This window comes from Agelaius phoeniceus, chromosome 2 (assembly GCF_051311805.1).
Source record: "Agelaius phoeniceus isolate bAgePho1 chromosome 2, bAgePho1.hap1, whole genome shotgun sequence".
NCBI lineage: Eukaryota > Metazoa > Chordata > Aves > Passeriformes > Icteridae > Agelaius > Agelaius phoeniceus.
Genome location: NC_135266.1, coordinates 16,693,162 through 17,196,174, shown reverse-complemented (window position 1 = coordinate 17,196,174; position 503,013 = coordinate 16,693,162). Strand labels below are relative to the sequence as shown.

General features: G+C 42.4%; 5 protein-coding genes and 1 pseudogene across 11 annotated transcripts; 5 read left to right on the top strand and 1 right to left on the bottom strand.

Moving 5' to 3' along the window:
• Positions 1 to 2,130: 2,130 nt before the first annotated feature.
• Positions 2,131 to 12,910, bottom strand: RBBP7 (RB binding protein 7, chromatin remodeling factor). Its single transcript, XM_077173808.1, has 11 exons — positions 12,875 to 12,910; positions 11,679 to 11,904; positions 10,797 to 11,324; positions 10,381 to 10,515; positions 7,862 to 8,034; positions 5,839 to 7,558; positions 5,672 to 5,749; positions 5,024 to 5,100; positions 4,055 to 4,112; positions 3,433 to 3,543; positions 2,131 to 2,646 (listed from the first exon to the last, which is right to left on the bottom strand). Exons 1-6 carry the CDS (start codon positions 12,908 to 12,910, stop codon positions 7,550 to 7,552), a joined length of 1,107 nt encoding a protein of 368 aa, XP_077029923.1. The 3' UTR covers positions 2,131 to 2,646; positions 3,433 to 3,543; positions 4,055 to 4,112; positions 5,024 to 5,100; positions 5,672 to 5,749; positions 5,839 to 7,549.
• A 24,989-nt stretch (positions 12,911 to 37,899) lies between these two features.
• REPS2 (RALBP1 associated Eps domain containing 2) lies at positions 37,900 to 134,426 on the top strand. 2 transcript variants are annotated; one of them, XM_054627849.2, is made up of 18 exons: positions 37,901 to 38,234; positions 71,773 to 71,896; positions 74,131 to 74,279; positions 75,777 to 75,900; positions 78,694 to 78,791; positions 80,465 to 80,603; positions 82,092 to 82,155; positions 84,479 to 84,621; positions 87,693 to 87,787; positions 91,019 to 91,088; positions 94,008 to 94,073; positions 98,353 to 98,395; positions 101,294 to 101,430; positions 111,966 to 112,030; positions 123,751 to 123,834; positions 126,365 to 126,510; positions 128,633 to 128,738; positions 129,303 to 134,426. In XM_054627849.2, the coding sequence occupies exons 1-18, from the start codon at positions 37,995 to 37,997 to the stop codon at positions 129,369 to 129,371; spliced, it is 1,962 nt and encodes a 653-aa protein (XP_054483824.2). In that variant the 5' UTR covers positions 37,901 to 37,994; the 3' UTR covers positions 129,372 to 134,426. The 2 variants fall into 2 exon arrangements, with proteins under 2 accessions (XP_077028975.1, XP_054483824.2); XM_077172860.1 differs by lacking the exon at positions 123,751 to 123,834 and having other exon boundaries at positions 37,900 to 38,234.
• A 70,351-nt stretch (positions 134,427 to 204,777) lies between these two features.
• On the top strand, positions 204,778 to 452,563 carry NHS (NHS actin remodeling regulator). 6 transcript variants are annotated; one of them, XM_054628202.2, is made up of 9 exons: positions 204,778 to 205,543; positions 425,978 to 426,130; positions 428,310 to 428,443; positions 437,142 to 437,204; positions 439,367 to 439,559; positions 442,767 to 442,898; positions 444,120 to 447,071; positions 447,554 to 447,680; positions 448,394 to 452,563. In XM_054628202.2, the coding sequence occupies exons 1-9, from the start codon at positions 205,144 to 205,146 to the stop codon at positions 449,016 to 449,018; spliced, it is 4,779 nt and encodes a 1,592-aa protein (XP_054484177.2). In that variant the 5' UTR covers positions 204,778 to 205,143; the 3' UTR covers positions 449,019 to 452,563. The 6 variants fall into 6 exon arrangements, with proteins under 6 accessions (XP_054484177.2, XP_077028927.1, XP_077028934.1 ...); XM_077172812.1 differs by lacking the exon at positions 437,142 to 437,204 and having other exon boundaries at positions 204,779 to 205,543; XM_077172826.1 differs by lacking the exons at positions 204,778 to 205,543; positions 437,142 to 437,204 and adding an exon at positions 403,282 to 403,370.
• A 4,603-nt stretch (positions 452,564 to 457,166) lies between these two features.
• On the top strand, positions 457,167 to 459,642 carry LOC143691866 (putative ATP-dependent RNA helicase TDRD12). Its single transcript, XM_077173787.1, is given in 3 exon segments — positions 457,167 to 457,244; positions 459,074 to 459,491; positions 459,494 to 459,642. Coding segments are annotated over 3 exon segments (645 nt in total).
• A 192-nt stretch (positions 459,643 to 459,834) lies between these two features.
• Positions 459,835 to 462,237, top strand: LOC129132138 (putative ATP-dependent RNA helicase TDRD12; annotated as a pseudogene).
• Positions 462,238 to 464,707: 2,470 nt separating this feature from the next.
• BEND2 (BEN domain containing 2) lies at positions 464,708 to 488,763 on the top strand. Its single transcript, XM_077172801.1, has 12 exons — positions 464,708 to 464,891; positions 471,046 to 471,192; positions 472,837 to 472,997; positions 474,796 to 474,867; positions 475,079 to 475,153; positions 475,821 to 475,925; positions 477,523 to 478,036; positions 478,980 to 479,180; positions 480,102 to 480,220; positions 480,831 to 481,044; positions 482,171 to 482,374; positions 484,956 to 488,763. The coding sequence occupies exons 1-12, from the start codon at positions 464,879 to 464,881 to the stop codon at positions 485,162 to 485,164; spliced, it is 2,034 nt and encodes a 677-aa protein (XP_077028916.1). The 5' UTR covers positions 464,708 to 464,878; the 3' UTR covers positions 485,165 to 488,763.
• Positions 488,764 to 503,013: the final 14,250 nt, after the last annotated feature.

Sequence of the window (503,013 nt, the reverse complement as noted above, 5' to 3'; positions counted from 1 at the left end):
AAGACTCTACCCCACCAAACATCTCAGTGGCCATAAAGCAATAGGTCAAACTGGGTGTTTGACTTGCTCCCTGTAGAGAGTTTACACAGCTTTCTTCAGCTGTTTCAGTGCTGAAGAGGCATTGCTTACACATGGAAGACAAAGTATAGTATGGATAATGGCATAAACTGCAGCTACATAGCAAAAATTACCTGTTATCACACAGTTAAGGTTCTCAAGGGTCTTGCGTTTTACAATAAAAGCAAATACAGTTCTTCCTACAGGGTAAAGGAAAAACCCAAACTTGCTTTTTGCCACACTGAAGTAAAATGTAGGAATGTTACACACACTCTCAGGTTTTTTGTTATATAGATATCAGTGTTCCAAAATATTTCAGCATCAGTTACACTTAATGCCTTGCAGCTCCTCACAAATACTTCTGTTAAGTTTATCTTCAGAGGAGTTGGTGATGCAAAAATGTGTGATGCACAACAGTAGTGGCCCTTGGCTTTATGAGCAATAAAAGACCACTGCCACAGTGCTGGCTGAACAACCCAAACCACATTTCACACACAAAGCTGGAATCACCAATTCTAGGGATGAGCTGTGCTCTACATGTTGGTGCCAAGCATCCAGGAGGTCTCCTTGAAGTGAGCACTGAAGAGGACCAGCAGCAGGGATGGGTCATGTCAAAGAGCACTGCTCTATCTGTACCAAGAGGAGCCACCACCATGATCTCAGGGAAGTGTTTCTGTTTTTCCAGAAAGCTGGGCCGCTGGACATCTTCATTTCCTGCTTTTCAAGAGCTGTGTGTGTCAGAATGATTGCCAAAAGAATGTAGGGCCTGACCATAAACCACCTCTGAATTCAGTGTTTAATGCTTATCATGTGCTGTCACTTGAGCTTCCCCAGCAGGGTGGGAAAGACAACAGGAAGAAAATCTCCTGGGTACAGCTGGAGGAGTTTCAGAAGTGGATGAGGGAGAGTAAAACCACTTGCCCCCTCCCTGCCACAGGTCACTGCCCTCCCACCATCCAAGCAATGGCCACCAGGAAAGGCCCTTTTCACCTTCCTCCTCCCCTTTTATTGCTGAGCATGGCCTACAGTAAGGAATATCCCTTTGGCCATTGGGGTCAGCTGTCTCAGCTGTGTCTCCTCCCCAGCCTGTGCCCCTTCCCCACAGTGTGTGAGCACTGCCCAGCAAGCACCAAAGCACAGCAGCCCAGCCCTGCTCACATGGACAAGCACTCCATCCCAGCCAGGCCAGCACAGGCAGCTTCAGATACACAGCTTGAGCCCAGTTGTCTGCTAACTTCTTACAGCTCCAGTGGAGAGGAGAGCAAGGCATCACCATGTCAGTATCAGTCACCACTGTCATCTTTTGTTTTTTTCAGCTTGAGCAGAAAGATCAGGACAGCCAGCAATTAATTTCATTAAGGTCTGAAGTAGCTAAGAGCTATAAACACCACTTAGACTTGTCTGACAGCTTCCAACATTATCCATCATCTGTAGATCTATGATAAATATGAAGACATTTCACTTCTATACAGGCAAAATTCTTGAGCTTTTCAGTCAATCCAAGGTTTAGAAGCAAACTGTGTGTTTGTCTATTATTTGTTCAGACACTGATGTATTTTAGACAACTACCCAATTGCCTCCCTTAAGTTAAAAATGCAACAGGAAGGCTCTAACCAGACACAGACTCTAACCTGACACCAATTCACTCAGAGGGCACTGGCACCTTGGCACTTAGGAAAATTATAAAGGACAGTGCTTTTATCACCACCCAAAAAACCCCTCACAGCACACCAACTTCTACAGACAAAATCCAACCACTAATCACCCAAACACAAAGAAGTTACTTGAGTCTGCTCAAGATTTGTACTTGAACTTCACAGAGATCTACTGGCTCTCCCCATGGATTCCCTAAACCTCCTTCTATACCCATGCCCTTTGTGAAGAAGTCAACTTATGAATTCCACTGTTTTTTTTTGCATGAGGACAACTCTAATCTTCCCAGATTTTTAACTGTGGGCTAAGTTATAAACTAAAAAATACGTAACTTTATCACCAGGCAGCAATTAAATTCTATTCCATTATTGAATGCAAGAAGGCATTTAAGTTATGCCAGTGGACATTAAACACACCAAACACTTTTAAAAATAGATTTTATTTATGCAAAACCAATCTAAAAGTGGTGTGTAAAAGTGAAAAGCTCTTTTTACATATTAATACAAAAGGGTATTTTTATACAGTTTCTATGTGTGAAGAGTGAGGATTTGACTAATTTACATGAACACACACACAGTTTATTTAAAAATATAGACACAGATATTAAGTCATTCTTATTTTCTCTAAAGCTAACTGCTGTACAGTATACAACAGCTCAAAGTGCCCACAGAACCAAGGGTATCCCATGACAACTTGATTATACAAGCTTTTTGCTTAATCCAATTAGGAATATGCCTGTTTTGATGCAATGCTTCTGCCCAGTGATTGTGGGGTTCTTTGCACATTTCTTTAAGGGCTTTATTTTATGTATACTGTAGTCAAATTACATTACTATGTCATTCCCAGTAGTTCCTTAAAGAAGAAAAGTTACATTCCTTGAGCTTCCAGTTCAACTGCTGTTATATCTGGTTCTTCATCACTGTAAATGTTTTCTGCCTGAAGACACAAAACATTACAAGTGATACACACAATTGTTTTTAAACAATCTTCTACACTTCATACAGAAAAACCCCTCTATAACACCAAGGTGGCACAACCATCATCCCCTCCTTGATGGGATTTTCTTCCTGCCCTTTCTTAAAGGGCTGCCAAACTTAGAAATGTGTACACAGTGGCTACATTTTGGCAGCTGCCTTCTTGCACTGCTCAATTTCAACAGCAAAAGCAGTAGCCACTTAACCACTAGCCCTATTATGAACATTTTATTTGGAATTATTTCAACCACAGGTACTAAAAAAAGAAGCCTGACCAGTGACACACATTTTAGTCTGTTAAGAGTTTTTTAACTCAGTTTATTCCCAAATTACTTTATTCCACATTTCTAAGATAGCTGATCAATTTCCTGTAATGTAAAGTAATATGAAATAACTGGGGATTTAAAAGGCATCCTGCTTTACAGCCAATATATGAGGGAGGAGGGGCAAGAGTAAGTCTTGGCTAATACTGGATATAAATTTGCAACTGCTTTGTTAAGAATAAATCTTAATGTCAATTAGTACCTAGAACTTGGAATCAAGAATTAACTAGCAGTTGCTTTTATTCAAGTTGGTTTAGTCTTGGTTTTCTTTTTAAAGTCTTACACTTTCTGATTAGATCAAGAAGTATATGGCACAGACAACTTTCAGTCCTTGAAGGCTCAGGCTGCCCCAAGAAGAACAAGCCTTCTCAGTTTCATTTACACAACAAGCTTTAGAGTAATTCAAGAGCTGTTGTGACACTCACCATCTGCCATATCTGCGTTATGTTGTCCTCTGATACAGAACAGATTACCCAAGGCTCATTAGGATTCCAACAGAAGTCTGAAATTTTGGCAGTGTGTCCTCCATGAATAAACTGTTAAAAAACCCCACAAGCTTCAGTAAGCCATTTCAACTCTAGATAAATCTGTTTGAACCCAGGATTCTCAAGATAAATTCATCATGCTAACAACTATCCAAAGAAAACCCTGCTACTAGAGATTCCCAACAGACATAAGGAAGGTGTTCAAGTGCTTCCATTTGCTGCTTATGGACACAGATGCAGTTGCTGGGACAGCATTTGAGATAACAGTTCCTATTATTACAGCAACAACTGACATCCTCAAAATGGTCTCTCTTCACAGAGGGCTGGGCTGTGAAATCCAGCCATATTTCATTCTGATTATCTCTAAGAGCACTTACAGAGTCACACAAGACATGGGGAAACCTTCAGAACTCAAGAGAGGAAGCCTACAGCAAATTAAAGCACTGGACTGGAAACCCAGGAGGTGAAAAGATTTATGAACAGCTGCAGTTTTAGCAGCACAGTGACAAGACATCCCACTGCCACACAGCATGTCAGCACTGAAACCTGAACAAAAGGGTACCAGCAGCTCAGGAGGCCCATCTTCTGCATCTTCTGCAGACTGCTCTTCTCCAATTGTACTGCAAGAAAGTAGTTTATACTTTTTATTAAAATGACAGTTGCATTCTCTGTCAGCTTAACTGAACAGTTCCTGGCCTTTGTTTCCCATATGTGCAATTTGTGTTTCTCACTGTGAAATATCTATAAGCACCAGGTATAAAACATCAACTGCTTGGCACTGTCATTACTGAAAAGGAATCTTAACTTGTGAAGCACATGGAGGCAAAAATCACTTACTGATGTGATGCCCAAAGATTTTTAGCCTTTTTCATATTTGTAGCTTTGTATATTTTTAATATATAGTTGTATGATTTCTAGTACATTTCCTGCCCTCACTCACATTTAGAATAATTAGCTAAACCTTTCTAACACATTCCTGAAATTCTGTTTAGTCTTATTCTTAAGAACAGAATTTCTGACAAGGACATCTTGTTTTCCACCAGAAGTTGAGCAACATAACAAGAAATAGGGCAAAGAAACTCTTAGACCAACTCCAAAGGACCCAAGGATGTTTTACTGAGCCAATTGATCTCCTATTGGATATACCTGCTAGATAAACTAATTAATTAACCTTTTTAAAATTGCAGAAAATTCTTTCTTCACACATACACTTATAGCCATATTTGTGCACCTGAAAGCTTTCATTAAAGAACTGCTTTTTATCCTACCACTTTAACACTGTCGCAAGTTTTGTCTTTTGAATCTAGGCAACAAGTGGACAACAGAAAACAATGCTATTAGCAAGAAACCCTGATGGAGAAGTAACTTTACATGTACTGTGCTGTTTCTATTTATACCCAGAAGACCAGACCTGAAGTAGGCAAGGAAAGCTAGAGAACAGCACAAATCAAACCTGCCAAATAATGCAGGCCTGCAGCCTTTTTTTTAACCATCTGTTCACATAGACTAAGAGACAGGAATTGTTCCTCACCTCAGATCCCACACGTTCAGGTGACAATCGGTACCACTTGAAGCAAGAATGGTTTCAGTATGAGGAGACCAGTAAACCTATTGAAAGGAAACAACTTCAGGGAGCAGCTACTGATTTCCAAAGCATATCCTGAATAACCAACACCCTGGCCACTAATTTTTAACTATACTCTGTAAATCAGTTTCTTCCAGCACAGAGGACATTCAGCAGCTCAAATCAACTGCTTTAGTCTTTAAGATTTCTCATACTGAACAGACAACATTATTTCACTATTACAGATTTACAATATTTCATTAAATCTGTCTAAAAATCCCTGTTACTTGCACTTAATTAAATAGGCAAAGTTCACAAAATTAGGTTTGAACCCAAGTCCTCTCTATAGCACTTTATTTTAAAGAAACCTTCTACTTGTATTTAAGGTACTTGTGGCACCCAGTATCTTTTTAGCAGTAAGTTGTTGATTACTTGCTTCAAAGTGGGGAAGAGCAGAAATAAACTACATGGTACTGTTTGTAATTGTCAAACTCAACATAGTGAATTTTGATTCAACAGATTTATTTGTGTTGCAAGAACACAAATCTACATATTCTTGTCCAAGTCAGTACTCTTCTTTGGTTTTTTTCTACAAGTTGTAAGTAGTTTACCCACCTGAAAAATCTCATCCTTATGAGGCTCAAAAGAATGGAGTTTCAGCTTTAAGTTTCAAAGATCCCACAGAGCCACCGTCTGGGAGACACAAGCAACAAGAAATTGGTTTTACTATAATGGCTTTCATCTGCAGTGCTCAGGAATGTAAAGTACACACAAGTGAAAACCTTGTCAGCAGAGCCAGTTGCCAGAATGAACTCGCTGTAGGGATTGAAGGACAGGCAGTTGACCTCGGCTGTGTGAGCATCTACTGAGTGACTCGGCTTGGACATGGCATTAGATCTTGTGCCACAGCTGTGGCAGTGAAGGGCTTGGGGCAGGGAGGAAAGAGGGAAAACAAACAAACTTAAGTTTTTATAGGAAGTTCTCTGTCACTACAGCTTTTATTACTAAACTCAACTCTGAAGCTACAGCATTCATTCCAAAACCTTCAGTATTTTCTGTCTGTTGTACATGAACAGCTTGCACCATGAAGCTGATGTACATATTAGTTACATCTTCTTTTCAAGTGATGTGAACACACTAAGTGGCATGTAGATTTCAGTGAATCTGCACCATCACTGTAGCTGATTGCCATAAAGAGCTACATGAAATCACTTCAAAATTCAGACCCTTTTTTTATCCAAGTGCTGTAGACTAGGTCCAGTGGCAGTGATTCTGTTTTGGTTTTACTTCTTTTTCTTTTATATATTCTCTGTATTCTTTACAAATACATTTGTAGCCTATTGTATTAGTGGTTAGTTTCCCATGCTGTTTCCCTAGGCAGAAAGACAAAACATATTCCAAGGGCCCCTATCCTATATTGGTTCTCCCTGGCTACCAAGGTTGAAAACAGCTTGTGGAGGCACATTTTCACAAAGTACAGCCAGTACCAAGGGGGGTGCTCCAGAGAAGGGGTTTGACCTGAGGGGTAATTGCATCAGCACTTGTCCTCCTAATTGGTGCTTTTTTAGTAAATTAGCATAATTGACAAACTTATAAAATTGTATGCACCCCCATGGAGAGTGGGCTTTTGTGGACATTCTTCCAAAACTGCCCCGGAGGCCTCCAATAAAGATCCCCTTTTATATTACCTCCCATACCAATATCATCTCAAAAGTGTTTTGTTTCATTTCTAGGTTGAAAAAGGGCATCAGCAGGACACAGCAGACCTTACCCAAAAATCATCAACAATCTTGCCCTCTTTGGGTCCAGCATTTACATCCCATAAACACCCATCTGTAAATAAGCCACATTCTATTGAAATGCAGACTCTGATTGTATCATCTTTCAAATAAATAATCAATCACACTCTACATATAAAGAGACACCACTCTTGAAGCAATTCTTTGCTTTTGAAAAAGAGCACTTATTATGGCATAAATGAGAGCTAAATTATCAATCAGCCGTCTGCAAGTTCAAGGCCCAAGGATTATTTAGAAGGTCACAAAAGCAATTTACACTTTAAAGTTCACAAAGGAATTTATAAGCTATTATTTATTGATCTCTGAGAGTCTTATTAATTTATGGTCTTGACCTAATCCAGTTTAAAGGTTTTTTTCCAGAAGACAACTATAAAACCATTCTGTTCTTACATCAAGAACCTTAAAAAGAACTTGTGGTTGATAACAACCTAAAACCAACTACAGCCTTTAGAAATGTAATTACAATATGTGAGAGCTTCCCCACATAACAATACACAGCTGCACTAGGACAGATTTTCTCCAATTATCTACTACAGCATAAATTAGGAGTTGAGCTTTTTTTACAGGGGAAAAGATGTGGTTTTTTACACGATCATCTGATGCACTGAGAAGATGTCCACTCAAATTTGAGTTCCATGATAAGCCATAGCCTTCCTTCTGGTGTCCTCTTAATCCAAGTTCATGATTACACTCTTCACTTGGTCTGAAAGATAGAAAATTCCATTCATTTAGCATGTCCTTGCACACCAATTCATAGAAGCATCATTATCACCCAAGAACTTTGTTTCTGTTGCAATAATTATATTTCATACATGAACCTCTTCAGAGAGTTCTGTTACTACCAAGATTCTTTTATGAAAATGAGCATAATCAAGAAGTTAAAGTCACTGAAGATAAGAACCTTTGGGTTCCAGAGCCCAGCAACTCTGTCCCAATCACAGTTAAACACAAGTTTACCCCTCTGTGACAAAAGGCATTTTGCTTAGCTCCAAGGAGCCTGACCCACCTGTTTTTGAAGGATGTTTAGTGTAGTCAAACACCAGCACATCAGCAGAGGTGTTTTTGTCGCGACGATGCGGGGATTCTGCAGCATGTAACGGGCACGGTTCACTTCACCCTCATGGTTAATTTTAATCTCCATCTCAATTTTGCCAGTCACAGATCCAAAGCCACCAAGTTCTACAGTTGTCAGAAAAAATGTTAGTTTATCCCATCCATTATTTCAGACTACTGAAACAGCATTTCACAGCATCTTCCCTACTCCAAGAAACAGTGGTAGCACCTTATTAAACCCAAGCAAAGACTAGGAAAGACTCACACATGTAGCACAATACCATTAACACTTCTGGTATTTAGAATCCTCTTTCAGAGCTTTAGTTTTTATTTGAGGTAGATGTGTACCAGTTTTCACCACAACTGAGAGCTGGTAGACATTCTAGTAGGGATTGCATATCAATGTTGTCTAAGCTCTTCTGAAACAAAAAGTTTCTTCTTTCTAATTGTCAAGAATTAGTGTGGACTGGTAAGTATTTGTCCACTTTTGTATTTAATAGAAAGTTAGAACATCATTATCAGAACAACTGAAAGCAGTAATGATACTGCTCAAACAGAACCTAAGAATGCTGCATACACACCTCCTTTCTCACTGTCAGACTTCAAAGAATCAAACTAATAATTGTTGGGAATCTGGACTCTGGCAACAACCAGGTGATTCTGTTCATCAGACCTGTGTGTTCCCAAAATCAGCCTGTGCAGAGCATAATCCTTCTGGCCTGTTTAGAATTATAAATGTTGGAATAAAATTATGTGCTCAGTTCCAGAAGTTCTGTAGCTTGCATCAACAACCCTGAAGGCTTCAGGGAGCTAGAAAAGAAACACTCTCTAAGAAATCATCCCCTTTGGTGCAAAGCTTTGTGTAATAAAGCAAACTGGACTCTGCCATGAGCCAACCAAAGACACAACCAGCAAGGCTCGAGTGACAATGCAAGGCAGTAAACATTGCCACTGTGGCTTGAAAGGGACAGTTACATTTTGCACAGCAGTTAAAGGAGACACCAGTTCCTACTTTGGTCTAATTTCCCTAGAATCTCACAGTATTGATTTAGGAAACAATCAATACTCTTTCCATAAAACATAAATACTGAGGAGACAAATGGCAACCTATTTTAGTTACTTCTCTTAGGAGCTTTTACCAGTTATCTGAACTTGAATCAAATTTCTCTTCTGGTGGCTGAATGCAACATTTAGTTAAAAGTGAACAGCTGGATGGATGGTGCCATTCATCTCTGAAAGGACAAATGTGAGCAGGAAAAATCAAGCAACCTCTGCATTCTTGAATGCAACAAACTAATTATGTTTCCTGAATCCAAGCAATCCAGAATCATTTGGGCAATCATAAACTACCACAGGTATTACTACACCATTTCCAAATGTAGGGGGGGGAAAATACAAAGCCAAACAAGAAACACAATGCACATGCACTTACTTGCATCAGGAACAGCTGTCCCATCATGTCAGATGCCATACAAAGAGGCAGTCCTTGCCTTAAATGGCTTACATATTTTGACAGTGGATAATTGGAAATACCAGGTTTTAAACTGAATATTAAGTCAATCTGCAAAATATGAGGCAAGCAGAAGTGTTCCTCATAAGGGCTCCACACCCTCAAATCCCCACTGCATTTTCTCCATGCCATGACTATTTAGCTCACATCTATCAACATCATTCCCAAACATTCTGGTACCCAAATGAAGTGATCACCTAACCAACATGTAAAACATCCCATATGTAAAGTGGAACTTAACAGAAGAAAGAGACCATCCTCTGATAACTGCATGAAGCTTACACACAGGGTATTTTAATATCTACCTAAAATCCCCATTACACCAGTCCTTGTCCACTACCTCAGTGGAGCTCTGAGTTGTTACTGCAACAATTTAAGTTCTGTAGTAGTTGGCACATGAACAGATTCTATCCCCATCTTCATGATTCTTTAAGAAATTAAACTGAACCCACAATTTTTTTCAGGGGGATATGGAAGAATGGGAAATCTAAACACATTCATTCAACCAGGGACAAAACCAGGGTGCAAAGAACCAGTTTTAGAATATTCTCTGAAGTCCAGTCTTAAAAGATATCAAGCTTATACTATACTATAGATACTATAGCTTGATGGAACAATATATACAGAGCACATGAGGAAAATCATTCTTTATGAATGAGCTAATTTAGTAGATAGATTTCTCGATCAGAATTAACTAGTACTAGATCTCTTATTTAGAAATGAACTGAGAAAGATTTCTGTGTTCACACCTCACAACACCTTCTGCTAGGCTAATCTAGACGTCGGTGAAGTATCAACTTGTGACCTTTATCCTGAAAGCAAAATAAAGAGCTACAAGATAACAAAGAGAAGTCTAACCCAAATTGCTCTCGTCTCGCATGGGTTTTATCCTCAAGGTACTCAGCACACACGGTTAAAAGGAAAGGAGCCGAGCGCCTCCCCGGCACCTTCCCGTCCCTCACCTGCTGACCTCAGGCAGCCACTGCCCCGTGAGGCCGGGGCGTGTGTCATCACCAGGTCGTACAAGAAGGGGAGCTTTTTCTTCCAGATCTTGTACTCTTCGCTGATGACACGCTCCTCCACCGCGTCCTCCAGCACTGCAGGAAGGGAAGGGATGAACCCAGGGTGGAGGGGCTGAATGGGGCTGCAGCACCGGCCGGGATTCTACCGGGGCGGGCACGGGACAGGAGCGGGGATCCCGCAGGACCCTCGGGGGCGGCGGGCGGGACGGGAACTGCAGCCATCCCTGCTCCGACCTCCCGCGGAAGCTCCTCGGGGAGGAATCCCGGAGCGCCGCAGCCCCGCTTACATCCCCGGGCACTCGCACCCTCACACCCACCGCCCGGCCGGGCAGAGGGCGAGGGACGGGGGCTCCTACTGTCCGTGCTCGCCATGTCGGGAGACACGCGGCGCCAGGAGGGAGCGAAGCGGCAGGGGGAAACGGAGGAGGCGGGGAGGGAGGGAAGGAGGGAAAGAGCTCGCACAGGAGCCCCTGGAAAGGCGGGAGGAAGGGAGAAGAGGCGAGGGTGCGCAGGTGGCGAGGGTGCCGCAGACAGGACCCCCGGCCCTGAAAGGGCTGCCGGGCTATGGCGGGGCGGGGCGGGAGGGAAGGGACCGGGGAAGGCGAGGCGGGGCCGGGGGAAGGCGGAGGCGGGGCCGGGGGAAGGCGGAGGAGGGGCCGGGGGAAGGCGGAGGCGGGGCCGGGGGAAGGCGGAGGCGGGGCCGGGGGAAGGCGGAGGCGGGACCGAGGGAAGGCGGAGGAGTGGCCGGGGGAAGGCGGAGGCGGGGCCGAGGGAAGGCGGAGGAGGGGCCGGGGTAAGGCGGAGGCGGGACCGAGGGAAGGCGGAGCAGGGGCCGGGGGAAGGCGGAGGGAGGAAGGCGGAGGAGGGCCGGGGGAAGGCGGAGGCTGGGCCGGGGAAAGGCGGAGGCGGGGTCGGGGGAAGGCGGAGGCGGGGCCGGGGCAAGGCAGAGGCGGGGCCGAGGGAAGGCGGAGGAGGGGCCGAGGGAAGGCGGAGGCGGGGCCGGGGGAAGGCGGAGGAAGGGCCGGGGGAAGGCGGAGGAGGGGCCGGGGCCGGGGGAAGGCGGAGGAGGGGCCGGGGCCGGGGGAAGGCGGAGGAGGGGCCGGGGGCAGGGGAAGGCGGAGGAGGGGCCGGGGGCAGGCGGAGGAGGGGCCGGGGGTAGGCGGAGGTGGGGCCGGGGGAAGGCGGAGGCGGGGCCGGGGGCAGGCGGAGGCGGGGCCGGGGGAAGGAGGAGGAGGGGCCCAGGCCGGGGGAAGGCGGAGGAGGGTCCGGGGGCAGGCGGAGGAAGGGGGAGGCGGGGCCCAGGCCGGGGGAAGGCGGAGGCGGGGCCGGGGGAAGGCGGCGGCGGGGCCGGGGGAAGGCGGAGGAGGGGCCCGGGCCGGGGGAAGGCGGAGGCGGGGCCGGGGGAAGGCGGGGCCGCTGTGCTGCGCTGTGGCCGCTGTGCTGCGCTGTGGCCGCGAGGTGGGGCTGTAGGTAAAGCAGCGCCACTGAGGACACCTTTATTAAGTCTTAACCTAATGAGCCTAAATCGCCCTAAAAACGTGGATATTGATCCCCCTTCGCAACGAGAAATTTTACAATTATTGAATCATAGACTGGTTTGGGTCCTTAAAGGGTCCTTATAGATCAGCTCATTCCAACTACCCTGTTGGGTAGGGGTGCCCTCCACCAGACCAGGTAAATAAATCTGTAAGTAAAAATGGTTGCAGTGGCCACAGCTGAATAGCTACTGTTTTTTCAGCAATGGGGATGAATATTGCTTAGTTTTCTAGAAGAAACGTATGTTTTAGCTATTTTTAGTTGCAGTTTTGGCATGGAAGGCACTGACTGCATTACTGAACTGTCAAACACACAGGATCAGTCAGGGTTACCAGTTTTAAATTCTATCGCTCCCTAATGGGGTCAGTGGTGGTATCTCATACCCTGGCAAGTGGCATGGCTTTGTTTAAGCAGCCATGTACAAATCAAACATACAGCCTTACCACCATCCAAATCAAACAGACAGCCTTGCCACCATGCCTGCCCAGCCTTGCTGATCTCTCAGCTATCAGTGGACAAAAGATTGTTTAAGGGCTGTTGGATGGAGCTCTGAGCAACCTGGTCTAGTAGAATGTGTCCCTGCCCTGCCCAGGGGCATTGTAACACATGATCTTTAAGGTCCCTTCCAACTCAAACCATTCTATGATTCTATGATTTAATTTAACTGCTTTCAATTCAACTTAAATGAACACTTGCCTTAACCACGGTAGATCATTCTGGCAGCTAATAACACTTTCCAGAACAATAATGGAAATAGAGGCAGTTAAGAATCAGGTTAGATTCTCCCAAATGCCCTTAGAGATTCAAAGGAACTTTTTGTCTCCAAATAGCATGTGTTTTCTTGCCATGTTGTAAATTACAGTCTTAAGATGAATCCTTGCTTCAGTGTTAAACTCACAGAGATGAATCCTGTATCACCAAGGCTCATATGCATGGAGTCCCAGAAGGGAAGGAAATCAACTCTGAAGTGCAGCTCACTGTGCTTAGCTATGGATGGTGGCAGGAGAGAGAGGGAAACAGCCATATAATAGCTGGCATTTCATTTTAATTTCCCCTCTGTGAGGACACTCTTCATGGACTGAGCCTTCTAGGGTCTTGAACCAGTTTTTCAAACAAGGAATCCAGTTCTGGAAAATGTTTATGTCTAGCAAAGGCAGGCGACTCCGAGGCTCTTAACAGCAGCCAAAGGTTGCAGCACGGGAATCAGGGAATAAGATTGAGGAAGGCAGCCAGCTCCTCCAACTGGAAGCTTTCCCTAATAAACCATTACTTTTCTGACCAGAGTGGTAAAAAATAGAAATCTTTTGGTGATGTTAAATAAGTATAGATTAACCTTTGCCTTAACCCGCACAGATTGGAATCACACCTGTGGATGGCTTACTTATTTAAAATGAGAATTGCAGGAAGCTGTACAGCAGTCAGCTCCATAGGAGTGCACGAGTTAACACAGATACAGGGCCTTGTCCTGCCAGATGTGGCACCAGCTTCCCTTTGGCACTGCTTACTCCATGCTTTGGTGTTTGCTGCCAGGAATGTGTCGACTCCTAGGAAGTGCTGAGGCCTTCCTAAAACGTTTTCAGAGTGAGGACTGAACCTTTCAGAGCCTGTGTGTTGTTACAGAGCGTTGATCACTTAAACTTCAGATAATGGATAAAGGAAATCTCTGTCAGGCTTCCTGGCTTTAAGTGACCTCTGTTAGCTCTCCCAGAAGGATGATTGCGTGGCCCCTTGACAGATGAAGCACGTATAAGCATTTGGCTGTGATGCTTTTTGTGATTTTGCTGTAAACAGCAGTATTTGTGGCCACAGCTTACCTGGAATATGATAGGGGAACTGTGAATTGGTTTTTAAAAACGATGGACAAAATTGTTCTTCAATGATATCATGTAGGGCTTGGCTGAACTATTAGTGAAGAATTGCTCCCCAGCCCTCCACAAGTTTTTGCTGACTCTGTTTAGGATCTGGAAATCAAGCTGGATTGTAATAGATTCCAGAACTAGAACTAGCTTTGGTGAAAAAAAACATGCTACATCAAGATGTCAAAATGGTTGGTAAGTGACCAGCACAGCTCTCTTCTCCTTGTTAACAATTACACTTGCACACAACCACATTTTCTCTTCATTTAAATCTGTGCACCAAAAATCCTGTTATTAGGTGCTCTTCTCCCATTGAGATTTATCATGGAAGAGACAGTTTATAACACTATATCTATCAAAGACAGCACATCATCAACTCTTATGTTGGTTATTTGCAATTCATTGGCATGGTCATATCTGTGGCCACACATCTAAAATGTATCCTTTGATCCCCACACTTTGTAAGGAAAGCAATTATGCAAGGCTGTTGTTCATCATTTGCAGGATGTGTAAAATGCACCATAAATTAGTTCTGAAGTGAAAGAGTGACTTGAATCATAAGCGTTTTTTTTTTATTAAGCTAATACTTCTTTCAAACCTAAGCATCAAATACTGCATCTTAATTTCAGTAAAAAACCACCATCTCCTGCATCCTCAATTGTATGTGCTGCATCATTGCATCATGCTTCAAATTGCAGATATATTTATAAAGAATTATATTCACTTGTTAATTTTAGCTTGAAGACAGGTATGCTGATATATTATTCTGCAAAGAATTAGCTGGCTTGCTGTTGCTTCTTTCTCTTATACATCATGCAGAAGTGATGGAAGTTCTTAGCATAACTCAGCAAGTTAGGTATTACTGTGAATACTGTATAGGTATTACTGTGAATGACCATCTCAGTCAGAAAATTGTGTAGGGTAAAACAAGTTTGCACAAAAACTCAAAATTGCCCATTGGAAAAGTAAAATAGCAGCCTCAGCACTTACTGTATTCTAACATATTTGCTGTTATTGCATAGTCACAGTAGCCTGTTTGGAATAATGCATAATTTTATTAAAACATGTTTACAATAAAAGCACACTTCATTTTAATTCACTCAGAATTTCTTGAAATGTGACCATGTTTATTTTCCCCACTGCTCATCCAATATTTCTTTTTATTTATCCAGCAATTATCATCTCTCCAGTATCAATCACACCTAACCAATATCCTGCTGTCACAAAAGATCTTGAGCTGTAGCTGTGTCTTGGACATGTTCTCTGTGATGCAGGTTGGGATTTGTCTAATGGCAGCACGTCTCTGATAGTTCACCTCTAAATAGCTGTGACTGTGTTTTATCCTGATGTGCAACATCTGTGTGCTGCACAGCCATGTGCAATTGGCAGCTCTTGCTTTGCATTGAATAAAGAGCATTTGTGGCAATGTCAGTACTTAGGGGAAAGCATGACTCACTGGACTATATCCAGCATTGTAGAAAAAACTCCTCTTGCACCTTCTAGGTGGCATTGCTCCCACCACTGGGATGCTGCAGTGGGAACTCATGAGCTGCAGGGTTTGGGTAACTAGCACTGTTTGTCACACTTTCAGCTGACTGCTGTAGATTTTATTGAATTTCATGCTGCAAATGAGAGGAAATCCTATAGCAGGCTTGTGGACTCTCAGTATTCAGGAATATAGAGTGTTTTACCTTTGAAGTGGAATATGTTTATTCTGTAAGAAACAAACCAAGCTTGTTCTCATATGACAAGTCTCTCCTTCACCTCCCAAAGTAGCACTGCACTGAGCTAAGACTAATCCAATCCTGCTAAACACTTTTTTTGTTGCTTGCATGGACATGGGTAATATCCCCTCAACTGGGCTTGCTGGGCTATTTCTGTGCTCTGTGACATTTATTTAGCATTTTCTATGGGTTTGGATTTTTTTTAATAATTCCATGTAGAATAGCAGGTAGATTATTTGAGAAATAGATATCAATGTTTATATAACTGGCTTGGTACACTTTTATTAATTTTGCACAGAGTACTGAAACTGGTTGAATTACAGAAGAGCAGGGGAATAGTAGTTTTTAACATGTCATCTTATGAAACAGTGCTGCAATATGTGCTGTTTTGCATGCTTTATATTTCCAATATGTGTTTTCATTGTTTAACCTGCTGTAGCTCTGCAGCCTCTGGCCTGGACAGGTTATTGCCCATATGTGGAGTTGCAGACCTGTAGGGATATAAAAAGAAATGGCAGAGAATATTTTGCTCAGCAGAAAATACTTTGGCTTTCTGATAGATGTAGCAGATATGCAAATTTTTACAACAAACAATCTATTTTCCTAGAAGTAAAAATGCTTAAATTAATGCCAACAGGGAGATTTTCAATAAAATGGAAGGAGAATTCTGACTTCTGAAGCTTCCAGCACTTGGCTTAATGGAGTTCCTTGTTGCTTGTTGCCTTGGCCTCCCTCTTTGTGATCTTGGAGGAACTTGGGGAGCACGAATTGGGAGTTCCAAGTTTGTGTCTGGGTCATGGGAATCAGAGGAGACTGTAATCCAGACACTGCTGTTTTCAGTTATATGAAAGGAGTCGAGGCAAACTGCTGCTCTCAATGATGTGCCAAAGTACAGGAAAGTCTCAGCCTTTCATGCCAAAGAAGGTGAAAGGGAGTTGTTTATTATAATCCATTTCCTCTTCAGCTTCCACTCTAGGGCTTAAAAGCCTCTGCGAGTATTCAGTGAAGGAAAGTGATCTCTGCTCTTGCCTTCTAATCTTTGAGAATGCCTCTCCCCACCTGAGCTCCCTGGCCTTCTTTTTCAGAGGCTTCTCTGAGGTCACCATATGGTTTCTCTCTGTATTCTTAACTCTTACTCTTTTGAGATTTGAAGCAATTAATAACGGCATTATCTTCAAGGTTTGGGATATCTCAGAGGTGAATCCACTGATACAGGAACCATGCCAAGCTGTTTCAGCTCACTGATCCTGTTTTTGTGGTAATGAAGGTTTTTGTTTATGCTGTTTGATTTACTCAGTCATTATGGCAGAACACCCTCACATGCAGTCTTAGGAAGCTCTAGAGATTTTGATTTTTATATTGTCTTCTTTCCAAGGTTTGAAATACCAAGAACCACAGTCCTGCACAGAGTGTGCATTAATGGACAGGTGTCATACCAGACATCTATGCAGCTTTTTGCTTCGGGAGGCAGAGGCTGGGGCCAGAGGAACTGTGGATTCACAGTGTGGGCATCATGTAAGGGAAGAAGGAACAGGCAGACACATCTGCTGAGACCAGGTTGGTGCCTGTTTGCATTTCTGCAGTCAGTTCTAAAATTGGTGGGTACCCAAGCAAATAAACATTGCTGTTGTTTCTGCTAGTTGCTCGCTGGTGACTCGGCTGAAGTGGTTTAGCTGCAGGTTCAGAAATGAGAGAAACAGGGATAGTGGCATAGCCCTATCATGCCAGTACTTAACACATTCTTATATTCCCTGTGACCAGTACAATGCTGCTAAAGCCATCTTGCTAAACATTTCAGAGGATATTTTTATGAACAGTTTAAGCCAGTGTAAGATCATAATAATATTATGGTCTCCCCTCTTGCTCACCACTCTTCTGCTCTGCCCAGTGCTAACATTCACAAGGTCAGTGGAGAGCTGAATCAGATCCCCAGGGTAGCTGACTTTTGGTTTTTTTTCAGAGTTGATTTTCAGCCAGATGATCAGACTGAGCATTCTCATTGCATGTCTTCCTGGTTTTAAGCTTAGCACCAAGGGGAGGTCATGGCCACAGGCAAGAACAGGGTTGGTTCATTCAGGTTCTGGTTTCAGATTAGTTTGCACCAGTTGTGAGATTGCACCATGGGCCATGAAAGTCAATAACTGTAGCACTCTAATGCTGGTTCAGTGCTAAGTCTGGAGTGTTCAGTTCTGTGAACCACCCAGCTAAGAGTATTGTCTCTGTGCCACTTGTCTGTCTTCTGCAGATTTAGAACCTGAGACAGAAGGTGAAAACTCCATTCACACGCTTTCATTTGCTGACATGGGAGGAAAGCTTTAAAAGTTCTTCTTAGTTACTGGTATAAGCAGGATATATAATTAGGACTTTGGTGGGAGACAACTGAGCTAAATACGAGTACAGGAACTCACATTGTCATGGGACACCATTGAGACCTTATTTGACATACATTTAAAATAGTCTTCAAAGAGGTTTCTTTAAAGGAAAAGGGTTTAACAAAATTGCTGCTTTGCTGAGAGACAGCACAACTGGATCAAATTAAATAAAACCTGAATTTTAAAAGCATCTTGTGATTTGAGATACTGCAGAGAGCCTCTTTAAAAGGTATCTGAGGCTAAGCATCCATCAACTGAGGAAATCCCTAGCACCAGGGGCTTTAGAAAAATCTATTCTTTCATATTTTAACTATTACTCCATACAGCTGGAAATCTAATGTAAACAGGGCCTAAGCAACTTGGCCAAAGTAATTTAGGAAATCAGAACTGCTGACTGCTAGTCCTAGCTCAGGTTTCTAGCCCTATGCCCAGAATGCTAGTGTTTAGCTTTATTGGTTTGTTTTTCCATGATTCTCTGCTGTGAGGTGCAGTGGGGGAAGAGTAGAGCAGTGATAACTGTTAAGATAACATCTCTGCCCTGTTTCTTAGGAAGGACCTGTTTTCTTGCTGAAGCTTAGAGAGACAAGTATGGATTACATGACAACATATTTCTGTGTGAAAAGTAATTTTTGGCTCTGTCTTACTTTAAAAACCATTGCACATGGGAGGTTAAGGAGGGTGTGAATAACCTCATTTCTTGATGGAGGAGTGACGCAGATGCACTAGGTGGGATGGCAGAATGGCTCTGTTATTAGTGATGTGCTGCTGTAACATCTCCCTGCCACAGGCACAGGGCAGCACCTCATTCTGTCACAGCTCTGCAGACACTGAGGGGAGATGCCAGACTTTGACCTGAAGATCAGTCCTTCTCTTGGATTCTGATAACAAGACAGTTGGATACAGGAAGACAGGGCAGTGCAAGGTGGCAATTATTGGTGAGCAAAATAAGCAGTTCTCATGGTTGCAACCTCCCTGGCAGCAAAGAAAATATAGAAAGAGAATTGAAATTTGAATTTGAAAGAGACAGTGTGGCTTTGTGAATACTTGGGGAAGAGCTGTGTCTGGATGAAATAAGCAAGTAAGAAAAAGGGATAGATAACTTTTCAGATAAAACCAGGTTGGGGCTTTTTTGTTTTAATTTGGTTACCTCTCAAAGGAGTTGTTTTAGAACCCTGACTGCAAGTCTTGTGGGGTTAATATTAACATTTTAGTTTGGAGCAGCAGTGAACTTGGAAGCAAATCTTGTGATTGCCCCCACTTAGTGCACTTCAGTTTACACTGCAGACAGAGCACTGCTCCCTGAATCCTTCATGAGAGAAACTAAATCAGAAATATCTTCCATCTGCCAATGAGGGGGTCAGACAAAAGAAAATCTAAAATTATTAACACCCCCATAAAATATATTTAGCATGGAGTCAAGGTCCTCAAAAACAATTTTTTTACTCTACAGATCCACTTTTATTCATGGTACATGCTAGTGTTAGACATAAAGCACTTTGTTTCTTTGATATTTTTTGTTGAAAGGAATATAACTTTTTGGTAGACTTTCAAGTGCTCTTTGCATATATTTCTTAAACATGTTGGTATCTGATCATCTGTAATGCCTCAGTGGCATTTGCTTAGGTAGCATTATATGCTGTGTTTAGTATTTGCAGTGAAATTGCACCAATTTCAGAACAAAGTTTCTGGATTCACAGTAAGCATCTTGTAAGCTAAAATGATGTACTAAAAGTAAATCTCAAATGCCTACTCAGCATTTTGGCAGTGGCACATATGGGAACACAGAGTTAAAGATACTGAAGGTCAGAAATTATGTCTCAGGGGATTTTGACTTGAAATGTGAAAGTTTTAAAAAATATGTTACAGGTTTTAACAGAACATTTGGAAACACTTTTCCCGCTTTCCCATGTGTGGCCATGGAGTCATTCATCAGTCTCTTCTCTCCACTTACTTGGCTCAGCAGTGGAAATATCTAGGGGCAGTATACTGTTGATCTTGTATGTGTTTTATTAAGGCCTAGCATGCTTTCAGATCCCACAGAAGAGTTCAGAAGAGAAATAGTCTGGTAACATGTGGAACACAAGAAATTGAAGTGGGCTGAAATGTGGAAACACTCCTGTCTCCATACACTTAGAGAAAGCGAAGGGAAGAATTTACCACAGGTTGTTAAGGGGCAATGTAGCACATTCTCACAATCAGCCACAGGGAAAAGGAGGGCCCCAGGGAAGTGAAACCTGGTTCTTCCCTCAGACTTTTCCTTGGACTGGTACAGCTACCCACAGCCTCTCCTGTAGAGAGGCATTTGTGTCTCTTAAGGCTTAAGTGTGTAGGAGATGGTGGTCAGAGAGTGTGGACACAGAGCAATCCCAGTTTCATTGGGACTGAACTGCTACAAGAATTAAGGATAATAAATTTCCCCCCTTTCAGCACAAATCCCAGGCACATTTATTTAACAAAGCTTTTGTCATATAATACAGATAAGTAGCAACATGGGCACTTAGTAGCAAGGGGGGAAAAAAGGTAATGCCAAAATTGAAAGCACAGAACCCACCTCCAAAGAAGGGATAAAAGAATACTAACCCCCATGTTATGAGAGTCAGGTAACACTTGTAATTCATTCTTAAGACTCAAAAGTGTGCCATGAAGACAATAAAGCTATTTTAATATAATAGAATACTTGAAATACATTGTATTTAAGTAGCATTTTTCCAAGTAACTGATAATGGAATTTATGTGTTGTTCACATAACAATGCAAAATCAGGTCTGTGTAAAGACCTGTTCTGAGTGAGGTAAGACAGCATGTAATAATATGCCATGATGCCTGGGTTTTTTTCAGACATCAGCTTGCCCCTTGTTTTTCTGGGATAACAGCACCTTAACAGGAAGCTTGAAGAAGTGCCAAAGTAGCTACTGTCTCAGAGGAAAGTAAGAAATCAGCTGCTGCCACTGAAATCTTGCAAATGTTGGGCAACAGAACTGGTTTGGGAGTTGGTGCCATACAGGAGGTCAAAGTTTTATTCAGGATTCTCATTTATTTGTGTTTAGAATGCAGCAGGACCTTGATAATGCCTACTAAGTGATCTTACAGCATAAAACACAGACTACCAATGGGTCTTTGACCCTTTCTGCTAACAGGATCATGTTCACTTCAGAAATTCTTACTAGCATAGAGAACTTGTGTTAAAAGAGGACAAAAACCAAACCTTTTTTGGCATATGTGTTGCTGCCAAGCAAAGAGAAAAGCAAAATAAGAAACTCCATGAAAATTAATGAATATAATGCATAGCAACTAACATTTGGCTTATTGCATAGAGTAATGCTGAAATAGGCAGAGGGCTTACAGCATTCTGCAAACTAATTTTCTCATGGGTAAGTGAGGGCTGGAAGCACCATATATTTGTGCCATCAGCTGGGTGAAGCCATGTCTAACTAAGCTTTACACCAGCAAGTGCTGTGGAGTTCTGTGCAAGTGGGCTATTGGCTATATTTCTAAACTTTTTTGATGGCAGGAAATATCTGGGTTTGTGTGCACGTGCACATTGCTTTGCACCAAAATTGTAATCTTCTCCCCAAAACAAAGCAGATATGGAAAGAACAAGCAAAGAAATGTGGAAAAAACACATCTCTCATAGCTAAAACATACTGTTCACTCTGTTTCTTGTGATGGCCTGTTTGTTTGCTGAAGGGTGAACTGTCAGAGAATTTCTGGGCCATTTTGCTCTACACAGCTGTATGATAATAGCATCTGCACTGACCACACCAATTCAGGATATTGATTTGGAAGACTTTAACAGAGTTACCAGAGCCATAAGCAATCATGCCATATATTTCCATCCAAAGTTGTCCAATTTCATTTTCAAAACCATTAATTAAGTTTGACTTGATGTATATATATTGGAGAATTCCATTTGCCCATAATTTCCCAAACCAGAAATTTCTCAAGGAAGCGTTGTGAGAACAGAATGAGAATTTCTGATCCATTCAGCTCAAGAAAGGAGCATGTCCCCAGCAAAGTATTACATAACTGGAGATACATAGTCCTCATAGGTTGTTAGTGCAACAAAAGACAGTACAAGACCATGGGTGAGTAGAACATGATTTTAATTTACAATTCCCTAAGTAAGTTGATTTTACCCACTCACACTCTCATGCCCACATACTTACAAGCACTAAGACATGTGCATGCCTGACCAGTTTTGCCAGGATCACCAGTATGCCATGGAAGGCAGCAGCAAATAGCTTTCAGGTCCTCACTACATCTCTTGGGTTCCTCTCTATGGGAGACAACAAATGGGTCTGGACAGGTTTTTAAACTCTCTAGGCGTCAGCTGTTATTATGGGACAATATTTTCACTGAACAACCTTGTTTATTTTATCCTCCATAAATATTCAATAAGATTGCTCCTGTTCTGTTGCTCCTGCTCAATGTCTCAATGCTGAGATAACAGGGAGAGGAATGACTCTTCCACTGTGCTGCAGCTTTGCTGCTTTGCTCCATTGTTTCTTCCAATGCTGTTGTGGATTTCCACCCTGACCAGTTCCAGTATTTCTGTTACCTACCTTTATACACTCTAATGGCAAGAAAAGCTTTTCCACCTTTTACTGTAAAGAAACTTGCAATACATCTGAGCATATTTGGCTGAGGATCCGAGGCTATGGCCCCAGAAAACTTTGAGCTGCATGCCAGATTTGCTCTCAAGTGCATTACCTCAAGGGACATCATTTGAGTGTAACTAATTATCACTCTGCAGTGAAGTCAACTGAACATCTTTTTACATGCCTGGATACCTGCCTTTGACCCCAGGCTACTACTCCTGCTTTCTAACCAGTATTCCTCCTAATATCCCAAAGAAAATGGTGGGTGGGTGTGTCACAGCTTATATGAAAATACAAAGCTTATATGAAGAAATTATACTTTTTATTGTCAAAATTGAAATTCCCCCTCCCCCCAAACCAAGCATTCAAACTCAGTTCTTTCAGCAGGTCACTCAGGGTACAAAAACATTTTAATGATGACTAATGTAAGCCTTGCATATACATATTTCAAGCTGTTTCTTCCTGCTGCATATACTCAGGGGTGCAGATGTGCTGTGTTAGGTCAGCTGCAGAATAAAATGGAAACTTTCATGCATTTTCCCAAGTTCTCCATTGTTAGTGCACATGAAGAAATTTTAGTAAAGACCTTTTAAAATCTATACTTCATTATTTTCTCCTAAGATTAGGCACACTAGGGTTTGACACTTTCTCAGTTATTACGGGTTATTGACCGTTTCAAACTGGCATTGATTGTCTCTGAAAATAAAGAATATTCAGTTCAAATTGCAATAAATTTTAGTTACAAGACAGGAATTGCCAATGTAAGAGATTTACCTCTGAAAGATAACCTGATGGAAAATGTTTTGTCATCTGGAATATGGGATTTGTTCTCCTGGCTTGAATCAGTCTAGTGGAGCTCTGTCTCAACAAATGCATCTAGCCACATAATGAGGACTGTGGAGCCAAAGGGAGTAGTTTTTCTTTTATGATTCTTAGAAAGGTTTGGTTTATTTGACTAGATTTATTTAAGTGGCTTGCAAGCAATTAGGAGTCACTAAAATTACACAGCACTTAGAAAATGTTTGTGCAGTAACTAACTTGGTGATCAGCTGCAGAGTTTAACTCTGCATTTATTCCCTTTGGTTTTGCAGAATTGTAGCTTAGGTCTTGGAAACACATTCAGGGAAGAAATAGCTGCAAAAATATAAATTGTTATTGACCAACTCTTTGTTGTTCTCCTGCCAGAGGTGAACACAGCCACATCTTCAATGTCCTCCCTTTTGGAATCAGTAGAGCAAAATGATCCTTTAGCCACTTTACTGTGAAATCTAGTAGTTTAGTAACAGAACCCAAATTACTGTGAGGCAGCTGATCCTGAGCTGCTAGATTTCATATGATATTGGCTTAGAATCACATAAATGTTACTTGTAAGAGATTTGGAAAATGTAACCGGGTCTGGGCAGTGAGAGGAGTAAAGATTGGCAGCCTCTTAAATCACTGCAACTGCTTCTATAATGAAAAAGCACACAAGCCTTGGAATTCTAATCTGCCATCCCAGTAATTTCTGTACCACAGCTTTTTGTGATCCTTTACAAACCCCTTGGAAATGGTGATAAGGATGTTCAGAATAGAGATGATGTTCACGTACATCAGTTCCAGAAATATGGCAATTAGTCACTCAGGAGATAGTTTACTGAGAAGTTTCTCTTTTCCACCATATGAAAAAGGAGATACTATTTGATTTTTGCCTTGAAATGCAGCTTTCAAAATACTGAATTAGAAATTCTGCATGAAGAATGAAAGGCTAGAAGTTCACTGATTCTAAAATTTAACGGACGTTCTGGTTTTGTCCCTAAATTGTCAGTTGTCCTCAATGAGAGGTAAAAGAATGTGTAAAGTTCTCACTAGAATTTAATAAATTGTAATTGCTAGCATGCTATGAAACATCTTCACAGAAATGCAACTAGGAGCAAAAAAGAGTACCAGACTAAAGAAGCTTGGAGGTTCAGTGAAAAAATGAGGTGCTCTGTTTCCCATTCAGCACTGTTTATGCGCAGCATAAAAGCCACAGAAAACTGAGGAGAAAAACTCTGAAAAGACCAGCAGTTATCTTCCACTGTATTTTTAGCATGGGATCATAGCCAGCCAGCATCACTCAGCAGCCTCCCATAGTGTTCCTTGCTTCAGCCAGACAATCTGAAAGCCCAAGAAATGACTTTGCACTTGTGCTTGTACCAAGCAAGCTGCAGGAGGCTTTCCATCCTTGCTTAGCACAGTCAGTGGTACTAAGAGCTGTATTTGTCAACAGCTTTGTATTGCTCTCAGTATCATGCCAGTTATCCTTGCTCCTGAGGTTTCTGCTGGCAGCACTGTCCATGCTAATGCTGCTAACAGCACTGCAGCTGAATCACTGAGAACAAAATTCTTCACAGTGCACCAAACTCAGGCTGACTCAAAATAGCAGTGATGCACTGTCATCAAAAAGTACCTGCAAGTAGAAGAGCTCTCATTAAAGCTGGTCAAAACCTTCCCAGTGGGATCAGCTCTGCTTCTTGTATCTAGCTGGGGTAGACTGTAAATTTATCTTTTTAATAGAGTAGTTTTGTCTAGAAGGCTGCAGCTATTTGCAGTGTTCACAAATACACACAGTTGAGGGTGGAAATGTGTAAAAAAACATTAGTGGGAGATTTTTAGTGATACTCAGAGTACTCACCTTTCCTTCACCAGCTGCGAGGTCATGGTCAGGTCATAAATCTCATGGCATCTCTTCCCTAAGGCAGAGACAGAGGTATAACCTAAGTAGATGTGCTGAAGGTAGCTTGAGACTAGCTAAAGAGACAATAGGAGATGATACACATAGGTCAGTAAAGGCCCCAAAGCTCATTTAAAAATTCAGATAAACATTCGGTGTGCTGGCCACCCTGAGATGCTGCAGCATCTTTCTCCAAACCACCTGCCCATAAGTTCACTCTGGAGTGTCTCTGCAGGCTGCAGTCACACACTGATTGCAGTATGGACACATCCTCAGTACTTCTAGTGGTCAAGCTCTCTACACAGGGGTGGCTGGAAATCAGAAAGTATTTCTTAACATGGATTAGCCCAGGGGACTCTACTGACACAAGATTATTCTCAAATGGTGTGTGGAATAACAGTGCATTTTCCTGCATTAGTATATTCAGCTTTTCTACTGAGTAATACACTAACATGAACAAACATTCTTGATTCTGTAGTAGTAGTTCTGCACACATGGAATCCCTCTGCAGAACTAGCCTGTAAATTCTCCCTCTTTTTTACTCCAGTCTTGTTTGCAGGTTCCCCGGTTGGAAGGAGGTCACTGTTATTTCTAGACCAGCTCCCCAAAACATTTTAAATACCTTGATATGGCTTCCTCCACATATCTCCCTCTTGAGACACCCTGACTGAAGGCCTGTGCCCCTTCTGCTGGTTATTCAGTATCTTCTCTGCTGTAAGCCCTGTCCCAGCTTTTCTGTCGGAGCAATTCATTAAATGCAATGTTTAGCACCTGATTAAGACATTTGCCTGCTCCCTCACACCTGCCAACAGTAACATTTACGTGCTGTGTGAGGTTTAGGGGCTTGCTTGAAAGCTGAGCTGTTACTGGATCTGAGCAGGCAGGTATTTTGGAGAAGAGCTGCAGGCTCTAGCCTTGCTTCAGATCCCTGCAGCCTTCTCTACCAACAGAGAAAGACTCCATGCTTCCATCCACATCCAGAGCCAGATTGGCACTCTTACTCTGCAGCAATTAACCACAGTGGCATCTCTTATGATGCTGCCAGTGAGACAGCACAAGGATGTGCCTGCAGCTTATGATCTGCCTCAGATGTGTGTATGAGGAAGAATGCCAAGGATCTGGCTAGATCCTAACAAAACCATGCTCCAGCAGGTGCTTGCAACGCACAGATAAGGTGGAGAACCACCCCAGGAGGCTGGCCCTGCTGAGCCAGCTCTGGGGGGGAACCCCAGGCACCCCTCAGGAACACTTAGGAGGGTGTCCAGCACCACCTCATATTAAAAAATGGATAAAACACCTTGTATGCTGCAGTATGCAATTTTAGCCATATGTGTAAATAGGTATAATCTGTTCTTTTTCACTGGCCACAAGCATTTGTAATCTATAAACCTGCTGAATTTTTTTTTTACTTTGCATTATTTTCCAGAGTACTGAACTCAAGTGATTTTTGTATTGAAATTATTTAAAGGGTAATAATAAACAAAAAGTTTAAAAAAATTATATTGACAATGAATTCCACCTTGCTGTCAATCATCATTCTCTGGGGTCTCAAATGGAAACAACATTGCCTTCCTCCCTAGACCCTCTAGCTGCCCTTGACAGGAGGCAATTTTATTTAATGAAGACACCCATCCTTCAGTATAAAGGTGTCAAGTGAATTATTCATGAGCTCCTTTGTCTCCAAAGCATTCCAGCTGCTTCATCTCATTGTAAAATTGTAAAAGAAAATTAAAGTTTTTTTGTGAAAGTGCAGCTGTTGCTTTGAAAAGCATCTGTTTACCAACTATTACTGGGAGGCAGTAATATCCTCAGCTTTTGCTGTTAAGTAGCAGAAGTAAAAGACCAACAGAATTGGGCAAACAGACGACACTGGAGAGAAAGGAGCACAACTGATAACATCAGCACCGTGAGGAAATCAATATTCAGATATTTTTAGGTGCTTCATGTTCAGCAATTAATATCTTGAACAGTATTGAAAAAAAGGAAGAAGCTGAGCTTTTTTCCCCTCTGTATTCCCTTTTCTCTTAACATATGACTGTTCCTCACTGTGAGGAATTTTGTTACAGACCAGCCCTGTCATTAGTGCAGTAGGGTGATAGGGATCTTTACTCCTGAGGAAACCAATACAGTCAGCAGGGCCACAGGTAAACACAACAGTCTGCCTTTCATCTGATTTCAGAGCTGAGATCCACGTGGGCTCATTCAATTAAAGAGTAGAATTCCCTCCAGCAGCCATGGCCCTTATTCTTGCCTCATTGGCTACATAGTTACTTAAATTTTCACACATGTGTAAAAGTGTTGCAAAAGAAAAGATAATTTTTTTCTTGGTGATGTTTTAGTACTGCAGAAGTAGAAGCAAGCTGTATTATGAAATATGGCTAAAAATTCACCATACCCTTAGAAGTCAGACCAGACTGCATAATCTGTGCCTGTGAATATTTGTACAGAGTGAGGCCACATCTACCACGTTGCAGATAATCTGGTAAATGCCATCACTATTTAGCAAGTATGGCTGAAAATTAAGGAACTTATTTTACCTTTCACTTTTCAGCTTTTGTGCCCATAAAAGGCTAAAAATAACATTGTGTAGGCTTCTTGCTTGTGATATTTCCTAATTGTGGGGCATTTTATTTCTTAAACTCAATATTTTTTTATAAGACATTTTATCTAGAAAAATCCTAATACAATGACATCTATCATCAGATATAATTTTTCAGTTATCAAACCAAAGTAACATTTAAAAATGTGATCATAATCTTAAAGGTTTGAACATAAAGATAAGAAAATATATATTCATTAAAAAATTGCTCTCTTCAGTGTGGAAGTAGATTTCAATTACTCTTAATTAATTCTGGTTCTGCTGAGATTGGTATCTGGTTTAATATAGCTGCCTTGCCAACTGCATGCTACTTTCTTCCTCCTGAGCATGAAGATTTTTCTCAGTATTCATTTAGCAGATAATAAAGGGTTTGGCTACTAGCTGCTGTGGCAGCTACAGTGCTTTCTCTCCCTGTAGCATAGAAAGCTGAATTTCACAGATGATCCAGAGAAGCTACAAGCAAGTGCTTTTGGAATTTGAGCAATACATATCTGGCCAGGACAGAACTTCAGGAAAGGCAAGAGGGATCAACAAGCTGATTCGTTTCCATCAGTAACCACAGAACTGCAGAAAGCAAGAAAAAAACCCCTGAAAGTTCTACTAAGGAATTAGAAAATATTTCAATAGTGTTATGAGATTGCCATGCACTGGCTTGAGTGATTGCTGCAAATAAAATCTAATGCTGACATTGTCAAGCCTTCAGAAGAGAAGAACTTTTTTTAACTAAAAAAGTTCTGTCCTGGCCTTTTTTAACTAAAAAAGTTGGTTGGTTTGGCTTGATTTTTATTTTTTTTTTTACATTAGGAATGCTGATAATTAAATTACTTTCCATTTTCATATCTCTGATATGTTTTCTCAGGATAAGATAATTGGATTTTTCTGAATCTATAAGATCAAAGATTACTAGAGCTGACATTAAAAAAATCCAGAAAGGAGAATCTGTCCTTCTTGCAGACTTCAGCATCTATAATATTTATCACAGGGTTTTGATTTGTAACTACTGCAAGCAGCAGACTCTCTGAACATCTGTTCACTGAATGTCCCAGAAGGACTGGTTTTCTATTGTGAATTTCAAGCATCTTTGATATTACCCTGCAATACCATAATCTTTTCTCTCCTTGCTGAAATGTTTTTAATGTGGATATCTTAGAAGAAATATATGTGTCTGAAAGCTGATAATTACCTACATGTTTTTTTAATTCCTATACATTTTTAAATATTGAAGGATTTTGCAGAACTTACACCCAGTCATCCTGCTTAGCTATTCTTTTTAGCTTTCCCTTTTGTTTGCATTTAATTTTCTTTCCATCCCATTTCTTATAACTGGAAAAGTTGTTTGACTTTTTAGATGATGACTTTCATTTATGTGCCTGCTCAGGATGCTCTGTTCCATGAAAGCCTCAACAACAATTCACCAAAATAGAAAATCCTACTGAGATCAGGCCTCATCTGGCATGGTCATTTATTATGAATCTATTGCAGTGATAGCTCTCTTACAGTAAATTTTTAGGCCATTAACCAGCACATGCTTAATTTAGCAGCTGTGTCCAGTCCTGTGTAAATTCAGTATTCTTTCATGGATCTTAAAGGTAAGCATGTACAAAAAGATCTTGCTCTCAGGGTACAGGATTACCTGACTGTGTTTGGGTACCAAGAGTTACCACCAGAAACACTCAGTTATGCTACAAAGCACAGTAAAATTTCCCTCCCCCTGCAATTCCCCCCCATCCCATACTCTGGTTTTGACTGTAGATATTCATATTTTATGAAATTATTCATATTGGTTTATTCCAATATTGCTAGTTAATAAATACAATACTGACAGTATAAATATAGCATTGACAGCTACTCTCTTCTAGAAATAAGTAGACTCTTTTGTAACTATATAAAAACATAAAACTGCATCTTATTCATAACACTGTATTTTATTTACCTTGAAAGACAAAAAACAAACAAACAAAACCCAAAACCAAAACTTAGCAAAAAAACCCCCACAACCTTCCCACCAAAAAACCAACCAACCAACAGAAAACCAAACACCCCAAAAACCAAAAGCAAAAAACCCAAACCAGGATATCTGAACAATTCTAACTCCCTCAAATTAACTACATGGCATGTTCATCAAATTATAATCAACACATGAGAAATATTCCTCCCTTTAAATATGCACAGTTTTAGAGAAGGCAAGTCTTGCCAAATGTTTATTCTTTAAACTAAGTGCAAAGTACAACAGTGTTCAGAAATATAACTGTTCAAAAATGCTTGTCTGCTTGCTAGGAAGGAGGGTACATATTCACTGCAAACCCAGGGATTCCAGGAGCAAGGGCTTTGCTTTTGAGCCATCCTAGTTTAAAATGCTTCACCTGTGGCTTCAGCAGATCCCCTTTGAGGTTTCTGCAAGGCAACAAGACATGGACACTTTTAATAGCTTGATAAAGCAAAACCACCAGACATCTGTGGAAGTTTTAATGTAGAATGGCAATCTTTTGTAAAACCTTTTGTCTCTAGCTGTGCTTTTCCAGGACAGAACTAATCCTGAATTTCACTGCAGTGTTCCTGCACCTGAACAGAAGGGATTGAAATATTAGTTATGAGCAGAATTGGAATGGTATTGTAGGAAATATTTGTAAACATCTAACTGAGCAAGCATGAGAGAGTAGCTACACATCCTGTGGCCCAATTCCAATTGTTTTTCTAATATTAGGGCCAGGAGCAGTTGATGTACCACACCCAGAGTAGTAAACAGGAAAGGCTGCATCTATTGCTTTGTCCTGCAGCGCTTCATGACAAGGGGAGACACAGGATATGTCCAGGCAGACCCATGCATGCAAACCTGAGCTCTTCAGTGCCAATGCTCAGACAGGAGGCAGGTTGAACCAGTGAAGAGAGCTTAAACTCTGCCTATGCAGAGATGTCTTTCTTTTTTTCCAGTTTTTTTCTTTTTTTTTATATTTGATGCCCTTCACCCTTCATCTCAATGCCCAATAATCTCACAAGAGATTGACTATATCTCACAGGAGATTGCCTGTATCTCACAAGACTGCAGTATGATTGGAAAATGTTTCACTTTACTACTACTCAAGAATCTGCAGGGTTGCACAGCAAATGTAGCAAAGGTAGGAGCAGTACCACACTTTTCTGAGTCTCACTGAGTCTCACTGAGTCTCACTCCTCAATCACAAGACTAATTTCTCTTTCTTGCACACACCTTTCTTTACCATGATGAGATTCAATATCTCATCTCTGTACTGAATAATAATATGTCAGCTGTCAACTGCCTGGAATTTTTACACTGAAAAAATGATGTATGACAAAACAAATAGTACTCTAACAATATTTAGTCTTTGCCAATCAAATACTGGCAATACGAACACATGTAACTAAAAATATATTATTTTTATAATAGCTGACTTGATATTGGCTCAATAGCACAAAAAGTGTATATGCACAGACTAGCCTTTATTTCAGGCCTGATTCTATTCCTATTTTAAATTGTGGCTTTAGATACCTCAATATCAAATCTGTGAAAGACTTTAAATATATTGCAAAGAATAGAAGCCATTTCTTTTCTCACATTACTGGAAATTAAGAATACATTCAGTGAAGTTGGTCCAGAGCTAAGAAGCAAGCTGGCAGTACCCTGTGAAGAGTGGGTTAGCCACCCCTATTCCTTCCTGGGGTCTGTGAGCAGGAGACATAGTTTGAAGATGGATTTGAGGAGACCATCATGCTCTATTCTGCAAGAGGCTCCCAGGGGAAAGCTGTTCCTGTGACCGTGCCATAAACCATTTGTGCTCTGTCTTCACTGTGGCCCAGGTCAAGCTGTGTAATCCTTGTGGGACCTCTTGTGTTCAGCTCTGCAGCTCAGCCTTCCACATGGGGGAGAGGCACTCAATTACCTCTGTGCTACCTTCCCCTGCTTGCTGGCTGCTGACCATGAGCAGCTGGTGATGTTTGGGCTGGCAGTGACACTGAGAGGCCAGCTATGGTCTGTGTTATTTTTCCTGTGTATCTCCTGTTTGTGGCCTCAGGGGCTCTGACTGTCCCTGCTATGGGAGGGCTTTACTAGAGAATGAGAAGATCTCCTGTGCTGCTGAGAAAAAAAGCTTGATCCAAACTAACACCACTCAGGTCTCTCAGGTTTCTTATCTTTGAAAACAATATCCCAAGTATCTGTTGTGAACTTAGAGGGGAGGGACAAGGGAAAGGAGGTTCCTACGTGACAGTGTCAGAGTGGTTCTGCAGCAGGGCTGTGGCTGGCACATCTTGGGGCCGTTCCACCATCCCATCCATGCTCCTGAGCCCTGCCCCGCTGCCCTGCACCAGGCACAGCTGCCCAGCTCCCACAAACCCCACCTTGTGAGAGCTTCTGAGGAGGAGTGAGGCCAGGGCATGGTGCTGCAGGTGAGGGAGATGCAGCTCTGGCTGCTGGGGAATATGAACCGCTGTGGCTTTCTCCGTCTTGGCACGTGGGATTTGGGAGCTGGAGCTGCTATCACATTGCAGCACTGGCTGCTGTTACCGTGCCTTTGGCATAAAGAGCCATGCAGTGACAGTACAGCCCTTCTCAGGCTGATGCTGAATGAAAAGCTTTGCCATGTGCAGGTTACAAGCTCTACAGCACAGTGCACACTCCTGCTGAAAGGCCTCCCTCGATACTTTCTGCAGCTGCAACGGCACTGTTGTAGCTGGTTTTGGTCTGGGAAAATTAGTCATAAATAGAATTTGTTGTTGGTTTATCTCCACTGTCGGTACTAACAGCAGAAGCCAGAGTGAATTGCAGCTGATTTGTTTATGGTTTATATTGAGTTCATGAATTAACTGAAGGATAAGGTGGACCACTTGCTATGTTAAAATGTAACCAGGAAAATGGCATAAGGGCATATACTATTTGCCTGAAAGGGAACATATTTAGGTCAAAACTACATAGGAAACTTGAGACTGCAGTAGCAGTACTGAAAACCCTTTATGTTCAATAGGTTATTTGATAACAGAACATTTACTAGAGTTTGTTTCCAAGTCTGAAGGTGAAATTTTGAGTGGCACATTAGCTGTAGGACACACAGATGAGTAAATGTACAGTGACTTTTTTTTTTACTTGCTATTTCTTCAAATGGAAAATATGCATTTTGCTTTGCATTAATGGCTTCATTGCAGTGATTAATGTCTCTGTGCATTTCTGTGATCATTTTCCACTTAGGAGTGTGGTTACCAGTAGTGGGTAGTTAAAAGAAACAAGCAATGGTACATGAGCTGCCACACAAAGCACTAAGAGATTTTCTTTAATTATCACCTGTGTTCTTACAACAGCCCCTTCCACCTAATGTGTTGCTCTCCTTGTCCATGAGAATAGAGCTAACTTTCAGAATATATTGCAAGCTGTACATTTTATCTTGTGTTTATGGGAGAAGACATTAATAAGTTCTTATTTTACTTTATTTATTTACTTTTTTTTTTTTTTCTGTGTGGGACTTACAGGATTATATAGATTTTCCCCTGGCAGCATTTCTTGGTTCAGGCATTCAAGTGTCTGATGATAGGACCTTTGGGAATGATCACCCTGCAAAGTAAGGTTTGTGTTTTGGGTGAAACCTGGTGTTCAAGTAGTGGCTGAAGGCTTTGTGAATTTCCTAAGTTGAAGGACAAATGATAGAGGAACTACATGTTTTAGTGCTTGGTTTGTTGAGTGACCTTTTGCTTCTGCAGAATACAAAAGTAAGTGGATATTTCAAAACTAAAACTAAACTAAAAACAAACATGCACCTAAATTGTTTTTCAATTTCACATGAAGCCATTATTTTAAAAGAAGTAAACTGGAGGCACTGTGGTGGAAATCAATGGAAATGTGGCTGTGCTTTCCTGAAAAGCACTGTACTTTTTTGACCTTGCTCTTACAAAGATGCGTGCATAGGCTTTGCATTCTGCAACTAAAGCTCGTACTATATGCATTAATCTTCATAAAAGGACTTTATAAAAAGACTCTCTAAACACAACTAGTTGTAATATCATTTTAAGTTACAAAACTTTCCTGGAACCAAGAAACTTTACATACCAGTAAATCAAAACAATTCAAGTATTTATTGTTTGCTAGAAAAAATAATGTCAGTTATGTAAACTGGATTGAAATTTGACTTATGAAAGTATGGCTTAGCTCTGTGTGTGGTCCTCTTCCCCTCCTTCCCTCCTCTCCTCCCAACTAATTAATATATGGATATTTATAAAATATTTTGTGACACAAACTCTAATTCTCCATTATGTACTCAGTTGCTTACAGAAAACAAACAACCTGCCAGGAATTGCATCTTCCACAATGTGAAATTTATGATGTCATCTAATTTTTGAAAACAATGAATTGGTCAGAGTAGAAAACAGTTATTATTTCTTAGTCTTTTTCATGCATTAAAAGTGTTAACAAGCTGGAGAATAGGGAATCAAATTGTACAGTTCATTAGGCATTTCTCTTGTTTTTCTTAGAAAGAGGATCTCTTCATGTAAGCAACAATGCAAAGAAGAATATAAGTATTTGCATGCTGAATCTATACACCAAACAGCAGGCTTGGCAAGTATATTCCAAGCATGTCTGATACCAAGGTCAGGAAACATGCCCCACCAGTTGCTTGCCATCAAAGTCTTCTTTGATTTTGCAAAGAAAGTAAATAAAAAGAATTGTTATGAGGAATAGTGGATGAGATTAACTTGAGCTGGTTTGGGAAAAGCTAAATCACAGTTTTCCAGCCAACCATTTGCATGAGTTTCCAAAGCTTTACTTGGCGATATATGGAGTGTTTCCATTGTCAGCTGGAATGCAGATCTCATGCCTTTTGAGCCCGGACAAGTCTGACATGATCTCAACCCTAAGATTTGTGAAATAACACATGAATTTGACACTGCTGACAAAGGAGTAATAAAGAGGAATTTGAGTGACTTGTGTTTGGTTGTACTGCTCAAATAAAAATTCCCAGGATCTCTTAAATACTAAAATATTGGGAGAATTTTTTTTACTGGAGGTTATGTTTTATATCATGACAATTTATACCAATTTATATCCTGAACAAAAATATACCTATCATCCATATTACTGTTATTTCCATTAGCACATCTTTGGAAGTAGTATTTGTTTTGGTTGGGTTTTTTTTACTATGACCTCTGTCTCCCTCCCACACGTGATCACAGAATTGTTTGCAGGACTGCTGCTGGCTGACTTCAGAGTAAGTAATTGCATTACTAGTTGGGTGGGGAGGGAGGAAAGGAGGACCACACACAGATCTAAGCCATAGTTTGATAAGTCAGATTTCAATACAGTTTATATTACTATTTTTTCCAGCAAAAAATACTTGGATTGTTCAGATTCTGATACTGACATGCAGCATTTCTTAGTTGTAGGGAAGCTTTTTAACCTGTAGTGATGTCACGACTTCCATGTAAACAGGAAGGCTGAGTATCTCTTCCTAAGATATTTGTATGGCTTTTGTTATCATTAAGTGCCTCTTAGTCTGAACTAATGTACCCTCACAAGAACTTTAAGGCACACAAAGGCCATAAATGTCATTGCACAGGGCGCACTGGACTGTACAGAAAGCGGCTCTGGCACATGGGGTGGGTTGGAACTCCCCATAAGGAGAGGGTGCAGCAGAATAAATTGGTGTGGTTGGCACTGCTGAGAGCAGAACACCTGCAGGGAGCAGGCAGACACCTGAGCACCCACCCCCTGTATTTCCCAAAGGGGAGCAGGGGTGGTCAGCTCACACCAGGTGCACCTCTGGGCTCACACACACCTTGTGGGCACGAGAGGCATGGAGCTCCTGGCCTCCCCCCTCAGCTTAGGGTGGCTCTCTTCTTTCATGTCCTGGAGACAACATGTTGGAGATAACAACACTGGGGTAGACTGGTTGTGAACACAGCCACTGTGTAACTTCTGATGAGAGTGGGCTGTACGGAGAGAGGAATGCAAGTTTTAAAGGTCAAGGAAGAAGAGAAAAATGTCCAAAGGAGAAAAAAAAGCAGCTGTGTGTGTTGGCAGTAAGAGGTGTGGCTGGTGAAACAGACTATTGTGTTCTGGACAGTGCGTGTTTCCAAAATCTTCCTGCCAGGTTCCACCTTAGATTAACTTTGAAGAATTGGCTAATACATCAACCAAGATCAAAAGGTGTCTGCTAGTGTTGGCAAAGTGTGTACTCGTTATGATGAGATATGTATTGAGCTGGTCAGTTACAAAGGAGCATTTTCAGGCAAAGAAAAAAGCAATTAGCACAAACTATTCACAGTGTTTTCTTTTGCTTGTCAGGATAACATCTCTCCTGTTCAAGTTCACATGGAAGCCAGCTGTTCTTCCATAAGCTAGGTTGAAGATATTTTATCATGAGTCATATAGTTAAATATGGCAATAGTTAGGTATGGTCCTACATCCTCTCCACATGGCTGGCACCATTTCCTCAGAGCAGCACCTTGTACCTGGCTGGAGATACAGGAAAAGGCCAGTGACATCTCAGGACTCTCCAGGTGATGTTCCTTGCAGTCAGGGGGTCATTCACTCCCTGCTCTGCAGAGCCTTATCAAAAGGACTTGCTTAATTTTTTTAGCTACTACAGGTATTTGCCACTTTAAGTTGGGCTACAGGATTCAGTTGCTGAAATAATCTTGCTGTCCTGCATAACAATATGTTTTAAAATGAGAAAATACCATGACAATCTCTGTCCCTAAAAGAGAAAATATTTCTCCATAAAACTCTATCCTTAAACACATGTATTCACCTGCTAATAGCTGTATCTAACAACCCATTCAGCTTTCCAGACATTGAGAAGGCAGGAACAGATCTTCAATTTGGATTAGAGGAATTAAGAGTTTGCATGTTTTGTGCAAGTGAGAAGGAGGCACAGATACGTGGTGTGAAGATAATAAAAGTAGCTTAAAAAAGATTTTAAAAAGAAGTAACAATGTTTGGTTTACAAGAACAGAAGTGACAAGCTAGCATTTTATTTTTTACTTAACAGACCATAAATTGAACTCATTTTTAGTAAAAATGTTATGTAAGACTATTACATTTGAATTTCGGTTTTTTTTTTCCTGAATTAATAGTAAAGAAGCATATAAAAATTAAACCACATTGACTTCCCAAATGTTTTGCAGTCAGAAACACAGCTAACACAGCTGGCCTGACATTGCTAATGGTACATGATAGAAACAAACAGGAGGCAGTCTGATTTCTCCTGGGCCAGGACATGTCTATGCACCAAAGCTGCTGTGAAGAGAACTTGTTGCCTCCTCTGTGGGTCACAGATATTTACAAGGATCACCTTGTAATAATCTGTCATTAGCTTATTCCTTGAAATTCCCTAAAGAACTGCTGGGAAGAAAGGCTGCAAAAAACAGTATGAGACACACAAACAACCTCCTGGCTGAGATGTCCCCAGCCCTCTCACCTCACTGGTGACCTGCCAAACTTTTGAGGTGTTGCTCGACCCGTAAAGGGAACATTTACAGTGCCACTGCTGACAAAGGAGTAATAAAGAGGAATCTCGTCTCCATGAACAAGGGGCTCTTTGCCCTTCACGTTAAGCAAAAACTAGAGGGAGAACACGGTGAGATGCTTCTCTATCGAACCGTCATGGCTAATCGATTAGGACTCACTGCAGGGTATCGAATGATGCCATTCTTTTCTGTGGTGCCCACGAGGCACGTTCAGCAGCAGGTGGTACTTGAAAACGCTCCTGGTGTGAGGGATGCCCCGTCCCTGGCAGAGTCCAAGGCCACGCTGGATGGGACACTGAGCAGCCTGGTTCAGCGGGAGGTGTCCCTGCCCACGGCAGGGAGGTGGGAACCAGACGTTCTTTAAGGTCCCTTCCAATCCAAGCTATTCCGTGACCGCACGATCTGCGGAGAAGCCCGTGTGCTGCTGAGCGCCGCGAGGGCCGTCCCGCAGCGGGGCAGGAGCGGGAGGCCGGCGGCGCAGGCGGCAGCCGGAGGGGCCGCGGGAGGGCAGAGGCGGGGCCGGCCGGGGCACTGCGGAGCCGGCGCGGCGCTCACCGGGCGGGGACTGCACCTTCGCCGCCGCAGCGCGGCGCCGCCCCCGGCCCCGCCACACCTCCCGCCCCACCGCCCGTCCCCCCGGCCGTCCCCCCGCTCCCCGGCGGCGCGGCACCCGCTGCCCGCCCGAGCGGCTCTGCCTGCGCCGCCCCGCCATGGAGCAGGGGCCGCCGGGGGGCTCCGGCCCCGCCGCCGCCGCTGCTGCTGCTGCTGCTGCCGCCGCCGCTGCCGCCGCCGGCACCGGGGGTCTGCTGCTGCCCCTGAGCGAGACCGAGCAGCAGCGCTACTCCGAGCTCTTCTCGCGGTGCTGCCCGCCCCCAGAGGCGGCCGCCGGGGGGAGCAGCGTGGGCGAGCTGTTCCGGGCCTCCCAGCTGCCCCCGGACACGCTGCACCAGGTGGGTCCGGGGCTCTCCGGTCCGGCTCCCCCCGGAGCTGCGGGGCGCGGGCGGTTTGGGGGGTGCGGGACGGGACCCGCTCCCGCAGCCCTTCGGGCGAGGGGCTGGCGCTGCCTCCGCCGGGAAGTTGGGGGCTGCGGGCGGGCCGGTGCCCTGCGCTGCCCGCGGGGCCGGGACGAGGCACAGCCCCGTCGGCGGCGGGGCAGAGCGGAGCGGGGCCGGTCCGGTCCGTGTGGCGATGCTGGGGCTGCTCCGTGCCCGCTTGCCTCCTCCGCACAGGCGCTGGCAGTGCCGGTGCAGCGCTCCGCGGTTCTGAGGGGTTCTGAGGGCCGGCCGTGCCCCTCGGTGCCGCCTTGTGCCGGGCTGCGCTCCCGCGGGCTCCGGGCGGGCTCTCCCTGTCAGGTCGGTGGTGCCGTCGCCTTTCTCAAAAGGGCTCCGAAAGTCATAAAAGCAGTTGTATGAAACGACGTGCCATGTGCTAAATTTCTGGTTTACCACTGAGGGTTTTTTTCCTAAATGTTGTTTCAGCGGATAAAAACTCCGCGGGTAAAATGATGTTGCGGTGTTTTATGTCAGTTCTTGAGCGCGAATAGAAGGTGCGAAGTGCGGAGCTCTCCCCCGTCAGAGCAGCAGAGGCCCAAAGTGGTCCCCAACAGGGGCTGTGGGGCAGAGCCCTCCTGCTTTTTGAGGGAAGCTTGTCCGGGGTTGCAGAAAGCTTGTGCCAGCCAGTTTCCAGGAACAGGGAGGAACCGGACTTGAGTCTTCCCCACCTGCGGATTAGTAATTTAACTAACACACTGTAGTTACCTCATACTTCCTGAACAGAGATAGGAGATTCCCGATTGTTTATTTATTTATTAATTTAACTTTTATTTCCAGGAATTTTGTTCTTCAATAGCTTTTACTGATCAAGCAGGAAAAAGTTATGATGAAGTGGAGGTCGTGTACCTAGGCACTGCCCAAAGGTACTGAGCTCCACTGCTGTCCTGATAGCTGGCAGCTCATCTCTTAATGGGTTATAGAAATTCGAATTGAGCAGGAGATTCTGAATGAAAATTGTGGTGTTTCAAGGATATTTTTCTTCGTATTTGTGCTCTTTACCAGATCAGTTAAACAAAAATCTTACCAAGCACTATATTGCTACCTTGTATCGAGCCACAGTGTGACCTTGGTCTTGCAGGTGAAGGGAGTAGTGAAAGTAGAGATTTCGCATAGATACAGCACCAGGAGTGTTCTTCCTATTTCCTCTGTTTGCAAAGAGGAAGAACAGGACATTTAATTTCAAATAAAAAGGCTTATCTAAATAGCCACTTAATTTTTCAAAGAAGTATGGAAAAAAACTCATATTTTAGCTATGTGGTTTCTTACCCGATCATATAAGTGAAATTTATTGTTATTTTATTACCATAGTTTGTTTTCAGGGTCATTTTGGTACTAATGTGTGATTTAAGCCTGGAAATGGTGAGGTATTGATTTTGGTTTTGTTTTGGGGGGTTTTGTTTTTGGATTTGTTGGTTGCTTGGTTTTGACATTCAAGGATTTTTTTAAACTATTTTAGATTATTTCCAGGTATATTTATGCTGTGGTGAGAGCATTACTGGCAAAGAAGCCTGTAATTTGCTTCAGGAATATTCAGATAATAAGGCCTGTGGGATCTGGGTCTGCGTTTCTTTTTCCTTCCTTCCCTCCCCCTCTTGTTTATAGGGCACTAATCACAGTGGCATTCTGCTCTACTGCTGGTGTGCCTGTCCTCAGAACTCACCCCTGTCAGGTATTCTTACATTTACTGAGACTTCAGGAAAAATGAATTAATGGAATGGGTTAAAAAGAACAGATTGCAAATGGGGATGTTTTAATAGGGAAAACCCTGCAATGTTAATTGAGATATTTTTCTGATGTTTTGTCTTACTATATTCCAAAAATGCAATTTAATATTTTCTCTTTAAAAAATCCTACCGTTCTATCAGTTAGGGGAGCAATACACAGAGATTCCTGGTGTACATTTTCTGCTAGTACAGGGAACGCCTATTTTAGGCCAAGACAGCTCATTTGGGTTAAGATAACATGCTTTCTTTGAAATAGTTTTTGAGTATGAACATTTTTCGGGGTTTTTTAATGCTTTTTAAAATCCCCATCTGTCACTTTACTGCTTTGTATACAGGCAGCATCCCTACTGGCCGACTGAGAAATGGTCATGCTGAGTTTATTCATGTCAGAAATGGGGAGATTTGGTTTGGAAACCAATTCTGGGTTTCTACTAAGCAGAGCCAGCACAGTCCAGAAGGTACTAACACAATTCTCTGGCCTTGCATGGGCTATTGCAAGAGACAGTTATGGATGGTTTTGTAAGCAATGTGCAATTTGCAGCTTTTTATTCTCAAGGCATTCATTGAGGAGTGGTTTTACAAATCAGGATGCTTCCAGAACAGACATTTAGTGCTGTGGCAGTCTCAAACATGTGCTGTTGTCTTCAGTTGTACTTGTGTAATAAGTGGGATAAATCTTTGAGAAAGAAGGAGTTTTTCCTTATACTCTTTGATTGAGATTTATAACTCATCAGGATGATGCTCACAAGCATCACAGGAAATCTCCCTCCACTTCTTACCTGTAATGGCAGGGTTTGCTGTTAAGACAAAAATCAGTGGGTGCATCCTGGCTGGAGTAGTGCCCTTTGGGATGTCAGTTCCTAGGGGAAAAGCAGTGGTGGGTGCTCTCAGACAGCAAACAGGCAAGGGTCTGGTTTGGTTTAAAGGTTAGTTGGCTTAATCCAAGAAGTTGCATGGATGAAATAGGCTAGGTAACAGAGAGCAGGTAGGGAATGCCAGAGCATGTGGCAGAAGAGGAAATGCTGGAATAGATGGAAAAAATCCAAGAGCAGCCGGGTCAGTCGGAGCAGATGGCGTGCACCCGAGAGTGCTGGGTCTTGCTAAGAATGAAGTGATTGAACACAGATTCATTACACCCAGGCTCATTAAAAGCAGCAATTCTGCTGGGCAGTAGGGTTCAGCAGAGCTTGTACTGATTTTGCTTTACTTACAGACAGGATCGAACAATGAACTCAGCAAGTTATTTCAGTTCTGGAAAAAAGGTTGCAGTTAGCACTAAAATTAAAAATGTCAGACACTTCATAGGACAGAGAAGGGCATGACAGGGGCAGAACAGCATGGCTTCTGTGGACTGTATAATCATACCTCCCCAGTGTACTGAAAGTCTTTGGCTAGGCATATTGTTTGGTTAAGGACAGAGCTATTAAGATTGTATTTAGACTTGAACAAAGCCTATGACAGATCTTTTACCAGGGGCATTTAAAGTAACTCTGCAAAATGTTTGTAATTATTTGCCTGAAAGGTCTGCCCTGGGTTGTTTTTATTTTTTACAATATTTATGTTGAAGGAGAAGGAGCAGACTGGTCATGCACCAGGCACTTACACAGGCTGTCAGAATTAGAAGAAATTCAACAGCATCTGCTGGATTTATATGAATGCATATATGTTGATGAGGTTGAAAATGGTGTTCTCTATGCTTTAGGCTCCTATCAAAGGGAAAAAAAACCCTGAATTTGTAAAAAAAAAAAATTTTGAAAAAAGTAAATGTTTTGGACTCATTGGGCCCCCAAAAAATTGGTGATCCTGCAGCATGCTTTGTTACATAGATCAGTATCGGTAACCCTTCTAACAAGGGGAAGCAGCAGGCAGAGGTGAGGGAGGAAGGCAGGAGGCACCACTGTTGGTCATCAGTGGATGACTAAAGCAGGTCTGTGTGGCCATGTGGGCAAACTCTCTGGGGGTTTGGGCCTATTCCTTGGAAGATCTGTTGGATTATGCTCCCTGAATGCACTGGATGTCAGTACTCCACACTGACAGCTGTGCCAGGTGCTGACAGTGTCTGGTTTGCCCTGTCTCATTGGGGCAGTTGATTTGTGACCCTGTTTTGAAGCTGGCCACCAGCAAGTACATAGAGCCTCTGCTGCTTGAGTCTGGCACCCCAAGAGTGTCTGTTGTGGGTGCCAGCTAACAATGGGCTGATGTCTGCAGGCATCTTGGATAAAATAATGCCTTACAGAGTCACTGCCCTCTGATAAGCAAAGGAGAGGTACCTTGTGCTAGTTTTGCTGTCGACATTAGTATTGTCTATGAATATTTTGTCTTAAGAAATTGAGCAGAATTGGTCTCAAGATTTACACTAAAATGCATGTTTCTTTTCATTAGTTTCCAACTTATTTGATTAATTCTCACTTGGTTGTCTGACAGTATCTTTAATTCTCACTTTTATAAACCTTAATCTTATTTGTTGGCTTGGCACTATCAGTACAGAGATCCAATTTTCTTAAGAAAATGCATTCTTTCCTCTGCAAATGAACACACTGTGTTATTTTGAGCTCCAAGGATGACAAGTACTAATTGTGTGATGCTAGAGCTGTACAGGCACTGCATTTTTTAGCTGGGACTGTCCTTCCAGCACTGTGAATAGGGAACACAGACAAACGGTCGTGCTTTTCTTCCACAGACTTCGTGAGTTAACTTGTGTTTATTGTGCCTTGTCTCTATAGCTACAACTCTACACTTTAACTGTATTATGTTCAAAAAGCAGAAGTGTGAATAGACTAAAAAAAAAATGGTTAAGTTGATATTTCTTTGGAAAAATGCCTCGAAGGATTGGCTTTCTGAAATTTGTTTTTCCTAATTCCCTAAGTATAAATTATTACCTGCACGATAGCTGGGGTGGAACTAACAGTCTGCTTCGAACAGGCAGAAAGGAAAAAGAACTGTGGCAGCTACAATGCGAGCTATTTGAGTGAGGGAAGTCTGGACTCAATGTTACTTTACAAAAATAAAGTTCCCTCTGTTGCAGCTGTTGACACAACGTGGCATTATGTTTGTGCTGGCTGTGTGATTTTGCTGAGTGAACAGTTGATCCATCAAAAAGTGGTGTTAGAGAGAAGTTGCATCCTACTGACGTCTTTGAGTCAGGAAAAAGCATGGTACATCACCATGTAAGCAGTGCAGCGAGGGGAGGAAAGGGAAACTGACATTGCAGTGTCAGTGTTTCTGACCACAATCTCCTAAGTTGTCATTGCCTTTCTAGAATCACAAGCAAACTTGTATTTATGTAAGTAGGAAAATAAAAAACCCAGATGTAAAAGCTACAGTGGTATTGTTACTGAGAAAATTTCTAAATTGTAACAAACTAAAGGGTAAAACTTCACCTGGAGCAATCTTGCTGATCTGTTCCATTAAAAAATATAAAATGGTGATCTTAATACATCCTGAAACTATTTTTTATGATGTAAACTATCACTTCATAGTCTCTGCATACAAGATTAGTAGTTTTGAGTGCCTCACTGTTGACATACACAGTTGATGATTTGTAGAATCCATTCCTTCCAAGTGTGTTTCAAATCACACTGTAAAACAGACTCTTGGACCTGCTTGTCACAGACATCCAGTGGGATGGTCAGAATTAGTCTGGTCAGGGCCTGCAGCCTTCAGTAATTAACCCTCATAACAGCCAAGTGTCAATTAATTATTGAATATGCCAAGAAAATAATGCTTTGCTGTCCAGTGATTTCAAATAATACAAAAGGGATGAGGGAAAAAGATGCACTGGGGTGAAAAAGAGTTAACTTTCTTCATGAGAGGTTGCTGCAGTAGGAAGTGGGGACAATGAAGAATGGTTTTCATTTTTATGTTTTCAGTAAGTGGTTTTGTCATGGTACTTACATAAGTGCAGTGGGGTTCACCAAACAGTTGAGTACAACCTCTTTTAGTCTTGTGTATATCTACAGCACTCTGCTGTCAGTACTGTGATGTTTATACACAGATTGATGATGTTGCCACAGTGTGTTTTGCAAAGGAGATGTTGAACACAATTCACTTCAGTGGCTGAATCTGGCTCACACACCCCCTGTGAAAGAGGTATAAAGTCTGAAAATATGAATTTAGCTGAGCTGAAAAATGGATTAACAAAGATGGAACAAACATTTCTTAAGCAAGGAATCAAGATGAATGACCTATTTAAATTTAAAATACTATGATTTGAGAAATACATCTGATATAATATTTGTAAAGCAAGATTCTTTGATGTATTAACATCTAAACATACCAACAGTATGGTAAAATAAAGCATGAATGAGCCATATGTGCTAGTTTAACTTTTGAGACAGTCAAACAGTTTAACAGCTGAGGTAGTGGATAATTAACTAGAAAAGGTTGCTGGAGTAGAAAATCAACTGTGGGCATATAGTAATCCCCTCTTCCTGAACAGAGGGAATATTTTCTTTGTCCATGGTCTTCAGCAGCATTATTGGGTGACACTATATAAAACTGAGAACTCTGTAGGGAATAACTTATTTTTGTTTATAATTTTTTTTTAAATTTCATTTTTATTTTTTATTCCTGCTTTTTAGATATGATGACAAGGCGGAAAGTTGTGGTGGGATGAGATTCATTAGTTCTGTGACCAGTAGGAGATAGTGACCAAAAATCATCAACTAAATCATTAACTGCAAATTAGATTTACTTCATTTATTGAAGTGTTTAAAAGGCAAAACGTGTTTATAAAGTTCCAAATCTTTGTATATATGAGAAATGTGTAGCTTTTGGTTTTTTAGCAGATGAAGACATTGTATTTTTAACGAATTCCAGTTTTCAGCTAAATTTAACTTTGCATATGTCTTACATACCCACACAAGTAGGTGTGTCTCTTATTAACAATTATAATGGAGCAAATTTCTTATTATAATTAAGAATTAAATTAATTCTTATTATAAAATAAATAATTAAATTAATTAATTTAATTATAAAATAATTAAATAAATTCTTATTATAAAATAAGAATTAAGATGTTTATTAGGTGATGTGGTTTCTCAAATATATTTAAAATTATTACTTTGTGGTAAGAGCAAAAATGTTACAGTAATTTTTTTTTAACATAAGAGTCTTGTTTTAATGATGACCAACTAACAAGACAGGTCTCTATCTAGATAATTGTGAAATTAGGGTCTTACCTCTTTGGACTTAAATAATGTTTTAAGTAGCTTATTTTTCCCATAAACCTGCCCTGCAAACACTGAAGGACAGACACCTGATGCTGCCAGTTGTTCCAGATTGGGTGGAACATTTGCAGAGGGGTGTTGAAGGTGCTCCTCTGTACCCTGGCACTCTCTGGTCTGGAGCAGGCTGCTGAGAACCACTCTGAGGTTACACAGTGGCTGCCTGTTCAATCCTCTCTCGTGCCATGCAGGCCTTCACAAGGAGCACACATTGCTGAGCAGAGCTACAGCAGTGCCCCATGTTCAGCACTGCAAAAAAAGGGGGGTCTTGAGTAGCTTTTGATAGCTTGACTACCAGAGCACATCTTCAGTGTTTTCTTCTGCTTTACTTTTTATGTCTGTAGGATTTTTTTCTGCCCCGTAGTCTTTCCCCCATCCAAAAAAGCTGCAAATATTGGCTCTAGTATTTTTAGCCCTGCATCTGTGTAGTCCCCCAGTCTGGATATGCAGGACTGGGTTGGTCCCCTTCACTGTCTGGGGAGATGCTCCTTTGGGCCGAGCCATAATAAAGTGCTGGATTTGGCCCTCATAATTCCCACTGGCTTGGTGGCACTGAAAGTTTAGTGTCAACTAATGGGAAACACTTGGCTGAGCTTGAATTCAAACTGTCTGAACATGGTCTATGGTGTCTGCTTGCTCACTCTGATATGAGTCATGAAGCTGAATTCTACTTCCAATAGCAAATGTCTGTAGCATTATGATTATAAATTTCAAGTGTTTTTTTGGCGTGAGCCTTTCAAATGAATGTACTTTTTTTAAAATCCTTTCTTCTTCTTAAAGTCTCTTTCCACACCGAGAAACATTAGATCAGCTTTGGCATAGGCAACATTTCACATTTCATGCATTATTTACTTCTGGCATAATTTACACAATGATGTCCTATGGAAGCCAAGATGATGGTATTCGGAACAAAACAATGTGTCTAATCATTTGCAAAACAGGGTGACTGCTGTGGGCTAACAAAGAGAGTCAGAATAATTTTGTTGTGAACAGTAACAGCAGTGGAGCAGTAAAAGGTGAAGTACTTTGAGATCCCAAATGCCAAAAATAAGAATAAAAGGGGAGGGAGGCCAAAACTCAATTGTGTGATTCTGTATGTATTTATTTTTTTTAAATAAGAACATCTGTGTATTTTAATAGCCATAGGCTGCTTTTCTTTACTGTGTACAGATAGAATTGCAAATACAAATTGTGGTAGAAAATGTGCCATAAATGCTGCCATACTGTGCACAGGCACTGGAGACAGTGTTGTCTTTGACTCCAGTGTTGCTGTTTTGAAATCCTGTGCTCTTTTGCTGAATCAAGGACAAGCCCTTGGTTTGGACACAAACAAGTAGATTCTTACTGACAGAAGGAAGCATTTCTGCACATAAGGTGCAAGCATGTGGGGTGAAATAGTGATAATTTTAGTGTTTTGTTTAGCGGTGTGGAAGAGAAAAAAATTAACCTGCTTTTCCAAAAGATGTGTTGATTCCAACTAGAGGTAAATAGGATAAAAGATCAAGGAAGGGCAGGAAGTGTCTTCAGCAGATACCATGTGCAATGGAATTAGCAACAAGGGTACACCTTCACTTAAGAAAACTTGTGACAACTCTTCAGTCTTATAAAAGTAGTCCATAACTGTCAACTAAAGAAGGGTTTTAATAAATGTTATTGATTAAGATCATTGCACAACTGTAGAAGGTAATGTTTTGTGTGTTTGCTGCATTGCCTTTAAAAGGACCTGCTGTAGTTGTAAGCAGTAGGGAAGTGAACTCAGGAAACATGCCAAATATGATAAAACAGGAGGGGTACAAGAAGCATCAAGATTTTATTGGGGCAGCCAGTCCAAAAAATCACATAACAGTAACTATGGAAGAAAGAAGCTCATTCGGAAAAAAAAAAAGATGGAGTGGGAGATATGGCTGGAAGAGATTTGTTTGTGGCAAAAAGGCATCATGTGTCGCAGAATTTCTGTTTACTTCTGTATTAGTTAAGTCTCATTTTGTCTGAAAGCGGAACAAAACCCAGAACTGCATTTTTATGGGAAATGCCAGAATTTCTTCCTGTCTTCTAGGGAAAATTTAATGATGTCTGCAAGAGAAGTTGCTTTGGAAATGTTTAAAATCTTGTAATTTGTTCAATTAAATCAAAACACTTTGTTTTGGAGTGCTTGGGTGTTGAAGCATTGTGACACCTTAAACACATGAATTTTGGGAAAGAAGGTGTTCATGTGCATCACCTCTAGTTCCTTTCTGTTCCTTACACTAATTCTGCCCTTACAGATAGAAGTGGTGGTGGCCAGGCAGCATGTTCAGAGGGGAGACTGTGGTGCCTCAGAGATGTCAGCTGCTGAGGAGCCACAAAGGTGTGAAACATCAAAACAACAGCTTCCATGGGACTCTCTGGTGCCTTTGTGTTAAGGTGACCTGGAAAGAACCCATTTCATTTCCTGGTAGAAATTGGAAAGATTTATTGCAATCCGGTTCATTGGAATTGGTTTGGTTTGTTTTATTTTTTTTTTTCCCCAGGAAGAGATGCAAGATGTTGCAGTATTTTCATTTAATCTGGTTCAAGATGACTGAATCTGGTGGCTACCATCTAGCTGGTGAGGATTTCTCACCTTTTTCATGTGGTGTTTGCTACTTCCTGGTTATTAACTCCAGTGGTTTTTGCAACTTTAAATGCTTTCTGCCACTGCTTTCAGGATGAGGGAGACAGCAGCTGTCAGATCTGCCATGCAGCATTGTCCATTACTCATTCTGATAAGCAAGAAACAAATGTTTAAACCTCTGAAGAATGAGCTTTTTCTCTATTCTTGCTGAAGGTTGTAGAAGACCTAGATAAAATTGTAGCTGCTAGAAGTGTTCTCCTATTTAGCTTGGATGTAACTAATAGGAGAAACTGCGTTCAGGCTCTTCTGTAAACTCTGACTTAAGTATTAATGGAAACAAATTTTCCTTTGGACCTTATATACAGTAATACCCTTTTTAAGAAGCATGAGAAGGAGAAACAAGCCTATTCCAAAGTAGGCAGTATATTTCTGCAGGTCATGGTGGGCTGAGGTCTGGGTTACTGGCTGGGTTCCTTTCTGGGTTTGGTACCTGTGAAGTTCATGCATCCCAGCAGCTTTTTGTGCTTCTGGTATTGGCAGGAGATCCCTTATGGTGCTGGTTGGAAGCATAAAGAATAAATAGGCTGAAACAAGTTTTCCCTTTTAAGAATGTATTAACAAAGACCTTATCTGAGGCTGAGGGAGATGAGTAGAAGCAGGACAGCACTGAATGTCATTGCAAGCAGTGGATGTGAAAGAGATTGAAGGAGCCTGAAGGAGTCATCCTGGTGGCCAGTGTTTGTTGGGTCTTCTCTGGTTTGGGAGGAGATCAGACGGCAAAAATAAATAAAACCCAATTATTTTGTTAACAGCTGCTCTCTGTTGTTTAGTAATAAAAGGCAGGGTCCAGGAAGCTGCTTGTTTCTGGTTTTTATTAGCTGCTTTAAGTATCGTGGTGATGAGCAGGTTATAAATATAAATATCTGCTGCAGAAGGAAGATGAAACAGGCTAGAACCCAGTAACCTTTAAAGAGAGATAACATAAGGTTTAAAACTCTGCTGAGATCTGAAGCTTCCTACAGAGTCTGTGGGTAATCTCTTGGAAAGCCTGGCAACAGCAAGAGAAGGACCAAACCCAAAACAAATAACCCCTCAAAATTCCCCCAAAAGACCCCAGTTTTGGAGCCAAAATCTTAGCCAGTTTTTAGGTTGAGTTTTCCACGAGGTGCGGCCAGGGTTAGGAATGAGAAGAGCCTCAGCTTTCTGTTTTCTGTGCCTGATGTATGATGGAGATGCACCCCTGTAACAAATAGTATGCTTGGGGTTTTTGCAATTGTATTGTACCCTGCTGCTACCCTCGCTCAATCATGGACTTCTTTTTAAAAACAGCACTATATTGTCATTCTGGAAATACAGTATACCTCTAAAATAATACAGCTGTGAAATCATGTCTGTCAAAACATATTGTGAGTGTTGTGAGAGGAAGGAACCAGGATGGGGAGCCTGGAGTTGATGATGTTACAGCACCTGCTACCTCACAGCCTGACAGGTTCCAGGTTCACTGGCCAGAGCAAATGTGTCAGAAAAAGAAAGAGCAGCATTGGGCAGTACTGATGTCAGCAGGAAAATAATTCTTAGTGTTATTTACATCAAGTTATCAGTCCCTTATTTTCTTTCTCCCTCTCTCCTCCCCCTCCTCCACCCACAGCTGTATTATAGTAATTACATCTTTTATTTGATCTAGTCTAAATCAGGACTGTCCTTGAGGAGTATATTCTCCAAAGGAGTATTTTTCCATAGGAAATACTCATTAGCTGTTTTTAGATTGCATTACTTACTATGCATATATTTGATTGCAGGGGAAGTGTGCAAGAGGTAAAGCTTTAGTTAAGTCTAGCAAGGCACTCTGTATTCAGTATAACTACTGAATTTAAATCCTGCAACAAAAGAGATTACTCTGGAAATGGAAGGAAGGTCTTCTGTTCAGGTATAGAAGGATGGACCTTAAGTGAGGGAAACTTTCACAAGGGCAAAAGTAAAAGAGATTTGTGAATATTTTTTCTTTTTTTTTTCTTTTACCCCTACTATATAGTTTAAATTTTATACTTTAAATTAATTGGCAATATGTAAGTGCAAATATTAGTAACCATCTAATTAATAGTTGAGCACCGTAGTACTTTTATAGTCCTTCTAGTAAGTTGGCCAAGTTAAGTTTCAAAACATAGGTGTTTCACATTTTAATGAAAAGAAGGAGGAGTGATGTGTCAGGAGCTGTAGATGTGAAATACATTTAAGAAAGTGGATGAGTAGTACTATCTAGTTTTATGTGTTCCTGATTCCCATCCATATGGAGAATTCTGGTAATATTTAGGGCCCTAAATTGAGAGTTGCAGGATCATCCTATGGTCAAATTGGCATTGGCCCAGAAAAGCATTTCTGCAGTTTTCCCAGCACTGTCTCATTGAGTGGCTTGGGTCATATGGGACTCTACAGATAAAGATTTCATTTGGAGCAGTGAAATTATTTGGGCCAACTTTAAATACCTGAAATTCTGCTGTGCTTCCTGATTACACTTTCAAGACAACATGTCTTGCAAGAAACATTGTACAGAAATTTCCCTTTGTAGAAGAATATTAAGCTATTTCAAAAACATTTCACCATTGCTCTAAGGTGGCCAGGGCTATAGTTTTATAGTGAAAGAGCATAATGGAGTTGTGTAGTTCCAATAAAAAAGGTGTGTTTGAATCATAAGGTAATACACATTGCCGTAGTGGACCACTTCCCAAACTTAACACCTAAAAAATGTTTAACTTTAAATGGCTTTTAGTACTATGTAATAAAAAATGTTTCTTTTGATCTGCTGCTGATGTTTCTATTCTGTTAGAATTGTCTGTCAATGCTTTTAATGATAGTCTTGCCCTCTGTTGAGTTCCCCTTTTCTTGTGGTCTATCTAGAACTGCTGCAAGCAGAGTGCTAGAAGTACTTGTTTGCAATAGAATATTCAGTTTACCCCTCTGTAGCAGCAGTGGCTCATTTATTACCAAGGTTGCAAGGAGAATATGAAGGCTATTTATATACTTGTGTGAACACTCATCAGTCTCATTAACCATTGAATGTTCAAATGGCTGAAGACACCTTTGAGTTTCTGAATGTGTAATGTATACTGCAGGAAAGGCATCCCTCATCTGGTTTCACATTAGGGGCTGGTTTAGCATGTCACCCTGTTCTTTATTCAATTCAAAATTTTATCTCCTGCTAGCAATGACCTGTCAACTAATGGTCTGTTTGTTATCACTATATGACTAACCACAAACCTATATTCCTGAAAGGTTTTGCCATTTCCTACATAGCTGTGTGCTTTCAGAAAAAAAAAAAAAAGTATTACTACTTATTCTACTTCACCTTTCTTACTGTAATCTAAAATTTGTCAATTTCCTATGTCCTGGCCTGAGGTTTCTTTGGTCTGGTTTTCGAAAGAGGTGAGGCTTGTGCAATGATGCTATTAATTCAGCCCTGTAATAACTTCTGAATTTGTTAACGATTTCAACAAAATTCAACAAAATTGAGAGACTTTGAAGAGTACCTAAGAGTTATATGGAAGACTTAAGTCATCTGGTGAAAGAAAAGCCTATTAATTTTGCTGCTGAGAGGAACGTTCCAAAAGGAAATGAGCCCAGTCCCTATAGGGATGTCACCTCAAGACCAGGGTCTAGAGAAAGTTGGGGTTTATTGGTTCTGCTGCTCAAAGACAACTCCTTGAACGATGTTGGCTGCCCAGGGAAGTCAAGTCACTGTCTCTGGAGCAGTGCTGGATTAACAGCTGGACTCAATTAGGGTCTTTTCCAACCTAAATGATTCTATGATTCTAAAGAGTGTTGAGGGCATGAGGTTAAAAATTACTGTAAAATAGCATTTTAAACCCCAGTGTAGTAGTGAGTGGAGAAGAGCAAAGGGACAGGCGAGTGTCTCCCTATCTGCTCTGTGTCGCTTTTTTTGTGCCCCTCTCTGCTCCCCCATCTCTTCCCACAAGGCTCCACCTGCACTGCTCTTTGTTCCCTGAGTTTCCAGCTGGCGACTTCCACCAGCCAAGAGAGCTGCTGGTTCAGCACTTCGCTGCATCTGCCAGGAAATAAATAAATAGAGGGATGAGAAACGGAAGGGATGTGTTCTTGTTCTTTTTGTCAGCTTTACATAGGGCTTTTTTTAATTGTATGCCTTGCTAAAATGCATTACTTGAGAAGATTTCCTTGAAACTAGAGCTGAATCCTACCACTTCCTTGGTTTCCTTAGTTTTCTGGCATTAAGAAAAATGCAAGTGCTTGGACGTTGGTGGAGATGGATTCTCATATATTCTGTTATGTAATAGGCCACAGCCACTGAGAGGTTTAGTCTTGTCCCCTGAGGCCTTGCCAGGAGTTCTGTTTGCAGGCACACCTTGCCCATGGAGTGCTTTGCAGGATGACCTGCACCTGCACCCCCATTTGATCACTGCAGGGCTTTGGGAGCTCTCTGTCCTATAAATTCTCTCTAACTCCCCATGAAGCTCAAGACAACGTGCCCCAGCACTGTTCTTGTTCCTTTTGTGCCAGTTCTTTCTCCCAGTGTTTCCAGCCTTTGTGACTGCCATCTGCCTGGGAGCTGGAGAGAATATCTCTTCCTTTCCCCACTCCTCCCCACTTCCTTTTTTTTTTTTTAAATTGCATTTTGGCCCAGGTTCCCAATGACCCTAAGTGATGCCTCATATTGGGGATTGAGATGAACAGGTAGATTATCCTTGGCACAACAAGGAAATGAGCCCCTCACACACAGTGGGCCAGCTAAGCATATTGCATTTGATGGCTATTTCTAAATTAAATACCCAACATCATTGCCATTTGGTCATTCCTCACTCATTTGTGTGAGGAGGCATTAATTTCTTCTGCTATGTCTAAGTAGTCCGGTCATTTAGCATTGATTTCACTGCAGGTTTCACTGCCTGTGGTGAGAGAACTGCCCTAGTTGTGCTGGTGTGCAGGAAATTCTTCTGCTTGCTTAAGTCTCCTTTGCAGCAAGATTGTCTTATTACAAAACATTTCTCTTGTGATATATCTATCGCATTAATTATCTCCATCTCTATTTCATCCTTAATTAAGAGGATTTTGGAACCTTCTGAAAGTACTTACAAATTTATTTATCTTTAAAAAAAATCCAGGGATTTTTATTATGAGTAAAAATTAGTAATAGACTTAATTTCTTCCTATTCCTGTGCTGTCGGTTTTTCTTTACTTGGAAGGAACATTTTCTTACTTTTAAATTTTTGTTATAGAAATGTTTAAGTATAAACATTGCAGGAAAGTACTTTTTTGTATAAAACCAGCACAACTATGCCCAGTGGAATTTAAAAATAACAAACTCCACCATTCATTTCATGGCAGAAGTGTTCTTGCTGATACTAAATCCTGGAAAAAACTATATAAGGTTATCTATTTATGAACCAAACTTACCTTGACTGTGTACCTTTTGACTTTGTAAATGTGTTTTTAGATCTTGAGTTGTATAAAGTGGTTTGTTTGAAAGACTTTTTGGAATGCAAAATAATTTCAGAGGATGTATGCTTGTGTTTAACCAGCTTCCTCAGTCTAGAGAGATGTTTTTGCATTTTATGAAAATGCCAGGGCTGAGCTTCCTCTGAGAAGCAGGATACAAGCAATGGGCAATGCACACCTTCATCCCTGTAGCCCTGCTCAGCTGGGTCTGGATATTCCTCTGCTCTTCACTTCATTACTGACTCTGCTGCTTCTGGAGCAAGAAGCTGGTAGGGAGGAAGACCAGTGAATCTGGAATGGTCAAGGACCCCTTTAGTGTACAAAACCAACAGGGTTTGATCATTAATAATAAAGGCTGCCCAGTAAGACCAGACTTTGTAGTTTTCAGTTTTCAAAGTATGACAGGGAATAAAACCAAGGATAATCAGTAAAAGTGTGTTTGAGGTTTTTGTAGATGTTAGGTGTCATTGAAAATCAGTGATCTTTCTGTACTTTTTTCTTGAAATGGCTGCTGAGGTACGGACCAGTGGACACAGTCTTGCCTTTCAGGTCTCAGGACTTGTGTCCTAAGTTGCCCCTGGGTTGCCATCCCTTGCTCCTGGCCTTCCACACTGCCTTTTCATAGGAAGAAGTCAAGTGGCAACATAAGCACAGCATAGCACTTTCCATGGGCCAGTGGTAGCAGAAACATTAACTGGTTCAGAAACAGCTTGTGACACCTGATGGCTGTGTCAGCACAGAGAAGGAGCTGAGCTGCATCAGCAGTGCTGATAAGACCTGTGAAAATCATGGTCTGGGAAATTATTTTCTTGACACCTCTGCCCTTCTTTCAAACCAAATGGACACCAAAGCTTATGAGTTCTGAAAAGTGTTGGAGAGAGTATTGTATGGTGTGATAACATCAGCCACATCTTTACAGGAGGCTGAATAATCTACAAGCATGGAAAGGACCTTGGACCATCCCTAAATAGCCTTTCATGCCCATAGCAAAATCCCATTGCCATGCATTGAGCAATTTCCTTGGTGCTAATTCTGCAATTTTTATAGGTAATGGACTCTACTGTTGCCTTATCTTTGGGTTCAAGGTTGTTTCTAAGCCTGATGTTGTTTGTATCTGGTGTAAAGAACAGATTATTCCTCTCCTTTTTCAAGCCTACTGCTACCATGCCTCCTTTTAGTTTAGTGCTGCAAACTGACATTTACATTTAGACATTTCTGCAGGATGTCTTAGGAAAGTGCAAGCAGAGAAAGTTTTTCATCAAGAATCTTGAGGTAGCATTTTCTAGTAAGACAGAAACCAGTGCAAATGGTCCCATTGGATGTAAGAATAAAGCCCATATGGGAGTGATTCTTCAGAGAGGTGGGAACTCCACTGTGGCTCTCCTCTGGGTTCGGGTGGGGAGTCCCTCGTGCCTGAGGCACACTGGAATGGTTTCAAAGGCCCCGGGGAGCTGCAGTGCCACGAGAGGTCCTCCCTGTGGATGAGGCTGTACTGCCAATTCTGCTGATCAGAACCAGTTGTCCCTCAGGACAGTCACAATGCATCAACCAACTGCAGGATCTTTACTGTCCATCACTGAATTGTGTCACTGCCTGCCCCAAACTGTCTCCTTGCCCCAGTGGGCTAATCCATAAAGAGTTCATGAAGATTTTGAAGTTCATAAAGGCATATTAGTTTCCAGCAAGTCAGGGTTGGAGTTTCTACACATGTGTTGAAATGGTGGATTGTGTTGTATAGTGTGTTCACCTGTGTCTGCGTTCTTTCCTTTAAGTTCTAGTTTTAAAAGCATATTACTGTTAGTGGCTTCCTTGTGTGATCGTGTACACTTCTTGTTCCTGAAACCAGCATTGGCTGTGGACCAGAAAATAAAAGCCTCATAACAGCACCCAGTGTTCAAAGGACCCTCAGCTGGAAATACTGGCACCAAACTGAGCAAACAATCCAAAAATTAGGTTTAAACCTCCCCCCCCCCCCAAAGTCATCCCTCAGGAAGGGAATGAATTCACAGTAAATTCCTTGTTGAGTCGGAAATGTTTCTTATTAATTCCTTTAAAAACAAGTCATATATGAAGCTCTTGGGAGCAAAATAAGTTGGATGGTTGCCATCTCATATATCTGTCAAGACTTACAGAAAATCAGCAATTACTATGTAAACAATATCATTGCAGAATGCTTAATAAAGAGACTTAGGAGAAATGTTAAACTCTAGAATTTGTTTTTTGTTACCTTCCATTTTGCATTTTGTTCTGCCTATTCTCAAAGTTTCATCCAATGTGGACTCGTTCAGTGTGTTGGGTTTCCATATTCTGCACCCTCATCTGTGGGCTGTGTTGTAGCTGGGACCCAAATGGACTATAAATGTCTTGCTCAGGAATCCAAGGTGAACACTTCCCAAAGTTTTTGTAGAAAATCAGTTTCCTCTGGGGAGTGTCAAGGTTTTTAAAGTTCATACTCTGTGGAAGTACCTCCAGCTTTTTTAGCAAGAAGGGAAAAAATAAATCTGGTATTCTTATGCAATCTGAATTAAATTTGTACTGTTGATGTGCAATAAGTGCAATTATATACCTCATTAAAAGTTCTTGTTTAAAAGGACAAAAGGTTTTGTATTCTTTCAGTTTGAATTAATTCCTTTTGACATTCAAGTATAGTGCCAAACATTTTCAGTGTTGTGGGAATTATTATTCTGAAAGCAGTTCTGAGGGATTTAAAACAATAAGAGCCTGGGTATGGTGCCCAAATATTGTGACATTAAAAAGAAAGGTACAGAATACAAATAAATTCTGTTATAAACTGTAGTTTAATTGAGTCATTTTTGCATGACTTGTTCATCGTGAACAAAAGGTTTTCTGTATTTCTGAATCTGGAAGGATGAAACATACAGGTAAGCATTTTAAAAGGGCATGGCTATTTTAAGAATAAGGCTATCTTTCTGAAAAATATTTTTTTAATTGGTGTTACTAACTGTATTATTTATGTGGCATTTTGAATGCTTTTTCCTGCATAATGCATTGTGACATTTGCAATTGTCACAGTTTTTCTGTAATTGTTTGCATAGGAACATACAGATTATCCGTCAATTTATATAGTTCTAAGGGTCCATTTGAGAGAAAAAAGTAGCACAGTTTGTTTTTTGTCAGAGTTACAATCATCCTGGTTTTGCATGTACCTCAAGATCACCTGAATCTAAAGGCATAAAATTCCTCAAAGCTGTATTTTATGTGTCAGTATTAAATACGCTCTTTGTGCCAGTAAGGTAAGTACAGTGCTGAGAGTCAGAATTATTTGTGACATCAATCCCAAATCAGGTTTTGAAATCATAGTGAGTAAATGCAGTGTATCTGCCATACATGTTGAGAAAAGGCTTTTTTTTTTTTCCCAAATATTTTAAGAATTTTTACTTACCAGAAATTTTATTGAGAATTAGGAAGTTTACATTTTTAAAAATGTACAATGGACAGTGCTGCTTTTAATTTCTTGCTGCTAGTTAGAGTAGGCAAGTTGTTTTCATTCAGAAATACTGTCGTACCATAAGTTATTTTAAAAGTAACTTTATCTTGATGTTTCACTTTTATATAAAACCAAAGAGTCTTTCAGATAGTATTGCAAAATGATTTGTTTCTAGAGAAAAAGTGCTTGTGGGTAAATAGTTTGATTTTTTTCTGCTTAAAACAATTTTATTAGAGGTTAAAACTCCTCAGTACAGATTCTGTAGAGCAACTTAGAAAGTTATTATGGCTAAGGACTTGAAGAAAGAAAAAACTTCAATTCATGCTCATCAGCAGTGAGCCCACAAATGTGGTAAGAAGCAGATCATCAATGGAGGTGCTTTTTTATTTTCTTGGTGGATGGGTCACCAGGAGAGTAGATGTAAAACTGGCATTTTCCCCCTGCCCCTGTGCAAGCCCTAGCAACTTCTAACACCTCCCTCTTGCCCCAAAAATTCTCAGTATCTTGCATCAGCCCTTCTCTCCCTGTCAGCCTACCCTCAAAACCAAGGATGAAATGTAATCTATATCTATTTTAACTATTTACAAAGGGAAAAACCATTCCTGCTTTCTGACTGTAGACCTGGTTTCATCAGCAAAATAAAACTAAACCATAGTTGAAAAATGACAAGTGAAGAAATGTGGCAATAATGTGTTTACTGTTGTATTCAAATATTTTCCTCTTCCATTTAAACTTACTTTCAGTAAGTTGTCAGTAATAGGAACATCTGAAATTTAATTTCCCAGTGTAAAATAAAACTTGAGATATCCCAAAGTGGCAGCACTTTCTGTGCCAGTCGTGCTGGGCAGCAGCTGGGGAGGTAGAGCAGTATTTGTTAGGTGGGACCAGAGTGAAGGGCAGTGTTGGGAATAGGACTTCCCTTCTTATCTTGCTTCTCATGCCTAACAAAGTGGTTGTTGTAAGTCTACTAAGCCAACAGATTCCTGTGCAAAGGCACTAAGGAATTAGAAGCTTAAGCGGTTCCTGCACTCTGAGGAGTTTAAATGGTTTAGTCAAGGAAAACAGGAGAAAGAGTATGTATTTATTAAGTACTTCTGCTTGTTCTCAGTTGGGCTTCAAACTAACGTAGCAGTTAAGAAATGCAGGGGTTTTCAACCCTTCAGCTTTCCTAGTGAATTTCCATGGGGTTGTTTTAATGTGAATTTGAGAGAGAAATTTAGAAGGAAAGAATTTCTAGCTCAGTTATTCAAAGACTACGTGCTTAGTAAAATATAATTTCATTAAAATCCTCTGCAGTTTGTTTTTTTTCTTTTGAGCTGCTGTACTTTGGCTTCTTTTGTGAATATGTTGTGGGGTTTAATTGCATGATAAACTATTTGTGCTGCAAGACTCCTCTAGCATTTAGTGCAGGAATTGTGCAAAGTATAGGGCAGAGGGCTAGGAGAAGGAAGATAGGCTGCTGCCTTTAAGAATTGTGCAACACAGCCTTGGGTTCTGGTATTTAGTTTTCATTTACTTTAAGCAATAATTTGCCTGGAGACTTCTGCCTAAATATAAAACTTCCCAGTATTAAAGAACAAGAAAGAAAATAAAGCAATTGAAAGGAAAAATGATTGCTAACTAGTTCATTCACTGTCCTGGTGCATAGGCTTAATTTTCAATACTGAAGCAAAGTAATGCTAAAAATGAACAGATATTTAGAAAAGCTGCATGTGGCAAGCTTTTGCAAATAACTTTTTATTCGGATATGTAGTAATGTGTACAGATGTCCTTTTGTTTTTCTAGATTAATGCCAGAAAGTCCTATGAAAGTCATAAAAGCCTTACATCTAATATTCTTAAATGCTTTGCCTGCTGTGTTTTCTCCTCAATAATGGAGGTGCATTAAAATAAGCATAATGTTAATTGTTGTATTAAGACCAAAGAAATGAGAAACTGAATAGTTTTGCATTTCAAATACCTTGAGCTCCTCTTGCACACACAACTGTGCTGAGAGCTGGGGAAGGTGTTCCAGCAACAGCCATGAGTGGAACTGGTGCACAGTTGCTCTTTCCCAGTGCATCTCTGCTGAGCTTCTTTTTCTTGAATGATGGGCCAATGAAAAATAATTGCTTAATAGAATAGTTATTTAGAGCAGATTGTAAATACTGAATATACAGCACAACAGAAGACAAGCACAGAACTGTCTTCTGATGGCAAATGCAGACCTATTGCCCTGGTTTTGGGTTATGCTCCATTTGTGAATTGTCCCATTTGTTTGTAGAAGGATTTCTTGCAGGGTTAAAGTGCTAGCTGATGTACTTTGTGTCAATCACAAATAGATTTCAGTACAGCTCTTTGTGATCCAGATTTAATTTGATACAGAATTCACAGAGTGTTTTGAATTCTGTGTCAAATGAGACCTGGATCACAAAGAGGTATACTCATATCCTCATTAAATCACTAAGATTTGACTGGACCTTTGTTTCTTGCTTTGCAGATAGTAGTACATTTCCTGCAGTGATCATTAGTGCCTTTGGAGAGCTGAAATCAGCATGCAACATTGGTCACAGATCTCTCTCCATTTTACCCATCTCTTCAGAATTGAATAAATCAGCAGTCTTTTCTTTGCACAATGTTTTAATTTCTCCCTTATTAATTTGCTATTTTGAGCCATAAATTTTTGTTGAAAGTTGTGCCAAGAATGGAGAAATGAAACAGGGATTTGCACACCTATCACAAACCTCTGCCGTTGGGTTGCTCCCCTCAGCTGTCCAAGATTGAGTTCCTTGGTTTGGTGCACAGATACCCTGTGTGGAGAATTATTGATGCCTTAGAAGTCCAAAGCAATATTTGACAGTCTTTTGCAAGTGCATGTTAGGCTATCATTATCTTTATAGAACAGGAGAGAGAAGTTGAGCAGGAATGGCTGCAGCATGTGATGGATCATGCAGCATCTCTGATAGCTGAGAAATAGGCTGCACCATTAGGTGACTTTTGCCTTTCCAGAGTGAACCAGCCTGAGCTGTTCCACACAAATTGCCACTGACCTGGTGGTTAGAAAATCCTTTTACAGAATTTCACTCCTGACTTACCTCTTTGTCAGTGTATTATGCCCATTTCAATTGAGTGCAATGCTCCTAATAACATGTCAATTAATTTTAAACTGCAGAAATCTTCACTCTGCCATGAAGACTTGGAAAACAAGCTTCATCACTTGCACCCTCTGGGGTTTTGGAAAAGGCATAATTTAAAACACTCTGTAAGACTTTTGGTCTCCTTTTCTAATGTACAGAATTTAATTTTTGTAACCACAAATTTAATTTTAATTTAATTTAATTTTTGTAACCACATGGGTTAAAAAAAGAGTAGTTTTTTTAAATAGTTTCTGAATCTTTAAAACCATCTTGCTAAAGTTTAATTTTGGACAATTATCTCTTTCTGTAGTGCTGTGGAAGATTTTGCAAGTCAGTGTTCTTAAGTGGTGTATTATTTATTTTTGCCTATTGTGTTGTTTGGGTCTTAGAGTTGTTTTAAGCAATTAAAGAGTAGGGAGGAAATGTAATGAAAACAGGTATAAAGGTGTTGCTGAACTGAATGTTTAAACACTCATCTGTATTGCACTGGCTGGAGTGAAAAAATCTGGTGTTATAAATCATGTTAGAGAAAAATGTATAAGAAAAGCTTTATTCCATTTCTTTATTGGAACCAAGGCCCATTGAAAACAAATAGATCCAGAGGGATCTGCTAGAGTTTTGTCTTGCAGAAAAATCTTGCTGTTGAAGAGTCTTGCGTGGGAGAGGCCATCCAGCTTTGATCCATCTGCCAGGCTTTCAAAAGTTCAGTCCAGAAACCTGGAGCTGATAACTTCACTGCTGTATTTGTTTTGGCCAGCTCTGCTGTGTGTCACTGGTTGGGTTTGGGTCACTATATTTTTGGGGGGTCTGAGAATATTTCCAAGATGCATACCCAGTCTGAGTCTCAGCTCAGTTTAGGGTCATTACCTCTGCTTTTATTTCTTTCACTAATTATGGAAGCTGGTTTACTCCTCCTGCATTTTAAAGCGTTTGTCCCAAAAGTCATGGGAAATCTGACTCAATTGCCAAATTTTTAGAGCAAAATGAGCCTGCTCTAAGCCTTTGTCAGCACATCTCCCAAGGGAGGGGTTTTCCAGCCTCCTCTGAAGGCCCTCACTCAGGGATATGAGCTCATGGAAGTGGAAGGTCTGCAGCTGGGCACTTTTGGGTGCAGCCTGGCTGCCTGTGGTGCCCTGAGCTGCTGGAGCATTCTGGAAGGCACACAGTGCTGGCAGTGTGGGAATGAGAAGTGGAAGTCTCTTGAGCTTTGGACTAGGATTTTGTAAGAGTTTGAGGAAGGAAACCTGAAGAACAGATCAATGCACTTGTAGTCAGTGGTGCTACTGCTGCTTGAGGCCAAAAGAGCTTGGCAAAGTGAGTTAAGTGATGATGACTGCTGAAAGGGAGTTTGAATACTGCCTCTGCCAGTGACCTCTGCCCATGGCTTTTTAGTTTCTCAAAGTACCTCATTATTTGGGTAATATTCTGTGTATTTGAACTCAAACAGCAGAAAAATAATGTTTATCCTGAAACTTCAAAAGATTTTGAATTTCTTCACAGGTCTTGTACTGCAATGATGCAAGTTGTCACTAAAATGTAAAAAAGCTAAACACTGGATATTTTTCTGTAATCTTTCTACACAACATTAGGTGTCCTCTGTGTTTTTTGTCATCTACAAACATCTACAACCCACACAACAGTTTGTCTTGCACGATTAAACCATGGCCCACGAGGCTCAACATCCAGGTGTTTTGTCCCTGTGTAGAGGGGAATTGAGTGAGGTGCCTTGTTTAAATATGATCAGAGATGAAGAATTTATTTAGATCTAGTTTGTGACTGGGTTCATCAAGACTGCAGTGGTGGCTGGAGGAGTTGTGTCCCATCAACAAGTAAGAAAATGATTGCTAAGAAGAAAAGGCTGCTCACCTTCCAAGATAAGTAGAGAAATATTTTTGCCTGGATATGAGAAGATAAGGGCAATTGTCATGAGATTTGCTGTCGGTCACTCTTGGTATGCTTTCAGCTGTGAGAACGCCTACAAATGGAACAGCTTGTAAAGTTATCCTGGCATAGCATCTGAGAGTGAAACTCCTGAAGTATTTCCTTGTAGTTACAAAGAAATGTGGAAATAATAAGGCAGCTGTTGTAGAGGCAGCAGGAGCACGCTGCAGTACTGTCTGTAGGCAGTCCTCTAGACCTCTTGGTGGTGACTTAAAACAACTTTGTTTTCTGGGGTTCACTTAGAGCAATGCAGTTACTTGGACAGATTAGGAAAAGAAAAATTTGACTGTGAAGGCACATATTTTGGGTAGCCTTGGCTTGAGTTTAACAGTAGAACTGTTGAAAGAAATTTCTGATAACAGTTGATTTTTTTACTTTTACAAAAAAGATTACAAGCCTTTCTGCCCATTTTTCCTCGCTATTCTTGACTTCAGCATTTATCTAGCAGTAGTCTCCATTGTTTTTCCTTAGGTGCTAAAAGGGTCTCTGAATTTGAGAAGATGTTTTGATTGTTCCTAACACATTATGGTGTGTCCACAGGAGATGTTATCTCCTTAATGCTAAGCTTTTCCAGCCTTTTTCAAGATACTCTTTGCACCTTAGGTGAGTTTGGCAAGCTTCTTTATGGGTGGTGGGGCAGTGATTTCACAGACTGTTACTTATACTCAAACTTTTTATGATGATGTTTTAACATGAGAACAAAACGGAGTTGTATTGCAGAGCTTCATATGTTACTCATTTATTGAAGAGTAAGTTGCAACAAAGAGTTGATGTTTGCTTTTTCAAAGGGTAAATTAAATCCTGTCTAGCAACACCTTATGGAATTTTCTGTAATACACATTTGTTTTGTATGAGTAATACCCCAGCTGAATTTGTACTCCAACAAGAAATAAGGCATCAACCCAACCAACGAAGATTTATTTTTTTCTTCAGAAAAATCTGTTATTTCTCAGTGTGTGGTACGCTGTTAAGAGACTGAAATTTAACAGACGTAGGATAAGGATTCTCTTTATGAATGACAAACTAAAAGATTCATTTATGTGCTTTTGTGCATACTTGAAGAGTCCAGCATTTTAAATGCTTTCAAGTTCCATTATAAAATGTGAGTGTTTTCAGGGTTTTTTTAAAAAATCCCTCATGGTAGGTGTTTTAATCCATATCTGAACTGCAGCAATGAAGAGACAATTTTTCCTTTTGTAAAAAAAGGCTTGGACAGATTGCAGAAACCTTTCCTTCAAAGGTTTGATTTTTTAGGCTGAGTTTCAAGTTATGTGTAATTTCAATTTTGCATATGTATAGACACACAGCAGTTTGAATAGATTTTTAAAAAAATGCATTTGAAATATATTGGACTAGTAGTGAACTCAAGCTTATAAATGAGTGCCATATTTTTAAGTCAGTGAAAATGTACTCTGAAGATGAAAATACTAACAGATATGCTGCTTGTGTAAAGTATTACTTGAAATAATAAGCAACTTTGTTGCTGAAGTAGTCTAAAATGCCCAAACCACAAGGATTTTGTGTGGCAAAAGTAGTGTTGTTCTTTAATTTTCCCATGATCATCCTGTAGTTCCATTCCCAAAGGATATGGGTGCAGCTCCAGTGCAAAACATGGCATTTCCACTTGAGCTAAAAAGCAGCTCCCCATTCACTCTCACTAAGATTTAGATACTATTTTCGTTCAACCTTCAGAAAATGAAAGTTTTAGGAACAGATGGATGTTTTGGTTGGCCTGGTTCCAGCCCTGGCCAAATTTCAGTGTGGATAGTTACATCCTGCCTCCCTCAAGCTCTTGCAATGTCAGTTGCTTGTGGGTAAGGGGAGTTCAGGATAATGTCTCTGCTGAGTGCACAAGAATTGGAGAGTGTAGGTTCTATTCTGTCATGTCCTGGACCTTCTCTGTGTTATGTCCATAGATATGCTCTTGAAAGAGAGGAGGTGAGCAGAAAAATGAACAGAAATCCTGGGATGACTAGTGCCTTTACCATATTTGCAATGTATAAAATATATAGTGTTAACCATCTGCAGGATGATCTTTATGAAACTCATGTCCAAGAGAATCAAATGCTCTTGGCAAGGACTTGCCTCAGAAGAAATTTGGATAACCCTTGTGGAAATTTTCTGCAATTTACTTGTTTGGATGAGCCAGTGTGACAGCTCCGTGCTTGCCATTGTACTTGCTCTTACTCCCTTGCTTCCACAGTCGAGATTTGAAAAGCAGATAAAGCATCTATAACTCAATTCGGTTTACTTTGCAAATTTCTGTGGGTTTTCAGATTTTAACAGTGATTTTTGGCAAGACTCTGCATGCAGCATTTCAGAGAGTGACCTGCTAAGTATCTGTGTTGCCATATCTAGATGCAAACTGATTATCTACAAAGAATGTGAAGCAGTTCAGTGAATAAATGGATTTAAATAAAAAAATCTGTACTGATTGTTGGCATCTTTGTGCCAAGTTCTTTAAGCTGGAGTAACCTGTTCTCAGAATTTATTTTTATGTTCCAAGCATTACTAAAATTTTACTTGTACTCCTACACATGTTTATTGACATATGCTGTATTTATCGAGCTTGTTAATACAAATTTGATACAGACAGGGAATATGAAACACAGAACAACTTTAGATGGATGAATGCTGTTCTTGTAGCATTCATTTTCAAAATAGTGAGGAAAAAAAAGGCAAGGAGGTTTTGAAAATAATTTGCTTCATCTCTTCCACCTCTGTAAGCTTTTAACATACTCCTAAAGGTATGTGTTTGGTGAAGGTGGCGCTAGGCTTTCCTATCAAAGACAGAATGAAGTATCAGCAAATGTGTGTAACAACCTCTCACCTAAGGCTGTAGGCACTGTTATCACAAAAATAATTTACTTGGTGTGATGATTGTCAGATATTTTTCAGGAATGGGGCTTCTTAAACTCCCCTGTGAGACTGACATGAGATGAAAGTGTCCAGCTTTTCCACATTACATGCAGGTAGATGGTTGAGTAGCCTTTGTGTATTAAAGAGGAAAGGTTGAGCATGGGAGATGGCATTTCTTTCAGGTATATTTCAGAAGCTATAAGTATTAGCATGCATCAGCAGCCTTTATTCTCTGGCAGGCTTTTTCTTGTCAACACTCCTTAATAATTGACATCTTTTGCTTATCAGTGCTGACTTACATGTCCTCATAGCTGTATAATTCAGATCAATATTTTGTGACTTGTGGTATGCTGGCATTACCAGTCTTCCCACTTGAAGAGAAGTACTGCATGATTCACATGTTTGGGTTTCCTTAGGCATCCAGAGCTCACTGTTACCCAAGAGAGAGGACTGGACAGAGCCTTGCAGTGAGCAAATGTCACTGCCCTGCTCCAGCCCTGCTCCTGCCCACAGGCTCTTTAAAGATTGAAACCAGTTGTGTTACAGGTTGGGGTTATTTTTAACCTCTGCTAAGGAATCAACATTTTCCAGTACATAAAATGGTTCTGCTAAGCTTCATTGTCAGACTTGGAGTTGTTTGAACTGGTTTTGTGTTTGTTCAGTTCTGTCAGCGGTGTTGCAGACAATGGGCGCTGAATTGTGACCCTTGTGGTTCTCAGTGTTGGTGTAAAATGTTCAGCTTGGAGCTGATGGAATAGTGTTTCCCTGTTCCCAGAGTGAAGAGCTTTCCCCCCAGATATGCAGGGGTGTGATGGAGCACTAGTGCAGGCAGATGTGGATGGTTCTGGGTCATACCAGGAGGAGGGAGTTTAGGGAAACCCCAATGGTGCTGTCAGCAGGTTTTTGCCTAACTCAGGGGGTTGCTCTCTGCTGCTTTTAGCACTGTATTTGCTATGTGAAGTTGTGAAGCTTTTGCACTTTATCTGTTGCTTGCCTTGCAATTTAAAATTATGGTGTTCTTAAATGTAAAGTGATGATCATGCAGAGCTTAAACCATGAGAATGTATTATAGTTAGCTCTTTAAAAATATACTATGTATGTGTTGTCTTCTGTGCCATAAACTAAGCTGTTTTAAATTTTGTTTTAAACATTGGAACCCTGCTTGTTTAAAATAGCTTGATTTTTAGTAAGCATTTCAGGTGATGTTTAAAAAAGTCTCAGATAAAACATATGTTTTTAAAAGACGAAATGACAGAATAAAATAAATAGTTACAGAAATACCACTGATACTTTGGAGCAAAGGTAAAGAACCAATCCATGGCAGAGCCTCTTCCTATGTACATCTGGGAATGTAATGCTCCAGCATATTCCTAATGCCTTCCCAGTCAGTAATCCTTGATGCGTTGTTTCTTACTTTGCTTTAAATATTGAAGAAATAGATATGTAGCCCTGAGCTCCAAGTAGTATTACAAATGTCTGAACAATGATCTATTGAGAGAGAAATACCTGTTTAAGAATGTAGCAAAACTTGTCTGTAATAAGCAGATCAAAGTGTCTGTAAACACAAATTAAAGGAAAAAAAAAAAGAAAGGGTAAAGTGGGTCAGATGCGTGACACAATTTTGAGATAAGCTGTTGATAAGCCACTGCTGCAAATATTTGTCTTTGAAACTATTATAAGCAGCTGGCTGACCCAGAAGGGAGCCTGAGGTCACTCTGTAGTTCAGGTCTGAGCTGTAGCATCACAGTTGGTTGTCCTCAGGAGAGTGCTGGGTGAGGTGTGCATTGGGTCATGGCAAAAGCTTTTCAACACCTCCCTAAAATTCAGAGGCACTTGATAAACTGGAAAATATTTCTGCCTCATTATAGATTGAGCAAGGACAAGTAAAAGGAGATGTGCATTCTGGGATTGCACTGAGATGGAAATTGTAGCGAGAAAATTTCCTTTAACATAGGAGCCAGTGATGGTCACCTTCTTCTTCTCTCCTGGTTAGGTGACTCATTTAGCTCACCTGTGCTCTCACAGGATCCCACAGCCCACACAGAGTTGTGAGAGCCTTTGTGAGGCTGGATGTGCCCACAAATGACAAGCAGTGACCATCTATGTGGCAGGTATCAGCAGGGTGACAGAGAACAGACAAAAATTGTGTGCCAGCTTGATACAGAGGGTGCCAGGGCAGCTAAATGAAAAAGCAAAAGTGCCAGGTCTACCTTTGCCTTGAGGCTCCAGGATGACCATTTCAGCCTGTCCATAGGATTGGGGTATAATTATTTCTGATTATACTCCTTTTTCTACTTACTAAAAACAAACTTCAGCTCTTGGCTCATATTCAGTTTCTGAAGTTTAGTTCTTGCAATCTAAATTAGACCTGCCCAGTGTGTTTGTGAGGTCAGCGCTCTTGGAGACTGCAGTGGAAACTTGTTTGGAGAGAACTGGGGAGAGCTGGAAAAATGTCAGATTGGGCTGGGAAAAGCTGCTTCATATGGGATGTCTTCAAGGAGCAATTATAAAAATAACACTTGCTGTCAGCTAATAGAGCAGAGCAGTGAGTGGATAAAAAATACAAAAATCTGCTCTGTGTTCCAGTACCTGAAGATGTAGAGCTTTTCTAATAGAAGTTTGCATGGAGCACAGTGGTTTCAAACAGCAACACTTCTGAAGAGCTCATAGCTCATTTCAAATTTTAATGTTTATGAATTGGAGATTTGTTTTTTAATACTACAAAAAATTATTTATTTTTGCAACCCTAGAAAAACTTCTTACCTGTCAGAATGCGTGCAGGCTTATAGATCTTGCTCTTTCTCCCCTTCTTATGGTGCTTGGTAGAGAATGTGTGTGATTCCTCTACAGAACAAGAGTGCTAAGGCTACCTGCTGAATACCCATTGTTTACTCAGCAGTGTTCTTGCCTCACAAACCATTGAACAGGGCAATTTTCCGTGACTGGAATATTGCTGCGGGCCACCTGATCAGGAGAAGGAGGCGATGAAGCCTTCTACAGACAGCTGGAAGTACCCTCATGATCATAAGCCTTCACCACCTTCTTCAACCACTTTGGTATCTTCTGGAAAGACAACACAGCTGGGCACATAGTACAGGAGGGTCCTGCAGAGCACTGGTGATCAGTTTTTGATACAGGTAGGGGAGGAGCCAGCATGGAGAGATGTGGTGCCACACCTTGTGCTAATGAAGAAAGAAGGACTGGTTCGGGATGTGAAGGTTGGGGCAGCCTTGGCTGCAGTGACCATGACATGATGGAGTTCAAGAACCTGTTTTGAGGATACAGGGCAAAAAGTTGGATCCCAGCCCTGGATTTCAGGAGAGCTAAGTTTGGCCTCTCCAAGGATCTGCTTGGAGGAATCCCATGGGTTAGGGGTCCAGACAGTATGGATGGATCCAAGTGGTTAAAGTTCAAGCATCACTGCTCCAAAGATGACAGGGGACTGGAGCATCTCTTAGGAGGGGACTGAGGGGCCAGACTTGTTTAGCCTGAGGAAGATGGAGAGGGGATTTTATCAATGTTCTGTAAGTATCTGAAGGGAGGTCTCAAGAGGATGGAGTTGGGCTTCTTGCTGGTGCCTAGCAACAGGACAAGGGGCAACAGGCACAAAGTAAAACACAGGAAGTTCCTTCTGAATATGAGGAAAATTTCTTTACTGTGAGAATGGCACATTCTCCTTCTCTGGGCATTTTTGGAACCTTCCTGTGTTCAATCCTGTACAATCAGCTCAATCAAGATGATCCTGATCTTCTGAGCAAGGAGATTGGACTCACAGATCTCCAGAGGTCACTTCCAACCCAGCCATTCTGTGATTCTGTGTGGTTTTGGACTAACTCTGTTTGTTGTCCTGAGGTTAGATTTGGCAAGTAACATTTGTAACCCACCACCATGAAAAATTATTTCCAATACATTCTTCATTACACTTCTCTTCAATATTTTGCTATCCCTGGAGGATTAGAGTTTTCTGCTGGAAAATTAAAGGAAAAAATGTAATATAAATGGACAGTCAATAGTTTTGCATTAAAATCCTTTGAAGTATCAAGGCATCCAAGTTGTTTTGATTTATACACGTGTCTGTTTAGCAATGCACAAGCAGAAAATACCAGTTCTCTTCTTGTTGGCTTGCTAAGAAGCATGCAGCCCAAACTGACAACAGATTCAAGGATTTAAATGAAAAATTACCATATCACATTAATATGCAGTGCCTTTAACTTGGATGGACCTTGGGAGGCTCCTAATAGTATATCACACAAACTAGCTTTATTTCAGAATTGCATATAAGTGTAATCTGCCCATCAAAAGCTATGTGCACTGACCCTGTGAAAGGTAAAACCAGGAAACAAAAAAATAATGCAGTGTTCAATTTAAGCTGCTGTGGAAATTTGAGCAGGCAGCATGTTCTGAGGATTTACTTTTGGATAAGGGCTAATCTGCTACCAACTTCTGTGGTTGCTGGAGAGAGGGGCTGCTCTGTTGGCACCTCTAAGCAGGGTTCTGATGCAGATAGTGTGAAATGCTGGCTGGAAGGAAGCCAAGACTCTCTCCTTTAACTGGACAAGGAACCTGATGTGAGTAAATGCCTGTACCTGCAATTAATCCGTATAAATACCCACAATTAATTGTGTAATAAATTTCACTACTCTGTCAGCTTCCATCTTCTGCTCTGGACCATTAACAAAAATTCAGAGTCTGGTTGCACAAATAACAGAAGCTTGTGTCTATGAAATTTATTTCTGTTGTTATCAAAAAGCAAAATTACAGAGAGGCAGTTTCTGGTTCATTGGCTATAAGTGTGTACATGATAAACATCAGTGTATTTTTGAGGGATGAGATGACCTTGATAAAAATTTGTAGTCTTCTTGTTCAGAATAAAATATTCATGTTTTCATATGAGAAGCAAGTAGAGCATTTGCAGCATTCAGCAACCTTAATTTTTCAAAGTATAGAAAATTTATGGAAAATGAACTCAGGAAGGTAGTAGCATCTCTGTGAAAGTCCCAGCTGCTCAGTATTGCCTTTTTCCAGCAGCCAGTGAGAGGAGACACATCATGGTGACACTGTTGTTCCATGTCAGCAAGCATAGGCAGGGCAGGAAGTGTAGCCATGGCAGGAAAAGAGGCCAGGAGGAGAAAAGTCCCTCTGGGGTATACCCTATAGGCACAGCCAGGGACTTTGTGTGCCATTTCTGCCCCCCAGCAGGAGCCGTGCCAGGCACTGCCCCTGGGCCACGCTGAGCTGAGCACCCACAGCCTCCATGGGAGGGCCTGGCTGTGGTGGGTGCCCAGCTTTCTCCAACTGCCCTGTTCAGCCCTGGCATGTTTTATACAAACATCTCCCATAACAGACCAGAGCTGTGAGCCCAGATTGAATTTCAGGTTGGTTGTGCCCCTTCTCCATCTGCTTCTCCCCAGGCTGTTGGATAAGCTGGTGGCTTCTCATATACCTGCCACAGCAGCATTGTCCCCAGAGCTGCCAGATCCTGGCATGTCTGAGGTTTTGCCCATGAGGGGCAGTCTGAAGTGAGCTGCTGTGCACATTCCTGCTCCACAGCCCAGTCCAGTCATCTGTGCTCCACACCACTGCACCAGGGCTGCTGGCTGGGGAAGGACTGTGCAGGAGTTGGTGGTGTGGGCAGTGGGACTGAGTGAATTGGGAGCATCCAGGACCAAGGGAAGAACCCTGCTTTGGAGTTCAGAAAGAGCACCAAGGGTGTGCCAAGCCATCCATCTCAGGCACATCCCAAGTGCTTTGCTTTCCCACTGGAAAATAAAAGAAGCAAGGCCAGTGATAGAGGGAAGGGCAGAATAAAAAAGGACACAGTAGTAGAGAAAAAAGTAGAGGAAAGAGAATGAGTGTCTGTATAAGGACAGTTTAAATTAACCAGAAGCATTTGTCATTCTCTCTTTTCCATCAAGCAGTAGGAGGAAAAAAAACCTATTTGATGTGTCTTGTGACCAAGACTGAAACTTGTAGGAAGAGCAAGTAGCTGGAGTTCATTTGGTCAAAGCAGTTTTGAGAGAAACTCTCAAATCCAGAGAAGAAGGGATTTGTTTGAAAACAGTTGTCTTTGATTAGTAAGAATTACCATTCCAAAAGATTTGATTTTTTCATTAATTTTTTGGCTTGTCATTTTTCCACTATGTATGTATGTGTATGTATACATATAAAAATAAATCAGAAAAAATAGACTTTCCATTTGTGCTGTTTGCTTATATGCAACTTAATACTTTCTGTCATGCTCTTGTAGCTTGGGAGCCAATCCATAGACATGACTTTCCAGAAGCAACAGTTGCCCCTGGAGGACTGTCACAGAGGCTGCACCTCGCCAGCCAGTAGACATTGCTGATCTAGGTGTATTTTCATGAAAACAATTTGAAATTTCCTATTATGTCTGGGGCAAATGGAGTTTAATTCTAACCCCAGTGCTTGTCTGAGATTGGTTTGTGAACATCTGGGAGCTCCAGGCATGGGAGAATTGGCACCTATGCTTAAAACCTGCTGATACCTGCTGTTTGTTTTGGCATTGTCTGAGTGTGTGAACATGGTGCTCTTTGCTTCATGAAAGTGGCAGAGTGAAGCAAGTAATGAAGTACACATAGAATTTAAACTTCAGTGCTAAGACCATGTTTATTTTTCACACAAAAAATCGTTTGCAGAAGTGGTGTGCTGGGATCTTTTGTTGTGTTTATGTTCCAGTTACGGTGATTATCTGAATTGTTGTTGTTAGGGCTAATAGTAAGTATAATTTTCATGGTGGAAATGTTTTACTGGATAGGATGCTTAAGAACTTCTAATTTCTCCTGCTGTTAAAATCTTACATAGTATGAAAATCCATAACTTGTTGTAGGATAGAAGTGTTAACCAGCAGTGCTTCTGAAAAGTGTAACAACTACCAACCTGTCCCTGGTGTACTAATGTTCTGAGTTGAAACAAATACATGTAGTAGAAAACTTCAAATACAACAAGCATTTTGTGTTTTTAAAGTTTTTTCTTTGTTTATGTGGAGATGTTGACATCTGGAAGAGTGAAATTCATTTAACTGACAATGTGTGTCTTCTCTCTCAGATTACAGAAGTTTGTGGAGCCAAGCGTGTGGGTTATTTTGGTCCTGCTCAATTTTATATTGCTTTGAAGTTAATTGCAGCAGCACAGTCAGGGTTCCCAGTACGGATTGAGAGCATTAAGAATGGTAAGTAGCAAATTTTGCTTGCAGTGCTATGCACTTGTTTCTCCCTTTCTTTAATGCTTGTCAGCTCTCCATGGTGGTAAACTCTTTCTTCTTATGTTTCTCTGAACAATTTTAAGAAGCAGAGAACGAGTGGAAGGTAATGTTACATGCTCCAGGTGAGTGGTGGAAAATTGCAGGGAATTACAGATATGGGAGATCTGAGATGACATCTCCCTCTGGAAAAGGCATTGCAAAGGAGCAGCAGGAATGACAGATGATCAGTGTGGGAGATGCATTTCTCTCTCACCTTCAGCCTCTAATCTTGACAGCTGTCCAGAGTGAGAGCTGATAGCTGCTTTGGTGGAGGCACATTGTGGGGCATGTGGGCAGGTTAGGGAGTCCCTCTGTGCAGGGCAGATTGTAACATTTGTCTGCTTTTGCAAATAATCCTGCCAAATAAATGGGTAGAGAAGATAAAATCATAGTGCTTACTGTGAATAGGTGTGAAAATGTATATTAGATGTATTTTAAAACTTTATTTTTCCCAGTGAGTTTACAGTCATATTAAGTGTACCATTTTTGGTGAAGAAGAAAGCTTCTTGAAAAAATCTTATCTAACTCAAGCAATAAAGAGAGAAAGCAGGTCCCTTTCAGCTGTGAAACCTTGATAGCAACTTGGAAGGAACTAAGTGTTCTTGCTTCAGTGATGTGCACTCTGCCTCAGCAGGGCTTGGGCTTCAAAACACAGGGCTTGGGCTTCAAAACACAGGGCTTTTTGCTGGAGCTGGAACAGGCTGGAACCCTTAGCTCCCATATCCTGGGTGGGCGTTCAAGCCATGCCCTGAGGCTGTGCTTGCACCATCCCCCTGGAGGAGCAATGCAGCCAGCTGCAAGATCAGAGAGAGGGCTGGAGAGGCAGCACCTCCCCACAACTCTGCAGTCAGGTCACTGCTCCCAGCTCTGCTCTGCTCTCCCTGATAAGGGCAATGAAATGTCAAATTCATGTGCGTTGCAGGGCACAGGGAGGGGGTTCCCAGGTCTGCCCCATCCCAGAATGGCAAGCACATGATGACCTGTGTGAGCTGAGCTCCCGTGGTGCAGAGCTCCTGGCCAGGTGCAGGGGGTCAGGTGCAGCTGGCACAGTTCAGTGCCTTGCTGGAACAGGAGTTTGAACCAAAGGTGAAGAGGAGTGGCCTGGATTTGCCTGTCAGTTTTCCTTACAAACACCTTGTGCACTCTCTCTTGCATTGCTGTCCTTTTTAAAGATGTTAATTAAAAAGAAAAAAAAAAAAAAAACAACAACCAAACAAAAAACCCCAAACAACAAAAAACTCCCAAAAAAACTAAATTAAAAACCTGGGCTGAGATTTACTCTGTATGTTTTACCAGTCCAGCATATGTAAATAATCCACAACTTTGAGTGAAAACAGGTACTTGCAGTCCTTGTATTGATATCCTGCTTACTTACTGTTTCAGTAAAATTTCAATAAAACTTATTCCAGTGCTAATTAAATTTTCTCTAGAAAATATATATGAGCACCTTTAGAAGTGAGTAACATGTATCAAATTTCAATTCATTTATTTTTCTCATGGTTGTAACTGTAGGTGTAAAAGATTACAGAGGTGATGGACGAATGGCTTTGCTTGGTATTGAGCATTCTGTTAATTTTAATTTTATTGATCTTTTAGGGTGACTGTGCACAAAAATAAATGGTGTTTCTGCAAAATAATTGGGAATTGTCTTAAAGAGTGCCAAAGTGTCAGTCTCTTGCTCAGCACAGCAGATGCAGCATGGGACTTTTTAACACAGCTGTCTCTCTAGGCCTTGGTGTGATCTCTGAACCCTACCATTTTTGATCTGTTCCTTTTATGATGGCAGCATTGAGGATACTGTGATCCTGACTGATTAATTTATCTGTCCCACAGTTTCTGTGGGAAACTATTATTTTCATTACAGGCAAGGTTTTGAAGGCAGGAAATGAGTTTGCTGCTTGCTTTAATAACATGCACAAGGCTTATTTCTTTCTCTTTGCATGAAGAGATTATATATTAAGCTAGTGAATGTAGCTTTGTGTAACATTCATATTTTTATTAAAACACAAAATAATCAAAGGAGTCCCACACTTAAAAATGTTACAAAATATAACTAGCAGTCTTTTATAGATAAACTTTTCATTGGTTTTACAAGATGATACTGCTTAAAGTGCTTCTTTTGTTCTGTAGTCTCAATTGAATTTTTCTCTCTTTTAATACAGAATTGCCTCTACCACGATTTATGGCGCTGAAAAATGACACTGAAGTACGTTATGGGACTCCAGCAGAATTCCATGGAGTTAAATTTCAGGTTCCACATGCAACTTTGGAAAAAAATTCCTACAAAAGAACAAATGAAGGGGACAAACAGGTAACAGCCTTGTCTCCTTCAGGCCAACATGTCATTATGCATTCTCCTTTTAGGTCCTGTTCTGTAAATGATTACACTCACAGGGGCTTACTCAATTTTCCAACACTAGACAGGAGATGAACTCCTGATGTGCAAATAATCCCCATCGTGCCTGTCTTCTGGTTTTGATGCATCCCAGTTGCTTCCCTGAAGAAAATTCTCTGTATGAGCTTGTATAAAGCTGTCAGCCCTGTAATATTCTGTGTAAGTTCTTTCAGTGTTTTCCTCCTACTTAATCCAGCACTGTTTCTCAAAGAGGAAGTGGAAAAAGCAGCAAATAGAAATCTCTCTATGAAAGAGAACAGGAAAGTTAGTGATTTCCCATGGCAGTATGGCAGTGGAGTAATGGTCCTCAGTCACTCTAGAAATACTCAGTTGGAGACAAGGTATTCAATCCTGAGCCACTATTTTTGGGTGGGTAAGGCCCCCAAGTTTTCTTTCATTTTTATCTCCTCAAGAAATAGTCCAGAAGACATCTGCTTTTCTTTTTTCCTGAGTGAAACATGCCAGTTTAATGAAGCATCCAAGGGACATTCCTGTTACCTATATTTAGGAGAGTAGAGAGCAGTTGTTCAGATACAAGAAGCTTCACAGCGCTGCATAATTTTCATAAAAACTGATTTGCATAATTTTCCCCAGGCTTGACACCTTCTCCTCTGGTACTGTATCAGGTCATGTTGTAAGTGCCTGGTGGAAGCACTTTTATCTTCCCAAGCATGTGCCCACGTTTATCACGGGCTGCGCTGGCGCCAGTAACGGCGTTCCCAGCCCGAGGTCAGCCAGCAGGAGGGAGCTGATGACAAGATACACAGGTGGAATAACAGGATCAGGAAGAAGAGCATCTATGCCTCTCCTCTGTGTACTGACACCCAAGTAGAACACTGCCCTCAAACCCCTGGCTCCATCTGGATTATCTGTGTTGCGTTATATTTTCCTCTTTTGTCAGTAAAACCTTCCAGGCTTACATCCTTTTCTCAAGCAATCTCAGTAAATCAAAGGAAAGAGGAAGCTTTAGGATAGTTACCCAGTGATACTTATAGATCCACAGTGTTTAAAATACTGATCCAGAGATGTATTTTAATTTTTTGTAATTTTTTTTTTATTATGAAAAATGATCTCTCACAAAGAATGCGCTCCCACTATGTAAATTCAAAACTATCCACTCACATTGAGCCTTCTACAGATACTACTTCAGGCATCTTTGGAAGTAAACACATTGAGCTGACCATTGTAAAGCTTTGTTACAGCACTGCCATGCTTTATCCCTCGAAGGCTCAGTACCAAATCCTGTCTTGTCCGTTTTAAGCCTTTTCTTGGAAATAAAGGGCCTGCAGTGTTTTTTTTTCTTCTTTGTCCATCATTTTGTATACACTTGGACCACTTTGCAGCATTACTTGGTTGTTTCTTACAATTTTTTGTCTCAGGATTGTGTTTTGTGTTGGTGTGTTTTTGAAATAGGAACCCAAGTCCCCTCCAATGTCTCCAATTTGCTCACCTCCTGCTTCTCCATCTACCTACCAGAGAATACCCCTAAGTTATGGATATGGTAAAGCAAGAAGTGGGCTGGAACAGCAGCATGGAGGTAGGATAGAAATGGCAATGCACATTGTATTCAAATACTTTTTTCCTTTTTATTTTTTCTCCTTATCAGAAGTATCCAATTCTAAATGCTAGTGACAATCAGCCTAATGATTTTAAAATTCAATTAGACTCATGTTTTGAAAAATCATTTGATCAATATATTTTGACTGTTCAATCCTGTCTTCCTATTCACTTTCTATTAAATTAGATTTATGTCTGACTGCTCACAAATGCTAATGCCTAATCTCTGACAAAGCTCTGCAATATACCCCAGTGGCAGAGAGCCTGCAAGGATTGTCAGAGTGCATGATGGTTTTGGTTTCATTAGAGGGCAAGAAAAGCCTGCTCCTGATTTCAGTAGATGGATATTAATTTTCAGATTGGAAGTGAACCATCCTTTGCAGGAATGGATATCATAATCTCTGGTTTTGTAACAGAAATAATAATAGGATGAGAGTGTAGAGGCAGTCCCACAGTGTAACTTCAGCAATTCAGACAAAAACTAGACACTGCATAGGTTATTCTGTCCCTCATTTTAGTGCCATTAGAGTAGGTAGGAAAACATTTAGACTTTAATAAGAGGCTATTGGGGCAGAAGCCAGTTTAACTATGGCTTTACAGGTTCCTCTTATAGTAAAGGACCTGTGCTCTTGTAATTGCAACATGTGGTGACCAAGTTAATGGCAATAGGAGGCATTGGTGTATACCATCATCTCTCCTGCTTTACATTAGTGTGTTTGCAGTGAGTGAAGATTGAAGCATGCTAGTCCTTCACCTTTTGTCCTTATTTACAAATGAGTGACAAAAGAGCTATTCAACATGTTGAAACTCAGTACAGCTGTGATAAGAATGTGTTTGACGCTATAAAGTGGCCTCCACCTGAAAATTGTACCAGCGCTGAGTCACAGGCATTCCCCTGCTGTGTAGGTAAACTGCAGCTTGTTCAGAGGTGGGATTAATTCTGAAAGAAGCACACTAGTGCAGTTGCTCTCTGGTACAATGCATGTTCTGCCCCAGTGAAGAAGAGTGGCAGAGAGCCCGTGCTGTGGAGAGCTGGGCAGGGAGTGTCTGTCAGGACTGGCTGACCGTGTGCCTGTTGGGTGCTCTGCTCTTTTCTGGCACTCTGTCCCAGATCTGTCAGTGCTGTGAGGGAATATTTTGGGTGTTGGTTTTTGTTTTTTTTTTTTCCTTCTGAATTTGATTGCAAATTTAACTTCTGTGAAATTTCTCATGGACTCAGCAGCTACACAAAGTGACCAGGGACAGCAGCATCCAGTCCAGCTGTCAACATCTTCCAAAATTAATTATTTAACTGTTTGAATTTCTAGGGTAATAAAATCTTAGAGGTGCAGAACAATGACTTTTTTTCAGAAAGCAATTTTTCCTATTTTCCAGAAAAGGAATCAGTCCTATTTTAATCCCACTGGGGATACTTCATCCAAATGTATTTTCAATGGCAGTGAGCAGTTAACATTTTGACCCATGCTGTACCAAATGCCAGGCCTAATGCAAGACCTGCTGGTTCTTCCTGGCCTTTAAGATTAAAACTCTTCCAGTTTTCTTAAGAGCACTCCAAAGGGCAGCTGTGTGTAGTGCATGTGGAGGAGGTGCTTGTGCCCCTGCCCTGGGCTGGCTGGGCTGGGCTGGGCTGCACATCTGACCCTGACACTGGACAGGGTGTCCTCAGGGACAGCCCTTTGCACTGCAGCCATGACTGGGTACATTTTACAGTTCTGAAAGTTTTTCATGCTAGCAAGCATGTAGACATGAAACTTCATGCTTAAATCTCCCCTCTGAGGGCATCTAAATGTTTCCCACCTTTCACCTTCCTTCCTTTTTTTTTTTTTTTTAATTTGAAATTAGCAGTGACTTGTACAGGAATAAAAATAGATAACAATACAGGATAAGACCCCTTAGGAAAACAAGGGGGTTACTGGCATAATTTTAAGCTCTTCCTGAGATCAAAAGTTTTAAGATTTCTTGGACTCCTTTTTCCTCACAAGTCTTTAAGGTTCTGATTATCTGCTGCAGACTTTGTAATGGTAAATTTGAAATAGGCTGGCAGCAGTTCTCAGCTGTGTAAGGGTTTGTAAGTGACTTGCCTCTTTGTTTGCACGTTTGCCCTATTTTTAAAACATTGTTCCTAAATATGTTGTTGTGTCACTGCTTACTATATTTGCTGCAGTGGAGCTTAAGTGACTTATTTTAGCAAAAGAAGAAGAAATTGTTACTTTCCTTCACTAACTTTTCTCCAAATAGCACAAAGTGGTGAGTCGTGTATTTTGATTTCAACAGAAATTAGGGAAGGGAGAGGAAGACTATATTGAGAAGTAATGGTTTGCTATTTGATAGCATTGTCAAAGCGTATTTTTTATAGACCAAGTGAATTATTTCTTCTTACTTAAAATAGTTCTGGTGCTAAATGTGGCTATAAGTATATAAAATGTATAAATGTATGGGCAGGCTGTATAAATGTATATTTAAACACGATGAACAGTGATTTCTGTTGTCTAGCAGTACATAAGTGACAATGTCTCAGTAATGTCTGAAGAATGGTGCAAAGGGAAAAACAAGTATGTGGCTGGAATTTTGTTGCATAAGACAAAATGGACTTTGATACTGTGATAGTGGGTTCACTTGGTAGGTGCTTGACCAAATGGACTTTGATGCTCAGATACAAAGTTCACATTTATACATTCTTGATCTTGTGGTATTTAATTATTTCCTTTAGCTTAGCAGCATTCTTTTATTATCCTGACATATATATATATTTAATTTTAAATGTCTGTTGTAGCTCCTTATGAAGTCAGACACTCTACTCACCAGCAAGATGGACCATCTTCAGGGAATTATGGAGCCAAATCTGCACTCACTTGTTCAACTCCTAACCGGGTAATGAATTGCATATTTTCTCCAGTAATACTAGTAACAAAACAATAGAGAAATTTAAAAAAAAGGCAGAAAATTCTCACTTTGAAAGTGAAAAGTGTTCCCTGTGGTGTTTTTAGACTAGAGACTGAAGTGTGCTTTTTTTGGTATATGAGGAAAAAAAGCTGATGGGATGGAGAAATTACAATAAACAAGAAATTAATTAAATTGCTATAGGTAAGTCAAAGTAAAAAATTTTCATTGAAAGTACCTGAGATTTCACAGAGATTCCTTCTTGATTTAGATTGCTATCTGTAACACATGCACAGTATTTATGGCCAACATTCTGCATATTTTGGTTTTCCACCCCAGTTGGTTAAATTGCACCTTAAACAGAACATATTAATTTCTGGGCATTTGTTTGTTTTTATGAAAATGGGTCTTATATTTTCCTGCTGGTTGTAAAAGCAGATCTTTCCTGTGTTCCAGTATGCCTGCTGTGCATTTATTATGCAAACAATTAGTTTGCCCTAAGGAAGGGCAAAGCTCTCTGAAGCGAGAGGTTTTCCTAAAAAAGAAAGACTCAGAGACTCTACCTTTTCCTGAGTGCTTAGCACCTCACACCCACAATAAAATGTCACCTGAGCCTCCAAAAGAGATCTACAGGTAGTGTCACATAATTTGTGCTAACTTGAAATGAAATTGGGTGCATTTGTGTAGCACTTTGAAATGAAAATTAATTTACAGCTTTATGATGTTGCCTGTTTCAGGGATCTTTTGATGTATTTCAGAACTGGTGTTTTGCATTTGATTCTTGGGAAATAGACAGGTATGTCAGAGAAAGGGTTTCACAGCTGATTGTTGTTCATTCTTGCCCTCCCTTTTTAAAGCTGTTGTTATGCAGGCTTAAATATTGAATACTCATTTATTCCATTTTAACAAAGACACCAGCTGTACTGGCAGCCCTCTTGTAGATACCTCCATCCAACCTGCAAAAGGTACAGGCCTCCCTTAAAAATGTTAATCAGAGAGCAAAGACAGAGCAAAGAAATAATTGGGTTGAATACTTTTCTCCTCCAGAATATTCCTTTACCCAAAGGCAGATTTTTGCTTAAACCTTGGGAAGTGGTAGAAGTTTGAGGGGGTCTCTAGGGGCTTGTGTGTCTCCCTGACTTAGCATAATGAGTGCTGAGTTACTGGGGTGAGCAGAGGGCCCAGAAGTGGAATATTTCCATTGTTACAGCACCATTCCTAGATTAGATATGTAGCTTCATAACGAACATAAATTTTCGTGCACAAAGCTGCATAAATGCAGCTTTAGGGCCTTTACTGGTTCCATCCAGTTGAGGTGTTCAGTGTGCAGTTCAGGGCTGTAATGCATTGCAGACAAAAAGGACCCCCAAAATGAATCTAGAAGTAATTAAGTATGACTTGGACTTTTAGTGGTCAGCAGTAGCCAGATTTCCTTTGACCACTGGTCATGTAAAACTTCCTTTAATTGCAGGGGTAAAGATACCTAATAATAGCCTCAATTTTCCCAGGTAAGTAGTGGGATGGTCATCAGTGTGGCCATTTCTGCTTCTTGTCTTCTGAAAATTTGTCTGTTCTACATAGAAGAGTGAGAGTCTGGTTTCTTGAGGTTCCCAGTGGCCTTGTGGTGCCCTCCCTGTGGCTGGTGCCAGTGTCCCTCCCTTCAGTCTCTTTCAGTGGAGCGGGAGCAGCAGGACAGCAGCAGCCAGTACTCAGATGACCCTTGGAGGATAACAGAGGAGCAGCGAGATTACTACATTAACCAGTTCAGGTCCCTGCAGCCCGACCTCAACGCCTTCATTTCAGGTAATTTTTACCAAACACTGTGCACACTGAAGAGGGGGACCAGGCTGGGAGGTGAAAAGTGTTAAGTAAATAAATTCTTTTTTGTTTCTGCAGCGCATTTGTAAGAGCTGGTTATGTTTTCTTTTTAAAGGCAGACTATTCAAATCAATATTGTGGCCCTTACATTTTTTCCTCAATATCCTGATTTTAGGAAAATAATTACATCTAAGGGAGAAGTGTTGTCAATTTGGTAAAAATTAAAATGAGCTCTCTGCATTTGATGTATTTGTGGATCACACCTGCAGTGTATATTGAGTTGAAAAATCCCTGAGGGTTGTGCTGGCTTATCCAGCAGAACTGTGGCAGTGTCCATGTGATGACAGTGAAGCGTGCAGTTAACTGCCCTGGGCAGTCAAGCCTGAGGGTTTATGGTTCTGGGGGACTGAGATTTTGACCTCTAGGTAATTAGGAAACAATCCTGGGGAGCACACACATGACAGAGGTATTGTTAAGGGCATACTGAGTTGGCTCTGCTCATACTCAGATTTCCATCCTGAATAGAAGGTCCAGGCTGCTTGTGAAAGGAGACTTTGCCACATATGGTCTGGCAAAGAATATGTCACAGGTTTTAAACTGAGGCAGTTGTAATGAGCCCTGCTGTGTCACTGGGGTTCAGGAGGCCTTGATCCAGCTAAAAGTTTAAAGAAATGACCTGCTGCTAACTGAAATTATTGCTTCAGCAGTTCTTCACCTCAGTTAAGTCTCCTTCATGCAATTTGCTTCAAAGAACAAATGAATGTTCAGTGTTGGTTCTTTCCCCAGTGGTTGCCCGAGGGGAAGAGGATTTTTGTCCCTGAAGTCTGTGCTTTGTTTCCTTATGATTTGTAGCCTGTACCCAGGAAGGGCTTCCAGGGTACCCCTGACAGCCTATGTATATGAGATGGTGAAGAAGTGTGTTGATTAACTAGAAGTATGAGAAGGGCTGCTATGGCAGGGTGAGTGAGGATGCCTGCAGCAGGACAGGAGCTGTGTGATAGCTGAATCTTCAGCAGTTTCTTTTTTCTTTTCTTTTTTTTTTTCCCTGTGTAAAATTTTCACTGCAGGGAAAAGTCATGGTTGAAGCAGAACACTGGGAGAGCAGTGCAGATGTCAAAGCACTGTACTGCTGTGCACATGACTTCTGGGTGAACCAGGGCCGCTTGTGTCTGTTATTGTCATTGGTGACATACTTGTTATGCAGGTTAGAGTTACTAGTACTAAAGTAGGTTTCCCTTTATTTATTTTGCCCATATGGAGGGAATGGAGAAATAAGGTCAACAGCTCTGTCTGGCTTTCTCTGTCATTTACTCAGAGGGAGACAAATGGTCCAGCATCTATAGGAGCATCTGATTAATCTGAGCATCTCTCGGACATAAATTAACTGTCTGCTTCTGGCATGGCAGACCTGGTAAAAGGCAAGAATTTGGAGAATTAATTCCCAGTGGTTGATGAGACATGCTTTCCCAACAGGTTCTGTAGCAAAGAATTTCTTCACAAAATCAAAGCTGCCCATCCCAGAACTTTCTCACATCTGGTGAGTACTGTAATATTGCTGGGGATGCCTATCACACTTTTTAAAAAGATGCTTAATTCAAGAGTTCTTGTTGAATTTTAAAAGTGTCTTCAATTATAATTATTGCTCTTATCTCCAGAATCACTTTGAGGCCCAAGCAGCAGGGTGGTCATTGGTCTTCCTGACACACTTGTTTTCTGGAGAGATGTTCACCTACTCAGCAGGACTGGGAAGGTTTGAACCCCAATTAGCTGAGAGCTGTTCTTAAGTGTATTGTAAGCAGCATCAAAGAACTGGCATTTTTCATGAAATGACACAGAGGAGAAGCACCTCTGGAATGTTTTAGATGTGTTGTTGGTTTTATGTTTCTGTCTCTGTTCTGTCAGAGGAGGCCTAATTAAACAACTACATAATTCATTAGTGCTTTTCTAATGAACCAGTGCTCTTACTTTTAATGAGCTTATTGTGAAACAATTGTGGATGGAACTGTATGTGATAAAATTTGACAAGGATTCTATTATATTTTCATCAACAACATGGTGCTTTGTAATTTGATGTCATCATTGCTTGTTGGATAGGAGGAACAAACAGTTTTAAACATGGATCAGAAATGCTGATAGTGATTTTGTTTTTATATATGCTTTTATGAAGAGAGATGAGAAGAAAAGCTTGCAAGAGCCTAAACATCTGTCAGGGTCAAAGGATATGTCTGGAATCTTTTCAAAGCGGATTGTCAGTTGTGAAAATAAAAAAAACAAAAAACTGAAGAAACATAGTGCTGGGGGAAGTGAATATTGGAATTTAAATTTAAGATTACTTAAAAAGAATGGATTAACCTAATATGTTAGCAAATCAGATTTTATTTCTATTGCTGACACAAGTTGTTCTCTGTGAGGAATTTCAAGAAAAGTATGCCTTTCTAGTAGATGCTTGTAATTTTGTGGCAATGTGATTTATCAGGTTGTGTTGCTGTGTTAAACACATGGGATGTTTCAGTTCTTGTCACTGTAACCTCAATAGTCTGAGAAAGACTTTCAAAGAGTAAGGAATTTTATGTTTATTTTAGACCATGTGCCCAAGATAAAATATTACTCAATATTTGCAAAGAGTTAATTTATAAAATTGAATTCTTGAATTTCTGAAGTTTAATTTTAGCGTTTGTGAAATGTGCTAGATTAAGAGAGAACCACTTAGTGAGAAGTTAACAACAATATTTAAACTTGTCAAGAGCATTAATTTCCCCCCTTTTTAAAGGTTAGTCAGTGGTGCTAAGTAACCATTGCTAAAGTCCATATTTAACTTTTTCTGCTTGAACTGTTTTAAGATCCTGCGTGGATTAGCCAAAATGCTTCCTAATATTGGAAAGTTAATTCCACCCTTGGAACAATGTGCAATTAATTGCTGCTCAGATGGCAAACTACATCCTGGGCTGCATCAAAAGAGGTGTGAAGGGCAAGGGGCAAGGGAAGGATTCTGCACCTCTGCTCTGCTCTGGCAAGGACCCCATCTGAAGTGCTGCATCCAGCTCTGGGCTCCCCAGCATGAGAAAAACATGGAGCTGTTAGAGCAAGTCCAGAGAAGGTCCACTAAGCTGATCACAGAGCTGGAGCACCTCTCCTATGAAAACAGGCTGAGAGACTTGGGGCTGTTCTGCCTGAAGAAACGGGTCTGGGAGATCTTCTAGCAGCTTTCCAGTACCTAGCAGGGTCCACAGGAGAGCTGGAGAGGGACTTTTCACAAGGGCCTGTAGTGATAGGACAAGGGGAAAGGGCTGTAAGCTAAAGGAGGGCAGGTTTAGATTAGATATTAGGAAGGACTTTACTGTAAGGGTCATGAGGCCTTAGAACAGATTGCCTAGAGAGGTTGTGGACTTCCCATCCCTGCAAGTGTTCCTGGCCAGGCTGGATGGGGCTTTGTGTAGCCTGGTCTAGAGGAAGGTTCCCTGCCCATGGCAGGGGAGTTGGAATTAGATCTGGAATGATCTAATGGAATTAGTTGGAATGATCTTTGAGGTCTCTCCTAACCCAAACCCCTCTATGATTCTATAAGTATAGATTATGTATTTCACATTCTAATATACACATACCATTATATTCAATGGCATGATGTATTAAAGAAATGTACTTTACTGAAAAAGAAAAAAGTGGCAAGTCAGTTTTAGAAAATCAGCTTGCTTCATCTTCCCCAAGACAAATGTGCAAGTCAGGATCAAGTGACCATGGCAGAGATACTTGTCTTGTGTTAAAATATCCCTTCTCAGAGCTGCATTTTTGTCTCCCACGTGATGGCACACACGTTTCCCTGAGGTAACACCTTGGAAAACGTGTGCCTGTTTTACCCACAGGGAGCTGAGTGATGTGGATTGTGATGGGGCACTGACACTCCCGGAGTTTTGTGCCGCTTTCCACCTTGTGGTTGCAAGGAAGAATGGCTACCAGCTGCCTGAGACACTGCCAGAGACACTGCTGCCCGAGTACCTTCAAGCAGGTAAAGCTCCTGGGGCAAGCCATGTCCCTGCAGCCATCTCAGAAATCCAGTGTGTGTGAAAGACAGGTTCACTTTCCATCCTGGAATGGCCTTCTGTGCTCTGTAATGATTCTCCAGCTGCCTTTAAGGCGTGTGTTTTTAATTGTGCTTATGAGGTGATTGCTGAAGTCATATATCAAAGCATAGAGATAGGGATGCAAAGTGGAACAGTTACCTGCCTCTTAATGTCTCCTCCTTTGCTCCATTGTGCTTCAGGTGTCAGGACAGATGAGGAGGCAGTTGAATGCCTGTAAAGCAAAGGGAATCAGCAGCAGCTTTAAACTGAAAGAGAACAGGTTTATATTATATTTTAGGAAGAGATTGTTTACTGTGAGGGCAGTGAGTTACTGGTACGGGTAGCCCAGAGTAGCTGTGGATGCTCCACCCCTGAAAGTGTTCAAGGCCAGGTTGGATAAGGCCTAGAGCAACCTGGTCTGGTGGAAGGTGTCCCTGCCCATGGTAAGGGAGGTTGGAACTAGGTAATCTTTAAAATCTCTCCCAATTCAAACCATTCTATGAGTCTATGATATAGCTTTTAATTATTTTGATGATTTTTCCTTAAAGTATCTATATCTTGAAGATTTGTTAAAAATTATACTGGACTGCATTAGAACTTAATATGCTAGTGTATTTTTTTAGATGGAGATACTGGTTATTTCAAAGGTTGAATTTTTTTGTAATTTATTCTATGTAATCCACAGGTTCTTCTATGGGTAGTTTGCATTAATGACAGGATTACAACAATTTGTGTAGCACAAAGATTAATTAATCCAAAATACAACATACTTCAGTAACAATGTGCAGTGAAAGACCTGCACTTTCATTTGTTCTCTTCAGTTATGTCTCTTTTAATTATAAATGAATGTTGAACTATATACTGTTACATCTAAAAATGTGCATGACTCTTGAGGGCAAGGAGGATTAATCACAGATGATAATTAAAGTGCTAAGGGATAATATTTAAGACCTAATAAAATCTCCATTAAATTTCATGACACTGAATATATTAAAAGGCAGGAAAAGAACAAATCAAGCTGCAGTTAGGAAAATTAAATGTTGACCCTGTATCAGATTTGTGAAATAATTTCTGGTGGAGTCATGTTCCCTGTAATCCACTATATTCATATCCAAAGCAATAAGCTCCTGGAAAACATGCACTTCCAAGTCTTCATCATTTTAGTCTCTCTGATTATGTTCCCTGTCATAATTACAACTACCCTTTTCCCTCCAGGAAAACCACTTTGTTCACCACTACTTTCATGCCTGGTTCATGATAAATTGGTTTGTAAACGCATCCATGCAGGTTCTTTTTGTTGTGTCTTCACATTGAACCTTTTTGGAAATAACTATCTCTAGTAGCAGGGAATCATTATGTCAATGGGAGAAATAGCATGGTAAGCTGCAGCTGTTCCCTGGAAGTCCTCTTTTTCCCTATTTGCTCCTTTCACCACTTAGTTCTACTATTTTCTTAGATGATTATTGTTTCATGCTATTGCATGAGACCAAGCATTTCAAGCAAATCTACATGGAAGAGGTGAAAGAACTAATTATTTCTTGTGGGTCCTTTAAATACCCCAGCTAATGAACTAATTCTGGTTAATCTGAGGCTCTGAAAATATCTCGTGCTCATTCTGCTATCTGGTGAGGATTCATAAATCTGTCTTTTGAAAGGCTTGCATTAATGAAAAGCAGAACATCTCAACACACTGTGAAACTGTGAATCACAGAAAAGCTTAGAGCCCTGGTTGTATTACTTCTGAAATAAAAGCATTGAAAAGAATGTAAGTTCCTCATACAGTTACCTAAAATGTCAAAAGCAATTTTTAAGAGAAATCTTGCGTATTCATGTTTTCATAATTTGATTTCTGTAAAATTTAGACCTTTTTTTCAAATTTTTTGGCTTCTTAGGACGCCAAAGAAGAATACAGTTTTTCATTATGTTGCTGTATTAGTTTCAGAATGAGGCATAACTTGGTTCAATTGAAGTATTTGCATCTGATAAGAGCGCTGTTAAAGCTTCAAATAAAATGACTTGGAGCAAAAAAGCATTTAAGAATGCATTAATCTTGCTAGTTTTATGGCTTGTACCATAAACTACAAGTACAACTGGTCCAAATGCTCTCCTGGCACAGCTCCATTGACAATTTGACCCACCAGCTTTTTTTGGAAACTTTTTATTAAAACTAATTTGCAAAATCTCAAAAGCTATTTGCCCTGTGTGTAACCTACTGTACTGCAAATTAAGACAGGTTTCCAAGAGATTAATTTATTGAGATCAAATAAATGCTAGACAAAAACTAGAAATGTGGTTGTTCTGCGTTTTAATATATTGATCTTTAAAAAAAGATGTTTTCCAGCTCATAAGACAGATTTATCTCAGAGGAGCTAATCCCAGAATGATACCAGCAGAAGGACCTGAGCTTGTGGGATAGAAATTAGCTTGTTGTGAATATTCCTTTGAGAAGTTAGATGTGATTTTTTTCCTTTTTTTTTTTCCCCTGCTCTCAATGTTGTTTAGTTGAAGGTGGTATATACTACAGCATCCACAGTGTTTAGTGCTTTGCTTTCTGCTGGCCTTCAATTTTAGAGTATACTGTAGATTCTACTATACTTTTCAGTACTCAAAAAGTCAAAATTTCAGCTGAAGGTAACGTAAGTACCTTTAACATTGCTAAGAGAATAAGATATAAACTATAAGATAGTTGATACTAGATTGGGAGAAGAAAATATTTCTTCCAAATTTCACCATTATTTCTACAACAGAAATTATACAAACTATCCCTTTCAGGACACTGACTTACTTAAGATGCATAGAAAATAATAGAAAGATTTTCTTTATGGTGTTTGTCATCCATATCTTATGGATTAGGTCTGAGATGTAGAAATGAAAAGCAAAATTATGCTAGATCAGGTTTCTAAGAAGTATGTATTAACCAAAGACTTGGTGTGTCTCTGTGTTTGGCTTTGGGTTGTTTTTTTTTGTTGGTTTGGATTTTTTTTTACTTTTTTCTTTTCTTTTTTTTTCCCTGCAGCTTGTTTGAAGCCCGTGCGTGACTGTGCACTGTTTGATTCTTATTCTGAGCCCTTGCCAAGCAGTCAGCAGACTCGGGACTTCAGTCGGGCAGAGGTGAGATGGTGTCAGCTGGGTCCTTACCTTGCAGACTGTGAGTCTCTGAGAGGACTTTAGGAATCTCTAAACCTCTTACTAAGCCATCTCAAACCCCCAGCTCAGCCATTTTTTCTGTGCATGGAAAGGGCTGACAGGCTTTTCAAGAGGTATTTCCACATAGCAGAGTTCACAGTAGTCACTAAGAAACTTGTGAGATGCTGGAATCTTCAGAGAAACAGGCTCTGCCTGCTGGTGTCCTGCAGGGTGGCTGCAGGAGGAGCAGTGGGATACATGGGCCGTGTTCAGGTAAAGTATCTGCTCAGTCTGAATTGGTTGAAAATATGAGGCTTCAGCACAGACCTAAAATCATAAAATCATGTAGTTTGGAAAAGACTTCCAAGATCTTCAATTCCAACTGTTAGCCCAGCACTGCCTTCTTACAGATGGTTGTACAGAGCAGTAAAGTCATCCCTGAGCATCCTTTTGTCCAGAATAAACAACCCCAGCTCCCTTGGGCACTCCTGTGCTCTGGGCCCTCCACAGCTCCATTGCCCTCCTTTGAACAAATGCCAGTGTCCTTTCTTGTAGTGTGGGGCCCACAGCTGCACACAGTAGGTTTGTTTGGATGGAATCTCCAGAGCTAGATCTAGATCTACAGAGCTCCCTTCCAAACCCAGCCATTGTATGATGCCGTGAAGTCTGCTGCAAGCAAAACTGAATTGAGGAGAAGAGTTTAACATTGAGGTTAAAATCCTAAACTTTTAAAGATCCTATAGAGCTGAACTAATCATGGCTACTGAGTTGTGCCTGAATATTGCAACTCTCAATGCATGTGCTGTGGGATTTAAAGGTTTAGTGTTAAGGTAGTAAATCAAGTGGCAGACTGACTGCAAGAACCAGCCCTTCTGACATTCTTCCAAGTTTAAAAATAATGGTGTGTCATGGCAGCTCAGCAAGGCTGTTCTCCAGCTATTTCCTCCCAGTGCCTTGCTCTGGGGAGTCCCTGGATCAGAACCCAGCTGCTCCCTCATCAAATCCCTCTTGGTAGTGGTACCACTAAACAATCTCCTAAGCTTCTCTGGAGTACAGTGTTCACTTAGGGCAGTGCTGCAGCCAGCAGGTTGAGCACCCAGTGTATCTTGTGGAACTGTTAAAATACATGTTGTGTCCCTGGGAGGTGTTGCTCATCCTACAGCAGCTTGCCCAAAGCACAGCAGCCACACTGGGTTTCGAAAGTAGCACTGCAGATCTGGTAGTGCAGGGTGCTGGTATGTTGGCAGCATGGGCAGGTCCTTTACCAGAATCACCTAATCCCTTGCTTATGACCTTATTTTGGGTGGCTTGCAACCTATAATATAAAAGAAGATACAGATAAAATATAGAATTAAATTATAGTTGAAATGTAAACAAAGATATGATTATTTATCTTTCATATACATAATTTAAAAGCTTCATCTTACATTGTCCAAGATTAATGAAATTTAAAATCTCCTCAAAAGTGATTTGAGAATCATTTTGACTTGATTTTTTTCTTTGTTCAACTTATGTTTTTACATTTAGAATTAATACACTGAATGAATATCATTTGGAAGGTCAGTAATTCATCTTCCATTCATCTCCCTCAGTGGGAAGTGCAGCAATTCACTGTTGCAATTTCTTTTGTATCTTGGCTACTGGAGGAATTATGCTTTAGATACTTGATCACTACATTAAAAATATTGTATTATCAATGCAATCTGTTATGCATTACCTCCATGTCTTTTTAAATTTCCACTTATCATCCATTCAGGCTATTTAATTTCATTTCAGATGCCTGTTTTTACTGTGACTGCTGAATTACAATACTGCAATAAAATAGAAGCAGTTCCTGAATGCATTCATAAAGAAAATAATGGCAGGAGACACCTGCATGCTAGGCTTTATTAAACTTGAAAAACACACCAAGGCTGCTGATATTATGCTTGGGAGTGCCTGATGGGTGACTGATTTCTGTTTACCAAGGAAGTTTTGTCTTCACAGTTTGTTTTTTTTTTTCCTCAAGTTTTTTGTCTCCCACTCACCTTTGGTTCTTTTCTGCAAGTTTTCTCTCTGCCAAAATCCTAAAGTTAAAACATGCATAAAATGACTGGCTGGGGTTCCTCTGGGATCCCTCAGAAATGTCATGCTCACAGTTCATTGAAATCTCTGAAAGTCATTCCATCAATTAAAGTTAGGTCTGTGGTCTCATGTTCTTCACTTGAGTGTCAGGGCTAGCTATGGGTGTGAAATATTTTGTTCATACATTTTCAGAGTCCTCAAGCCATATTTTTGCTGTGTTGCTTTCCCAGAAGTACTAGGGTATTCCATTCCTCAGAAACTTTATAAGACAAATCTCACTGACTTTTACTGTGGAGTTTTCCTTTCTGAATCGAGTTGAGATTTTTGTGGTCTTTTAAAAATGCCTATGAAATCTAGGTTTCTCAATTCATTTGTTTAGGCCAAATTTATTTCAGGACATTTTCAGGTCAAACCTCTTCCATACTCCCTGGGCAAAAACCAGCATCACTTAATATTTAGAGAAGTTTAGGGTTTCTGATGTTTACTTGAATATTTGGTTGCAGAGAGTATTCTTGTTCTTACAGATAATAGAGGTAGAATTTGTTCCAGCAGAAGCTCCAAGAACAATAAATGCTTATAAGTTGCTGCTGAAATAACAGAAAATCAAGGAATAAGACTGGGGAGAAATTCCCTGTTTTCCTATCAAAGGCTTGAATGGGCCTCCAACAGACTTGCTAATGATATTTGCTTTTCCCATCACTATGACTGCAAGTTGAAAGAAAAGAGTAGTTCAAGCATCAGCCACATCAGCTGGAGCTTTTAAAGCATAACCAGGAGCCTTTAAAGCATAACCATCAGGCTCTGCAATACAGCTGGAGTTCTGGTTAGAGAGACTTTTTTCATGGAGACTGAAGAGGCTTTCATCTATCCTTACACAGGTGTTAATATGGCTCTGTTGGGAGAAGTCTCTCCTTACATACCTTCAGTTGTGAAGTCCTTACCTTGTTCAGTTGTTCACTGCTGAAGTGCTCCTTAAACTAATTTCTGGTGTGGAACTGCTGTACCTTGAATAGTAGAGTTATACTGTCTTTCTGTAGGTTTTCTATTCTTCTGTATATAACAAAAATTGTGGTGCAAGAGCAAGTGTCACCATTATTTGTGTTGATCTGTATTCTTAAATATTTGACTGTGGAACAAATCTTCTGTCTTTAGAAGTCATCAACTGAAGAGGTACCTGATAACTCTACCCTATTACAGGATGGAAAGAAAGATGACAAACAAGGTATTCAAATAAATAACTTTTTTCCATTAGGGATTAAATTATGTGTGTTTTTAGTAAGCCCCTATGTTTGCTGGGTGTGTTTACTTTCTAAACTGGCTGTGTGTTGCTAAAGATTTAAAGAGAAAGCTCACCACAGCTGAGATGAAGACAAATAAATGGAGGGGTTTGCTTCAAAATTAGTTCTATCATATGTGAGTGATTTGAAATACACCTTCTGAAATATGTCTAGCCCTAAGGTAATTAATGTTGTGCTTCTTACTTAAACAAAATTTTAATTGTTATCAGGAATTTTTTAAGAGTAAAGATTGCATTGTGCCAAATTTTCAATTTCCTTTTTTGCAAGAAAAAATCAGTTTTTCAAAATCAGTTTTTACTCCTATTTGAAAAAAATAATCCCTGTATTATCTTGCAAAACAAAAGTTTTAGTCAAAATGGACTGAAAAAATTCATCAATTCATTCATTTCAATAGACATCCATCAGCAGCAAGTCATGTGAAATTGAAGCGATCTTTCTCTTTTTTACTGCAGTAGCTTTTCTGGCTTCCAGAATTGGATCATCACACAGCCATTCATTCCTTTTTATATTCCCTTTTCCCAATTCTTACTTGCTGTCCCTCTGTTGTAGAAACAAAACAGTTGTGGGTATTCTGTTGCCTGATTCTCAGAGCTGCAGATTATGTATGAATTAAAATAAAAAATATCTTGGCCTCCCAGATGTCCACACATTAAGGTTGCATCAGAACTGTGAGACCAGGTAGTCCACATTCCTGATTCACCTTCCACACTCAGGTGAATCACAGAATCACAGAATTTCTAGGTTGGAAGAGACCTTTAAGATCATCGAGTCCAACCCATGTTCTAACACCTCAACTAGATCATGGCACCAAGTGCCACATCCAGTCTTTTTTTAAACACATCAAGGGATGGTGACTCCACCACCTCCCTGGGTAGATGATTCCAGTATTTGACCACTCTCTCTGTGAAAAACTTCCTCCTTAATTCTAGCCTGTATCTCCCTTGGCGCAGTTTGAGACTGTGTCCTCTTGTTCTGTCTGTTGTTGCCTGGAGAAAGAGACCGACCCCCAGCTCACCACTGTCACCCTTCAGGAAGTTGAAGAGAGTGATAAGGTCACCTCTGAGTCTCCTTTTCTCCAGGCTGAACAAGCCCAGCTCCCTCAGTCGTTCTTCATGTGGTTTGTGTTCCAAGCCCCTCCCCAGCCTCGTTGCTCTCCTTTGGACACGCTCAAGCATCTCAATGTCCCTCCTAAACTGAGGGGCCCAGAACTGGACACAGCACTCAAGGTGTGGCCTCACCAGTGCCCAGTACAGGGGAAGAATGACCTCCCTGCTCCTGCTGGCCACACTGTTCCTGATACAGGCCAGGATGCCATTGGCCTTCTTGGCCACCTGGGCACACTGCTGGCGCATGTTCAGCCGACTGTCAACCAGCACGCCCAGGTCCCTTTCCTCCCGAGCACTGTCCAGCCACACCGTCCCCAGCCTGTAACACTGCAGGGGTTATTGTGGCCAAAGTGCAGGACTCGGCACTTGCACTTATTGAACTTCATCCCATTAGATTCTGCCCATCCATCCAACCGTTCCAAGTCCCTCTGCAAAGCCCTCTGTCCCTCTAACAGATTGACACACGCTCCCAGCTTAGTGTCAGCTGCAAATTTGCTAATGAAAGACTCTAAACCCTCATCCATGTCATCAATAAAAATATTGAACAGAACTGGCCCCAGCACAGAGCCCTGAGGGACACCACTGGTGCCCGGCTGCCAGCTGGATGCAACACCATTCACCACCACTCTCTGGGCCCAGCCAAACAGCCAGGTGAGACTGAGTTTGACAGATTCCCAGTGTCCCCTTTTCAAGGAAAGTTTGTCAAGGGTTGACGTGTGTTTGTAAAACATTTTGACACGTCAGCATATTCCAAGAAATCAGTGTTTTGTTGACAAGGTTTGTTTTGTTGTAAAATGTATAATGAACCAGAGAAGGACTTGAACCTTGAAGGTTATTGCTGTGCATTATCTAGGGAAGATTTACTTCTTACTAAGGGAATATTTTTTCCCTGTTCAGATGACAAAGTTGTGCTGTGATTTTTGTAGCTGACATGTTAAGTCACATGGGAACCTGTTTTGAGACATGCAGTCCTCCTTCAGGGCTGCAGATATGCTGTATTTATGACACAGATTGCTACCTTTTCAGCCAAAGAACAAATACTTTTGTTCTACCTTTTATTACTATTCTGACAAACATGTGAACAAATCACTCTCCTAACTGAGGGGATCTCCCCAGAAGTCAAGAACCTGCAGTTCAGGGCAGTAGAAGCAAATTTTCCTGCATTTTCAAAAGTATCCAAATAAATTAACTTCACTTTGGTTTATAATGTAGTTAAATTTGGAAGGTAATGTAAACTGAACTGGGTTACAAGGCCCAAAACTTTTCCCACATATTTTGGTAGATAAAGGCAGATCATAGAGCAGGTCAGGTTGGAAGGGACATCTGGTTCAACCTCCTTGCTAAAGCAGGCTCATCCTAGAGCAGGAGAGATTTCATTCCAAGTGGTCCTTTAACACTGAGTGTCACAGTTCATCAAAACACACTATGGTGCATTAAAAACTCCATTAGAAAGGATATGAAGGGGAATGAGCACTCAACTCCACAAATTATCAGAATTTGAGATTATTTGGGAACTTGAGCATAGGTCTTTCTTTCTGGTCTTGACTTTTGTGCTCTTGGAAATTGTTACTTGTTTGAGTACTTCAGTTTTCTGAGGGTATTTGGCTACTTTTCAAATATGTTTGGCATTATAAGAGGTCTAATACCAGTTTAGGTGTTCCTTTCTCAGACCTGATACTTCTAAGTTTTACTCACACATACTTAAATTAATTATCTTTTCTTTTTTTTTTCCTTAAGCTGTTAAAGTAAGCACTACTCTCAAAACTATACCAAAGGAATTTCAGCACTTGACTGTGAAAGCAGGTAAGGAAAAAATTGCCATGTGTTACTTGCATGAGAATTTTGATCAAGTATTTCTATATCACAGTAAGCCTAAATTAGTGTAACTTGATTAATTTTTGAAAGAAGTTTTTGCTCTTGTACTACTTTCCTACTGATATTAGCTTTTACCTCTTAATGACTACTATTTGTAAGGTAAATATTAATTACCTTCTCAGGTTGTCAAAAGGTTTTCTTGCTTTCTTTCCCTCATTGTTAGTGTATTGGTTCTTCCTGTGTGGAAAATGTTTTAAGCTGTTTTAAAGATTCTGAAGTTCTTCTGTGCTACCAACAAGATGCAAGAGTGTGAATATTGTACCTCTTGATAAAAATTCATGTAAAGTATAGAATAACTATGTAATGTTTCGGTAACTATTCTGAAATTGCCTGTTGCTTTGTGAAAGCTCAGCTTTCCTATTTTGTGTCAAGGAGTTACAGGACAGAGAGCCTTTGGAAACACCGACCTTGAGGCACTTAAGACACTGCTGCAAGCTTTTGATTCAGGGCTTGTTTCTTTGTTGAAACCACTCCTGATTTTTCTCCCTCTAGCTCCAAAGTACACTCCTTGTTCCTGTCATTCTGGAAAATGTTATTTTTGGAACAGCATATGTCAAAATTATTTATTTGCTCCCGAAACTTCCCCTGCATTCAGTTCAGTTCATCAGACCTCCCTTGCCTTCCTCTTTGTTAATCTCTTTCTACAGTGGTAAGAATGTTTGTAAGCCCTCCCTGGTCCCAGTCAAGCTAAAATCTTGCTTTCTCTTCCTTTTGCATGAGTGTTTTTTCTCATGAAGATATCCTTGATTAAGAAAATGGACTCCACATGTCTGTCACAGCAGTTTTGTCTTATAGCTCGATTTATTCATGGCTGCTCAACAGCTGCATGCCTCATTTCCCAAATCTTTTTTTCCTGGCTTCTTCCCAAACACTTGGAAGCTGCCAGATTTGCTATCTTGAGCTTCTATTCTCAAAAGATTGCTGCTTCTCCTTTACACTCACAGACACTCTTGCACATCCCTCTCAGGGAAAGGAGAAGGTGGTTGCATGACCTTCCATTCTGTTCTCCTTCCCCTGGTTTTGCCCAGGAGCACAGGGGAGTTTTACTTTCAGTTCAGCAATTCTGTCTTTAATACATTTAGGAAAAAAACTTACTGTCACCTGCACATCTTCTTCCCCTGTATCTTTCATCTCCTGGTCAGGGAGTCTTCCCCATGCCGCTGTGCTCTCCAACAGTGTTGCTGTGTTTGTATACCAAGGGGCACAGTGGCTGAATTTCACTCCATCATCGTGGCTCCTGTCCCTGCAGGGTTCCACACTTGCTGTGCTGCTCATTGAGGATTTGAGCCAGCACATTCTCAGGTTGCATGCTACAACTGGTGTGAAAAGTAAAAATGTTTATCTATCCAGTTGAGTAGATGCAGCACAGTAATTGAGTAGTTGTTTCAGAATCAGTCACCATTCTGAAAGGTCATTGTAATCATTAACCTCCAGCATGAAAACTCATTTGGGATGAAGTGGGAGAAATTCTACATGCTTCTTTGGTTATTCATTTAGGCTGTTTATGTAAACTCAGGAAAGATGATAGTCTGTGAAAGTTTTCCATCAGAAGGTCTGGAAATTTGAAATCAGTACGAACTTCATATGCTCAGCATTCTGAATATCTGGCCAGTTTATTTAGACTCCTAAGTGCAGCATCATTGTTGACCTTAGCCTTTTAAAGGATTGAGGGCCAAATTTCCAAGCATTTAAATCGTACTTTTCTCCTTGGATGACCAATAAGAGATGAGTTGTTGATGTTAACTTGTGGGGAATGCTTTGGTTTTTTTTTTAGCCTTTCACCTTTTTCAGCACAATTTTTCTACCTGATCTTAAGCCTGTAAAACAAGGAGGCAGCTGTTGAGTGTAAGATGTTAGGCTACAGTTAAAAGTTATCAAATCAGTATCCTTCAAAATGTTAAAATGAAGTTGTCTTGCAAGAGGGCTGCAGGAGCAGCTCAATACCCAAACCAGGAACTTCACACCCTCTGTAATTACTGCAGACCAAGCTGCTCAGTCTGTCAGGCTCTGCTACTCCAGGAATTGTACAAACTTTTGAATAATCAATGTAAATCATTTACTCAACAGGTTTAACTTATCCATTTCACGGAAGTTAGGCTTCTGTAACCATAGCAGTAAAAATATGGAACACTCATGAACTGGATAAATAGTTCTGTATCATCTTGAATGATTTTGTCATGTACGTGTATAAACCTGCACCTCAGACATGAAGTGTGCACACGCTGACTGTACCAAAATAGCTGCACGTTTCTTGGAAATCCTGCCACAATTGTTTGTATGTCCTAATAATGAACTACCTGCTTCATAGTAATTTTTGTATTATGCTACTTCTTTTGAAAGAAAAGCAAAGTCTGGGTATTCTGTAATTGTAGCCTTGAATTTCCTACTTTTTCAAAAGCTTAAAAAGAAAATCCTTGGCAGTGGCATTCTATTGCTATTATTTTTTATTAGTAGTCATTTTGGAATTCTCTCTTCCTTGTGTGCTTTCCTGTTTACCTCAACAGGATGTCCTTGGAGAGTTTGAATGTCAGTTTTACCTGCGGGTTTTTTATTTGAAAGGCTTTCCAGAATAGAATTACAGTCTCCAGAAGAAAAGGAAAATTTGAAGAGTCTTAAACATGGTCTAGCTTAGAAAGGATTTATACTTCCTATTTCTAAGTGGCATATTTAATAATTGTGCATGTAATTTAATAATCAGCAATTTCAGCATTGGAAAATTGGGTCATTTGGCTGTAGGGAAGCAGTGTCTGAAGTTGTATTCTCTGGGAGTTTGACACAGAGAGAGGGAGGAGGATTATCACCACTGCATATTTTAATATTAATTCCCTCTCCCATCTTTAGTTGCTAGGAAGAGTTTGTTGCAGAGAAATCTGGAATGGCTGTGAACCAGTTTGGTAATGACAATCTACTGGAACTTGGTTTTTAAGTGGTCACTGCCAGCTGCAGTGGGGTTTATTCTATCCAAAACACCAACTAGCTCTTCATGATCCTAAAAGCAGTTTCTTTTATGAAAAGCTATTGTGTGGCTGTACATGTGCCATATGCTGCTACTTGTTTTCTGTGAGCCTAAAGCCTCCAATGGATGGTCTGTGCAGTAGTACAGTGCAAGCCATTAAAAGCTCAGTATTTGCCAGCTGCTGCCACAAGCAGCTCCTGCTCTGTGGTTTGGAGGATCCATTGTATTCTCAGGTAGTGCTCTGTGGTAGCTGATGATAAATGCTCTGTAGTAGCTGGTGATAAATGTCTGACTTGAAAGTGGGCATATATCTGAAGGGAGCTATGAATTCTGACAATTATTTTTTTCCCCAACCTACTTTGTTTCTCTTGAGTGTTGTACCTTGATTAGTAGACTGAGAAATAGACAAGGATTCACTTTGTATGTGCACTGGGTTCATTGATGCTGCTGTAATACCTTAAGGATATCTCAGTGGGATGAATTTGAAAGTAATCATGCAGATATGTTTTCTCAAAATAATCTGATTCTAGTAAGGAGAGTAACAGAAAAGACAATGTAAAGCAAGGAACAGCCTCAAGGAATTACCTAGAGATGATAATTCAGCACTGTTGTTTTCCTATCACATAAAACCTGCATGTGGCAGGATATTTGGAATTCATCCAAATAACAGAAACCCATTTTTACATTAATGGAAATATGTTTGATCAACATTTAGACTTAAAAGCTTTCTTTCATTCATATACCTTTTGTTCCCAAGGTCAAAACAGTCTCAACATGACATGTTAGTATTTTGTAATGGGTGATGTACATTTATGCTAATTAGTTAAAGTATTTAGGAAGGACATAAACCTTTGTGTTTTTGGAAGCAGACAAGTAATAGATTAAGAGTTCTGGACTAAGAACAAGATGTTTTCTATAAAAAGTTTATGTTGTTCCTTACGTTACTGTATCACAACTACATCCATGACTACAGGTCAGAGCTACCAGACCTATTCCTCTTCCTGTATTCTGGTAACCAAATTGAAAAGGTAAAGCTCTCACTACATGTTGGCTTTTGAATTCTTAGGATATTCACACACTACAAAAACAAAGGGGAAGGAGAAGTGAAATCAATCCCCATTGCTCATGTGAGATGAGTATACTCTTACATCCACATTTGCAACACTCACATGTTTAAAGGACACTGATTCTGAAGCTAAAGACATTTATTTCAAATATGTTTTAGCAGTTCTTTTTTCTTTTCTATTCCAGCTGCTCAAGAACCTAATGCACTCAGAGCCAGACCACGATCCAGGTACTGCTTTCACTGCTATTTCAGGAAAAGGCATATGTTCCTCTGGTGTTAGATACCAGGCATCAGAACTGGTGTTGGATTTATTTTTTTTTTTAATTGGTGTTGTGCTGTAAGTACAGCTCAGATCAGACAGATTTACCAGAAGGAATCTGTAAGCTATAGACCCTACATGAATACTGCACTGAGGCCCCATGATCTCTGGTCATAAGGTGCTGGAAGTTTTGCCTATCTGCCCAGCCCTGCTGCCTTGTCAGGGGGTGACTGCCTCCAGCCCAGCCCCAGGGGCGCTGTGGCAGGAGAGCTGGGACCACCCCTTTGCAGGGAACATCCTCAGCAGTTCCATGCTCTTGCAACCTGCACGGTGGTTTCAGATGGAGGGAGGCACTGCACGTTCACATGGAGGGAGGCACTGCAGAAATAGCAGTAGTGGCTCAGCTCTCGGCTGTGGGTGAGTGAATTCTTTTATTGGCATCCATGTTTGGCTGTGGTTGGTTGGTGTGTGATGGAAGGACTTCAGGACTGTTGTGTGCTAGAAATGACACCTGCTGAATTTGGGTGCTTGAAAGGAAAGGGAAACCTGTGCCAGAAAACACTGTGTATAAATGGATTACATCTTGGGTTGGTTGTCACCTACTGGTGTGTAGCCATATTGTTAATTCACATTAAACTTCTTATTTTTGGTGCTAGTTAGAGGGCTCTGCTTGGGATTTTTTTGCTTGGATAATGAAATATAATCAGAAGCTGTCTGCTTACAGTCTTGTCAAAGCCTGCTAGTAAGAGAGGATCAGCTATAAGCATGGTGATTAAAGATTGAAACCCTCTGTTCTTAGGACCTATATTCAGGAAGGCTGAACTGCCTTGTGTGCTGTTTTCTGCTGCTAGCCAAAGCTTTTTAGTTTCTGCAGAGTTTTACATTTTCTTGCTGTGTTACTAAATTGCAAATATGCAAAAAATATGCACAAATACATAGAACACTAAATGCTTAAACAAGCTCAGAAAAAGTCACTTGAATGTGACTGCTCTGTTACATGTGGCTGTCTCACATCTGACTGTATGTCAGTGCTTCAATGCAGAAGTTGAGACTAAAGGTGCTTGAGCACATCCTTTAACTCAGACCTGATGTGCTTGTTGGAAATGGGATGAAATACCCTAGAGAGATCTATTTTTCTCTTTAAAGAATGATTGGGATGTTAGGAAAAATTGTGTATTAATGGGCTTCAAAACCAGATTGGAATATATTCAGTAACTGAGAAAACAAATAAAAACAGTGGAAGAATTTGTGGTGTGGAAAGTAAATCTGGTAAACTTGGTGGTGATAATGAACAAGTAGAAATTGTTGGTGGCTCCTCTGGTGGGTCCTAAAAATTCTGATTCAGAGGGTGAGGAGGACTCTGACAGTCCTATTAGAGAAAGAAGTAAATCAGGAAGTCTTGTCTCTGGCAGAACCAGAACAAGAGGGTGGAGTAAATCAGTGATTCAGGCTCCTTTAAGAAAAATTGTATGGCTGCTGGGAAAGCCATCTATGTGCATGTACTGTTTACTAACTGTGAGTTATTGACTTGGAAAGAGGATGTTGCTTCTCATTGTAACAATCCAAATGATATGCATAGTATTATTATTCTTTGATGATGACACATAACCCCAGCTGGGGAGATACATAAGTTAGGTTAGAAATTTGTTCATTTATGGAGAAAAAAAAAAAAGAGTAGTTCTAGAAAAAGCAAAGGAAGGACTGAGTAGGAGAAAAGTTGAGGAGCTAGATCAGAAAACAAGGGGACCAGGAATATCAAATCCTGATAAACATCTCCCTAAAGAAGATGTTGAATGGGACTTGAATTAAGATGTTGCATTAAAAGGAGTAAAAGTGATGATTTTATGTGGAATTCATGATGGAGTGGAAAAACCTAGGAGTCTTGCAAAGTTGTAGGAGGTAAAGCAGGGAGACAGAGAATCTCCATTAGCTTTTTATGAGTAGTTGTGTAAAGTGGCTCATAAATGGACAAACTTGGACCTGGAGAGTGAGGGTAATAGGATGTTGCTCAATATGCTCTTAATTGGACAGCTGGCACTGGATATTAGAAACCTGTTTGGCAAAAAAAAGAATGGTCCATTTGTCATTAGCTTGTGGTCCTGCCCTGACATGCAGTATGACAGTAAGTCTAACATCTCATCTCAAGAGAGTCTTGGTCTTGCTTGGTCTTGGTTTTTCTAAACTTGTAACTACAACAGCTGAAAAAATTGAACAGTATTTGGCAAAATCAAAATTCTCAGCAAATCCATCACATCACGTTGGGATTAATGTGCTGTGGGAGGGCCTGGAAAGAGGTACTGAGCCATGTATTTGACTAGTTGTAGTCACTTTGGAGCCATTCACTTTTTCTGGATTTTGTGCAATTTGGTGACTCTTTCCTATGGAAAATTTATTTTAATAGTTAAAAATTTATTCTACTAGTGAGAATATCACAAATTATGAAATGCATACTTGCAAGAGATGAGTTGAATCTATACCTGTATAAACACTACCTTAGCAGTTGGAAAAGGCAACAGAAACTCCAAGGGGTGTATGTGGGGAATTTTACTTTGGTTTATTCAGAATAGTTGCTACAATTATCCTGCTGGCAAAGTTACATAAGAAGGCCTCAAGCTGTGTTACAAAAAGCCTTAAAAAATACTAGCCCTGTAAGCATGACTCATTCCTTTCTCCACATGCTTAGCTCCCTCTGTTGCCAAATAAATCTGTGTTGTTATAAGAGGAGCTCTTAGTCATTAGGGCAAGGAATTTCCACCATGAACCTGACTTCTGGTCAGTGTAATTTTAGGTACTATTCACTACAGTTGTTTAAAATTAATTTTTGAAATAAAATATTTTCTGCTTTTCCCCAACATGTTTTTCCTTAGGTCTTATTCTAGCACATCAATAGAAGATGCCATGAAAAAGGGAGAAGAGCCCCCTACTCCACCTCCAAGGCCACAAAAATCACATTCCAGAGCTTCCTCTTTGGATCTGAACAAAATATTTCAGCAAAACACACAAGGTAAAGTTGGCTTTCTTTGCTCCTTCTGAGACCATTCAGGTTAGCTGTGTGCTTGGCAACTTGATGTGTTTGCAGAAATGCCTGGCAGTATGTGCATGTGCTGGCCTTTGCTGCAGACAGTAAAGCACTGCAGAACAGGAGTTCTGCTTGTGCACTTGCTTGTGTTACATTGCCACTGAGGGGAAAAATCACTGTTTCTATAATTAAGGTGATTATAATGTTTTCTGGCACAGTAATGGGAAGCTTAACATATGGTAGTCTGTCATCACTGACTGTTTATAACTAGTCTGGCTGTTTAGACAAGTCTCATCAGTAACTAGAGTATAATTGATTTTTATTACTATTTATTTTTTTGTAGTTCAGAAGCAGGAAGAAAACCCTTAATGTTTAAACTGGGAGAAAGAAAGCAAACATTTTTGATGTTAGCCTAACATATGTGTGAGAACAATCAGAAGCCACTCTGAGTTTAGAAAAAAGGGTAATTTCTTTTGACATGAGTGCATGTCAAAAGGGGAGAGAGAGAAAATGTAGACTAGTAGCTGGGGTGAACTGAAAGAAAATGGCTTTTCAGCACGTTACCCTTTGAGTGTGCCTCTTGCCTTGAAGTGGGAAGAGGAGCTGTTTGTTCAGGGCAGCAGTCACCCAGCGTGGCTGTGCTTCAGCAGTGTCCTTGAAGCACACCAGAGGTTTGTGTGCTGCACACCAAGCATCTGACTCAAGGACCAGCTTAAACACATCATGCTTATGCTTCAGAAGAAAGGCAAGGTTTGACTGTGTCAAGGAATGTTTAACTGGGCTCTCTAATGTGGCTCTTGGAGTAGAAAAGAGTTTTACCTCTTGCTATATGGGACTTTTTTGTGCAAACACTAGAGGGAATTCAAGAGTCCTGCTATGTGTGCTGATCCCTGAAACTCAATAGGAATAAACTTTTTTTTTTTTTTGCCTTACACAGAGCAGTAATTCTTTATTTTTTTTTGTTCCTGTTGAGGGATCTGGTGCCTCTAATTTTGATTTTGTTATACATCAAAATAAAACCACAAACAGAGCCAAGTTCATATTTTCTACTGCAGCAAATCTTCTTGGAATCCAGATAACAACTATAACTGGAAGGAAATAAACTTGGGTTTAAATTTTGCTTGGAACACAAATGAAAGAAGAATGTAAATTCTTGAAGAAGTCGTTCTGTGAATGAAAATAACCATCTTGTTTTTGATGTTAATTAAATAGTTAATTTTGAAAGTCACAAAGTGGTTTCTTTTGAGGAAGTTAACAAACCGTGTGCAGTTTTGAGTACCACAATATATGACAGGACCCAAGGGAATGGCCTGAAGTTGTATCAGGGGAGGTTTAGGTTGGGTATCAGGAAAAGTTTCTTCACCCAGAGGGTGGCTGGGTACTGGAACAGGCTCCCCAGGGAAGTGGCCTGAGTTTGAGAAGCATGGGGACAATGCCCTCAGGAACATGGTGTGACTGTTGCAGTGTCCTGTGCAGGGCCAGGAGTTGGATTTGATAATCCTGGTGGGTCTTTTCCAACTTAGGATATTCTGTTTGTGTATATTCAGCTTGACTAGAATAATCCTATTGCAGTGCATTAGTTTTTGTCCTACTAATTCTAGTTCAGAAATAAATGTAGTTAGGGGAGATTGGTGGATAATCTGCTTCCAGACCCACAAAGGAATGCTCATTAGTACTGAGTTTTGTTTTCAGTTCCACATAGGTCATGTTGATCTATAAGTATCATTTCTTTAATTGTAAAACCATCTGTGTTTGAAGAATTTGATTTGTTTATTTCCATTTTAAAGGTCAGAAAAAGAAAAATATTTCAAGTAAATTCAGTTAAAGACTGTGGTGAATCCCTGTTGTAGGCACTGGATTTTTTTGTTTGGTTGGTTTTTGTTCTTCATTTACTCTTGCTATATAATGTTTGTAATCATCTTATGCCTTTCTCCTGGCCTGTATACACACAGAATATTTGTCTGTGATGGCTGGGATATCCAGCAATGGATTAGTCATAAAAATGTGCTTTAAAATTATTGCATTATGGGGTAACTGGACTGGAAGAAGAGACCTTCATTCATACTTCATAGCTGCACTTCTCTGGGTTGCTGCAACAAGTGTTACCCAGGACAGACATAAAAAAAGCATGAGAACTTATTGAAAGGCACACCTTTCTGAAATATCCAAATGAATTTCTGTTAAGAGACAGAAATCTCTTCTGTTTTTGTTTTTATTCATGTAGTCTTTATGTTAGCATCTGAGAAAAATCCTGTGCTGCTACATTCTCAATGTATTTCTTTTTGTTGAATGTGTAATCTCTGGCATTTGGCCTGTGTTCATGTTAAGAAAATACTTGGCTAGTTCATGCATTCCTGGAAGGACAACAGCAGGTTTTAAGTAGAAACAAAAATGTCATTTTAAATGCATACATGACCTAGTTTACTTCTTCATTTCTCCCCTAGCCCAGTCTCCAGTCAGACACAAGCCAAGAGCTCCCAGAGTAAGACCTGGGTATTGAGGGGGCCAAAACTGGGGCAGCTCAGAGCCCAGAGATCCTGCAGCAGAGCCCCAGCACCTTCTAGCCTCAACAGCAGCAGTAAGCTAGAGTCTGCCTTGAGGGAGCTCCAGGGCTGGGGCCAGTCTCAGTTTGAGTGTTAAAACCTGAAAATGCATGCATTGTCTTCTGATGTTTTGTTCAGTTCTGTTTGCTACCCATGACAGCCAATAAAGAATTTACTTCTGGGCAGTGACAACAGTCTGAGTCTTGTTAGATTCATACAGTTCCCTCTGAAATACATTTTATTTCCCATTTAGTTTCATTTCTGAGTTGCATAACTACTTTTAATTAACAGTTCTGTTGAACAAAGGATATTTGTTAGGAAAAGAGAATTTGCTTTGATGAAAAAACAAGCTTGTCATAAACAGTGTAGTTTTGTGTTATCTGGAAGCAGATTGAACAAAACAGCTATATAACTATTTACAAATGAATTTTTGACTGGAGGTTTTCGTCACTCATTTGCTTTGGAAACTCACCTCCTGCTGTGGCTGTTCCTGTGGTGAAGGACACGTGGAATGCAGGCACCATTTTTGACGTAGGCTTCTAAGGAAACACTCACTGTAGCTTGGATTCTCTGTTTCTGGGGTGCTGGTTCCAGCCAGCAACAAGGGACTAGTATCTGGGCTTTTTTTCTCCCTTTTAAAATGTAAGGTGTTAAGTTCCACACTTGATCAGGTGGAAACACAGCAAACATTTTATGCAAGTGCAGTATTTTCTGTCACAAATTATATTTTCCTGACTACAGTCAGATCTGTAAATGGTACTTGGCATTGCTGGGCTAGTGATGGCTGCCAGACAAGAAAACGTCCTGTTTGTTCTAATTTGGTGTTCACAGGAAGGGAACAAGGGAATAGAATTTATTGGTGTGCATCAGCATTCCCATCAGTGATATAAGTGTGTCCCCACATCACTCCTGTATTCCTTCACATGGGTGTTTCCCAAGCAGTCTGAAGTGGTACTTGTGTCATTAAGACTCTGTCAGTACAATTGTCTTCCTGCACCCTCTCATTTTCATTAGTGCTAAAGGAAGACTGTTCAGCATTGCACTTTACCCTCTTTTTCATACCTTAGAAGAAGACTTTTCATTACTTCTTTACTTCATCAGACTTCCATTCAATTAGTACATCCTTTCCTTTAGCTTACAGATTTGGTGGGTTTTGTTTGCCAGGTGTGGGATTTGTGAATACTTAAATGTATATTGAGATATCTTAGCTTTTTTATATTTGCCTAAGTCGAATTCTTTGTATTTCTGAACGGTTTTAAGTCTACATGTAAAATGAAACAGTTCATAGCTGTGTAGGAAAGAGGATTTTGAGAATTAAAATTATTGTTGCTGTGGTGTCATAGATGTTTTGATACAAACAAGCCCAAACAGTTACCATGATACTGTTGTCCCAGTTGTTTTTAGGAATATCTTTTCAGCTAGATTGTCTTTTTAGCTTAGTGAGCCAAATGCAAGTGACTTTCCCTTTTGTGTACATGAAACTGAATACAAAAAAATCTACAAAAATTAACCTAGATAAGCATGATTACTGTATTATCTTCTGTATTCTTTTATCCTTAATTGTATTTGCTAGGAAATGTCTGTGCCCAGTGAGGTTAGCTGTCTGAAAGATGTAGTTGCTAGAGACAAGCTAGTAATGGGTGGTGAAGTTATGTTTTTGTATTACCAAAAGTACAGATTTCTTAAAAAAATTTGAAAGCCAGAGTGACAAGGGGGAACTTAGAAAAGTAATGTTATTTTTTCAAGGCTGAATTTAATTAAGTAATTAATTTTCAGGACTCCCTCTTCTCATTGCTTTTACATTAGTCTTGATTTAGTAAAATCCAGCTATTTTCTTGGGATTTTGTTTGTGCTGTAATGCTGTACTGTCTTGCATGTTACTGTGTTTTGTTTATTAATCAGACCATTAAACATTAAATTAGAAAGATGAAAATTTACTTTTGAAGGAATTTTATTTTAGAGAAAATATAATGGCAAATACCCTCACCAAATACGACATTTCACAAATTATTGTTTGCATAGTGCACAAGAGCTCTAATATTGCAAGCTTAATCAAGTGAGAAGTGTAGAGTCATGTGAGTAAATGGTTGTATGAGTTGTGACAAATTTAAATTAAAAATGTCCTATACATAGAGCACAGAGAACAAAAATTGAGCTGCTATTTGTATTTTTCTCTATGAAATACATTTTTAAAATAAATGCTGCAAAAATACTTTCTTGATTCAGAAAATTTTAATTTTTTTTGTGACTCAGGCCCTGATCTGGTACTGGAGCTGTTGGTTTTTTCTAGTCCCATTCCCTTTCAGAATATATTTGATTACTGAACTGAGCTTATTCTGAATAAAATATTCATATCTTCCTTCTGATTTGAATGGAAGAGTTTTGTGCCTGTCACCCTTTTAGAATTTCTTATGAAGGATTTATATGTTTACAACTGTGTAACTTCTTTGCCCAACTGGACAGGAACACAAGGTTAAATAAGATGGAGAAAATAGTGAGGATATATATGGATGAATAGTTATTGCATTATAGGTTTCTGATGGGGTAACATATTTTTGCATTTTTAGATTTTTATATATATATATGAGGGCTGAGTCTGGACAATTTACTGGGGTGATTCTTACCAGCCTTTCAAGTGTAGCTGCTATTTTTACAATTTATGTGAATGAATTGAACTTTTAAAAAATTGTATTTTCCCATTTATCTAAGCTTAGCTCTTTCAGGGATTGAGGAATGATTTGCAGTCTATTTTCATCCTGTTGCAGGTTGTTAAAAATTAAATTTTAATCCAAAAACTCTTCTACAGAAAATTGTGAAGGTTGAAATGCTCTTGACTAGCCCTACCAACCCCACTGACCTTTTTCATGATCCCATGGGGGTTACTGTGTTCTGTGAAAAAATGCTCATCCATCATGGAACAGCTTTATAGGTTCAACAAGACAGGATCTGCTGTGTCTCATGTGGAACAGGGGTCAGGGTGCCTCCCTTGTGGGGAAGACCCTGGAGATGTCCCCAAGAAGTCTGTGAGCTGCAGGAGGGACCAGAGGGGTGATCCCTGGCAGCCCCCTGCTCCTCCTGCCTCCCATGTGCCTGTTCTGAGAGTGTCCACCTTGGAAGTGGTCACAGATGGCCAGTGCTGGACCCCCAGCTCTGCCCCCCAGGTCTCCAGAAAGGAGAAGCTCTGGCAACATGGATCTGCAGGAGGTAGGTGGAGGGACTGTGCCTCCCTGTGGGTGGAGAATGAAGCTAAACGTGAAGTGAGACAGAACAAAATCTTGGATAGTTTTGTTTAAGGGAGGAGGGAGAAATAGTCCCCAGATAGAAACACACTGAAAAGGAAAGGGTAGAGAAAACAGTAACTAGAAAATTAAATGGTTTAAGGAAAATGAGGGACAGGGAGGTAAAAATACAGATGTTGTGGATATATGATGTAAACCAGAAAATAGATGTTTAAAAAAAATCTGTTTTACAGAATTTCAGAATATTTACAGAATTTCAGAACTACAGAATATTTACAAAAAAATATTTTGCTCGTTTCATTTGGAAGTGACCCATCAGATACGTTAGCACACAATGTCCTAAATGGTCACACCTGTGAGTTCACAGTGCAAAAACATTAATTACTTAAGACCTGGCTTTATCTCTTCCTAATTATTTGGAAAGTACATGGATAATTTTCCACTCACTCAAGGTACAAATAACATTCTGTATGGTTAGCACATGAAACAGACTTGTCACAAGAGTGTGTGTCTCTAACATCAGTTGTGTGCATCATTTGCTGTGACACAAGAAACTGCTGGCTGAGCAGGTTCCCAAAACTAACTGTGAGAAGAGAGGTCATTCTGCCACTGGCAATGCTTTCTACAGCATTTCTACAAACCTGGTAACAAAGTTAATGTCAGGAGTCTAAAACAGGGGGGTTTTTTGCAATGCTATTACATTCTGAGGAGACATTAGCAAGAATTATTGAAACAGATCCTTGGATCAGTGGTATTTCACAACCACCTTACTATAATCCTTTATTAAATTTATATTCCTGGCTACAGCTTTGCAGTTTTTTTGGCTTGGGTTTTTTGGTATGTTTTTTTTTTTTTAGACATAGCAGTGAGAATTAATAAATCAGATCTCTTGAGAAATGGTTATTTCACAATCACTTGCTAATGCTGCTCTCAGGAATGTAAATAAATGAATTTGTGCAAAGAATGGTGTTAGTGTTAGGGGATAACCAAGTACTAATTTCACTGAACAAGAATAGAAGTTCAGGAAGAAGGAGGTAAACAGAAACCAGCTTAGACACAGAACTTCTCTGTGCTCTGCCTTTGGCAACAGAAGCAGGAAAAGTATCTCAAAAACCTCTCCAGAATAGTGAAAGGGTGAAAATGCTGGCTTTCCTGAGGAAAGCCTTAGGTAATTGGGAATAGAATAGTAGTAGAAGAATAATTCATTCTGTTAGCTTATCTTTTTGAGCTGATTGCAGTGTATTACTCCCTTTGCTTCCTGATAAAATTAATTGGTTGGTGTTTCATTAAACCTGCTCTGGGAGCTCAGGACTCTGAAGCAGCATAAACTGATGGAAATCTACCATGCAACCAGGCTCTCCTTTGATCCAACAGTACTGTAGCATCCACTTGAAAAATGACAAGATGTCATCCACATGTAGGGAATTAACAGGAAATATCTGACATGGAAATACTTCAGGAAATGTAGTTTTATATGCTGCTGTTCCAATATTAATTTTCAAAAATAGCAAGCATCCAGAAGCTCACTGTATTATGGCAGTTTTTTCCTTCAATACTGAAAACCAAGAGCTTAAGTGACTGTCATTGGATAAGAGAAGTACAGCACCTTGCTCTTATATTGCTCTAAAGAATCCCATGGGCTCGTTCATCCTAGTTTGGGATTCTCCACTGCTGCTGTATCTGGTGACTTAAAGACCTACTTCCATAGGTTTGTGTGAGCTGTTACAACTCCTATTTTTCCTTCTTCTTCTCTTCCTACATCAAATAAGTAAAGGACTTATCTGAGTTGTTGCTAGGATTGTAATTTTTCACTGCCACAGATAATGACTCAGTGCTGAGTGTTGTCTGCTAGGGAGGCTGGAGGCAGAGTGGTCAGATAAGATGGCATGACCAGTTCTCAGGGTATACAATTGCAGCCTGCTGTTTGTTTTAAAATATTAATCTACCTTCAGATTGGAAAACCTGTTTTTTTAATCTGGTGTGGTGTCATGTTAGTACTGTCAGACCTTTGTTGTTGCCAAAATAGGGCAGAAGAGTGGTCTTGGAAGGTTTCCATGCAGATAATCCGTCTTAAAATGTAAACATGCTGAGTAGAGAGCCATGATTTTTGAACTGAGAACACTATCTTTGTGGGAGTGACTAGTGCATGAAAATGCTGTCAGAATACATGTGATATGGATACTTAAATCTTTTTTACTGGTACCTGCATGGGCTTTCCACAGTGCTCTCTGTAGGGTTTGCCTTTTATGATGGGGCTTTGAGCAGTCTGATGTCCCTGCTCGTGACAGGGGGGTTTAATTGACTCTAAGGTCCCTTCCAGCCCAGACTGTTCCACGATTCTGTGGCTCAGCCTGGTTTGAATGCCAGCAAGTTGCTCAATAGCAAGAGGAGCTGTGCAAGGCCCATCCAGCTCCCTGGGCTTCTGCACAGGGTGAAGTCTTGTGTTCAAAGACCAGGGACATCAGCTTCTCCAATCTCTTAAAGTGTGCACCTGGAAGCACATTTGTCTATTTTTCTGTTTGCTGCTTGGCCCCAGGGTACTTGCTTTTATTTTGGAAACAGACCTTCCCCTGTTTTTGTGTTTGCTCTGAGGTAAGTGGTGCTGCCACCTCTGACAGCAAGAGCTGGTCTGTGCCAGGCACTGTCCCAGGAAGGAGAGAAGAGCCCTATTCCAGGCTATTCTGGAATAGCTGGAGAGTACAAGTCACCTCCAAAGCACATGAAAACCCACGAGTGTCTGTTCTTACTGCCCTCTTTTAGGGTAGTGACACCAGAGAAGGCTGAAGCTTGGGGCTTTTTTTGTAAGTTGTTATGAGTCCTCCAAAGTCAGCTAACTTTTGCTGGTAATTGTGCTCACATAAGCATGATTTCCCTCTAACAACAGGCCAAAGATCTTCTGCAACAGCAGGAATTCTATGAATATTTCATGAGTAGCTTAAGCTAGAATTTTTAGGATTAAAAAGAGGAAACTGGGTCAAATGCACATGTTGTAAGCATCTAACTTCTTTAATGCTAGATTCATATATGTTGCATTTTGAAAGCTAAAGAAGGTTTTGTGTGGTGGCTTTTTTTGTGTGGTGATGTGTTTTTTTTCATTGGACTATTTTATGGAACAATTACTTTTCCCTTTGGAATTTTGTGGGCCAAATCCCAAGAGACTCATGGAGTTTCGCAGTATGTCCAATGACTTCAGGAGATGCTTTTCCAGCATGTGGTGTCTGAGCTGGGTGTTGTTTTCAAATATTGTAACAAGCCAAAGCCACTGCCAGTGCCCAGATAAATGAAGTAACAACCTGAAGTTCAGATTAAAGGAAAGGAATGTTTCTTCCTTTCTAAAGATCACTTGCATGGGAGAGATGGAAAATGTGGTTACTACATCATGCTGTTATTGCAATGGTCTTATAAACACAACTAATTAAATACAAGAGAAAGATCCTGATGACTGTTTTTTCAAATCTCTCTTACACCTGTAGGTGTGTTAGTGGTTCCCTGGCATAACTTCAGTTCTGTTTTAGTTGTTTTAATTCTCTCTTTGGTATTGTGTGCCATATTAGGCTTCATTTTATAAGATACAGGAGATGATAAAGGAGAAAATGGAAAATCCCACCAGTGTATTATAAGTCTCTGGAGCTGTAAATAGACATTTTTAGATTTGGTGTATAAAATATGTAAATGGCTAAGCTATAAGACAGCTCTTAATGATCTTTGTGGTCTTTTTAAAATATGTATGGAAATAGAAAGTGTATAAATGTAATTGCTTAGCATTATTGTGGTAAAGATCATTTCTAAGTTGAATACTGTTGGAGGTTTTTTGTTACACAAAAATACACCAGTGCAAGATGGAATGTCTGGTGTCCTTGCCAGAGCAAGTGCTGAGCATTCAGTGCAACAGGAGCTTGGGGAGAGTAACCCAGTTAGTGCTGGTGGATGTCTCTGGGCCAGCCTAGTCCTCCTCTCTGCCTCCTCACAGCTGCCTTTGGAAGCTGTCATCTATCCTGTAGTTTTGTCCCAAATGGGTTTTAGGTATTTTAAGGAAACTAAAAATTACAACATACACTTCCATGATGATTACCCTCCCTTTTGCTGGCTCAAACTCAAAGCTGACATTATGTTGTCTCATAGGGGCTTGATAAAACCATTGGGATTTGCCTTCCTTCTCCCTTTGAAATAACTCTATGGAGTACTAGTATGCAAATACAAAATATAAAACCAAAGAAATGGATTACTTTTTGGTTCATTTAGGCTTCTGTGCTATGAATTCTGTGGCAGATGTTTTCTTTTTAAGGCTGTACTCTGTCAGGGAGTATGTTTTATCCAGAGTGAATGCTAGTGTCTACATTGGGTGCTAAAGTGTCACTTTTAAGAAGGGCAATATTTTTAATGACAAAGAGCAAAGTCCAAAGAACAAGTAGACCCTGTTTCTGGTTTTCTTTAACTGGAATTGGATTGCTTTACCTATGGGGCTTGTGGCTGACTGGCTTCTTTCTCTGCTTTTTATCATAACATTTGGGGGTTTACAGCAATTAAATCACTACTCATTCACTACTCATGAGGTTATTTCAAACAAGATTTTGCTCAATAAAGATCAAGTCTGGGCTTTGTTTGTGTACTGCCTTTTCACTAGGAGGAATTTCCACTTATCCTGGGAATTAATTCTGGGTTTATTTGGAATTAAATTACAGTAGTTTGGTTTGGATGGGGTTTTTTATCATCATCTTCTTCTTTTCCCACTGTTCAGCTGTGAGGTCTGGCTGGCTGCCTCCACCACCACCTGCACTACCCCCTCGACCTTCTGTATCTCAGGTATGGACAAAGCTTTAGTTCTTTGCTGTGTGTTACTTGTTTATTTATGTTACCATTGCAGTGGTTAGCACCAGTTGGCTTGGACACAGCAGTTGTTCCTGCTTCCAAGTTAATGAAAATCTGCAGTTTGCAGTTCCATGTCCTCCTTCCTGTGTCTGTCTGGCCAGTGTGTTGCAGCATCAAATTAAAGACTAATTAAACCTCTTTGCAGTGGAGCTTGCATGTACCCACTAACTTTTATTTACCTAACTGTAAATGAAAGGCTAGCAAAGTTAGTCTACTATAATGAGTTTCATGCCTGAAGGCATGGGTTTGATACCTGCTGTTGCTATTTGCTTCTTGAGCTTCAAAGCTGAGGGCGTCTGCTAAGGGAACTGTGGCATGGAAGTGTGTGTTGCACCCATGGGCTTAAAAAAATAATGCTGAAAGGAAGTGAATGCCATGTCAGTTATGTTGTTAAGTTTCAAACCATTAGTGGTGTGGTTTTATTTTGCATTTTGGGTGAGTTTTTGGGTTTTGTTTTTTAGAGCATGACACAACTACAGCTCAACACAAATTGACATAATCATGCATGTCTGCATCAAGGTAATTCTTTGCCTTTCAGGAAATCATGGAGGATCACAGTATTTTTCTGTGCTGTTGGCTATGCTAAGTCTTAGGCACAATATGCTTCATGTATTACTCCTTTAGATGAAGTGTATGATAGGAAACAAATCCACAGGGGAGCTGACAGCCCTTACCTACCAAAAGCTGGTGAGATACCTTCTGTAGGCCATAATGGTCATCACTTGAGCTTACCCTTAACAGTGTGCTGTTGAACACCTCTTACTGCACAGTGCTTATGATAGAAATGATTAGAGGCTTGTTGCCACACACAGCTCCATCAGCAGCTCGTTGTGCTCTCCTTCTCCCCATCCCTTGCTAGCACTGAGTGCAGTTTCTGCCTTGAGGACTGTAGAACACTCTGGTTTGAGCTTGCATGTTTCCTAATGCCAGTCAGGATGGCATTAGCCATGCTGCTACCAGCACACACCCCTTGGTGCTCCCATCACATTCCTGCATTGTCTGACACAAAGAGAGAGCAGAGCTTTCCCTCTGGCTTCTCCAGATCCCCAGCACAGCTCCCTACCTCCCAATCCATGATCCCACAGCACAGCTCCCTACCTCCCAATCCCAGATCCCCAGCACAGCTCCCTACCTCCCAATCCCAGATCCCCAGCACAGCTCCCTACCTCCCAATCCATGATCCCACAGCACAGCTCCCTACCTCCCAATCCCAGATCCCCAGCACAGTTCCCTACCTCCCAATCCCAGATCCCCAGCACAGCTCCCTACCTCCCAATCCCAGATCCCCAGCACAGCTCCCTACCTCCCAATCCCAGATCCAAAGCACAGCTCCCTACCTCCCAATCCCAGATCCCCAGCACAGCTCCCTACCTCCCAATCCCAGATCCCCAGCACAGCTCCCTACCTCCCAATCCCAGATCCACAGCACAGCTCCCTACCTCCCAATCCCAGATCCCCAGCACAGCTCCCTACCTCCCAATCCCAGATCCCCAGCACAGCTCCCTACCTCCCAATCCATGATCCCACAGCACAGCTCCCTACCTCCCAATCCCAGATCCCCAGCACAGCTCCCTACCTCCCAATCCCAGATCCAAAGCACAGCTCCCTACCTCCCAGTCGTGTGCCTGCAGCAGTTGCTGCTGAAACCTATGCCAGCCCTCCTGCCACTGCTGCAGCTTCCCATAGTGCAGTGCAAGCCCTCTTGCTGCCATTGGGAAAAGCACTAAAGACAGCAAATCCTGTTCTCAGAGAACAAAACTGTTGGTTTCAAGCAAGGTTCTGTTAATTGTCCATTTTCTTGTCCAGTGATCAGGTTGCGTTTCCTTAGCAGGGAAGTGACAACTTAATTTGTTTCTGCATGTCCAGCAGCTTCCTAACCAAATACTGAACCAAGTGCTCATCTTACACTGGGACATGCAGAATACAGGACCTTCTTAAAATGATAAACACAAAAAGATTGTCATGTGGAATTTTTGATCCAGTCCTCTCCATTACAAAGGTCTGATTTCTAAGAGGAAAAAAAAAAGAGTGGTTTCTCTGTCTGCTCAGTAATGAATATGCAGCTGATGCTTTGCTAACATGCATCACTTACATTTACTTAATTTATTTCTGACGATATTTAAAGATATTTGATCAAACATCGAAATACTGTTGTACTTATGTGTCTCAAAAGTGTATCTAAAACCAGTTCTTGAAAACATAATACACTTCATGTTCATCACATTGTTTATTTTTTCCTCAAGGATGCCTTTCTCTGATACAGGTAACAGAGAGTAGGGAAATGTGTGTGATGGGGTCATAATTCAGCTGAGCTGACCTTTGCAAATAGCATATAAGCAATAGTGAGCATATGGATTACCATAGTCCAGTGGGGCCCTTGATTTAAAGAGCACAGAGAAGTTGGAGGAAGGGATCTGCTTTCAAAGCTGAGACAGGATCTAGACCTGAAGAAAAGCCATGAGGCTGAAACTGCATATTCAGCTTTTTCTTATTTCAAGATTTACCAAACTCTCCTTAAATTTCTGTTTTAACTAATTTTTCAACAATGTTATTGAAAATCATACTTTAGTGTCATTTTGCTGTACCCCTGCAGTTAAGCACTGTTAATGACAAATGTAGCTTGGAAGTGAAGCAAACCATACATATTTCAGGTGGCTGTGCACCTTAAAGTATGCTCATGTTATGATTATTTTGGCTCAGCTTTGGAAATCAGTTGATGGAGGAGGAGAGGGAAATAATTTTTTTCTGAGGTCTATGGTTTTCTATGGATGACTGAGAAGCAGATTGAACCAGCTGGCTCTTCAGAGTGAGATTAAAGGGCTCATGGGATGTAAAGACCAAAGTGCATAAAAGAGAGGTACCCAGGGGTAGGTGTTACATTTCAGTGGATCACAAGTCCAGAATACAGAAAGCAAAATATGGCACTTTGACTTTGCTCCTATGTTGAAGTGCTTTTTAGTAGAATTTATTTCAGCCTTTAGGAAAACATTATTTTTCCTGTCAGAACCTCCAAGATAATCAACCTTGGTGAGTTACTGAATCACTGGTTATTCAGAGTGTGCCAAACATCTCTACTCATATCACAAACTTCCTACATTATGTCCACATCCAACTCTGCTTCCATAGTGCAGCTGTATTACAAGGGACAAGGACTGTATCACTGGGTGAGCAGAGCACAGGGTGATGCAGCTGATGCTGTTGTGGCCTTGACTTCACAGCTCAGGGCATGCACAGGATTATTGTGGCAGGCTTGAGTCTCGGGATGCTGTGAGGATCTGGCCAGTTTATGGCAAATAGCAGCAGGGCTGGCTTCTCTGCTCAGCTTGCTGCTGCCAGCCCATGCTGTTCCACACTCTGCTGGGCAGGCACCTTTACAGGTGGTGGCTGCATCTCTTTTTACTTCTACGACAGCTGTTCAAGCTGGTGGATTTAACTCTGTGTTTCTTTTTGCTTGATGGCCTCTACAAGGCTATGGTAGTTCCTTCTCAGGATGTCTCCATTGCCAAAGTCAGCATTTTATTGACTTTGTATCAGTCCATAAGCTGTGCTTAAGGTTTCCTGAGAGCTTTCACCAGACACTGATGCCATGATGCTTCTGTCTGAGGTCCCTATGGTGACTGTACATAACCTGAGTAAATAAAGATGGACAAAAGGCCAGTTTAAATAGTGTGGATACCTCATTATCTTCAGTTCATGATCTTTTAACCCAAATTCCAGCCCAAAGCTCTCTGCACCCCAAGCCATTTTGAATTGATGTTTACAGTAAGACATTGTGGGTTGCAGAATGAACTCTTTTATTAGATTCATCAATTCATATTGCTTTCCTGTAAAAAGTCATTCAAGTTTTGCCTCAATTTTGTAAAGAGTTCTTGGAAAAATTATGTATGGAAAAGCACTTACACATAGATAAGAGGGGTTTTTTTAGATATGCTATTTTGAAGTGTTTTCCTTTTGTGCTTAAGGCTGTGTGTAACTTCACTGACATCTTCTGTGATCTCTAGTAGCACATCTCACATTTAGCAAGTCTGCAGTAGCTTCTTGGTTTTAAGGATAATTTTATCCATATCGGTTTCCCAACTTTATTTGCCATAAATATTTCATATCCTACAAGCTGTTGTAGACTTAGGATACTGGCAGTGCCTTACTTCTGCTTATTTCCCATGCCATGCTGTAGTATATAGAACAGATAACCTGCAGCTTTTGGAGATAACTACTGTGGTTTTTTTCTGGGCTTGTGGAGAATGGGTTTCAGCAGCTTGGTAAGTTTTCTTCATCCTGTGTTCCTAACTTGATAGTAAACTTAAATCATCAAGGAGAAATGGCATTAAGGTGGCCCCAAAACTGTTGTGCAGATCCAGGGCTGTGCAGAGAAAATTTGTGTAACATGGAGGTGCAGGAATCACATTAGGAAGACAATAGCTATGCAGCTGATTTGAAGTGACACAGATTTCAGATAGAAAATAACTTTGGGTGCTCATGAATAACTGCAGCCAAACATGTATGCACATTTCATATAAGCCCCTGTTGTTATTTTTCTAATGGAAAACAAAATAATATTTTATTACTGTTGGCTTTTAAGCCTACAGAAGTCATTTACCACAGCTGCTTTCTCTGGGAGATTTTGTAACATATTTATGTTAATAGGAATTATGGATGAACACTGAAAAGCAAATATAACTTTAGGATTTTAGCCAACATCAGCTAACTATCTGCAATGTTGCCCAATTAGATCAGTTTTCCTGTATTTAAATTACTGTATTTCAGTATCTTCCTGTCCAACAATGAAGGCGTATCTTCAGTCCTGCTTGTGCTGTATAAGGGAATTTGAAAACAGTGGGACTGGAAGAAAACTCTGTGTATCTTGGCTGAAAAAACTGATGTTCCTGGTCTCTTTTCCCAGAGTCACAATTTTAAGCCTGTTGATTTTGTAAATTCACAGTGGTTTCAGTGGTTTGTGCTGCACTTTTATTTCTGGAGACCTTGGGATGTGTTTGTCCCACTGATTCCATGCTGGCAATTTTGACAGGCACTGAAAAAATTATGGGTGAAGGCAAAGCATTCAAGTGAAGTAGAGTAGGTAGGCAGCTGTTAACATTACCAAACTGAAGTACCCTGAATACAGTGCAGCTCTGAAGATTAAAATCTCCCTGTGTTACATGAGCTCAGAATTCAGCTGTCAGTTTAGTGGCCATTGTAACCTTTAGATGTTATTGATTTGCTGAAATCCTGGAAATGAAGCACTGCAAGGGGTGATGGGTGGGTCACCCTGCCCAGTCACAGCCCCTGGTGGTGTTGGAAAGCAAAGATAGTACTCTTTTTAACATATGAAATGTTCTGCTCTCCAAATGTTACTTGATACTTCATAGCTCCTTGAAGCTTTTTGGCCATTCATCACCCAGAATTGCAAGTGAAAACTGGGACCCATTTCAAAAAGTTGTCTCTACTAACATGTCTCCACATTCTGCTGAATCCGTGGAGAGCCACGAATGTGGCTCAGGCTGGATTTTTAACCATCAATTACATGTGCCCATGCAGAGGCCAAGAGGTGGGGAAGGACTCCCATCCATCCTGCTGAGACCTCTGGGCCTCCAGGGCAGGATGGCCACGTGCAGGCTCCGTGCTGGGAGATGGTCCAGGTGTCCCCCCCACACCAGTGTCTTTGGCTACAGCAGAGATACATGGAGGATGAGGTTGGACTTGCTTACAAGGTTGTTTGGAGAAAATATTCAGGAATTCCTTTATTCTGCAAAATTACATGAGGACTTTCAAGTGCTGGCGGGACACCTTGAATTTTTCAGGAAGGAACTTTTCTGTTACATAAATAAAAATTGCCCCTGCAAAAAAATGAATATTTTGCTTTTGGCACCATGCAGTTTTATGCATGATTTTATACAATTTTATACTCTCCCAAATAACTATTTTATATTTAATGAAAGGAATATTTTTTAGCTTGCATTTACAACCACTGTGCAAAGAAAGGTTGGGTTTTTTTTTTATTATCTCCTTGGTTTTGGCTGCAGAAGAACATATGTTGTATAAGCCGTGCAATAGGTACTGAAGAGGCATGTAACAGTAATGAAACTGAAAGTCTTCTATAACATGAAAGATTTTGCCATCTGCCACTTTAATATAATACAAATGGATTATCTTCCTCTCATGAAAATTATATATTAAATCTAAGACAGCCAGACAAAATAAATTGTGATTTAAGAAGTGGTGGAAAGTAGCACAGTTAAAATTGAATTTGAGGAGTAGTTGATGGATGCTGTAAAATCCTTTCTAAAGAGGTTTCTGGAAGAGTGGAAGAAGGCGAGTATCTTAATTAAAATGTGTTGTAACAATTTTTTAATTTGGCTTCACATTTATCATAACAACAAAGAAAGAAGCTAAGAACCCAATGCCTGTATCTCTAGTGGAATGCACATATCCTTTCTAGCTTACGTTAATCTGGTTTTGTGGAAGTTGAAGTATTAAAACAGATTGTTAATGCTTCCATCTGGGTCCTATTCTTTCCTTGTGAATGAGCTGAACATTGCAGCAATTTGTTTGTATTTACTGCCTTTCTCCACAACCTTATCACCAGCCCTCAGATAGCTCAGGGAAAGAAAAAGCTTATCAAAACTTCAGGGCTGCACAGTGCTGAGAAAGCAGGCAGCACACTCAGACCCTGGCAGCTTGTTGCATTTGCATCCCTGTGGTTTTTTTTTTCTGTTTTACCATTTTCAGTTTTTGTAATAAGCAATAAAAAGAATTGATGATTCAGTGTGGGATGCAGGAGACTCACAGAAACTGGAATTGAGATGTCTCGACTTCCCAGAAATTGGCTTTAAGCACAAAAATACGAGTGTTTAGAAAGGAGCAAAGTACCTCTTAAATGAACTTATGCAAAGATGATAGAAGATTGCAATGGGCACATGCAGAGTGTTAAGCATATTTAGTAGCCTACTTTTCCTTACAGATAAGCTGTTCTCAATACCTTTTTTGCAAAGCTAAGCAGTGGCACTATATAGGTAATGATTATGGGCTACTCCAATGAATGCACAAAGAGAATTTCATTTCTGCGAGTAGTGCCAGTGACTACAACGGGACTATTTCCATGTGTAAAGTTAGCCTGGAGCACAAGTGTGGGTGAAATTGAATTGTGGCAATGATTGAATATGTAGACTTGACCTCTTGAAAAAAGGTAGGAATTCCTATCAGGTGACTGGAATTACAAAAACTTGGTGTAGATCTTCTGTTCTGGAAGATCAGTAACGGATTGTCTTGAAAAGTGGGTGTGTAATCTATATATAATCCAACATTGCAAAGCAAAAGAACTGGAAATGTAAGTGAAGAACCAGTTGTTAAAATACTGTGTTCTCTTACATTTATGAAAATCTTTCATCTGAGGCTCTCGAGGCACTCAGTGCTTGAGTGAGCATTACATATTCTTGTAGAAAGGAACTGTTAAGTATTGTCACATGGAGTGGTGAGGAGATTATCAATGGCTGCTCAGGGATCATGCCATGAAATAATGAGCATTTGCAACTCTTAATACTCTTCTTAACAATGAGGAATTATTTGTTCTAATGCTCAGTGTTGGCCATAGGCTGCAGGTTGGGCTCTATCTGTGGCCATTGCACAGAAACTTTGTTGGCCAGGTCTACCTTCTGCCCATAAGAATGAGAAGGGTATGGCTATTCCTAGAAAAGTCAAGACTGTGCTAAGGAAACAGGAGATACTGTCTGCTAGTATAATTGGACTGGTCTCTGCAAAGAGAATCTCTTTAGCAGATTTGGAATAAGAACACCCTCTCGCTCTTTTCTGTGGTGTCTTACCCTGCTTCCCAAAATCAAGATACCCACAGACCTGGTCTGCAGACTCTGCAGTGCACTATAAGAAGTGCAGAAGACCAGAACTTTTGCCCATCTCCTGTAACACTGTATGTGTTCCCAGCTATACCAGATAGCACAGCAGTGTTCCCAGCGTCACTAGTTTACTCCACTCTGAGGATGTGAGACACCTTCATCAAAGCACTTCTGCACTACCATAAATGGAGTTTCCCTTAGAAGACCATATTGCATAATTTATAATTAATAAACCAATGGTGAAGAATTTAAACCCGAAAATAATTGTGTGAAAATTTTAAGACGTTTCTGTGATTGGAGGGAGGTAATTTATTGCCATGTTTCTGAACGAGTTGTGGGCACACTATGCTAAGCATGATATTAAAATGATGAAGAACTAAAGGGAATTCACCTCAGCTGCTCCTGAAGGACATCCTTTTCCTGTACTCCACTAGAGGACCAGAGTACTGCTGAGTCAAGCTCTGTCTGCCCAATACCAGCAGGCTACAAATACCCCACATCCAAATCAGTGAAGGAAATCTGTGAAGAATCCCTCTGCCAAAAGAAAAAGCAAGAGTTATTTTTCCTTTAAGATCTGTGTGGGGACCATGTGGGGGACACATCAGCTTGCAGATGTATTCACAAAGCCTTCCAGAGAGGGCTTTGTTGGGTGGGCTGCACCAAACCTTCTTTTCATGGTGCGTGTGCCAAGCGCTCAGAAGTGGCCTGTCCCAGGGGCCGCTAGGTGGCACTTTAGGGACATGGCAGTCGCTTGGCTTGATTCATTATGCAGGAGCTGCATCACCAGAACTGGGCGATTTTTGGGTTTTTTTTGTTGTTTTTTGTTTGTTTGTTTTGGGGTTTTTGTTTTTTTATTTGGTCTTGGTTTGTTTGGTTTTCTTTTTGTTTGTTTTGGTTTTTTGGTTTTTGTTTGTTTGGTGTTTTTTTTGTTGGTAGGGTTTTTTTGGGTGTTTTTTTGGTTTTTTTAAGCCAGATGTAGCTATTTCTTTATTTTTACCTGCCCCTGCACCGCTGGCTGCTGAACTTTGCAGTCCTCCTGTCCTGGCAGCAGGGAGATGTGGCCAGCCCAGTGACCCAGCCACAGCCATCTGGAACCACAGCCCTGAGCATGGGCTGCAGGCTGGCCCTGACAGACACATCCCAGCACCCAGCTTACAAAAAATGTCCTGCTCTCACAGATTTTGAAATCTTACCCTTTTTGACATTTTGACTGTGATTTATATTTGCCTTCACTAGAACACAAGGTTTACCCTTTCTTTTCCTTTCCAGTTCCCTTTGGTTTAAAACAGTACTCTCCTGCAATGAGACCATTAAAAAAAAAAAAAAGGAAAAAAGAGAGGATGGTTCTGCAAAAGTCTGTGTTCTGTTTTGTTTTTTTTTTTTTAAATTTTCTTTCCTCTCTAGGCGTCTTATCTGACCATGATTTCAATTTTTCTGATTATTTGAAACTGGCATCATAAAATACCAATCTGTGCAGTTACTTCTACGCTGTTGGAACAAACTGGTTCTTCAAAGCTGCAGTTTTTATCTATACATAAATAACATGGAGTTGGTCAGGGTTTGTTTTTTTTTCCTATCCATTCTGTGGAATAAGTTAATATATTCTTGTTTTTGATGCAAGGTTTAGTGTAGACTCTAACAAGACTGTGAGCACCAGAAACTGCCTGCCTGGCCAGGTTAAGGCAGGTATTTAGTGCTCCCTGTCACTAAAGGGTCATTAAAAGCTCTCTTTCCTGTACCCTTGCACTTTTACGTGTTGTGCAGCAAAGCTACACCATGAGGACTTTATAGTATTTGTATTACATATCCCTCTGAAGGGCTGAATTTACTCTTGCTGTCCCTAAATGAATGAATGGGTCATCAAATTTATGTGGTCCAGACCTACTGTGTGGTTCTGTTCATTATTTGAGCTTTGCCATCCCCAGATCATTCATGAAACCCTTGTGGACTTTGCCAGGCTACTGTTAGCAGTGCTTAGAGCCTTCATTTCTTTCAAATATATAAAAAGCTACTGTAGAAATCAGGGAGGTTATGGGCTATTCAGCTTGCTGATAAAGAAATATTCTGTTGCATTCAATGGACTTTTAAAGGTCTTTGATTTCTATAGATGCACAAAAAAAATTGCTTTTTTCCATTTCACTCTATTTGACCACAAATCTACATTTACAGAGGAAGACTTTCAATATATAAAAAGCTTTTCAAAATTCAAATGTATCCAGTAGTTATTAAAATTTTAAAAAATTAAGATATTCATATTCAAATACTGGAAATATTATAGTGTGAGGGGCTCTTTGGGTTTTTTTTTAACCATCAGGTAACACTGCAGATGTAGCACACTCAAAAAAGGGTGGGAGAGAAATCTTCTCAGTCCCTCTCTCCTGAGGAATTTCACATGTGTTTTAAAGAAATTGGTTTCAAAACTTTCTCCTCTGTGCAATGTTTGATACTGTGTGGTTGGAAATGAGCAGTACCACAGAACCACATTGCCCCTGCACCTTTTTGTACAGCTCTTGCTGTGTCTGTTATGGAAGAAATAAAAATGCTATAGAAAAGTTCCTCCTTTTTAAATGTACCAAATTCAGTGCTTTCTGTTGTTTTTATTTAACTTACAGTTAGGCACTTGGGAACTTGTGACTGCTGCAGAGCTTGGTGGGCCTGTGCAGAAACCTCTTGGCAACAGTGATTTAGGTTCTTCGGTGTGCAACAAATTGTTATTATGGCTAAAATCCTGGCCCCTTAAAAGTTTGAGGTTTGCCTTGGACTTGGTTTTAAACACAGGATTGCACCTGTGTAGAAATGATCCTCATTTGAGGAGGGAGCAGGATGGCAGGTTGCCCCTGCTGCCTGGGGGCCATTGCCAGCCTGGCTCCAACCTGGCAGAAGCTGGGAAAGAGGAGAAGAGGCTGTCTGTCTGACTGTCTGTCAGTGCCAAGAGCCTCAACCTCCTGCTCCTACCTGCCTTCCCCATCCTGGAGAGCCAGCCCATCAGTTCTGGACAGAAAACAGCCACACCATGTTTACAATGCCATGTTTGCTGCTGTGCACCTGGGGACAGGCAGTTCTAAATCCTGCCACCCTCGCCGGTGCTGTGCCCTGTCCTGGTGGAGGAAATCAAAAGGTGCAAAAATCTTTCATAAGAGGCAAAGCAAGTGATTAATCCTCTGCTTTAATTTGCTTCTCAGTCAGATATTTTGGGGAATCAGGTGTTTTGTTTTGCAGATGTGTAGATCTGGGTGGTGGGTTTTCAGCTGCGTTTCTGCTTGAAATGTGAGAAGGGAGGAGGGAAGACTTTTCTGCTTTTTTATGACTTGTATTTTCAGTACCTTTGTTGGAATTTTTGGTATGATACTGGCTTTGTCACTCCAGCCTCACAAACTTCAAAGACAGAGGCTTACTCCTGTGAATTTTCATTGGTTTCAGGTGATAATAAGGTGACAGAGCATATCCAAGGTCTTTCTAGCTTTTTTCTATTCTCTTATTTTTTCACTGTATTTAGGCCATAATGATAATTCTATAAGAAATTCTGGGTACTAGATTGTTTACATTCAGAGACATGGTTCCTAATGCTTCACTAAAAACCTTTTCTCCCATTTTCCCAGCACAATAAAATGCAAGAATATGGTTTCATTAAAAATCTGCAAAAGACATATGTCATCCATTCAGCTGTCACCCTAGATCTCAATTTTCCCTACTGTTGAATTGTTAAAGTAACTTTTCTTTTGTGTGTAACATTTTCTTTCATTGACTTTATTTTAAGTGACTGCTAGTCATTTTCTGGGTGTAGCAATGACTGATTTGTTGTTGCAGACAGAGCAACCATCTGAGGTTGAATTACATCCTCAGATGAACAGACCCTCATCACAGGCAGAAGAAAACAGTTCAGCAAAAAAGGTGAGATCTGCACACATTGTACCATTATGGAGTGATTTTCCTTAATCAACAGATGTGGTTGTTTTAAGTTTAAAAGCAATTAAACAGAGGGTTAGGTTTATGTTTTTACATGTTTACCTTCTCTGGAGGTCAAGACACTGGAGGAGAACTGTGATCATATGTGGTATCAACTCACATAAATCATTAAGAAACCTCTTAGTATGTACACATTGATGCATGTGCTTTGAGAGTGACAGCTTGCCATTTATTTCAAATCAATAGGGGCTTGTGGAGCCTTAGGGAAAACAAAAAAGAGTTTGATTGTACTCCAGCCCTGTCTCACTGTAGTTCCTCCAAATTGTGATGCACTTCTTGGTTTCAGTTATTGAGGATTTGATTTTGATGTAAACACCTGTTTGCCAGAGGTCAGGATCTGCCACTAAATGTACATAGACTAGGAGAGATTTGCTCAAGATGTGCAGTTTCTAATATGTTTTTGTATGGACCTATCAGTTGTAAAAAGTAAGCACTGAAATTAAAATAGCACAGTTCAAAGGGCCTTGCTTAGGGGTGGAGTGGCCTTAGCAGTGGCTGTGAGCATTTTCCCTCTCCTCATCATGCTCTGACCACCTCCTTCCACCAGCCCCAGCCAGAACAGGTTTGGATAGGGGGCAAATACAGATCCTCCCCATTCTGGCCCCTCCTGCAGCCAGGGAGAACCTGCAAGACATTTACTCAGCCCAACCAAGAACTTTTGGCAGGTGCTGGATGTACCTTGCCTAGGGAGCACAACTTCTTAGTGTAACATGGGGGGGTCCAGTGTCATCATTTTTTGCATGTGACTGTTCTTTCTGGGCAGTGTCCTTGCTCTGCTTGTGCTCATCATATGCTACTTCCAGCCTGGCCCTGCTCTTTCCTTGCTGTCCTAGGGAAATGAAGTCTTTGTGGTGCTCCTACCTCATGCTCACTCTCATCCCACCTGGTTCCCTAAAATGCAGTGATGCCCCAGGCTGTGGGGTATGGGAGGCAGGTGGTTGTTGCACTGCTGAGCCACCTTCCAAAGCCTGGTGCAGCAGCAGAAACCAGCCAAAGAGCCCCTGCCAAGGGATCTGCTTGGACCATTGCTTATACTATTGTGTTTGAAAGGGGAGAGGGAGTTACCCTCTGGATTTGGTAGGGTTTGAGGTAGACTGGCATTGTGTGTTGGGTATTACTGTTGTGGAAGGCATATGCAAGTTCCCCCCTTGCTGTATGGGGCGTGTTCCACCCTTGCAGGGAGCTGTGCCTGTGCAGAGGATTTCAGAGCATGGCATTACCAGAGGTCTGTGCAGTCATGATGTGCTGACATCCTGATCAGAACATCTGATAATATTTTTAGATTTTTTTTTCAGTAATTACAAAACTCTTTTTTAATGTTTAAACCTTTTTCCTTATAATTCAAATTCTTTTTATAATGGCAATCTTTCTGATATGAATGATTCGTGGTCTTATATTGGTTACATTTTGTATCTATCACTCATAGAAGTCTCTTCTTGTGAGTCAGGCTGCTTACTACAGTGTTGGTTGTTTTCCTTGTAATTGCTTTGTCATTATTTTCTTCTTATTTTATTAGCGTTTGGTGAAAACACAGTAGTGAAGGTAGTCTAGCACAGTAAAATGTGTGATAGTGAAATTTGGTCATTGGTTTTGTCTTTGATGCTGAAAAAAACCTGTCTCAATTCAACTTTTTGAGTCCTAGCTTTCTCATTCATGAAATGAGGCAGTAATAGCTATATCCCTTGTGAAATTGATCTAATAATAAAATACACTAAAGAGGATACATTTATATTTGTAATTTAAATCAGCTATAAGGTGGTAAAACAACTACTCATTGCAAAAGAAAGGATGTCTTAATTTATAATAATGAAAACACTTCTTACGACCGAAGTCATAAAAATGCAAGACTGCTTTACCTAGAAAACACAGACTATTTCTCTGATGTAACTTATCAAGAGAAATAGCTGGCCTTTATACTTCAACATGTTAATTTTGCATGGATAATGTAATGTATTTGTATTTCAAAACTATATTCAATGTTCCTTCATGTAAGAGAGGAAGGGAGAAGGGAGAGGCTCCATGCCAGACATGTGAGGCAGTGATTTGGGATATGCAAGTGATTAATTATTGATTCTTTCAAACTGAGCATAGTCAAAAATAAATCTTGCTCTGGTTTTAATGCTTTTGGGTCAACTGGGGGCTAGTACATGTGTTTATACCTCTCCCTCCACCTCCACCCAATGCACACTAAGCTGTACAGCCCAGTTGTGAAGAGCCTGTCATCCAGATGAAGGTAAAACACCCTTTCATTCATGAAGGGATTGCAGGAGTTATTGTTCCCTATTCAAAGTCAGAAACCTGAGAGGCTATTACCAAATTGGAATTAAGCTCTGTACGTCTTTAAATTATGAAATCTTAACCAGCTGTCAGCAATTTATGTGACACAAGTATTTTTCTAGCTGAATGATGGGACACATATGGCCTGACTTAATGTTGCTGTGCTTTTTCCTTTCAGGAGGTTGTTCTTGCTCAGCCACCCTCCAAACCCGCGCGCAGGAAGCTCCGGACAGAGGCACAAGGGCTGGAGACCCCTGAGCTTTCTCCCACTATAAATGTGACTTCTTCCCTGCCAGCAGTCAAGCCTCACCTCCCAGTCCAAAAGTAAAAGCCTGTACCAAGCATGCCAAAGTGCAGCATGAGATCTGATGTAGCAGGGTTTGCTCTTTGTATAATTTTGCACTTAATAGTTCTGTTTCTGAGAATGCTTCACAAGATACAGATTCTGAAATCTACATCAGAAATCTACGTCTGCATTCTGAAATCTACATCTTCTGTAGATTCTGAAATCTACCTCAGTCTTCTCAAAAGCAGACTAAGCCTGTAGTGACTGTCAGTGGTATTTGATACGTAGATAACCTCTTCAAAGGTGTCCTACTTCTGTACCTGCTAGACATGGCTGAGGAGCAAGCCTACACAACTTGTCTAACACAACTTGTCTTATATGTGAGGGTCTGTGTTTCTGCCTTGCGTGTGTCTTCTGGAATTTGCTCCTTCATGTGGACAGATATAACCAAAAACTGCCTAGGAAGCTGAATTATGAAATGCTTGGTGTTGGTCATATCCTTGTGATATTTTTTCATTGTGAGGCATGTTGGAAATGGGCTTGTCACTGGTGTGAGATGAGCCACAGACCACTGGTCTGATAATGGCCAAACCAACGTGTGTTGTTTGCTCTTGTAAATACAGCTGTCAAGGCTGTCAGCTGACTTATCAGATATTTCACTCTATGTGTATTTAATAGTGATGGAGAAGGGGCTGTACAAGTGGTAAGCAAAGGCACTTGAAACCCTGTTGGGTTTGTGCATCTCCTTCAGATGAAGCACTGTGCAAACATTATACCCCACCATCACCCAGGGCCTTGCAAAAGACATCTGATTCAGTCTGAAACAAAATCATGCTGCCCAAATCAATTGAGCGTTTCTTGGCAGACTGTTTATCAGTAGACTGAATCTGTGCTGCATAATTGGAGATTAGAATAAGTAATAAGACTCCTAGGATGCTCTTAAAGTACTATTTTGTGCTTTGGGAGTACATATTCTATAGTGGTTCAAAGATAACAGCATTTGTTAACATCTCAATCCTGTCTTGTCTATATCTTTCCTAAAATGTTAAAATGGCCACAGACATATATTGCACTGCTTTCATTTTTTTCCCTATCATTTATTACTTTATAGACTATGGAGGGTAGTTTGCAGGAAAATAGTGAAGCAGAAAACTGACAGTTCACTGGAAGATAACAGCATAAAGTCGTGTCACCATGCTGAGGAGAGTCTATTGCAAAAATCAGTGTCATCATCTCTGTTAAGAGAGAAGAGCTAATGGGGACTGTGTGCCACTGGACCATATTTAAATAGGGCATCTGTTTTAGATCTATTCTGGCATTAAAGAGCTCTTGTTTACATGAGCTCTTCCTCATGTAAAACTTTAAGATAATTTACTTGGAAAGGGGCTTGGATATTCAGTCAGTATTTTCTGTATTTTCTTTCTTTTTTGCTGTTGTTATCTCTTTTGCTTTGAATAGGTTGGTCCTTATCTACAGCTGTCTCTTTTTATACCTGTCTGCATAGCTGTCATATCCTCCAGATCAGTTACCACAGCCTACGAAGCAATAAAAACTCTTAATTAATAAAATAAGTTCTTAAAATAAAAAAGGTACATCCTTTATGTTAGCAGCAAAAGAGCTGAGGAAGTCAATCAGTCATCTTCCTGTTTGTGATGTGAGATGGTTTTGGTGGAAATGACTGCTTTGAATAAAAGTATTAATTTTTGAAGTAAAGAAACATCAGAATCAGCAAAACTCTGAGACAGAATTTTCATGCCAATGTCCTTTCTGTCTGTATAGAATGATTTTTGAATTTTCTGTTAACCACTCCTGACTCTTTAAATTCTACAAGTCTCTGAAAACAGCTAATGCAAAGATACTGCAATAAAAGCAGCTATGCAGGGATCATTCTTGAGCTCAATGAGAATGCAATGATCTTGAAATAATTGAGACAGCCTAAAATATTTCTGTCATTCAGGTTAACAAGTTTCAAATATTCCATTCAATTCGGGCATCTTATTTCAGTGTTACATTTTTCTTCTCTTAAATCTGTAGTTTGTACCTTGTCTTTGACATGTAGTCCAGGGTGCAGAGAGCTATGCAGAATGGGTGGCTGCTCTTCTGGCATCAGCCAGTGCTGAGACTCTTAATTGAAATGTCTTGTATTTATCTGTCTGGCAGACAGTCTTCCAAGCAGAAAAGGGCTATTCAGACCGCTATACGAAAAAACAAAGAAGCCAATGCTGTGCTCGCCAGGTTGAACAGTGAGCTCCAGCAGCAGCTGAAGGTAAGGAATGCATTGAAAATCAGTGACAAAGCTCCCTGCAATCAGTTCTGTGTCACCTCCAGCAGTATTGAAATCAGAGCAAAAAATAGGACAGTAGTTGAAATAAGAACAGAGATGAAAGCTTTTAGTGAGAACACATTGCCATCATTCCTTGGGTCAGGTCTTACTTGCTTCCATCTTCAGCAGGCCAGCGCTGTTACTTGTGTTTTGCTGCAGGAAAAGACAGAGAAGTTTGTCTAAATTCACTAAAGAGAAGAAAACTGAACTTGTCCTTCAAGTTGTATTGCTGTCTGGAGGCTTTCTGACAGAGCAGAGCTCTGCTGTTTAAATGGAGACCAGAAGGCTTGATGGGTACTCCTCAGGCACATTTTGCACTGAGGCTCAGGGGGGGTTCACTCCTCTGAGCCTGCCCCCATGGGGAAGCAGACCCTGGAGGAGCTGCAGTCCAGCCCAGCTCCCACATTGGCAGGGGAGGTCAGCAAGAGCCTGCCTGGCTGCCCTTTCCTGGAGCAGGGTGCTGCATGTGAGCATCCCCAGAGCTGTAACACACCTCTCCTCCTGCAGGAGGTTCACAAGGAGCGCATTGCCTTGGAAACGCAGCTGGAGCAGCTTCGTCCTGTCACCGTCCTGTGACTTCCTGCATGGCCGAGCAGGAGCAGAGCAGTGTCCAGAAGCCTTGCAAGGAGGGGAATTCTGTGCAGCTGAGCAGGGTCTCTACCAAGGCAGGGGGGAGCACTGGCCTTGCTGGCTCTCTCTTTGCCCTGTTACACACATTTTGCCTTTGCAGGTGAGGAAGGTACAGAAAACTAATACATGACTATGGAATATTTCCGAGTGGGGGGATGCTTTGCCTTCTTTCCTCCCCCTTCCCAGCCTAAAGTGTAAATGGAGTTTATCACTGAAATGAATAACCTAAGAGTATTCTATTTATGTAAAGAATTCCTGATTTATATGCATTTTGGCAGCACCTCCTGCCCCAATAGTTAAGAGATACAGCATTCCTGAGTTCTTGCTTAAATTGAAAACTCATCCTCTGAGATGGGCTTCTGGATGTTACTGATTCCTGTAGGATTGTATCATTGTAGAGTACCTGTGGATTTAACATACCACAGGAATAGAACTTGCAAGATGTACAGAATCTTTATCCTCAATCACATGTCAAATAATTATTTTCTTAGTACAGTTTATTATGCAATCACGGATGTATTTTAATGTTAGAGAACTTGTATTTTATTAGTTCAAGTCATATAAGAGAACAGTAAAAAATACTAAAATATAATTATTTTGGAAATTAGGAAAAAATCTTTTTGAGCTAGAGCTGTTTCTAATCACCAGTATTTGAGCACTTGCTTGCAACTACCAGTGTCTCTGCATTCTTTTAGCATGTTTGAGATGGCTGGTGTATAGCTTTTTTCTTTTCTTTTTTTCCTTTAACCAACAGTGTATTTCTAACAAGAGGTTAAAAATGCATTCAGGGCATTTTTATAAAAGCCATTCTATGTACATTTGTATTAGTTTGCTTTGTTGTCTTAATAGCTGCTGATTTGTTTTAAGGATGTGTACAAGAACTGTATTTCCAGAAGAGGGAAGATAGCAGAAGTGCTATGTATGAGGCTATAAAATGTGAGATGGAAGTAATTGCCTTTTACAGCAGGCTTTTGTTAAGGTTCCTTTGCACGTCAGTGGAGATGCTGCTGATAGGAGAAAGCTGCTAATGCCCATCTGTTTTCTAAAGGAAGAAGCAAAGATTAATCTTTAACCTGCATTTGATCCAGGGCCAGCTGAACCCTGTAGGGAGTTTTTCCTGGATGCAGTGGTGGCTTTGGTCTCAGTTCTTACAGTGGAAGCTGGCTATGAATGTTGCAGTATTTCTTGGGGCAATACTCTTGGATTGGGTGACTTCAGACTAAAAAATGTCAGCCCTGCTCCCACCATGGGTATGGTGTGCTTTACTGCAAGGGGATGTCACCAACTGTTGTCCACCTTAAACTTGCCCCTGCACATGTCTCACTGACCTGATTTAAGTGTATGTGGTTGCCTTGCAGAAACCTTGCAGCAGTCTTGTCACCCTTGTGGGTGTGTTGCTTGCTCCCTGTAGCTGTGGGATGGCCTGGGGCTGAGAGGAAGGAGAAGCAGGTTTGAAGCAGCTGGGTAACCTCTCCTTGTGGTGTGTCATGGAATGGCTGCCATGGCATATCAGAGGGCACCAGAGCAGCCAAAAGTTTTGTTGAGAGATAAGAAAGGCATCACTGGGAGTGTTTGAAGTGGTAAGGAAACAGTCTGCTTTGCTGAAAGGAATGTGGAAGGGGGACGGGAATCCAGAAGTCTGCAGGTGAAAATAAGCATTGGCAGAATTGTTACTGAAAGTCTCTTCTTGTAATGCACTAGTTTTGATTCAACTAAAGATCACTGTGTCAACAAGCCACAGCTGTTCTCCTGGATTTGGGACTTCTCTCATGTGGCTGCTGCATAGCTGGGGTCAGATGGTCATTCTTGGTCAGTGACAAAAGTGAGGAATGCAGGCTTTTCTGGGAATCTGCAAAAGAGCCACTGCCCTCTTGCTAATAGTGGTATTGCTGAGAATTTATCATCATTTATTTCATTTGTTCATAATACTACTGAGTCATTCCTGAGATTTAATGAGGTTAAGTGCTTGCCCTGTTTGCTTTTTAGTTCATACATTGTAATTTGGTTAATAAGACCTTACTATTTCATAGGAAATAATCATATGGCACACTTGTCTTTTGTTTTATGGGTAATTTTTAAAGGAAGGCTTTTAAATTACTGCAAAGAAGTGTGTACATTGCATTTTTAAGGCAGTAGAGGACTTCTTCATGTTTGAAAAACATTTATTTCACCTTTATTTATTTCCCATTTATTTCACCTGAGTTCTTAATGGAATAGACACTCTTCAAGGGAAGAGTTGAAGAGTCTCCTTTATACTGTCTTTTTCAAATGTCTCCCTTCTAAAGTCCAGGATTTTTTTTTTTATTCATTGGAAATTATGATACTTGCTTAGCCAACAATGAAATACTTGCTTGGCTGTTACTTTACCACTGGATTAATAAATGAAAGTATTTAACAATCCCTGCATTTTTAGTGTTGCAATCAAATACTCCACTCAGCTTCAATGACTAGAGTGTGAGTTGATTTGTATTCTTTTTGGTGAAATATCAGCTATGATGATGATACACCACTTCACACATCAGTAAAGTGAAATATTCAAGGAGAGGTGTTGATATGTTATACATATGAAGCAGGAGGTTGCTCTTCTGTATGTCTCAATGGTTAAACATTTATGGTAGCCCACACAAAATGAAAAAATGTGTCTGTTCTTGGGAAGCTGTTAGCATTTTGAGGAGAGGAGAAGGCATCATGGAGCTATGACAGTGCTTCTGTCAGTTGCTCCATGCAGCCATGCTTATGGCTACTGTTAGCAGACCCTGGCTGGTCAAAATTCACATCTAAATCCAGTATTACAGATTTTCTTCAAAATTACTTTTTCTTTAGAAAAAGAGAAAAATCATAATTTCTTGCAGAAGCCTTTACATTCTCAGACTTTGGATGGGAAGTGCTCCTACATCCAAAACCATTTGGTCAGAAAGTGAGACCTCACAGGCTTGATGTTCAGTGTGCTTCCTTGAGCTACATGTGAGTGATCAGCTTTAAGCCCCTGACATCCCTGACCCAGAACAGCAAACTAAGGTTTGTCTGCCCCAGCTGCCAGCCTGCTGAAGGAGTGGGATCACATTCCTATGCATAGTTCTCACTGTCCTCAGCTTGTGGTTTCTGTAGGTACATGGGCAGAGCACAACATGCCCAGCAAGAGAGCCTAAGTGGGAACAGGAGCACATCCTTGCATCTGAGAGCATGTGCTGACCATGAGCCTGGTGCCCCTTCTCAAGTCTTCAGTGGGCAAATAAATATTTTTGTCTACAGAACAGGGCTAGGCAGAGCAGATAAGGATCTTCCTCAGTGTGTCTGTGTGTGTGCACTCAGCTGTATTCCATTTGTTCATGCATTTCTTTATGGGTCTGTTAACATTCATATCACCTGATGCCTATATTTGTTTCAATCTATGGTAATTCTGTGGTGAAAAAAGAAAAATGCCCAGCTAAGTGTAGTGACTGATTGCCTTTGTAGATAAGCCATTTTTATTTGAGCCTTTCAAAATAAATAGACCTAGTAATTAAGCAAGGCAAACAGTTTCAATTTCTGAGGCATTCCTTTATTAAACAAACTACCTGTGAACACACATTAATCCTTAAGGATCAATGTCCTTCTCCTACTTATTAATATTATACTAGGATGCAGTGGAAACATTACCAACTCTTTCCAGAAAGTTCTCAGTTCCCCCTTCCAGAGAGTTTTGGTGATGTAACAAAAGTGTGTTTAGTCAAGGCAGCCTTGTTACTGGTAAATTGTTAGATGTCCTGTTAAAGTCAAAATATTATCTTCAGACTGCATGGCAGTAGTTTTCCTGTTGGAAATTCTGTATCTACATCAGGGAGAGGAATTTGTTTGGCTATTAGCCAGACAGTTCCAGCCTGACTGATGATCAGAGGGCTGGAGCACCTCTCCTGTGAAGACAGGCTGAGTTCAGGTTGTTCAGCCTGGAAAAGAGAAGCCTCTGAGGAGACTTAAAGCACCTTTCAGTACCTAAAGGTGCTGCAAGAGAACTGGAGAGGGACTTTCTGTAAGAGCATGTAGTGATAGGACAAGGGGGAGTGGCTTCAAACTGAAAGAAGGCAGGTTTGGATTAGATATAATGAAGAAACTCTTTACTGTGAAGGTGGTGAGATACTGCAAGAGGTTGCCAGAGAAATTATGGCTGCCCATCTCTTGAAGTGTTCAGGGCCAGGTTGGATGGGGCTTTGAGCAACCTGAAGAGTGAAAGGAGCCCCTGTCCACAGCAGGAGGGGTTGGAACTAGATGATCTTCGTGGTCACTTCCAATCCAAACCAGTCTCTGCTCCTACAACACTGCCAAGGCTAGCCAGCATAGGGTGATGGGGCTGTGCATGGTAAAATGACCACAAAGGGATGGTTGGGATTTGGAAACCTTCATGGGAAGCATTTAGGATGGGCATAATGTGAAAATTGCCTGTTGGGGGTGCATAGGGAGCTTTCCTCTCAGCTGAGCTTCCAAAGGCAGAGATCTGCAAAAGTTGCTAGCTGGGGAATGAGGGATGTCCATTTTCCAGTACCATCAGCCTTTCAATCTCCAGCACACACAGTCTTTGACAAGAAAACACATGGGTTCATGAAGCCACATATTTTATTGGCTAAAGAGTAAAATATTTTTTTTCAGGAAAAGAAGTAAATCTTAGTGATTTAGTATCTTTGAAAAGAGATTATGTATTTTGAAGCTTTTTTCAGCTATCTTGATATGTGCTATGAATATATGCATTATGTTTTACTCTGTTACAGATTTTTTGATACAAAAAAGTTGTATTGCAAGCATTATGGTTGTTAATCTAAAAAAATGCCCCAAGGCTATTATATATTTGAATTTTAACTTATAAATTAGATAGCCAGATTTAAGTAATTTGTTTTCACAGCTGCAGACTGTCCCCATGGTAAGCTGCAAAATGTATAATGTTCTATACTATGCCCATCTAATTTTGGAAAATGTATGTGATATGAAGCTGGGTGCTACATTAAAATAAAAGCGTCCAATGAGTTCAAATTGCCTTGCTTTTGTGGTTTATTTAGGATGTTGATGGTACAGATCTGCCAGGAGACCAGAAACTGTGAGACCCAGTGGAAAAAATACCATGTTGAAATGGCTGACCTTCAGCTTTGAAAGATTAAATCACTTACATGGAATTGTACCTACACAATAGAGAAGAGAGAGACTTATTTAAAGTGACTTGGGCTCCAGTTAAGTCAAAACTTCATGTTTGCTTTGTCAGGTCTTACTTAGTCAGAATTCAGACATAATTCCCTGATTTAGCCCAAAGAGGGACACTTTTTCACCACTGTGAAGGAAAAACCATTCCCAGCCTCCAAGAGACCCTTAGTCAGAGGGTGGCCAGGCAGGACCTGCAAGAGGACTCCAGGTGTTCCACACCCAGAATCCCTGTGATCAGTGGGTTTGGCCCCTTGTCAGCTGTGAGAGCTGAAATTAAGCTGGGAAAAGGAAACCATTTGAATAGCTGGCCTTTATGGGCAGGGAGCCAGAGGGTACAGCATATTCTGCTCTTTAACTAGTGTGATTTCTAAGAATTATGTCACAGCTATCCAAAGAGCAGAGCTTTAAAAGAGGAAATAATGAGTGATAAATTAATTCTTCCAGCATTAAGCCATGACAAGGGATGTTTTATTGGCCTAAAAGTATGTCTCTGGTGCACATGAGGCACAAGGCCAAGGCGTTAAAAACTTGTAAATATCCTGTGGGGAGCTATTCTCCGTCATCAGTGGGATGGATTTAGATGGCTCCTCCATGCTTAGTTTTAACAATTAGATGGTACTCTGGGGTGCCTTCATGCAAATCTAGATTGGCTCTACATATTTAAATTCATGGTTCCAATAATCTTTCTTAAAAATTAAAAATGCATCTTCGTGCTCCAGAGAAAAGTTCTTAGTTGAAGTGGGAAAGAAAAGAAGTAGGAGAAGCTTTAAAAGCCCTTTTTTATCTGTTTTTTAAGGTAGTGCTGCTTTACAAGTGTGCCTGCTTCAGTGGGATGTTTACATGGATTTTGCAGTAAAGCAGAATAAAGGAAAATTAACAAAGAAATGGAATCCCTAGGTATCTGTAGCCCATAGCCAAATCAGAGCTCCTTCACCTCATGGTCTTGTTGCTCCTCCTGTGCATCTTGGAGCAGGAGGCCTTGGGGATGTGAGCTCCACTTGCAGCAGGCTCTCATATCCTCAATATTGCCTCAGTACCCACCGTTTTGGGCACACATCTGGAAGGAGTGGCATTAGCTATGTTCCAGATGTGTTATCCGAGTAGTCCCCCGACTACATGCTGAATCAGTATTTCCAGTTAAATCCTGGATTGGTTTATGTTTATTGATTGTTAGCTTAAATTGCACGAGACAGGAAAAATATCTGAGGATATTTTGAAGATGCTTTATGTATCAGAAATGTGATGGGCTAGACAAGACTAAGGCTATATATTACATCTAATCTGGTTTTTGTGGGAGGGAGAGAGGATGGGAGGGAGAGGGGGAGATTGCTTCCTTAGCCTAGGCTGGTCCCACAAGAAATGTTATCTTTTTACATGCCATCCTTAGTTCATGTAGGGAGCTCATCAGTGTGCTGTGGTTTTCAATAAAACATGGGTTTTACAGCTAGCAGATGTGCAGGTAATGCCTCACTGCCACAGGCCCTCCAGCAGGACCTCATTGCCCTCCAGAGATGAGCAGGAGCAGAGCAGGATAGCTCTGTGACAGCAAATGGCATCCAGAGCACAGCAAGGAGGAAGGAGGAGAAGGAGGCAGTATGTCAGCTCTGGCAGGACCATGATGGAGAAAAAACGTGACCCTGGAGAAGTAATCATGCTCCTAAGGTGGCAGGGACGTCAGTGTGCCTCTGCCACTTTGCTCCATGCCCACAGGAAAGGATAACATGCTTAAAAATGTTCTGCTGGACTACTCATTGCTTGGAGTAGGGCTGCCACTTGATACATGAGTTATTCCCTTCCAAGGTCACTTCAGGAATTCAGTAGTTTGTGCTGTCTGTCACAGGTTTGGGTTGTGTTAAGGCAGTGATACCAGTGTTGAGCAGACCAATACAGAGCATGCATTGTTTACTGCAGTTTTCACACTCTTATCTGAGAGGAAAAGGCCAGCACATGATCTCACCTGGATTTGTTTTCCAGCCTCGTGCTGTTTGTAAAGGACACGGTATACTTGGTCAGAAATAATGGCTTCCTGTTTCATTAATGAGTTCTTACAGCAATTTCCCTTCAGAGTAATCACCTTGGGTGAAGGAGGTGTGCACTTCCAAAAGCAATTGGCCCTCTCAGTGGGTCATACTGGGGGCACCATTCTCCACCAACAGAAAAAGCACTCCTTTTTGGGTGTCTCAGTTTGGATGCTAAAGAAGCCAGTGCTGTCAGAATCGTCAGTCACCTGAAGCTGTCAGTCAAAATGTCTCCTGGGATTTAAAAAGCCTCCTTGGGAAATGTATGTTTCCAGAATGTAGTACTATACCACCTAGGGGGAAAAAAAGTTGTTGCTTTGATTGCTCTCCAAATATCTGGTTGTATTACACAGAAGCTGCTTCTTCAGGGCTGCACTTTTTGAATTTGTTGCTGCAAAAATCCTCAGGAACTTTGATCCAAGCATCCCAGGACTTTTGATATCCCAGACTTTTAGGGGCTCTGATTTGGAACTGACCTTCCCGTTTTACTACAAACTATTTACTCCTGTCACTCACCCAATCACTTGTATTAGAGAAAATATTAACACACATGCATTTATTCGTGCAGCTTTTGGAACTGCTGCTGCAGCTATGCGATGCTCCAGTTAGAGCTGGCTGTGAAGTGCACTGGAGCAATGTCAGAGTGACAATAAACAAGTTATGGGTGTTTGTGTCAAGTGTGGCAGACTCCAGGCCTAGTGCTGGACAGCAGGGGCTGAGGTGGAGGAAAGCTAGCAACATCTTTCTCCTGTTCTGAATTTTATCACCATGAGTAAGTTCTAATTTGAGGAAGAAAAATGCAGTTTAATTTCCCCCACCTTAGTTATAAATCTAACTTTACCTAATTCATATTTTAATGAGTTGGGTCCTCAGCTGGACTTCATTACTCTTTTCTCTAGTTTGATTCACTGCCTTGTTTTCTAGATTTGGCACTTGCTTGATTTAGCACAAACTGGGAAGGCTGAGCAAAGCACAGGTACTTACTGGCTGGTCCTGCTTTCAGCCCATAGCCTGGGGGACTCATCTTGCTTTTGTTCTCCTGTACCAATGTATGGTTGGGTTTATGGCTTTGCTCTGATTGAGTTGACTCTGGAAGGGGCTTTGGTTGCAGGTGATGAAGCAAGGGTTGTGTATCACACATCATCTGGATGGACATGGTATTGCAGCTCTGCAAGCTGAATATTGAAATGGTTGGTGGAAACCTGCACTCAGCTCCAAGTGAGCACAGGAACCTGAGAGTGCATGACACAATTTGGGAAAACTTACAGAAATAATGGTATTTGAGACTAATAGCAACAGTAGCATGGGACACACTGGGCTGTAGCTCCAGGTTGGCCTATGTCATTCAAGATGTCACTCTGACATTATGCAGTGCTAAAAAGTGTTAGAGCAAAAAGGAAGAGCCCTAAAGTTGTCAAAACCAATTCAGTAAATAGAGTTTGGGTGACCACTGCCTTGGCTGACATGCTGGTGTTTCTTCTGGCATCCCTGGAACCTGAAGCATGTGCTCTAGGCCAGCTTCTGCTTCACTTCTGACCACAGCTATTTCTCTCTGCCTTAAGTTGAAATACCTGTAATGCACACTCAGCAGTATAAGATCTATACAGACATATTTACAGAAGTTTCTGCTTTACTTTTCCTTTTGCAGTTCATTATTTGATACATATTTTTTTTAATCCTCTCATATTATTTTACTCCAGTATAGACAGAGGAATTCCCATCTGTTCAGCCTGTCTTCTTCCAGACATTTCTTCATCTCTACTTGGTTTTGTTGGTTCTCTCCTTTTTTGTAGTAGTAGTAGTAAGGTAGCCAAATTGAAGCCAGTTTGTTGTCATGTCATTTCTAAAGCAATGACTCTGTAAAATACAGCATCATGACACTCAGGAGTTTATAGTTCTTATTTTCTTTTTTCCCCATTATCTGGCAGCCCTGCAAACATCAGCTGGCATCCTGGAATGGTGGGATCATACTAATGAATTGAGAATTTGTAAATAACACTATACAAGTTTGTAAGAGACAGTGTGAATCTCTGTCTCTCACTCTTTTTGCAGGGTTTGCATCAAACCTGAAGCATCATTTTAAAGTAATAATATTTTTGTAAACCATCAGATGCACATGTGAGCCACCCTGCCCATAGCACATACATTCTGAAACTGCATTTTTCAGACAACTACATTGAAAATTTCTGTGAGAGCTGGAAAGGCAGGCCCTGGCTGACTGAAAGTCTGTGTCTTCCTGAAAAACAGTGCTAATAAAAAGTGTCTCTTCAGAAGGATAAAAACTGTCCTCTGACCTTGTGCTCTTTGGTTTCCACTCCCTCGGGTGACAGCATCCCTTTGTGCATCCCCTGAGAAGGTGAATCCCAAGCTCACAAGTTGCTCTGGAATTTTTGATAATGGTGACTCTGAGCGTGGGCTTGGGAAGCTCCCAAGGAGAAGGACCATCTTGCAGGAAATTTTACATCCTGAGGTGTCTCATTAGCAGACTCATTTTTTAGTCTCATGAAGAAGAAGCGAGATCAAAGGCAGGAGAAGAGTGAGATAACAAAATCAGTTCTAATAAAAGTAATGGATGTCTCAATTTTTACTTCCCTTAAACAGGAGTATTTATTGCTCCTCTTTGAATTTTGCAAAGCCTTTTGAGAGTTGCACTCATTTTTGTGCTCAGACATCACTGTACATTTTGCCTTATGCAGCTGTCTTTTATCATTAGGGAAGAAGTAATAATTCAGGCCTCAAATTTAGCTTTTGTCTAAAAGAAATGAGGTTGATATATGCACTGTCTACACAACAGGATACCATATAATCCCCTCATCTGTTAGAAGGGCACAAGTTATTTATGTTAATCCTCAACCTAGATGTATGTGTTTGTAGCTGTTTCTTTCTGACAGTAGTTTTATTATGCATCTTTTACTGCAATGGGAAGTGGGTGACACAGGGGAGATGTGAACTTGTTTGCTGTATGTATAAGTTTGCTGTAGGCAAGTGCTTTAGGTTTAAAGCAGTAATTGTGCAGGTCAAGAGTAGCCACACTACTCAGAGAGACTGGTCTTTTTCCTTATCTGGGTGGAATAAATTGTGAAGTTGATACACATCACAAAGTGGCAAAAATAGATTAAATTCTAGGATTTCTTCAGGAGTGTAAGAAATTAGTAGGAAAAGAAAAATTATCTAAAATAGGTTTGATTTTCACTTTCCTGATGTTGTGTTGGCCAAGGTGTGACAAGCCTCAGTGAATGATATTTATGAATCCAGATTTCAAACCCATGAGATGAGCTTAAAAACAGTGACATCTAAAAATTAAATGGGAAGTTGTCTTAATGTGACTTCTGGCCCCTGAATTTTTACTCAGGGCCCCTTTTTAATTCTTCACCACAGATTTTTTTGAATTAAAGCTAAGCTTACTCTTTTTTAAATCCCTTGCTTCCAACAGCTGGAGCTTTAAGAAATGCAGTCAATACTGGGAGAGAGCAAATAGGCAGCAGTGGTTTTCAGCTGTCAATACTCATGCAACAGCACTGCTCCCATCCTAAAGCATTGTATTCAGTGTATGAGTAATGGCCTAAAGGTCCTTGTACTAGGGGGCTCAGTAACTGTGACTTCCAAGAACCCATTGCAAAGCACTAAACCTGTGTGTCCTGTACTTTCTTCAAGGCTTACCTTCTCAGAGGAGACTGCCAGAATGTTTGGGACTGTTAGGTGCCCAGTGCCAGGACTAGAGGCAATGGGCACAAACTGAAGCACAGGAGGTTCCCTCTGAACATCAGGAAACACTTTTTCACTATGAGGGTAGCTCAGGTTGCCCAGAGAGGTTTGTAGAGATTCCCTTCTTGAAAATATTCAAAAGCCATTTGGACATGGGTCTGGACAGCCGGGTCTAGGTGGCCCTGCTTGAGGGGATTTCCAGAGATCCCTTCCAAGCTCGACCAGTGTGTGATTCTCTGATAAAATAATATTGTCCCATTAGAAATGGGAACATCCCATCTGCATTGACCACCACATCCTGCTCTATGAAAGAAAGTAGAAGACATTCCTTGCTGTATTTTGCTTATGATTTGTAGCCTGCATGTATCTCATGTTTAGGCAGCAGCTGATCATAATTATTGAGCTGAGTGTTTCTCCAGGGATATTTAATGAAACTGAGTTCTTGTTTCTGTGCCCTGGAGAGGCAGGAGAGCAGTGATCTTCCTTGAGGCAAACAGGATTGGCCTCAGCACATAACCCACTTTTTTGAGGACTGTAATTTTTCAGAGAGGCTGAATTATTTAATCAGCAGTGACCTAATAACATATATGTGGCAGGTGCAACAGGGCTCAGTGAACTAATGAAGTATGGATGGCCCTAGCTCAGGAGTAGGGGGGATGAATCGGGAAGCTAATATGGGATGAGCCAGCCAAAGAGATTATTTTCTTGCCCTGGCAATAGAGAGAGCCCCACAAAGCTGTCTGAAATCCTGCCTTCCTAGAAATCCCCTCCTTTAAGCTTGTGGACTGGATTCTTTGGCCCTCAAAGAGAGACAGGATGCATTTCCCCTTATCTGTAACCAGCTGACGAGGAAATAGAGACCTGGACTTTATTCAGCATTAGCATGAAGGCGACTGGGAAACCTAAACTGGTGACACTGACTGGGGCCAGGTGCTGAGCATTGCCAGCCAATGTCCCACACAGAGGGACAGGCAGCAGGGGCCCCTGACAGGAAGCTGCTAGTAAATGTAGGTATTAATGGGGTGGGTTACAGTTTTATTCATAAAATAAGGAAATCATCGGTTTAATTATGAGAGGAAAAAGTGTTAGAGGCTGTCTTTGCTGTCATGGTGTTTGATTCTTTGCCACTGACACTGCAGACAAGAGTCTGGCTCTGAGATGCCTGCATCCAGAAAGGAAAGAGTCCAGGCATTAGGGCTTGAGACATGTAAATCTGGATTCAGATCCTTTTCCACGGTCTGGGGAAGCCGTCAGAGGTGGAGTTAACCTTTCTTGGTTCCACCTGGTTAGGAATTAAAGCTCTGGTGACTAGTTGCCTGGGCTCCCTGTGCACTAAGGATAGAAGAGCACTTCTGGAGGGCAGCCACACCTCACTGTGGCCTGTCACTCTTGTGTCTTAAACCACTTTGCAGCAGCACTGCTCCCCTGCCTTGCCAGCCCTGCAGCTGCCCCTTCCTGCCATGGCAATGCCCCGTGAGCCCTGCTGCCACCCCAACCAGGGGACAAAAACAAGCTAACACCACCCTGGCAAAAAATACATTGTCTTACCCCAAACTAATTCCTTCCTTTGGCTTGCAATGAGGCCATTCGTGCAGCCAGGGCTGAGGGGAGGATCAACAGCCAAGACAAGGAGCCCATGCTGTCCCCATGTCTGCACTCAGTAGCCAAACACCTTCTTCTGCAAACAAGACCATTATCTGTGATGGGCTCCTGGAAAAGAATTAAGGCTATTTGAGCAAGTAAGGGAAGAGCCAAGTCCTTACCTGTGGTGTTTTCAGGGTCCCCAGGATGAAGGAGGAATTGAGAAATCTGATTCCATGTTCTTAGAAGGCTGATATGATATGATATGATATGATATGATATTATATTATATTATGCTATACTAAAACTATACTAAAGAATAGAGAAAGGATACTTACTGAAGGCTTAACAAGATACTAATTAAAAAACTCGTGGCCTCGCCTCAGAGTCCCCATTCAGCTGGCTGTGATTGGTCATTAAGTAAAAACAACTCACATGTTGGATAAACAACCTCCAAACCACATCCCAAAGCAGCAAAACAGGGAGAAGCAAATGAGATAATATTCTTTTCCTTTTTCTCTGAGGCTCCTCAGCTTCCCAGAGAAGAAATCCTGGCAAAGGGATTTTTCAGACACTATGACAGTGACACTTTCCCAGCGCTGCGGGGAGATTCAGAGCAGCCCGGTGAGGAGGAGCTGTTCCTCTGGGCACTCAGGGAGCCACAGCGGGGTGTGGCCTCAGGGTGGCACCAGCAGGGTGTCCCCTCAGGGTGTCCCCTCAGGGTGGCACCAGGCGGTGTCCCCTCAGGGTGTCCCCTCACGGTGTCCCCAGCGCGGTGTCCCCTCAGGGTGTCCCCAGCACGGTGTCCCCTCACGGTGTCCCCAGCGCGGTGTCCCCTCAGAGTAGCACTAACAGGGTGTCCCCTCAGGGTGGCACCAGCGCGGTGTCCCCTCAGGGTGTCCCCTCAGGGTGGTACCAGCAGGGTGTCCCCTCAGGGTGTCCCCAGCGCGGTGTCCCCTCAGGGTGGCACCGTGACTCATCGGCCCAGCTGGGCCCTGCGTGCTCCTAATCCATCCCAGTCCCTGTCTCACATCCAGCTGCTTTGAAAGTTTGAGAAAGTTTGCTTTACTCTTGATTCCTCATTTTTGTACAGCTCACTCCATCTGGGCCTGAAAGTCAAAGCACTGAAATATTGCAATAACAGCTGTGCTTGCAAGCCTCCTAACCCAGCTGATAATTAAATGCAGAATGTATCAAGAAAAACTCATAACTAGAGAAGACAAGTCCAGCTTTTTAAAAAAAAAACCCAAAACAACTGAAATAAACATCTGAATCTGCAGGTGCTTGTGCAAATTAAAGCTGCTCTCCCCTTCTCAGGTTAAAGATTTAGCTGAGGTCATGAAGGACCTCTCCTATTGTTTAAAGCTGCTGGTGCATAAACTCCTGGTTGTGTTAAGCAGCTATTGGCAGGGACACAAAGTGTCCACAGCCATCACTCCAAACATGAACTGTTTGGATGGATGGATTCTCTGCAGGCACTGCCTGAGCCTGTTAGCTTGCCCTGTACCTTCCCAGCCTGCCAGCCAGTGCAGGGACAGGGATCAGGGTTTGCAGGCCCCAAGCTACAGGGAAAGGTCATTTATTCAAGGCTGGCTGAGGGTAGGGCTTTACCTGGACCCAGCTGGCCCCAGCCAAGGTAGAATTGATGATGCCTGCATGTTAGTGGTGACAAAAGATCCACTTGATTATAGATTATGTCTATCATGTATCTCTCTGGCTTGCTTGGGGAGCTGAGCAAAATATGATCAGATTAGAGCAGCTGACCTGAAAAAATGTTTATTTTTCCTCTGTTCAGCTGGGGCTTTTCCTGGGTTTAATTTGCTCACAGACTGCAGCACAGGGAGCAATACCTGCATACCCCAAGAATGGGCTAGCACAGTGCAGGGCTCCCAGCAGTGGCAGTGGGGGACATCAGCAGCACTGCCTTGGGTGCATCTTGTGTGGAAAATATCTGTGTCTTATCCCCGCTTTCCATGGTCTGTCTGGGGGCAGTTCTAAAAGCTGGAAATGGCCTGGGATTCCTCTGGTGGAAGACCACCTAATTTTCTCAATGCTGATATTTCAGTGTTTCAGTTGAGAAGCAGCAGCCTGGGTGTGAGCAGTGTGAGCAGTCTGGGGTGCAGGTGAGAGATCAGGCTGCAGGGGCACCCAACACCCCCAGGACAGCTCTCCAGGCAGCATCTGCCAGGCTGGAGGATATCCAGTGCCCACCAGGGTGGGTACAGGCAGAGCTGCCACGTGGAAGTGCTCCAGCTCTCATGTAGATGCACTAAAGACACCAGAGCATTTTCATCAAGAGGTCTTTCTGTTCCTTCGTCTATAAAATCTTGATCTGTTAATTTTTGGACAATATTTATTCCTTCAGGCTTATATGGGTGGGAAGAGGATGGTTTGATGGGAAGAATGGCCAGTGCTTGTTCCCAGGGGCAGGAAGGGCATTTTGAAGGATGTGCTGTACATCAGCGCTTTTGTGGAAGATACACACACTTGAACTCTTGGAGAAGTGTGCTTCATAAATCAAGGAAAAGCTTTCCTGAAAATAGAAGGTTGGAGCAAACAGGGGAGGTGATGGGTAAACACTTGTGTAGTTCATGGCTGCCTCATTCTTCACAGAATTAGCTGTTTAACAAAGCATTAAAATGCTCTGCAGGAATTAAAAGGAGACATATCTAGCCTTTGTATTTGTGAAATTAATTTTGAAAACTGTGGATCAAGTTCAAACTGCCATTGGGTTTGTTTCCCAGGTCTACAGAAGTCTTGAAACCACAGTTTTGAGAGAGACAATTAACTCCTTAACCTCAAGATGTGCATTGACATGCAGCATTGTTAAGGGTTCCTTCACTAATCACTTCTGTGGTCTTTAATCAGCTGACACACACATTCCTCGACTCCAGACAGCTCCTCAGACAGCCAAAAGTAACGACCCTCCTCTAAAGCAACCTCTGCAACACGTCCTTAATTCTTTCCATATTGCACATATTTTCTTAATAAACAAAGCTGTGGTATACTGACTTTGTGGGGGCAGCATAAAATTAGTATAAAAACAAATAATACTGAATCTGCTATGCTTATTTTATTACTCTGGTTGCATTTTATTTATTAAAAGCTCTTCTTTTTTTCCCTCACTTTTTTTTCTTCACTTCAGTGAGCTAGCTGACAAATTCCCCAGCTCTTACACTTGATCTTTGCAGAAATTAGGGAATTTGTTGGAAAAATTACTTTGAGCTTACAAACTTCTTGAGTTAGAGGGCTAAATTCCATTTCAATGATGAGCTCTAGATGAGAGGAGACTTCAGCAGGAACTTCATTCAAAGAGTTACCACCTCCACTAACTTTACCTTTTGGGTGTGGCTCCAAGGGGTCAGGTGTCTCCTGACCTAAAACAGTTCCACCTCCCAATGCTGAGCTTCTGGGTGTCCTGGCTCCCATAGGGAAAGGTGCTCCATGGGTTGCCATTGCTGTTCCAGTTGCCTTTCCAGGTAAAGATTGCTCAGATGAGGCTTTTGCTGCAGTTGGTAAATGTTGCCATCAACCAACACTGCAAGGTCTGGATCCTGGGACTGGAGAATGATGGGCATTTCTCAAGGTAAACATGGGGATTTGGTTGAGAAGTAGCTTCTGCCACAAATGTTAGCCTGGCTTTCAGCACTGATGGTGTGATTGTAATATCAGCTGAAGAGGCCAAAACTCCCTAGGGAAAAAAAAAAAAGAAAAAGAGGCCAAATGAGCTTGAATGAGAAATATGCTGCATGCTGGTTAATCCTCCTTGATTTAGTGCTGACTGGAGGACCAGGAAAGCTCCATTTTGTTTCCACATTTAAATAAAAGACAATTGATGCAGTTTCTTCCAAAATATGCAAATCATGACTAATTTAAAACATTGAAAATCCTCAATAAATAAAACTAGTTATAATTTCAAAATAAAAATTTCTAGAAGTAAAAATATTATGTCATTCCCAGGGTGGTCTGTAACCTTAGCTCTTTACACTTTGCCTGTTTACTGTGAGGTGCCTTAAAGGGACTTGAATGTGAGAGGCTTTAAAATTGAAGGCTTTTGTCTTGTCTGTATGACAAATATGGAGGGTGAAGTCAGAGCTTTATGAGCTTCAGCAAGTTCATGGCTATTTATTTTCCCTCAGCCTGTCATCACATCCCTATCTTGCCCCACCACCTGCCCCTAGCCCCTTGTTGCTTTTGATTTGGATATCTCTGAAGATCACTAGAGATTTTAAAAGCTCTTTTTTGCCAGTAATGCCTATTGAAAGGATGCTCAAGTTTTCTTTTCCTCTCATTCTTGATGCTCCTCTCTGACATTGTTTTCCCTTTTCCTCACCTTGCACAATTAAATGGGCCACTGCCACCTCCCAGTTCCCCTGCCCATTTCCTGCTGATCTTGATGAACTGTCAGTAGTTACCTGTGTGGGCTGTGTGTACACAGGGCAGAGTTTGCTGACTCAAGGCATTCCATCATTTTTCCTTATTAGAGTAATAAATCCATAAGGAGACTTCACTTTTTGCCATAGAACTCATTTTAATTGAAAACTTAGAAAGAAGGGAAGGGAAGGACCTCTGACAGCAGTGGTTCTCTGCAGTTCACTACATTCCTGTTTTTTTTTTTGACTGACTCTTTAACAACCCTGTTTGATGGCATCATATCTCATGGTCCTTATTTTTACTTCCCATCAAAGACTACCCTTCCCAACATTACCATCACCTCCTGGAAACTGGTTGGGTATTTTGGGTGCTTGGGGAGCAGAACTAAGCTGACTCCTTCTAATTTTCTTTTTCAGTAGGACTCCCTTCCTAAAGAGAGGAATGAACTCAAAAACAGGGGTATGGAAATAACTATGCCAACAGTTTCTATGGTCTTTAAAAACACATAACCATTTCTACAAATTTCCATCTTACCAGGGGTCATCCAGCTTCTCGAAATCCAAGTTCATGGTTTGGAATTAAAAATTTCTGCTCTCTGGAGGATATTTGCATGTGCTCTTCCCAGATCAACCACACTTTTCCAGAAGCATTGCTGCTGGAATAAAGCCCTAAGGCAGACTCCGTGCCATGCAGGTGGGGGCAGACAGCAGCAGGTATTTGAGCAGACTGCTGAGGTGGCACAGGGGCTACCAGGGAAAGAGCAAGGAGTTTTTAAAATCTGAACAGAGGGGATATGGGAACAAAGAGGGTCTGCAGTAAACTTTCTTGCAAGTCTGTGTTCTCCAGTGAGCAGCTTTATCTGTGAATGTTAAGCCCTGGTATAAGGACATGAAAACATTGAGGATGCACCAAGAAATAGTTGTTTAGCCATTCAACCTGTTGTGTTTGGTTGAAGGGATTTGCTGCACTGCCATGATCTGGTATGATTAATTTAGCACTGGCTTGTACTTTGACCACACTGAGGTTTTCACATGTCCTTGGTGGCTCCTGTTCTTAGTCACAGCGCACCTGCATACAGCACAGACAAGTGATAATGCCACAGACAGACAAATTTTTCTCATCACATGATCTGCTCTGGGATTTCTGTCACTGTAGTACACAGCAGTCCTAAAGGTAAACCAAGCTCTGTCCCCTCTGCTTCACCAGCTGTGAAACTGGGGCTCCCAGAGGCTGCACCAGCCAAGTGCAGGTCACATCCCAGTGGGTAGTGAGCCCTTGCTGCATAACTCTCTCAGCACCAGGGACCCCAGGCGAGAGGTGGCCAGGCATCCTCAATGGAGACAGGCACCCAGGGCAGTCTGCCAAGGGACAGGGGTGGCTGCTGGCACAGAGGATGGAGATGGCCTCACCTACCTGCTGCTCTGGCCAGTCTTCTCTGGACAAAAAGCACTTGTTTGGAAGGAAATTGGAGATATTTATCACTTAGAAACTATATTGGCTACATAATTCCTTGCTGGAAGAGATAGTTTGGCAAGATAAGCACAACCGACATAATTGGGTCCAATTTCTTTAAACACACTGCCCTGTATAATGAGAATAACTGAGGCCTTTTGCTGCCAGGCTATTGAGTCACAAATGTGAAACAAAGAAACCCAAAATAAACAAATTATGAGGAGTTTGAGCTGGCTACTTTGGATCTATTTTTAAGCAAGACTTTAGCTGTAAGAATCTTGAGATTTAAGATTTTGCCTGTACCCTACGTAAATAGCAGTTGGCATTCCAGTGAAGTTCAGTGTTCAAAATTCAAGAAATTGCTTTGGTTTGGGTTCATCTGTAGATATATTGTCAGCAATTGTTGATTTTTTGCAACACACACAGCATCTGCAGTTGTGTAAAGCACGTGAGTTCATGTTGGCCTTGAGTAAATGTGGCAGCTATAGCAGCAAAGTGCTGTTCACAGCGTCAGCTCACATAAACCTCTCTTTCTTCCTCGAGGGCAGCCCCATTTCCTAAAAGTGCAAACCCACACAGTTTGCATGGGAGTGTGAAACACAAACTGCTGCACTGTAGCTGAAACACGCTCCCCTGACCCTCTGCTGCTTCTCAGCTCCTTCAGCAGAGAGGGAGGGTGGCTTTGAACTGTCTCGTCTGAAAAGCTCAGGGCTGTTTTTTGAGCAAAACCTGACAGATTTGTGAATATCCACAGAGATGCTCAGATATGACCCTAAGTGAGATTTCCTCACTTTTAGAAACTCAGAGATGAAGGCAAAAACCATCCAGCCCATCCCTCTGCCATCACAGGTTTGTTTTCACTGATTTCCTACAGCAAACATTGCATGAGTTGTCCTAGTTTAAGTCAAGGTGAAACTTGCCTGCCTGCATAAAGAATTGTTGCCTTTTTTTCACAGCAAAATGGCAGTCTTGCTTTGCAGTGCCAACACAGATGTCACTCACCACTGGCAGCTCACACTGAGGGGCTGCAGCCTGAGGACCCCATTCTTCAGACACAGAAGACAGCTCTAGATCCATCCAATTATTTATTGTAATAAAGTTTTGAATGTAATAAAGCTTCATTTCTTGATCTGGGAGCACTTCAGATGGTGAAAAGGACAAGAGACATGCAGACATCCCCTCATGGCTCCAGTTCCCTCTCTGTCCCTTAAGGCTCTAGCAGCAGGGTATCTCACTGCTCTTGAGGAGGTTTTCATTTCATCTGGGAGCAGAATTAGGTTCCATGCAGCCACCAAAGCATCCATGGGACCAGGTGGCCAGGATGCAGCAGCCTGGCTCCTCGCACCCACCAGGTTCCAACAATCAGTCTTTGGTCTGCAGCTAGTTAAAGGCAGACAGGAGTAAAATAGATTTGAAAGCAAGTTATAATTTTTTACCCCGCTCACTGCACATCTGTACAAATATGGGCTTGAGGGGATCTGGACCCACAAAGACCCTCTGGCCTCACTTGTATGCCTATCTTTGGGTGACACATAGCAAAAGCACAAGCACAAGCTTGTAAATGTTCCAGGGCACCTTTCCTGGCCTCTGCCATGTGCCACAGGCACTCCTGCAGCCATGGCTGGGGGCACTGCTGTATGCTGACCATGCATTCACACTCCCATAGGCTCATTCACTCTTTCTGAAGATTTGAAACCATGAAGAATACCATTTATTGATTATCTTTTATCAGCAGGCAGCAGGGACGCATAGTGGGAGTGAGACAGGGGTCTGGATTCCATCCTCCTCCTCCAGCACCCCACAGTCAGGTGCCCCATGGAGACCTCTCCTACAGCAGGGAGCCAAGGATAAGGGGAACTGGAGCTTACTTCTGTCAGGAAGCATTTGCAGAGCTCAGACTGACATACTGAGGCAAACAGCAAATGCTCCCGGACCACATAAATAAGCCGTCACTTTGAGCGAGTTTGTAACTGAAAAGCAAGCAGATTGGAAAATTATCTAAAAATAGTGGAGCAAAGATTAGCAGCACAAGAATCAGCTCAGAAGCATCAGGACACTCCTGGGCTTATTCAAATCACAAGTTCTTAAAGGAGGATTGCAAAGATGTTGAAAATACACAGACAGCTCTACACATTACTTGGGTTTGCCTGAACTGCAGGAGAGCACGACGTTCCTGGCAGGGCACAGCAGATACCTGGGAAGTCTTAGCATTTTTAATGAGGGTTATGAAGAATTTTATTATCATAGAAAGGAATATAATAATTTTCTCAACAAAAAAAGCTCTTTAGTCAGTAACCACTGTCTAGCACTTGGAGGCAATTCAGCCATCTTTAGCTGTCATTTCAGAAAACACGGCAAGAACAAGATCGAATTCATATTGCCTTTCATATTAGGAAAATTTCCCATTAATAATAGGTTTGTCTTTACAATATGTGTCTTGGAGTAAAATAATTTGAGCTATTTGGAGTTTTATGAGATATTCCAGAGGAAGAGTCTGCAGAAATTTCTGACCAGCTCCTCTCTTCACCTTCCTCTCTTCAGACCTCATTAAGAATTTCACAGTGTTCCAGTTCATTTCAGTTGTGCTTGCATTTTCTCCCACCTTTCTGCAATCCTGTTTGGTTTTGTTTTGTCTTGGAATCATTATCCATTAAGTATTTATTATTTATTGGACCAGCATGGCTCATGAACACATATTTTCTTTCCCTTATTCTTTCTACTTTTTATAGTGTATTCATTAAAACTTGCATTGCTTGTTTGGGAGTACAAAACCAATCTATAATACTAATTGCTGTTGCAGGATCTGGGTAGCAGAGCTGACTTTGTTTTCTCCCAAGCTGACACCTCTCTTGCAGTTCTGTTTGAGTCCTCACCACGGTAGCCTGGAGCATGAGCTTGCCATGAGATCCTTCAGAAGCTTTCCCCCTACAGCTGTAGGGGTGACTCAGTTGTCCAGACACTGCTGTGGTCTGATCTCTCTCTATTCAGCAAGGGCTTGGTGATGGGTGAGCTGAACCAGAAGCTACCTGCTGCTACAGGAGGGGAGAGCCTGTTCTCCTCCATCCTGGATCCCCTCTATGCCCTTCTCCAGACTCCAGTCTGCACTACCCACTCGCCACCTCCCTGACTCCCTTTGCACCAGCTCTGGCACTCACTGTAAGATAAGCCAATTTGGAGCAGTAAAACAGCAGACCTGTGATATAGTCATTCAGCTTGAGGTGCCTTGTGAAACCACACCCTCCTGCTAAAATCACATCTGCACATTAAGCTGTATCTGGACACGGTTTGCACCATAACAAGAAGGAGTATACAACCTTTCATTTCTTAAAATTTGAATCATAAGTCCTGGAGAGTATGGAAAAACATAGCAGCAGTGGATATGAAACAGCTACTAGATTATATGACCACTAAAAGCCAACTTTTGTGTCATTTCTCATGAGGTGGCATTTCAGTGGGCAAGCTTGGGCAGCTACACCAAAACTACCCACTCATTTCAGCAACACAGCTACTTCTCCTTTTGGTTTGCCCTGCAGCTTTGAATGGGTCATCCCTTTAGACCCTCTGTGTCTCCAGCTGTGAAACTGTTATCTGCTGTGCACCATAGGCTCTACAGCAGGCTGGGAACAACAGAGATGGCTAATTTTTAAGAGGGACATGTTGTAGTCCTTTCTCTTTTTTGACTTGCTCCCATTGTCTCATGCACACCCTTAGTTCCCAAGAGAAAAATGTCCTGAGCTCTGGCAGTAATTATTAAGAGCACAGCAGATAAGCAGTTTCAGTAAGCTGAGCAGGGATCACAGGGCAAAGTGTGTACCTGGGAAGTTACAGAACTACTTTTGTAAAGCACTTTAAAGATGAAGCATGCTTCTTCATCATGTCTTCTCATTATTATGACCAGTCTTTCTATCTACAAAAGAGCAATGGCACCTTCCAGGGCTTGCTATTGCTCTCTCTGTGTCACTGTCAAAGTAGGGGGAGTCAGTTTAGAGAGAGGTGTGCTGCTCTGCCTGCAGCACTGCTGTGTTGGGAGAGCCTTCTGTACCTGTGTTTAAATGGGGACAATAGCTACCTACAGCCTGTCTGTGGGTGCTGTGAGACGAGACTCATTAGCACTGGCAAAGAACACAGGCACTGGATAAAAGGGACATATAAGCACTCGGTTTCGTTATTTGAAGACCCGGATCAAAGAACCAAGGGCAGCCTTGATTTACCACTGGAGGTACACCTGCAAGAAATGTCCGATTAGAAATCAAGCAATAAAACCACTGACAGTGAAAACAGCAATGAAGGCATGAAAAAAGTTTGCAGCTGGTCAGCTGGAACACAATGTAACAAGGAAAACCACAAAGCAACCACTGCGTTTTTTTCTGACACTTTTTTCCATCTTGTTACAAAGACTTTTAAAACAAAACAAAACAAACACTCCACAGGATACGTAGCTTGGGCTTTTTAGGTTTTTTTAGAGGAAACAAGGAAAGAGCAGAAAGGGCTTTCCTTCCTTCTAATAACTGCAGCTATTGGAGGAAGGAGGTTCTAAGATGTTAATGATTGAACAAAAAATTCCTGGTAGTTAAAGTGGGGGTGAAACACAAATCTGTCTCTGCCTCTATTCCCTGCCACTCTGACAGCCAGAAAAGGTTGTCAGGCCTAAAGCCACCAATAAATATTCCTTCTCCCCAGCAGCACACTGTCTTCTTCATGCCCCAGTGTCTCCAGGTAAGCACCTTCACAGGGTATTATGTGCAGGCTGACATGTTTTATACATCCCCTCTAGACAGTAGGCACTCACATTCCTGCAAGGTTAAGAAAGGGCATTCATTCCATCAGAGAGCAGTAAAAGGATGCAGAAAGGTAGGTCACAGTTATCCAGGATGGGAGAAGAGGTTGCATGGACCTTTCTGGGGAGCAAGCCCTGGGTTCTGGAGGGATCTGCAGCCTGACCTCTGGAAAGCAGGCATGCCTCCACCCAGGCTTGGTGGAAGCCACCATTTCCCACCTCTAACACCATCCATCAGCATGACACAACGAGTTTCCTAGCTTGTGAGGTACTTCAGGACAGACATCATGAGCCACTGTCTGGAAAACAGCCAGCTAACAAGAGGGGAGAGGTGACAGGGAGCTGATGGCCACGTAGAACATGAGCTGTAAATCAGAGCTGAGTGTTAGGGTAAGGGATTTTTCCCTTGGAGCAGCAGAGAGCAACCCTTTAGCTTTACTCTGTCAGAAAATCAAGCCTACTTCAGCCTATTTCAGTGCATTATGAAGGGAAGACTGAAAGGCTGGGGCTGTGTGGGTTCAGAGGGTTGTGTTAAAGACCCTTGCAGGACAGGGAGGAAGAGGCAAAGCAGACATGAAAGACAGTGGTCAGGAAATGTCATTGAATCACTCAGCAAATCTAGGAAACTTGTTTTGATTAAGTTTATATAGAAACACTTAAAGAAAATAGAGGAAAAGAGACCACCAACAGAGCAAATCCAAGTTGAGCTAATGGAAAGAAATGAGTTTTTATTATTCTAGCAAATATTGGTGGGCATGTGATTGAAACAACCCACTGAATCTAAACTCCCTCCCTTCAGGAAGCTGATCAAGCTCCAAATTTCCCTGCTGGCCTCAGCTCCTCTGAAGGGCCAACCCAAAGCCTTAGAGATGAACAGTGGGAACATGAAGAACATCAGGAGCAGATCCAGCTCCGTGTGGCTTTGGCTTGTGTCCTGGCAGACACAGTAAAATAGGGGAGAAATCAAACCTGTGGAGGCTGGAAAGAGTTGAGACACCAGTGGGGCTCCTCTCTTCCAGACCTAGCAGTCTGAAAGCAGGGTGCAGAGCTCTGCCAGGCTGCCTCAGCTCTCTTTATTGGACCTTGAGCCACAAATACCTGCACAGGCTGATTCATCCCAACAACTTGAGGTGCATTTGTGCTTTCAAATCAGTCCCCCACACTGCCAACATAGTAATTAATCCTGAGACCCACCCCAGACACCATCTAAAATGAGTTCCAAGAGGAAAGCTGGCCCCTGCTAACAGGACAGTTTGCCCCAGACCTTGTCCCCAGCACTGTTGTGACAGACCTAATATTCTCTCATATCCCTGTATACATTCCAGGCTCACAGAAGCCTTAGCAACCCATCCCAAAAAGCTGCTGTGACCCTGACACTCATCTCTCTGTGGAGCAAAAAGAGGATCTTGTCCTTTTTCACATGACCATCTTGTCCACAAGAGACCACGGGGAGAGGGCACATGGCTCCCTCAGAGCAAACACCCTGTTTGCTGATGGTGAACAGAACCACTCCTACCCAAAAGGGTTGGGAGTCGTCAATGGGCAGCCATTCCAGCAGCATTTCAATGCTCTTTATTAGAGAAGCATTCCTGTGGTGTTTAAAAAGCTGTCTCTGAAACTAATGGCACCTAGAAGGTGTCTGTCCTTGGTATTGCAAAAACTTCATCCACAGAAGCTCCTGATCAGGAGGAATCAGTACAGCTGGGATTTCAGACCTTCCTGGAAGAGCTGCATTTTTTATGAAGCCAACCAAATAAACTCCTTCCACAAGCAATGGCATCAAGGCTTAAATGCTGATGAGTAAACACAGGGAATAAACTGGAGAGGCATGAAAAGAGGGCTGGTTGATCTGCAATTCCTCTAATTGAAAAGCTGCTGGATTTTACTGTGTGATGGTTTTACTAGAGACCAATAAATTGCAATTGTGTTGCCAGGAGGAAAGAAGCTCTCTAAGTGTTTCCTGTACCAGATGGGACTAAATAGGTTGTGCCTGTGGGAAGGGAAGGGTGTCCCTTGCAGGAAGCTGTGCTGCTCCAACACTGAGCAGCCAGGCCTTCAAACATGTGGGGCATGTCAAGGCTGGGCAGCATCAATATTTCTGAGGGGGTTCCTTCACACACAGCTTACCTGGCCTTTTGAACACAGTTCAGTGAGAAGTGAGAATAGCTGGCTAAGAAAAAGGTTGCAATATTAAATAAATTCATAAAAATACTGAACACATATATAACTCTCTCCCACTGCAAACCCATCCCTGCTCACTACCTCCCCACACTTCTTCTAAACCAACCAAAACCAAAAAGAGATTATATTTCAAGAAAAATAAAGTAGCAAAATTAGGTAGGTTACCATACACAGCATACTATTCAGGAAATTACAGTGCAGTAAGTTACTGTAAAAACATGAGATACATGTGCTCTCAATGGCTACCTGTATTTGTTCCCTTATCCTGTGCCAAATTTGACAAAAGCAAGGGAGCAAACCCCTCCCAGCTGAAGGTAAACTTCCTCACCTTAATGGAAGATTAAGAGAGTCCCCCCTAGGGCCATGCTAATGCCACTGTGCTCCTTCTGCCATAGCTCTGTGGGTCTGCCAAGAGCTGAGGGTCCTGCTGGATCTGCTCCCTCCCTAGGAGACAGAGACACCGATATTAGCAACGGGTTATCGGTGTTGCAGCCATTTCTAATATCTGCTTTTAAAAAAATACTATTATTGAAACAATGCATGTGATCTTAGTTAAAAATACCATTTTTTGTGAATTTTTATTTCCTCTGAAGTTTATTTCCCTCTCAGCTTATATTACTTCCTAGATGAAGTGCCTTTCACTGAAGAATATTACTCTCGTGGTGCACCATGTGCATTTATGCTCCAGCTACTTGTAGCAGACACTGTGTAAACATGTCAGAAAGAACTTACACTCCCTCCACATGATGAAGAATGAAATCCTTTCAGGATTTCAGGTCCTGACACCATTTGGACCAGTCTCTTCCAAGCCTAAACTTATGGGTATATAGACAGAGAGAGAAGAGACACTTTTCTTCTTACATGCTTATTATTCCCCTTGAAATTAATACGAATGAAAAGGAATCAGCTCATTCATCAGCTCTGATAAGCTCTGTGTGAGACAGATCACATCTGAATGAGCAGTAGCTGATAAAATACTGGTATTTGAAGACAATAGCAAGTTCTCTTTTATAGTATCAGATCTCCTTTTATGTGCTTTCCACCAATATTCAAGTAGATGAATTTTCTTATCTTTTGTTTGTTTTGTTTTAGGTGGCGGTTTTTTTGTTGTTTTTTTGTTGTTGTTATTGTTGTTGTTGGTTTGGGGTTTAGGTTTTTTTTTGTTTGGTTTGGTTTGGTTTGGTTTTTTGCCAGAAAAAACCTGTAAAATGAAAATAATGTGAAACCTCATCTGATAGTCATCACCTGGGGACTCTCACTGGCAAGGCTGGTGGCCTTACCAGTGAGACTGAAAGACTGAAAGACTGAAACCTCTTTTATGGTCTTGGAAATTGTTTTTGGTCTGAGAGAGAATAGATATGAATTCTATGACCAATTACACGGACCACAATTCATGTAATAACCAAATTGTAAACAGTTCCATAGTTCCCATCTAATTCATGAACGAAAAAATAGTTGAACTGTGAAAGCAAAGTTGTGGGTTTCCACATTCCCTTCCCAGTTATGTTTGACAGCTAGAAGAGGAAAGCATTGGTCTTGATTACAAATACAAGACACAGCCTGCAAGAACAGCCCAGAGTTTCTAAGCCTGGATGGGAATACTGTCAATTTTCATGGAGCAGTATTTTCAGTGCTCAACAGTTTGATCTTTTGTCCATTTTGGACTAGCCTCTTCTTTTTTTTTTTTTTTTTTAATGTTGAGATAACCTCTATAAATGAGGAATTCCTCACCTATGAGTATAGAAATATAAAAAATAATAATGACCACCAGATGAAAAACAGATTAAGGACTCTTGAAGTCAAATATTCGCATCACTGTGACAGGGATCTAGCCAACATAAGCACATCATTTGCATCAGCATTTTTGGCACCTAATGAAATATCTTTTTTAAGTAACCACCCAATTTCCCTATTGACAAGTACATGCCTTTGAAGGTCTCCCAAGGAGGTATGCTCTGTGGAACAGAAGCGCTGAATTTCTCTCCATCAGATGAATAGGAAACTCTGACAATATTTGTCTGCTCTCAAGGCACCTATTTGTCAGTGGCTGGAGCCTCTCAGTCACTGACCAGGGAGCCTTGTTCTAGCAACCACCTCAGCTCTGCAGCCTGCAGCCTTCCCTACCTGTTTGCTGAAATAAAATGGTGTTTAGGATATTGCATGAATGCACAGACACGAAAAGCTTTGGCAAATCAATGTAAGTTTTAAATATGTCAAAATTCAACTGCTGAAGAGAGCACCCTAACTGATACCATAATGCTCACATGCATTATTCTTTTTTCCTTTCACAGCCAAGAAGCTTAAAATATTCAAAAGCATTAATGAAAGAGGGTGGGTAGCCATCATTGCCTTTTATGCCCATAGTTGTCTATTTAAATGCCTATTTATGTATTTATAGGACAGGACCCAGCAAAATACACACAGACACACAAGCGCACTAACTCATATATTCATATTGCTGAAATTACATAGCAAGTCTGGAGATTAGACCAGAAATAGAATCCAGATCTCTTGATGCAAAACCTTTTGCTTTAACCACTTGAGAATAGATCCCCCTAGCCTCACAGACTGTCAGATTAAAATGAAAGAGGAAAAGAATCACAGAAACCTCAAATCAAAGCATGAAATTGAAAATCTGTCAGATCCATAAAATGAAAATTCTCTCCAATGGAAAATTCTGACACAATCATATTTTCTCATGAAATTGGAGCTGGAAATAAGGTCATACTGAGGAAAAAAAAAAGAATAATATTAAGAAAAAACCCTCCAGAACAGCATCAGCCACTTCAGTAAGAGAGTCTGAAGGGTTTTGACAAGTACTGTGTCTAAGCCAAAAAACCCCAGGGCTAGATCTTCCACAAAAATCAGAAAACTTAAAGGGACATTGTCAAAGTTGGTAGACCAAACATTTGAGCTACTTTAAACTCAGAGTAATACATGAGAATTCATCTTTTTCTTTATTAAAAAGAACAGCTGAAAGATATTTATGAAGAATATGGTGACATAGTTTGCATATTTATTTTCTAACTAAGGATAACATGCCATGCAACTTTTTTTTTTGCTTGGTTTTAGCCTTCCTTACATTATAGGTTGAAAGATTACTTTCTAATTAAAAATTAGCTTTTTTTTTTCCCTGTACTTATACCGAGAAATTTATGGAGAAAGTCAAATGAAAAAAAGTAAGTCAAAATGGGACACAGAGAGGGGGCAGGAGGGGGAAATGTTTATTTTTAAGTGCAGCATGGCATCATTCTGTTATAAAAATCTGGTGCAAACTGATTTTCTGAAGTGCTGAGAACCTACAGATCCTTTGAATTCATCAGGAGATCTGAGCACTCAGCTGACTCCTTGGGAAATCAGGCCACATTTCTTTAGCTCCTCAACCCTGCAAGAATTTCTTCCCATGTCCAGTTTAGCATGTATAGTTACTCCAGCTGGACTCAAAGTGACTTCATGGTGGCTTCATTGTTGTATGTGCAGAGCTTAATGGCTGGATACCTAAATGAGATTGCACAGATGTAATTAATCTGCTTAAAGATGAATAAAGACTAAAGCCAGCAGTGTGAGAGGATCACTTGGCTCCAGTTAATGCAGGAAACAGGTACTTAGTGGGCACAGGCCATCCCTGGCAGGCTCAGCTCACAAACCCAAGTGCCAAAGCACTGAGGAGCATGCATGCAGCCAAACCACTGCAGGAGGTCACAGTGGATCTCACTGACTTACATGAATATCCTTTTTTTGGATTTTGAAGTGCTTGCTGCAGCATTTTCTGCCACATCTGTGAGGAGGGTCAGGACCTCAGATGTACATCTCAAAAGCCACTATGCTAAACAAGATTAGACAAGGGTTTAAAAATTACATTATTTCTGAATAATCTGACAGCATGCAGTTGGTTCAGTTGTTACCATTGAATTAATAAATATGTAAAATAGCATTTACACTGGTTGGTACCTTGTGTATTTATCTACATTTTCCTTGGGATCCTTTTTCCACTCCTAGAACAATTTAGGTTGTGAGCCCATTTACACTGTGGGGACATTTATATAAGGAAGACCAAAGCCTTCATATTAAAATAAGATGTATGGTGGGACGTTGCATCTTGGGACTGCAAGGCTTCTGTGTCTTTTTTCCTTCTTCACTGAGAAGAGAGCAGTTTCCTAGAAGATTTCCTGGCTCCTGGCCAGCAGTCTATCTCCACAAGTGTGTTTTTAAAACAGGAGCTGGAGGTTTAAGCAGCCTCCCTACTTCCCATGGCAGCTTCAGCCTGCAGACATCAAGGTGATGTGGATGTGGCCTGCAGAGCCATCCTGCTGATCCTGTAGTGAACATTCAAGTGAAGCAAAGCTGGGCACTGGAGAGGCCATTTGCCATGCTGGTGTCCATCCTGTGCCAGTGGCCAAGGGACAGCTGATGGGATGAGTGACACTGACAGAGCTGTGCAGCTCAGCTCAGCTCAGGGAGTACCTGAGCATGGAGATGGATGCCTTCATCTTTTTGAAGTCCAAATCCCATTGCCAGGCTGTGTGAGAAAGCAACAGCACTGCCCAAAGCTGTGACTTAGCAGTGAGGTGCACCAGCAGGAACTCCTTTACCACAGCACTGCAGAGACACAGAAGAGCACTGCAGGCTCAGCACACAGAGATCTTCTCCAGGGAGTCGAGACTGACTGACACCCATCCCCTTGGTTTCCAGTCTCAGATTCTTAAAGGACATACCTTTTGCTGCTGGGAAAACTGATGGAGGTCTTGTCCCTACCTCTCTCAGAGATGTAGGCTTCAGTCAATCACTCAGTGAGAAAGTACTTCCAAGAAAAGATCTCTCAAGCTTGAAGCTGTCCCACTTCACATGTAATCAGTAAATATTAATTAGGCAAGGAAGAGAGGTAAAAATAACACCCTCACCATGGAGATCTTTTATGAAACTTACAGATAATTTTTTGAAGTGGTGCCTGGATCCTCTTTTTTCTCACCAAATAAATGTCAAATTCTCTGTGATGAGAAGAAGCAATTCTCTCCTGCATGGTCCATTTCAAGGCAGGGATGAATTTGATTCCCTCAGGCTGTCTGAGGATGATTTGAATGCAGATCCAGTGTTTTTGCGGTGATCGTCAAAAAGTGACTCTTTCCACCCCATAGCTAGAAGGCAGCCCTAGAGATCTCCTCCTTTCCAAAGCAAGTGCTCATATTCTATGCACACTCAACTCTCTTGTTTGGAAGAACCAGCTGTAACCAGTGCTGCTGCTAAGAATTCTTGTGAAGGGATCTTACACACGGAGTTCAGCTTGTGGGTTCCTAACCAGTGCCAGCTGGGAGGATTTCTTTGTGAGTATTTGAGAAGAGTTCTTGGTAAGTCCCTGTCCTAGACCTAGCCAGGCTGTCTTCCTCAGCTGGTGAGCTCTGCATTTACAAAGTAACGTGGATTCCACCTGAAATGACTTTTCTTCCTCTGTGAGGAGTAAATGATTTACTAAAGACTGCCTTTTTCCCAAATGCAATTCCATCTGTAGAGACATGGACATGGATCAGTGCATAGCTCACAATCCACACAACATCACAAATACATTTCTTTGTGTGGACCTAATTGTCAAGTCAGATTTGAAGGATAAATTCAGAAAAGTACAGAGTGATTTTTCATGGACATTTTTATATCATCACCTTTGTTAAACTAGCATTAATTTCCTGCTAACCAACAAATGGAGATCAAGGGGGATGTCTTGGTTGAAATAAAAAAAAAACCAGACATCCATGATTTGTCAAGTCATGCTGGAAAATAGCAAAGAAGGACAAGAACAGTGTAGCTGAGTATGAAGCCAGGGAATGCAGAGAAACCTGGATTTTCTAAACCTTAGGAGTATGTCAGGATATACAGGATATGTCAGGATATTCAGTCACATTGTTGTAGTTCAGCAATCCTATCTATGGCTGTAACTCAGGTTCTCTTGCAGTAAAAATACATGAAACAAGTAGCAAAGAAGATACTTGGACTTCAAGAAGGTCTTGAATAAAGTTGACTGAGAGACCAAGAGATAATTTGTGCTGAACTTTGGAAATTAGTTTATTTAATTTAATATTTATCTGGATCGATTGTTTTTCTCTCCTCACTCATTTGTCACTGGGATAATTTGCATAAGGTTCACCAGGGACCTCTGCACTGCTGCCAGTGAGCAGCCCATGGTGCTGGACTCCCAGTGGGATGTGAAATGTGTCTTGACTCCCAGATGATGGGAGAAGAGTAGTGCCAGCGTATGTGGCGTCATCCACCTCTCTGCTGCATGCAGAAGGATCCTTTATGACATGATAATTGTTCCTGAGTAATTAACAGCTTACCCCAGACACAAGGGAGAAGAGCAAGCCTACCTTATAAAGTTGGATTTTTAGAAGTATTTTTGGCTTCTGGAACCTTTAGGATTTTCCTGTGGGGGCAGGGATCCCTGCATGGGGAATTTAAGTGTGCTGACAACTCTGTTTTTTCTTTTTCTCTCAGGGAAGAGGCTGGGAAGCTGTTTATGGGCCTTTGTGGGTCTGTTCATTTTAATCTGATTTTAATTGATTTCTTTGAAGAAATACACCAAAATCCACATCTTGATCTTGACCTAGATCAAGATCAGTGAACCTAGTGATCAGTGTTTAGTCTTCAGTCAGTGAAGTCACTGACTGGGGTAAGTGGGAGCAGAGCTTGATGACGTTCATGCAAAATTTCTGTAGTAGTAGATATACACAAAATCACTATATATGAATATTTCTTTAAAAATACTATGCAGTAACAGAAAACACACAACCAGAAAACACACAACCAGAAAACACAAATCATTCTGTGTTTTCCTCTTCTGAAACAAAATATAATAATAACTCTTGAAATATTTCCTCAGTTAAAGAGAAACTTGCTGCTCAGCAACAGGGTTTCACCATCCAGAATCATAGTCCAGTTGCTGCTGGTGAGAGTGGGGATACCAAAAAGGTATTTAACCCCTCTGTAGGCAGCCAACAGAGTTCAATACTCCAGAAGTCCAAATGCCTTTGGATTTTCAGACTTGCAGCTGCAGAAGCCTCGTGGTTGTTGGTCTTGGAGTAGACCAGCCCATTTGGTCCACAGCCCCTGTGGTCAGCATGTGCTTCATTTGCTGACAAGAAAAGCTACAGTTCAGATTTGGGGTCTACCAGGAGCCTTGAGAGGATCCCATGGGAAAGCCTGTGGGACAAAAAGGCAGGAGTTTTTTGCTACTCTTTGGTGTGACACTTATCACAGGGTAAGAACCTCACTTAGCTTGCACCACCTACCAAGGAAGGTGCCTTTCTTGCAAGTGAGAATATTCCAAAGAGGGTAGACATGTATATAATATCCCTCCAGTTGTGGGCACCCCCTGGGTAGCCACATTGCTCACAGGTGAACCCCACTGCAACACACATACCTCAGAGGCTTCTGGACAGCCACTGTGACACTGTGTCCTGTAGACACCTGTGGGAGGATACTGGGGTCTGGGGAGAGCCCAAGGATTTCACTTCTCAGCCCTTCAGACAATAATTGCTCTCACTGCCAGCCAAGCAAACACTGTGCATGCTCCAAAATGGAAATGGATGTTAGCACTGGAGACGGTCAAATGCTCCTTTCATTGGCTCAGAAAAAAAGAAATGTGAAAATATTTTTGAACTTTTTATCTTAAATTGCCACAGACTGAGGCAAAAATTTTGGCATTTGTTTTTGTGTGGGTGGACCTCTGCAAATGTCAGGCAGTGAGGAGGGTTCTGCACAGCTACTGAGCTGAATGAGACCATTTGAGAGGGCACAGCTTCCAGTCTTCCTGCAGAACTTCAAACACAGGCTCTACTTTTCTGTACAGGAAGCAGTTCTTCTAAGCCAAGGAGACTGTTCACAGTACAGGAGTTTAAACATGAGTGCAAACTTCTGCATGACCAGGTCAGCAATTACTATCTGAGAAATGTTGCTGGCATGTTATAATTAGCAATTGTTAACAAAAGGGCTTAGAGATACAATCACAGCTCTAACATCAAGGATTATTCAACAAAATAGAGACAAAAGGGGAATTATTTTTCTTTTATTGTATTTCTCAGTGTAAGAATTATTAAAGGACTCTACATTTTTTCATCATTTTCCCACAATCATTTATGATAATCTCTTGGAAGAATCAAACTAAAACGTCAGTCCTCACAGGAAAAATTTGCCAACTCATGCATTTGTTATGTTAGGTACAGTTGTTCATGTGGGCTTAAGACAGTGCCACAAAATGAAGTTTACCTCTGACCTTTGAGAAGTCAAAACTGGTTTGGGGAAACTGCATATAAAATAGGTAAAATGTTTTTCTAAAGTGTATTCCTAAAGCAGGTACTGAGATGCTAAATTCAGCAGTTACAGTGAGTCCTCTACATCAGACTCAAGTCTGTAGTTGCATTTTAGAATCACCCAGGGGGGAAAAAACAACCATGTTTTTCCAATATGGGTCAGAAACACTAATTAGCTGGAATTGTTTCTCATGATCAGTAACTCAGCAGTTCTCCTTCTGCCTCTGTTAGAGAACTGAGTTGAAGAGTGGTTGCATTAAAATAGCAACAAACAACATCCAAATTCTAAACACCAGTCAGGCTTAAATTTATCTCCCGTAGTGCTTTCTTGTGACAGTGGCGATGACAGCGTCGATTAGATAGGGCTGGCACTTCACACCGTGTGTCACTCCTCATTATCTGATGAGAGTCCCTGCAAGAGGCAGGTGCTGGGGAATGAAAGATTAGGTGCAGCTCCTGTAATCAGGCTAAATCCCTCACTACCTCCACCGAGCGATAACAAAATATAAGCAGCTTTCTCCTTTCCGCAAATTCTTCCCCACTTTTGCTGTGCTCATGAGTCTGTGGGTGTAATTATTACCCCAGCTCATGGCAGAAACCAGCATTTCCAGGATGAAGGTGGTTCTGGACTGCAGACCTGTATTCCAGACAATTTCTGTTCTCCCAGGAGTATGTACAGTCCGAATCATGCAGCCTTAAGCCAACCTGCAGAAGTGCCCCTCCCTCCCTCCCTTCTGTGCAGATGTTTGAGCTTTTCTTCCTCAATTTTAGCAGATCCTCTTTAATTCTCCCTAATGACTCTCTCACTCTCCAAAAATAAGCAAATGGATTTTGCAAGTGAATGAACATAATGAAAAGGCAAGGTGAGGCTTGGAGACATAGTCTGGATTTTGACACTTGCTGCATTTTTCTGATACCTCTCAGTGTGCTAATCAATGTTTGGCAGCATTGCTATTAGAAATGAAGTTCCAGTAATGAGATCTAGCAAACTTCATGGAAAAAAGACAGTAATCTTTCAGTGCCAATTACTGCTGAGAACTTCTTGGGCTTTTTGCACCCTTTCAAAAACAAATCACTCCTCAGATTTGAAATGAGAACACTGGCTTTTTGGGAGAGAGCCAGGTCATGCTGAGTAAGACTCAGACACCTGGCTGTGGGAGGGGATTCATGTATGCTAGACACAGAAAAAAAAAAATGCACAGCTAGCTTTGGGTAGGAATCAATTACCACTTGCTTCCTTGGAGTGTCCCAGACAGAGGCTGTCTGCAATCACCTCTTCAATAGAGATACTTGTGGGAAGCCATGAAGGTGGCAACTGGAGTCCCTGCATGAGAAATTACAGACCACAGGGAAGTGAATGGGCAAACCCAGAACATCCTGTACTTGCCAGCAGTCACAGGTGCAGGTTACAGCTGGTGAAATGGCAAGTGTGATGAAAGTAAGTGTTTCACTGGAGGCCTGGGACGTTAAAGAGGAAGAGGAGCAGAAAATACTTGATAGATACTCGATAGAAAAATATCTATCAAAGAAAACAGCCTAAAGACAGTGAGGGAGAAGCACAGTGGTGTCTGGGGAAGGTAAAGAACAGCACAATGGTGGTGGCCAGAGGCATTCAGAATCACTGGCCACAGTCAGCACCTGTGGGCACCCCTGCTCTGTTGTGCCAACAGGGTCCCACACCACTGACCATAAAGTTTAATCATGGCTGGATGAAGCACTGGAGGATGCACTGTGGAAGGTTTGTGCTGCTGGGAGCTGAACCCCAAGTTCATTTTGACTATTTTGTCATACTAAATGTTAATCTGTAAGACCCACATGGCCACTGATAGATGGTCCCCACCATGCTGGCACTGGTGTGACACTGTGGTGGCAGGCAGAAGTTTAACTGCCTGGTTGAAATGCCTGTCTAAGCATGCCAACCTTCCCAGGAGCTCAGATGTGCCAACAGGCTCCTTCCAGAGACTGCAACCCAGCCAGGGGCTGCTGTTCTCTGCTGGTGTTCTGGATATTTGGCTGAAAGGAAAAAGGATGCTCCTGTTTTACACTGTGGAGAGGTAAATAACTACAATTGGTACAGTGTTATGCCTGAGCCATGATTTGGGAGGAAGAAGATTTTTCCATGTCACTCTGAGTCACTTCATGCCCCATTTAGTGGGCTCAGAGGAACATCTTCCCCTCCCCAGCAAGAGGCCATGGCCTTGTGCTCACTGGGAGGCAGGCAGGATTTGGCAGCAGCTGATGCAAACTTTCCCAGACTCCAGGGGATAACATTTAGTCACATAAAAATCCCAGTTGGTTCCTTCATACTTAAACCCCTGCCCTCTGCAGTTGAGAAGTTAATTTGGGAAAAAGGGCTGGATGACAAAACAAGGAAAATATGGTACAACAGTCTTAATTTTATTTTTAACAATTGTCACTGTTGAAGTAATACTGGACATAACCCTTATTTAGTACTCTACCATTTGATCTTCGTGGTTACAAAACATGTGTTTCTGTCTACTGAAAATGAAGACAGGGAAAAAAAATCCACTGCTGACTGTCTGCTCAGGAATGGGACTTGAGCAAGAGGAATGCATCAAGTGAAATATGTGTTTTTATAAGGCGAAATTTCTTCTTTTTTCTTTTTTTTTTTTTTTTGCATTGAAATCCAGTGATTTCTAGTCTGCATCATTGCTTTTCTATGTGACAATTGGAACCATGCTGAGTATTTTTAGTGTTGTGCTAAGTGCACCTGACACACAAAAAGAATATTACTTGTTTGGCATTTATTAAATGTCACTGGTTTTCCAGTCTTGCAACCTGACCCATCAGCTGAACACCTCTGAGCTCCTCTGAACTCTTGCAAGGCAGCAGGCTAGTTACTGCAACCTTCTCAAGACAGGAATCTGCCTCTTCTGCAACATGCAACCACTGTGATACCAAAACAATCCAAGCCTTTGGAAACTGTGCTTAAGCTGGGCTTATGAGAAGAGAGACCACTTCTGCACTAAGGCATACTTGTTACTGATCAAGCTGAAAAAATCACTCCTGAAACAATCCCTGAAACAGGAAAACATCAATGCTCCACTTTCCTAAAATGTCACATGCAAGTAGTTCTTCTGATGACATGATTGTCTTGTTTACAGAAAACAGTTCACCACCACTGTAGAAAAGCAGACTAGCAAGCAGACATACAAATGTCCCAATGTATAAATCAACAAGTAAAGCCCTTTTCCTACTGTCAAGAGGTGGAATAGGCAGATATCCACTATTCAGGCCTTACTTCACTGCCACATCATGATCCTAAAAGTAAATATTTTTCCAGGATAGGTAATAGAGATGTTCAAAAGTCACAGTATGGGAAAGGTAATGATAGTTTTGTCTGCACAGGAAGCTAAGTCTTCTCTCCAGGTATGAAAACATATCAGATAAATGAGCATTTGACCACTCACAGTTTGAAGTCTTTCTGCTACTCCACAATGATGCAGCGGGTGGGAAAAACATCCAAGTCTTGAGCAAAAGTCACAATGTGCTCACATGAAAGTCACTTTTAGAATAATATGTACGGATACACAGAATCTCTATCCCACAAACAGATGTTTGGGATCTTGAACAATGAGCTGTGGCTCAGCATTCATTCTCATTACATGAGCATGGAAATCCCAGAGGAACGGGGAGCTGGCAGTTGTTGTAAGCTTTGTGGCATGTCCAGTGGAGGCAAAGAGCCTGTAAGTTTCTAGTGGCCTCTTACAAAGCTGTGGAAGAGAAAAACAAAATCAAATGCATACAAGAGAGTAGTGGAGAGGGCACATTTTATAAAAATTTTCTAAAAGGTCCTCAAGACTAATTGTATGAAGTGATTAGAAAAGCATGACAGCCTTTAAGATACACTCACCACTTCTCAGAGAGAAATGAGTTTGAATTGGCGAAATCCAGTGCAGTGCTCTGTCCTTCAGCTGAGTAAAACCTGGTATTAGCCCAAGCACACTGCATATTGTGTACAGGATGCCCATGTAATAGACCATAAATCACTCTGTGTGCATAAAAAATGGAAGCCAGATGAAGAACTGCAGAACTTGGCCACAGGTGTCAGGTTCTGATGTGCCTAGCAGAGATGGTCCAACCCAATATGCGCTTGATTGCCCTCAGAAGTGCAAGGATTTGGAGGTTTTAACAAAGCAGAGTTCAGTGCCTCTGTCAGACTGAGAATAGTCACATTCCTGGCCCTTTCTTTATTCTGTCTTTTATTTTAGAGCTGTCTAACACAAAAGATTCCTCTGTGTCCTTTGCAGGACTCTGACATGAAAACCACCTCCAAATCTTCCCTGCCATCTGAGGGAGAGGTATAGAGGGAATGAGGGGATGGATGACATGTTGTTGGTGTGTGAGTGAAAAAGTAGCTGCAAATTGCTATGCTTGGGGTTGATTTGGAGTGCTGACTCAAAACTGCCCACTGTGGCAGCTGACAGCAGCACTGCCAAACCCAGGGGAATGAGACCCCAAGGAAGGAGCACCCGACCTGACCCACAGGCTCTCTGTCTTACCCAGCCTGCTTTCCCACATGGCTAATGGGCTTTCATAGCCTCTAGCTGTTTGTTTATCTTGGGGCTTCTCATTGTTGTTATGATAATACTTAAAATTTGCTTTCCAAAACTTATTTTGTCCTTACCTACTCAATTGTCTAGACGGCCCACACTGGAAGAGAGAAATTATCCATACTACTGAAACTGCAGCCTGGATTCCTGGCTTTTTATTTTTTAGAACCAGGAAAACACAAAGTACTTGTCCTACTTTCTAGTCAGTAAGCTGAAATTCAGCATGTTTAATTATAAATCAAATAATTGACTACAAAGCTATTGTGGTATGGCCCTCCATGCTGTTGATGGTTTTAATTGCAAACTGTTACATGATGTGCTTCAGTAACAAAGAATGAGCCCTAAAGTAGCAGAGGAAATGTCCTACTTTGACTCTATTTTTACAGTCAGGATGCAGGAAATTTTCTGGTGTGTCCCTCCTCTCCATGATGGACATGGACAAGAGAACTGTAGGCCACACAAGATGCCATTGGGGGCCATGCTGTGTTCAGAGGGACAGCCCAGGAGCTTGCTGTAGACTGTTCCTGCTGCCCCCTCCTCAGGACCCACTCTCAAGAGAGTCATCTTCCTCCCAGTAACCAAAGAGGAGCTTGCATGGCTCATCTTGGAACTGAGGATGAGACAGATCATGGTGCGTGCACCAAGCACTCTCATCACACCAGATGGCACCCCTGGATGGCAGTCATGGAGGGCAGTGGCTGGAGGCTAAAGCTCACAGCCTCCCCCGTGCCCATGGTGTCACTCATTGCATGAGAAGGCAGGGGCTGCTCTCTCCCCTCTCTGGACACAAGGATCCTAATAGCCCCACTCCCCTGTTAAAAAAATAAATAAAGTAACAATGCTTGATTCCAGGGCATGTAAGACTCCCAGGGGGAGCTGGAGCTGGACTCTTTCCTTCTCTCAGGCCTTCCACTGGTGTCAGGCCCAGGGTGGGCACATATTGAATCTTCTGGGAAATGGTGACACCAGCTTCTGCTGGACTAGACCACCACCCTGGAACAGACTGCCCAGAGGCATTGTGGTTTCTCCATTCTTGGACACACTCAAAACTGAAATGCACATAACCCTGAGAAACTTATTCTAACAGGAGCTGCTCTGAGCATGGGACTTCCTAAGACCCCCTCCACACTGGTTTTGGGGGATTTTATAACCTTGAAAGTTCTTCACAAAGCAGAGAGCAGGGGTGTTTTCACTGAATTTTGTCTTCAGTGGTGAGAAAGAGACACAAGTTTGGGTCCTTATGCACAACAGTACCAGGCAGCAGCTTCTCTGTCAGCTCCTCCAGAGGTCCTGCTTGCTCCTTTCCACTCATCTCACCCATGTATTTCCACCCTCCTCACCAAGCACCCCACCAGGCTGGAAAATATAATCTGGGGGAGTGTTTTGGGAAGGTGCTTGTATAATATCTTGAGCACATTGAAGTGAGAAAGACAAATGAGATTTTCCCTCCCCAGATTAACATGAACTAGGAATGATCCTCACCTGCACTGGAGCCAGGACCCACCACATGCTCAGTTTGGGCCAACAAGTGCAGATGAGGAAGGGGCATCAGCCCTCCAGTGCCCCAGGATGATGAGGAGGTTGGGAGGAGGAGGGGAGGTGTATGCTCAGACAAAAACATCTCAGAAGTAAAAGGCCATGCTGGTGGCAGGTGTTTTTAAAGATGAGGACAGGTCCAACTTCAACAGATCAGGAGAAGTGAGGAGGGGAGAAAAATTGTGTACTCAGAGAGGCAGAGGACCTACTAATAGGAGAGAGAAATTGAAAATCTCTTTTCTCCTTTCCTGTCCACAGTTCTTCTCATCCCTGTGAATCTGTACCTGGATAGAAGGCCTTCTCAGAAGTAGCTGTAGACTTATTTGCCTTCTTTTTCTTTTCATTCCCAGTGGGATGGAAAGAAAATAATAATAAAAAATACCAATGGGAAAATAAAAAAAAAGAGAGAAATGAAACCCTGATGCACCAGCTGCTCACCACCCACTGGCTTGTGCCCAGCCCATCTCTGAGTGGCAATCAGTCCTTTCTGGATAACTCCTTAGAAAAGAAATCTTGAAAGCTGCCACTAGGATGGACTGAAAAACTCTAAAAACACTGTCTCCTTCACCCATGGACAGGAAAATCTGGAGCCTTCCTTTGTTGAATGCAGAGACTGAGCAGGGCCAATTACCTGCAGTGCCAAGTAGTGTTACAGCAAGTCTTTGGGCAGAATAAATATAAAATCCTCCAAGTCAGCTACGACATATTTCAGGCATATTTAGTCATTGAAGCTGAATATCCCCAGCTGTGTTAAACTGTTAAGCTGTTGAGTTTCCGTTTGCAAACCACTAACAAAAAGTAAGCTAAAATAGTCTTGCTGTGCCTGCTCTTGCCTAGCATTGCTGAGGAAAATGAAACTTAAAACCCAGATCATTTCATGTTTCTTGGAAAATCACCCAAGTCCTTCACGTTGATGATGTGTTCCAGTACCTTCCTGCCAGAGAAGTTTTTTGTTTAGCAGTGTCTATGGATGTGAATCCTTAAATAGGGACAAGTGAGCTGCTATTTTATTGTATTACAGGTTCTCTTTGACCTTACTCTGCTGGGCTACTGATGTGGCTGTGCTGAACTGACCAGCTCTGTGCTCAGGGAATAGTTTTGGTCCTGCATTTCCTTAATGAGAGATATCTCTTTTCCTTTCTCTTGCATGCAACAGCAGTTTCTAGGCAGTATTGACTTGAAATCCTCTATTTTTATATGACTAACTATAGCAGCTAATCATTTATAAAGCTAAATGGTTGAGATTATTGTGAGAACTTGAAATCCAATCTCCATTTTTTTAAACTGAACTGCAGCCTATGCATGCATGAAGACAAAAGCTCAGAGTGTGTAAGAGGGGAATCAACAGGGCCAACTAACAGACAAATCTGTGATTTAGGGCTAATATGGAGGAGTAAAAATCTTCCTGAGCTTTTGTGTTATTTTGGTGTGAAGTGCTTGTGGGGGAGAGACATTTTCCCCTCTTTCACCCTCCCTGGTGGGCACTGGTCTGTGCACACCCTGTGCCAGTGTCTTTCCAGCTGTCACAGGCATGCTGGAGGCAGGTGATCCTCTGCCAGTGAAAACTGATGCATTGGGGTTTTTTTTCTTGATGGGTGGCTTTTTAGCAAGGTCACCTTGTGCTGCAGGGTCCATGTGTGGCAATTCAGGGAGTCTGGATGGCCTAAGCCTGCTGGAGCTGTGCTGAAGCAGGGTGTCTCCTGGTGAGGAGAATAAGGAGGAAGAGGAGGAGGAGGTGAGGATTCAGGCCTGAGCCCTGCTTTCAGGCAGCAGTGGCTTCCTGTCTGCCAGGGACGTGGCAGAGATGCCAGCTGCAGAGCTCCCTGTCCCTGGGGAAAGGAGGAGCCCATGCTCTACTGGGGTCCAGTCACTGCTGAAGCAAGAGCCATGTGTGGAGAAGTTTGATCCAGTGCAGCAGTGGGTTTTCCTTTTCCAGCCATATTTCTCTGAAGCCCCAAGAGCAAGTGATGCTGGCCACTGTGCTCTGTGAAGAACTACTGCTGTGATAATATAGATACAAGTATATAAATAATTACCATAACCTTTCTTTATTAATCTCTGATTAAAATCCTAAGTAATTTATATGCAAATTAGTTGCTTTGATTATTATCCTGACAAATGGCCAAGCTGGCCCTTGGCATGGCAGATCTGGCTATTGTCCTTATCAGCTATGCTGCTCTTGGGCCATTGACACTGCAGAAAATGGTGCTGAAAACTCCTCAGCTGCCTCCTAAACTCTCACAAGATGCAAAACAAGCCCATGCCAGAAAGTCATAAGAGGGACCCAACAGCTCCCTGGGTGGGAGAGTTGGGTGAAACCTCTCCCTTTCCCTCTTGACCCAAATAACCCATGCATTGTCAGCCCAATGTCTGAGGGGCTTCAGACTAGGTCACGAGTGCTGGATGGTTTCTGAAGGATGCTCTTTGCACAACAACAAGGGAAGAAGCTGGGGGCAATTTTCTTTTTCTTACAAACTACTGCAGGGTAAGTTACCACTTTGGCAATTTTCTCAGCCATGCAAGTGAGTGGGTAGCCCAGCTCCTTTTCAGCTGTGTGCAAAGACAGGGAAAAATACACAGCTAGAGCCTCATGAAGGCAAAATAAATTATTAGCTAATTTTATTTTGTATTTGTGGCTAAGGAGTTCAAGGTAAGCTATTGAGTACATGGATTTAGTTTTGTTAGCTGAAAACACAGGTACTCATCAATATTTTTCAGAGTAAAAAAAAGGGTTTGAATGACAGATTATATCCTCCCAGGCCCTTCCTGGTGACAGCTGGAGCGAGTTGATTCTAGAGACTGAGGCAAGCCTGTGATGGTTGTTGCCATCTTTCTGCAATGCCTGGAGATTATCAAAAGGTATTCATTCCCATTGTCTGTAAGGTAGACTACACCATCCCTTCTTATCTCAACACCAGATTGATGAACCAGCCAAAAGCTGGTTTGGGAAACTGCTGGGGCCACATCCTGTGCAGTGCACTCCTGCAGGGGTGCAGTGGCAGGGCCAATATAAAGGGCCTTGGTGCTTGGTGTGAGCAGCAGGTTTGAGACCTGAGAACTGTTTTACATTGCAGATAGCAGTCTGTACTTCCAATTAGAGTCCCATGGGATAGGCTTAGGAGGGCACTGTGCTCCTGAGGGCAGCAGGGCCCGTGAAGGATCCTTTCCCACACATCAAAGCTGTGGCACTTGTGGGACTGAACCACCTCATGGATGGCAATGGAGCATCTGAGGTTGTTCTGGGCAGAGATTGCAAAGCCTTGTCTTCAGTGGGGTATTGTCACAATATCTCCATCACCTGAATGTCTGATTTTATGGCTTGAGCTGGCCTGCATTTCTGAGATGTCTGTGTCTCTGGGCTGGATCCAACCCTCACAGCATGCTCAGAAGCTGTGGGAAACCAAGGGAGGAGCATGGTCCTGCATGGTGTGGGCCAGCATGGCCTTTGCCTGGTGCTCAATCACTGCAAAAGCTCTTTCTCCTCATCACCATGGTGCTCCCTCAGCCTCAGGTTGACATGTCAGTGGCTGAGGATGCATCACCAACTTAAACAAGCTTGCTGGGCTGTCTCAGAGCCTAAAAATGGAAGATTCATGAGCTTTTAAGAGCACAGCTCACTAATGGAAGTGCACAGGAGTTCACGGCTGTGCTTGTGACAATAAATTTTCCATCAAAATAAGTTTATAATTCTCTCTGAGGACAAACAGAATTGGGCTTTGACTATAGCAGCTTCCAGCGTGAAAAAATAACTTGTCTGTTTTCCAAGGCCTGTCAGTAGCTCTAACAAAAGATGTTTCTCTTCCCACAAACTTCAAGACATTACAGCTAGAGTAATAATCCTATTAAGGGCTTGCTTGTTTTTCTATTTAGTGTAATAACTTTTTTAAAAAGGAAAACTTTCCTGCATTTTGAAATGAAAACATAATGGTAAGATAGGAAGTAGCAACCAGACACATAGACTTCAAATCACACTGCAAAAAACCCACATTAAATCTTGTAGTAAATGGTCTTGGCTATTCAAAAATTCTTTCATATACTGGAGGGTTTTTTGTGAAAACCCCCTGCTGGGCTCTTAAAAGCAAATCTACAGAATTTCTGAGTGTTTGGACTTGCTCCAAATTGTGCTATTGAGATAAAAATGCTTTAAAAAATAAAACCACTACTATTTTATCTTATGCTGATAATATGATCTAATTTGATTGCTGGTTTTTACCAGTGACTGCATAAAGTGAATTAGACTGCCTAAAAGGACAGGAAAATCGATCATTGGAAACAACTGAAGCAGGTAGTCCTTAAGGAAATAATGTCTTCATTCCCTAGGCACTTCCCTGGGAAGGAAACACAATAGTACTTTGTGAGGGCTGGACTGGTGAATAGAAACATCCTTTTTTTTCCCCTCTTTTTTCCCTCCACATGGGCACTGAACTGGGAAGTTCCTGCATAAAACCGCTCACTAAACTTGAGAGCAGCTTTGGAAGACTTCAGAGCTGAGCTGTTTGATTTCCCATCTGTTACCATGGTCAGAGCTGTTCCTGGGAGCTACATGGCAGCTTTGGAGTTACATTGAATAAATATTTCAAAAAGCTTTTACATGGAAATACATGAGAAAATATACCTCCCCTTCTAAGATGTTTGGCAGTGTATTAAACACTTTCCACTGTCTCAGGAAAGCCCAGCAAGCACACACAGCTCAGTGCATATAGTTTGTCAAAGTCTAATGAACTCTTTAGTGGAAATTCTCTGTGGCTTTGTGGGGATTAGGCTAGCAACCACATTTGTGCTTCAAGATGAAATGAATCAGTTTCCACAGGCGACCTGACTTCCAGAGCGCTTTCCTGTCAAAATTAATCTCCAAAGTAATTTGTTATTTGTTGCCTCCTTTCCACTCACCCCCGTCTCCCATGTGCATATGTGTACCTTTGGTGGATCCATCCAGGTCTTTCAGGCATTTCACAAAGTTGAGAGGCAGGAGACCACCTGGCAGGAAAAATATTTCCTATGGGGACCTCTTCTCTCCACTGGACAAACACCCTCCTGGTCACTTCTGGTTTGCACTGCTTCACCACCCCCCTAGAAACAAACAACCAAAAAAAAAAAAAGGGAAAAACAAAACAGAGACTATTTTCTATAAAAGGACAAAACTATTGTCCTTTATGTGAAAAGAGGAAACTCAAGCACAAAGCACACATCTTGCAGAAATTACTAATTTTCCTCAGCAGTAGAGAGTTGCATTTTCCTTGTAAATTTCTGAAGAAAACTCCAACAGTCTCAGATGTAGGTAGAGATAAATCTTCCACTTGATTCTAATACACTTGGCAGCATCCACAGTGCAGCTTCACCCCCACCACCCACCTTGTTTGTTGGAAACTTGGTCCCTGTGTGGGTGCACTTGCTGAAATTCTCCTAATGTTTTTGACATTCATGTTTCTCTGGTTGCCCTGTCTGTCACCAGAGCTGCACTGGTGCTAGGCAGAAACACAGCACCTTTAGGGAAAGCTTCCACGTGCAGCATCTTCCTGATGTGGGACAGGTCTGAGATGGGTTAGGAGTTTTTATTACTGTGATGGGTAAGGAGTTATTTTACTAGTTTATTACTAGATGGGTTAGGAGTTTTTATTACTGTGGTTTTTGTATGTATCACTCACCCTTATGGCTTGTTTCTTTGGACAGAAACACTTGGTAAGGAGTTGCATTGCAGATGGGGGGCTGAGGTACTGAGTGCAAGTTCTCCAGATGTTTTACTTCCTCATGGAGGCCATGGGAGATCATTGTTTTCACTTTCCACGGCTGGTCTTGGGTAAATCCCATGGTGTTAGCAGGAGAGGTGAGGAGGCATACATGCATCTGATGCCAGGATGGGTGAGTACATGTTCCTGCACAACTGTGATGTCAATGGACTATTGCTTTTAACTGACTACACAGCAAGCTGCAGCTGCAGATAGCAGCAGGATGGAAGGGCAAGAACCAAAGTGGTTTCTGTGCAACAACCTGTGTCCTGACCATCCCTTCTCTTTGGTAGATCACAGGGTGTTTATCTTTCCAAGGGGCAAAGTCTTCATCTATCAAGTCATAAAGTTCAAAGAGAAACAAGCAAACACTGTAGAGCTAAGTACTCCTAAATATTCCACCATACTGTAAGGAGCAGAAGAGTTGTCAGAAAGTTTAAAGACTGCATCTTACAACATGTCTTTCATCTGGTCCTTGTTCACCTGTTTGTTCCTACCCCAATAACAGTGGGACAGCTTCCTCCCTGTTTTCAGGACAAGCTACATATCACAGAATAGAGCTGCAGAGTGGCTCTGTAATCTTTTTCACATGCTCATGCCTTCAGAACACAACATGGCCGTTTCAAAGCTGTGCAGCAGCACCTACCACTGTGGGAGCAGCAGGATGCTGTGGCTGCTATAGTCTCTCCCTCCTGCTCCACTTGAAAGGGATTTTAGGTGGGTAAGACTGAGGCACTTCCTATAAATCCCTTCTAGGGTTTCATTTGCTGTAGTGTGGGTCTCTCTGCTTCCCACCTTTGTCATTGCAACTCCCTCTGATCTGTGTGGTCTGACCCAAATCTCCAAACCACAGAACAAATTTTGGGAGAGCACAAGTTGCTGGCTTTTCTGCATGTCTCCAGAATCCTTTTTTTGTGCACTTTTGTGGTTTGATTCAGTGCTTTCCTCAAGCCTCACTCGTTGTACTTCTCATCAATGTAACCACGTTTCCTGCTTCCCATTTCTCTACACTCTCTAAGAGCAATCATCTCTTTTTATGAATGCTGATTAAGTCTTGCCCAAATTGGTCTGGAAAAGACTGTGGAGCAGAGGTGCCCTTGAATTAGTGGAGGACATGAATGACTGAGGAGCAAGCTTTTGAAAAGACTGAGAGCTTTTACTTTGGCTTCCAGAGGGCCAGCGTCCATCACCTTCTCAAAAAGCTGCATAAAACTTCAAAGTACTCAAGCACACACACACACTGAAGACCCCTAGCTCTAAGACATGCCACAGGAAATATTACAGTCTACATGCCATAAATTTTCTGACTACTTTTGAAAGTGTTCTGAGAGATGGTCCTGCTCAGCACATTTCAGAGTTTCTCACATGTGTCTCCACTCAGTCTGGTTGGGCGTTTTTGTTCCCCTCAGGCAAATGCAGTTCCAGCTGGGCAGTTGGTGTGGTTCAGAGCTCCTCGATGGCTTACCACAGATCTGATTCCTTCTCTGCCCAACAGCAGGATGAGCTTGTACCTAAGCTGTTCACAACAGATGTTTGCCTAAGCTCTTATTCAAAAACAAACAAAAAATGATAGACATGTTACAGTTTCCCCAACCAATCTATCTAGTGCTTAATCATCCTTATTATTGTAAATTTTTTCATGTTCATCCTGAATCTTTTTTGCAATTATCAGAGTCCATTATTTCCCATCCTCTCATCAAAATTTTTCACCCATGTTTGCAGATAATTTGGTTGTATTTAAAGATGCTTATTATCTCCCTTCAGTCTTGTCTTTTCTAGACTAAACAACATAATTTCCTTCAGTCTTACTTCATAAATTGTATTTTCTAGATCTCTAATTGATTTTGCTACTTTGAAGAGCTGTACTTGGGACATATTTCTTTTTCATCCTCTTAAGAAAAAAATAAGATGTGCTTAGAACTGAATGAAATACCCTAGGTAGGGCCTTGGCAGCACTAAATTGCCAAGAGGTATGTCAGATAGTTCATAAGTGGTGATCCTGATGCTGTCTGTTCCCCAGTACAATGCTTTCAGCTTCTGCAGTAGCACAACATTGTTGCTTTCTCATGCCACAGTTACCCCTAAATCCTTCTCTGCTCTTTGGTGCTCTGTTCTGGTGTTTTATATGAGTCCTGTCTTCATATATAAGCAACTTGTTATCCGAATGACAGCAGGACAAACGGGGGATTTCGCATTGATGGCATTGCGCCTCATCTTTTTCTGACTGCTGAAGATGAGCAAGATCCTTCAAAGTCTGTCCTTAATCCTCAGCTCCAATTCAAAGCTTTTGCAATTGGATAGGTGGTGACTCTGTTCTCCCAGCACGAGGCAAAGTGGCTGTGGAACACCAACTTTTAAAGCTCTTCTGCTGATAATCTGCTCCTCGTTTCCATCGGCTCCCCCGTGCTGCTGCCTCTTGCCACGGGGGCTCGGCTCTCTGGAGCAAGAGCCAGCCTTATGTTCTCTCTTTACACAGGGCCTGGCATGTGTAAAGCATCTTGAGCCATGATTAAGAATCCCAAATATAATGACAATAAAAATAATACTGTCTCTCTAACTGAGAAGATCCAGTTTGCAGCAAAATGGGAAAAGGAGAGGAGTTTATGGGTGCATTAAACTCTGTTTTGTAGGGCTAAAAAATGTAATGAAAGGCAGCTTTTAAAATTGAACTGCTATTTCTTTAGGAAAATACTCTTTTGCTGAGGAGAATGGTACATTCCTCTCTGTAAAAATGTCACATTTTCACCTGGGGCATATTCATGAAAATTAAAACTTTGCTTCTTGTTGTAAATCTTTGTAAATTTCCATGAATTTGCCCCAGGTGAAGATGTGACATTTTTACAGACAAGAATGCTCCAGTTTTGCTGAGAGAGGCAAGAAGGCCTTTCTGTTAAAAAAATGGCAACAGCAGCTTTCTGCTTGTGAAAAATATCTATCCCTTTTACTGAAAAACAAGAAGAAAGAGAAAAAGGGGTTGAGCTGTTGCAAAGCTGTGTTTTCTATTCCCTACCTTCTGATCTGCTTTTATGACTAACCACTGTGCTCAAAGGCAGAGAATGAAATGTAACCATGCATTGAATTTACAAATGCACTTCAGAAAAAAGACTTCATTTTCTGCTGAGAACTGGTAACTTTGCAATTAAGGTGTCATCTTTTCTGGCACTAACGTTGTTATATATCAGTGGTTATCATGAATCAGCTACTACAACTCTCACTCATTCAAAACTTCTACTAAAATAGATGCAAGATACAACCATGAAAGAATCTATCAAATAATGTAATTAATTTTGTAATTAGGAAAAGAAGAAAATGAAAGTCTAGTGCATTCTGTAAGCTTTTTTCCATTTCTCTCATTGATTATTCACTCTGTGCCTGACATGATACAGGCACTTTAACCTTTATGGCCAAAGTCGCCAAAGAAGAAGGGGACTTATGGGCTTGATTTCATGAGATTGATCATCAGAGAGAGCAAAGTGACCCTTGTCAGCCCATCTGCTTGACTGAGCCACCCATGGGAAAGAGGAGTACAAGGGGGTGATCATGGTAATGTGGTAAAGAACAGGCTGTCCCAGGATGCTCTTGGACGTACCTCTCTGACAGTCTGGAGCAAGCTAGTTTATGGCCATTAATTAACATATCATAACTGGGGGTGGGCTCTCAAGGTTTTCACAGAACCACAGAATAATTTGTTTGGAAGGCACCTTTAAAGGTCACCTAGTTCAATCCCTAAGTTTTCATAGGGTTTGGCAAGCCTTTCCAACCTCTAAGAAGCAGCACTTAAAATCTTGTCCCACAGCAAAACATTTGCATGATTAGCTTGTCAGAGTGAGAACAAAGATTTGCTTCCAGAGACCCTGGAATGGAGAAGGCAAATCCTTTCATGGACCAACAAGTCAAAAGCCACTGAGTACATGTTTCTGCTGAGGGGCCTGCCCTCTGATGGTGCCACCTCACTTTCTTTCTCAGGTATCTCTAAATGCTCTTGTAATCCAGGACTGCTCCAGCCTGAAAAAAGTAGAGGTCTAGAGCTGGTTTAAGAAAATTCATTTCAGTTCTTTGCTTCCTTCCCACCTCCTACCCATGTTGTGCCTTCGATGGATGACTTCCTGGAAACCTAGTAAATTTTTTTGGTATTTGGAAATAAAAAGGTGTGTGCATACATGATAACCTTCATGTTATCACCCTGCTCTTGGCTTGGCAGCTGCAGAGGAGAAGGGTTAGTCTGCCAAACCTTCTCAGATGTGGCAAGTGTGGCTTCATGATGGAAGAAGAAACCAGTGCAGAAGGTCTGTTCTCCTTTGGAAGGGCTGTGCAATGAAACCACTGCAGAAGAGAGGCAAATTTGCAGAGCTATGTCTAATATAGGGGAGCAGGAGCAAAGCAACCTGGAAAAGTCCCTGGAAAGGGGAATTATGGAAAAATAATAGGAAAGACCAATGCTGGACTGCTTGTTCCATACAGGAGCAAACAGGCCCATGCATTTGCTAATAACCTTCCACCAACTTGATCAAGGATGGGAAACTCATTGCTCCCTGTCACACATCAGAGCTCACAGCTCCTGGGGAACTTGTGCTGTCCAAGCACTGGCTGGTTTGGGAGCCACTGGATGCAAGCCAGCTGCTCTCCCTCCTTGATGGGCTGCTGTGCAAGCACTGTGTAGCACAGGGTTGGACCTGGAACAAAGAGTGAAAGGGGACATTGCTGCAGCTTTTAGCTGGCACCTGACCTTTTCATACTGTAGCTGGAACATCAGAAAGCCAGAAGGGGGCTATTTGCTGCCTGAAGTCTGGTCGATCTACTGTGAAGCTTCTGCTTGCTGTGTATGCTGTGTGTGAGTTTAGCAGTCCCTGTGTGTCTAAGGTCTTGTTATTGCCCACTCAGTTGTAAGGAAATGAGAAGCTAATGCTAATGCAAAAAAAATGGTCACTGAAGCATAAAAATAAAAAAAAAACCTCAGACAGCAATCTCTATACCCCAGAGAAGTGGCACCCTATGTTCCTGAACTGGCAAAGTCCTTTAAGCTTTATTAAAACTGATATTTGAATTCGCAAGTAAGTTCACTTTTGTGCAGTGCAAGCCCATAAAAAGTGTCAGTCTAAAAATATTCTCTACAATGGAGTTTTCCCCTCACTCTAAGAACTGTAAACACAATAATTACTGGTGCTGCCAGGGAATGGGACTCCCATCAACCCCTTCTAAGTGGTTAAACACCTCTGGCACAGGTGTGAGCACACGTGCCATCCCCAACAGCTCCCTCTAAAACTATGGCTGTAAGGGTCACACAAGGTTGTCAAGCCAGTGGAGTTACCTCTATGAAAGTAGTTCCTCTTGGCTTAGCAGGTGTTGTTCATAGCACAAATAAGAGAAGTCTTCAGCACTGAAAGTTTTGTGCTTCCACATCATTGCTGTTGGTGATCGCTGTCTGGCCCTGAGGGGTGGAAGCCAGCAATTTCCCTCCCAGCCCAAATTGCTGACCTCTGATACCCAAATGGAGACATATGATGGATTAGTGCCAGCTCAGTGCTTTCTGTGAACATTTCCTGAACTCGCCACAGTGGCAGGACAATAAGAAAAGCTCAGTTTAGACCACAGCAATTACAGTTAACTATATTTTTCTCACCAATCATTGGCTTTACACACAGGTCCCAAAAGGGATTTTTGTGCTGACCTCCAAATCAAACTAAGAGAAATCAATAGCATTTAGGTGTCAAAAGATAATTAGATCCTTCTGAGGACTCAGACATGAGTTTCCAAGCCAGCAACTTATTTCATGTTCACTGGTGGCTAAATTGAGCCAGTAGGTCTGGAAATCCCGGAGAGTGAAAAATGTACAGCCCATAGCTATGGCATTCTCATAGGGACAAAGGGAGCAGCAAGGCAAGTTTCAGTGTTTTCAGTGCTGTGTTGCCTTGCTGGGACTGGAAAATGAGCTGATAAAGTACTCAAGCCTTGTTTGTGCTGAGATAGCCACCGCCCCTCCTCTGGCTTGAGGAGTTCCACCACTGGTCTACTACAGTTCCTGACTTCCCTACTGCAGAGGGATGCAGCCATGGAGAAAAATGCAGTATTATTTTACCTAAACGGCCTCAACTTCCGAGCACCAGTTGCCCTAGGAGTCTTTACAATTAATCTTACAACACAAGAATGGTGACCACCCAGCAGTCTAACAGATAAATCTGTTAGGCAGCGTGCATGCTCAGCCTGCCAACAGCAGTAAATAAACTCTAGTAAGTGAACTTTGGCAATAAATCAAATCTTAAAAAAAAAAAAAGCAAGCCCAAACAAACCAAACCAAGCCCTAACCCCAAACTCCAATCCAACAGCCCTTTCCCTCTTGCTTCTGTAATATGTCCCCAGCCTCTCCTCAAAACGAGCTCTAGCAAATGGCTTCTGCTGTGTGCCCCTGAAAGGTTATTGAGCCTGACTTATTTCGAAGTGGGGGAATGGGATTTAAGGGAAGTAGCTTGTCTTTTGGCAGAAACCACAGGAACACTTCCCAGGATCCAAACCAACCTGATGGGAGACTTTGCCCCTGTGGGGTGTTCCCAGCTCCACAGAGACCAACTCAGGGGCTTTCTTGTGGGTCTGGGTAGCTTCCTTGTCCCTTCCTGCATAGAAGAAAACCATTTGCCCTTGGCCTTGGCCTCAGCCGTGAGCTGGGCTGGAAATCTGGGTGGGATTTGCTGTTATCACAGTGTTGTCTTTGGCAGTCCAATATACCTTGCAAGGATTGATGGCTCTCCCTGTTGATTTGGCACCAGATCCCTCCTCTCAACTGTGGCCATGTAAGTCCTCTGGGGGAAATGGGCTTGAATCCAGTAGTAAATGCATAGAGTAAAACATGAGATATACGTAACATTTTGTTATCATGATTATTTTTAAATAATTTATTTACCTGGAAAGAGTTAGCTCATGCTCAGCATCTGGTTGTCAGTCGGTCCCTGCATTTTTCTTTTTTTTTTTAACCCAGTTTTCCAGCTGAGTAGACAGAGGAACAAACCAAGACCAAACGATTTGCCAAAGGTCACGCAGAGAATCACTGGCTCACACAGGATTTATAGGGAGATTTGCCCTGGCTTCAGTCAGCAGTTCTTGTTGTCTCTGTTTGGGTTTGCTCTGACACCAGGGGTTCCTAATTCAGCTTTGCCAGTTCATAAGACTTTCTCACGAGTCTATTAATATTTGCTGTTTCTTAGAAAGCTGGCTAATTGTTCAATAATTTCAAACTTGGCTTGTATGAATTAAGCTTCTAGTTGTGGTGACAGAAGAGTAAAAAATAGCTTTGGACAAAAGCAGATTGGTGTATCTTCTCCATGCTTAGAAACTGGAATAGAAGTTTCTATTCTTTTAAAACCTCATCATTTTTTACCCTGACTCCTGAGCTTTGGAAAATAGCCTCATAGCTTGTGACTGCTTGGATCTCTCTTGCTGCTGAGCTGCTCATATTTCTGAGTCCTGTCTCTTGTATCCCCAGTGATGATAATTGCTTTCTCCACCTTCCTGACACATAATTCAAGGATGTTGTTTTACTTTTCTTCTGTAATTATTCTTCAGTTTTGAAATATACTTGGTATTTTAAAAAATAGAGGAAAGGACATTCTGCTTTCAGGTTTGTATTAGTTTCTTTCTACTTAAATGGCTCCATATTTCTCTTTCACTCATTTCAGAAAGGTCTTAACCCAGACAAAGCTGTCATGATATTCAGGGATACTAAGTACTTGCTAATCCCTTGCTGTCTATGAGCTAGAGCTGCTCAGAACTTCTGAGAGTGAGACAGTGAGTACGGTGCATAGGACTGGCCTTAATAATAATGCAGCAAGCCAGGCAGCTTCAGCTAGCAGTATGATGGAGATCCTCATGCAAAGACATAAGTTTTTGACAAAGATAAGGGGATAAAGTTTAAATTGAACATCACAAGCAACAGCTATCTTTGGTTTTAATCAGGACTGCACTGAGTTACATATAGATTTTGGCTCAATGTCTATGCACAATATACCAGTAGGCCTGAAACTGCCTGTCCATTGCATAACAACCTTCCATCCCCCTTCTTACATGGAAGTAGACCTTAACATCCCTGCAGTGTTAACTGCCTAGTACTGCACGTAATTATATACAGAGAATTATCCCTACGCTATGATTAGCCAAATGCATTCATATGCATGTGAATTACTCTTTGTGCTGACACAGTGAAAGGCTGGAGGCCGCTTTTGGAGAGGAATGTGCTTGTGTGGTCCTCCAGGAGTACCCCCTAATGGGAACTGTGTTTGCATCTTTTCTTCTTAAGCAGGGAGAGCACCTGGAGCTAGAGACAGGCACTGCATATCTGCCTTCAGAGCACTGAAGGTTCTGTGATGGTCCCCTCAGTTGGATTTTAATTTTTGAGGCTGCTCATTAATGTGGGAAATGTAGCTGCAAACACAACAAAGCTCTCACATCTCATAGCCACAATGACTCTGCAAGGGAGGCTGTGGTGAAATGGAGGGGTTGTGTCTGGTAGAAAAGATGCTGCTGGGTTTGCATGTGGTGGAGTTTACAGCTCCAGGTCGTTCTGCATGAACAAGCCTGAGGAACCAAGCCCATCTCCATGAAAGTGCTGAAAGTCTGCAATAATTCTGAGCAAGTTGCATAGCTAATTAAAGTTTCTCCAATAAGTATTTTTTTCCTGGGTCTCTTCCTTTACAAGCCACTGAGGCTAGGGGTTCACAGTTAAAGGTTATTAAAATATTAAGTGTAATTTTCTGCTGTATTTAACTCTTCCAAAAGAAAGTGCAGGATATGGCATGCAATGTGAAATATAAATACATGTATTGCAGGGCAAGCAACTTCTCTTAGGAGATGGTGATCCCTCGATTATGTGCCTGGGGGATATGTCTTTGAATTAAAAGCACTTTTTTTTTTCTTCTCTTCTTGGTCCACCCTTGCTAATTAGCAACCTAATCACCAGCAGCCAGCTATTACAGGCTGGAGCAGAAAAAAGGAAGTTTATAGGCTTCAGACATATCAGTCAGATCAGTGTAACTTTGTTGGTTTGGAAAAAATTCAGATGCAAGAAAGGTGCTGAGCATACAAACACTGATGTGTATCTATTGATGAATGCTGTAGTGTCACAGGCACAGGACAGAGCAGCCAAAACAAATAAATGCTCCCGGAATGAAAGTGTTCCTTGTGGGACAGCTCACTTACAGCACTCTCATGTGGTTCTGTCCAAGGAGGCTTATCACAACACAAACCACAGCTGACTGGGCTTAGGGGGCAGGCAAGAAATCCTGGGCACCTCCGCCAGTGCTGCTGGCATGAGCCCAGCTGTGCCAGTGCCCAGAGCTGTGCAGCATGAGGGGTGCCTTGAGTTTCTTGCAGGAGGCTCAGGCATGGTTCTTCAGCAAGGTCAGCAGCCCCTGCCTCCTTCATCTGCCACAACACAACATGCCTGCCTCCCTCCATCCTGCTTTGCTGGGTTTTCCAAGGGTTCCTTGCACCCAAGGAAGTGCATTAACACTGCCTCATTTTGCAGCTCTCAGCCACCATCTCTGGCCACTTCTTCCTCACCTTCTAGACACTGGTTCTGACTTGCTCTGAGGATAAATCATCCACAACTAAGTTGATAGTGTAAATAATAGCTTGCAGTGAAAAAAAAAGAAAGTATTCAGTGTTTCAGAAATATGGACAAATTAAATCAGTATGAAAAGCAGTCCTGTAAAGTAATATTATTTACATTATTCATATGAATAGTCTTATGTTCATTTAATTTCTCTTTAGGGAGGCATGATGTTTCCCTAAGACTTTCCTACATATGTGGTAAGAAAAGAAACAGGTGATTTTGTAGAGTGAATTTAATGTTGTCCTTGTCTGCATTAGTTCTGTGCAAAGACTTCAAAAGAGCACTAAAAATGCAAGAAGAGTTAGTCTTTTGCAAATTTTGATGAGTCAGTATTTCAACAGGAACAAGTCAACCCCTTAATTTTTACACATTACACGCTGCAGGGAAATGGGTGTCTCCAGTGTTAAATGCAGTGTACAGTGCAGTTCTCTGATGAGGCCAGTGAAAGAACAAGCACATTTCTGTTCATGCTTTTACCATGAGCTCCTATAGACCACAGTCTTGCAGGCAAAAATACTTTAGAGAGCACCTACCTTCCTGTGTTCTCCCTGTCACATTGGGAGCTCATTCTCCTCCTCTCTCCAGTCCTTGGAGAGACCAAAGTAGAAGCATATCACTGAGACAGTCTTCCCCTTTTGTAACCACCACTGAATGACAGAGGGACTTTTGGAACAGGTCTGGTTTTGTACAAGTTTAATACAGTTTATAAAGGACTGTTTTCAACATTTTTTGATTTGTGATCCCTGGGTAATGTGACCAGTGAAGTTATAAGCCCATATGTGGCCAACAGACATTTATTTAAAACAAGCTTGTTTTTCTCAATTGCTTTTCCCAGTCCATGGAAGTCTGATAGTGACAAGAGCAGTGAAAAGGTAAAGGAGGTGTTTGTTGTTGCAGTAGTGATAGACAGCATGAGGTGGTGATGTTCTGTGTTATCTTTGTCACTTATTTATTCAGGGTCTAACTCAGCTAGAATGTTGTTACATTCCATTTTTTTTAATGAAGGCTTTTTCTCCAAAAAAAGACAGTGGGTCTTGTTGTAGCAGTTTTATTAGTTGCAAAAGTTTGCTTGCTCTTGTGGCCCATCAGAAACAGTTTTTCAGGGAAAATTGCTCCCAGGGAACTACTGCAGATATGAGCCAAGGCACTGGGAAGGAAGGCATTGCTTGCACACCATCTGAGCACCAGTCTTCCAGGTGGAATTCTTCAATTGTGAAGAAAATCCACATTATGTCTGAGGAGGTCACCATCAAATCCTCAGAGGACCGCGTAGCAGAAGTTCTGGGTCAGGAACTGAACTCAGTAATCCTTGTGGGTTCCTTCAAACTCAGGATATTCTGTGATTCTATGACTCTATGAGAACATAAGCCAAGTGCCAGGGAAAAGGATGGTGATACTTTGAGAGAAATCATACAGGGGAAAAAATGCATCTCAACAAACATTTAGAAAACAAAGTCTGCCTGAGTACTGTTACAGGATTTTGCCTTGGATCCACTGCTGGTGTTCACTGCAGTGCTGAGCTCCTAGACCTCTGGTTGACTCCTATCTAGGAGCTTCAATCTGCTGGAAAAGAAGAGCTCCCTAATGCCCAGCCAAAGTAGCAGTTCAAAACTGTTTGCCATCCAAAAGTAAAACAGCCACTAAGTTTCATATCTAGAATTTTCTATCAGCCTTTGGCCATTTTATCTCATTCATTAAAACAAATGCAATGTGTCACTGACCTCAGTTAGACCCACAGTGAGATCTGGCCTGAGCTTACACAGTAAGTGGATGCAATGTCATTCATTCAGAAGGTTTCAGCTGCATTCTTCATTCCAGGAATAAGCATAGCCACAACACCCACAATATCTTATAAACCAGTATCCTTGCCAACAACATTTCCACCCTATTGCTTTATACAAACTGGGCAAATTCACTGACAGCAGTTATACACACAAATGTTAAAGGCAGGACACTGGGAAGTAATCCTAAATACATGAACTGTGGATGCTGGAAGTGTGAAAGAAAAGTGAGCAGGCTTGTATGCTTTTTCTGACTCATATTTCTAATCACTGTCACTGTTGGAGGCGACACTGGGGTGGGTGAGAGGTAGGATACTGGGTTCTGCCTATGCTCTCATTTCCTTCCTGCTGGAATGTCCAAGGTGCAGCTGACAGACATGGGGCAGCTCTGTGCAGAGATACCCAAGGGAGCTAAGGACTTGTCCCTCCTGTACCTGAGGCAGTGTGTCAAGTGCTCCTGAAGCCCATGGCTGTAGAATAAACATTTTGTCTTTTCCTAGAGGGAGTGTAAGCCTGTCATGTCGCCAGATACCAAAGAGTCTTTCTCTGCTCAAAACCAGCATAAAACCACCGAAACAGGAAACTGCTGCTCCAGAAAGAGTTTTTCACTGACAATCCTGTGTCTAACATCACCGTGCCAGAAACAATGTTCTTCCTAAGTCATTGTTCCTTTAATTCCTCAGGGTCAGTTCTCTGAAAAATTTTTCTGTGCTGTGACTCCACTTTGAGCAGCCCATAACTTACCTCTCCAACTAATCTGCTGTCCCATTATTGGAAGTGCCTGAAAACTCACAAAAGATGTATGGAAGGAAGATTCGTGCAAGGAAGACTTTTCTGCAGAAAACCAAGCCCATCCTGTTTATCAGCAAGCTGGCAGCTGAAAAGTGTGAGCATTTTCATGGTCCTGTTCCCTAGCAGGATCTGCTCCTCCCTGGAGATTTTGACCCTTGGCTGAAGAGCTGCTTCCTCTTGCTATTCAGCTGTAAAAGCAGGCAAAAGCAACCCCTGCCCACCTACCTAGAAGTTTCCCTCTGTGAACCCAGATAAAAGAAAACCCTCACTTTCCAATCCTTTCTGACATAACCCAATACAGAGTGTGACCAAAGTTGGAAGGTTTCCCACTCCAGCAGTTCAGCAATCATTCAAGAATTAATTAGGCAATAAAGTAGAGGAGATTCAGCTCATTTGATCTAACAGCTTGCCAAGGAATGGTGGCTATGTCTCCATCTGATATACATACCTTGTAACTCAAATACTGATTCCATATAGTCTCCAAAAATACATTAAAACCAGCTGTGAAATACAGCGCTGCCATAAACTAAATTAAAGAGAAAACTCTTTTGAAACTTTAGCCTAGAAAAGCATTAAGAGATCATCAGGTCTGCATTAAATAAGACTATTATGTGAACTGTCAGAACCATAAGCTGTATATAATCAGAAATCAAGAAGGTAGGACAGTCAGAGGCATCTCTGAGCTGCCCATTTCTTGATGGGAACACATGGAGAAATGCCCATTGTCTGACTGGAGAATGAGATCACCACTAAAATTACTAGGATAGAAGTTTTAGGAGAAGTTCAGTCAACTTACTGGAGTAATCCCCTGACCTCACTGTAATAATTCCTTGCAAGCACAATACTCCTTCAAAAGGGTGTTCAGAGATTCTCCTCCAGTATAAGACAGTGAAAATTGTTGTTGCTGTATTAATGACAGCAGCTAAAAGGCTCTTTTCAACACTGTCTAGTTCCTACCACTGGCATCAACTATGCTCTTGCCAGGGCAGAGATTTCCACTGACTTCAGCAGCACAGAGTCAGGCCTACAAGTTATGGTGTCTATGCACCACATTTGGGGGAGATGAGATATATTAGACAGGATGCCATTTTCTTTTGTTCCCCTAAGCAGGTTCTCACAGATGCAAGCATTTCTACCTCCTGCTGTAGCCCAAACCCCAATGTAGCTTGGATCTGCTGCTTCTCTTCCTTCCATTTGACACTTCTGCTAGATAGCACTTTTCAAGCGGTTTTTTTTCCAGATCCTACCTCTGGGAGGCAGGATTTGGGAGAGGACACGCAGCCATTTTTCACTCCTTGAGCAGCTAGTTTTGGAAATCATACATTCATGATATTATTTGCAAACAGTACTTCTGTAAATCAGTAGCCTTTAGAATTTCCTCAGGAAAGTGACAAGAGTTGGATAGGCTGCAGACCAGTAACTAGAGTTGTTGGTCAGTAGGACACATCTCACCAGTACAGCAACTGACCTCATGTATGCAGTTCTTAACTTCCACCCTAACAACAGTGGCATGGACAGTTTTATTATTTTTGGAAGCACCTCGAGGCCTCAAGAATGCATTGTGCACTGTCAGAAGAGGAGTGTGTTTGAAGATGTTTAGTACAAATGGTGAATAACTTCTTAGGGCTGAGATGAATCCACAATGTACATTTATTATTTGGTTTATATTTCCGTGCTGCTCAGCTTCTTTGTGAGACTATGGGGAAATGTTAACAAATTAATTGCATCCACTGCTAAAAGGGATCAAAAGAAGTGTTCTCAATCATCTGGCTTATACAGATACTGTGTGTGGGAGGTTATGCTGTTTACTACCAGCTATTGCCTGTATTAGCATAGCACCTATAAACCTCAGAAATAGAACAGGCTCCATTTCAGGGATACCATGAGCACATTAAAAAAACAGTCACATTTTCAAAAGCTGTTCTGAGGTATAAATCCCTGAAGACATCTTAAAGGAAAAATCAACATAACTCAGCTGTTTTCATCTCTAAAACTTTCACCTTTTCTTTCTAGGTGAAACTATGACTCAGAAGCTTTTTATTGCTTATCTACTGTCCTTTCAAGTTTTATCTACAAGTCCTTAGATAAAGTTAAGCCTAAAACTGAATATGTATCTTTTTATTTCAACTCCAATTGTGTTGCTGATGTGATGGTGTTAACTTGATAATATTGCAACATGAGGTACATCAGATGTACTGGAATCGGTGTACTTCTAACTACCCTACAACAAGATAAGCTTCAAGGGCAGGAATTTTTCCAGAGGATCTTGAATACAGACAGCAGATTTACAGATAATATTTCAGTCAGGTATAAAACACACCAAATGTGGTGTTTTGTACTGTGAGGCAGCTCTGTCAAGTTGGAACATATAACCTAATCAGTACCTTTAAAAAAAGTAAACAAAGCAAATTTTTGTCAAGAGACAACCTTACTCTAAAGACCTTATTCATTCTCCAGCCAGGTACTGTGAGCATTCAGGGCTTGGGTACAGCTGCCAATGGGACTGGGTCAGTACCTCATACCTGGAGTAGCTTTCCACCTCACAAACCCATGAAAATCTATTGACTACTTTCAGGTGGAAGAGAAACATCAATACAATCCCACCAGATCTCAAATCCAGCTGAAAATGGTTTGGTGGTTCTGTTTCTCCCCTTCTTCCCATTAGCAAAAAAAAAAAAAAAAAAAGCTAAATGTTCCTGTTAGAAGTTTAGAAGTTGGCCCTTCTTATAGATGGAGGATCCAGGGAACTACAGGCCTGTCAGTCTGATGTTAGTGCAGGCAAGGTCATGGAGCAGGTGACCTTCAGTGCCATCAGGTGGCACATACAGGACAACTAGGGGACTGGGGCCCAGCCAGCATGTGTTTAGGAAAGGCAGGTCCTGCTTGACCAACCTCCCCTAATGGCAGGGTGATTGATCTGCTTAGTGCATGAGGGAAAGGCTCTGGATATGACAGCATTGACACCATTTCCCACAGCATTCTAATGGAGAAACTGGCTGCTCTCAGTTTGGAAAGGTACAACAGTGCCTGAATGGCTGGGTGCAGAGAGTGATGGTGAGTGGAATTACATCCAGCTGGTGGCTGGACATTGGTGGTGTCCCCCATGGCTCAGTGCTGGGGCCAGTCCTGTTAATATCCCTACTGATGATCGGGGTCAAGGGCACCCTCAGTCAGTTTGCAGATGACACCAAGTTGGTCATGTGTGTTGATCTGCTGGAGGGTAGGAGGGCTCTGCAGAGGGATCTGGACAGGCTGGATTGAAGGGTGAGACCAGTTGTATGAGGTTCAATCAGGTGAAATGCCAGGTTCTGCACCTGGGTCACAACAACCTCATGTGACTCTACAGGCCTGGGGAAGAGTGTCTGAAAAGTGCCCAATGGAAAAGGACCTGTGAGTGTCAGTCAAGAAGAAATGGCCTCAAGTTGTACTAGGGAAGGTTTAGATTGGATACTGGAAAAAAAATCCTCACTAAAATGGTTGTCAAGCATTATAATGGACTGCCCAGGAAAGTGGTGGAATCACCACACCTGCAGCTAGTTAGAAGACATGTAGAGGTGGCACTAGGAAATGTGGTTTAATGGTGGGCTTAGCAGTATTGGGATAACAACTGGAATTGATGATTTATAGGTGTTTTCTAGTAAAAATGATTCTATGATTCTGTAAGCACAATTTCAGCTTCTGAAGATGTCTTGGGGCTTCAGTGAAGTCAGTACAAGGAAGCCCTGTAATTACCTGGACAGGCTGCTAATCTCCTAAAGGACAGCCCACTCCTTCTCATTCCACTCTCCCTGGTAAAGCATATCACCACTCAATACAACACCTGTGCTGAGTTTTCTGCATTTTCTGGCAAAAGTACATGGTTTCTCTTGCTCATTATTGTTTATAGCAGAAAATGGAACATGAGACAGGAACATTGCCCTTTACAAGGGAAAGACTGAGAATCCAAAGTGATCTCATGACTCCAAAGAGAATCAGATGATAAGCCTGGGAAGCTTACCCAGCTATAATGGTGCCTTGTACCAATCAACAGCTCAGGATTAGTAGGATTAAAGTAAATCTTATTTCTGGCCATCCATGCCTGAATTTCATTTTGGCATCTGGTCAACAAAGCAACTGCCTTTTGCAAGGTAGCATGACAAATTCCTTTCTCCATAAACATTATGGGGAAAAAATGTTCTGAAAAGTCTGTGAAGTGCTCTCTGTTATCTGTGGAATTGATGCTAAAATTGGACCAGAACTAAATGTCCAACTTTCATTTTATAATAGAGTGCAACAGAAGCACATCATGAAGTCACAGGTTTACATCTGTTCAGCTGAGAAGAAGCATTTTCTTTTGTCTTTTCCATATACATCTTACACCACATCCAAGTTGTCTAGATAAAATACTTTGTGCTACAAATAATCTTCTCTTTTGTAGCAAGTGTTAACCACAGGTTAGCCACATTGGCTGACACACTTCAATGTGTCAGATGCAATGAAGAAAGAAGGTTCAATGACATGAAAGGACACGGGTATGCACAGAAGTGAAAGAACTGGTATTTTGCAATTGTAAAGATGCTGAGATTGCAAGCATTAAACAAAGAATGAGGCTTACAGCTACATGAACATACTTTTTGAATTATCTTTGCCAGCAATTTTCCTCTTAAATAGAGATTCTGTTTCTAAAAATAACAGTTTAATTCTGATTATTTATAGTGTTAATTTCTCAGAGTAATTCTTAAAGAGTAATTTCTTAAAGATCTCTCAGGGTTTTCTTGAAATCCTGATTTCTTTTGCGCTTGTGGCTGAGAGTCTCATCTTCAGGTACCAGATGGATGCATGATACATGTGTGGACATGTCTGAACCAGCATGGTGAGGAAGGCAGAGCTCAGTCCTAGCTCAGGAACAAATGAAATATATTTCTCCTGCTCTCTGGTTTCCCTTGTGTACCATGAAGTTGCTGACCCTGACAAACACTAATGGTTAAAAAATACACAAAATATTTGTAGTAGGTAGGAAATGTCATGTCTGCATTTCAGACGTCTCCAACTCGGTTCAACTTTGATAGGACTGTTTGAATCGCTGGGAATGTACTTCCTGCAACAGACCTTTTAACCTACTCTCAGTGAAGAGTTATTTGGGACCATTAACAGTGGTAGGGGCTGCTCCTTGAACTGTAAAAAGCTGAAGTTTATAATCCCTTCAGGCAGGGATTAACATCTTTATGTTTGGAACTACTACTAAAATATCTCCTCCCTTCATTCCCGATGCCAGATGAGCTGCCTGCTCCCCTTTTTACAGACTGAAAGTTTCTGAGCTGTGTGTTGGCCACTACAAGTGACAGAACTGGTGGCATCACTCCTACTTATGGGAGCAAAAGATCTGACTTGGATCACGTGGTTATTCTCTGCTATTAAAACCATATCTCTACGAGTACCTAAGGGCTGCCGCAACTCTGTCTGCCTCCTGTGCTCTGGGGCCTGCTGGTGCTGTCCTCTGAAAACAAAGAGTAATAACAGCTTTTTAATCTGAATACAACCAGGTATAAATATCATGCTGTCGAAAAACAGCATCTCAGACAACATTATTGCTGCTTTAAAGGGGTATTTTCCATTTTATGGGAGTTCTTGGTCTAGAATGGAAGCACTATAGCAAGTTCAGTAAGAAATCTAATACTAACAGTGAAGAGTAGTAAATATCTTTAAAGGAATGAAATTCAGAACTCAAATGTTGCTTGTGAGGATACAGACCTACACTAAACTTACCAAAACAGAGTTAATGGGCTGGTCAGTCAGCTGGTACAAAAGCACAGCATTCTGCCCAAGCCTTGACTGAGGTCAAACAATTGTACCTACCCTCCCATCTTTAATTTCACTTCTTTGTTATGCATACAGTGTCAATTACCTGATAATTACCTCATAACTTACTTTCTACAGTTCACGTGCTTTGCCTTTACATCGGATTCACTTTGACAGTTGATGTGAACTACTCCAACCAAATTCCAATGCATTTGCATGAGCTGTATAGATTTTGTCTATCGTTTTTGGGATGTGTTTAAACTTCTGTAGAAGAAAAAATTAGAGGCTACTCTTCAACAGTGACCCCCACTGGAGAGTAAGCCTTAACCTTTGTTCTCCTCATCTAAGGCATTAAATTAATTACAGAGAGCAAGATAAGTAGCTCTCAAGAACAATTTGTGCTTTAGTAACTAATTTCATGTAACCTAAGACCTTATACTTGATCAGTGATGTTGCAGTGAATTTTTAATGTGTTATGCACATGGATTTTTCTGAATTGCCATTTCTATTTGATTTTACTTTACAATGCTTGGTGTTGTATGCTTGTCAAGGCAGACTCGCAGGACTGGAATTCTGTGTCTAGTTTTGAAGTGAAAACAATATTGTTGAGACATTTTGCCTGTGGTAAGATTTTAAGTATTGTGACAAATGTTAAAATAGCAACAAATGTAGGTAAAGTTGTAGGAACAAGGTTGAAAAAAATATACCTTTTTCCTCATGCTTCTCCTTCCTCTTGATTATCAAAGCTCTTTATTTGAAGAGGAGATTACATGCAATTCCAAAAGTAGCATAGTCCTAATTATTCTGGGTGCCATATCACTCATTTGAACAGCATCCCGACATATTCTCCAGTCAACAGCCTCACTGCCCTTGCACAGAAGGAAGCCTAGTGTGGGTAGCACGGGCTGTACTGTAAGGAACCACAGGGAGTGCTCTCAGTTCTTATTCAGATACTCAGAAGATTTTTATTTGCCTGTACAGCCATGGCTGCTGTCATGGTATGTGCAAAATAGTAAAAATTCTTAACTAAACAAATGTTCTTATTAAAGTAGCAATAAATATACTAGAGTTCTAGATACCTTTCTTATAATTACAGTTAGGAGATTCTTGTTATGGTCAGAGTATCCCCCAAAATGTGCTTTTTCTGCAACTTCTCTTCCTACTCCTTATCCTACCTGCCCTCAATGGCCTCTTTCCACAGGGAAGGGTGGGAGACAGATCCTGCAGTACACCTATAATTTACTGTCATCTCCTGGAAAATAAATCTGTGCAAAAAAAAAAAAGAACTTTAACAACTTTTACAGCTCTGCTCAAATACCCTGCACTCACAACCTAGCTTTTCTATTTCCAAAACCATCTATTTCACTTGCTAACTTCTAGGTTATTTTTCTTTGAGTAATAAATATTCTATAGCACCCAGGTTGTTCTAAACCTCTTTTCTAACAAAAAAGTAAAATCTCCTGATCTCTCTTGTTCTCTAAACAGTATTATATTGGATTAAACTTTTCAGCATGCATTTTGACACATCTGTGCAAATGTCAATAAAACTAGAGAAATAAGGGCCAACAAGAGATGCTTTTGAAAATTGGAACACTTGTGCAATAGTTTAAACATGGATCTAGGTGGCTTTTGTGTCTGCATTTGGATTTTTGGGGGAAGGCTTGGACACATACACGTATAATGTTTGTGAGGCCTGCTTAATAATGCTGTATTAATCCCATTTGATGTCATCAGTCATATTCTACTGCCTGTCCAAGCTCTCCCAGACTGCTCAGAGACCTCTAATTAAAAATATGTATTGGAAAAAATGTATTTGCTCTACGTGCTGAAGCAAATCAGACAAGTCAAATATTCATTTTTGAACTAGCTAAACTTTTCAATGTGATATCCTGTGTCTGATTTGTGGTGCATACACACATGGCTCAAATAATTGTAACTGTGTCAACTTTTCTGATATTAGTTGTCAGCACTGTACACCTGATACTGTGTACGGGGACAAAACACATGTCAGAGAATGGACTTGTGAGTAATAGGAGTAGCTGTCTCCTACAGCAAATGCAAGTGCCTGTATAACATATCCAAAATCTCAAAACACTTCAAAATACTTTCATCAAGACATGTGCAAAGCACTCAGTAAAGTGGTGAGCTTTACTGTGTCCCTCTGACATTTTCATCTCCTAATATAGGCAGACACAGATCTTTACCATTAATGCTAGAATTAATGAGCTCCCATCACCTCTTTTCTACAAGTTGTGAACTTCACTTTTGTTGTAGTTTAAATTTCACCTGAAAGTCCTAATTGAATTTATAAGCAATGTTGCTCAGACTATATCTGAAAATTAATCCCTGCAAAAAACCTCTTTATGTTTCTAGAAAATGCGAATAAGTTTGCAAATTTCACCACTACTCCATCGTTGCTTATTCATTATGGTGCTCCTTCTCAGGCTGCTACCTACTAAGGGCATCTTAAGCTCAGTTATTTGACTTCAAGCAATTCGTTGCCATGGAAACAGTAAGACATAGCTTTGGGCATCTTCTGGGCCAAATTTTAGGTGAAAGTCTCACTGAGAGAATTGTCATTGTGCGACAGGCAAGTTTCAAATCAAAGCCAAAGGATCACAGCTTAACAAAGGACTTTAGACAGATCTGGCTGGACTTGTCTCTTTTGATAAGCAGGGACTTCTAACTCATGGAGGAGTTGGGATTAGCCATGGATGGAGCAGACAAAAACACACACAGGACCTTGTAAAGATAATCTTAAAAGAGACAATATGCCAAAGCATATCCATACCAATGTAAGCAGGAATGTGGACTGGAATTGTGTTTGTTTGCATGTATATAGTGTTTCATTCGTGTACTTGTTATGTAGATATTATTTCCATTATTCATTGCATTGACTTTTCTGTTATTCCTGCCTCTGATAAGAGCAATAATTAATGTATTATTCTTCCTACTTAAGAAAACCAAAAAACCATTATCTTAACAGACCTGCTTTCTCAATAAAGAGCTTAATGTAGTTAGAGCTCCTGAAATGCTGCTACATTTCAGCACATGTATGAGGGAAGAGGGACTTGAGCAGAGGGAACCATAAGTCCAGTTGAGAAGTTTCTTGTGCACTACCAAAACTCTTTTAATACTGTCTAGTTTCTGCACCTGCAGGAAATACTGTGTCATCTGCCAAAACCCAAATTTCAAGGATTAGCTAATAATATTTTCTTTGAAAAAGAGAGCTGATTCCTAACCAGTATTGTGAGCCTTTGAAGTCTCTGTAATCTATTTTCCCTGGTTGCTTTTAATGAGCCTTTGAATGTTACTCTGCAATTTCTTTTTTTTTTTTAATTTGGTGGGGGAAGGGAACATGCACTCACTTTCCTCCAAAGAATTTTAAAAATTCATTACTGCAAATAACTTTCACAGTGCCAGAACTCTAAGTTATGCAGTATCCTTTGAGTGCATCTATGGTAAATAAATCACAGCTTTGCTGGAATCTCCATCCAAGAGGTTAATGAAATGTAGAAGAAAATCCCAATTAACTCATATCTAAGTTTGAGTCTTTTTTTTCTTCATGTAGGCCAGCTATCAGTGGAGTTTCTTCTGATTCTCTTTGGTATCTTTACTATTCTCTGCACTACTCTAAATGGCTGCATGTATGCCTGTGCTATGGTTTCAACTGTGTTTACAGAATTAGCACAGCTAATACTAAACTAAACTAGTTAACTTTGGAATCTGTAACAGGTAAGCAATGCCAGCAGGGAATGCAGATGTGATTTTTATGTTTGACTTTTGCAGTGGGTTTTACAGCCAAATTGCAGTTGTTAGTAAACTAGCAAGTTCCCTGATCTCCAGGGCCATGCCTCAGCCCCTGCTCTGAGTATGCAGCCTGGCTTGTCTAGCATGAGTCACCACTGAGGTTGGCTTATTTTACATGGACAGCTCCTTTGACTCCAGGGAATTTATACCTGAGTCTCTCCAACAGCCAGACACAAGCTCCCCAGAGCTGGACAGCTGCTTCTCACTCTGGCTTGCAGCCCACTGCCAGGAATAGAGTTGTAGACACATGCTGCAGTTGTGCTGGCAGAGCTGTGCACATCTCCTTCCCCTCTGAGACACATCCCAGCTGAGCCTACCAGGGTGGCAGGGGAAGAAGGCATTGGTGGGGGGTCTCAGCCTCACAAATCAAGGCTGCATTCCTGCACTGGGGCTGTGGACTTGACTCCACTCTTGAGCTCTTGAGAGCCAACCTTCCCTCTGCAGGCTGCTGTGCTTGGCAGCCCCAGCCTCCCTCCCCACTCCTGTGTGACCACAACCACAAACTCTCTGTTGACGCCTCCAGAGAGGAGAGAACAGGCCCCAGCCTGTGCAACTTCTTCATTAGTGCTGCTTGAAGCCATAATTAGATAATATGAGAGGGTTTTCCTCTTGCCAGCAGACAGACTTAATGTACAAAATCTGAAGTAATAATTTTCAGCATATTGCAACTCAACTATAAACAGGATAGGGCTGGGGTTTTTTCTGTACACAAGGAAGAAAGCCCATTAGGCAGAAAAGAGAAAGAGTAGATATAAAAGTGGGCAACTGTGTAATAGCTCTGTTTATCCTTAAAATAAATGCAGACTCTAATGATGTTCCATCACTTAACGTGTTTCTGTATCTCTTTTTAAAACCCCAAAGACATCTTTTCTCCACCATATTTTTCTGGTTTAAGAGCAGATGACTAACTATGCTTCTATAAACTTTGCCTTCCTTTGAAATTGTAATCACTTACTTCGTCATACTTTTCCTATTATGGTGCATTTTCAGAGCACTTAGAATATTACTTGTTGTAAAACAAAACAGGAAGCTAATTTGACTGGCCATGATGAGACCACAAGTGGTCTCCAACTAAAAATGATTTCTATCAGATGAAGATTCTTCTTAAAAGCTGGGCTACTGGCTGTACTTTCAGCACCAGTTCTGTTACATGATCGAACTACTCATCCTGCTCAAGAGTATGAACCAACCTTTACTGCTTTATGGTAAGATATAAAATATTAATGTTTAGGGTGCCTTTTCCTTCTGCTAGTAGAGGGCTGGAAGTACCGCCAAGCCACCAAGCATAAAACTATTCCTCTTGCCTCTGCCGTGGACAAAGAGATGGAAGAAGGAATTAGCCCACCTACAAAGTAATTATATCTTTTGTTATTTTGATTTCTTTCAAAATCAAAGAGTTACTCCTGGCAGGGAAAATCTATTCATAATGGAAATCATACAGCTGGAAAGAGTACGTGCAGGGCAGCATGAGCTTTTGCATTTACTTACCCCAGTAGTATTCAATTCTAATTTCTCCTCTTTTTTGCTATTTTGGACTCCTGGAGCATGGGTTTTCCAATAAATTAAACTTCTGAGATTGAGCTGGAATATGGCCTGTACTTTGTAGGCTAGAGCTTTTGATACCCTCATGCACTCTCCCTTGTGAGACAGGAAACTCACCAATTTGGTGAAACCAACCTGAGTCACTCTTGCTCTTTCTCTGCTGGAATCCACCTCAGGAAGCCCCAGGCAAGAGCCTGGCTGAACCCCGGGGGGAATGGCTGGCCTGGGGCACTGCTGGGACCCTGTGCTGCAGCCTGAGCCTCCCCTCTCTCACTGCAAAGAGAGGGAGCTCAGCGTGCTTTGCCCAAGCTGCACCCAGGGCTGAGTGAGCTGAGGTCACACCACAGCACAGAAAGGTACAGGCCAGGCAAACACCCACCCAAGCCAAGTTCCCTGCCCCTGGGAGAAGCAACAGAAAGTGCGGAGGCATCGACCTGATCCAGCCTTTCCCAGAGTATCTCCTTCTTCAGCTCTTCATCATGAGCATAAGGGGAAGTGACATTTTACTGCCCTTGACTTGGTGACATGAACTGCAAGCTAGATTGGCTCCAGAATAGAGAAACTTGAAATTACTTTCACATTTAGACTGTATGACAGAGAGTTAGGACATGTTCAGCATGCAAACTGCATGTGCCAAATTATTTTGGAATGTGTAAAAATGTGTGTTGTTAATACTGGATAAAAGCTCATCTGAGGATGATGGGGTTTTCACATTCTGTTCCCAATAAATCTTCTTTTCTCTACACTAGTGTACTCCCACTGTTCTGATACAGGCAAAATGTCAGCTGAGGTCATGTGAGTCTTGAATCAAGACAGCAGACTCTGGCTTGTTGTGCACAAACTGCCTGATGCCAGCAGGCAAAATTAAAGACAACAGTGAAAATACCCACAACATAGGTTAAACCCCCACTGCTATCAAATCAAGTGCAATTAAAGAAGTCAGAGCAAAGAAGGTGGATGGAGCTCACACTGGAAGTAAAGTCTCTTCTTCCCTTCTGTTTCCCTACAAGGCATTATATTTCTTTGTAAATAATACAATTTATTATTGTCTGCTTCTCCTTTTACTGTGTTTTATTAAGGTGTAACCCCCTGTGTTAACTTTTTATCATTGTGAATGTTCCTACTTGGGACTGTAGAGATTGAATTAACCAGTTCTCTGCACAGGCTGGAGTCAGGTGTCTCAGCACTCCAGCTAAGGCTGCTGGTGACGCTGTCTCAACAGAGCTTTCCTATATAGAACAGAGCCTGAATTCAGTTTGAGAGCTTTGTCTTCTGAAGAAGCCCCCATCTGCCCTTTCCCAACACAGAGTGGCATAGCCCACACTCAGAATCTTGTTTCCCTGAAGTCCAGCTTGGAGCTGAATGTTGCTCCAGTATTGCAGGTACTCTGCTGTGTTGTGTTCTGATATGGAGTCTAGGAAAGCTATCCCAACTATCCTCCACACAATTCCTTTCTTCTGAGATGACAAAATGAGCATCAGTATTCTCCAGGATAATGGTGGGGATACTTATCATATCAATGGTGGGGATACCTGTCATACTAGAGCTGCTGGAAATGTTTAATGTGTTTTAGGGGACCCTGAATTTGCCAGCAATACCCAGCATCATTTTGATTTGGTCTTGGATTTATTGCACATTCTTAACCACTATTATTTTTAAAGGCTTAAATGGCCTTGATATTTTTCTTCCTTGACATGTTTTTGGGCTTGCAGTCAATGGAATATATGAATGTGAAACTAATATTCATATCAAAGGAAATTACAGCATTTGCTGCTCAGGGGGATGTTCCAGTGAGGCTTTTTTTTTTTTTTTTTTTTTTTTTTTTTTGACTAGCAATACCAGGTAGTAATGATGGAAAACATTGAGTAGGTATGCACTTAGCATGAACTTGATAGAAAGATTAGGAAGTTCTCCTATTAAAACAGACATTTCTTGCTAATAAAATTCAATTAGCATGTCAGTCTTGACTTCAGGCACATTTTAAAGGAAGTGTCAATTTAATAATCACTCTTCAGTTTGAAATGTCATCCCTACTCTGATTACAAGTAAACTCTATAACAACCATAATTAGGAGACTTTGGAGAAAGGAAGTTAGTTTGAATGTATTCAATTCTGCTTTGCAGCAGCATGCAGAGTCCACTAATTCCTTTTGCTACAGGTACAAGGACTCCTGCAGGCCCTGTATTTTCCCCACTTAAACCAATGACTAAATCAGTGGGCTCATAGTTCAAGGGTGAAAAGGTTTATGGCAATACAAATATTAACAGCTACCAGAGAGAGCAGTAGTGGGCTGGATCAGTGTAAGCTGGTGACAGCACATGAGTGCCTGGGGAAATGCAGTTGGACAGGAGAGAGATTAATGCAGAGAAACACTCCCCATTCTAATGCCTGTATGCAGCCTCAGCTGGAGGTGTGAGAAAGATTAGGAAACAGCTCTACTGAGGACAGTAGAATTCTTCTTCTCAAAGAAGGAAAAAATGAGGAAACAGGGTGCCCTGGCCCAGAGAACAAGAGAAAATTCAGACTGCACAGCTTTAATAGTGATAGCAAACTGGCAGCAACAATGATTTTATGAGTATTGTAAGAGAAACAAGGAAGAACAGGGAATACTTCTACCTACAGAACACCAATATCTGGTCATATTCATATAGCAATTCCTAGAAGAGTTTTGTGGTCTCTTGCATGCTGCATACATTTGTATAGCTGCTTGGGCCAATAACATTTTAAGGAAATAGGAACCAAGAGTAAGAAGATATGTGTCTCAGTACATCAGCAATGTGGCCTTCACTGAAGGATAAAGCCATCTCCTGGATGTCCTGGACATACCATCAAAATTGAATTAGCATTTAAGTCTTTTGCCTTACTAAGTCACTCAAAATTAGGGATCCTCTTCAGGAAAGATATTTCCCAGTAAAATCTTAATGTCCCACGTTTTGGAAATGGTTTTAACTTTTACTTGCTAAAATAAAATGGCAGGACTGAGAGTCCTAAATGAGTTCAAACTCAGGTTCAAACTCACAGGGAACTGCCCCGATAGCTACTTTCCTGCATTATGGACTTTTACATTTAATGTGGCCTTACTGTGATCAAGGAATGTCACTGTTGGGTCTAAGTGCAGAATGGCAGCTGAATATTGAAGGGATTTCCCAAAACAGGATAATTTTGCTAGCTTAAGTGGGTACAGGTTTGGGACTGCTTTGTCTGTCACATCTTTGCTGAGAATAAATAAGTGATATTTTTAGGGTGGGCCAGCGTAAGCGATGACAGATTCCACGTTATGGCCAAAAGGCCACAACTTCATTAATATGATGCCTAAAGGCACCTTCCTGACAGCTGTGGAAAGAGGAGGAAATGACAGTAGCCTACAGCACTCATCAGCCTCTCCTCCCTTTCTGGCATTGCAGAACAAGAGACACTGCAGCACGCCAGGCAGCCCTGCCAAACTGGGTGAGATTGCCTAATCCCACCTCCCTGCTTCCTGGAGCAGGAAACCAGATTCCTTCTTATCTGCCAATGGCTCTGCCCTCTGTCTCCAACGGCAGGAATATTCCCTAGCTGGTGTTGCTGGAAGTCACACCTCAGCCAGGCTACCAGCAGCCAATGTGAGCCAGGGAATGAGCACAGGGGCAGGAAAGGGGTGGGAAGGCTGGGAAGCTGCACAACAGTTCCTGCAGGCTATGACCAGGTGCCTGCTACCACCAGCAGCACCAGGGGGAGATCAAGCAGGACCTTTCTGTTACTCTGTTAGCCCACTCTTGCACTCCCACATTGTGTGTGCTTGAAAGCAAAGCAGTGCCTTTCACTGACATGGGTGAAAGCCAATGCCATCCACAGCAGCATCCCAACCTAAATGTACAGCAGCTAACACAGTGAGTACAGCTCATGCACATGCAAGAAAGCAGTGCAGTTCAACATGACTTTTTTCCTGCCATAAATAAATACACAAGGAATCGTTCCACCTTTATCTCTGTTCATGACTCATATTCTCTCTGTCTCAATCTCTGAGGTCAGCAAATGCTTCTTGAAATCTCATGATATGGCTGGTTGGTCTAGGCTGATGTGTTCACAAATTAAATACTCTGGGTCTTGAGGTTTAACTCCATCCAAGAGAAACCTCCAGTCAGTGCAGAGGGATTGGCATCTCTGAGGGGCACTTCAGAACTGACACAACATTCAAAATCCCCCATGGAAGATTTTTTCCTCTCCTTTTGCTATAAGGGACTCTAAAGACCCACTGGGTGAGTCTGAGGTTAACCTTTGGGACTGCAAAGGTTACTTTGTAGACAAACCCTCTTCCTACACCTGCTGTTGAACAGACATATCAAGAGCAATCCTGGGGGCAGCTGAGAAGCTGCTGAATTTGGATTTGCACCACATAATATTACTGATAAAAAACCACATAGTAAGTGCATGACTGGGGCAACCTGACTCCCCAGTGCCTGCAAAGACAGGAACTGTGTTCTGACCAGAGGAACGTGACATGGTATCTCCACCTGCCTGGTAAAATGTGCCAGTGCCCCTTACCCAAGCTGTGTATGGAGTCTGTTCTGCTTGCAATGAAAAACTAAGAACAACAGAAAAAAACCCTAAGCAGTGCAACATCTAGACTTGTACAGGGAAGGACAGTAATGCTGTAAACTTTCAAAATGAAAATATGCTCCCTGTGATGAAGATGCACAGACTTGGAAGAACCTTCCTCCTTTGAACAGGTTCATTCCTGTGTGGTTTGGTGCTGTCTGTTGTGTACTCAAGCCACACAATTGTCATGGGACTCATAGGGTCCCTAAGGTAAGCTGTACCTTTCCAAGCATGGGACAAAAAAAGGGACCTTGGAGTCTATGTAATGTGAATTGGTAATCACAGACTGGGGAAAGTAAATGAAGAGGAAGTACTGGCTTCTGGTGGCTTTTCTGAGGTTGAGTAGGGATATACTGCCAGAACCAAGGTACTGTTTTCCAGGGAAGGAAGAGAGCTGCACAGCTCTTGTCCTGTCTGAGCTGATCAGCGAGTAGGTGCAATTGGGAGGCTGTGGTAAGGTGCAATCTGAAATCCTACTCCTTGCAGCTTTTACCTGTCACCTATGGCTCAATTCACTGGCTTACCATGTTCCTGAGAGAGAGGCCAAATGAGTGCCTGAGCTGATTTCCTCAGAGGCATCTCCTGCTCCTGCCTGGTAATGCTATACTGCTGTTTCTTGGTTCTTTTCTTGTGATCCCACATCAGTTTGGGTGGCTGCTGCTCTTTCTGAAACATTAAAACTTAACAGTTCCCCCCTGCTTTATGAATCTCAAGTGAAAGATTAAAATACCTTTCAGTGGCTTATAAATAACATATCATGACTCCCCCAGCTAGGAAGAGGAGTACATTCCATGCTTCGTTACAAGAGCTAAAAGCCTTCCAGCTGCAGAGGAAACTCAGCAATGTGGGGTACAAATACCCCAGTGATTTTAGTCTTGGGTCCAATAAATAGTTTTAGTACTGTTTGAGCACTGCCCCTGGACCTCTGACAGCTCTCACATCCCTGCTTGCTCCCACTGGGTCACACCTGAATTTCAAGCCCCCAGGGAGTGTGGGGAAGTGGTGCTGAGACTGGGACAGGCTCTGTGCCTTCCTCCCTAACCAAGCATAGAGCTGGGACCCATTTCAAGCCAAGTCAGAAACCTGAGCTAAAGACCTGAGCTGACTTTGTGTCATGGTGTGTTCCTCCTTCCAGAGGCAAAGTGTGAAGGCACATGAATGATCCATGCTAAAAGCCAGCAGCCGGGCCAGCAAAGTTCATCAGCTCAGACTCTGATCTCTGTGAAAGCAGCTGTATCCCCCCTCTGGACCTAAGCTTGTCCCAGGAGCAGGTTGTTGCATCTGCAGAACGTGGGGTATATGTATCACCAGGCTGGCAGTGCTGCTCTCTGCAGCTCAGGCTATTTGACCAGAGGTAATTAAAAGCTGCCTCTATGTGGTCATGTAATGACAGACTGTACCACAACACTCAAGTGCAAGGATGACAAGTTAAGGTCAAGTGGGCAAACAAGCTGCTGTTTCCAAACTGTGGAATGCCTGCATCTGCCTGGATCTCCTTTTACAGTACTTCTTTCAGTGGTATTTACTACCAATCCTTTGGAGCTCGCCTTCAGATTTCATGCCTGCTTGTTAGGCACGTTCACCTTTCACAAGTGTGTGAAGGCAAGCTGAGCTGTGTTGCGTCAGAAGCAGCGCTCCTTGTCTGACGGGAACCCAGCTTTCCCCGACACCTCCTAAGAAGCCGGTGCCCAAGTGCATGCACCTGACTTCAGGGAGCGCAGCAACCTCCGCGGTGCCTCAGGAGGTGACACCGGTGGGCGGGCACCACCCTCCCGCAGCCGTGGGGCCTTGCCTAGTCGGGTTCCGTTCTGCCCCTCGGAGCAGCTTCTCTCTCTTCTGCGCACCCGAGCAGCGCTCCCGCCGGAGAGCAGCGGGCCGGCCCGGGGCTGAGGAGGCAGAGCCCGCCCGGAGCGCGGTCCCGGCCCGGCAGGGGCCGCCGGTGCCTCCCGCCCGCTCCCGGCGCCGCGGCCGCCCCGCAGCGCCCCCCCGCGGCGGCGGCAGCTCCTCGGCACCGCCCCGGCCCCCCCGCCCCGCCGCTCTCCGGGCGGGAGGCTCGGCGGCTCGCTCCTCCTCGCGGCCGCGGGATTCCTGTCTCCGCGTTTTCGGGCCGCCCCTTCACACCCGCCGCCGGAGCGGGACGGCGTGAGAGGGAGGGAGCGAGCGAGCGAACGAGCGAGGCGGCGCGGATGTGCCCCGGCTCCCGCGGCGGCAGCGGCGGCGGATGCTCGGCGGCGCGGCGGCCGCCCCGCAGCGCAGGAGCCCCGCGCAGGGAGGGAGCGAGGCGATGAGCCGCCCGCCGGCGGCCGCCCGCGAGTGACGGCGGCGGGCAAGGAGCGGCGGCGGCCAGGAGGAGGAGGACGAGGACGAGGAGGAGGAGGAAGAGGAGGAAGAGGGCAGCGATCCCCGCCAGTGCCCGCGGGAGCCCGGGAGAGCTCCGGCCGAGGGCTCGGCCATGCCGTTCGCCAAGCGGACCGTGGAGCCGCAGCGGCTGTGCCGGCGGCAGCCCGCCGCCTCCGTGCTGGAGGAGAGCTGGGGCGCGGAGCCGCCGCCGCCGCCGCGGGACCCGCCGCCGGAGGAGCCGGGAGCGGCGAGCGAGGGCGCCGAGGCGGCTGGCGGCGGGGAGAGGGAGGCGGCAGCGGTGCTGATGGTGCTGGACCTCTGCTCGGTCAGCAACGTAGCCCTGTCGCGGATCCTCCGACAGCTCTCCGACGTGGCCCGGCACGCCTGCACCCTTTTCCAGGAGGTCGAGGCTGACATCCAGGGTACCCACCGCCGCGTACGGGCGCTGCACGGCCGCATCGCCGGCCTCCAGGGAGCCGTGCGCGGCCTCGACCCCAAGCAGGAGGCAGTGCGTAAGTAGCACGGAATGCGGGATGGATGGGGAGCACCGCGGGATGGATGGGGCGCACCGCGGGATGGATGGAGCGCACCGCAGCACGGGGCGCCGGCGGGGAAAGCCATCCCCTGGCCACCTGCCGTGCAAAGTTTGGGGCCAGAGCCGGTGGGAAGGGAGCCCCGGCGGGGCGGCAGAGTGAGAAGGGAACGGGCGGGCGCGGGTCGGGTCGGTCTGCGGGCGCCGCTGGGCGCCGCGGCGATGCCGGCGGGAGGGATGATGTCAGTGGTTTGTGCCTTACGTAAGGAGCTGGCTGCCGGGGCTCTCGGGACGCATCTCCTGCAGCCAAGGGTTTGGCCAGGGAGGGGGACGAGGTCTGTCAGCTGGGCGCCGGGACTGATGGAGATGATCCGCCGCACTCGGGCATATTTGGGTTTTCTCCCTTTGCCGGCCTGTCTTCCTTCCCCGGCAGGTATCTTCCCCTTAGAAGTGTCTCTGAATTCCCGATCGAACGCTCTTAAGTAGAAATAATAAAACTGCTTCGTCGTTACCTAACTGTCGGGGCCATAAAATAAGGGAAGTTTGGCTAATGACTTCTTTCTGTTTAAAGAGTAGCCCTGAAGAGCGAAAAGGGGAGGGTGGAGGAGGGGGAGGAGGATAAAGATCAAGGCAATATACAACTTGTGTTATGAGCAGTGCTTGAATCCTATTTCTTCTCCACCCAAACTATAAAAGCAGTGAAAAGCTCTGTAGTCGTAACAGCTGCTGATTTCTGCTGAATATGGCTCGTGTTCACAGCAGTGTAATGATTTTGTACTCTCGCTGGTGCATACGCTTCCCAAGCACTTGTGGATACGTGGGTTTTTTGATAGATAGGGCTGTGGGTTGGAAGTCTGGAGTAGCAGAGATTGGTATTGGTTCTGACCTTTCAGTATCTGTTTCGGGAAAAGCGGTGGCTTGAAAGGAGAATTTGGCTTAGCTTTTGCTTTTTGCTGTGCCCCTCTAAATCCTCAGTAGCTCCACTAAGTACAGCAAAGTGAGTTTACACCAGGATAAGCAAGACCATGCCCTCTTCTCGGTGTTTTTCGTAAATATGCCTTTTAAAAAATTGTGCTTGGGATTTCCTCCCCTTTGGAGCATTGTGGAATGTACATAACTCTAGTAGGATCAATGAAGCTGTCCTGATTAATAGAATCAAGCCTTAAGTATTCAACGGTATTTAAGCTGCATACTCAGCATCTGTACAGTGACAGTGACTTTGCTGGGGATGTATTAATATACATCAACCATAGATGAGACCAAAATGAGGGAGATTTTTTGTGGTTTCAGCATGAGTGTAATCAGAGCAGAGTGCTGGGCTGTGATTGGAAACTGCAGTGAGAAGGAGGCTTGGCTGGGCTAGTGAGGGAACTGTCTGAGGAAATGAAACTCCTCGTATCACATTCTCATCTGTAGGTCTTTTGAGCTGAGTAAGTGTGGGTATATACTAATGTAAGTGAGAGCAGAGCTTAGCTGTTCTAATCTGTATGGCTTTTTTCTTTCTGGATTGTGCAAGTGCAGCTTGTTTGCAAATCACAGAGCAAAATCTTGATATTACAGCACAGTTATGTCATCTGCTTAATTAGAGAGTCTGGCTTTATCCCTGTGATGATAAATTTTTTTTAGTGTTTGGTTTTCTTTTAAATCCTTCTTTCTTAAAGAGGGGAGAAATTTTTTGGCCATGATCTTCCCTGTGTTTGCCAGCTGTTCCTCCTTCCTCTTGTATACAGCACAGTGCCACTGATAGATCTGCAGATGTCCCTAGGTCTGGCAGGCCAAGGGATCCTCCACAACACTGGCTTTGCCCCCCACCCATCCTCCAGTAGGTGTGTGTCTTGCCTGCAGCTGTACAGCTGCTCAGAACACACCTCCCTGTCCTCATCACCTCTCTCCATGCAGCGCTGTATCACATCTTCCCTGGAGGTGAAAGCCTCAATGCAATCCAATGTACATGAACCGTCAACTTCTTTGCCTCCTCTGGCTGCTTTTATTCCCCCTCCAGTGTTGGATCAGCAGAGCTGCATTTACACAGTGCTGCATCTGAACATCTCAGCTGAGAGGCAGAGCTGAACAGCACCACTGCACACGTTATCTCCTCACATTCCCCCAAATCCACACGCACCCACAGCAATGCTCCCTTTGGCCTGCAGACCACTCTCTGTTCCCGAGGGACAGATAAAAGTGCCTGGCAGGAAGCTGCCCATCTTCCCTGGAGTGTATAATGATAGTGTGCTTTCTCCTCTCTGGGCTGACGCCTCCTCCTTCATTATGACTTTCAGCAAGACTATGCTAATGTTTGTTTTATGCATGAAGTGCCTACATAATTCACTCCTGGAAGTATTACACTCAAGTTACTACACCCAGTTGTTTTTTTGAAACCAAGAGAGCAATCGCAGGTGGTCACAGATCTGCCCAGGACCTAACAGCATCACATTAAAGCTTACTGACTTCTATCTCCTGTGGTGAGCATGGAAATGATGGGATGGCCTCAGGGCTGTCTTTTGGCTGTCCAGCACAAATGACACATCTAAGAATAATTCAGAACTGGCTGGAGGTTTGGACTCACAACCACAAGGAACAAGCTGGTGACAGTCATGCAGCCACCCCACCCATGGCATGACTGTAATGGCTGCATTGAATTTATTGCATGTTATGAGTCTGGAGGGGCTGGGCTTATTGGTGCATTGACTGAGACACCATGTACTGGGATGTTAACACCAGGACAGTGCCGCCCAACCACAAGTTTTTCAAGTGTTCAGTTTAAAACTACTAGCCTATCTTGCCACAGTGAGACATTCTTCTATTCCAACTTCACAGGCAGTACAGTGATTTGAGAATAATGCTATGGGACACACCCAAATACTGAGTTGTGACAAAGGAAGGCCTTTTTCTCCAAGCCTCATAAGCCAGCTGTATTCTGAGATTCCCCTGTGAACACTCAGGCTGCATAAAAAAAGGAAATTATGGGCTAATGCCATCTCAAGAGCTATTGGAGCCAGTGGTTAGAAGGCATTCCTTGCCCAGAATGCCATTCCTTGGCAATTGCAGAGATGATACCAAGGGGAAGGGGAGCAGGAAAGGAGTTATCTTAAAAATAGCATATAATACAGTTTTGCAAAATAATTTTGTATATTATACTGAAAATTATGTATCATTATATTAAAACATCTATGTTGGAATCAGGGAATATTAATGAAGAATTAAAATTAAATAAAATGGGCATTTTTCCAGTAATGCTTATCACTACTGCCATTATTTTCACAAGACCTTAACATTCTCAGCTCTGTTGCTGTTGCAATGGTGAACATTTGCAAGTATCTGTATGCTGTGCTTTAAGAAAATGATTTAAAGTCCTCTACTAAGATACTGGTAAAGGTATTTACCTATGTGTTGCCTTTGTTTTTTTCACTGTTCAGTGTGATTGGAATACTTTGTTAGGCACAATAAAGGATGGATTCTTGGTAGTTACAAGCAGGTCATCTTTAAAAACTCAAGGTCCCTCACCTCTGCCTCCCCAGATGCTGCTTGTCCTTTCATCTTTCTTTTAAGCCTCTGGCCAGCCAGCATCTTGTAAATATGAATCCTTTCCCATCCTCTGAAAATAAGAGAAACAACAGTGAGAAATGCTTTCCTGCTCAGCTCCTGAACTAACTACTTTGCCCTTCTGCCACTCCACTGCTTTTCATCGTGAGCAGTTCCAGGGTCTGCTTCTAAAGAACCATGTGGAATAACATGATTGTTGTCAGTCTGGAGGTTGCTTGGAGTTTTCTTGTTGGCAGTGTGGTACTGCCCAGTTTTATCATTAGATGCTTGATTATCTTGGTAATATGGAAACAAAGAAGCGCTGGACTGGTGTGTAGACTTGGGACTCAGTGCCTCCATGGTTATTTGGAAGGATGATTTCTCAGTCTAGGGGACTAGAGATCTGGCAGTTTAAGTGGAATATTGTACTTTACAGAAACTGATGATGTAAGCCATCTTCTTTCTGAATAATAGGCAACAACCGGGCAGCAGATTTTGAAAGCCCTAGCTAATGAGATCCTTTTTACACCCTGGCATCCCAGAGAATTCCACACATTCCAGGCTTTTTTTCAAAAGCATCAATGTATTACCAGTAGCCAATCTTTCTAAAAGCTGTATGGTTTCCAGAAGTTGCCTGCTGTATTTTCATTGCTCCACTTTTCCATTCCTGATTCTGCTATTTGCTAACAGTCAGTGATGCAGCTGCTCCGATGTGTGGGGATCTCCTGTGTTACTCTGCTCTTCAGAGGCTGTTGGATCTCTACAGTGAGCTCCTCTATAGGATTTTCTTTTTTCCTGAAGTGTCAGTATTGAGATAAAAAAGACAGCTCTGAACTGATTCTTTATAATTTTAGGCTCTGCATTAATTTATTCTGTTTGATTGAAGTTGGTTACTGAGAACAGCCTGGCAAGTTTCACTCTTGCTTTTAGTCTCTTTCCTTGTGCTTTTTAGGTGGTTTTGTTTTGATTTTGTTTGGTTTGGAGTTTTTGTTAGTGTGGCTTTTAGCCACACTGATATAATGCTTTTCTGTTTAGGTTTTGAGCACTGCAGGGAAATGTTTAATCCCTTATAAGATTTTCATGTATTTTCTGCCACAGTCCTACCATTTTTACAAAAGATATATTGCAGCCAAAGCTCATCAGAAAGTGCACCTCTTCCTCCTTGACTTAATGTGCTGAAGCCTCAATTGCTGTTGAAGTGTACAAGAAATTGTCATGATTCCATCTCAGAATTCAGTTGCGTTGTAAGGCCATCCCAGGCTTAGGATTGGTGAGCATCCTTGCAGAGATCTTCAGGGAGGTACAAAAGACCTTAAGAGTAGATGCATCTTGAAAGAAAAAAAACATCCACGTTGGGAAGATAAGTGTTGCACTTTATCTCAGCTCTTCAAGAGCCTTGAGATTCAAAGTGCAATTTTCATGGTATGGATTTTCTGTGGTGCTGAGGTGCAGCTGTAGATCTCCATGGGTTGGATACATTTACAAAGAAATATCTCAGATACTGCTGATGACAAAACAGAAGAGATTCCTAGCTTCCTTTGACTTTATATTATTGTCCTTTGTAGCTAGTGAGCCTATTTAAGTGTGAGGGTAGTTACACTTTTAGAGGTGCACGCTAATGTAACCTGGGGAACATGAAGCAAGAGGATGTATTCAGAGCTCCTTTTGTACACTGAAATTATATTAATTGGCAAGTCTTTGGTGGGTGCAGAATAAAACCTCCCAAGAAAAGCCGCTGTACACTGTATGTAGTAATCCATCACTTTCAGCTTTGTTTCCTTTACCTGCCTGAATGGAACGACACAACCTCTTCCCTTGTTTTGGAAAAGGAGAAAGGCTTTTGGCTTTACTTGTCAGGTTTGGTTTCTTGGTGCTGTGCTGGCCACTGTGTGCTTATTTGTGTTACTGAGCTCACCTCTGCTACACTTGCCTGTAGTTTGCCCATCAGTGTAAATAACCCAAGCTGAGGGTGTGACAATGTTGGAGAATTTCCTCAGAGCATGGTTTCTTCTAAATGCAGAGGATTGATGGCACATTAGCTCAGTGGAAAGGAGAGGGAGGGGCTTTCCTTGGGCTTTCCATGGGCTTTCCTTCTTACCTTTACTGCTGTCAGAACAACAAAGGGACAGAGGAAGAAAAACCTGCTCACTTAAGGATCCCATCCCCAATTTACCTTAACATTACTAGAGCACCATTAGCTAGAGTACTGTCATTTAGCAGAAAAATGCCTTATCTTTGTTTACAGCATGGTGATAGAATACCTTTAACACAGGAACACAACCATTCAGAGGCTTTGCTTGAAGTTGTTTTTTCATGCATTTAATATCTGATAGAAGGTAATGGAATGGAATTTGTCAGGTGGCTTTGGCAGGGATGTAACTTTTTGAAAGCTGGGGTTGTCACTTTCAGTCCTGTTAGCTTGTGGAATGCAGACTCTGGTCTCTTTTCAGATAAAAGCATAGTGTAAAATCCTTTGTCCTGCCAAGGCCAGTGAGATGCTTGGTGGAAAGGCTCTGAGAGCTCAGGGCTCAGGTGGACTCACTAGACTTTGTCTGGCACAGCCTGGTAACAGATAAAGAGCAGAAAGCAGTGGTTTTCCTCCCAAGCCATTCCCTGTTATACAGGTGTAAATCTTCTAGAGTTTTGCTGAGTGTAATTTCTTTGGTCTTCCACTGGTGTAGCTCAGAAAGATTTTGTCTGTTCTATAGCTCCTTGCTTGTCATTCCACAAATAGTACTTAAGCTAATGAACCAGGTTTGAATGTTTGGGGATTTTGTTGCTAGATGGAGAGCTTGCCAGTCAAAAAAAAACATATCAAAAAACATTCAATGCTTGATTTCCACCTCACTGCAGCTACACATCTGTGTAATATCATTGTAGTTACTGCAGCTTCTTTCTGGCTCATGCTCAAGAGCCAGGCAAGAGTCTCCAGTGGGTTTATTAGAAATTCTGCTGGAAATGTTTTATCTTCTTTAAAACCAATAAGGTCTCCTTTATACAGGAGCAAAACTGCAGACAAAATAGAACCAGACCTGTAGGAGACATGAACTTACTGTGGATCTAATGGTTTAACAGTAATTCTTCCTACAGTCCCTTTTAAAACTCCATGCTTCTATTTAAAAGCCTTAATAGATAATGTTTGTGTTCATACAGAAACATAAGATAAATGTTCCAGGAAATTAAGAGAGTCATTCCTACTTTTGGTTAGTCTCCCTGCTCATACAGGGGAGATGTGGTGATTAAGAAATGAATGGTCTCTGGTAACTTGCTGAGGGCATGGGGAGGTCATTCACCTGTTGATTCAGATGCAAAAGAGACGTTAGTTTTCCTTTTTGAAAGATGAAGGGCCTGGAGTGTTTCCAAAAAACTCTTGCACAGTTCTCAAATGTCCTTGGACTGAGGGAAGGACTTGTGGGAAGGACTTACAGGAAGGAAATATAAATACCCAATTTCAGGGTGCTACTCAGCTGCTGTTCTGAATCAGCAGAATCAGGTTTTGTTGGCATTTCTTACATAGGTTTACCTGTTCTGAGGCTTCAGTTCTGAGGATTGGATTAGGCAGATCTGTCAGAGATGTGAAAAGGTGCAAAAAAAGAGTGGGAACAGTCCTTACTGATCCCTGCCATGGTGTGAAAGTCCCAACCTCTTCTTCTCTATTCAGACAAAAGCAGACTTCTGAAGTGTGTCTGTTTAAAGGCAGCCCCTGGCTCTTCCTCTCTCCAAACTGGACAGCAAAAGAGATCGGGTGCAGGGGAGCAACAGCTGTTTAAAAAAGCCCCTGATCTGGCACATTTCCTTCACACATGTACCTAAATCAAGCAGATACTCCCAGGGAACTCTTAATAGCAATGTTGTGATCTCCAAAGTGGGGAAAAAATAGGGTCAGCTGATGTAATACATGTGTGTGTTTGAAATGCATTGTTGCAGGGTTGCGTGGTCGCCGGAGTCAGAGAGCTGGGATTTCTCAGAAGCTGCTCTTTCCAATCGTTGGCATCTCCATGTAATCAGAGGCTGACATCAGACTCTCCATTGGAGCTACTTGAGCTATTAGGCTGTGAAGAGCAGAAACTCTCTGTGTTACCCAGTGTGTATGAGGGGGGAAGGTTTTTTTCACTTCCTTTGATGTATTAGCATCAAGAGAGGGAGTCTTCGCTTCATTCCTAATTGCTTCTCGTCTTTGAATTTATATACCAATATGTAAGTAACTGCAAAGGGAGATAGCAGAATTTATAAAAAGTTCAAAAAGGCAGGGCTTAAAGCATGATTAAAATAAAAGATAGCATAGTGTGTATGCTGTTTTTAGCTGAAATATCTCCCTAGAATTCTTTCCATTTACATTCTCATTATATCTAACTGCTTCTAATGCACTGCTTAGTTTAACAACTGGCATGTTTTTAGGGTAGATTTTATAGTAGATATACACCCACTGTGTTCTTAACTTGAGACTTTAAATTGCAGTATCTGTATTGGACAATCTTTTCTTATACCTTCTTGGCTGAAGGCAGGAAAAAAGCAATACTGATAGGAACCTAATTAAGCCTGTAGTCTTATTATACCAGGAGCTGTGTGCTTGAAATGCTGCTCAATTCAATGAGTGCTGCGTGGCACTGCCATGTAAAGTCCCAGCAGAGAGTGACATACTTTTTTTTAATAAGATCACTGTAATTCTTACAAAGCCACCATGGTTTTCTCTTTCTTTTCAGCTGCCAAGGCAGTTGGACTTTGAACTACAGCCACTCAGACCAAATCCCTGAGAAAGTTTGGTGGAGATGCCTTGCAAGTGTGTGCATGTGATTAAGGGGAATGAGCATGTGTTTGTGCCATAAAAATGCACAGAGTCTTCAGGCCTCTGCAGCTTTTTCCCCTGCCTTTTCAAAGTGTGTTTTGTTATCTTGACAATGTTTGAACAGACTTTTAAGTTGACCTGGACAGAGGGTGAGCTGGGGGGGAAACGGTGCTAATGCTTCTTGAAGATGTGTGTATCAGTGGCTACAGAATTGGGTCATTCTTAGGAGCAGAATATGTAAGGTGCACTGAAAAATTCCAGTGTGTCCAGAGGCTTTGGATTGCTTTAAAAGCAAAACTGGGCTCTCTGTGCATGCTCACTTTTGCCTGATTTTTTTTTCCTTTCCCAAAAAGGCATTGCCAAGCATTGTTCTCTACAGAAGCCTATAACTGTCCATGATGGCAGAAATCAGATCTTCTGGATGATGAAACTCAAGATAACAGCAGCAGTAACTCACTGTGATGCTCAGAGGCAAACTTTTTTGAGATGCTATACATGTTTCACTGCATCCACTACTTAGTGATCTAGTGATCTATGATAAGGGATGATTTAATTTTAAGTGAAACAAGAGATTAATTATGATTTAATGCTTACTATGCAAAACAGAGTCAGTCCAAAGAATGGATACTACCCAGTTCCATTTTTTCACCCTGTAAAGTTCATTTACTTGCAGGAAAAAGAGGATCTATTCTTGTCATAGGCATGGTCTTTTCTTTGGTGAAGTGGTTTTTGGTTAAGTGTTGTATACAGGAGGAGAGTCAGGAGATGTATCTTAATTAATTTTTAAGAAAAGAAATCCTATGTCATGGATTGACCACTGACTTTCACATGGCCAGCCTTAACCCTGGAAACTGCATAGCTCTGCACAGCCCAAATTCTTAATGCAAGCTTTTTTTCTTTCTTTTATTTTTTTGGGGGGATGACTTTCTCATACTTATCCAAACCAGCTTCTGACTGGTCCTTCTGCTTCGGGCTGTACTAAACTCAGCTCCTCTGGCCCTCCTCCACCCCAGCAGTTAAAATCATCACAGAGGCTCCTATCTCAGCACCCTGAGGAGATCTCATCTCCCCTCCTGTGTTGACTATTCCTTGCAACAAGTATTGCTGCAGGAACCTGAGGTCTTGGTCTCTGCAGAAAATTGCCTAAAGCCTTGCACACGGTTAGCATGCCAAAGAAAAATTTGCCCCATAAGTTGGATAATTCTGGCAGCACTGTTTTTAGCCTTGTTTCTTATCCAAAACAAGTATTAAGGAATAGCACATTTTGAGTGTATAGCAGGGAAGGAGGTGGTGTGCCTGGGTATCTCACACCAGCCATTCAGGAATTTTATATTTGTTACTCAGCTACAATTTCTACTACATTGCCACAATGTAGAAATCATGAAAGAGGCTGCCAGGTAAAGGAGAGGACAGATTATTCCTACTGCGTTTGGAGGAATGTCTTGTTCTTTATTAGAAACTAGAAAATCCACTGGGAAAGGAATCCCATATAAATGTTCCAATCTAATTAAAAAAAAGTGCTCCAGTTGGAGCTCACATTTATTTCAATGTGAAAGTCAGTCTTTGCATGACATAAAGCTGGAGAAAACCAGGCTTCATTAGTTCCACTGTTTGCAAAACTGGTTGTTCGTATTCCTCTTTCCCCTCCAGAATTGCTGATTATTTCTTTTCAATTTCAGTATTGTTTTTTTTTGAAACTTACGCCTTGAGTGACTTTCATTTTGTGCCATCCTATCCTTTACTCCTCTTCTCATGGTGGTTTCACAGGGGCTATACTTTTACTTCTGTCTTAATGGCACAGACACCACCCCCTCACTCCCTTCATGGTGTGAATGAACAGTATTAATTTTTACAACTGTGGTTTATTCTCCATTGATTATCTTTAATGTGGTGCTGTCTTGTTCAGTTAATAAACTACCTGCTAAGATGTAATTATCCCCGTCCCCCAAACATAACCTGCTTTTAATAGATGTTGTAAATGCACTCATTGTGCCTGGCACATTAAAAGAACTGGTTTAAGCTCCTGTACTTTCAAACTGCACTGTAGCTGAAGTGTATTTTGTGGCAATCATTACTCTGCTAATATTCTAAAATAAGTATCACTGCTTCATTACTTCAGTAGTATTTTTAGGCCTCTGTTACAGCTGCCACAGGCTTGATATAGCCTTGGTGCTAAGACAGAGGTTGGATAAGCTGTGCTCTGGACAAAACCCTCCTAAGGGAGACCAGGAGGCTCACCTGAAGGTTTATCATCAATTATAGATCTCCGTTAGCTGATGTGCCTCAGTGTCCAGATTGAAGTATGACCTAGGGTATTTACCCAGTTTGTGCTGTAAATATTTTTAGGGACCTCTGTCAATACACACAAAATTTAGAGTATGATTCTCTCTCAGATACAACAATAAAATCATGTGCCTACAGGCACATATGAAAATGAGCACCTGTATTTGAGAAGTGCTGTGTCTGTAAATGAGTGAATGGGTTACAGCTACATTCAGCAGCTATAATGTGACTATTCATTTATGAAATTGTCGAAGTGGAACTTAACACAAATTATTAGTGTAGATTAAAAGTATGTTTCATTTATCTGCTTGTTCCTAAGAACCCAATAGAATGGCAATTAGTTAAAGAAAATAAGAGGGAACTGCAAAATACCATAGCTCAGGCTGATTAATTTCCTTTTCCTGTTTGGCTTTACATCTGTCTTGATAAGCAGCATTTTGGACTGTGAGATTAAAGGTTAAAATAAGTAAGTGTGCCATTTTTGTGCAGACCTTTTTTAACAAGAATTGAAATAGGTTTTTCTCAATGAAGAAGAAAACCAAGAGGTTCTTCCTCAAAATTCTGTGTGTCACTAGAGGAGGAACAACTTTGTGTACACACAGACACACACACACAGACACAGGCACACACACATATATATACATACAGAGAGAAATGGTATCTAGATAACAGAAGACCAGTGGAAAGATTGGACAAGATAATACTGGTCACTGAGATTAGAAAATCTTGATAAATGGGAGAAGAAATTTATAACCAGATTAGCAGCAAACTGGTCAAATGAGAGAATATATTTAGTACTCCACCTCTCATTACGTGGGTAAAAATTGAAGGTAATGGATGTATCTTGTTTTTTGCTTGTTTTGACTTTGTATCTTCATCCAAAAGCATCTCATGGTTGAGTTCACTTCCTTCCCATTCCCTCCTTCTCTCAATGGAAGATGAGTTTGGACTCAGAGATTGTGATGTTATTGATGGAAACCCTTCTGCTGCATGTAATGGGTGATCAGAAGTGAGATACATCTTGCTTAGGGATGTGGGAATTCTGCTGTTTGGTACTTGTGTACTTGCAAGAGTAAAGACTTTGCTTTTGAATGAACTGCCCCTGCTATATTACAGCAAGGGTTGAAAAATAAAATTAAAACGTAGAAAAGCCAAGTTAATGAAATAAAATCTCCCAGGAAAACAGATGGGTAAGTGAAAGGTAAAATGATGCAGGTCTAGGTCATAGGTTGGACTCGATGATCTCAAAAGGTCTTTTCCCACCTAGTTCATTCTGTGGTTCTGTGATAGTGTCATTTGCAGATACACTGAAGGAATGTGTTGTATTTGTTTTCACAAAGAGGTGTCTCCTGTGCATTTGTTCCCTTTTGAGACAGTCCAACCTTGGGCTTGTTAAATATGTCTCTACAGAAGTTGGCACATACTGACCTTGTTTGCTGCAGTCTGCTCTTCTGTAGCTTCTTGATTCTAGTGGCATGAGCCAGATGGACAGAGCCCTAGAGCTGAATGTTGGATAGCATAATTAAATGCTCTAGTACTGAAGGCTGGAGCTGACTGAGACAAACTTTGGCTGATACTACAATATTTCTTTGTCCAAGTTACATCTCCAAAGTAATTCCTGTTTTTCCTTTCAAAGTAAGTCAAAGTAATTCCTGTTTTTCCTTTCAGATCATATTCCTTGGGTATGAGGATGCTGAATTATATACCAATATTCTTTTCATTGGCATAATACAGAGTTCTTTCTACTACTTTGTGCCCTGATAGCACTACAGGAACATTTTACAAATTTGTAGAGCTTGTGGAAGCTCACCTGAATTTTCCTTTCATATCTGTACAGCCTTTTTTCTGCTATGTTTTGGAGTTATGCTGGTCAGTTGTGAGTATCATGTGAATTCTGCTCCCTGTAAGCCCCATGTCAGTGTGGCCCTGGCCAAGGACACACACTGGAATGTGTTTTATGAGGAAACACAGCAAACAGCTTTTAGGTGGACTGTGCTGCTATCAGTCAGTTGTTGGTAGGTGTGTAGAGCAGACTCAGACCCCTCCAGGTGCTGAGCTCCTCCTGAGTGGGCTGAGAATGTTTAGTTTTGCAGGCTGGAACTGAAAAGGAGGACCTAGCAGCTAAAATGCTACTGCCTAGGAGACCTGGATTCAGCCACTGACTTTTCATGACAGCTTAGGGGGAGATTGTTAGTGCCATTCAGATCACCCTGTTTTAGCACTCTAAACTTTGGGCCATCCATCCTGTTCAAAGGTGAGCCTGTCTTTCACTCGTGAGCAGAGGATGTTCCTAGTTCACATGAGTCCCATAAGTTCTATGAATGTCACAGTGTCAAGTGGGTGCTGCCACAGGCTTTTTGTCACTCTCTTCTCAGGTCTGTGGCAGAGTGACAGCACATCCTTCCTCTCGGAGGAGTTATCACACAAGCAGTGAGAGCAAGCTGGGTTGTGGGGTGATAGATCCAGAACACACAGACCTGGTTTGTAAATGACTGGCAATCTGCAAGGCTGAGACCCTTCCACATCAGCAGTGCTTCTGTCCTTCATGGGCAAATGCTTTCAGGTGCCATAGGAAGGCAGTACCCCCAGGTGTGATTCTCCAGTCTCACTTTTCAGGCTGGAACTCAGGAGATCTGCAGGCCTTACTCTGTGAGGACCAAGCTTAGGTTGGGCTGAGTTTGCAATTGCCAGTCTTTCTTTTGAGGTCTGGCTCATAGAGGAGATTGAGCTTTCTTACCTTACAGGCAGTTTGTCCTGGTTAATTACAGTCATGTAAAGATGAGGTTTTACCTTGGGACTTGGTTTAATTAAAAAACAGTCCTGGGAAGTTTATTAAACATCTACATTCTCTCTGGGTGCCAAGTTCTAATGCTGGTTTTCTTCAGGTGCTGTCCCGGCTTCAGTCAGAAAGGGCCACCTGAACCTGACATCTGCACTAATGAAAGGGAAGGGAGGACACACTGTCATTCTCTGTCCGGCCAGGTTTGAGCCTGGCAGCTCATTTTTCACAGTTTGGGCTTGTGTCTGGCTTTGGGGAAAGGTTTTTGCAGGTAGTAGTGCCAGAGGAAAAGTTGCACTGCAGAACCTAATGCTTGCCCTGTGTAGTGGAAAAATCATGATCATGCACGTGAAATGTGGACTTAGAGGAACTTTGTGTGGGTGGTCTTGTTTTTACTCTTTCTGCCCCCCTTCCTCTCCCTTCCTGCTCACGTATGCTGAAATCTGTCATCTATTTAACTTGAGCTTTTCTAATAATCCTAGATAATATACAACGAAAACAATAACAAGGTGCCTGGATATACAATCCCTCTGAACTGTAGAAGCCACAAGATCTCTCAGACATCCTTTTTGTTAGTACTGGCTTGTGAGAGACCTAGCACTCCATGATGCCCATCTGTTAGCAGCATGTTTAAATGTGATTAATGTGAAAGTTGCAAGAATTGCAATAGCTTTTGCTACTCTACAAGAGAATCTGTCACTGTTAATCTCTTGCAGTATTAAAAGCTTAATATAGTAAATCTAACATTATGGAAAGCTGTAGCTTTGCTTTTGTTACCGTCACCTTAGTGTGTTATTAAACACTATTAGCTTTTCCTCTGTAGTTCACAAGCATAGAGGGAGTGTAGATATCATGCACATGCAGAAGAATATTTAAATGGACATTTAAGTATGAAGTCCCTCAAGAAAGAGATGCTCCAGCATAAAAGGGCTTTGGACAACATTAGGTTTGACTGTCATTTCTAAGGGGATGTAGACAGAGCAGGATGTATTAGAAGAAATAGAAAATGAATTAGAAGAAATAGAAAATGCTGGTGGAGACTGGGAAGGTCACAAGCAATGTCCTGATTTGTTTGTTCTTTGCTGTGCCTTGGTAGACATGGTTTACCCACCCATGGCAGGAGACATACCTCATTAGTAGTTTAATAAGAACTGTTGCATCTTTAACAGAGATGATAGGCAGGATAAGCAGTGTTATGTCACAAGCAGGGACAGTCTCCTGGAGCAGGCTGACACTTCAGTAGGCAAATAGGGAAGGACCCAGGGAAGGAAAATTACTTGTTTCATATAGCTGCTTGTGTTGGAAAGGATCAAAGAAACCGTAATGAGTCAGTATCTTTCTTTTTCTTTAAAGGAAATTTCAGAAGAGTGATTCAATTAAATAGTAGTTTACTCAAGATCTGCAGGTGGCTTGTAAAGTGTAATCATATCCCCCTTACCTTTTAAACCCAGATCTACAGCTTTGTTCATTTTAGTGGAGGTGAAGATCTCCATTCTTCTATTTACAGTTGCAGTTTGGTAGAGGAGAGGGCTTGTTATAAAACTTCTTGGTTTATGGCATGATTACAAGGTGCTTTTGTTTCCAGCAGGGACAGCAATAGTGCTTTGGTCAAGACATTTCAAAACTGCTTGCAATCTTCTTGTAAGATCATTGGGCACTGTAGGACAAATTGAGACCTGCCTTTCAATGAAACACCCCCTCACTCCATCATGCACAGCATCTTCACAGCTGCCAAGCAGCTTGTCCACTTCCACTCATTGCAAAAAGTCAAAATCAGATCAGATAGAATAGTGCTGTCCAAGGGGTAGGTACAGAATAGATATTGTTGCAGGAATTGGACTGGACTCTATGGAATTTTCTGGTTCTTCCATGTGTCCCTCTATACTCCGGTCTTTGAAGCATTTAAGAGCTTGAGGTGCCATGATTAAAAGCTTCAAGGACCATGCTTTTTCATTTACACTCTAAAAGGACAGGCATCAAGGCCACTGCTCTGAGCCATTAGAAAGGGAAGGGAAGATTGGGAAGGGACTTGCAGGGAAGATTGCTTGTCAGTCAGACTGAGTGCAGCAAAGGGGCTTTCTCCCTTGTTGAACATAGTTGAAGTGAAACTGTTGAATTTGGTCCCTGAGGGCTGTTGTGGCACACCCTGCACCTCACTATTGCTCCTGCTCTTTGTCCTGTGAATTGAAGAGTGATGCCCAGTATCCTCCATCCATTCTCAACAGGAGAGTCAAGTGCCAAAGGCTTCAAGTGGTGGGCTGAGGTGAAGGTCATACAACATGTTATCAAATTAGGAGACTCCTTTGCTCTGCCTCCTCCACTCAGCTCTTTGGCAGTCAGTATTAGCTCACACTGTGAGAAAGTCCAAGAACTTCTAGGATGGTATTCCAAAGCCTTGCAAAGCTGTGCATGATAGTGTAAAATCTGTTTACAAGAGTGCTCGTGGATCAGCTCCTTCTTGTACTCATGGTTGCAGGGATATCCCTGGAAAAGGGCATTTTTTTCATGGCTTGAAGGACTCTTGGAGACAGGGAGTTAGGGGAAGGAGGATTCAGCTGCACCTTAAATACCTTGCTGTTGCCTTATGCTTTTAGTTCACTTCTTAGCTGTTAAAATGTGGAGGAAAGAGGATTCAGTAAGCAACTTTTTGTCTTCAGTGAATGCCTGCTCAGGCAAGGCAAGTGTGATTCAGCTACTAGTTAGTGCTGATATACCAGAATTGGCAAGCACAGAACACTCCTGCTACTGGATCTGCCCCAGTTGCTTGATGTGCAGCGATGAATGGATGAACATTCACCAATGGTGTTGCACAAACAAATAAGTTAATTAAGTTAATAAAAAGCAGCTGATTGTGTCATTGTAAGATGTAGATACTCCAAAGTAGCACTGAGATTATTTAAAAACAGATGTTCCTATCTGGAAACTCCTAGAAACATAGAGTGGTTAGGATTTTTTTGGGGGAAAAACCACAACAGGATAGACACAAAATAAACTCTCTGCCTTGTCTTTAAATGATTTAATGGTGAATAATTTTATAACAGTTTTTCTCTTGAAGTCTTATCCCAGGTCTGAGTTTGACAGCGAATTTAGCTTTGGATTATCTCAGACATAATTGGAGCTGCACTGGCATTCTCCAGTGAGAGAATTAACTCATGAGGAAAAGCTTTTTTAAGGGGACGCACTGGAAAGAAAACACTCTGCAAAAACTGGAATTATACAAACCAGCTGTCTGGCCTCATATGAAATGATGCTGGCCTTTTGTACCTCCGTGTAAGTGGTATTTAACCCTTGCCATCATTACCGTGTGCTGCTGGGACAGATGAGCTCCCTGGCGGATGGCGGAGCGGGAACAAAGCGCGGGCGGCTGCGGCTGTGCCAGGCCCTGAGTTCAGTACCGGGCACACAAAGCTTCTCTTCCCGCCCTCAGGAATCACTTCGGGGTTTGTTTTGCCTTCCCTCCCTCTCCCCTGGAACTCAGTCAAAAGAACGGGCACACGGAGCAGTCACACAGTCACAGCAAGCTGGATCGTTTCCATTTACGTTTCTCTGCCCTCTGGAGGCAAACGTTGTCCCACACTTATGGCGTGAGGTGTATGAGGGTGCCCTTCCACCCCGTGCTCCCCAGGCATTGATGGATTCACTCCTCTGCCCATTTCCCTGCGGAGAACGTGGTTTTCCTTTCACCTGTGGAAAGGAGCCCAGGGCACTGCTCCTGGGTGCACACAGACTCGTTTTTAGCTGCTTCCACAGCTTAAGGAGCCCTCTGTAGCTATGGCCAATGACAGGAGATTTATATTAATGCCCACTTTCCATCACCTGATAAGACAAGTGGAGTGGTGTCCATGCACATCCTCTTCAGTAGTGAAAACCCCTGAGGATGACAGCCTGTTTGGGTAGTTGTAGTGAGCCTTGCTGCTGCTGCTGGAGAGGAAATGAAGTGCATCTGTGGGGTGTTCCAGGGCCATGGAAACAGCACATGGTAATGTTAGTGCTCTGCTGTAACACTGGAGAGAGCAGCGCAGGCTCCCTCCCATCCCAGGCATGGCTGGGGTGGCATGGAGAGAAGAATATTCTTTCTTCCTTGAGCCTAATGGCAATCCTCAAATACTCAGAAAAAATAGTTTTGATCCGAAAATCATGGCTGGTACCAGATGGTTCAAGCAAAGTGTAAGAAGTACTGTAGTAAAAAGTAGTAACAACTGCCCACACATGAAGCTTTGTCATAGAGAAGGAAGGCTTGGCTTTGACAGGTGCTTTGGAGCATGAGCTTCTTATGTGTTGTTTGCTCACTCTGCTGTCATTGCACATGCTACTATTAACCGAGCTGGGTGTGTGTGGTTTTTGGTTTTTTTTTAATTTCTTCCTAAATTCTTGGCCTTAGTGATGAAACATGGCCAGCAGCTCTGCTGGTTACCTGTGTATTGCCTGGGAACTCTCTGGAATTAATTTAATTTCTCTGAATACCCACTTGTTCTTGCATTACAAAGCTGGATAATTAAAGAATCCCAGAATTCTCTCTCTGTACTATTCATTCCTTTGTGTACCTCTTTCTTGTGCCCTTATATCTAAATTAAATACATTAGACCTCTCCAGTGTCTTTCCATCTGTAGATCTTTTCATGCCACTAATTATTTTTATAAGCTGCTTCTCGAGCTCTTTCATTTCTCAGTATCATTCACAACTCAAAGGAGGCTGCAGACAGCAGTATCCTTATGAGTGTGTTCAGGGAGCTCCTTTCTCCTCAGTTTCTCCCTCCATCCTCCCCATTTTTCCAGGCTCAGTGCTGTAGCCTTCCCTCACTAAACCAAATGACTTCAGCCATTGTAAGTGAAGAATACAGAATCCTTCATTTATGTGTATTAATCTGATAAGTAACTAAAGCTACAGCCTAAGCATCTTGGTGAGCTGCCATATCATTTGCTAATCATTAACACAGTTGAAAGACTTTTTCTTTATTAAAAAAACAAAGTATAGTCTTTAAAGAGCAGTATTTTGCAAGAAGAGAAAGCTGTGTTTGTTTTGAAAGGAAGATTTATTGGGATGATATAATCCGACTTGTGCTATCTCCTCACCTGTTTTTCCTCAGGGAGACCATTAATCTTTATTAACATTTCTAAATCAAAAGATAGAAATGATAGACAAATTCCAGAATGGGATGAAAATGCTAACAAGAGCTGAAAGAGAAATCCTTTCCTTTTAATACCTGCTGAAATTGAATTCAAAGAGGATCTAGTTCACTGTAGATGTGTGTGATCTCAGAGTAGTTTTGTGGCTTCAGTCCTTTGTAACACAAGATCCGACAGAAAGAGCAGTGGTGCATGGGTCCCATCTGGAAGGATTTATCATCTGAACTCTTAATGCTGGGCTTGCTTTTTATTTTTCCATCTAATCTTTTTGCACTTACATGCTTCACATGAAACAACTCTGAGTGGGTCCTGGACTTGGCTGGGTCCAACTTCTCACCAGCTTTACCATTTCCTTCCTTGAGCTGCCTCTAGTGCAGCTGATGCTTTCCTTATCCTTTGGGCTGTCCCTGCCTCTGACTTTTGCAGTGCTGGCTCCACCACAGCATTCATACACACAGCTAGATGTTGCCAGTTCTGTCTGATGATGGGTGTTGTGCTGCACTCCCAAAGCTAGCACAGGTTTGACAGAACTTAACTTTTTAGTTCCTTCCTTGGTGCCATGCTTGCATCTTACCCATGAAAATGCATTCAAAGAAAAATGAGGCTTTCTAAGTGCTTAGAGGTGAAGGTTTTAGAGAGAAATTGTCCCTCAACTAGCATGGGAGGGACATTTGCTGAAGAAGCAGCAGTTAAGCTTGTGCCGTTGAAGTTCACTCTCATTTCAGGAGAACACTTCAGTACAAGTCACACGCAGATGTTCAGTAGCTCATTTGGGGCTACCTGAAGTCTCTTCCCTCTGAGCATAATCTATGGCACCTTGCATAGAGAAAAGAAAAATTGCTCCATGAATTAGGAAGAATATTAGACAGAAAAGGTTGTTTTCAGTAGACCAGGCACTGGTGCCTCTTTCAGATAGAAAAGTGGTAAATCAGGCTGAAAAAAAGATTGTTTTCAAAACTGTCCTTCCCTTTATTTTCTTCACTCTCACAAAAAGTAGTCTTGTGACCCCAGCAAGGGAAAGCATGCAGCTTGTCTGACTGTGGTCTTTTGACACAGTCTGAGCATGGCGACCTTATCTATAAAGTCTAACATCCACAGATACATACATGCAGGTTAAATATTTATTCATCCACATATTTAAACTGTAATATCTTAAGTTATTAGATTTATTCACACATTTAAACTTTGTTTACAACATTCTTTGTGGCTATTTGTAGTTTATTGTATAGAGAAAGAAAGGGCAAAACCCAAGCTTTTTCTTATTTACAGATGAAGGGTACTATGTTGTGATTCCAGTGACTGATTTTCTTTCTTGACTCATTAACCACAAATTAATCCACAGCTCTTCAGCACTGAACTACACTGGGTGAGAGTTAGAACTGTGGGCTGTATTGAAGAATCAGAGCATTTTCTGATTTGTTTTTCCTTTTTGATCTAGTGCAGTGTATTGCCTGTGTTAAAACTAAACAGAATTAACTTTGTAATCTCTAGTGTACAGCATCAATTTCTTTTTCAAATAAGCTTTGAATAACAAGAGATAATTACTGTTGACATTTGGTCAACAAAATATTTTTTCTAATACCTAATAAATAGAAATGTCTGATAGTACTCATTTTTTAATACAAAAACTAAAGAATGACTGCTCCTAAGGGAAATCAGACACTGTTTGGGAGTCCTGGAACAGCCAACCTATGTGAGACAGTGCAGCATATCCTGAATTTATGCTGTGTAACAGAACTTTTGGCAGAGCAGAACTGCCATATATAAATGAAGTTGATGGACCTGGGTCACATCTTTCCTATGGAAGCAATTGTTGCTGGATGGTTTTAGAGTAATCTCCTCCAGGGTAGTCAGGGAGGGAATTTCTTCCCTGGCTGGTTCTTCCAAACATATCTGTGCATTCATGGTCGTGCAGAAGGCAATGTTGGGAGCAAATGAGACAGACATAGTCCTATGGCTTAGGCTTGATGTACTTAATTTGCCACATCTCTCTGGAAAAAGCCTTAGCCCCAAGAACTGGTTTCTCTGTGAAAGCATGTAAGAAATCAGCTGGTTTCTAGCAATAGAAATTTCTAGCAATAGAAATTTTGTCTCAGAGATGTTCACTAATGCCGAATTCTGGACCAACACCAGCAGATAGGGCTTTGTTTGTTTGTGGGGTTTTTGCTTGTTTGTTTTTCTCTGAAGAGAAGAATTGTAAAATATTCATATTCTTTGTGTGTGAGCATTAGTCACAGGGTGGTGGGTCAGGGAGGCTTCTTCATGGGTCAGGCTTTGCTGCTGTGGCTTCTCTTGCCTGTGCAAAACCACTATGAAATTGGAGGAATTTCTGCTGACAGTTTGAGAGGTTCTAAGGTGAGGAATGGGATGAAGCACTGTGACTGGGACTAATGCTTTGGAAGGGCATGACCTTCAGTGCATATGGACCATAGTGAACACACTGAGTATATATATAAAATGTCTCTGAGGAAAGAAGCAACTTTAAATTTAGCGTTCAAATGCAAGTAAGAGGGAGAGAATGATATTCAGATAGACACAGGAGTCTCAGAAAGGACAGGTGCCTTGTTTTAAACAGACACTACTTACAGTTTAATTAGATTCCCATGTTAGTCCCTAGGTCTGAAGGGAAATGGAAGAGGTATTCAAAATTCCAAAGGATATGATTAGAAATTGGACTAGTCTGAGCAGGTAACAAAATCTGCTTTTTTCTCTTTGTCTCTCTCAGGAGTGCAGTGGCTGGTGGGGGAAAATTTGCTTCTTGTGATTGGGTGACCTGATTTTGTCTCCCACTTGCACAACACAGCCTCTTGTAAGAAAACGACTGGTCTTAAATTCATACATAATTGCACAGCAGGGAGACTGGGTTTAAAAATGCAGATTTCTGTGTATTAGGGAGCAGAAATCTGTTTTGAACCCTTGAACTTCCTTTGTTGTTTAAATGGCCACCTACAGAACCCCTCAGCAGAGAGCCAGTGAAACACAGTGGCTTCTTTTATATGGAACAGTATCTTCCCCCAGCCCTCTCCTTCTCCCCTCCTTTCTGATGTGAATGTAATACTCTATCCTTGCAACAAAGGACACTAATTATGGAACTTAGAGCCCATGTATGTCTAGGCTATACAGTAGCACTAAATGAGGGTATATTCTGCTAATCAGTGGTACTGAGCTTGGGAACAGTGTTATCTTTCTTTTCTTGAGAAAATGAGCTATGTGCATTATTCTACATTTTTTCTCATTGAATAGGAGCTCAGTTAGTAGGTACAAGCCTCCTCCTATCTGTATCAAAGGGGCTAATGTTTATATTTTTGTCCTCAGATGTTCAAAATCATGTTCTTCTGCTACAATTTGGCAACTTAAGAAAGCATCAAATAAACACACCCTACTGTTGCTGTCCCATATAATTAAGTGCTATAAAGGTAAATTCATGTTGTGACTATGATTTTATAGAGCTTGTACTCTATCATACTTGCCAAAGCCTTAATGTAAAGGGCAATGTTTGACAAACGTGCTGTGACTAACTCATATGAGTATCAGCAAGAAAATTTAGACAGTGTGGGATATTTTGTTTCTTATAAATGACTTCCTAAACATTCAGTTTTACAATTTTGTATCTTTCATGTCAAGAACAAACCAAAGAAACTAAGCTCAAACAAATCATCTTACTGTAAGTGTGTAGAAAAACAAATTTTGTAGAATGGATGATTTGAAAAAAAAGAGGCTTTAGTCCTTGTAGACCTGAGTTAGCATACACCTGTGCTGCAAAATACATTCTTTTACTTCACTTAAGCTAAGGTAAAATGAAGAAAAAATACCACATTGGGAGGATTGACTCTTTCACTGTTGTGTTCTTGTCCCTGTGTTGATGTAGAACTGGACAAAGTGGTGTTCTAGCCCTGCTGGGGATCTTCTTAAATGTGACCTGTCCTTTGAAACATTTTGGGAGATACTGCATGGAGAAAGTGTCTGTGTCCTGGCATGCAGGCAGAAGTGATGTTGGTGATGTTATCATGGCAACTTGCTGTGGTATGCAGCTAGGAATGGATTGTCTAGAGCCTGAATGGCCTGAACTGCTTCAGAGATCTCACAGCCCATGGCAGAATACCCACAAAGTAGCAGTCAGCAGGGCATGTGGATTTCTTATTCTGATGACAGGAGACACGTGGGAGGGCCTTTCAGGAGGAGGTGTTTGCCCTCAAAGGGTAACTTTGCTTGGAAGATTGTTAGGCTGCATGAAGCAATGATGGGGCAGGGAGGATAATTTCTGCAAATTTTCATAGGGGAGGGAGGCTGCTGGCTGGTTTTGGAATATGGTACAAGTGTGGGGAGTGTGGCTGCATCCTTGTGCAGGCCTAAAGTCAGGCTAGGACTGTTTGTATTCTTTTGCAAGCAGAGACACAGTTTTGTGCTCCAAACACTGAAGCATTAAGACAGATTGCTTTGCAGGAAAATACAAAGTGTGTAATTGTGCTCCTTGTCTCATCTCTGTGGAAATTAGTTTGATTGTTTTCACACCCTTTGTCACTGCATGACATGAGGAAAGGGTGGATGGCCTAGGAGTAGGTTGTGACCTCTGGAGGATGAGAATGAGTCAAACAGTGAAGCTGAGAGTACTCTGTAAGTTCTTCATTGCCTTCAAGTGTAAACTGTGTATGAGAGACTGTGTTCTGCTCATTGTTCTGAGCACACTTTGCTAAGTGTGCAAATGAAGCTAAGGCATTTTGTTCTTATCTTGTTACAGCTTTATTCCTGAATACAATTAACAGCTGTTTTATTAATCTTGTTCATTTTGTACATAAGCTGTACTGTTCCAGAGATACTGTTAGTACCTGTTTGGAAAAACACTGATGGAAGAGGTAACATGTAGATGAACAGTTGCTCTTGCTTCAAGGCTTACTAACACTCTGGACAGTGCTGACTGGGATTTTATTGACTGTCTTGGACTGCCAAAAACTAGAGTCATATGCTCATTTGAGCATTATTTCTCTGTGTTTAAAAAAAAAAACAAGTTACTAGCTAGTCTGGTTGTAAACATTAGTATTTTGACCTTGTGGGTTTTACAGCTGTAAAGGTGAATGAAGAGCACTAAACTACCATTTATTAAACAACTTGCAGAGCCCTGGTACTTCTGAGTAGATGTTATTTATGCAGACTCTGTTTTAGGAGCCAATGGCATTTGACTACTGATGTGTGAGTACTTGAACTTGGCAATAATGGACAGAGATTGGCATAGGAGCTCCCTTATAAGGTGATTCTACTTGGAACTGATCTAAGAATCTTAAAATAAATCCAAAACACAAATAAATGGTGGTTGTCTGTCTAGAGGACTTCCTGATAGGCATATTGCTATGTTTTCTCTAAGTGCAATTAGAGGCAATTTTCCATCCTACTTAAAGAAACTTTATGCTGCATTCACTATGTACTTCCATAGGGTTTTTTCCCTCCAATTTTTATAGAGGAGGTTTTGGTAGATTTTGTTATTTAACCTGGAAGTGGTAGTTGTACCTTCTATTTTTTCAAAGAAAGTTAAAAATTATAGAAGAATAAGTGTTGAAATTGGTTGAATTGAGATACTTTTCTTTCAGAATTGCCCAGTGCGTGTGACAGTGCTTAGATATTTTTCTTTTGGCATTCCTCTTATTAATTCATTTCTAAATTACAAGAATCTAAGGTAAATGCTAAGAAGCAGCCATTTATTCTTATTTTTTTTCACTAAACCACTCTTTTTAATGCTTTTAATCTCTTAAGCTACTGAACAGACTTAGTTAAAACCTGTCCTCATTTTATGATTCAGAGGCTGCATATTCTATGACCAGCATTTCATATTATGCATTCCATCTATCTGGAAATAATGTGGTAAAGGAAGTGAGGAATACTGTCTGGTTTTGATAGCTGTAAGTTTACTTATAGAAAACACAACTCAGTGTTTATGTCTCCATCTGAATGTATTTTAATAAGGGAGTTGGAACAGCACCACCATCAATACCATTGTCTGTGTACAGACTGAGTAGAGCAGCCAGTGCCTTCAGGATAAGACCTGTAAATAGATATGTTTGGTTATGTCCTTAAATCTGTCTGGATTTCTATTTCTTTTGATCTAATGAATCTTAAGGCTTGTGAGCTTGGCTTCAGGCTCTAAAATACAAAGGCTTTTAGCACAGCAATTGATAGTAGAAGGACAATAACCGTTTTGGATTCACTTGGAGCCCTCTCCTTCTTAGCATTAATACTATTAATTTTATTCTAATTTTGTGACATGTACTGATTTTTTTTTTTTGGTCTCCTGCAGAACTGCAGTTATTGGAACAAAGTCAGTTTGTTCTCCCATCTCAAGGCTAGTCTATGTCTTTCCTCTCTAAATGAGGATTTCTGTGATTTTAGTAATTCTGTTCAACCTCCCAGCTCAACTCCACTATGGCAGGCCCTTTCTCCAAGCATTTCTGGCCATGCCTTCCCACATGTCACATCTCAGGATGGAAATTCCTCACGTGGTGGGATTTGCTTATAATGACAGAGCCTTAAGTGTTGTCAAGCCTGCCTGAAGGCCTTTAAAAGCAGTGTCAGGAAGCCTGCTGATTTCCAGAGGCACTGGACCAGGATGGCAGTGGAAAGGGAAGAGGTGAGAAGATGGGAGCAGGGAAAAGGGACCTGGTTCAGAACCAGGAAAATAGTGTTGCTCCTAAGTGGTCAGCATGTCTGTTCTGTTTTCCACCCCTTTGAGAGGAGGGATTCCTGGCTGGTCACCTGGCATGGGATCTGGGGTTTATCTGCCATTAGATATGCTCTGTGGCTCTTTCCAGTGCCCACTTTTTTCACTTTCATTGCAATGTACACTTGAAAAGCAGGTAATGGTCTTAAAAATTATCTACTCCTATGTGTCAGGGGTGCACTGGAAGCTGAGCAATATTTTCTCAGCACTTAAATGTATCACTTTCATTGGCAATTCAATGTTTATGTAGCCCCCATGACATTGGGAGGGTCTTTCACTGGTAATCAGGGGTACTCTTGGGGTAACTCTGGGATATGACTGCATTGTTCATCTTGGCTCAGGGGAGTCTCATGCTGGCACCCATCTCCCCTTTCTTCATGTTTAGGAGCATGGTCACTGTTAAAATTTGGGGTTACTTTTAGCAGGACCCGGAGACAGGAAAGTCAGAGTGTTTGCTCCAAAAGCAGGGGCTCTGGGTTGGGGATTTTTGTGTTTTTTATCCTCTCCCAAACTGCTAACTGGGATTGTTTATATTTTACAATGTTATTACTCCTGTTATGAGCTGCCTAAGGCAGCCACATCAAAGTATTGCAGAGCATGCATGGTGCCAGCTTGAATAATAGCAACAAATGCCGGTCTCCCAAACCTTGGTTTGATTTTATTGTTCCAGTAGGAAATGAGTTGGTGTGATGCCTCAGTCTGTGAGAGTCTTTGACTAGAGATCATTGTTCTGGCACTCAAATCCCTATTTTAATTAGAAAAGAAGGAAATACTTTGAGCTGATGCTTAGATAAAAGCTGTGAATGATATTTATCACTCTCTGAAGGAGTTTTATTTTCTTTCAATTTAAGACTTCATAGCAAAATCCCCTGTTTGGTTTATTTTTAAATTTTTTTCTTTTTTTCATGTGTCCCATTCTCTCTGAGGTGGCTGAAGCAATGGCCCTGTTGTCTCTGCTCCCAGGCACCCCATATGATGTCCTGGCCATGTGGGTTTTGCCATTGGTTTCAGTGGGGATGCCCTCATTGTCCACATGGGAAGAACTAACATGTGGGCCCACAAGGGCGGCTGTTACTTTTGGGTGACATGGGCCTCTGCTACCTGGCTTTGGGTGTGGTGGGGATAGAGCTGCTCATTGAAGTCATCTTCTGTGTTCTGGAAAGGCTTCAGTGCACACTGGCTCAGCTTATGTATCTGAACTGAAGCCATTTGTTCTGTGCTTACAATGGCAGGAAGTATCATATTGAGGTCCTGACTGTATGTACACACACTGATTTTTATAGTGTGGATTGTGAAGTGAAAAATGGGCTTAATGCTGAATGGAGACTGTTTGTGTTTCAGCCTGTTGCCATCATTGTCTGAAAAATAATTTTAAATGGGGCTGTAATTTGTGGCCTTCCCTTCCACTTCCCTTCCCCTTCCACTTCTGTTCCCCTTCCCCTTCCCCTTCCCCTTCCCCTTCTCTTTTTTTTTCTAGTTTTCCCTTTTGGAAAAGGTTTGGGTTGTCCTATATCCTAGTGTCTGTCAGCAGCCTTTAAAAGGTGCTTAAATGGAAAGGATTAATTTGCACCAGAGTCTTTAATGCCTTCCTCCCAGAAATCCAGCCAGTTCCTAGCAGGAATCTGACTCAGCACTCATAGTCCCAAGAGAGGACAAGTTGAAAGCATGTTAAAGTTGTTCATTTGGTTGCTCGTTTTTAGAAACCTGTGTTGCCATGGGGCAAAATTGATAATATTTCATGAACATGCCATTTTTGTAACACCTTAGCAAGTCCATCACAACTGACTTGTGAGCTCCTTGTATTTAAGTTTCAAGTGTGTGGCTTTCAAAGTTTGGCCCATCTGCAGTTGCTGTTAGTGGTAAACTATTAGTGATAAACTCTGCTCACACAGACCTTCTTGACTGGTTCCCCTGGACTTTGCCAACTGTGCCATCCTTCTTCAAAACTTGGGAACTGTGGACGTTCAGCAAGAGCAAGCTTGAAAAAATATCATTGTCACATAGATAAGAAAGCTCTCAAGCCTCAACCTCTGTGGATTTCCAGAACAATCTTTCTGGCCAAACCATTAGGAGTAATCAAGAAGCTAAATACTTTTTAAAAAACTAATTAAAGACAATCTAGCTACTTGGTTGGAGCTTTAGCTATGTTGGTAAGAAGGGATGTTTTTTGCCACTTTGTCACATGCTATCCTTTAAAAGAGAATGCTTGGCAAACTTCTTTGTATTGTAAAATTTTGCATAATTTTATCCTTTTTTATCACTTGCATATGATTAAGGAAGGGAGAGGAGTTTGTTCCAGGGCAGAAGAGAAAATGAGAGACACTAGGTAAGGTTTTCCTCATTTATATCAGCACAGTGATTTCACAAAGAACACAGAGAGATGTAGTAATGGGGGGAAAAGGATTGGACAATTAGAATGGAAATTTTGTTACTAAAAACTCCAATTTTTTTTTTCTTATAAAAATCTGAGACATGAATACCAGAAAACAGGAAGGTTTTTGAGATGTTTGCATTGTGATGTAAACATTTTTATAATATAAAAATTCACACGTCTGAAAAAATTAATCTGGAAAATAAACTCTTAATTTTTATGTTATTTTCTTGTAAAATAATCCTTTAAAAAAAGCTGGAAATGTTGACATTAAAGCCACATAAAATTTACTCTATTAGGCTTTTGACCAGAAGCCTGGATTGCTGTAGCTTGTCACCAAGGAAACTAGAAGAGTTGGTGGCTGTAGAGATCTGTTGGAAACATAAAAACAAATTAGCAAGTGACAAGTTCAAAGCTATGTGAGGTGAATCCTTGGCCACCTGGGGAGCTCCTCACCTAAACATTTGGGCCACTAATGGAAGGGAGATGTGCTGAGCACTGATAAATACAGGGACATCTGCTCTGTTCCAGGAAATTCCAGAGGGAGGAAAGTCATGGCGTGTTCTTTTGGCTTGGGTTACTTTTGGTGGTGGTATTTGTTTTTTGGGAGGTGCTGCCACATCAGATTTGTGTAGAGTGGATGGAGCCAGCTCCTGCCGTGTCTCACCCATGTAACACAGTGTCCTGTAACCTGAAAGCCCATCCAAGGACAGAAGGAAGAATGTTGCTCTGACCTAGTAAGGGTCTTGTATTCTTTGGTTCACACAAGCAGTTAGTAGGCCAGAAGATTGTGTGGCTTGTGCAATAAATCACTCACAATCACTTTGACCTTCAGTTTAACAGTTTGTTTTCCCATTTCTTTTGGATGTAAGAAGGTCTTGTAGAAAATAATTTATGCAAGTATAGTTTATATCAGTTTTACAAGCTTTGCTTCTGAATTTGGCCCAGAATCTATAAACCTTTGGCTTCTAGAGGGTAATGAAACCACAAAAAATGAACAAGTGGTGTTAATAATGAGTCAATCAGAGCATTGGCTTAGCTATTACAGCTTCTAAAATTGCTCAAATAAGGTAAATGCAGAGCTCAGACAGCTCAACACTGTGCCACTGAAGTCAGTTTCACAGCTTTCACTGACTTGTCTCTTGATTTTCAGTAAAGCATATGACAGTGTTCCTCAGAACTTCCATGGAACTAATTTTAATTTATCTGGGCTTATGCACTGCCTAGCTGATTGAAAAAGCTGGCAGCGTTTCCAGACATTGAAGTCTTATTAGAACAAGGAACAGGCAGTTCTCCTGCTGGAGCCTGCAGCTCTGTGTGTGCCTGTGTTTGTGGAGTGGGGACCCCCAGCCAAGGTCCAGGCCAGGTTTGCAGCTGAAGCGTGCCCACGACAAGGGAGGAAGGTGACATGGTGTTCTTTCATTGCTGCTCTCATCTCTCATTCTGAGATGTCTTCACATTTGTTTCGCTCCAAAGCTGAATAACAAATGACTCTGTCCTTCCTGGTAAAATGTCTTTTCCATTCTTCTGTTTATCCTTTTTTTATGTCTTATTGAGCATTTCCAGAGTTCACTTGCAGTGATGGCCTGGGAGCGTGATTAAATCATGATTTACTAAACCCTGCCAAACTTAAAGTAAAATATGTTTAACATTCTCCAGCTGTTCATCATACATAATCCTTGACTTATTTTTATTTTTTTTAAATATTGAGCTGGTATCCTGTAAAAACACTCCTGGGAAAGCTGCTCATTTGCTTCTATGCCAGCAAGAGGCTCTTTGCTTGCAGAAAAAGCATCATCATATGCATGACACCTTGGTTCTAATGGGTAACAAATACCAGCCAGTAGCTTCCTAAAACACAGAGCACTTCCAGGATGGAAGAGTAAACTCAGTCTTACATAACAATTCTCACAATGCACACTAAATGAGACCTGTAAAGCTGTGATGGTGTGCAGGTGCTCTGGCTCCAGGAGCAGAGGAAAGGAAAGGTGGTCAGTAATTGCAATGCACGTAGGTAATTTTGTCATTCCTTAAAAGTTAGGAAATGCTTTCATTGAGGCAAAGCTTTGGATTTCACTCCTGTTATTTTCCATGATCCTTTTCTGTGTTTTGGGCCTGTGCTATTAGAACTTGAATTGTGGAAGCTCCAGGTACCTGCTTAAACCCAGGCTTCTGGTTTTTGTATTGAATTATTTGCTGCATTCCTTAGCTCTGTTTGTCTGGCTAGATATTTCCCCACATGCTGAGTGCCAAATGACTGCTTCCTTGCTTTCCTCTTAAAAGTAGCTGTGCCCATCATGAAGACTCTGGGACACGCAGGCAAATATCAATTATTGGCACTTGTAGCATCCTCCTGTCAGATGACTTTGCAGGAGACACAACTTGTGACTTTGCAGGTTTTGGAGCCAGACTCTTCAAGTACTCATTGGGAGCAAGTCTTCACCATGTGGTGGAAGGTTTTATAAGGTTTTATCAAGTGATCTCTTCATGAAGTTTTCTCCTGATTCTGCTGAGACAGTTGCTGTCAATAATACTTAAAGTCAAACTTGCTTTGGACCCCTTGACTATGGTAGCACCAAGTGGTGAGGCAGACAGACATTAGAGAAGACAAAGCAGGAGGAGGGAGTGTTCAAACTAATTTCAAGGATCTTTCTTTGCTGAAAGATTTTTGATAGCCTATGTCCTATCTTACTCATGGTGAAATCCTGATATTTTCCCCTCATATGAGTTTAACAGAGATGTAAACCTTTAAGCCAGCCACACCTAAGAGCCACCTCTAAAAGGCTGTGTTTGGGGGTCTACTTTGAAGTAGTGGGTCTTTTTTTAAAGTTGTATGTTTTAAATTTGGGAAAGGGCCCTATGTCATCCACATAAGATTTCCAGTTGATCATAAGGTAATTAAAATCTCCTTCAAACAAGCTGGAGCCTGTTTACATATACTCAAGTGCAGTATCTATCCAAGTGCTATGTGTAGATTTCATTTTCTTTAATTGCTTATAGTATGAATGATTAATTTGAGAGGAAAACTCTGCTGGAGTAAAATAAGGATCTGTTTCTTGTCATTGTGTACTGTTTTAATAGGGAATGAAATCTGGGATTTGAATGACTTGACAGTCAGCAAGACTGTCTTGCTTTTAACAGCTCAATTTAAAACAGAGCAACAAGAAAGGAATACAAACCTATGAGCAAGGGATTTGAGTCTCTTGACATCTGATTTTAACAACACCAAGCACCTCATAAAGTGCAACAGTTTTTCTCAGTGTGTGAGTCAGGGGGCTGGTGATGCATTTGTTCAGTACTGGTCATCAGTGCCCTTTTGCATTCACTGGTGTGCTTTTGGTGGGGAGGAACATTTGCATCAGATCTGTCTCTGCTGAAGCTGTCTCCTAGCCAGGTGGTGCCCAACCAGAGTGTGCCCATGCACTTAGGAGCACAGTGGTGTCTGGGGGCTCTGACAAGCTGACTTCACCCCTGGTGTAGCTGTTGTAGCACCACTGGCTTCAGTAGGACTTGGCTGGAGAGTAAGTGGCCCCTCACTTGGCTGCTCACCACAACCATTGTGACTGCTTCTGCTATTAAATAGATTTTTTTCCATGGTTACAGTACATCTAGTCTTTAATGTTCTTGCTGATTACCACTGACCCAAAAAGTCTGCCTAGCATGCCTTTTATATGGAGTACATGTCAGTGAAGCTTAAAGTCTCTTCTCCTCCCCTAGGCTTCACTCTGCAGTCATGTCTTTCAGACAGCTGAAATGCCATACCTCATTCGTTGGGCTTTGTAGGGAAATGTTTGATCTAATCATGTCTGAATATTTTAAAAGGTTTTCGATAATGGAATGCTAGAAATGTGCTTTAAAAAGGTCTGTATCCCTGAAAAGTATGTGCATATATTTTAAACTTCTCCCTTTGGTGTCTCCCAGGTTTGTGCCTATGAAAGTATTTCCTGTTTAAAACCATGTCATAGTGGTCCCTGTGTTTCACGTGTCTTTTATGGTTCTGTTTGTGTTTTTAAATGTGAGTTGCAGCATTTGAAACTCGTGCTGAAAAAGACTCTGTCAATGGCATGAACAGTTCCATCATCACTCCTGCAAAGTATCTCAACCTGTTGAAAGGAGTCCAGAGGGGGACCACAAAAATGTGCTGGAGTGCTGGAGCACCTGGCCTGTGAAAATGAGCTGAGAGATGGAGAGGAGAGGAGAGGAGAGGAGAGGAGAGGAGAGGAGAGGAGAGGAGAGGAGAGGAGAGGAGAGGAGAGGAGAGGAGAGGAGAGGAGAGGAGAGGAGAGGAGAGGAGAGGAGAGGAGAGGAGAGGAGAGGAGAGGAGAGGAGAGGAGAGGAGAGGAGAGGAGAGGAGAGGAGAGGAGAGGAGAGGAGAGGAGAGGAGAGGAGAGGAGAGGGAGGGGACCTTATAGCTCTTTCTAGTACCTAGGAGAGGTCTACAAGAAAGCTGGAGAGGGAATTTTTAAAAGGGTGTGTAGTGATAGGACAAGGGATATATTAGGAAAAAATTATTTACTCTTTGGGTGGTGATTTACTGGAACAGGTTGTCCAGAGAAGCTGTGGATGCCCCATCCCTGGAAGTGTTGAAGGCCAGAATGGATGGGGCTTTGAGCAATCTGGTCAGTTAGGTGTCCCTGACCATGGCAGGGAGGTTAAAACTCGATGTTCTTTAAGGGTCCCATCCGTCCTAACCATTCTACAATGCTGTGACTGTAAAGAAACTTTCACTAGTTCATGTAATACTGTAATTTGAAGCATGCTTTGTCATTCTGTTGCAGTTATGCTTATGCTAGATAAGTCTGGAGAGTTCTATCTAGAGGGCAGTTTAAATAAAATTTCTGGTGCTTCTGTCCCTCTGTACTGAGTTCTGAACTACTAACAAGGAAATATGGCCTTTGCTGTATTAACCAGATGCTTTCATGTGATCCACTGTTAAGCAAGTTTTTCCCAGTATAAAATTTCTTATAGCTGGATGATTCCTGAAAATAAACAGAATAAGAAATCCTAAACTCATGCTACAACTACACTGCAAAACAGATCCTGTCTGAGATAAAGGTGAGCCTAAGTTATTCTTGCTGCTTTTCCACAAGTTACAAGGAGTTCTTTGGTCTGTGGAAGTTACCTGCATGATGTTATAGCAGAAGTATAGTTCCATCTAGTTCTGTTCAACTGCATGTGCTCTAGCATGTCATGAAGCATCACTGCTGCACATGAGCACAAGTGGGTGTTATTTGGGCCTAGTGTGACAGGTTAGGATGCAATGGGACAATGGGAGAGAAGAATACAGTAAGGAAAGAGGATGAAACCTGGGGTGCTGCTTGAGGGGAAAAAAAGAGGTAGGTTCAGTGCAGGGCTATAAATGGCATGTAACCTTTAGCTGGAATTGAGCTTCAGCAGAAGTTTCATGTGTGCAGGGAAATGCTGCCCTTCAGGAGTATAGGACATTGGGAGAACTTCTGAGGTGTTCTTAGTAAAAATTCCTTGGCTCTGTTTAGAAGTGCAGTGATCACAGGGGTGAAAAAGGGGACTAGCCACCCTACATGCATCAGTGTCTTGAGGAATCAAGTTACTTACTTTTTTATTGTTGTTTCTTGAGAGAGGGTGGTGTCAGATCATCATTATCCCCTTGTTGCTCTCTAAATCAGTATTTGCCAGAGGAGTATACAGACTTTTCTCAGAATTGGTTTTCAGGGTAAAAAACCCAAACATTTCCTGTCAATAAAAACCTTTATTCAGAGAGAACACTTCAAAACTAAAGTTAAGTACCTAGATTAGTAAACTTAAACAACCTCTCCTCAAGTCTCTATGCATACATGCTTCTATGTTTTTGTATCCTCTGTTTAAGCAAGTAATATTTTTTTTTGGTTACTTGCATGACCTCTCTTGAGAGATAGTGACAGTGAAAGGGAGAAAGAAGCTGTAAGTTTTTACCAGACCTCCAGCTTCTCATAATACAGCGGAGAAAAGCCAGCTTCACTGGGTCAACCTGAATCTCAAGCAGTATTGGTGAAAGCTGTTGCAGAGCTTGCAGCAATGTGGGAACAGGCCACCATCCCTGCTGAGAGGCAGGAGATATGGAATATATTCTGTGCCTGGATAGTAGCCTGCTCTGGCAAGCAGGCTAGTTCAGTCCTTTGTGTCTCAACTTTCCAGGAGTGTTTATAAAACTCTTAGGGGAGGGATAGTCTTTCCATAGATATTGGCTAATACCTGGGTCAAAGAGGCTCTGATGTTAGTGAGGAAGAAGATGTTAGTGAGAGCAGAAGAAACTACGAATTTTAATAAATAAATGATAGCATGTACTTGCTGTGACCATGCTTTCAAAGAAAGGGAAGAGGGAGGGACAATGCATACAGAATATTTGAAAGAGAATAGATGAACTTAAAAGAGAAAATTTCATCCTGTCTTCACATCAGTATCACTACAACAGCACATTTGATGCTTGTTTTCCTCAATGTTCCACAAGACTTTGTCCTCAAAATAATAATAACAGGGGAAAAAAAGGAACCTGATCTGCCAGTTTCTGATCAAGGTTGTTTACGAGCTTTTTGGCTTGCTTCCAATGGAGTTCTGTATGTTTATCTCTTGAAATAAAACAAAAAACAACAATAAACACTCACCTGGGATGCTCCTATGCCCTTCTTGCCTCTCCTTTTCAAGGTGGAAATAGTATTTCCAGAAATAGTATGTGTTAGGTCTGTTCCTAGTGACAGTGGGAACCTATGTATGAGTGCTCTGCCCTCTCTTCAGGAACGTGGCTGAATGTCATTTGGCTGAGGTGTTCAACAGGTGATGGCCCAGATATAGATATACATGTAGAGATACATACATCTACATGTTGCATCTCCTCTTTGCATTGCAGGGAAGACCATAACAGAGGTGTAGAGCAATCTCTCTGATGGTGCAAAATCATCCTTCTGCAGTTAAGGTAGCTGTGAAATTAAGGTCTGCAGGTTGAAAATGGAATGGGATCACCAGTACTGAAGGAGGCTCTGAACTTTTTGTCCAACATTAGTCAAAAGCATCTTCAGATAACCTGGTTATCTTGAGATAACCTACTAAATATTTCTAAATACAATAAGGATGGAATGTGAATGATGTTCACCTGCCCAGCCTTTGCTGCTCAGGGCTTGATAGCCATGGATGTGACATGCTGAGAGATAGAGAGGGAAATGTGTGGGTGGGGAGTCAGAATCATCAATATGCCCAGAGGGAATCAGAGCTTCTCCAGATGACCTAGCCCCCATGAACCTTAATGCAGTTGAGCTTTAAACTGCCTTGCAGCTTCTCTCTTGAAAAGAAAAAGCCACAACCAACCGCAAAAGTTACATAAAATCATTTTGAATGATGGTTTCATTATTCAGCTCCAGTGGATAAACTTCCTGTGGGCTTAATTGAAGTGCAGATTTCTCCTATATAGAAGTCAAGGCCCTGGCTAGAGTCTCTCCGTTTAGTGGGCTTTAAGAATTATTTCTCCTTGCTAGCTCTTCAGTGTGCTCCTCTGAATTACTTCTTTAATTTCTTTCTGTAAGCTCCAGCTCTTGCTGTGGTTGTGTGCAGATTGTGATTATATGTGTGCAGATGCCAAACTCTTCTTCTGAGTGTGGAGCCACTGTAGACCCTTTGGTACCTGGGTGAGTGCTGGCTCCCCTTGATGTTTACAAGTCTTTGCTTCTCTCTCATTTTAGAATCGTGCAGGGTTGGTCAAGGGGCCAAGGGAAGGCAATCAGGGAGTGCCTATTGTCAAGGAAAGGGAGGAAGGAGCCAGGCAGAAAACTTGTAATCTCTGGTCATCTTGCCAGCTCCATTGTGAGTCGGATGAGAGAATGTACAGATAAGAGTCAGATGAGAGTCAGTATGAGGTGCTCCAGGGTTTCACCTGAGAATAAGACACCACTTTGATGCTTTTTATATCCTGGATTGGAAGAAGATTGGTAGTAATGATGTTCAGGTATTTATGGGTGTTTATGCATTCCTTAGCCTTCCATTAAAGAAAGAGGGATTCCTCTTCTGAGCAGTGTTTGGGATCCCTCAGTTAATGTGCTGCCTTTTAATGAGGGAGTGTGGGAAGCACCGTTTGTGAATGCAGCGTGTCCCACAGCTTGTGTGTGTGTAACTGTGTCACACAAGATGCAGAAATTCAAAGTGCCAGACCAATATAACTAGAGAGTTACAGTGGAAAAGATTTTGATGCTTTGCTCTGAAGGATGTATGAATGAACTAATAAATAAGTAAATACATCTGAAGAAGGAGGAGGGGAGGGAAAGTCCAGTCCACTGCTTCATAAACTTCAGTGCCACATTAACCAGTTTCTCTCCTATTGCAGACCTGCTATGCTATCACAGTGCTTTAATGTTTAATTCACTTTGATTTGCACTACAGAAATATCAAATGTTTCTGCAGGCAAACCGAGGCATCTAAGGAGCACTGCTGGGAATAAAACTCTAGGAAGACCTTCCGAGAAATTAGGGAGGGGGCACTTTATTGGTTTTTATTCCAGTCCTGCAGTTCTGCTCTGTGACTTTGTTTTTCCCCCTCCATTTAAATGAGTATGCGGGACAGATTGATTTTAATATCATGTCCTCAATTCTGTGCGTGACCTGTGGAGGCTGTCTATAGCAAGATTAGAAAAACAAGCAAATGTTTAATTTTGTGAGGGGGAGGGGAAAGAATTCGAAGGCCCTGCTGCTGTTAAAGAACGTGACTGCTGCAAAACAGACATATTGAAATCCTCTCCTCAGAAAAAAGGGTTTTGATCAACCCTTTTGTTCCTGCTACTTTCAGATAGCCAGATAATGTGCGTTTCATAAGGAATCATCAGCAAAAATTAACAACCATTAACACTTTTGTTAATGTCCTGTCAAATAGGTGGTCAAATATGAATGGATTGTGCCACAGAGACACTGCAGACTCTCTCCATTGCTGCTTCAGGTGACTGATGAGTCCAGTCCTTTCTGCATTGCTGTGGAGGGTTTAAGTGTTGCCAGATGGAGACACCAGGGAGCTCTGAGCAATTAGGTGTGCTACCTGTGCACTGTACAAAAGCTCAGTTCCTCCTGAGGGCATGGTGAGATGAAAGAGGTAAAAGGCCAAAGCTATCTTGGTGTCACCAATTTCCTAAAGGACACGGTGGAGTTTCTGAGCACGCTGTGTCAGATTGGAAGTGTTTACAAGTATCCCGAAAAGACCATCTTACAACGGTCATTTAACCCAAGATATGAGCTCTGCAGAAGTCATGCCTGGGAGCTTTATTTTGTGCTTCAAGAAGCTCATTCACCCCACACCCAGATTTGAGCCACCATAGTGCCAGGAAACAGCTGAACACTGAAAGCAGAGGCTGAGGGCCAGCAGCTTTTCATGAGTGTGGATGCACCACAGAGGAGATGAGCCCGCTGGGCTTCACGTCTGGAGGGGAAGAAGCAATTCCCCTTAGGGTTGGCACAGTGGGGAGGGAAGGCCCATGCCCACAACCTCACCTGCAGTCTTCTCTTTGCTTATTTTGGCTGAGGGACACCACAACAGCATCTCTTGGGGCCCACAGCCCCTGGAACAGCTCCAGGTCTCACATGCATCATGGGATGCGATCATCTGAAAATCCTTCAGCCGTGCCAACAGAATCAGAAAATCCTAGTGTGTGTGAAGGGAAACAAAGCCCCAATAACCGTCCATAGAATTACTATAATTCATCCTATTTTTTTTCTAGGCTCTCTGCACAGTTATCATGGTGGTGCCGGCAGACTGCAGAAGTACATGTGCAAATAGCTAAGTTGTAATTTGCAAGTGCAATTAGCTGGTTTTGTGAGTGCAATCACAGTAATTGCAGGAGCCTAACTTATGTGCTTCACTGTTTTTCATCTTCAGAGCAAAGACTAATTAAACATTAATAATAACATTAACAGCAAAATTAACATATATATATTTGAGACCATGAATTATTTGCTTTTCTGCAAGTAACATAACTGTGAGGGAGACAAAATGCATGTTGAGCAGAAAAGAAGCTTGATGCACTTTTTTGGACTCCCCCCATACAGCTGCTTCATCACCGTGCTGGTGTCGTAGCTGTAGCAGCAGACAGATTCAGGCATGAGGATTAGGGGTCTTTGTAATGAAATCTAGAGAGTGCATGTTATAGGAATGCAGGCAGTAATGTGGGAAGTCATTCTCAAGATTCCCACTTCATACAGCACTGCAAAAATGCACACAGTGCTTTATGTGAGGAAATACGACTCCTTAAGGTAGTTTACCAGTGCCAGGATGATAGTTTTGGCCATGAAATAGTGCAAATTCACTAGGCCAAATCTGGCAGATGTAGGAAGGATTCAAGGGGAAAATAGGTTCTGTGGAGATTTAGGTCATTAGGTAAAAAGGAAATTGGAAGCTGTTCTGAGTGTTGTGGGTGGTATGGAAAAAAGGGCACAGAGCTGTGAGTGGGAGAACACTATAGCTGTAACACCCAAACTCAAATGTCTATTTTTGTGCACAAGAACAGGAAGTTGATTTTTCATTTCTTATCTTGCCATATGATGGATGCATGCAATACAGTGTGAGGACACTGCCTGTTTCTGGATGGCTTTCTGCTCTTCATTCACCTTCACTGCAGCTCTGTCACTCTGTCGCTGCTTTGGGTGGCACAAGGAGTGACATGTTGGCCAGAAATGACATATTCTTTTCTTCAAAGACAAATGGGGATGAATTTTAAGTTTCAGTAATTAATAATAATTAATGAAATCATTAATGTATATTCAATTCACTAATAGCACTGGTGGTCTGTTAACCCCTTACCTGAGTTGTACATAAACCAGCTGTTTATGAAAAGCTTCCATCCATGCTTTTTAACCTGGAGATTTATTTTTCATCTGATTAGTGGCTACTTTTGCAGCCTTCAGGCTCTCTGTCCTCTTTAATTACTCCTTTCTGTTCATAGTCTGTCATTTACTAAGTTTCTGTAAAGCAACTTAAAATCCACAACAGTCAGGACAGACTGTACTGGTCATTGGGAATTTCAAGAGGTACAAATGATCCATAGTTTTTATAATGATTGAAAAATTAAAACCCAATGAAACTCTGAGCTTAAAACATAAAAAGAAACTGCCCAGGAAGAATAGAGGGGCATAGAACTAGAATTCCTTAATACCATGCTATCATGGTTGAAGGAGCTGTCATGACTCAATCACAGGCTGAGATGGCTGCTTTATCAGGCGTGAACCTCCATTTATCCTCCTTTCTGTGAAGGTATATGAGAAATGATTCCTTGTTACTCATAGGCAGGCTGGCGTGCTACTGAGATGGAGCACTTCTGACATATCAAAGCACGGGGGCTGTTGCCTGAATTTGGCTTTTATGAGTTGCTGGAAATACTAGTCCAGATCTCATAGCTGAGAAGTTTAGGTCACTGTTGGGTGCAAAGAAAGCAAAGTAGATCATGAAGTGCAATGAGGCAATATTGGGGGACAGGTAGCTTGTGCCTGCTCTTGTATTTGTGTATCCTGGCAAAAGCCCTGCTTCCAATGAAAAGTTCCTTGTAAGCATGTGTGTTTGGTAGACCTTAGATAAACCAAGCTGGAGAGCAAAGGGAGAAAGATGAAGTGCTTTGCACTGTCTGCAGGAGTAGGTAGGGAGGCAAGTCTTGTACCAGAGGCATCACCTTTGAAAGCCTTTCAAAGTCTGGGATTTTGTACTTGTCTTTATGTAGTTAATTGGCAGATGCTTGCTCTCTTATTTGGAGACATAGACTACCAGAGGAAATGGTAGCACTAATTGAGCTAAAGGTGGATTTTTTCTTTTCTTTAAACAAGTACAAGGGGGAGGTGAAAGCAAAAGCCCCAGGCTGTGGGTAAAACTCAGCTGAGACCTCCGCATTTTGGACAGCTGGTTTCTCCTGCAATTATAGACATTTTGATGATGGGTTTAGAGTTCCTATATAAGTAATCCTTATCTCTTGTTTATTGAATGCTCCAGCTGAGCCAGCAATCTGATATTTGTCAGTAGCTTATGGGAGGTTAAGGGCAAAACAAGAGCATGGAGGGGGAGCAGCCCCCTACCTCCCCGCCCCTTCCTGCTGATAGAAAAGCTGCTGGAAAGGGTGAGGAAGAGAGGGAGCTTGTTTTAACTTTGCTGCATTGTGCAACATAGAGCATTTTGTTATTATGTGTGAGGGTGATATGAAAAACTGCTTAAAGGTTTTAGAGAGAGAGAACTCAAGACTGCTAATAAGCTAGATCTAGGAACATGGGAGAACAGTAAAACAGACCCTGAATCTGCATTTCTTCTTGCTGTGTGTCTGCTCCAACTGTCTATGAAGTTAGGGCCTACCTTGGCAGCACCCATCTGCATTCTCTGTCTTTGTTCAGGAGGTACAGCAGTGATCTTTGCCAGTGCTCTACCTGGCCATTGGAGGAAAAATGCTGAGGAAATGCTTCATGGAAAAACACTTGAAACTAAAACCAAATTTTTGTTATTTCATTGGAATAATATTTTCACCCACAGATACCTCCATTCTCTAGGATTAATAAGGCCAACTATACATTTCTAAAATGCTGGCTTTAATGCTTGATAATCTGCAATGGCTGCTTATACACCAGATGACATTAATTGGGAAAGTTTTTTTCAGCCACTTCCTTAGGTTGACTGCCAGTGTTGGTGTTGAGTCACAGGGCTCAGTGCTGGCGCACTCCTCTTAAATATCTTTATTGTAATGGCCTGGACGAGAGCACAAAGGACATCCTCAGTCAGTTTGCAGATGACACCGAGTTGGTTTTTTTTTGTGTTGATCTGCTGGAGGGTAGAAAGGCTCTGGACAGGCTGGATTGATGGGTTGAGGCAAATTGTATGAGGTTCAGTAAAGGCAAGGTCCTGAACGTGGGTCTTAACAGCCCCATACATTGCTACAGTCTTGGGCTAGAATGGCTGCAAAGATGCCTGGCAGAAAAGGACCTGGGGATGTTGATCAACAGTAGCTGAACATGAGCCAGCTGTGCCCAGGTAGCAAAGCAGGCCAATGGCACCTGGCCTGTGTCAGCAATAGTGTGGCAGCAGGACCAGGGCAGTGATTGTCCCCCTGTACCCAGCACTGATGAGGCCACAGCTCAGATCCTGTGTTCAGTTTTCTGCTCCTCACTACAAGAAGGAAATTGAGGTGCTGGAGCGTGTCTGGGGAAGGGTCTGGAGAACAAGGTTGATGAGGAGTACAGTGTTATGTGGAGCAGCTGAGGGAGCAGGGGTTGTTTATCTTGGGGAAAAAAAGTCCCAGGGGAAACCTGATCACTCTCTGCAACTGCCTGAAAGGAGGTTCTAGCCAGGTGGGGGTTGGTGACAAGAGGCAGGACAAGAGCAAATGGCCTCCAGTTGTGCCAAGGGAGATTCTGATTGAACATTAAGAAAAATTTCTTTATTGATAGAGCTGTCAAGCATTGGAATAAGCTGTCCAGGGAAGTGGTTGAGTCACCATCCCTGAAGGTATTTAAATGACATGTAGGTGTGGCACTTAGAGAATGGACTAGTGATGAATTTGTGGATTTGGCAGTGCTGGGTTGTCCTGATTCTGGCCAGCACAAATTTTTGCAGTAGCCAGGAGGGTCATGGCCGGGACTGGAGGTTATTCTATGCCACTCTTTTGTACACTCTTGTTATTAATATTCTTGCTGTTACTGTTTGTTTTCTTATCTCTTTGCCATTTCCAGTAAATTGTTATTATCTCAACTGGTGATATTTACCTTCTGTGCCTCCAATTCTCCTCTCCAGCTGCGCATGTGCAGCTCATGGCTTGGAGAGTTTCAGTGGGAACACAAAATTGGGGAGTGCCATTTCTAAACCACGACATGGGGTAATAGTGGGATTCTGTGTTTTTAAAGGTATTTTCCAAACTAACCAGTTCTTAGTCAAAAAGCTACAACAATGTAAATGAAAGGCATGAGACCTTCCTCTGGTCTCTCTAAAGCTATTAGAACCAAAAAGGGCATGTCCTGTTCAGAAAACTGTAAGTGCATGCTTCAGCAACTTAAGAACACGGTGATTTCTTTGAAAACATTAGGGTTTATCTGGTCTTTGAGATGTCTTTGACACAATAGAGCTGTTTCAGGACTAGTTGTTTCAATATTCCCTCAAGAGGGCAACTGTCCAAAATGTACTGTCCTCCAAAGAGCAGCAGCTACCTCCTGAGTGTCAGATGTGGTCATTACAGTAGATGCAGAATACTTTAAGAACAATTAGAAACCACTATAATTGTTTCTGCTCACTTAATTCATTTAAATCTCTTCACTGTTTCCCCTGCAAACCTAGCAATACAGGAGCCCTATAATAAAGATAATGTATTTGAAACATTTTTTTTTTTGTAAGTGCAACATATTACTAATGAATGGTGTGAAATGATCCTGACTGATTGGGAAGTAGCGTGGATGCCTGGAACATCTCCTGCTTTTATAATTCCTTGTGCATCATACCATATTTTAATTACCTCTAAGTACTCACTTTCAAACTATTTGCTCCCAGCCTAAGATTTGTTATGAACTTGCAAATTGGTGACTGAGAGAAGTTTTCAGATTCATTTGTCAGGTTTGGGGGATGACAGTGGTAATCCTGTAAAGGGAGACTTGTCCACCTTTGATGGGTTTTGCTACAACATGCCATCAGTTCATATTACTGTTGACAAATGCTTCCATGTACTTGACTGAGTCACAGTTGCAGATCACTGTCTGGGCTTGAGTATTCCAGCATTTCCTGACTGTCTTCTTGGAACTGGGATGAGTTTCTGGCATTTTCCCATTCTGAAATCTCATTTGCCACTGCCTGGATGATCTGTCTCTATTTTATTCTTCTACATCCATGCACACAAAATCAAGAGATAGTGTTTTAGGGAGAGGCATCATCAATCCTCAGGTGGGGGAAAAGTCAGCTACAAATGCAATTGGGACATGTATTTTTCTATCACAGTTCAGCAGAGAGCTGAAAATGAAACTAAGGGGAAGAGTTATCTTGTAGTATAGCTGTTGTGAGGGCAGAGATAATCTGAGGGGAGAGCAGGTAGGACGCCCACAAGTGATCTGAAAACCAGCCAAAATATTAGGGAAGGACAGAGTAGTAATTTTAAGCTTTTTAAGAACATGCACACATCCTGTTCATTAAAAGGAATGCTCTGTAGGCCTTTTACTTTGCTACAGGAGTGAGACCAATGAGTAAATACTGTTGCTACCATGAAGAATAAAACCATAAAATTCCTCCCTTTTTTTTTTTTTAACAAAGAGAAATTATTTGCTGAGGATATTTCTCCCACAAGATAGCTTGTTTTCAGAGGTTATGTCACATTATATGGCAGAGCATTTTAAATTGCACGTATTTTTACTTCAATAAACAATTAATACAAACATAGAATAATTTATGTTGAAAAAGACATTCAAGATCATCAATTCCAGCTGTTAAAATTCGTGCAGTCATAGGCAGCTGAGGCTGGAAGGGATCTTGGAGGATCATGCAGTCCATCTCCTTACCCTGAGGCAGATCAGCTGTACCAATGTCATTCTCAAAAGGTGTTTGTTTAACCTGTGAAAAACCTCTGATATCGAAGTCTTCATGGTCAGCATGTTCCAGGGCTTTCCTATTTTTATCATTAGACAGTGTCCCCTGCTACCCAACTGGGATTGTATTCTCTGTCATGTAAGCTGGTTACTTCTCTGTTCATCATGAATATAGAAAATTGACTTTTCTCCATGACAGACTTCATGAATTTAAAGACTGTTTAAAGAATTTAAAGACATCCCCTCTTTTTCTCAGACTAGACAATGCCAGTTCCCTTTGTACTCTCAGATAATTTTTCTAGACATCACATCTTTTTAATTTTTCTTCTTTGGACTACTCACAGAAAATGTTTGTTTCAGAGTGGTGCCTTATCCAAGAGTCAGTAAGGAGAGGTGATTGACAAAGTGTAAGTTCTTGCTGTTTTCTTTTAGTTCAGAGGCACTGAAACTAAAGATTGGTATAGGCTGTTCTGAAATGTCAAGTAGTCAAAAATTGCAGAGAAACAGAGTCGTTGTGTTAGACCTTATTAGTCTATTTGCAGTGAGTTGCAACATACAGATAGTCAAAATCTAGTCTTAGAATGGTGATGTTTATTAAAAGAAAAAACACCCACCAAATTTTGAACATAATAATGCTTTTGGTTTATTTTAAACTTTTCTATATTTTGAAAATTTTCTCATCTGTAGATGCTTCTTCACAATTCTAAGGTTTAATTTTTTTTTGCATTTCCTCTTACTAAAATGGTAATCTTAACTTCCAGTCAATCACCTGACATCAGGAGTTTGGGTTGTAGGAAAACCACTTTATGCAATTAATAAAGTTTCCAGATGTGATTACTGGATTTTCTTGAGGGGTATCAGCTTGATTAATAAGGAGGTACCAGTATAAAATTTATTTTTTTTTTCCTTTTTGGAATATTACAGATGTATTTAAACAAAACAGTTCTGGTAAAAATCCACAGTATTCTGCTGGATGTTCACTTCCTTGCAAATAGCTAAAGGTAGGGTGGAATTAGGACTCATTGCCAATATTTTGCCAGGTCACTTCTGTCTCCCCTTCTGCCCTTTGTGGGAAAGCTTAGGGGGTGACTATAGCTGTAGCTTGAGGGAAGAGGTCATTCTCCACCCATGTTTGAAGGATTGAGTTACCCTCTGTATGGGGAGTATTTTGTGACAAAGCCCTGAGTTGATTTGTTGTTTTAAAGATTATCTTCTGTGGAAAACCCTTATATCCCACTGCTCGCTTTGCTGCTCTGCCAGTCCCTTCTGTCTTTACTTTTACTGCTGACATTTTGTATTCTTCTTATTGTTGCCTGCTTTGGCTGACCTGATCACTTTTGTAGTTTTGTTGTTCTTTTTCCCTTCCTGCCCTCCCCCTCAGTTCTGTCTTCTGCCCATGATATATTACAGTTTCCAGAACAACAGGAAAGAAAGATGGGAGGATTAATCAAGAGAATCTAAATTAAAAACTATAAAATCTGAAAGCCAGGCTGGATGGCTTAGGATGTATAACCTCACTCTCCAAGTCACTAGTGATGACTGCAAAGCCTCCAATGAAATGGATGGGTGGCCTTGTGTGGATAATCAGCAGAAAAATTTCTACTCATTCCCCACAGCCCCATCTGGCAGGTCCTTTCTGGCATCTGTGATGGGGATGCCAGAACTGAAATGCCACATTAGTATCTTCCCACCCTATTAAAATATGTCCTTCTAAGCCACTCTTGTGCCTGCTGGTAGGGAAATGTGTCTGGCACTGCTCTTACAGAGGGGTTTGCTTCCATCTTATTGAACATGCACACATCCTGCTTACAGCAACCAGCTTCTCTTTGGTTCAAACAGCATGGGCCCACATGTCTCCCCAAAAAAATCACCTATTAAAGTGATACTGAGAAGCTAGGAGAAAAGTTTCCTTGCTCTCTGTCCCTTCAAACTTACACTGCCCACAGTTTGTGCTGAATGATGGAAAATGCACCTGCTCAGCACAGGGAGAGGGAGAAAGGCTGCATTGAATAAAACCCACCAGGGATGTGGTCCCACTGCTTTGTGGGGGCCATCAAAGTGAGGGCTCCTGTCACCTGAGCACATCCCCACCCTTGCCTTTCCAGCATTGTGATACTTGCAGATGCACATGGGAGAACATTTAAAAAGCTGCTCAGTTAAACAAGGACTGGAATCTGGAGGTGCAGCATCTGGCACTTGTCCTTGATGAACCTCATGGAGTTTACATGGGATGTTCATGGATGTTCTAGTGGCAGTGCAAAGGTGTTTCCTGTGCTGCAGGTATTCAAAGCACAAAGGAGAAAGGAACTAATGTGTTGTGAAATATTTTTTTCAGTGTAAGTACATCTGTAGCTACCACTTTAATTTTACAGGTAAAACACCACAGCCCCAGCTGAAGTAATCAAACTATTATGGAAACTTTGGATAGAACAGTCTTAGAAGAATTAAAACCCAGAGGGACTGGCTTAGCTTGAACCAACAAGTTATTTAAACTAAGCCAGAAGCTTCAGGCTGCTTTGCCTGAAGCAATTGAAGGAGATCCTTGCCTTTCAGGATGCAGTAGGGATGAGGAAGGAGTGTCTGGTACCTGCAGTAGAGTGACAGGTAGCTGAAGACAAGGGGAGAGGGACTCTCCCATAAGAACTTCCACAGGAAGACTACTTACTGTTCAAGTCAACAAGCTTTTAAATATGTACCAGGTGTGTGTAGCTGCCTTTTCTCAAGGAAACTATTGCAGGATTTTATGGAGATTTATTGTGTTCTCTTGAGCCGAGGGGAAGACGTCCCCCTATATTGTTTGTGGCTCACTGTACAAAAGAGAAAATCTCTCTTCCAGGCCTTAGTTTATGATTGAAATGTGTAAATTAAATAAAAACATACCTGAGTTCTGCTAGCACTTGGGATCTTAACGCAGTGACCAGCAAATTGCAAATGCAAGTCCTAAGATCAGTACACTATATTTGGATTTTTTAAATGAGTAAGGTTAAAAGTGATGAAGTGGAGCTGAGGGGAAGTGTTTGAAATTTATATTTTCTTTTAGCTCACTTCAAAATAAATATAAATAAATCCATCAGCTCTTCACCCTTTTGTACTCCTTGGTGCATAGTGGTTCTCTATATTATTTCTGTGGTGCTATTACAGGGTTAACATCAGTGTCTGTTCACCAGTGGGCCATTTCAGAAGCTTTAGTAACTCCATCCTCAGAAACAGAGGGATTGTCCTTTCAGTTCACCAGATTATCTGTCTGCTCCTAAGATGAACTAGTTGTGGAATAACCTTTTTTGGAACAGGTCCTTCTTCTTACAAGAGCTTTGGCAAACGTTTGAATGGTATTTTTTTCTCTGTAGCTATTACTATGTTGGCTTTGCTCTGTGAAGTTGACATGGTGCAGAGTGCTCAGTCTCATGTGGCACCTCCAGCTGCAGAATCTTTCCTCTCACCCCTTTGTGTAAGATTGTACCTGCACAGGAGGGGGATGTCCCTCAGCCCCCTCCTTTCCTCCCATGTGAGCTATGGGGGTTCTTCAGATTTTTGCTAGGCATTTCATGAACATGGAGGAAGTACTTAATTGAGAGGGCAAAAATTGCTTGAAATACTGGGTTTACTGCCTCTTTGGTGTTTTGTTTTTTTTTTTTTCTGAAGAGTGGGGACTTGATTTGGGCTGCTGATTTTCCCATGTTCTTTCTCTGGTGAAAGTTTTGTTATCCTAACTGGCACGATGTCCTTCTTTTCAGGATGGCTTGTCATCTTGACATGGCCAGTGAGATCATGAATAAAGAATAATAAAACTAAAGAAACAGATGAAAGCAACAAAGAAATTATTCTTTACTCCTAGGTAGTACAAAGCTGGGTTACATGAGTTTCTTTTGTACAAGGGGATGAAGCCCTCCCTGAGATACTGCTGGCATCAGACTTACTTGTCTTTTTCTAAATACTGACTGCTCTAAATCTGCACATTCACCTTTCATGTTGTTATGGGCTCCTAGAGTAAGGCATTACTGTTAATGTTTGACTCAGATATGTGAGGATGAATATTTGTTTCAGAAAGCAAAGAAACCTACTCATGTCTATCCATTCTCAGTCAACTGTGAAGCCACATTTCCCAATCTTTCTCTTGATTTCCCAATCAAGAGAACAATTCTTTGACTCTTAAAACCTACTCTGTGAGACCTTTGATAAGAAATGGCCAAGAAACTCAAAGCTTTTAAGAAGCTGCAACTTGTTATTTTTTTAACAAATTTTAATCTCTTTCAGATCTGACATGGTTTGGGAAAGTTAGTGTTCGGTAGGCTGAGTGACTTGAGTGCTGACTTCTTAATTTTGTAACTGGAATGGAGGAGAAGAACCTCACCACCTTTGCTCTGTAGAGCCAGCTGGGACTGCTGAAGTGCAGCCAAGTCTTTAGCCAAGCTGGTATTGTAGCTGTCTGCCAACCACCAGTTTTGCAGCCTGCAAAAGAGCCTGCAAAGACCAGCCACATACTGCAGCAGGCAGCTTCACTGGAGCACCTTGAGGCTACAACCAGAGTCCTGTGAGGATGCAAGCTCAGTTAGCACAAATCTTGTGGAGGCACACATGTGACAAGGCAGTGAATGCATTGCAGCTGCACCCTGAGGACAGCTTAGGGCTGGCTTCCCTCAGAGGCTGCAGGTGTTGGGCTCAGCACCCATTGGGGCAGCTCCAGGGGTGACAGCAGCAATGCCAGAAACTGTAAAGCAAGCACTAACCTGTTTGAGGAAGAGTGGCAGCCTGTTTCTTGAGGTGCTTGTGATCTCTAAAACTGAAGTGTCCCCGTTTGCCATGGGCTGCCATAGCCCTTATGATTTTTAAGCTCTTCATATTCGTGCAGAGCTCATGGCCATCTTTCTCTGTGGCCTGCCAGCTCAGTCAAAGGGTAGGCATACAGAGCTGGGGATGGACACACAGGCAGTCCCTACATACTGCTCAGGGGCTGTGCTCTTCCTGGCCCTTTCCCTCTGACTTCCTGTGCACAGGAGATGTGTTGCTCCCAGTTGGTCTGTGAAGGCTCAATTAGCTTTGCCATTGATCCCTGCATGGGATCAAACATGTCTGGCTTCATTGGTGCTTGTGTGTACTTATGAATATGAGCTAGCTGGGGAGCTAATCTGTACATTTTGCACTAAGATAATTCAGTTTAATGAAACACAATTTTAAAACTGCAGGTGGGACATTGTTCAGGCAGTGTGTCTTGCTGGAGCCAAGATAATAACAGTGCTCGGTGTGTTGAGGGCTTGGATTGAGACCATTGCCAGGGGGAAACTTCATTCAGCTCCTATTTGGACATACAGAAAATCAGATCAGCTGTGATCAGTGGGGTTTCTTCATAAAAACCCCACTGTAGTGGCCCCTGGTGTGGGGGATATTTTAGTCTGGGAGGGGGTTATTTTCTTGTTTCAATTTTAGTTGTTTTTTTTTTTTTTTTTCCCTGGGTATAAGTTGCTGTCATTTTGGTCTGTGTTTCTGGACATCCTTTTAGTGTTCCCAGTTAGCCAGTGTCACTGAACCAGGACTGCAACAGTCTTGCTCCATTAGCTATTACTGTTTCTGAGAAGTTAATGTAAATGAGGGCAGTCAGGAGGAGAAAAGCAAGAGGAATTTGACTGTTCCTCCTATTACAGCTCTGCCTGACACTACATATTTTATTGTACATCCGGCACAAAGGGAGATTGATAATATAAGATGAAAGGTCTGTGTGATCTCATGGCTGGTAATAATGACTGAGGGACCACTTATTTCTTCCCCCCGTGCTCCCAGTCTCAATCCCATTGTAAATGTTCTTTACTTCAGTGCATTGTTTAAAGACCACAGGTCTGGGCTTCTTTACAAGGCTTTTTTGTGGTGCAGTCTGGTCTGATTGAAACCACATTTTTATATGTGTCAAAACTAGTTCAGCACTTAAAAAGAAATCAGAGTATCGATTGGATCATATTTCCTAAGTAGATGTCACTGGCTAATTCTTTTGTTAAACCATTTAGCTACACAGTATTAAGCAAGTGGTTACTATTAGGCAGTTACATATGGGTCCTATTAATTCACACTTGCTGGCTGCTTTTTGACTAATATCTTGTCAAATTGGTTAGGATTTCAAAATATCTAAGTCACCAAACTTCAGGGACCCTTCATTTCCCAAGCAAAAGCTAGTCCACCTTGGGGACCACAGGTTAGCATAGTATTGACATCTGAAGGACTTCTGTTTCTTTAAAAATTGCCTTCAGAACAAAGCAACCTTAGAGGTTTGTTGGTTTTGTTCTTTTTTTTTTTCCTCATTAGGCTTTCTACAGTTCAAGAAAATTGATATATATGGTTTGGAAAAAGAGCTAAGGATGAAGAGGATGACTTCTGCATGTCCTGTCATCTTCCAGTGCACATCTCCAGGAGTGAAATGCTTACCTTCTTGCCAAACTTTCTTTCACTCCTTTTAGATCAGGCTCCTTGTCTTTTTGTCAGTCCAAATGAACATCATTTCACCTCTGATGGGTATTGGATTGATGACTGCTGTCATGGCCTGTGATGACCCTGTGCTTTCACTGTTCTTCCTCCCAACAGGCTCTGTGGCCTATTTGAAAATGCTCACACCCTTTTTGGAGTCAGGTTTATAGGGTGGGGAGAAAAAGAGGAGATGCCTTGAGGCCTCAGAACAGGGGGGTGCAGTGAAGTTTGAGGGGCCTGCACTGTTGTTTTAGCCCTTGCTTTCCCATGGTCTGTTCTCACATCGTTCCTCCAGAGGCCTCTGTTCCTGCAGCTCTGTCTGCTGGAAGGACAGTGCTTCCTTGGAGAGTCAGTAGCTCAGCCAGGGTGAGGAGCAGCTTAAGTGTGGTTGTCTCACAGCCCTGGCACTTGGCCCCTCTGCAGGAGCATGAGCTCTTCCTCTGGGCTTATGCTGCTGCCAAAAACCCAGCGGCAGCAAAAGGAGGATCTTGCAGCCTCTTGGTAGGGGATGACAGGAGATATCCCAAGTGGATTAGAGGAATGAAATTACACTGGCTTGGGACAGTAACTGAAGGACTAAATAGGAAGGCACATTTTATCAAAGGAGTCTGAGCTGTAAAAAAAAATTAGGAGCCACTGACCTAAAATGCAACATGATTTTCATAAACCCTTCTACAGGAGCATCCATAAAGTCCTGCTTTTTCTACTGGTTGTTGTGAACTTCTTCAATCTGTAAAAACAAAAAACCACCCTCACCCACCACAACCCTAAATATAGTCTCTCTGTAACTGCTCCATCTCCCAGACATTGCTAACATCTCCAGGGAGGAGCACTGTCTTCTTTGGCATCTGTAAAGTGTGCAGTATATGAAAGATATGGCCCTAAAAACTGTAGTGAGAGTATACTCCTCATGCTCTGACCTCTGTGATTTACTCTGGCATTTGTTCCTTTCTGATATGTTTGTGGGGCTGAGGCATGAGTGTGCCTTGTGGAGCCAGGATGGAGTTAATTTTGGCACTGTAAAGTGGGCAGGGCTGTACTCCTTTTGCCTCCTGCCCAGCTCTTCTTCAGAAGGGATCTTTTTTTCCCCTCTCTTTGTGTATTTTCAGTAAGCATGCCATGTTGCAACAGAATAAGCCAATGAAAGTCAAAACTTCCTCTTTTCCAGTCTGTAAACATTTCCTGGAACAATATGCTCAGCTTTGAAATCCTTTCCAGAGAGTATCTTAAGACCTCCCTCTCTCTTTCTATGAGTCACTTGATCAGAACAGCATTCCCTTTACTTCTGTTCAAGCCACTTCCAGGCAACCTTGTTAAAGCAATGAGGATTTAGTATATGGGAAACCACTGCCAGGTTAGCCATTCCCTCGGGACATGCAGCTGTTTACCATCTGCTGGAGCTTCTTGGGAGTCTTTGGGCTCCAGTCCCAGGTTGCAGACTCTCAGAGCAGGAAATTTTTCTTGGACACTGTGTGTTATTCAGAAGGATAAAGTTCATGGGCACAATATAGTAGGTTGCACACTTTTTATTGTATTACTCCATCTAAAACAAATAAGTTAGCTATTTGCTCATTCTGCCCTGCCAGTAATCTGTTACATATTAGACCTTCCTTCATTGTGTAGAAGACATGGAAACTGAAGGGGAATTTATTTAAATAATTAGAAGGAAATAAGCTGTCTTTCAAGATGTCTACTCTTACCTGTTAGGATTGCTCAGGGGTTGGTTAGCCCTGTATTGGTGCTGTGCCAAAAGCAAGCACCACAGGTGAGCAAAGTGAGGTGGAAGTTGCAAACTGGGCAAACTGGAGCCTTGCAGCCCATCTGTGCTGGGAGACCCTCCAGTGGCTGTGGCTGGTGCATACAGGAGGTGCAGTGAGGGGGGCCTGAGCACTGGCTCCAAGGCCATTAAAAACATGGTGCTGCTGCTCCCAGATAGCTGTGCCTGTTCCTTGCTTGTTGAGGCTGGCAGGGAGGGCCAAACTCTCCAAGCTCTAAGAGTCCTGAGCAAACACAGAACACAGGGACGGGGCTTACCTGCATCTCTGTCTGGGTGAGAGGAAACCCTCTGCCTGTGGCCATGGTGCTCATTTGGGTTAGATTGTGATTCATATCATTGTGTAGACCAGAAGTAACCTTCTGCTGTTGTTAGGCATACATGCTGACTCCCCAGCTGCAATCAAGGCTGATGTTTACTGTAAAGGAAATTAGATTGAGTTTAACTTTCCAGATTTATGGAGGTGTTGGGTGGAAAAAGAGCTACAGTACCTCTGAAGCCTTATACTTAGACCTTTCAGAGAAGAGGAGTGTTTGTCATTTAATGCAGCTTTGTGAAATTGCCCGTGTGCGTGTTGTAGTGTTTTGTCCCTGAGGTATCACTTTACATATTTCTTCTTACATTACTTGAGGAGGAGGGCTACTCCCTTTCTTTTCTTTCCCTCTTCCTTCTCCTCATGGTCATTCCAGCCTGACACACTGTGCTGCAGAGAGAGAGGGGTGCTGGCAGATGTGCCTGTGTGGGGACTGTGCATCTCTGGAATTTATTTCCCTGGTTTGGTCTGAGCCCAGATCTGTGGGTAGTGTGTAGAAGACATCCATTTAAGAGAGCTTTGTGTGTGCTTCCCAGACCAATTAAGGGAAAGGATCTCATTTTTTACCGAGGTGTTTGGCTGAAAGATTTTCTTTCTAATGATGATTTGAAGGCTCATGGGGTTTGGTACTATGATTAATTACACATTAAGATGCCTAGAGCCTCCAAGAAGCATGCAATTATTATTTATTAAAATCAGAATACCAGTAAATATAATGAAGTGGAGCTTTAAATAACATGGGTAAAAAAAGGTGGAGGACATTTTCTGCTGAACACATGCAGTTCTGCACTGGGCTGGGACTCTGTGGAAGAGTGAAACTTGAAAGAAAGCTTTCCCAAGAGACTCAAATCACTGAAGATCAAGACACAGAAAGAAGGGAAGAGAGACAGAGAGAAGAGGTCTTCCTGTGGCTGATGCAGAGCAGGAGTCTGATGTTAGGAGCCCAAGTTCCCTCTAGGCAATGCTAGCCTTAGTGAACATCCTTTCCTTTTCTTGTTTCTGCTCCTGAATAGCCAAACACTCTCCAACACTCAGCAACTTGCACAGCTCTGGGTGCTTCCAGACATGCTGCAAAGACTGACAGGTGGAAAAGCAAATCAAAAGGAAGGTGCTTTGTGTTATTCTGAGGAGCTTCACTATGAACTTCAGCCTTGACGGTTAAAAAAAAGCCAACAGCTCATCTCCTGTTTTCAGTCTCTTTTTATCCATACTCGTATAATTGAAATTTCCATACTTCCATAATTGAAATCACTCCCTCATTTTCACAGAAATAATGTAAGGGGTGTGACTGAATAGCAGCTTTGAGAAAGTAATAACACTTTATTCTGCTTGATGATCCATCTGATATGGACTTTGCCCTTACAAGTGTGGCTGTTCCAAGAGCTGTTGAGTCTGGAAAGGCTTGAATTTAAAAACAAATACTTGAGTGCAGGAGAGGCAGCCTGGTTGTTGTAAATGGCTTTTCCTGCCAAAAAGCTGGTAATAGCATGTTGTCCAGGCATCTTTTCTTTCCTAATTGGAACCACAGGATTTTGATTACAAACCTTAAGAATAACAGTACCTCCTCTAATTTAAGCTCCCTTTCTAACTTCCATGGTGTGAATTCTTGTTGCAATGTTTACCAGTGCAGGCTGCCTGTAATTGTTCCCCTTTGCATCCCTGGGTCTCCTTGTTTTACACTTCAGACTTTTCCATCCTTTTATCATTTCAGTTATTCCAAGCACCCAAGTTCTGCATGAAATGACATTTGGTGAGAGTCTGAGATTGATGTCAGTGGTTTGTGCAACTTTCTACAAAGATGTAATTCGCTGAAAAAAGAAATTACTAAGTAACCTAGGTTAGGATTGCTGCTCTTTGGCATTGGATAGCCTATTGAGTTCATATGGTACTTCTTTAGAATTTTTTGTTTTGGCTCTCAGAAGCTGATAGTGTCAATGTAATTGCAGATGCACCAATTCTGTGGTATTTTAGTGCTTTTGACCAGGTAAAGGAGGTGTACCTTATGTTGGTGCTAGATCTCTAGACAGAAATAGCTTTAAAAGACTAGTGAATGAATTTTAGTGATCAAAAGATCACTGAGAAATATAGGAAGTACCCTGGATTTTCAGATAGCCTGTCCCCACACAAAGTGGACTCAGGGAAAGTTCTTCATCCTTTTATATTCAGATGTGTTGGTTGGGCATATTCTGATACAGAACTTTTTCCATGAGACAATGCCACCTTGAAATTGGACAAGTCTGTGACACTGAGTTAGTGACAATGCAGTTTTGACAGGCACCAGCCAGCTTCTTGAGAAAACTTTCTCTGCAGTGTCTCTGCTGTATCCCCACCTCGGCAGCAGTCACAAGGGAGCCAGGAGCAGGGAGGTCTCAGGTCTGTGTCCTTGGCAAGCTGGCCTTGCAGGACCTGAGCTGTGACTGTGATGAAACCCAGGTGGTTGGTGCTCTGAAATCAGTTTAACTTTTCTGAAGCTCTACACATCCCATATCCCGAGCATTTCTGTCCCTGCATTCCAAGGCTCAGTGACCTGTAGGAAGATTTTTCAAGAAGTGCTGGCATGAAATACAGGTATTGCATCCCATGCCAAGAATTGACTCTGCAACCTGCTCATGTGGCTGTGGCAGGTTATTTAACTTGGACCTACAAGTCTCCATCAGTATGTTTGCAGTAGGTTCAACAAAAACACTTTCAAACAGATTAAAATCAATGGTGCTTTCTTCACCTGTGGGCTGTGCAGTACCAGTGTGTGCCATACCTGCTCCCTCTCCTTACAAGTGCTGTGAAAATACTTCAGTAGTATTTCCAATTAGCAGTTCCAGCCTCTAGCCCCCAAGTGTCATGTGTGGCAGCACGTATGGCATTAATTCCTTCTGCAATAGCAATGATTAACACACACCTCCCTCCACAGGCCCATTCCACAAAAAAGAGCTGGCATGGCTAAGACACTGCCTGTTACAGACAGTGTAGAGACTTCTGCCTGCCACTGGCTTGGCTTTTGACCTTCCCAGTTAATTTTCCTAGGCTGTTTCATATAGGAGACTGCTGCTTTGAGATGATACATTTTAAATGGGCAAAATGGGAAGATCAGTAAAAATGCTTGTGAGGGCCTCTCTGCTTTCACATCACTTTTTGGAAACCTGTGGTACCCTGAGTTTGGGATGTAGAAGCCACTTGTACTTAAGTGAGCCAAATCTTTGTTAACTAGTTGTACTTCCAGTTTCTCAGTGGAGAGGGATCCACCAGTTAGATTTAATGGTCAAGTCATCCCTCCATGTTAACTTGAGGTGATCTCTGCTCCTCTGCCTTCATTTCTTTAATCATGTATATATGTCAGCAGAGCCAAAAGAGGAATGTCTCTACCTTAGTTAAACCAAGGGAAGGGAATGAAGCCTATTTTTGGTTCTCCTGAGGCTTCCATGGGAGTATCTAAATGGTACCAATCAACTTTGGTTTGAAATGCTGGCAACACCAGCTGGGAGAGATGGCATGCCAATGTGGGGACCTGACACCACCACCTTTTCTGCCATCAGAGCTAAAAATCTCATTTTTAACACTTTGGAACAAATAATATGTTTTAATAGCCATTAATTTGTAGCTGACACCTTCTCTCAGTGCCTCTGACAGCCTGCATATTTCCTTTGTAGTGTCATGCTGCTTCTGTTTAGAAGCTAATAATACAATTTTCATAGTTATTACACTGTTTGGCTCTGAGGTTTCCTAGGAGTCTAAGCAGTGCCAGAAATTCTTAGTGGAAGCTTTGGCAAGCTTTAAGTGAATGACATTCATTGGTCACTGTGCTGATGAGGGCTGGGATAGGGCAGTGGCCAAGATACCTACAGAAACTTCAGTTAAATGTCGAAATCTGATGTTATGATAAGTTATGAGCTTTTTCTACTGGCAACCGTTCCCCTTGCCAGAGGTATGGGAAGGAGGTTTATTTGGAAAGTGCTTGGCCACTGTTATTTTTTGTGGTATCTCTCTTCTGACTGACACAGGAGTTCCACATAAATTTGAGATTGCTTTGAGTCTCAAGAGCAATAAAAAGCAGTGCAGATGAAAGGACAGAAAATATGTTCTGGTAAAATTTATATCCTTGCCTGATGGCCATCAAGTATGGGAGAACTTTAATGCCGACATTGCTCATGTTCAGGTTAAGAGACTTAAGGCTTCTTTCCTCTCAGCTGTTACTAGAAACCACATGAGTAAAGTTGCAGAGGAACACACTCAGAAGCTAGGAAATGCCCTTTTGTTTGTGCACTATAGCAAGCTTTAATTACCAGAATAGTAGCAATTATGGCATGGAAAATTTCAGCCAGAAGTTTGAACTGAAAGCCTTAATAAGCAGCTGAAAAGCTACACTGTGAAGGGTTGCTTTCTACCTCTAATGACATGTTATTCGATCCCATATGCCATATCAAATCTTACCATATCTTTGGCTCCCTTTCCACACACTAATTAACATAAACACTCCCACTCCTGCTTGCTTTGTAGCTTGGTAAATTTTGGGGGCAGTTGGGCAGCTTGGATTGTGGCAGTGTGTTACCATCAGAGGGAAAGAATAATTTTTATATAGGTTTTTTTTTAAAATGTGTCTGAGGCTGTGGACTTCAGCAAAGGGGGTTTGCTTCTGATGAAGCTGTAACAGGACACTTACATTGCCTGGCAGGTGACAGCTTATTTCACTACCGAATTACATACACAAATTCACCTCCTGTTCTGGCTGAAGTTTTGATCATGACTGTCCCATCTTTCATTAATAGAAAAAAAAAAAAACAGCCTGATAGTCTAAACCTGTCTGCAAAGCCAAACTGCAGCTGAAAAGGAGGTGAGAGAGCAGCTGCAAGACTTATCCATGGATTTTTACAAATGGATATGTCTGATGTTTGCAGTATAAAGAGCACTGCCCAGGATATGCCATAGGGTACAAAAAATCCGCTTGTCCTTGAGGCTGCCTAAGGACCTGTCTGTGGTAATTGTCCACCACTTTTGCAGGTTTTGAAACTTGCAGTCTGAGAAGTTTCTGAGCCTTGTGGGACCTGCAGAAAATGGAGTGAACGTGAGCGGGTCCCGCGCTGCGGCAGCGCTGACGAGCGCCTTGGCAGTTTCCACTGCTGCTATTTCAGATTCTGTGGGTGGCAGGGAAACAAGCAGGAATTAGGTCAATTTAGCTCTTGCTGCTGCTTGGGAGAGGGAAGAGCAGCTGCTGAGGCAACCGCAGGAGTTATTCCCTCCAGAAGAGCAGACAAAAATTGAAGCTGGGGGAGGGGACAGGACGCTGAGCTGTGATGTGAGGAGGAGGGAGATCAGCTGCTGGGGGTGCCCAGACAGGAGTGGGCCTTGCCTCAGGTGCACGGGGCATTCACGAGCTGCCTACATGTGTAAATAGCTCTGAGGATGTAGTAACAGCATCTTCTTGCATCCTGGGAAGGGCAAAGGAGAGATGTGTATAGTCCCTGCTCTGTGACTGCCCTGAAAATGTTTCCTCTTCCCTTACTGTCCTCTGTTAGCAGTGCTGAGGCAGGGCTAAAATCTGTATTTTTGGAAAGACACAGATGTTGTGGTTTGGTACTGGTTGGATCCTTGGTAACTGAGAAGACAGAAAGGAGCTGGAATTCTAGCCAGGGCATATGCAAAGCTACCTGCAGGACATGCTGTCTGCTGGGCATTGCAGAGATGCTGTAGTGCTTGTTGACAGGGCTGTGGCCCTTTGGGAAGGAACAGGTACCTTGAATAATACACTGGATGGAGGTAAACAGGCTGCAATTGTTTTCAGTTCAGGGTGATTTAATATTTTGCTTTCTCCCCCTTATCCACTCAGATGAGTTCCTTGGTCCAGGCTCAGCAAGCCTGCAGAACCAGCTCTATCAGCAGGACTGGAAGGGCACTGCAGCAGGTGTGAGCAGGCACTGGGCAAGGAGAAAAGAAAAGGACTGGGGCTGTCCAGCTCTCCTCTGAAACCACAGCCTAAGAGGGAAAGATTGCCTATGATAAATATAAGATTTCTCTCACTCACCCACTTTAGAAATAGGACCTGAGAAAAGATCTCTTCTGGAGCTTTGCAAAAGAGTAAACCCTTAGTTTCATTTGCTGTCTCCCAGGTATCTGCCAAGGGCGCAGTCAAGCATCCACCATATGGACAGCCCCAAATGTAGGCTACAGTGATTTTGCTAATAGCAGTAGCCCAGAAGAAAGAAAGAGGGCTTGCTCTTCTGTTTTATAATCCATTGACTTTCAGACATAGTAAATTGGTAAAACAAAACACTCACAGAAAGTCTGGGTTTACAGAAGGTGAAAATCTGCCACCAAGAATGGTAATGTTGTTTTAATTATGCCAGGGCTCGAATGAGGGTTGCAGCCAGGCTTTCTGCTCTGCACTCCAGGGCCTGATGGGTGCCAGAGTTATTGTCTCTGTACGTCTCACCCAGTCCCACCAGCTGCCAGGCCACAATAAAGTTACATCTGAGTCACTGGTTCCCAAAAGGATGACAAGTAGGTTGTGTGTAGCTGAATAGGACGATGCTGGTCCTCCACTGATCCTGCCAGCTCAGGTCTGGACTCGGGCCACAACTGCAGGATAAATCCAAATGAGTGTTTTTGGCTGTTTAAGAGAGCTGGTTGGCTGGGGGTAGGAGGAGAGAACAAGGCATGCAGCTGAAAAGTGGACTGGGATGCCAACAGAAGAGCCCCTGGCCCTGTTTCAGCTGTCAGCAAACAGAACGGATCACTGGAAAGACACAATGGACCTTGTTTGCAGTTGGGAGAGGGGGGGTGCCTCTTTTGGGGACTATGCCAGGCAGAAGAGTTGCTGCTGATGTGGGTCACTGCTCTTGGTCTGCTTTGGTCCTATTGACACCATTAGTTTAGTGGCAGTGTGAGTCACTAAATTTGTTGTGCAAATATGGAGAAGTAGGATGCTTTTGAGTTTTTTGGTTGGTTTGGTTTTTAGTTTTGCTCTTTCTGTTTGCTTAGATCAGCAAATATATGTAGCCAATGGGGCAGATATACAAAGTGAGCCTGGCTGAGGACTGCTCCCCACTAAGGGACCACTCTCCAGGCTGGATTAGTTCCTGTGGGGGAAGACAGCTTGTGTCTGTGGCTGTTTTCCAAAGGCTGCTGGTGGTGAGTGCAGGAAGTCACTGCTCAGGTGCATGGCAGCTCCAGGTGACTCTATGATATGCAGTGAGGGCATTCCTGCTGTCTGGTTCATATCTTGGCATCTCACATTGTTGTTGTGTTGGCTTTTGACTGCCTCCAAGAAGGGGTCTGGGCTCCACTCTTCTAGGTGCACTAAATAATGCCCAATTTTGCAGATTGCTGTGTTTTCTGCCTTCTTAGCTTTCTTTCCATGCAGGAAATATGCTCAGGGCTTAAGCACATAAGTCCTCATTTTTCATGCTTAATACTGGCCTGTTTGTTTGCTGATACCACCTAAGCTGTGTGTGCATCAAAGTAGAATAGGGGGGAGTCTTCTGACATGATGGTGTATCTTTTTCCCATGGTCCAGATTTGGTTGCACAGTCCAAACACAAGTGATATCAGCCATGACATGGCTGCTTTCTTCCAGCTTGCTTGTATATCAGAGTGCATTCAAACATAATGCAATGATTTGTGGCAAATGTCTGCAGAATATTATTTTAAAGTCAAGTTAGTAAAAGTATGAAATAACAGAGAAATATCTGATGGAATATTTAATTTTAAAAAAAGTGCTAGAATTTACATAAAATATTTGCTACAAATACATTTTAATCTGATTTCTAGCTTGTTGCTGTGCTTTGAATTTGGCAAAGCAAAGGTATTTTGGTTTTGCAGACAAAAGCTAGAGAGTTCAGTCCTGGCTGATTATTTGTAAAGGTTGACCTAGGTTATGGGAACTAGTTCATTAGCTGAGAGTGATAAAGGAGGTAAAAGATAAAGGTCATGATATCAGTAGGATTAGTTGGGTGAATTAAAGGACATGTGGAAACACAGCTAAGCAGGATAAGGGCCACACAAATGATACCTCCTACTAACAGCCTTCAGCACTCTGATGCCTTGAAATAAAACTCCTGCACAAAGCAAGCAGGAGAAGGAAAGATGCCACATCCAACAAGCCACAGAGCTGAGCACAAAAGATCAAAGGGATACACAAGTAAGTATTTTGGGGTATTTGACTGTCAGCTAATTTTAAAAATTCTTTACTGCAAGGAACATCTTCATGCCCCCTGAAATCTGTTCCTCACTATTTTTCCTGAGAGCAGTGTCTTTCTCTTACTGCCTGCAGTTATTAACTCCCATCAAGTGTAACAGGATATGCAGGAAAAGTAAAGGTCCTGCTGCAGTTGTGTCAAGCTTAATTTATATACTGCAAAACTGGAACATCTTTTATATAATAACTGACAGGCTTACCAGCTCAAATGAACTGGTTTGCTCCTGCAGCACCACCAGGCAGAGGCAGCTCTTTTGGAAAGCACTGGAGTGTCTGCAGTGCTGAAAAGAATATGGGTGGTAGAGGTGAGAGGACAGCAGAGTCACTGGAGAGGTGTGGGCCAGACTGCCCATCCCATCTGCCTGCTCCTGCAATCCTCCCTCCATAAATCTGTGCCTGCTCTATCACTTTGGCATTTGCTGTTGTGGTGAGGAGCTGGATCCTGACTGACAGAAGTACTTTTGGCACAGCATGTAGAAAACCTTGGGAAGTGCCAAGAGAAACAAGAGTGATGTAGCATGTTCACATTTTTAATTTGTCTGAGTTTGAGTGGTGTATCCAGGGTGTGTCGGTTTGGGGCTTAGACAGACTTTTCCTGGGAAAATAGCTTCCACAGACTCTACATAAACGTGCTGTATAGACATACACACAGAATGGAGCACAGGCAGACATCACCACATATCTGAGCAGTGTGTAAGTTATTTATTTTTAATTAAAAAGCAAAACAAAATGAGATTTGCTTTCTTGTTCTGTCTGCCATGAGCTCTCTTCATTTACTATGTGATAACAGAAGTGGTGAGATGTTTAAAGCCATATGGAAGCTCTGGGGAAATGGATGGTGGCAGTCTGGAAGATGTTGCTTCTCAGGTGTAAGTAATGTCTAAGTAAGGAGAAATTACAACCAACTCCCATGCACAAATAAATGTAAGCGTTAAAAGTAGATTTGGTGTCGATAAGTTGGTAATGCTCTTGGAGTAATGCACTCTAGTTAGTACTGTTAGAAAAAAAGGGGTTACAAAAGGGAGCGCATGACTTGAGTCTGGTTTGAAATGGGTCTTTGCAGAATAAGCATCACCAGAAGTAAGTGAATAACCTCTGAATCCTAAATTCAGGGAAAACCCTAAGTTGGAAAGGACCTCTGGAGGTCATCTGGTCCATCCTCTCAGAGGTTCACAGCAGTTCTGATTTCAAAGTACTCAGCTTAATAATTCAAAATGTTAACATAAAAAGCAGCGCTGAAAATAATTTCCAGAATATGCCATTTGAAGAGACTGTAACATCACCAAAATGCAGTGGCAATTGCATTGAAGCAGTGTTAGGATCTACAGTAAATCAGTGCCCTGCCAGTCATATTTTTTTCTGTACAATATATCCATGTGAAGTGCTCATACTGGGCTTATACTTCCCACAGAGCTGTATCTTTCCCTTTCAAAAATCCTGTGCACAGACTCTCAGAAGCACCATTGTTGCTCACACGGTGGGAACTCCCTGTGGGAGCTTTCCTTCCCCAGAAGCTGTCTAGGAGAGACTCCAGCACTTCCGGACTGCTGAGCCAGACCCGTCCCAGGTATGTGCTGCTGCAGTTCCATTGGCTTCTGTGGAGCTGCTGTGGCATGAAATGAGGATTAATCAGGCCTATAGTCTTTCTTCTGAACTATGAATGTCAGTGCTAGCCTGGAGAAATACAATTTTCAGGCTGATGTGGTTTGACACCAAATTCTCTGCAGAGAGTGGACAGCCCAAGGAGCGAGCTCCTCCCGCGGGACAGGGATGAGCGATGGGCAGGCACTTTTTCTGTTCACTGAGGCGCTCTCTGTTCAGGCTCTGTGACATCCAGGCCCAATTGATCTTCATAAAGCGTTGCAGTTGGGGCCTCGTGCCATGGAAATCTCTCTTTTCTCTCTGCATTACTCATCTTCCTGAGGGCCTTTTGCTCTCAGATTTGCTGCTGTTTCTGGAAAGCGTCCTGTTGTAGAGCCTGCAGAGAGCATGCACCTTCCATCACACACTGAAAAAGGCTGGTCATGGATTCTTCCTGTCAAGTCCACAAGCAGAACAGATTGAAAATGGAGAAAAGCAGTACCTTTGCTAAATTCTTCAAGCATTTTAAGGATTTCTTTTTTTAATATATAAACTGAGTGCAGTACTCTGAGAAGGAAAAGTGATATTCTAATGTGACAAATAGCTCTGTTCTCCCTGCTGACAAGTCTGGGGTCATAGCCCTTCAGGCACCTCAGAGTAGGGCTGTTCATTTCCATCTTGTGCTCAGGGAGGAGGGTGAGGCCATCCAAAATGTTCCTTGTTGTTACCTTGTACACTAACAAGTGCTGCCAGCTGTAAGAAGGGCAGTGGAGACCCTCTGGTCATCATTTGAGTCTCCACTTTAGAAAAGTGGTGCCAGGGGGAGGGCATTTTCATGTTTCTTGTTTTCCACTCTCCAAACTCAAGATTGCTGAAGCACATGTTGTCTCATAGGAGGGAAAAACCTTTTTTTTTTTTAATTTGACCTCTCTTCTGAGTATATCCTGTGTAACTTGTTTGTGACACAGAGAATTGACACACAGTCCTGGAAGGTCAAGTCAAGACTGTCATCTTGTTTCTCCTTAGCCTTCAAGTAATAATTTTCACCTACTAATGGCTATGATTTGTTATGTATAAGCTGTAATAACATACTGCTCAAATTAATTAAGTCCTACTTCCAGAAATCTAGGCTAACCATAACTTAACTCTTAAGAGCTCTGCTTAGGGTTTAACTGTTTGGTTATGCTTCAGATGATTAAAGAAAAGAACATCATAATAATAAAAAATAAAACCACCAAGTGTTACAGAGTGAAATTTCATTATGGTTTCTGTAATACTCAGTAAACATTTGTTGAAAAAGCTCATAATTCAAGCCTTTTTTAACACAAGTAACAAACAAATTATAGTAATTTTCAAAAGCGTCGTGAAACAACAATTGTGAGACCATCTGAGGCTAAACAACCCCTAATGAGATGCAGTGGTAGCAATAGCAAGAGAGACAGAAAATCTATAAAGATAATTAGGAAATTATCCATTTGAGAGAATTTTAAGTATTTTTTATGTTCTCATCTGTAGAAGCCAATACATGTAACTTCCTTCTTGCATCTTCCCCACCTCCAATTATTTAATAATAACATAAAAATTGCTATAGTGTAAAGAGGCATCTGGGAATAAAGCATGGGGGCACAAGCATTGGTTAACACTCTGTCTAACTGACTCTTCTTTTGGCAGAGCTAAAATTCCAGTACAAAATACTAGCTCCAGGGGTAAACAAACTCAGAAAAAGATTTTAAGAACATTTTTCAGGAATAATGCTATGATGCTTACAATGGACAAGAAAAGCAGGATAATAAGTGCCAGCAAATTCACGATGTCCTGATTTGGTTTGCACTGTGCCTAGAATGGGTTTTACCCACTCTGTCCTTTTACTCTCTCCTGATAGTATGAAACATGGTGATTTTATTATGCAAGTATCTCACAGATAAAAAGGAAAAAAATGATGTCTCAGCTACAGCTACCTGTGAAATAGATATTTTTAAATATGTAAAAAAGAAAATAAGAACTCTCCCACAAATGCCATTCTTGACAAGTCAGGTGCACCCTCAGAAAATCAGGTGGTGCATGCAATGCACATGAGAGAGCATTTGTTATTACATAGGCCTCCATTGAAACAGTATTACCTATCTTCTTTAGAAGAAGTACCTTTAGAACAAAAATAATCCAAGATAATAAGGCAGTTGAAGACCAGGAGTTGTCTGAGCTGCTGAGTCTAGAGCAGTTTGGGACTGAAGAGAAGACAGGCATTCATGATTGGATTTGGGAAGAGAAGGATGGGCCAGTGCTGTGGAAGTGTTTGCTGTAGTCCATCTATCTGCCACAGTGGGATCCGAACATATTCATCTTTGAAGCAGATCATTCTGTATCTGCCCTTCAGTGGAAGAAGAATGGGCTGACTGAAATGTATCTTTTGAAGACCAATTTTATCTAATTATCTTTGCCGCTTCACGCAGCTGAATAAAAAGCAAAAGACATTTTCTTCTGAAGGAGTGAATCTCATTGTAGTCCCTCTTTTTGTTTCTTGTTCTTCTCTTTCCCACTGTTTCCCTTCCCTCAACCATCCCAAAATAAGGTCTCAGAGCTGAAAGCAGTCAATTAGGTAAAGAGAAACTATTGCCTCAGTTATGTTGGTGTTAAATTCCTTACTCACAGCACAGTGGGGAAGTCAGAGCTGTGCAGTGTGATACATATTGCTGGGATTGCACAATGATCCTAAATTGCTACTCTAGTGCAAATAAAAATATGTAAATTATATCATCCCTGATGAATGTAAAACTGAGACAAGCAAATATGGGAGTGCCAATAAGAAGCTAGATGCCTTTTTCTAGGATAATAAAGACTTGCTAATTTGTCTCCATTTTTAGAAAGTAAGAAAAAAATCACTGTACTGATAGAACAACCACATTTTATATAAAGTGCTTCCTTATCAAATGTAAGTATGCAAAGATATATTCTTATGCAGTCTAAGTTCAGCAGGTTGAAGGTTTTTTACTTATTGGCGAGAAGCCAAAAAGTAAAGTTATATAGTAACATGAAGGAATAAATAAATGACTAGGGATCCTACCAGAGATTTCAGAATTCAAGTCTTTCCCCTTTTGTCAGATTAATGAAGTTCTTTGTGAGCAGCCCACAATGTTAAATGCATTAGATCACTTAGATTGGGCATCTCTTGATAATATATTCCTCAAAACAGTAAATTTGCTCCTGTCAATGACCTAGAAATAATGAAGGAACTTTCTGAACAATCTTCATGAAGTCTTCTTTAGCCTGTGGTAAAAAAGAAAGTAAAATATTGCTTATGCTGGCTGTGCACAGGTTTGATTTTTCAGGACTTTCCCTTGGTGCCTTGCTCTATGGATCATTTCAGCTGGGTGAGAAAGGGGAGAAGTATGATTATGTCATGCAGGTTACATTATAAAAGTAGGTAACTTTTTCTGCATAGTGATGGAAAATGGTGAACTCAGATTGCTGTGAAGATTATGCTCTTTGATTAATGAAGAAGCTCTCCAATTTAATGTACCTTACTTTTTTTCTCCAAAACTTTTCTGTAAATTATCTGTTTACATTGTAAGAATCATGGAAAATTCCATCTTGTTTATGTAGTGTGTAAAGGCTGGACTGACACTGAAGTGTGGGTAATTTTCAGAATTCTACAGTGCCAAACCTGGAGTGCTGCATTTGTCACTGCAGTTCTATTTTGAGCAGGTCCTCAGGATCCCTGCTGCTGCTTTGCTCATCTCCAATGGCCCTCCCCTGAGACCAGTCTGATTTTTCACTGTAGGTCTGGAAGAAGTCACTCAGACCACCTCAATGTCTTCAGGCTATGTCTGTCTGCTTCCTAATACCCCCTGGTGACAGGTCCCCCAGTCTCCCTAGGAAATTTATTCAAGTAATTTCCTGCTCTTATTTGCCTTTTTTCTTCTTACACCTGACCTAGATGTCTTCTGCTACAACTTAATTATTCCTTAATTGCTCCCATTATTTCTTGTCCTATCCTGACTATTCATGGAGCACAGCCTCTTCCTCCTTGCTGTAGTCTTTTATGTACTTGTGGCTTAACTCTTTAAAAGCTGCATGGAATATGCTAGTACAAACCCACTCATCATTTGCATCCTGGGCAGAGAGAGAAGAGAGAATCTAGGGACTTGAGACTTCGTGAAGAAGACTTCTGAATATGTAGAAATCATCTCTAACCATTGACAGGCTCTTGACGTCTGCTCTCAACTCTAAAACAGTTTATACCAGATTTTCACCTTGTTTTATGCTCTATTAAGACAAAAGCTGTTCAGTGGAGTGATCACTGATGGGAAGGAGAAAGTTTGAGACAGTGATGCCCCTTGTTCTCTACCAGCCCAGAGAATGAGATCATGACTGAGACGTGGTTGGATGCCCAATGTTAAGAAGTAACAACAGCAACCATATCTGAATTCTGCACTAGTGGCAAAATACCCTACCCTCTGTCTTGTGGTTTGTCTGGAGTTCTGCTTTCCAGAGTTTTGTGTTACAATATGGCTTTTGAAGACACAGAGTCCTGAAGTAGAGCAAGTGAGGAATCTCAAAAACCTTTCTGTGACTCAGTGCTGTGTAAACAACACCAATACAAAAATGATGCATATGTGAGGGGAGGGGGGTAGGAGCATAAGGAAGGAAGGTGGGAGTCTTAGGCTGCAAGAAATTGGGACAATTAAGCATGAACCCAGACCTGACACCCTGCCCTGATTAATTTAACAATAATTAAAGACTTTCAGTGGAGATCAGCGTTCTGGCGGTTCCCAGCCGCGCAGAGAGGGATGAGTTGTGCAACGGTAACCAGCCCCTATTCATCACAGGCAGCACACAGCAATTACCAGGGCTGCCTATTAACTGAAGCAGACTTTTGCATTAATTGATTTACTGGGACCTTTTATTCCCTTTCTCTTTTGTTTCCTCCTTTTGTCCCGTATGTTTTTGTTTGAAAGGCTGGTTCATTTGGCCACATCACACAGCAGTGCTTGGCCATGGGGGATGTGTCCTTGGGATATGGGGTGGAGCTGCCTGGATTTGGGACACTGCCCTCTGCAGCTGTCCCATCCTTCCAAGTCTGTGTTTCCCAGGGTGCTGTGAGACAGTCTTTCTTCTGAAATCCACTGTAGTAAGCAAAGTGCATTAGACATCCTCTCTTTCTACCTCACTTCCCCACACCTCTTCTTGCACTCCTCTGTTTTCAGTAGTGATGTCGTTTGCCTCTCATTTCACGCTGAATATGAGAGAGAAATCTCATTATTTCTGACTTAGGTATTCACATGTGTCTCTCTACAACATGTCATGCCAGTTGCCAGCTTGTTACAACATCAGAAGAGGAATTCAAAGTGCTGATTTATCTGCTATTGGAAATGTCTCTAGGGATGAAAGCAGATATGGTAAGGAGGGAGAAAAGGAGAGAAGACAGGGAAAACAGCACAGTGCTGCAGCTTTCCAGAACAAAAATCTAGCCTTATCTTATTTTTCTTGCTTGTTTGCTCCTGTTCTGCTAGGTGGACAGAATGATCAATGGATGTGAAATAACCAAAGATGTAATGGGTAGGAAGGTTTTTTTTTAATCTGTGAAGGAAAACTGTGGGAGAAGGCTGCTACGAAGTCTGGCTGGTAGCTGTTGAACAAAAAGAAGAGCAAAGAAAAAGAAAAGAAGTTTGATACTTGATCCCAGTCTTTTGTTGGAGAATGAACAGTAGTTTTATTTTGGTGCTGAAAGGCTTCCAAACACAAAGAATCCCCGTCTGCTCCTTGCACTGAATATTGGAATCAGGTGTCTAGTTTTGGTCCTCGGTCTATGTTTTTTTGTTTCATGTGTCTGGCTCCCTCTATCATTTGTTGCAGGAGTGGGCAGTTGATGACCTCTCTAGCCATGAGCATGACATTTCTATCTGTATCCACAGAAAAGTAAAAGGCAGTGAAATGCTTTGGTATCCTCAGACATTGGTATTTATTTTTCATGGGCATGTAGCAGTTCAAATGAGGGATTCCCAACTTCTTTATGCAAAAGACACAGACCAGCTGAGGCAAGAATGCATGTCTGGAGAGTGTCCAGCCCAACCCCTGCTCGAGGCACAGGCAGCTGCAGCAGGTTGCTCAGAGCAGTGTCCAGCTGGGTTTTCAGTTTCTCAGAGTTTGGAGACTCTACAAGCTCACCAGTCAGTCTGTGCCAGAGTTTGCCCAGCCTCACCACAAGAAAGCTTTTTTCCCCCTATATTACATTTTATTGCTCAGGACACAGACCTGCCTGTGGCAGATGTGTGCCGTCCCTTGTATGGGAGAGTGGCACAGCACAGGTGCCACAAAGAAGTGCCTACAGGTGCTGAAAGATGTGTAGCTGCTGCTCCAGCCTCATGCCCTGTGGGAAAGAGGGCACTAGGAGGTAACAGGCAGAGGTGTCTCCCCCTTTCCCCATGTTTGTGGGGAAGCAGAAGCTTTCAGTATCCAAAGGGAAAGGCAGCACAATCTGGTAATACTGCATGGCAATTCTGTTAGGGAAATGCTTTTTGGCTTTCTTTTAAAAATAAGAAATAGTTAGCTTCAGTTTATTTCTTTTTCTTTTTTTTGGGGGGTGGGGGGGAGGCAGGAAATGTGCTTTTCCCAGTCTTGTGTGTATATGTTATGTATCAGAATGTATGTTCTTCTGTGGTAATATACAAAATGATTCATACAGGTCTTAAGCTGTGCTTGAATCTGAGCTTTTGTCTAATGAAATGGTTAAACTGCTTTCCTCAATGCTTAAAGGGATGTTGTGAAAACAAACTGATATTTATGCAGTGCTTTGAAGGTTTAAAGTGTGCATTATTTATTTACTGTTATCATCAGAGAAGTGATTGATAGCTTCTGCTTATGCTGGTATTGACATGAAACTGTGAATAATATATATCAAGAGAATGTCAGTTTGTATGCAAATGGAAAAACCAAATGGAAGGGATCCTTTGAAATGATAAAGAAATAAGACAACAAAGCTATGGAGCAACCTTAAAAACATATTGTGGTGATAAAATTTCTACTAAATCTGTGTTGTGCATTATCAACAACCTTGCACACTGGTTAGTGAGGACAAAAATGTTCATAATTTAACACAAGGAACATTTTTCATTCAGAAAGAAATTACACTCAAAAAAACTCCATTAGTATTTTTAAATTAATAGAAGACTGGCAGTAACTCTCTATGACATCTACTTAATAAGCTGTTTAAGTGATTTAGTGATCAATGAGCACTGATATTCCGAAAAGGGAAAGGCAAACTTTGGCATTCCTTTTGGCACTGCCCCCTGCCTCTTTTCTGCATGTGGGATAAGAGGGGCATCTTTGGGAACCTGTGCCTGCCCTAGCCCAACACCTTCACTGTTGCTTGCAGAAGGCTGCAGGAAGGAAAGATGTTTTTCCTTTCCTGCTGGAAAAGGAAAAAACCAAACCATTCTCTGAAATGCTGATTAAGCAGAGCATTTAATCTTAGGCATGAAGGATAAGGTTATTCCAATGCAGGCATAAGTTTAGGTACCTTGTAAAAAATGAGTGAGACCTGTCAGGCCTTGCTGAAGGAACTCTGAAAATGCAGAGGATTTGATAGAGAACCTCTGTGTTTGAGAACATTACTGGAGGGTGTGGAAGGGCTGGAAATGCCTGCTTGAATGCTCCACAACAGCTGACCTGCAGAAAGGAAAATTTTCTGTTCCACAAGGTCACCAAGTGACAATTATCCTGGTGCCTGGAGAGGCCATGCCTGAGAGTCTGGACTGCAATGAAGAATTCTCCTTGCCCTCTCTCCAGACATCTCTGCCACAGGTGTCTACATACAGCCATGGAGGTGCATCCCTGCACTGTGTGTGTGTATGGTATGCATGCAAACACATATGGTATGTGTGTATGGAGGATGCCATGTATGTCATGTGTGGGATCTTTAAATTTCTCCATACATATATATACACAGACTTACTTTTTTTTTCCCCCCACATGCAGTGATGGAAGTGTTTTTGAAAAATTAATAATTTCTGCTGCTTCCTTTTCACTGAATTCAAATAAAGGTGCTTGACAGTGAGAAGGAAGTTTTTATTTAAAAAAAAGCCTACTTCCCTAAATCCAGTGAGAGAAAATAAAACTCAGGGATGGTGTTCACATTTAATGGACCAGACTTTAGTAAGAATAAATTGTTATAACTTGGCTAGTATCACTGAAGCTGCACTGATTACCTGTGCATGTGAATCTGAGTCCAGGTTTTTGGTTTTTTGGCCTGTTTTAATGTCTTCAAATGACTCTTACTTTATTATTAGCAGAAAATACTGTGCTAAGGATCAGCCCTGTGTACACAGTGTTCTGCTCTTTGTGTTGGCACATATGTGTGGGGCTGGACACTGGTGGAGCAGGGAGTACCTGTCCTGCTCATGCAGCACAGTTCTCCAAATTGGCTGTTTCCCATTCCTTCTTTCAGGTTCATACTTTTAGAGGTAATGAGTAAAGACAATTATACTCTGGAGGCACCTTTATAACTGATGAAATGGATTAATAGTCCCCATCATAACATACTTGTCAACATACCCTTCAGATGATAATAATTGCCTCTACCAGAATTTGGTAGCTAGTCCTTGCTCCTCTGCCCTTCCATTGCCCACTTCCCTGTTCTGACTTGACTTGTGTTGTGGTTACCCCCAACAGTAAATACAGCACTTGGTTTCCAAAACTGAGGCAAGTGGAATAAAGGATGTGCTGTACCTTGGTATCTGTAGGTCACTTTAGCCAGACAGACATTTCAGGGAGGCCATCCAAATGCTTCTAGCTTGTAGAGCTGCTCTTGGGAGAGCAGGTGAGGCTGAAATGCATTCTGCAGTTGGCTTTCCTTGTCAGGTCTGATTGTGGGAGGTTACAACAGGACTGGATGAGCTTTGACTGGGATTTCCAACCTGCAGAAGATGTTATTGGGCAGGCCACTGGAGCCTTCCCCACTGTGCTGGCCTCCCATCAGGATGGCTGCAGTGATGTGCTGCAAGCTGACAGCTCAGGGATGTGCAAGGGAGCTGCTCTCTGCAGTGCAGCTGCTCTGCTGGGCATTGCTAAGGTGAAGCTGGAATCTGCTGAGATGCCACTGGCTCTCTGCAGTGTGGCAAAGAGGAATCAATGCTTGAATACCAGTGCTGCAGCCCTTGAAAGGCACCCTGGCACAACACCCACATTGCTAGAGAAGCTCCATTTCTTCTTTTTCTCTCTCTTCCCTTCTTTCAAAATCTGTGAAGCAAAGGAGAACCTTTGGTCTGGATTGTAGAAGTTGACACATGGTAGTCTTTTTAGGGGATTAAAAGAGAGCTTAATTCTTCTTTCCCCTCTGCCTGAATCTCTTCTGTGTTTTTCACTGTCTTACACTCCTTTTCTCATCTTCTACTAGGTAATTTTTGTATCTTAAGACAAATATATTCTCTACTTTGCTGTCACTTTTAGATTAAAATGCTAGTCAGTACAAATGTTACTCTGTTGTCTTCTTCATTTTGATTTATGGGCATGATTTGGGAGGAAGGAAAAACTGAATTTTAGAAATGTCACTGTCGAACCTTTGGGACCCTAATACCTGGACCCCATTTTGCAGTGTCTGCAAGCACACACAGACCTGATGCCTGCTTTAGCCAGTAATAAATGTTGCTTCTCTGTCAGGGAGTGGTAAGCAAAGATACATGGATGCTGAAATTTAACTTCTGAGCTAGACCCTACCCTATTGGAAGCAATGGTCTGGAAGCACTTTTGAGGACCTGTTGCAGGAGGGTTTATATTATGCAAGATAGAGATGGACCAGTGAGTGAATAAAAGTTCAGGACACTCAGGGACCAGAGGGAATTATCCTACAAGCCACTGGCTGTACCTGGAGTAACCTGAAGCCTATCTTCTAATGTATGAGAATGAGAATTTCTGTGTCCAAGATATTTTCTTCATGCCATTGCTATATTGTCTTCCTGATATTAAGGTTTCTGTCAAAAATAAATGCTGTTGATGTTTCCTTCTCCTAGCATGCATTTATGGAGGCTTAAGACTCTGACTCACTGATTACTGTCATGCTAAACAGGATAAGTTAGGTGGCAACCAAAACACAGGGTTCAAGAGGGAGGTCAGAGAAACATTTGTGTATAGCCTTAATGCACAGTCTGTTCTAGACAGGTTTTCATATTGATCTTTTTAAAACCTCAGCATTCACTCCACTCTCCTCTGTTTTACTTTTTGAAAACATAATGGTTATGAAATGAAGCAGAGTTACCAATATCTGACAAATGAAGAGGATGGATTTGAGGTTTCTTTTCTGCTTTTTTTTTTTAATCTTCAGGACAAGTAATTACTTGCTTTAAAATATATTACTTTAGAGGCAAAAGTCTCACAAGGAGGTCAAGCAGTGATGGAGTTTGAAGTGGCTTAATTGTAGCAACATGAGAATTATTCACTGGCCCGTTGCACTCTATACAGCTGATAAATACCTGTAGAGCACTGAGTGTCATAAACATCACCAGTTTTATTCAGAGACAGGAAGTATGATGTTTAAAAACAAGTAAACTTCTTCTGTCACCCCAGGAAACCTATGGGATAAACAAAAAGCCTTGAGAACTGTACAAGCAATGTTTTGTAAAGGGAAATATGTCTTGAGATACAGAACAGGATGCTCATCTCATGCACCGAGTGCCTCTTCAGCTGTTTGAACAACACAACTCCTGTTATACCAGCTTGCTAATATTCAGTGCTGGCCTGCAGGCAAGTCTCACTCTTCTCCTGCACCTGGTTATTTCATTGTGTATCACCACTTCAGCCCTGTGTCACCACTCCCTAAAAGCAAAGTCAGCTCTTCTCCAACTAACCTTACAGCTTTCACGAGTTCCACTTTTTGCAGCAATTCCAAGCCTGTTGAGAAGTTTCTGTCTCCTATTGTGGAGGGATCTTCTGTAAAACCAACAGCTCTTCAGTTTTCTCTGCCTGTTTGGATCACCTCTGGAGATGGGGTTTTCTGTGAATGGGATGAAAAAAAATCCATTGATTTACTATACAGAGGCTTCTGTTTGGTATCTATTATTAAATATTTTGTGCATGAAAAAATCCAAAACTCCAAATCTCCAAAACTCACAGAAGTCTTTATTGAAAGAATACAATTAAGGTTACAAAAAAAAGTGTGTGGAAAACACCAGAACTGATGTTGTTCATGCAGCCTTACTTCAATCAACAGAGAGGTGTTTGTTACACTGAAGGCTTCATTCACATGATGAGATGTACTTTGGTGCAGGAGGATTAATATGACTAAAGACCTTTTATATTTGGAAGGAGTGTTTGACAGTGTCATTGACCCAACCAGATCTATTTTAGGAAGATAGTGAAGCAGTCCTCTGGGCTCCTTGCATATTCACTGGGAAGAGGTAGGTGTTTTTAAGAAAGGTCATCAGTGTCCCTCCCCAGAGTTAAGACACTGTGTTAGGAAGGCTGGATCCTCCCCTCCAGTCTTCTCATGTTACTTTTCAATATAAATAAAAGATTAAGTACTGTTTTTCTGTTCTTTCTGACCCAACCTTCTGCTTCTTCTCTGCTGTTGTGAAATGAAGCCAGCACACAGCACTGATGTCATGGTCTGCTAAGGAGGCAACACCCACTGCCTTGAAGGCTGTGTACATCTCCATCCCTGGAGTGGCACTGATGGGCTGTGTGTGACAGCCAGGGCCTTACCCCTTCTCACAGCCCCAGTGCCTCTTCCCCCCCAGCTGCCCCACTCCCAGCTGGCTCATTTCTCCCCAGAGGTGTGTCTGTCAGGGCGCTGGTGGCTGCTGCTTGTCACAGGCAGTGGGTGGAGACCAGGTGGAGGTCTGTAAGCTCTCAGTGTGTTTAAACAGGCGAGGGAGGAGAGCTGCATGTTGCAGGCAAAGCTGGCTTTGCAAAAGTCATTAGAAAGCACTTCTGTGGGGGAAGCAGAGGGGTGGGGAAATCCCATCTGTCTTGCTTTGAGAGGTTTGAAATGAAACGTTAAATCTCCAAGTGCTGGTCCAGGACATGAGCAGCACCTCCACCCAAAATCCTAATGTCTTCCAAATGAGCCTGGGTTTCAAGCAAGTGTCAGATGACCTGACCAAAGAAACAGAATGTGAAGGTGGCTCTGTGTTAACCCTTCAGGGGCTGCCACAAGCCCTGTCTGTTACTGGTTTGGGGACCTGCCACAGCTCCTTCAGGGCACTGCTGTGCTTGCACCACCACTGCCCGAGGGAGGGCAGATTCTGGGGTGCCAGCCTGGAGTGTGTGGTGCAGCTGGGTTATGGGCTGGGGCAGGAGATGGCCTAACAAAGACAGCATGTGCTTTGGGACAGAAGGGAGTGCCCATGAAACACTTGCCATCCTCATGCTCTCTTGCAGCTGGCAGTACAGTCCCATTTTGGTCATTAGGGCATTAGGAGGTGGAGACTGGTGAAGCCATGGGTTTGGTCTGTGATTTTGGGCAAGCTGGTTCCCCTCTCTGCACTGTTCCCCAGCAAGCTCTGTCATACCCATTTAAGCAACCCCAGGCACAGTAGCCTACAGGGCTGGGAGAGCTGCTCCCATGGTGTTAGTGCAGTGCCTGTGTCTATGAGGGTGTGTGTCACAGCTGGTGAAACCAATTGCCACCACTAGGCACAGGCACAAGTGGGGGAGGAGGAGGTTCCTTGTTCTCTAGGCATTGTCATTTCTGCTTGTCAGGTGTGAATGAATCTGATGTCAGCTGACCCATTGCATGAGCTGTATGGGCAGTAGCTTCCTTGGGACACTTTGTGGAGCTGAATTTGGCTCTTGTTTCCTGGACTAAAGTTCTTCTTGGTGATTCAGCAGCTTCCATTCTCCATTGGAGCAGGGAGGGGTGAAAGAACAGAAGGGTACAAAGAACAGAGAAATCAAGAAGCAGCTTTTTCATGGAGACCTGAATTGTGTTTTACTGTTTCTTAACCATGTCCTTGGCTTTAATGCAATTAGTGTAGTCTGAGGTAACATGAATTCATTCAGCTTCCTTGCCTTCAGGACTAAATTGGTTTCTCAGGGAGATCTGGAAATCCCTTCCCTAACCCATTACTGTGCAACATGATATGATGTGTATAAAGGGGAGCACTGGAGCTGAGCTTAAGAGAATAGACTCAGCTGCATGAAAATACCTGCATGTGCAACTCCCACTAACCAGGTATCCAAGTATATTTGTTTTCTGGGCTGAGGTGATGTAATTTGGAGAGAGGGAATAGGCCAAAGAAAGCTTCCCTTTCTTTTCCCTAAAGGAATAAAAGCATTTTTATCAGGAAAAGCAGAACATTTACTTGCATTTATTAAATCAAGCTGCCTTTTCTGGTATCTATTCTATATCTGCCTATTCTGCTATGTCCTCTCCCTTCCAGATGCTGCCCAGGCTCTCCAGTTGGCCCTGCATGTGCCTGAGGGGAATGGAATGACCTTGCTGTGTGATCAGAGCTGCATCAGCTAAGCAAAGGGCATGGGTTACAGAAGGAGACTGAAGTATTTAGACAGACAGTCTTAGGCTGCTCTTGTGAGAAATAAAGGAGGAAACAGTTTCAAAGCAAGAGTCAAGACCAACCAATGTCTTTTTGCAGGAAAGATGAAGTTTATTTTGTATCAGTATCTGTGAGTATTTCCAAATGGAAAACTTCACTTTTTAGCGTAGAGCCAAAGTGTTTTGTTTTCTGGATGCCAGAATCTCGTTGGTGGGTTTCTATGAAAATTGAAAAATGTCAGCCAAAAGCAGACAGTTCAGTGTAAAACTCTTGTTTTTCATTTTAAAAAGCAGCCTGAATAGGAGAATCATGTAGTAGTTCCTTGGCATCACAGCATTTGTACAGCAGCCCTGGAATGTGCATTCCATGTATGAATGAAGAAATGCTCACTGTAACTATCTCTTGGGACATGCAGGAGAAGGAGATGTGCTGGCATGGATCATTCTGTAAAATGCTAACTGTGAAGACAGGAAGGGAATACTTATGCTTGTTTTACTGCTCTGGCAAAATTAAATGTACTTTTTGTTATTCCCATTAAGAAAGAGGAGAAATACTTTTTCATGAGGGACATAGGTGCTGATTTGCTGTAGTGGAACATTTCCCTTGCTGTTCCTCTGTTGACATTGATTATTTATGCCACCTGGGCCTCAGTTGCTGTACAAGATTTCTGCCCTGGAAACCCTGACAGTTCCCTGGGGATACAGGACTGCTTCTCACTCCAGGAGACACAGTCTCAGCTGAGCACTGGCAGCTGAAGGCCCCCCCAGCCCTCCTGTTCCTTCTCCCCCTGTGCCACAGTGGGCAGGATGGGCAGAGAGGATACTGTGCCCCCAAGTGCAGTGTCTGCTCACTGTCTCGTGGGCAGACAGTTCTTGGGGTGGGGGGCTGGAGAAGGCCAGAGGGAATGTCTCTACCTTGCCCACTCCTGCTCTGCCTGCCTGCTGATTTGCAAGGGAGTGGGGTGCCTCAGGGGGGTCAGCTTTTCTTTTCCCATACCTTTTCTCCCAGTTCTGCACAGAGGAGTGGGAAAGTGCATCCCTTGGGACTCCCTTGGTTGGACTGGCAAGACTGTTGCATAGTCAAGCCCCATATAAGCAGTGAAGGAAGTGGGAAAGTACAGGAACTTGGATATTGTGTCTCAGTGGGTTTAGCTAAGTGTCTATCTTGGGATATGATTGTTTGTCTGTTTGGGATTTTTTTTACTTGTTTTTTTAAACTTTGATAGGGCTTTTGCTCTTACTGCTGTTTTTGGCCATTGGCCTGCACATGCATCTAAGCAAAACCAGACTCTTCATTTTTATTTTCTTTAAAAGGAAATCAGAGCTTTTTATAGATACTTAAAAATTTGATGCAGACAATTCATTATAACCATAACTCTTCCCACCTTCTCAAAGCATTGCCGTACACCAAGGTGATCCAAATTCACCCAAACTCCACTATGTGGATAAATGTGGATAAAGCTGGAGAGAAAAAAATCCTGATGGTAACCCACTTCAGTGTGCTGGGACTAAATGATATGGAGATGGGTGGGAAAGGGGAGGCTCCCAGCCCCATGCTGCTGTTCAGAGGGCTCCTTGGCTGTTCCTCTTTCTATCACAAGCAGTTGGCTCCATGCACTCCTTCTGTGTGAAGGAGATGATGTGTTTGTCTTTTGCTGTGCCAATATGGAACAATAAACTTTGTTCCTCCTCTTTTTCAAAATAGATTCATAGTTTGGATAAATAAAAAAAAAAAATACATACAGACACACACACAGGGAGAGAGAAAGGCGTATACAGATTTATTCTGTTACATATTTGGAAATAGTGGTGAGGACGTTATCAGCCTGGACCCAAGTATCACAGCAATATTTATCAAACTGTTTCTGGTTTTCAGGTCATCTGGAGATTGTTAAGAGAAGCCTGGGATGTAATTAATCTTCCTTATCTTGTTTTCCAATGTTTCTGCCACTTATGTGTCCTTCAGTTTGCTCAGTGGCCTAAACTGGAGATGTGTTTTGTGTTCCTCCTCCAGAATGACTTCTAGAAAGGCAGAAGGAGTATTTCTCAAGCTCCACCTAGTTGTGCAAAACACAGCATAGTCATCATGATTATTGATATAATTTATTAGCATAAAATTAAAACAGAAAAATGTAATTTTTTATCAGGAACACAGTCATTTCTCAATCCTTGAACTCAAAAGACATATCCTAAATAAATCTTGGACACGAAGAAAATTTGTGACAAGCAAGGAACAAGTGTAAAATACACATTTTTATTAGAAATTGCTTACTCCAAAGCAACACATTTGAGCAAGAGTGTGTGACATGAGCCATCACTTGGTTTTCTTAGCAATTCTCTTTGCCTGAGTAATGCCAGTTGTCTCCTGTAGGCAAATGGAGTCCTGAGTATTTAATCTCAATAAATCACTCAGATGAGAACTTTCAAATGAAAAAAATGGGTGGGTTTGGAAGGAACTTGCCTACAGTTCTAAATAAGGGTGCTCTTCATTGAGGTTTCCATAGTGAATGCTGGAGTATATATGGAGGAGTCTGGCAGGCTCTCCAACAGCCAAATTCCACCTTCCCATAAATGGTCAAAAGTCCCTTTACACCTGTGGGGAATGTGATCTGTCATTACCCCAAACAGTGTTAACTGTTTTTACACCCTGCCTAATAATTTATTTTCGCCAGAGGTCTCCATTTGTTGTCCCTGTCAGTGATGGTGTGATGATGGGGCCAGTTAAAGGCCCTTGCTGGGGAGCAGGTTCTCATCAGGAGGGATAAGGAATCCTTTGCCTGAGATTTGCAAACTAGAAAAACTCGAACATTCGTACTTGACATTAATTACATGGCAGATCCCCTGAAGAGCAATACTGTGGAAATACCCTGAGGAAAGCAAGCTGGGAGATACAGCTCTGTTTTGCAAGGGAAAGCAGAATACTGACTGGGCTTTTGACTAGTGTTTGTTTGGATTCAGTGCTTGCAGAACAAGATAAACACACCCATCCAAGGAATATTTGAAGGTAGCATCATTTGCTAAGTTGTGTCTAAAGGAAAAGTAACACAATTTTAAAAAATTTCCCTTTTGCTTTCTCTTAAATCCTGTCTCTCTTATTATCATTTTAGTTAGGACAGGATGCTCATGTTTGACAGGATAGTTCCTTCATCTACTTTATTCTCCCTCTTATATACAGTTGCAATACTTACATTGCTATTTATACTTTTCTGCAAAGCTCTGATGTTTGCTTTTTCTTATGACCTATTAACATGAAATTAATACTAGGAACTAATGATGTTACTAGAGTAAGATATCAGGATATCAGGTAATAGAAAGAATATCAGAAAAGAAAACCTGTTTCAGTCTCAGCTCAGGGTTACATATTTCTATAACTCACAGCAAACATAAAAATAAATCTGCATGGTGGTGAATTCTCTATTAGAAAAAAGCATGTGAAAATTTCCAAAACAGTCACCCAACTTTTTCATGATACAGCTCATCTATAAGAAGGAGCTTGAAGGTAGACTGGTGGGTAAAAATTTCTAAATCAGAGATCATTATTTTTACTCATAACAAAACTGGGGCTAATTCTGAGGCAGCTATTCCAAAATAAGAATGGAATTTAAACAGAGAGAGTTAAGATTATTAAATACCCATTTTCAATTATCCTGCTTACCTATTCATGATTCTGGTCAAAACTGCATCACATGGCTGTTGGTGTGGCAGGGATGTCAGCAAGGAGTGGATCAGATCCTGGCCTCAGGATGGGAGTGATGAGTGCATCTCCTTCTGGAGTGCACATGCCCAGCATTTTCTTTCCTTTCATATTTTAGACCAAAATGCCATGAAGCAGACAGGTGAACAGACAGCTGTAGGGGTCCCTGCAATGGACCCTCAGCAGTGGGGAGTCCTTCCTCCTGCCCCATTTCATTCCAGAAGTTTTGGCTGTGTCTGTGGTAGGGCAGCTTTGGGGTTGCAGCCCAATTCTTAAACCTTATGATCATTTCAGGGCTTGACAGGCTGAGAACAGGGGAAGATCCCCCTGAAAAGTGAGCACAGCTTTGTTTGTGGTTGCTCCTTTCCTCCTAGACCTCAGCCAGTATTTTGGGGGGGCACACAGCAAATGCTGCAGCAGCAGCTGCAGCAGCAGGCACAGTCTGTGCTTCAGGAGGTCACTGAAAGTGGGACTTGGTGGCACTTCTGCAGCTAATTTCTGCCTTTGTTACAGCTATTTGTAGCCTTGAGGTATCTAGGAGAAGAGTTCTTCTCAAATAGTTTGACAAAAGAAGATGCAGGAAGGAAGATTTCTACATGGAGCTATTTCCCTTAACTGTGGCTCAAGGGTAAAGGTGTGGCAGCAGAACAGGGAATTCTGCTTTATGTGTGTGACAGTATGAACAATTTTAGGCATCCTGACTTGGCTTGACATATCTACTGTTTTACATTGCATCTTAATCCCAAGATTCTGGTTTTCACAAAAATCTTCAAATACTTCTATTGACTTGAAATAAGTCCAAGTGTCTTTTGAGCTCATATACAGCCTTTGTTTCAGCTGCCTCTCGTGAGAACATCTTCCCTATTTATTGCCTTTAAGCTGGAGCAGTTCTACCTGACAACTTCCCTGTGTTCTCCCAGTTGTATAATTTAGGATGTTTGCAGCCTGTTTAGGCATACCTTGCCTTCCTTTAGCCATGTTGCTCCACCCTAGCCTGGTAGAGCTTACCTTGATCACCCCCATCATGATTTTGAAAATCATCTACTAGGTCGCATAAAAATATTTTCTTTTCCAATTAAAATAAGCATAACTTGCCCTCACTTCACCCACCTAATAATTTAGGACCCCGTAAGAGCCAAGATCTGTTTTCACTTTTTGTTGCCCTCCTCTTGCACCTTTTGAGGCAATAATATTCTCTCTGTCATACAGTGACTAATACAGAGCATCTGCTAAGCCTCCATCTTCAGAACAACAAAAGTTGTATCCTATCTCTCCTTTTTTTTTTTCATTTTCTCTGATGTTCTGCTATATATTGGTTGCTTTAATTACGTGTTTTCCCACTACAACCCTTAAAATCCCTTGTGTCAACAAAGTTCCGTGTTGTTATGGTACTTAGCATGCTCAGCTTTGCCTGAATCCTTTCTCAGGGAACTATTTTGTGCTTTTTGTGTTGAGCTACAATTTGTGGTGGTGAATGGAGTTACATCTAATGGTGATCAGACACAAGTGGTGTTCCCCAGAGATCAGGAACCTGTTTAATATCTCCATCAATGAGCTGGGTGAGGGGATTGAGTGCACCCTAGGCAAGTTTGCAGAGCAAGTTGGGTGGCTGTGGTCTACTGGAGGTAGGAGGACTGTGCAGAGGGGTCTGGACAGGCTGGGTTGATGGGCTGAGACCAGTGGTATGAGGTTCAGTAAGGCCAAGTCCTGTATGTGGGTCACAGCAACCCTAGGCAGTGCTGGGGAAGGAGTGTCTGGAAAGCAGCAGAAAAGAACCTGGGGATGCTGGTCAACAGGGGCAGAACATGAGCCAGTGGCATCCTGGCCTGTGTCAGCACTAGTGTGGCCAGCAGGACCAGGGCAGGGATTGTCCCCTGTACTGGGCACTGGTGAGGCCACACCTTGAATCTCTTGAGAGTGTCCAGTTCTGGGCCCCTCATTACAAGAAAAACATTGAGGTGCTGGAGCAAGTCCAGAGAAGGAGCTAGGGAAGGGCCTGGAGCACAAGTCTGATGAGTGGCTGAGGAAGCTGGGGTTGTTTAGGAGAAAAGGAGGCTCAGGGCAGACCTTATCAACCTCTAAAACTACCTGAAAAGAGGTTGTAGCCAGGTAGGAGTCATCCTCTTTTCCCAGGTAACAAGTGACAGGACAAGAGGAAAGGCTTTGAGTTGTGCCAGGAGAGCTTTAGATGAGATACTAGGAAATGTTTTTTCATGCCAAGAGTTGTCAAACCTTGGAACAGCTTGTCCAGGAAAGTGCTGGGGTGACCATCCCTAGAAGTGTTCCAAAAAGTGTGGATATGGTACCTAAGGATGATGTTTAATGACAAACATGGTGGCAGTGCTAAGTTGATAGTTGGATTTGATGATCTTAAAGGTATTTTCCAACTTGAAAGATTCTATGATTCTCTGATTTGCTGACTGAACCAAATTCTTCAGCAGTGAGTGTGCTCAGCCTAGATTTGATGCTTGGATTAGAGCCTGAACCCATGTGAAGGTATTCTCTTCAGTGCTTCTTCACTGACATCAGTGTACAAGTACAGGCTCAGTACTGTGAACCAAAAGCAGCTCTAAAGGACACAATTTATCACTTCCCTCATGTAAGAGCCATAATCACATGTAGGTTGTGCTGATGCTTTGGTCTGACACAGAAACAATGCCTGGGGCAAGTGGGATGGGATAACCCTTGTAAATCTGACCCCTGCATTCAGTACCATTTTCCCAACATATTTTTTATATCTTATTTGAACTCTTGCTCCACAGCCACTGTTCTGTCCTTTTACTTTGCAATCCATAACTTTCTGTTTGTCTCCATTAGTCATTTCTGATGCTGGACCTTGTCAAAACTTTGTTTGAAAACATCTAACCTCACTGTGCTATGCACCATCTGTCACACTTTTTTTATCTGCCACAGCAGCATTATCTTCAAAGATATCCAGCAGGTTAGTTAAGCATGACCTCCTGTGTCTAAATGTATGCTGGCTGTCCTTCATCAAACTGTCTTTCCAGGTGTTCTCATGTCACATCCCTGAAAGTTTTCCTGTGCCAGATGGTAATCCTACCTCTCTGTAATTTCCTGATTCAGTTCTTGACCTCTTTTGGGGGTAGGGGAAGGAAGCCAGAGTGCCAGTTTGAGTTTAAAACTTTCTACCAGACTCAGGGTACTTTATTACAGTATCTGCTTTATCCCCTCATTTATCACTGCCCTTGCTCAGTCTCATTAATGGGGGCTGACAGTTAATGGCCACTTAATCCATATTCCACTTTCCAAACCAGTTGGTGTCTCAGAGGGATCACAGGTTTTTATAATTGAGGGGATACCTTGGTGCTTTGCCAGAAAACCAAAAGCCAACACTGATGTACTCAAAAAGAACAATGTTGTAGCTGCCCTTATTTACTAAAGGTGAAAAAACTTGAATAAATGGCTCAGACCTCCTGCACTAGCATGCAGAGCATTGGGTTTTTTTCAGAGAGCTGTGTTCATGGATGGTTAATTTCCTTGAATTGCAGTAGTTATGATGGTAAAAATGGTGTTGGTGCCTTGTTTTGGCCTTGGATAAACGACTTGCAGTGCAGAAACACTTATTTTAAATAAGGTGAGCTGTCCTGTAGGTGATGAGCATTTCCTCTTCTGTATGCCAGATTGGAGATTTTTTCCTACTCCAAAAAGTCATGCCATTTCTTAACTCTTCTTTTCTTACATGTTAAAGGACTACAGTCCATGAAAATATTTTTTTCACCTTGGTTTATTTTTAAGCTGGTGTTCTAAATGGAAGAACTGAAACACAGACCAGATGCATGGATCTCCATTCCTCCTTTTCAGTGAGTTAAAGGTCCACATTTCTCAGCTTATCACTGTGGGTGAGACATCCGGAGTAAGAAAAATAATTAGTGTGAGTAGTGTGGAGAGACCTTCTTCTTTCTTGGGGCTGTGGAGAAAGAGAGAGTAGAAATGAAAGAATAAAGTGACAGATCAATTATATCATAATAGAAAATACTGAAAATTTATATTAGAAAACATGCAAGTAAAGACAAATGTCATTCTTCACTGATTTCCAAATTCTTGGCTCTTTTTTTAAATATTAGATTAGTCCCATTTTAGGTCCATGAGAATACTCCTGGGTTTCCATGCTTAATGCTATATTCAAGAGGCCATGATAATATTTAAGTAAACCTTTTTCCCTGTCTATTAAGTACCCAGAGCAAAAGCCTTGCATTCCTCTACAAGTCAGAGTAACTGGAATTACCTTCATAGAGTGGCCTCATTTGCTTTTTAATTAACCTCCATGCCCTTAATGTTGTGATAATTAAGGGACGTATTTAAGATCTCAGATCAGCAGCACATGTACTGTGATCCAATACAGGAGATCTTCTCTGGATAAGGGGATTTGTTGAGTCAAGGCCAGAGAGCAGACTCTCTTTTCAGTCAATTGGTCAGTGTGATAAATGGGCTTTAGTCCTTTTCCACACAAGAGCAAAAGCATGCATGTAATTTTATGCATACAGGGGATGGGAGTTTTGCTTCTGATTGCCACTGCATGAGCAGAGGCTCTTTGTAACATTTAAAGAAAAGTAGGTGTGCAAGGCATTGAGTCACTGGGGCCATAGGATGAACTTGGCCTTGAATAAAACAAGTCTTGCTCTCTTCCCTTCAGTTCCCATTCACTGCTGCTTCAGTTAGAAAGCTGCCAATATTTCTAGACTTTGGGAGGACTGTGCCTCCAGGTCAGGCTCTTCAAAGCCCAAAGGGTGGCTGAAATGCTTAGGAGATTCCCAAATCATCATTAACATTTTGGTCCCTTATCTCTGCAAAGTAACTGCATATTTTATCTGTTTCTCTTATAAAGCCTTTACAACCCTTCTTCTCCCCCAAGTTTTGCATTTATTGCTTTCATATACTCATCCTCTTTAGAGATAGGCCAAAAAAAAAAAAGGCAGAAGCATGAATATAAAACTGAGAAAACTCTTTCAACAAACATTATTACCACAAACCTGCATACCAGTCTGTTTTGTTACTATAGCAGCAGCACTGGTGAGGTATGTTCAAGCTGTGAGGCCATAAATCAAGTGCAGACCTTCTAGTTGTATTCCAGTAGGATCCTGTCTTCAATCTTCCCCTACCTGTGTTTAATGTGTAGTTCTGGTTTGGATACTGGCATGTCTAAAGCATAATTTATAGAGGAAATCACTTTCCTCTCCAGACACAAGCCAGAAATGCCAAATTTTATGGCTCCATCAGCTGAGAAGACATTTTCTCTTGTGAGTCAGCTTCATTCTGGTTGTTTAATAGCTATTAGTAAATGCAGAGGCCTGAAAGCCTCCAACTCATTCTTTTTAAAAATTACCAGAATGTAAATTTATATTCAACATTTGTTTGGAAACAATCCAGAAAAATTTGGATTGCCTCTTCATTGTTAGGCAAATAACTGTATGAACAGCCTGCTCAGTTTTGTTAGAGGAATAAATGTGGACTGAAATGATTGGCAAGACACAAATAATTGGTTTGGCCATTAGCCTGGTTTGGCTTTTTGGTCAGTTTGTCTGTCTTTGTTTCTTTCTCCAAATAAAATAAATGAGCTTCCCAGTTCATCTTTCATTTTCAGTAGAGCAAGTCTAGCCAGTCACTTTTCTTCCATGATTGATCAAAAAATCCAGAAACAGAAATGCAACCTAACCATGTGCAGTATTTGAAGGAAGGCTGTCACTTTTTTCTTTTTTTATTAAATTGATTAATTGCAGGAAATTCCAGTTTCTGACTGACATACTATTCTGCAGATGCTCTTTTGAGAAAGGGATTATTCCTTCAAGAAATTTACCATTTGTTGGGTTTCCATGTGTTGGGTTTCCTTAGGCCTTTTTCTACATTTTGCCATGCTTTTTGAAGCAGGGTAGAATATAGGTGAGTAGAAATTTGTGTTAATGTAACTCTCAGCTTTCTTTGGCTCACAGTTATTTTAATGTGATAAAAGGCCAGTGGAGCAAACATGGTCTGTGTGGTCTTTTGCTGATGGACATAGCATCTATGCTGGCAAGGCTTGAACATCTAATTTCCACTGGCAAATTGGAAGGCTTAAACATAACTAGAGGTGACAGGCCATGAGTTTGGTATGGACAAAAACATGCCACTCAGGAAATACACAGAGTGAGCTGCAGAATAATGGAGGAAAAGATGTTTTTCCAGAAAAAAGAAGAAAACCCTCCTTTCCCAGTGATATCTCTCACCCCCCACCTCCATCCTCATTTGCTTTGATCTAGGGTAACTGTTGAGAAGTCAATATGTATAAATATGTTTTTTTCTGGCTGGCTGAGTTTAATTAAAGCCACTGGTCAAAACACTGCTGGTGAACAGTTTGGTTTTGCATTCAGAGCAGTTTAGTCTTCATGCTAAATACAGGACTGCACAGGTGGTTTGGTGACTTCACTGTGTACTGCTCTTGTTCTTCCCATCCTCATCCCCTCCATTTTCATAGCACTGCAAATGAACTCTGCTTTTTATCAGACTCTTTCATTGCCCTCTTCTGTAGTGGACACAGGGCATCTGAGATGAGCTTGGAGCAGGTAACAGCTGCACAGTAAGAGCTCAGTCTTTAATGAACGGGAGATCATTCTGCAAAAATGTGTCCCCTGGTTTTCATGCATTGAAGCAACTACAATATCAGTATGATCTCATGCATTGTGTCCTCTGGGCAGTTCACAGAAATCCTATCTCCCCCCTTGCACTGGCTTGAATCCTGTGTACTTCCACTGCATTGTATTGTTTAGTCACCTATATACACTGAATGTACCACCTGGGTTTTATTTTCAAGCTGATCTCCTTTGTGCCTTGGGCTTTACTATGGATTCAAATGGACATACCCAAACACATCCTTCTTTCCTTTCTGCATGCTTACCCCTTTTTTCATAAATGCCTTATTTAAACATATGACAAGTGTAGTCTTTTTAGCCATGTATTTGTTCTCATAACTTGGGCTGAACATAATCTATTACATGATTTAGCAAGGAAACTAAAAGTTTGTACTTTTCTTTATTTTTACTTTTTGTTGTTGTTACTGCCTTTGTGTACAGTTCAAGATTTCTGTGGTGGGATGTACATCTATGCATGTGAGATACTTGCATCACATGTGTTTATGATTACCTTGGAGTACATTCCCAGGTTTCTGCTCCAGTGGAATAAACTGCATTTAGTTTGCAGTTCTGACCTTCTCACCTGCACTTTGCTCACTATAATCTTACTCTGCAGGAATTGCTTTGAACACCTCAATTCAATAAGGCTGTTTTTATACAACACACTATTTTCTAATAAAAATAACCTGCTATAAAAATACTTTTCTTTTTTCCCCTTCGCCATCTCTTGCAGCCTCCACTGAGTCACAGCAAGGAATGAATATTGTGCTGATCTAAAACTTAAGAACCACAGGGTTAGGGCTGCTTATATTAAGAACAGATTATCCCATGAATCAGCTAGGCTACAACAGAAGATGTTTCACCAAGGTCCTTGAAAGCTTTCTTTTGCAACTGGCAGGAATGTTATCACACCCTAGAAATAAAAGAATTATGTGGTTCAAGATGTAGGACAGAAATTATTTGTCCTACTAGAGAAAAGCAGACTAAGACAAGGGACAAGGCAAAGTGGGAGGTCAGGAGATGAGCCAGGTTGTCTTTTTGCCTTTCTTTTCCATTTGTTTCCTTCATTGTCATGAGGAGAATGGTGGAATTGCTCAAACTCTCTCACTTCTATGAGCATCCCCATGTGATGTACATTTTTCCTCCAAATTATCTGTTAGGGATTCAATCCAAGTATGAGTGCCATTTAATTGTATCAAGTAAAAGATAACTGGTACCACAGTTGTTTCAGAAAACTTATTTTCTTTTTAATCTGAATATGAAAATATTTGGTTACAAGCTTATGTTGGAATGGATTGTCACCCAGACCCTAGCAGGAAAGCAGTGCATTGTGTTGTTGTCTATATATTCACTGCAATTTGAACACTTGCCAGTTTTCTATATTTTCTAACAACTATGTTGAACTCAGTAAAGTCATATAATATATGGTATTTTAAAATGCTGAGCAGATGTTTTGGGAATGCTTTTTCAATCAGAGATGGCAGCTGATGTTGACTACTTTGGTGCAGTAAAACAGTAGGCACTGGCCAAGGGGGTCTGTTTTCCTGCCTCCTCCTTGTCCTCCCAATATTTAGTTTGATGGTGCAGAAACTCAACAGTAAAGTCACAGGCTAAATCAGCTGTATGTCAAGAGAGTCTTCTAATTTTCTTTTATGTGCCCAAAAGGGTAAGGCAATTCATTTCCAAAATGCAGAGGGAGGAGTGAGAATGTGGCTCTGTTTGCTCTAGTACTGGAGAGCCATGGGATGTGCCCTGAGCAGGCCCAGCAAGAGGGGAGACAAAGCTAAGAAGGTACCATGTGTCTGTTTATACCCAGTCGAGGAGTAATGTAGATCCTTTTAACTGTGGGACAGCTCTGATGTAAGGACTGAAATGTGATTTGACTAAGAATAAGTCTGATTGCCCTGGCTTCATAATTAAGTGAGACTTAGTCAGTCTGCCTCTGACTAAGTATAACTGCATCAAAAATGTAGCAACCAGTATGTGCACAGGGCTGGTTCCAGGGGACTGATGTGGCTCTGCTGGTTCACTTTTGTTCCAAAAACAGCACCAGGGTAACTTTGTGCTGGCAGGCTTTGCGCAGGATTGGGTATCGTTCATCCTCCCACAGCTGGCATGAGGCCAGCATAAACTCCATATCATGTGTTCTAGCTAATTCATCTTAAATGTGATTATGTGCCCTGGGCTGATCCAGATCAAATGTGTACTGAGAGCAAAGAGCCAGTATTAATGATCATGGAGGCATGACCTGAATTCAGCCATGGCCAGGACAACTTGTGATAAAGTCTGGTTGCTCTGACAGAGCTGCTCAACAATTCTTTCCTTGGGGACCAGGCAGGAAAGAACCAAGTCACTTACAGGAAGGTTTTTTTAAGGTGATGGTGGAACTGCACTTTGTTCCTCTCCAAAGGTGCTTGTGTTTATTCTCCTCCTTTGAACTATGTAACTGTACACAGAATTGGGAGAGCTCTGTAAAGTAGCAGCTTCTATTTTGCTGTGGTCTCTTCAGATCTGATGACAAAAAGTTGAACCCTTCAATTGCTAGACAGACATGAATCTCTCCTAAATTCCATATTTAAGAACCTCTTTTTGAACAAAGCTGCAGCAAGTTTCTCTCTTTCTTTCCTCAGTTTGAGGTCAGGGCTGTGGAGTGTGCTCCTGGCCCCTCTCCAGACTGGAATGCAGAAGTTTCTTCCTGTTCCTCTTGCCTACCAGCCTGTGGTGATCACTCACCAGAGTCCCAGCAGCTCTCCACTGCCTGGCCATGTGGTTCACATCAGTCACGTGTGCCTGTGATTGATAAGTCTTTGGGTGGGAGACCTCTCAGGACATGGCTTTTCCTGGCAGGTCACTGCCAGGAGGACAGGAGGAGGAGGAGGAGGAGGATCTGTATGTCTGCTCCGTATAACCCAGAGGACCTTCTGACTGCAGAACCATTGTAATGCAGGAAAGTTCCCTGGGGGAGAAGAAAAAGCTCAGGCATTAGTCCTAGCATTGGAAGGACTGCAGCAATGGAGAGCATACAGTAATGATCTCCTGTCTGCTTACAATCCACTTGCAACTGCCCAAACATCAGTGTTGTAAAATGAAGCTCAGATGGTGGCTGGAGAGAGGCCAAGGCTGCCTGAGCTCGTTATGAAAAGCTGGAGGTAGTTTTGCAGTGAGAAGTGCACAAAGGTACCTGTTTTGGCAACCTGTGGCTGTACATCCTGCTTCTCCACCCTGAGTCTCATGCCAAAAGACTTGGTCACCTTTGGTTCCTCTTCCTCTCATGTCCCAAACCATCTGCAGTAGAAGTTTTGGCAAGACTCCCATCTTCCACCTAGAACTTTCCCATCTCCCACCCAGAACTTACCCATCTCCCTAGACACCCCTCCTATTCTTCCACAGCCTTACTTCTTTCATCTCCCTCCCTATAGCCATGCTGTCACCCACTTTGAATGGCTGTTTCTGTTTCCTCCCTTCATGCTTAAGCACCCTTATTCCCTCAGAGGTTTTCTTCTCTGCATGCTTTGCTTCCACACTGTCCTCTGACTCATTTGCCCCACCAGTGCTGCTAACCTTGCCCGCAGATTTTTATTTTTCTTTTACCAACCATACTTTAGATATGAAATCTACAGATGATCTTTAAGTAAAGTCATTTCCTGGCCCTGAAGACACTCCTTAACTCTGTTTTCTACATAGAGTTACGCAGCTGAGAGACACTGGATGAGAGGAGTCAGCACTTCGTAATATTTCAGATATACAAATTGAAGCATTTGCTTACATCTTTCTTACCATACCTTTGCATATTACTTTGGCAGACAGTGGTGAAATACTTAGATCACAAACTCCCCCAGGCAGAGAGCAGGTCCTCCTATCTGCTTTTTACTTGACACTGGTACTCTTATCACATCAGCTTCTCATTATCGTAATTGGACCTGAAAATGGAGGGATTTTTTTTTTTCCTCCCGCAAAGTTTGTGAGATTTCAATGAAGTAAATTCTCTAACACCTAAATATATTGCTTCTGAAATAGTGCCAGGGCACTTGATGACTTCTATAGTTAGAGATACTTGAGGCTTCCACTCTTCCCTTTAGCCTAGTCAAGCCAAATGTCCCCATGTGGCAAATGGACACAGCCCATCCCAGACTGGCACCTGATGTGGGGTTGTGAGGCAGGATATGACCCCAAGGTGAGATCATGAGCACCACATGGAAATAGTTCCCTAGGTTCACTGCAGCAGCATTAACACCTCTGCTCTACAGGATTTAGTGTACTGATGTTTTTGAGTAGAAAACAGAAGTTTAGAACAGAAAGTGTTCCTTAAGCAGAAACCCAGTTTTCTGCATAATTGTTTTCCAGAAGAAAAATTTCTATTAGTTCTCATAATAACAGTAACTGAGCCTTGATCTGCTCCAGGATTTTTGGAGCTGGAGCTATTGTGGAAGGCTGTACATAAGTGAACAGCACTGAAGACTCTACATCCCTTACTGTACATAGAGCAGGTGGAAAGCACTATTTGGAGAAAATAAAGGTGGTCAGACTATCTGTGTAATTACCAACAAAACAAGGGAAGTTTGGAAATTCATTCTGTCATCATATTTCTAACCCATTTTTAAGTGACCTAGGAAATGTGGTCTCAGTGTTGGAAGCTACTGGCACAAACCACCTCTCCTTCTTATGTCAGACACTGAGGGATGAGAGATGGTCTCATTTTTGAAAAATGAAATAAAAAAAACCACTGAAAATATCTGTGTGTGCAGCTGCCAGTGGGCAAATTTAAAGTAGTAGATTGCTCTTCAGTATTAATCATGTTAATTTATTATCTAGATGTGACTCATTTATTACTATGAAAATCAAAGCAGAATGATTTTCTTTACGGTATGTAGGAAGAGGGCAAGTGCATGTGCATGTGTGTGCTTGTGTGTGCATTATCAAAAGAGGGAGTTACTTCACCAGGCACACTTCTTTGCTGCCTTTCATCCCTGCAATCCACAAAACAAGAATTAATGTAAAATCAGTTTTCAATGCTTTCATTTTTCATTTATTTATTTATTTATGCTAAGGATTGCCTATCCCAGTAGTTTGCTTCATTTGTTTCCTGGGGATTTCTCAAGTCAAGATCTCTGACAGAACTACAGGAGGTTTTATATTCAGCATTTTGATGTTTCCCATGTTCTGTTCATTTTCAGAAATTATCACAAGAATAGCTTGAACCAGTTTGACCTGTTTGTACATCTCATAGCACAATGGGACTCTAATTGAGGCATCACAGATTACTGAGCTGATGCCATTATTATTTAAAAGTAAGTAGGTACCTATTAGGAATATTTATTCCCTGTCTTCTATCAAGAAAACAATCTTCTAAAGAGAGTTGTGTTTTTGTCTTATTTAGGGTATTGATTACCTACTGCTTTGAAATAAAAGGAGATTTATATGCTCTGCTGCTAGATAATCTGTGAAGGACTTTATGGTAAGATTGAGCCCCCAGGCTGGCAGCCAAGAAGAGAGAGGATGTTTTGCAGCTTGGCTTTACCTTTCTCGCATGATTCATTGGATGCTATTTACATCTCTTTGTACCTCTGCTGAGTTCTCGATTTCACAAGAAAGTTGTAATCGTTGTAATTGTCAGGATGCTGAGTTCTCTGGTCTCCTGGGCCTGCAGGAATTCTTACTGTGATAAGGGGAATATGTGCAATAGTTCTGCTTTGCTGGCAGCCCCAGGTGTGCAGAAGTCATGTCCAAGTCACCTGAGATTTGCTTAAGATTTGCTTAAAATAGAAAAGGAAAAAAAAGTCACTATTGTTATTATTATTCTATAACACTTTGAAGTGTTTCAAGTCTTCTTCATTAATCTGCAGTGAGATTGTCTAGAAGAAATTTAGTTTTAAATCAAAACAGGCAATCAGGTGATACCAAGACCTGAGGCTTCTGGCTGACCAGCAGACACTGTAGTTAACATGGCAAGGGTCAATGTCTAGTGCATTACAACTACTACACAGTTCTGTAGATCATAGAATTATTAAGGTTGGAAAAGATCTCTAAGATCACTGAAACCAACCATTAGGATGTTCTTCCCAGAAGAAGAAACGTGGGGATGCAGGAGGAGCAGTGAAGAAACCTGCATGTTCCATAGTGGCAGCAGTAATTTCCTACAGCTTCCCTCTGCTTTGATAAATGGAGATACTGCGGGAATTTGTAAGGAGGAAAAAAAAGCACAGTCTGAAAAAAAAAGGTAGAGGATTGAATCTTCCTACTTTCAGACACATGCAGAGTTAAGGGGTTGCAAGGATGCTGAAGAATTTAAAATTCCTATCAGTGTGTCAGTGGGCGTGTTTTGCACTGCTTTGCACTGACTGCATCTGAAGGAAGCACTGAGTAACATGTTTCTGGGAGCAGGGGTGGAGGTAAAGGAGCACTGTCTCCCAGGCTTTCCATGGAGTAGTAACACCATACTTTGTGTTGGCGTGAGCAGCTCTGAGTGCAGGCTGTGCGTTCTCCACAGCCTGGAATTCCCTGCCTACTCCATGGTCTGCCTTGCTGGATCACTGCTCTCCCTGCTGGTGGTGAGTGCAGAGCAGAGCTGCTCCTACCTGTTTGTGGTTGGTTGTTCATTGTACACACCACCTTTGACACTTGGTGGAGGATGGGAGCAGAACTTATTTATAAGGATTCAAAGATGATAAAAATAATGCTCCTCAAGGGCAGCATAAGAAGCACAGATGGGGAGGATTTTCGCTGCTCTGTGTTTTCACAGCCTCAGGTGGCCAGTGGCACCACTCAGGGTGCTGGCAGAGCTTTCCAGGCACCACAGCACGAGGCCAGGGCCCCATCTGACAGACCCACCCTTGCCAACACACAACCTGGCCTGCAGCACAGTCCTGATTTTTGGGGTAAAAAGATTAACATTTCAAAAGCTGAACACTTCCATGAGTGATTTTTTTTTTCTCCAGGATGCTGCAAAATTAACATTTCCCCTGTGCACAGTGAGATGCTTTGCCAAAATTGCTGGTGCTGGCACATGAGGAGAGGGCTGCCCCTGGCAGAGCAGCCTGCTGAGCACCCACCCTGCAGCCAGGGCCTGTGAGCTTGAGGCTGCTGTGCACTGAAAAACCCCATTTGGGTTGTAAAGCACTGGCAGGAGAGCATCCCAGCTTGTGGCAGCACCTGAAGGAAGTTTTACCTGCTTCCTCTCTAAAAATCAGTTTTATGAAACTCACGTGGTTGCTTTTTCTTTAGTCTCATTGCTTGAATGAGTATTGTAGTGAGGCAGTGACAGGGCAGGAAGGGGTGTGGGGGTGGCTGGGAACCCCAGCCTTGGTGCTTGCCAGCAGTTCACTGCTGCTGACAAGAGCCTGGACCTCACAGCTTGTGCCCAATGTCCACTGCAGGCTGCATTTTCACTAGGAAAATCACCTATGGAGGGTTACTGAGTCTCCAAAAACACAGTCGGGGGCTGGGAGTGACATGTAGTTAAAATGAAATAAATGAGGATGTCACTTGAGTTCAGCCTTTTCCAGAGTTGTCGGAGATTAATGGTTTATTTCAAATTCCTGACATAGTTCTCAGTCTCAGATTCTGGCTGCATCTGTTAATCCTCCTGGCTGTGTGAAAATCTGGCAAATAGGAATCCTAATGTATCAAAAGGCAGAACATGAATTAAGATCTCCTCAAGATAATTTTCCAAACTTTTTTTTAATTGAGATTTGAAAATTACTTCCATTCTGGCTTGAAGTGTCAGTCACAGTTTTTGCATTGCCTGGGGTAGACAGTGCTGCATAGTCTGTGTGTTTTGAAATTTCCAATCATCTGCTATATGTGTGCATGACTTTATTAATTGGATTATATTCTGAGTGTACATGTACTGCACTATATTTATGGAAAAATATAAAAATAAAATATTGCTTATAATATGCCAATAGAGGAAAGCAACTGATAAAACAGGTTTAAATCATTTGCCCCCAAAGTGGTAGTTAGAGATGGGCCTTGAACTGTTACTATTGTTCTCCAAAACTTCTTTCTAGATGGGATTGATCTTTCTCCTCCAAGGCTCTTACTATGATCTGAAACTCCCATTTATTTTGATTTCCTTCCTTTTCCTGTCAGCATCTCCTTTTGAAAGGGCTGTGAAAATGTGTTGGGTGGAAACTCAGTTTTGCATGGTAATGCTGATACCATTGTTCTCATAGGTTTTGTAGTGAATTTCTCCAAACTCCAGGGTAATTCTTGGTTGGGCTGATGAGGTTTCACATTTGCTCTTCTACTCAGTGCATGTGTACACCAGGTTTTTAAATATATTGTGCAACATATAAGTGGCCCTTGGCTTGCAACACTGAGTTACTGTGTTTTGCACCCAATAGAGCTCTGATTTCCTCAATTTATGATCCACCAAAGTTTTCTGATTTATATCAAGCAGTTGCTGCTCAGCTGGGAACATCTTTGGAAGGGATGAGATATGGAGGGCTAGAAGGGAAACTACTGCAAACAGCTTCAGTGTTACAAGCCCAGCATTTTTGCCATCACAGCATTGCTGTGTTTATGGTGTAGGCTTGGATTGTGTTACACCAGCCAAAGTCTTTGTTTTCTGTGTGTGCCAGTGCAAAGAAGAGCTGCTGCAAGAGGCCTGCAGGGTGTTATTTGCTCATCAAGGAGCAGCACTGTGCCCCCTTCTGCATGCTCCTCTTGCAGAGCTTACCTGGCAGAAAACATGCAATGATTTCTTTAGGTCAGCTTATATGTTGTCTGTACCAGTGGGGCAACAGGCAGGGACACCTGGAAACTCCTTCTGCCACTGGCTTCCCTTCTGCTCTGTTTAATTTCCTTGCTAGAAGTGCCATAGCCTCCAAAGAGGGATAAACCTCATAGTAGTAAGCCTGATGGTGAAATTGGAGATGCTTAATAATTTTAGGTTTGAGCAACACATGGAACAGGTCTAACATGCAAAAGTAATTTTTCTCTCCAGTTTTTCAGCTCTAGCATTTCCTAAAATTCTCGACTTAGTGACTAGGAAAGTTCAGAGAGGAAGATGGCTCCGATGCAGTGGAAGTATTTTCTCTGTTGCAATTGTGGCAGCTCATGTGGGCTTGTAAGTCTTTGAGGCTTGACCCACACCAGTCACAAAAAGAAACTGTCTGAGAATGAAAAGGCTGGGTTTTTTTAAAAAAGGTAATTTGATTTGTGTTTTTGCTTAAAGGACATTTGCCCTTTTTACATCCAGTGCATTCATTACATGCTTCCATAGAGCAATTCTATCCTTTCAGTCAGGATGACCTTTATTTTATATTTAAATGCAACAGCAAAACAAGGAGAAAAAAAGAAGTAACATCAGTTCTTCAGAGCTCCTTCTCTGCCTCAATCTCTGCACATGAATGCAAAATGGCAGCTGCCACTGCAGTGCAGATGAGAGTTCCCATTTAAAAATGCAGTGCTTACAAAAGAAGTTGAAACAGCCATAAGCTACAAACCCCAACGTCTGATAAATGGAAAAGGACAAAATCAGGTCAGGGAAGCAGCACATTTATTTTGCCCTTGTATCAGATCTTTCATCTGTGGATCTGGAGTCACCATGCCTGCCATCCTGCCTCCTGGGTGAAGTGGGAAGGGACACAGAGGACCTTGGATTCCAGGGAGATGGGGCAGCTGCATGTTTGGATATGGCACCATTTCTTTAAGAGGGGAGGTGAAGAATTTCAGGCCTGGCTGAGGCTGCAAATGGCATTTTGTTAGGCACAGGTAATTAACTGGACTGGAATTAATGCTCCTGTGTGCTGCAAAAAGTGCCCTAGGATTTTAATCAAGGCTATTAGTCAGCATATTGGTAAAGCAATGCTGAATTCTGCAGCCCTCCTTATGCGGCAGACTCAGTTGATTAAAAATTCACCAAGAGCCTTCATTTTGCTTCAACTGCACCTCCAAGAGCACCATGTGGCAGCAACATTTTCCAGGTCCCAGCAGTCTCGAGGAGCTTCCCTGTGAGTGGGCAGCTCTTCACCTGGGGGCAGTGCAGAGGAATTCCTTCCAGCCCAGGAGCCCCGGGCTGGCTCAGCCCTGCCTGCCCTGGATCCCCTGATGAGGATCCCCAGGTGAGCCAGGGGGGCAGGTGGGAAGCTGGGCTTTTACTCTTGCTGCTGATCTGTCTAGTGCAGAAAGATAACTCATGTCTGCATTTAGGCAGTGCCACATTAGAAAGAGCCCTGGTGGGTGAGCTTCTGGTTGCCCAAAAATGGACAGGAAGGAGAGTATGGCTTCTACTGGAAAAAGGAAATGGATGCCTTCCCCACTGGCACCACTCCCTCTGCATTTCAGAGGATTTCTGGCTCATTCATTCATGATTACTGATAGCCAGTGAAGTCACAGCACCATAAGCAAGGAGTCACAGTGTTAGGCATATTTTATATTCCTAAGTTAATGTCAATAATTGGCAGTTTATGATTTTGGCTATTTTGCAATTCAGCCTAAAGTGTTATGGTATTGCCCAAAATTAAATTTGAACACTTGCATGTGCATGCATGGAAATGTGTGTGCATGTGCATATGCACCACTTTCCATTGTGTAACTGAGTGATTGCTGTGTACAAGCTCTGATCTTTATTGATAGGTGGAGCAGAACCCTGCTTCATGGGATTGGGAAGTTCTACCTGCTGAAGGAGACTGCCCAGTTCAAAACATGAATACAAATCACCCCTAGGTTTATGTTTTCAGGCTTAGATTTTTTGAGGGATGAGCTATGGCGACACCAGCTCCCTTTGCAAAGCATATTTTGTGTGCTCTTTTACTGAAAGAACCTCATGCCTCATCTGTGTGACAGCACCCACAGACTGTCCTGTCAGCCAAAGATTGGTACCAGCCCTGGTAAGTCAGGAGACTGGCCTTGGCTGGATATTGTTGAGAGCTTTTAGAATAAAAATCAGTTAGTTCTTTTTGTCTCTGAAATTCCTATTAATCTCTTCTCAGCTTCTCTCCATTCCTACTGCCATACCTGGCTTTTAAAAGCAAGACACCCTTGGTCTCCGCTAAACATAAAGAAAGAAACATGAAATAGAAGCTATAATTGCTTTTCTAAGAGTGGTTCTTCCACCACCCCCTTTTCCTGCTGTTTGGTCACCTTCATTTTTCCCTCTTTCCCAGAGGTTTGATGTCTTTGCTCATCATTTTAACTGTCAACAGTACACAGCGAGCTTTGTGGAGCAGGGACCTTGGATCTGGTTTTGATCTTATGTTCACAGATGTAAAGGGAGTTACTCTAAGTTTCTGGTGGTGTAATTGAGAGCGGAATTGATCTCCTCCTCAGAGATATCAGGAACATGGCATCCACCCCTCACATCACAGGAGTGCTCTTTAGTGCTATAGTGACTCTGCACAGAGACTCTGAGAGTTAATTTGTCACGCATGTCTGTGTGTGTTGGTCTGTCCTTCCTCCCTCTCTGTTCTTTTTTTACTTCCTGGCATTTAATTTAGGATCAACTAATATTTACTTATGCTATGTTGCAAACTAATTACCAGAAAATTCATTTTTCTAATATCCTTCCTCCCTTCCTTCCTCCCTCCCTTCCTCCCTCCTTTCCTCCCTCCATCTTCCCTCCTTCCCTCTCATCTTCCCGAATCCTTTGCTAAGGGTGAAGTTTACTGCAGTGACCTTCCTTGCAGAGGTCACCATGAAGTGCTAGAGGAGCACATAAGGGTCTTAAATGCATCCTTACCAGGGCAAATGAATATTTGCTCCAGGATATTTTTGGCTGGTATGGAGCTAGCCCAGCTTGATGCCAGTTTCCCTTGGTTTTCCCCGTTGCAGGAAGCATGTCAAGGCGAAGGATACTGCATTCCAGTGGCTGAAGAGCACAGCACGTGGATCTGCCTTCCCAGCATAATGCCTTCTGAGAAACCATTGCATGTCAGCCCTCATTACCAGCCCCCAGACTGCTCTGGTATCTGCCAGCAACAGATTCAGCTCTGGGTTTGGTGAAAGCAACACAGTGGCTTAGAGCTGAGCTGGGTGCAAGCAGAGAGGCTTTGGAGTGGAGGAGACACTGCAATCTTAATTAGGGGTGGGTCTGCCTTATTTTTGCTGTGATTCTTTGGTAGACAACAAGGTTATACCATAAATGAATGCTGTTTTAAATTGGGTGTATCTGGAGAGAGAGATCAAAGGCTAATACAGGGAAATAATTTCTTGTGACTGATTCTGGGAAGGCAGTGCTCCTGTCAGCGTTCTTAAAGGCTATTTACAAATTGCAGAAATGAGAAAAAATGTTAAAATTCCTGCTGCTTTTTGCATTTGGAACGCCAGTTTGAATTTGAAGAAATGGGACCAGCTCTAGTTCTTGACCTACACTTGCAGTGCTTAATTCTCTGTGGCAACTGCGATGGATGCAAACGCACTGGAGCTGGCACTAAATCAGGGCTAACTGTGGAGCTGCATGAGCACAGAGCTAACTGCTTGAATATTTAGCTGCCTTGTCAAGCAGGCTCTGCTGCATGTGCTGAGCTGGGTGCTTTCTTGTCTCCACTGCTAGCAAGCATCCAAGGCACTGAGCTCAAAGTCCCTGTGTGCCTGTGGCCACAGGAACTGTTTTCCCTGCTATGTGATAGCATCTGCACTCACGTAGGACATCACCCCCGGGGACTGCTGCTGAGGGAGCTGATTTTACCCTTCCCATTTCCCTGCTGCATTCCTGCCCCTGTGCTGTGATTCATTTTTGCAAGATTAGTTTCAGCCTGGATTAGTTCCCCTGGTCTGGCTCACCACAGAGCTGAGCAAATGCTTGTGCCAGCACAAGGCAGAGCAAAGGTAGGGATGAAGGAGCACAAAAGGATGTCTTGGAGAAGCAGGGCTGGAGAAAAGCAACCATGATTTTTTTGCCTTTTGCTCTTGCTTGCTTCTTCTTGTTTGATGAAGAGAAATTGCTGTTGTGTCTCCTTGTTGGCTTTTAATTTCGTAATTACAGAAATGGAGAAATGGTGATAGGTATTATACCTAAAGGCCAACTTATCTCTGAGTGAGCCCAATTGCTTTTAGTCACCACATTTTGCTTCCAGGGCTTCATATAATTCACTGTTGAATGGTTTCCCCCATCTGCCTGGCAAGTTTGGCTGAGCATGTTTCCAGCAGTCCGTATACATGCGTGCCATCCATCAGTGGCACCAGCCCCCTCGCTGCCTCAGCTGAACCCCAGTGCTCAGCCTGCAGCCAGGGCCTGCTGCTGAGCTGTGCAGGAGCTGAAAAATGTCTTGGTGGTGATCTCTGAGTCTCTGAGAATCCCTTCTTTGTAGTTATTTCTCAGCAGCACTATTGCCTTTAAATACATGCACTGCCATGTGCTCTTGCCGTGGGACAGCACTGCTGTGCAGGTCTGGGTGATGGACTGCTTTGTGTGAGGACTCCCAGGAGACCTCCTTGCCTGTTTCCCCCACTGCAGCTGAGGATGGGTTTTATTTTTCTGAGCACATCAGGTCTTCTAGCACAGCATGATGTTCTGCATACTGTCAGCTACTTGGGCTGCTTGTCAAGGAGGGGTGCAGTGCAAGCTGAAATGCTGCTCTAATTTTTGCATTATCTCTCTTGTTGCAAATGTCATTATTTAATTAGGCTGTGCAGTATTTTCAGGGGAAGGATTTTGAAGGGAAGGCACAGTGTTTCTGCATCTCAATGCCTCTATAACATCTGGGCTAGCTGAACACAACACGCAATAAAAAAGCAGAATTAGTGGCTTGGGTCCAACAAAAGAAATGGCTTCAGCAACTTCAGATGGGCTCCATATTTGGCCATGATATGTTGTTCCTCTCCCTGCAACCATCGCCATAAAAGGGTGGTTGACCAGTCAGTTTCCAAGGAGAAGTGTGACCACCTTTCCTACAACATATTGACTAATCCCTGCAGGATCCTTAAGAAAACAAGTTTAGTGTTTTGAAATCATTGAGTGAGTGTTTGCAGCCCTGCACAGATAACTGCTGCTTTTCTGCTTTTTTTTTTCATAATGGCAGTATCAGAGGAAAGAGATTTAGTTCCATGCTATCCTTAAAAAATAAGTCATATTCAAACCCTTCCTTTTTCCAGAGAAAAGTCCCAACCACTTATCTGATTTCTGGAGTGTTGTAGAAAGGATTGTCAAATAAATCCCCACATTTCCCCTCTGTTGTTAGTTCATGCACTAACTACTTTCATTTTTTGCCTGGTGGACTTTCATTTCTATCAGCACCTTCCTTTCCCAGATTACACAAGACTTGTGGTGGTGTTGGAGATAGGAAAGTCCAGAATGCTTTGCTATGTTGCCTTTGCAGTAAGGATTTATTTATTTTACCTTTCAAAAGGTGACCCTTAAGTCACTATTATTTAAATAATGCTGTCTGTAGCTGCTGGCTGTTGCTTTTCTTTATTGCCAAAGTATTTTTCTTTTACTTAAAGGGCCTGTACTTGTTGGTAACAAGTATATGAAGTGCTCTGACATGTGAAGTACCTCCTGAAGGGAGGACTAGGCTGTTCATATCGTACTGTATTAAAATAAATATTTTCGAAGTTATTGCAGGGTTTAGAAGTTAAAATAACCAGAGGCCTGTTGTTGCAAAGGTTCATGTGAGTAATAGCTCATATTTAGGTAAATAAGGTTTAATAATGCTGCTCAGGCTTGGCGTAATCCCGCCATGCTCGCTCAGGTTGTGTGGGATGTTCACCTGGAGGACAGCTGGTTGCTTTCGGTGGAGCTGTTGCATTTGCTACCTTTGCCAAGACCAATTACTCAGATAGGTCTTGGCAGCCTTGAACCCAGTGCTGGTCTGACCTGACTTGTAGCACTTCCCTGCAGAGCCCAAGATGAAGAAAGAGGTCACCCAGAGCTCCGTTGTTGGATTCCCTCTCACACCATCATTGGGACAGATACAGAGATTCAGGTCTCTATTGGAATTCAGTGAAATACCTCCCATAGGTTGGTAACATGGAATGGTTTGAATCTCTCCCTCACTTCCAAGGGAATAAGTGCATGCAGCTGAGTTTTAGAAATTTATTTGTATGGACAGAGAAAGAATTTTTATGGCTTGCAAGTTGTTACTTTTCCACAGAAACCTATAGAAAAACATCATAAATTTTTAGTTCTTTAATTCTCCTTTTCTCCTATATAGTAAAGAAATAGCCAGCTATTCTTTCTGAGAAGTTTATCTGTATCTGATAGCTTTTAACTGAATCTCATCCTGTGTTTGTAGATGAAGGACTTTAGTTTCAAACTTGCCTCTGCTTGAGGATAGAGTCATTATATGAAGAAAGTCTCCACATTAATAAGAATTTTTGTTGTAAAAATGTGAAACAGCACTAAACAGACTTTTTTTTTCTTGCTAAGTATAAATAAATTAAAATGTATCATCTAGGAGGCTGGTAGAAGGCCTCAATCCCTTTCATATAACTGTATTTTCACAGATTTTCCAAATCTCTTGTCCATTCTGGAGCATCAGGGAAGAGTAGAGTTATTTTTTTTGTTTGCCTTTGGCTTTCTTTTCTTCTGTGTTGTAGCCCAACCTACTTAAGGACTTAATTTAATCCCTTATCTCTTCCCAAGTTAGTTGCTAATCTTTTAGGGAGTCCTGGAGGAATGCACCCACCCCATGGTAGACAGAGCAGTTACAGAGCAGGATATCTGCTGCTTTGCAGGATTATGCATGCCAGGGTCCTCCTCATTCAACACTTAGGCAGCTTGCAGGGGGTCCTCCAACTTGCAAATGCTCAACAGAAGGAAAACCAAAAGGCTTTGCTTGACAAGAGGGTGAGAGTAGGTGACAGCTGTTCTTCCAGTCTGTGGTGCAGCCAAAGGCTGTGGGCACCTTAGGACAACGGGGCACTGCTGAGCTGTGCTGTTCTGGCTGTGAGGGGAGAAGAGAGTCAATCAAAAACAGAGCAAGGGCATTCAAAGTCACAGCAAGAGAGGGCAATGGAAAGTGGGGGCAAGAAGAAAAGACATTTGAGTTACTGGAGTGTATCCTACAGACAGACTGCATTTTTTTTCAGGCTGAAAAACTCAAGAGCTGCATTGCAAGAGCCTGTGCTTTTCCTCCTCTGCTGGTCATCCCCTGTCAGTGGTGATGTGCACATTTGAGAACTACATTTATTTGGAAAGCTGTAACTCTGGCATGTCTAGCACACACATGCTCATGTGCCAGTGAGAATCTTCTACTCTAGTGCATAATGATTGGAGTGACTTCTGCTGTGCTTTTGGTAAATGCAGGCAGGAGATCACAGAGGGAACAACATCACGAGCTCTGATTGAGATGACTTTTTTTTTGTAAGGAAAGACTTCTCCCCTCCCTCCTGTCCGTGTCCCCAGCTCCTCCTCTCCTTCCCCAGCATTGCCAATATCCCCAGCTTTGCCAACATCTAACACTCTTGGTGGATATAGATGTTAATGTACTGACTTGGTTTTGTTTGTTGGCAGGCAGTAAGGAATGCCATGCTTGGTGGCACATGTTTCAGAGGCATTTAATAATCATCAGTGTCCCATGGTTTTGAGCAGAGTAGCTATGAAATGCAATAGCAGCCCTTGTCCCACGCAGTGCCCGCACTGATTAACCCAGCAGAATTTCCCAGCACCTGTGCCTGGATGTGTGCCTCAGGCATGTCCAAACTCCTTGCTGGGGCACGACCAGAGCACACACCTTTCTTTCCCATTCCCTGCTGTGCCAAGGAATTGGAGCATGCAGGCCGGATGGGAGCACCACATCATCCTAGCAGATCTCATGCATGTCCCTTGAGACTTCCCTACCAGATAACCTCCATACAACCACTATGGCACATGGAGAAGCTGACAGAGATGGGATTTGTTACACTCTGTTCAAGGGAATAGTGCTCAAGTGTCAGCTTCGTGCTGAGGCACAGAGATGAAGGTGGGAGGAGGAATAAGGGATGCTGCCATGAATGGCTGTTTATATCCTACAGACTGCAGGATCTGGAAGTGGTGTGCACCTGCTCAAGTTGTTTGGCTGTCAGATGAAGAGCTGGGTGAGATGCCAACACACCAGTTATAACTGATGAAGGTAGGAACTAAGCAACTGGAATGAGGTAGGGCAAAGTCCCACAGTTAAAAATGCTGTGCAATAGAGCAATGTAAATCATAATTGCTAAGAAAAGCCCTGCAGGTAAAGGATGTGGACACAGGAAAAATGCTGCAGCAGCTAAAAAACACCTTGAGGAATAATGACTTTGAAGCTGTGTTTTTCTCAAAGGCTCAGTAAGCCATGCATAGGATGAATTCTGGGCATGACCAGCCATCTGAGTGTCAGGCATGGTTAGTGAGGAAGATGAGTGAGTATTTGGAGAGGGACATATGTACTGTGCTAACCTTATCTGCTGAGAGCATTTCTTAAGTGAAACAGGTGGAAAAGATTTGCAAAATCTTTTTTTTCATGGGAAGGGTTGGAGAAAAAAGAAATCATCCTACCCATAGCACGTTTTTATTCTTGTGAGGTCTGAACTCATGTAAGGATTTATGGAACCGGTAATACAATGCTACCATCATATAAAGGCTTTCAATGCTAAGATATTCATTCCTTCTGAAACAATACTTGACACATAGGCCAGGCAATCTCTCAAAAGTGTGTGCACAGTTTCTGTGCATATTCATGTTGTTGTTTTCTGGTACAAATAGTTCTGCATGCATAACCATATACAAATTTAGTATGATTAATTATTCAGACACCACTAGGAAGTGCTAAGAGCCATAGGAAAAAAAAAAGTGCACAAGGTCTTTGCTCTACAGATTTTTTGCAGAGAAAAAGCAAGATAGGAAGGAATTGTGAAGGCCAGGTCAGTAATGTAGGTCTATAAATTTAGTGTAGGAAGGCTGCATCCTCCCTTTTAATACATTTTGAACTTTTGCATTCTCTAGCTTGTCAAAGAAAAAATGGGATAAATATTTATCTTCCCCAAATGATCTCTGGTTAGGCTTATCTTGACTATAGATTGAAAATCAAAATATAAATCATGAGCCTTTCTTATGCAAATACCCATTGTTAACATTTGTCAGACACAGAGGGAAACCACTCAAAGTCTTCTCTTGTCTTTATGGAGGATGAAAACAAACCACACAAGTAAGTAATACTGAAAGTGCTAATAATCTTTGAAGCTTTCGAGCAGCATTGAAACCTGAAGGTGAACTGTCTATAAAAATAAATAAAAAAACTTGGCATATGCTTGGCATACTAATGACCCAAAGCCACCATTTTGTAGGAATCTTCAAAAACTAAAAGATTTTCCAAGCACTGGAATTAGCTGACCAGGGAAACGGAGGAGTCACCAGCTCTGGAGGGATTTAAAAGATGAGCAGATGTGGCACTTATGGACGTGGTCTAGTGGTGGACTCGACAGCTCTGGGTTAACAGTTGGACTGGATAATCTCAAAGTTCTTTTTTAACCTAAATGATTCTATGATTCTAAAAGTAACCCTGGCACAATGGCAACTAGAATTGTGGGATTTCATTTCTGTTTCTGTTGTAAAGCATGATCTCCGAGAGAGAAAAAAAAAGGCAGAAAATGGGAAAGTTTACATTGGCCACATTAGGAGGAAGTCAGAGGAAAGCTAAATTAGGTAATTGAGGAAATATTTCAGACTATTCTCTATCCCTGGAGGGCTCTAAGTTTCTTTTTTGAAAGCTATCACTTTGTAAATATGAGGTACTTGGAATTCTTAAATTATTACTGTCACCAACTTTTCTGACTGGCATACTTGAGAGGCTTTTCTGACTGGCATACTTGGCTGAGAAGGGCTAGTGAAGGGATTTTGTAATATTTTTCTTCCTCCTAATTTGGAGAATATTACTTAGCTCTTAATCACAGCTTCATAAACATGGCTGAATAGTACCATCACAATCTCAATGACTATGGTGGAAGAGGATAGTATCTAGATAAACCAAAACATGTTCTGTATCTATGAACATGGCAGTCTTGACACTTTCTAGTTTTGAATCTGTCTGATTTCCTTCCTTCCTTCCTTCCTTCCTTCCTTCCTTCCTTCCTTCCTTCCTTCCTTCCTTCCTTCCTTCCTTCCTTCCTTCCTTCCTTCCTTCCTTCCTTCCTTCCTTCCTTCCTTCCTTCCTTCCTCCCTTCCTCCCTTCCTCCCTTCCTCCCTTCCTCCCTTCCTCCCTTCCTCCCTTCCTCCCTTCCTCCCTTCCTCCCTTCCTCCCTTCCTCCCTTCCTCCCTTCCTCCCTTCCTCCCTCCCTCTTTCTTCCCCTTTCTTATCCAGTCTGGCAACTACTTTTTCACTTAAAAATGCTCAAATTTCTTACTTTTTTATGTATTACATAGAAAAGTGGATCCCTGAGCACTTGAGAGACTCATTTTTTGCATGCCTTTGACATCAATCATAAAATGCATATAGCAGAGAAATATATAGAGAAGCCTCCCAGCTGCAGCAGGCAGCTTAAAACAAGAATTGAGGCTGTGTCTACAGGAGAAATGGGTACTTGGGTCTTCCATTGTTCCCTTATTTAGTGGTAGCAGGCCTGGTGGTCTTGAATGGCATGATACCACAGTGGAAGTCAACAAGAATTCCCAGTCAAGAACAGAAAAAGTCTAAGTAGGTGTCTGTAAAGTAGACCAAGTCTTTCCTACATCTCTCCTTTAGTGCTTTTCTCATGTCACTTAAAAACCAGATCATTTTGGACAGTCAGAAGTTTTAATCCTTCTTTCTCTACATTTTGTTCACTTTTTGTTCTTAAAAAAGGAACCATAGTCCGCAAAGGAGACCTTCAGTTTCCATCCCATACTTCCATATGGATGAGAAGAGATGAAGGATGAGCATACTGAGGTTGCACGGCTGTGCTCTGATCCATCATTGCAGAGAATGCAGGGGTGCGCTTGCACAGAAATGTTGCCTTTCCTGCATTGTTTTTGTTCATTTTCAAGCTGAGAGAGCCCAGAAGGGCTCTGCAGTGTGGAATTTTTCTTCACTCGGGGTCACCAAATGTGGTGGTGTTTGCAGGGGTCCCAGGATGAGGGAAGAGAAGAGAATCTTGACTCCATGTTTCAGAAGGCCAACTCATCACTTCATTATATATATTATACTATATAAAAGAAAATGATATATTAAAACTATACTAAAAGAATAGAAGAAAGGATTTCATCAGAAAGCTAGCAAGGAATAGAAAGGAATGGAATAAAATTTTGTGACTCTCAGAGAGTCTGAGACAGCTGGACTGTGATTGGCCATTAATTAAAAACAACCACATGAGACCAATCGAAGATGCACCTGCTGCATTCCACAGCAGCAGATAATTATTGTTTACCTTTCATTTCTGAGGCCTCTCAGCTTCTCAGGAGAAAAGATCCTAGCAAAAGGATTTTTCATAAAATATCATGGCGACACTGCAGCTTTTGAGCTCTGCCAGGTTCTTGGTGAGTCCCTCCTGATCCAGGCAAGGATGTTTAGGTGCCCATGGGGGTGAGGGTGCTCTTGTTTCAGTGCTTATTTGACATGAGGTCAGCAACGTTGAACAAGTCGTAAAGAGCTTGGCTGGGGAGAAAGTCCAAGTTCAGCTGCCTTTGCTGTGGGGCTGATGTCAGAAGGATTTACCCAGCTCTGGGGACTTTTGTTTGGAAAGACTGACTGCTTTTCCAGAGACAATGGCTGCACTGGGGCCGGGGCTGGGAGCGGTGGGAGACAGGCCCACGGCTGCTGAATGGGCCCAGCCGCTGTGCAGATGGAGGGATCAGCCAGCAAAACAAAAGTAAAGCTGCTGCCAGCACATTGCTGAAAGCAGAGGGGCAGGACAATGTGCCTGGGCTGGCGTGGGAGCTGCCTGGGTGGGACCCTGGAGTCAGGGGCGCTTTGCAGTGGTGCTGGTTCCCTGAGAGGAAGAGCACAGCCCTCATTTCAAACAGGGAAAATGAAAGCAGGCCTGGCTGCTGACTCTCAGCCTCACAAGTGTCAAATCTCAGCAGGGACTGGCATTGCTCTCATACCTGCCCAGCCACTTCTGTAAGGTTTTTGCTGCATAGCAGGATTCCAGTGAAATTGCTAGGATCTGTCCTTCACTGAAGCAAATCCTGTGCCTCTGTGGGCAGGCTGTGGCTTCCAAGGATTTTGTGATTTTGTTCCCAGAGGCTAAAATGGTATTTGTAAATCACAAATTCACAAGGTTAGTTGAATAAGGCATCTTTGCAGGTAGAGTGTTTGGTTTCCCACTGCTCCAAGTGAGGGGCACAGCCACCACAAGCCAAGCACTGAGTGCACACAGGGACCAAATCTCTGCCTTTTGGCACACAGGTCTGGGCCAGGCTCATGTCAGCCAGGTGCTGGGGCAAGGCCCCAACATGGCTGCCTGCTGGGAGGAGCAAGGTACCAAACACTGTGGAGGAGTGCCTTGTTGTCTGGTCAGCCCAGTCATTCATAAAGATGCTTTTTCATAGAATCATAGAGTGTTTTTTTGGGTTGGAAGGGACCTGAAAGATCATTTAGTTCTATCCACCCTGCCATGGGCAGGGACACCTTCTGTTAGACCAGGTTGTTCAAAGCCCCATCCAACCTGGCCTTGGTTGAATTGCTTTTTTTGCTCTTGGAAAAAAATTCTTCCTTTTGAAGACACCAAAATATCTTCTTTTGCCCTGGTGGTGCACTAGGTCATGTGTGTCACTAAAGTTTTAACTCTTACAGTGGAAGGGTTGGCCAGTACCATGCCAGGAGATGACTTTAAGGGAAACAGCAATGATGTAGGCAGTCCTCTGGACTGCTTTGAAGTATTTCTAGGATTTCACTCTAAAACTTACAGGACTTCTAATTTTTAGCCTTAGTTAATTTTGGCCAGATTTTGACCATTGAACCAACTTCCATAGTCTGCCTTTATTTTTTGCCTTTATCTCCACAGTGAATTTAGAGAAGGCACCAATATAATCCCTCTGCCTTCATTTTGGAAGACTAAAGCTGAAGACTTTTAGCCTTGTTTTCTAATACAGGTTCAAAAATCCCCAGTTCATGGTAGTTTTTCTGTTCCAGACCTTAGCCTAAGAATATTCTTGTAAATTTTAGCCCCAAAAGGACTGTGGGATTTTATGTGATACATCCCTGAATGTTTTATTAGTTCTACTAGGCTAACATAAATGTGTTTATGAATATGTAGAGTGCATGTACATGTGCATACTGCAGGTTTGGTGTCTGGGAATTGTTATACATATCACATTTTATACTTATCTATATTTTCCAAAACAGTTTGGTTTATTTTTAACTCCTTTCAAAGAACACAAGTGACTTTGTAATTTGGAGAGTCCCAAATCAAAATTATATATCACAGTTCATATAGAAAAGGCACCAAATACAGCCTTGGAAATCCCACTAATCTCTGGTTTTCATCTCTTAGAAAGAAATACTTCCTGAAGTAATTTTACCCCTGCCAGAGAAGCAAGTGAAAAAAAGTGTTTCCAGGGAAGTTGGTATTTCAGAGATACAGAGTTTCAGAAGAATTAAAAAAGGTTACTCTTTTAATTGCAGAGAGTATTCCTGACCTGAATGGTGGGACATTTGAAAATAGGTTTTTAAAAGCAGTGTTTTTGAGTGAGAGCAGATAGAGTAGAAATATGTTCATGAACAAATGGTAGCAGCAGCTGGAAATGCCCCAGTTTTCCACCATGGTCCTGTGAGGTGAGCCCTTCCCAGCTGATCCCTGGTGCTCAAAGCTCCTGCCGTGCTGCCCAGTGGGGGAATCCTTCTGTCTTGGCTTCCATGGGCATTAGACATGCTGCTCCTTAATACTGCCTCTATTTAGAGGCTGAATATCACCACACTGAACTCCAAAGGCCATTTTCTTCCAAAGCCAGTCTCTAACACTAATGTTATTTAGTGTGTAAAAATACTGTGTTTTCTATCTCTCTTTTTACAATGCAGTGGTTTAACTGGTGGCAAGTGTAGTGAACCCAGCCTGTGGCACTCTTCAGTTTCCCAGAGAGATCCTGGAAACATATATGGACTCCTGTTATGTACTGACTTAGAGCTGACCAAGATCTAGCTTGTCTTGCCTCAGTTCCACTCTGCCGCTTTGCTGGCTACCCACAAGTTCAATTGGTAATTATGTCAAGAAGAGAGGACTTTGCCAAGTGGAAGGAAGCTTGGGCTGTGTGCACATATTTCCCCAAACATGTTTATGACAGCTTTGCACTGCCAGACTATTTATCAGTGACTCTAGTCCCAAATCTTCCTATAAACAGAATGATAGTCATTTAAGATAACTAATTTCAGCAGTAAGGCAAGGGCTGCTTTCTAAAGTTTTGCATCACAGGGAAGGTCCATCTGCTTCTATAAAACAGAAGTGAAGACTTGTAATGGGGCAATATTCTCCTGATGATTACACCAAACAAGGAGCTCTCTTAAGAGATCTTCCTACTTTCCTGTGATGTGATTCCCTAGAACTCTCCAGGAAACTTCCAAGGCTGTCATATTGCCAAAAGTTCAAGAGCTATTAGATTGGGAAGGAGGGCATCCCAACTGATTGATATGATGTGCCTATTTCAACAGATTACAGCAGGTCCCCAGAGCCAAAGGTGTTAATGTGACCTTGACATGGTGTGGTGTTTAATGGTCAAGTGAGGTTTCAGAGTTTGAGCACAGAAATCTCTGACTGCTTGGGCATTTTGCCAACAACTTCCATTAAAGTCTCTGGCTTATAAAGACTTCACATTATCACATAATACTCACTTTACCATACTACATTGCTAAAGATACAGATGAAAAAGCAGGGGAGCAACTGAAGGCATCCTGAAAGATGTTTTATGGACAGATCTCATTTTCCTTCTGAAGTACATTCTGTTTTCCTTTAGCTATGGAGGTTTACAAGGAAAATCCAGTTTAGAAACTTAGAATTAGCATTAAATATAGCATTAAAGATCATCCTGTTGGAAGGCAAAGTCACCCAAGATAAGCTGGAGTAGTTACTGCTGCTTTTTTTAGAGAACAGCATATTCTTGCTTGAAAGATAAAGAAAGAAAAAAAGGCAGATAGAAATTATAAAAAAATGCTACTTCCATTGCTATTTCTTGGCAGCCTCAGCACGGGAAGAAGGCTGAACACAGCCTTATCACTCACTCCAAGACTTGGCAAATTAGGACCAGCATTAAGCTGCTCATGACTTCTTTTAGCTTTCTTTTTGGTTATGAGCTCACTACAAAATTGTCAATGAAATGCTGTTGACAGCTGGCTGGGCTTCCTTAGACAAAAAGAGAAAAGAGAGAATTAAGATGTGGAAGAGTCTTTCCTTTTTGCTTCGAGCTAGGACTAGCATGCATAGTACAAATTTTTATTTTCATAAATAGTTGCACTTAAAAAACAAAGTTTCATTGGTTTCCCTGAAAGTTTTTGTGTGTCAGGAGCAGGGAGGGAGCAGGATATTTTGGTCTGGCCTAGACATGGACTGAAAACAGGCAGTGGGGAGAATCTTCAGATGCACAACTTCTTTGCTGCATTTACTAAACCTCCATCATTGAAAGAGCAGCCTGGCCCCAGCTTAGCATCAAGCCTTAGGGAAAACACTTGGGGAAGCCTGTCTTGGGTCACCAATGCATGGTCAATAATTCATCCATTTGTTTGACATAGTCATGGTGTGGGCAAGAGTCACAGGCTCAGGAACTGAGGCTGGATGAGGCCTGCCACTGAAAGAGGAACAGATTCAGACCCTTCCCAGAAACTGTAGCCAGAAGATTTGTTGCATCTTTTAATTCATTAAAAATGTTTATATTAGAGGGTCTTTCATTTTGTCCATAGATTAATGAACTGATCTAGCTTTCAGTTTACAGTTGGCAAACAAGACTTGCCTACCTTGTCCAGGTTGAAATTGAATGGATTTCCTGGAGGTGGATGAGAAGGGAGTTTTTTCAATTGAGGGCATTGTGGCAGGTGGCCACATTGCAAAGGAGATCTTTTTATAACCATTAGAATCGATTTTTCCTTGGTGCTCTGCCTCTGCTTGTCTTAAATCACCTCTATTAGGGGGCAAGCACCCAACATCCATCATAATTACAGCCACAAGAGTTTGACCTCATGTGCATTTTAAACTTCTGATTGTTGTGAGCTGGTTTCAGGCACCTAGTGGATTTCCTTCTCTTCAGAAAATTGCTTTAGGTTGTAATGTGAGAGAAACAGGGCTGAAGTTGCACACACACAATTTAATTTGATCAAATCAAATCAAATAATTTGTCAAAGGAAGAATGGATATAGACATAAACTTTGATGACACTCAAATAAGAAAACAAAAATTAAAAATGTGTGCCCAGTGGTGCACCACAGTTCCACACCTGCACCATCTCATGCATCTCTGCATACACATTTTCAATGCCAATGTGAGTATCACAGTGTGCATTTACAAAGCCAGTTTGAATGCTAGGTTTCATTTATACAGGACTAAACATAAAAATGACTGTCTATCTGTCATCTTTCTCTCTCCCTCTCTGCAGACATATCAATGATGAAATGAATTGCAGAAATTTATGAGCAAAAAATCTCATGAAAATTGGAATGGGTTATGCAATAAACATTTAACTGCATACATAGAAGTTTATTGGTGCATCATTGCGTCTTTCAACACAGAATTTGAGGTTATGAAACATGAATAAACATTGTAATTGTGAAGTTTCTAAATACAAGCAGTTGGAGATTGATAGTGAGGCTTGAGAAAATGGCTATTTGACTTTTTCATGGAATTAAATAGGCTAGTAAGAAAAATCTGATGGAGTGTATAAATTTAGAAATTACCAGAACAAATTAAACATATTCCTATGTTTAAAAAACAATTGCTTGATTTATTCTGACTATCAGAAGATGATGAATCCAGACTCTTCTCATTGGTATCTTGTGACAGGACAAACTCAAATGACAGGAAATTTCATCTGAAAATAAGAAAAAGCTCTTCCATGGTGAATGTGATGAAACACTGCAGCAGGTTGCCCAGTGAGGTTTTGTAGTCTCCATCCATGGAGATCTTCAGAACCCAGCTAAACATGGCTGTGAGAAACTGGCTGCAGCTGCCCTGCCCTGAATAAGGGTGGGCCTGGATGTGCTCCAGGTGTGCTTTCCAGCCTCTGCCTGAGCCTGATCCAGAGAGTTTCTGTCCCCTGTGGGTCATCAGCACTGTACCAGAAAACATTTCTTCTGGGGGGCTATCTGAAAGCAGTCTGGCTTCTGCTATATGTCTAGAAGCTGGGCACTTAAATTTCAGCTGGTTACCTGGCCTCTGTTATGGTCAGTGTCAGTTTATGGAAGAGCCACCCCTTCTGTGTTCTGGTTGTTTAAGGTGGATGAGGATGTATTATCTTGTGAAGGTCTCTGTTCTTCTTTCTTGACCAACTCAGAAACAGACATTTGGCTTTTAGATTCCCCCAGTTGGTTGATTCCTACCACGAGTTTTTCTCAGCGCCTGCCCAGCTATGATGTACACAAAATTAGCAAGCACCTGGGAAAATACCAACCATAAATGCACAGTGCCAGCTGCACTTTCTCCCTGTGCAGAATGGGAATGGTGTCACTGAGCCAGGTTTGTAAAGCATGTCAAGAGCTGAGAACAGACATTCCCTGGGGGACTCTGGCTCTGTCTGCACAGCAGTAGTTCAGGGTAGCAGGAGTAGGCTAACAAAAATTAAAAGTCAGTGCCGAAAACTTGTCCCTACACTGTGCCTGTTGCAGGGGCTTGCCAGACCCAGTCTTGCAGACTGAACACCCTTCAGCAGCTGGAATATGTTAGATGTGTTTCTCAAGCACATCCTGCAGTTTGGTTTTGTATGAAAGTAATCCAGTTTGCATGCTCTCAAGCCCTCAATGATGTTAACTAAGATATGTGTGAGAATAGGAAGGAAATTCACTCTCAAAGCACATTTGTGACCAGGCCACAAAAATGCAGGCATACCTCATGAAAGTTAAAGATCAAAATAATTAAAAATAAAAAAGAGCAAAAATTGACAGTGCATTGCTTTCATATTACTAAGAGAATCATCTTAAGACACAGAAGATGATACAGTAGGAGATGAGTTAATTAGTACATAATATAGACTCATGATTCACAGAATGGTTTGAGTTTGACAGGGCCTTAAAGATCACCTGGTGTGACTGGTGTCACAAGGGTTTTCAGGGTGAAGAAGAGACGAGAACGTTGACTCCATGATCAGAAGGCTTGATTTATTATTTTATGATATATGTTACATTAGACTATACTAAAAAGCAATAGAAAGGAAAGGTTTCTTCAGCAGCTAGCTAAGCTAAGAATAGAAAAGGAATGAATAACAAAGATCTGTGTCTCAGACAGAGCAAGAGCCAGCTCTGCCATGAGTGGTCAAGAAATCCAAACACCCACAGGAGACCAATCACCTGTTGCATTCCACAGCAGCAGATAACCATTGTTTACTTTGGTTGCTGAAAACTGCAGCTTCTCACAAGGAAAAATCCTAAGAAAGGATTTTTCATGAAAGATGTCTGCGACATGTCACCTTTTTTTATTTAATTAAATTAAAAGGAAAAAGCGTTTGTAATTTTCTCTGCTGTACTCATGCTGAAGAAAAAGACAAACACTTGACAGGTTATCTGTTGCCAATCAAACTCCACTCAAGTGCTCCTGTGGAATGCACTGGGAATTTCTTCACCTGTAGAACATAAAATTCTATCATATTACTAAAACAATTCTATAATATAGGAAAATGCAAAAACAATGCAAAGAAAATTCAAGTCCAAGCAGCTGAGTTTCAGGAAAAGTCCATGGCTTGAAGATGTTCCTCTTTGCCATATCTGAAAGTTTCTTTTGGTCCTGAAACAGGCTTGCTACAGAAAAGTCCATCAATAGTTATCAAATGTCCATTGACAGTCTTCAAAGAATTTCGAGAAAATTTCTGAAATGTCTTGCCACAGCCCTTTATTGAACAACTTGGGCTGAAGCCAATCCCTGGCTCCTCAATGCCTCTGCTCAATGCCTCTGAGCTGCTGCCAGCTCTTTCACCCTTTTTTATTCAATTAATTTTTTTTTTTTTTTTTTTTTTTCTTCTTGTCGGAAAGAGCAGCAGCAGAGGAGCCAGAGAGAGGCCCTTGGGGGCCCTGGCCCATGTGGAAGGATCAGGAACCCCACACCTGGCCCACAGAAAGGTGGCCCAGGACCAGAAGGGGGAAGCAAAGCCCCCAAACCCAACAGGAGGCCGGGAGGTGGCCCTGGCCCAAGCAACCAAGGCAGACAGCCCAGGCCCAGCCCCCGAGGCAGGCTCTGCATTGGCACAGACCTGCACCCTGCTGCCAGTACAATGGCAGAAGGGGTGACCAAACGCTTCCTTTCCCCAAAATCACCGAGGCATGCCGGCAATGGGAAGACAGAAGCTGTCCCGAGAAACTTCGTCTCGGGTCTGGGGATGTCCTTTCCCCACAGCAGACAAGCGATGCTCGCTTCCTGCTGTGCCCTCTGACTCTGCGATGCAAATGCACCAGGTGTTCCTCCCATCTGCCTCACGGCACCACCTCCACCCCCTCTGGGCTGGGGACCAGGGGCAGAACTTTCGGGACCCACCTCCCCCTCGCCGCTGGGGCGCGCAAGGGGCGGCAGAGAGATTCGCATCCCCCAGGGGGAAACCCCGGACCAAACACCCCCCAACCCGCCAAAAATGCTGATCTTGAAAACAGGCAGCCGCGCTGCGCCCACAGCCAGCTGTCGGGCCATGCCTCCTCCACGGAAGGACAGGCTGACGCCCTCTTCCTCTGTCCCAGCTCCCGCTGTAGGGGCAGCCCCGGGACAACCCGAAAAACTCGGGGAGGAAGTCACGCTGGATGCAGGAGGCGCCGCTGCAGCTGCCGCCGGCTCCAGGGCAGCCTCTGACGCAGACACGGAGGACGGAGTCCCCACAGGCGGCAGAACTGCTGGGGAGGGCAGCGGGGCCGCCTGGGGAGGCGGCGGGGGCGGCACGGGGTCGGCAGCATCTTCTGCGCCGGGCTCTGACATCGGCCGCGGAACCGCAGTCGCAGAAGGCGGCGGGACGGCCGGGGGGAGCGGTGGATCGCTGTTGCCCAGCAACATCGGCGCTGCCGCGGGAAGCGGTGTCTCTGAGACCTCAGATGCAGACGGGGAAGCCGGCGGAAGCGCGGCCGGAGCGCCCACAGGCTCCCCCGCAGGGGCGGCCGCGGGAGGGGCCGCGCGGGGAACCGCCCGCACCCGCGGGGCGGGGTGAGGCGGCGCTCGCGGCGCTGGCCGGGGCGGTGCCCGTGGCGCAGGCCGGGGTGGCACCGCCCACTCCCATCCCCCCTGAGAGCAACGGGAGGGGGGAGAAACCGGCTCCGTCTGAGCATGCTCCGAAGACGCAGTAAAAAAAACTTCGGTTGCGGGCGAAACTTCGCCCCCCCACTGCAGTTCAGGGGGGCTGGAAAGCAGCAGAGCGTCCCCTTCCAAAGGGTCTTCCCCCGGAATCGGGGGGAACGGGGCTTTGCCCTTGCAGTTAGCAATCCAGGGAAAAACAGCTGCTCTCCGTTTCAAGACTAGAAAGAGCTTCAAAAAGGTTGGATAAATCGAGGGGCATCCGAACCCCCGGTATAAAAAGAAATGGAAAATGGAGCCCATACACTCCCAGACAAACACATCGAGGGCATATAGCACATCCGTAAAAAAACCAAAGAGCTTCGCCCATCGAAAAAACTCATACAAATCTGTCTCCAACAGGAGAATTCTGTCCTCTGCACCCCATTTTTGCCAGAGGGCAATAAGTTTCTCCTCTGAAGGGGAGAATGGAACCTCATCCTCTAGGGGAGAAGTCCTCCAGATGAGCAGCCACAAACTGCGAATGGCCTCATCTTCAGGAGGGCAAAAACCAACAGTACCTTGTGACAGTGTCCAGGACTCTCTGGCTATCTGCACGGTGCTGCTGAGCTTTCTGAACATCTTCCTGGAGGCTTTTCAGAAGGTTCTCTTTGTGGTCAGCCTTGCTGAGAACTCTGTCCAAATTCGGATCTTCAGTTCTTCAGCTCCTGGCTAGAATCCACTTCTGTGGTCACTTGCGAAGCAACCATCAACGCCACACATTTGGGGCTCACCCAGTGCAGCAATGCTCCTCTGGTGGTCTCACCAAGTGATGATTGTCCTCCTCAGTCGAGGGTCACCAATTGTGACTGGTGTCACAAGGGTTTTCAGGGTGAAGAAGAGACGAGAACGTTGACTCCATGATCAGAAGGCTTGATTTATTATTTTATGATATATGTTACATTAGACTATACTAAAAAGCAATAGAAAGGAAAGGTTTCTTCAGCAGCTAGCTAAGCTAAGAATAGAAAAGGAATGAATAACAAAGATCTGTGTCTCAGACAGAGCAAGAGCCAGCTCTGCCATGAGTGGTCAAGAAATCCAAACACCCACAGGAGACCAATCACCTGTTGCATTCCACAGCAGCAGATAACCATTGTTTACTTTGGTTGCTGAAAACTGCAGCTTCTCACAAGGAAAAATCCTAAGAAAGGATTTTTCATGAAAGATGTCTGCGACAACCTGGTTCCAAATCCTCCTGCCACAGGCTGGAACACCTTCCTATAGACCAGGCTGCTCAATCCAGTCTTGCCTTGAACACTTCCAAGGTAGGGGCATCTGCAGCTTCCTTGGGCAATTTGTTCCCGTGCCTCACTACCCTCACAGTAAAGAATTTCTTTCTAATATCTAATTCAAACCTACTCTCTTCTGGTTTAAAGCCATTGCCTCTTGTCCTATCCCTACGTGCCCTTGTCAGAGGTTCTTTTCCAGCTCTCCTGTAGCCCTCTTTAGGTACTGAAAGGCTACAATAAGGTCAGCTCAGAGCTGTCCCTTCCCCAGGTTGAAACAGCTCCAACTCCCAGCCTGTTCTTATAGGAGAGGTGCTCCATCCCTCTGATCATCTTGGTGGCCTCCTCTGGACTTGCTCCAGCAGGTTGATGTCCTTGTGCAGAGGGCCCCAGAGCTGGGTGCAGCACTCCACCTCTTTTGATGCAGCCCAAGAGCCATTTGACTCTCTGAGCTGCCAGTGCACGTTGCCCAGCCATGTCCAGCCTCTCACCCACCAGCACCACAAATCCTTCCTGACTGGGCTGCTCTTGATTCATTCATTGCCCAGTCTGGATTGCTACCAGGGGTTGCCCTGATCCAGGTGCAGCACCTTGCACATGGTTTTCTCAAACTGCATGAGGCTCACATGGGCCCACTTATTGTCCAGGTTCCTTTGAATGGTATCCCATCCTCCAGGAGTGTCAGACATACATGGTTCATTCTGCCTAAAATGTCATTTCAGAGGTACTGAAATTGTTCAAGAAAAGGGATTAGATTTGATTAGTATTTTTGACAGAAAAGAAGAGGCAATGAGATTGAACAAAGTCAAAACATTTCATTGCAGCAATATTCTGAACACAAAAATATGTCATTTTCAGATTTGATAAATGAAACTTTTCAACCTTTAATTCTAAAACAGTGTATTCATTTAAATATATGATCTGAATTTTGTAAAGTCATAGAGGAAGATTTTAAACTGTACTAAGTATACCAAAACAGAAGCAAGGATTTTGTTTTAGTTTAATGCAATATAATCTGCATCTTTTTGTGATATATGAAATATTTCTTCTTTTTTGCTGGGGCTGTAAAGAAAGACTTGGATGAATAACAGGTGTTTAGGTTGATCATTGAATGTATTTCCTATCCATATCACAATTTTATGTGGCATTTATTCAGCTCTTCGAAATGCAACTGTGAGTTTTGCAGACAAGAAGATAATTTGCTATGGGTGAACTCTATAGATAATTTTCTAACTTCATTTCTGAAAAAAAAAATAAATTAAAAAGCCCCAGAGGATATGATATGGGAAATCCTGCCTAGTTTTGTGGCACAGATTTTGACCACACATGCTTATATAGATAACTGTGGCTTCTCTGCTCTTGTACAGCAGGAGTTTCCAGAAATGTCACAGTTGTGCACTGTGAATATTCTCATACTGTGATTTTCACTACTGGATGTTGGGTTTGCTTCTCAGTAGTGAGCTACCTGGGCAGCCACAGCTCAGGCATGGACTTCACAACCTTTAGTTCCACTTCCATTGTAAATGCAATAAAGCTTTTATTTCAAGTGGATGCTTGTAACAAAATAGGATCAGTTTCCTTCCATCCTTTTCATAGATGTTGCCATTGTTTATTTTGTGGCTAACAACTTCACCTGTGAACAGATCCACACCCTGCATCAGTCTGCAGATAGGGTGGTCAGCACCTGGCAGAGGAGTTTTGTGTGCAGCTTTCCCTCCATTTAGATGTTGCTTTTCACCATTGTTCACATATCCTACCAGTTGCCCAAAAATGGTGTGCAAGCACTCTATTACTAAAGGTGCCATGATGTGAGTCCATCCCAAGGCAAGGGGCCCTGCTGGTGGCAATTTGGTGTCATTGCCTTTGTCTGTGGTGTGACCCAAAGAAGGCACTCCTGGCACTGGGAAAGGGAAGGTAGGAGGTGGAGTGGAGCTACTGACCTTTACACTCTTCCCTTACAGTGAAAAGGATGGATTCACCCATTGGTGCAATCCCTCTTGGTCACGCATGATGTTTTCAGAAATACACAGAAGAGAAGATTTCCCTAAAAATGCAAACAAGACATCACAGAAATTCACATGTACATTTTGCATGACCTCTGCTTCTGTCTTGAATCACCCAGCTTATTCAAAATTGGAGGGCCTGGATCTCTCTGGGTGGCATGTTCCATCCTGCCACAGAAGGAGAGAACACTGGCACTCACCTATAATGTATTGTAATGTAGGTCATGCATGTTGCAGCATAGCAGCTGAGCAAATGAGAGTACTGCCAAATGGGTCTGTGCATGGTCCTGAGAGAAACAACAGTTTGCTTTATTGCCACCTCCATACCTCCTCCTTTTTTCATTCTCCCCTCTCTCCAAATCCAATGAGGTACATGGCTGTCAAAAAATGTGCTGGTTCTGTTTTCTGTTGGTGCCTACTCACTTGAGAGCCTAGAGAGTTTAGATACCTGCAGCACACACAAAGTTCAGACTCTGGCTCTTTGAAATATGCACTGCTTCAACTTCTGTCCTTACCTCTGTGTGTTCTTGATGTACACACAGCTCTTGATGAATTGGAGGGAGGAGATGCTCTGCTGTGTTTTAGGTTGGCCATGTATCAGACTAAGACACGGACTGCTTGGGGCACACTTGTAATTTATATGTGAATGTGTGTTGGTGTGGGTCCAAGCAGGGATTTTACTGAGTTTTTTGAAGGGTTTTGAGTGTGGCTGACTCTGCATCAGAGCAGAACCAGAATGCTGGCTTTGCAAAGCTCTTGAAAGCCTGAGGAGATGAAGTCACAAGCAATGGTTACCTTTACTGGTAGGAATTGAGCAGACAGCCATATTAGTCAGGTGGCACTGTTGACATGGAAGGTGTATGGTAGAGGGGCCTTCGCTGTGTATATGTCTCAGTGACTTAAGAGCATGTGGGACTCCTAGTGAACAAGACATTGAGGTGTCTTGGAGGAGAACATATTGATGAAAGCAAATTCCTCACTGGTATTCCATGGGAACTAGGAAAAATGTTTGTACTGCAAGAAGCCAAGTCAGTAACTCCATCTTCAAGTTACTTTTCCTCTGCTGTTCAGAAAGAAGCTGGAGGAAAGGCAGAGGGATGTAGTGCTCGTGCTCAGCACTCACGAGGCATTGTGAGGACCTGGGAATATGTGCCATGGGTTGCTCTGTCACAAAGGCTTATCTTCACAGCACACAGCTACTTCTCCCAGGGTGCAGCAGAAGTACAAGCCAGCCCTGATAAGGGAGGAAAAAAAAAACACCAGAAGTTAGCATCAAATGTCCTTTTTCATTTCAATTGCTTTCCAGGTTGCCATGCACCAAATTGTCTGTTTATTTGCCCCTGGAGCACTTAGTTCTAGTGTGGATGATGATATACTACTTTTTTGGCCCTGTTTGGAGACAATGAGTGGGTGTGTTTGTTCTGGTAGCTTTAGGGTAAGAAATAGCAAAAGAGGTACCATCTCCTGTGTAGCTGGGAGGCAGGTGAGCACTGATTCTGTTATTACAACAGACTCCATCCTGGGGTTTGCCGTCTCCATGCTTGGACATGCACAAAAAAGAGGAAGAGCAGGGAAATGAATAAATGGAAACAGAACAGCAATACTGAGCACGTTTAAATGTTTAATGTTATTTTCAAGGCAGCCTCTTTCATTTCACAAAGGACACTGCTGCTTGCATGTTCAAGGGTAATTCACCCATAAAACTTAGCCCATTGCCAGGATGGGATATAGGTGTCACTTCCCAGTACACTGCACTGCTTTACAAATTATTGTGTCTTTTTAGGAAAAGAAGGAAAAAGTTCTGAGTTGGGTGCTTAAAACTCTGAGAAATGTACTTTCAGTGAGAGGATAATCTTTTGACTCTCAGAAAACAGCAGATTTGAAGCCAGTCACTGAGCTTGCCCCCAGAGTGTTCTAGGCCACAATGGAACTATTTCTGTTAAAACTGCAAGACCATAATGTCTCCAGATCTCGTTGGAAGCAGCAAAGAGGAAGGCTTAATTTTCATACTTGGCTAGGGCAGTTTTAGTTAGATTTCTGGTGGCAGCTTCTTCACCTCTTCACCTCACCCATTATTCCCACAGGGTGACTTGGAAGGCATGCAGTGGAAAAGTTGTTTATAATTCACTGAGCCCCACAGAAATGTCCACAGATTGGCACAATCTAAAATGCAGAGGCACAGACATTTTCTTCTCCTGTCTCATACTGTCTCTTAGCCAAGACTGAGTTTCAAATCCTGTCACTTGAGATTGTATCATTCTCTCTGCTGACTTTCCCTTGAAAGAAGGGATGCTTCCTCTCCAAGTCCCTAGAAGCCAGAGGGGAAAGACAAGAAAAACTGGAAAAAAATAGGCCATCTTCCTAGATTTGCCCTCGAACCTAAAACAGACCTATAAACCACAAAGTCGGTGTCTCCGAAGATAGAGGGGCCCCTCAGGCAGAAGCCGTCGCCGGCAGCCAGGGATGAAGGTGCTGGAGGGTGCAGGGGGAGCCCATGGGCAAACCCTGTCTGCAGAGGGCAGAGGGAACTGCCAGGCACCCACAGCTGCCTCCAGCTCTGCTTTTGGTGCAAAGGGGAGCAGCAGCTGGCCCAGCTCCTGGGAAACCCACACCCTGCATTGCTGCCTATCTATTGCTGCCCTCCCAGCTGACTGCAGCTTGTGCCCCGAGGAACAGCACAGTTCCCCCCATGTTTTTTGATCTTATCTGGGGAATTCTGGATTTTTTCTTTCGCTGGGCTGGCTTGGTTTTGTTTGGTTTATTTTCTAGGACAGCACATTTCCTGAGAGGATCAAATTAAGATGCATCACTAACTGCATTTTTTTGTTCCTTCATTGTTTTCTTCCAGTCCTCATTTTCTCATTTTCTTTCTTTGTGGATAGATTTTAGGCATGATACTCTGTGACACTGAAAGCAATTTATGAGCTGGAAGAACGAGTAAACCACAGGAAACTAACTGCAATTTAGGAAAGACTGGGAAAGCAGGGAGGCAAGCAGCAGCTGTTATCACAACTGAAATGGGTTGCAGGACACAGCTGATGGTTTCTGTGGGAGAAGCAGGACTGTGCACAGATAAGCTTCCATAATCATCAAGAAACTAAAGGGAAGAAAATTTGAGTCCATAGGCAATATTCAAGAGGATTTCATTGTTACCTGTTGGCTCACCCATTCTTGGGTTAAATAAGTCTGGGATGAGATGGAAAAATGTGCCACAGGGACATGCTTTGATTCTTTTCCACTATAACCAGTCTGCAAGGTCTTGCAGATTTGTTTTCCTATATGAGAAGAAAAATAAATATTCAAGAGTGAATGGACTGACAGATACCAGATCCTTAAAAAGGCTAACTTGTTTCATGTCTCTGGTTGTAGGCAGGTCATACACATCTGTGCTTTTCTGCACGTGCTTGTTACACATCAAAATAAACCTCATAGCCCTGGTTCATTGAGGTGTACATGATTCATTCCAATGGAGTTGGTCAAATGATTAATTTTCTTACAGTTAGGCATGTTCTTGAATACCTTCTTGAAACAAGACTAATGTTTCACCTTTAGCACAGAAAATACATTGGGGAAAAAAATTAAGGGATTTTCCTCAGATTTTGGAGAGCAGATAGGAAAAGTTTCTTTCCTGTGAAATAAAAATATATTATATCTTTAAAGAAGATCCCTACCCATATGCAAAATATAAGATAAAGAAGACTAACTTGAGGGCAGTAACATGGCTGCTGGCACAGTCACGTGTGTTAGAGAAATTCTGTGGTAGGCAGTGTCACCCAGGTGCAATGTCAGTCACAGAAAAAGTAACAGAGCAACAAATACCAGAGTTCATGTTGTGTCATAGAGCAGTGAAAAAACAGGGAGCAAAGCATTCCTGCATTTTCAACAGTATCAGGGGCTCTTGTGTTTCATATGGAAGAGGGAAAGGTGCACAGTTAGAGGTTTGACATGGTTTAACTGGAGGTGTAAGTTGGCAACCCCAGCCTATGGACACTTGCATAGTTTTCCTCATCCTGTGGTGCACAGGAGATGAGACACAGTAACCTAAGGATCTCCACTGATTTACTGAAACCACTTGAGCTGAGTTTGCACCAAAGGGAGTTTCAAACGGTGAGCTGAGGAAACCTTTAGTCCCATGTGTGTGAGTAGTGTCTAATTTTTGTGTGTTAACTAATTTTATCAATTATCACTCTTCAGAGTCTTTATGTTCTCCTTGTGTCTGATGAAACCTTTCAGGATTTCTATCTCTTCCATTATTTTTGGTTTTCATACCTAAATCATGGGTTTTTTTCTATATGGTTTCCCAGCTTCTGTGATTCTCCTTGCCCCTCTCCTCAGCCATGTGAGGTTCACACTCAAATTATCGAGTTCCTGTGGAGCTTTTCTACAAGTACAGACCCTTTTCTACTAATTTTTTTTTCAAGGTATGGTGATCTACCAGTGGGTTAACCTACAGGGTGACTATTATGTATTTAACCTTTAGCTCTTTGTGAAAGAAGCACATCACTTGTAGAATGTCTGAGTTAATGAACAAGAAGTGTCTTGTTTTTTTCTTTATCTAGGAACCATTTCTTTTCATTCATATTGGCTCAGTATTGCCTCTCTTCCCCTCTTTTTTAAGATGAGCAGCAAGGAGCTTAACAGTCAGAGAGAGAATGGCATCAGTTTGGTGTCTCCTGTAAGAGTCCTGTAAAACTGTGAGGTAGTTGACAGTTCTAGGGAGTTTCTGGGGAGAGCCTGGATACTGTAGTATCTGTAGATACTGATGCTTCATAGTCTCCATCTATGAAGCAGCTGCTCCTGTTCATGTCCACACATTGGACACATCATGGTGAATGATAAAATGGTGCAGAGCCCTTCTGTAGAGTCTTGAAGTGCTGGCTGCCCCTTTCTCAGCCAGCAGTGCAGAGATGTCTGCAGCAGCTACGCACCATGACACAGCACAGCTGCTCCTCTGAGAGTCCTCCTCCAGCTGCTAATTCATCATTCATCATTGCCCACAAAACATACCCATGGAAGCCTTCAAGGCACAGCATTTTCTTAATTTCTGGTCTGCTGTTCTTTTTCTTCCTCACTTTCCCAAACAAATAAACCCCAAATCCCTGAATGTATTGACTTGATGACATGTCTGGGCAATTATGTCAGTAGTGATGTCACTGATACAATACAGATATATAAATGCATAAAGCATGCTTTTCTGGCCAATTGCCCTGAGGAGTATGCTGTGTAGATTGACACATCTAAAGACTGTATCAATTAAAGAAACATTGAACCTAAACAATCTGGTGATGGAAGGATGAAGTTAATATGCATCTGGTTTAGCTTGCATTGGCCTTATTGAATTTCCCATCTTTTTTTTTTTTTTATACAAGCACAGAATCACAGGATGTTAAGGGCTGGACTGGACCTTAAAGATCATCTTGTCCAAACTCCCACTGCCATGGGCAGGAACACCTACCACTAAACCAGGTTGCTCAAAGCCTTATCCAATATGGCCTAGTACACTGTCAGGGTTGGGTCATCCACCCTCTGGCACTCTGTTCTAGTATCTCACCACCTTCACAGTAAAGAATTTCTCCCCAAAATCTAGCCTAAATTTCCTGTCTTTCAGTCTACCCATTACGCCTTGTCCTATCACTACAGTTCCTGGTGAAGAGTCTGTCTCTAGCTTTGCTCTGGACCCAAAGCAACACAAGCTGGAGACTTCATCTCAACACTGATTAAAGGATTGTCATCCCCAATTTATTGTCACATTTCTTCACCAAGTTTCTTGTCCATCTTTGGGTGCCATTTGGGCTCAGGCTAGGAGAGTTTGGTCACCTTCCCTCACTGATCTCTCTGCCCATACTTGCTTCCCTATGTGAATAGAAGAGCATCTCTGCCCATTCTAAGTTTCCTTTACTGTGTCACCTCTCAGACTGGGACAAAGCCAGGCTATACAAGAGCCCCTGTGGTCTACTGTAACCACAGGTTCCTCTCCTGTACAACTGCTGCCGGCCCAGATGGTTCTCTATCAACTACTAATGCAGCTAATTCTCCCAACCTTCATGTAGAAGCTTTCCTTCTCCAAACTGAATTATAGTATGTTATTTTCAGACTGTTTTTCCAACCTGAATTGTACTCCTGTCCTCTGGGGCAAGGGCAGCCTCCTCCAGTGTGGTATTACCAGGAGATCTTGCTTCTCCCCCTTTTAAAGTAAAGATTCACGCTTACCCTTTTGCAGCCTCTTCAGCCATCTACAAGTTCTCAGGGATGACCACTAATGAGCCTGTTAATACTGCCTCTGTTAGCTCTCTAAGTACTTTTGGATTGATTTCCTCAGACTCATGTGATTTAAGAGGATCTGTCCTCTTAAGTACTTTCTAACCTGATCTTTCCATGACCCAAGCTGAGGTCATTCCCTTCGTAGGGGCTCGTTGTTATAGAAACATTATTGCTACTGACCTTTTTTTTGGTAAACATTAATATAAGCAAGACATTAAACACTTTTAACAAGTTTAAAACTCCTTTTTAGACATGAGCTTGTCTCCAATAGAGGAGGCTGTTCTGAAACCCATGGCTGGCAGGGAGCAAGGTCTCAGGCCAGCCTTTCAAGCAGGTTTTTCACTCTGAGTAAGCCTTTCAGTTAAATGTTCTGGCCCAGCTGACAGGACAAGTACTGAAATGTGTGCCCCATTCCTCTTCTCACATGGCCAGTGTTCTCAGAGCAGGAGCAGGGAGCAGAGAACCACTCTCTTCCCACTTGCTGTGGTATGGACTGTCCCGCAGACTGTTTGTTCAGGTGGTGCTGGATTATCATTATCAGACCTCACACTATAAAAAACTGAGTTTCTATGCTTTGAATTAAAAGAGTGATGACACAACAGATTAACTTTTTCCTATTTCACCTCCTGCATGTACCTATGCTCTTTTCCACTACCTACATCTAATAACAATAACAATAATGACAGAAAACAAAGCAAATTCACAGCCCATGCAGGAAGCGGCTCATGAGCCACACACTCAGTGTTATTTTTTATGTTGTGCTTGCCAAAACCAACACGAGTCTGCCTGAGGGATGTGAAAACATCTCGAATTTATTTGAAATAAGTATTTTCTGTGGCACCTCCCTCCTCTTCCCATACCATTTTGATGACCAGCCAGTCCATAAAAGTTTTCTGCAAACTCTGTTCTGAGGGAACAATGTGCAACAACTTCAACTTTGCATAAAAAGGCAAAGGGTTGCCTTGAAAACCAGTGCTATTTTTGACTGGTTTCTGGATAACAGCATTCATTAGTGCACTCCTTAGAAACAAGCAAGGTCCTTTCTGCAGTGGTTGTTTCTTGATGATTAAAGTGTGTGTGTGTGTGTGTGTGTGTGTGTGTGTGTGTGTGTGTGTGTGTGTGTGTGTCACCTCCTCAGTTCCTGGGAATCCAAGTGGCAGCCCTAAAGTAAGTGGCAGGTAGAGAAACACAAAGTCCTGGTCCCGTGTGATCCTCACTGAGCTGAGGATGGGTATTTGAAGGACAGATTCTGGCCACTGTGATGTCAAACATCGCCATGGCTTTGTACAAACTGAGCATTCAACCTGCAAGATTTCTCTGCTCTGTTTTCAGCACTCTGCCTTTTCCCACTGTGGTGTTTTAAACATGGCAGGTGGATTTTCTTTGCCAGTGGAGAATTGGAGAGCAGAATCTCATTGGAAGTGCATGGTGGGCAGTGACAGGCTAATTTATCATGTCAGCCTTTGATGGCCATAGGTGTTTCATGAAGGTCATCATAGAAGCCCAAATTCTTGCACCAATTCTCAGCAGCTGGCTGCATCAGTGTTTTTTGCCAAAACTGTCAGTCAAAGACTAGAAATTTACCATGGTTATTATCTACTTTTTATAAAACAATTTCCTTTCCAATTTCTTAGCTTTATTTGGTGTAAGCTTGTTCCTGCAACCAAGAAAGCTAAAAGTACTGTGATGGCCACTGATATTCACTTAACTTGAGAAACTGATGAGTTTCAGTGACCGAGTGCATCCTAAGAGAAAGTAGACCCAACATGATTTATTAACATGGTGGTCATCCTTTATCTCAGAAGAAGAGGACCTGTCACAGCTAAAGTGTGGGGTTTGCCCTTTGTCATTTATCTTTAAAATCACATCATTCTGAGTAGTTTCATTCTTGCTAATTCTTCTTTCCACATCAGTGTGAACAGGGTTGCCACTCACCAGACCCCCTGTGAAGATACCTTGTGAAGTTCTGAATACAGTGAGTGGAATTAGAGTGCAAAAGCTTTTAAGTGGTTCTCTGTCAGCTCCCAGTATGGGAGAATGGAGGTGAGGGCATGGCCAAAAGAGGGAGTGTTTCCTCATCAGCTGGCAGGACCTGAAACCCTGGGACAGAATGCAGTGCTCCTTCTGTAGCCAACTTTTCTAAGCCCCCCTCATGTACTGGGGGCCAGAAGCAAAATGGGACCATCCCCTTATGTGGCAGAGAGCATGTGCTTCAACTCAAGTTCAAATGTTAGGTGTTTGTACAATAAGTTACAAATATATAAAGTGTTTACCAAAAAAAAAAGGTGTGGATGACACCTTTTGGACAAAGAGATGACCTGTTCCATTTGCCACTTCTACAACAGACAGACATTTTTGGGAGCTGCAGTCAGGACAGGTTGATGTGTAGTCTGTGTTGGTTGGAAAATAAATGGGTTTGTGAGCATAGGGTCAGGGCAGGTTCTGTTCCACAAAGCTTTCTTGAAGTAAGATAGCTAGGACAGTCACTTATGTCAATTCAGAAGTAACTGCTGAGGGTACATTAGACTTGAGGTCTGATAGGAGAGGGAAGGTTGCTGAACCTGGCAGAACTGGAGGCTGGTGCTTTTTATCCCATTCAGACTAAGTGAGCTCAAAATACAGATTTCTATTACAGCAGTGATGTAAGCTGTAGACACCTATAGATATATGTGTAAGAGAAGAAAAGGTGGATCTCTGTGAAACACATTGCAGTCCACATTTAGGACTTCTGCACGTGATCTGAACCCTTTTGGGTTGGGCTTACCCTATTTCAGTCATTCTGCCTTTGATCACTCCTTGTTACTGCTACAACATCCCTATTTGAAACACACTCTCTGCTAATCCTGCCTCAGAGATCTGGCTTCCTGGACCAAGGAGTGCCTGCCTTTTGGTCCCCTTTTATCAGTGGAGGAGGTTCCTTGACAGGGTGAGGGGATGTTGTGGCTGTCCAGCTGGCTCTTTGAGGGAGCTGTGGGGCCATGTGGAGAAGCCCCATTCTCCCTACAAGCTTCTGTGTTGAGTTACCCACACACAAGGCAAAGAAGCGAGCCAGTAATGGGTACCAGATGGGGTTTATGTGTTTAAGCACATTCTGGACAATCAGAAAAAACTGAGTGGCAGTTTATACATTAAACCCCAATTTAACAGCAGTGCTTGCTCACTGACCTAGAAGAAGCAGGGCAGAGAGCCCTTTGTGTTGCCCTGATCAAACAATTCCCCATCATCCCTGCTTCTGATAGGGGGACATGTGTACACAAGGTGAGGGTGTAAATAGGAGCATCACTTTCCCAGCTTGTGGAAAGCCTTTCTTTCAATGGGACATGGCCATGGTCAACTAGTTTTAGAGTCAAACCATGGTTTTGGCCACCGTCATGTTCTTGTATGTGCTTCTCCCTAGACTGTGAGAGGGGGTGTTATTACATTAATTTCCACTGGTGGGTCTCTGCTGCAGAGTGTAGGTGTGTGTTTTTAACCAAACCCTTGGCAGTATATCAGTGGTTGTTATGGATTCTGCCACAGAAGACAGCATGAGTTTAGTTGTAGCTAAGCACTGTTCATCTATATTTCTGTAAACTAGTTGATTGAATGGAGGATCTATCTTGTGTGACTGGATGGATGTCTGTTGAATACAAAAAAGAAACTGTCAGAATCTCCAGAGGCTGTAACCTCTTGTGTATACTGAGTATCTTGTTTGACTGCATGTACTGATGCACTCTACAGTTAGACACTTGATATAAATAAAAAAAATATCAATAGAATGGTAAATTCCTTAACTTAATCTCTCAAAAGCCAAACAATAGCATTTAACCTGAACTCTGTCCATTTGGATTATGGTAAAATAAACTTCCTCACTTATTATTTTCTAATGATATAACCTGTCAGCACATGTATCAGTCAGCAAAGATAATGTATTATTTAAAAAAAAAAACACTTCTGTCAGTAGGAATTGAACATGCTCATCACTTTGCAGGAATACATCTTTAACGAGTGGAAACCAGTGGTTTTTTTTCCTCAAATGGCCAAAATGAACCTAAGCATTTCTAAAGAGGAAAAAAAGGAAAAAAGAGTGGTCCCTTGCTAGCATGCTAAGTTTTCTTAGCTTGAAAGGGAGTGACCAGAATGGTAGAGGGATCTTTCAGCTCCTCTGTGCTTCCTCATCAGTAGAGCAAATTCCTTCAGACCAGGTAGGAATGCCTTGCCCCTTCAGTGGTTTGTGTGTTGTTTTTATTGAGTTTTTCACACAGGATTTTGTACATTTGGCTACACAATAAAAGTGTTTTCTCCACTGTAACTGTACCAGACCACAGTGATATATTTCTTCTGCTCAACTTGACTCCCTTCATTATTTTGTTACATTTGTATTGGAGAAGAGATTAAATGGATAGGCTTCCCTGATGGCTCACACGATGGATGTTAGCCTCTGTCTTGATTGTGTTAAGCAAAGATGTTTCTCTGTGTCCTCAGAGATTGAAAAGAAATGGAGGGAAAGGATGCTCATTCATGAAGTGTATGTTTATTGGTGTCAGAGCTGCAATTCCCAGGCAGTGGCATCAGTAAGGAGGAATAAGGAGAAAACATTCTTTTGAAATAAGTTATCTCCAAGGGAAAGAAAAGGAAAACCCCACTCAGTCTGTATCTATTAACTTTATAGGGCAAGCTATATATAGAGTGTGGTTATAACTGACCATGTGTTACTGTGTACATGGGCAGGCAACAGAGAAAATACCATTTCAGCATTAGCAGGATGATCCAGTGGGCTGGAGCTAATGAAACACTGGTGGAGCGTCTCACGTAGATGTCAGGTCCCCAGCCGAGACCCTTGTGATCACAAAACACATATGGACAGCTCTTTCCTCTTCTGTGCTTGTTTTTGCCAACACCATGTTCCTCACAAGACAAAATGCCCAAGTTATGCCAGGGTTTGAGAGAGTCAGAGGTTGTGGTATTTCTGGTCCAGTGAGAATCAGGAAATCCTAGTTTCCTGTTTCCTCAGCAGTAAGAACCTTCTCTTTTTCTTGTGGCTTCTTTTCGTCTGTTTTTTTTTTTTTTTTTTTACCTGACAATTATTCTTCTACTTCATGTGTTCTTACTGTAGCCACCTACAAATAAACTATAAATCCCTTTTCTTTCATGGACCAAGAGCTCAGCACTTGCAGTTGGGATGCTGCAAATCCTGTGGAATTTGACAGATGTCTGTGTGCTCTAGCTTGTGCACTTATGATGAAGTTCTGTGATAAAGTTAGACTTCCAGCTTTTAACATGGAAAAATGGACCATGCATGTTGCAGCTCTCCAGAATGCAGATGAAATGCAGAACCTACAGTGCTTTTCCAGTTGCAGGTTTTCTGGGAGTGTAGTTAAGATGCTCACAGTACTGTCATTCTTCTCTGCTGGACCATTTGCCCACTCCCTGTTGCAAACTGACTCTCTAATCAGTGTGGACTTTGAGTGGATTTTTGGGTGTGATTATGCTCTTCATCTGACACACAGCCACAGAAGCAGCTGGTCACAAGCAAACTGTCCCTTGCCAATGCCAGTCTGTCTGTGGGTCCAGAAATGTAGAGAGCTTTTTGGATAATTGGTTAGCTGAGAAAAGACATTCTGATGTGATACCGATGGATAAAGGTAAGAGAAACAAGCTGGGAACTGAGCAACCGGTGCCTAATTACTGACAAAGGTCACAGTGACCTTCTCTAAAACGGGAAGACAGGGGAGAAAATTGCTTACCAGAAAATATAGCTATCCCAAAGTAGAAAAATTAGAAAAATGTACGCATAGAAGCAAAATAATTGTTAAGAGATAGAAGTAAGTGTGTTTGATCTAAGTGTGCTTTAACCAATAATGAGCTCAGCTTTTGCAATATGTATAAGCTTCATTAACACTAATATAAATATGTGTAGAGTTTCAATAAACTTCGAGATTTACTATTCATCACATATAGTGTGTCGCATCTCTCCCGCCGCTACGACACAGAAATGTACATGCATTGCTCTGGTTGTTACCTTCACTGCTTTTCCAGGACCTAGAGATGTCACTTTACTTCTTGTAGGCATGGTGTTGCTGCAGTCTTGGTGTTGCTTGGTTGTATTGCTTCTACAAGTGGTGAGGGCACCTCTAGAAACCCCAGACCTCCCCCACCCTTTCCTTTCCTTCTCTGGGGCCTGGATAAGGAGCTGAGTTTGACCCTTCCCAGAAATGGTTGTCATTCCAAATGACATTTTGCACAGGGTGGATAACAGGTTTGAGGTGTTGTGTTTTATCCACTTAACTCCCAGGATGCCAGAGCCACTCCAGGCTGAAACACAAACCCCAATCAAGCATAGCACTTGGGTGAGCTCTGTGTCAGGCTACAGTGAGCTTTGTCCCACCAAGGGAGGTCTGTTTAAAGCAAAACAAAACAACTTTTTGGATCACTTATCAATTAGGATCCTGTGGAAGGGGGCAACGTAATAACAGGGTAGAACAACTTGTCAGCTCTGCAATTAACATCACTACATGCTACTTAGCTCTCTTTATAGACACATAAACACATTTCAATCAGCCAACTCGTTAGAAAAATCATGACTCATATATATACAGCATAAAGATTTCAGGCTGCTGAATACTGCTCACCATTATTCTTAGTTTATGAAAACAAAAGTCTTAATTATGCTGCCAATAACAACAGCATCATTAGCACCCAGATGTTTTCTCCTTAAATTAAAACACACACAAAATAGATTGTTTGGGGGTTTATTTGAAGCAGAGGTATGCTTAAGGAAGTTGGCATTGAAATATCGGACTGTTTACAGGTCAGGATGACATTGGGAAGACTTTGAGGAGCTCTGCAAATCTGGCACCCCAGCTACATGCTGTCCATAGCTGTTTCTTAGCATTGTTTAGAGTAACAGAGTCATCTGACAGACAGAAATCTTATATCATGTCCTTGGACAGCTCCACATCAGTGCAATAATCCAGAGCCAGAGCATGGGCTGATGACTTTCACACCGTCCCAGTGGTGTTACACTGTTGGTGAATGTTCATCAGTCCTGTATCAGCTACAGTCATTGTGTCCTGGTGTGGGACCAGGGTTGCAGCACTGGGCCCTGGGGCAAACTGCTCATCATGAGCAGCTCTTGGCATTTCTGGACATCAGGAACTCCTGGAAAGCACCCACTGCACACAGAGTGAGGCTGGGTACTTCTACCTCCACATGCAGGACATTTTCCACCTACCTCTTCCAAATCTGCCTATACCATGTGAATATTTGGGGGAGGGAGCAGGATATTTTAGCTTTTCCAAGAGCCTAGTAGTGTACTCTCAAAACCTGTAAGATGGATCCTTGTTGTGCAGTTTGTGATTGAACTGGCAGAAGGCAGGCACAAGCTCCATCCTTTCTGCCTCCTCTCCATTCCCCATGGCTGCTCCTCTGTGCAGTGTTTCTTGTTCAAAAGTGCCATGTTGCAGTCCTAGAGACCAGCTGCCCCCATGTTCTTCTGCCCACCCCTGCCCTGAGGGGCCCTATCTCTCTCCAAAGCCACCCTCTCTGGGTTGTTATTGTGGCACAAGGCAAGGGAAGGGAGCTGAAACACAGCTGGCTGCACCCTGGCAGGACCCCACACTGCTACAGGTGTGGAGGGCCTGGCTGGGGGGATTGGCAGCGTGGGTGGACAAGGATGTGTGCTCTCCTCTCCCTGATTTATCACTCCAGGCAGAATGGTCACAGTTGCTGTGCTGGAAGTGCCAATATCCTGATTAACAAAGAAGGCAAGAAGCAAGTGACAGGACCCCCCCCCCTCACTGCAGATCAGGGACAGGTGTGTCCTCTGGCTGTGCTCTCCCTGTCCCCCAGGGCAGACACACATTGCACAGCTTGAGCTGTCCCACACCCCTCTGAGCAGGGGACCCTGCCTTGGCATGGTGACAATTTATTTGCATTGAATCTACTTCTCCATCTTTTCCCTCAGAAGCAATTGTTTACTTGTCTCCATTGGCTCTTGCATGGTCCAAACTTCAAAGTAAGGCTGCAGAGAACAATTTTTGGGTCTGATGCTTGTAGTGCAGCCTATTTTTCCCCATTTGCACATTGCAGCACTTGCAATTTGAAGATTTATCTTTACACCATTTCTGCAGCAAACATGGTATTTTTCCTGGTCTTTTCAGTTAAGCCTATCACTGGCTCATTTTGCTATTTACCAAATTTCTTCTGTTTTGACAACATCTTTCTGGCATTGTACAATCCATATGAAAATTGCAAGTATTTGTAAGAGCATCCCTTCCTGCTTCTTGCTGCGATGCCTTTTAGCACTCAACCTCCTTTCTCATGCTGCCATATCAAAATATTTACAGCCTATGTTTTGCCATCATCAGACTATGTTTTTAAATTCAGTTTCAAAATTAAGGGCAGGGAAAATTATGATAATTTCCACATTAGTCACTCCATCCAGTTTCTTTGGAGTGAGGAGTGAATCAACACCCATTCTGACTTACTGTAGGGGTAAATATATGTAATTTGAGTGATTTTTGGTTGCTTGATAAAACTGTTTGCTGCTGTGGGGGTGTGTGAGGAAACACTTGCAGTAGGCACATGCTTCTTGCCTTTGGTCCCTGCCAGTTTCAGTTTTGCAATGCCAAGTTTGATGACAGCCTGCCTTGGGCTGTAAATGGGCTTTGTAGAAGGACCTGGTAGACAGTTTCCAAGGCACCATCATGTAGGGCTGGATGTTACAGACAGGGTTTATTTTGCAGCCTCCCTGTGCTATTTGCTGAGGTGTGGCTCAGTGAGAGGATGGGATCCATCAGCAGCAAATGCCACACTTCAAACCTGAAGTGGGAGGGATCTCCTGTTTGGTAGCATGACTGTGGCAGTGGCATGGGTGCCAGCTGTCCTTGGTGCAGCTGGGGCTGGCACATCATGGCCATGGAATATCCAGGGAGCGTGGTGCACATGGTGACACCCCCAGGACAGGCATTGCTGCCATCAGGATGCCTGACTCTGTTTAGAGCAAGCATAGAAGTGAGAAAATTTTGAGTCCTGGCATGAGTTAGAGCTTGTATGGCAACAAAAGATAAGCTCCCTGGAGAAGATGGGCCAAAAATGAAAATAAATTTCACTGGGCGTTTCTGTGCTGTCAGGTTGGTTCACTCCCTGCTTTGCCCTTGGGCACAGCTCCGCTCTTCACCCACGCTGTAGGTATGAGTGTTTGCATTCAGAGCTCCAGTCAGAAACAAACCAAATATTTCTCTTGGCAGAGAAATCTCTGGGCCCCACATCGAGAGCAGTCATGAACCAACACACATCGTTTGGCCCTGGGGTGAGCGCTGACTCATGGCATGGAGGATTGATTAGGACTGAACTTGCCATGATCACCAGGGCTTTTGCACAAGGCTGGTGCACAGCAGCACCACTGAAGACGTTAAAAATTTGGCACAACTTTGTTGCAGCAGGTCTGCTGGAGCGACAGGTTCATTATTCAGTCGCCAGCATGAAAGCTGTGGCTGCTGCTGTGCCGGTACTTGCTCTTCTGCTTGCTGGGAGAAAGCTTCTTCCAGTGGCTGAGGATGCAATCAGACAAAGCAGATGAGTCAGGCTGATTTTATGTTTGCTTTTCAGGTAGACCAAGGGGCAGAAACCATGCCAAATTAGCAGCCCCATCTTTTGAGAGAGGTCGCAAAAGACCTGGACTTCAAGGCACGGCTTTCATATCTGAGGGCTTTTCTAATAACTTCTTAACTAATTGACTTGACTTTGGTGGGGAGACAGCTAGTGGCTGAAAAGGATTAAAACTGTTAGAAATTAAAAGCTTTGAAGTGGTTCAAACCCTATTGAAATTTGGATGGCAGATTTCTTTCTAATGGTGTTTTTTAACCACTACAACCTGGTAGGGTGAGCTCTTCATGCAAAACTTTATGGATAAAAAGGAAAGTCTAGGTAAGTGAAACAGAGTCTCAGGTCTGCTGCCACTCAGTTATTTGATAGCTGTTGGATGCCATGTGTAACCTACATATCCCACAGATTTTGTTTTCAAGAGAATATTTTGTGTTATGGGAATATTTTCCTTTTATCATATTTCTGATCTGACATAGCATGACTCCACTGTGGTGGAGCCAAATACTATATCATTTTCTGTGACCAAATGAAGCTGGCTTGGAGAAACAATCTGCTGTAGAAATTACTCCTGTTAGGACTTTTTGCAGCAAGCAAACAGTGATCCAATTCTGTAAGGCTCTAAGCAAGAGTGTGGCAGATGACAGCCTTTAAGTAGAGGATACGGGAATTTTCCAAAAGAGTTATTTTATCTTAGAATATGCTGATTTTTTCAGATGTAAAACATCATATGGAAACATGCTCGTTTCAGCTGATTTTCTGTCAATCACCCCAAGCACCAACATGACCTTGCCTGTCAGGCAGGTTTCAAAACCTTCCTGCCAGCTAGGTTTCCTCAGAAACCTCACAGGCTTACTGCCAGCTTACCTCCCCAGGGACTTAGAAAACTGCCTGAAAGATGGCATCAAAGTAAAAAACTGCAGGGCTTTTAGGGACTCAGCTCAAGAAAATCCCTACTGAATAGTCTACCCTAAGGAAATGGACTTCATTATTTCCAGACTCCCAAGCCAGCTGGCTCCTCTGACATCTTCATTGTCACTATGGAAGGAGACTTCCTGTCAGACCTAGCAAGGTCTGGAAGTTCCATGTCCGTGGTCCTGGTGTGGTTTCCACTGTGGTGCTGCCAGAGCTGTTACTCTCCAAGGTCCTTAGTGTCCAAGCAGTTAGCTTGGCTGTTGCTGGAAATCTGGGAGAGATGTTGTGCATCATGAATGAAGTTATTCTGGATTTTAGTCCCCTGAAAAATGTCTGTCATTTGTCTTTTTGGCCATGTTAAAATTTTGAAAAAGCCTTGGGCTGTCTGAAAGTGTTCATGCAGCATGTATTTGGTTTCTCATGCTGATCCATTTTAGCTCTGGGTTCAGCAAGTATGTGCAGGAGCACAGTTTTAAGTTCATGAGCAGTTCTGCTGAGACAAGTCAGTGTATCCACTAACTTAATGCCCAGCTTGTGCTGAGCACTGCCCTGAGCTGGGCCTGTGGGAGTAAAGTGTGTTTTCTACAGATCACAGAGCAGGTCATGGTTTCCTCCAGGGCATTTCAAACCAAGACCTGATGGCTAATGAAAGGCAACTTGTATTATTCTAATTTACATGGGCACTCAGCTGCAGACCTCTGACACATGTTCAAGGAGATCATGTCTGGAACTACTTTTAATCAATCATAACTCCTGCTGGCATGAATCTGTTACAGGAACAACTTAATTAATTCAGTGCAAATGAACTTTGCAGCTACCACGTAATGAGAACAGACATTATATAGCTATTCTTCATATAGCTCTGAAGACTCCTGTAAAAGCATCATCATGCCTACACAATGCACTTGGTGCTTGTGTACAGCCCTAATTTCAGTAAACCAGAAAATGTCAGTGCTCTGGTCTGTGCTGAGTGTGTGTCTGTACCACAATACCACATATGCATATTTTATGTAGCTCTCCATCATACCTACAGATTAAAATATCTTCCTATTCTAAACCAAAAGTTGAAGGTGTTCCCGTAAATAAGATTGATTTTGTGGTTTTCTCATCTTCTTTTATAACACTGGGTGTTATCAATGTGAAAGAAACTTTTACAGAGCTCCTGAAAGCCTCCATAGGTGAAGATCAGTGAGGGGTTCTACAGTGATGGCCTGTGGATGCATCATTTACAAAACAGGGTTACCTAATTTTGGAAAGACAAAGGGAGGGGTGGGAAAAGAGGAAGAGAGGGAGGGTTGGGGGGAGGAAAGGGAAGGGAAGGGAGAAGGAGTTAAAAAGTGAAATTCAGACCCTAAAAATGCATACTAGTAGATGGGAAGCTCTCACATTTCACCATTGTTTCCAAGGTGGATATGACTGGCACCTACCCAGTTCCTTCCCACTGTCCCTGTGCCATTAACTGACCCAGCTGCCAAGCAGAGAGGGCTTGTGTAGCCTTTCTGGCAGTATTTTTTCAAGGGTGATTTCCAATCTTACTATAAATAATCTAGGGAATGTGGTAGTGCATTTTGTCATGCCCTCTCTGTGTAAACACCTTGCTGGCTTTGGTCACAGGGCTATGAGAGACTCCTCACAAACACTGGCAGAGCCTTTTCTGAGTGGCCCTTGGCACAGAAGCACAGCTGTTGCCTTCCTTTACACAGGAAAGGTTTATTCTGCTCCAAGGGCATGGGAAGCCTAGGGCTGTCACCATCCTGTTCTTGTCAGCCATTTCTCATGGCAACACTCCTGCTGAAGTGCACAGGGTATTTCTACCAAGAAGGGTTCTTAACAGGTTTGCCAGTGCTGTGCAGGCTCATGGTAATTACAGAGGCATCAGTCAGTGTTCAGAACATTATGCAAGACTCAGCCATATGAGTTCACTTGATTTTAGGGAGCAAAATCCTGTAGAAATTATTTTCAGGGCCTGTGAGTTCCAAGCATAAGGAGGGGTCCATGTTTTTCTGTGATTAATTGCATGTTTACAGTTTTACTGAACAAAACCTGGATTAACTTTGTGATAGGAAAAATGTCTGCTGAACAAAAGCGTCCAATTAACATGGCCCAATTAAAACTCTAAAAGAAATAATCTTCAGCTAACAAACACCAGATGTACTTGTCAGGGTTATCTCACTGCTGTTACATTAATCATTTATAAGTTCTGTTCACTTAAGCACTTACTTGGTAGAGAGTACTATTGAAATATTGTTTTTCTAAATATTACACCAAAAAAAACACTTTCCTGATCTTGAAACTGTTAAAATTTCAGATTAAAAAAGAGGCAGATATATTGGGAAGGAAAGCAGACTTCATGTTTCTTTAATGCAAAATGACCATTTAACCTATTTAAACAGGTTGAATAAAAGAAAAGAAAATCAGAAATGTTCATTGTATAGCATTTTACTGCTTTGGGGGGAAAATTAAGTTACTCATCTACTAAAGCAGCATATGTGCGATAAGTGTAGAATTGATCTGCCAATAGAGAGATGGAGGAATTTTCTAAGAAATGTAGACCATAGCCAAGAAGATCAAATCAAGGGACAAAAAATTCAGAGATTTACTGTAGCCTTTTTGCACCCTGGGCATTCATGTCAGGGGGGTACAGAATTGCAATTTCCCCTTCCAGGATTTTCCAGTCCTCTGAGCTTCAAGAGGTGCTACTGAACAAAGAGACATGTCACCAAGACCTCTATTCTTCCCACCTCACACAAGGTCTCAAATGAGCAGGGCAGTCACCCTTGGCTTAAGACATCAGCTGCTTTCTGCAGGAAGGGGAGTACCCATGTGACTGTTTCTCAGCTCAGCTAGGTCACATGAATTTGAATATAAAAACCCAGCTCACAAAAGTGGCTCTTCAGTCAGTTGCTGAATGTTTCTTTAAATATGCAGGGTGGCAGCAGCTGTCAGTGGCTGTTATTTCTTTTAGAGATTGAGGGTCCCCTCTGCAGCAGGCCAGTGTATTTTGATGGGATTTGTTGTGTAGCAACAAGGCTCTGAACACACCTTGCCTGAGTCACCCCCACTGCTTTGGCCACAACTCAGCAGGTCCCCCCACTGCTCTGCTTGGAGGGACATTTGTGAAAACCTGAGTAAGGATGAAGAATTGTTTCTGGAATGATACTGGGAAATGAAACATACAAGGTCTCTATGGTCAGAGCTCTGTTTTCCTTACCTTGTGCATCTGGGCTGCACAAATCCAGAGCAGACCTCTTCAGCTGATGCCTCCTCATGCTCTTAGTTTGGGCACCATGCCATTTCCAACAGTCTCACTTAACTGCCCATCAGCCTGAAATCTTCTTTAAAGATGAGAAATACTACATTATCTCACCTCCTCAAGAAACTGTTATAAGAACAAAAACCAGTGACTGTGCACAGTGTGCCAGGCTTGTTTTTCCTGTGTATTGTCTGAGTTCTTGCCTGCTGCCCCTTGCATGAGTCCCTTACCCTGTTTTGTCCCACTTCTTGTTGACCCCACCTTGATGGAGTGGGAAACAGGACCAAGTTTTGGCAAGAGATGGATCAGGGTACAGATGTCATTTTCCTCATCTAGGTCTCCATTGGCATTCTGCTTCCCACAGTAATAGAGCACTATTTTGTCCATATGGACTTTGTCCTTTAGGGGAAAGATGACAATGGTTTAAAACTTATATTATGGCTTTATATCAAGGCAGAATTTCATGTGACAGTGTCTTTTGGTGATGCATGACATAATCACTTGATTTTGAGTGAAGTGATTGGGAGCAAAGTGTATTTGCCTTCATGGTTACTACTGTAGGATGGGGGACAAAGGGACTCAGCTCAGGTCGCAGATGCTGCTATATTTTCAGGCAGCATCTAATCAGCCAGACAATCCTTCCTCCAACCAAATATATTGAAAGGCATTTTACATCCTTCTAAGGATGTAAATAATACCTTGGATGACTCTTGCTAAAAAAATACCTTGGATGACTCTTGCTTTAAAAAACAGCCACAGTGCCTTGTGCTGAAACAAGGACATAGCAGATTGAACAGTAGCCTGAATTTGGTGATTGGTTTCCCTTTTTGGCAGAAATGGAGGTGTTGAAAAATTTTCTGATCTTGAAAAGTGCCTTGAGAGGAAAATCTGGTAGAGAGTCCAGGAGAGAAACCAGGGCCTTGAAGTTGGTGGGAGGCTGCTGAATGGGGAGGGAATTTCATCCAAGAAGCCTGGCTTGCCTGTACCTCAGCCTTTTCCCACCCTTCTGTATTTTGTGGTTGTGTTTAAGTAATTTTCTAGTGCAAGCTTATGATAATTTAATTCCTCACATTATTAACTAATTATAGCCTGTTATTTTAGATGACTGATGGATTAATTTAAGTTCAAGTGTGGAGAGTAGTGGTGTTTTTTATTCCACATGGCGCTTTTCCAAAAGGTCATGGACAAATATATCTGTTCCTGATGTTCTCTCCCCTCTCATTTTTCAGTATTTCTAATTGTTTCACATAAACTGAAATTGTTATAAACAACAAATGGCAATGGTAGAAAGCACTGCCTCATGCATTATGGCACAGAGAGAAATACTTTCTTTTTTCTCACTGAACTTATGCCAGCTTTAGTGAAAGTCATACATATGCAGGCAAGGAATTGGCAGAGGTGTATTCAGGAGCTCTGTTGAATCTGTGGGAGTATTTGTGTGCATACTTGTGTGCAAAAGATAGAAAGAATGTTGAAAACTGGGAACAGTATAGTCTGACAGCTGTGTGGTGACTTGTATAGTCCTAATTTAACAATTTGCTTTAAAAGACACTGTGGGATCCTGTTTTGGGATCCCGTGGGACCTCCATTTGTGCACAGCACACTGTTGTTTCCTCTGTCTTCTCTAATAACTGTAATGTACCAAAGTTAGCATTGCCTGGGCTGTTCATTTTCAAATTAATTTTGAAGTGAATATAGTGTGAATATAAATTACAAATGGACAGCACAGAAACCAAATCTTCTGAGTTTTGGTGTGACAGCAATGGCTATGGTATTACACAGTGCCCCCTTGTATTTATGCCTGAAAGCTGTAAACTGACCTGAGAAACTACACCTAGATTGCTATCACAAGTCATGGATTAAAGCACTGAGAATTCTCCCTGTGCCTCACATGGAACCCTTATGCCCCAGCTCCTTTCCTGACCCCACACATTAGGTGTGGTTGTGGTTAGGATGAACAGGAACTGCTTGCATCTTTGACATGCCCCTATGATTACCATGGCAAACTGATCCTGTTTGCTGCACACTGCTTGCTGTTCACCCAGTCCTACAAGGCCAGGGTTGCTCAAGTCTGTGAATTATTTAGACCTATTGGATCATCATATTTTCTTTTTGGGAACCAATTTGGTGTAAAAGGAAAAAGTGCTCTTGTAACTCACGCTGTGTTAAAGCCAAGTCAAAGGTGACTCCAGGGCAGGTGGTCCTACCTCACTACCTTCTCATTTTTTTCTGCTACATTCTTGCTACTTGAGGAGCAATTGAGACTGTAGTTTGACACAGAAATCAGAATAAAGCTGTGTGATCAGTTCTTTGACAATCTCATTGTGAGAGGTTACTTCCCTTTAGATCCCAGGGAAGACTTGGTGTCTCTGTACTGCCCCCTCTTTCTTCTACTGTACTCATTCATCATTTCTTCGCCACATGCTGTAACACCACTGAGCAGGGATACTGAAAGAACATGTGCTTCAACAGTGCCCTAGAAACCTAGAGTGAGTTTCACTAATCAAAGAGCAACAGAAAAATGTTGGGAATTCAATAAAGCAAAGCCCCAGCAAGAATGTGAAGACTATGAATAAGAATTCACTCTGCTAAGCCATCCTGAACCCAAATCTTGATTTGTTTTTACTTTTCCAAGAGATGTTTCCATTCTTTGGTTGCTTGCAGTTATCACAAAGGGATCTGTACAGCCTTAAGCAATAAGGCAGTGTTAAGAAAGAAAGCAAAACTACTGAGACTGCCAACTTGCAGTCAGACATCTAAGGGGTAATTAAAATGCAGTCCTTCTGGATAGACAGTGTGTAAGAACATTCCATTACCATACCAGTGGAATAGAATCTTCTAGGGATATAAGAACTGTGACAGTAAGTACTGCACATTGTCTGTGTCCCTGTTTCTGGCAACAACTGATATTGGTGGGTTTTCAATACAGCACAGACATGAGATGAACACAGCACAAATCATTGCATGCAACAGCATTTCCCATTGGTAGCAAGAGTAAAGTCACTGTTTAACCAAAGGTTTTATAATAGTTTTTCTGAGGTTTTTTTTTGGCTGTAAATTGAAGCCTCATATTTTTTTTGTAGTCCCTATTTTTTTCTTTTTTTCCCCCAAGCTGAAAGCTTTTCTGCTTGTGAAAGTATTAACTGCATTGGCAATCAAAAGCTGCTAATAAAAGAAAAAGTATATACATTTTACAGACAAATAAAATGCACAGATGAAACCAATCTAAGTAGCAGATTGTAACTGTACCTTCAGCATTGCCAATTTGTGTATCTATAGGTAACCAATTGCTTTTATTCCCCATTATAAGCATAATTGTTCTGATCATCAGAACAACTTTTTTATAAACCAGAAAGGTAAAAAAAAAGCTTTTAGCTGTGCACATTGTCAGGAATTTAAAAGACCTTTTAAAAAGTACATTTTATCCAGCTGTATTGCATGAATAAAAGGAAAATTATTTATAACTTTCTATTTTTTATTCATTGCCTTTTCTTCTTTTTGGTATATCAAAAGCACCTTCTTAAATTTTTGTTTTCATTTGGTAAGATTAAGTGTTTGATTTTTTGTTTGCTTTTTTGGGTTTTATTGTTAATGTTGTTTCTGAAGTTCTGTGCTGTGTCCATGTGCTCATAAATGTATTCATTCACTTTTCAGACAGAGATCCATTGGCACATGCCAGTGTTAGTCTTAAAAAACAAAGCTTACTGTGCACAGCATCAAAGTGTGTCCATAAGAGGATTAACCAGGTCCTGAGTGTGAGCAGGGAGATACAGGTCTGCCCTGGCTCTGGCCAGCTGTGACCAGATCTCTTCATTTCTTTTTCACTTGCCCTGAGTACCTCCCTGTCAGTACAATGTGATGATTTCCAAATGTAAGTGAAGTTGGAAATTGCTGCCTTAGGAAGGGTACAAAGCAAGCAGGGCCCCACATGATCAATTATGGCACAGGCAACCATCACATTGGATTTCAGACTTACTTGGTCCATTGAAATAAAAGTGTATTCACAAGGCCAATATTGCTGACATAGCAGAACACAACTATATCAACTTCCTCCTTTTAAGTTCTCAGTTTCCTAAATCATTTCAAGGTGTAGAAATAGCATTCTTCTTTTTTTCTTTTAAATTGGTTCTCTGAGAAGGCCTGAATTTTGCAGGAAACTCTGTAGCACAGACATGGTCAGGTAGCCCAGGTCATTGTCTGTCCACTTGGGATAAAAAAGATTTGGAACTGTTTTTTCAAAAGGTTTGCTTTATCAAAATGATGGGGGGCTGTCCTGGACTGCAGAGCCTTTTCTGGGAGGCAGGCATGCATCTGATCTGTTTTTCCACCCCTCTGTCAATTGACAGTGGTGCTTTGCTGCTTGGCACCATTAAATTTCTGGCAGCAGAGACAGAGATAACTGCAGGTTTCCCTTGAAGTCGGTCCAAGTCCCCTTTGGCCAGACCCATGAGCTATGCACAGAGGGATCTCTGGGTCCCTAGGAAACAGAGTAAGCCTGAAACATTCCTCCAGAATTTATTAACTTTTTCTACAGCTTGACATTTCTTTAGTGGCTTGGCCCTCCTGGATTTCACACTGCTATCTTTACTGGCTGCTCAGAACCTTTATAGTTTTGTGGCTAACATTAATAACAGAGTATAGAAATATCTGGTTTATATTTGAAGTCTGTGAATAAATCCAGATGACATCTGTGGGTACCAATCCCCTCCCTGGCACCAGCCCAGGCTGCTCTTGGGTGGCTGCTCCTCCTCTCTCTGTCCTGCCCTAGGACCTTGGCAGAGGTGCCTGAGTGCACACCTGACTCTGGGCCCTCAGACCATCCATGTGCACCTCAGCTCTTGTCTTCTCCTTCTCCTGTGAGCTGCAGAGCTTTATCCTCTCTCCCATGGATGAGGGTGTGGCAGCTCACAGCCCCACGGTGTTTGCAGAGCAGGATTCCCACCTGTTGGCACTGCCAGGACCTCACCTCCTGTCACACACAGACCTGGGCCACCCCTGTGTGACAGTGGCCATGGTGTGAGCTCTGACATGGGGCCACCTCTGTGGTGTGAACTGGGAACACAGGATGCTCCCACATAAACCTCACTGCTGCTTTTTTTGCTTATTGCTCTTTTCTACTGTGTGAAGTTTGTTCCTTGTCAGGAAGAAAGAGCACTGACCACAGAAGGAGTGAGTTTATCAGGGAATGTATCTGACCAAGTCCATGGAGTCCAGATGATGAGAAAGTTCATAGAAATATCTCAACTCCACACTTCCTATTTCCCATTACAATTATTTATCAGTTGGTCTTCCTCTGAATAGTAAAGGAATTATAGAAGATGCTTTTGAATTTAAAAAAAACCCTCAGCCTTGCAATTTTTCAGCATAAGCCTGAAAATTATAATTACAGCATTAAATTCTGTCATTCCAGTCCTATATTAACTCTGTTGGAAAAATTGTATCCAAAAAGCTCACAGGAAACTGATACTAAACTCTTAATCTCCATTCATTTCAAAGGCTGGCAAATCTGTTTATGTATCATATCCTGGTTTCTGTAGCAGTTTCTCTCCCAGAACACTGACCAAGCTTAGGAGCAGTGATTATTTTCCAGAGAGGGAAATAAAATAAAGGCAAATCTTTGCAACAAACTTACTGCAAGTTTGGATGTATATTCCCCAATGATGTTTTGCACCTCATACTGGAATGGTCTGTTTTCTGCTCTGGCTTTTGTGAACCAGTCCTCCCCCCAAAGGGCAATGTTTTGATTTAATGGTCAAAGAATGAGTTGAAGAGGGCAAAGGCTTCCTTGATGCCAGTGAGATAAATGGAAGGCAATATGCTTCAAGGGAGGTCCTGCAGTGATTTACAGCAGACAGCAATTGTTAATAGGCCAACATTAGCTTTCTGCTTCTCCAATAAATGTGTCGGGTTGGAATGCAAGTGTGCAACCCCACTGTCAGCTTTATGGCCCAAGGAACTTAGACTATTGAAAGCACAACAGCTTTCTCAGCCCACTTGTGTTGGCTGCCAAACTTTCTCCTTGATCAATCTCTTCCCTTGGTGACCCTTCTGAGGCTTGTTATTTTCTGTGCTCTGTTCTGATGTCTCTGCATTGGTTGTGCTCAGGCCAGCGGGTCTGTGGCACAGAGAAGGATATGGAAGAGGGCTGTGCAACAGCTTTTGTGTCTGCAAACAAAGGTCAGGGATTGCCACAGCTTGGAGCTTTCTTCAGGTGGTGTGTGTGCATGCACGTGTTTTTGTGTGTCAATGCTATTGTTTGCTTAGTTTGAGTAAGAAATTACCACAACTGTTTGTGAAAATGCCTAACAGGCAGCATAGATTGTGCTGAGTCAGACTCCTTATTTTTCTATACTTTTTTCAGAAGTAGGTAAAATCCTTTAAAATCTCTCAGCAGTGTTCTCTTTTTTCATGCTCCAGTGGCCTGTGATGCTATTTGTTATTGTGTGGTACTGCTTTCAGGTAGGGCACGTGAACTTGTGTTGTGTCTCTGGCATCCCCCTGTACCCTGTGAGTGGCTGCAGCTGCTGAAGAGGCAATGCCCTTGAAATGATCACTCCTCCCATGTCTGCACCCTCTTTGCTCCTGGATTTTCAGCCGATTAAGGCTCATATCAGTGGAGATGGGGCATGCTGAGCTGGACCTCGTGTATTAGCAGAATGTGGGAAGAAGTATAAAGGGAATTAGAACAAGATGGACATGTCAGAGAAGGATTTTTTTCCTGGAAGTTCACCAGTGAGGTCAGAGCACAGAGTCTGAGAACAACAGCAGCAAAAGTCAGTTAAGGCAAAAGAAATGCTTAAGGAAGTTCAATCTGCAAGCAAAAGTGCTGTAAAAACATAATGTAGGCAACAAAGTTGTTGAGTATTCCCAAGAACAGTGTCATAGCTAGTTGTCTGGGCTGGTTCTCACATACCAGTGAATCCTCCACCTGCCCATCCCATCTCTGCCCAGGTGTAATCTAATCTAAGGGCTTCCCTGGGATGCCTGCTTTGTGTAGAGATTGAAAATCTGAAAATGTCCATAATCCCCCAAAAGAAAACCCTACTAAAGCACCTCACTGCATTTCCCAGCTTTCCCTTTTGAGAGCAGTAACATGCAGCTGCTGCACACATACCAGGTGGCAGGTGCACTGCTGGGTGAGTTGTCCAGGCCTTCTGCTGATGGGACAGGGCTGGGAGTGGTGGGCAAGGGAGGTAATGCAGAAAAGATATGAAAGCCAGTACTTGTGAGGATGGTCTTTCTGCAGCAGTAAAAGCTCTGTATTTGGCTGTCTTTAGGGTTTTGATATTGGGGGAAGAGATGTTTTCCTGTGGGGAGGAGGAGCAGATGAATTTGACAGCTGCTTAAAGTGGAGCATGCATTAATTTTTAAATTGTTTCATAATGCATTATTTTTAGTCTATCAAAAAAAACCCCCAACCCACGTTGTGCCCACAGATACACTGATACACTGTTGTATTGATCATAGAAGGTGAATTACCAGAAAACAAAATCTAGTATGTCTTACTTCCTGAAACTCATTGTCACTGAAATTGAAGCTAGAAGAAAGAAAGGGGGGAAATATTATAAAAATACTGTTCAACTTATTAATGAGGTGGGATTTTCTGATGGGAAAAATTCACAGGGTATGGAGGAGGGACAACAAGCTTCATTTTTGTGTTAGTAATCTATTCACTACATAAAATCATTCAGGAGAGGTGTTTGGTGGTGACAGCAGAGACCCTTTCTTGCTCTCTCCATGTATGTCCTGCCTTGTTACGCCCTGCATGGTGTTTGTTGTAGCCTCTGAGGAGACTGGGTTTTCCTGCCCTGAGGAAAAAGGGAATTCCCTACCTCAAGTGCATTTGCACTCAGAAATGACTCAGAAAAAGGGAATTCCCTACCTCAAGTGCATTTGCACTCAGAAATGACCATGCTGAGCAGACATGTGCCTTTGTAGGCACAATTCATTCAGAAATATTATTCTGAATCATGACTTTCAAAAAGTGTCTCCTCCCATCCTTGGCGCAGCTCAGCAGTGACTCAAGCAGGATTCTGCTTGCACAGAGACACTGCAGTTCTGGGAGATCTCTTGGAAGATGACTGATAATTGAGCAAAACCCAGAGAGAGAGGGAACCTCTCCTTTCCTCATGAGGAATTTTCTAGGTTTCAGTGTACGCTTGCTGGTACTGCAATGCCCTGAGGACATGCAGTATCTAGGACTTAATGTGGAGTTGTATGGATTAATAACTGTTCAGTTTTCTAATGTGGCAATGTGAAAAAAAAATAAATCCTTAATGGGGATTATTGTCTTGGTTGTGTAAATACATAGTTAGCTATACTTAAAATGCATTTTATCAGCCTCTTTGGAATCATTGCATTCTCTCATGTAAATATGTATTTAGGGCATTTTTAAAATGCAGGGTTTTGCCCTGATTATGTAAATATGCTTGTACACTAAAAATGGCAATTTCTTCTTTGCCCTCCAAGTCCTCCCTTTTTTTCCTCTTTAGAATATGTAAGTCAATTTCATGCTTAAGAAAGTGAGAAGTGCTAGTACAGAATGGATGAGAATATTTAGGGCAGGTCCTACGCAGCCCTTCTCAAAGAGCCTGTCAGTCCACCTAATAGAGCTATCTCTGCATTCCAGTCCTTGTTTTTTGCTGAGCCCGTTCATTAAGACTGTCAGAACTACCAGACTGGAAATTACTAGGCTGGCATTTTGGGCACAATCGACACATTTTCTGTACCTTGTGAACTGGAATACAAAGCTTTCTTTATAGAAATATAATGTTCTGCTAATGACAGTATAGATAGTAACCATAAATTTCATTCCTTTACATCAGAGAGAATGTGGATTCCTTTATCTTGTCTTCACTCCTATTATTCTCTTTTTTTCAATATTATCATGAGTCAGTTCATTCTGATTAATCATATTAGTCAAATTTCAAGAACAAAAGGAGCCAGTTTTGACACCTGGGTGGAAATAATTTCATTTTTCTTAGCTGTCTGAAAGTATGTAAGATGTCCTCTAGAGACAGTGGAGAAAGACCAGTACTTCTGAAGAGTGAGCCAGCCCATCCTGAAATAGATAAGATGAACTCTGCTGGGGAGTTGCATGTTTCTTTTGACTACAGAAAGAACCTAGCCCAAACTTTAAGGCAGGTGAAATAAATCCTGTCATTTCTGCTCACTCAGCTTTATGGTGCCTTAACTCTGTATAGGGGCAAGGACTCCTCATGGCTGCCACAAGGGAGGATTCCTTTGGTGGTACACCCAAAGGTCCTGGTCTCTGACGGTCCAGAGTAGCTATAACATTAGACTGCAAAGTGTCACCCATGTACACCTGGCCTGCCTTCCTTCCTTCCTTCCTTCCTTCCTTCCTTCCTTCCTGCCTTCCTGCCTTCCTGCCTTCCTGCCTTCCTGCCTTGTCAGGTGGAGCTTGACCTTGATTTCACCCCAGGACGCAGTGAGAACATTTCCAGGGGTTTGGGAATTATTCTGAGTCCCACTGCTGACAAGCCAGCAGCTGGTTTGGGTTGGCACTGTGCTGCAGAGAGAGCTGTGTTTGCACAGTGCTGTCTCTGCCCCAGAATTCCCATGGGATCCACGCTGGAGCAGCACAGGCAGCTGAGCTGCTCTGCCCACAGATAACTGTGTGCACTGGAGTTTGCTACACTGGTTGGAGACTTCATAACCTGTCCTGATGGGAGAGGAACTTTTGGTATAGCATATCAGCTCCATTTCAGTGCTGACCAGGTGATCTCAAGATAAAAACTGAGGCACTCATCCCATCCATCCCATAGCCTGTTCTCTGTACCTGCATGATTTTTCAGCTGTATTTGGCCTGGTTGCTAACATTCCATCTCTGCTTTGAACATATGGAGCTATAGAGGGAGGGGAGAAATTGATGGAGAGAAGAGAAAAAGACAAAACCAGGAAACTACAAAAATGTTTATTAAGAAAAAGCAACAACCAAATTCTTATTAAAAAGAAGAAAAGAAAATCTACATTAATATGTTCTTTAGAGACAGGCTTTTCTGTTGCTGGCAAGTTTATTCACTGGGGTTTTCCATCATCATTTCCATGTGGTGCATTCTGATTGCTCACAGTTTTGTGGCTTTCTATCCAAGCTTTAGATAGCAAACATTTAATCTCAGGAACTTCCCTCCTGTTCTCTCATCTTCCCAATAGTATTGAGCGAATTACAGTACAAGTTAAATAAAATTTTGTTTGCATGGTGAAGGGAAAGGAGGGGCAACAGCTGACTGGATTTTGAGCCCTGCAAGCAGATCTTTAGCTGGTGTAAATTTTCACAGCTTCAGTGACTTTAGCAGAGCTCTTAGCAACATCCAGTGGCTGAGGAAATACCTCCTGGTTTTTGCTTTCTCTGTTGAAGGCCTGCTGGGAAGCCCAAATTAGCAGCCGGATGAGACAGAAAGAACAACAGGAGTGGTGACACAAAATGGTTTTTGTCATTTTAAACAGAAGATCATTGAGGTAAATGCCTTCTTCCTGGAACGTTTAATTTTTGGTCACTGTCAGCTGTTGTCACTGAATCAAGTTATTCTGCAAAATGGGACATCCCCATACTCTGATGAATAGTATTTTAACCAGAAAAATCCATTGGGAAATTTTTGTTTAAAATATAAGAATGGTGGGTGATGAAGAGGCTTCCTTTTAATTTGTTGTTTCTTATAGGTTGCAGACTGGAAATTATGCACAGAAAACTGTAAGCACCACCTTTCATAAACAAATCAATGCTTACTTGAAAAACCCTAGACATAAGAAAACCAATTACTCAATGGGAGAATCTTTCTGTTGGCTTGGTGGCCTTTGGATGAGTTCAGAAGAATCTTTTCAGAAGCAGAACATTCAGGATGATAACTTTCCTTGCTTCAAAAGAGAAAAATTGTGGTTGCCATGGGAGTAAAGACCATTCCATTTGAATATCAGCTGCTAATGTCCTTGGAAATGTGCCCTTCTGCCAGCGCATGTGCTTGCTTTACTACACTGCTTGTCTTATTTCTGGTACCTTGAGTTCAGATACCAGTGGGGAATTCAAACTTATTTTTGCATTCAGGTGCATTGCTTCCAAAATTTTAAATCTAACTACTAGAAAGATGTTTCATCCTGGGAAAAGGCCTCCTTTTAAAACCATTGCCACCCAAACCAGGGAATGCAGTTTTCAGATTTGTTGATACCTAGGCTGATTACTGGTTGGTAAATCCTACGATTTTCAGGATATATATTAGGTAATAATAAACTATCTGTACATGAATTTAAAATGCTACATTTAGGTGCTTTTTTGAGTCTCTGTGGAACAGTTCTTCAATGGATTAGAAGAACCATTATTCAGTTTATTAATGGGAACACTGCAGTGGTAGTGGTGAACTGGACAGCAGGTTTAGTAGATTTACTTTAGCTTTATTCTTATAAAGCATCATTACAGTGTAGGCTCAACATCATAAATTCTTGGTCTGCAATAACTATGGGTGACCTAAATCTCTGAAAGTTAATAGAGTATTTCTCAAAAAGGAAAGGGAAATGTAGTAAGGAGAGGTAACAAGAGAACCCAGAGAAGGGGAATTATGGATAAAACATGTTGAAGAAGTCTATGTGTGGCAATAGTCATTGCTCAGGTTCAAAGAGACATCTTTGAGCATCCAGTATCTTTTTTATTTGCTGTCTTTGTGAGGATGTTTGCTGCACTTTATGGAAATGCTGGCTACTAACGAATTGCCTTGAAGACATATTCATTGAATGGATCTATGGACATTTACCAGGGGGCAGTGAATGTTATTACTAAAGACAATCAAAGCAAATGCAAGAGAACAGACATTCTGTGCCTTTGCTCAAGACCTGGTGGCATCAGCTTCAGGCTGCTCATAGCAAAGGGCTCAGATTATCAAGCAGCAGCAAGACCAATCTAGTCTCCTGGCCAGACACATGATACAGTGCATGTAGATCACCTGATCCCCACCCACAGCTCTTCTTCTGAGCTAGATAATTTATTATTTGGTCATTATTTGATTTTTGGAGTATGTAAGAGACTGCAGAGTATCAATGTCTTCATTTGCAAAAGTTCCTCTTAGGCACAGTTCTGATTAACACAAAATGTTCCTGTAATTATTGACAACTTTTGACAGTCATAACTCATAAAGTTTATTGTTTTCATTAGGTTCAGTAGGATGTGGATGGTCATTACCTGGGTGGGTAGGAAGGGGGAAAGGAATATCAGGATTTTTTCCTGTTGCTTTTCTTGGGAGCAATTCCTAGAAGTAATTACAAGGCATACAATTTATGTTTCTGTCCTCTGTATGGCAAAAGTGTAAAGGTTTTCTAGGGAAAGGAATATCACACAGTGACTGGAGTAATTCAAAATCAGGATTCCTTTGGAGGTATCCTCCCCATGCCAGGAGGGGGCCATATGACTGGGAATAGGTGATCTTTAAGGTCCATTCCAAACCCTTAACATTCTATGATTCCACAATTCTACCTCTGACTCACTATTCCCCTGCAGGCAGTTACCAAAAAGGTATCTGCAAAAGGGGCATCCAGCCAATGCCAGAGGAGGGGAGTGAGTCTTTGGGTCTTACTGAACATCTGTTGAGCAGTTTGAGATTGAAGAAATGTTTTATACAGGTGGACAACCAGTTTGTGTGTTCCTGTATATCATTAGACATCAACAAGATCTTCTCAAGGAACAGGGGAGCTAAATTTCACTGTGTGGTTATTTATCAAGGCTGCTCCATTCTCTGTCTAATCCCATGACCACTGACTTTTTAAGTCTTCTGTTTAATTCTGCTGGGGCTGAGAAGTAGAGTGCTGGTTCTAGCTGTGCCCATGCCTGTACCACTTTCATGGTTGGAGTCATGGGGACTGACTGAAGCTACTCTCAGAGAGCAGGAGAGAGTGAGAAATGTGAGTTTTCTGTATAAATATGAGGAATATTGTGTTACCTCTACCATGTCTGGGGGACCCCCTCTCCTGGCATGGGATTGGACTTGTGGGACCTTTCAAAGTCCAACCCAAAATTTTCTATAATTCTATGACATTCACTTGCCACTTGAGTCTGGACAGAGTTTTCTACCATTTGAGCCGTAAACAACTCCTGTGCAGGAAACATTAGCCAAGAGCCAGATAAACTGAATTGATAAATCAGCGAGAATATCATGTCAGATAAACACAGCAAATCCTCATTCTAGCTGTTTTCACACACAGTATTCACACTGATCTGGTTGGTAGGTGGTGATTGCCCATCTGTCATACCTGCTGGAGAAATTTTTTTGGAATAATGCCACTGTATTAGAAGTAAAATCCAAAGATGTGGGTAATGGCTGCTAACAGGTGTCTGTAAAATCTAGGAATTGAGCCAGACACTGTAAATTTGGGAGCCAACCTAATTTGTACCAAACTGTTACAGAAATCTTGAGCTAGATTATTTAACTTTTGGATTTAAGCATTGGTTTTATGTTCAATCATTGCTCAATGATGTCAGCTGAAAATGAGGGAGGAGTTCATCACAAAGTGTTTCTCATTGGATAAAAGATAGTAGGGCTGTGAGTGTACTAGAAAGAAGCAGCTCCCATGAAATCCCAAGGATATTGTGTGCATGCAGCTGGAGGGGAGAGCATGCCAGAAGGCATTAAGCAACTGCCAGAAATTTCAAGAGCTAATAGAGACTTCAACAAGAGGAAAACTTCAAAATGTTTGATCTCATTTGGACAGACTCCAAATGGTAATGCTTACCTGAGCTGATCTTCACCATTTTCCCTCAACATTGATAGAAAATTGCTTGTAAAAGCCAATTTCGTAGAACAGCTTGTTTGGAGAAATGCAGTTGTTGGTAGGTTAAATTCTAACCAGACCAAGTGTAGCTGTGGTCCCTGAGCCTGCAGTCTCCAATGAGCTGGGTTGGAACCAGCCACAGGAGACACTGAGTGCAGGAGGGAAATGAATGGCAAACTGAGTGTGTCCTTAGTGAAGTGGGAAATAAGCACATCCCTGGAAGTCATCTTGTCTCCAACTCTAACCAGAGTGGCAAATGCATTTTGAAAACCACACAAACACAGCGGGAAAACAGTTTCCTTTGGAGAAACTTCAGACAGTTGGCTCTCGGTAGGGCTTTGAACAACTGATGGAGCAAATTTTGTGTGCAGTGGGTATCTGACTGGGAATGACAAGTTTTCTCTTCCAAATTATAGGCAGGAGGGTGATGTCATGCTATAATAAGGCATGCAGACATGCTGGGTCAGACTATGCGGCTTCCAAAATGTAGAAAGAAAGATGCAAACATGAAGGGCAATGTACTCCACTGGAATTTTTATTCCAGAAACAAAGACATGGTACTTTGCCAGTGTTCTAAAAGCAACTGCACAGACGTGAGACCTTTCAGAGTTAGGCAGCATTATCTCAAATCCCATTTGAAATGTTTTGCTGATTGTTTCTTTTACCATTTCCCCCCAGAAGATTAACTTGTGTTCGGGTCCTCAGAAGACGCTTTTGTGAAGCTGCTAATTGCAGAGCTGAGGAAAACGGGTCACACGGTACACTCAGCACTTCCTAATTAATACACAACAGCAATGCTGGCTGCAAATTCAGCTCTGGCTGGCTGAACGCTAATGACAGCACCTACTATAATAAGCCAATACTAGTAAAGAAAGCGAAACAGCCTGTTAAGACCCCAAATGGGCAATGAAAGTTCTACATCTTTTAATGTAATTGTGTAATGGCACAGACTGGCACTCAGCCTACCAGCGTCCATTTAATTAGTAAATAAAACACTCTGAAGGCCTTGGCTATATCACGACACACTTAGAAATCCATCTGAAAGTTCTTGGCTGCATCCAATAAACCCAACCAAAACTTTATGGCTGACGGTAAAAGTCATCATCTGAAAATGCATGGGAAGATGTGCTTTATCTCTGCATTTCTTTAATTTTAATGCATGTCTTTTGAGCATTTCCACTGCCTGTCCATATATTTAGAGGACCTTTATTTTCACTATATTGGGTTTGAGGCACTCTTTTGTGATGTCCACATCTCAGTCTGTGACTTATATAGAAGGCAGCTGTGCTGCCCTATGGGTTATGCAGTTAACAAAAGGCAGCTTCTGCTGAAGGCTTTGTAAAGCTGCAGAGGGGCCATCTGAAATGCTTTTTTTGATCAATTCTGACAAAAAGCATTGGCTGGAGGATATTGCCAGCCCAGAACTTGTTACTGTAACTAGTTGAAACAATATTTTTTTCTGCAGTGTTTAAGCCTGTGTTTTCTTTTAATCTCTAAAAAAATTATTTGACCTCTGTAAAAATTCTATTGCGAATTTAGAAGACATTTAGCCGCAAACCTCAAATATGTTTTATATTGTGTTCTTCTGAACCATAAGCAAAACTGTTTTGTTTTCCTTCCCTCAAAAATGCTGACCCTGAATAAATAGCTCACCATTCTCCTTTTTTTTTGTCTGTGATCTAATTAATCTGCATTTTCCCCTCAGTACCATGCTGTTCCTATACTTCTCCTGGGCTGTTTCCCACCACGCCCTCGGCAGCATTAGCAATAGGGAGGATCAGCACAACCATCTCTTGTGGCTTCCCCTCCTGGGCAGGGCAGGAGCTGGAGCATGAGCTGGTGGTGGCTTCTTCCCAGCTCCAGGCAGAAAGTCACCACTCTTGCCAGTAGCTGCAACAGTTGATTTTCTGCTGGAGAGATCCCTGGGCACCATGCCTCTATGGAAATGGCACAACTTTGACTTGGGAGATGTTCCAGTCAAGGACAAATGCTTTCAGCTGTAGTGTTTCTCCTACCATTAGCAGCATCCCTTTGTGATGGTCATGGCGAGTTACGCTGCCAGCCCTGGGAGCCCTCCAACCTGCTCCATGCAGAGCTTGGTGACATGTGGGCCTGTGAGCTATACATTTCAGATTTTATGGTATAGTTGGAAAAGAATGGTTGTCATAGGATCACAGAATGGTTGAGGTTAGACAGAACTTCTGGAAGTGATCTTGTCCAATCCTCCCTGGTCAAGCAGGGACAGCTATAGCCAGTTGCCAAGACTCTGTCCAGTGGGTTTCAAATAGATCCAAGAATGGAAACTCCAGGGCCTGCTTTTCCACCAAGTCAAATTTAAGGACTATGATATTATGGCACGAGTCAGGGGAGGCTTAGGTTAGTTATCAGGGAAAAGTTTTTCACCCAGAGGGTGATTGGGCACTGGAAAAGCCTCCCCGGGGAAGTGGTCACAGCACCAAACCTGTCTGAGGTCAATAAGTGTTTGGACAATGCTCTCAGATACATGGTGTGATTCCTGGGGTGTCCTGTGCAGGTCCAGGAGCTGGACTCAGTGATCCTGATGGGTCCTTTCCAATTCAGCATATTCTGTGATTCAATTATTTGAAAGGCAGATTCACCAGGAAAGGGGAGTGAGGGAAGGTGGAGGGAAGGGGCCACTGAGCCTTTCCACATGCCAGCAGCTTTGCACTCTGGCGCTGCAGATGGAGCAAGGGCATTGGTGTCCAGCTGTAATACAGCAGACACTTCCCAAGGAAGGCTGTAGGGAAAGTTAGAAACTAGTTTCAGAGACTGTGACTACATTAGCAAGTGGCACACTGCAAAAGGGGAAGACCAGTTGGTGCTGAGAACTGATATTATCCCCATATACACTCTGACAGTTTACTATGAAGTAACTCTAGTTTGGTACTGGGGAGCTGCATGTCCATTCATGGTCAGAGATCACTGGGTGCACTCTTGGGAGACGTCTTCCAAATTAATTTCAAGGTAGAAAATATCCAGTTCAAAATCTCCCACTCTCTGATGTGACCCAAAATCTGTCAAGTGAAAGTGACAGGTAGATTTGCTTCCAAACCATATTCTTTTAAAAAAACAATAAACAATAATGTAGATGCACCCAGAGAGGATGGCATCTCTTTTAGATGCCTTAGGAGACAAGAGAAGACACAGACATTGCGGAAGTTTTCCCTTCTGTGGATGACCATTCTTTTTGGATTTTTTTGGTTTGTTTGTTTGCTTTTTTTTTTTACTTTATAGGAGGTTACGATTGTCTGAAAGTGCAGAGGTCAAAATGCTGGTTGCTTGGGAGCAATGTTCCTTGGAATCTGGATGCTGTAAATTAAAACTATGTCACCATTGTAAAGCAAGGAATTCTCAAATAGGCTGTAAAAATAGACACAAGGCATTAGTAAAACAAGTATGAATTGAGGCCATGCTGTTTGCATCCTTCAAATTCACCCCTGTGGTCTGTAGAACTTGGAGAATCCCACTGTCAGAAAACCACCACATGCTGTGCATTGTATATAACTGGAGCGGAAGAAAAATGAGACAGGCACGCCCTTTGTGACTTGCATTTCTTAAAAAAATATTTCTCACTCTTGGTAATAAAAACTTAGAAGTTTGAGGTTTACATCTGCTTATTATTGTAGGGTTGCTGACTCTTAAAAGAACACGTAAACAGTTTCTCATATATATATTTATGTATATATATCCTTTCTGTAATGCATATGAGATAGATGGATAGATAGATAGATAGATAGATAGACAGACAGACAGATAACTACTACAGAAAAGATTGACTCATTTTTAAGTGATAAATAGGAGTTAAACTGCCTCAGCTTCTCTTTGATGTCTGTGTTTGACAAAGCACTTTGAAATTTTCACTATTTCTAGATTAGGTCCTTCTGTGTGTTCTGTTATATAATCTGTAGTCAAGTAAGAGTTTTCAGTTGCACCTTGTGTCTTGCCATAAAGAATTGGTAAAGAACTGAAGCTAGAAACTGAAAGAAAGCAGGTTTAGATTAGATACTAGGAAAAAATTCTCTTACTATGAGGGTGGTGAGGCACTGGAAAAAGTTGCCCAGAGAACTGTGGATGCCCCATGCCTGGAAATGTTTAATGCCAGGCTGGCTGGAGATCTGAGAAACCTGGTCTATTGGAAGATGTCCCTGTCCATGGCAGGGGGATGGAACAAGAGGATCTTTAAGGTCCCTTCCAACCCAGCCACTCTTTGATTCTATGAGCCCATGAAGACCCTTCCTTGCTGCCATGGGAGTGAGGATTTCAGCCACAGTATTTAAGGAGGATTCAGGAACAACATCAAAGGTTGCCACACAACTGAAAGAGTCTCCTTCGGTTGTTTTTGTTTTGTTTTGTTTTGTGTTTTTTCTCAAGCATTTTCACACTGTTAAAAGACAGGGGAATATGCTTACCTAGGCTTTGCCACTGCAATATTTTAAGTCATAGGAAAAGAGCAGTATCTTGATTGCTGAATCCCACTGGACAGTAAATTAACTAAAAGTTAGTTAATAAAATCCACACCATTTGTGTGGCAAACTGCCATTTAAAAATACTCATTGGAGCTGTCTATCACTGCTGTGTTTAATCTTTCTGAATTCTGAAAATGCTGGCCCTCTTGGGATGCTGGATGGCCTTTTTCCTGGTGTTCTGAATCCCCTGCAGAATATGAGTATATCTAACTAAATCAGCATCTTAACCAAAACAGTCTCATGACTGAATAATGGGGCTTACACCACTGTATCTCATTGTAGCATCACTGGAGTGACATAAATAGAAATAGAGCAGGATTGAGCCCTATGCTGCTTTCAAGTAGTTTTGCAGTTTCCTTGTCAATCTATTGGTACTGCAGCCTACATGCAGAGCAGTCTATTTTCTCCAGTACTTTAACAGAGCCACACTAATTATGATGAGATCCACTTGAGTGTCTATTAGCATTAATTAAGGGATTGCAACTTTCAGATGAATAATCTTCTGTCTTCAGCATACCCTGAGCAGAGCTATCAGGTGCATGAAATGTAAAAAGCAAGGGACAGATCAGGAAACATTCTTTTTTCAGCATAAAGACAGTTGCTGACCTCGTTGTTTTCCTATCTTCTGTCATGCTAAAAGATGATAAAAGGTGAATTATTTTCATTTCAGTTGTAGTGTCGATTTGCATCTTCATTTTAAAAAGCACTCAATCCTAGAAACTAGAAGTCCTAGCATTGCTGAAAAGGTACACTTGCAAACGGATGTTCTTGGCAATAGTGTTCATCTGATAAACCTGATTATTTCATCCTTGCTGGTGGCTGGCAGTGGGGAGGAAAAGGAGGACACTGAAGGGTGAAGGGAATGTTGGCATAAGGAGAATATGAAGATATGCTGAGATTATTTCTTTAGTGTTTCTCCTAAGTATGTCTCCTCTCACTAGACCTCTTCTCTTGCCCTTAACCTAAAGGTAAAGAGCTGTGCTCATTTATCATACCTGGCATCTGGTGATTTCATAGGGCTGTGGCATCCTGCTGGTAACTTCAGCAGAATAATTCCTTGCCTTCTACTGCATTGCTGGCAAGTATCTAGGTCATTGCATCCAAGCAAAAACCTTAGTGGGATTGTTCCTAGATATGGTGTAAAGCATGATTAGTATACTCATGGAGATCTCAGTGTGTGCTTGGTACATCTGTTTATCTTGCCCAGTGGAGTCTGTAGGCTCAGACTCTGCCTTGGGGAGATTCTCTGACAGCCTTGCCAGCTGGATACATCACAGTTATCTTACCCTCAGCTTCAGGAAAATAAAGCTGTCTTGCTGGGCCTGTTTTCCTTTGTGGCATCCTTGAAGAGTATCCATCACATCTTGATTTTTGGCCTTTTCATTGGGTAGCAAGCTGTGCACTATGTGCAGTAAAAATGTGAGTTGTTTTTTCATTCCAGCAAGGGTATCTGTGCATGCTGCACCCTAAATTGCCCTGTGCTGCTGACCTTGCAAAAACAGCATTTGAAGGATTGTTCATACAAGTTTCTTTTGGCAGGTCCTTGGCAGTGCTGCCCACATCTCACAGCAGGGATGTGGTGGCACGTTGGGTGGTTGGCATGAGCTTTGACACTAGACTGACTCTGAGATGCAGCTTCAGCTTCTTCCACCCCTGACAATGTTGACCTCTCTAATTTTGAGTACTGACAAGTGGGGAACCCACTGGGCAGACATACTTTGCCACTGGTACCTGTTAAACAGATACCATGTAGGGATTTTTTACTGAGCAGGCCATAACTTATAGAGAAACCATTTCTGTTGTCTGTGTTACTCCTTTCACACTGAGAGACCCCCAAAATCCATCTTATTTTATGCAGAGCTTCTTTTTTTCAGTTTTACAGTTTATTACTTTAACTTATCTCCCCTTCCTCATCTATATATCTCATACTATCCTTTAAGATCCTGTCAGTTAATTGGATTTGTTGCCCATTTTAAAGGGTATTCTTTTATTTGACTGTGTTCCACTTTCAGAAAATAGTGTAATCAAATACTAAGCACTTGAGTGCCTGAAAGCTTGTCCATTTTTGCTAAATCTGGTCTGTGGGACTAATTAACATTGCTGTTTCAAGCTGCTCAGCAGTACAGGCAAAAATTATTTTTGCTGCTTCAAAAGTAAAGACTTTTGGCAAAAATGGGACCAAAGCTGGGTGAAGAGTTGAGATGGGGAGATCTGCAGATCTGCTACCTCTGTGGAGCCTGGAGGGCTGAAAGCAGCAGTTCCATCAGGGGGAGAAGATGATTGTCATCCCTTTGTCTGGAAACACCTTCCCTGTTTGCCCATTGCTTTTGTGAAGTGGCAGCCACCATGCCTGGCCAGGGCTCTACATGGTCAGTAGAACAGGGGCCATTTCAGCTCTGCAAGCAACGCATTTCTGGTGTGCTGTCCTCAGAGAGAGACCATCCACTTTGCCTCAGTCCACAATCAGCCTTCTTATACAAAAAGAAACTACTTCAGCTTGTGAGTCTTAACTCTATTGTATCTCAGCTGCAAGAGCAAACTTAGTCAACTCTAAAGAGACTATCTGAGAGCAGTTGTCAGCCAGCATTGATCTAACAGAAGAGCAAGAAAATTATAATCACTACTTTATGATCTGTTGAGCCACATTCTCTAGGTAGGTGGTCATGCCAAAGTGTAGTCTTCTAAAAAAGCCAGATTATTTTCTTGATGCCCCATCTCTTGAACATATTCTGAGAATGAAGAATTAATATTCTGGGAATAATATAGATCAGGAAACAATATTACTTGTTATTTGTTAAGCTTCAATGACATTTTTGTGTCTAGCAAAAAGAAAAGGGAGGGAAGTGTGGGGGTGTATTACATGTGTTGCATGGCATGCATTCAGTGCTGTAATGATGGTTAAAAATTCTTTGGCCTTGGAAAACAGCCTCAGGGATGCAGTGTTATACTTCTAGCTGAACTACAGCTTCCATATGAATGGCATGGCTGTATCTTGACTTTATTACTCAGGATTACTCCAGTGAGGCAAGTGAACAAACTTGGCTTTCTTACTAGATGCTCAGCAGCAAGCCATATGCAAAATACCAGTTTTCAAAACAGTTTATCCTGTCCTTTCTAATACATGAGGAGTTCAAAAAGAACCAATGCCAACACATGCTAAACCACTCAAATTCTGGGCCCTAGACAGTGGACAAATGGCTCAGACATTTGGGCAGAGTTAGAATTAACCAGTGCTTTCCAGCACTGGTACAACCAACAGAATCAAGAGTCACAACACTAAAAATGCTTTCAACTTTTAGAAGTGGAAGGTTCCCCCTAAACACAGGCTTATCATTTGATATCCTAGCATTTATATATCACATTAAGACAGTTGATCTATTTTTTTAGCCACAGGGCTCTTAGAGGTAGGTGAAAAATATTCTGGGCTTGGAAACATCTACTGTTGCCCTGATGTAGGTGCCTTGCTATGAGTGTAGGATTATGTCTTATGGTGTGTCTTGTTTGTGAACTCTTTGTTGGCTCAAATCAGGCCAGCAATTCACAGCAAGTCTCTGTTCCCCATGCTGAAGTGTTGACACTGACATTTTAGTCTCATCTAACACACATAACTTTGCAGAAAGCCAAGAGGTGCTCTGGGCTACCAAATGAAATCCAAATGAATCTTCATTTCCAAACATATTGTATGCCTGCAATGGTATGATAGGGTTAATGTCTTCCCAGAGTGCTTGAAAAACCCAACTGGAATGGTGCCCCATGGTGGGACTTTTTAAAAGGGCTGAATACAGTAACATTTTAGATGTTTTTTTTTTTTCCTTTTTCTTTCTCTTCTTAGACAGTGTGAATAAAGTGAGAGACAAAAAATCCTTGTTGCTGTAAACTGTGATCTAGAAATGGAGGGGGCTGATGTCGATGGCTGCTGGCAGTGTGTTACAAATGTCATTTCTGGCTGGAGTTATTCCAGTAGTGAGGGTCCTGCCATTGCAGCCCGTCATTAGTCAATACCCATGATTGTAATGTGCTAAAATATAATGCAGGCATTCATAAGTGGGTGATAGGAGAGGAGGAGCAGTGAGAAATTTCACCCACTGAAATCCCATTGCCACCAGGCTCATCCCAGTGCCTGGTCCTCGTTGGTGTTAGGGCTGAATTACCCTGTGTTTTGGGTACCTAACTATCAAAGGAGGGTTTCCTCAATCATAAATGGCTCCCAATTGAAATTTTTAAGACTCTTTGTTCCCTTTGAACAAATTCCAATTTCAAGTTTCAAACAAACAGTATTCCTGAGGCTGGAAGTATAAGTGCCATTGACAAAATGGTTTGCAGGGAGAACACAAGGAAATTTTGCACGGGGCACCTTGAACAAGGAACAGGGAGCATACCATTTTTATCAGTTGCAGAAGGCAGAAAAAATGTCATATTTGTGCTGGAAACAAGGGAAGGAGAACTGGATTCCTACAGACACATAATTGTTTTGAGACATGCAGGCGCCAGGCTGGAGGAAGAGGACCCAGCCACACATTGGCCATACTCACTCTGAGCCAGGCCAGGGGGTCCCCATCACACTGACCCAATATTACCTGTTTGAGTAGTGCTGGAACCATAAACTTCCTTTTTATTCCACTGTGATCTGCTGTTCACTGGTTCTGGCAAATGTTTGCTTTTATTTCTACCAAATAAATAAATAAATAAATAAATCTTGCAGCCCAACTTTTTAAGGCTGTTCCCTCCCTGCCTGTGTGCAGAGGACTGCAGATCTGTGTGCGATATAATGAAGGCCTAGGGGAGAATATTAGCACTTCTGAAAAGAGCTCAGGGAATTCTGGTTTTTGCTCTGACAACTGAAGGCAGAGGAGAGTTTTTCCTTTCATGTTTGTTTTCAGTACATAAAGTGATTGAAAGCAGCTTCCTAAAGAGGAGGATGGGGAAGGAGTGCTGAAAATTTTTAGAATTTCTAATCTGCTGCCTTAATTTTGCTGCTGCTGCACTCTCACACAGAGTCAGAGAGAGGAGCAGAAGATGGGGATGCTGCTCTATGGGTACAGCCAGGAAAGCTCTGCAAGAGACACCATTGTGGGGAGGGAAGGGAGCTTCTTTGGCCAGACCCAGCAGCCCCAATGTGCTGAGCTCCCTGAAGGCAGGCACCAGTCCTGGTGGTACCACCCCAGGACCACCCTGCTCCCTCCCTCAGCATCCTCAGCCAGCAGCTGGCTGAGCACCACAGGGCCCAGGGGCAGGAGAGGGGAAACAGCAACAGGAAAGAATGAAAAAACAGGGGAGGATAGGCTGGCAGCTATCTTTTGAAGGAATGCTCTCATGTGGGCTGGGTGGACCCACCTGGGTTTTGTTCAATTCGTTATCCTCAGAAGCAAAGCACTCAAATTCACCAACACAGATGGAATAGGGAGAGACTTGCTGCAGCCATGATGGCACATCAAAACCAGATTCCCTGTAATGCAGGCCACTTCTATAGTGCCTGAACGTTAGACTCTCTCATTTTTTTAGTTACTTAAGTGGCAATACTTGAGTGTTGTGCACCCTGGGATAAAATAAACCTTACTCATCCCTAAAGAGAGGAAGGTAAGGCAGGTTTCTGCAGCACTTCTGCTCAGCTAGTAGTAAGAAGGCAACAATATCAAAAGTAAAGCTTTGTGAACTCTAGGGCTCCATAGAGCCTGTTCCAGTCCATTGTATTTGTCAGGAGAAACAAACAGTTGAATAATTGTTTGCCCCTCAAAGTGTGCTAACTAGGTATTTTAGAAAAATTGGTATTTTTCTGATTAACACTGTAAGGATGAGATTGACTGGATCCTGTCCTTTGGCCATGGCCATTTGGGCCCTCCCTACCTGTGTCCTGCAGCACTGGGTGCTCCACGAGCATTCACCTGGAAAGGGACCACAGACCCTGATCCAGTTGCTGGCTCACCTGGAGTTTTGCTAAATCCTAATCCAAAACACTTCTTGGCCCAAGTCACAAAGTGTATTGAGAAGTTTCTCAAGCAACATTCAGATCAAGTTAGGACTGAGTCCAAAGACCCTCTAAATAACTAAAAATCATGCCCTGAGTTTTTGTTTGGCCTGCCTCAGGCTGTCTGCCCCATCCAGCTGCAGAGAGGAGCTCAGGACTAGTCTGGACTAGTTCCCAGGGCTAGTCTGACACCTTCCTTGGCACAAAGTAACTGAGACAGAGTGACCAAGAAACCTGAGAGACCCTTGTACCTCCCTCTTGCTTTGAGCTCTGAACTGATCCACTTGTTTTGAGTGATGCTGATTAGGATGGTTACAGCCCCAGGCCTGCTATTAATAATCTGCTATTAATATCCCTTCAGCAAGCATGGAACAGGGTTTCCCCTCGCTTGCTGCCTTCTGCTTTATTGGACTCTTGCTGAGACCTCCCCCTTCACCTGCATATGATCAGTCCATGTTATCACTTCCATATGTGAATTCAGTATGCAGTGCATTGGAAATGTTTAACTGTGACCCTGCTTGGTAAGAGAGATGACAAAAAAGTCAGGTGGAGCTGGATAGGATAGCCACAGTTGCCCTTACCTTTTGCATCAGGTTACTTGTTGAATAACAATTCAGAAGCAAGAGCTTGGCATCCTGAAATAACTCACTGCTTTTAGCTAGTTCTTAATGAAAAAGGAAGAACAATGGTGTGTGTTGACATATATATGGCACAGAGAGGACTAACAGCAGCCAGTTAATAATCTTTGTCTCCCTCACTGCTGGCACAGGTTTAAAACAAATGCACACAAAACCATCCCAGGCACGTGTGCTCACAGATGTCTATGCACGCAGGCATGGTTTAGCATGAAGAATCACATAAATTAGCAGGATTATAATTACTCTTTTTAATCCTTTTGCTTTGAACAAACAAGCTTTAATCAGCAGACAGGGAAGCCTGTCTAAAACCTGAAATATAATCCAAGGTCAGAAACGAAGGGTCACCACCCTTGACCGTGGGCTGAACAACCAGGTGTGACCAAGAGCTGTAGTGAAAGGCAGCCTCCCCCTTCTCCCCTTCCCCCAGGCACCTGAAGGGCACCATGGCCAGGCAGGGATGTGGGCTCAGCATCTCACAGCAGCCCAGTGTTTGCAGAGCCCTCGGGGCTGCAAAGGCAGCCACAGGTGGGGGCACGTCAGCGCCTCGCTCCTCAGGAACAAGGCAGGCAGCCATGAGGAGGAGGGGTGGAAAAAGGCAGGAAGCTTATAAAAGCAGTTCCCCTCTCCAGGGATAATTGGGGAGGGGTTAGAGTTAATTAGTTTATATGGGTAACAGAGGTTAATAGGGTTCTTGTTTTGGTTTTTCTCTTCCTTTGATGGAGTGTGTCAGTTGTTTAAAGCTTACAAGCTGCTGAGATGAAAAGCAAGTTAAGTATGTGATCCAGGTGTTGCCAAGAGTTGAGGCAGAAGTGTTAAAAGAAAAAGCTTAGAAAGCTGGATGGGGAAAAAAATGAAAGGAAGGTGTGCATGAAAAAAAAAATCTCAGCCCAAGCCTTGCATTATTTGTGAATCAGGTGTTTAGCCAGCAGACAAAAAAAAAAAAAAAGCAAGAGCAAACAATGGAGATATTAAGAACAGCCATCCAGCATATCATTTTATTGACATGCACAAAAGTAGTGCTGTACAGCTTGCTGTTCCTTATCAATAAACAGGAGGAAACTGAGCTTGTTGCATGAGCTGCACGACTGCTTTTTCTGCCCAGGCAAAGTAACTCATGCTGTGATGTCCCTAGACTCTGAAACATACCTTGCAGCTATATGAAAAACTTTCTGACTTGTGTCAGATCTTGAGCAGGAGCCTTCCAGAAATGCTGGGCTCACAATCAAAGCTCTGGTCTTCCCTCTGGCACCATGGGGATGTGAGAACAGACCAGAATTTCCTCATGATGCTGTATTCATATTAAAGTCAGTAAAGAAAGTCAAAATAGCCGTAACAAATTATTCCACCACCTCTGACTTGCTGATTCCTACATGTTCCCCCAATTCCTAGTGCCACTAAATTTTTAGTGAACATTTCTAAGCTCTGTTCTTCCTTTATATTCTGCTGTCTCTATTTCTGTTTATATTTACTGACCACTCTCTTCCACTGCTTCAGTCATCACCTGTTTAACCTGGAATTGTAGATATGAAGATGAGAAGCTTTCAAAACCACTTCTTCACAGACACACCCATGAGGTCTCTGCTTAGGAGCAGTAGTTCACCTTTCACTCCTAGCGTTAGCAGGTTAGTTTAGAAGGGAAATGTTAATGGTTTTTGGGAGGGAGTTTCCACACTGCATGGCTTGGCTTTGCAGTTGTAACCATCATCCTTCCTAAGAGTTTGGACCAGTTGCAAAAGCAGAAATCACCCTTAAGAAATGTGTGATTGAGTGCCTTGCAACCAGCAGCAAAATTTGCACCGCAGGTGCTGGATGGAAGAACACCCAGTTAGCCCAGCAAAGAGCTTGTGTAATGAAGTGAATTACCAGCAAATGGCATGAAGGTGTTTTATCCTGTGTGTCCTCAAGGTCTGAGGTATTCAAGGATGCCCTGCTGGAGCCTGCAGCATCAGGAGAATGGCAATCTGGGGGAACCAAAGCTGTTGAAGGAGATCCATGGGCATATGAAGGCACTGAGTGCTCAGATCACCACTGTGGGAAAGCTTGCCAGGAAGCAATCCTCTTCTAAGCTGCACATACTGCTGGGTGCTACTACTTCCAAAATATTTTGTAGACAAGCCTCTTGGCAGTTTTACAGGAATCATCCAGTCAGAAGCTAGCATAACCTGCTACTGCTTTTGCTGCTGCCTAAGGAATAATTTAAAGATGTCCCCCTCAAGAAAGAGCAGCTCTATATTCAGCCTTGCTAAAAAGTGAGATTTGGAGCATCTGGTCCCTGATGTCTGTGCTCCAGCTCTTTCCTAGGACATTTATTTATTACAAGTCAGATGTGGGGAAGGAGGAGGAGAGAAGATTCCTCTCACAGTCACTGAGAACTTGAAAAGAAAGTCCTGCCATCCTGTCAAATGCATCTGCCCAGTGCTGAGTGCTTCACAACTCACCTTGTTTGCCAGGTTATTGTAGAGCAGTGTGATCACTTCTGCTGCAGCCTCTCTGCATCTGTCTTTTGCCCTATGCTCCTGGAGGGGAGCAGCCTGGTGGAAATAAATACTCCAAGAGAAAGTAGCCCTGAGTTCATAATACCCAGACCTGGAATATCTTTGGGAAATGCAAGAGCAGTGTACTTAGCATCAAAGCAGAGGGGGAAAGGCAGTGGAGATCTTGTTGCCACCAACCAGCTCTTCATTTTTTGTGGAGAAAGTTTCAAGTGTGAAGGAGCACTGACCCAGAAAAAAGAGCAATCAAATGTGCTAAAAAGCACTGCTTTCCACTTGCAGAAGGTCCTGTTTAGTGCATGTTTATGAAACTTGTCTCAGATGTTCTAAAAATAGCCTTATAAGAGCAAGTCTTCAGCTCTCTCCAGGAAGCCCTACACGTTCCTAGCATAGAAGCACAGCTTAATCCTGATTTTCACAAAAAGAACAATTATTTTTAGTGCTTTTAAAAATAGACTTTAGTTGCCCAGTGCTGAATTGTCAATGCAAAACACGAAAGATGTGTCACTTCACAGGAATGTGGCACAAGTTGATGGGTTCTGAATGACCAGAAGGTCTGACAGTAATATGGTGGCTCAGATGTGTCAGGAGTTGTTAAGATGAAGATTTCACACAAGGCTTGTGGGGCAATGTTAAGATGAAAAAAGGGGTCTGAGGAACACCCTGGCAATGATGAAGGGTGAGACAGAGGAAAGGGACATCCTAGAGAGCAGTATTGAACCTGTGGAAACAAGAGCAGAACCAAAGCATAATGCCTTCTTCTGGCTGAGGTGCCAGACCTCTTCAGCAGGAGAAATGTTGCACAGCTAGTTGGATAGTTATAAGGAATATAATTTGGTATGGTTATGTCATTGGAGAAGCCCAGTTAAACTTGGTCCTAGTGAAATCAAAAGCTCATCTCTCATGGACTTAAATTCCTCACTGTTCTGCCATCTGGACTTTGATAGTACTGTCTTCTGTGGTCTGTAGATGGCTCTTGGAGCACAAATACTTAGGAACCATTCCCGTTTGTTGTCTGCTGAAACTTAGTAGATTTCCCAGATATCCCACCTACTCTGCATGTACTAAAGCTTTTGCAAGGAAGTCAGGAGTGGTGGCAGCTGGCTTCTGCCAGGAGTGCTAAAGCTGAGGTGAAAGGCTCAACACCTGACAGATCCAACACTGGGCTAGCTGGAAGGACCCACCAGAAGCATGGCCAAAAAGACCTCAGCCTCAGCACTTGCTCCCTCCTCTGTGGGTTTATCTCCAATAATTGCTTTAACTCTCCAGCAGTTGGACTCCTGGTGCAGGTTTGTCATCTGGGTAACTATTGCCTTTCAAAGGTGTCAAAAATCCTAATGAATATTGCTGAGAACATGGAGGAAGACAAAAGGAAAGCAAGAGTTTCCTAAGTTGACTTTGCTGATGCAGAAAATAGGCCATGTAACTACAGTTCAGCTCTTATTTACAATGATCTGGATCATATATTTGTAGCTAGCTTTTCCCAAATACAGCTATGTCTAACAATGCTTCAGACAACTACCTTACTAACATGTACTTCCCACGCATAATTTTACTGATCTGCTCCAAAGGATGCAGCTGGAAGGTTTCAATTTGGCTGATATGCCTTGAAAGTGATGGGATAGAGCTCATCTGTCAAACAAAGCTGAGAGAGATATGAGATACTTATCTCTTACAGACAAAACACCTGGTTGTCTGGCTTTGTGAATGCTAATTTTGCAAATTCAAAAAAAAAACAACCACAAAAAAACCTTCAGAAAACCCCTACCAGTTTCTCCCCCAAAACTAAAATAAAAATATTTCTGTGGAAGAAGTGGTGAAGAATTACCTTCTTTGTCCATGGTTCGAAATATGTTTAATTAATGTTCACTTAAATATGTTTATATGATATTCACTTGTATATTTGTGAGTTTTCTCCGTTTTTGTGAGAGTGTGTGTGTGTGTTATGTGTTGTTTTCAAGCATTTTTAGTCACATCATTCAAACTATGCTGGGTACATAAAATCCCCCTTAATAATCTAAGTTGTCAAAACTAAGAGCGTTTTATAAATTATCAGTAAAGTCTCAAAATGAATAATGATGAAAATATTGAGATATATTTGATCTGCTGCTGTAAACATGCCTTGCATATGACTCAGCAAGTGTAGTTTTTGTTATTCTTGCCTTCTGTTTTTCATGCAGTCCATTGCTTCTACTCCCCCAGGAAGATGGATTTTGATATGAAGTCTCTGAAAAGTACAGTGCCTTAGAAAAACAGGACTTTCTTATAAAAATAGGACTGACTCACTGAAACACAACTCTGTTGTAACTAATGTGGGTAAACAGAGATTCCTTTCCAGAGGGAAGCAGCTCACACAGGAAAGGACCACCCCTGCTTTCAAAAATGGGCAAAACTCAGTTTCACACTCATGGATACTTTCAGCTGTAATGCCTGTAACTTCTCCACCATGAAGTGTCAGTAATATAGCTCAGTCTAGAGCACACAGTTAATGAAAAAACAGGATTTTGTGACAGCTGCTGTTTGTGTTTCCCTCTTTGCTTTGCATTTAATGAGCAAAGACACAGAAACCTCTGAAACAGAAGTAGCAAGCTGCAGTTGCCAATTAAACGGGAGAGGATAACACCACCTCCATCGTGCCACTAAGTCACAGATGTTGATACTGCAGGTGGGAACAGAGATCCATAGCCAGAGCTAACTTGTGCCCCAGGTTTAAACCAGCATCACACCTAAGGCTGGACATTAAAAATCCCATTGGACCTTCCAGAAACAAAAAAGGTAATTCTTTGCCCCAAAAATGAACAGACCCCCTGAATTCTTGCAGGGTTTTTCTGGCTGCTCACTGCTCAGCCACAGAGCTTGGTTTCCAGAGGCACTGGGTGCAGGCACCTCTCCTGGCATTGTGTGTTAATCAGCACTTGCTTAATGTGGAGCTGGAGCCATGCTCTTAAAACAAAGCTCTTCCCATGCATCTTCCTAGAGTAACTTAGAAGCAATCACTGCCAAAGTTTTGGAGGCAAACTAAATATTATACGTCTGTAAGCCTAATTACAAGCTGGAGGGAGGAAGGCAGGCAGGAGGAACATACAGCAGTTCACTAACAAGCCTCATTGTCAAAGCACTCCAGCTTTGAAAGAGAACATTAAGGTGTCATTTACTCTGTGCCCTGGCTTCCTATAGAGCACTGCTAATGAAAGAGCTCTTTGTGTGCATGGTCACTAACTACAGAGAACAGTCAAAGACTTTGTGGACACGACCATAAAAAAGAGAGCCTGTAGGCCAGAGCTGATCCTACAATTAGCTCCTGTCTGTGTGAGTGGAAGCACCTGCTCTTGCTGCGGTGCTTTTCAAAACCAGAGACTTTTAAACCTCTGTCTGCTCCAGGGGTTGCTTTTTCCATTGAATGACTTGCCTGTGTTCCCATGTGTGCACATTTTACATTCCAAGCTCTAAGGGAAAGTAGCAAGAGGAGGTAAAGACAAGCCCTGCACCTTCACCCACGTACTTGCTGAGGGCAGTACACTGCAGAGGGGCCACTCTGCAGATGTGACTGACAATCCTCCACATGACATGAGTTTTTAAACATCTTTGTTCTTGCTGGCTGTCCTTGCTGTGGTAGCAGCGGTCTGGGACAGGGGAAGGAGGGTGGAGGCTGCCCATGGCACCCAGGGCTGTGCCACTGGGCTCCTGCTGCACTGCACAGCTCAGGCACCACATTTTGGAGCTGATGCCAGGCAGGGAGATGATGCTGATGCTGATGCTCTGCAGGTCAGGGCTGCAGGTGTGGAAAGGACGGGGTTGTGAAACGGGGCTGACAACCCTCGGTGGCACATCTATCTCAACACATATGAGAAAACAGCCAAACAAACTTCTACAAAGAGAAGTTACACCTGTGTTAAATATAAGTAAAATGCAAGCACAAGTCCATTTTTAAGTGTGCCTATAATGCACACAAAGGTGACTGAAGAGAAATGAGTGTGAAGACATTTTCGAATTTCAGCTGTTGACATCTATTTGATACAAATCTGTTTTCATGCTAAATAAATCAGTACCAAATCACATTTTACTTAATTGTCTGAATGTTTCAATTGTTTCAGGAACATTCAGTAGGTTTTCAAACCCCTGAAATTGTTATTGCTCCATAAATACTGAGCCACATGTTTAAAAAAAGTCAGAGTCATTGCAAAATCAACCTTGCCAGAAGATATCTCTTCTAAAAATCAGAGTTAATTTTAAATGTGCTGTCAGCTTACTAAGTTATTTTGCCTTTGATTACTAGGAGAATTTAATTTTCCAGTTTCAAGTGAAATTCCTTTAAGCAAGTCAGGTCTGAGCCTTATTATCAGATAATGTCATTTGTGGAAAAGATCTAGCTATGCATAGATGGCAAATCTGTGTATAAATGGACAGCATAGTTGAATAGCACATTTGCCATCACAGGTTCCCTTCCTTGCATTCAGACATGGGCAGGCTGGACTGACTTCAGGAGCAAATTCCTGGGCACTTAAATAAACTGGGCAAGATGAACTTCAAATTTGAAATGTTTGAGGATAAAAATAGGATAAAAGTGGGATTAAAAAAACCCACACTTTGGTGTCACAGAAGAGGATCTTTTGCTTGCTGTAGAGGATGCCTGAGCTTGGCAAAAGCTCAGCAGAATTAAGAGCAAAGACTTTCAAATTTGCATTACATTACCGTCCATCTGACTTTATCTTCATTTCAATGGATTTTTAAACATGTACCATAACCCACCTGTCACTGAAGTGGTTATTTTGCAATTAAAAAAAATTAGGCCACTCCAGCCCTCCAACAACAAATTGGTAGTAGAAAGGAGGGAATAAAGAAAGCATTTATTGCAGTAATTGCCTAATGCAGTTGTTTATTTAGTTCCTGCAGTGTAGCATGAATTAGAGGGCTGCTGTTGAGGGTTGTCAGTCAGGAGAGAGGAAGGAAAGGGAGCTCTCACTGCTGGTGGCCTTCCATCTCTGGGAACAGGAGCTCAGTCTGTCACAGGGAGCTTCTCTACGCCTTGATGGCCAATCTTCAGGCAGGAGAAGCTTTGAATTGGGCAACTGAGAATATGTAGGTCAGAGCTGAGGCAGTGATAGAGCTTGCCAGAGGGATCTTGTATAGCTCAGGAATGGGCTAAGTCAGTGTGCACAAGCATCGACATTAATACTCCAGAAAACTTGGAGTGTGGAAATAATCTGAGTTATGCAGTAGATGGGATTTTAAACAGCCTCCTGGAGTTTGGGAACATATATAATCAGCATCATAAAAAAGAAACCTGTACACCTTTTTAAAAAGTACAGTGATGTAGATCCCACTGTAAGCCACATTATTCTGTATTTTCTTAGTCTTCCAGTAATCCTCCCTTTGCTAGTTCATGCTCTTCTTCATTTTAGCCATGTATTTTCCTGAGGGCAGGCTTTGGTCTCTCCTTGCTAGGAGTAAAGAAAAGAGGGGTGGGGAAATACTCTTGTAGGCACTGTGTTGTAAAGGCTGAATTAAAAATCCTGAGCATTTTCTTCATGAGGGTGTCTCCTAGTCAGGCTCAGAGGATGCTCCAAGTCCCCTGTGCTCCTTGCCTTCCCAAGTGGCTGCCTTGCTGGCAGAACAAACATGCATGCCTGAAAGAGGGCTGAAAGACAGCAGCCTGGGCATTTGCATTTTAAAGAAGTAACCAGGGTTTGCATTTTGCAGCTTATGTCCCTTAGTCAGACAGGCTTCTTGACTCTGCTACAGGCAGGACTGCCAAACCTGTGACCTCAAGGAAAAGCATGCTGGACCTTCTAAATGCAGAAGACAAACATGAAAAGAGACCACAGGGGCTGCACTGTCTTCTCTACAGAAAGGTTGGATCTCCTGTAAAGCCCACCTAGTGAAAAATGGTGTGTTTTGTGAAAAATGGTGTATTTTGTGAAAAATAGCATGATGCTGTCAGTGCTAATGCAGTCTCTGTTTCTGAAAGCCCAGCAGCTTTGCAGAGCTCTTTTCTTGAGTGCCACAACTGGATTTCTTGGCATTTCTTGGCAGAGTGGTGAGTCCCCATGCTGAGCACCAGATACACAGGAACTCACAGGTTATGAGAAGTATTTCCCCATCCCCTCTGCAACATTTATTCTGGCCATGTCTGCCTGTTTCAGCTCCTTCTCCACCACAACCCATTGATCTATTGGATAGACATGGAAATAATTTCCAGAAATGAACATGTCATCTGCTACTGTTTGCTGAAAGGCATCTCTCCACTCTAGAGGGAATTACAGCTTCCATCTGCTCCCTAATAGAAAAAATATGTATGTGCTCCCATGCAGCAGGATCACTGTGTTAGCAGGCTCCCTGTACTCCTGGAGGTTCCTCAGTGTAGACATTTGATTCAAGGAAATCAGGCCACCACTCTGCAATTCCTTCATTAGGCCCACAGATAATCAGATAAAGGGTGGTCTGAAATTTGAAAAGCCAGGCTGCTGGGACTTTAAAAGACACCCAGTTCTTCACATTCTCTTTTAGCTCTGTTTTGTTTAAGTAAAGCATGTGCTTGAAGTTGAGAAATGTTAAGTTCCACTGGGGAAATGTGTTTATTGTGCATTCAAATGCTACACATGTTATCCACAAGGACAAACTGCCCCAAATCCTTCATCTCATGCAGGCTGGAAACCTAAATGTGCATCTTTCTTACAGCTTGGTGGCTGTAAGAAAGAGATTTGAACAGAAGAGTGATGAGGGGTTGTGATGCCACATTCTTCCTCTCCGTGGATCTCTGTGTCCCCACCACTCACCAGGGCCTTTCTCTGCCTCTGCTGGCTTATTTTTGTCACAAAGTGGTTTTCTGGTGTCTGTGGCTTTAAGACAGGAGCTCCACATCAAATAAAGGAATTAATGTAATGAGGAAAAGCCACTGTTTGGCCTAATAACAGTACAATTAGTAATACTAAGAAGCAGATGAGGGCAGGCTTCTTGCTTGGCTGTAATCTTTTGGCATATCATATTTTAATTACACACCATGCTACCATCTGGAATATTAATCATCTCTTGCTGTCATTCTTCTTGATTATTTTGTCCAGAGACAATGAAGTCCACCTTTCTCTGTAGTTGTTTAATTTTTTTCTTTTAAACTGGCTACATTATTTTGAAATACACTGTAGTCATTTTGATAGATTAAACTTAAGTCAGACCCCAGTACCAGAACTAAATGATTTGCTCTTAGTTCCAAAAATTAAAATAAATGTTGGGGTTTGGGTGGGGTTTTTTGTTGTTGTTGGGTTTCTTTTAAATTAAATTCAAAACTCATTCCTTTTCTTTAGGATTGCTTTAAGTTCTTTGCAGTCACTCATTTCATTACTCACAAACACAGCCAAGCAGAAATAGATAATTTTTAGAAAATATGTCAATGAAGTGATTTCACTAGCAATCTGAGAAGGAAGAAAAATCATAATTTTTGTTTTTGTTAATTAAGCACTTGCTAAGAACTCAATACCATGAGGGGGATTGTGTAACTAGAGAGCAATTAGAAAGAGAAATGAAATAACTTGAAATAAGATGAGACACTGCAAGTGAAATCTTGTCTCTAAAACCAAATTGAGTTTTATTGTTGTTTCCCTATTGCTGATGATATAGAGATGCTCATTTTTCCTGAACATTTAGCTGAAATTCATCAAACTGCAGTATGCTCTTGAGAACACTGATACCAGAGTCTAGAATTCAGCTGTATGCATGTAGATATTAAATGTGGGTTTGCTTTTACAGAATAAAAATCAGGACATCGCTCCATGGTTTTTTTTCTCATGCTGACTGGGCAAATCCCTTTAAATCTCTGTGTCTTAATTTCCCTAAAAGATCCATGAATAAAGCCTGCTATTGGAAAGAGCAGAGACATTACCATTGTTTTGAGATCTTCAACTAATTTCTTTCTCTAGGCAAAAAATAAACTTTTTGCATTGGCATTATTCTCTATCTAGCTGGTGCTCACATAGATGGCAACGTTTGCCACTTTGGACAGACTCTGCAACTTTCTATGCTGGCTTATTGATCTGGTATCCTCTCCTCTCCTCTCCTCTCCTCTCCTCTCCTCTCCTCTCCTCTCCTCTCCTCTCCTCTCTTTCTTCTTTATTATTAGAGAGTCTCCTTTCTCAAACACCAGTTAAGGAATTTGGAGGAGACACTGTCTTGGAAAGAACTGGAGAAAGCAATGAGATCCATGAGCAGTACTGAAGAGGGAGACAGGCAGGCCTTGCCAGGTTGGGAAAATGCACAGAAAATAACAAAGTGAGATTTGACTTGTTAAAGCACAAGTTTAAGCTCTAGGGAAAAACATGAAACGTGGTTTTGATGTTTTGAAGTGTGGAACACGGTTGCGCTAAAGGAGCATGTGGGAAGGTGGGCAGCGCTTCACTGACTGGCTTCAAAGAAGATTTAAAACATAAAGCCTTATGGACAGACTTCAGGACCCAGGAAAAGAAGTAATTCCTGTCTCCATGAGACTTGATTTGTAACTGGAAGTTTGGGGTTAGTTCTGATCTGTTGGTTGCCAGAAAAATAGAGGTAATTTGGTTAGAGTTCAGTAAAGGGCAACAAAGATGGAGCTGGAAGGGTGCTAGGCTGCCAGGTGTGCTTTGCAAGAATTAAACCTGCCTTGCTTGGCAGTGCCACAGCAGAGGAAGAGATGCAATAGTCTGTGCCTGTAGAACATGTAAAGATCAAGGCAGAAGAAGATTATTCACAGAAGTAACCAGCAGCTCTTCAAAGGGAAAAGCATACTGATTTTTCCTGTACTGTGCAATAATTTCCAAAAGCAATACTGAAGATAAGGCTGTTGGAGCAATTCACATCAAATGGCAGCAATCAGTGAGTCTAAAGCCTCTTAGGCCCACACCATATCTGGTTTACTCTACTGAAAATACCAGAGCAGCTCCAGGCTCAATGGACAAAGCCCTGCGTGAGTCACAGCTTGACCCATTTTCTCTGCTATTTATGGCAAAACATAACTATGGCCACACCTGCCATAGGCTGCATGCTCTTTATGGCTGGATTGGAGAGCAGTGGCATCCATGTGCCTGGGACTGTGTTTCCATGTGAAATTTGGGTGATGGGTAGGACATGGCTGCCTTGGCTCCTGCGGACAAGGCAGGGCTGCAGTGGTGGTACCTGCCTGCCCTTGGCTGCAGTGAGACTGCATGACCTACTCTGGGAAGAGCTGATGGGCTGGACTGCACAGCAGGACAACAAGATGCCATGGTCCCCCCTGACCATGTCCCAGATGCCAGAGATTGGTCCAGGAGTGTGCTCCCCATGGTCCTCTTTCGAGTTTTGGCACCAAACTGCAAGTCCTGTGGCCATGAGGTCCTCAGTGACGTTCAATTCTGCAGAGTACCTCCCACTGCCCTGCACCACTTGCTAACACAGAGTCCAAGAGGAAGTTCTCTGAGGCCCACATGCTTTACACAGGTGACAGCCATTGCCTTACCTGGACCAAGACAGAAACAAATGCGAGTTCAGTGCCCAGCCTCTGGGCCATGGCTTCTAGTCACACTGCAGCAGGATTTCTGCTGAGGTAGATACATTTTAGGAGAGTTAATAGCATTTCAGGAGCTCTGCAAGGCAGCTGGAGCAAGTCATAAGGATGGTTGGTCACTGCTGACTTTGCATTTGGACTGGTGATTTAGAGGAAAAGCTTTATAGCACTTCAGGATTCGCCAAAACATTCAGCCTTCCTTCCCTCCTTTTACTCCAGGCAGGCAGGCAGACCACATAATGCAGCACCATAACAACAGGAAGACTATAAATAAATACTCAGGACATTTTTTGATACTTGTTTGTGTCTCAAGTTACAACAATGCAAACATGAATGGTGCTGATGGGTGAAGAGGTAATGGGAAGGAGAAAGAAAACCAAATGTACAAATTATTTCAGATAACATGTGAACGACTTCTGTACTGGCCAGAACATTGTCTGGGGCCATAGGTTTTTATTTCAGCATGCTTGATGTATGTAGCTTGTAATAACATATGTGGGAAATCAGCAGTGATTTCTGGACCAGGAATAAATTTGGGATTTAAGAGAGAGAAGTATCCTTGGTTGAGGCAGTTGAGAAGTCTGCCTGTCTCTCTGTTCAATAAGAGACATCAATCCCATTCTGTGACCTTTCCAGCAGCCCATCCCCAAATCCCTGGAAAGGGGTGCTGTCTCCAGCAGGAGGGAGGAATTCGCCCCCTCCGATATTAAGAGGAGACCCAGTGACTGTTCTGTGTCTCCCTTTGGAACAGGGCTTTGGTATGGTGGGGGTTTTTCAGGATTTTTTTGCTTTCTAGAAGCTGAGCTGGCAGCTTCTTTTGGATTATGTTTATAGTACCCTGGTGTGCTATAGCTGATAAAATATAAATGACGGAGTCAATTCTGAGGGCTGTAAAATAACTCTGGTGCTGGAAGTGCAAAGGCGAGTGTGCTTTTGCCTGGTGAAATATTTGTTGCTTTTCCAAAGAGGTCATTATTTAAATTTTCATGTGAATTTTCATCACTTAACGGAGTGTATTATTTTACACATTTGCACGGCTTTTGAGGTAAGTGCTGGAACATAATACTGAAATAGTGCTCTTGCTTAATCCTTCCCATGAGCTGTGCTGCCAAATTTGTTCACTCAGACTGTGGAGGCAGGCAAGGCAAAGGTCAGACACCACCAAAAAAATTGGGAAATCCAGGATTTACACAAATGCAGGCTTTACAGCTTCAGAAATTGTTGGTTTCTTTGCTAAAGACCTGATACTGCTCCATGTCTGGGTCTTTCGGAAGCTCACTTTTGTTTGGATTGACCAACTGAGTGATCATCCAGGGCTGGTTTCCTTGGCACATGGAGATGTGGGTTTCCTGCTTGCAGCTGGCTGATGACAAGAGGGGATGGATTGTTTCCCCATCCCACAGAAATCCCACCACATATAGAGGTTAGCAAGTTTTAAGGGAAAACCATATTTTTTTCAAGGCAAATTGCCACTGGAAGTGGAACATTTCTCTTTACATCCAGTTCCAGCGACTCATCTTGGACTTTAATTTAAGATGTGGATCATATCTGAAGGATTTACCAGTTTATGCCAAACCCAGCATGGGTTAATTCCCCTTGCTACTGACTGGGAAGCCCAAATCAATCTCTTCCTGAGATGCATGCTATATTTAGTCAGGAAATGATAAATAATGCTATTTGAAGTGCATTCTGCTTCTTCCCCTTTCCTCCCCCAATCCTTCTTCCTCCAAAATAACTACAAGGTATAAATAATTTGTACATTTAACCTGAATATTCCTTGCCTACTTAGGTGTGCTTGTTTTCTCTCCCTACACAAAAAGTCACTAAGTGGGTTGAAAGTTGTTATTTTATTGATGTACAGTATAAATAAGTCACACTACATAAGATGATTTGCAGTTGTGTGCATGCGTGATTCTCTGTCCTGTTTTCTTATCTGATGTGCCTTTACCATTTGAACTATTCACCTTAAGTGAATTCAGTGTTTGATATTTGAAAGGAAATGTTTCCACCACAGGCAGAAAAACCCCACTAGCTGCTATTGTGTGTTTGCCATTTCTTGCTTTGCTTCATAATTGTAATGTCTGCATTTTTTTTGTCCCAAATACATAGATTGCTGCCCTTCTGGAAAAACAAGATTGCTTGCTTAATTAAACATGAGGCAATGATGACATAAGAGATTTTTAATTTGTTTCTCATCTATGGAAGATTTGTAACAAAGAAAAAGGTCTTCAACAGTAAGAAATTTTTTTCTGTGGAAGCAAAACTCCTTCCCTTTAGTATGCCCCCAAAGTGATGGTATTGATTTTGAAATCACAAGAAAATCTTTATTCCTTTCAAAAGTCATCTTTTGCTAATGGAAGTTTTCAACAGACTCCCATAGGTGCAAACATCTTGCTCACCATCACTTGAGAAATCCTGATAAAACCATGGATTTATGATCTATGAAAATATTTTAGGCCAAGAGTTTTTGATGGAAATCACAGGAGACAGATTGTATGAGTTACTCAATAACGCTGGGCTGCAGGATGTTTGCATCACAGCAGCATAAGGAGGCTGTAAATCAAAGGAGAGCTGAGCTCTGTGTTATCTGCTGAGGCTGTGTTCACTGGGAGCCCCTGCACAAGCACCAGAGCTTGTGCACGTGTTAGGAGAGCTGTACAGATAGTGTTGTTTGGCATCCAGAGCCAAGGATAGTCTCATCTAGTCTTATCATAAGAGGGAAAACACCCAGACAAATCATCAGTGTTCAGTGTCAATTATTCTGCAGAAGTTGCCTTGCATGTTTATTTATTTATTTATTGTGAGAAAAGACACCCCCCCACCCCCAAATGTTAAATGTTTCTGTATATACAGAAAGGTGCTGCCTGGCTACTTCTTCTGGGTATTAAATGTTTCTGTTTGAATTCATCTTTTGAAGAGCAAAATGAACTTGGGAGGAGGGGAAGGAACAGTGCTAATGGTCTTGGGACAGACACTTTCCTACCTGGAGCCTAAACTGAGGACTTGGGGATTTAAGCACCTTCTCAACAGGGTTATTTGCCAGGAAACAGGGAGAATCAGGAGAAGACTACACCTAATTGCCAAGGCTGGTATTTATCTCATCTAATAGGAGGTCCCTGAAAGAGAGTTATCTGGTCAAGGGTTCTCTGGACTTGGTGCAGAGTCAGGACAGAGCTGTGGATGCATCCAGGTGGGTATTGACTCCACTGTGATGGAAGTGTCCAAGGAGAACCATGGGAGCTGCCCTCCAAAGTGCCTGTCTCTCTCTTGATTGAGAGGAGTCTGGACAACTGGAGTAGAGTAGGCACTTCACTTTTAGACAACTGGTGTCAGATGAATTGAATTGCACCCCATCAGAAGGTTTTCAATAGGGTTTAGTCCCGTGGAGGTATGGGACTGAACACCTCAGATCTTTTCCAGAGGTGCTGTAATGTGTCACCTAAGCATCCCTGAAATCATGGGGAGCTGAATATCTGTCCTTCAAGAGGAATATACCCATATACATATTTGTATCCTGTAAAGCATCCATCAGGACCCTTCAGCATGCACCTCCAAGCCACTTGAAAACCTGCCTCTGATACAGTTCTTCAAGCAGCAAATTATGTATGTCACATCACCTTCTGCAGCAGCTTTTATCCAGCAAGATCCACTGCCTAAAACTGCCGTGTCTGAAAAGCCATCAAGGCAGGAGCAGCAGTGCAGGTGTTTAGCACAGGTATCAGAGCTCATTGGAAGCACAATGTTTTAGTTTAGGAACTAAAACAATTCACTTTTCCAATTAAAATTAAAAGGATATGTTTTTCCAAGGCAGTTTCATTTGAAGAAAAAAGTCAGAAGTCATTTAGTGAGATATATCATCAAGCTCTTTAATGACCAGTGTTGGCTGGGACATCAGCATTTATTTATGGTTGGGACTTCAGCAGTTCATCCCTTTACTGAAGAAAGACTGAATCCAGAATCATTAGTTTAAATTCAATGTCCCTGTCACAACCAGTAACTTAAATTAGGTATCTGAGCACGTAGCAGCAAGCACAGAAATATATTCTCCTCCACAGCCAAGTGTGAGCAAGAGCTGAGCACTCACAGCTCCTATTGTAGAAAATGGACACCAAGAGGATTAGTGACATATAACATATGCTTGATATTTAGGGCAACTTCCAAAGTTAGCAGGTTTTTGTGGACTTACAGCCATCGGCTTATGTCTGTCTGTCTGCCTGCCTGTCTGTCCAGCAGAATCTGCTGCATAGGTAATCAGTGATCCTGCATGTGAGCACATGTGCAAGTGAGTATAGTATTTGTAAATTCCTAATTCACTTTAACAATTACTTCTGTAGGGGTGGGTGTGATCAGTATGAGAGGCAACACTGAATCATGGTATCTTCCACCTGCAAGTAAAAAATCACCATTTTCACTCGCTTCAAATTTATTTGCACTCGTTACTGTACTTTGGCTTGGATTTTCATGTGCTATTATAGAAAAAAGTCTCTCTGCCTCTGCAGTTTCCTCTCCTTATCCTCTCTTATTTCCAGTAGCCAGAACAGCACCTTTGTACTGCAGACAGGTACTGATGGTTAGCAGGAGGGATTCAGCTTTGCATTGCAGATTACACAGCTGCATAATCTCCCCTCTAAGAAGCACAGTGATACGCAGTCAGCTCGAGGAGAGCTGGGAGTTTGGTATTTCTTACCTGTTTTCCAAATCTCTTTCATGACTCTGAAGAGATGTGAAGAAAGGCGTTAAAATAAAAGGGAAGCAGTTTATTTTTTAATTTTTTTTTTCTCCTGATGCTGCTGAGATTGCCAGTGAATATTACCTGAGCAGCAGCTAGCAAGTTTCTGCAGGAGTGTGTTGATGGAGCAGCAGCTCTGAATAAATCATTTATGTGTGCACTGCAGACTGTTTCAGGGATTGGCATCAACGGTGGCGCACTAACAGACAAACAGAGGGAAAGGCTTTCACCCAACTTTTTATTGAAACCTCAGAGGAATAAAACAGGTCAGCGGTGAATATTAAATTACCTTTTGGCCATCTTCCAAAGTGATCTGGCCTAGTTAGGAAACATCAAGAAGGAAGAAAGCTTTGCTTCTTCACATCCTGATTTCTCCAGGGAGGTGAGAGAAGGAGATCTGTGTGAAGCATTGCAAAGGCAACCCGATTTTATAAGTCAGCAGTTCTTCCACATGCACAGAGACAGTCCTGTGCAAATCTGCATACCACCTGCACACACTTTTCTTGCAATGTTGCAGCAACATTCAACGCACCTGCTTTTTCTTAATGCCAACTTGTGTATTCTGATGAGTAAGACTAGATCAACAGGGTGTTTGTTCAGTTTTGCAAGACCATCAGTACAGCCCATATCAGATGGGCATAATGTGCCTTTGCTGCCTTTGCCTCCTTGGACAGGATCAGTCCCTTTCTGGGATGTGTACAACTCCTTGTCTCAGCAATGGGAAAGCCTAGCAAGGCTGACTTCAGTGGAAACTGCTTAGCAGCCACAGAAATACTGTATGGAAGTACCACCCTCCATGTTCTGCATGTTGGATGTTTGTTCAAAACATACAGTTTCTTTCAAGAAATGATTTATTCTTAGTACAGGCCTAATTATTTAAGGATAAAGGAACAGTAAAATTAAAGCATCAGTACCTGTTGGCTGTCCCATGAAGAAAATGAAGAGCTGTATTACATGTTAATAGATAAAGAGCCACAAAAAGACACAGCAGAAGATAGAACTTTTAACACAAATGTAAAAGCCACAAAGCAAACATTTTTCTGACACACATCTCCAGCTAAAATTTGGAAGTGCCACATGGGGCCAGCTGGGAACTGTATTGCTTGCTGTGCATCTTACTGAGGGTACTGGTGTTTCCCCCACTGGTCAGTGAGAGCCCCATTCCCCAAAGAAGCCTGGCCAAGGGGTCATCCCCAGGGGAAGGAGGTGGTGAGGGGCAGGGCACACCCTGATCTCAGCTGTGAGCCATCCCACACACCGTTTTTCCATGATAGTGCTCCCTAAGCACTGAGTCTTCCCAGTCTGGGGGAATTTTACAATGGCAGAAAAGATTTCACAAGTGATTTCTTTCTCTTGAACACATGATTTTCTCTGGGGTGGCAAAGAAAGGACAGATTTAAAAAATTTTAAGCAGCCCTCAATAATGTCACAAGCTCAAAGCTGAGTGCACCATGTGAAAGTTTCCGTGCAGAGGTCACAGAGGCACCAAAGCACGCAGCTTTGCCTCTGGAGCCAATCCAGGCTCCCACTTCTCACCTGCTCCCCACTGGAACCAGCTGTGCTTGGATGGCTGTGGCAGGCAAACAGGGACATCTCCATGGCTTTAGGGCTGTTTACAATCTTGACCAGGTTTGGGCACTGGGCTTCCTCCTTGAGGTTGAAGGGCGAGCTGCTGAGCCACTAAACCCTCAGTTATTTTCCACATCTGGTTTGATTCTCTGCAGATAAACAGCAGCCTTGCCATTAACAACAAAAACTTAATTCACTGAGGTTTGTTCAAGGACTGAGAGCAAATATTTTTCCTGTGCAGCTTGGGGTCATTTTAAGGGAAAAACAGGGCTGGAGGTATATCACCCCTTTAAAAATTATTATTACTTCCTAGAGAAAATAAAATTTAAAGCACCTCTTCCTTCCATTTGTGAGGTTATTTTTTACAGAAAAAATTGCTGGCTTTGGGAAGGTAACTGCTTTGTGATTGACTTGGGATCAGAGCCCAGGATTTGAATAAATGTATGGATTATTTTACCTTTTGTCCATTTTTTTAATTAATGAAAATGCTCATTCATAAGTCATACCTCAATAAAACACTGTAGAAATTCTTGATATGTTTTCCTGTCTGCTCCCTCTTGGTGCCAGGACTTACACAAAGGGAGGGGACAGAGCAGCCAGCAAGTAGTGCAATTTTAAGTCTTTTAGGAAATGGCTGTATAAGCTGCTGATTTCCCTCACTGCTGCTTGTGAGGCTGAAGCCTCTATGTAGGTCACGTTCTCCAAGACTGCTGCCTCCCTTACAGCCAGACCTGCTGTTGACTTGGGCTGTCTTAATGCATCAAAGAGCCTCTGCTATGCTTCAGCTCACCTTCTGAACTCAAGCTGCATCGCTCAGCTCTTCATGTAATCACTGAGGTGGGTAACCTGACCAGGGAGCTCGAGCATTAATCACAGTCTTTCTGGTTCCTCAGGCAGAGAAGAAAATTTCTCAGTTTACCATCACTGTTGTTATTTTTAAATCTTTGAAATCTCTCCCTAAGCCTGTTTTCCCATCTTTTCTGTGTTTTATAACCCAGTTACCATTATCAATATGCAGTGTACCAAAAGAGGCAGTTAGGATTTTTTTTTTAATTAAAAAAAAACTTTAAAGAGGAGAAATGGAGACCCACAGAAAATGAAAGCAGGAATGCTGCTGGAGACCATCTCTCTCTGCTGCACAATGATAACAACACTGGAGGTGCTATTCCACGATGGAGCAGACTACTGAACAGCCAGTGGGTTTGGGGTGGGGACTGCTCCTTAGGTGAAAATCACTTCGACCTCCTTGTAGTTCTGCACAGCATCGCATCCAGACACGGCAATCAGGATCGGAGAGGCTGGAACTACACAGCTCACAGTGCTCAGGAAGCCTAGGGAAGTGTTGCAGAGGGGCACTGGCTGGTTGTCTCTCTTTGCTGCAGTTTGTCCTTCTGGCATGGCAGCACCAAGGCTTGTGAGCAGTGCAAGGTGTGATCAGGCTCTGCGGGCTTGCCGTGGCCTTGCACGGGCCAAGAGAGCGGCTGTCCCTGTTTGTCACTGGGATCTGCCCAACGCGGCCCAGGCAGGCACGGTCCCAGGCCTGGGCAGGAGATGCTGGGGGCCTGCAGCCTAGAAATGGCTGGTTTTAGTCACATCTTCGGTGTTTTCCCCCCTCTTCCTTCCTAGCAAATTTTGCCAGCCGTGGGTTTTCTCCATTTTTTTCTCCCCCTCTCCCAGCCATGGCGGGAATGTTTCCCCGTTCGAGCAGCAGCACCAAGCGGGAAAGCGGAGCCGCTCCAGGACAGGACAGGAAAGCGTTAACCCGGCACGGAGGGCGGCAAGGGGATTACTGCTGCCCACCACGGCGGGGCCGGGCTCGGGACGAGCGGGGATTATTGGGCCGGAGCCCCGGGGCCGGGCCATGTGCCGGCTGTGCCCGCGCCCGGCCTCCCCCGGCGGGGCCCGCTCGGACAGCGGGGCCTGCGGGCCCGGGGACACCCGGGCAGGCGGCGCCGTCTCCTCCCTGCCGGCGCTGCTCGGGGCAAGGATGCTCGCCCCAAACCCTGCCGAGCTCTGCCGGCCTGCTCAGAGTCGCACCTCGTTTTAGAGATGCCTCCTCCCTTTCCTTTTTTCCATTCCCGCAGCCAAGGCATGCCGTTAAACTTCCACTAACACGTATTTCTTATCAAACCCGATTTACAGAGTGCTCAGGCTTCTCAGCGTTTGTCTTCTGCGAGCGCGCAAACCTGCTCGAGTATTTAATTTTTTTTTTCTTTTCTTTTTTTTTTTTTTACTGGGGAGTCCATGAAGCACCCGGAGCACCCCACCAGGGAGCTTGGGCAGCTCCGGGCTCGGTGCTGGCCTTGAGCCTCCTCCCCAGGGCTGCTGATCAGCTGCGGGTGTGAGCCCTTCCCAAACACCACCCAGCCCCCAAGGAGGGCTTCAGGCGTGATGGAGAGACATGAGAGTGGTCCTCGTGTAATAGCATCTGAAATTCAGCCAGCCTTCAGAGGTAGCTGATAGCACTTCTGGGTATTTTTGCTAGGGGTATCCATCATTTTCTTTTTTAAATGACAATAGTGATATTCCTTAATTGGTTTGGTGTTAAAATCTGCTGTAAACCCTTTCTGATTTGTTTGGTTCTGCTACTAGGGAGAAATAGCTCTATTTGTCTACTTCTTGCAGAAAAAAAAATGCAGACTTGACAGGAATTTTTTTCCTCCAAATGAAACACCAAATTAAATAAATAAAGGAATAAGACCCAGGGCAAAATGCAGATTCAGTCAAACTTTTTTTGCATCAGATGCATGATCAGTTTAATAAGGGAGATCCAACTAAATGCTCAGAGGCAGGGAGATAGTAGAAGAGAGGGTTAGAGTGTAAGTGTCAGGGTGAAGCTTGATGTGTTTAGCTTTGCAGTTAGCTCTTTCAGCACTTTTCTCAATGACTTGAAGGGTTGGTAAGATAAGGTTTGGTTTTGTTAAACCTTGTTAGTGTCAAATCTAATGATGCCTGGTAAAGATTACGCTAATGTGTAAGCCTTTGGGGGCTGGTGTGTGTGCAGCATGTGAGGCTGTGTTACAGCAAAGGCTGACAGATTAAAGGGGAGGTCAGTGACAGATATCCCTGAACTCTCTGGCCAGGGTTGGTCACTTTAAAACACTGTCTGTGGATGGCACCCAGTGACAAAAAAGTCAGGCATCTAGATTTAATCCCCAGCACACACATGTCCCTTATTTTCAAGTCCCCCTGAAAATCAGGCATGTGCCTTCTGCTGTGTTCAGCACAGCTCCTTCCTTTGGCCTGACGCTATTGCTTTATAGTGACACCTCCCAGTGGCACTCTGCAACATTTCACTGAAATCCACACAGAACTGCTTCTTAATGGGCTCATGAAACCAAGTGCTGTGTTTGTGCAAATGACACCTTATAAAATTCATCAAGCTTTGTGGGTGCCTTCTTCACAGGAATTATCCCATTCCTCCCTCTCCCAAATATTTGGGTCCCCTATTTAATAAGAATTGAAAGCAAAGAAGTACTTTCTAGTTATGTCTTCAAAAATTTGGCAGTATGGCACAATTTCTGCAGACGTAATGACATCCTGTGACTGAAAAAAGCAATGTCCTGTTCCAGATGTTGCTGCTGTTGTTAACAGGTTTGTGTTGTGAGAGCAATCTCCCTGCTCTGTTGTGTAATGGTGTGCAACACCTGCTAGCAATATCCAGGGGCTCCACAGACCTGGTTTATACAACTTAAATACATCTCACTCTCCTAGACCAGTGGAAAATGGGATTTGGGCAGACTGAGATACCATCTAGTTATGATAAATTACTAGGTTTCCCACTATCAGCAAAGCTACCTCCCCCCATTTCTGTGTTTAGTGGTCTCCACTTACTTCTGCTTAAAACTTCCCTCTTTTACTGTCTGTGACAGAATCACAGAAGGGTAAGGCTGGAAGGGACCACAGTAGCTCATCTGGTCCAACCTCCCTGCTCAAGCAGAGTTATCCCAGAGCACATGGCACAGGATTGTGTCCAGCAGCTTTTTAATATCTCCAGTGAGGGAGACTCCACACCCTCTCTGGGCAATCTGTTCCAGAGCATGGTCACTTGCACAGCAAGGTTCTTACTGCTATGCAGATAAAATTTAATGTGCATTAATTCCTTGAGTTACAGATGTCACTGCTTACCCTGTGGGTGTGTATTTGTTTGGTAGTGCACACACTGAAGTATCTCTGCAGATATTACTTGCTAAGTTATTACAAGCCCATTGTGGGTGTGCCCTTAACTAGAACAGTCTGTGAAGCTGTTTTTGTTTTGTATAACAGGGACTTTTTCTGGTTCAGCCAAGCTCAATTCTAAGTCTGTGTGTATGTAAAAAATATATTCTCGACTAAATAAATGTGTAATTATAAAACCATTAAATTAAAGGGATGCAGACCCTGGGACAGACAGACCAGGCTATTTTTCTTTAGCAGCTCATTCTGGGTTCAGCAGGAATGGGATAGGTTTGGTCCTCCTGAGGATGTAGAACTGGTGCATAGCAAATACAGGCAGTCTCTGACAATAGCTCCTCCAGAGTACCTGCTGTTGTGAACTGTCTTCCAGAACAAGTAGGGATTTTAGAAAATGGTGGTTCTTCAATAAATCTACTTTTCCTATGAAATAGAGAATCTACACAAAATTATCACAAAGAAATAGCATGTGCTTGTCAAATTCCCCATATTAAAAAAGGCCTTTGAAATCAGTTTGCTCCAAACCAAGGAAGAACTGCATCCCACTTAAACATGAAGGGTTTGTACCATGACTACCTACCATTTCATAATGTATATTTATGTTAATTGATGCAATTTGATCTGTGGACCATCCCTTAATCATAAGAGATGCCTGATTCCTCCAGCAGTTGTACTAAAGCCATCCCCATGGCAAAAGTGGTGGAGTCCATCTGGAGTAGGATAAAATATGTGAGAGAGCTATCAGACTTTGATCAATGAAATTTAGAAAGAAGATGGGCACAATATGAAACACAAGTCTGCAGGCCTCTGTCTGGCTCGAGCCATGGAGTGCAAGGCAATTCAGGGCTGCTGTCAGCTGAAGCTCTGGCACAGCCCTTTGACATGACTGTGTAATGCAGCAAATCTGTTTCTCGTCATCTGACGCTCCACTGAGACCTCTCGCTATGCTTAGCTGAGAGCTTTGAACGTCCTTGCTTTTGTTGGCCTCTTATGAAGTCCCTCAAAAACACAGTCAATTTGATACTTTACTCTGCTGTTGCCAATTATTCTGGTTGTTGCTGGATAGCAGAGAGGTAGTAGCGGCTGGTGTACGGTGGGTTTTGTATTAATGCAGTCAGGGTAGCAGGGCAGGAGTTGTGCTGCCTGTGCAGCTCCTGGCAGGGCATGGCAGGACATGCCATGGGACACCACTTTGCTCTGCTGGTGTCCAAGAAATAGGGCAGCATGGAGGAAGATCTCCAGTTCACAGCTCTCCTTGTGCTGGAGGAGCCCCAGCTTCAGTCCTCTTACTCCTTGGGGCTTTAGGGCACTTTCCTCATCCCCTACACAATGTCCTCTGGAGCTTTTTAATGCTGGGTGCAGAACAGGAATACAGGTGCCTGTCCTGGTGAGGGGGGCTTGAGGCATCTCAGCCAGTGAGTGCTAGAAATGCTCTCAGTGTTGCCCCTGGTAGATCTGTGCTCACTTCCATAAATGAGCATTAAATGAGGAACAGAGTCATTTTCTTCCCTGTGAAAAAACCTCGAGCCTGGCCTTTGGGTGCCTCTTACAGCCCCTACTTTGGGAGAGCTTCCACTTACTTAAAGTGGGATGTACAGGATAGCCCAAACCTGAGGCTGAAGCATGGGCAGTCCCAGCATCAGACCTGGAAGGAGGTAGCTATGCATGCCCTGAGTGTTTGTTCTTTACCCCTGCAAAGCTTTCAGAAAAGAACATGGTGTCCATGTGCATGTATCTCATGGTAAGGCAGAAACACAGAAATGGAGGGGTGTGCAGAAGTCACCCTGGCTTTGGGATGGACTCCAAAACCCAACTGCAATTTCTCAGTAGTACAACTGCAAATGTCAGACATTGATAAGATGGAGGAAATAAATGTTTTTGCAAACTGGGAGAAAGGAAGACTGTGGAAATGCTTTATTTCCCTTCTTACATAATTATATCCACAAGTAGTCAGGAAGAAACTGTGATTTATGTCTTGAGTGCTCAGTAAATCACTGTAAGAGCCCATGCCCTGTCTGTGTTTTACTCACTGGGAATGGCCTCTGGCCACCAGCAACCCCAGCTGCCAAAGTTTTCTGTCTCTGACAGACTCAGCAGCAGTTTGGGCTTGGGTGATGAATTTTGAAATGTGATTGTCCTGAAGCATACACAGTCAAAGAGCCAGCCCATGGCTGGAGAAGATGATAGCAGGTGCTGGCCACGTAAAGAAAAGGCAGTGATGCCCAACATGCAATGGCTGGTGGGCTGGTGGCACACACACACATGCGCCTTGCTGGCTTTGGAAAACTGCTGAAGGAATGAGGGCTTGTTATTTTGGGAGGGGATATTCTCAACTCCATAAATGCACCCAGGAACAGACACCCCAGCTTTGCTGAGTGTTTTGGACAGTCTGGAGGCTCTCTCTCAGAGCCTGGCTGGAGCATTCAGGAGAGTTGGGTAATGGGTGCTTCAGCTTAGAAGCTGCTAGGCTTGGGAAACTACATGAAGTATCTGTAGCAGACACTCAAAAAGCAGTACAGGATGCATTACAGGTGTCTAAATCCTTCTTGGTGTCCAGCTGCTATACCAGGGTTCTATTTTGTGTCAACCAGCCAGCCCTGTACAGACATGTTGTGTACCCTAGGGCATCTCAAATGGCACTGGACACCTTTGCTTAAGCAACTGAATCCCACTGTAAGTGGTTTGCTCAAGATCATATATAAAGCCTCTGTGATAACTGGGACCCAAGCCCAGACCTCTTCACAGGCTATCCAGCATTTTGATGACTGGAATGTGCCCTGTCTCAAGAATGAACATATTCACATAGTGGGTTCAGTTGGATTTATTTTCTGTTTTCCTCATTTTTGAATAATTTGACAAGCCAAGGGTCATAAAAGGAAGTTTTGCAGAGGGTAACAAACATTTCTCCGCAGTGTACGTCATGTACAGGGAAAGAAAGTCTTTTCGCCTACCTTTATTATGCTTTCTTTATTTTTATTTCAGCTTTCAATGCCATTATGTCTTCAGTGCTGGGTTTTGGAGAGAAATGCACATGCTGGTTTAATGTCCCTTTGCTGAGTCTTACTCTAACTGTGTGGCTGCTTTGGGTTGTTCTGCTTTTTGAGAAAAAGTCCATTAAAGCCTTCGGCAGGAAAACCATATGAGACAGAACAAGACTAAGAGACACCCCAGATGGAAATAAAACCCCATGGGGAGGTGGAGTTTATGAAAGCAGCCTCATGTGTGGCACAAGACTTGATGGAAGTGTCAATAAGACAGTCCAGAAATTCCTCTGGCATGCAGTGGGTGCAGTAAGGTTTTCAAACTGGCTGTTTGGTGTGGGGCTTTCTGGGGTCTGAAACATTTCCATGCTGCATATTTGGAGCAATAGCTGACAGTCAGGACAGCCTGGGATCTCAGCTGTCATTTTGAGAAATTAGTGGGTTGCTGAGAAAAGTAAGAAAATGAGAGGCCTGGAATGGATAGAGAGGAATAAACTGAATTGGGAAGCATGAGCTCAATAGTTTGTCATACTGCTTTGGGTGAGATTTGTATCGGGTAAGAAACCTGCTGAAAACAATTATCTGAAAAAAATGAGGCTGCTCAGATTTCTGCTTTATAAGTTTCTCTGCTGATTTAATCCTACTCCCCATCCATTCTGTGAGTGCTGTGTCCAGTCTAATGAGGCCCCCTTCGTTTGTCTTGTTTGGGCAGCCGTCCGAAACCTCTCTTATCTAGAAGGGCTCTTTCAGCCCCAGAGACTCCTGAGGGATTTGGGGGCAGAGAAACACAGAGTTCAGAGGAGCAGCAACTACTTGTGAGAGTTAATGAGGGGAAATGAACTCATTTGTGATACTTGTAAACTTGAAACCCAGTTACAGAGAGCACAGAGAGGGCTGGGGCATCCAGCTGCTTGTAACACAGATGTACTGATCTGGGAAGAGGTGAGCTGCTGGCTCTGGAGGACCTGACTGTGCACAGAGCCCTGTTTCTGGCTTAAATGGGATTCCTTTGAAAAAGAGTCCAAGTCATGATAAAAAATTCTATGTGCCCTTTCCAAACATCCTGTCCCAGAGCTCAGATGCTGACAGTGTGCTTTGTATCCTAATGGTGCTTTGTACTCTCAGCTTGTGAAGCCCTCTGAGCCTTTAGCCTGGCTTCCCACTGTGGCTGCTCTTCATGGAACAGCACTGATTTACACCAGTCTAATCCCTTACCTTTGTGACAGGTACTGCAGAGAGCTGTAAGTACTAACAAACTGAAAAAGCTTCATAGCCCACTACTCAGTGTCTCATGCTTTAGGTAACTTCATTACCACATTACATTGCAGCAATTTAAAAAGCAAACATGAAGCAGTCAAAGAAACTGTACTGGTTTGTTCCCAGTCTTCCCCTGCGTAGCATCCCCCTCCTACACCCCTTTCTCTTTGATTCCCAAAAAGCCATCTATGGCTTTAAATAAACTATAAGTGGGGACACGATTCTGCTTGATGTTTGGTCTGCAATGGAAGTAAAGTGTCACTTCCAATTTTTTGTGGGTGCAGAACAAAGACGCCTGTGACCAATCCACTGCACAGCGCACTCGTTTTGTTTGAACAGAGAGCTTTGGTGAGAAGCATATTTCAAAGGGCCGGGGAAGCAGATTTTAAATCCTGTCAAAGAGAAATTATTTTACCTTTTCTAATTCCCTTCCATGGTACCTTGTGTTCCTGCCTCATGCAATAACCTTGCACAGTAGGTGTAGCAAGGCAGCTGGAGCAGCATGCCAAGGATGGCTTTGGCTCTGTGGGGCTTCACCCCAGGACATGAACTGGGCTATGTTCAGTCATCCAAAGGGCTGCACACAAGGGTGTTTGCAATTGAGGAAGTGTAGAAACAGAAGAGCCAGTAGGCAGACTGCAGCACTCCTCATTTACCAACAGCAATGCCCAACCACATTTATCTAACCAACTTCAGTCTGTTTAGATGTCCACAATTGTCAGTACCAACTGAAATGACACTAGGTCTCTGTGAGATAATACTATCTGTGTAGCTGTTTCACAACATTTTTTCAAGAAGAGTGCAACAAACAAGGAGGGGCTTTATTAAAATTAGTCCCAGATTTAGTATGAATAGGAGTTTAGGTAGGTTTAATACATACTAGCAGAAAAAAGTATTTTCCTATCAAATAACTAAGTGGTTGAGTAAGGAATTGAGATAAATTGCTGGGATGACTTCCAATAGTAGACTGTGGTGAGTAAATGAGGTAGGTCATGCCTCTCTGACAGCCTGGGTTTCAGTTTCACATCAGGCAGTTCTGTATTGCCGTGTCTGTCTCTTCTGCACCATTTACTTCATATACTGCATCTACATCCTTCCCTCCCCCCATTTCCACTCTCCCTTGTACATATTTAATCATAAAATTTCTCTGCTGTTCTCATTCCTTGTATTTGACATGTGCTTTATCCAGGCTTCTGCCTCTGGGAGCTGGTCCTTGATAAAAAGGGACAAAGCAGACCATCAAGCTACCATGCTTTGTACAAGGCATTATTTTTTCCATCTGTCAAAATTAAATGGCATTTGGGATTTTCCCTTGGCTTGTCAATATTTTCACAAAATTCGGGGCTGTCTGTGAAACTCTGGGAAAATAGTTGTACAATGACATTGCCTTGCATGTTGTCATGGTGTCGCATAGCTCTCTGCAATTTTTTTTTTTTTTTGGGTTTTTGAAGATTGATCCACAAAGAGGATTACTATCACTGCTCACTGCAGCTCTGTCACTGCTGTTGCACACATCTACCTCAGCCACCAGCCTGCCCAAATAGGCTCCTGTCTTTCAGACTAAGCATTTTTAGCATCCATTTAAATGTTTGACATATAGAAGATATTTGGGCCATTCACAGCCTTGGCCTCACTGGGATGCAAGTGGGAATCTTGGGATAGGATTTCACTATTTTCCAGCTGGAAGTGACCACTACAGACTCCCTTCCTATGAAGACTACTCATCTCTAAAATAAATGGCCATTTATATCCAGGAGATGAAGTCTCAAGGTTTTCTGCCTTTCCTCCCTTCTCTGAGCTGTTTGTGGCTGACAGACAGCATGTGGGATCAGTACATCTCTCACTCCCATTTGATTATGCACATCCCTCTCTTTCCCACAGCAGCAATGAGGACAGAGATAAAATACAATTGTTCTCCCATTACACTGTCATGCAGGCAAGAGCAGACACTTGAGTTTATAAGCTATTTTTTAGCTAAAAGCAGAAGATGGTCAAAGCTTTTAAGAAGAGATGGCACATGTTCAGGTGCTTTCTTCAGGTCCCATTTTGAAGGGAAATTTCAGTAGCAGACAACTTTCAGAGACACACAGCCAAGTGCAGTAAGACTGAGAAATACAGGGTTGCGCATATCCTTTCTAGGTTAATTTCTCCCTGCCTTTGCCACAGCCATGTCCATCCTTGCTCCTGCTGCCACCTCCTTGGCCACCCTCTCCAGCAGAGCCAGGAGCTCCAGATGGATGGCTCAGCCCTGCCACCATGTGCTGTGTTTTTCTGCTCAGAGCATGAATACAGCACTGCACTCACAGGACAAATGATAATCTATTCCTTCATAGCTGATGGATGAAGCACATGAATATGGAAGAACAAACATAGAATTTCCACAATTGTCTCAAACACTGTGTGTGCTTTGAAAGGAATTGGGGTGGTTCTCCTGAGGCAGCAGATGGCAAGCTCACTTGGGGATAATACCCATTGGATTCTTGTATTTGTGGCCACTGCTTATAGAGGTCATTAATCCTGAAGCTTGGCTGCTCCCAGGGGGTCACTAAATGCGTTGGTTTGGGGTTTGGAGATCAAGCACAGTATGTGCTAAGTGTTCTAACAGGAAATTCATGTGTAGTATTTTAATATGTATTACATCTCAGATGCTTGACAAGACAGGCACATAGATGATGAATGTAATTTGTCAGTAAAATTCAGCAGATGTATCTTCAGGGTTTAACTCAATATCAAAGTGAGAAGGCAGCATTGAAAGTAAAGCAGTGAAAATTACACTCCTCAACTATTTTCCACGAAGTGATAGTAATTATTAGATAAGTAATAATGATTTGTGCCAATGCAGTCAGTACAGAGTGATAGTTCCCTAGCTTGTTATTTGGTCCTGTGGGTAGAGCTTGCTGTAAAATGTGCATTAAATACAATGGGATTATTGCAGTTCTGCTCTGTTTTAACAGGTCAGAATAGGGCAGTTCTTGCTGGATGGTTTGCAGGCTTTTCAGATACCAGTTGTGCTGGGACAATGACATGGTTACTATTTTAGGCAGTGGGTTACTTGAATGTGACTTGTATTCTATTTGTGTTAAAAAACCTTGCGGTCGTTTCAAGCAGTTATTAGTCTGTATTATAACAACTGTCTTTAGCTGTTTGAAATGCAGAGCCCTGGCAAGCAGAAATATAGACTTGCCAGGCTAAAAGCAAAATACATTAAATAAAACATCAATATTTATGACGCAGTCAGTAGTTCTTCTGAAATAAACAAGATAAAATCTCATGAAAAAGGATCAGGAAGGCTGGAAACACTAGTGAAAAACAATAAACATAATACAGTTACAATATAAAGCTTGTGTAACTCAGGGCTCAGCTCTTCTAAGAGCCCCAGCACTGTCACCTGGGGCTAAGCAAAGACTTCAGACAAATTGAGTGATGCTGTTGGGCAAAAGAAGGGTCAATGAGAGGATCCTGTTCTGCAATTCTTGTTTTGCAGCTGGCACACAAATACCATGGCAGTTGAGGTGTTACATTTCTTTTCTCTTCCTCCTTTTTGTCTCCATTTCTCACATTCCATAGAATCATCACAGAATAAAAGGATGGCCTAGGCTGGAATGGACCCTAAAGATTGTGTCGCTCCAACTCCCCTCCCATGGGCAGGGACAACTTTCTCTAGACCAGGTTGCTCAAAGACACATTCAACCTGGCCTTGAACATTCAAAGTATGAAGCGTCCACCACCCAGCTTCTCTGGGCAACCTGTCCCAGTGGCTCACCACCCTCACAGTATTCTAATTTGAACCCACCCTCTTTCAGCCTAAAGCCATTCCTTGTCCTGTCCCTACGTGCCCTTGGAAAAAGTCTCTCTCCAGCTTTTTTATAGGCACTGAAAGGCAGCTACAATATCTCCCTGGAGCCTTCCCTTTCTTCTCCAGGCTGAACAACCCCAAATGTCTCAGTCTGTCCTCATAGGAGAGGCGCTTCAGTCCTCTGACCATCTTCATGGACCTGCTCCAGCTGCACCTTATAAAAAAGAAGGGTAACACCAGTAAGGATCTGAAGGGTTGATTCAGTTGTCACCTATTGTTGCCAAATGGTCGGGTGCTTGGCAATGCCCCTGCCAAACGATTGCCAGCTCCTCTGAAATGGGAGCAGCAGGCTGGAGCAGCCTGATTTTAGGGTCCATGCAGCCAAGCAGAGCAGGAAGGAAGACAGATGATGAAATAATGGCACTGAGGTTTCCTGTCAAAGGAATATCACTGTGTTCTCTTGTGTCAGGTCACCAGAACTGGTACTGGCTCTTATTTTCTTCTTTCTTTCCTTGAGAAGGTAAAATAGAGGGGAGGCAGAAATATTCATACTGCTCCTGCTTAAAAGCTACCTTTTATGTGGTCCAAGTCAGCTTTGAAATTGAAACCTCTCTGGGATAATGAAACAGAAGAGGCTGAGTTCCTATTTAGACTGATATTATTTGGCTGAGGGCTGTCTTTACTCAAGAGTAATTTGGGAAAGTGACAGACAGCCGTGACCTTGATTTACTTTGTAACAGTTTGGGTTGAAATGGAAGAGTATTGAAATTTGGATTTTTTCAAAAATTTCAGGGACATCATTAAAGAGGAGGACTTTCCGTTCTTCCTTTTAGTACGCTCTGTGCTGTTAAAAATAGCAGAGGAAATAGATGTGTGACATTCATCTGACTCCTTCGTGTCTGATACCAGACTCAATTGCATTTAAAGACTGGTCAGAGCAGGAAACTAGTCCAGGACTCTCAGATTACCTCTGAAGGATTCTTAAAATGGGAAACACCCATTTATATGATAAAATGCATTTGTTAAACTGTGCTTGTGGGAGACATATAACTACAGGAAAGAAGATAGTGGAATTCCCAAACAAGGTGCATTTGCTAAGGCAAGTGGAGAATTCGTATAATATGGAACATATTCTGCCCCATTTGCTTTGGAGGTACCCCAAGGTACACTGAAATACTTATATTAGGGCAGTAGTGCTACTTGAGGATCATTTATTTGAGCACTGATCTTCAACTCAGTCACCCAAAAACTGGAAGCAATCTGCATTACCAAGTAAAACAGTTAGTTAATATCAGTATAATAGGAGGGGGAATGATGGGAGAGGTGGGCAAGCTTCTGTTTCTTCTGACTAAAAGGATTTCTGCCTCTTTGAGAGTTCTGAGAGCTCTGTATAAAGTTCCAACCCTAATTTATTTCTGTTGGGATCTTTCCACTACCCAATCCCACACTTTGTTTGCCTGTTCTTTCTTACAGGAATGAGTTTGTTTGCTTTCCTGCAAAAACATCTCAGAACCACGAATGAGCGTGGAACTTAGCGGGTCTGGGAGCTGTTATAACCAGCCAGCAGTCTGCCAAGGTGGTAGATTAAAATGTCTGTAGATTAAAACAATGCCATTGCTTAGGAGAACCAAAGTAAAATGAGAAGGCTGTGTTCAAAGATTTCATCAGGAAATAAAGTCCATAGGCATTTGAGCTCCAAAGTCCTGACCCATAAGAAGCAGATTTAGGAAGAGAAAACAAAAACACTAAATAAATTGTAACATTAACCAAAGAAAATGAAGAAGTAAGAACTTCATGAGTATTTGTAGGCTTGTACTTCACTCTCTTTTTGCCTTTTCAGAAAATCCAGAGGATACTCTTCCCTTTCCCACAGCAAGGGGACCACCACTGGCACAGGGACAGTCAGCCAGTAGATTCCCAGTGAAAATTTTACCTGCCTGTCCTAAATGGGAGTGGCACTGATTTGTTTCTTAAATTACTTTGTTCATCTTAAATTTGTAGGTATATAAATATATAGAACATAATCAAATTATTCTAGCAAATTTGGGAGGGAACTCAAAAATTATGGGGATTGGATGCAGGGGACAGGCAACAGCAGGTTCAGATTTTTTCCTTAAGAAAATGTGTTAAACACTTACTTCATTTAGAAATGAAATATGAATGTGGTGAATTGGCACACTTAATTCTTTGTCTTTTGATCTAGTATATGATGTATAATCGATGTTTCTCCAAAGATGTTATTGATGCTGCTACGTGTATGTAGGATCCCCCTTTGCTAAAGACTGTGATATCCCTGCCAGAGCAGATAGAAAACTGAATGATGAGTGATGGCAGAGGACATGGTCTTTTGTGTTCATCTGGATGTTCACACTGGCAGAGCTTTTGAGATGGTCCCACATCCCTATGCACCACAGTCATTGCTCCTCAGTCTTGGCTCACTCTGCCTGTGCCAGAGACCTCTTCCTGCTGCATGTCTGGAGAGGATGAGTGCAGTCTGGTTGGGCTGTGATGTGGAGAAGAGGACCTGCAGAGATATTTGCTGGAAGATGGAGTGGGACACTCTGTAGTGGAAATCCTGCCTCTCATGAGTGTGTAATGTTGCTCTGTCCCAGGTGACAGGAGATGTCAGGTTTTTAATTCTGGCTCATTCAGAAAGGCTCTGGTGTTTGATAAGAAGGTGTTACCAGCTCACATGAAAAGCACAGGTCTAAAAAAGAATGGGGAGGGAGTTATGAATAAACTCTGAAGGCAGGGTTTTTACTGACTTCCTTCAACTTCCCACTGACTCCCTGTCTCTAGCACAGATTTCCTCTGGGATCTGATGCACCAGCATGTTCCTAATTCAGAGGGCTGATGGGGGTTTCATTGTAGAAAGACCTTTCCAGTCCCCTCCATGTGAGACATTTCTAGCTTACAAAGCAGTACTATTACATGATGTGTGTGACATACCACTACCTCTTTTAGAGGAGGTTTGCATAAGTTTTGTGATGCTTGTGCAGCCCTGTGTCAGATACCTGCAATCAGCACTGCAGCGAGGGCTGTGCTTCTGTGCAGGCTGTGTAGGCAGGTGGCACAAAAAGCAGTCAGAGCACATTTGCTAATGCAGTTGTATCATAAGATCACAGAATCATTTCAGTTGGAAAAGACCTCTACAATCATGGAGTTCAGCCATTAACCTAACACTGCCAGGTCCACCTCTAAACCATGTCCCTAAGTGCCACATCTGCACATCTTTTAATTACTTATCCCATCGGCCCTTTTACTTGTGCAGTATCTGATACGTCTGCAGCTTTGCTGGAAGCGGGGACAGATCCAGAACTCAAGTCTGTGTTTATATCTGCATGTAGCCCTGCTGTGTCTGTACAGCAGGTACACGGAGGCGTGTGTTATACATATGCATGTGCACACGGGCTCCTGGCACCGCCGTGGCTGCCGCTGCCAGCATGGGAGCAGCGCGCCGGGAAGGAAGGCTGCGCATCCCGGGAGCCGCCATCCCTGCCAGCGGCAGCCGAGGGGCTCATCCCGGCCCCCCTGGTACCCGCCGGGGCTGGGCAGGCTCGGCTCGCTGCCCTGCGCTCTGCCGGGAGAGGAAATGCAGGTACGGGGAAATTGCCCTTGGCAACCGAGAGGCCCCGCTCTGCTCTGCGGCTGGCCGGGAGCTGCTGGCTCCTGCAGCCGCCAGCCAGGGCTGACCGTGTTTCCCAAAGGCCCCCTCAGGGATGCTTTTAAGAAAGGCTGAGCAGAGCCGAGGAGTATTGGGAGCGTGTGCGCTGGGGGCTCGCAGCCTGGCTGCTGTGTAGCAGACGGGAGTGCTGGCCGAGGGATTTTGCTGCAGCATCCTCCCCAGTAGACCGCGGGGAGCAAAGGAGCTGAGAGGTGAATGATGCGTACCAGGGGAGCGCTCCGGAGCTACCTGCTCTGCTCGCTGGTGATGCCAGGGGAGCTTGCAGGGATAGAAGCGAGACTGTTCTCAGCCCTGCAGCTGGGTCTCCTGGTCTGCAGCAAGCGCAGGGTTATTAAATCCCGATGACAGTGTGCAAGAGCAAAGTATTTTTGTAAGAAGTGACATTTGCTCAGGAGCCAGAATCACCTGGGTCCTCCAGATGACCTCGTCCCAAGTAGCTCTGCTTGGGATTCTTTTTTATTACAGAAGTAGAGTTGGTCTCTGATGATGTCACACTCAGTAGGAGGGAAATAAAAAAGGAAAAAAAAGAGAGATTGCAGTCCTAATGCAAGCAAGGAGGATGCAGCAGACCACAGAGAAAGTCCTCTCCTCTAAGGAAGATGAGGTGAAAGGCAGAGCCCCTTGGAGGGTCTCTCTCTCCCTTCCACTTCAAAGAGTAAGACTGTCTGCCTTCTGTAAACGGAGCTGGTTGTGTAATGCATTATACATCGCAAGGTTAGACCTCTTCTGATTTCTTAATGGCAAGGCTATTTTATTTCTCAAGTGGGTGCCAGCAGGGACCCTGGAAAAGCGCAGAGACGCATCCTCCGTCCCGCACTGACACCGATGCACAGTCAACTGCAGACCAGGAACTTGTGGAAGAGCAGTGAGGACCAAATCTGGAGCCAATGCAGGGGGAGAGGAGCAGCCTCAGCTTTTTTAGCAAGTGAATGGGGAGGGGGAGGAGGGTAGTATGAGCAGTGATGTCATTTTTAACTGGTTCCTCGCAGAGCTGGGGAGTGAAGTTAAAGGAAAAACCTGCAGTCTCAGAATGGCTCTCAGCCTTGACTGGAGACTCTAAATGACTGAGGGTTCCCACAATGGTAATGAATTTTCTTTCCTATGCAGAACTGTTCTGTTATTTTGGATCAAGCAGTGGGCATTTATTTTCTCTCTCTCTCTCTCTTTCTCTCTCTCTCTCTCTCTCGCTCTCTGTATGTTTTGAGGGTTTGACTTTTGCTGTTGCCTCTGGTTTTTTAAATACCTTGCAGGTTATTTGAAGTTTTTCCTGGGTAGTTTGAGAATTTTTCAGTGATGTGGGAATCCATGTCATTACAGTAGAGTTTAGCATGCAGCGTTTCTGCTATCATCAGGAGGGGAGATGCAGAGGTTGCCAAGCACACAGCAGTCTGCACAGGAAATGTACTTTTAAAATCACAGGTGGAAAGAAAGGGACTTGACTGGCATTTGTTGTTGCAATGGATGGCATTAATGTTGCTTGCAGGAGGCAGAAAGACTTCTGGTCAACTATCTAGACAGAAATGAATTTTGCTTGGGTGATAATTTCTATGCTTTTGATTGGCAGGTTTTTATTATGAGCATTTTAATTCTAGTGGCACTGAATGGAAAATGTCAACATAAAAGATTCTGGCTATGTTTGACAGTATATGTATGTATAATTCTTCATGGCATGCATTAACCGCTTGTGTGCTGCTCCCTCCACTGCATTTGCCCTGTTGCTGTCTTCCATAGAAATCAGTGGGATGCCAGGCTGTGCTGTGACAGAGGGTTATTTGTCTCTGGTTCCTGGAATCAGCAGAAGCAGTAAAGCCATTTTTAGATAAGTTTGTCAAGACAGGTCCCTCAAGGGTAAAGTATCTCAGCCCAAATGGCAGGCAGTGAAAAGCATCCCCAGTTTATATTTCTAAGTATTCAGCTGCTGGTATCACCAGTACAGTTTGGGTTTGTGATTGTTGTAATGATGCTGGGTCCAAAGGCAAAGAGTGTAATGCCAAAAGTCCATTTGCCTATGGAAGTCTTGTCACATTCCTCTCTGGGATTCCATTTCCCAGTGGTGAGACTTGCTTGTCTTTTCACCCAGAAGAACAGTCAAGACAGCTGAGGAAGCCAGATTGCAGTTTTGCTTACTAGGAACTTGGGATGTTCATGTGATTGCCACAGACCTCCTGCTGTAGTCTCTCATGACAACTGTGAGCTTAAAGATGGGAGATCTGGGCTCAAGAATGAAAGAGGCAGGAAAGAAATAGGAACATTGTGATTCCTTCTGAATAAAATGTTCCTTCAGGAAGTTCCTGCTGTGGCTGAAGGCTTGAGGAATCCATTGCTGCCCTAGAGAAAGCTCTTACTGAAGAGTAGCCTCAGGAATAAGGAATAAGCCTCTCTTTTAGCAGCTACTATGAAGATGCCGGCAGCCATCACAGGGGCCATTTTGGACTCCTCCCCCTGCAACATGCCACAGTGCAGAGGAAACCTGGTAACCTCTCCTGCCAGTCCTCTCAACATTAGCCTGGTGTTGGAACATGTAACTCAGAGACAAAAGCCAGGCTTTAAAAATGGCATGTTCCTCTCAGCTTGGTTTTCATCCAGATGTATGCTTGCCTTCACTAACAGTGCTTACGTGGGGGGCAGTGTGCCTGGCAGGTGGAGGGAATGGTTAACAGGCTGAACTGAACTAGTCACCATGGCACGTTTCCATCTCCCTAGTGCTAGGCTGAATCTGCTGCTGTGGATAGGCAACTTGGTTTTCCTGTGATTTTAGCATGGCACCCTTCACCAGAAGGAAATAAATTCTTTTTTTTTTAAGAGAGCAAAGAACTGTGTATCTGGAATAAGCAGCGATTCATCATCCTCCTTTGGGGGCTTACGCATTCCCACGTCCCTCACTGCCTGGTACAAAAACTAGTTCTGGATTTTGGGCCAGGGCACTAATTCTGGCATTTTAGTCTCAGCTCAGTCATTCTGAGGTGAGAAGTTGCAAATTTATGGCACTAGAGATGGAGTCTGATATCCAAAGAAGAGGGGAGCTGCATGTGACTGCAGCCAGCATGCCCGCTTCTGCAGCCTTCCCCCTTAGGAGCCAGCTGACTTTGCAGCAGGGGAAGGTTAGCAAGACCTTTCCAAGCACAAAGAGGAATAAAGCACTGGGACAGGCTCCTATGGAGCTTGTAGGATGCCCTTCTTTTAGGCTTTTTAAGAATAATAAAATTGGGATGAACTAAAAATACTTAGTCTACTTTAGAGTAGTGGAATTACACTTGGCTTTGCATTTTGGCATTTTTAGGACAGGTTTGGTCACATGTCAGTCAAAATTCACGATAGGAAACATTTTCTGTGTCAGGAGGTGGGTACCTCATTTGCTGTTAATTTTAGCTTTGTTTTAGGGTTGGAAAAGTCACAGACCAGACAATTCTCACATGGTTCCTTCCTGCCCTCCATTTCTACTGCAGTATTAGCCCCACTGAGCTCCTACCACCAAAGGGATGAGAATGGTTCAATGCCTCAGACCACTCAGCTGTAAAACCTTGTACTGCTACTGTCAGCAAAAGCATTACTGATGTGTCAGTGATGGACATGATTGTTAGGGAATGGATGGGACCCAGGGCACAGACGTGACTGCAGAGGTTGCAGTATCTTTCTGGACTTCAGTGAGCTTTGAATTTTACCATTAGTTGGCAACTGTGTTTGCTTGCATCAGGCTCTGGACAAAATCACATTTGGTTTGGAGTGGTCTCTTGAGAGTGCTGGGGCTGTGGAGCACTAGGGGAACAGACCTCACCTGAGTGATGTAGCTGACCACTGCTCACAAGGTAGCAGCACGTTTTTCATACTGTAACTGTGACCCAATGTGACTTCCAGCCTACACTGTGACCCTTCTGCATGCTTGTGTGGTGGAATTCACTTACTGTTCCAGTTGTTCTCATCTTGCATGGTCTTCTCAGGGGAGGACAACATACCCTCCATGAGAATGAACTCAAGCTCCCAGGTGTGTCAGAGAGGTATTTTATGGTGCATGCAACGGTGATAAGGAAGAGGACCAAGGCTGGGTACCCAAAGCCCCCACAGGAGGCAAGGAAATATTTTTCAAGGGATGAAATCACATCTGTCCTATGAAAGAATCCTTCTCAGGAATGCAGAAAAAGTGAAAATAACTCAGTGTGTGTTTGTGGAAAAGGAGAACTTCCCAGCCCCAAATTTAGCAATTAGTTCAACTCTGTGCATGTGACCAAGAAACACTAAGGTCAAACGTCTAATTGCATTTATGCCATTGTCATCTGAGTAATTATGTTTCCCCCATGGCATTTCAACAGGCTGAAACTGAAGTGGGTTTGGACTGCAATACTCTGTAAGTCAGAAACTAGGTAACCTCCATGTCTTGCTAGCAGGGCCATTTCCTCTCCTTTGGGCTCTCTTGGTAGAGTAGGCAGTGGTTATATTCCTCTGGAATACTTTTTTTAGGCTACTTGTTTTGGAAAAATATTTGCAACTGTCCACATAATCTGGGTGTAACTATAAATCAGTGTGTTGTTTTCTGCCAGTAATTGAAGGAGGGGGGCAAGGCACTGGGACAAAAGGTGAGTTCTGCACAATCTTTTCCCGTTTCAGGAAGAGCCAGTGTTTTCTTCCACTTTGCACAGCAGTGCTGCACATAATTTACCTCATAATGATAATAGTATATAATCCTCATAATAGTGATAATCTTCAGAAGCAACTGCAGATTTCAAATTCTTCTCTGTTTTTAGTGCAAATTTCATTTGATGGCATCAGAAAACTGTCTTTGCATGTCCCTGCCTATTTATCCCTACATAACCTCATTGCTAGCTATCAGAGCCAAACTTTTGATAAGCAGAAAGGTGATACACCAATGTCAGAATATGCAGATTCACATCTCACAGTTGCACCTCATTTTTTTGTGTACCTGACAATTTTTTTTTTTGGCACAGCACAAGCAATCAAAATTTATCATCCAAATTAAGACTGTAATTATATTTTGATAAAGATCTGGCAATTCAGTGAGAATGAAATTTAAAGGGTTGCCGGGATACAGATGACTCTGGATTATGGGGAAGCGTTTGCATGTGGAATTCTAATAAGACCAGGTTGTTCAGCATCCTTATCTAGACTTTTCCAAGAGTGTCTGATAACACAGACAATCAACTGTTTCTTTGCTATTATCTGGCAAAGTGATTAAAGATACAAGGCTGCCTTTTATGAATGAAAAGGCAACATGCTCAACATGGAGTGTCACAGATGTGTCCCCCTGTTCGTACACAGGGAAAGTGAGGGGATAGAGTGCTGACCATGCCCACACTACTGAGCCTGCCAAAATAAACTTTTCCTGAGGTTCCCTAGGGTCTCGGGATTGCCAAGGAATCTTTGTGGTCCAGGCAGTGCTGTCCTGGGAGGTGTGGGCCCTGCCCAAGATGGGGGCTGCTGGGAGCCTCCTTTGGCAGGGCTGGGTCGTCACTGGGGGGAGTGAGAGCTGGAGGACGTGTCAGGGATAGGTGGGGGATATCCAAGTACACTGGAGTTTGCTGTGCAGGCAGGATGGCCACAGAAGTGATGGCACCTCAGAGCTGGGGGAGGTGCCAAACAGCTTGATTGAGCCCACAGCTGCCAAAGGGAAGGTTCTGGCTCTCATGCAGGTATCTTCTACCAATCCAGCAGATGAGTAAAGCTCGACCTCAGCCCTGCAATTTGATGAAGGAAGAGCTACAGCACTTTCTCTAAGTGTCTGGTCTGTATGTGACATTAATTAGTTATTATGGAAAGTTATTGCTATTCAATAGTGTGGCCTGCTGACGAGGTATTATTCACTGCCTGTGCTGTGGTAGCACTCACAGACCTTGGAGAGCTTCACCTGCTGTGCTCCTGACAGCCTGAACAGCTGATATCCCCCTCCTTATCCCAGGGTTTCTGCTGTGCAACTGGCCAGCAGCAAGGCCAGTGTAGGGTTTGTGTGACCACCTTGCTACACCCCTGCTCCAGACTGCCTGCTTCAAATACAGCCAGGGTAAGGGAGGCTGCTAAGGGAAGGATCCATTTTCCCTTGCACTTTATTCGTCCCAGCCCCTGTCTCAGCTCCTTTTACTTTCAATGTCTTACTACAAATGCTGAGTTGAGCCTGCAATAATTATTCTAACCTGTCCATCAGTGGTTTAGGAACTTAATTGTAGTTCATGGTTGCATTTTTACTACAGATCAGAAAAGTTCAGTGACTGTACACTTTTTTCAATTAACTGTGAAACAGTGACTGTGTCATATAACAATGTAAAAAACCAAGGTTTGGTGGTCTGGACTGAATTCCTGCTGAACTGAATTCCTCTCAGGTTTTGGTGACTGAATTTTATTCTCAAGATGTTCTTTCATGATCTGTAAGAAAGTGACTGCCCTTGCACTAGGGTAGGTTGAATGGCAGGAAGAGCAGATGTGAGGGTTAATGAGCATTTTGGGAAGGCAGAGTACGTAGGAGATGCTGTAGCTGTAATATGAGAAAAATTACTGCAATACCTTGAATAGCCTTTTAAACACAAGGTGTGCTTAAATGATAATCTCGTCAAATTCAACCTGCACAAACAGTAATGTGCTTTCTTTTTCCTTCCATGATGTGCATGGACATGTGATGCCAATCTCAGACAACTCCAAAACTCCAAGGTTACAGTCCAATCCAAATCTTGTGATTTTCTGTAAGCATCAAGACTTATCAGAGCAGAGGTCAGTCACTGGATTGGTATCACTAGCCTGGGTCTAGTGGGGAAAAGGTGTTCATCTTGGAAATGTGCCTCAGGATCTCCAGTTCTGGCATGTATGGAAGGCTCAGTACTGGTTCTTTGGATCAGTCCAGGATTGTCCTGGCTTGTATCCTAAACCTGCTTTTCATAATTTTTCACTCTTTCAATGTTAGAGAAGTCCAGCAAATACCTGAGAGGAAAGGGGTTCTCCCAAATTTGATAAAACCTTTTGTCTTTAGTTGTTCTGTCTCAACATATGACTGCTCCTTTCTGCTTTGGCAGTGCCAGGTGTCTATTCATATGAGGTAAAATTAAAGGGAAAAAAAAAAAACCTGTAAGTTGTACTCAACTGCATAAATTTAGCAGAAAGTGTTTAGCTTACTCAAAGGCTGGCTGATGTGTCAGTCTGGTTTACTCTAGTCACATGCTCTGAATTTGCACTGGGTTTCTACTTTCTACAATTCATGCAGCTTTTCCTCTGCATTTTTTATGGTGCCTCTTCACAACACCTACTCTTACTGGCAACTTTTCAGGAATCCATCTTCCCTGCCCCGATCCTTTCAGTGAGCCTTGCTTGTTTTCCAAACCAGTCATCCCGCCCTGAGCTGGCCTTGTTGCAGTCTCTGATCCTCTCTGCAGGAAGGTGATTACATGACCTAGTCAGCTTGTGAATCCCAGGCTGTTTCTGGTGCCAGCATCACAGTGAAGTCTCCATGGGATTATTGGAAACTTTTTTGGAGTCAGGCAGAGCCCTGGCTTTATCTTCTGGCAGCTGTTTAAACAGAGGCCCTGTGCAGTTGGTGGTACCTCCAAGAGATGCAATAAACTTTATTTATATTATGAATTGTGGTCTGTGGGCTATCAGAATAGGATTTGGCAAACAAAGCAACCCTGAAGAGCTTGGGACCCCATGAAAAGGATTTAGCTTTGCTGAGTGGGAATTTATACTTCCTGGGAAGACATATTTACTCTGTAAGTCAAGTGGGGAAGCTCAAGAGGAGGAAATTGCAGTCAATGAAGCTAAGAGTATAAGCTGTAGTGCCCCACACTTTAAAATTCCTTTCATGTGGTCTGAATCTAAAAGCTTGTGTTCCCCATAACAAGTCTGAATGAATATACTGAAGCTGATTTTCTTCACAATTCATTTCTGCTTGTGCAAAGATATTGGGACAAAGCTCTGAAAAGAATGTGATGTTTAACCAGTAAAACTGTGCCAGCCAAAGACATGGCTACCATTTATCAGCATCATGTACTTTTTGAAGAATATGGAGGTGCAAAGAGTAGACTGACTGCTAAAATGCAGCTCTGTGAGCATGACTGCAGCTCCCTTGCCACTATAATGTACTCTATAAAAACAGAGGTCATTTTGTTGCATTAAAAACTGAAGAACTTTCACAGTTTAAGAGTGGGAAATGACCCCAGATAACACAGCTGGACAGTCACTGCCTCATATGCACAATACAGTGGCTTGTATTGGTTCATGACCTCCCAACACAGAACTGCAAAGGTTCTGCATGCAGTGACTTGGCAGACTGGGAGATACCATGAATTTGAAGCTCAGGCATAAAATTAGCAATGTTTGTCATGTTGGTAGAAATAATAATAGAAATTAAAAAATAGAAAGAATAGAATAGAATAGAATAGAATAGAATAGAATAGAATATTTTCAATTGGTAGGAGCCTCCTACCATGATCATCTAGTCCAAGTGGAAGATTGCTAGTATGAAATGCAGAATGAAACTCTGGTCATCACCAACTGTAATATTAAAACCAGTGTTATGTAGGCACTGGCTATGTTAGGTACTGCTGAGGTATGTATCTGATGGGCAGCTAGCCCCAGGTCTCCCTGGTCTCATGTTAATGGAGGATTAATTACCTGATTATTTGAGCCCCCATGAGCATGGCTGGCCATGATGACAGCTGAAAGGCTGGAAAAGAGCTGTAGTTCAATGGGGCTTCAGCTCATGGCAGGGGGTCTGGGGTGAGTATGGACATGGCTGGAGGAAGAGACATTTTTCTCCTTTGGGGATGAATGAATCCACACAAACTCCACAGTGACAGTGCTGTTACAAAGTTGTGCTTTCTGTGGTAGGCAACAAATTTTGCCCTCAAATTTAAGAGCTTCTGAATACAAAAATTGCCCTGGGGATTATATGAATAAGCTCAGCTTTGGGCACATATCTGTCTCAGTGGTTCATGAATGGGGTGATAAAGGTGTTTCTGCCCACAGTCTTTTTTCAAGGCTTATTTCTGTGAGGCATGTCTGCTGCTTTGGTTATCATTGGTTTCTTCTGGCTGCAGTATTTCTGGAGCAACATCACCCTAAACTCACTGAGTGTCCACAGAAGAGCATCAAAGGGGAAGGAAGATGAGTGTCTTTGAGCCACCCCTTAAGCAAATATTTCCCTTTTTCACATAGTCATAAGTTACCATGGATGTGGCTATAACTTCAGTAGTGATAGAACTTTCTTAAAGCCTTGGAAATAATTCCACTGTCCTGTACAAGTATCTGCAAAAGAAGTTGTTGTATGACTCTAAATGAGATCTTCAAAGTTTAGATAAGTTATTCTGATGGGCTGAATTTTTGTTGTAGCTTTCCCATCCCAGAAGTATGTGTAACAGTTAGCCAAAAATAGGGAGAGTCCTACTAGCTGTGCAGAGGTTGCTCTGGCCCTTGTAGAGTGAAGAAGCAATGTAGTATTTGTGAAGTGTTGCTGTTGTGCAATATTACAAACACAGGAGGAATCGGGATGTTAATAGATGGGATAAAGGATAACTCAAATGAAAAGCATTTAAATTAGTCTTTGCCTAATGCCATTTTCTTAGCTAAGTGGTGGTTGCACTTTTTAGGTATTTTTTTCTTCTGTGCTCTTGCACAGAATCCCTTTTTTTTCTGGATGCAATGAAAATATGTTAAGTATTACAATACCCAAACTTCAGAAGTTTTTAGTGTAACAAAAACTTTGCCAAGCAGACCTCACCCTCACTTACTGCAAGAAAACGTTTTGCATTCCAAAGGAAATCAATACTTACTAATGTGAATAAACATGAAGATGAAATTATCAAACTGGCAAGTGAGGGAAACAATCTTGATTTATCAGAATTAGCTATATTTAAATGCAGTAGTTAAAAATCCTTGAGTGGTAATGACTGTGGCAGATGATCAGTGAATTCTTGTGTCCTCCCATGCTGTGTGGGTGTGGGCTCTGGTGGGACCAGGCACCCTCATATGCCTGGCTCTGTTTTCTGTACTGACCATGGCAGGTAAATTCTGAGTCATGAACCAGCAGTGCAGTGCTTTGGAGCTGCTTGTACATGGTGAAGGTTGGTTGTGCTCTAGGACCCCCTGGTTTTGTGGGTCCAAAACTGCAGCCTGGGCAGTACAAACCACAGCTCATCTGCAAAGGTTTGGAGCATGTCCTAGTGGGGAATAAAGACTACTTTTATCTGTATGAGTGTAACTAGATAGACCACCAGTGAGGTACTCCTAGCACATGAAATGCAGGGCCTGTAATTGCATGTGGAAATGTGCAAATCACCAAAAATGGGTGATTTCTGCTCTTAAGACACACTAGTAGAAAGACCACAGAAAAGGCTGGGAGGTCCCTGGCAGGACAAGATAGGGCTGTTGAAGGCCAGGAGGTAACTTGCACCAGGCCCAGAGCAGGGATGTGACAGCATATCCACCCATCAGGCCAAACTCCATCCACAAACAACACCAGCTCATGCAACCATGACTGAAAATGCTGTCTCAGATTTTAGCTTTTCCCTGCATTCCAACACCTATATTTTCTCCTTTTTTCTTTTTCCTTTTTTTTTTTTTTAAGCTCAGCAGCAGAGGTAAAACCTTGTTTTCATATTCTCTGTAACACCCTTATGATACTTTAGATGCTACATAGAAATAAGCAGATGGCAGGGAACTGATCTGTATTTGTATATAAAATGTCTCTGACTTTATGAACAAGATCCATATTATAAAAAAAAAAAAAAAAAGTTGGCTGGGGTGGCTCCCCCTCCGCCTGTGCTGGCAGATGCTCCGGGAGCTGCTGAAAGGATGTGAGGAGCAATTGCCACCTCCCCCCTCCCAGATCCTGCCAGATCAGGGCTCTGCTGGATCCGTGGGTGTTGTCTGCCTTTCACTGTTCAGCATGTTCAGCATCTCAGCCTCTAGAGCAGTCTGGCACCTCTTCCAGCACTTCCTTTTTTTAACACCACTTGGAAAATCCACACAGAAAGAAGAGGGGTAGAGAAGAGAAGGCAGTGAAGTGGTAGGAGGGGTAATGAGGGCCAGACCTGATGTCCTGGCATAGCTGAAGGGTCCAGAGAAGTCAGGCAGATCCATGACTCAGTAAGGACAGCAAAACTGCACCTGGCCCAGCCAATGGTGTCACTTTTATGAGTGTGTTTATCCCTTCCTTCATAAAAATGAGTATATTTTGTTCAGTTTCTCAGGCAATACTTTACCTTTTGAGTTAAAACTCACCTTATGCCTTGGTAGCTTGCCTGTTTTTGACCCAATTTTACAGTTTACTTTGTCATTAAATATATTCAACAACTAAATGTGAGAACCCCTCCATAGCTTTGCAGACTCATATTTGTTTATAAGTAGGCAGCCCTGCTCCCCCATAAAGGTGATGTCTCCCCTTTTTGGTGCCCAGTGGTGACAGAACATGTCAGCTCCTAGCATGTTGGAACCCAGGACATTCCTCTGGCTGCCCTGCAGGACTCGAGACACTGGCAGGGGGCTCAGAGACCTTGGCACAGAGTCAGAAACACCTGTGCCTTTGATCCTAGCCCGTGGAAACAGTTACCAACTTTGTGCGAAGATTTACAAGCCACAAGGGTTTGAGTAGAACGTTAGTGAATTTATCACAGGGTGAAAATGTAGAATTTTGGGCTTTTTAGAATGGGGGTTCAAGAGGCAAGATGGAGGAATCTGGGTGTGTCTTGTCCTCCATCTTCTGCTGTGATGGTGGCATTTTTGGATTGGTTTAAAGTAGAGACAGACTGTCTAACATAGGCGATAGGTTTTGGAAAATTATTGTAAATAAAGTACACGTAGTTTTTAGTATAAAAAACTAACACTGCCCCAAGGGCTGTCAGTGTGCCTCAACCCAACCTGCTGGACAGATCTCAGTGGGGTGGAGAAAGAATGTCATAGATAAGAGAAAATAAACAACCTTGAAAACCAGAGCTGAACAATCTTGACTTCTTCGGTCGCGGGGCTGGGAAAAAACTCTTTAATACCTCGGGAGCCATTTCAGCAACACAAAACCTGAGACTCACAGTCAGTCTTCTCATGGTTCTTCCACAGTGAACAGAGGGGCACAGGTGCTGCTAGAGGATTCTTCACATCTCTCTGAGGCTCATTTGTACTCAAAATCAGTGAGGAGCCTATCTGTTAGCTACAGAAATTCTCCAGGGAGACAAACCTCCCCTGAGGAAAGTAACTTTTGTGATTACTTTCAGTTGTCTGCTTCTTTACGTTTGGAAATATCGTCAACTTTGCTCATAGTGAATAAATCTGAGTGTCCCCAGAGTGCCCTCTGCCCTGATTCACCATTCCACTTGATACACCATACATTAAGGTCAAACACTGTTTGCTACTCAGTGACCCCACTTCTAACTTATACTTTCTGCATGATAACTTTAATGACAATTCTCCCTTCTCCCAATGCCCTTCTCCCCACTCTCCTTTGTTCCTTGCCTTATTCCTTTCCTGAAAGTATTTCCTAGTTAAATTTCTTTTCCTGTGGGTTTTTCTTTTCCAAGAAGCTTATTTCCTGCAGATTAGTTTTATTTAATTTTCATCACTGCTTACAGCTGAGAGTTTGAAGACTTCCTGCCCAGTGTTGCTGTCAGTGCAGTCATTCCATGGTGGCATTTGATAGTTGCCAGTAGGTGTTGACACCTGACATTTCTGCTCTGGTTTTCAGTGGATGCAATGAAATGTGGCCATTTCAGCCATGCCTTCTGGTTTTCTTCTTCATGTGCAGGGCTTGGTACATGGTCATAATAAAATGTCTGCCCACACTTAAAAGGTAATAACTTCATATGCACATTAAGGGAGCATGCAGTTGTTTGCCACTCTGTGTATTTGCTGTGCTAGAGCTGACGTGTTGAAAGCTGCCCTGTACTGGGTCAGATGCGTGCACAAAGGCAGAGGAGTTACAAATGTGCAAGAATTAGCTGTTTGCAGCTATGTGCTGGATGACAGCTCTCACCAGAGAGTGCTCCACACCCCTGCAGCCTCTGACAAACCCTGAAGCTCTTCAGCAGATGTGGCTTTTCAGAAATCCCGTCAGAACTCAATTAGGTTTTGTGCATGAATATGTTGCTTAATAGTATAAATGTGAGCACAGACCACAGGATATGGTTTGGGCTCATAAAGCCATATTAGCCATAACAATGAAGCTTAGCCTATGTTATGATCTTTATTAACACCCTACAACACTTTAAGAGAAGTAAACACTTTAAAATTCATTTTAGCTTAATTCATGCTGCATTTTATGTGCTAGTTGCCATTGGCTGTGATGTCTCACTTCCAAGTGGGAGTTAGTGGGTCAGTGTGAGCCACAGGGGCTCCCCAGCTGGCATGGACACAGGTTTGCACCTCTGCAGGGACATGCAAGGGGATACAGCTACCCATGCCCACCTCCTGGTTAGATCTGCAAACTGGCATTTGCCATTTGAGGCTTGTGGACCATTTGAGGTAAGCAAGGGCTTGAAATATAGTAGAAAAAACAGTGCAAGTCTGCAGAAAAAAATTTAGTGCCTAAGGTGAGTAAGCTGAGAACATGTTATCCAAATAATAACAACAGTGGGAAAATAATTTATCTTGACATAAGTTATTCATCCTGCAGCCTAGATATACAACATCACTGACAGAGTTTCCAAATGTTGTCTGGATGGGTTTCTTTAAAAAGTCACCCAGTGTATCTTGGTGTCTTTGTATAGAAAGTCTTTTTGTCTGTGTATAGAAAGTACTGCAAGTAATACAGGCCATTCCATATATTGTAACACATCCATGCTTTATGGATTAAGGGCTAATTTCAAACCCAAAAGGCCTGGAGGGGAGAGGCTGAAGTTCCGGGGTAAGAACTGGAGCTCTGGCAGTGAGGGATGCAGGAACATGTGCTTGGTATCACAGGAAGGGACTGTGAAAGGGGCATAAATCTCTATTTTCAGGCAGCTCTCCTTCCCCTTACCAAACAAAAGGCCTGTGTTCCCCATTGTTTCAACAAATGAAACTCTGCAATTCAGCTGGCCTTGTTCTCAGTGTGCTTCTCTGAACTCTTACAGCCCAGTTTGCTGAAATGTTTAACACAAGTGTCCTGTCAGAAGTGGGACTGGGGAAGGACAGTGTGGAAAGGGGACCCTTCTCCTGGCCCAGAGCAATCTGCTCCCATGAAAGGTGTTCCTGCCCACAGAGGGAAGCTGGAACTGGGTGATCTCTAAGGTCACTCACTTACAGCCCAGTCCAGTCTGTGGTTCTGTGATTTGTGGGCTGATTCAGATGGTTGTCTAAAACTGGGCTTCAAGCAAATGGCTTGGGAGGCCAGAGCCAGATCTGAGGAGGCTGGTAGTGGAGGACTTGGATATTTACTGAGACTGGGGAAGAGTTGTACTGAAATAACCCAGAGCTGCACCCTGGTTGTATCTGTAACTGCACCCCTGTGCCAGCTGGCTCTGGGCCACCATCAGGGTGGCTCCAGAGAGACCTTGTGGAGGAGTGTGTGGGATTTTTGTTGCCTGTCCCAAGAAACATGCTGCCTTACCACTCTGGGGAGGAAGCTATTCTGAGATAGGGATAGAGAGACAGAGCCAGGTCTCTCAATCCCTTTGCAAAACAGACTTATGGAACTACAGGAGCAGCAAGAATATTTCTCTGGAGGAAGAAAAAAAAAATAGTTGCTTTTGGTCCCCCTGAGATGCTTGACTTTCTGTCTTCCCCTGAAGGGCTGTGAGTAATTTGAAGGGACATGCTGTAATAGTATTTATCTACATAGTATTGCATAGCATTTACTAAATAGAATTGGAAGGAACTGTTGCAACTTACCTCAACTTGCAGTTAATTGGCATCCAAGGCATCTAGCCAAGCACACTGAAAAAGACTGATGGGAAGGAAGAAGTGTGAAATATGAGCCACTCTCTACCCCTCACACATGGCTTGTTGTTCCTGACTCTTGGGGGTTGATTCCTCAGCCTACAGGCCGTGCCAGCTCATTCATTTTCTGTGCAAAAGGGCATCTTTGATTCTAAATGCTGCTTCTGACAATCAAGAGAAGGTATGGAGACTAAGTCTTAGAAGGTTGTAGTTTTTGAAAATATCAAGGGAATCAGTAATACATTTGCTGTACTTGGAATAAGTCATCTGACTCTAACCTTCCAATATGGCAAGTTCAGCATATTCTTTGTTGAGTGTCATCTTCCAGTGTGCTTTTTCAAGGTGCTTGATGTTTTACTGGTGGTCTCTGTGAACAGCTGTGGAGAGTTGTTCATACTGTGGATGCTGATGTGGAAACAGGTGCTGCAATGACCAAGTCTCTGCCCTTCTTGAAAAGAGGATGCTCAGCATAGACTCAAAAGGCTATTACTTGAAAACGACCACTTTAAGTGCAAATATTCAGAAAGAAATATGCGGGGAATTGAATGTTTTGAGTACAGAAACAGGCAGGATACCCTAAAACTGCTTGACCTAGTTTGACCAACCATAAAATACCAGTTTGACCTACCATAAAACTGTCTATAGGATGTTTTTTTTCCACAAGATCCTGATGGTAAGCATTAACTAAGGTAGGTAGAATAGTAAAGGAATTTTGTAGAGCTTTGTTCTTGAGTGCTGGCATGTGAAATCAAGGTGACTGATCTGAGAGCAGCATCACAGTGAAGAGCACACTTCTCTGTGATAAAAAGGGAAGCATTATGGTGACCTGCTGGAGCAACTCAGGCAAGCTTAGTAGTGATTTGGGCTGAGTCAGTACAGGAGAAAAATAGCAGAGCAGTGGGAGAGAATTGCAAGGGATATCTAAAAGCATACTTACAAAGTGTGTTATCAAGACCACACACTACACTGCTGGAGATAAGAGACTTCATCTCACTGCATATACAGAGTGGGAATAATGTGAACGGCCAACACAGGAAGAAATTTGTGTTGACAAGCACTGAACGTGTGTCAGATTGAAAGAAGTGCTTTGAACTAATTAGGCATGTAGGGCTGAAAGGGCTCTCTTGGGACACTGATTTCAGTTCCATGCTCTGGAGTGTGTGTACACAAATACATAGACATGTGTGTATGTGGGATGTCACATCATGCCTGCTGTAACAATCCATCCTTATCATTAGGTCCAGTAACCTTAAAATAGTTCTGTTTGGTTTTTCTCTAAGACTGTTTATGCCCTCACTATTTTACTAGCTAGTTAGGTCTTTATTTTTTCATGGAGCATGACAGCAATCTGAATTGAATATTAAATTAATATTCCTGCAGAATTATTGACCTGACTGCAGCCTTAAGCTTGCCAGGCAGGACTGCCATGTTGTCTGCCTTTTACCATTACCCTACTGGGCACCCTTGGAGGCTGTGTAAAGCATAGACTTGAGAACAGGAATAAAAGGAGAGGAAGAAATTGCTGTCTAGAGAAACTTCACAGGAATGGAGGCTTGAACATATAAAGTACTCTGTATTTCTAAGAGGTTATTGTCTATCCTGCAGTGACAGCTTTGAAATACTTTGAAATACAAAGTTCCATTGTGGCCACTGTAACATATTTGACAGAGTTAGGAAAAGCAGTTTAAATTATGTTCAAACACCACCAGCAGTGATTGAAAGCAGCAAAGCCAAGAATGGGATTAGCATGTGGTACTCTTCACATAAGTGCATATTGCTCAACAGCCTAATCTTCTTACGTGTCTAAGAACCACACGCCTCCCAGCCCTCTTGAATTATGTCTGTTGTGCCAGTCAACCAAACATCAGGTAAATGCAAAATTCAGGGATCTACTCATGGAAATGACATCCAAATCATATGCTTTCCAGTATCTTAATCTTTCCTGCTACCTGAATGCCAAATATGGGTTTTGCCCACTTGCCCTTTTTTCTCCTGAATAGCTGTTTTTCCCATGTGTAGCATAATGCAAGGCAGAAAAATGCCACAGGGATGTGCTAAGAAACTGTGATTGAAACATGAGAGGTTTCACTGTATTGGCAGGAAATAAAACAATACAAAGAGCATGAAAGATTGTGGTCTTTCTCAACAGATTCTGCTGTCAGTGAGGTTTCTGCCTTTTTGCTTGAGTTTGAAAAATTTGCTAAATTGTCTGTCCATGAGTGCAGAATAGAATAATAATTGTACTCATGCTGTTGCCCACATGTAGCTAAAGACTTAACTTGTTTTGTCATGTCTCCCCTCCTGTTTTTCTGGAGGGCAGCTGCAGCCTGCACAGACACAGTTGCACTGGCTTTGATTTGCATGTGCAAGTGCCAGTGGCAGGGCAGATGTGGTGATCCAGGCTTCAGGTCCAGACTGGTTGCCCAAACCATCTCTTGGGGTCTGTGTCACTGGAGCTTTCCACTCACATCCATCCTGAACTCAGGCTGCACAAGACAAAGAATCTTCAGAAATATTCTGGATTTCTGCCCTGATAAAAGCAATAAGAAATAATGATGCACAAGCCCATTACAAATTGTGTTTTCCAGTGCAGGCTCCCAGAGAGCAGTAGCCAAGGAGCAAACCACCTAAAGTGGGTCATCAGTCACCCATGGCCCTGTGACAGTGGGCACTGTGAAGACTGAAAGGGAAATGTCTGCCCTGAACAGCACCCTCACAAATGACAGGATACACCAGGAAAACAGGAACAAAAGATGTGGCCAAGGATGGGGACATCCTATCCAGATCCTGAACAAATCCCAAAGATGTACTTGGTTGGTGAGGACACAAGGGTTTGGCACGTAGTTTTCTCTGTCATTGAGTTGAGCATCTCTTGTCTCACTTGAGAGATGTGCTTAGAAAGCTCTGTGAAGACCTGCCTCATTTCTCACTTGTCATGGGGAAGAGAAGGACTGTCCCACAGACAGCTTCCCAGGGAAGAGATGAACTGGGAAGCACAGGCAGGGTCCTCAGCAGCCTCTGCAGTGCCAAGCAACCAGAGTGCCTGTCACATTCCCATCATCTGATGTCCCTACACCAGCAAAAGAGCTTTAGAAGAGAAACCCATCAGTGTCAGATGTTGCTCTGGCACTGACTTGGTGGGGAAAGAGCATGGCATCCTGCCCCTGCCAGGGTGACCAGCGTTCCCAAGAGCTCTGGGCTATGTCCCAGTTTCTAGCTGCAGTCATTGGGTACTTTTTCCTAGAGGTATGAGGGAAATTGTGTGCATTCCCATGCTTGTAGGTGTAGTCACTGAAGTTGAGGTAAGGTTGCCATTGTTCAGCTGGCTGCTGGAAAAGCTGACAAGCCAGTAGTGTTATTTGCAATGAACAGCAGCCCCACCAACACACTCCTTTTGCATGGGCATCTTTCAATTCTTAATAAAGATGGGACAGGAAAGTCGCTCATCCAAATAGCTACTCACAGTTCCTGTTGGTGGGGTTTGCCAGTGGCAAATAGGGAAATGTCTGCATATATGCATGGTTGGGAGGGAACACAATTCTTGAAAACAGAGTGATTGTCCCACTTTCAAGGAGCTCCAGACTCCGGTGTCCCTGCTGGGTAAGCCTGGCACTCTCTTTGCCATCACTGGGAAGTGGCAGCTGCAGAGGGAGCTGCTTTGAAAGTGCTGAGCTTGCTGATGGATGTGGGACATGAAAGAAAAGAAGCAACTCTAGATTTTTACGAGTGTTGTTGGCTTAAACCCCCTGGGTGCTCCAGTGGTTACACGAGTACATTGGGGGAAGTGTACATTCGGGACATACAAGGCTGGCTATAAATAAAATTCACATCACACTCAGCACTTGCCTCAATGAAGCATTTATGCACTAAATTGCATGATGAAGTTGGATGTGCTGCCAGGCTGCCTAGTCTTTGAAATAATCTGGTCTTCCTCAGAATTAATTTTCTTGCAATGTTTTGCACACAAACACAGCAGGCAGTAACTCACTGCTGACCTGGGCAGTAGCTGAGGAAGAGGCTGATCGCGTTGAATTCTCCTGCTGCTGACATAGGCCTATTTATGCAAAGCTGGGTGAAGATCCAGCTTTCTTATGACATTGAATCACACAAGAAAAACTCACCATTTTTACATGAAATAGCTAGAAAAAATGGCATATGCTAAAATGACAGGTCAACCACCTTAATGCTGGAGAAGAAGTGCTTTCCTAAGCAGAGCCTGGCATGGGGCTGCTGGCCACAGCAACCTTTGGGTGCATCCTGCACCCCTGCAGCAGGGTGTGCAAAGAGGTTTTACTAAGTGCACAGCCCCCAGCACCTCTGCCTCCTGCAAAGGGCTTTGGCACTTTACAGCCTCTCTTAAGTGTAACTGGACTCTGGGATAGGCTTATTCACTAGTCTGATCCTTTTTAATTTTGGGTTTTGTCTTTTGGGACCTGGATACTTTAACAAGGATTCGGCAGCTGCCAGTTCAGCTTTGCCTGTGCAGAATTCAGGGCTGACAGCTCTGGGTGCTGGCCCTTCACATGTAGGCAACCTCCTTGCTGCTCCAATTCCCTCCAGGCTGCACACTTCTTCACACCTTACAACAAATCATTTTTTCTCTCTGAACCAGGAAATATAGGAAATTATCTTTTTTTTTCTTCCCCGACAGGTAATAGCAACTATAATACACATAGAAATAATAGAAAGTTGAGAAACAGAAGGGTCTGGGAAGGGGGGAGGCAAGTGTCTATAGAAGCAGACGGAGTTGTGGGGGGAAACCCCTGGATCTATCAAATAAATAGAGCAGAAATCTTTCTTGCTTGGCCTTTGTGGTGTTATTATTAGAACAACCACGCCTGAGTGCACTAAAGCCGCACAACCTTCAAGCATCCACATCCAGCTCTGCTATGGCAGGATCCTTTCTCTGCTTGGCTAAAAGAGGGAGAGAATGAGAGCATGTGAAGATGAGAAGGGTCTGTATATTATAAATATGATCAACTTCAATAAAACAGCTATTTGAAAAATCTTCAAAAATCTTCTCTTGAGAAGAGCCATTAGTGTATATCTGTTTGACTTTGGTTGTTAGGAAACCAGCCAGTGTTAATGGATCCCCAGAATGGAATAGAGAATCCATTTAAATGGCCTCTTGTCATTTTGTCATCCCACAAGACAAAAAAAAAAAAACCAAACAAAAACAATTACTTTAACTCAGGAATGAAATGAAGTGATAGTTTATATGATTCACTTGTATAGTCTAAACTGATTGAAGCGCACACTAAAAATATGTTAACAGACTGTATCTGATCCCTAAACTGTAGCATTTCCTATCTCTGTATTGGCTTTTTTTTTCATTCAGTGTGATGTCCAGCTGTTAATCATTTAAAGATGTGGCTTTACCGTTTCTATATTGCTTTATTTATTATGCATGTTACGATGATGCTGAGGGGCTACAGCCACGCGCAGGCTCAGCATTGTAAAAGCAGCCTGCAGTGTAAAACACTGAGTAAAGGAAGTGCTGGCTGAAAGAGATACCTTATCCTCATTTCACAGAACAGGGATATAGGGAGTCTTCTATTTAATGTCAGCTCCTAGCAGAAGCATATGGTACAGCTTTGACTGCACATTTCTTCTAGATCTCAGCCCAGTAGTCTTTGTCTGCTGAATTACCCTGACACAGGGGTGGCTTTTTCTTTTAGTGGAAGTAAGAGATTCAGTCCTGTGAAGAAACTTAGATGTTCAGTAGTCCTTAAAGCTCACAGTCCACTCCTGTGGCTGTGTCCTCTGGCTTCAGCTCCCAGCAATGGTGCCCAGCTCCCAGGGGCAATCAATGAGGGCCAGGCAAAATGTCATTGCAGAAGAACAGGCAATGTGCAAAGGACAGGGAAGGACATGCAAAGGACAATGTGCAAGGAATGAAATGGAAGCAGGTCCTTTTTTTGGCAGGCTTTTACTCATTGGTTAGCTTTTTCCCTCTTACCTCAGGAGCTTTTTTCAGAGTTTTGCTGCTCTGAGGTTGGGATGCCATTCCACAAACACCCAGACTAACTGCATTCATTGCGGGTTTATACTTACTTATCCTTGGGCCAGCATTGTCCTCCACTCTACCCAGTGCTGCTCGCTCCCTCTGAGATTCTTCCCCACTGCAGGCTGAGAACATTCATCCCCTTGCAGCTTTTTTTGCAAGCACTTTTATTCTGGACCTCCTAGAAAATCCACTCCAGCTTTGGAGTATTTTAAGGACTGGTCAGTTCAGCGAGTATTGTACAATATTTCTGTTTTCTTGGTGTCAGGGGGGTATATTCCCTGTTACCATGAATCAGAGGTCCTTCAGGCAAAGGTGAGAAGACATGGATGGGTGCTGGCTAGGGCCATAGCACAGGGTACTGTAAGCTTCTTAATGCTCTATCATTTGAAGATAAGCAATGTATTTGTGGTTTTCTCCTGGGACAGCACTCTGCACAGCTCTGCTGGCTAAGGGAGACTTGTTGGGTGGCTAAGAGGTCATGCTATTCCATCTGTCAACAGCAAGGTGTGTCTACAACAGTAGGTGTGCAGCAGAGCTTGCATGAACTTGGTTTCATTTTTAAGTCTCACACAAAGTATATTAACCCAACTCCCACTCCTATTTGTAAAACACTTTTTTGCCAAGGCCAAAAGAGCTTTCTACAAGCTAAATTTTGCAGCAAAATCTATTCTAGTCTGATGAAATGACTGAAAATTTCATAAGTAGGTAAAACTTTCCACTCACTTACTGATATTCATCACAGACAACTACTAGCACTTCAGTCTAGACAGATTTTTCTGGGAGTAGGAAGGAACTGCTTGTGCCTGCCTTTTCATTAGCCTCCAGGGTACGTTATGTGATCATGAATATCACATGCCCTAGGCAATACAAAGAATGGGTGGGATATCTTTACTATTGCGTACAAATTTTTGTCCTGAGCTGAGACTCCCAAGGAGGAAGTGTGGCTCAGGATAGGATCAGGGCATTTGTGGCTCAGTACCTTGTATGTAAAACATAGTGCTTTGTTACCTTCAAGGCATAAAGGAGATATAAAATCAGCTCCTGTGAGTGAGGCATTTCCCTGCTGCAGTGGTAACAGACAAACAAGCCATCAAAAGCTCTGCCTGCAATTTGGCAACATTATGTTTTTGCAATGTCAAAAATTTAATTAGTAAATCCTTATGATGAACAAGCACTGACAGGTTGCCATCATTCATCCTACTACCTTCCTCCTCTATCATTTTTTCTCCCCCCAGTGCCATTCCTTGCACTGACACCATGCCAGTCGCATGGAGCACCACTACAAATGTGCTGAAAAATGACTGAAACCCCACCTGCAAAAATCCACTGATAAGCAAAGCAAGGCTCCCTACCAGACAGAGAGTTTGGTGTCCTTTCATTTTTGCTGAACCTCTGAGAACCTGAACTTCAGCAGGCCTGTTCATGATACCGTACCACCATCTCCATCATGACACCTACAAATTTTGGTGAACTGCTGGGGATTTTTTCTAACCAAGGAAACTGATAGTCTCTCATTATCCTACACGTGGCAGCATGGTTCCTATGTTTCTCCTCTTCTGTCTGCTCCTTCAATGTTCTCCAACTGTACTTTCCCAGTTCTTTCTCTACACAAAGCACCGGTATGCTTTCAGGCTGAATGAATGTTGTTTTGCATTAAAGAAAGCAACAAAACAAGAAAGACCAAAGCATCTCCACCAAAGAGCCATCCTCTGCCATGGTGCACTGGCTACCCCTCAAAAAAGCCAAGAGAGTGCACAAGCAGGAAAGTAGATGAGACCCTCCAATATGGAAAGGAGAGTAGTGCACGGCCAGTGGGGGTACCAGTGTGAGGCACACTGGTTCTTTGGCTGCTGACTGGGAAGGGAAGCCCAGGAGGTACCTCCTGTGCATGAGGGTGCCTGTGTCACACTCTGCTGTCCTGTGAGCACAGCAGCAGCTCCTTGGCATTAGACTGGAGCCTGTCTGTGTTGGTGTCTGTGGCAGAAGGAACAAGCCCAGTGCTAGCCCTGAGGATCTGCCACCTGCTCTGCTGCATTAGGGGGGCTCAGGATGAGCCTGCTCCCTGCCACTGGCTGGCATCTCCCATGGCCCTCCACTCCTGCTTTAGCCCTTGGAAAGCCACCTACTGTGTACCCTGAGGCTGGGAATAGTCCATGGGACTCCATGAGTCCCAGCACTCCTGAGAAATTATCTCGAACCTTTAGTGGACTTGATTCATATAATTTTCAGAGGCAGACTTCTGGGATTTCTCTTTAGAGGAAATGAAGTGTTCCTGTCCCTCAGAAGCCCCTGTCTGTTAAAGAAACCTCTTTTGATAGGTGACAGTCAAAGTCTCTCAGCAGGGCAAGCAGTTAATTTCAGTTGTTACGCCCGGACAGGCAGCGAACTAGCAACGTGTGTCAGAAACGAGTTGTGTGTAACATGATGTAGTGAAAGAGCACATTGGCAGGAGAATGAGTAAATGGGAGACCTATTCCTCCTTTGCTCAAAATGTCATTGTGGAAAGACTGCGTAGCTTCCTTGCATTTTTGTTTTGTTACCTATAAAATTATTATCCCTTTGTCCATTTATATAAAAAACCGATATAGAATCATTTCACCTGCTTGCCTCCATAGAGCCATTTGCAATCTGGTAAAAGGGCATTGCCTAAAGGCTAACTGGTATAACATGATGTGGAAACACAGAGAAGATAATGTTTGCTGCTATTTCATTGAGAGTGAAGGTGCTGTAACAAACCCAGTGCCTGTTCTTGACAACACAGTTCCAAGCAAAAATCTTTCCTTTTCAGCTAGGTTGGTGGAGGAGAGACTGGAAGTCTTATGTTGCACTCTATTTTTTATCCTACAGCTGTCTCCAACCTTGATGCAGAGAGCAAACTGAGTGTCTATTACCGAGCACCTTGGCATCAGCAGAGAAACATCTTCCTCCCCTCCAGCAGACCACCCTGCGTGGAGGAGCTGCACCGCCACGCCAAGCAGCACCTGCGAGCCCTGCGCAGAGGTAGGTGCTCCCCATGCTCCAGATCCTCACACGAAACACCTCTCTCCTGGCTCCACTCCAGGCAGCAGAAGGATGCTTAGGCACAGGCACACAGAGCTGTGGGCACTCATCTACACTGGGACTTAGGTACTCATGCTAAGAAATCACAGAACTGTAGAACCACAGGATGGTTTGAGTTTGAAGGGACATTAAAGATTATCTAGTCCCAACCCCCTTCACAAGGACTGAAACAGGAGCCCAGTGGTATTAGTCTCCACAAAAACTGGGCTGTCTGCTCAGGGTTTCCAAGCATGATACTGGAGGATGCCTGTGCCCTTCAAGAGTGGCAGCTGAAAAGTCGGGTGATAGCTGTCCTGGATGGTTTGGAAGGGTTGGGCAGGTCTCCCCTTCCCAGGCTAGGGAACATTTTCTGACATCACCTAACAAACTGCAGACCAGTGGTCTCAAAGCAATACAGAGAGGAAGCAGGAGCAACAGGGTCATCACCTGGATTCCTGCCATAAAGAGAATTTACTAGATGCAAACATCTGGATGGTCCTACAACAGCACATTAAGGAAAAGATGGGGAAAGGCCAGTTTTCACTGGGAACCTAACCAAGGGAAAATTATTACCAGGACCTAAGACAAAGCAGACAAACATAATCTCCCTCTCTGTGCCATAAGGAGGGAGCAAACCCATGCAGATCACACTTAAAATGTCCAGCAGCAGCCTCCTGTCTTGAAGCGTTTTGCACCAACAGCTCTAATTGCCTTGCTCATTTATTACTGTTATTAGCTTATAATAATAATCGATTACTTAGAACTGCAGAGCATCTGTTAGCTGGATAAGATGTTCCAATTAATTACCCCATTTGACTGTCTCTGCAGGTTTTAGGTCAGGAACACACTGTGGATGCAGTATGTCTTCATGGCATGGCAGAGAGTGATACAGCCAAATTGCAGCCACAGTAGTGCTGGAGTAGAGCAGAAGTTCTTTTCTGTTCTCAGCAGCTCTGCTTTGCAGTTGTCCCAGAGCCAGGCTGATCTTTGCCTGCCATCTTGTGGGCAGGAGAAATCCTGACAGCAGCATGTGAAGGCAGCTCCAGAAAATGTCCTATCATTTTAAAGTTACAAATCTTCATTTTAGCAATTTCCCACCCTCCACAATTTATGGGGCAGCTGTGCACGTTCAACAGGCAGCTTGTCATGTGCTGCTGTATCTTATTTTCCAAATAATGGCATATATGGGGATGAAATTTTAGTCTGAAATTTACTCTAAACATGTTTATTGTGTCTCAACTCTCTCTTCTATAAGAATTTCATTATTTCTTTATCTGTTTAACCAGGAGCAGTTAAAAATGAAATTTTAGGTCAGAAAAGAGCTATGCTAGCAGCAAACATTATTGCCTGGACCACAGCTAGTGGAGCAGGTGAATATGTTACCTCCTTTCAGCAGCACTCCATGCAAACAGCAACTATCTAACTGTCACCTAAAATTAGAGATGGGAAGTCTGGGAGTCCATTCTCCCATTCACTTGGAAGGTTCCAGAGACTTGGGACTGATGCTGGAAAAGAACTGAATGTTGTGAGCCCATGCTGAAGGAAGACTCCTGTGGGCCTAGGGTGGATAAAGACCTTCCCAGGATGATCTCCTTCTTGCTGGAACCTGAGCATTACCACTGCAACAACCTTCATGATGTCAAGCCAATGCTCAGGACCTAGCACTGCCATGCAGCCAGGGAATAAAATCCCACCTGGAGCTGTGTTTCTGGTTTTTCCCCTCAGAATGATATATTTTATATGGGTAGGATGCAGGCACAGTTATTGCATCTCAACATTTCAAGGCAATAGGAGCTGCAGATTCCTTCTGGAAATCAGGCCTTGGCTCTCAAGTGCCTAGAAGAGAGCTCCATTGTCTCTTGGGATAAATGGTATCAATGTCATTTGGAGGCACTTCAGCTGCAGTGCATATGCTGGGGTGCACGGTATGGGCATTGCTCCTCTGGGCACACAGATGTCCAGTAAGTGCTCCTCCCCTTCAGCTGCAACAAGGATCATTTGTACCAGTCACTGGGGAAGAGAAGAACCTTTGTCTTTGGAGTCCATTGTCCTGTACCTGTCTCTGTTGTGCTGTTAGTAGAGATACTTGTATGTTTTTAACACTTGGAAAGACTTGTGTCTTCTTTCTCATCCAAAACAGAACATCGAAGCCGAGCTGATAACAGAGAGCAAAAAGTCCAAGGCCCCCTTGCTGTGGTGGCTCCCCCCTTTCCTCCCTTCCCTGCTATCTGCAGCCAAAAGAGGCAAGCGATAAAGGACCGGCATTTGCTACCAGTAAGTCTTTCACTACAGCTACCACATACAAATACATTTTTGGCATGGTGGGACCCAGGTGTGGCAGTGCTTCACAAGTGCCCCCTCCCCAAGCCGCTGCAGTACAATAGAGCTGACCTTAAAGACTGTCAAATCAATACAGAGAGGAAGCAGGAGCAACAAGGTCATAACCAGGCTCCTGGATTCCTGCCATGAAGAGAATTTACTAGATGCAAACATCTGGATGGTCCTACAACAGCACATTAAGGGGAAGGCAAAACCCCAGGGTGCAGTTTTCAATCAGAAACCTCTTCTTTTTTACCTGTGGCCAGCACACATATGCTCTCATTTACACATTCCTCCACAAGTCCTCCACATTCACTACTCAGGCTGTAGAGGTAGCACTTTGAGGACCCTCCCATAATTTCAGAAAATGCTATAATTTCAGCCCTGGCATTAGCATTGCCAGGAGCAAAGAGTTCAAGGGTTTTGAGTGCCAGCTTGAGGCCTGTGTGTGTGCAGGAGGTTCAGGAGCATAACCCCAGCTACAAGAAGCCACACTTTTCATAGTCCTGTTTGGCAATGTTCATCTGCATGCAGGTTTTTAGATGTTTCATGTCTGACACATGTCCTTGCAAACAGCCAGGCAGGAACTCCAGCTGAAGATCTGGTCCTGTATATCTGTGCTGATTTGCCACTGCTGCATTGATTTGAAGTCAAGTTAGTATTGACAACATGGTGTTTATCACTGTTAAAGGAAACATGCTAGATTGACAACTTTAACTCTGATTAGGTCCATAATTCCCACTGGCTTCAGCTGGACTTTGGTATTTCTGTGGCTCTGAGTGTTTTACTCACAGAAGTGTCATAGTAGCTAATTTTGCCCTGTACTAAGAGCCATTGCATTATTCAAAAGGTGTAGGTCAGACCTGGACTTGGCTTTTAAGTGAAGCATTTGTCTGATGCCAGCCCTCAGTCAGGTTGTGATAGATCTGCTCTGCATCTGCCAGGTCAGGGATGCTGGCTTCTCAAGAGATGCTACACCTGTGAGTACATTATAAGCTCAGTGATGATTCAGTCACCACACTGAATCATCACTTACTTAGCTTAAAAATCCAAGTGCATTCATCCTAATCCATTGTATTAACCATATTTAAATACTATAATGCTAAAGCACTGACAGTGTAAAAGACTTAGTGTAAACGAGTCACACCTGCCCAGGGACCAAAACATCAGCCAATCAGTCCATAGGAAAAGTTTTGTTTCTCATTTAAAAAGCATGAAATACATAATAAGATTTGCATTAGTTTGACTGTTTCAGCTTTTTGGCTGCTTACCTGGTTAATTTTGAGGATTACCTGTTTCTTCTTGATAAGTCATCATCAGAGCTAGTGCTGTGGTAGGGTCATTGAAAGGTAAAGGGAAGGTGATGCCATGTTAAGGATCAAAATAGTTACAGATGATAGTTTGGACAGGCTATTGAACATAAAGCTCTCTTAGTATCAGATGGGGAACAAGGCATCTCTTTTGAAATCACATACACAGTGCTTAAAGGCCTGAATCTTTGCTGGGTTTGGAAAACAACCAGTGCATTTTATACATTACTTCCATCTGTGGAACACAAAATAATAACAAATAGTGAGCAACTCTCCGAGTCCTCTATTAGTTGACAAAATTAAGTCATGCTGAATGCAGATGTCTTGGCTACATCTGAAAGTCCACCTTTTTCTTTTCAAGAAGGAAAACATTAAACTTTGTGCCCACCCATATCAGACCTCCTTTTGGAAGCAGTGTTCCCCTAAGGAGAGGCAAACAAGAGCTCTTGGAGGGCTGTTGTTCTGTTGATTTCAAGGCATCTGGCAATGTTCTGCTTTGGAAATTGCAAAATCACTGCACCCAGAGTACTTCAAAGTGCCTTGACCAATTTCTGAGAAAACCCCTTGTAAATGGGGCAACTTAAAAATTGAAAGAGAATAAGGCAAGATGAAGATGCACATGAATGTTCTGTCTGGCAGAGATTAATCAGAGACTGTTACAAGACACTGCAACAGTGAATAGCTAATTGATATTGTTCCAGCCTTCATGATATAATGATACCATTACAAGAAAAAGTTAAGGATGCTGTAATTGGCTAGCTTGCTCTTTTTGAAACAAGATTTTTTTGACTGACATCTGCAAAAGTTTATCTGCTTCAGGGACTGCCAGTAATGTTTGATATCTGATTCCAGTTGATGGTATCAGCAACTCATCCAGGAACTAAAGTTGCTAAATCCACAAGAATTTTTATTCATGGCACATCAGTATGGTGTGTATTCCACTCTTCTGATGCATTGGGAAGGTGCTGAAGGGAGCAATACTACACAACCAAAAGAGCCCCTCTTTGTGTTTCTTTTAAATTAGGAAAGGGACCAAGAAGAAGCTGGGAAATTTTTGAAAGTTACAGGCTCTGACTTTTACCAAACTGGCTATCTAAGTTAAATGCATGTATTAGGATACTCAAATAAGAAACTTGATTTTGAGGAATGTTCATATTACCACTGTGAGACCTGTGGGAACTAACACTACTGAAAGTTACTGAGAACACAGGTCACTTAAATCTGAGTCAAGGTTCCCTATGTGTTTACCTTTTGGCTGCTGCTACCAATTAGGTGGCTATGAGCTCTTGCAAAGATCTTGCATATTGTATACTAAAATAGAGAAAATCAATCACAACAGATGAAAATTCACTTTTAATCACAGCTCTGTTTACAGGGAGAAAGATGCCAAAGTCCCACAAATTCCAAGAAAGGACAAATTAATTCAAGGTCAAAGCAAGTAATGCCAATATAAATGGGTCTGGAAAGATGTTTTGGACTGTTCCATCACAAGATCATTTTGTTGTGGAGAAAGAGTAGAGACCAGAAATGGAATAGGTTCTTTCATGTCTACTCTTGTTACAGGAAATGCCCTGATTTGGCTGATGAAATGTCCATTTAGCCCAAAGGCCAGAAGGGGATCCTTGAGGACAGAGAATAAGAACAGGGCATGGTTTTGCTGTTTATTGTCCCATGATTTATCCTTCCAGTTTCATACAGAAACCGGTTACAGAGTTCCTGGGCCAGAGATCAAACACAAAATAATAGCCACCAAAGAACCTCTCTGAGTTGACTGTGAGACTTGTTTAATCCAATTTTTTAGCAAATTTACACCTGCAGCTTCAATAGCATCCTGAGACAATGACTTTAAAAATCTGTTTGAAAATCCAGCTTTTGTTTGTTTCAAACCCAGTATCTCATAATTTCATCAAATCCCTTCTGGTTCTCAGACTAGGAAAAACAATAAGCATTGCTTTCTCATTCCCTTTCTCCATGCTCCTCATGGTTTTGCACACATGACTTCATTTAACTTTCCTATCCATTCCAGTCATTCATTTTTAAAGCTGAAAAATTGGCATACTTATTCTCTCTCTACACTAAAGACATATAGAACCAAACACATTTAAAAGTATTATTAATTCAGGCATTTCTGCCAATGAAGAAGAAGAAAAACTCAAATTAAACCAAAAATAATCTGAGGAGAGTATGAGAAAGTTATGGACTTGCTAAAATGAGGAAAATATTTCTTACACATGTTCCCATGACAACCCTGCCTGTAGCACTGCTGAGGCCAGTCACTGAGTGTGAAGATGCTGTGTCATTCCAACTGCATTTCAGACTTCTCTTTAATTTTTTCTGCATTTCTTCTTTCCTGGGTTTCCCCAAGTCCAGCCAGCAAGGCTCTGAAATTTCTGTATTCCAGTTCAGAGTGTTATGGGACCACACTGTCTCCATCCCCACATGGCACAGCTATTATAATAAAACCAAGGAGATGGAGCAAGGAATTCAGTATTTGGAAATCTACACTCACAATTGCACAAATGTCAGAGTCAGTTTATTCATAATTATAATCTGAGCAGGAATCTAAGGGATGAGAAGCAGGAGGGTTTTTTTTCCAGACAGGGTTTTTCTTCTGTCCCTGATGCCTCAGCTAGAGCAAATGTGAAGGGAAAATAATGCATTGGGTAATTTTATTCCATCTCCTTGCCATTTCAAAAATATTCCCTGTGGTCTGCTTTAGGATGCTTTGTACAGCAAAGGGAAGGAAGTACAACTGAATATACTAATTTTCACAGAGTTTTCTACTGAAGCCAGATGAAACCTCAGTAAGAAACAACTGAGTTAAGGGACAGGCATGAGTTGGGCTGTGCACTTTCTGTGTGCAAATCCTGCCTGAAGCTGTTAGAAATAAAACCTACCTGACTTTATTCATCAGACTGAACTTGTATAGCACCATTTGTGCAATGAGCCTAATAACTACTACCTGTATTGTGGGATGTTTATTTTGTGCCTTTGTCTGCTGAAATGCCATGTGTGGTATGACTTCTGTCATGAAACATGTCTCAGTTTTGCCTTTACCTTGTCAAAACACCAGAGCCATACATTAATTGTTAAAGGATTGTAAGTGCTTTAGCTGATCACATTTGTGATGCTCCAAAAGAAAAGAAAACACCCTCAAACAGATAAAAATTGAGGAGAATGAAACATACAGAAATATAAACATTGGGAGCAGGCAGGTGAGCAGGGTTGTGATTTGCAGCAAAAATAGCACTGCCAGAAATATTCCCATTATTTTCTCCTCAGCATCAGTTGACTGTATAAAAACGCTGCTGTATAGTTATGAATTTCTAATTAAGTAGTCAACTGTGCTCTGAAAATACTGGAAAGCTGGTAGCCTTTTATTAGTGTTTCTTCTCCTTTCTCTAGACCTTCTAGTTTTTCTACCATGTAAATAAATACCATTTTCCTTAACTGCTGTGAGCTAAGGAAGCAGCAGGCTCTCCCTTTCACAGGCAGAGAGAGGGATGCACAGAGGTTTCAGCCAGAGCCTCAGGAGTCAGTGCTGTACCCATGTGAATGTGGGATTGAACACTAGTTAACACTTACTCTACATGTTGCCTTTTCAGTGCATGAATGACTGTTCTTAAATGAGGTGTCAGGATGTGCTGTACACCTTATTGCTGTGCTTCCACAGGGTGAGAACAAATTGTATTTATGTTTGCTGGAGACAACAGAATATATAATGCTTGCAGATGCTGAAGCAACATGTTGATGCTCTGCTTGGGTGAATACCACCCACTATATTCATAAGGTTATCCTGGGAGGGAAATTTCCCCCACCTACTGCAATAGAAGCCTGAAGTTAGAAATAATATTGATCCCTTATGCTTTTTGTTAGCTGCAGCTTTCAGGCAGCAGGAGTCAGAAATAATCCTCTGGAGAACAGCATTGTGCAGCAGCGTGCATCAGCCACTCCTGCCCTCACCCAGGCTCTGCCAGCCCTGGGTGCTGCTGGGGGCTGTGACTCTGCCACCTAAATCCCTTGTGAGATAACACCTTGCCTGCCTGATCAAACACAGCTGAGGGGGAAGGAATCAGCCCAGCCATGTCTAAATTCAACAAACATGTTGAGGATAAATGCTCTTGATGTGGCTTTAGCATTCTCCATCTTTAATTAACTGAGGAAAAATTGTTTATTTATTCTTGGGTTTATGTTTTTCCTATCACCATTGCACTGTGTTCCATAGGCCCTGTGCACTAACTTTGAAATCCCAGAATCTCCTGTAAGGTAATCACTATAGGTAAGGCAGGCTAGGTACATGATATAACACAAATTATGCTTCTTGAACCAATCTTTCCTATATGTTGAAAATGCTGAACACCAGTCATGTCTCAGAGCTTGGGGGGATGGAAAAGAGAAGAGGGGCAGAAGTGGCATTTTTGTCCTGTTATTGACCCATTCATTTCTTTCTCCACATCCCAGCTCTGGGACAATAAATGAGGCAGACTCATAACTTGCCAGGCTGTCAAGTTTGTCGACTGCTGATTTGCTTCTTTGTCACTGTCCTGATGATGTTTTAAGGTTTTAATTAATTAAAAATTATTAATGATGAGTCCTGACTTACATATGTGCTAGTAATGCTCTTCCTAAAATCAGGGTGTGAGTGGTCAGGAGTGCTTCATCTCAGCCCAAGCTGAGTGCTGAAGGAAGGTGAGCTGAATTGCTCCTCAGCAGAGCCACTGTCTCTTTCTCTACAGGGATAGCTCTGTTGACCAGTCAGACTTGGACATCTGACTATTTTGTTGTAGCACACACAGACCAAAGATTTCACATTGAAGTGACACAGAGCACTGAGGAATCAGGTCACGTGCATATGCAACAAGATTTTTACTGCAAGGCAGTTTCAGGAGCACAATAGCACCTCTGCAAGTGAGGTTGATGGGATAGCTCAGGAAATAAAAATGCTCACATATGTCAGTGACAAATCCCTATTCAAGCAATTATGCACCAGTTTAGTTTCAAAGCAATCTTAGCCCATTAAAGAAAAATGCACACTTAAAAGTACTCTGGCTTTGTATTTAACAGAATGATTATCACTGTTTCTGTTTGCCAAGCACACCCCCACACAAAAGAAATTCACTTTTAAAACTGCCTAACTTCAGATTTGCCCATCAGACCAGAACAGCCTTGAGTTTATAATAATAATTTCTTGCTTAATTATGTGTTTACTCAGGACATTTAGAGATATTCTGGTTTCCTGAGTGAATGAGAATTTTTGAAAAGCAGCAGCTCACTCCCTCCCCCAGCATGGGGGTGTTGAAATGCTGAGGCTGCTGCTCTGTGCCAGCATGCCTCAGCTGCCCCAGTGACAGGCACCACATGGGAACAGGCACTAAGTGACCTCAGGACCCCTTGGCAAGGCACTGGTAGGACCACCTTCCTAAGGACCACAACTGTGACAGCAGAAACTGGAATTTTGCTGGTCACCTTCATTTTTTGTCCTATCTCTAATGATAAGAACTCACCTGGGAAGTTTGTCCTGCCGTGCTTGAGCAGGGACCTGAGCCTCGGGCACATCAAAGGATGGCTGTAGGTATTTCTCAGACAGGAAACAGGTGTTTCCTCAGAGGCAGCTGGCAGAGTGGCCCATGGGGAGGTAGGGAAGTCCCATGGTGATGGGACAGACAGATGGGACAGACAGATGGGTAACCATACCTTGCTTGTCTGACTGTAGCCCACACTGCTATCTCTGAGAGCAAAGTTGAGGTCCTGCTGTTGCTCTCATGGACAGGTTTGCCCCTGAGTGGCTTTTGCATGTACCTGTGCTTGAAGCTCAGGGCAGGAGGTCCCTCCTGTCCTCTTCTCTTTGTGCACTGACAATCACAGGCCATGGGATATTGCAAAGATTTTCATATTCTGAACTCCTGTCACCTCAGCAGCATTAGTCTCCCTGTGTCCTGACCCTCCCTAGAGATCCTCTAGCACCTTCCATGAGGAAGTTGAATTTCAAACATCCTGGTACTTGCAGTCAGTCTGCTTAGAGCAGGTGTCTGGAAACTTACTCAGAAGACCATCCTTGGGTATCTGAGGAGTAAGTAGACTGAAATTGTGGATGTATTCAGTATCTCCACAGCCTCTGCTGCATGAACAGGGGTGCTGCTCCTGAGATAAGGACTTCTCCTAGCTTGGGAGAACTGGTTTTCCACGGGCCTGGGCAAAAACTAAGCTGCTAGAAATGTTCACTGGGAACAGCTCTCTTTTGATTTCTCCCACTCTGGTCTCCTGTAATCCTTATGGACAGCTCATCTGGAGGCTTTCCATGGGCACACAGGAACTGGGGAAAAGCAGGTGTTGCATATCTAGGAAGAGAGTAGGACGAGATGCAGGAATAGGCCTTCTGAGACTCGCTACAACTTTTTATCTTGAGAGGAAACCATATAATGCAAAGTCCTTCAGAGTCAGGTTTGTTCATCTGTCACAGTAGTGTTGATAATGATTGATAATGACTGGGAGGAAAAACACTGGTAGAATTATCTGGCAATACTAGTCTAACAAATGCCTGGAGAAATAATAACCCCTACCAAGAAATACACGCTAGAGATTTCCAGAGTTGTCAACAGACCTGTTTTATCTCTTTTTTTTTGTTTCCTATTTCAAAAGAAGTCAGTTGTCCTTCACTCCTTGATTTTGAAAACTGGACATTGCCACAAACAAACCAGAGTTTCTGACAGAAGAGGATTTTGGAGGTGTAGGGATTCACCAAGACCTAGGACATTGTGGCCATTGCTATTTGTCCTTTCAAGTGTTACAAAAAGTGACAAAAAGACAATTGGTTGTTGTCATCTTGGCACAATGAATGCAAACTTGGAGAAATAGTGATATCATCAGAAACACATAGCAATCAATGTATTTGATAAATTACCATCAGCATCATTATTTATATCCATTTGCCTTAACCGAAAAAAAAATTGAAAAAAAATCCCTTACATTATGAAATAATTTACATTTATAACGTAATTGGATATGTATCTTGCACTGCTTCAGCTCCAGGCAGAAGACAGTTTGAGTTACCCAATCAATACAAGGCATTCTTGGGACAATTCAAGCATGTCTGTACAAGGAGGCTGAACCAATTTCACTGCAGTTTTGTCTAATTCAAGTAAGCAAAACCAATACAGACTTCACAGGGATCCAAACCAATCTGTTGTGGGGCATAAACCCATCAATAGGAAACAGGGTGAAAATCTCTGCTCATTTTGGCTCTGATGCTAATTTATCTAGACAAAAATTATGTGCTTTTACAAGAATTGTTTTGTGTATGTTTTTAATTTTAATTTTTTTTTTTTCACATTTCACATTTATAGTTTAACAGAACCCGTTCGCCCTCCCCAATTGAGTGTTGCCACATGACCCCCTGGAGTAGAAAGGTACTGGAAAAACAAGCAATCCTCAATTAACAGCCCTGTCTCACTCTTCTCCCTTCCAGATCCTAACCCTTCCTCTTGCTTGCTTTTCACTTGCTAACTTTACTGCGCTAAAAGAAGCCATTTCTGTTTTTCTCATGTCAGTAAGACACAATAATAACTTTTTTCCCCCATTCTGTCATTCTTCCCACCTTGGATAGGTTTCAGGAGCTCAAGGCCACAAAGCTGCCTCCTCCTATCACCTCCTTTAAAAAGCCTGAACTCAGACAGACTCAATAGCGTTAGCAATTGCATTTAATTCTCTTGCCATGTTTTGCAACTGCCCCTTGTTTTTTCCTAAACGGTAGGAAATGGTTTGGACAACGCCACACCAACAGCAGGTATTTATTCTCTGGCCATTTGGTGATGCCACAGCTTGGAGAGTAGGAGCTCTGGCAGCCAGCTTTGTCCAGCACTTCTTTGTCATCCAGGGAAGGATGAATTCGGCAACAAATGCAGCGTGTGTGTGTCTGTGTGTGTGTGTGTGAGTGTGTCCATGTGCCTCTGCGTGCGTGCAAGGGTGCGTTTTTTGCATGCATGCATCAAACTTAGGGCGGGGGGGGGGGGGGGAGTTACCTAGGAAACAAAGTCTTTTGTGCTTGAAGTTTATATGAGCTATTCACGTCTGCCTGCCGGGAATCGGCACAAAAGCTGCAGGCAGAAAGAAGGCTGCAATGTTTGACTGAAATCCTACGTGGGAAAAGAGGGTTTTCTGCGGGCGGGAGAAGAAGAAACCTGTGTTGTCTTGGGTCTGGGGGTGCTGCAGGAGGTGACACTGACCAGGTAAGTAAGTGCCTCTGACAGTTTAAACAGTAGCTGCAGAGTTAAGGTCTTTAATGCTTTTGGGGCCGGGACGTAAATGCTGTTTGGCAAGCCTGAGATGGTTAATTCCCTCAGGATTTGTGAGGAGCCTGGGCGGAGGAATGGCAAAAGTACAATGGCAGAAAGGGCATGATCCTGCAGTGTTCAACACCCACCTGCTCAATGCTCTGCCATGGCAATGTAGAGCAACATTTTATTTTTGCCCTGTTTGCTACCGAAACTAACACTGGCAAATAAAGTGTAAACAGCAGGCATGAATGAGGGAAGGCTGGTAGTTAAGCAGCTGGGAATTCAAGACTGAAGAGAAAGCCTGTCTGAAAGGGATTGCACTTCATTTCTAAAAAATGAGAGGCAGGCAGATGTCCTGAGCTGGCCAAAGAGTTGTCACAGCTTACAGAAGAATGTATTAATGGAAGAAGGGAGGGAAATTAGGCAGAAGAAGGTAAAGGTAAGTTTCTCCCCTCTGTCCCTTCCAAACAAAACAGAAACTTTTTTTTTTTTTTGCAAACAAAGAGACTCCCCCTCCAACCCAAGTTGGCAGCCAGCACCACACGAAAATGCACTTGCTTTATTTCTCTTTACAAGACAGGGTATTGGGGGATTTGTTGTTTCTTCCAAAAGAAAACAAACCGTCTGTGTTTCTTTCATGCTGTTTACTTTTCTCTCTGTTTCTTCATCTTCAGCATCTAGTGCTTCTTGTAGTATGATATAAAAATATGCATGGTTTCTAAACAATCTTTTTAATTTCTTCTGGTGGTGAATACTCTTTTCTTTGGTTGTTATCTCCCTGTCCCAGCACTGTCAACACCTGCCACTTCCCACCTCACAGCTGTTGGATGGCTGTACTATGGTCTGCTCTTGGTCTGTGTTAGTACAAATGAAATGCAAATGGTTATTCTGAAATATGGATGGGTCTTCTTTAAAACTTTGGACCTTCTGATGCTTGAATGAATGGTTCTATGAGGCCAGTTGCAGTTGCAAATGAGATCCCACATGTCTAATGCTTGTGGTAACTGAGGACACACTCGCCATGGCTATGCAGGAATGCAGGATGTGCCCCTTCTGACAGAGGAGATGGCCTGTAAATGTCACTGTAAATGTGCTGAGTTCCAGTATGCTGAGGTGTTTTTCTCCTATTAGCAGGATGCTAGGTTTCCATTGGAGAATGGCTGGTGCTGTGTGACTTAGAACGATTCCTTCCTGCTTCCCTGTAATTGATTTCTGATTTGTGTGTCTGCTTTGTTTCAAAATTAGCCTTGTGTGCCTGAGTGGGAGACACTGATTTTGAATGTATTCATTTGCAGTCCCATCCACCAGAGGACGAAGATACAGATGTCATGCTAGGGCAGAGGCCGAAAAATCCAATACATAATATCCCTTCTACACTGGATAAACAAACCAATTGGAGTAAAGCACTACCTCTCCCAACTCCAGAGGAGAAAATGAAACAAGATGCCCAAGTGATTTCTTCTTGCATTATCCCCATCAATGTCACTGGTACAAATCTCTTCTATTTCTTTTTGTATTTATTGCATGGTTCAAGGGAGGTCAAGTACTTATTTTGTTTAATTTATTTGAAGTCATGAGATTGTGCAGTCTTGGGGCAAAGATCCTAGCCTGAAGATTTAGTTTCTGAAAGACAGTGGGCTAAATTCATCCCTTATGCGTGACTGCTGGAGTCACTGAAGCTGCATCTAGGATTAGTTTGGCCCATATTTTCAGTCATGTTATATGGTGTAACATTACCCTAGTTCCCTGTATAAACAATGTACTTTTGTTGTGTATATAACCTACAATCTGTATTAACAAAGACCTCAAATAACTTTTTGAATGTAGCTGACTGAAATAATGCAGAAAGCCACCAAAATTAATCATATGATTATCATGTGTAGCAGGAGAAGAGAAACTAGAGAATGTAGGCTACTATTTGCAGTGCTTTAAACATGCAAGGCATGAATGTGTAGCATGCAAACCATCGCTCTGAGATCTCTTTACATGCAGCTATGCTGAAGGTATAGTAATGGCATTTTCTTTCATTTCTATAACGTTTGGATATATTTGACTAGATTTATTTGAAGGAGAACTTGTTCATAGAAGCAGCAGGTATATAACTTATTAAATGTGATAGATTACTTATTTCCAGAATCAAAAATCAGGCTGTTTTTCTCTTTCTCTTTTTCTCTTTCTTTCCTTCCAGAGGGCTATGGTAAACATAAAGTTGATCTGAATTTTCCTCAATAATATTTTCAAGTACCAAGTTTTGATTAACTTAGGAGCATAAAGTGGGCTTTCACAGTTATGGACTTCAATGTAAACAATCAGGAAAAAAGAAGGGGGTTTTCAGTTAACCTTCATTCTCCAGAAAAAATATTTTTATTTAATTCTGTTTTCCCAGTAACTGGGGGGTTGGGGTAAAGTCACAGCCCCTCACGTCCACTGTTCTTCCTCATGTCTATCAGTGGTGCACAAACCTTCCTGCAAGACAGGCTGTAGGATTCACCATGGTGCTGGAGAGAGTTGTATGCCCCCAGTCCAGCTCCAGCTCACAACCAAGGCTTTTGGGCTTACAGCATCACGGTCACAAGTCCCCATCTGCTCCCCCGTCAGCTGCATGACTCCTCCCAGTGACAGTAACAGTCCCAGCTCCCCTCTGTCCTGGCAGAGGAGGTGACACTGCACAGTGCCACCAGCCCTGCCTCCCTGCGGAGGTGGCAGCCAGGAGTGGGTGTCCCTTTCTCCAGGACAGTGCTCTGGCCACAGGAGGACTGGCAGCTGGGTGGCAGGACTGCCTGCATACACCCTGCTGGGCTGCAGATCACCAGCCAGCTGGTCAAGGTCATAGGCTGGGCACTGCCTCTGGAAATCCCCACACAAAGTCATAGATTATGTGGCGTATTTCCATGAGGTAAAGCTGGTGATAAAATGATGCTCCTTCTAGTTTCAATACAGGACCCTTACCAGAGCAGGCTTTCCAACAGGGCTAGTGTCACCTAGTGCAGCCAGAGGGCAGTTAGGACTGGGACCAATGTTAACTTTTCCAGTAATAGCCATTTTTGCCTAGACTCCACCTGCCATACATTGGAACCAAATTTCCACTGATCAGTTTTACAGATCAAGAATGGTATGTAATCTTCTGGATGTTTATGTGTATCATTCTCATTAGCACTAATGGGAATAATTTGTATGCATCACGGGGAAGAAATACCCTCTTCCACTTCCTTCTCGGAGATGACCCCCGTGCATCTGGCACACAGAGCATGTTCAGCTAACTCACAGTTGCTGGAAAACCAGCAATGATGCTGATTGATTTTTTTGTTTCAAAAAGTTTGCTTTTAGTTCTCTGGTTTTGTTTTTTAAGCTTCTCCCAACCCTGAGAAATGTTCACTTTTTTGAAAATGATTGTTGTTGGAGTTTACGGCACTTTTGTTCCATATTAAAGAAAGTTCTTCCTCTGCTTATTCCAGGGGCATTGGTGGTTACAGGACATCTGTCTGAAGCCTCTATTTCACTGTAGTAGATTTCAAGAAGAACTTTTACAAGAAAGTTACTTTTTAATGTTTTACATTGTTATGTAATGTAATATGTATGTGTATGTCTGTGTATAATTATGTTTTCTATAATTATACGCTATTAAAATAGAGCTTCTTATCAGGATTTCTTTTTCCTTTTGTTTGCTTTAGTTTGTTCGTTCTTCTTAAGATTACAAACCACTGTACCAGCAATCCTTATGTTAGTGTTTTTATGGACCTGGCACATTTTTTCCAACCTGTCCCATGTCAACTTTAGAGAGCATGAGTGACCGTACAGTTGTGCAAAAAGCCAGCACAGATGGGCACTGGCCTTCTGGTCAGTCTCCTTTTAACTTTTTTTTGACTAGACAGCGTAAAATCAAACTGAAAGACACTTCCCTTTGCTAATGCCATGGAAACATAAAGAAATCAATGAATTCTCACCTATTCTGTATGAAGGTGGTCAACAAACAATAAACAAATGTACTCAAGATCTTGTGCTTTTAAGTCTAAACCGAGGATCTTGATTGCATGACCTGAGCAGACTCCCACCGTGTGCTGGGCACACAGGAAAATCAGGCCACTTCCTGATGTATGCAAGTAAATGGCAGCTCCCTGTTAGTGTCACTCTCTGTCATGTGTCATTGTCACAGAGAATGCTCTCTAAACTTGCATGGTGACTTGGCCCCATTTTAGCTGTCTCCTTCCTTTTTGAAATGTTAGCTCCCTTGGCATATTGGTCTCCTAAGAAGCACCCAACTACTGCAATATGGCATTAGAACCTTAAAATGTTTTCTTATGCTTATTTGCTTAAAATAAGTCAGGCTACAGGTGAACAGATAATGCTTTGCAGATAAGTTACTGTCATTGTCCCTATGACAGATAGATAAATAGCTATAAGAAAGATGCCCTGCTACCAAGAGCTCTCTATTTGCTTTCCTGATTTTCTTTCCTTTTTCTGTTCTTTTTCTTTTCATGCCTTCTGTTATTTTTGGCAGACCAGGCTGCTGAGGGGGAGCTGGAATTAGACGTAAAACTGTGATATACTGTGATATAATTTACATAAGAGCTACATAAGGGCTCCCTTATGTTTATTCACAGGCTTAATCCAAGCTCACATACCTCCACTGTGTTCCAGCCATGAAAATTTGTTTACTATTTCTAAAGGCTAATGAGACCTATTTATGGGTTGCAGGAGTTGGTTTTGACAGAGAGGCTAGTATACGCTGCTCTCTTGTTCATTCACAATCTGTACTACAGCGGAGACGAAAGTTGAGGAGGAGGAAAACCATCTCTGGCATCCCCAGAAGAGTGCAACAAGAAATAGGTGTAGTATAAATACAAATCTTCCATAGATAGCTTTCTAACCAACTTAAAATTGCAGGGATATGAGCTGGTAGCTAGTCTTCCAAAGAAACAAAACCTTGAAAGTGTAAATACTTGTAGAATTTAGGAATGACATGTTTTGTTCTTTTGATTTACTACAGTAAGAAAAGCTATATTACTCCATATGGCCTTGAAGGACTGGGGGCCTTACTGAGTAATATAGATGTACGTGTTCAGCTCTTATTGTGTAAATGTTAATCAGTTCTCTTTTTCTTTTTCATTTTATTTCTGTTATGAACCCATAGTTATGTGCATAAAAAGTAACTAGATTAAGTGAAAGTTTTTTCTTGCATCAGGGGAGTTTAAGGTAAAGAACTGACAGATGTTACTCCACAAAGTGATGATGAGTTGTCACAACAGCTGGATAACTTAGATGAGTGCTTGAATATCCACCATAGATACAGCTGCTGGTACTCAACGGGAGTTTTGCTAAACATTCCTTTTATTTATCATACTCCTCAATTCCTTCCTAGTATTCTTTATCATCAAGAATATTTGCCTTAAATCTACCAAATTACCTCACTTTTTGTCCGGGTAAATTAGGAGCAATTCTGTTGAAGGCAAATTCAGAGTGAAATTCTTATTAACTCAAAACAAAACTAACAGAATTGCTATTTCTTAATATTCATCTGCACCTGAAGATGGCTCTGGTGTTTCAGTCAGTTGCCATGAAACTCTACTAGAAACAAGAAATGTGTTTATCGTAGGGAATAAGTAATCAGAGAACCTATGAATAAAAGATTCTTATGTGTTGCAAATATTCTTGATAGTAAAGAAGCAGATAATGGAAATACTGAACACACAGGAAGGAGAAACAGAATTATTTTTAGAAGCTTAATGAGTATTTTGTCCAGCAGCCACTCCCAAAAACTTTAAGTAGCTGAAATAGTCATAAGAACTGAAAACTTAGTATTTGTCGTACTTTTTAGCTCAGCTTATTCTCACATTGAGAATGCATTGCAGAAGTCATGTTGTAGGACTAGAATTTCCCTACCTCACCGGCAGGAGATCTTTATACAAAACTTAAATTTGGTCCAGTGCTCAGAAAGATTAAAAAATAAAGAATACAGAAGATAATATCTTCTTGGGTTGTTCCGCGGGTTGTCTCATGCCAGGAAATGTGGAGCTCTCTCCCACTCACCCAGCTTTCCATGTGTCCTAGATTCAGACGAGTCGCCAGTGGCAAGAGAGCGCAATGTGATTGTGCACACAAACCCAGAATTCCCTGGCTCCAGCAACAGGAGGTTGGGGACCCGGGATTCGGAGTGCCAGACAGAAGAAATCCTGATAGCCGCTCCCTCCCGGCGACGGATCCGTGCCCAGCGGGGGCAGAGCGTCGTCGCCTCCCTGTCCCACTCCACTGGCAACATCCTGGTGCTGGCAGACAACGGGGATGCAGTCTTTGCTGCCGCTGTGAGCAACCGCATCCGCTCGCGGAGCCTCCCCCGCGAGGGCGCCCGGGCCAGCGAGGGCCATCAGGATGCCACTGCCAAGAGTGCAGGGTACGAAGCAGAGCACTTCCTAGCTGGTCAAGAGAGGATCCCAAAAAAGGGGAAGGAGATCTTGAGCAAGCAGGGTTCACAGGAGCCCATTGGCTTAACTTGTCCTCAGCACCTGCATAGCCCCGAGCACAGCATCGGCGAGAGGGGGAGATCGCGGCTGTCAAGGATGGTCGATTCAGGCAGCTGTGAAATTTCATCCAACTCAGACACCTTCGGGAGCCCAATTCACTCCATCTCCACAGCAGGAGTCCTGCTCAGCAGCCATATGGACCAGAAAGATGACCACCAGTCCTCCAGTGGCAACTGGAGTGGGAGCAGTTCCACATGTCCCTCCCAGACATCTGAAACCATTCCTCCTGCTGCCTCTCCTCCACTAACAGGCTCTTCACACTGTGACTCCGAGCTGTCACTCAATACCGCTCCCAATGCCAACGAGGACTCCAATGTCTTCATCACAGAGCAGTTTGGTGACCACGCAGACAAGGTCAGGGGCCACAGGGCAAGCTCCTTCACATCCACTGTGGCAGATTTACTGGATGACCCCAACAACAGCAACACAAGCGACAGTGAGTGGAACTACCTGCACCATCACCATGACGCCTCCTGTCGCCAGGACTTCAGCCCTGAGCGCCCAAAGGCAGACAGCCTGGGATGTCCCAGCTTTACCAGCATGGCCACCTATGACAGCTTCCTTGAAAAGACTCCCTCTGACAAGGCAGACACTAGCTCACACTTTTCTGTGGATACTGAAGGATACTATACCTCCATGCACTTTGACTGCGGTCTGAAGGGTAATAAAAGCTATATTTGCAACTATGCAGCCCCAGGCTCCGAGAGTGGCCAGACTGGGAGTGTGACTTCCAGCCTTGCTGACTATGCCTGGCAGGAGTGCGTGAGCCACAGGAGGCAGGCACGGCAGTGCATCTCACTGAAGAAACCAAAGGCAAAGCCAGCCCCACCAAAACGCAGCTCGTCTTTGAGGAAATCAGAGGGCAGCACCGACCTTCCTGACAAGATAGAACCAAAGATCGGTGGTGGGCAGCATGTCTCTCACACTGCCAGGGAGATGAAGCTGCCCCTTGAGTTTTCAAACACACCTTCCCGAGTGGAAGGCCCCAACCTGCCAGCCAAGCAGGAGCTTCCCTGGCCAAACCAGGATGATGGCGGGTTAAAGGACACTCCATTTGACACCGCCAGTATCCCCTCCTTTAAAGATGAAGGTGCTGAACAACCTCACTATGCAGACCTCTGGCTTCTGAACGACTTGAAATCTAGTGATCCTTATAGGTCCTTGTCCAATTCAAGCACTGCTACGGGTACTACAGTCATAGAGTGCATCAAGTCACCAGAGAGCTCTGAATCCCAGACGTCTCAGTCTGGGTCACGAGCTACCACCCCATCCCTCCCCTCTGTTGATAATGAGTTTAAGCTGGCCTCCCCAGAGAAGTTGGCGGGGTTAGCCTCACCCTCCAGTGGGTACTCCAGCCAGTCAGAGACGCCCACCTCTTCTTTTCCAACAGCTTTCTTTTCGGGACCATTGTCTCCAGGGGGGAGCAAGAGGAAGCCTAAAGTTCCAGAGAGGAAGTCATCGCTGCAGCAGCCGCTCTCAAAAGATGGCACTGCCTCAGTGAGCAAAGACCTCGAACTTCCAATTATACCTCCTACTCACCTTGACCTAAGTGCTCTTCACAATGTCTTGAGCAAGCCCTTCGCTCACAGGCACCAGCTGCATACCTTTAGCCACAGCAAGCAGAGCGCGGTCGGGGACGCCCTGCAGCCCGGCCCTCCCTCTGCCCTCGCCATCACACCCTCCGTTCTCAAGTCTGTCCACCTCCGGGCAGTCAACAAGCCTGAAGGAGTGAAACATAAAGGCAGTACCCCAGACCTGCTCTGCATACAGGAGACCACCTTGATGGCAACTGAGGTCTCTCCAGGCAAAATGAGGCCACTCTTAGCTAAAAAACCAGTATCACGCCAGTACTCTACAGATGAGGCCATAATGCTGTACATTGACACTTCCCCAGCAGAAGCAGGCCCTGGAAAACCACCTTTAGAGAAAAGCTCATCTTTCAGTGGGCAGAATAGCTGTGAGAGAGAAGCTGTAACTTCAGCAAGCATGGGTCTGGTTGAAATCAAACCTGGGAACGAGCAAACACACCTGGCCACTGAACGCTTACCAGAAAGCTCTCCGAATCAGACATGTGCCATCCCCATGGATGGCTTTCAGAAGGGCTCAGCTGTCCCCACAAGTGATGATGAAACAAAGAAACCTGTCCAGGGAGCAGAAATAGTGCACGATCTTCAGCAAGTGCAGGCTGAGCAAGAGCTCTCCACAGGCAGCGAGGGGAAGGTGGAAGTTGGGCCCGTGGATGAAAGCCCAGCTCAGGCTGAGGGACCAGCCATCACCCATCAGTTTAAGCACGAACCTGACGTAAGCCACCATGTGCCTGGGAATATCAACTATGAAGCAGAGATGGCAGCAGTAGATTCACTCAGTGAAGAGGGTTGCAAGCAGGAAAACGATATCACATCAGGTATCCCAACCAAAAGTGCCTCTGATGACAGCAGGGCAGACGAGACAGTGGGCGGCGCAGACGAGCCTTCGCTGAAAGGTCAGTTGGGAATTCTGTGTCATACCCAATGAGGTGGTTTTGGATGGGATGGTAGTGGAATCAAAGCAGAGTGGCACATCAGCTTCCCTCTGTAGGTTTAAGCATAGACACCCCCCGCTTTGTTGGTTAGTTGGCCAGCTAGCCAGCTCACAGCTATTTACACTTTTCCAAAGTATTCAGACTGCATTTTATTTCCTCCCCTGTGCTACATTTCAGCTGAAAAGATCCAAGTGAGGAGCACTGGCCGTGGGTACAGGAGAGTTTGATTATCACAACTATTACGTAAATGGGAGATCTTGTTTCAGTGCTCCTTTTATGGGAATATCCAATATGGAACAGACATGACTTTTAGACTAGAGGGAAAAGGCTGTATGGTGGTATTGCCCACTCAGCTGTGAGCGGAGCTGGTGCCTCCAACTGGCAGTGCTGTTGCAAAGTGCAGTGGAGTCTGACTTATAACGTGGCTTCTCTCCTTTTTTAAGAGTCTTCTCCAAGCGATGAGTCCATCATGTCTCCACTGAGTGAGGAGTCACAGGCTGACACTGAGGATGCCTTTGTGTCTCCAAACAAACCCCGCACTACTGAGGATCTGTTTGCAGTCATTCACAGGTGACCAACCTTGTGGCAATGGGAAATGGTAACATGCATCCCTGTACAGCTGTCCACTAACAATAGCTGCAGGATGGTTATTCTATGTTTAAGTCTTGTCCTCAAACTACGTTCTTCAGTTAACTCAGTTTCATTTTCTAAAAGGCAGCATTAAAACATGTTTTATTATGGCCTGGAGTGCAGTCTGAGTATCTTCATGGCATGTGTGGGATGCTTTACAGATAAAAACAAAAAGCTGTTCTCTCTAACTAACATACACATCATCAAAGCAAACTACCTGCAATGGTTCCTGTCTTCTGCCTACCAGTCCACCAGCTCTAGTCTGGTGAATAAATTGTTGCAGGGAGAAGGGTATGAAAAGGTATCTCTTCAATTTTAGAGTATTTTGTAGTCAGCTGAAATTTGGGATCACAACTGAAATTGAAATTTTCTGATACTGAATAGATTATGCTGCATATTATTATTGCCTAAATTTCTGTATGTATTGTCTTTACAAAGACTTGGTTGTGCATACACTATCTTGGAAGAGGCTGGGTAGTGTTGAGAGGAACTCTGCAGCTCAGTGCCATGAGACACTGATAGACTCCAATATTTTACAGAGGACTTGAGAGAACTCTGGCTAAATATGAAAGCATCTGTAAAACTCCAGAAGAGCGCTAAGCATTATAGTACAAAAATAATGTATGAAAGAGTTCTCCTTTGTGTTTTTACAGATCAAAAAGGAAAGTTCTTGGGAGAAAGGATTCTGGAGACCTTTCCGTAAGAAACAGATTGAGAGCTTCATCTGGGACCAGCAGCCAGCCTCCCACCAGCAGCACACTGCCTACCAGCAACATGCCACCAGCCAGCAGCGTGGGCACTCCCATCAGCAGTCAGAGGTCCCCCGGGCTCATATACAGGAATGCCAAAAAGTCCAACACATCCAATGAGGAGTTTAAGCTACTGCTCCTTAAAAAGGGCAGCCGATCTGATTCCAGCTACAGGATGTCTGCCACAGAAATTCTGAAAAGTCCGATTCTGCCCAAGTCTCCCGGAGACCTGACAGCAGACGCCCTTCAAAGCACGGAAGAGTCTCCTCCCACAACAAGCCCTGATGCATTATCGCCACTCTCCCCTTGCTCCCCCAGGGTCAACACGGAAGGATTCTCCTCCAAGAACTTCCCCATGTCGGCATCGTCGCGGGTGGGGCGGTCGCGGGCCCCGCCGGCGGCCAGCAGCAGCCGGTACAGCGTGCGCTGCCGGCTCTACAACACCCCCATGCAGGCCATCTCCGAGGGGGACACCGAGAACTCGGACGGCAGCCCCCACGACGATCGCTCTTCTCAAAGCTCTACATAGGCTGTGTGGGTGCCAGGACCGGGCTGCCAACACCACTCGAGCTCTTAAGGATGTCAGCGTTAGAGGCCAATGCTGTAGCAATCACAAAACAAAAGGAACAAAAAGAAGAAAAAGAGAACAATCACAGGGCAATATCAATGCTTCAAAATGTGTTTGCGTTTGGAAGACACTGGGGAAACAAAAGGACTACAGCTGTAGCTATTTATTACACTACATTTTCTAAAAGGATGAAGAAATGCTATGCCTGTTCTGTTTTCTTTTGGCTTCATTTGGTTTATCCCACTCTCATTTCCATTGTCACTGTAGATTTCAAGACTATTCACTTTCCATAGAGTTAAAGGTGACTTTGGGTGGGTTTTTTCCCAGAAGCTGCCCATCTATAGAAACAAATCCCTCACTGTAGTGCTTCCCTAGGGAGAAAACAAAAACAAAAACAAAAACAAAAAAAGAAAATGCTCTTGAGAATTGGTATTTTTCTACACTAAAATGAGCTGAAACAAACTTTAGAAAAAATTAACAAACATATGTAAATATCATATTTTTGATAAAAATTTGTAAATAGAATTATCAAAAAGTGGACATGGCAAACGATTTACTGCATAACAGCTTTGTTTATAGAAGACAAATGAATTCAATTGTAATAACTGTATTCTGTGAATACCATTTTCATATCAAACATGAAACATGGCCACCAATAACTACTTTCAGTGTGACAGGCCTGAAAGATGGCATTGAGCAGTGGAAAGCAGGAATTTTCCAACTTAGTTAAGGAAATGGAAAGGCTGACTGTGAGGGGATTAAAGAAACCATTTGTCTTTCTAAGGCAGCTCTAAAGAAGCTAACTGGAAAGCAGAGCTGGGAGGGTTACCATGAGGATTGGTGGGGAAGATGAGTGTGTTTCTGATAGAACAAAGCTGGGTCTGATGCTAAGCCCCAAAGGGTCCCACCCCACAGCCTCCCCTGGGCCTTTATTCTTGCAGGGATTGCTTCAGAGAGGATAGATGTGAGAGGAAACAGTACTTAACTTTCATATTCCTATTAGGCTATTGGGATACATAACACAGTCATAACCTGGTACCTATAATCTTTAAACACAATTAGTTTCTGGTTCGTAAAGGAAACAAATAAATTATAAGCATGCAAGAAGCGCTTTCAATTTATCAGTAAATATCTGCAATGAGTTTTCAGTGAAGCTTTCTCTTTGTGCTGATGAGATTCATGCTACCTAAATATTTACAAAAATGACACTGTGAAAACGTAGCTGGGAAATAGGTATGTGTATGCATTATTTATATTCATTGCTGAGCTGAGGAGGGGAAAGCTCCAGTTCATTGTGCCAGCCACATACAGTAGGGATCTTGTCTGGGTTTACCAGAAACACAGAACAGGGTGAGGGACTGGGTTGGGGTGGGAAAGGAGATAAATCAAAGTAGCTGCTTTGATACAAATGAAGGCAGGGAGATAAAAGCTGAATTACTTGAAGTTACTTGAATATTCTCATCTTAAAACCACAAGAACCCATGAGTTGCTTTATACTTTTAATTTTTAAACAGAATAAAACCAACAGGCCTGATTCTCCTTTGGGCCACCAAAATTTCCACCAATGTAGCCCCATCTGTGCCACTTAGAGGACAAGGCCCTCTTTAGCCAAAACTCATGCAGTTGACATTGGTTGCTGTAGTATATGGTTAGGAAAAGAGGAAAGGTTAGTGCAGAGAAAATAGTGAAGGAAGAATGGAGTATGCAGTAGGACAGGTCAAGTAGGATGGCAGAAAGAGCATTCTTTGGTATAAAGGAATCAGCTAAAAGCTGGCTTTAAGCATAATTAAAGGACTGGAGGCGGGATGTGTGAATTCAGTTTTGGGTTGGTTTTTTTTTCTTTTAATCATGTAACGCATAAAGCTGAGAGTTATTAAAAGAAGGTAGATCATGTTTTAAAGAGGAAGGTTCTATCTAAAACTGTTACAATTTCAAGGATTCAAAGCAAATCAGAACCGTTTAACATATCCAAAATGTTATTCCCCAGAAGGTCCACATCTGATGTTGTCTAGTGATTACCACAAGACATGTATTACTCAGTTTCCCACTGTCCCCTCCTGTGTAGCCTGGTTGCATTCAGTTGATGAGGTAGAGTCACTGTGCATGTGATAAGTGTGTTGGGATGAGGGGTGATCCATCAGTTGAAGGGCTGCAAAATCGTCTAAAATAGTTTTTAAAAACATAATGGGAGAAAGGTTTTGGAAACAAAAGGCTAATCACATTAGTAGCTTAGGTAGGAAAATAAGTCTGAATACAAGTGAAGTGGATGATTGAGAATGTTTTAGGACGAAATGCTTAGCATATAACAAACCACCTTCTGGAGAATATGAGAAAAGCTAGTTTAGATAATGGGCAGAAAATCCTTAGTTTGTCATCTTCAGTCATTTTCCACAAAAATTTTACCAGAAGCACTTTTACAAAATGCTTAATAGTCCTGAGTTAAATAGTCATTCAAAAAAGTAAAGAGAATACAGCTGAATTGACTTTGATGATACCATTGTTTATTACCAATCAATAACTTCACAGACACCCTAAATAAATATGTATACACTAGGTTGGTTTTTTTTACCAGAATAATGAGGCAATATTTCACATACAGAACAAACACAAAAGAATCCCACTGGAGTACAGTCTCCTTTTGCTTAATTTTCTAATTTATATTTAGCAGATTGAAACCCAAACAGATTCCAAATTCTCTGTGAACAAAAGAGTAGAGAACAAACGTGGGAGTCAGAGGAAGATGAATGGCGGGGAGACCTGTAGCATTCTGAGTGTGCCATTAAGGCACCAGAGGACAGGCCACAGAGCGAAGGGAACATCACTCACCCCTTGAGACAGGGTACAGGACGTGCCTCAGGTAACTGCTGAACCGTCATTTCAACCTACTGTTCTGTTGCTTGCACTGATATTATGAAAATTATTTCTTAAGTTATGCAGCTGTGTTCTGAAAAATAACATCTTCCCCTTTTCTTCTTTGTTTTTTTTTCTTTTTTTTTTGGCCTTTCTGTTTTTGTTGTTGTAGCAGCATAGAGGGCGAGGGATAGTTGTAGCAAATAAAGCATATGTTTGCTTTTGCCAAAGGTCAGTGATTGAGTGCATTTGCTGCAATGGTGGCAGATAGAGAAATACTGTAGGTTATGACTTAAAGAATTTTAAAAAATTTAAGAAGGTTACAGTGTAACTATTTTGGTACTAGCACCAGTTCATGCTGGCAGAAAAGACAATGGTTTATGGACTTGCATCCATTTTGTATTTTTGTAATATTTGTAAATACGAACTTTTTAAATTGTTGCAAATATGGTTTCTTTTGTAAAATGTTTTCAAAGTTTACATTAAATCCAAGCCTTTGTATATTTTAGAGCTGTGCAACACTTTAAGTCTTGTATTTATTTTTAGTAAAAACGGTGACAGTTTCATTGTGAACCCCTCTCAAAAAATGTGTTGGAAAAGTTTGATTACCTAGAAAGTGTGTATAGAAACTGCAAATAAACGTGACTGCAATTAAATCACACGTTCTCTTTACTTTCTTGTAGTGAGATGTGAAGTCTAATCTACAGACTACAAGTATGCTATTTCCCAAGGTCACCTTCAGCACATTACCATTTCAAACCTATTTAATTCTGCTTTATCTTCTACTGATTTTTCATAAATTGAGTAAAGAAAAAATGTCTATCCAAAATGTCACTGACTTTAAGTGCCCACCAGTACAACTTTGCCAGAATCTAGTAACTGCTGAATTCGCCCCATGGCTTTTACAGGTAAGAAGAAGCTGAGAGAAAAAAAGCTGGGATGAAAAATGGAGAGACCACTACTTTATCTTCAGCTAGAAAAGGAAACAAATTGCAACACTTCAGACTCAAGACATCGAGAATCCAGGGGCTGGATCTTATCAGATAAAGCAATCCTTGGGAAAAAACTGAGGCCGCCACAGATTATGAATACAAACTCTGAAGAGCAAACACTACTTCATTTTAAAATTCTTCAGTTACCAGGAGATTGAGATGTCAGGACATGGAAGCTAAGTGTTTAAACAATAGCCCCTCACAGGTCTCTTTGAAAATGGATATAAAAATGTACATCATGAAACTCTGGTTTCAGCTGTCATCTTGTAAGTAGCCTTGAAACACTGTACTTGGTGCTTAAAAAACACATATGGAAAAGAACTCTGAGATGTGCAGGTCTGGTGTTATAGAAAGCATGACAACAGAGGAACTTTGGGGAATGCTGCTGCAGGGCTATCTGCAATGGTAGTTTGCAACAGTACGAGGATTGCCCCGATGATGTGGTACCCTTAGAGCAGTCTCCAAGTGTGACTCAGCTGGCATAACATTTAACCAAATGGTCACATCGTTAATGATTATGTAGATAATTTCCTGTGCTCTTGTGTGCCTTTCCCATCCCAAAACCACAGGTAAGGAAGATCTGCAGGAAAAGTTTAGCCCATAGGGGCAGACATAAGCTGGTTTTCCATCTGCCTGTTGTACATCTCTATTTCTTCATGCTCAGTAAAGAAAATACTAAACATTAAACTACGTAAAATATACCCAGTGTTTTTTTATATATGCAAGGTGTCAGGTCCCAAGAGGGCAATCCTGGGCTACCTGGTCTGGGATAGCCACAAAATGTTGTATCCTAGAGGGCAGTCATGGACTGCCTACTCAGAGGTACATCTGGGATACCCTTGAGCTAAATTATGGTGAAACAATGCCAAATAAACAATCCAAAAGTTTTATTTATAGCAGCAATTTTTTAAATCTTATGATAGGCTAATCAGCTTGTTGCAGCAATGATTTAAATATTTCTGAACAGACCATGGATTGACCTTTTTAGGAGAGGATGAAAGGAAGAAGGAATCCACAATTGTGGATCTTGCTGTAGTCTGTTTCAAAATATTCTTGCTCTTTCAGTATTCATTACTCTCTCATGGTGGGTACCACCAATAAATCAGAGCAGTTAAGTTGCTACCCAGCAAGCCCAAGACTCATCGGGTGACTCACACCCACATGAGCATCCTAGGACTGTGTACCTAGGATTCCACCCATCCAAACCAGGGAAGACAGGACCACTCCCTCACGAGACAGGTGCTATGGTGCCAGGGTCAGCAGAAGGAAATAATGAAAAGGCTGATGGATGGTGTCCCCACAAAGAGAGGCTAGCAAAATCAGCGCTGGAATGGCCGAACTAAGACACCTGAAAAAGTGACCACAGAGAAACATGACGTAAACCTGAGTGCACCACCCCCTTGACAGACCTAGGCAGAGACAAGATTGCCCTGGAGAATGCCCAACATGGAAATTAGAAGCCTCCTCCCATATAGATGGGGGAGGGGGTCAGACTGGATTAGGCAACTCGCCAACAACATGCAAGGAGAAAACCTGAGAATCCAAGCTGATACAGTGAGGATTGGAAATTATCATTTCAGGACCAGGGCTGACCACATCTGGGCTCTGCTTGCTGCAGTGAAGCACACAAAGAAACTGTTGCTAAAGGAACGGCAAGAGAAATATTCAAATAGACTGGAGAACTCTAAAATTAAAATGACAGTAAGTCTCACTCCCTCCACTGAACATAGAAATTTAATTAAAGTAAGGTACCCCTTGGAGACATCACTCCTTTGTTGTAGCAGAAGTTGCTAAAACAAGGTACCTCTTGAGGTGTGAAGAGTGGGAATTTGGAATTTACTTAAGGCACCCCTGGAGAAGACCACTCCTGTGCATTTGTTGAACTGTGTTTGCTGCAATACTGCTTGGAACTGCAAATAAGTTTTTGCTCTGGACTATGGATCACCGTTCTGATACTAAGTGCGGTGGTAAATGTAGTTACATTGTCACATGTTCATGGGTGTTTGCCTCGTGCATATGCTTGGCAGAGTACACTGCTAGAAGAGAGACTCACTGGCACCTCACCTGGGGACAGCCAGGTGGAACTTAGCCTCAGCAATGTATGCCTTCCTTCGCTTAGGTTTTCCTGATCCATTGGCCTTGAGGTTTTTATATGGCTTTGTTTTAAAGGATTATTTCCCACACTGGATTTCTTTTGAGGGGGAAGATTGTGCATAGGAATGAAAGAATTTCCGCTAACAAATCTAACTGATGTGGAGAGACATCTCCATGAGAAGCAGTTCACTTTTCCACAGAACTGAAAGAGGACAGTATTCAAACCAAAAAAAATATTTATTGATACCACTGATTCAACTGAGTCGGGTGTTTCTCCCCTCTGAGAGGTAAACACAGACACCTAGTTAAAATGGAAACCTTTTTATACCCTTTCATGGCCAAGCATGGTCCTGTCCCCTTTCCCACTGGTTGGGTACTCAGGGACTTAACACTCTCTCCTGAATACATACTCTTCTTCTTAGACCCTGTGATTGCCATGAAGGGAGACACATCTGACCACTAGGAGATTCAAATAAATAAAATAAATATGAACCACAATATCTCCTCTTTGTTGAATCCGACCCAGTCCCAAAAGGGGATGGCCCAAACATCCTCAAGAGACACCCTCGGAAAGTGGAGGAATAGCCAGGGAACAAACCTTTTTAACAACCGCTTACTAAACTTCTTCCCACCTCTCAGCAGGGTACCCACAACTTGGTTATAAACCTCTCTCTCCTGTGTGAACAGTTGCGGGATTTGTCCTCCCCGCAAGGGAGTTCCTGGGCAGGTGCAGTCAGAGCGGCCTCCTTGAGGTTGGAGGGAGCAGCCCTCCCAGCCCACCTTGCACTTGGGCGTGGATGGATACTCCTCTTCCCGACCAGTTGAAGAAGGAGGGCTCTAGACACCACTGAGGGTCCAGCTGGGTTTATCGTAGGAAAGTCAGAAGGTCCAGGAGGGAAGGGGAGCAGGGACACCACCACAGCCTAAGGGGAGCTAGTGGCAGAGCCCAGAACAGGGCTGGGGCCAGGGTTTATAACAGGAAGAAGGTGGGTGGAGCTAGGGTACAAACAGCCAACAGGAAGAGGGATCAGAGGAGGAGTCGAGGTGGGGTGATGGTGGGTACACCAATGGGAGTGGGGGGAGAGGGTGGTCTCACAGCACAATCCAATGGGGGAATGAGGGACAGAGAACCTTCTGGAAATGGGGGAGCGGGCTACAGCTGACTGACAATCAGACTGAAGTGTACTCCCAAGGCACCTCCGCCCCATCCTCCCTGTGGTCCCCTCCCACAAACGGTCGCACGCCCATCCCGTCAGCACAGCAACAATCTGCCCTCCCCTGCGGTAAAATGCAGAACTTAAAAGGGCCCAGTGACCACCCTCAACTCCTTTCCCCTTGGGGCACCAACCCCCCTTCTTCACACTATCTGGGGTGACGGGGTGCTATGCACAGCCTATTAGGTGGCTTTTAGCTTTGTGGCTCCCAGTCTGCTATGTCACCCCCGGGAGCACCACTAATCAGAAAGTGGCGTGCTTCACACAGGGCCGTTGACATCAAGGAGCGGTGCATCTGCACCCCCTTGCACCGAAAACAACAAAAATCGTCCATTCCAGAGAAGTAAAACAACAATAACGACTCCACCTGTGAGCTCCCAGTCCATAGGGCCAACTCACCACTCTGTTGGCCCCTGGAACAAAAAACCACAGGAGAGGTCCTCTACCCCGAAGCAATCCTCCTGGGCGTAGGAGGGCTTCCACTTCACCCCTGGGAGTACCACCAACCAAAACGTGGTGTGTTCACCCAGGGGCACTGATGCACCAAAAGGCTTTAGGACAGCTGCTCTGAGAGGTGCTGAAGGGCCCCATGTTGGGTGCCAGCTGATGTGGTGCCAGAGTCCACCGCTAGCTGCCGGCACCAGGCCAAGAGCTGGCTGTTCCCTGAAAGCGGTTTGGAATCCAGCTTGGAGCAATTGCTCTATGGCACAGATGATTAGACAATGAGACCAGAGGCAAAGACAAAGTAGGGGTCTCTTGTGGAGGTTCCAAGGACATTTATTCAATGGAGGATCCAGAAACGAAAGATGAACAACACGGGTGGTATATACAGGGAAGGTCTAAGGGAGCATACAATTCTTTAACCAACAGGGAGAAGATGGGGGAAGACCAACACGTGGGGTATACATCACTTAGACCAAAAGGGTATGCAGGGGGAAGGAAACAGTTCAAATAAACCAATGGGGCCTCGAGGACTAGGGGATTTCCAAAGAGGAGGTCCAAGCAGGGGGCTGCTACAAGGAGGGATTGACAGCTGGGTAAGTGGAGTGACAGGGAACATTCTGGAATAAAGGGTAGGTCCAGATCAGGATGATAATTTAGGGGGAGGATATACCTTAGGAATGAGCTAACAATATAGGGTGAAAGGAACAAACCATTAAAGAAAAAAACACACCACAACAATCTAGTCTTCTTAAAGCCTTTAGTCACAAACATGGATGAATATCCCTTCCAACAAGCAGCACAATCCCTCTCTTCTTGGTGCCAAGGTTCTTTTGTGTTCACATATACATTTAAAGCCTGACATATCCCATCTTCCAAAGACCTGTATCCTGGCCAATATAATGGGTCTGATCTAATGGGTTCTTTAGTTCATTTGAATATACAATATTGAAGCATCCTTTCCTTATCCTTCCCATGAGTACAAGACATCTCCTCTTGTCCCCAGTCTCTGAAAATCCTCCCCAAAGGACTGTCAGGATGCATGCTCAGAGTGGAGTCTTTCAAACCCTCCCCACTCCTCTTAGTCTTCCTGCTGCAGCCATTTCCCATCTCACAATATTCCCTTAGGACTCTTGCAGACACTCAAGAACTCAAGAACTCAAGAACTCACTTTGTCTCTTCACTGGCTGTATCCCTTGCAGAATGAAGGAACTGCAGTTAGAAGGACTCCAGTCGCTTCACACGCAATTCCTTGTCTCAAATGCACATACTTAATCCTGCTCCCCCCAGGCCACACAGGTAATGCTTAACAGTCACTTTTCTTATGTGGGTCCTGTGCACCCACAGGCGTTACCAGCTATCGCATGTAAACTCTACTCTCTCCCTCTCTTCCTTTCCCCTTTTTGCTTTTAAAGTCCCCTATCCAGCTCTCACCTGCATGTCCCATGAGGTATGACCATAAGTCAACGGCTGCTAAACCCAACAGGGTACACCTTCCCCCCAATCTTGATGTCCCACCCTGCACAGCCAGAAGTTAAGGATCCTGGACAAGCCTCCAAATTCTGAGAAATAACTATTTTTCCAATAGAATTGAGAGGGGACCAAGTTTTGAAGCAAAAATTATTTATTAGTACCAACAAATCAGCTGAGTCCAGTTTGTTTCTCCTCGAACAGGTAAACACATACCATTAAAATGGCAACCTTTTTATACCCTTTTGTGGCCGAGGGGGGGCTTCCTGTCCCCTTCCCTATTGGTTGGGTACTCAGGAACATACACTGTCACCCAACTGCCTACCCTTCCCCCAAAACCTTTCCCCTCCCCTGCATCCTTTTCCCTCTTTTGGTTTTAGCTTTAACTTTGCTTCTTTATGGTTCCCAACGACACTTAACAGGTCCAAGAAACAGATCAAACCACATCTAAACTACAGATAACAAGAAATAGAAAACAAAATTAATGCTTTTTCTACTTCTACTCCGTATTCCTTTTGGGCTGAAGCAAAATGCTATTTCCTCTCTCACATCAACTAGAAAACTATTTTCAGATGTATAGGACATTCTAAGAATCTCTAAGGATATAGTATTCAATGCCTAAGTAGTTAAGTTGATTTACATATTTAAAAGGCTGGCACAGGACTATTATACTATTAGTAGTATTTAATGTTCATCCTTTAAATGTTCTCCTTTCAGGATGTACCTCTTTTTTGGTACTCATTGAAGGCTTACTCAGCAGCAGTCAGATGCCCTACCAGTTGAAGTATCCCACATCTCTCACTCTGCTACTTCACTTCTTAAGGGGTTTCTTGGTACCCAATTTAGCCTGTACAGCTTCTAAGGACCTCTTCCCAAATAATTCTTTTCAGGGACTGCTTCCTTACACCCAGACAAAATGTTGACCTAACATAACAAAGTTCCTCTGTTTCTGTAGATAACAAAAAATAAAGGCAATTCTGGCACTCTTGTTACGTTAGTTTTAACAGATGACTGCCTGCAGTCTTTGGGAATTACAGATGCAACTTGTGTGATCCGCTTCAGTCTTGCTTCTCCAAGAATCTTTGGTCAGTGTCTACGCAGCATGACCGACAACTTCTGGAATATGATAAAGGATTCTCCTGTAGATCAGGAACATACAAAGACAGAGTCAGCCATTCTTCTGCAGATGAGGAAAATACGAAGGCCCTATCATTCTGATAACAGAACATGTCAGGCACCTCTGATTCTGCACTATTTTAAGCACACAGAAGCTGAAATTCCACAAGAACACCATGGTTTTACTGTCAAGATTCTCAAACCTGAAGATGAGAAACTTTCAAGACCACTCTGTGCCTATCTTAAAATATTTCATGTTTGTGTCCAGACTGTCTTCAAATTAATTTACAAGTAAGTGCAACTCAGAATGTACCTGATGAAAGTATACAAATATCAGAAAGTGTGACAGTACTAATGCCTAAACATTTTTGCTTACTGTACATTTCTCATATCCTTGTAACTTTGTAGACTACTAATACACAGTTATAGCCTCTAGGATTCTTCCTACCCTTTTCCCTCACTTCTTAGAACAGTAAGCTAACCCTTCTACTAAATTTAGGATTCTCTTTAGTCTTTTTAATCCAGCAAGGGCACTTTGTTTTGCACCACATACTGCAGCCATACTAAAATGAAGGGCTAAAAATTCAGGGGAGCGCTCCAATGGGGCAGAACCTGGGGGAAAATGATCAAACTGACTGCTCTTCTAACTTGACAGTATCTGTTAAATATATCAATTAACTGACATTATAAAAATTGTACAAATCTGTGCCACTGCACACCGGAACCCACGCTAGCTCGATTCACTTCGGCCGAGCAGGGGGTGTGGGGAACTGCCTTGCTGAGGGTAAAGCCAGAAGCAGAACCTTAGAGCCAGCAGTGCTCTACATGGAAAGACAGTGTTCCTCAACAGCAGGGTAGTGACTGGGTAAAGCAGGTAGAGAAAACTCTCTACTGATGAAGCTCTAACCAGCTTATTAGTGTTGGACTGGTCAGGACACTGACAGCCCCAAGCACCGCTGTCCACAGGGTTTTAAGCCACAGCAGGATAGGGGGTGGACACAAATTGATATCCAATAAGGTGGCACTAGAGGCGGAAATAAGGGGCAGAAACCAACCAGGATAGGGGGAGGAGGAAAGTCTCTCTTGGGGATTGGTCTAGGTGGAGAGTGGCGGGGAATGTTCTGGAAAAAGGGGCAGGGTTGCCTTGACAAGCAGGGAAGACGGGCCAGGGTTGCCTTTATTGGCAGGGAAGGGTATGGGAACAAAGAGATGAGATACCTTGAGGGACAGATGGAAGGGAGGGTACAATTTAGGAATTAAACCAATTTGGGGGGGATGAAATGGAACTAGCTTTTAATACAACAAAAGGAACCACAACAAATCTGATTCCATTTCTGCCCATAACCATGGGGGCACCTGGAAGCTTCCATTAAAGATCTGCTTTTTGTATTGTCTATATTAATGTTGTCTGGAAAGTTGCTGCAGTGTGATGCCATTTCCTGTTTCACCTATCCTAACCCCTCAGGTGTGCCAACCTCTCCTTTCCCCTTTGCCCTCCTGCTAAGAGCTGTCCATCAATCTTAACATTCCAGCAAGGGCATCGTGTGGTTGGCAGAAGTTCAAAAGATGCCCCTCAGGTCCGGGCTCATTGGCCTGTCCAAGTGTCTGTATCCCTTGAGCCTTCCCCTCCTCACACCTGGTTGATCCTCACCTGTCCCTTCCCCTCCCCCTGTCCTCGGGGCTTAAAAGGAGACGAGACCATGCGGTCAGGATTCTGTTGGGAGCTGTTACAAGATTCAGAGGTCTGTCATCCTGGAATAAAACTGGATTACAACTCTACGATAGAATCCTCTCCTTTTCTCTTCACCGTCGCCTGAACCTTTTCCACCAGAGGTAAACTGAGTTTCTACTATGCCTGGATTTGTTCTGAGTGCCCAGCTGCAACATCCAGCTGGCCAAAGGTATCTCTGAGGTGAAAAACACCACAGCTGCGCCTTTGGTCCTGCACCAAGGGTCAGACGAGGCCAGGCACATCCCACCTGGAAATATTTGGATTAATATTCCATAGAAAGTGTTTTTCTTTCTCAATTCAGGCAACAGCACTGCCTCTCCACATTGTGAATGCAGCAAACTTTGGTTGAGTAATAGATAAACAATAGTGCGGAGAAGCTGGCATATTACTATGTGAGAAAACCCCTTTTCAAAAGGTTCAGATGGTAGCAATTCCACCAAATGAAGAAGAAAATTTTGTCTTTAAGGTCACAGTTAAATATATAGATGAAGGCAAAATAAATCTACTAAACAAAACAAGTTAGTAGCTACTAACTATAAAAGTTGCTACTAACAAAAGTTTGTAGCAATCAGTCGCTTCAACTACTAGACAGGTTTAAGCACCTTCCACCTCTGGCTGAGGAATTTGTAGTTTATAAAGTGAAACCCACTGACAATGAAACTGAATGGAACCCAAGGGTGAGCCATTTTATTTATCACAAAAGTAAACTACATCATGCAAAAGGAGCACAGATCCTGGCAAATACAGCTTGGATTTACCCAGTGGTCCGGGTTACCAGCCTTTCCAGTATGAAGGTGTGGTTTAATGAATACAATATTCCTCCTGAGATTCTGTCTACAGATCTGGCAACTGACAATCCAGATCATATAACAGAATTCAGAAATTGTGCAAACACACTCAAGTATTGGATCACACAAAGAACTTGGAGCCTTTACTGCCTGCAGTGCAGAATTCCTACATGTAACTCCAACATCAGCAGCCCCACATCACCTCCTGTGTTAGTGCATCAAGCAGCACTCAGCAAGCAGAAACATAAAGCAGGATACAGCTGGTCTAGAGAATGCATCCAATCCACAGAATGGCAATACAATAAAATTCTACTGAAAACTCTTAATTCTTCTGAAACTACTTCTAGGAATCATCCATGTGATGGTTTAGCTCAAACTAAGGAAACAGAAGACTCTACATCAGAATAATGTGCTTGTTCTGGAGACAAACTTTATTTGCCTGACCTGGAACTGCATCAGTCTATATTTGCAGAAAATCTACATGCATAAATTACAGTAAAAAAGCTACTATAGTTCTCATAAAAGAGAAAAAAAGGAGCATGATGCACATTACTACAGAACCAGAATACCCATATGTCTTTGCATTTTGAACACAGAGCATGAAGATGAAAGACTTTTCTAGTCAGTATTGCAAAACTGCATTTCACTTCTGCAGAGGCTGACGAATGGGTGACTCCTCAGAAGACAGTGCTACAGGAAGTGAGTTTGGAGATAGATCTTTGATAAGAATTACACATTTCAAAATACTGTCTCTTGCACCATGCAAAGGAAACAGCTGTAATTCTTAATTAAAATGTTACAAATTAAAAAAACATTAAGGAGTATTAAAGAGTCAGAAAGTGAGATAGACTGGTGGAACCCAGGTCTGACCACCCTGAGACAGCAGCAGCCAGCAGAAATAATTCAAGATCAAGGGGATCGATCTATCCATTTCCCATCAAGGAGAAGGTAGCAGCTGTAAAGAATGGAGCAAGGGAGGGTAGTCCATGCTGGGGACAGCAAGCAACACCCTTTTTTCCCCACCTCATTTCCCAAGGTCCCTCTGCACAAGAGCAAGAGGTTTTGCACGTGGAAAGCCAGCCAAAAGCTGAAGAGAATAAAGGTCCAGTTGCACTAAAGGTGCCACCACCATCAGAAAAGAAATAAGAAAGCCTGTTGGTAAGAACTGCAGACCAAGGCAACAAAGGGAATCTTGTGATTGATGTCTATCTAGTACAGGCGGCCTGATTAAATGAAGCCTATGGACAAAGCCTGCTCACAGGCTCTTGTTCTGCTGGAAAAACAGCACAAGCTGCAGGTGATTCAGGAGACTCCTGGACCCAGGGAACCCAAGCTCCCCCACAACACTTCAATTTTACCCTCAGACACATGCCGCCCTCACCCCTTGAGACCCCCCAGCTCTAAGGTCTCTCCAGCACCTGGCCAGGATTCCCCTGGTCCTCAGTAGCAAGGTGCCCCATGTTCCCACCTTTAAACACACTCCTGACTCTGGGCCTCCTCTCCACTTGCTGAGCCATCCAGTTTTACCTTTATTAGTGCTCACACATTCACTCACACACCTGCACTCCAGAACTGCACCACGGGCACATGGGCCCTCTGACGTGTCTGACGCCCATACACAAATGTATGCACATATCCCAGAGAAAAGCTAGAAAAACATTTACTATCACCAGAGTCTTATTCCTCCCCAATTCACCTCAATCCACCCCTTTTCCCTGATTTTTATTAACTTCTTAAACAGAACTTTCCACACATCTCCTTCACTTTCTTTAAAAGCTCTTGGTTGAACCTGCAGGGATTGCTCTTCTTTTGCCTGAATTGTACTTTCTTTGATCCTGCAGGCTGTCGTAGGCCACTTTGCTGCCCCAAGCCATGAGCAGATCAGGTCCCATAACCACCCACATCCAGTATTTTTACACTGTGTCACTGTACTGGGACATTGGAATAGGCTGCCCAGGAAGACAGGGGAGTCACCATCCCTGGTGGTGTTTTAAAACATAATGTAATATTACTTAGTGCCATAGTTTAGCTGATAACATGATGTCAGGTCTATAGGTTGGGCTGGATGCTCTCCAAGTTTGTCTTTTCCAACCTAATTAATTCTTTGATTCTTCCCACCACTCCCTGAATGAATAACCCCAGAGAGATTCCTGTGCCTGCAGGGTAGAGCATGAGGACAGCCATGGGGCATCTGGGCAGGGCATCTTCTGGCCCTGTTGATCCTCGGCCCTGAATCAAAAAAATAGGGGGCTCTGCAGACCACCATAACTTAACTTGTTGATGTGCTAAAAGAACCAGACGGGTTTATACCCTGAAACCTGGAGCAGTGAATGGCACGGGCAACAGGCTCTGCCCTCATGCAGGGCCCCTGGGAGCAGCTCGGCAATCCCGCATTCCCCAGGGGCCCAAAAAAACTGCACGAACCGGGGCTGGCTGCCCTCAGCGTGGCCTCGGCCAGCACGGAGTGTGGGAGCACCAGGGAGCCGAGAGGGGCGCGGAGAGAGCCCGGGCATTTTCCTAACTCCAGAGCCGCGCCCGGCAGCCTATCTCCGGCGGGCTGCTGGAGGAACGGGCCCGCCGTCGGACTAGCTGCTCCCAGAGTGGGCCAGCTGGCTGCTGCGGGAACCCAAACAGGGCTGCTGCGGGAGCGGGCCGAGTCCCAGCTGGGTGGGTGCTGCGGGAACCCAGACAGGGCTGCTGCGGGAGCGGGCCGACTCCCAGCTGGGTGGGTGCTGCGGGAACCCAGACAGGGCTGCTGCGGGAGTAGGCCGACTGCCTAGCGGGCTTGCTGGCTGCTAGGGGAGCGGACGGCGTGGCCGCACACTGCGGGAGTGGACTCGGTGGCTGTTCGGCTGCCCATTTGGCTGGCTCGCTGGCTGGAGGACCACTGCATGGCTGCTGAAGGAGCGGGCGGCACCGCCCCCCGCTCCCGTTTCCCGGGCGCGCCCCCGCGCCCAGCGCGCAGCCGCACTGCTCCAAAACAGTTTCTTGCTCACGTCGGAGAAGCCGCTTCCGTTTCCAACGCCGCATTCCGGCCACACCTGCCGGTACCCGAGCCCCGCTCGCTCCGCCGCCCGCCCGGCCCGCCCGAGGAGGACGCCGCGCTCAGCCGCCCCAGCAAGCCATGTCTGAGGAGGGTAAGGCTCCCGGCCCGGCGGCTCGCCCCGCCGAGGGGGTTGGGAAGGACGCGGCGCCGCCGCGGCGCGGGGAACGCTCCCTCATCGTTCGCAACAGCCCCAACGCCCGCTGCCGAGCCGGCCGCGCCACGCCCACCGCGCCCGTGGCTATTCGCCCGTTCCCGCGCGGCCGGCGCTGCCATTGGCTGGCGCTCCTGCCCGTCGCGTTCGCGTCAGCGCCGGCGGGGGCTCGCGGCGCGGGGGCGCGGCTCATGGCGGGCGAGGCTGCGCCTGTTCGCCTCCCAGGGCGTGCGGGCCCGGCGCGGCCTGGGGCTCTCCCCGGCGCTCTCCCCGGGAATGCGTGCTCCGGGGACAGGACTCGCGGGGAAGCTCTGCTCAGAATAGTGTAGCACAGCCACAGCTTGGTTGCCTTAGTTGCAGTGTTGCTGGTGGGGGAAGCTTTTGCTGCCTGTAGTCCTCAAATGGCAGCTGAGCCTAGTGCCAAAAGCTTGGGGAGATTTTTCCGTGGAACAGCGAGGTCTCGGCTTTGACAGGTCCCCCCCAGCGCTGTAGTTACTCGGATACAAAATCTGAGTAAGGGAGAGATGAATGTTGCTCCTAAAGGGAGAGGCCTGACCTAATGAGTTGAATAACAGAAGGCACAATGCGTAGTGCAACTTACGGGTTTAGACTTCAGACACCTTGATTTTGGACCTAAACAACTCTATTTCTGCCAGTGACGTGCTTCACCTTGCCCTTCAGAGAAGTGATGTTTATACAGACTCAGTTTATGCCCATTTAGGTTGCTGCTGTCACAGACTTATCCTCTAAAGAAGTTTCAGTTGTGTCTTGCTCAGATGCCAGATTTTCTTGTATGATTTCATTGTTGAAGGAACTTTTCTCATTAGGAAATAGCCAGTTGGCTGTGCAGTTCTGCAAGTGTCAACATGAGCGAAAGGAGTAGGACTGAGACGGCAGGAGGGTGGGAGCAGAGCAATTGTGATTATTGTGATGTAATCTTTATTAAGCAAACGTGTACAGTGATGTGTTTGGTGGTGCTTCTCCTTTGTCCTCAATTCTTCAGTTTCCTGATTGGCTTTCTTTGTAACTCAGTAATCCTAGCAAATACTAAGCCTATGCTAGTCCCTGGCAATAGAAAAGATATGACATTAATAATATTGTTCAATCAAAAGGTGCAGTATGAGGTTCAGTCTTAATAAACACCAAATGTCTTTATGTGAGAGTGTTTTTATCTTGATTTTCATTATCATCTCAGTCATCTAAGTATGACAGGTAAAGGTACAGGAAATCTGGCTTTATTATTTAGCTTCTCTCCATAGTAATTGGTTTGTATGAGCTGAATATTAGTTTCTGTTGTCTTCTTAGTTCGTTGTAAATTCTGACAGCAGCACTCTAAATTAATTGTTTCAGTGTTCAGAGGCTGCTGTTAAGTGTTTTATCTCTGATAGAGTATTGTAGTGTCTCTGGTCCCTGACAACATATCTAGAGGAAGGACAAAATAATCAGAAGTATGCTAAATTCAAGGATGTGACTTAAGATGAGTGCTACCATTTTCTTCTGAGTGCAGTATTTAAAAATCTTTGTAAAATCTGGTTTGACTTACACAGAGTTTCCATGGCTGGCTGTTTAACGTGGGTGAGTTGAGATAATGTTTGCAGAAATACAGAGGTGTCTTACTGAACTCTTTAGAAAATTAAGGAAACCCACCAGATTCCTATATTTCTATGAAAAGGTTTTAGTGATTTTGCAAGCTCTCCAGGAACTCTGTAGTAGAGGTTGAGATAGGATTTAGTACTAGTTGGTGCTTTCAGCTATCTCTATCATCAACCCCCCTTTACCATTCAATGCTTGATGATCACTTACATTTGTGTTTCTGCAACTAGTGAGAGCATTCCTCAGGTAATTCAGTACAAGTCCCTTGATTCAGTACAAGTCCTTCCTTATTCCATTGGCTTATGTGATGTGTTTTATTAGTAACATACTTGGGGAAAGAAAGAAATAGTCTGTCATCTTGTCTTCAGGCTTCAGCTGATGCATCAGATCTGGTTCTATTTCTGTGCTTCTAGCTCTCATTATCATAAATCTGCGTAAAACTCTCAGTTATGTCTGCAGTGAAATTGAGTTTATAGGCAGATGATTTCTTAGAGTTGTGATGGGATGAGACTCACCCTGAAAGGCACTGGTGTCCCTGGGCTCTCCCTTGTATATGTTCACTTTTTTGTGTGTGTTAGCACAAGTGTTGTGCCATAAATAGCACAGGATCTAATTATGATCCAAGTTAAGGCTGGCTGTCTCTCCTTTTGTGGCTCAGTTTCAACCCAGCTAAGTTCTTTATTTATTTGGGTGGGATTGGTTGCTTGATTTGTTTTGCTCTGCAATTCATAGTTGCTGGAGAGGCTTTTTGAGCTTTATTGTTTTTCCTTTTGATTCTGCCTTTGAAAGATTTCGAGTTTGTTGGTTGGTTGGTTGGTTTTAGTGTTTCTTGACGTTGAGTACCAACACATTTTCAAGTCCCAAATAATTTTAAATATATCTTTCTGTTGGTTACTGGAAATAAATTCTTTGTGATGCTTGGCTTCACAGAGCTGCATAAAAAGCTGTAATTTAATGTAGTATAGGGTTAGGCACAGAGTTGAACAATTTTGGGTGCAAATAATTCAAGTGTAAGTGCCTTTGACATGCTTCAACTTGATGATTTTGTGTAGAAGGGAAGATGATCTCCTGATGAAAGAATACTAAATGATGAACTTAAACATCTTAATAGAAGTTAAAAAGATCATCTCCAATCTTGGTTTTTAATATGGCCATTTCACTGGACTGCTCTGTCTATAAATGTCTTTCTGTACAATACACATTTTTTATGAACTTTGATCTTTTAGCCTATCCTACAACTCCCCTAAAAATTCTAAGATATAGCCTATATCATAACTCAGAGTATGAATTGAGTCTGAAAAGGAATTTGTTTGGTTATGTTTTCTAATTTTAGATGACTCTTACTTCAGTTTTCAAACAGAAATTCAGAGTTTTCCTAAACTGATAACTTGATCCAATGATTGGATAAATCAGCCAATTTAGTAAGTATTACTAATGTGCAATCCACTTCACAGTAAAAGCCATGTCCGAAATATGTAAACGTGAAATATTTCCTTAATCACACTTTTAAAATTTATAATTTCCTTTCAAGACATACTGGAAACATCTAAATATCTATGTCATGAAATTTTCTGTCAGTGGAGTGAGTTAATGTATATATATATTACTAACTTGGCACAAGAAATGCAGTTGCTTCTTCATCCAAGTCAGAAGTAAAAAAACACTTGATGGCTGGTGGGGTTTTTTTTTGGGGCTTTTTTTTTTTTTTTTTCCTCCAGGAGTACAAATTAATCCATAGAATTTGGCAGTTTGTGGTTCCTACCTGAGAGTCAGAATTGTATTTCATACTGTTTGGTGCTATGTATGTTTGGTAATACTCTCTATTCCTGGGCACCTTAAGGAAGCATCAGAAATATTTAGAATTGCTTAGAGGACTAAGTTGCAGTGTCTTTCAGATTGTGGCTAAATAGCTAGATTTTTTTTCTTGTCACAAGTTTTTGAAGGTATGAATAATATTCTATACTCTAATATTCTATAAGTAAACTTTGTTTAATTCCCAACAGTCTTATAAACAAAATAATTTTTATCACTTATCTATTCCTCTTGCTGATGAGTGTAGTCAAATCTATAGCAGAGACATTTAAGTTTGTCCACTGACTTCAGAGGCCAGGCAACTAGAATGCATTGGGAAAGGAGGAAATGGTTGGTGTAAAACAGGTGAGTCTGCATTCTTGGGGCTGCTTTTCTCGTTGTTGCAGTGTGACCAGTCATGCTAATAGGCCTTCCTGGAAATGGGTGGTGTATTCTAATCTTCAAGTTTCTTGACTGCTCATGTAAAAGTGTTCTGAAGACAGAATAATTCCCTTTCTATGTGTGAAAGCTGCCACGTTCAGCAATGGGTGATGGAAATTAAAAAGCCAGGGGATGAGGAGGATCCTGGCCATCACTGAAAGGTTAAAATTACAGATTGCTGCTTGTTGCTGCATTGCTTCCATGTCATTGTAGAAATCTGTTGTAATTTTGGTTTTGGTTTTGTTGGTTTTTTTTTCTTATTGAGGTGGTTTTGCTTTCTGTAGTTTTCTGTTTGGCTTATGTTTGCTCTCCAGCTGTGAGTTGCTGTAGCTGCAGGCTTTGGGAACACTTTCTGCTCAGAGTCCACTGCACTGTTGAAGTTCTGATTTTGAAACTTATTTAAGGGAGGGTGGTAGAGGGTTTGGAAGAGTTGAGCCTTGCTTTCAGTATCAGCCACTTCTGATCATACTGGCCTTCCTGTAGTACAGATGGAGCTGCTTTGACCTTGCCATGTCTTTGCTGGTTGCACAGAATTTTCCCTCTTCCATACTCATCACTCTTTCAGTGTAGATTTGAGTGATGTAGTTGCTGATCAGGTTGGGTCGTTTCGCTAGTGTTATCTGAGTGAGGCATGAGATCTGTGGCAAAGATTATGAATATACAGGTAAATTCTGGGCTTTTTAGGGTTGCATAAATAACATACAGTTTGCATTGCTTTGTCTAGTTAGGGATAGAAAGAGGATTGTAGGACAGCAGAGACCCAGCTGTAAGTAGGGCATTTGTCAGACCATGCACTAATCTGGCATCCTGGCTGGGGAAATTGGCAGAGAGGATTGTCATCCCTCCTGCTTAGATGCAGATGCACTTTTACTGACTCTTTGTTAATTCTTTCCCAAAGTAGGTAGAATACTAAATGATTGTCAACAAAAAAATTTGTGCCTGTGAGGTAGTTAAATAATTCATCACATGCTAATAAGTCATGTTAGCCTGCAATGAACTTCAGTCAGTGAATATCACTGAAGTGTTTTGCTAAAAGCTGTACCTAAATTAAGTTCATGAGTAAGCCTGTTGTTTACTTCCATACAGCTGATGAAAACTGGCAAAGAACTGTTCTCCCATTGGCAGCCTAAACAGCATATCCTAGAGTGTGTCCTCAGCTAAACTCCTTTGTACAGGTCAGCTCTGCCCCAGGTAGCTTTCTGGCTTTGTTTACACTTGTAAACAAAGCTCTTGACTATGTAGCAGTTGATGGGTGTTTCTGAACAGACCATCAGCTTCTTAATCTGATTGGCAGACAAATCCAAACCCTGCTGCATTATGTCTTTTGAATTAGATGTGATTATTGGCCAGAGGGGAAGCTGAATGACCTGTGGAATTCAACTTTATTCTTACCTTTTGGTCTCTTTAAGAAATTGGGAGAGAGCAGGATTTGGAATGAATTGATTATGTAAGAGTAGAGACCCAGATTGCTGTTCCACTGATACAGTTCTGATTCATCCCTGGAGCTCAGTCCATCCTGTGCACTGAACAGGGCTGAGACAATGTGGAAAATACAGCCTGTGTCATGCACGTGTGCTGGCTGAATTTCAGTTTTATTTCCTAACTTTATAAGGTTCCTTCCATTAATTTGTTTCAGCAAAAATAAATTCTACTCCCTCCCTGACCCTGACAAAAATACTGGATTTAACAGTAATAACTATAATACAGTTATTCTGAAACCATTTTTCTCTTTGTCTCTGAGGTAGGGTGTTTAATTGGAAAAAATCTGCTACTGGAGATTTGCCATTCAGTGTTTCTAAACAGTATTGCATTGGGAGCCAATGTTTGGATTGATCTGAATACCAAGTATTCAGTTAGGATTTGTAGACTGATTTGTTCAAGTGTATTAAGCAAGTCTTATTTATGACAGTAAAATTTCAAGATCAGATTGATACATTTTTTTCGTATGTTTGAATATATAAACAGTGGAGTTTGTAGAAGTGCTTGTTACTGGCTTATAACTGTTCCTGTTGAAGCTGGACACTTTAGGGAGAACTGGGTACTGAACAGTTTCAGAAATCCCACCAACTAAACAATAGTAAGCTGCTTCCATTCTAGTGTGTGTTATAACCTGTGTGTGTGTAAAAGGGACTTTGTATTTAGATGGTGAAGTGAAGCCAAATTTATAATATCCTGTGGTACAATTGAGATGATGCTAGGTGTGATACAGGCTTGGCACCTGATATGCAGAATGGCCTGCAGTCTTACCTGTTTCTCTTGCTGCTATTAGATTATTTGTGTGTGAAGACTGAGGAGGAGGATGAAGCACTGATTGTGGACCATGGAGACAGCAGGCTGTCCACACAAAGCTGCATGCCAGTGCAGCAGAACTCTGAAGCAAACAGTGCTGTTCACCACATGAGTCAACTTGCCTATGGTAATTACTGTTCATTTTTATTGTGGTCTGATAGTTAATGGCTAGTTTTAATGCCATATGTCCTGTGCTTTTGGATTCAGTGCTTTCTATATTACCCCCGTCTTTAAAACACGTTTTATTAGAAAGCTACTTTATAGAAATTGCTTGGCAGTGCCTTTAATGAGAAGTGCCTTTTAGTTATTACTTTCAAGATCCTTATAAATGGTGAGCCTGCTAAAATATTACATTGTAAGAAGACAACTTTTTACTTACTTGTAAGGGTAAGTATACCTAGGAATAAATTAGGAAGCAATTTGGAAAATAAATGTCATGAAATAACCTAGCTTAAGAAATTAGGTTTTTAGATAATCTATCCAGTGTAACTTAGTACTGGAGATGCTGATGTGTAATGATAGCAAGATGGTTGTTTAGGATGATAAATTATTAGCAGTAAGTAGCCATTGTGATTGTCTTTAATTCACTGTATTTATTTCAACATGCAAGATCAAAGTCTCTCAAGAAATCTTACCCAGTGCTTTATTGGCTCAGACAAAAATTCTTCACAGCTGTTATGAGCATTTATTGAGTTCTGTAGCAGTATTACCAAGTTAGTGAGGAAAATTACTGTAACTAAGTGAAAGCACTTCCTACTTTGGGGGATATTTTTTTTAATTCAGCCAGTTAACTCTATAGAGAATCCCATCAGTATTTCTCTTCACAGACACGAGTTACATGTGTTTCCTAGTGTTGTTGGGTGCTTCTGAGAACCTTTAGACTTTTTGCTCTTCTAATTGACAGTAGAGTATTCTGTAGTTGTATGTTTACATCTAAAAACAAATTTGGGAGTGGAGGATGGTTTGGATAATTTACTTGGGGTTTTGTCTCTGTTATTGAAAATAAACAAACAACCCCACCAAAATTAAAACTTCTGCCCAAGAAGCTGTCATAGACAGTTGCTAACCTTGGTTTTAGGACATGAGTAATTATTTTATTATTATTAAATTAATCGTGATGAGAGCAGTTGTTTCTTAAAAGGTAAAATATGGTTTTATTGCCTTTGGGTGTATTAGATATTGTCTAGTTAAAATCAAGTATAGTGAGATAGAAGAGTGAAACACACCACTGGTTTATCTCAAATGTGACTATTGAACTTTGAACTGAAATTCTGTCTGATTGGTTTTATTCAACCACTATTTTAGACCAGTGTCTTGTAGAGCAGTGCCTTTCCTTCAGATCTCATTCTGTCTGTCCAAATGAGTTTCTTCTACTTTTGTCTTGTATCTTCTTGCCTACAATAAGAAGCTGTCAGAGGAAGCTCAACATCATGCAGAGAGAGATCTAGGTCTTCATTTCTCCCTGCCTGTTGCAGAGCACCTTTTATTTTAATTTTTTCTTAGCCATTTATGCTCACAAAGTCAGTATTACTTTTACTGGCACTTTTTAAAATATCATTATTTTTGAAAAAAACAATACTAAATTGAATTTATAATTTCTGATCTAAATTAATTCAAGAAATAACTGTTTGGTACTATGCTGGTAAACAAATTTCAAATAATCAAGCAGTCTGAAAGTTTAAAAAAAAGGGTGACTGTACCTATTTTTACTGCAGTAAAACGTTTAATGCAGTGGGAAACTTTTTGATGAGCTTTGCTTTCTCTTTAACAGGAAGTGAAGGCTTGCCAGTGCTTGCTGATCAAACAGCCTCACAAATGAGCCATTCTGCAATGATGCAGAGAGGAAATGGTCACAGCCCTGACAAAATGGATTTTGTGTTTTTGCATAATAAAAGAAAGCGACTTTCTCCTGCTGTAGTGGAGCACAATGTGGTATGTTTCACCAAACAATAGCCCTTCCTTTTGAGACCAGTTTCAGTTGGAATATATTTTTTCTTTCACTGCTGTGTGGTGATTTGATGAAGATGGGTAGGATATCTATGCATGGATGCTTCTAGCAAGTCTTCAGCCTCCTACTCTGCAGTTGTCCATACATCCAGAGTTGCCCCATCCCAGATGCAGAATCCAGCACTGTCCTTGTTAAACTTCATACAGTTGGTGATTGCCCAGCCACTGATTTGTTCAGATCTCTCTGTGGGGCTCTACACCTTCAGGGGAGTCAACGGCTCCTCCCAGCTTAGTGTCGTCAGAAAATTCAGTGTCCACGTCATTTATGTCCACATAATTTATGAGTGTGTCCACACTCGTAAATGTGTCCTGTGTCCACATCATTTTTGAAGATGTTGAGGAGCACAGGGCCCGGGATGGAGCCCTGCAGAGCCCCACTAGTGACAGGTGCCCAGTCTGATGTCACCCCATTCCCTGTAACGCTTTGTGCCTGGCTCTTGAGCCAATTGCTCACTCAAGCTGTGATGTGTTTAAACAACTGTGTGCTGGACATTTTGTCCAGAGGATCCTGTGAGAGGCAGTATCAAAAGCTTTATTGAAATCCAAACAGATTGCATCAACTGACTTCCCTTGACCAGCTAGGTGGGTCATCTTGTCATAAAAGGAATTTAACTTTGACAAGGAGGACTTCACCCTTATGAAGCCGTGCTGGCTCTGACTGATGACTCGGTTGTCCTTCAGGTGTTTTTCAGTAACTCCCAGAATAATCTCCAAAATTTTACCAGTCACTGAATTCTGCCTGTTGTAAACAAAACAGAAGTACCACCTGCCCCCCTCCCTTCCTTTTCTAGAACAAAACCTGATTAGTTAAAAAAAAAAAAAGAAAGCACGACCAGCAGACGCTGTAAATCTGTGGCGAGTGGTGGATGGGATTGGCGTCCATCCAGTAAAAGGAAAATGCCAGGATTGTCCAGGTGGTGGCACCATTCTTGCTGCTTTCTTTCTGCTTAAAAGCAGTTTGCAAACTGTGAGGAAATTGCCTCTTCTAGAAATTTTTACAGCTTCTGCTTTCAATTAATACCCACTGAAGTCTCATAATTTGGACTCAGAAGGTATAACTGAAAGCAGAAGCTGTAAAAAGAGGTCTTTTCCAATCTAAGTGATTCCATGATTCTGTAATTGCATAAGTTTGGCTCTATAGCACATTAAGTTAGATGAGAAAGTTCTGCCTTAGAGTAAACAAAAATGCACATTATTTTTCATTTATATACATGTATATACACGTGTATATATATATACGCATATATATAGATGTGTATATATATACATATATACACAGGTATGTATATAGATATATATACATGTGTGTATATATATATATACACACACATATATGTCCTCTTCTTTGGTAAAATTACTTGAAGAAACCAGAGGTCTGAGAGTCTGCTATGGCAGATCCAGGGTCAAGCTGGTAAGGAAGCTTTGACTGTGAAAGTAGAGTATGTAGGGAGTCAGGTAGGGCACCTGAGCCACCCACTGCAAAGGGGCTTCAGTGCCAGCAGTTACAGTCCCTGGGTGACCACCAGAGTGTCTCCTGCATGGTCAGACAGGAAAGTTTCCTTAACACACCAGTACATAAACGACTCTGGTAGGTCTTGTTTTTTGGGGCCCTCATATAGCCAAAGGAGGGAATTATAGCTACAACCAAAAGTGTCCACGTTGGATTCCTGGGAGAATTCTTTAACTTTTCAAAATATTAAATGTTAATTATGTTATTTCCCAGATGAGAACCAGGGAAGAAGAATATGAAGATAGTGACAGTGTCATTTATGAGTATGAACCAGACTATGAATGTGTAAGTGAATTTTCTTTTGTTTGACTGACTTTGAAAAGCTGCTTTGGGGGATGCATGTTTTGGGGTAGGCTGAAGTACCATGGGAGATTTGAAGTTGGGATTTACTTGCTTAATATGATATCTTAAGTCCGTGTATATATCAATACCTAACACTGGTTTTTTTCTCTTTTTTTTTTCTTTTTTATATTTAATTATTATTTTAATGAAAAAGGAAAGCATTTTATCTGAAGCTTCTTATACTGGATATCAACAGAATCCTCTTATGGAGGTCCTCAGTTATTGCCAGGTATTTATTTTTTCCTTTATATCTGAAATGGTGTTCAAACAATTTTAGCGAAACTTCGGGAAGAGTTGTTTTATAAACTTGACAACCAGTGATGTGATCCTTTCCAGTTATATGCTTGTTAATTGCCCACATCACTACAATATTTTCAAAGTAAAACTAAGCTCTTTCATATTCTCTGAACTTTTCATAAGAATAATTTTCAAATATTAAGCTTTAATACAAAATGTAAAGTTTAGTTATTGGGAGGAATTTCACAGTCATGGGAAAGATATGGCTGTGATACACACCCAGCTATTGAATGTATGTTGCTTGCCAAAAATCCTGCTAGTGTTGGTTTTGTAAGTTCTTTCCTTTTGATTTCTGAAGCAGTAACTGGCAAAATTGAAAATAACTGCACTAAAAATTAAAAGCATCCCATCTTTATTCAGGTGAGCACTTGTGTGACTGGAGTCATTCAGGCCATGCTTAATGGAAGTCAGTTTGTAAGTGATTTGTAACCAAGTGTTAATGTCTTGTAAGTCTCCTTAAGATTCAGCAGTGCTGTGGAAGGAAGTTGGCTAAGTTTTGAGGAGGGAGTTCAGCTTTTAATTGAACTTTCTTGGTTTCTTCAGGTTTAGGTTGAGTTCTTGTGAAACAGTGCTATTTTCAGTTTTATATTTGTTGACAGGCCATGTATGATGCCATTCAGAAGCTGGATAAAAAATTTGACCTGCTTCATCGTAAGGTCTCAGAAATGCAGCACACTCGTATAAAGCCATTCTTGCTCAAACCTGTGAGTATTAAAGACCTAAGATGTTTATTTTTGCTTTAATTCTCTCATTTCCTCTGATGCTTATTTTAAAAACCCCAATAATTTCACTAAGGTTGAAATAAGGAGCAAAATAGTAGACTTAGAATCGATTTCAATTCAATTACTTGAGATTTCTGATTATGTGCCAGCTTCAATTTCCTGTGTTACTGACTGGTGGCCACAAATTGGCAGTGACTCCCATCAAATTCAGGATGCTGTGATAGATGCTGTAAAATTCTATTTGTATTGGCATGAACAGAAGTGAATTGTGTAGGTGCATCTTAAACTTCAGTATATTGCTGTTGCACCTTTGCAACACGTGGTGTGTTGTCTCACTGGTTTCTGCAGTTAGAAGAGAGTTTAAGCATCAGTCAGGTTGGTTCAATTGGCTTATTGAACTTTGGATGTGAACAGTATGTTGTCATATCCATTACAGTATAGAATTTATTTTTAATGGAGACTCCTCTTTAAACATTTTTAATAATGTTTGATATTGAGTACACAGTATTCATTTTGTTCCTAAATGGTCAATCTAGTGTTAACTAAGGAGACACAATTTTAGTACTTGTAACAATGATCTTTAAAAGGAAAGCATAACAGATGGGTTTTGAAAAAGGTTATAAAATCCATAATAACTTTTTTTGTCATCAACACTACAAAGCATTTAATGTGACAGAGATGATTGTGCTGTCAGGAGATGTCAAGACAGCAGTAAGGCCATTTGCTTTAAGGGTGGGTGGAGCTGGATTTCTCACACCTGCCAGCTATCAGTAGGAAACTAGGTTTTATTTAGTATGTATTTTTATTGTCAACTCCAAGCTTGTGCTGGCTACTCATCCAAAACCATGAGGTTCAGGGAATAAACTGATCTTGTCAAATGCAAATGAAATATAATGAGATTTCTTTAAAGAAACACACAAAACCACCAAAATTAAACAAAATAAGAAAAACAAATCCACATGTATCATCTTCATTTGGTGGCTCCTGCTCAGTGACTTGTGTTTTGAACTAGAATGCATGCTGTATGATTTCTAATAAAAATACTTGAAGTGATGGAAAACATAGCCCATCTCTCAGTTTGTCCATCTCAGTCTCTTTGGAATCTTCATTGTAGATGAGATCTGAATATTTAATGTTTTCAGCTAACAAGTAAAGAAAGAAGAGAAGGCATTTGGGTTTTTTTCTTGTTTGAAAGGAGCTAGCAGGGCAGTGGACACATTCCTTGAAAATTCATCAGTCAATGACTGAAAAATTTTAAATTTTATTTTGCCTATTTACTTTTTAATAGAGGTCTAGAAAGTAGTTCCCCCCTCCCCCCAGGTGAAAAAAAAATTGAGAAACATTGAGGCTGACCAGATAAACTGTTAGTGTTGCAGATACAAATGAGAATAGAAGATAGTAGCGAGAAGGCTAAAACATTGTAGCTCTGAGTTGATGACAGAGACTACTTCAAGGAAGAGTATGCTGCTAATAGCATCATAACAAAAATCTAGTTTTCCTGATTTGCTAAAAAAACCCCCCAAAATTATCAGCTATGTCTAATTTAACCTTTTAATTGTTTTCTGAATCATGTTTGCAGAAACCAGTTGGATTTACATACAGAAGTTCCAGTCATTTGCCTTCAGGAAAAATCAGAGTACCCAAACACATGGAAAGAGATTTAAGTCTTCATCGTTCTTCATCAGGCCAGGGAAGGCATAGCCCAGTTGTAAGGGTTGCTTTACCAAATGGCCACGTCCCAGTCAATTCCAAGGTAAAACATGCCCCGCAGAGTTTTCAGCTCGAATCTCAGCAGCCTGTTGGAAGGCAGAGCCCACCACTCCCCACTATAGTTTCTACACATTCATTACATTCATCATACACAGCAACTAATGGGATGCCTGACCTTTCACCACAATCAAATCTTGCTCCCAGTGTTGTGGAAAGTACTGTCAACATTGCATCTTCACCCGTGGCATCACCATCGATGCCAGCACCATCTGAGCCCAGTCAGGAAAATAATGCTGTGGAGTTGAGCTACAGAAATGCATCTGAGGATGTGAATGTTAGTGAAGAACTGCCATCTTCTTCAGTCCTCATCAATCCTAGCTTTGGTGAGTGCCTTTGTGATAAGTATGCAGAAACAAAGGCTAAGAAAATGTCTGGTTTACAGTAGGTGCTTTGGGTTCTTTTAACTCTAGGCTCTCTTTTTCTCTCTTAATGTAACCTTTTTTTATTCTGTGTATAATTCACAAGTAATAAGAGCATGCTGCCCATGTGTTGGAGGAGGCAAATAGAATTGCCACTAAAGCTTGCCGGATATGTGTGAAGGAAATACCTGTTTTCTTCTTGTGTGGGATTTTATCCTTTCTATCCTTCCTTATTCTATCCTTTCTATACATCCTTTTTATACTCAAATCCTCCAGTGTTTGGTTTCTTTCAAAATACCTAATTCCAAAGAAAAACAAGAATTCATTACATTATAATACACATATCCAATAGCACCATGTATTAAAAACTAATGCCTTTCTTTCTAAAGTGTAAATGCCCTGATTTATATGCAAGGCTGAGCTATGATTTCTTTGCTTTTGGTCTAAAAAATACATTTGTACAGCTGAAGAGCTGCATGAATATTAGGTGAAATATTCAGATATCTATCTAAAAATTTGTAAACAGTTTGTGTGTTTTAGCAGTTCTGTGTATGGATGTGCCACTCTTTATAAGTCAGCGTCTTGAAAACATACCTGGTATCTGCACATATGTAATATAGGCCACTGTGAACATTGTGGACAGTTGGGTGTCTGATGTATTTTCTTGGGTGTTTTGATATCAGTTATGCTGGTGGTTAAAGTGAATCAAAAAGTTACTTCTGCTATCATTCCAATTTAAAGCTGCTTTTGTAAGAGCAAGGATAAGTAGTAATACATAGTAAAATTAACTGTAGTAGAGAACATACACTGAGAGTCAAGAGAAAGAGTTTGAAAAAATGTTCTGTTTTTAACAACTCATTTGGGATTTTAAATTATTTTTTCTTTGAATGTTTTTGTTTTACAAAAGAATTTGTTGGTGACCCAGCAAGAAATGTGAAAGTTCTTGGAAACCATTTGGTGAAGGCGCGGCAAAAGACTAAACCCAAGTACGCAGCGCGCCACTTGGTTCGTGTCTTGTTCCCCAAGAAAACTTTACTGTGCAGCGTTATGGGAGCGAGTGCACGGGGGCGCAGGACACTGGATCCAAACAAAATTGCTGCAATAAGAGGTTTGGTACCTTTCAAAATGCACAGATTTACTTCTTTCATACTTAACAAAGTTTTGAACTTCAAAGGAGTCCTTTTCTGTGTGTTTCTGGCTAATTGCTGTCTGACAGCTGGTGAGCAGATAAATGCTGCAGTGGATGTGCTCCACTCTGCAGTGTCCTTTTGTTTTGAAAGTCCTGCTTTGTAATTCTCAATGTTCATTTTTCCTCAATTTAAATGAAACTATTCAAATTTCTTCTTGTTTTATGTACATTGTGTTCATCAGTCATGCTTGCTCTCTCTAGATTTTTAATTGCAGTTCATTTTGTGTTTGTGTGTGCCATGGATTTTGTCAGTGGTTTTTTGTTTGGTTGATTTGGGTTGGTTCATGGCCGTGGTATACTTGGGACAAACATTAACTGGTGGTTTTGAAACACTCTTTATATTGAGTGAGAAGTGGTGAAGATGGAGGGGGATTTTTTTAATAAATGTCAAGCCATTTACACAGCATGGCATGTATGTGTTAAAGGGTTAAAATTGAGTGTGAGATTATATAAGCCATGTGAAATAGTTGCAGCAACAGCTTTACCCTGCATCTGTTCTTTTGCAGGGGATGGTGGTGGTGTTGGTTTTGGGGGTTTTCTAAAAGTTAGTATGATAAATCACATATTTCCCCTAATTCTACCAGGAAATATTTAATATAATAGAAGCATTATTCACAACATCTCAAAATGTATCACAGAACATCTTAAATTCATAATGCTGGTTATTTTCAAAACACAAGTTTATTATCTTTATTTATCGATGGAAGTCTGAAGCTTGTAAATGGAGAACAGTAAACATATGAAGCATTAGTTAGCTTTCTCTCTCTTTGTAAATTAGGATACTTCTAGATACTGGGCTTTGTAGTGATGCTTCAAACATTTTCTGTATTTTATATGCAGAGTTTCTTGCAACTAACTTTCCAACCTATGATTTGAGTGAGCGTGGAAAAGACTGGAAAACCTGTATCACAAATGTCAATTCTATGATCCGCTCCTTACGCTCCGAAACCAAAGCAAAGGTGATGAGTTATTAAGTACTAAGTTTGCACTTTTTTCTCAGATTAATTATTTGACCTGCTCATGGTACAAGTGCTGTATTGGAAATTCCTTGGGTTCTATATCTGTGTTGCTCAGCACAGGCATGCTGACTGCAGCACTGGTTCCATGTGGGGAACACTGGAATATACTGCTTTCTGCTTTGCCTCTTCCTGCTTCTATGTCCAGAGTTCAGTTAAGAAGTGTGGATACATAGGATACTATAAGGAAAGCACTGCAAATGTTGCCCAGAAGTAGTGTCAAATTTGATTGAGAGTTTAAACAAATAGCTCTTAGTGCTTGTTTTCGCAGGCTTTTTTTTTAGATATGTTCAGCTATGCATTTCAGTTTTATATTGACTGAAACATTACTCCCAAAACACCTCCAACTACACTTACTTCTAATATGCTCTGTGCACATCTTTGTAGAATTATTAACTGTTTTATTGGTAGTTTTCATGATAGAAATTCAGGACTAACTATATTGCAAAGATCTGAAATCTGATTTATACTAAATGTGAAGTAAACTGGAACACCAATTAGAAAACTGGTAGGCTTCTCTCAGTGTGTGTACTAACCTTATTAAATGTTTCAGCAGAAAACTGAGGGGAAAGAAAAAGTGTCTGATGCTCCTGATACATCTCATTGTGTAGATTTAAATGATAATGAAGATAGTGGAAACAATTCGCAAAATTCTCAGAAAATGACTGGCTCCACAATTGACATGTTGCAGAATTCAGAATTGGATAAGTTTCCAGAAGCTCTCCACACATCTTCAGTCAGAAAACAACAGTCTTTGGAACCTATGGGTAAACAAAGAAATTTTTTGTGTTCTGGCATTGCTTGTTACATTTTAAATAGTCAATGAGAGGCAAACAATGGTTCTGTAGGTATGATTGCATAGTAAAGGGATTTTCTGAACTATGTGAGTCTTCTTTTTCTCTTAAGGCAGTTGTTTGGTGTACACATAGTAAGTCTTTTTGGGAATGAGCAAGGGCAATATATCTGGCTAACAGAATATATGTTTGCATCTACCAGAATCCCATAATGCATATCTGCTGTGACATTGGGAAGTTCAGCTTCAGTTACTCTGTTCAGTTGTCCTGGCTTTTTTCTTTTATTTGGTTAATAAATATATAATACTTTAAAAAGTAAGCTAGCTCAGAATATCTATGGAATGGAATTGCAATTTCAGAAGAAAAAGCACACCTTCCTGCAAAACTGACTCTTTAGGACAATAAAAATCTTAAAGCAGCCTTTATATTTTCACTTTTTTAATGTAAGTGTTCAATACACAAATGCATTGAGGAAAAAATTTGTGTACAGCATGTGATGCTTAGAGACCCTCAAGGAAAATGGGCTGAGATTAGTTGCTGTTGCAAGTAATTTATTCAATTAGGGTCACTTTAGGGTTGTTTCAGATCTGTTCCTGCACCCAAGATTTGTTAGTCAGATCCCACAGACTTCTGTATGTACTAAAAGTTTTGCATTTTTTCTTATTAATGTTTGCAGTGAAGTGAGGTGGAAACAGTTGAAAAATATTCACTCTACTTCTGCTTGCAGAATCTAAACACCACTGAAATAGCAGAAGTTTTATTTACTTACTTACTTACTTGGAAAAGCATCATCTTTTCACCTGAGATGAAACAAGTTAGAAAGCAATAATTAATAATGCAGCTTGCCTTGCTGAAGACATATCAGAAGTACTGTTTGTGGTTGTAAACCAGGTGTTCTGGCTGCTTGGCCACATGTCTGCAACATGTTTCATGTTAGCAGTAGCTGTAGTGTTACGGCTTTGCTTTGGTCTTTCCAAGCAAGTAGAGTGGTTTCCAGGTGAGCTTTTTGTGCCAGTTTTGATTTAATACAGCCACTTTGAGGCATGGTCAGTGTTGGATGAGTAACATATCTCTCCTCCCTCCATGACATCTTCTCTAGAACCTCTTGGGAGCCCATGGCGCAATGTTCAGTTGCCTTTCTCGGTCATTTACGTCGCCAAGGGGAAGACGCGGCCAGAGCTGTCAGCTCGCTTCCTGATCCGTCACATGTTCCCTGAAGAGGTGCTGGTGAAAAGCAACGTCTATGGCAGTCTTGATCGTGGCATGAGCCCACTGGATTCCAATAAAATTAATGCTCTCAGAGGTAAGTAAGAAAATCTCTTATGTTAAATCATAATGTAGGGAAACTGGTAAGAGTATTAATTTTGTATTCTATGAACAAAGCATAGAACTTCAGAAATTATTCTGTGAAAATATTCTTACAGGCATTTCTGCAAGCAGTGAAACAAATTGAGAGGAAGTAGATAAAGTTATATTTTAGTAGCTCAAGAAATTCTCCAGATGATGAACCTGGTTTGTATGGGAAAACTCAATTGTCTCAACATTGGCTTGAAAGAGCGATGCAGTGGGAGATGGGAGCAGTGCCTGAGGATTCTGGAGGACATCAGAGATAATTTCTTGATATTGGGACTGTGTAGATGAAGCAGAGGACAGAGATGTCATGTACAGCAGATTATGGCTTTCTTCACAAAAAGGGTTCTTCTATGATAATTGGTGGTGGCATTGCCCGTAGAGATTATGAAATCATGGGCCCTAAGGTCCTGAGTAGAGTAAGAAGGGTCTGACTACAGGCTCTGTAGCTTGGGAGAGCATATTTTGACATGTTTGGGAAAGTCACAGATGGGAGCTTGTGAGAGACAGCTGTGAATAGGAGAGAAGCTCAGGAAAGTTGACAGATCTTTAAGAGCAGCCTTCTGCAAGCACACAGGAGTCCATCTTGACACTTAGGAGATGTGAGTTGGGCTAAGCTGGGAATTCATAACTGAGCCTTGCAGAAAAAAAGCCATATTTAGAGATTGGAAACAAGGAGAGCTTATGAAGTGGAATTTAGCAGCCGTTGTGTTTTAACCTATCAGGTAGCTAAACACAGCTGCTTGCTTACCTTCTTCCTCCCTGTCCTGTTCCCCTGCCCACCCACTGGGATGGGGGAGAGAACTGGGGAAGGAGGACTGCATCTAAGGGAACAGTGTTGATGCTCAATGAAATGGAGCTGTGACTCACACCCTCTGGGGTGGTGACTGGGCATAGCTTGAGGGACAGACAGAGCATGCCAGAAACCATTTCCAGTATGGCAAGCACTAGCCTGGGAAACTTTGCCACTTAAACATCTCCACTTTATATATATATATATATATATATATATATACACACATATATAGACATGTAGACATATTTTATTTCTTGACATTTTGAGCTTAAGAAGCATTCAAAAGATGTAGTAAGTGTGTCTTAGGACTGCAGAACACCATGTGGGCCAGAGAGCAGATGAGAGACAAATCCTGTGTGTTGCAGCCAGACCTTGTCACTTGATTCTGGAGCCATAGGACAGTCCCTGCCCCTGTTTCCTTTAACACAGCCTGACTGGATGGCAGCACCAGCTCCATGAATGTTACCCTGCAGAGCAGGAAGGGGCCCTGCATAGCCTTACAATAATCCCCAGAATTGGTCAATTTTGGTCAAAGAAAAGATGTAACTTTAAAAACTGTTTAGTGGACCATGTACAAAGGCTCTGTAGACCTTGAAGAATTCCAGTTCTCTGCTGTTTCTCTGAGGTCAAATATTCTTGAATTTACTGCTGGGGATGGAAGTAAGGAGAGCCTGTCTGCTGCTTCAGCCACCAGCTATCCTTTGTCAGCATAGTTTAAAACAGGAGCATCTTAAGGCACACTTACTCTCCCTTTCACCACTCCTTCTGGAGCAGAGTGAACTGCAAGAGAACAAATTTTTATCTCAGTTACTTTCTTCCTTCAGACCAAAGCTTTTCTGGAAAAATGGGTTTCCAGATTTGTAACTTCAAGTTAAAATTTTAACTGTAAGCAATGATACTATATGAGATTTTTATTTGCTGGTATGTGTTAGAGAAAGCTGACACAATATCTACTAGCTATACCTTTCTTTCTACTATGAAGGTAAATCTAGATGTTAATCAGAGAAGGAGAAGCAATATTGCTTTGATTTGAAATTACAGATGAGAATTGCTTTTTGGTGTTTATTTAAGACTTACCAGGTTGTTAAGAGAAAACATGTAATTCAACTCAGCAGGACAATCACTCCTCAATAACTTTAAAAACCAATTTTAATTTTGGTTTTAAATTACCAATTTTACTCATGGAAGGGAAGAAAGGTACTACAGTCCTACCTTTTTTGTCATTCCTACCAAACTCAAGTGTTTGTTTACTGATCTTACTTGCATTATGGTAAGGAATGAGCTCTCACAATTTTTCTGTCACTGTTGTTCCTGTACATCTGTGTTATGCTGAACTGGTGTGACTAATTTTAGTGAATATAGTTGCCAGAGATCCTCTGAAGGAGAGCTTGGTCCTGCCTAATTCTGGTCACTCTGAAATGGAGCCCAAGATTTGTCTTTGCTAGCTGACCACGTTAGAAGCTGAAGTTACTCAGCACTTCAAAGGATCAAAACCACACACATGGTCACGTTTTCTTTTCATATTTTGTTTTTGTGTTTAGACCTTTTTTTACTCATTTTCAAATATAACAGAAAGGGGAAAGCAATATCTGCCCTGCTTTGCTTTTCGAGGCTTGTAATATGTCTAACTGTCCTGGTTTGGTAGCATGCACTTGTTTTAGCTTAATTACATCCAGAAAGAGTACACAGCTTACCTAAATAATTGCTAACTCACTATTACATACTTGTTTATTTTTAGACTTCCTTCAAGAGAATTTTCCATCCTTTGATCTCAATGAAAGTGGATTTGATTGGAAGGCGTGCGTGGCTGCCATAAACAGCACAATCCGCAGTCTCAGACACGAGCTCAAAAAGGCCACGACTGGAACGCGCCAGAGAGCCCCGAGTGCAGAGTCCCCCAGAGGATCCCACAGCCGTAAAGCCAGCGGAAAGCATCTCTCGGATTGAAGCTCTCTAGCAGCTGCCTCAAATCTTAATTTAGCAGGTTTTTATTAACTCTGTGTAGAAGCCTGTAATATCAAGCTGTTCTATTCAACTGAGTTGTCAGCAGCACTAAATAGCATCACTTTGTGAGACCAAAATCAGCAGAAGGCTTGGGAGCCCTAATTCTTTGCATAAGTAGTGTTTGTGCTCCTCAGAAATTATTTTCAGTGTTCCCTGTAGCATTTGCAATGTGGTCTCTCCTAAAAGCATCTTCTTCTCATGATTCATTGAATCTGAAAGATTAATCTGGTTAGAAAAGATGCACTGTGCATCAGTTCAGCAGAAGCAGATGGAAAAGAGGAGAGGAAAGAGTGGTCCTCCTTGGAGGGTGAATCACTGCCAGCTAAATTATCTTATTATGTATGAGGAATGAAATTTGCTTTGACAATTGGATATCTTCAGTGAAAATATCAGAAAGGAGAAAATAGTTTTAATTGCATTTAGGTAACTTGTCGTATCTGGACTTGATGATCTTCTTTTCCAACCTTGATGACTGTATGATCTCTCACATTTTTGCCTCCTATATCAGTGTTTTTTGCAGGGTAAGAGGCAGACAGCAATGTAAGTACATCTGGTAATGTATGGGGGAATGATGCCTTAAGTTTTAGCTTTCATATTTTTGAGATTCTGTACTGCATGAGTACATAACTCTGAACTTGATATAAAGTGTCAGCAGGTTCTCTTCACAGTTTAGTTAGACAAAACAATCCTTTTCCAGCCTGTGAACCAAGGACACCATTGCAGCTTCAGGCCCAAAAGGTTTAAACAGCAGTGAATTGAGGAGAGCAGTCTGGGAGGATGAAACTTTCTAACCTGAAGCTGTAATTGGACAATTAACTCCAGTATGTAAATGGACCAAAACTTATAAAAGTGTGAAAACTCCTGACCCATCATCCATCTTGGGTGTAGCCTTGGCCAGGCTCTTGTACTGCCCAAGGTGCATCCTTTGAAGGCCTTTTAATAAATACCTTCTTTGTTCCTTTGATACTGTCTAGCCTCTGTTCCAGGTAGCCTCTCAAGACATCAGTTATACTGCTCGGCACTGATTTAGCTCTTCTAAAAGGACAAAAAAACCCACAATCCAATGCTTGGTTCTAGTTTTTCTTAATGAAATTTAAGGAAAATACTTCTTCAGGGTCCTGAACTTCACTATCCCATGGTTACTGTGGCTAAGGCTTCAAAATTTTAGCAAATCCCTTGTTGTAGGTGTATGAGGCCCAGAAAAGCACCTGTCAATAATAAATGTTCATGCCCTTGCCTTTCCTTTGTGTCTACGCAAGACTAAGATTTATTAGTGCATTAAGGTATATATTTTTAAAAAATAGCAAACTAACTAATTTTAACAAGCTAATTTTCAAAATCACTTGGAGGTTGAACTTTTAAAAATAAAGAATTAATTACCATATATATTCAATTTCACATCTCGCTCAGTTTAATTTGTAAGTTAGAATTCAACAGCAGTAACTGTACAGAAGTTAATGGGTTTTTTTGTTGGGTAGTTTCTTTGTTATTTGGAGGTTTTTTGTTTGTTTGTTTTCAACAAAGGAAGCAATCAAAGAATCATAAAATATGCTGAGTTGTAAGTGACATATCAGGATCATCAAGTCCAACTCCTGACAGTGCATAGGATCATCCCCAAAAATGACACCATGTGCCTGAGAGCATTGTTCTTGAACTCTGTCAGGCTTGGTGATGTGACCACTTCCCTGGGAACCTTTGCTAGTGCCCACCTACCCACTGAGTGAAGAACCTTTTTATAGTAGAGGAAATGTATTGTACTTGAATATCTGTATAGAGGCTTTGCCCCGGGAGGTCCCGGTTGTCCTTGATGGGCTGCAGCTGTCATGTCCTTAATTGGGCTGCAGCTGTGACCAATGAAGACAACTGGGATAAAAGGGGGTGGGTCAGCCAGTCAGGGAGAGCCTTGGAGGAGCCCTGAACTGAGAGAGAACAGCATGCAGAAGAAGGAGTCTGTGCTGTGAAGATCTGCAGCCATGAGAATACACTGAGGAGGTATGGACTGTAGAAATCTGATAACAACAGTATGGGACTCTAGAAATAGAACAACACCACCTTTTCCTGATATCCCACCCAAACCTCTCCTGCTACACCTTCAGGCCATTCCCTCGGGTCCTGTCACTGCTCATAAGAGGGAAGAGATCAGTACCTGCCCCTCCTCTTCCCCTTGAGAGGATGTTGAAGACTGCAATGAGGTCTTCCCTCAGTCTCCTCCAGTCTGGCAAAAACCAAGTGACCTCAGCTGCTCTTCATACAGTTTTTCCTCCAGACCCTTCACCATCCTCATGGCCCTCCCCTGGACACTCTTGAATAGCTGAATGTGTTTCTTATATTGTGGTGCCTAAAACTGTCCCCGGCACTTGAGGTGAGGCTGCCCCAGAGCAGAGCAGGACAGTTCCCTCCCTCTCCCAGCTGGCAGGCTGTGCTTGATGCCCCCCAAGACCCAGCTGACCCTCCTTGCTGACAGGGCATTCCTGACTGATACTCAAGCTGCCATCAGCCAGGATGTCCAGGACCCTTTCCATAGCTGCTCCTTAGCTGATGCATGCAGCCAGGGCTGCCCTGTTCCAGGTGCAGAGCCCAGCCCTGGCCCTTGTTGCACTCCTTGCAGTTGGTGTAACCCTTTTTGTTCCATGTTTCCCAGCATGTCACACAGTCCTCGCAGTGTCTGCACTGGCTGACTCTGTGTGAGCTTGCCTTGTTGCTTGTGTTGGGTCTGAGTGCAGTCTCAGAGGTCCAATTTCTTCACAGAATAAAACTTCTTGGAAGGCTGGCATAAGGAGTGGATTTTACCTCTGAGAGTTGTAGAAACTGTGGCTTCCAAAATGACACTTGTACATAGCAAAATTAGGTTTAACTAAATCTGTCCTCTCCAAGACAAAGGTTTCATAGTTTATTTGTTAGTAATAGAATAAAACAGTGAATTTACTCATTCTCACTTCAACTTCTGTCCATAACAGACAGTCTTTATTGTACAGGGTATAGGACCAGATTTCTAATTGCAACTTAGGATATGCAATGGCCTTATAAATATGAAATCAGTTGGTAATTTAAGTTCCTTCTGCCACCTCCTTGCAGAAGTCCTCTGTAGGATTCAAGAAACAGACTGAATTTCTGATTTTCTTTTGGTAGAAATGTTGTACTGCAAATTTGGTTGTTCTGGTGTACTATTAACAAACTCTTCTGTTACTTGCTATACAGTCCTTGTTGTAAATGCCAAGAACTTTGTTGTGTATAGATATTACTAGTTCCAAACCTCAGAAAAAGACAGAAATGCTTATATTTTTTCAGTAGTTTTATGAATTGTTTTCACTGCCCTTCACAGATTTTAATGGTGGAAGGATATATTTATTGAATGACCTGTTCTGAAATCTGTTGTGTGGTGCATACCTATAGCTTCCAACTTGAAAAGAAAATTGAAGTAGAATTGTTTCTGTTTCAAATGTATGAAATTTTGCTAACTTTTATAAAGTACAATTAAAGTATTTTGCTGTTAGGAATTAAGTATTTTACAAATAAAACTGCCATATAGCTCTTTGACTACATATGTGTGTTTTAAGTGTTTCTTGCATCATGAATCTACAGTTCAAGTACAGTTTCATCTAAAAAGATTCTTCTGATGTCCTTTGAAGAGTCAGGGCTTTAAGAGATTGAGGTGAGATGATTTTGAAATTTAGACTGCATTAACTGTAAAGCAAAGCAAACTGTTCTGGACTTGACTTGTCAATTACAGCTGTGTGTGAGTTATCCAAAACAGCTTTCCAGGAAAGGGTAGGAATTGAGTAAAATTTTTAAGACAGTCCTTTAAACTGATGAATTAGTAGATGAGGCCTTGTTTATGCAGTGGGATCAGTTTCTGTGTTAGTCTTTATTCAAGGCATAGACCAGGGCTGGCAGGAGGCACTGAGGATTTACTGCCAGGTGCTGCAGATCCCTGGAGGTGACCTAAGGAATGAAGAGGTGTTTGCTGCACTTGGTGTCAGGGAGCAGCCTGAGCAGCTGGGGCACAGCAGCACAGAGCACAGGGCTCTGCTGTGAGCTGCTCCCTGCCCAGCAGGGGCCACAGCCACAGGGCACAGCTGGCGAGTCAGACCCGGGCCAGCTGCACCGCGGGTGTGGGTGTCACACAGGAGCCAGCGCTGAGCAGGACTGGGGACATGGCTCTGGTGGGACACTCTGCTTCCCCTGCCCACTAAGGGGGTTCAGGGGAAGGGGCTGGCAAGGCCAGCCTGCAGCACAGCCCTGCAGAGGTGAGAGCCTGGGCCAGGCACAGGGGTGGCCAAGAGGGACAGGGACAGGCTGCCCAGGGCTCCTGGGGGGCTCTTGGTGCACCCTGCAGGCTCTGATCAGAATTTCTGCCGTTTTCACAGAGTGGATGTAAACAACCCATCTTAGAGCTGTGCTCAGCTTTTATAGCCAGAACTCATTCCTTAGAACAATATAAATGCTTGCTATTTTCTTCAAGTGTTTTTTCTGACAGTCATAGGACTTTAGAATAGGCTGCAGAAAGAGCTAAATATTTGTGCAGGTTTGGGTTTTTTTTTTTTTGTATTTTTGTATAGATAAGGCAATGTGATAATTTTGTAGTCTCTTGCATAATTGCCATTTTCTTTGTTTGGTGTATGGTATGATGATACCTTTGCCTTAGCAAGAACTCTAAATGTCACCTAAACTACAGCCTTATCTAAGTGTTTCAATTACAATTTCAGCATCGTTTTGGTTTTTTAGTTTTGTTTTTGGTGGGGTTTTTTTTGTATTCTCCCCCCAGCTTTCCACCTGGTGAAGTGACACTGGTTGTGTGTCACACTACGCCATGGCAATTCATTTCAGCGCTGGAAGCAGGTCTGTCCCTCGGGTGGATTGAAGAGCTATAGCACCACCTACCGACACCCAAAAGTTTTTCTGAGAAACGGAAAAACCTCCCTGACTGATAGGGGCACTAAATATTCTGACACAGTGATGCCATTCTGAGAATTTGATTGGTGCTCTCACTGGAAATTTGAAGTTTCACTTCTACCTCTGCTTTATCCATTTAAGCTAAGTCTTCCCATTTTAAAATTATCTAACTTGAGTAGGGATTGTTTTTTCAGTGAGATGTTACTTTTTTTTAGTTGCTTTTAACATCATCTGTAAATCTTTAACACATGTGGCAACTGTTCATATACAGTTTTGTAAGAGTAATAAGATGTGGGAGTGATGGAACACGAGGTTCGGCATCATATTTTCTTAGTAAATTCTTTGGCATTTAATCTGGTATTGTGAGCTATCAAAGGTGGTGTCTGCTTTGTAGGCCCCATTGCCTTGGTTTAACCCCAGCTGGCAACTGAGCCCCAGGCAGTTCACTCATCCCAGTGGGATGGGGGAGGGGAGTCTGAAGGGTAAAAGGGAGAAAACTCATGGGTTCAGATAAATGCAGTTTAATAGGTGAAGCAAAACAAGGAATTCTTCACTGCTTCCCGTGGGCAGGCAGATGTTCAGCCACCCTCAGGAAAGCTGGGCTTCATCACTTGTGAGGGTGTCTTGGGAAGACAAACGCTGCATCTCTGAACATCCTCTCCTTCCATCTTCTCCCCCAGCTCTCTAGGCTGAACATGATGCCATGTGGTGTGGGATATTCCTGTGGTCCATTGGGGTCAGCTCTCCTGGCTGTGTCCTCTCCCAGCTCCTTGTGCACCCCCAGCCCTTTCACTGCGGGGTTGGGGTGAGGAGCAGAAAAGGTCTTGACTGTGCAAATGCTTCCCAGCAATAGGGAAAATGCGTCTGCATTATCAGCCCTGTTTGCACCACAAATCTCAAACACAGCCCCATACCAGCTACTGGGAAGGGAATTAACTCTGCCCCATCCAAAGCCAGCATACCATCAAGGAAGAGAATTTGGGAGCCATCAGAAGGCAGCCAGAGGCCGGGGAAATTCCCAAACTCTGTGAAGCCACCACAGGTAGCCCAGAAGGATATCTTTCTGCCTGTACTGTCAAGTTTCAGAAGGTGGTATAACAATATTGTAGGCTAGAAGATATTTAAAAATATCACTGAGTGTCTCATTAGATACAGGAAAATTTCCACGGCAGAATAACAAACCAGCCCAAATAAGGAGATTTGCAGATTATTGTTTAAGAGTCTGTAAGGAAAGGATCTAAGTGAGCTGGATTTTGACAGAGGTTTTTGTATTGCATCCTACTTTTGTTCTTTTTGCCCAGAACATCAATCTTCACTCAGGTTTGGCAAAAAATGTTCTAAAAGGGATTGCCTTAGGTTTCTTACCCACAAGATAATTCCTTTCCCTTACTAGCTCCACAGGCAGGAAATTTCAGAAGGAAAGGGAAAGCTGTTTAAGTTGACACTGATGAGAGTGGGGGCAGAGAGTAAATTCATATTTTACATTCCTGACTTGCACACTGCTACGCTTATTTTAATGCCTATAGGACAGTAGTGAACAGAGCAGTCGGGTGCTTGGACATGAAAATGAAGTAGGTAGGCACCTATTTTTCCCCAGTTGTCAAAAGAAGGAAGAAATTAACACTGAAGAAATTAATGGAAATGCATTGCTGACGTGATTGGTTTTGTTTAAATATTTTCCCAGACAATTCATTACCTCTAGACTAAAAAACTGAGAAAAATACCGGTTTGGGTTTTTTTAAAGAAATCTTTAAAAAAAACCCAAACCAAAACAGATGCCACAAGACAACAACAAAAAAACCCCAGCAGCCTTCTGCCAGTTCATCTAAGAGGTCAAAGATAACACTTCAGTGTTCTATTTTCTGTTCCCCTTTTGCCACTGCTCTGAAGGAAGAATTAGTATTCTAGTTTATGGTTATGACCTTCTTGAAAATAAATTTAGCCACTGAAAGCAGCAATTTATTAAAACATGTTTGTTTTCCACATATTGCAGAACACTTAAATTCCATTAAGATAGTTTTCCATGCAGCATTTTTTCCATCCTTGAATGTATTTGGATTATAAATGAGGAATATTTTTCTGCTGTGTAGTCTCATGGAGGTGCTAGTTGAGCATTTTTGTCCACCCTTTTTTTTAAGAATGTAGTTTTACAGAGCTACTCTTTCAGATTCATTGGTAGCAGAGATTAAAACAAAATATTTGTAAAAAATTTTGCTTTTCTCCATTAAGCCAGTGAGGTAGTTTTCCATGGAGAACTTGGTTTTGAATGTAATTTTTCTTTGTCTCTTGCAACTGTAAAAACAGTAAAAGATACTTGTACTGTAACAAGATAGCAGAGATGGCATATTCTTTTTAAAAGGGAAAAAAGACCCTTACCACATCCCAAGCATTGAATTTTTTTATTTTCTGGCTTTTCTGAAGTTCATTTTAAATATGCACTTGTCCTAAGAAAGTCTTTTCTCAGAAACTGTGAGTAATACCTAGTCTTGCTTAGTCTGAAAGCAGATCTAGTCAAACTTCTGCTTGGCTTTGAGTTTATTACATTTGAGTCTATGGCCCAATTCTGCAAGCATCTGGATGTGTAACTCCCATCCTATTTATGATTCCTCAAGGTAGGAAAGATTAACATATGTAAACACAGTTGAAAAACCATGCAGATATTTTTTTTAAAAATGCAGTAACTCATCAAATGATCACAAGGAATGAATGTAGGAAATGGAAGTTGTGGGCACTCAGAAAAGCTTTGCAGATTGAGATATTCCCTCATCCTTGGGGTTGCTGACCTCGTCCAAATGGAGTAACACGCTCCAGTCAGTAATTTGGCATGGGAGCTTGCACAAGCACCTGGGACTCGGAACAACAGTGGCTGAGGTGCCTGCACAAATGCTCTTCTTCTGACTTATGTGAAGCTGGAATACCAAGAGGAGTGACAATGCCTGAGGCTGTCTCAAATCTCTGCTGAGGGAATGTGAGCCAAAGTGCCAAGACGGAGTAGAAACATCTCCATAATCCAAAGTATTGAAGATTATATTTCTGCATTTTAAAAGCAGTGGGGATTCACTGGTTGCTATTGTGACCATGTTCTTAGATCCCTGTGACAGAGGGACCTAACAACATGCTTTCTACTGTCTGTCTTAATTTCTCCAAAGAAAGTCTATTCAATTCAATGTCAGGAAAATGACAGTGATCATTAACAAAAGCCACTGATTTGCAGAGTAGAGTGATGCTGAAACCATGACAAGTAAGCTCTCTGGGCCAGGGGTCATTTTATTTCTGTTTCTATACACAATGCTTTGTGTAAAGGGGTTTCTGAGTAGAAAACCCATCAGCATTACAGATAATTAAGTATATTCTGGTCTTTATTTGAAGGTCTGACACAAACACAATTGAAACTGAAAGTATTCTCTCTGCAGATCCTACTAGGCATAGACAAAATTGTTCGCAATGTAGCTATATAAAATTTTTGACTGTAAATGTACTTTTAATATATAATTTTAAATTTTAAGGGTTATGTGTGAATAAAAGAAATTAGGCTAGAACCATTTTGAAATAGCTTTTGTAATGGATATTATGTCTTCAGCCAGAGGAGCAAATGCAAATGCATCTCATCTCCAGCTGCAGATGAGTTGAAATGTGGAGTCCCTAACCCTACATGCACACTTTGAACACTTTTTTTTTTCCTTTTTGCTGACAGCCTTTTAGCAGCATCCCCTCAGGAGGCTTATATTATAAAAGGTAATCTATCTTCTGTTTGATGAATTCTAGGATATTTAAAGAAAAAGTGCTGAAAGAAGCAGACTTGCTGCTGAACCCCTTGTCCTGAATCAATTTCCCAGCCCAATGTGCCTGTTAACTGCTGAAGCCCTGCTTATTCTTATGTTAGGATTAAATATTCTATATCTGCTAGACTGCAGATATTTCCTTTACCCTCCTCACTCTGACTGCCCCTTTTCTGCCACACCCTGCAGCCCTGAGCGACCCTTCTGTCGCCACTTTGTCACAGAATGAACCCATCCAAATCAGCCCCAGCTGGAGCAGTTCCCCACTGAAATGTCCATCTGATTCCCTTCTCTCCCAGCTCCACAGCATACCTGGCTACATAAAAGCATTTGATTTTTTGAACACCAATCACTTTTTTTTATTCTTACATTCTTTCTGCTAACTTGGAAGAATCAGCTGGGAGAGCTGTTGTTTAAGAAAATACAGCTTAGCAAGTGGTGACTCAGTAATCTGTATTGTCTGGTATCTTCTGACTTGCATCAGAAATGGAACAACAATAGCAGAGTCTGACTCCATGGAGACACTGAGTTTGGCTTTTTGTGTTTGGTTTTTGGGGTTTTTTTCAATAAAAGCAAGAACATTTGTTGGTGACTGGAATGTCTTGGGTTATTACACTGAGACCATATATTTTAGTTGAGCTTTAGTAGGCCTTCTAAAAAATGCACAAAAAAAGAATTGTTCAGCAAAAAAAAAAAAATGTTTTTTATGTCTGCAAAAGGCATTGCTTTTTGTATGTGATTTCTTCTTCTGAAGTGCATTGTGAATGTAACTGAAATATACTGCAAAGGACTGTGTAGAAAGATATAGCCTCAAATAAATCATGTAAGAGATCTTTCTTAAGGAGCAAAAAAATTATGAAAGTGAAAATAAAATACCTCCAGGCCTCGATTTCGAAAACAATGCAAATGTTAGACTACATTTCATTTTTGTATGCTAGTCATCCCTTTCACTAAAAAGAAAAACTGATCCCAACCTTTTCTGCAGTTAAAAACATTTCACACTTCAGCCCATCTCCACAATCTTTATTCTGATGTGCCATAGAAGGGAATTATTCTCTCTATGTTTTTTTTTCTTTTTCCTTCCTACATTCATATATTTCCTGTGAGACTGTGAGCCCTACTATCTGTGTGTGTCATAAGACAAATATTTGAATTGTATGTCATTTTAAAATAGGCCTTTTGAAGAAAAGTGTTTTAATTAACATATTTGCAAAGGAACGTTTAGGATCCTTTATATCCAGATATAGGTCAGGACTCCCAAAGAACACCAACGATGCCTGTAAACTCTGCTGTTGTTACCTTAGTGTCACGCTCCCAGCCTCATTAACTCTGCGTGGTTGTGAAGCACTAATTATTTCTATTAATTTCGGTAATGAGTGGTGGCTGCAGCAGAGGTGTGAGCCTGTGGTAGAAGGTGAGGGCCACAGAGAGCAGCCAGATCTCGTGGGTGACAAGCAGGAGCAGCCTTTGCTGCAGAGGGGCAGCAAAGCACAGGCTCTGTGCCTGGCACAAGGTCACTCTGACGCTTTCTGCAAGGCTCTGCCTGGAACACCAGGAGTCTCCATCCAGCCAGTGCGATGGTAGGGAAAAAATGTAAGCACCTCCACGGCTTTTGTAGCCATGACGGTAAATGGCAGATCAGTAGGAGCAGCGTGGGAGGAATGCGGCAGGGCTGAACAAAAATCAGATGTGTCCCTGTGGTCCCTCAGGCGGGCTGTGCTGGGAGCCGGCTCTGCTGGGCAATCCCTTACACGCACCCATCCAAGGGGTGGGGGAGCCCTTGCAGAGAGCCCTGGCTTCCTCCCCTGCTGCCTGCAAGGAGCGCAGACATTGTGGGGACTTCTTCCCGTGTTTGCATTGAAAACCTGAAGCTGTGGAGATTTATTTCCTCAGGTGTTGGAGATAGAAAGGGTAAAAGTAATGAAAATCTGCTAAAGACTGAAAATAATAAATTCCTCATATTCTCCCCATCTTCTCCAACCCCCTGGAGCATATGAATTCATGGGCCAGATAAGCAGGATACTTTATGCACTTGGCCACGCAATCTTGGTTTGTATCCAGGGGACTTTACAGGTGTAAAATTAACCACAGGAGAGCTCTTCTATTGCTCACCGACTGCAGTGCAAACATATGGAGGACTACAAGTGAAAAATAATTAAAACAATATTTGAGTACATGCCTGTTCTCTCGTCTTATATGTACAACACATGTAAACCCATCCTTTTTTCTTGTTCAATATCCTAATGCTGAAAAGTTTTTAAAACCTAGTTTTCTCTGTAAAATAGCACCTTTTTGAGATATTTTGCCTGTGCTGAGAGCACAGCGGTGTGCACAGAAATGCACACAAAACCAAAGGTTTTATTGCTTGGCGTGAACAATAGAATACCTTGGAATGATTCTGTGAAAATACCGTGGCAGACTTCTCTAACTTGGCTGCCAGCACCTTTCCATAGCATACCTCTTAAAAAAATAAATCTGGATTTAACTGATACTAAAAGGTCATGGTCCATCAGCTACGCTAAAATGTTTTTAAACCTGACCCAATACACACCCATCCAATAAACCAGGGAGGCTCCTTCTGAAATTTTCTTCTATCCAGTACAGAAAATGTGTTTTGAAGTTCATCTAGACACAAACTTACTTAGCAGACCAGAGTAATTCCAAATTAAGTGGATTTTTTAATGAAAAAACCCCTCAAACCTTCCTAATTATATCTTTTTTTCCTCAAGAGACAGGAACAGCTGCAAAAGATGCCGTTCTGATTTCTCTGGTAAGTAGCCTGCATTTTATTTACTTATTAAGATCATTTAACACTCCTGAAAGGTGCCAGTTTGAGAGATGAAGAACATGCAATTCTTCATTGTTTTTTCCCTCTTTTTATTTTTTATTGAAGTGGCCAGAACTACTGTGGCACAGGCAGCTGTTTCATTAGCTTTCCTGCTGTGCCTTGCAAACTCAAAAAAGAGATTCAATCAAATCTCTCCCTCAAGTGGGAAGTGCTGCAGAGTCACTGAAACTGGGGTGGGACCAAGGGGAGAAGAAAACAAGGAATACAAATATTGGAGACAGCAAAGTGCTTGGGGAGAGCGTGTGGGTGGACAGAGATGAAGCACAGCACTGCCAGGGAAGGCAAGAATGTGCCTCCAAAGAGGGAGCAGACCCCACAGTAGCTTCATGCAACAATGACATGGCAGATCTACTCCCACCTCAGATGCCAATCTGTTGTCTCAGTTTTCCCTCACCTGAATAAAAGCAAATTATGCTTCCCTTCTGACAGCACTGTGCACTTGACTGAGGATCTAGAATATGTTGCTCTTAAAATAGATTAATATGCATATATATCATTGTATTTGTGTGTATAGTGACTGAGGATTTCTGCCTCAGTGTTTGCCATCATAAATTACAGAGCAACTGCTCCAAACTATTAGTAACCCACTACTGGCAATTGCTTTGGGGGCGGGGAGCATGTCACAGCAATTACATCTGCAAATATGGTACGGGTTATGTTCTAGTAGCTCTTATTTTTTCTAAAGCAGCAAACAAAAAGAAACAGTACAAACCACTGCCTGGTAACAAATATGAAATCCATTAGATCAATTAGTGGCAGAAGAAGGAACATTTGGATCCATATTTGGGGTCATTATCGAATCTGCTTCTTACATTTATTGCAGTCATCTTAATCTAATGCCCCTCACCCAGTCTAGTGCCTGTGACTGCAGGTGCGTACATGCACAGGCACAGAAAACATATATCCATTATTTGCATGTAGAAACACAGCTGGTTAACATCATTTCAATAGCATGCAGGCATGTGTAAACTTTCACGTAGCAAAGTTCTTTTTAAACACTGGCTTTGGAGATTGACCTCTCAGAACTGTTCCCATGGCCCAACTTCCCTCCATGAGCATCAGCAGGAGTGGGTTTACAGCTCAGCTGTAGCTGAATGCAGGTTTGCAGTCTCTTACAGCTCTCCTTTAACCTGGGTTTGATTGGCACTGCCAGTCCTGGTGGAATGGGGCTTGGCTAAGTGAGCTGAAGCCCAAGAAGGGCTGTGGCTGCTAGAGCTGCAGGAGCCTGAGCCAGTGTCAGGACACTGCCCTGCCAAAGGCCAGGTGGGTCAAAGACTGTGCCAGTGCCCTGCACCATTACAGCTGTACCCCCAGAGTGTGTTACAGCCAGCACAGACCTAGGGCCAAACTGACCAGGGTCAGCTGCACCAAGTCTGGTTGTCTGACCTCTGCTCAGGGAATGAAACCCCCATTCTTCTCAGGCCCCTTTGTTTGGATGGGGACAGGATTTCCCAGGCTTCTCCTGCAGACCCCTGTGCCTGTGCCCCTTTCCTCTGCTTAGGGTGACTTCTGGAGGGAATCACCGTGAATTGCTTCATTTCCCTCTTCCATTGTCTGCGGTGAGGGAAGATGGCAAAATATCTTGGAGACAGTATAGCTAGAGATGATCTCAGAGTGCAAGTGGAAAAAAGGCAGCAGCAGCAGGCAGCTGGAAAAGGAGAATTAGGCAGCCCTGTTCCACATCCAGAGCAGGGGCAGAGTACGAGGCTGGCAAAAAAAGTCAGTCTTGCACTGTCTCTCATTGGTTTGGAGGGCCCAGTGTAGAATTCAAGACTTCTTCACAATGAAACAACTGGGCAACACTTGAAGGCAGTTTAGTTAAATCCTCACTGGGCTATTTTGGGAATCTGACTGGGTGCCATGCTGGCTGCTTATGAGGAAGTAAATACTTAAAAACAAAATGTTCAAGAGTTTTGCCCAAGCCGTGTGTGCTGGAAAGAGGAAAAAATTACAGCAAAGTGTATGGGCCAACAGCAACCCAGCTTGACTGGAATGTGGAAGTCACTCAAAGGAGAGACACACAAAATATGGATGAGGCATAGCAGTGTGGAGCAGCCTCGGCCTGCCTGGGCATCCCTGCTGGGCCTGCCCACCACCTGTATGACTGCCCCCTTACTTCCAGCTCAGTCATCCTCCCACCTTGGAATAGCAGTGCTGGGTGACAGGCAGGCATGAAAAACATCAGGCTTGTGTTCTTCATGAAATCCAGCTAGTGATTTTAGTGGATGGAAAAAATGGAAGTGATGGAGATCCATCTCCAGATGGCTTTTGGAGTCTGGGTAGCACAATGATGGTACCAAGGCAGCCCCTATGGGTACTGCCCAGCTAGGAGGAGTGATGGGGCCACGGGTGCCAGGTCACACCAGCCAGAATTAAAGCTTCTCATGTCATCAGGACAAGTAGTGAGCAGGGCTGGTCAGGCTTCAATAGGCCATTTGTCCATACTTCTTGAAAGGCATCTTGGATGTGGAATGCACAATTTTGACAATGTCATGCTAACATTAATGTAAGTGCAAAGAGAAGCATTTATTGCCTTCATGGGAAATGAGTTTGAAGCAATCAGACAAGGACAAGAACAAGGAGCTGGGGGCAGACAGCTGGGCCAGGAAAAGATGTGCCAGTAACAAACTGACAGGAATGTCCCGTGCCCAGTCTTAAGGACAGAGTAACAGCTGGTTAAAAATGATCCTTCCAGAACTGCTTTGCCCAAGAGCAGAACAGCAGACCATTGCTGGCAAAGGCAAGTTCAGTGCTTCTGGCCATCATCTGGGAGAGAATGATACAGATGATGAAGAAAAACCATATGGAGTCAGAGCAGGTATTGCATGAGCCACTGAAGAGCTCTTAGCATCAAGGCATCTATAAGCATGGGAGGAAAGACATTTGCAGGAACCACTGCCTGCCTCCTACTTCCCTTTGGGGGCAAAAAATTGTAGGTTTTATTGGAGTATTTTACTCAGAGATTTGCTTTTTATGCTTTTATTGGACCTTATGAAACCCAAACAAGTAAAAATTGGTGGTGTGGTCACATATGGAAGTCTCCGCATGAATTTCTTGTGTCTGTGTGACACCTAACACCACTTGTAGTACTATGGGAGAATGAAGAGTTCAAAGTCAGGCTGGGATGCATACTTGTGCATATTCCCTTTGTGTATTCCTTCTAATGTGTCTGGAGGAGGTGTGTTGTTGCAAAGTGTCTGGGTGTGTGCGTTGTGTTGGTGTTAAGTGAATGCTTTGAAAAGGAAAAACATTTGTCAATTTTAATGCCTCCCTGACCTTCTGTGGTAAAAAATACTGCACCTACTGGGCTGGAGACCTTACAGGCCTATTTACTGCTATCACCAACCAGAAAAGCAGTCCTGCAGAAGGCAGCTACCTTCTCTTCTGGGATTTAGATCCCATGCCTTTGAGAGCCAAAGGCCAAAAGCTACACATAAGTCTCTCTGCCTGAAGACCTTTGTTGTGATAATCCAACACCCAACCCATAACTAAGGCACAATATCTGCTGGTGGATGGCAGTGGGCATGCTAAACTCAGCTGGGAACCTCTTCAGGGCCTAGGGAAGTCATGGAGCCTGCCCATGGCCTCATGGCAAGTCAGCAGGGGAGGGATGTAACCACAGACACACAGGGAGAGATGTCCAAGTGCCAACAGGGACATGTGGATGTCTCACAGGGAGAAGCTCCCTGCCACCATGGTACCTCCAGTACCAATACCACAGTGCAGCACAGACTTTTCAGTGACCTTCCCCTTCCCATGCCATGCTTATAAATGTTGCCATCCAGGGCTGAAGTGGAGGTAGGCTTGCCCTGTTGACCAGAAGGCACTGCTAAAATTGCAGCCTAAAATCTTCAAAATTCTGCCTTCCAGCAAGTTTTGCTCTCTGTTTGCTTCTCCTGGTAGCTGTGCAGCTTGTGCCTGACTCAGGCAGATTCTCCATCCCCTGAAAGCTGCTTTTGAGCCAGGAGCTGATGCATGCTCCATCCTTGCTCCCACTTGCACACTCGTGCCAGGCTCCTCCAGAGCTCGTGATCACAGCAGCCCCCCAGCCCTGCAGTGCCTATCTGCTCGATGACGTGTGTCCATGGAGGAATACTAATAAGCTGATTCCTTAGCACCCCCAGATCTGTGGGTAGGAAGGGTTTCCTCTTTCTCTCCTGCTGACCCTCAGATTGCTGTTTTTTCACTCCACTGCTGGCGTGCGCTGATTTGAAACAGAGGAGGGAGGTCCCTCTTTGCCATTTTTTAATTGGTTTCTAAGCCATTTGTGCTTTATTTCAGCTCAAGACCACTACAGCATTTTCTCATCTGTTATGCCTCTCTTCAGTGAAGAAATTTGGACAGCAAATATCTCCTGTTAAAGTGAAGGGAAAAGCTGGGAAAGAATGCAGGGTGTTAAACACAGTGTCATGAGCTTGAGAGCCTTACCATGTGTTCCTCAAGCTGGGTTGCCTGCCATAATACTGCCTGAAACACAGCTTTCCCTTCAGGCCCACCAGCAAAGTTAGGGCCCTTCTTCCCTATTACAAGTGGCATCATTTGGGAATGTCACAGCCCAAAGAGTACAAGCCCCACAGCACGGAAAAGTTTTGTTGCTGCCTTCACAGATAGAGACACAGAAATCCATCAAAATATGTTTCATCATCTTTCTTTTCTGTTACCAAGCCCTGTTAATGTAATGAACAACTGCTGTCTTTGCAGTGAGTTCCTGTGCTATTCATTCAGGGGATTTAAATGGGTTTTCTCACAGCAGCACAGGCAGAACTACACATGCACTGGTCTTGGGGAAAAGAGGGTGTTCCCAGCAGTGGGGGTGGGACATGTGACAGTATCAGGGTCAGAAATTGATGTGCTGGAGACCCTTCTGTCACTGCACTGCCAGAGAACATGGTTTAGGCAAGGACAAAGCCTTGGGCTTTCAGGGGGCAAAATGCCCAGGGACCTGCCTCCCCTCCTGCTCAGTTCCTGTGAAAGTGGAAAGTCTCATTCTCCATGCTCTTGAAAATATTGTCCCTGAGTGCTGCTATAGTAAATCACCTGTGATGTGCTTGAGCCCAATGCTGGATATGCAGTCACCTTTCTTGATGAAAAGAAGGGTTCCTGCAAGCTTGTTCTTGAAAATTGCAATTATGAGCTTGCTTCAGCCACCCATGCACTCTGCAACAGTCAGCAAAATGTGCTCAGATTTAATGTCAGCAGCTCCTGGTGCAACATTCCTTTGGGGCAGAGATGAGCAAAGCGAAGAGGCAAAATCTGCTCAGTTGTGATGACTCTTGTCCTGTCTTTTAGCAGGGCATGAGAGCACAAAATACCCATCTCTTCATTGAGGGGAGGGGGTAATGAAGCAGCTGCAGAAGGTGGAAACCAAGCTGGAATGGGGATGCCAGATCAGATGTTAGTGCACTTTGCAAATAAATCAATGCTACAGTAAGGAATTTCCACCATCATGCTTCACCCATCCCAATTCTTCCTAGACTTAAAACTTGAAGTCATATCTCTCCCCTCCAAAATTAGTGCAATGTTACCTGGGCAAGAGTTTAACTGCTGATTTCACAATAATGCTTTCCTATTTCAAATCTGTGTTTCTTGGTTACATGGCGCAAATAGCTGGGTTGTTCTTGCTGCTGCAACTTTAAAAAAATGCCCCTCAGTGCACACCAAAATATTGTGCTTTGGATTCAAGGAAAAAACCTCCAGATAGTGAGGCAGATAGTGGCTTATCTGAGAAAAAAGAGTGGAAAGCATCTACAATGGTAAAGTCCTTCTAGGACCTGACTGTGTGTGAAAAGGTAGGCAGAAGACCTGTTGTGTCCCCTGTGGACTGACACGTGGACCTTCTGTCAGCAGCACCATCTTCCTGTTCAAGTCACCATAGTTAGTGACTGCAGCATGCCAATTGACTTGCTCTTGGTCTGGGCAAATTCAGCTTTTCCATCAAACCAGCAATGAGTTGCCTTTTTCCTCCATCTTAAGTCGAGACAATGAAGCCACAGAGCACACAGTAGTGGGTTTTTTTTTTCCTGTGGGGAGACATTGTTGTCTGAGGAATCAGCTCTTTGTTTAAGAATAGCTTTATTAAAGGAGAGAAGATTGTGGGGATTAACCCCACCTCTTGCCATTTCTGGGGGCAGTTTCCCAGGGTTCCACAATGGGAGAGTGCAGTTGGGATCCATTTTCACTTAAGAGGTGCATAAGAATATAAGTCCCTGAAATAATCTATCAGACCAAAGGGTTATTAAGTTCAAGAACTGCCAGAAGCAGACACCTAGAAA

Bases quoted from the DNA above. Each gene is read 5' to 3' on its own strand.
- RBBP7 (XM_077173808.1), bottom strand. From the start codon at position 12,910: ATGCATATGAGCCTTGGTGATACAGGATTCATCTCT. The intron at 11,905-12,874 runs GTGAGTTTAACA...CTTTACCTACAG, and splicing joins GTGATACAGGATTCATCTCT to CCCCACCTCGCGGCCACAGC. The intron at 11,325-11,678 runs GCCCCTCCTCCT...TCCCCGGCCCAG, and splicing joins TCCGCCTTCCCCCGGCCTGG to CCTCCGCCTTCCCCCGGCCC.
- REPS2 (XM_054627849.2), top strand. From the start codon at position 37,995: ATGGAGCAGGGGCCGCCGGGGGGCTCCGGCCCCGCCGCCGCCGCTGCT. The intron at 91,089-94,007 runs GTATTCAAATAA...TTTTTCCTTAAG, and splicing joins AAAGAAAGATGACAAACAAG to CTGTTAAAGTAAGCACTACT. The intron at 112,031-123,750 runs GTATGGACAAAG...TTGTTGTTGCAG, and splicing joins CTCGACCTTCTGTATCTCAG to ACAGAGCAACCATCTGAGGT.
- NHS (XM_054628202.2), top strand. From the start codon at position 205,144: ATGCCGTTCGCCAAGCGGACCGTGGAGCCGCAGCGGCTGTGCCGGCGG. The intron at 426,131-428,309 runs GTAGGTGCTCCC...CATCCAAAACAG, and splicing joins CCTGCGAGCCCTGCGCAGAG to AACATCGAAGCCGAGCTGAT. The intron at 428,444-437,141 runs GTAAGTCTTTCA...TCACATTTATAG, and splicing joins AGGACCGGCATTTGCTACCA to TTTAACAGAACCCGTTCGCC.
- BEND2 (XM_077172801.1), top strand. The intron at 479,181-480,101 runs GTTTGGTACCTT...TTTTATATGCAG, and splicing joins CAAAATTGCTGCAATAAGAG to AGTTTCTTGCAACTAACTTT. The intron at 481,045-482,170 runs GTAAACAAAGAA...CATCTTCTCTAG, and splicing joins ACAGTCTTTGGAACCTATGG to AACCTCTTGGGAGCCCATGG.